Raw genomic sequence first — 576,716 nt, forward strand, 5'->3', positions numbered from 1 at the left:
GAATTGGAAGTGATGCAGACAATTACATTGATGGAAGTTACAATCTATCTGCAATATTAAAGCTGATCTACCCCCTAAAAAAAAAAAAAAAAAAAAGGATTCAGACCCTTTACTCAGTACTTTCTTGAAGCACCTTTGGCAGCGATTACAGCCTTGATTCTTCTTGGGTATGACGCTACAAGCTTGGCACACCTGTATTTGTGGAGTTTCTCCCAGTCTTCTCTGCAGATCCTCTCCAGCTCTGTCAGGTTGGAAGGGGAGCGTCGCTGCACAGCTATTTTCAGGTCTCTCCAGAGATGTTCGATCGGGTTCAAGTCTGGGCTCTGGCTGGGCCACTCAAGGACATTGAGACTTGTGCCGAAGCCACTGCTGCATTGTCTTGGCTATGTGCTTAGGGTTGTTGTCCTGTTGGAAGGTGAACCTTCATCCCAGTCTGAGATCCTGAGCTCTATGGAGCAGGTTTTCATCAAGGATCTCTTGTATTTTGCTCTGTTCATCTTTCCCTCGATCCTGGCTAGCCTCCCAGTCCCTGCCGCTGAAAAAGATCTCCACAGCATGATGCTGCCACCACCATGCTTCACCGGTTTCCTCCAGACCTGACGCTTGGCATTCAGGCCAAAGAGTTCAATCTTGTTTCTCATGGTCTGAGATTCCATTAGGTGCCTTTTGGCAACTCCAAGCGGGCTATCATGTGTTTTACTGTGGAGTGGCTTCTGTCTGGCAACTCTACCACAAAGGCCTGATTGGTGGAGTGCTGCAGAGATGGTTGTCCTTCTGGATGGTTCTCCCATCTCAACAGAGGAACTCTGGAGCTCTGTCAGAGTGACCATCGGGTTCTAGGTCACCTCCCTGACCAAGGCCCTTCTCCCCCGATTCCTCAGTTTGGCTGGGCAGCCAGCTCCAGGAAGAGTTTTGGTGGTTCCAAACTTCTTCCATTTAAGAATGATGGAGGCAACTGTGTTTTTGGGGACCTTCAATGCTGCATACATATTTTTGTACTCTTCCCCAGATCTGAGCCTTGACACAATTCTGTTGAAGAAACATCTCAAGGATGATAAATGGAAACAAGATGCACCTGAGCTCAATTTCGAGTCTCATAGCAAAGGGTCTGAATACTTATGTGAATAAGACTTTATGTTTTTTCTTTTTAATACATTTGCAAACATTCCTAAAAACCTGTTTTCGCTTTGTCGTTATGGGGTATTGTGTGTAGATTGATGAGTGGAAAAAACAATGTAATCCATTATAGAATAAGGCTGTAACGTAACAAAATGAGGAAAGAGTCAAGGGGTCTGAATACTTTCTGAATGCGCTGTAAACCTCTTGTCTAGTCTGCTCTGGATCCGCCCCATGGACTGGCATCCTCTCCTGTTCACAGGACCATGGCAATGGAAGATTGATACTTGTAACCACCAATACTAAAATTGACCTCATCGATTTGTTACAAAGTAACAAAATCATGAGAAAACAGGTTACATTTGTCGAGGAAATAAGAAAAGGAGATCGCCTGATAAAATGCGGTGGTAGTCGCGTTTTAGCAACAAGGTAGGCTTGCAATATTAACTAACTGTATGCTTCTGTAATGAATGTTAATGAAATGAGTGCATTATATTTATAGACACATCTGTTTTTAATGACGACTTGTTTTTCGAGCTTTTCTATTATTGCCGTCAATGCAAACATCTCAGATCAAGTTTCTATTATTTCATGTTTGTAGATCTGCGGAGTCAAATAACATGTACCATCATAGATATATAGGTATGTACTGTTTGTATAGCCTACTGGTTGTTTAACTTATGCATTGTATGTTTGCATGTTTACATTGTTAGTTTGAAACTATAGGCTATTTTGTGAGTCGGTAATACAAGGTGAAGCGCTCCTCTGTTGATAGAGAACTGAAATGCAATAGCCTTTGTGTGGCATGTAATAGACACCACAGAAGCCAGTCGGGTCCATATATTTCCAAGTGGTATTTTGGGGGGTATCCAAATGTTAGTGTAATGTTAATTTGGTGAATCAATTTATTTAACACTACTGATGATTGAACATTAACATTTTACTCAATCAAAAATGAAGGGAGGAAATAAAAAGTAAACATTGTGTGATTAATACAGATAGAGGCTATATGACAGACTCTGAGCATGTGTATAAGGAACAAAACACCAGGGTGGAGATGCACAGGACAGCACATTTCAAGGTTCCTGACCACCAGCAGGTGAAAACCATACACGTCCCCAAGTCCATGATGACTGCACCATTTCTACAGGTAACATGTCAGCAACTTATTTGTAATATACCAGAATTAATATATTGCTGAATGTAAATGTAGTGTTGTACAAAATATTGTTATCATGTTCCAGCATCCAACCCTAACAACTGGACAGAAACGATATCTCTACAGCATTGCAAATGTCTACAGCACTGAGCACATGAGACGACTGATGAAGCAACACTATCTCAATGTGCTGCACCGGTGTATTAAATCAGGTGTGTGGTAATTGTATTTACTTTAGAATGGAATAAAGACCAACTATTGCCCATCTTTGATTAAATGTTTTCCCTCAAGGTCATAGCTCTTTGGATGGAACCAAGAATACTACTGGAGATAGGATCACGTTCAAGATGGACAATGAGAGAGATTCTGGATCTAGGATCAAGCCATATGGACAGAGGAAGGGCACCACTGTGCACTCTAAAGTTATCCTCCCAAAGATTGCCAACAGTCACAGTGCAGAGTGAGAAGATTGCATTTGAAATAATTAATTATGAAGTGAGTCATACATATTATTCTGATAATGTATTGAAGTATAGTATAATTTTGATCATTTCAAAACACTAATTTGAGTCTGCCTATACATTGCTTATAAGAGTTTTTACATAGTTTATAAACCATTATTACATACTGTACATTTTTATGTCTGTAGATTATTTGTACACTACCGGTCAAACGTTTTAGAACACCTACTCATTCAAGGATTTTAACTATTGTCTACGTTATAGAATAATAGTGAAGACATCAAAACTATGAAATAACACATATGGAATCACGTAGTAATCAAAAAAGTGTTAAACAAATCATGTGGTGAAAGCAAAAGTTAAAATGTAATCCCAAAAGAAATCGGGGCAAAACAATATGTAGAAACATCTGAAGAGAAATAAGTGACAGCTGGGAAGGTTTCTGCAATAGGCCTGTGAGATTATTATGTAACAATGTGTTTGCAGTGCATTTACTATAAGGTGTGACTGCTTGACAATAAATTATATTGGCAAAAAATCTCTTGAATGGTCATCTGTTGCGTTATTAGTGCATTTCTTACACACTTCCCAGGTATCTAGTTTTCAGGATTTTTGAATTTTAAGTTAATATACATTACATTACCACGTATAGTCATACTAGTCATAATGGTAATAGATTAGCATATTACACAATATGGTTAATTAGTAAAATCATCTCCATGCTGCTGTTTTGTAGTTGATGCGCGTCAACTGCACGGTGCACGTGTGCTCAACATCAGCACCAATCGACATGACACAGCAGACAGACACACTAATCAGTGAGCACCACAAAATCAAACATTGTGGAACTTGAACTTGACTGCCAAAATGAAGTGTGTCATTGAAGGAAACGGGGTTAAAGGTATGTTAGCTTTTGGAATATAGATAACTATAACGTATTGATACATAAATGTGCAACACATTTTAAAGTACATATCTAGCTAACTTAGCTAGCTAGCTAAATGTGCCAAACAGGGCAGTATAAACGTTAGCTAGCTAGCTAGTTCTCTAAAGTTGGCTAATTCTCTAAAGTTGGCTAGCTTTGACAGCCTACCTCAGTCTGCATATAGTTCTCTGAGGTAATTTAGCTAGATAGCAAAATTTAAAGATTTAGCTAGCTAAATATATTGACACATTATAATTGATTGATGAATTTAATCTACATAAACAGTGTCTCTGACTCTGTTTGTGACAGTGTTTGGGAAGGCTATTCATGCCCTGGCACGCATAGGTGGTGAATTATGGTTGGATCCTATGATGAAAGGGGTAAGCATCAGTCCATTTAAAGTGTGCTATACAAATAAAGTTAGATTTGATGATGGTCTACAAAGCTTTATCAATATAAAGTGTTAGCTACATAACATTGTCCTGTCCTAACTATTATGCATATCATTATCTGCCTGGTCTGGTCTCTTATAGTTGGCAGTGAGGTCAGTGAACTCAGCCCATTCTGCCTACACCTGTTTCCTCTTCTCCCCACTGTTCTTCCAACACTACAGCCCAGACACAGGACCAGCCCAGGACTGTGGAACTGTCAAATGCAAGTTGGTCATGAAGGTAATGGCCAAGCTGTTCTGAATCTGCTGAATATGACCCCAAACATATCTCAAGACAGATAAATGTCTCACACAGGCCCATATGGAACAGTTCAGCATCATTGCTTTTACAATGGGTTAGACTTTATAGTACTGATAGTGTAATAGCTGTGTATTAATATACATCCTTTGGTTTTAGTCAGTGCTGCCACTGTTTCGGTGCCTGGCTACCATTGAGCGTAATGTGGATCGCTGTCAAATATCCATCAACCTCCCAGACAACCAGGTTATATTCCAGTTTCACTGCAGACATGGTAGGAGAACAGTCCGATAGAGTGCTCTCAGAAAATATATTGTTTTGTGTGTGTGTGTGTGTCTGTGTGTGTGTGTGTGGGGGGGGTCGGGGGATTCTTTATAATTCTCAGATTGTAATGCATAGTATCAATACTAGATGGCGCTGTGTCCCAACGCCTCATACTCCTTGTGACAGGTATCACCAAAACACACAACCTGGGTTTCCAGGAGAGTGAAGCTCTGCATGCAGTGTTTCCTTCTCACCTCTGCCCCAATGTGCTGAAGGCCCAGGCCAGGTGAGCTCCCATAAACATATCCCAGTCTATCTCCTCATGTGACATTTATGAAGAGTGATTCAGATACCGACTAAGAATTACTACAGGGTATACAGTATATGATAATTTCATTAATAATTTACATTTGTACTATCTATTATAATTGTATTACATTTGTGTTATTATTTTTGGGCCAGACTTCTAGGTGACATGGTAATGCACTTCCCAGTGTCTCAGGAAGAGATCACTCTGTCCATGTCTCCTCTGAGAGTCAATCTGAAAAGCTACTATGAAGAGGAAAGTGGTGAGATTTTGCACTGTCTACACAGTATGAAAAAACAAACCCACAAAAAATCTGTAATATAATGTGCCTAACTCCTGATTTTTTGGGGTGCAGATTGTATGAAGGCCATGCACACTGAGATGTCTTTAGACCCCAGTGAGTTTGACTACTTCCAGGTTGGAGTTGACTCAGACATAACCTTCTGTCTGAAGGAGCTGAGGGTAAGGGGGTTATTTTGGGGTGGACCTTATTTTTCTGTCACATGAGCTTGTGAATATGGGGGGGTGTCACTGTCTGTGCTTGCATACCCATGGGTTAATTCATTTATTTACGGGACTAGACCCAAGTGTCCAGGAGACTCTGTACCCTATCATTTTCAATGGAACTTTCCCCTCCTGGGTGGGATTTTGTTTTATGACCCTAATGAATCAAGTTATAATATGATATGTTTTTTTCCCGCACGTCTAAATTTTTTTGTGAACAGACAGTAATAAGTAGTAGAACACATGCATTGATTACCTAACTCTCATGCATGTTCCAAATAAACCCAAGTCCTCAGAGGAGAAATATACATCAACATGATTCAATAGCAAAATATATCACATTGGGACCACAAAAATTCAGCCATTTTACATCCTATGTTTTTTTGTGTCATTTATTATAAAGTACAACTAATGTGTCACAATTTGTGCTCAGACACACCCTTTGACCCGATCCTAATGTCCTGGAATGTTGTTGGGGCTACCCTGTTGTGAAGTCCCTCATTACACAGTAAAGCCATGCCTAGCTGTTCATATAGACTGCTGTGTGTCCATGCTAGCCTGTGATTGGGTTGGACAGTGAGCCAGTCTCTACATTGCTACTAGTCTTACCTGTCACAGTGTGTTAGAGGGGCTAGTTGAACACACACAGAGGCTCTGTTGTCTGGGCATCGGACACAGCGATTCAACTGAACCCATGATTACCCCTTTCACTGTGATTGACCCCTACAACTTCAAAGGTCATGGCTAGTGTACACAGCAACATTGGTACATTGCTGTCTAGCAGAGTACCAGAGTATTGTGATCCACCATGACCTGTTTTCTAATTGGTGGTGCATGTGTTTAATGTGTTAACCTCTTCTCTAGGGATTGCTGTCATTTGCTGAATCACATGGTCTACCAGTGTCTGTCCACTTTGGCGCTGCAGGAAAGTAAGTATCCTGGTCCTTGTGGTTATACCCAGTGACTATCACCTCTTTTACTTAGGTCCTAAATAAGGCCCAGAGTTTTTCCCGGTCTGGTCACATGGTTGGAGAAATCTCAGTGCACTGGTTCTAGGTATGCTGATGTTGTGTTTTGCTGTCTGTCAGGCCTGTGTCCTTCAGTGTAGAGGACATGGTGCTGGAGGCCTGTGTGGTGTTGGCTACTCTTGTCAACCCAGAGAGCAGGACCCCCTCCCAGGCTACAGAGGCCCAGGTTCCTGCTGCACTAAGGTAGCCATCACCATTCGTTATACAGTTATTACCCCACCACTGATAGGGGGGTTCTGTATTTGGTCCAACATTGTGTAATACACCACATCACCAGCATCTGCTGCCCTTGTTGTGTAGAAATGCAGGACATTTTGTCCTAGGGAGAAGCAATTTCTCAGTTCAATAGCAAATAAAAAAGTAAACAGCCTTAGATAGCCTTAAAGCGCCTGTCCAATCATGTGACAGTCACAGTAGAGGACATTTTAACTAGCCTATCCTAGAATCCTAGTGCTGGCTGTACCTGTGATGTCCTCCTTACTGGAGGCAGTTTGCCATCATGTGCTTTTTTTGGTGCCTCAGTGGGCGTTGTGTTACAGAACAGTGTAGTAGCACTGTAACAGAGCCTGGCTATCTGGGGCAAGGCCGTGCTGGCTGGGTTAGAGGACTGACAGACTGACAGGCTGTAATCCCTACATCCCCCACAGTCACTAACCTGTTACGTTGCTGTGGCGATGATGTCACTCAGTGTGTGGCCCGCCCGGCCTCTATCTCTCTCTTAGTGTCTTTTCTGAGCCGCCTGAGGTGGGGTTTGCACCAGTCCCAGCCGGATTGTTGCACATCTGAGTCACTTATGACGTCGCTGCATTGTGCTGCTTCTTCCTTTTTCAAGGAAACGTTCATATAGTATGTTTGAATGACCAAAATATAAATGTCATGTTGGTACCTTCATGGAATACTGAGAACACATCAGATTTTTGTATGACATGTTTATGTTGTAGTTGTACTATTTATGTTTATATTCTTTGTTACTGAACCTGCTGTTCCATAACCTCCCAGGCAGACACACACATTTATTCTCATGTTGACCTTGACAAAGATAAGTGATGATATTTTAAAAAACAGCTCCTTCCCATTCTCTCTCCTGCTGGGACGCTTCTTTATAGGCACAGTCTGGTTCTGTCTGTGGTGCAGTCAGTGGTGTTTAGGGAAAGCGTGTTTAAGCTGAGGAACACTGAGAAAACAGCCAGAGACAGTGGCCTGCCATGTGCAGGAGAACAGGCGGAACAGAGTTAGGTTATCATAGCATGCAGCCATGGATCACAGCCAAAATCCAACAACAGTGTCACTCCAACAACAGTTCCCTTTTTCTCTCTCTCTCCATGTTCCTCCCTTTCTTTCCCTGCCGTCTCTTGCTCTCTGTAGCTCTGCCCCTCCCCTCCACTCTCTCTCCCTCACACACTGATGCACGTGCAGCTGCAGTAACTCATGCGGAATATCACATAACACACACGCTCATGAGAGCAAAGACTTCTTTCAAACACACACTAGAGTTATCTAAAAACAATATTTTCCCAATAGAACATAGCATGTGCATCTCATATAACTTCTATTAGATATATATCTAGATGTCTATTAGCAATGCTATTGCTTTAGTTTGTTGACTATCACAAATGTAGTTCATTAGTATTGACTTAAGACTGACAGGCATAATCTGTTTTAAATATTAAGCTATATATGAAAACTCTAGGTGGATAACTGGAGGGAAATGCTAAAGGCAGCCTTGCTGTAATGGTCCTTATATGCTCTCAGGTGTGGAGGGGTTGCGGAGCCTTCTGAGGGCCCGTGCGTGGCAGATGCCGGGACCCCCCAGGCCCAGGGGTTTCCCTCTGTAGGCGAGCTGATAGCATCCAGCCAGGGAAGCCCAGTGTTTAGTGGAGCAGCCCTCATGAGAGAGCTCACCAGAACAGGAGAGGATTCTGACAGACTCAGACCACGTTACACACACAAAGGTCGTGGCATTACAACTCCTGCTTCCTCCAAGGTAACAGAAACTTCCCTTCCAAGGTTAATTAGAACAAAATATGAACTTAGGTTGACTTCGGTTTGTGCCCTCAAGCCACTGTGTTCTGGGATTTTGACAGGCTCTGACTGGTACTATACTTTGGTAAGTGCCAAAGTACAGATAAGGCCTTGCTTTAACCTTCAAACTGTAAATGTGCCTAGATTGCAATAATGTTTAACCATGTGATGTGTGATTGCCCTCAAAGACAGACAGGGTGAAGGTGAATTGTGACGTATGCAAGGTGTGTGGTTGGTTGCACAGCCCTCTTATCCCCAGCCCTTTTGCCTAAGAACCACCAGACCATATTTCGAAAACTGTTTCCCAATTTGCTGTTTTTTCCCACCATACTCATAGTCTGCTCAGCTGTCTATTAACGATGAGTCATGTGTTTTGGTTCCTTAGGTTCGCTCCCTCCTCTTTGGGGCCTTGTCCTGTGAGCAGGGTGATGGTTGTACCTCTATGCTGCCCAGTCTGGTGTGTTCCAGTGATACAGAAGATGAGGGAGAGGAGAGGGCCAGTGGTACACTGTAAGTTACCACAGAATGATGACCAAGCCAAGAACTGTTTTCGTACCCTGCAAGTTTTTTCAGCAAACCATATTGTCTTTTTCCATTGTATATTGTAAATGCATTTAAACGAGAACGGAATATTTTTCAATTCATTTGAGTGCTTTAAATGAAAGTTCATAAAGCATGTCTGTTATTTTAACTAACAAATAAGTTATTCCAATGTGCATTTATTACAAGAAGCATATAGCGTAGATTTGAAAGTCAGACATCAAAAGCATGAAATTAAGTAATTAACATGAATATTTGATCTAGAAGTTCTCTCGTTTGGGGTAAAAGTCTGTCCTCTCTTCTCTGTGACCCAGAAACCGATAATTGGTCAAGGAGTGTCAATTAATTAATAGGTAAACGAAGACTGTCCTCCCCTCCTCGATAGCCTTCTTTTGGCGAGGAAGCACAAGTATATGAGGAGTCTAATTTATACAAGTGCATTTCCGTCCACTTTCCCTCTACTCGCCGCCTGTCCTCGATTACCTTTTACCTTTTTCAAAAGGAGACCAGGGAGGACAGAGGTGAGCAAATTTAAAAATTGGGAAAAGTCCCTAGATTTGCCCATGAAAACATTCCTCAAGCCAAGCGCCTGGGGATGCCACACCTGGGTCTTGAAAGTAATTCTCAACATGCTTCAGACTGGCTAAAGCTTGGGGATTGTGTACCCAAACATATAGATCACATGGAGCATTTTCATGTAGCTTCAGGCAGGCCCCTCAGTTGCATAAGAGCAGACAACTGCGAGGGAAACAGGCTCATACTCGGAGTCTAGTCCACTGTGGCCCCTGCTGAGACAGGAATGGATGAGTCCATCTGCAAAGGGAAAGACTGCATAGAGATTATCTATCAGAAATACATGATCATGTGTAGCAGCATGGCCTACCTAGCTGGTAGGGAGAGAAATTGTAGCCCTGTTCTGATTCTAGATGCTTTTGACCTACATGCTTTCATTACATCAGGAACTGTTCAGTCTACTGTGTAAATAGACATATACATTGCGAGACCACTGAACAAACAATATTGACACAGAAAAACATGTGACAAGGGTCTGGTTAAAGGAAAACACAAGGGTAATAAATACTATACTTTATTTAAATATTTTACAGCTTTGAAAACATGTTTAACAGAAACTGGTCTCTGCATTGTTGAACTGTACATACAAAATATAGATACATGCAGCTCTCATTGTAACAAACTTTTCTTTTTGAACTGGCCAACAGAACAGGGGTACTGGCAGGTCAGGTCACTAGGTCAGTGGGGAGCAGGATATGGACATCATGGAGAAGCTAGCTTTGATATAGTGCCATCTGACAGGGAGAATTGCTTGTATTTTAAGGCTGGTGAGGTTCTTGGCAACCTCTACAGTGCCATAATCTTTGCAAAAACATTTGGCCCATCCAGTGCAGGTGCCTTTCAACTCCCAGCGCAGTAAGAAAATGTATGCAGGGTATTAAGTTCTTAAGGTTTTTTTATGTCATAAAACACCTAATAGCCCTACATCAGTCAGTACCGGCATAGATATTATTTTCCTAGTTAGGGGAGAGCCCTTGAAGCAGGACAGTAGCCTGCAGTGAGGGAGCACCATAACATCAACAAAAAGAAAACCAAGGGGTACTACAGATGATACACAGGACATTGTTAAAGGCCCAGTACAGTCAACATTGTGTTTTTCCTGTGTATTATATAATATCACAGCTGATGAAACTAACACTGTAAAAGTATGACATTTGTTTTTGTCATTTCCTGATAGGTGCTGGTTGAAAATACAATCTGCACAGGACCTTCTAATCAGCAGGTTTGCATGTGCAGGAGTTTGGGCTTTCCATGGTAAAATCACCATGTGGTAAATTGGTTAATAGACCAATAACAAAGAGTTCCAAACCTCTCTGCCAATGACAGCTAGTTTTCTAAAATGCAAATTTTTGCCAATTTTTATGGAACTCTATTACAGTAAGGTACTTAATTGTTACCAAGTAATTTGATATTGATATAAAACAGCTGCATTGGGCCTTTAAGGATTTTAAGATCATTTGTCATGCTTTTTCAACCTTTTAAAAATAAATAGCTTGACCATTCAAATTTGAATGTGTCCCATGGTGAAAGGCATTGAACACATTGAAAGGGAACGAGAGGTCTCCCATCTGATGGCGCAGATTAAGAATTAAGACAGCAGGGCAAGTGTGAATCATATGGCTACTTGTCCGTCTCCATAGCTGACACACAGTGTGGGGTTTAGGGAACAATATGTTTGACAATTTTGCCAGTATCAATAACATCTGATACAAGGCACATCAGCTCCATAAATCAACATGTACATAGTACATGTTAAAGGAAACCTCACCCAAAAACTATATTTTGGTATTTGTTTCATTAGTCAATTGTTTAAATAGTCCAACATTTTCAAAATACAGAAATTGTCCTGGTATGATGCATTTTGCATCATATGAATCTGCGTTTTGCATCATGTGGTGCAAAATGCATCATACGGTGATGATTTCTGTATTTTGAAAGTTACATATCTTGAAAACTTGATTGCTGACAAGCAAAACATTTGGGGACTATTTAAACAATTGACTAATGAAATATTGTTTTTGGGTTGAATCTTCCTTTAAAAATGAAAATGTTACTCTTAAAATGTTGCTGCACGTGAGTTATGTTGTAAATGCAAAGTGCACGTTTGACTGCAGCAAAAAAAAGAAATTAAATAAAGTTAACATCAGCTGTGAAAGAAAATGAAAACCAGTTATATTAAATAACATAAGTGACCTGATTAATAAGACTTAATCAAATGTGCCATTGGAGCTTTACAGCAGGGACAACTGAGAAATTCTGATTGTGAACAATTATTCCTGAAGCTAAACTAAAACTGATCAGTCCAGATTCCCACCCCATCAAACCAAAGTTTAAAAAAAATATATATGCTTGGTCACTTGACCGACATCCACTGTGAGCTTTCAGATATGCTTTCTTTAACCTTGTGCGTAAATGGTTGTTACTATTGCATCCCAGTGGATATTGAATAAAGCGGTGTAGCCTACATAAAACCCATCCATTCCGCATGTATACAATATGAATATCTGTCATGTGACAGACTAGAGGTTACTCTATCACACATAACCTTCCACATCACTTTCAGTCACACTCTTTGCATCGCAGCATGGGTGAGGACAGGTTTGACAGAAACATTATTTTAACATTTCACGTCCTTAGAAATTATTAATTTGGTCTGTGTTTGACCCAAATTGTACTGATATGGAAAAGTATATGGCAACTGCACCTTTAGATCAGTCAAACAACTTAAAATACCACACAGTCCCTTTCCCAAAGATCTACCAAAACATTCTAACATCCTTTAATATCACAATGATGCATGCCCTTATGCCCGCATACATTTTTTTGCCCTTCAACGTCTTTTAATTGTTTGTTTTTGTGTGTAATGTGAGTTCCTGAAAAAGTGACGTTTTCGTGGCCCTATAGTTTTGACTTGATGGTATGATGCTACTTCCCGTCTTGAATCAGCTCAGTTCCTGTGATTAACACTCATTGGCATGATCCACAGATTTTCAATTCTGACTCTCAATCACTTTTGACTGGCTTTTTTTTTTTTTTTTTTTTTTTAAATCTCTCCATCCTGAGTTTGCTCCAAGCCCAAACCTGAAAACAGACTTATCCCTCTCATGTGAGAGCCAGAGTCTCATCTCCAACATGCTGATGTCCTTCATCCCACTGAACAGGGATTAGGTCAATGACAACTGGAACATTTCCCAGCTAGATACTTTGCAGCAGGTAGCCTAACCAGAGACGTGTTAGAATTTAACCCTCTGCTTTATTTATCCATGTCTTCAGACTATTAAAGATTATCACTCAGTTCTGATGGTGGTGACGTCAGTGCATGTATTGTCAGTGTTCCATCTGAGAAATAGGCCTGATTGAGTCCTGGAGGAATGATTATCTCAGGGGGGCCAAAGGTGGGCTCAGTCAGCCACCAACATTAGTCCCTAATTTAATTTTAATCCCCGCCAGCAGGAATCAAAGCAGTCTGACATCGTCAAGAGACAGATGGCAAGAGGAAACTCTCCTAATTCCCCTCCTAGCCTCAATACAGTTTCTAGTCTGTGTACTCTGCCACTATTGACAGCAACACGGTGATGTCATCTGGCTTTCCTCCTGTGGGGAAGAGAAAGAGATGCAGTTAGGAGGATGAATGAATGGACCGATTTTGGGAACCATCTCTCATTTTCATCATCCATAAAGGAAGCAGCCTGAGAGCAATGGAAGGAACACTATAATAAAACAAAGTGATCCGTCACTTCGTATTCCTCACTGGGTGTCATTCTTCCTGATTTATAGAGAAGCCCTCTTAGCCTGGATACCATTCACAAGGGAAGCAGGGCAGGAATGGAGCAAATGGACTATGAAATGAGGTCTACCTTGGCTTCGTCCCCAATTTCCTCTCACATGAAGAAGTGATAAAAGTGATGATCATTACCTCTTACATTCAGTCCATTGTCACAAGCAAACTGCGCAAAAGGCGACATGTAGTTGGGGTCATATGCCAGAACATGGGCCTGCTCTGCAATGCTCCTGGCTGTCTGCTGGATACTCTCATAGTTGGTGTTCTGCAAAAACAAAAAATGGAGGAGTGTCTTAGTATTTTTTGAATGTCTTGCTCCTCCACTTCAATACTCTACTGAATTAAACAGTAAACCTGTTTGTTGCACACAAGTACGGCAAGGGTTTATGCGAGGGTGTACCTTGAGTTTTTTCAGCTCCTGTAGGATCATGTAGTCGGGCATGTTGTCGAAGAGGCCGTCTGTGGCTGTGAGAATGATGTCCCCCAACTGGACATCAAAGGTGGAGCTGTCTGCAGCGTCAGGACTGAGGGGACACAGAGAGCTTAACACAATGTAGGGGAGAAATAATAGTCTTCCGGAGCATTAGTTAAATATCCTGATGATATAGTGCCTATGATAGTCATTATTCTTAATACACAAATTAATCTAAAGGATTTCACCTCAAATATAGTAGAAATGTGTATACGATATTCGAATTATCGTATAGTGTCAACCCACTAACAGAGGGGGTACTAAACATTCAAGGGTAAAGGAGAAGGCGGAAACTGTTTAAAAGAGCCACCTAAAGGTGGGAGGAGCATAGTGCCTTTGTTTGTCAAGAGGTATAAAAACAGTATGTATGTGTTTTTGGCGCCAGAGCTCTCCATGAATAAACATACAAAAAATCCTTCTTCGTGGTTATGGACCTTGAATCATTGATGATTAAAACCAGAGCCTTACAACCTCTGGTAATGATTCAAGCTTAGGTTGAATTAGAGATAGAAATTCACATGACGAGGGAGCGTTAAAAAAGTGCTTAACCAAATTGCAAACGTTAGCCAATTGCCCCCCTTCACATACCCCCCTCCAGGAAGGAAATGTGTCCTGTCTGAGCCCAGTTTAATCTGTGCCTCTAGCCCTTCCTTAGCCTAGATCACTGAAACACTGCTGCTCGGTCTCCTGTCTGACTATGAGACTCAGGCACACACCTCAGGTTAGACATGGCTATAGATCACTGTGTCAAACACTGGAATAAAGTATACAAAAATATAAAAAAAGATTCATGCAATGCAGTTATACATTTGAACTATTATTTCAGCTGTGAAATGCTGCTGCTAACAAATACCAAATTGCATAGGTATGGTGGAAAATAATCTAGGGAATAGTCACAAGGAAAGCACACCTTGGCCGTCATGGGAAGTTCTAAGGAACTTCTGTTATGTTGATGTGCGATCAGAGCCAAGTTCAGTGTTGAGTGTCAAGTTCAGTTCTTGGAAGGCGGCATTAATTCTCCCTCTGCCCCAGACTCCCCGACAGTCATGGCTGTTATATAAACCATCTGTAACCCAGCCGCCATTCCATCTACAGTCCTACATTACATCAAGGCTTAAGTACTACGTTTCAAAATAATCACTATTAAGGAATCACGGATCAGGTCTTTCCACCAACTACAGCGGAATCACAACGCTTATGACCCTGAATATGATACTATCAATGGAAAAACATACTGCAGCCTCTAGCTCATGGAAAGATGAGAATTTCCAGCCTATATGCGACAAGGCCAGGTCAAATAGGTCACAAATATGGACTGACTATGGCCCAGTTTCCCGATAGCGATGGAACTTAGGCTTACGAGTGTGTTAACGATGCATCTTTCCTACAACGGCCGAAGATGTAACATGAGTTTCTCAAAACACCACGCAGAGAGAACGGTCACTAAGTGCGTCGTTGGAGCATGTGTCAATACTGATTGAATCGAGAGAAAGGCAGCGCTGCTCAGGTTAGCTTTCTCCATTAAAATCTTACCTTAACATTAGAATTAATCCACAATACTGACAATGGATCAGCTCATAGTGAGATATTATCACCTATGGCTGCAAATATTGAGACGGCTTATCCTAATGCTTACCCTATAATAATGCACTAAATCAAGATTTGGCACATCATGAAATATAGAGGGGAAAATTACAGACCGTAAGCCAAATATAAAAATAAAACTCAATTTAATGAACATGAAATGTATTTCATATATATAGGCCTATAGCCTATACTGTAAGTAGGCTATTTATCTTTTAATGCAGTCATCTCGGTTTTCAATTTTAAGCATCTTTCTATCTTTCTAGACAGATAAACATCTTGATTCTATGTTTAGCAGAGATCTTCTGTGTTTAAAGTGACGCGGTATGGGAAAAACGCATCTAACGACACACTTAACTTTAAGCATCAGTTGTCAGAGCACCTTACCGATCACTGCACATGTACACAGCCCATCTGAAATTAGCCCACCCAACTATCTCATCCCCATATTGTTATTTATTTTGCTAATTTGCACTCCAGTATCTCTATTTGCACATCATCTCTTGCACATCTATCATTCCAGTGTTCATACTAATTGTAATTATTTTGCACTATGGCCTATTTATTGCCTTACCTCCATAACTTGCTACATTTGAACACACTGTATATATATTTTCTGTTGTATTTTTGACTTTGTTTTGTTTACCCCATATGTAACTCTGTGTTGTTGTTTTTAATCGCACTGCTTTGCTTTATCTTGGCCAGGTCGCAGTTGTAAATGAGAACTTGTTCTCAACTGGCTTACCTGGTTAAATAAAGGTGAAATAATAAATAAAATATATAAAAATAAAATAAAAAAAGCTGTTCTATGAGTGGTCTGAGGCAGTCCGTAAATAGCAAGCGTGTTTTCAAGTGCAACTTTGGTAACGATGGTTTTGGGAAACAGCTCGGAGATTTAACGATGCTCCTACGAAGGTTCTAACGATGAATTTAGCCTTAAGATGCTTTTGGGAAACCGGGCCTATATCTGTTTATTCTGTATAGAGATAAACCATGGAGACTGAGCAAAACCAAGCCGTATTATAATAGGTATGATGAGGTTACAGTTGTGAATAGGCCTATTCTACGAGTACTGTGCTGTGTATCAGCTACATTTACAACATGTTCAGTTCCAGCTCACACCAGTTTAGAGAAACCCACATGAGCAGCTCTAAATAATCTCCCTGTTCTAGATTACAGGGTTGAGAAGGCCTGTGGGTCAGCAGACCACGGATTGGCTGCTGTGAGGAGGGCCCTTAGGCCACCCTTCTGTGTGTGTGATGAGACTTTGACCTGGCTTAGACGGTGGCGGGGACCCAACACCGGCCCCACTGGAGTCTGCAACATGCCTACACAAGGAGAGACAGCAGCACATGGCCCCAACCACCCCTGGCATGCACACTGACTGTGGCAGTACTGACACTCACTAACACTGCAGCAACACTGTACTGAACAGACCAGGGAGCAGCACAAGGGCAGAACCAATGCAGAGACTAGGCTCTGTGCTTCAAAACCAAACAAATAACTACACAGCTTCTTTAAAATACAAAATATGGCTTCAGCAGGACCACGAAACTGACCTGTCACTGAGGACGGCCCCCTCCGCTTCAGGTGGGGCGATGGAGAGCTGGAAGGGGGTGTTGAAGTAGTGCTGCTGTTCGTCAGAGCGGTGCACCACCTCTCCTTCCCGCACCACCAGGAAGCCCGAGTCTCCCAAGTTAGCAGTGTGCAGCCGATGGCTCTGCCGGTCCAGCACCACGATACAGGCCGTGCTGCTGCCTGGAAGGAGACAACACAAGACGATAAATATATGGGTGGCACGCTCTACATTCTGATTATATCAGTAACTAACTAATCAATTGAATAATTTATAAATTGGTTAGGATGATTTATGAGTAGTGTTTTTGTTTGGTTGCATTATATCATGATCATACTGTAGCTAAATTTCAACAAGCATTTTGCTACGGCTGGCCATGCTTTCCACCTGGCTACCACTACCCCGGTCACCAGCTCTGCACCCTCCGCTGCAACTTGCCCATGCCCCCCCCCCCTTCCCTTCTCCTTCACACAAATTCAGACAACTGATGTTCTGAAAGAGCTGCAAAATCTGGACCCCTACAAATCATCTGGGCTAGACAATCAGGACCCTTTCTTTCTAAAATTAGCCTCCGAAATTGTCGCAACCCCTATTACTAGCCTGTTCAACCTCTCTTTCATGACGTCTGAGATCCCCAAAGATTGGAAAGCTGCCGCGGTCATCCCCCTCTTCAAAGGGGGTGACACTCTAGATCCAAACTGTTACAGACCTATATCCATCCTGCCCTGCCTTTCGAAAGTTTTTGAAAGCCAAGTTTACAAACAGATCACCGACCATTTTGAATCCCACCGTACCTTCTCTGCTATGCAATCCGGTTTCCGAGCTGGTCATGAGTGCACCTCAGCCACGCTCAAGGTCCTAAACGATATTATAACCGTGATCGATAAGACTGTACTGTGCAGCCGTCTTCGTCGACCTGGCCAAGGCTTTCGACTCTGTCAACCACCGCATTCTTATTGGCAGACAAAATAGCCTTGGTTTCTCAAATGACTGCCTCGCCTGGTTCACCAACTACTTCTCAGATAGAATTCAATGTGTAAAATCGGAGGGCCTGTTGTCTGGACCTATGGCAGTCTCTGGGGGTGCCACAGGGTTCAATTCTTGGGCCAACTCTTTTCTCTGTGTATATCAATGATGTCGCTCTTGCTGCTGGTGATTCTCAGATCCACTTCTACGCAGACGACACCATTTTGTATTTTTTATTTTATTTAACCTTTATTTAACCAGGAAGGGCTCATTGAGATTAAAATCTCTTTTTCAAGAGCGTCCTGGCCAAGATAGGCAGCACCAAGTCATTACAAAAAATTACAGACAGACAACATGAAAAACTACAAGTAATCTAGTAAAAACCATTCATGAATTCACAAGAGTATAACAATAGCAAAAATAGCAAATTAAAAACATTGACAGGTCAGGGAATCAGCCTCAAAATCCTTCATCAGAGATTTAAAAACACCAATCGGGACAAGTTCTTCCAGTTTAAAATTATTTTGTAAGGTGTTCCAAGACGATGGCGCAGAGTACATAAAAGACCTTTTACCAAATTCAGTTCGGACATTTGGAACAGTTAGCAGGATAAAGTCCAGTGAACGAAGAGAGTACCCACCACATTTCTGAACAATAAAAATGCCCAAATAAAAAGGTAGTAAACCCAAAATGGCTTTGTAAATAAAAGTATACCAGTGACTGAGCCTACGAGTGACTAGAGAAGGCCAGCCAACCCTGGTATACAAAGTACAGTGGTGCGTAAGGGTTTTGCAGTTTAAAATAAATCTCAAAGTACCATGATAAAGAGTGTCAATTGATCTCAAACACTGAGCGGAAGCATTCATATATAAAATATCCCCATAGTCTAGTAAAGGCATAAATGTAGCTGATACTAGCCTCCTTCTGGCTTCAAAAGAAAAACAGGCCTTATTCCTAAAATAAAATCCCAATTTCAGCTTCAATTTTTTTGTAAGTTGTTGAATATGCAATTTAAAAGAGAGGCCGTCATCAATTAGAATTCCAAGATATTTATATGAGGTTACAACCTCAATCTCCTTGCCCTGACAGGTAGTAACAGGTGAAAGGTTCAGAGGTCTATTTCTTGCATTAGAAAACACCATTAGTTTAGTTTTGTCAGTATTGAGGATAAGCTTCAATTGACACAAGGTATGTTGAACAGTATAAAAAGCAGTTTGCAAGTTCTGGAAAGCTTTTGTAAGAGATGAGGCACAACAGTAAATAACAGTATCATCAGCATAAAAATGAAGTTGTGCATTTTGGACATTTTTGTCTAAATCATTAATATAAATAGTGAATAAGAGAGGACCAAGTACAGAGCCCTGGGGCACACCATTCAGGACAGACAATTTAACAGACATAAGCCCATCAAATTGAGTGCACTGAGTTCTATCAGACAGATAGTTAGCAAACCATGCAACTGCATGCTCCGAAAGACCTACACTCAACAATCTCTGCCTTAGTATAGCATGATCAACTGTATCAAAAGCCTTAGAGAGATCAATAAAAAGTGAGACACAGTGCTGTTTTTTGTCAAGGGCTTCAGTGATATCATTTAAAATCCTTCATGGCTGCTGTAATTGTGCTATGCTTCTTCCTGAAGCCCGATTGATACATTGATAAAATAGAGTTAGTAAATAAAAACTCTTTTAGCTGTTCACTTACAAGGGTTTCAAGTATTTTCACCAGGGGTGACAGCTTTGAGATTGGCCTATAATTATTTAAAAGAGTTGGATCTCCCCCTTTTAAAAGTGGTAGGACAAATGCTGACTTCCAGATCTTTGGAATTTCATTACATTCCAGGGTTAGATTGAACAGATATGTAAGTGGTTCAGCTATGAAATCAGCTGCCAGATTTAAAAAGCAGGGATCCAAAGATCAGGACCTGCAGGCTTTCTTTGATCTAAGGATTTCAGGGCTTTATGTACCACCTGCACTGAGAATGGCAGAAAACTAAAAGTTTGACCAGCTCTCACTGGTTCATCCACACAGGGTTGTACAGAGACAGAGGACACTGGTTCATCCACACAGGGTTGTACAGAGACAGAGGACACTGAATCAAACAGCCTACCAGATGATACAAAGTGCTCATTGAAACAATTCAGCATTTCAGTTTTGTCATATATAGCAACAGAGTCCTTCAAAACACATGACGGTAATTCATTAACATTACTGTTACCAGACATAGACTTAATAGCATTCCAAAACTTTCTAGGGTCATTCAGGTTATCAGTGGTAACAGACATAAAATATTCAGACTTGGCCTTCCTGAGAAGAAAAGAACACTTGTTTCTTAACTGCCTAAAAATAAGCCAATCAGCATCAGAACAAGATTTCCTTGCTTTAGCCCAGGCTAGATTACGGTCGTGAATAATACAAGACAGCTTAGAAGAAAACCATGGATTATCCCGCCCTTTAACCCTGAACCTGCGGAATGGTGCATGTTTGTTTACTATTTGGAAAAAACCATCATGAAAGAATATCCAGGCAGTTTCCACATCAGGGATAAGCTCAATCTTGCTCCAGTCAAAATAAAACAAATCATGAAAGAAAGCCTGCTCATTAAAACACTTCAAATTTCTCTTACCGAATAAACGTGGATTTGTCTTTGGAACCTTAGTATTTCTAACAGCAACAACAGCACAATGGTCACTTAAATCATTACAAAAAACACCAACCGCAGAATATTTATGTGGAACATTTGTCAATATCAAATCAATCAGGGTAGATTTATCAGGGCATTTAAGATTTGGGCGAGTGGGTGAATTAATCAACTGGGTAAGATTCATAGAATTACAAAACATTTTTAAATCATCAGACACCGGCTTTAACCAACACCAGTTGAGATCACCAATCAAGATCATTTCACTGTAAAGAAGTTTAGACATAAGGTGCGTCAAAGAAGAAAATGCATCACCAAGAGCAGAGGGGGTCTATAACAGCCAATCACAGTTATAGAGAGGCCCTTTGAAACCTCAATATTCAAAGCAAGAAATTCCAACTGTTTACAAATAGTTTCAGACTTTGCCACACTTACATGGAATTTAGATTTTACATATATAGCCACACCCCCACCTTTCTTAACCCGATCTGCACGATAAACATTGTAACCACTTATACAAATATCCTTATCAAAAATAGACTTGCTGAGCCAGGTTTCCGAAAACACAATTACATCAGCATCAGTTGATTTAGCCCAAATCCTAACACCATCAATTTTTGACAACAGGCTGCGTACATTTAAATGAAAAATACCAAAACCAGATCTTGATTTAAAATCAGAGGGGGTTTGGAGACATTGCATATCAGGGCCAGGGTTAGGTTGCACGTTACCTGATATCAACAACAGAAGAATAACTAGGCACCTCTGTTTAATAACCTTGCACGGCTTCTCTTTTTTAAGAGACCTACTGCAAGCGAATTCTACAAGTGAGTTTCCTGACAATACAAAACAGTCATTTAAAACCATTAGACTTTGGTAGTGACACAAATTCGTACTGTTCACATCATGCCACAAATGCATCGGCACTTGGACGAGTGGACCGAGTGAAAAAGAGCGTGTTCCTGCAGACAAAATGTCTAATGGACGCGAGAGTACATTGTCAGATGTACTCACCCTGCGACAATGTTCGTTTTCTCCAGAGTTCAATAAAGTCAGTGCACAAAGCAATACCACGTAAATTGTCATTTTCTCTGACCAAAAAACAAGAGGCCAACGAAGGTAAGTGGAGAGAGGGACAGCGTGTATGTGAGTCAATGTGAGTGTTTGCGCGTGTGAGTAGATTGGGTGTTGAGGGCGATAGAGAGAACGGGTTGAGCTGCCACTGACAGCCAGGCGAAGAGCAAGGAGCAGCTCGGACAAGACACTCCGCGGACTAACGAGGAACTCAGGCCAGCCAGAGATAGGGTTACTTTGGTAAACTTCAAGTAATGAAGTTCCGAGTTGAGGAGGACCCGTGATCTTTACACCAGCAAAAATAAAATAGTTTGCACTACGCAACAACGAAGTTACGCAACCATAAATAAATAGATTATTAGTAGGTTAAAATGTACTAGTCACAAACAAACGACTTGACAAACGACTTGACATGCTGCCATCTTGGAATGATGTGTACATCTGGCTTTCATTGGACACTGTTAACAAACCTCCAAATGAGCTTCAATGCCATACAACACTCCTTCCGTAGCCTCCAACTGCTCTTAAACACAAGTAAAACTAAATGCATGCTCTTCAATCGAATGCTGCTGGCACCCGCCCACCCGACTAGAATCACTACTCTCGACGGGTCTGACCTAGAGTATGTGGACAACTACAAATACCTAGGTGTCTGGTTAGACTGTAAACTCTCCTTCCAGACTCACATTAAGCATCTCCAATCCAAAGTTAGATCTAGAATTGGCTTCCTATTTCGCAACAAAGCCTCCTTCACTCATGCTGCCAAACATGCCCTCGTAAAACTGACTATCCTACCGATCCTTGACTTTGGCGATGTCATTTACAAAATAGCCTCCAACACTCTACTCAGCAAATTGGATGTAGTCCATCACAGTGCCATCCGTTTTGTCACCAAAGCACCATATACTACCCACCACTGTGACCTGTACGCTCTTGTTGGCTGGTCCTCACTACATATTCGTTGCCAAACCCACTGGCTCTATGCCATCTATAAATCACTGCTAGGCAAATTCCCGGCTTATCTTAGCTCATTGGTCACCATAGCAACACCCACCCGTAGTATGCGCTCCAGCAGGTATATCTCACTGGTCATCCCCAAAGCCAACACCTCCTTTGGCCGCCATTCCTTCCAGTTCTCTGCTGCCAATGACTGGAACGAACTGCAAAAATCTCTGAAGCTGGAGACACTTATCTCCCTCATTAACTTTAAGCATCAGTTGTCAGAGCACCTTACCGATCACTGCACCTGTACACAGCCCATCTGAAATTAGCCCACCCAACTACCTCATCCCCATATTGTTATTTATTTTGCTCTTTTGCACCCCAGTATCTCTATTTGCACATCATCTCTTGCACATCTATCATTCCAGTGTTAATACTAATTGTAATTATTTTGCACTATGGCCTATTTATTGCCTTACCTCCATAACTTGCTACATTTGCACACACTGTATATATATTTTATATTTTCTGTTGTATTTTTGACTTTATGTTTTGTTTACCCCATATGTAACTCTGTGTTGTTTTTATCGCACTGCTGTGCTTTATCTTGGCCAGGTCGCAGTTGTAAATGAGAACTTGTTCTCAACTGGCTTACCTGGTTAAATAAAGGTGAAATTAAAAATTAAAAATAAACCTGTGGTTAGAAGAGGCAGGCATGTCAATGCATTTCAGGAAGAGAAACGTTTTGGAAGGATAAAATTGAAGGAAACATAAAAGTTAAACGAACCGGCGAAAACATGGCTCTGCGTGCAGCCACACCCTGCTGATGAGTCATCTGGACCACCAGAATGTTCTATGGGAGCTCCCTACAACCCCTCACGCTCTCTGACTCACCCTACTCGCACTCCCTTTCTTGTGTTTTTTCAATAGTAATACAATTACTGCTGGCCTCACGTCAGTACTCCTCAGCACTGGAAAAATACAATACTGGCTTGTTTTTCTCTTCTACATGTGAGATGGGATGGAAAAGTACAGACTGACGACATGGACTGCTCTTGACTCCTCACTCTCGGTTTGTTTTGTCCTGCACATTTCTGCATGCTCCATTCTAGCAAAGCAATGGATCAAGACGAGATTCTGGCGGGGATAGGCTTCTCCTAGTCTTTACACTTCCCAGGATAGAGGCATGCAGCAGGTCTCTGACTCATCAAGCAAATATCCTATCTAAATAGCAGCACCCCACATGCAATTTAGCCTAACCACCCAGACTGAAAACAGCCCATTCTAAGATTGCTTTAAGGCCGTATAAATACCTGTCAATTTGTGGAAAAATCACCCTGATTAACTCTTTAGTATTATCCCAGTTTACCTATTTGCTTATGGTCTTGCCTACATCTAGCGAACAGTTTTTTTAATTGCATGAGAAAAATATACTCAATTTTATTTGGAACGGCAAGCCAGATAAAATTAAACGGGCCTATTTATATAATGAATATGAATTTGGAGGACAGAAATGATTAAATATTAAAGCATTAGACCTAATCACTAAACGCTTCAGTCATATAAAAGTTATACTTAAATCCGAACTGGTTCTCTAGCAAATTAGTAAGATTGTCTCACCCAATGTTCAAGAATGGCCTTTTCCCTCACTTTCAGTTATTTGAAAAGGAAATAATCTCCCAAATATCACTATTTCTAAAACAAGTCATAGAAAGTTGGTTGCAATTTCAATGTAATCCTCCAGAAACGACAGAACAAATAATGCAACAAATATTGTGGTTAAACTCAAATATACTAATTGATAAAAAATCTTCGTAAATTATATTATCGGTAGGACTGGTGGAGTTATGCCGCACATGCAGCTAACAAAAACATATGGAAATGTCTGCTCTACCCAAAATTACAACCAAATAATTGCAGCATTACCGCAAAAATGGAAAAGGAAAGTGGAAGGGGGAAAAGGTAAGGAACTTGTCTGTCGGCCTTGCATTAAAGAATATAATTGGTTAAAGAAAATTGTGATAAATAAAAAAGTATACCAGTTTCATTTAAGGACCAAAGGATTGACAGCCGTCCCATATAGATTGCAAAATAGTTTAAGAGATTTTTGACGTACCGATCCCATGGCATAGTGTTTATGAATTGATACGCAAAACGACGCCGAATTCAAAACATAGAATTTTTCAATTTATATTATATAAAATTCTAGCTACCAATAGAATGTTATTTATATGGGGGATACAATCTTCCCAGCTCTGCAGATTTTGCTGCGAAGAGACAGAATCATTAGATCATTTGTTTTGGTACTGTCCATTTGTAGCTTGTTTTTGGACACAGGTCCAGGAATGGCTAAAGGATTGCAATATTTACCTGGCGCTAACACTGCAGATAGCACTACTGGGTGAACTGAAAAGTCATAGTCAATCAATCAATAATATAATAATACTTTTAGCAAAAATGTTTATTTTCAATTTACGATCTGTAGAAACAATGAGAATAGAAAGGTTCAGAACTTTTGTAAGACATCACAGTACAGTTGAAATATATATGGCAAATAGAAATCCAATATGGATGGTGTTAAGAGATACAGTGGGGAAAAAAAGTATTTAGTCAGCCACCAATTGTGCAAGTTCTCCCACTTAAAAAGATGAGAGAGGCCTGTAATTTTCATCATAGGTACACACGTCAACTATGACAGACAAAATGAGGAAAAAAAATCCAGAAAATCACATTGTAGGATTTTTAATGAATTTATTTGCAAATTATGGTGGAAAATAAGTATTTGGTCAATAACAAAAGTTTCTCAATACTGTGTTATATACCCTTTGTTGGCAATGACACAGGTCAAACGTTTTCTGTAAGTCTTCACAAGGTTTTCACACACTGTTGCTGGTATTTTGGCCCATTCCTCCATGCAGATCTCCTCTAGAGCAGTGATGTTTTGGGGCTGTCGCTGGGCAACACGGACTTTCAACTCCCTCCAAAGATTTTCTATGGGGTTGAGATCTGGAGACTGGCTAGGCCACTCCAGGACCTTGAAATGCTTCTTACGAAGCCACTCCTTCGTTGCCCGGGCGGTGTGTTTGGGATCATTGTCATGCTGAAAGACCCAGCCACGTTTCATCTTCAATGCCCTTGTTGATGGAAGGGGGTTTTCACTCAAAATCTCACGATACATGGCCCCATTCATTCTTTCCTTTACACGGATCAGTCGTCCTGGTCCCTTTGCAGAAAAACAGCCCCAAAGCATGATGTTTCCACCCCCATGCTTCACAGTAGGTATGGTGTTCCTTGGATGCAACTCAGCATTCTTTGTCCTCCAAACATGACGAGTTGAGTTTTTACCAAAAAGTTATATTTTGGTTTCATCTGACCATATGCCATTCTCCCAATCCCCTTCTGGATCATCCAAATGCACTCTAGCAAACTTCAGACGGGCCTGGACATGTACTGGCTTAAGCAGGGGGACACGTCTGGCACTGCAGGATTTGAGTCCCTGGCGGCGTAGTGTGTTAATGATGGTAGGCTTTGTTACTTTGGTCCCAGCTCTCTGCAGGTCATTCACTAGGTCCCCCCGTGTGGTTCTGGGACTTTTGCTCACCGTTCTTGTGATCATTTTTACCCCACGGGGTGAGATCTTGCGTGGAGCCCCAGATCGAGGGAGATTATCAGTGGTCTTGTATGTCTTCCATTTCCTAATAATTGCTCCCACAGTTGATTTCTTCAAACCAAGCTGCTTACCTATTGCAGATTCAGTCTTCCCAGCCTGGTGCAGGTCTACAATTTTGTTTCTGGTGTCCTTTGACAGCTCTTTGGTCTTGGCCATAGTGGAGTTTGGAGTGTGACTGTTTGAGGTTGTGGACAGGTGTCTTTTATACTGATAACAAGTTCAAACAGGTGCCATTAATACAGGTAACGAGTGGAGGACAGAGGAGCCTCTTAAAGAAGAAGTTACAGGTCTGTGAGAGCCAGAAATCTTGCTTGTTTGTAGGTGACCAAATACTTATTTTCCACCATAATTTGCAAATAAATTCATAAAAAATCCTACAATGTGATTTTCTGGATTTTTTTTTCTCAATTTGTCTGTCATAGTTGACGTGTACCTATGATGAAAATTACAGGCCTCTCATCTTTTTAAGTGGGAGAACTTGCACAATTGGTGGCTGACTAAATACTTTTTTCCCCCACTGTAGATGGGAGGTGTTGAATGGAGCTGAAGGATGGAACTAATAACAATAACAAGATAACTAATGTAAAGCATACTGTGTCCATAATAAGTATATAGGTTATAGGTTGAGAGCTTTTGTGAAAGAGCACAGTTAGAAAAATATGGCATATAGAAGCAAACCAGATGGACATCATGAAAATGTACACTTCAACTGTGAGACAGAATCTAAAACAAAAATCCAGAAAATCACATTCTATGATTTTTAATGAATTTATTTGCATTTTATTGTATGACATAAGTATTTGATACATCAGAAAAGCAGAACTTAATATTTGGTACAGAAACCTTTGTTTGCAATTACAGAGATCATACGTTTCCTGTAGGACCTGACCAGGTTTGCACACACTGCAGCAGGGATTTTGGCCCACTCCTCCATACAGACCTTCTCCAGATCCTTCAGGTTTCGGGGATGTCGCTGGGAAATACGGACTTTCAGCTCCCTCCAAAGGAGCCACTCCTTAGTTGCCCTGGCTGTGTGTTTCGGGTCGTTGTCATGCTGGAAGACCCAGCCATGACCTATCTTCAATGCTCTTACTGAGGGAAGGAGGTTGTTGGCCAAGATCTCGCAATACATGGCTCCATCCATCCTCCCCTCAATACGGTGCAGTCGTCCTGTCCCCTTTGCAGAAAAGCATCCCCAAAGAATGATGTTTCCACCTCCATGCTTTATGGTTGGGATGGTGTTCTTGGGGTTGTACTCATCCTTCTTCTTCCTCCAAACACGGCGAGTGGAGTTTAGACCAAAAAGCTCTATTTTTAGACCACATTACCTTCTCCCATTCCTCCTCTGGATCATCCAGATGGTCATTGGCAAACTTCAGACGGGCCTGGACATGCGCTGGCTTGAGCAGGGGGACCTTGCGTGCGCTGCAGGATTTTAATCCATGACGGCGTAGTGTGTTACTAATGGTTTTCTTTGAGACTGTGGTCCCAGCTCTCTTCAGGTCATTGACCAGTGATGCAGACAATTACATTGATGAAGTTACAATCTATCTGAAATATTAAAGCTGATCTACCCCCTAAAAAAAAGAAAAATGAAAGAAAAAAAAGAAAAAAAGATACAAATACTGTATTCTCTATTGTAAATGCCTATTCTAGTCAGTATGAGGCAGACCCTTGTGATTTATTTTTGCGCCAGCCTCCAGGTTCACAGAAGTGCTCCTCAAGGGCTGCCTTTACTCACCTAGCAGAGGCACTTTGTTCTGTAGGAGCTCGTAGTAGCTGGTAGTGAGGATGCCCACAGGGTTGCTTGGAACGAAGCGTCCCTCCTTTACCAGCCGCTCACACGTCTTCATCAGGGTCCCTGAAAACTGTGATGGGTCCACCCCGTAGTCTCTCCAACCACCCACTCCATCTGCCACACCTGAAGAAACCACAGTCAGGTATTGGTTCAATAGAGGATAACAGGATAGGAAGGATAGGCAAGAATCAAGATTGCATTATGGTTATTCTTAACACTCTATCAAGAACACAGTTGGAAGAGGTCATATTGGTCGGAAACAAGTACTAGATGTCTTCCCGCAGTTGTGACAGGAGAAACAATAGACACTTTCACTAAAACACCAAGTGTAGCGCAAGACAGTGCTTAGAATGAAACACAAGGGACACTTCAGCGAATAAGCATTTCTTTGACATGCTTCGACAAATTGTCAACTTGACAAATTTACTGAAATAATCTCCATTGATTATTTTTTTAATTTTTTATTTAACCTTTATTTAACCAGGTAAGCCAGTTGAGAACAAGTTCTCATTTACAACTGCGACCTGGCCAAGATAAAGCAAAGCAGTGTGTTGTTTTAAAGGTGAAATAAAAAAGTAAAAAATTATGGGGTAAACAAAACATAAAGTGAAAAATACAACAGAAAATATATATACAGTGTGTGCAAATGTAGCAAGTTATGGAGGTAAGGCAATAAATAGGCCATAGTGCAAAATAATTATAATTAGTATTAACACTGAAATGATAGATGTGCAAGAGATGACGTGCAAATAGAGATACTGGGGTGCAAATGAGCAAAATAAATAATATGGGGATGAGGTAGTTGGGTGGGCTAATTTCAGATGGGCTGTGTACAGGTGCAGTGATCGGTAAGGTGCTCTGACAACTGATGCTTATAGTTAGTGAGGGAGATAAGTGTCTCCAGCTTCACAGATTTTTGCAGTTCATTCCAGTCATTGGCAGCAGAGAACTGGAAGGAATGGCGGCCAAAGAAGGCGTTGGCTTTGGGGATGACCAGTGAGATATGCCTGCTGGAGCACATACTACGGGTGGGTGTTGCTATGGTGACCAATGAGCTAAGATAAGGCGGGGATTTGCCTAGCAGTGATTTATAGATGACCTGGAGCCAGTGGGTTTGGCGACGAATATGTAGTGAGGACCAGCCAACAAGAGCGTACAGGTCACAATGGTGGGTAGTATAATGGGGCTTTGGTGACAAAACGGATGGCACTGTGATAGACTACATCCAATTTTGCTGAGTAGAGTTGGAGGCTATTTTGTAAATGACATCACTGAAGTCAAGGATCAGTAGGATAGTCAGTTTTACGAGGGCATGTTAGGCAGCATGAGTGAAGGAGGCTTTGTTGCAAAATAGGAAGCAGATTCTAGATTTAACTTTGGATTGGAGATGCTTAATGTGAGTCTGGAAGGAGAGTTTACAGTCTAACCAGACACCTAGGTATTTGTAGTTGTCCACATACTCTAGGTCAGACCCGCCGAGAGTAGTGATTCTAGTCGGGTGGGCGGGTGCCAGCAGCGTTCGATTGAAGAGCATGCATTTAGTTTTACTAGCGTTTAAGAGCAGTTGGAGGCTACGGAAGGTGCATAAACAACTTTTACTGATAGCCATCTGAAACTGAACGTTTTATGAAGTTGTCTTTAGTTGTCAAGTCACATTACATTATCAACAAGCCCATACACTAGCCTGCAGTCACATAATCACACTGCATAGAACCCTGAAACATTTGGTTTCTATGGTTATTGAAATGTACCTCTGCCTATTATGGGAGCAGTTGGTCTTGCAGTCCAAGTTTTTCCTAGGAATGCAATTATTTCCAGCTGCTTCCCAGACACAAGAATCAGCTCTTGCTGTGACCATACAAGGACGGTCCTCTCTCACTCTCTCCCTGCCAACCTTTGGCTCACTGATGTGACAACAATCAGACATGGCCTGCCTCATGTAGCCTCAAGTAGACAGTACTTAACGTTAGCTATCTTAACTAGCTTCTCACCGGTTTGATCCAGTCAAGACCGGTACTACGTAATCATATTTGATGATAAATAACTTAGCTATGGCAGCTATTAATCTATCAAGTCAAAGGCGATATTCTGGCTTTGGTTAGGCTACCTCAATTTCTGAATCACCTTTTCTAAGTTGTTTTGATAGCTTTCAAATGCCATTCTTCTCTAAAGCCAGTGTTACCTGAAATCATAGCTTCAATGCAAAAGCATTGAACTTTCTAGCATTACAGTGCAATTATTCAATTAGCCACATGACCAACAACAAAGCAGCATTCAGTTTAGCTTACAGGATACTAACAAAATATACAATGCCCTTTAAACTGTGGGCTACAGAAATGTGACTATTTGCAGCAGAACTATTGGTTCGTCCATCAATGTGATTATGACAAATCTGAGACACCAACCATCAGTCATGGTGAGGATCAGGAGGTCCAAGTATTGTTGTCATACTTGTTGTATGAACTGGGCTATGGGTAGAATGTCTCTAGAATGCTTCTGATAGATGTGCTGTCATTTAGTGCTAAACCGGTTCCTTATTTTACAAGGCAGAGGATCATGTCTGTTCCACACTACATTTATCTCTGAACGTTTTGTAACATGGTGTCCTCCTGAGGTCCAGGACCAGTTAGGTACACCATATACAGTACCAATCAAAAGTTTGGACACACCAACTCATTCAAGGGTTTTTCTTTATTTTTACTATTTTCTACATTGTAGAATAATAGTGAATACATCAAAACTATGAAATAACACATATGGAATCATGTAGTAACCAAAAAAGTGTTAAACAAAAGAGTGTGCAAAGCTGTCATCAAGGCAAAGGGTGGCTACTTTGAAGAATCTAAAATATAAAAACATATTTTGATTTGTTTAACACTTTTTTGGTTACTACATGATTCCATGTGTCATTTCGTGGTTTTGATGTCTTCACTATTATTCTACAATGTAGAAAATAGTAAAAATAAAGAAAAACCCTTGAATGAGTAGGTGTGTCCAACCTTTTGACTGGTACTGTATGTTGTGGCATGGGGGGTAAAGTGTGAATGAAAAATTAAGTCTGTCTGGGACAGACTGGTGGTAGCCTAGTTATAGTGAAAAACAAGCAAGAAGTTCTCAATGTCCATCTTTTAATTGATTTCTTCATGTGTACATAATGGTTACAGTTTGGTTATGGCTGCCCCCCTATCATTACAACTCTCAAACTACTACAGGCAGCTCTGACCTCTAGGACAGGGTTTCCCAAACTCGGTCCTGGGGCCCCCCCTGGGTGCACGTTTTGGTTTTTGACTTAGCACTACACAGCAGATTCAAATAACCAACTCATCATCAAGATCTTTGGGAAACCTAATCTAGACACCTTCATGTCTTTGGGTCACAGCCAAAGGTCAGCAGAATTAGGTTGTACTAGTCGACTCGTTCATATAGGTCAGTAGTACTGGGTTGTCAATGATGGCAAATCAAATGTAGCGTACTTAATGTATTTTCTTGGCTTGAAACTAAGCCAATAGCATAGCTACCTAGTTAGCGTATTGTGCATCTAGTAATTGTACATCATTATCAAACAAAATACAGTCCATGCCGAGTGTCCCTGGTTTGTTATTGTTTGATAATACAACACTAACGTAATTAACGCAAACTAGCTACTGTAACTAGCAAATGTGCAGTCTGGCATGTTAGTTAGCCAGCTAGACAACCAGGCCGGTTATATCATCACATTATAGAATAGTTGCCAATGTCAGGCATTAGTTACTCACCCAAAACATCGGCAGATTTATGTTGGGCAATGAAGCAAGCGTCGTCGCCGTAGCACATCCCTTTCTTCAAGATACCCTTCCGAAAATCCTTCCCAAACCCGCAGCTTGCTGTTACCAGGCTGTAGTCGCGGCTATCTGTTTGAGAGAGTCCGCCAATGACTGCTCTGGCAACCAGTCTACCGTACGAAAGTACGGAGAACATCACCTACACACCAGCTCCCACTACACTATGAGTACCAAGCTAGAAACAACCTAGTTGTTAGCTAGCTAGATTAGCTCAAATGTCACAATCTTGACTCGCTAGCTTGACACTGTGCTGCTTCGTTTGCTAGCTAACATTCGCCACGCAGAAACAAATAAAGCCGCGCGCCAGCTGATGCGATAGCCCAGACGATACTTATTCTTATTTAGTTGAATACAGTAGTTATTGCCAATTCAGTAACAACTGCTCCGTAATTCGAAGGATATCACACGTCCAGATCCCCAGAGATGATCCGAGTTCGTTACAGCCATTGTGCCTGTAGAACAGCTTAACACATTTCTGAAACATGCTGGGGGAGCGAGCCACGGTGATCTGCTCTGTGGTCTTGTGACTGAGCTGACGTCACATCTCATTACGCAACTTGAATTTCCTACATTCTTCTAACCCTGAAAATCATCCATGACTTTTCTGGTTTTTAATAAATTGGATTTTTTTTTTTTTTTAAAGCATCCCCTTCTAATAATTCATTTCAGGTTTATGAAACTTAAATGTGTGGCAGAAAAGCATGATGGCTTCTACGCCTAAACGAGGGTTCTGATGGATTATTGGCACACCTTCTGGCACTAAAGGCAAATGTCTACTCCGAGGCGACCAGCCTTGAGAGCGGGGGACCCTCTGACCTTGTCATACGGTACTTCTTCTAATGCTGCCCTTGACACTGAAATGTGTTTTCTTCCACTCAGTTCAGTCAATTGGTTTTTGCATAGAGTAAAAACAACATGTATGCCAGTTTTGTAATATAATTTGTGACTCTGTGTATTATAGAATATAATTTTTATAGTACTGGACTGCATATCTTTAGTCCCAGTCAAAAGTTTGGACACCCCTACTCATTCAAGGGTTTTTCTTTATTTTTACTATTTTCTACATTGTAGAATAATAGTGAAGACATCAAAACTATGAAATAACACATGGAATTTTACATTTTTACATTTACGTCATTTAGCAGACGCTCTTATCCAGAGCGACTTACAAATTGGTGCATTCACCCTATAACCAATGGAATCATGTAGTAACCAAAAAAGTGTTATATCAAAATATATTTTATATTTGAGATTCTTTAAACCATCTCAATTGGGTTGAGATCGGGTGATTGTGGAGGCCAGGTCATCTGATGCAGCACTCCATTTTGGTCAAATAGCCCTTACACAGCCAGGTGGTGTGTTGGGTCATTGTCCTGTTGAAAAATGATAGTACCACTAACCTCAAACCAGATGGTATGGCGTATCGCTGCAGAATGCTGTGGTAGCCATACTGGTTAAGTGTGCCTTGAATTCTAAATAAATCACAGACAGTGTCACCAGCAAAGCACCCCCACACCTCCTCCTCCATGCTTCACAGTGTGAACCACACATGCGGAGATCATCAGTTCACCTACTCTGTGTCTCACAAAGACACGGCGGTTGGAACCAAACATCTCAAATTTGGACTCATCAGACCAAAGGACAGATTTCCACCTGTCTAATGTCCATCGCTCGCGTTTCTTGGCCCAAGCAAGTCTCTTCTTATTATTGGTGTCCTTTAGTAGTGGTTTCTTTGCAGCAATTCGATCATGAAGGCCTGATTCACGCAGTCTCCTCTTAACAGTTGATGTTGAGATGTGTCTGTTACTTGAACTCTGTGAAGCATTTATTTGGCCTGCAATTTCTGAGGCTGGTAACACTAATGAACGTATCCTCTGCATCAGAGGTAACTCTGGGTCTTCCATTCCTGTGGCAGTCCTCATGAGAGCCAGTTTCATCATAGCGCTTGATGGTTTTTGCAACTGCACTTGAAGGAACTTTCAAAGTTCTTGAAATGTTCCGTATTGACTGACCTTCATGTCTTAAAGTAATGACAGACTGTCGTTTCTCTTTGCTTATTTGAGCATAATATGGACTTGGTATTTTACCAAATAGGTGTATCTTCTGTATACCCCCCCTACCTTGTCACAACACAACTGATTGGCTCAAACACATTAAGTAAAAAAATTCCACAAATTAACTTTTAAGAAGGCACACCTGTTAATTGAAATGCATTCCAGGTGACTAGCTCATGAATCTGGTTGAGAGAATGCCAAGAGTGTGCAAAGCTGTCATCAAGGGAAAGGGTGGCTACTTTGAAGAATCTCAAATATTTTGATTTGTTTAACACTTTTTTGGTTACTACAGGATTCCATGTGTTATTTCATAGTTTTGATGTAGTCACTATTATCCTACAATGTAGAAAATAGTAAAAAATAAAGAAAAACCCTGGAATGAGTAGGTGTGTCAACTTTTCACTGGTACTGTAACTTTACAATGTCTTTCACATCACTTCTAGTAGTACACAATATATGGGAGTAATTAAATCAATGTTGAGCTTATCTCGTAATCCTCAAATAAATACAATTAAAATGCCAATTTCCACCTCAAATGTGCTAAAAGTTTATTAGAAAGATTTAGACATTACAAGAATGTTTTATTTCTTCATTTAAATTCAGCACAATACTTGTTTTAAAAATGGTGAGGATGCAGGTGCAGAGTGATAAAGAAAGTTATACCGAAATAAACATAAGTGTCTTGTGATAGTTCCATAGTTGTTTAAGAACCATTAATTTCATTATTGACATTGACAGTGAGAAACAGGTGATGAAGAAATGGATGAGACATGAAATGAAGAAATTGAAGAATCTGTGCACAGCTTCAAACAAGGCATTTCTGTGCATTATTAGCCATATTGTTACATTGTTCCTGATTGAACAGTCATGTGGCAAAGACTAGTTACAATGGAGTGCAAAACCCCTGAGGTTTTCATGGTGACATATCCATTTACCCTTGTGGACAAAACAACTAAACATTCCGCTTTATCAGGTTGGAGTGGATATCTTTTCAGTATTGGCAGCACAAAGGGCAACCAACCCTTCAGATGCAATAGACAAAAGCAGAACGGGGAGCAGGACATAAGTCCACCTTATTTCTTTCCTTGCTTGGTGACCATGTTCCGTGGGGGTGTGACTGGACGGCTGCCATTTGGCTTCTTCTTCTCTGCTGGCTTCAAAATCTACAAGTGGAATGAATACAAGTAATCCAACTAAGATTATGTTTTGCCCACTGGAATAGTCTTCACATCGGTCATAAGTTTTAAGGGACATTTCTAAATGTTCCTTCATCTCCAGCACCACCGCAACATCAACATATGTGAAAATGGCACGTTTCTGGCATGTAGTAAAAAAGATAGGAAGATAAATGTTTCCAGTGACATCAACCAATTAGTAGGCAATGACTACACATAATTGGTTAAAAATCACATGATGCACACCGATGTCATTGGGAACATCTTCCTCTATCTTTTTTACTACAAAACATATAAACAAGCCATTTTCACATATGTCGATGTTGGGGTGGTGCTGGAGATGAATATGAAAACTTGTGAAATGTCCCTTTAACACCTCCATACACAACAGTACTAATACAATCACCGACACATTTACATGCCTGTGATAAGATGGAGTACATTCATGATTGAAATATCCCTCACCTGAAACGAGCACATGAGAGTCTCATCCACACTCATCATGGCACCAGCATTGTCAAACTCCCCACAGTAGTTGGGTGCTGAGAATAAAGTCACAAGCTGTCGCTTTGCAAAGAACTCATAGCCGTCCTCAACAACCTGCCGGATAAAAGAGCATTGACTACAGTTCGGTTGAAATAAAAACAATACATTCCACTCCAGACTATCAGTACTAGGGCTGACCCCATTTAGTCGACTGGTCAACAGACTGTTGGTCGACCAATATATTTTTAGTCGAGCAGTGGCAGTATATTGTTTTTAATGGCACACCAGACACCTGTCTGATTCACGCCTGTCTCAGTGGACTAATCCATTGTGGAGGCCGCGGGGATGGCACACCAGTATCACCACTAGTACATGTACCATTCTAATCTACAATGTGTTTGGTCACGGTCATTTCTGTTAATGCATTCAATATATTATTATTATTACAGTCTTACCGTTCTCATTGTAGGAGTGGACACGTTTGCAGAGCACACAACCTAGGCTACACAAGTTTGTTTATTTCATTCCATTTATGAGTTGTCAAATTTATTCATTGTCTTTTGTTTGGAGCGCTCCTGTCAATCTTGAGTAAGGACCTGATTATGCACAGAAGTAGGCCTAGGCTACCTGGCCTGCGTGCAAATGTAGGCCTATAAAATGTGCCCATTTGGGGATCTGATACTATTTCTGATTGTCTTAACTCACCATCACTGTGGAGCTTCTCAAAGTAATTTTTTCTTCGACCTCAAACAGCAAGTAAACAAAGTCTGTTTTTACATCCATTGAGAATGACAATAGTTCCTCAACGTAGCCTATTTGAAAAATCTTTCCAGCTCTCTCCCTTTCGATAATCACTTAGCATGAAAGGGGAAAAAATGTCATGCTCTGATCCAGTGGAAACATAATTAAATAGGCCTAACTGATTACTTCTTATCCCTTGCGCAAATAGCCTATTTGTCTGTCAGGAGCTCACTGGCTCGGGAAACTCAGAGGGCCCAGAATATTTTTACAATGTTGCAAGTTTGCTAGCATGAGCTTAGGCTGGACCAAGTTAATAGTTGATACGCCATGCTTAGCAAATGTGATTTATAGGATATTTATTTTTATCAGGATATTTTCTACCTGCAGGCTGCAATGTTTCTATTTGTTGGCCTTATGTAGGCTATTTTTACATACTGGCAATAGAAGTTACTTTTAGATTTGTATCATTTTCAGTTAGATAGAATTTTGATTAACCACATGACATTGATTTTGAGATATGAAAAATCATAACTGGCACGCACGCAGATCAGTAGAAATGATATGATAACTTGGCACTCCAAATGGAAAAGGTTGCCGATCGCTGCTGTAGCCTATTACCAACAACTTCAGGAGCATAAGGGCAGAATCTTCGAAGGCCAGCAGCAGCAGGTTTTTTTCTTCTGGTTAGACTATATTGATCTCTGGCTCCCTCTTTAGTAATTTGTGTGTCTTTATTTTTAAATCGCAGTGCTTAAAGCATCAGACAAGCTCAGTAGCCTACATATAGTTGATTGTATTAAAACATAGGGTGTGTCTATATATGGAAAAATACACGTTATAACATTTCAACCAATTGATTGATCAAAAGAACATATGACCAAGATTAGTTTTAGTCGGAGACAGCCCTAATCAGTACTGATCGGAACACCACTGAATGTACAGGTAACTTCCAAAATAATGATAACACTTGAGTAAATGAGGGATACAAAGTATATTTAAGGCAGGTGTGGTTCCTGAGTTAAAGAGATTCTCCGGTACTTTTGCATACTTTTTAGCCAGTAGTTCTGAAAGTAGTGCTCACGAGCCAAAAGTGGTCCCTGAAAATTGCATACTACGCCACATATGTACAGATTATGTGCACCACATCATTGCGCTCTTGCTCTGCGGTGTGTGCATCTTGCTAGCTGTCACTCAAATGGCGAGGGGCTGAAGCTCATTGGCTGGAACTCGAATTGCTACTGGGCTGGCCCACATGGGGGAAAAATGTAGGGCAAATGGCACCGCACAGCTTCCAGTAAAGAGTCGCTTTTAAACTAGGGATTTCGTGGCTAAATGAGGTAAAACAGTAATTCTGCTCATAGATTATGAATTACACATTAACACATCCAGCCCAAAGCGTGAGGTTTAAAAAAGACTTACTAGTCGCCTAAGTTCCGGAGCATGTCTTTAATTAAGCAATTAACATCCCATTATGCTTAGGGTCATGTATATAAATGCTGGGCAGGCTATTATTTTGGCTACCATGGCTATGCCCCCATAGGATGACAATGCCCCCATCAACAGGGCACAAGTGGTCACGGAATGGTTTGATGAGCATGAAAATGGTGTAAACCATATGCCATCTCAGTCACCAGACCTCAACCAACTGAACATTCTGGAGCGGCGCCGGAGCCTGCGCTTTCCAACACCATCCACAAAACACCAAATGATGGCATTTCTCATGGAAGAATGGTGTCGCATCCAGAATCTATGCCAAGGCACATTGAAGCCATTCTGGCTCGTGGTGGCCCAACACCCTATTAAGACACTTTATGTTGGTGTTTTCTTTATTTTGGCAGTTACCAGTTTGTAGACAACATACCTGATGGGCGCGACAGATCAGATCCAAGTCATGTTTGTGCAGGAACTTTGCCACCACTTCTGATCCAAAGGTGAATGAGACGCCCCTGTCGTTCTCTCCCCAGCCAAGAACATCCTTGTCTGGATCAGACCAGAGCAGGTCACACAGGAGGCCCTGGTCAGGGACGTCAGTGGGCCGCATGACACGCCTGATCTGCTCCATGGACTGGAGGTCTGGTGACAACCCTGAGAGACACGGAAGAAGATGAATACAGATGAACAACCGGAATGAGGTCAATTCCAATCAGAACTTGTGTAAAAATTCCAAAGACAGGAAGAACAATTGGAATAACATTTCTCAATATCATAGCAATGTCTTAGAGCAGTGGTCACCAACCGTCAAGGCATAGTCGATCGCCAAACATTTCTGTAGAAAAGCCAACAATAAAGCCTTGTGCTCCTATTTATTTGTTTGGTCTTGCGTTTTATTTGTCCTAAGAAATGAAAAGAATCAAGTGCACCTACCGACAACAGCGCAACTTACCTCCATGGCAACAGAAGATCTTCTCATCAACAATGGCAGCGATAGGGAGGCAGTTAAAACAATCTGTAAATGTTTTCCAGAGCTTGATGTTGTACCTTCTTTTACCTAGGATAATAATAATAACACGTTAGGATGATAGTAAGCTAGGCAATGCATATAACACAAACTTATAACAAAATGCAATCTATGTACATACAAATGCCGTACTTTGTCAGAGAGCGCAGGGCTATAATTATTACAACAGCCGCACACATCACTCACACTCATCATAGAATCCATATATTCTGTTGATGGAGGCGCACTCATGGTTTCCCCTCAGCAGGAAGAAGTTCTCCGGGTATTTGATTTTGTAGGCTAGAAGCAGACAGATGGTCTCCAGAGACTGCTTCCCTCTGTCCACATAGTCTCCCAGAAATAGGTAGTTGCTCTCAGGAGGGAAGCCCCCATACTCAAAAAGCCTCAATAAGTCGTAATATTGCCCATGGATGTCACCTGCAGAAAACAAACAATTTCAACTTCAAGATGTAGCTATAGTCCACATCCCTCATGGGGTCTAAGGGGGTAGAAGACACTTCATGTAACAGTTATTTTTCACCAAATAGCGATGGTTACTCACCACAGACTTTGAGGGGGGCTTCAAGCTCCAGAAGGATAGGTTGGCTGAGAAAGATCTCCCTGGACTTGAGGCACAATCCTCGGATTTCATTCTCTTGCAGCTGCACATTCTTACCAGGTTTTGCGCCTCTGACTAAAAAAGAAACAATTCAGATTAATCTACAAGCAAATATATCTACCTAGTTTGCCGTCATGCTCATTGCCACCATATCTTGTTAATGTCTTCTGGATAGGGGAGTGAGTGGTGACCATCATATCAGATTACTCATGCTATTTACTTAATCTTTCACTGACTGAGGCAGATAGCTGGGACAGTGCCATGGATCATGTAGCTAAAGCAATGTTAGCTAACTAGCTAATTTGACTGAACTTTTCAAAAATTTGACGACCGGGACAAACTAATTTGTTTAGCTGGCTAACTAGCCGACTAAACTCAGTGGTGTAGTGGAGGGTATATGCAGGTATATGCCGTATACCCACTTTTTTTTGTGGGCATTGAGTATACTCACTTCTTAATCCCCACGATGCGTATCAAAGTAGTGTAGTGGAGGTATAAGGCTGATGGAACAGATCAGAATGTTTAGCTTAAAAATGTTGATAAACTAATTTATTTCTATTGATTTATTAATGCCATTCGACTGACGACCGAAGTCAGCTTGCAGGCACCCAGTCCGCCACAAGGAGTTGCTAGAGTGCGATGAGCCAAGGAAAGCCCCCCAAACCCTCCCATAACCTGGATGGCGCTGCACCACTACAGCTCCCCAGGCTGTAGTGGCACCTCAGCACTGCGACGCAGTGCCTTAGACCGCTGCGCCACTCGGGAGGCGATAAACTATTATTTCTACACATTTTAATCGCAGCAATGTGCACATGGCGGTAGGCCTATGCGCAAATGTTCCAAAATGCAATTTGTGGGAAAACACCATTCTAAAATGCGAACCGCACATGAGAGGTTTCACGGACAGAGATGGAAATATCCGTTAGAAATTTTGAAATAGGGGAGATCTAAAGAAGCAACATCTATCACGTGTTGCTAATATGACTAGGATAATGCCTTTGGCTGCTAGACAATTAAAGAAAGTTAATTTGTAAACCAATAGAACAGGAGAGCGCATATGAGGAAGTCTTTATAAAATAATTGCCTCCACGTTTCTATGGTGGGACTTTGGCTATAGGCTACTTTGAAGCAAGGTAAGAAATGCCTCATAAAATGAAGTAAAATGTCCTGGTTTCAAACAATTAAGGAGCAGGAAAAATATAGGGACGCTTTCTCTTCTCAATTAAATGTTAACTAGCTACAATGTAGCTTAGCCTACCTGGAAGAATTATATCATGATTATTTGCATCAATTCATTTGTTTTGCGAACTCCATCTCATGTGCTCTACAGAAACACTGCGAACCAAACAGTGCTAGGTGCCTGCACAGTTGAATTAAAGAGCAATCTTAGATGTTTCCCAGACCTCAAAAGTAATCTCCTGATGTGGTTTAAGCATTGTTGTTGACTTGCATCCAATTTTGTTGTTTTTCTATTTAAAAAACGTGAGATCGAAAACCAGATTAAAATCAGACTCAGTTGACAGCCTCATTGATCTATTTCAATAGTTGGCCTACTATTTGCATTATTGAATAGTACAGCTTGGGTTGGTCTGACTCATTTTAGGTCATTTAGGGTTTGTCCGAATTTTCCCACACCTTTCCTTCACTGGGCAGGTCATTTGGGACATTTTTGGCAAAATTAGAGTATACCCACTTCTCCAGGCACCACTACACCACTGACTAAACGACGATTTACGATGGACATTGTCCTGTGTAAATGCGAGCTATTCTTCGTTTTTGTAGCCTAGGCAGCCTATATTGGGCGCTAGATCTGCACAATCGTTTAAAATAGATTTGCCCAGCCGGTAATAAATACACTCCTGTCCCCCGTGGACAGGCTCGTAAAAAAGCATCCTCCATTCAGGCTGCAAAGGCATCATTTCCCTCCTGGATGCAGTATGAAAATGTATGCACTCACTAACTGTAATTCGCTCTGGATAAGAGCGTCTACTAAATGACTAACGTAAAATGTAACTAGCCTCCTGGATGCAGTATGAAAATGTATGCACTCACTAACTGTAATTCGCTCTGGATAAGAGCGTCTGCTAAATGACTAACATGTAAAATGTAACTAGCTTTATTGCAGGCCGTCGGAAAAGAAACTGGAAAAATATGTGTATAGTCTTAATAAAACGTATGCCTTTGACTTTGCAGCCTGAATGGAGAAGGCTTTAGTACGAGACGGTCCAGGCCAGGGGGACGATAGTGCAGATCTAGCGCCCACTATCGGCTGCCTAGGTATAGTTATTTTATATATATATATAAAAAAATAAAAATTTATGTGACATCGGAACTCCTGTCAGCCCACACTAGTCGCCTATCAACTCTATCGTAAATAGTTGAGTTTAGGCGGCTAGCTGGCTAACTAGCTTTACGTTAACATTAGCTAACTATGGCAACAACAGCATGCACTAACGTTAACTACTAGCTAACGTTAGCTAAAATATACCCAGTCAACATGCGACATCAACAGCTAACGACGTTCGCTAGCTAAAACTAGCAAACAGTGATCTCACTAACAAAGTGAACCGATAATATTACTGCATAAATAACGTTACATTGGTGTAGTCTTCTTACCTTCTAAAAGACGCTGGATGATACTGTCTATATTGAGTTTATCAACATCGGCCATAGCGACGCAGAAAAAAAGGCCTGAGTGAGCAGTGCAAAGTGCAAATCTAGTGCTGGTTACTAGCTAAGTAGCTACGATTAGTTCGCTTCGTGAAATTACTGGTTCCGAAAACAAAAACGTGTAGAAATGATACCCTGTTACTGGTTATCTTATACCTTATCACCTACTTCAACATCTTTGTGTTTAACAAATCTCCAAAACAACACCTAATATTAGCCTTCTACCGGGACAAAATCAACGTTAGCTGTTAGCAATGCCCTCTGATTCTTATTTTTCTTCTTCTTCGATGAGGTTTAATGGCTGTTGGCATCTAATAAATGTTGCATTACCGCCACCTACTAGACTGGAGTGTGCCTCCCTTATACTTTTATAAAAATAAATAACCTAACGTTACCATCTAACCCTAATCGACTATTTAAATATATCTAGTCCTACCTCAGGCCAACAGCCTGAAAGGACGGGACACCACCACTTAACACACACTGTAACTCTTCTGACATCAAGTCTCGTACACCCAAATACCTCTCTGCAGCTGCCACCACAACCTACATTTTCTGCGACATCCCTGCAGTACAGTTAACAACCATTGCTATAAACGCAAAAAAAAAAAAAAATGTAGGTTGTGGTGTCGCTTCCTCTGATTCTTCTTCTTTACATTTGTAATGGCGGATCACAACCAACTGAAAGGTGCACACATCGCCACCTACTGTACTGGAGTGTAAGGTGGCCTCCCTATTCATGCATTTCTCTTATCTGTTTTTCGCCTACTGTTCTGGAGCGTGAATTCATTACACATTTTTTTTTGTGACACAAAAAGGAAAGGGAAGGGAAGAAAAATTGCCCTACCTCACCACTATTTGGCCCTATCTGATCCTACACCAAGCCGGTTGCCTGGGACACTATCGTTCAACACACCTTGTAACTCTTCAGCAGTAAAATCTCATACACCCAAGTACTTCTCTTCAGCGGCCACTACAACATCTAATTTGTGTGATTTACAATTCCATTTCAGCGGTACAGTTGATAACCATGGCTATGAATGCTAAGAAGCCAATCTTACTGAAGCACATGTTATTCATATCACTCTCTATTGGCCTCGGCCTACTCACATGGAACCTCTTAGGATCCTTGCCCTGGACCCATCTTCCTCTACTACTCTCTTCACTGCCTAAGCATACAACACCTTTTGTACTACTCTGACAAACTCAACCTGCCCTTCTCTCACTGGAACTTCTGCTCTCCAGCAACATGGGTACCCCTATACAGTTAACACACACAGCTTTTTCCACTGATACATTTACATCATTTAGCAGACGCTCTTATCCAGAGCGACTTACAGTTAGTGAGTGCATACATTTTTCATACTGGCCCCCCATGGGAAATGAACCCACAACCCTGGCGTTGCAAGCGCCATGCTCTACCAACTGAGCTACAGGGGAATACACTACACATTCCTTTGACTCATGCCCTCCTGCATACTTCTCACATCTAGGAATCTCCCTCCTACACACTGCTGCAACATGACCATAAGCTTGGCACCTAAAACACTGTAATGAGTTCGGGACAAAAGCTCTCACGGGATGACTGACACATCTTAACTTGACATGGTTGGGTAAAGACTCTGCATCAAAACTCAGCAAGACAGACAGTGTCTTCTCTGTTTCACCATGCTCTCCACCAGGTCTGCGACGCACCACACGGCGGGCGTCACAGACACCGGGAATCTTCTATTTCAGTTGATCCTCCTCAACACTTAACGCCACACCAGTTATCACTCCTTTCAACGGCATACTGCTCCGGAGAGCAAAGCAAGTCACAGTTCTTGTCCCGAGGCATGTGGTGCAGAGCGCCCACTCCCTCTGGACGAAAGACTCACAAAAAAATCATCACAAGTCCACCTCGAGTTACTTTCACCGATTCAACAGTCCCCAAACTCTTCTCCACCCATCCTGACACCACATATGGATCAGCCAGAAGGCAAGGATCCATTCTCTCCAAATATCTCACTTCCACTAGACCAGAATCATCTTTATCATCATTGGGACGAGGCTCGACCTCAGCGGTCTTCAGCGCACCTGACACCACAGGTAATTCATCCTCACTCTCATCAGGTTTAATTTCTGAGCTACCAGAGTAAATGTTTTTATTTTTGTAGGCCTACTTGACGCCAATCTTCCTCACCACACCGCTTCCCGCTCCTTTCCTTCTTCCTCACTGTCCATTTCCACATCTCCACGCTCTTTCCGCTCCTTCATCCGCTGTAGTAGCAAACTGTTCAAATGGTTGTTGTATCTTGAATTTGCCGCCATGTCACTTCGACTCAAAAAACTCAACCAGCCGCCATTACTCCTCGCGGCCCTAACCTACTCCATTTTGCTACTTCAAAGGAGTCTGCCAGCCAACCTTCTGGGTGGATTTGATGGCTGCTGCCATCTGTAGTCCCCTGTAGCTCAGTTGATAGAGCATGGTGCTTGCAGTGCCAGGGTTGTGGGTTCATTTCCCACTGTGGGCCAGTATGAAAAATGTATGCACTCACTAACTGTAAGTTGCTCTGGATAAGAGTGTCTGCTAAATGACTAAAATGTAAATCCTCTGTGCTGGCCTGGAATATATCTAACCTAGCTAGTTGAGCCTCCCTGTGGCATCTGTGCCTCTTCCCAAAATCTTTCAGCCTCCAGTAGAACTTGACACTCAATGAACATTTTATTTCTGGGATTTTCCTCTTCCCCAGAAAAACAGATTGTTTTACCTATTACCCAAGCTTAGTTTTATGATGGGGGAGAAGGCAATTCATGCAACAATACCAATAGGAATTTCTGATACCTCATTAATTGTAATTGACAATTAGTTTTTTTTAATCAGTATTTTTATTGATTGGTTTTGAAGGTTTACAAGTGCACATCCTTGTTCACAGGACAAAACATTAAAGTCGAATTTGTGAACAAGATAATCATAATAATAATCATAATCATAATGTATTACATTTGTAAAGCGCTTTTCATTTTACAAGAATAATCTCAAAGTGCATAAAATAAAAGTTAACATAGAAAAATAGTTTAAATACTAAACAAATATATATAACCACATCATAAAAGCATCAATCAAAGTCTAGGAGGAAGGGTAGGCCAGCCGATAAAGATTAGTCTTACTGTAAGTCCTGTTTTAAAAGCCCCAACAGTCTGAACAGCCCTGAGGTTGTCAGGAAGGGAGTTCCAAAGGCGTGGTGCGTGGGAGGAAAAGGCACGGTCCCCCATTGTTCGGAGCCGGGTCCTGGGTGCAAGAAGCAATTTGCTGTGGATTGACCATAGGGTGCATGGAGGTTCATAGGGGTAGAGTTGATCTGACAGGTAAGCAGGTCCGATGCCATTTAGGGCTTTGTGGACCAGGAGGATCATTTTAAAGTCAATTATTTGAGGGACAGGTAGCCAGTGGACATCAATAGAGAAAAGGTTGCACTAAAGTGGACACTTCTTATTGAACATGTGAGCATAATGTCCTTATTTTGCCCTGAAAACACACTTACCTGCAATGTTTCTGTTTCACCATACTCCAGAACGGAATAACAGAACACTAAAGCTACTGCACCTCAGGCTCTCCCTCAGGAAGAAATGTAACATTCTCAGTGGCATCACATGGATGTTTTTACGTCAATCTCAGTAAGCTTGTTAGTTGCCTTCACCCTTCTCTGTGGTCCAAGTCGTCTCAGCTCTTTGGGTTATTAAGAGTGGATGGAAGGCCCAAATTGTGACTGTTGATTAGCATGCTTTATACTGTAAAGGCGTTGTCATAACAGTGGATTGTGGCAATGGATACAACTGCCTTGGCTTTGAAAACCATTTACCCCTATTGTCCAGTAGGTAGTGCTAGCAGCTCATCGTTCAATATGTCAAACCAAATTGATCTTGGCTCTTTGAAAACGAGCCACTGATACAGTACATTTTTGCTGGTTCGTCTTCTGTTTGGTCATCTCTTCTACTTGACCTACTGCATTTGATACTCATGTAATAGAAGTGGACATCACCTGTATCTATTCCTGTACCTGTCAATATTGGTTGGTCATCATTCAATGCACAGGTACATAGAACAGCTAAAAACATGATAAAATAGCATATGTGAGCTTACTCACTCAGGTGATTGATCGATATGCTTGAGAATTAAATCAGTAAGCGCCGCATTGTTCAGTCAACCTTGGATGACAATATATTTACATAAAACACACAGCCCAGTGGGATTATTGTTGCAACAACCCTGGCATGAAATTGTCTTCCATATCAACTCTGATTTGAATGTTAAGTTTCCAGATAAATCACAGCTAACTAAGATGTTATTATTTTCATATGAGGCTTGCATCTCATTGCCACCCTTAAGCCACCAATAAAACGCAATAATACTGAAACTTTTAATAAGCATCCTTCAGAATTCCCCCTAGGTGTTTTCTGTCTGGCATGAGAATATGAAATTCCTCCCTTATATATGGTTTAGATTGTAATAAACTATAAGTTGCTAAAGTATGACAGTATATGCATATTATTTCCCTTCTTAGTCATTTTATAAGGGATGTATGATGTAAATCAACTGCATTATGATGTATATCACAGTGGCCTGAGTTAATGGCTTCTGCCTATATTTGTGATTTCACATGGCTCCAGATTATCATGTACAGTGCCTTGCAAAAGTATTCATCCCCCTTGGTGTTTTTTCCTATTTTGTTGCATTACAATCTGTTATTTAAATAGATTTTTATTTGGATTTCATGTAATGGACATACACAAAAAAGTGTAACTTGTTTCAAAAAATTCTAAACAATAAATAAGGGAAAAGTGATGCGTGCATATGTATTCACCCCCTTTGCTATTAAGCCCCTAAATAAGATCTGGTGCAACCAATTACCTTCAGAAGTCACATAATTAGTTAAATAAAGTCCACCTGTGTGCAATCTAAGTGTCACATGATCTGTCACATGATCTCTGTATATATACACCTGTTCTGAAAGGCCCCAGAGTCTGCAACACCACTAAGCAAGGGGGACCACCAAGCAAGCGGCACCATGAAGACCAAGGAGCTCTTCAAATAGGTCAGGGACAAAGTTGTGGAGAAGTACAGATCAGGTTTGGGGTATAAAAAAATATCAGAAACTTTGAACATCACACGGAGCACCATTAAATCCATTATTAAAAAATAGAAAGAATATGGCACCACAACAAACCTGCCAAGAGAGGGCCGTTCACCAAAACTCACGGACCAGGCAAGGAGGGCATTAATCAGAGAGGCAACAAAGAGACCAAAGATAACCCTGAAGGAGCTGCAAAGCTCCACAGCGCAGATTGGAGTATCTGTCCATAGGACCACTTTAAGCCGTACACTCCACAGAACTGGGCTTTACGGAAGAGTGGCCAGAAAAAAGCCATTGCTTAAAGAAAAAAATAAGCAAACACGTTTGGTGTTCGCCAAAAGGCATGTGGGAGACTCCCCAAACATATGGAAGAAGGTACTCTGGTCAGATGAGACTAAAATTGAGCTTTTTGGCCATCAAGGAAAACGCTATGTCTGGTGCAAACTCAACACCTCTCATCACCAGAGAACACCATCCCCACAGTGAAGCATGGTGGTGGCAGCATCATGCTGTGTGGATGATTTTCATCGGCAGGGACTGGGAAACTGGTCAGAATTGAAGCAATGATGGATGGCGCTAAATACAGGGAAATTCTTCAGGGAAACCTGTTTCTGTCTTGAGGGAAACCTGTCTTGGAATGGCCTAGTCAAAGCCCAGACCTCAATCCAATTGAGAATCTGTGGTATGACTTAAAGATTGCTGTACACCAGTGGAACCCATCCAACTTGAAGGAGCTGGAGCAGTTTTGCCTTGAAGAATGGGCAAAAATCCCAGTGGCTAGATGTGCCAAGCTTATAGAGACATACCCCAAGAGACTTGCAGCTGTAATTGCTGCAAAAGGTGGCTCTACAAAGAACTGACTTTGGGGAGTGAATAGTTATGCATGCTCAAGGTTTCTGTTTTTTTTGTCTTATTTCTTGTTTGTTTCACAAGAAAAAATATTTTGCATCTTCAAAGTGGTAGGCATGTTGTGTAAATCAAATGATACAAACCCCCAAAAAATCCATTTTAATTCCAGGTTGTAAGGCAACAAAATAGGAAAAATGCCAAGGGGGGGTGAATACTTTCGCAAGCCACTGTATCTACATATTGCCTGGGGGGCAGACAATACCAAAACGGGTCTTGTTCAAGCCCAGTTTTTCTCTGAATATGGTATGCTGTTAATAGTGGAGGGAAATTATTTGTTGGAAGTACAGAGTTGGTATAAGAACCACCACCATCATCACCACTACAAAATATGGAATGCTAGTCTATGGTGTACAGAGAGTCAAGTAAGATGGAAAAAAAATACATTACTGTATGTTATTAAATACGTCTGCAGCCTCACTGGGCTTACAAACCCCTTCATGTAACCAGAGGCAGGTTTTCCAGAGTTGTCACCATAGAATTTATATGTGAAATAAAACTGTGATGAACATGAATGCCTGCATGGTATATCACCTTCCTATTCGTTGTACCTGTGTCTACCTGTGTTCTTCAAAAGTAGGCTACCACTGAAGAACAGTATGTTAATATGATGAGTCCTTATAGTCTCCAGATGTGATGAAACAGAAATACACACTTTTGTAACCCCTCAGATACCATAGGCTATACATACTCTTATAACATCTTAATTTATCATTTAATCAAAAGTCAGACCATAATCCAGTAATTGACTTTATAATCACATTCACCTTTTAAACTCTAAAGGCACTTTTTAGAGCATTTGTGTCAATTTGTCAATAACATCAATCATATGCTTTTTTTTAGGTAGGGTACTCAGTGCTTCCCATACAGTGCATTCGGAAAGTATTCACACCCCTTGACCTTTTCCACATTTTGTTACGTTACAGCCTTTTGTAAAATGTATTATTTTTTTCAAAATCCCTCATCAATCTACAATAGTCCATAATGACAAAGCAAAAACTGTTTTTTAGAATTGTTTGCAAATGTATAAAAAATTAAATACTGAAATATCACATTTACATAAGTATTCAGACCCTTTACTCAGTACTTTGTTGAAGCACCTTTGGCAGTGATTACAGCCTCGAGTCTTCCTGGGTATGACGCTACAAGCTTGGCACACCTGTATTTGGGGAGTTTCTCCCATTCTTCTCTGCAGATCCTCTCAAGCGCTGTCAGGTTGGATGGGGAGCGTCGCGGCACAGCTATTTTCAGGACTCTCCAGAGATGTTTGATCAGCTTCAAGTCCGGGCTCTGGCTGGGCCCCTCAAGAACATTTAGAGACTTGTCCCAAAGCCACTCCTGCGTTGTCTTGGCTGTGTGCTTAGGGTCATTGTCCTGTTGGATGGTGAACCTTCACCCCAGTCTGAGGTCCTGAGCGCTCTGGAGCAGGTTTTCATCAAGGATCTCTCTGTACTTTGCTCCGTTCATCTTTCCCTCGATCCTGACTAGTCTCCCAGTCCCTGCTGCTGAAAAACATTCCCACAGCATGATGCTGCCACCACCATGCTTCACCGTAGGGATGGTGCCAGGTTTCCTCCAGATGTGACGCTTGGCATTCAGGCCAAAGAGTTCAATCTTGGTTTCATCAGACCAGAGAATCTTTTTTCTCATCGTCTGACAGTCCTTTAGGTGCCTTTTGGCAAACTCCAAGCGGGCTGTCCTGTGCCTTTTACTGAGGAGTGGCTTCCGTCTGGCCACTCTACCATAAAGGCCTGATTGGTGGAGTTCTGCAGAGATAGTTGTCCTTCTGGAAAGTTCTCCCATCTCCACAGAGGAACTCTGGAGCTCTGTCAGAGTGACCATCGGGTTCTTGGTCACCTCGCTGACCACAAGGCCCTTCTCCCCCGACTGCTCAGTTTGGCCGGGCGGCCAGCTCTAGCAAAGGGTCTGAATACTTATGTAAATAAGGTATTTATGTTTTGTTTTTTTATACATTTGCAAAAATTCTAAAAACCTGTTTTCATTTTGTCATTATGGGGTATTGTGTGTAGAATGATGAGGGAAAAAAAGAATTTCATCAATTTTAGAATAAGGCTGTAACATAAGAAAATGTGGAAAAAGTCTGAATACTTTCCAAATGCACTGTATACCTTTGTTTTTAAAACAGATATCATATCATCAACTACCAGTCTATATCCCAGATAGATAGGCCTACTTGGATTTTGTCTATGCCTGCATTATAGGCCTACCCACTTTAGACCCAGTTAACCCACAATTCACCAGCCACTGTTCAGATATCAAATATAGATCAAATATAGATCCAGTTGTTAGATTGATCAATTCATTTTCACATAAGAATTAATATTATTTATTTAAAATAATAAAAAACGTATTTTTAATGGAAATGTGAAATATATAGAATCTGTGACTAGTTTGGCTATAGGCCTATATGTAGGAATCATTTAGCAAAGTTTAGACAGTGAAAGGTTAGGTTAGTGAAAGTTATTATGAAGTTATTATTTCAAATTAGGCAAATGTAAGCAATTTTGCAGTATTATTTCACATTTTGACATGGTCATAATTTAACATGGTCACAGAGTAAACCATTTTTTATTAGTTCACCAGAGGAAGTAGATGCATTCGCAATGGTTACGATCTGCGCAGATTGCTTCAGATGAGCAGAAATCCAAATGCACCTCATGGGTTTAGATTTTTCAGTGCATAGCCTGGTCTACCCATTCACTGTTATTTGTAGCCTAAACTAATGGAAGGAGAGGTGTAAACATAAATAGTGGTAGACTACTATTATTTAGGACTCAAGATATGGACTCAACTGTTTTATTCATACCATTGTAGACGGAGTTCCATAAACACAATATGCATAGATCACATTGTTGTTCTCCTTCCCTTTTCCAGAAGGTTGTGGTCAACCCCTTACGTCAGTATTGATAACTTTGCCAAACCAAAATCAAGTGCAATTGTCCAGTTAATATCCAGGTCTGCACCAATGCATGGAAAATCTTTTTTTTGTTGTAGAAGAAAAACGCTTGGGGTCCACCGGGATATCACTGCTTTTTAACAAACATATTTGTGTTAGTTCAGTGGACTTTCATGTGTTCATGTTTTTATTTTTTTGAAGTAGAACGAGTAGCCTAATCGAAAACGTTGTTTAACGAGGGGAATCCAGCCCACATATTTATTGCAGCCGCTGAAAAAAATCTCTTCAATATCCCCAAGATGGCCGCCGATGTGGGATCGATGTTTCAATATTGGAAGAAATTTAATCTACGGCGGCTTCAGGTTAGTGTTATCCTTTACCTTTCTGGTTATATCTGTTCATATAGCATTATGTACTTTAAAATTATGTGAATATGTAAACTGTGGACGAATGGAGAAAGAAATCGGCGGCGTTGCATTGATAGTTATTAGAAATTGATCCTCTTCTGCCTTTGTTCAGTTCAATCATTGATCAGCGATGGAGCACGGACCATTGAGTAGCACAGGCGCTCTGTATAGCCTTCCCTCTGCGTTCACGGCTGGGATCAGCACCGCCGACAAAGCCCTTATATTTTTATACGATTCTCTCTTTATAGTGCTCATCATGGTGTAGATTGGAAATGGAAACTTTTTATGCCCTCATGAATTTGCTCCAAGTACGTAACTTTTTACCAGTTTAATGTTTTATTCAATTTGTGTCATGATGATCGTGCATTCTACTGCATCTCTTTAGCGACATTTGGTTCTACTTTGTATGTACGATAAAAATGTTTTTTCTTATAAATCAACTTTGTTTGCACAATTAGATTGATGAAAGTTTTTTTCTGTTCATCTGCTAAATAATCTTAATCGCTTATTCAAGCCATATAGCCAGGCTACCGTTGGATAGCCTAATTGATTGACTGTTTATTATTTATCTTTTAGACAATAACCCAATCAGAAAAACTAGAAGATAGGCTTAGTCTACCTATGACGTTATCATGTAGCCTATTTAGGCTATTGGTCATTCCGGTGGTGCGCGTTAAAACATGCGTGTAAAATTATTATAGTGTGTAGGCTAAATGCAAAGCGTGTTCAGTGATCAATAGTCAGACATCTGAATGATGTTTTTACAAAATAGACAGCCCATATATTGAATTGGTTATAACAAAGTTGTCTATGATCCAGTCGGTTTTACAAACTTGCCTAGTAAATTCACAAATAGTTTTACAATCTATTGCTGACATGCTAAATATCATATGTTATAGCATTTTTAATGAACCAGTTTCAATAACATTTCTGTAAGACTTGACATCACTAAAAAGCCACGGTGTTGACAATGTAATTCGCTCATCTGTGCGTCTCCGTACGAAATAAGGTTTTCTGTTTTCACCCCCCTTCCCTTATCTCAAGCCGCATTGTGAGCACTAGGCTATTCGGGCAAGGACTGTGTAATTGTATTCCCCGCTAATGTTCGTAAATCAGGCTCGGCCAGAGCAAGGGCACTGTCTGCCGTATGATTGATGTTCTGTAACATGAGAAATGACAGGAGCATGGCAAGTCAGGTCCTGCGGAAAAGCCTACCGAGAAGAAATCAGAGCTGATTGTTATTCAGCCCCCCAATCGCTGGACTACTCATGTAGTCGGGGATCCAAAGGGCGAGTTGAGCTATTGTTGTGTTACGTCGGGGTTCATTCACATCTTGCCTGTTAGCCTACAAAATAGTATGCTTTTACATCATTCGTTTGCCGCAACCCTGCATTAGTGGCCAATGTTTAGAATCAAATATCTCATGTAATGACCGTTTTTCAGGTTTCAGTAGACTAATTCAATTAGCAAATTCCCTTTTCCTACCTGAATGAGGTCTGAAAGCTTTTGTGCTAAGATGAGCTCCAAAAAAGTATTTCCAACCTAAAAGATCCAGATATCTATGACAACGTTGAGGAAGGCCACTGATCTTCTGTGTAACATAGTCATTCTAACTTATGTTATTTTTAGTACTACATTGATATTGATTACTGCATTGTTGGGTTTAAAGCTTGCAAGAAAGGCATTTCACTGTACTTGTGCACATGACATTAAAACTCTAAAACTTAATGTTCATAATGCAAGGTTGAAAAGAATAACATGTCTAACATGTCGTTTCTGAATAATGAGACCTCAATATTACTCAATAGAAACATCTTGAAAACCCCAATATTGATGTCAGTCATATTGGAGTTTATGTAGTGAAGTAAACACTTTAGAATCTATAGAAATTACTATAAAACCTATACCTATACACTGAGTGTACAAAACATTAACAACATCTTCCTAATTTTGAGTTGCAGTCACATTTAACAAGTGACATCAATAAGGGATCATCTTTTTCACCTGGATTCACCTGGTCAGTCTGTCATGGAAAGAGGAGGTGTCCTTAATGTTTTCCACACTCAGTGTATATTGCAGCTCTATACCTACAGTCATTTATGAATGATTCAATTAATCAACTGTTACTGACACAAATTCTTTCAGCATAACATTTAGGCTACAATTTGTATGTCTGTCCAGGGTCAAAATCATCTTCTATTTTGTGCATTGCTAGTTTGATGAGATGGTTTTCCATAATTGTCAAGGTCGTATTTGCATATTGACAATTAGAAATTCAGTTCATAATGTAAAGGATACCAGTGGCAATCTATATCGGGAGATCACCACCAGCAAAGGGTAATTACATTTACATTTTAGTCATTTAGCAGACGCTCTTATCCAGAGCAACTTACAGTTAGTGAGTGCAGACATATTTCATACTGGCCCCCCGTGGGAAACGAACCCACAACCCTAGCGTTGCAAGCGCCTTGCTCTACCAACTGAGCTACAGGTGGCCTGTAATAACATGCTTATAAACTAAGTGAGACATAATTGAAGCTCAGGGGAGATCTTTTAGTTTATTCTTGCTCTTTGGTATATCGATGCCATGGAAAATTAATATGTCACATGACATGTTACATTATCAGAGTACTTTCGTTGTCTCCTCATTTCAATTCACCATCCTGGTGTCTATTTAAAGAACATTGCTATGAATAATCTATTCCAGATCAAAGTGTGACATGCCCCTCTGATCACAGACATACTTTAATCCATCTCCCTTTCAGTGCTATTATCAATATCAACAAACAGGATTGTGAAATATAACATGTCTATGAACTAGATTTCTGTGGTAGAATAGTCTGAGATGAATGATTCATCCACAGCTTAATAAAAACAGAACAGGGAAAGTGAGAGCATGGAAGTGGAGTGACCTTGGTTCCCGCTGGCCGCAGGTCACATGGCCATTGCCGTGGTAATCATTCACACCAGCCAGATGGCATTTCCGTGGGCGACCGTGGAAAAGGACGGGTCAGGAGCTGCCCTCCCAGCTCCTGTCAGGCCCAAGCCAATTCTCAGCCAACAGGGAGAAAGCCCAGGAGATCTTTCAGCCAGTAGGGAGCATTCTCAGACCCAAGGTGAGGTCAGACTACAAGAGGACACAGTTTACGAGAAGTTATTACGTTGTTATTACATTGTAATAACATTGTACATTGTATTCGTATATAAAGTCACACATTAGCTCTCCAAAATAGAATTGAGGAAATATCATGTATTTAGAAGAATATTTCTTTAAAGTAATCAACTATCAATCAGGTACATTTTGATGTGTAATGCAATGTGGTTTTTCAAAGTTTCAGGTAAGCGGATCCAAATGTACTCACTAACTTGAGCTTAATATCATTACTGTGGTCCCAGTTTATATTGAATTCATTAGAGGATCCCTCTGTTGTCTTATAGTGATAGAATGCTGTGTTCATTTTAAATGGTTTATTAGCAATATGCTTTTTTGATGCCATTTTCCAGCCCCATGCATCTCCATACTCTTCTCTCCATCATTCTCTGAGGGATTGAGTCTAGATCATGAACAAAAGGCTGTGATTGTTCTACATTTAGCATGACTCAGGCGCTCTAATGTCAGCTCTAATCCACAGACAGAGACAACAGTATTGCCAAACAGTGAAATTGCTTTGCAGCCTGTGAGCCTGGCTGCTTTCTCTGTGCGCCGTTTGCCAGCAGCTCCCGCCCCCCTAAACCCAACCCTGCAATCTCAAATTGGCTGTGAAAACAGGTCTCTGTTTCCCTTTCATTCATGCTTTAATAGATTTGTTTCTCGCTATTGTTTTTGTAACATTAGGCGCTACCTAATCTAATAATTTACCGGAAATGCCAGGTCTAGGGCACTATAGGGTTGAGAGGAGGGTTAGGGTTTGTGTCCTGAGAAAGCTGTGTCCAATGAGTGATCTATGAAGGAGGGGAGGGGGGAATAGCTCTTGAGGCAGCCATTGATAGCCTCAACAACAAACAGCATGGGCAACCCAGGGAGGCAGCATGGATGGAGACAGAGCCCCAGGGTATGCAATGAGAAAATGCACACAAAGACAGACACACTCTTGCACACACATACACGCACACACAGACCTGTGCGTAGGCATGTGCACACTTACCTCCTCCATAGGGTACATATTAATCAGGTAAGGACAGCCATACTCATACATGCAAGGTAATGCAAACGTGCAGATTTTTATTGACTCACTTCCACATACAAACACATGCAGAGTCAGAGATGGATACTAAGCTTTGAAGCTAAAAAAAATGCTACTAGAGTAAGGGAAAGATATGTCCATCCCTTTAGAGCTGTCACTGCAATCTCTTTGACTGACCTCTCTCAAAAGGCCTCAGTGGATTAAGCATAGTTTTAAAAAGCAGTGGGACATAAGCTGCAGCATCACCACCACAGGTCTGTGTTGCATCCATGTCAAGCTAGATAAACATTCTTCAAACATGCTTTCACACTTCCTCCTCATTGGGAGATATCAGAAGGTTTACGTCTGTCATGGTCTCATTTGCCATAAGCCCCGCTCTTATTCTTTGACAGTGATAACAAAGGAAATAAGAAAAGAGAGAGCTTTTACAGGACTAGCTGGGTTAAATTGAGTTGTGAAATCCAGGAGCCGTAACCTAGGTACATAAAATGCAGGCAACATTAGAAAGAGAAGTGAAACTGACTTCAGCGTTAAGCTATTTAACCTCTGTGTAGCATTAGTGGTAGAGACTTCAAAGCAGATGCTTCAGTGTTTGGAGCGGAATGACAAATGGGTTTAGAGACAGCTACAGTGAACATTCCCACAGAAAGAGTAGACCTGTCATTAATGTCAGCTTAATCACTTTGACCTTCCTTCAAGCAGATTTCCATACCCGCCATCCACAGCCATTTTGCCTCATTCATCTCCCTGTTTGCAGGATAAGTACTCTCGGTTTGATATGGGTGCGTGATGATGTCTTTGTATGATGATAAGTTCATGCTTTCACAAAACTCCTAGTAGGCTTTCTTTTTTGAACAGTGTGAGACTATTTCTAACAAGGATATACATTTAGATATTATTATTAAGAATCATAGATTAGTTTTTGATCATCTGTTCATGACCCTTATGATTCTTCTCGGGTGTCTCACCCTCTGCTTAAGCATTCAGACCTACCTAAAAGCCCTATCCTATCCAAAGCCTGCACCCAATTCTTCAGCAGTAATCCCACTTTGGTAGTTGACAGTGCTTTCTCGCAAAAGGCATGATCTTTTTCATGTTCCTGTTTCTTTTATTCTGCTGCCCCTAGGCTGAAGCAATTGCCTTGCAGGAGTAAATAACCAGCTTTAACAAAACTTCAGGGACACATTAGTCTGCAGGAGGCAGGCTCTTCTTCCTTAGCACTGCGTCAGGCAAGCGGGCGAGGGGAGGCGGAAGATTCAGGGGAGAGGTAATGGCTCATCGGTATGGGTATAAATCTGTGTCCTCTCTCCCTGCTGACAGCCAGCCAGTCCCCTGCCCAGCGAGTCCATATTGAGCTGTGTGTCTCTACAGTGGCCTCTCTTTATTTGTTTTGACTGTGATGGCATTGCAGACGTATTGAACACCCAGCCTTTCTTTTTCATTTTACTGAGCTTACATTGAATCCCCTCAATTCTCCTCCGTTCTCCTCCGTTCTCCTCCGTTCTCCTCCATTCTCCTCCGTTCTCCTCCATTCTCCTCCGTTCTCCTCCATTCTCCTCCATTCTCCTCCATTCTCTCAATCTTTCTCTCTCTCGTCCCTATTCCACCCTTCCTCTGCTGTATTTGGCAGGGCTTCAGTGGCTGTAATTCATTCCCTCTATTGTCCATTTTGTCCTACAGAGAGAAAAAAGGAGACCCTGGTTTTTGTGCGAGCGCTGGCCTTTGTATGGTGTATGATGTGTGGTGGTGATGCTGGCGGGCCTGTTATGTTGTGCAGCAGAGGTGAGCGTAGTGTGAAGGGTGCTCCTGGGCCCCTACGCTCATGAGATCAATGCCTCCCTGCTCTTCTCAAGGGTCTCTATGGGGATCGTAGGGCTCTTATTATGTGTCATTGCTCAAAGTGTTTACTGGAGAGGAGAAATACGGTGGGCTCTGCATTGCACATCTTTCTAGGGCCCATTTGTCCTCATTTAAACAGAAGAGGGAAGATCTGAGAAAAGATGGCCCCTTTCTTTCAGTGGTTCTTTTGAGAATCCAAACTGCATTTGTTATTGCTAAGCAGATGTCCTCCATTTAATCGAAATAATACAAAAGGTGTGTTACTGCAAAAACAGATGGATCAGGCTTGTTATGTTAGCCAGTCCTGTCTTTGTGCAGCTGCTACCCTCGCTCCAGTTAATTACTCTCTTATTCATCTCCAACAATGGGAGCAGGATAGAATAAATCTGAGAAGAGTTCTGCTTTTTTACTACGAAAGGTGCAGACTGGAACTGTAAAGCGAGCGAGTGGCTTTAAGAGGAACAGTTTATCATTTTTAATGGAGAGGAACCGGAATTGGAGACGTGAAGCACTGCTCTATGATTAATACACCGCCTCACTCGAGGAAAAGAGAGACCAAGTCTATCTCTCCATCCAGACTACTGTTTTCCTTCTGTCACTACTGCTCTTGTCATATCTCTTCTTTGGTGATTTCTGCTTTTTTTCAACATCATGAGGAAAATGCATTTGTCTTGTCGCTGTACTTCTATCTAAATAACAGTTAACGTGGGAGGAGATATCTTTCTGCTACTCGCCGTACAAATGTAGATTAAATAATAGTGTCATTCATTCATTCATTCATTCATTCATTCATTCATTCATTCATTCATTGGGTCCTTGATTGATGTCTTGCTCTGTCAATGAACATTGATGGGTCTAAAGATGTATGCGCTTTAGTGGGTAAATGGAGACTTGTGTGGCTTAGACTGATTGCCCCCTCACATTTGGCTCCTTTACCTTTTTCTAATTGATTGATTTTGGCCTAAGTTTTCAAACAACATAGACCGCAAATGTACATTAAAAAAAGTGAACGTGTTTCATAAGGATTTTTCAGTCTTTCGCACAAATACTTTATAGTGTGTTTCCTTAATGATCTGACTGATGAAGTCACTATGTCCTGAGGGATGAAAGAGAGCAATGACCAAGAGATCAGTTCTGCCCCCACATAGCCATGCTCCCCGCTCCCCATTCTACACGCCTCCGTTTCCATGCAACCGCTTCTTTTGGAATTGCAGCTGATGTCATTCTTCTGTTGTCACTTTCTAATTTATTTTGGTGGCGGAGGACGTTGGGGGTATTGATTGTGTGTTGCGACTGTGTTAGCAGCTCTGCGCGTGTCTAAAGTAGGCCCTGAGGCGGTCCTCCCTTTCTGCTAGTTTCAAGGTGGTTCCTGAACTCTCTAATCTGAATTAAATATGCAATCTTTCATGGCAACAGGGTCACTGTTTTTGCATTATAATGTGGTCACAGACTCCCCCTCCTCAGTTAAAACAAAGGGACTGTTCAGGCATTTTGAATCGTAATTAAAAATGAAATAAAGAAGAAGAAGAACAAAGAGCTGAATTGAATCGTTCCTTTTCAATTTCCCTTGTTAGTCTCTTACTGCATTCCCTTTTTTCCAGATTCATTTGATATACTCTCTCTCTCTCTCTCTCTCTCTCTCTCTCTCTCTCTCTCTCTCTCTCTCTCTCTCTCTCTCTCTCTCTCTCCCCCCCCCCTCTCTCTCTCTCCTCTGCGGTTTTCCCCAGACAGGTTCTACAGTGTTTTAGAGGGGATGGATTTAATTGCTCTGTGGGGATTGGTTGGTTGTACCGGGCTCGGCTGTTTAATTAGTGTACCCTGCCGGGATTGGTTTAATGCTTCATGATCTTGAAATTGTCTGATTGTTCAGCCCTCAGGGGACTCTCTCTGCCTACGTAGGCCAGCAGGTTTAGCTAAACGTTGCTCCAGGCTTCTGCAGGATGGGGCTGGAGGAAGAAAACCCTGAAGAGCAGGAATATGGAGGTTTAAACCTAAGGGCCAGTGCCTTTTATTATGATACCAGTGGACCTATTGTTGAACAGGGCAGCATTTAAGGTGCATCCCTTACCCTAGGTGCTCTCTCTCCTCACATCAGGAGTTGTAGCTGTAGGCAGCATGACTGTCTTTGCACAGAGGATGAGTTCATGTTGCTCTCAAATTGCATGTGTGTGCATAATATGAAACCAATTTTTTGAGTGACTGAGGAATTTTGTGGTGGATGAATGTTATATATAGCACATGCTCATTAGCCATAGCCATACTACACACAAAACACCTTGTGATTTACATCACATATTTACAATTTGTTTGCAGTGCTTGTGTATGAAACACATTTGACATTGGTTGTTGTATTTTGTCTACTACTGTTTTCACAGTGTTTTGAATGTTGATAGTGCATCTCCCACACCTTGTTTTCTCTTCGTTGTGACATCGCCATCTGGAGAGCCCACGTGGATCTCTGAGTTATGTGCATAGTCACTTTGAGGGAAAGAGATGTGGAAATTGCATTTGTGTAAATGGGAGAGGTGTGTGTGTCCTGCCTAGCCCCCCCGACCCTCCCCCCATGGGATGCCCTTGGTTTGGTTCAATCATGGCAGGGATGTTGACCTCAACAGTAAATGTTCTTGGCATCAGATGCAGGATAAGCAGAGAGCGTGTGCAGTGGCAGAGAGTGGGAGTAAATAGGCCTATACCTATTGAAGGCTAAACTCATTCCGTTTCATCAAGCACTCTCTCTCTCTCAAAGAACTCAACCTTGAAGTTCATGAATCTCTTTTGGATTATATTATAAATATACCTTTCAACCCCAGCATGGACTTTATTATCTATTTGTCCTCTAAATTGACAATGGCTTGATGCTTGGGTATACTATACTTTTCATCTGGGAGCAGTCAGTTTGTGAATATGAACTTACTCCCCTCTCTGTCGTTGCTACTTTGACTTGATATGTGTTTTGCTGTTGTTGATCGGCTCATCTCGGGAATACGCAGGGGGGTGCCTGTTTTTCCTGTAGTGCTTATCCCTTAGAGAGATTGGGCGGATGCACTGGAACATGATCACCAAGGTGATAGATAGAACTCATGGCAATGGAGCGGTTGCCAACAGTGTGCCCCACCCTTGTGCCTCACCCTCTCAGGGAGAGATGCCCTGATTACTGAATGACTCTCTGCCGTGGTGGGGGTGCCACTCTAGCTGTTTTAATTGTCTGTGTGATGATAAGGGGGTAAGTGTATGGAGTCAATAATCAAGGGGGTTGCCCAGGCGAGCTTTGAATTCCTCCTAGTGAACATAATTTGAAGAGTTATCCTCTCATTTGATTTATTCAGTTATGTTTGATATGAAGTGAACTCCCTCAACAACTGAGGGATTTTTATTTAGATAGCATGTAGCGGTAGACGGCACTATTAAAACATATTGCATATCCCAATAGATATCACCAGCAGCCCAGATGGCCATTGTTTCATTGGGTTTATGTGGTGGCTGAAATATGAAAGGGAGGATGCATCCAGTGTAGCCATATGCGGTTCCATGGCAAAAGTCAATAACACCAGCTTATTACAAATGCCCCCAAAGAGTTAATGTTCAGGCACCGGTTTTCCTTTAGAGATAAAAGTATTAGTGGACCCCGGCCTCACCGCCCATAGCCTTTTGGGCAGGGTGTGAACCCTGCGTCCGTCTAGACGTGCAGCATCATTAACCCGCTGTGACCTCAGCCACTGATGAATTCGCTCTCACATCCCCTGCAGCCCTGTGCTACGGCCCCTCCTCCCCTCCTCCCTCCATGGGTGACTCCGCTGGGACCCAGGGCTCCTCTGGACTGGCCATTAGAGCCACTACCCTCCTCTGCCACGCATAAATAGACGAGGTGGCCGTAGCCTCTGCTAGACTGCTGAATAATTCAGGACTGGGCTGTGTTTGGTCCCGGGGCGCTAAGGGACGTGTGCTGCTGGGGTGCAGGGTGCAGAGGGCTGTGTGGAGGTGCAGGGGGTTAATAACAGGTCTGCCTCTATGTCAGCTGCTGATCCCCCCCTACCACTACCACTACCCCCACTCCACCCTACCCCACATATGAAAGAATCCTGTTCAGTTGATTAGATTTTTTTCTAAATGGATCAATTTTTAATCAGCAGAGCATCTGACTACGGTCAATACCATTGTCGCTGGGAAGACAGTTGCCGGACAGCCGTCTTTATTTACAGGAATGTTTTTTTTTACTGTATGCAGATCCAGAGACAGAAAACGGCTAAGTCAGGCCGTGCACCACTGCAGCAAATCTGCCTCTCTCCAGTTTTCCATATTGAAGGTGTAGTAATAGAGTGTCTATTTCTGTAGGAACACACAGTAGTGGGCAGTCATTGTTATGTTTGTGTGTGTCCAATAGAGAGGTCTTTATCATATCTGCCTTGGCTTCTCTCTCCTCCATTTGCATGCGCATAAACGTTGAGTAGGCGTGAGAAGCCAGCCAACTAGCTGTAATACTGCCATCAAAGTTTCATAGGGCCATGGGGAGACACTAACATGTTAAATACTGAGAGGCCTATAAACCCTACGTTCAATGCCCACTCCACAACTGCTGTCAGAATCTAGTTATGACTCAATATCTACAGAGAAATATGAGTCGTTTTTCATTTCGTTTGCTCTGTTATTATCGCTCTTCTTCTCAATTGCGCTCAAATATCGTCTGTGTCTCAGTTTAAGGATGCTTCAGCATAATGAATTATTGAAGTACACATATTGTTTTTAAAGATGGCATTGTGCAAAGATAAACAATAGTTGGTATCACTTTAAAGATTCCTTTCTTACTGACTTGGGAAGATGTTTTTGAGTCTTTGTGCCATGATGCTGAAACGGTTGTTTTCCTCTATTTGCTCTCTGATTCTACAACTGTGGAAGCCGGGCTAGCTTTTGAATTCCAAGCTGATTGCATGCATGGTTTTCTGGTTTTCTTTTAAAACCTCCTTTTAAACCTTCTAACTTATTACTTTTGTACCACTATTGAGACACCATTGTCTGACATAGAGAGATATGTGCACTTAGTGTTTAAATTGAGAAATGGCAATTGTGAATCTGAAACAGACATATATTTCTTTTGAATCAGACATTACGAATATTGACTCTCAGGAAAGGTGTGACATACAGTGCCTTCAGAAAATATTCACACCCCTTTACTTTTTCAAAATGTTGTTGTGTTACAGCTTGAATTTAAAATGGATTAAATTTAGATTTTGTGCCACTGGCCTACACACAATACCCCATCATGTCAAAGTGGAATTATGATTTTTGAATTTTTTTACAAATTAATTAAAAATGAAAAGCTGAAATGTCTTCAGTCAATAAGTATTTAACCCTTTGTTATGGCAAGCCTAAATAAGTTCAGGAGTAAAAATTTGCTTAACAAGTCACATAGTAAGTTGCATGGACTCATTCTGTGTGCAATAATAGTGTTTAACAAGATTTTTGAATGACTACCTCATCTCTGTACCCCAAACATACAATTATCTGTAAGATACCTCAGTCGAGCAGTGAATTACAAACACAGATTCAACCACAAAGACCAGAGAGGTTTTCCAATGCCTCACAAAGAAGGGCACCTTATGGTAGATGGGTAAAAATAAAAAACAGTTAGAGTTTAATGGCTGTGATAGGAGAAAACATTGTAGTTACTCCACAATACTAACCTAAATTACAGAGTGAAAAGAAGGAAGCCTGTACAGAATAAAAAATATTCCAAAACATGCATCCTGTTTGCAATAAGGCACTAAAGTAAAACTGAAACAAATTTGTCAAAGAAATTGACTTTATATTCTGAATAAAACTAGTTATGTTTGGGGCAAATCCAACACAATACATGACTGAGTACCACTCTTCATATTTTCAAGTATGGTGGTGGCTGCATCATGTTATGGGTATGCTTGTCATCGGCAAGGACGGAATAGAGCTAACCACAGGCAAAATCCTAGAGGAAAACCTGGTTAAGTCTGCTTTGCAACACACACTGGGAGACAAATTCACCTTTCAGCAGGACAATAACCTAAAACACAAGGCCAAATATACACTGGAGTTGCTTACCAAGATGACATTGAATGTCCCTGAGTGGCCTAGTTACCGTTTTGACTTAAACCGACTTGAAAATCTATTGCAAGACTTGAAAATGGCTGCCTAGCAATGATCAACAACCAACTTGACAGAACTTGAAGAATTTTTAAAAGAATGATGTGCAAATATTTTACAATCCAGGTGTGTAAAGCTCTTAGAGACTTTCCCAGAAAGACTCACAGCTGTAATCGCTGCCAAAGGTGATTCTAACATGTATTGACTCAGGGATGTGAATACTTATGTAAATGAGATATTTCTGTATTTCATTTTCAATACATTTTCAAAAATGTTAAAAAACATGTTTTCACTTTGTCATTATGGGGCATTGTGTGTAGATGCGTGAGAAAGAAAATCGATTTTATCCATTTTGAAATCAGGCTGTAGCACAACAAAATGTGGAATAAGTCGAGGGGTATGAATACTTTCTGAAGGCACCATGTTCAAGATACATTCTCAGTATGCGCAGTATTTGAATAGCATCTATCTAACATGCTGCTGACTATCAATTATATTGTCAATTCCCATTTGTACACACTCTAGAGCACACTGTGTCTCTTCCCACCATGTCACTGCTGATATTTGGTTCCTCTCTTGTGCACCAGCAGTGTGTCTCCATTGTCTGTTTGTCTGCTTAATATGCAAAGGCTTTCATTCAGGGAGTCATTTTGGACCAGTGTAAACGAACCGGTCACAATGATTAGCTGGAGCTGGGAAGCAAGTGTCCATCAGTGCATCTAAGTACATTTTGAGCCCATAAAACCTCACTGGGCCGGCCCTGGGACTGGTCTGCCAGGTCCACAGAGCATTCTTCAGACACACACTGTTTTTTCAAATTCCTAAACATTGCCATGAGTTTAAATATGAAAGTGAATCTACTCAAAAGGGATATTTGCATAGTTAATTTCATGCATGCATTAAGAGTCTAATAAATGCCATCAGTAAATTCAATAAATAAATGCTTATCTTTGATTCATACATGTACAGTATGGATATGCCTGCTTTTGATGGCTGGATTGATTAATTGATTACCTAGGCTTTTTACCAGTGAGAAGCATTTCGACAAAGATACAAACACAGTACATTGTCATAACAACAGCATGTGAATGCTGTAGACAGTAGAGGGTCAGGTGGTTTGTGGATATCTTGCCAATGGGGATGTTTAATATTATTGATAAGAGAGGAGCCAGTGCCTGAATTTACAGTAAATTAGTAAATTTGTCTGAATTTACACTGCTGTTTTGTTAGTTTGTCTGTATATGCTTGCAAAGCGTGCTTCAGGGTGGCACCATAAACGTCCACAGGAAAATATCAGGCTTATTTATTGGAACCTTTTAGCTTCAGTTCAATAGCAGTAGTCTGAGGGCTGGGATACTGAGGCAGTATCTGGAGGAGGCGGAGCCTGGCTTGGCGTCAGCTCCACTGACAAGATCTTATTTACCGTCCAGATCTATGACTCATTTTATGTACCTAATCGTAAAGCACTGAGATTTATCGGAGGGAACGGGGCAGTGGGGAATACCCCAGGAGACACACTGATTGAACCCCTTCTCCCCTGGCCTGCTTCTGGCTCCCTGGCTGGGCTGCAGCAGGTATACCTGAGCTGGAACATGTATGAGCCGTTTCTGAGAAGATGGGAAGAGCATTTGATTGCAGATGAGGAAGTCCATATTTCTGCCAGATATAGACAGCTGATTTCTCATCTAATAAAGCAGAGGGTCGTAAAAACCGGATGGGTTAATGGATGGCTTCTGTGATCCCAGCAGTGCTAACAATGCATTGGCTGATTGGGCTGTCTGAGTGTGGGGTGCAGGGATGGGTGGATGACCACTGGACAGAATGCCCTACTTCCGGCCATTGGTAAAGTAATGTGTTTAGGCTACGATCTTCTCTGGTGGGCTTTCATTTATGCAGACTGCAGGCCTCTCATCTGCACTATAAAATTAGGTATTTGGATTATTGACTTTGTTTCATTGTTCTGGTTGATTCATGGATTGAAAAGGTAGATACTGGAAATTAGAATATATTTACTACATGGGAATTTATTGAGAAATTGACTAACTCTGTATTCAGGAAGACATAAAACCAAGGACTAAGACTTAAAGTAGCCTGGTCAATTCAATAAATGCTAGCAAGGGTTAGTAAACCTGCAACCTGTTCCATTCCATTCACTGGTTTGGTGTAATTTAGATCTGTCCACAAATTTAGTTTGAAAACATGGATGAAGTAATGTGTGAAAACGATCCACTAGTGGCTTGACTCTCTCACTATCATTCCATACAACTACAGTATGTCTAGTAGTGATGGGGGAAAAAATCGATACAGTTACATATCGGGATATTATTTTTGACAATGTATCGTATCGTATCGTTTTGACTGTCGCAATATTCTTTTTGTGCTAGTTTGCTGTACCTGCACCAAAACTCTAGTTTTTTCCTTCATAGCAAGTTCTCCATCTTCTTTTTAAATAGTGAGCCAATTTGTTTTCAGCACTTTTATTTACATGACTGATCAAAACTCATTTTCTCATGGCTCTCTCTTGTCCCTCTGCAGCAGACATATGGTGAGTAATATGTTTGGAACATTGAATCGCACTAAAATCACAGTATCGAATCACAATACATATAGAATTGTGAAAATCGCAATACATATCGTATTGGCACCTAAGTATCATGATAATATCGTATGGTGAGGTCCCTGGCAATTCCCAGCCCTAATGTCTAGTAGTAGTGGTAGATAGAACAACAGAGGTTATTGTAATACCACCTTTGTTCTGACACGTGCTCTCTCAGACTCAGAGCCTATTTTCTATGCGGGCCGAAAATTAAAATTAAAATGTAATTGTTGTGCATGCTGTTTAATCCAATAACCATCTGATGTAATAAACTGCTATAATATCTCTCAGCATACTTAATCGGAGCGGACTTAGCCCTGTCACTTTTTATTAACCTATGTTGTAAAGGGAGAAGGGCTTCACTAATCAGCCATTGTTGGGTTTGGCAGTCTGTAGCTAGTGCAAAACAGATTTGGCAGTCAGCACGAAAGTAAAGGCTTTATAATGACGATGGGGCCCTCACTGCTATTTCAGCTTATTAAATCTAATAATGTAATGGCGCTTTGAATAAGGAGGTGAATGGAGGGGGATTGTGGTGGTCTGGCAGGGCTTATTTTGGGGGCTGGCTGAGGGTGTTCCCTTTCCTGTGTTCCTTTCTCTCCATCTACCATTATGCCCACTTCTCCCACTCGAAATTGGCAAACAATTTAATCCCTAATGGCCTTTAAATCCGAATGTTGTGTCTGTTTGCAAAAATGTTTTGTCTGGTAGAGCCAGTATCCCCTGTATATGTTGGAGATAATTGTATTTTGTCTATTTTGGTTGTATTGTATTAGAAATAAAACATCAGCATTATGAGGAGGTGTTTTACTGGGGGAATTCAGTCTCTTGTGACAAGCTGACCTCCTACTGTACACTACATTACAGCAAGGCAGCATCTGCAGTGTCATCACAGCACTTGACTCCTGTGTCCCCTCTGAATGCAATCCTGTAATTTAAACAGAAAGCTGTTGGCCAGCTCCACAGTGGACGAAGTCTCAGCTCGAGATAAAGTAGCAGTTATGTGCTTTGCTGATTTTGTTTGACTGTTCCACTTATTCCGTGTTTTCTGACTTGCTGAGCTTGAAGGGATCTGAGTGCCATTTCACAGCCAGATCTGAGTTGTGTTGATTGAATTAGACAAAGTCAGAAGATAACTAAGAACCGCAAGGCACTGCAAAACTGTCTCCTCCCAAACTGGTGAAAATGAGATGCTGCCACATCAATGAGCGAGCCCGCTCTGCTGGATGTCAGCGCTGGGTTATATCAGTTGATACCCTACCTCCTAGAGCTGGAGCCAATTCTCCTCTCCCTTTCATGCTTATCCAAATAGAATGAATCACAAACCCTAAAACTCCTGCTCCTGACAGTGCAAGACATTTGCAAAGCTTTGTTTCCTTCTTTCACATAAGCATTTTATGACTTTAAGCTTCCAACTGTAGTTTAGCATAAACACCAAAGAGGTGTATGTGCAACAGTGTAATGTGCATGTTAAGTACAGCGCCAGGGCTGTTTCTTTCGCTACAATGCAATATACAGTGGCTTCAGAAAGTATTCACACCCCTTTACTTTTTCCACATTTTGTTATGTTACAGCCTGAATTCAAAATTCATTAAATAGAGATTTTTTGTTTCGGGCCTACACACAAATAAAATTGATTTTTGGGGGGTTTGTATCATTTGATTTACACAACATGCCTACCACTTTGAAGATGCAAAATATATTTTATTGTGAAACAAACAAGAAATAAGACAAAAAAAACAGAAAACTTGAGTGTGCATAACTATTTACCCCCCCGCAAAGTCAATACTTTGTAGAGCCACCTTTTGCAGCAATTACAGCTGCAAGTCTCTTGGGGTATGTCTCTATACGCTTGGCACATCTAGCCACTGGGATTTTTGCCCATTCTTCAAGGCAAAACTGCTCCAGCTCCTTCAAGTTGGATGGGTTCCGCTGGTGTACAGCAATCTTTAAGTCATACCACAGATTCTCAATTGGATTGAGGTCTGGGCTTTGACTAGGCCATTCCAAGATATTAAATGTTTCCCCTTAAACCACTCAAGTGTTGCTTTAGCAGTATGCTTAGGGTCATTGTCCTGCTGGAAGGTGAACCTCTGTCCCAGTCTCAAATCTATGGAAGACTGAAACAGGTTTCCCTCAAGAATTTCCCTGTATTTAGCACCATTCATCATTCCTTCAATTCTGACCAGTTTCCCAGTCCCTGCCGATGGAAAAACATCCCCACAGCATGATGCTGCCACCACCATGCTTCACTGTGGTGTTGGTGTTCTCGGGGTGATGAGAGGTGTTGGGTTTGCGCCAGACATAGCGTTTTCCTTGATGGCCAAAAAGCTCAATTTGAGTCTCATCTGACCAGAGTACCTTCTTCCATATGTTTGGGGAGTCTCCCACAAATGGCTTTTGGCGAACACCAAACGTGTTTGCTTATTTTTTTCTTTAAGCAATGCCTTTTTTTCTGGCCACACTTCCGTAAAGCCCAGCTCTGTGGAGTGTACGGCTTAAAGTGGTCCTATGGACAGATACTCCAATCTCCGCTGTGGAGCTTTGCAGCTCCTTCAGGGTTATCTTTGGTCTCTTTGTTGCCTCTCTGATTAATGCCCTCCTTGCCTGGTCTGTGAGTTTTGGTGGGCGGCTCTCTCTTGGCAGGTTTGTTGTGGTGCCATATTCTTTCAATTTTTTTATAATGGATTTAATGGTGCTCCGTGGGATGTTAATTTTTTTATAACCCAACCCTGATCTGTACTTCTCCACAACTTTGTCCCTGACCTGTTTGGAGAGCTCCTTGGTCTTCATGGTGCCGCTTGCTTGGTGGTGCCCCTTGCTTAGGGGTGTTGCAGACTCTGGGGCCTTTCAGAGCAGGTGTGTATATATACTGAGATCATGTCACAGATAATGTGACACTTAGATTGCACACAGGTGGACTTAATTTAACTAATTATGTGACTTCTGAAGGTAATTGGTTGCACCAGATCTTATTTAGGGGCTTCATAGCAAAGGGGGTGAATACATATGCATGCACCACTTTTCTGTAATTTTTTTATTGTATTTGTTTTTAAACAAGTTATTTTTTTCATTTCACTTCACCAATTTGGACTATTTTGTGTATGTCCATTACATGAAATCCACATAAAAATCAATTTAAATTACAGGTTGTAATGCAACAAAATAGGAAAAACGGCAAGGGGGATTAATACTTTTGCAAGGCACTGTATCTGCAAGGTCCCTCAGTCGAGCAGTGAATTTCAAACACAAAGACCAGGGAGGTTTTCCAATGCCTTGCAAACAAGGGCACCTATTGGTAGATTGGTAAAAAAAAAAAGCAGAAATGGAATATCCCTTTGAGCAAGGTGAAGTTATTAAGGAAAGGGAAGGAAACTGCTCAGGGATTTCACCATTAGGCCAATGGTGACTTTAAAGTAGTTACAGAGTTGAATGGCTGTCATAGGAGAAAACTGAGGATGGATGAACAACATTGTACTATACTGTAGTTACTCCACAATACTAACCTAATTGACAGAGTGAAAAGAAGGAAGCATGTACAGAATAAAAATATTCCAAAACATGCATCCTGTTTGCAACAAGGCACTAAAGTAATATTGCAAATATTAGTAATACTGTCCAGAATATAAAGTGTTATGTTTGGGGCAAATCCAACAACACATTACTGAGTACCACTCTCCATATTTTCAATCATAGTGGTGGCTGCATCATGTTATGGGTGTGCTTGTAATCGTTAAGGACTGGGGAGTTTTTCAGGATAAAAAATAAATGGAATAGAGCTAAGCACACCCAAAATCCTAGAGGAAAACCTGGTTCAGTCTGCTTTCCACCAGACACTGGGAGATTAATTCACCTTTCAGCAGGACAATAACCTAAAACAAAAGGCCAAATCTACACTGGAGTTCTTTACCAAGAAGACAGTGAATGTTCCTGAGTGGCCGAGTTACAGATTTGACTTAAATCTACCTATAAAAATCTATGGAAAGACCTGAAAAATGGTTGTCTTGCAATGATCAACAACCAATTTGACAGAGCTTGAAGAATTTTGAAAATAATAATGGGCAACTGTTGCACAATCCAGGTGTGGAAAGCTCTTAAAGACTTACCCAGAAAGACTCACAGCTGTAATCGCTGCCAAAGCTGCTTCTACAAAGTATTGACTCAGCGGTGTGAATACTTATGTAAATGAGATATTTATGTGTTTCATTTTCTTTAAATTTCCAAACATTTATAAAAATATGTTTTCACTTTGTTATTATGGGTTATTGTGTGTGTAAAAAATCATTTTAATCCATTTTGAATTAAAGCTATAACACAACAAGATATGGAATAAGTCAAGGGGTATGAATTCTTTCTGAAGGCACTGTAACTGAATCTGAAATTATTATGCATAATACCCAAAATTAGGTATAGGTTATTTGTGTGTGTGTTAAGTATTCATGAGTACTGTAGTATCAAATATCTATAATTCATACAGGTTATCGAACACGGACACCTCTTCACATATCTCCTGGTTGTCACATAGGCCCACTCTATGTAGCCTATTTGCTTCAGTGTGCACTGGTAATCTTTTCTGTTGCTGACAGGTGTATAAGATCAAGCATACAGCCATGCAATCTCCATAGACAAGCTTTGGCAGTAGAATGGCCTTACTGAAAAGCTCAGTGACTTTCAACGTGGCATCATCATAGGATGCCACCTTTCCAACAAGTCAGTTCATAAAATGTCTGCCCTGCTAGAGCTGCCCCGGTCAACTGTAAGTTCTGTTATTGTGAAGTGGAAACATCTAGGAGCAACAACGGCTCAGCCGCGAAGTGGTAGGCCACACAAGCTCACAAAACTGGACCGCCGAGTGCTGAAGCACATAGCGCGTAAAAGTTGTTTGTCCTTGGTTGCAACACTCACTACCAAGTTCCAAGCTGCCTCTGGAAGCAACGTCAGCACAAGAACTGTTCGTCGGGAGCATCATGAAATGGGTTTCCATGGCCGAGCAGCCGCACACAAGCCTAAGATCACCATGCGCAATGCCAAGTGACGGCTGGAGAGGTGTAAAGCTCGCCGCCATTTGACTCGGGAGCAGTGGAAATGCGTTCTCTGGAGTGATGAATCACGCTTCACCATCTGCCAGTCCGACGGACAAATCTGGGTTTGGTGGATGCCAGGAGAACGCTACTTGCCCGAATGCATAGTGCCAACTGTAAAGTTTGGTGGAGGAGGAATAATGGTCTGGGGCTGTTTTTAATGGTTCGGGCTAGGCCCCTTAGTTCCAGTGAATGGAAAAATTAACGTTACAGCATACAATAACATTCTAGACAAAAGTGAGGTCCGTACAGAAATGGTTTGTCGAGATCGATTTGGAAGAACTTGACTGGCCTGCACAGAGCCCTGACCTCAACCCCATCGACCACCTTTGGGATGAATTGGAACACCGACTGCGTGTCAGGCCTAATCGCCCAACATCAGTGCCCGACGTCACTAATGCTCTTGTCGCTGCATGGAAGCAGGTCCCCGGAACAATGGTCCAACATCTACTGGAAAGCCTTTCCAGAAGAGTGCAGGCTGTTATAGCAGCAAAGGGGGAACCAACTCCATATTAATGCCCATGATTTTGGAATGAGATGTTCGACGCACAGGTGTCCATATACTTTTGGCTGTGTAGTGTATTATAATCATAGTCCATTCTTCAACACAGAGAAGTCCCATGCAATTCAGTCCCTTCCCAAAACCCCTGAGTTTCCTGTATCAATAAGCCAAAAGGTGAGGCATAATGAACAGCTGCTACTTGACTGAAAAACAAATACTTTCCTGTGTTTAATGTAGAGCACAGGAGCTGCTCAATTAAATGTCAGTCTTGTTTTCTGGGATGAATCGTATTTTTGAGAAGTCATTTATGTACCGGGAAAGGGAATAGGACAGTTGTCTGAGGCTTGGTCTTTATGTCTGATGATAATCTATTGGCACCTCTTCTACACTCTCACTCACTCTCTGTCTATTTCATGCACTTGGTTTATGGATGTTGGCTGGGGCGGTCGCTCCCTCTCTTACGTTGAAGATTATTTTTTTTAAATATTTGGAATGGAACAGGTGATTGTAACTTACAGTATCACAAGTGGTGAAAAGGTGTGTGTGTGTGTGTGTTTTTGTTTGTGAAAAGGAGGTTGCATGTGATACTTAGCCCCCTTCGAGGGCTAAGAGGAGGGTGGGAATGCAGTGGAATACAGCATGTCAAAGGCTAATTTTGAAAGCCACTCACAGGCGCCAATCTCTCACCGTGAAGTGGCAAGTGTGGAGAGTGGCTTGCACGTTGTCATGGATACTAAAGCATGGGACCCCAGAGATGGGGAGCGGGGGGGGGGGATGGCCGCCCTGCGTATAGGATTCCTGTCAGGTCTGCCCTGATAGATGGCGTTGATGGACCATTTGTCATACTGTAATTGTTCCTGCAAACACGGAATACCCACTAGTATAAACAGTGGCGTAGTGCTGGGCTAATAAAGCGGGGATACGTTTATACGCTGTCTGCGGCTCTCACTTAAAGAGACAATGCCTCTGTCCTGTTGTCCAGGCCATCCGGACTGATTAGACCGGAAATAGTGGTGGTGGTGAAAAGAAACCGGGCAGAGGAAAATAAAGAAAGCCAATCATAAAGCAAACGGCAGTCACTTCTCTGTATCGATGTGGCTAGGCGGGGGTGAATCAGGCAGAGAAATGTTGACAGCCTGGGGAGCAACAGTGGTGGGGTTGGAAGTGAATCGTTCTCTCGCCCCTCTTTATGCTACCAGTGAAATGCTGTGGGAGAATGCTTGTCCAAGATAACAAAATAAGAAGGTCAGAAGCGTAGATTCATGGCCGGGACTAGCAGTTCTCTCTTTGAGCCCTGGAGACTGCCAGACTCCTGAGTTGAGTACAAATGACACTGGGTACAAAGGTATTATTTGTTCGGCCCTGTACTGGCATGGCTCCTGTGTTTCTGGTAATGCTGTTGGGATAAATCTGGTAGTATCTCCCTGATGGATGGCTCTCCACCTCGGCTTCTGCGGTAAGAAGGAGGATCTCTGGGTCAGATATGCAGACTGCAGGGCTCTGGGATCACCCAGGCCATATCCCTGGATTCCTAGTTTAAGTTGAATTAGCATGTTGAACCCCCTCCCCATCTTACATTCTTAGGTCCTAATTCTGTGAAACCTGGACAGATCCTCCTGGAGTTAAATATTAAATGTGATGGCGGAGTGCCATGACTCCAGCTGGAGAGAATAGTTTAGGACCTGTCGACAACACATTGCTTTAATTATTCATGTAGCCCTGTCAGGAGCCTAATGATTAGGAATTTGGAACATATTGGTAGTAATTCCAAAATAAAAACCCCAAATCTGGTACTCTTTCCCAATGTTTCCTTTGTAACTTAATCCTTTCCCCTCTTTTCACTTCTTCTTCTTAAAATTCAGGGTGGTTTTCCCTGAGAGTGTGTTCAGTTTTTCCCCAATGATTGTGATTGTTATGCAGTAAGTGCTAACGTCAGGAGGTGATGCGTCTATCAGTGGAGCCTGGATCCCAGAGACCTGTGGTTTGGCATGGTGAGATGAGTGTTCCTGGGGTCTGTAGTGGAGGAGTTCACCCCACTGGCTGGGCTCTGACACAGTGTGACGCGCCCAGCACTTTAGCGTAACCTGGCTGCTCACCTCCAGCCTGATGGACAGATTAAAGGACCATTAAGCATAATTACTGTTTCAGTTGGAGAGGCGAACTCAACTCTGTCAGAAATGGTTACAAATTGTTGCCCCCCTGCCCCCTCTGCCTCTTAAATTCTGAATTTCATTAGATTCATGTACTTTTACTGTGAACAAGTTTGGACTTTTGACAGGGAAAAGAGGTGGTGTGGAAATGGAATCTTCACAGTGCTGTCTACTCAAAGTGTAAGGTGTGCTGAAGATGTATTTTTTACTGTAGCTAAAGGTATTTAGAAAATACATTTTCTCTGTTTTCCCACTGAATCCAGTTGTGACATGTTCAGTCAAATTGTAGTTGATGGCTGCAGAGAAGACAGTGACAGGTAGTTGATGTGATCCAATGTGCTGCTGTGTGTGTCGTGCCGTGCTGTCTGTCCATCTGTCTGTCTGATTATGTAAAATGTGGTGATGATGGTGCAACATTGGCTGGGTGTTACAGTGGTTTGCCAGCTCCTGAGGTTGTGTTGTCAGATCTGTGTGCCTGTATGTGCAGCAGAGGCTGGTAATTTACTCATCTCTGTATCCATAAGAAAACCCACACTACCGCCCAAGGGAAATTGGTCGATGCCATCGTCTCAGTGGGAGGCCCAGACGGCAGACAAAGTTTTCAGTTTTACGTCAACAGTAATGTTTATTGTAAAACCCCCTTTACAGTAACCTTCCACTCTCTCTCCCCTTTCCTCCTCATTTGGGGAGATTATTACACCCATGGTGAGAACAAACAGTTTCTCTACTTAATAATTCACATCACTTTCATCTGATATTCAGTTACCATGGGCAATTTAGTAGTTGAATAATTTTGTGAAAAATGCATTTATTATCGCCGTGCGTTATGAGTCTGGAGAGATGGAGAGTGGATTGGTGGAGGATTTGAAATTGCGTCTGGAGCGAGGGATCCAGGGGAAGGTAATGTGTTCTAATGTTCTCAGCCATATGCATTGTTTTCAGGGCTCATCGGTTTTACATCGATTCCCACTGAAGTGTTTAATTGCATCATGAATATGATCTAATTTTGTTCTTTTCACCGAAACTGGAGCACTCTCTGATGTACGGCCTTGACAGCGCCACAGAACGATGTATTTTATATGGAATGTAAATTATAGTGTTAAATTAGCCCGGAAAGATAACTAGCTGGCACGGGGGAATGGACTCAACAGTTTAATTTAGTGTCAAAAGGCCGTGAAGGGATAAATCACCTCTCTCTCTCCTCTTTACCACGGCATCTCAGGTTTTAATAATTTCCCTTCCATTTTAATACTGTATCTCTTTTGTATTTCACTGTTGATGCTGCAGGAGTTCTTGTGAAGTTCAAAAGTTATGTTTTTTTTTGCAGAATCAACTGACTGCTGCCGTCTGGTCGTAGTCAGAACGTCTGCTAAGTGATCTCAGACCTTATATTCTACAGGTCACTCCCTCTGTTCACTGGTGGTCTGCATTGCCATATACAGTGCCTTGACTTTTTCCACATTTTGTTACGTTACAGCCTTATTCTAAAATGGATTAAAAAATAAATAATCCTCAGCAATCTACACATAATACCCCAGAATGACAAAGCGAAAACAGGTTTTTAGAAATAAAAAACACATACCTTATTTACATAAACCCTTTGCTATGAGACTCGAAATTGAGCTCAGGTGCATCGTGTTTCCATTGATCATCCTTGAGATGTTTCTACAGCTTGATTGGTGTCCACCTGTGGTAAATTCAATTGATTAGACATGATTTGGAAAGGCACACACCTGTCTATATAAGGTCCCACAGTTGACAGTGCATGTCAGAGCAAAAACCAAGCCATGAGGTCGAAGGAATTGTCCGTAGAGCTCCGAGACAGGATTGTGTCGAGGCACAGATCTGGAGAAGGGTACGAAAAAATGTCTACAGCATTGAAGGTCCCCAATAACACAGTGGCCTCCATCATTCTTAAATGAAAGAAGTTTGGAACCACCAAGACACTTCCTAGAGCTGGCCGCCTGGACAAACTGAGCAAATGGGGGAGAAGGGCCTTGGTCAGGGAGGTGACGAAGAACCAGATGGTCACTCTGACAGAGCTCTAGAGTTCCTCTGTGGAGATGGGAGAACCTTCCAGAGAGACCTGAAAATAGCTGTGCGATTGATGAGGGACAACAACAATTGAATCAATTTTAGAATAAGGCTGTAACATAACAAAATGTGGTAAAAGTCAAGGGGTCTGAATACTTTCCGAATGCACATGTTATGCAATTTTACATCAGTGATCCAAGTGTTTGCAAGGTCTAGACGATAATGGCCCAAACTCAGATATTACATTTACATTTACGTCATTTAGCAGACGCTCTTATCCAGAGCGACTTACAAATTGGTGCATTCACCATATAGCCAGTGGGATAACCACTTTACAATATGTTTTTTTTTTTTTGTGGGGTGGGGTAAGGGGGGGTAGAAGGATTACTTTATCCTATCCCAGGTATTCCTTAAAGAGGTGGGGTTTCAAGTGTCTCCGGAAGGTGGTGAGTGACTCCGCTGTCCTGGCGTCTTGAGGGAGCTTGTTCCACCATTGGGGTGCCAGAGCAGCGAACAGTTTTGACTGGGCTGAGCGGGAACTGTGCTTCCACAGAGGTAGGGGGCCAGCAGGCCAGAGATGGATGAACGCAATGCCCTCGTTTGGGTGTAGGGACTGATCAGAGCCTGAAGGTACGGAGGTGCCGTTCCCCTCACAGCTCCGTAGGCAAGCACCATGGTCTTGTAGCAGATGCGAGCTTCAACTGGAAGCCAGTGAAGTGTGCGGAGGAGCTGGGTGACGTGAGAGAACTTGGGAAGGTTGAACACCAGACGGGCTGCGGCATTCTGGATGAGTTGTAGGGGTTTAATGGCACAGGCAGGGAGCCCAGCCAACAGCGAGTTGCAGTAATCCAGACGGGAGATGACAAGTGCCTGGATTAGGACCTGTGCCGCTTCCTGTGTGAGGCAGGGTCGTACTCTCCGAATGTTGTAGAGCATGAACCTACAGGGTCGGGTCACCGCCTTGATGTTAGCGGAGAACATTTACATTACATTTACATTTTAGTCATTTAGCAGACGCTCTTATCCAGAGCGACTTACAGTTAGTGCATACATTATTATTTTATTGTTATATTTTTCATACTGGCCCCCCGTGGGAATCGAACCCACAACCCTGACATTGCAAACGCCATGCTCTACCAACTGAGCTACATCCCTGCCGGCCATTCCCTCCCCTACCCTGGACAACGCTGAGCCAATTGTGCGCCGCCCCATGGGTCTCCTGGTCGCGGCCGGCTACGACAGGGTGTTGTCCAGGGTCACGCCAAGGCTCTTCGCACTCTGGGAGGAGGACACAACGGAGTTGTCAACCGTGATGGCGAGATCATGGAACGGGCAATCCTTCCCCGGGAGGAAGAGCAGCTCCGTCTTGCCGAGGTTCAGCTTGAGGTGGTGATCCGTCATCCACACTGATACGTCTGCCAGACATGCAGAGATGCGATTCGCCACCTGGTTATCAGAAGGGGGAAAGGAGAAGATTAGTTGTGTGTCGTCTGTGTAGCAATGATAGGAGAGGCCATGTGAGGATATGACAGAGCCAAGTGACTTGGTGTATAGTGAGAATAGGAGAGGGCCTAGAACTGAGCCCTGGGGGACACCAGTGGTGAGAGCACGTGGTGCGGAGACAGATTCTCGTCACGCCACTTGGTAGGAGCGACCGGTCAGGGAGGACGCAATCCAAGAGTGAGCCGCGCCGGAGATGCCCAACTCGGAGAGGGTGGAGAGGAGGATCTGATGGTTCACAGTATCAAAGGCAGCAGACAGGTCTAGAAAGACAAGAGCAGAGGAGAGAGAGTTAGCTTTAGCAGTGCGGAGAGCCTCCGTGACACAGAGAAGAGCAGTCTCAGTTGAATGACCAGTCTTGAAACCTGACTGGTTTGGATCAAGAAGGTAATTCTGAGAGAGATAGCAAGAGAGTTGGCTAAAGACGGCACGCTCAAGAGTTTTGGAGAGAAAAGAAAGAAAGGATACTGGTCTGTAGTTGTTGAGATCAGAGGGATCGAGTGTTGGTTTTTTGAGAAGGGGTGCAACTCTCGCTCTCTTGAAGACGGAAGTGACATAGCCAGCGGTCAAGGATGAGTTGATGAGCGAGGTGAGGTAAGGGAGAAGGTCACCGGAGATGGTCTGGAGAAGAGAGGAGGGAATAGGGTCAAGCGGGCAGGTTGTTGGGCGGCCGGCCGTCACAAGTCACAAGATTTCATCTGGAGAGAGAGGGGAGAAAGAAGTCAAAGCATAGGGTAGGGCAGTGTGAGCAGGACCAGCAGTGTCATTTGACTTAACAAACGAGGATCGGATGGGGTCAACCTTCTTTTCAAAATGGTTGACGAAGTCATCCACAGAGAGAGAGGAGGGGGGGAGGGGGAGGAGGATTCAGCAGGGAGGAGAAGGTGGCAAAGAGCTTCCTAGGCAGATGCTTGGAATTTAGAGTGGTAGAAAGTGGCTTTAGCAGCAGAAACAGATGAAGAAAATGTAGAGAGGAGGGAGTGAAAAGATGCCAGGTCCGCAGGGAGTCTAGTTTTCCTCCATTTCCGCTCAGCTGCCCGGAGCCCTGTTCTGTGAGCTCGCAATGAGTCGTCAAGCCACGGAGCAGGAGGGGAGGACCGAGCCGGCCGGGAGGATAGGGGAAATAGAGAGTCAAAGGATGCAGAAAGGGAGGACAGGACGGTTGAGGAGGCAGAATCAGGAGATTGGAGGGAGAAGGATTGAGCAGAGGGAAGAGATGATCGGATGGAAGAGGAGAGAGTAGCCGGAGAGAGAGAGCGAAGATTGCGACGGCGCATTACCATCTGATTAGGGGCAGAGTGAGTAGTGTTGGAGGAGAACGAGGGAGAAAAGGATACAAAGTAGTGGTCGGAGACATGGAGGGGTTGCAGTGAGATTAGTAGAAGAACAGCATCTAGTAAAGATGAGGTCAAGCGTATTGCCTGCCTTGTGAGTAGGGGGGGACGGTGAGAGGGTGAGGTCAAAAGAGGAGAGGAGTGGAAAGAAGGAGGCAGAGAGAAATGAGTCAAAGGTAGACGTAGGGAGGTTGAAGTCACCCAGAACTGTGAGGGGTGAGCCATCCTCAGGAAAGGAACTTATCATATTGTCCTACATATATACTGAATAAAAATATAAATGCAACATGCAATAATTTCAAAGATTGTACGGAGTTACAGTTCATATAAGGAAATCATTCAATTGAAATTAATTCATTAGGCCTTAATCTATGGATTTCACATAACTGGGAATACAGATATGCATCTGTTGGTCACAGATACCTTTGAAAAAAGGTAGGGGCGTGGATCAGAAAACTAGTCAGTATCTGGTGTGACCACCATTTGCCTCATGCATCGGAACACTTCTCCTTCGCATAAAGTTGATCAGGCTGTTTATTATGGCCTGTGGAATGTTGTCCCACTCCTCTTCAATGGCTGTGCGAAGTTGCTAGATTATGGCAGGAACTGAAACACGATGTCGTACACATCGATCCAGAGCATCCCAAACATGCTCAATGGGTGACATGTCTGGTGAGTATGCAGGCCATGGAAGAACATTTTCAGCTTTCAGCATTTGTGTACAGATCCTTGCGACATGGGGCCGTGCATTATCATGCTAAACCATGAGGTGATGGCAGCGGATGAATGTCACGACAATGGGCTTCAGGATCTCGTCACTGTATCTCTGTGCATTCAAATGGCCATCGATAAAATGCAATTGTTTGTTGTCCTTAGCTTATGCCTGCCCATACCGTAACCCCACCGCTACCATCGGGCACTCTATTCACAACGTTGACATCAGCAAACCGCTCGCCCACACGATGTCTTACATGTGGTCTGCGGTTCTGAGGCCGGTTGTACGTACTGCCAAATTATCTAAAACTACGTTGGAGGCGGCTTATGGTAGAGAAATTAACATTCAATTCTCTGGCAACAGCTCTGGTAGACGTTCCTGCAGTCAGTATGCCAATTGCACGCTCCCTCAAAACTTGAGACATCTGTGGCATTGTGTTGTGTGACACAACTGCACATTTTAGAGTGGTCTTTTATTGTCCCAGCACAAGGTGCACCTGTGTAAGGATCATGCTGTTTAATCAGCTTCTTGATATGCTACACCTGTCAGGTGGCTGGATTATCTTGGCAAAGGAGAAATGCTCACTAACAGGAATGTAAACAAATTTGTGCACAACATTTTAGACAAATAAGCTTTTTGTGCGTATGGAACATTTCTGGGATCTTTTATTTCAGCTCATGAAACATGGGACCAACACTTTACATGTTGCATTTTTATATTTTTGTTCAGTGTACAATCAGTCCTAGCCACTTGCATTTCCCCTTTTCATTTTTACCCTTTCTATTCCTTCTCTACTCCTTCCCTCAATGTCCTATTCTGAGTAAGCAGAAGAGCAGATGAATGAGTGCAGGGCTTTGAAACATATTCTTTTAGGTGGGTATTCATGGAGCATTGTGGGTATTCAAGGGCGTGTGAAGGAGCTCTCACAGTTTCCCGTCATCAGTACTCAAGTGTTTGTCTGAGTGCCCTGCCATTACACTGACTTACCCTGAATTACCCAAATGGACCAGTGTTCCTACGATCGCCCCCCTCCAGTCATCACTATCTTGCTTGTCCCTTTTCATTGATAAAAACAAACAGAAACATTCAGCCCAATAGACAGGTTTGATGTGAGAACTTGCTGTGCCTGGTGTTCCCAGAGAGGAGGGGAGCAGTCTCAGGGAACCTGGTCTTGATATTCTCATGGGACAAAGGTCAACCTGTCTCCATCCCCCTGGACTGGATGAGTGTTGGGAACAAGACAGAGACAGAGGAATTCCCAGCAACAGAAGTCTTTCCATGGAACAAGATTATCTCATTATTAAACTTCATGTGACCCAACCTCCTTCCAAGGGCTTCTCAGATAGTATTAGTGTGACATGTCATCAAAGTGGTCCTCTCTCACCTCAGGATGATGCTTCAGTATGGTGGTTGACATGTAAACACACTCCTTATATTGAGTTGCACCCCCTTTTGCCCTCAGAACAGCCTCAATTCGTTGGGGCATGGACTTTAAAAGGTGTCAAAGCGTTCCACAGGGATGCTGGCCTATGTTGACTCCAATGCTTCCGACAGTTGTGTCAAGTATGAAAAAAAAAATGTATGCACTCACTAACTGTAAGTCGCTCTGGATAAGAGCGTCTGCTAAATGACTAAAATGTCAAATGTAAGTTGGCTGGATGTCCTTTGGGTGGTGGGCCATTCTTGATACACACGGGAAACTGTTGAGCGTGAAAAACCCATCAGCGTTGCAGTTCTTGACACACTCAAACTGGTGCGCCTGGCACCTACTACCATACCCTGTTCAAAGGCACTTAAATCTTTTGTCTTGCCCATTCACTTTTGTCTTGCCCATTCGCCCTCTGAATGGCACACATACACAATCCATGTCTCAATTGTCTCAAGGCTTGAAAATCCTTCTTTAACCTATCTTCTCCCCTTCATCTACACTGATTGAAGTGGATTAAACAAGTGACATCAGTAAGGGATCATAGATTTCACCTGGATTCACCTGGTCAGTCTATGTCATGGAAAGAGCAGGTGTTCCTAATGTTTTGTACACTCAGTGTATGTGTAGCCCGGTCAACTGTCTAGCCCTAAACCATATACTATTGGGTGAAGGTATGTCTTTCCTTCAACACCTACTATTGGGGGTAGGTACAGTATGTCCACAGGCATTCCTCACCCAGTATTGCTGATTCTGACAGTTCACCAGAGAAAATAGCCCTTAAATGATCAAGAGGGGCTGTTGTTGTTTTCCTTTTTGTTTCCCTCCAGAGGTGGGGAGGGGAGGGGGGTTTATTTGAGGGATTGGTATGTTAAATGAGCTGTGGGAGGTCTGCTGAGGTGTTTTTTTGGAGTTCAGTCATACGAGAATTGCTATGTTGGCCGTTTGAGGCAGCTGTGTGAAGTCATTTTCCGGGAGTGCAAGCGGGAGAGAGGTGCGGATTAGGCAGCGCCTCTGAGCCGGAACAAGTCTGTCTGGGAAGGGATGAAGGCTACAAACCATAGATCTAATTCCCCACTCACAGTGCTAGACAGCAGAGGCACTCACACACACAGTGTGAATTAGGCCATTTGTTCCCCTCCCAGGCTGAGCCGATCGTGCTGTAGCACTGGAGCCGCGTGACACAGAGAATCTGACAGGTTCTTCACATCCTGGTCTTTCTCCTGATTTTCCACTGTTTCTGTTTCCAACCGAGCTCCAAAAACTGTCTACACTTCACGCGCTTCAGGTCTTCATTATTGCTGACTTTAACATGAACACACTGTGGAAAACAGGCTGCAACGTTGTGTTGTAGGGGGAGAAAGAGCATTCTACTGGCGGTGCAGAACATGTGTGCACCTGTGGCCCCATTGATTACGTGTTTGAAACTCCAATGCTGAGAAGTTCATGCCTTTTTAATGTCAGTAATGCTTTGGCTCAGGTCATGCGATAGCCTCGAGGTTAGAGAGGGTTCACGAGACTGTTTGCAGTTCACAATAGCCCTCCTCCCCCAATCCTACGTTCCAAACACTCTCTCTAACAAACACACACACACACAGCCCTGACCCCCAGAGCCATGTTGTAGTGTCGAGATCAATGTCTCCGACCCAAATAGATTTGATCCCCCTTCCCTCTGATTGGGGACAGTCTGCTAATGGGCCAATCTCTGTTTGGGTGTTGGGTCGAGAACTGTTAACAGAGCAGCTAAATTACATGACCTGTACATGTAACATGCATGTGTGTGTTTTGTTTGGGGCCTACTACTGTGAATGTTTCCTCAGGTAGCCCTCAAACTGTTTCCATTTTAGGATTGTATCTTGATTTTCAATATCACATTTAGTATTGAAACAGGAGCTAAATCGCAGCCTGAATGTTTAGAGAAGTGTAACTGTTGTGTGGCGACCGTTGTGTGCCCCCTGTGTGCCCAGTAATGAGCTGTATTACATGCTCTGTGGTGGGCATGTCTTGTGTTCCGAAGCTGCATTCAATCTCTTCCGAGCAATCCGGGAACATTCCCAGAACATTAGCTAAGATTCCCAATAAGTTATAGTTTTATCTAACATTATGTCACGCCCTGACCTTGAGAGCCCTGTTTTTCTCTAGTTGGTTTGGTCAGGGTGTGAATTCTAGATTTTGTATTTCTATGTTGGCCGGGTGTGGTTCCCAATCAGAGGCAGCTGTCGATCGTTGTCTCTGATTGGGAATCATACTTAGGCAGCCATTTTGCCTACCTTAGTTGTGGGATCTTGTTTCTGTTTTGGTTTGTGGAGCCTGTTGAACTTCAAGTTTGTTTTGTATTTTGTTGGTTTGATCTGTATTCAGTTAAATAAAGGCATATGTACGCATACCACGCTGCACCTTGGTCCGATCCGTCTATCAACAAGCGTGACAGAATATCCCACCACAAACGGACCAAGCAACGTGGCCAGGAGGAGCAGACATCGTGGACATGGGAGGAGATCTTGGACGGAAAGGGATCCTGGGCGTGGGAAGAGATCCGGGCAGGTATGGATCGCCTTCCATGGGAGCAGACGGAGGCAGCGAGGGAGGATCAACGGCGACATCGTAGTTCAAGACCACGAAGGAATCCCAAGAGGCAGCCCCAATAATGTTTTTTGGGGGGGCACACGGGGTGGTTGGCGAAGCAGCAGGAGGCCCTGAAAGACCTGCAGCTCAGCACTCTGAGAGAGGAGACCACCACCTTACGGGGGCTGATAGCTAAGAGAGAGCAGGAGATCTCCCTTCAGAGGGAGGTGCTGCAGGAGGCCCACAGGGAGAAGGAGTCAGTGGATGCACTGAGAGAGGAGCTGGCCAGGCAACAGGAGGAGCTGAGAGAGGAGTTAACCCTCCAGCAGCAGAGAGCTCAGACCTTAGAGCAGAGGCTGGCGGAGTCAGGTTTCATAGTAGAGCCAACTCCCCACACTCGTTTTAAGGAGCGCGGGACCATTCAGGCACCCTGTTATGCTGTGATATGCACAGTGTCTCCAGTGCGCATTCACAGCCCGGTGCGCTTGGTGCCCGCACCCCGCACTTGCCGGGCTAAAGTGAGCATCCAGCCAGGATGGGTTGTGCCAGCTCCTCGCACCAAACCAGTGCTGCGTGTCTCCAGCCAGGTACGGCCCGTGCCTGCTCCTCGCACCAGACCAGTGGTGTGTGTCTCCAGTCCGGTACGGCCCGTGCCTGCTCCTCGCACCAGACCAGTGGTGCGTGTCCCCAGCCAGGTACGGCCCATGCCTGCTCCTCGCACCAGACCAGTGGTGCGTGTCTCCAACCAGGGTCCAGACAGGGCTTGGTGCATCGCGGGAGGACTGAGAGGGGAAGCATTGCGCTGGGGTCCAGACTGGACCGGGTGTGCAACGGGGAGGCAGGAAGGGAGAAGAGATTAATACCGACGTTACGCCCGAAGCCGGAGCCGCCACGCCCTGACCTTGAGAGCCCTGTTTTTCTCTAGTTGGTTTGGTCAGGGTGTGAATTCTAGATTTTGTATTTCTATGTTGGCCGGGTGTGGTTCCCAATCAGAGGCAGCTGTCGATCGTTGTCTCTGATTGGGGATTATACTTAGGCAGCCATTTTGCCTACCTTAGTTGTGGGATCTTGTTTCTGTTTTGGCTTGTGGTTGTGCAGCCTGTTGAACTTCACGTTCGTTTGTATTTTGTTGGTTTGATCTGTATTCAGTTAAATAAAGGAATACGTATGCATACCATGCTGCACCTTGGTCCGATCCGTCTATCAACGAGCGTGACACATTAGGATGATAACATACCAAAAACATTCAAATATATATTTTTTTACATGAAATATCCTTGGAATGTTCTCCTAACATTCATTAAAATGTTGTGCACAGCATCTGTAACAACCACCACAGAACATTCCCTAAAAGTTCTCATTAGGTTTCCAGGTAATGTAATAACACAATGTACCACTAATGTTTTCCCATCAAAATTAAACTGGTTCTGTGAAAGTTCTAAGAACATTCATTAGGTCCCAGCAAATGTTCTCTGAAAGGTGAATTTGTCTCCCAGTGTCTGTTGGAAAGCAGACTGAACCAGGTTTTCCTCTAGGAGTTTGCCTGTGCTTAGCTCTATTCCAGGTTTTTTTATCCTAAAAAACTCCATAGTCCTTGCCGATGACAAGCATACCCATAACATGAATCAGCCACCACCATGCTTGAAAGTATGAAGAGTGGTACTCAGTGATTTGTTGTGTTGGATTTGCCCCAAACATAACACTTTGTACTCAGTTAATTTATTTACCAAATGTTTTGCAGTTTTACTTTAGTGCCTTATTGCAAACAGGATGCATATTCTGGAATATTTTTTATTTTGTACAGGCTTCCTTCGTTTCACTCTGTCATTTAGGTTAGTATTGTGGAGTAACTACAATGTTGTTGATCAATCCTCAGTTTTCTCCTATCACAAATATTAAACTCTGTACCTATTTTAATGTCACCATTTGCCTCATGGTGAAATCCCTGAGTGGTTTCCTTCCTCTCCGGCAAATTTGTTAGGAAGGACACGTGTATCTTTGTTGTGACTGGGTGTATTGATACACCATCCAAAATATAATTAATAACTTGACCATGCTCAAAGAGATATTAAATGTCTGATAAAAAAAAATATATATATATATATATATATATACAGTGGGGAAAAAAAGTATTTAGTCAGCCACCAATTGTGCAAGTTCTCCCACTTAAAAAGATGAGAGAGGCCTGTAATTTTCATCATAGGTACACGTCAACTATGACAGACAAAATGAGAAAAAAATATCCTGAAAATCACATTGTAGGATTTTTTATGAATTTATTAGCAAATTATGGGGGAAAATAAGTATTTGGTCAATAACAAAAGTTTCTCAATACTTTGTTATATACCCTTTGTTGGCAATGACACAGGTCAAACGTTTTCTGTAAGTCTTCACAAGGTTTTCACACACTGTTGCTGGCCCAATTTTGGCCCATTCCTCCATGCAGATCTCCTCTAGAGCAGTGATGTTTTGGGGCTGTCGCTGGGCAACACGGACTTTCAACTCCCTCCAAAGATTTTCTATGGGGTTGAGATCTGGAGACTGGCTAGGCCACTCCAGGACCTTGAAATGCTTCTTACGAAGCCACTCCTTCGTTGCCCGGGCGGTGTGTTTGGGATCATTGTCATGCTGAAAGACCCAGCCACGTTTCATCTTCAATGCCCTTGCTGATGGAAGGAGGTTTTCACTTAAAAATTCACGATACATGGCCCCATTCATTCTTTCCTTTACACGGATCAGTCGTCCTGGTCCCTTTGCAGAAAAACAGCCCCAAAGCATGATGTTTCCACCCCCATGCTTCACAGTAGGTATGGTGTTCTTTGGATGCAACTCAGCATTCTTTGTCCTCCAAACACGACGAGTTGAGTTTTTACCAAAAAAATTCTATTTTGGTTTCATCTGACCATATGACATTCTCCCCAATCCTCTTCTGGATCATCCAAATGCACTCTAGCACACTTCAGACGGGCCTGGACATGTACTGGCTTAAGCAGGGGGACACGTCTGGCGCAGCAGGATTTGAGTCCCTGGCGGCGTAGTGTGTTACTGATGGTAGGCTTTGTTACTTTGGTCCCAGCTCTCTGCAGGTCATTCACTAGGTCCCCCTGTGTGGTTCTGGGATTTTTGCTCACCGTTCTTGTGATCATTTTGACCCCACGGGGTGAGATCTTGCGTGGAGCCTCAGATCGAGGGGAGATTATCAGTGGTCTTGTATGTCTTCCATTTCCTAATAATTGCTCCCACAGTTGATTTCTTCAAACCAAGCTGCTTACCTATTGCAGATTCAGTCTTCCCAGCCTGTTGCAGGTCTACAATTTTGTTTCTGGTGTCCTTTGACAGCTCTTTGGTCTTGGCCATAGTGGAGTTTGGAGTGTGACTGTTTGAGGTTGTGGACAGGTGTCTTTTATACTGATAACAAGTTCAAACAGGTGCCATTAATACAGGTAACGAGTGGAGGACAGAGGAGCCTCTTAAAGAAGAAGTTACAGGTCTGTGAGAGCCAGAAATCTTGCTTGTTTGTAGGTGACCAAATACTTATTTTCCACCATAATTTGCAAATAAATTCATAAAAAATCCTACAATGTGATTTTCTGAATTTTGTTTTCTAAATTTGTCTGTCATAGTTGACGTGTACCTATGATGAAAATTACAGGCCTCTCTCATCTTTTTAAGTGGGAGAACTTGCACAATTGGTGGCTGACTAAATACTTTTTCCCCCACTGTATATATATATATATATATATATATATATATATATATATATATATATCTATTTTACCTACGTCAAAAAGTTTTAGAACACCTACTCATTCAAGGATTTTTCTTTATTTTTTACTATTTTCTACATTGTAGAATAATAGTGAAGACATCAAAACTATGAAATAACACATATGGAAAGTGTTAAACATATCCAAATATATTTTATATTAAGTAGCCACCCTTTGCCTTGATGACCGCTTTGCACACTCTTGGCATTCTCTCAACCAGCTTCACCTGGAATGCATTTCAATTAACAGGTGTGCCTTCTCAAAAAAATTTATTTGTGGAATTTATTTCCTTCTTGATGCGTTTGAGCCAATCAGTTGTGTTGTGACAAGGTAGGGGGGGTATACAGAAGATAGCCCTATTTGGTAAAAGACCAAGTCCATATTATGGCAAGAACAGCTCAAATAAGCAAAGAGAAATGACAGCCCATCATTACTTTAACACATGAAGGTCAGTCAATACGGAACATTTCAAGAACTTTGAAAGTTTCTTCAAGTCGCAAAAAACATCAAGCGCTATGATGAAACTGGCTCTCATGAGGACCACCACAGGAATGGAAGACCCAGAGTTACCTCGGCTGCAGAGGATAAGTTCATAAGAGTTTCCAGCCTCAGAAATTGCAGGCCAAATAAATACTTCACAGAGTTCAAGTAACAGACACATCTCAACATCAACTGTTCAGAGGAGACCGTGTGAATCATTCCTTCATGGTTGAAATGCTGAAAAGAAACCACTACTAAAGGACACCAATAAGAAGAAGAGACTTGCTTGGGCCAAGAAACACAAGCAATGGACATTAGAAAGGTGAAAATGTGTCCTTTGGTCTCGAGTCAAAATTGGAGATTTTTGGTTCCAACCGCCGTGTCTTTGTGAGACGCGGTGTGGGTGAATGGATTATCTCCGCATGTGTTTTTCCCACCGTAAAGCATGGAGGAGGAGGTGTTATGGTGTGGGGGTGCTTTGCTCGTGACACTGTCTGTGATTTATTTAGAATTCAAGGAATTCACACTTAACCAGCATGGCTACCACAGCATTATGCAGCGATATGACCATCCCATCTGGTTTGGGCTTAGTGGGACTATCATTTGTTTTTCAACAGGACATTGACCCAACACACCTCCAGGCTGTGTAATGACTATTTTACCAAGAATGAGAGTGATGGAGTGTTGCATCAGATGACCTGGCCTCCACAATCCCCCGACCTCAACCAACTTGAGATGGTTTGGGATGAGTCGGACGGCAGAGTGAAGGAAAAGCAGCCAACAAGTGCTCAGCATATGTGAGAACTCCTTCAAGACTGTTGGAAAAGCATTCCAGGTGAAGCTGGTTGAGAGAATGCCAAGAGTGTGCAAAGCTGCCATCAAGGCAAAACACTTTTTTTGGTTACTACATGATTCCATATGTGTTATTTCATAGTTTTGATGTCTTCACTATTATTCTATGATGTAGAAAATAGTAAAAATAAATAAAACCCCTTGAATGAGTAAGTGTTCTAAAACTTTTGACCGGTAGTGTATATCTACCAGTAGGTGCCCTTCTTTGTGAGGCATTGGAAAACCTCCCTGTTCTTTGTGGTTGAATCTGTGTTTGAAATTCATTGCTCGACTCAGGGACCTTACAGATAATTGTATGTGTGGGGTACAGCGATGAGGTAGTCATTCACAAATCATGTTAAACACTATTATTGCACACAGAGTGAGTCTATGCAACTTATGTGACTTCTTAAGCACATTTTTACTCCTGGTCTTATTTAGGCTTGCCATAACAAAGCGGTTGAACACTTATTGACTCAAGACATTTCAGCTTTTCATTTTTTATTAATTTGTTAACATTTAAAAAACATAATTCCACTTTGACATTATGTGTCTTTCGTGTAGGTAAGTGACACAATCCCAATTTATTCCATTTTCAATTCAGGCTGTAACACAACAAAATGTGGAAAACGTCAAGGGGTGTGAATACTTTCTGAAGGCACTTTGTGTTTTGATTGAAATTGAGAAAAGGTAAAACAATTGTTTAGTTTGAAGGTTCTGAACCTGTATTTAAGAAGAATATGAATAGACAATAATACAAGTTATTTAAAGGAATCTCTATCCAACTAAAATTAAATTTCATAAGACTTTCAACACGTGATTTAGAAAGAGAATCTTAAAATACAGTTCCACATCCTATCTTTTGAAAAAACAAAAACGGTGAAATTGAGGCTCAGATATAATCTACTAAAAGAGGATGTCTTTATTTCATCCAGATTTATAAATCCAGTCAGAAATGCAGAATTTAGACTAACTGTAAACATTGTGTCAAAATTGACTGTTCAACTTTCAAAACGCACCCGATATAATAAAAAAAATTATACTTTGAGACACTTGATATGGTCCCCCCGTCTTATTTTTTATAATCTGAAAAGCAAAAGTGATCCTAGATCAGCACTCATAGTCTTGGATATCTTGTAAATATGGGTCCAGAAGTATGCAGCATATAAACAGGATGGGTGAAGTGATGGTGATTAACCTAGTTACCAGGAAGCATGGAATTCCTGATTGACCATACTGCCATGGTTATATACTGAAAAAAGAAGATGTAAGAGTGCTTCCCTGGTGGTCCATAGGATAAAAGACCTGGCTTTGGAACCAAATATTGCAGGTTCAAACCCCACATGCAGATTGTCAACATATGAAGTGTACAAATGTAGGTGTGTTTGTATGATTAAATGCATGTTAAAATGTCCTATGAATGAAATTAAAATGCAATGTGTCTCTTTATCACCTACAATACAGTCCTCAAATGCAAATTACCATTAAATCTGATGAGAAACATAATGGGGATGTATTCCAATCTCCTTTTAAGGAGCTAGAAATTTGCATGATGAGAATGTTGTGGTAATATTAGATTAAATTTAAATATAACATTTTCTAAATGTTCTTGAAATGTTCTGAGGACCTGTAAGACAAGGTAAAATGTATATTGCTTTAACATCAATGGAATATTATGTTAAACCTAAAACACATATGCTATGAACGTCATAAAAACAGACTTATTTGGAAATTGTGTAACATTGTGCAACATTGTGGGAATGTTATGTGCAACCAGTGGTGGAAAAAGTACCCAATTGTCATACTTGAGTAAAAGTAAAGATACGTTAATAGAAAATGACTCAAGTTAAAGTGAAAGTCACCCAGTAAAATACTACACTGCTCAAAAAAAGAAAGGGAACACTTAAACAACACATCCTAGATCTGAATGAATTAAATAATCTTATTAAATACTTTTTTCTTTACATAGTTGAATGTGCTGACAACAAAATCACACAAAAACTATCAATGGAAATTAAATGTATCAACCCATGGAGGTCTGGATTTGGAGTCACCCTCAATTAAAGTGGAAAACCACACTACAGGCTGATCCAACTTTGATGTAATGTCCTTAAAACAAGTTAAAATGAGGCTCAGTAGTGTGTGTGGCCTCCACATGCCTGTATGACCTCCCTACAACGCCTGGGCATGCTCCTGATGAGAAGCCAACTCCTGGACAGTCTGTGGTGCAACGTGGCGTTGGTGGATGGAGCGAGACATGATGTCCCAGATGTGCTCAATTGGATTCAGGTCTGGGGAACGGGCGGGCCAGTCCATAGCATCAATGCCTTCCTCTTGCACGAACTGCTGACACACTCCAGCCACATGAGGTCTAGCATTGTCTGGCATTAGGAGGAACCCAGGGCCAACCGCACCAGCATATGGTCTCACAAGGGGTCTGAGGATCTCATCTCGGTACCTAATGGCAGTCAGGCTACCTCTGGCGAGCACATGGAGGGCTGTGCGGCCCCCCAAAGAAATGCCACCCCACACCATGACTGACCCACCGCCAAACCGGTCATGCTGGAGGATGTTGCAGGCAGCAGAACGTGCTCCACGGTGTCTCCAGACTCTGTCACGTCTGTCACATGTGCTCAGTGTGAACCTGCTTTCATCTGTGAAGAACACAGGGCGCACGGTGTTGGGCTGTAAGCACAACCCCCACCTGTGGACGTCGGGCCCTCATACCACCCTCATGGAGTCTGTTTCTGACCGTTTGAGCAGACACATGCACATTTGTGTCCTGCTGGAGGTCATTTTGCAGGGCTCTGGCAGTGCTCCTCCTGCTCCTCCTTGCACAAAGGCGGAGGTAGCGGTCCTGCTGCTGGGTTGTTGCCCTCCTACGGCCTCCTCCACGTCTCCTGATGTACTGGCCTGTCTCCTGGTAGCGCCTCCATGCTCTGGACACTACGCTGACAGACACAGCAACCCTTCTTGCCACAGCTCGCATTGATGTGCCATCCTGGATGAGCTGCACTACCTGAGCCACTTGTGTGGGTTGTAGACTCCGTCTCATGCTACCACTAGAGTGAAAGCACCGCCAGCATTCAAAAGTGACCAAAACATCAGCCAGGAAGCATAGGAACTGAGAAGTGGTCTGTGGTCACCACCTGCAGAATCACTTCTTTATTGGGGGTGTCTTGCTAATTGCCTATCATTTCCACCTGTTGTCTATTCCATTTGCACAACAGCATGTGAAATGTATTGTCAATCAGTGTTGCTTCCTAAGTGGACAGTTTGATTTCACAGAAGTGTGATTGACTTGGAGTTACATTGTGTTGTTTAAGTGTTCCCTTAATTTTTTTGAGCAGTGTACTTGAGTAAAAGTCTAAAGGTATTTGGTTTTAAATATACTTAAGTATAAAAAATTAATGTAATTGATCAAATGTACTTCATTTCAAATTCCTTATATTAAGCAAACCAGACGGCACGATCTTCTTGTTTTTAAAATTTACGGATAGCCAGGGGCACACTCCAACACTCAGGCATAATTTACAAAGTAAGCATTTGTGTTCTGGGAGTCCGCCAGATCAGAGGTAATAGGGATGACCAGGGATGTTCTCTTGATAAGTGCGTGAATTTGACAATTTTCCTGTCCTGCTAAGCATTCAAAATGTAACAAGTACTTTTGGGTGTCAGGGAAAATGTATGGAGTAAAAAGTACATTATTTTTTTTAGGAATGTAGTGAAGTAAAAGTTGTCAGAAATTATAATAGTAAAGTACAGATACCAAAAAAAACGACTTAAGTAGTATTTTAAAGTATTTTAACTTAAGTACTTTACACCACTGTGTGCAACCTATGTGAATATCACAAGAATATTCTTGCAACATCCCAGACACCTCCCATAATTTAATTAAATGTTCTAGGAACCTTTAAAGAACGAATACCTGGTGTTCTGTCAACATTCTTACAACATTATAGGAATGTCCTGTGCAACCTAATTTAAACATTGTATGAATGTAATCACAACTGAGCATATTTTGTGTGTTGGGAACCTATCTCTTGTAATGTATCCATACTGTTCCCATAACCTAATTTAAATTGAACCTTTAAAGAACAGATGAAATGTGTTCTAGGAACGTTCTTGCAACAGCAGGTGAATGTTTTTGCACCCTAAAAAACATTGTAGAATCATCCACACAACTGCACAGTTTTTGTGTTATGAGAACATTTGCCACGACATAACAAATGTTCTGAGAACTTTCACAGAACCAATTTTGGTTTGGTGGTAATGCTCTGAATGGAGGGAAAGGCTCTTTGTGTGTATTTGAGAAGCAGTGAATTGAAACAGTGTGCACTGAGTGAAGCTGATGAAGAGAGCCAGTCCTGAGAGGTACATGTGGATGCCTGGCAGGCAAGGTTGTGTATGTACAAGTGCGTGCGTGAGTGCACTTCTGCTCATATGTGTGAATGCATGTATGTGTGTGTCAAGGAATGTGCTGCCTAGTTGGGTGTGTATTGAATTATTCTTTTTATTCAGTTTACTTACCCTGCATTTCCAAATGGTCTGCCAAAAATACTGTATGAATGAAAACCCACTCTAGCCTACTCGTTCATCATTTGAGAGACTTTTATTGTGCTCTCATTGTGACCCATTACAGGGACTGGTGAAGGACCTAGTAATAGGCTAAGTGATTTTATGAGCCAATGTCATAGGCTCAAGTCTTATATTTTTTTTCCAGGAATGCATTTTCCCTTTAAATGGCAATGAACTACATTTGCACTTAAAACCATATTCTTTAATCTTCTGTTATTTTACATACAAATTGCATCCTGGGCGATGCATTCATCATTGCTCATATCCACCCTGCTCCTAAATGAAAAATGTATCTGAAATGAATAATGGATCTCTTGCTAGTATAATTTTCTGTTACTTGAATATAGTCAGGTTTCTTCCCCTGCATTATTTTCCAAATATTCTTCCTAGTTGCCTGGAAGAGGTGCTATGAAGGAAATACCATTGAAGTGTAGTTATTTTGTGAATTGTAGAGATGAGGATTTTAGAAAGAGAAAGCTTCTCTCTTAAATAAGTCTACAGGGAAGTTTGCCATCATCTCTGTCTGCCATCATGACCCTGGTTGTGGTCCTCCATTCTACAGTATTTTGTAATGGTGTTTTGGGATGTTTCTGTTGTGTATGGTAAGCTTATGGATGGGTACTTAGTCATACCTAATAGGGTTGTGGGTGGGTATTCACAGGTGGCTTATAGATGGTAGAGCTGGGATGGGCGGTTGTCCTTTGGGAGGCTATGGGTGGGCAGTGTAGTGTAAAGCTGGCAGAGTTGGGGTTGAGTACCCTGGCCCTGTGTAATCTCTAATTACATGGTGGAGCTTGGGAGATTGGGCAGAACTCTAAAGCCCTGTAGATATATCTGCAGGGACACAGTGCTCTGGTGCTCCAGCCCCCACAGTGCTCCAGGCAGCAGGCAGACAGACAGACAGCAAGGTCTGGGAGTATGAAGCAGAACCAGATCTCGTCATGCTATAATCCCACCACAGACGTTCTCCCCAGGGACCAGGGTTGGTGTTCCTTCCTCTCCACTACGGTTCTGCGGCCTGGCTGCCTGGCGTACTCCGCGAGAAGCCTGCTGAGCCGCTGGGAGAGGCAGCCCGCTCTGTCGTGCTCTAGTTGTTATTGTCGGTTTGTCGTCCCTGAAGTTTCCAGCGTATCCTAGGAGACGTCCTGACACTCAGTTGCAGATGGGAGCCGGTGGACCAATGCGGTTTGTGTCACATTATGTATTGGAATTCACAGTTAGAATGAAATATGAAACAAATATGTCATTATACTTATGTTCTTCCAACTTCTCTCGTCTATCCATTTACCTTCAACACCTCAAGTGTTGGTCAATTTATTTTACTCAGGCGGGGTACAGCTAATGGTAATATCTACAGTGATGCTGCTGGTTAATTTACTTGTTGACTATTAACTGACTGGTCCGCTTTACAGAAATAACAATAATTGCTTCTTGAAAAAGAGGGCATTTTTGTCCTCTGCTGTGATGATGTTTGGCTTCACCATAAAGAAGAACAGAGAACATACCTCAGCACAAATGAAGATGGCAAGTTTAATCTGCAAAAATCTATAAGAGGATGCATGTTGGGCATCTGAGTCAACAGCCCCAGTGTTTGATGGGTAAACGGACAGTCAAATGGATGATATGGAGAGACATTCATCTTTCTTTAGGCAAATTGGTCTGCTAGAGCTGGACTAATTGATTGATTGTGTGACTTGCTGATACAATCAAAGCTCCGGCCTGATTTTATGGCGATAAATCGATTGATTAATATGGTTTCCTGTGATGGAGGGGGGACCCTGTGATGGCGGTGAAGAATGGGGGAAAGACACCTCCAAGTCATACATCCATCGTGGAGTAGACAGGCATGTGGGTTTAGTGTGGTAATGAGAGCAGCCTAGATCTCACTACTGGCATTTACAAAGAGCTGGCTGCCTCTGACCCACTCCCTAAATGAACCTGCACTTGCTCACATAAACACAGATGATATTAAAAAGATAGGGAGGGACAGTCGGGGTGAAGTGTGAAAAAATTTCTGACTTTTTTGGTTCACCGTTTGCATACATCGTTAGGGGAAGAAAAAAAGTATATTGCATATTCCAGAGTAAATAAAAACAAATATCTTCAGCGGGGTAAAAAAAGTGTTGTTGACTGTCTGCACATTACATTTAGCTGGGTGTATAAATGCTGATTTACAGCAAGATGGAGCCCATTCCCTCCACTTGCCTGTCTGCCTGTTTGAATAAGAAATGGAAGTTAAACACTGTGAATCTCCAGTGTGGGGAGGAGGGTTCTGGACGTGTGGGCAGTGTACCATCTAATAGATTGTGTTTTCTCCCGTGTAAACGCCTAATGTGTGCCGAGTGCTATGACACAGATGAATTTAAAGAATTTTCTGTAAAGACTTTACGGCCCTTTTGAGAGACATGGCTGGGAACTGGCTGTGTGGAACCCACTCCACACACCCCTGCACATACATACAGTTCGCACACACACACACACACACACACACACACACACACACACACACACACACACACACACACACACACACACACACACACACACACACACACACACACACACACACACACACACACACACACTGAGTGGACAACACATTAGGAACACCTTCCTGATATTGATTTGCACCTCCTTTTGCCCTCAGAACAGCCTCAATTGGTCGGGGCATGGACTCTACAAGGTGTCTAAAGTGTTCCACAGGGATGCTGGCCCATGCTGACTCCAATGCTTCCTACAGTTGGGTCAAGTTGGCTGGATGTCCTTTGGGTGGTAAACCATTCTTTATACACACGGGAAACTGTTGAGTGTGAAAAAGCCAGCAACGTTGCAGTTCTTGACACATTCAAACCGGTGCGCCTGGCACCTACTACCATACCCTGTTCAAAGGCACTTAAATATTTTGTCTTGCCCGTTCAGCCTCTGAATGACACACATACTGTACATAATCCATGTCTCAAGGCTTAAAAATCCTTCTTTAACCTGTCTCCTCTCCTTCATCTACACTGATTTGAAGTGGATTTAACAAGTGACATCAATAAGGGATCATAGCTTTCACCTGGATTCACCTGGTCAGTCTATGTCATGGAAAGAGCAGGTGTTCCTAATGTGTTGTACACTCAATGTATATATATACACACACACACACACACACACACACACACACAGACATACACACGTACACCATACACCCCTTGTAGAAGAGCAGCTACAAGCAAACTGTTAAGACTAGTCTGGACGTCAGGGGTGTTTTGTATTTGTTGTGAGTCAGAAATGGCTACTCTTGTGATGTGATGTGCAGCATCGTACAAAAAAACACTCTCTGCCCTCCCTGAGATCAGTACAATACTGTATAGTATGTACTGAAGATTAAGCTGCATTGGGTGGCTCTTTTTCCAGTATTTTCTTTGATACAGGAAGTTATTTTCATTTAGGCCTACATTATGAAAGTTACTGTGTTCACCAAAGCAATCTACTTTGCTATCGCAAATCTATAAATAGTTTTCCTATTGCAAATCTCACAAAACAAAAATCCCATTCATGTGTAAATTGTCATTACAAGTGGCTGTTCGCATTTCACAGTATGATAACTTGTCTGCTGGGTCTCGCAGCCTTTGTGTCACGGTTTACTAAGCCAGAACCCAGAAGCAGACCAGGACAAGGTAAGTGGTGTCAAAGGTGAGTGTTTATTTAATAGATCCACGAGTGCTGCTGAATAATCCAGGGAACAGAGCGGGCGGCGTGGATGAGTTGTTGAGGGTGCAGTAGTTGGTCCAATGATGGCTCGGCAGCCGCCGACCATCAGGCAGAGGTTGGGTGAAGGTTCCGGACGAGTGATGTTCATGGCTAACGATCCGGCAGGGAATGGATGTTAGGACAGAGCCTAAGAAGGGTGATGATCAGGACCAGGTGTGCAGATTGCTGATGGGATGCAGGTGCGGAAATCAAGAGAGCTCCCGCCTAGCAACGTTGCCCGGCAACCAGGCAGGGAGCGTTCCAGAACCCTCGGCTGGAGATCCTGAGCAGAAAAACTAATACCCAGACAGAAACCGACTCAGACTGCAGGGATCGTTACAGTACCCCCCCTCCGATCTAACGCCACCGGGCGGACTCCCCGGAGCGCCAGGATGGAGGCGGTAGAAGTCACGAATGAGGTCAGCATCTAGGATCTGTCGCCGCGGAATCCAACTCCTCTCTTCAGGACCATACCCCTCCCAGTCCACGAGATACTGGAAACCCCGGCCCCGCCGTCTGGAATCCATGATGCGTCGCACCGTGTAGGCAGGACCACCTCCGATCATCCGAGGAGGAGGAGGAGGAGGCGGAGGAGGCAACAGAGGACTGAGGAGAACAGGCTTGAGGCAGGAGACATGAAAGGTGGGATGGACTCTGAGCGTCCTCGGTAGTTTGAGTCGAACTGCCACCGGATTGATCACCTTCTCCACCACAAACGGACCAATGAACTTCGGTAACAACTTCCTAGCCTCAGTCCGTAAAGGAAGATCCCTGTGGCCAACCAGACCCTATCTCCGATGGTATAGGTGGGAGCGGGGATCCGGCGACGATTCGCCTGGAGCTGATACCGGTCCGAAACTCTAAGGAGTGCCTTTCTGGCCCGATGCCAGGTCCGATGGCAACGTTAATATGGGCCTGAACAGAGGGCACTGAGAGCTCCTTCTCCTGAGAAGGGAACAAGGGAGGTTGGTAGCCATACAGGCACTGGAAGGGAGACATCCCAGTGGCAGATGTAGGGGAGAGTATTGTGGGCATACTCAACCCAAGGCAACTGAGAGACCCAGGAGGTGGGGTTGGAGGAGACAAGGCAGCGTAGCGTGGATTCCATCTTCTGGTTGGCTCTCTCCGCCTGACCATTAGATTGGGGGTGAAAACCAGATGTGAGGCTGACTGTAGCTCCAATGGCCAAACAGAAGGACTTCCAGACAGCAGAGGTAAACTGAGGGCCACGGTCGGAAACGATATCACTGGGCAAACCGTGGACCCTGAAAACCTCCCTAACCAGGATCTCGGACGTCTCCGAGGCAGAGGGAAGCTTGGCAATAGGCACAAAGTGGGCGAACTTGCTGAATCTGTCCACGATAGTCAGAACGACCGTGTTTCCCTCAGAAGCGGGCAACCCAGTGACAAAGTCCAGGGCCAGATGCGACCATGGTCGCCGGGGAATAGGAAGGGGGTGAAGTAGTCCAGAGCTGGGCCGATTGGTACTCTTATTCTGCGCACACACTGGACAGGCAGCAACATAACCCCGAGTATCCTCGGCCATGGCAGGCCACCAAAAACGTCTGCGAAGAAACGCCATCGTCCGAGCCACGCCAGGGTGACAAGCCATCTTGCTGGCGTGGGACCATTTGAGGACAGCAGGACGAACCGACTCAGGCACAAACAACCGACCGGGTGGACCGTTACGGGACCGGGCTGCGTCCGAAGGGCCGCCATCACCTCCTCCTCAATCTTCCACCTAACAGCTCCCACGACGCAGTTCCGGGGGAGAATTGTCTCGGTCTTGGACCCACTCTCCTCCGTCTTGGAGAACATCCGGGACAAGGCCCGCCTTGCCGTTCTTAGATCCAGGTCGGAACGTCAGGGAAAAATTGAATCGTCCGAAAAACAACGCCCACCTGGCCTGACGGGAGTTGAGACGTCTAGCCGATTGCACGTAAGCAAGATTCTTGTGGTCAGTCCAGACAATAAACGGTTGCTCCGCCCCCTCCAACCAGTGGCGCCACTCCTCCAAGGCAAGTTTCACCGCGAGAAGCTCCCCGGTTACCCACATCGTAATTCCTCTCCGCAGGCGAAAGGCGACGAGTAGTAGGCGCAGGGATGGAGTTTACTGTCCGTGGAGCATCGCTGCGACAGGATGGCGCCAACTCCCACATCAGACTGCGTCCACTTCAACGACGAACTGACGGGCCGTGTCCGGCTGAGAGAGAATCGGTGCGTTGGTGAATCGCCTCTTCAAATCCAGAAACGCTCGATCCGCCTCCGGATTCCACTTGAAGGTCCTGATACTGGAAGTCAAGGCAGTTAACGGAGCGGCCACACGGCTGTAATCCCGGATGAATCTGCGGTAGAAATTCGCAAACCCCAAAAATCTCTGGAGCTGCAATCTCGTACCGGGCTGGGCCCATTCCAGAACCGCTCTAACCTTCTCCTGGTCCATCCTAATCTCTCCCCTGGAGATGATGTACCCGAGAAAGGATGTCGTGTGGGCGTGAAACTCGCACTTCTCGGCCTTCACGAACAGGCGATTCTCCAACAATCGCTGCAGAACCTGCCGGACATGCTGGACGTGGTCGGAAGGTTCCTTCGAGAAGATCAGAATGTCATCCAGGTAAACAAACACAAAGAGACCGATCATATCTCTCAGGACGTCGTTCACCATACTCTGGAATACCGCTGGAGCATTGGTCAGTCCAAACGGCATCACCTGATACTCGAAGTGACCCATCGGTGTATTGAAACCCGTCAACCACTCGTCCCCCTCTCTGATCCGGACCATGTGATACGACATTGCGTAGGTCTAGCTTGGTGAACACCGTAGCACCCTGTAAGGAGTCGAAGGCAGAACTCATCAAGGGCAGGGGATACTTGTTCTTGACCGTGATGTCATTCAACCCCCGATAATCAATACACGGTCGAAGAGAGCCATCCTTCTTACCCACAAAGAAGAATCCTGCCCCCAGGGGTGATGACGAGGGACGAACGAGACCAGCAGCTAGGGACTCCTTGATGTAGGTCTCCAAAGCCTCACGTTCAGGTCGGGAGATACTGTATAACCTTCCCTTGGGGTAGACAGCTCCAGGGAACAGGTTGATGGCACAATCATATGGTCGGTGGGGAGGGAGTGACAGAGCCTTCTGCTTACTGAACACTTCCCCCAAATCGTGATATGTCTCGGGAACCAGGGACAAATCTGGGGGTTTAGCCTCAATCACCTGACTGGGAACCGAATGGGGACAGGCAGTCTTGAGACAGTTAGCATGACAATCAAGGCTCCAACTTCGTTACCTTGCCCGTCACCCAATCGAACGTGGGATTGTGTTCCTTCAGCCAGGGGTATCCAAGGACCAGAGGAACATGGGAAGACGGCAGAATGAAGAATGAAATCATCTCCGAATGATTCCCCGACAACAGCATCTTAACCGGTTCAGTCCTCATCGTGATACGTGCCAGACTACTGCCGTTCAGAGTGGTCGCTTCAATGGCTTCCGGCAATTGCTCCTTGGAAAGCCCCAGCTGTTCCACCAACTCGGCATCAAGAAAGCTTCCATCGGCACCTGAATCGATAAAAGCGTTAATCGCTAAGCTCTGATTCCTGTTCATAAGGGTAGCCGGAAACGGGGGTCTGACAGAGGTATTGAGAGGTCGAAACTGGCTCACTAAAAGTCCTCCCAACTTTAGCGAGCCGCGCAGTTTGACGACCGCCGGGAACAGGTGGCGAGGTAATGTCCCGAACCACCACAGTAGAGGCAACAGTTAGTCCTACGTCTGAGTTGGCGTTCCTCCTTGGTTAACCCGTGCCGCCCTACTTGCATTGGTTCAGAATCGGGAGACAGGACCTCTCCACTAATCCTGTGTGGTGGACGATGATCGACGTATTCTGGTCCAATCCCCGACCCGACTGGAACCTGAGAAGCTGATCGATTGGACGGAACCCATTGCTTCTCCCTCCTTCGCTCTCGGACTCGATTATCCACCCGAATAGACAAGGCTACCAAGCTGTCCAGGTCACTAGGCTCCGGATAGAGATCAACTCATCCTTGAGCTGCTCCGACAGACCCTGGTAAAAGGCCGCTTGCAGAGACTCCTCATTCCACCCACTCTCCACAGCCAACGTCTTGAACTCGATCACGAAGTCGGCCACGCTGCGAGTTCCTTGGTGAAGCGAAAACAGGCGCCTAGCTGCGTCCCTCCCTCGGACGGAATGGTCGAAGAGCTTCCTCATCTCGGCCGTGAACCCCTGGTATGAAGCCATGCAGGGGTCTTGTCGTTCCCTAAACGGCTGAAGCCCACTCCAGCGCTCGACCACGCAGCAACTCAATCACAAAGGCTATCCTAGCCTTGTCTGTGGCATAAGAGTAGGGCTGTAGATCGAACACTAACCCACACTGCATAAGGAAAGAACGGCATCTTCCCAGCTCCCCCTCATATTTATCCGAGCGTCGGAACCTTGGGCTCACGGAAGGACACAGCTCCAGAAGCGGCAGGCGAGATGGGTGAAACCGGTAGTGGATCCTCCACCGGAAACTTGCGCTGGTTCTGGACCTCCGTCAGACCGGTAGAAAGGTTCCGAACTGCCAACGCGATCTCCTGTAGCTCCGTGCTATGATGGCCCAACATCTTCTCCTGATGGGTAATGGCATGGCGAACAGAGTCCAGGTCCGCTGGGTTCATTACTGGCCGGATCGTTCTGTCACGGTTTACTAAGCCAGAACCCAGAAGCAGACCAGGACAAGGTAAGTGGTGTCAAAGGTGAGTGTTTATTTAATAGATCCACGAGTGCTGCTGAATAATCCAGGGAACAGAGCGGGCGGCGTGGATGAGTTGTTGAGGGTGCAGTAGTTGGTCCAATGATGGCTCGGCAGCCGCCGACCATCAGGCAGAGGTTGGGTGAAGGTTCCGGACGAGTGATGTTCATGGCTAACGATCCGGCAGGGAATGGATGTTAGGACAGAGCCTAAGAAGGGTGATGATCAGGACCAGGTGTGCAGATTGCTGATGGGATGCAGGTGCGGAAATCAAGAGAGCTCCCGCCTAGCAACGTTGCCCGGCAACCAGGCAGGGAGCGTTCCAGAACCCTCGGGAAACTGGAGATCCCGAGCAGAAAAACTAATACCCAGACAGAAACCGACTCAGACTGCAGGGATCGTTACACTTTGTGACAGCAGCACTCTTAAGTTTTCCACCGCTTGTTGTCAGCCCAGGTTGTATTCCCACTCTCACTGTTCTATTTAAATACATTTATTTTTGGGAGAGAGGGAGATGGGGTGAGAGAGGGAAAATGAGAGAGGTGAGAGAGAATAAAGGAGCCTTTCTCTCAAACAGGTGGCCTGGTTCATGTCGCCGGACCCCAGGGGCCCCTGCAACAGAGTGTGTGAGAGAGAGAGGAGGGACTAGTCTCTCGGCGCTAGCACTACACAGGTGGTGTGAAACGCAGCCATCTCTCCTCACCTGAAATATTCAGATTCTTCCGGCGGCGGCACTTTGATCTTCCTGCAATCGACAAGGGGAAATGTAGGGAATAGGAGGAAGAAAACAAAAACAAGAGGAAGATCAGCACACCTGAGAACCAACAGATTGTTTATTCTCTCTTAAGAAAATGTCAATTGCGGGTTATCTATGTGGCACTGCTCCACTATAGTCGTTTGTACAGCACCACCAAAGTGGGCCAACTGATGGTGATCACTCGATCTGTAGAGATTTACCAAGTGTTCTCTTCTCCTCACGTTGAAATGAGTGGTTGGTTTCTGACAAAGAAACAGTCCATCGCAGTCCATTCCTACTTGTGAAAGGCAAAGGAAAACAATCATTGTAGAGCATCACTAATTTAAAAAAAAGTATTATTATATATATATATACACAGTACCAGTCAAAAGTTTGGACACACCTACTCATTCAAGGGTTTTTCTTTATTTTTACTATTTCCTACATTGTAGAATAATAGTGAAGACATCAAAACTATGAAATAACACATATGGAATCATGTAGTAACAAAAAAAGTGTTAAACAAATCAAAATATATTTGATATTTGATATTCTTCAAATAGCCAACCTTTGCCTTTATGACAGCGTTGCACCCTCTTGACATTCTCTCAACCAGCTTCATGAGGTAGTCACCTGGAATGCATTTCAATGAACACTTGTGCCTTCTTAAAAGTTAATTTGTGGAATTTCTTTCCTTCTTAATGCGTTTGAGCCAATCAGTTGTGTTGTGACAAGGTAGGGGGGGTATACAGAAGATAGCCCTATTTGGTAAAAGACCAAGTCCATATTATGGCAAGAACTGCTCCAATAAGCAAAGAGAAACGACAGTCCATCATTACTTTAAGACATGAAGGTCAGTTAATACGGAACATTTCAAGAACTTTTAAAGTTTCTTCAAGTCGCAAAAACCATCAAGCGCTATTATGAAGCTGGCTCTCATGAGGACCGCCACAGGAATGGAAGACCCAGAGTTACCTCTGCTGCAGAGGATAAGTTCATTAGAGTTTCCAGCCTCAGAAATTGCAGCCCAAATAAATGCTTCACAGAGTTCAAGTCACAGACACAAATGTTTTTATCCATGGACATTGTGAGTCAAATCTTTATCATTCACATCCAGTCTCTATTTTACCTGCTGGCCTGTTGAGGTTATAATGTTTTCACTCAGGTTTCAACCTCCCAGCTTGCTAATGAATCCAGGGAATGTCTAATCAGTCAGTGGCCGTGTATTACAGTATGACAAGACATTCTGATTGTAACCACAGACTTGGAGATGAGGAGAACAATGGCCTGACTTAATGATGATAAATAAGCTCTTCTAATTGGACGTTCATTTAGAATGTTCATCCATAGATAGCTGTTTGAAGGTTCTAATTGGAGGACATTTAAATACATCCCTACAATTTAATTTTAGATTCAGTGGAGGGGCTATGTTAGGGCTGTAGTTTTTATTTGTTTGAATTTTTAAGGTGCTGAACCTAGCTAGGCTGTCTAAATTAAAAAGACTGTAGACCATATTGGTAATGTGTTTTCCTGTTTTATCAGTGGTTGTGTGTGCATGTGCATGCTTGCGCATACGCATGTGTTTAAAAAGAGAGAGAACTGTTGGCTGGCCGATGTGCTTTGGTGCATCAGGCGCTAAAACTCCCTAAATGAAGCTGGGGATGACTAATAATGTCTGACAACACCAGTCACACCTTTTGCTGATGGTTGTAACGCTCACGCGCCTCTCATCTCCTTTGTGAGATTTAGCATGCTGTTTGAAGACAGCCTGACTGACTGGGGATTAATTATTTTGGATGATTTATCAGGTTTACTAGTCCAAGGTTTAGAAAGGTGTCAAAATAAAATTTGCTTTTCAGAGTTGAGCCTACACAAACTGTACAGCACCACCAATTTCTAATTCGTATGTACTGTACTACTAATGGCACATTGGACACTCAGGTACCAATCACTACCTTATGGTCTGAACACAGTGGACACTCTGGTACCAATCACTACCTTATGGTCTGAACACAGTGGACACTCTGGTACCAATCACTACCTTATGGTCTGAACACAGTGGAGTAGTGAAAAGGAGAGCAGCTCCAGCCAAGTTGAATGAACAGAGAGGTACTATAGTAGACAGGGGTCTAGAGATGTAGAGAGAGACAGATGCAGGGAGGAAGCAGCCAGGTGATAGCTGCCCCCCCCCAGGCCCCCCAGGCCAACCCTGTCAGAGTGTGTTTGGGGGAGGTTAAAGTTCCCAGGGCCAGGTCACAGAGGTCAGTCAACAGCCCCTCCCTCCCGGCTCCCTCTGTGTCTGCAGTCTGGACCAACCATCCACAACAAGCTGCTTGCTTGTCAGTCAGTCGGTCGGTCAGTCAGCCTAGAGAGGGAAGCCAGATAAGGGATCATCTTGCATCTTTCATATAGACAGAAGCCAGCCAGCCAAGGCTCTGCCTGCCCTGAACCCCCTCTCCCTCCCCAGCCTTGTTTTAATTTTTTCTCCACCCCTCAGCGGCTGGGGGGTGCCAGTAATAATGTTGAGGCCAGACTAGACTGTAGCGATCGGGGCCATTGATTGTGGTGATTTGATTTATTGATCGATCCCCCTCTCAAATGTGGCATCTGAGATGCAGGGCTAATCTGAGACAGCTATGGACTCTGGTGTTTTACAGAGAATAGGAGGTGATAAGGAATGTATGAAAGGAAAATACACTCATCTTAATCACACACTAGCCCCTGTGCTGCCTTGCTACAACCACTGTGTGCATGTCCGCATGTGTCTGTGTTTGTGTGTGCGCTCTTTTGTGTGTGAGCTTGCATGCAGTGTGTGTATGTGTGTGTGGGATTCTCTCTCGGTGTGCGTATGCAGTGGGGGTTGTGAGGTAGTAAAGTCACCAGGCAGAACAGAGTGGATCTATAAATTGATGGAATTCAAAGCCTCCAGCATCGATTACCATTATAACAAACAGCAGCACACAGAATGTCTGATTTATTTTTAGACAAAGATTCTGTGCTCTCAGCAGCAATTCTGCTGATAGTGTCACACTTTCAGACATCTGCCTATGATTGCAATTAGATGGGATACAAAAAGAAAAATAATACCTCCATTTGCATTTTCCCCTCTTTCCTCCCTGCCCAATTTCTTTCCTATTTAATTTTTGCTGTCCAAGCACACTAAATCAAATCAAATTTGTCACATGCGCCGAATACAAAAGGTGTAGGTAGACCTTACAGTGAAATGCTTACTTACAAGCCCTTAATCAACAATGCAGTTTTAAGAAAGAATACCAAAAAAATAAATAAAATAAAAATACAATATAAAATAATACAAAATAAAAGTAACAAATAATTAAAGAGCAGCAGTAAAAATAACAATAGCGAGGCTATATACAGGGGGTACTGGTACAGAGTCAATGTGCGGGGGCACCAGTTAGTCGAGGTAATTGGGGTAATATGTACATGTAGGTAGAGTTATTAAAGTGACTATGCATAGATAATAAACAGAGAGTAGCAGCAGCGTAAAAGAGGGGTGGGGCGGCAATGCAAATAGACTGGGTAGCCATTTGATTAGATGTTCAGGAGTCTTATGGCTTGGGGGAAGAAGATGTTTAGAAGCCTATTGGACCTAGACTTGGCCCTCCGGTACCGCTTGCCGTGAGGTAGCAGAGAGAACAGTCTATGACTAGGGTGGCTGGAGTCTTTGACAATTTGTAGGGCCTTCCTCTGACACCGCCTGGTATAGAGGTCCTGGATGGCAGGAAGCTTGGCCCAGTGATGTAGTGGGCCGTATGCACTACCCTCTGTAGTGCCTTGCGGTCGGAGGCCGAGAAGTTGCCATACCAGGCAGTGATGCAACCAGTCAGGATGCTCTCGATGGTGCAGCTGTAGAACCTTTTGAGGATCTGAGGACCCATGCCAAATCTTTTCACTCTCCTTAGGGGGAATAGATTTTGTTGTGCCCTCTTCACAATAGTGATTGTGCCTGAGTCTACCTTATATTGCAATATCTTGGTCATTTTTTTTCTCCAGTTGTCAACATCTTCCACCATGTTTTGTCTTTGTGGAAGGCCAAAAAAACAGCTTACAACCACAGATGTAATTGAGAGTAGGTTTAATGAATCAATGTCAAATGTAGGCTACTGTTCTACAATAGAGTAGCTTCACATTTTTACAGAAAACATTTTCTACGCTTCTCACACACTACTGTTGTTGGATGTATTTTATGTATTGAACGTTTTTATAGACTAACGTCAGTGGATGCGAATTATTTGTAGTGGGATTGATGGACTAACAAGCTTTAATACAGTGGGGGGAAAAAAGTATTTAGTCAGCCACCAATTGTGCAAGTTCTCCCACTTAAAAAGATGAGAGAGGCCTGTAATTTTCATCATAGGTACACGTCAACTATGACAGACAAAATGAGAAAAAAAAATCCAGAAAATCACATTGTAGGATTTTTTATGAATTTATTTGCAAATTATGGTGGAAAATAAGTATTTGGTCAATAACAAAAGTTTCTCAATACTTTGTTATATACCCTTTGTTGGCAATGACACAGGTCAAACGTTTTCTATAAGTCTTCACAAGGTTTTCACACACTGTTGCTGGTATTTTGGCCCATTCCTCCATGCAGATCTCCTCTAGAGCAGTGATGTTTTGGGGCTGTCACTGGGCAACACGGACTTTCAACTCCCTCCAAAGATTTTCTATGGGGTTGAGATCTGGAGACTGGCTAGGCCACTCCAGGACCTTGAAATGCTTCTTACGAAGCCACTCCTTCGTTGTCCGGGCAGTGTGTTTGGGATCATTGTCATGCTGAAAGACCCAGCCACGTTTCATCTTCAATGCCCTTGCTGATGGAAGGAGGTTTTCACTCAAAATCCCACGATACATGGCCCCATTCATTCTTTCCTTTACACGTATCAGTCGTCCTGGTCCCTTTGCAGAAAAACAGCCCCAAAGCATGATGTTTCCACCCCCATGCTTCACAGTAGGTATGGTGTTCTTTGGATGCATCTCAGCATTCTTTGTCCTCCAAACACGACGAGTTGAGTTTTTACCAAAAAGTTCTATTTTGGTTTCATCTGACCATATGACATTCTCCCAATCCTCTTCTGGATCATCCAAATGCACTCTAGCAAACTTCAGACGGGCCTGGACATGTACTGGCTTAAGCAGGGGGACACGTCTGGCACTGCAGGATTTGAGTCCCTGGCGGCGTAGTGTGTTACTGATGGTAGGCTTTGTTACTTTGGTCCCAGCTCTCTGCAGGTCATTCACTAGGTCCCCCCGTGTGGTTCTGGGATTTTGCTCACCGTTCTTGTGATCATTTTGACCCCACGGGGTGAGATCTTGCGTGGAGCCCCAGATCGAGGGAGATTATCAGTGGTCTTGTATGTCTTCCATTTCCTAATAATTGCTCCCACAGTTGATTTCTTCAAACCAAGCTGCTTACCTATTGCAGATTCAGTCTTCCCAGCCTGGTGCAGGTCTACAATTTTGTTTCTGATGTCCTTTGACAGCTCTTTGGTCTTGGCCATAGTGGAGTTTGGAGTGTGACTGTTTGAGGTTGTGGACAGGTGTATTTTATACTGATAACAAGTTCAAACAGGTGCCATTAATACAGGTAACGAGTGGAGGACAGAGGAGCCTCTTAAAGAAGAAGTTACAGGTCTGTGAGAGCCAGAAATCTTGCTTGTTTGTAGGTGACCAAATACTTATTTTCCACCATAATTTGCAAATAAATTCATAAAAAATCGTACAATGTGATTTTCTGGATTTTTTTTCCTCAATTTGTCTGTCATAGTTGACGTGTACCTATGATAAAAATTACAGGCCTCTCTCATCTTTTTAAGTGGGAGAACTTGCACAATTGGTGGCTGACTAAATAATTTTTTTCCCCACTGTAAGCATTCATACTATTTCTAATGGCTAACATCAATGCTGGCAATGGTCCAATGGGGATTTGTTTCATAGCGTTGTCGATGTATTCTAGTACTAAACGCATTATATTCCTGAGATCATCGCTCCACTGCTTTGTTATCACCATTACCCTCCATTTTGCTTGACTTGTTTTTCCTCTCCCTCCGTTGGGTCCAAAGAGACCACTCCCTGCAGTCTTTTCTGCAACACAACACACATATGCATAAATACCTGACCCGCTCAGTGCTTTGTGACTGGCTGTCTGTCAAGACATGTGACGGCTCCTCCGCAGACGCTGTTCTCAGCAGGGCCCGGCCTGGGCCTCCCCCTCCCTCCCTCCCTCCCTCCCTCTGGACCGGCCTGCTCAGCATCCCCCCTTACCCCCCCCTCCTCCAAATACCCCCCTCCTACACCTCCCAACCCCCGCCCCAGCGACAGCTCCACCCTCCCCTGAGGAAACTCATCAATTACGGCTGGATGTTTGACTGGCAGAGGCTTAATGACAGGAGCTTGGTATTGACCCGACTGCCACACACTGAAAATTCGGTCCCGATCGCCTTTTTAAAAACCTGTCAAACGATTACCGGGAAATTCTTCTTTGCCTAGGGAATGGAACTTGCTTACTCCCCCTATTTTCAATGTAAACAGTAAGAAGTATAGGACCTCTAGATTTGTGAGTGTGTTGTTGTTTTGGATTCTCCATGCAGATATAAGCTTAGCATCATGGAGATGGATAAGTGAATCTTATCAGAGATCTCAAAGTTAACCATAGCTCAAGTTGAAATGGATCAGATTTGATTAGTGAGGTGAAAATCTTTTCTGAAATCTTTTAGTTCAAGAGACTTGAAGTACACTATGTTGTATAGTTGCTCTATCATCTGTCTCTTCAAGAAAACCAAACAGGCAAAAATTTTCTGCTTCAGTTCCCTTCAAGAAAGTGGTCAGACACCAGGTTTTATTTGATGTGCTGTTGCCCAGCCTTTTCAGAAAGGCCAGGGAACTATCTATTGTTGTTTTACTCCCATGGGAGTATTCACTGTTCTCATTGGTTGAGCTACTTACAACTGAATGGAAACTGAAGTATGTTCCCCCACTGGTATATGTAAGATGCAATCAAAAGAAATGCTATGCTATGATGCCATTTGAAAAGTTTAGAAGTTTTACATTCCTTATCCAACACTGTAGACTGATGCTTCCACTTTAGCAATTAATAAACATGGAGTGAACTTTGAGCATACTGCAAACACTGTAATATACCCTCTAACTACACCATACTCACATAACTACCATGTAAATACTGTACATATGTTTTTGGAGTGTTCATGTGAAGTGGGACCAGAAATTGTTTTCAACTTGACTGAATGAGGCATCAATGTGATTTGTTTACAGCCTCTTCGTCAATTAAGCAAGCACTGGGCAATTCAGAATCAGCACTATAATCCACACAAAGCCACTTCTACCAGGATTCTCTCTCAGCCAAATTAGATGGTGGTCTAGGGCTGCTTGAATCTGTTGGAGGTTAGCCCACTCCTCACAGCCAAGTCCCAAATCCCTGGAAAATCTAATTCAAGATGTGGTAGAATGGCTGACTGACGCACAGTGACTAGCTTGTAGGAGTGCAGGCAGTCTGAAACCAAATGTTTTTCTTACAAAAATCCAATGCTTGGTTTTGCCTTAAACATCAGAATTTCCAATCTCCAATCTGCCTTCAGAAAGTATTCACACCCCTTGACTTTTTGCACATTTTGTTGTGTTACAGCCTGAATTTAAAATGGATTAAATTGAGATTTTGTGTCACTGGCCTACACACAATACCCCATGTCAAAGTGGAATTATGTTTTTAGAATTGTTTAAAAATTAATAAAAAATGAAAATCTGAAATGCCTTGAGTCAATAAGGATTCAACCCCTTTGTTATGGCAAGCCTATATAAGTTCAGGAGTAAACATTTGCTTAACAAGTCACATAATACGTTGCATGGACTCTCTTTGTGCAATAATAGTGTTTAACATGATTTTTGAATGTCTACCTCATCTCAGTACCCCACACATCTGTAAGGTCCCTCAGTTGAGCAGTGAATTTCAAACACAGATTCAACCACAAAGATCATGGAGGTTTTCCAATGCTTCGCGAAGAAGGGCACGTATTGGTAGATGGGTAAAAAGAAAAAAACAGACATTGAATATCCCTTTGAGCATGGTGAAGTTATTAATAACACTTTGGATGGAGTATCAATTCACCCAGTCACTACAAAGATACAGGCATCCTTCCTAACTCAGTTGCCAGAGAGGAAGGAAACCGCTCAGGGATTTCACCATGAGTCCAATGGTGACTTTAAAACAGTTACAGAGTTTAATGGCTGTGATAGGAGAAAACTGAGAATGGATCAACAACATTGTAGTTACTCCACAATACTAACCTAAATAGCAGAGTGAAAAGAAGGAAGCCTGTACAGAATAAAAATATTCCAAAACAAGCGTCCTGTTTGCAATAAGGCACTAAAGTAAAACTGCAAAACATGTGGCAAAGAAATTAACTTTATGTCCTAAATACAAAGCGTAATGTTTGGGGCAAATCCAACCCAACACATCACTGAGTACCACTCGTCATATTTTCAAGCATGGTGGTGGCTGCATCATGTTATGGGTATGCTTGTCATCGGCAAGGACTAGGGAGGTTTTTTTAGGATAAAAATTAACAGAATAGAGCTAAGCACAGGCAAAATCCTAGTGGAAAACCTGGTTCAGTCTGCTTTCCAACAGAAACTGGGGGACAAATTCCCCTTTCAGCAGGACAATAACCAAAAACACAAGGCCAAATATACATGTTGCTTGTCTAGCAATGATCAACAACCAACTTGACAAAGCTTGAAGATTTTTTTAAAGAATAATGTGCAAATATTGTAAAATCCAGGTGTGCAAAGCTCTTAGAGAGACAGAGCTGTAATCGCTGCTAAAGGTGATTCTAACATGTATTGACTCAGGGGGTTGAATACTTACTGTATGTACTGTAAATGAAAGGTTTTTGTATTTCATTTTCAATAAATTTACAAACATTTCTAAAAACATGTTTTCACTTTGTCATTATGGGGTATTGTGTGTAGATGGATGAGATAAAATATATTTAATCAATTTTGAATTCAGGTTGTAACACAACAAAATGTGGAATAAGTCAAGGGGGATGAATACTTTCTGAAGGCACTGTATATGCATTAGAAACGGATGGGCCAAGGGAAGTGTAATCCATTCGGACTCTTGGATAAAGTCCTGAGGCAAAGGACTGTTTTGAACAAAGGCACAACTGTCACCAAGGGAGATCAAATAAGACTTGTCAATGGGAGCATTCTGTCGCTCATTTTGGAGAGAGAAAGATGGCCTCTTTTCAAGGACCAATACAGGAATCTAATTACATCAAGATGTGATCAAATTGAAGGGTTAAAATGCCTTCACTGGGAATAAGTGGAATAAGTTAAATGTTTCAAATATGGAACTGGAGTTTTATCCCTAGGTTTTCTCTCTCTTTTTTGGCTCGTGATAATTTATTAAATTGTCTTTAAGTAAGACTGGAGATTAATTAAAACACAGTCAATTAAATTTTCCAGCATATATAAATTCACTGTGGTAATTGAATCCCCCACTCCAGTTTTATATTGTATGCCAGCAGTTACAAGGGAATACCTTCATCAGATAAAACCAATCCAAGAGGAGAGGAAAATAGATGCGATTGAAGAGGGACATGATTTGTTACACTAGGGAAAGGGGATACCTGGTCAGTTGCACAACTGAATGCATTCAACCGAAATGTGTCTTCTGCATTTAACCCTACCCCTCTGAATCAGAGGTGCGGGGGGCTGCCTTAATTGTTGTTGGGGGTTAACTGCCTTGCTCAAGGGTAGAACAGCAGATTTTTCCACCTTGCCGACTCTGGGATTTGAATCAGCGACCTTTTGGTTACTGGCCTAATGCTCTTAACAGCTAGGCTACCTGCTAATGGGGAACATTTTGGTTAACGATATTTGCACCGACAGTTATGGTTGAAGACCGTCATGAAAATAAAATAACCACTCATAACCGGGCGTTAGTGCGGTTAATTCAATTTCTAACACGTGATGAAACTTTGTTGCTCCTTGCTGAAACAAGCAACGTGTTGTAGTAAACACGTTTCTGGTGGCTTGGCAACACCCCCCTCCGTGCAGCAGCACACATAGAAATAGAATGAATACAACAGGCTTGGAACCTCTAACCCTGGCAATTTGACTGGTAAACTCATGGGTACACTCACAATGGCTGCCTGCTATTGCGATGCAATCATTTCCGTGGTAATGGAGAATGTTCATTCAAATTATGTGAACAAATGTTTTGTAATGTCAGTTGAGTTGAATCAACATATCCCAACACATATTGATGGGTAATTCCTTGCTCCTATGGGTACATTCACAATGGCCGCCATTGTTGTCTTGGTTGTATTTATATGGCAGCACATACAGTCTGGAGCAGAGGAGAGGAGAAAATGTGTCTTAAAAAAACACTAATAATAATAATAATATACAGTGAGCTCCAAAAGTATTGGGACAGTGACACTTTTGTTGTTGTTTTGGCTCTGTACTCCAAGCACTTTGAATTTGAAATGAAAAAATGACTATGAGGTTTGAGGGTATTTCCATATCGGGTGAACCGTTTAGAAATTACAGCACTTTTTGTACATAGTCCCCCCATTTTAGGGAAACACTTATATGTGTATTAAAGTAGTCAAAAGTTTAGTATTTGGTCCCATATTCCTAGCACGCAATGATTACATTGCTTGTGACTATACAAACTTTTTGGATTAATTTGCTGTATGTTTTGGTTGTGTTTTTGTGGCCAGTAGAAATTAATGGTAAATCATGTATTGCCATTTTGGAGTCACTTATTGTAAATAAGAATAGAATGTGTTTCTAAACACTTCTACGTTAATGTGGATGCTAAAATAATTACGGATAATCCTGAATGAACTGTGAATAATGATGAGTGAGAAAGTTAGAGGCATACATATTGTGGTCCTCTGTAGCTCAGCTGGTAGAGCACGGCGCTTGTAACGCCAGGGTAGTGGGTTCGATCCCTGGGACCACCCATACGCAAAAGAAATGTATGCACGCATGACTGTAAGTTGCTTTGGATAAAAGCATCTGCTAAATGGCTTATTATTATTATTATTATTATATCATACCCCCAAAATATGCTAACCTCCCCTGTTATTGTAATGGTGAGAGATTAACATGTCTTCGGGGTATGATATTTGTGTCATTGTTGACAATTCATTTAAGACTATCCATAATCATGGTGGGCATCCACATTAATGTAGAAGTGTTTAGAAACATATTATATTCTTATTTACAATAAAATGTACTGACACTACATTATTTACCATTAATTTCTGTTGGGCACAAAATTATCTGAAACACAACCAAAACAAACAGCAAATGCATCACACAAGTTTGTAGAGTCACAAACTTGATGTAATCATTGCATGCTAGGAATATGGGACCAAATACTAAACTATTGACTACTTTAATACACATACTGTATACACTACATGGCCAAAAGTCAAACATCTCATTCCAAAATTATGGGCATTTATAATAAGTTGGTCCCCCCTTTGTTGCTATAACAGCTTCCACTCTCCTGGGAAGGCTTTCCACTACATAAAAAAAAACATTTTAGTCATTTAGCGACTTACAGTTAGTGAGTGCATAATTACTTTTTTTCTTCAGACTGGCCCCCCGTGGGAATCGAACCCACAACCCTGGCGTTGCAAGCGCCATGCTCTACCAACTGAACTACACGGGGCAACACTAGATGTTGGAACATTGCTGTGGGGACTTGCTTCCATTCAGCCTCAAGCATTAGTGAGGTCGGGCACTGATGTTGGGCAATTAGCCATGGCTCGATGTCGGCGTTCCAATTCATCCCAAAGGTGTTTGAGGTCAGGTCTCTGTGCAGGCCAGTCAAGTTCTTCCACACCGATCCCGACAAACCATTTCTGTATGGGCATCGCTTTGTGCACCGGGGCATTGTCATGCTGAAACAGGAAAGGGCCTTCCCCAAACTGTTGCCACAAAGTTGGAAGCACAGAATCATCTAGAATGTCATGCTGTAGTGTTAAGATTTCCCTTCACTGGAACTAAGGGGCCTACCCTGAACCATGAAAAACAGCCCCAGGCCATTATTCCTTCTCCACCAAACTTTACAGTTGGCACTATGTGTTGGGGCAGGTAGCGTTTGCCTGGCATCCGCCAAACCCAGATACGTCCGTCGGACTGCCAGATGGTGAAGCGTGATTAATCAATCCAGAGAACGCATTTCCACTGCTCCCGAGTCCAATGGCGGTGAGCTTTACACCACTCCAGCCGAAACTTGGCATTGCGCATGGTGATGTTAGGCTTGTGTGCTGCTGCTCGGCCATGGAAACCCATTACATGAAGCTCCCGACGAACAGTTATTGTGCTGGCGTTGCTTCCAGAGGCAGTTTGGAACTCGGTAGTGAGTGTTGCAACTGAAGACAGACGATTTTTACGTGCTTTAGCACTCAGCGGACCCGTTCTGTGAGCTTGTGTGGCCTACCACTTTGCGGCTGAGCCATTGTTGCTCCTAGATGTTTCCACTTCACAATACCAGCACTTACAGTTGACCAGGGAAACTCTAGCAGGGCAGAAATCTGACGAACTGACTTGTTGGAAAGGTGGCATCTTTTGACGGTGCCACATTGAAAGTCACTAAGCTCTTCAGTACAGGCCATTCTACTGCCAATTTTTGTCTATGGAGATTGCATGGCTGTGTGCTTGATTTTATACACCTGTCAGCAACGGGTGTGGCTGAAATAGCCGAATCCACTAATAATTTTGGCAATGTAGTGTAAGTGAATTTGTCACAATACTTTTGGTCCTCTAAAATGGGGGGACTATGTACAAAAAGTGCTGTAATTTCTGAACAGTTCACCCGATATGGATGAAAATACCCTCAATGTTAAAGCTGACAGTCTGCACTTTAACCTCATAGTCATAATATCATTTCAAATCCAAAGTGCTATTCAAATGGTTATTATGGCTGGCCAATAACCGTCATCCAAAATTCCATGACCGTCACAGCCCTATCTGACATCAATGTTAGATGTAGGAAAGCAGTGGAAGAGAGATTTGAATGAGGGAGAGGCTTCAGTGTTATCTGTGTTTATCGTGGCAGAAAGAACAAACAATGCTTTGTGTTTGAATCGTGTCTTGTCTGGGCTTGAAATCAGCTCCTCGTTTCTCCAGGAAGCTCTGTATTTGTTTATAAGGGTATTTGTCAGGTTATTGGGTCCTTTCCACGTGACTCAGCCTTGTTTTTCCTTTTTCTCTCCACTCTCTCTCACTGGAGTTCCATGGTCGTTGCAAGCGTATTGATTATTTCAAATACTGATTATCTAAAAGGCTTTCTGCTACTGTAGGCATTGGATTTATTTTGGCTTAATTATTTATGGGCCAGGGCTTGCAGTAAGTATTACCGCTATAAGATCATGAAGGATTACATTGTTAATATTCAGCAGTGTATTTTTATTTATGTAAACTTTAAGCTGCACTGTATGACTGTTAGCAGCCTCTCTAAGTGCTGTCTCTCTCTGCCTCTCTTTTTCTAACTCTCTCTTTTTGTCTGTGTTTATAGAGGGAGCTAAACTCAGTAGCGTCTGAGCTGGCGGGGCGACAGGAAGAGAGCGAGCACTCCCACAAGCACCTGGTGGAGCTGAGCCGGGAGTTCAAGAGAAATGTCCCAGAGGTGAGTGCCTCCTCCACCCCCCTGCCCCTTTCACCCTCCAACCCCCCTGCCTCCTCCCAACCCTGCCATGAGTTCTGCATGTCTATCTGCTTGTCTCTGCTCCACTAGGCAGACTGACTTGCTCAGTCTCTGGCAGTGTTTGAGCCCCGCTTACCTACAGTATGTGCCTGTAATTCTTGATTTAATTTTCTAATCTACTTTAGTGCATATCATTGGCGCCCAATGCTTGGGACAAGTCAGTCATTACCCCAGCCCCCTCCTCCAGGTCTGTTCAGGTTTCAATTAAACCCTGTGGCCTACAGCTAGGTGTTGTTTAAGGTCAGGGTTCCTGGTATCTCCCAGTCAGACTACAGAGCCCCTGTCCCTGTGTGAGAGTGTGCTGTAATCTTGTCAGTATAATACAGGTGCAGAAGGCAGGATCAGGCTGTCACCACAGGCAGCCCAATCCCCTTACCGGGGGCTGACGGAGAGCCAGGAGGAAGGGAGAGGCTGGAGCTTTTACAAGCTGGAAATCCCCACTTACAGACTCTCACTCAAACTCCTCAGCTTTTCCAAAATTATAAGACCCCCCTCCTCATCTGCCTCCCTCCCTCGCACTTCACTCCAAACCAGAGATGTTGCTTCTTCTGCTGGAATTTGGGCTAAAGAAAAATACATCTGGGATCAAACAGCATTTGACATTTGACAGTTGTCCATTAGACATTTGGCAGTTGTTCGTAAAAATGGTCCATAACAAGTATAAGTACAGTGGGGAGAACAAGTATTTGATACACTGCCGATTTTTCAGGTTTTCCTACTTACAAAGCATGTAGAGGTCTGTAATTTTTATCATAGGTACACTTCAACTGTGAGAGACAGAATCTAAAACAAAAATCCAGAAAATCACATTGTATGATTTTTAAGTAATTAATTTGCATTTTATTGCATGACATAAGTATTTGATACATCAGAAAAGCAGAACTTAATATTTGGTACAGAAACCTTTGTTTGCAATTACAGAGATCATACGTTTCCTGTAGGTCTTGACTAGGTTTGCACAAACTGCAGCAGGGATTTTGGCCCACTCCTCCATACAGACCTTCTCCAGATCCTTCAGGTTTCGGAGCTGTCGCTGGGCAATACGGACTTTCAGCTCCCTCCAAAGATTTTCTATTGGGTTCAGGTCTGGAGACTGGCTAGGCCACTCCAGGACCTTGAGATGCTTCTTACGGAGCCACTCCTTAGTTGCCCTGGCTGTGTGTTTTGGGTCGTTGTCATGCTGGAAGACCCAGCCACGACCCATCTTCAATGCTCTTACTGAGGGAAGGAGGTTGTTGGCCAAGATCTCGCGATACATGGCCCCATCCATCCTCCCCTCATTACGGTGCAGTCGTCCTGTCCCCTTTGCAGAAAAGCATCCCCAAAGAATGATGTTTCCACCTCCATGCTTCACGGTTGGGATGGTGTTCTTGGGGTTGTACTCATCCTTCTTCTTCCTCCAAACACGGCGAGTGGTTTGGACCAAAAAGCTCTATTTTTGTCTCATCAGACCACATGACCTTCTCCCATTCCTCCTCTGGATCATCCAGATGGTCATTGGCAAACTTCAGACGGGCCTGGACATGCGCTGGCTTGAGCAGGGGGACCTTGCGTGCGCTGCAGGATTTTAATCCATGACGGCGTAGTGTGTTACTAATGGTTTTCTTTGAGACTGTGGTCCCAGCTCTCTTCAGGTCATTGACCAGGTCCTGCCATGTAGTTCTGGGCTGATCCCTCACCTTCCTCATGATCATTGATGCCCCACGAGGTGAGATCTTGCATGGAGCCCCAGACCGAGGGTGATAGACCGTCATCTTGAACTTCTTCCATTTTCTAATAATTGCGGCAACAGTTGTTGCCTTCTCACCAAGCTGCTTGCCTATTGTCCTGTAGCCCATCCCAGCCTTGTGCAGGTCTACAATTTTATCCCTGATGTCCATACACAGCTATCTGGTCTTGGCCATTGTGGAGAGGTTGGAGTCTGTTTGATTGAGTGTGTGGACAGGTGTCTTTTATACAGGTAACGAGTTCAAACAGGTGCAGCTAATACAGGTAATGAGTGGAGAACAGGAGGGCTTCTTAAAGAAAAACTAACAGGTCTGTGAGAACCGGAATTCTTACTGGTTGGTAGGTGATCAAATACTTATGTCATGCAATAAAATGCAAATTAATTACTTAAAAATCATACAATGTGATTTTCTGGATTTTTGTTTTAGATTCCGTCTCTCACAGTTGAAGTGTACCTATGATAAAAATGACAGACCTCTACATACTTTGTAAGTAGGAAAACCTGCAAAATCGGCAGTGTATCAAATACTTGTTCTCTCCACTGTATATTTAATGCTATTGAGACAAATTACAGTACAAAGTACAGTAGAAGTCTTGCCCTGTCCTCATCAGGACAATTGGCTTCTAGTGTTTCAAAAATGGTAAGCGTTTGTTCTGTTTGTCTGTATTCAGGAAGTCCGGGAGATGGTGGCTCCTGTCCTCAAGAGTTTCCAAGCCCAGGTGAGTCTACTTCTCCTTGCCCATGTTTTGCCAGTGGGGATTTGACGTGATTTAGAGACACTTACCCACTACATCCTGACACAAAAAACTCAGCACAGTAAAACTGTGGCCTTGGATGGATGATAGGGTGGGTCCGGGATAGACATTCATGGCCAAGTGTAAGGACCCAGTTTTCATCTGATCCTTATTGACTGGTATCTTTTCTGTCAAAGTGGAGTAGCTCTCTATCTGCCATTAGATTATCAGATATCTGGCTACTCATATTCTCTTGGCTGAGACAAGCCCTCATATCCTGTTTGGATGGTGCATTCTCAGTGCCCTCTCTGACACGGCCATATTGAAAAAGTAATCTGATACCTACCAAGGCTCTGCTCTAGCCATTAAACCAAGGTCATAAATCGCATTTGTGAGCTACGTTATGGTCCACTAAGCAGAGGCATATTGAAATGATACCGCAAATAATGTTTCCAGTCTCCCTCTCTCTCCTCAACTAACCTGAAAGCTGAATCACTAAATATGATAACACTCTGCATGGATTTTCTGGTTCTCATGTGTGATCATAGTCAACTTGTTTTTGAAGTGGTTTGTAATTATCTATGCCAAAATAACAATCTGTTTTGGCTGGAGTCATTGCTGATATTTGAGGTTGGTGTCAATGCCAATTGAATTACTGTGACTGCAAAGACAGAGACATCAAAATACTGTATCTAAAGTTCCCAGATGTTTCTTTATTGTGCAAACATGAACCTAGGGGATTAATTTGAGCACTATTTATGTTTTGACAACTGGGAGTATAGATGTTTAGTAAGTAAATAAAGTAGATAGCTGATAATGAATGATGATGTTAAATCTTTTGCCAGAGGCCTCTGTCTTGAAGGAGGAAAGGTCTCAATGCTTCCACTGGAAATGTTTGTAGCAGTGGGGGGAGGGGGGATTTTTTTTGGTAGAACGACTATGAAACGGTCAGCTCTGGTGATTTATTAAAAAGGACATTATTCCCATTTTATAATACATTTTATCGGTTGTGGGTCCACTAAAGACCACAACCACCCCCCCTCCAAGTAGCACATAAGCCATGGCAAAATGCAAAATATTTAGAATGACAGTAAATTAGCTTTAAAACTGCACAAAAGTTCTCAGGGCCTCATGGCAAAATGTGTAGAATAGCATGAGATTAGCTATAAAACTGCACATTTTCCTCTCGGACTAGCGCACTGTCTTGGACGGTGCACTGAGTTTTGTGCGTAGGCAGGTTTGGCTGCCTCAGTGGCACAAAGAGCTAAATAACCTTTAGAACGGTGTTGTACTCAGATAGAGCTTGTCAAGAGTGCTGTAGGTGGGTGTAGTGGTGGAATCAAGCGCAGGACACCGAAGTATAGTCCAAAAGACTTTAGTTAACTTTCCAACAAGGAAAATACGAACACACTTGCCCGAAGGCGAAACTACGCACGAAGGCGACAAAAATAAAGGCGCACTAAACATGCACGTAATTGCTCCAACGCAGTGGAGTGAAGCTCAACCGAGCGAAATAGCAGTACACAAGCACTACACACGACAGACATAAATCAATCACACACAACACTAGACAAACACAACGAGAAACTTATAGGACACTAATTACGCTAAACGAGAACAGGTGTCACAACAAACAGACAAAAGCAAACGAACATGAAACATACAACGGTGGCAGCTAGTATTCCGGAGACAACGAACGCCGAAGCCTGCCCGAACAAGGAAGAGAGGCAGCCTCGGCCGAAACCGTGACAGTACCCCCCCTTGACGCGCGGCTCCAGACGTGCGCTGACTCCGCCTCGGGACGACCCGGAGGACGCTGGAGCAGGGTGCGTCGGGTGCCCACGATGGAATTCCGTCAGGAGAGACGGGTCCAAAATGTCTCTCCTCGGCACCCAGCACCGTTCCTCCGGACCGTACCCTCCCACTCCACTAGATATTGGAGACCCCCCATCCGACGTCTCGAATCCAAGATGGACCTCACGGAGTACGCCGGTGCCCCTCGATGTCCAATGGGGGCGGAGGAGTCTCCCTGATCTCACTTTCTTGGAGTGGGCCAGCTACCACCGGCCTGAGAAGGGACACATGGAACGAGGGGTTAATACTTTTATATTCAACAGGTAGTTGTACTTTGTAACACACCTCGTTCAACCTTCTCAGGACCTTAAATGGCCCTACAAACCGCCGACCCAGTTTCCGACAGGGCAGGCGGAGGGGCAGGTTTCTGGTAGAGAGCCAGACTCGATCACCAGGTGCGTACACCGGTCCCTCACTGCGGTGGAGATCGGCGCGCCTTATGACGTCGGAGGGCCCGCTGCAGGTGGACGTGTGCAGCGTTCCACGTCTCCTCCGAGCGCCGCGCCCACTCATCCACCGCAGGAGCCTCGATCTGGCTCTGCTGCCAAGGTGCCAGAACCGGCTGGTAACCCAACACACATTGGAAAGGGGTTAGGTTAGTGGAGGAATGGCGTAGGGAATTCTGGGCCATCTCGGCCCAGGGAACGTACCTTGCCCACTCCTCCGGCCGGTCCTGGCAGTATGTTCTAAGAAACCTACCCACATCCTGGTTCACGCGTTCCACCTGCCCATTACTCTCCGGGTGGTAACCCGAGGTGAGGCCCACCGAGACCCCCAACCGCTCCATAAAGGCTCTCCAGACCCTGGAGGTATATTGGGGACCTCGATCAGACACAATATCCTCGGGCACCCCGTAGTGCCGGAACACATGGGTGAATAGTGCTTCGGCAGTTTGCAGGGCTGTAGGAAGGCCCGGCATGGGGAGCAAACGACAGGCCTTAGAAAACCGGTCCACAACGACCAGTATAGTGGTATTCCCCTGTGAAGGAGGAAGGTCAGTAAGGAAATCCACCGAGAGGTGAGACCATGGTCGTTGTGGAACGGGCAGGGGTAGTAACTTACCCCTAGGCAGATGTCTAGGCGCCTTACACTGGGCGCACACCGAGCAGGAGGAAACATAAACCCTCACATCCCTGGCCAACGTGGGCCACCAGTACTTGGCACTAAGACAGTGCACTGTCCGGCCGATACCAGGGTGTCCAGAGGAGGGTGACGTGTGAGCCCAATAGATCAATCGATCCCGAACCTCGAGCGGAACGTACTTCCGACCCTCCGGGCATTGCGGTGGACTAGGGTCGGTGCGTAACGCCCGCCGAGCTCAGCATCGACCTCCCACACTACCGGTGCCACCAGACACGACTCCGGCAGTATGGGAGTGGGCTCCACGGACCTCTCCTCCGTGTCATACCGCCGAGACAGCGCATCTGCCTTACCGTTCTGTGACCCAGGGATGTACGTGATCTTAAATGTAAACCGGGTCAAAAACATATTCCATCTTGCCTGACGAGGGTTCAGCCTCCTCGCTGCCCGGATGTAATCCAGGTTACGGTGGTCCGTCAAAATGAGGAAAGGGTGTTGAGCCCCCTCAAGCCAGTGCCTCCACACCTTTAGGGCCTGTACCACGGCTAACAGCTCCCTGTCCCCTACGTCATAGTTTCGCTCCGCTCGGACTGAGCTTCTTAGAATAAAAAGCACAGGGGCGGAGTTTAGGTGGCGCGCCTGACCGTTGTGAAAGCACGGCTCCTATACCGGCCTCAGACGCGTCCACCTCTACCTGAAATGGCAAAGAGGGATCCGGATGCGCCAGCACCGGGGCCGAGGTAAACAGGTCCTTCAGTTTCCCAAACGCCCTGTCCGCCTCGGCCGACCACTGCAGACGCACCGGACCCCCCTTCAAAAGAGACGTGATGGGAGCTGCCACCTGTCCAAAACCCAGGATAAACCTCCGGTAGTACCGTATTGGTCCGAATATAAGACGGCCTTTTTTCCCCTCGAAATAGGTCCAAAAAAGTCGGGTCGTCTTATATTCGGGGTCTAGTATTCAGAGCGCAGTTTCTCTTCTTGGCGCCCCTTTAAATGTCAATACACATTCGCGGGCACAGATGGCGCCAAAAATTCGTTCCGGACGGAGAGGGAAGAGGCGTCCTTAACAACCAGCCCGTTACCGGTGTTTAAAGATGGAAAGACAGGCTGACCATTTAGAGACAAGTGGCTCAAAAGTGGGCCAGGTCAATAAACAACAGCGGAGGAGCTATGATGCCAATTTCAAAATAATGGTTGTCAATAAGGCAGAGTCATCTAACAACTGCCAAGCTGCCAAGACATTCGGGGTCACTGAGTGTAATGTAAGAAGATGGCGAGCAGAAAAACAACGCCTAAAAGATGCTAACAGTCAGCGAAAATCCTTCCGTGGTCCTCAAAGTGGTCGTTTCATTGAGGTTGACCGGAGGGTTTTTGAATATGTCAGGGAAAAAAAGAAGTGAGGGAATGCCCATTACCAGAGCTGTCATCCAGGTTAAGGCCCTGGAAATCGCCAGAGAGCTCAACATCACTGGATTTAAAGCCAGCCTCGGCTGGTGTCGAGGATGATGCGGCGCAATGGACTGTCACTTAGACGGAGAACGAAGTTTGGCCCAACGCTTGCCGTCAGACTTCGGAGAGAAGTCTACTGTGTGAATGGATCCTGCATGCATGGGATGCTATTCCCTCACAGAGCATCATCGATGGCTTTAAAAAATGTTGCATCTCAAATGCATTGGACGGCAGCGAGGACGACGTGCTTTGGGAGGAGCCGGTGAAGCGGAGCAGCTGGGGGAGCGATGACACGAGAGCGAACACAGCGGGCAGAGGACGTGTGTGAGGGATAGAGAGACATCGGAGGAGAAGTTTGGCTTAATTTTTGTTAAGTTTAGTTAAATGTGTGGCCTGTATTTTCTCGTTATTTAAAAATGTTGCTTTATTATTGCTTGATATTAATTTTGAATCATACTGTACATAGTTTGCCTTTGTGTTTAATTCACTGTGTTTTTAATATTGTTATTTTAAAATAAAATGAAGTTCTTTGTTCGGCAAATCTAGTCTGCAAATCTGTTTTTCTAAATGTTTGTGTTGAAAAACGGGGGGTCGTCTTATAATCAGGGTCGTCTTATATTCGGACCAATACGGTAATTCGCAAACCCCAAAAACTGCTGCACCTCCTTCACAGTGGTTGGGGTTTGCCAATTACGCACGGCTGACACCCGGTCTACCTCCATCTTCACCCCTGACGCAGACAACTGATACCCCAAAAAGGAGACCGACTCCTGGAAAAACAGACACTTCTCTGCCTTAACATACAGGTCGTGCTCCACCAGCCTCAGCAAAACTCTGCGCACTAGGGCCACATGCTCGACACGGGTAGGCGAGTACACGAGAATGTCATCTATGTACACAACCCCCCCCCTGCCCTGCATGTCCCTGAAGATCTCATCCACGAATGATTGGAAAACTGAAGGAGCGTTCATCAACCCGTATGGCATGACAAGATACTCGTAATGGCCCGAGGTGGTACTAAAGGCTGTCTTCCATTCATCGCCCTCCCTGATGCGCACCAAGTTGTACGCGCTCCTGAGATCTAATTTAGTGAAGAAACGCGCCCCATGCAATGACTCAGTCATGGTCGCAATCAGCGGGAGTGGATAACTGTACTTCACCGTGATCTGATTGAGACCACGGTAATCGATGCACGGGCGTAAACCACCATCCTTTTTCTTCACAAAAAAGAAACTCGAGGACGCGGGGGAAGTGGAAGGCCGTATGTATCCTTGTCTCAGAGATTCGTCTATGTAAGTCTCCATAGCTTTCTTCTCCTCATGAGACAGAGGATACACATGGCTCCGTGGGAGCGCAGCTCCTGCCTGGAGGTCTATCGCACAATCTCCCTGCCTATGGGGCGGCAACTGCGTCGCCCTCGACTTACTAAACGCAATAGCCAAATCCCCATACTCAGGGGGAACGTGCAATGCGGGCACCTGGTTTGGACTCTCCACCGAGGTAGCCCCTACGGAAACGCCCAAACATCGACCCACACACTGGGCAGACCACTCCATCAGAGCCCTCTCCTGCCACGAAATAGATGGGTTATGGGTACTCAACCAGGGCATGCCCAGCACCACCGGATACGCAGGCGAGTCAATCAGAAATAGCTGAATCATCTCCTGATGACCCCCCTGCGCACGCATCCTAAGTGGCGCAGTGACCTCCCTGATTAAGCCCGCACCCAAAGGACGGCTATCTAGGGCATGAACGGGGAAAGGGACATCAACAGGAAGAAGGGGAATCCCTAAAGCTAAACAAAACTTCTTATCAACAAAATTCCCAGCCGCGCCTGAATCTACCAGCGCCTTATGCTGGGAATGAGGTGCTACCTGTGGAAAACGCACAGGTATACAGAAATGTGCAACAGAGAGCTCTGGGTGAGTGGGGCGCCTACTCACCTGGAAGGAATCCCCAGTGCGGGACCTGTCGTCCTCTCCCCTAGGAGGCCATCCCCAGCACCTAGCCGCGGTGTGTCCTCCCCGACCACAGTTGGTGCAGGAGATGGACCCCCTCGTGAGCCGACCCCTCCTCTCTCTAGCGCCAGCGCCCCGAGCTCCATGGGGCACGGCTCGGAGGCGCTGGAGGGTGGAATGGACGGACCCTCGGAACGTCCGCGGGTAGCTAGCAGGTTATCCAGCCTGATGGACATGTCGACCAACTGGTCGAACGAGAGGCTGGTGTCCCTACAGGCCAGCTCCCGACGGACGTCCTCGCGAAGACCACATCTGTAGTGATCGATGTGAGCCCGCTCATTCCACCCTGCATCTGCCGCTAGAGTACGGAATTCGAGGGCGAACTCCTGGGCACTCCTCCTCCCCTGCCGGAGGAAGACCAGACGCTCCCCCGCCGCTTTCCCCTCCGGGGGATGGTCAAACACCGCCCTGAAGCGGCGGGAGAACTCGTCGTAGGTGATGGTATCCGCGTCGATCCTCCTCCACTCCGCGTTGGCCCATTCCAACGCCTTCCCGGAAAGGCAGGAGATCAGGGCGGACACGCTCTCATGTCCTGAGGGCGCCGGGTGCACGGTGGCCAGGTACAGCTCCACCTGGAGAAGGAATCCCTGACACCCGGCCGCGGTCCCATCGTAGGCCCTCGGGAGCGAGAGTCGAACTCCTCGGGGTTCCGGAGCAGGAATGGGCTGACTGGCCGATGGTGCTGGCGGGGAGGATGGCGGTGGAGGAGTCCCCCAGCCTCGGATGGTGGTGATCACCTCCTGCAGTGCGGTCCCCATCTGCAGGATCTGGTCACTTTGTTCCCGGACCTTGTCCTCCAGCGTCGCCTGGGCTGCTGCGGCTCCTGCTGATTCCATTCTTGAAGGTGTGTGATTCTGTCAAGAGTGCTGTAGGTGGGTGTAGTGGTGGAATCAAGCGCAGGACACCGAAGTATAGTCCAAAAGACTTTAGTTAACTTTCCAACAAGGAAAATACGAACACACTAGCCCGAAGGCGAAACTACGCACGAAGGCGACAAAAATAAAGGCGCACTAAACATGTGCGTAAATGCTCCAACGCAGTGGAGTGAAGCTCAACCGAGCGAAATAGCAGTACACAAGCACTACACACGACAGACATAAATCAATCACACACAACACTAGACAAACACAACGAGAAACTTATAGGACACTAATTACACTAAACGAGAACAGGTGTCACAACAAACAGACAAAAGCAAACGAACATGAAACATACAACGGTGGCAGCTAGTATTCCGGAGACAACGAACGCCGAAGCCTGCCCGAACAAGGAAGAGAGGCAGCCTCGGCCGAAACCGTGACAGAGCTAAATAACCTTTATAAATTACATGGACAGATTATTGAAAGTATGTTTGGTAGAAATACTATGTTCAAAAATAATAATAGTAATAATTTGAGTGGGGGCAATGATTTTGAATGCAGAAACACTGAAAGGTCTGAACTTTTACTTTGGATCTCTCTCATCAAACTTCCATATGTGCAGATTTTAAAGTAAAATGTACTAGCTACCTCACAACTTTCAGAATGGACATTTTTGCAAGAAAAAGTATGCATCATCATAAATAAAACCCCTGGTGTTTTCTGATACACTTTGACCTTCCTGCTTAATGTCAAACAGCTTGTCGAGGCTTGTGAACTTTACCCACCAGTAATCTGCCAGGCCTTAGAGTAAAGCTGTGGGAGTTATACCTGCTGCTTCATGGGAGAAGTACAGTAAAGAGGACGTGTAATTGCAGGAGCTTGTTTGGCTGTGTGTTTTGGGATAAAGGAAAGCTCCCCTACAGCTGCACCGAACAGGTGGTGTATGAGTCACAAGCGTGTGTGTGTGTGTGTGTGTGTGTGTCTATATATGAGAGAGATCTGCTCCCCCCTCCTCGCCCAGGGCTGTGACCCAGAGGAGTCCCTTTTGGTATTTGGACCCTCATCATGGCACTTTTAAAAGAGAAGTCTCTCCCTTTGAAGTGTTTGCGACATGACAGGTTCTATTTCTTTTCTGTTTCATTTCAATGTACCCCTCCTACTTTCTCTCTCATCCCTCGTCCGATCTCGTCTTCTAATTATCGCTAACCAGGCGACTGATTAGAAACACGACGACGGCGACCTAGTTTTCACAGTGCTGAAGCACCAGAAAGGGTTAATCCCAGAGCTGGTGGCTGTCATTGGTCGCTTCCCTCCTTCTTCTTCTCCTTCTTTTTCGTTCCTCTTTTCTTTCTTTCCCTGGAAGTTTGCTAATGAGGTCCCGTCAGAGCTTAGGAGAGGTGTTAATTTGGCCTTGTGAAGTGGGAAGGAGATTAAGGACAGTGAGGAGCTGAGTTTACGGCTTAAAATACACCGCTGTCCTTATTAATCCACTGGGCCCTGGGAGACCAGCGTTTTTGGTTTTATAATGAACACTGTCTTATAATGAAGGTAATTTTAATAAAATTTACTGCAGAGACAGATGAGATGGTGCATGTCTCCATGGTCTCCGGCACACCTTTGGGGCTGGGGGATATGACAGTTATTTCTCAAATAACCGAACGCAGGAGAGAGAGGCCTGTTGGACTGGGCCTGGGCCTCGTTCAGCTCCATGTGCCGTTCATACAACTTTCACACAACATTCCCTTGCCATCTGACTATACGGTATTGCAGTCTCCACCAAGCCTAAATGGGATCCAAGATGCAATTTACACCTCTCTCTCATTTTAGAGTGTAAATCCCCCTTAAGACTCACCTTCTCAACAAAAAACTGTGATGGAATTCTGGAATCTGCTGCCTGTGGATTCCTGTTAGGCTAGGTTCTTCTTCATACAGGCTGATACTGTAGATACTAGATACTGTAGATACTGGCTTTGTATTGTTGGGGATGTCAGGCCCAAATTAACCAGTCATCACATTTTTCCTGTCTTCTCTTGATGTCGTTTGGTAGCCTACTCAGAGTAAGAAAACAGCAGCCCAGGACTCTAATTAAGGAAACTTATTTACAATAATCCATGGAGTAATTTAGCGTGCACAATGAGAGTTGTGGTGCGTGCGTTGCGCAGATGGAGAATCTGATAAATAGTTTGTAACGTGTAATTAGCTTCTCTGCCGGTTACATACCATTAACCCCTCGAGCTCAGGAATTATTATTGGCCCTCATTATCAGCCAGCAAGGTAGAATCGAGCTGACTAGACGTCAAAACATCAAACAGCTATTAACGCACTGCCGACTGAGGGTTGGATGGTGGACACCTGTTTTCTAACTGTGCCATCTCTTACCCTGAGGTTGTGGTGCTGATATGTGGAGGAAATGTTGCTCATTCTCTAAGAGTAGGCTATGCAATAGAGTGCTCTTACAGAGAGGAGATAATCTTAAATCTCTTCAAGTCAAAAGCAGATATATTGGTAGAATTCTGTACAGGTGGAATTCTGTATTGGCAACTTGATCACCTGGGTAAGTGCTATACCTTCATCAAGGGATTTACTGGTAAGAGGTGAGGAAATTAAAGCCGTTCATAAATCCAATCTAGGAATTCATATCTGCTTATCATGTTACACGTGGTTTTCATCCAAGCTCCATTTATGAGCATGTTATGTATGTGAATTTCAATGCCTTTCCAATCCAGGTATATTAGATACTTCAGAGGTCTATCAGGTGATATGAGACCAATGTCCTACACAGACACCAGTCTATCAGTCTCCTGTTGCAGACCTGCTCATAAACCCTGAGCCCAGAGCCTGAACCCAGAACCTAAACCCATAAGGAGCAGAGTGGGCAGCACTGCCGCTAGCTAGGTAGAGACTCAGACACACAGTCTTTGATCATCCATCGAGAGGAGACCAGTCCTTCCTCTTTTTGATTAATTCCTGAAGGAAATGATAATTTGTCTTGAATGTATAAATATGTTATGAATAGTGGAATGAATCAAAGAGTAAAGGATGATAATTAATTATGGCGCTGTGATAAAAAGCTGTGTGTGTTATGACGCAAGCTTCCTCCATGTCATTACGAGAGGTTCTATAATTACCTTTCTGCACGAGCCAGCGCTCCTGGCTGTGCTGCCGGTGGCGAGAGCGCCGCGGCTGTGCAGCTAACGGTCATAAAGCTTTTCCCTGCCTAATTGTCTGAGGGGCTCTATGGCACTTTCATAGATGAGGGACAGCGCCGTTTGTGAAATGCAGCGGTGATGCCCCCGCTTTAACAGCTCAATGAAGACAGATCTTCATCATGGACTAAATTGGCCAGTTATTAGGTGCAGATAGGCTGATTGGATGGGTAGCATGGATCGGTGGGGTTGGGTTGGTTAGTAGAGCCCTCATCTCATTGCAGGTGTCTGTAACGGCGAGGTTGGCACAGTGTTGAAAGTGTGACTTTGTCCAGTAAAGCACAATGTGGTACCTATAAACCCCCCTCACAAAATTCCACAAAATGATTTTATCTCCAGAACAATGCAATGAGGTACAGTAGCTGAGATATCTCTGGATGTGACCCATTCCAACTCCCCTGTCTGGCTGGATCTGTCCCACACTACCATGTCCATTTTCACCAAGAGCTTGTGCCGGGCTGCTGAGGTGGTTCTAATGCTGTCTCCGCCTACCTCTGCTGTCTGTCTGGATGTCTGTCTGTCTCAGGCTCATTGAGCAGCCAGCCAGCCACCCTAGGTCCATAAAGGAACTCCAGGCCATTAGGTATGAACAGCACACACCGCACCGCCAGCCTATTGTTGGGAATATAATGGGCTGCATGGGCCATGTAAACCAGAGACACCCTTCGCCCACCCTCTCTAGTGGAGAGCGTGTGTGGCTCTAAGCACCAATAGGAGCTCATGTGTAACATTACCTCTCCAGTGGTGCTCCACACACAGCCCTCCACTCACCTGATGCAGCAGTAGTGCTCCCATTAAGAACATACTGTACTATACTTGTCATGCTTCTGCCTTGTTGTTGAGTTATTTTCTCTGCATTTGTATTACTGTCATTAGTATAGTTACAGTAGCCAGTAGAGTAAGCGAACACATATTATTTAAGAGGTTCAGTCGAATCTCATTTATTTTTCCAAGCATTAATTATTGGGTTAGACATCATAACATAATGTCCCTCGGCCCAGTTCCCCCATCCAGTCTGTCCTGTGGAAGCAGCCATCTCTCTCTACTGCTGCCTTTGACACTGGTCATAATTAGTGCTGCAGCTCTGCTAATTCAAAAGTTCATACACAGAGACCAGGGAGTCGTGTGGAAAATGCCACAGAAGAAGAGACCCAAAGCGAATACACAGAGTTTTAGATATATGACTCTCTCTGACTTATCTTCTTCTTTCTTGACTGATGTTTTGATTTAGCTGTGTTTGAATCCCTCCCAGTGTTATTCTCATTACACCTCTCAGGGTTGTGCTTGAGGACGCGGTGGTGATATGATGGTGTGTTTGTTTTCCTGTACTGACGGATGCCCTGTCTGCACATCCCAGTTGGAGATATTCATCATTATGGCAGCGTGTTTAGATATAAGAATGCACACCATGTATAGAGAGAGAAGGGGGTGATGTTATAAATAGGCACTTGCCTCTCTAGCCATGTGGAATTGATGAGTTTCAGCACATTCTGCTCTGCAGTGCTGGGTTTAATTTCTACAGTCCTGACAGCACAAACCTCTGAGCTCGGAGACGTCACGCCTGAGTAACGATACTGTGCAAATGTTAGCCATGTTTGAGGATGGACGCACACAGAGGTGTCTGTGCTGTGCTGCTCTTATTGGGCGTCAGACTGCCCATACAGCCGCTCGCTGTAAACCTCCTGCCACCCTAACAGACAACCACTCACATTCCCTCATACTCCCTTACTCACCCCTTGACAAACAGGCGATCTCTGAAACACCCACAGTAACTCACTCTTCTCATCGAACAGGCCGTCTCTGAGACACCTAACTCCTAACTAGCAAGCTAGCAGATACCCATAGACTTCCAGTCATTGCCAACGCTAGTTCGCATTGGCTCGCAAAAATACCTCTGACTTCCTGGTATACACAAGTTCATCTGACCCTGGGGAAGTAGATAATTGCCAAAATCCCGAAGTATTCGAAGTCAACTGACTTGTTATGAGACAGGTATTAGGCTCCCCCAAGCACCCCAGTCTGAGAGCAGAGCAGAGCAGAGTAAAGCAGCCATGTTCTTGGGATGCTCTGACTCCTGGCTGGCTCCCTTTCAGCTGCTGGCAAGAGCACAGTCAAATTAGCCAATAAAAATGTGTGAAATCGGTGGCTCTGCGCCGGCGAGGACATGCCAGGAGAAATAAACATCAGCGCTCGTACAACCAGGAAAAACCCATGTGAGGAGGAAAAGGCAGAACGGGGGAGCTGCTCCGCCAATTCCACATCGTGATGCTGGGATTTCAGAACCAAAGTCAGCGCCACACAACCACTGAGCCACAGACCCAGTCAGTCACAGAAACAGAACCAGTCAGGGACTAAGAGCAAGTCTTCTTACGTCTACCACAGAGACACCACTAGAGATCCAACCAGCTGCAGTGCAGTCACGTTTAGAACATGGGCTCCTGTCAGAAGACAGAGTCCTCCTGTGTGGTGTTGAAGAGATTTTAATTCCCTCTGTCTGGATGCTGCAGTTTTCATTTCACATTGTGTTGGGCTGTGAAGTTTATTTTCAGTAGAATCGAAACACACTAATTAAGGATATTCACTTTCAGAAGAAGACTCTCCTAAAGGTACCTGAAATTTTTATTTAGACTTCAAAAGAAGCCAAGACTTTAAAGTAAATCTATTGTTTTTCATTTAGACTTGCAATTTTCTCCTCTCTTGTGAAAGCACCGCTGTATGTAGTTATGATTGATCTGGTAATTAAAATATGCAGAGGCAAAATATGAACTGGTTCTTTTTTCGCTCTCTCTTTTCTTGTTGAAAACAGCCACTTTTTTTTCTCTTTCCAGCACAGATTATTAAATTTCATACATTGATGTTCTTTACACAGCATTCATCGGCCTCATTATTTTTCAATTTTCATCTTTCTGGTGGGAGATCGATAGATTGATAACATGATGGAGCCTATCTTAAATAATGCAAAGGAGAGAAAAGTTACACTCACTTTGCTGCTGGCTAAGTATTTGAACTTTTATTCTCCTTTCAAATTAGGTTTAATATCCCATGAAGATACTGTAGTCCTCAATGCTACAGTCTAGTCCTTAATTAACCAATATAATTCAAGGGGTTAAATAATATATTAACATTTTTGCTGTCCCTGTACAGAAAAATGTGGAGTTCTGCACATACAGTGTATGATGACGCTTGTCAGGGCCAATCCCAAACTATAAAAAACTAGCAATTCAAAGAAAGACCGTGTAATGTAGGCCAATTAGTACCTAGGGAACATTTAGCTAGGAGAGTTAGCAGCTCAAAATGTCACACGCACTACCGTTGGACCGATTGTTTATAATGTGACCTGACAGTTTGGGTCTCTTCTATATCGGATTAACTACAATACTAATTAACATGTGGTTATATTAAAGCAAGGAACTCTCCTGCAGAGGAAGAGAAATGTGCATTAAGAGGAAAGAGAAGCCACCCATAGTTTTAGCTCATGTATAGTTTTAGCAGGAAGGTTTTCCCCTCTACATACAGTACAGTCTAAATAGATTATTTCTAGTTACTTTCTACAATTAAAATACATTGTCCTAAATTATATCTCCCCTTGTGCATCCAAACCCGGGCACCACATTGCTCTTTGCCTTTCCCACAAACAGCTCTCCCCTGTGTGTCTCTTCCCTTCTTTCCTCTCATCAGAGAGTAAAGTGGCGATGGTGGCCTGAGAGAGAGAGATCTTCAATTAAAGTAGCAACTCTGCATCTCCCTGTGATTCCGTCCGAGTTCTGTCCCTGTGATTCCGAGTTCCGTCCCTTTTAATTGGGTCTCCGTGGAGTAGTGTGAGAGTTCCCACTCCTTCAGCCTGATGGGCCCAGCCTGGAGAGGGGCTGCTGGGACAGCCAAGGGGAACAGCTGCTGATGTTGGGGCCCTGCCACTGACACTGGGAGAGAGATGGAGGACTAGGAGAGTCAGCTGGATCTGGATGGAGAGGGACACACTGGTATGAACAGGGGGCTTTACAGATGGGCCAGGTTATTCACTCGGTCAGAGACACAGAGCTGCATTACAACACATCTGTCTGGTTTATAACTGATTCAGTGTGTGGCTTGATCTGGTATGGTGTATGTGTACCACTCTAGTGTTGTCAATGTGTCTGTTTAACTGGAATGGTGTGTTGAGTATGTGGTTGTGTCATTTGTCTGGGTGCATGCATGAGTATGGGTTTGCGTGCTTGCCTGTGGTTGTGTGTGCCTGTGTGTTGTCTAGCGAGACACATGAAGGACAGCTGGAGGTGCTGGAGGATTATGTGACGTATCTGTTTTATTAATTATTAATTATTTAACTAAATTTAACCAGTATCCACGAGCAGGCTTCTACAGACTCCCTTTAACACATGTATGCACACCCACTCGCAAACACCCACGCTTATGGGCACATACACATTGCGCATTCTCAATCTGTCCTCTCTTTCTCTCTATTTTCCCTGTTGTCTGTTGTGAAGTCCCCTGTAGCTCAGTTGGTAGAGCATGGCACTTGCAACGCCAGGGTTGTGGGTTCGTTTCCCACGGGGGGGCAGTATGAAAATGTATGCACTCACTAACTGTAAGTCGCTCTGGATAAGAGTGTCTGCTAAATGACTAAAATGTGAAGCTTGGGGAGGGTTGAGGTTAATTGCAGGCATTGTGAGCAGGTCGTCTGCTGGTGCCCCTGTTGGACGGGGCTGGAGACCCGGGGGGGGTGTGACACTCATCTCCACGGACACTTCCTAGCACGCCTGGCCTTGGATACCATACTTATGCCTATTTCTGTATGTGTGTGTGTGTGCCTGTGTCTCTGTGTGTGTGTGTGTGTGTGTAGTGTTTGCATCCTGAAGCCATCTCTAGCAGTGCCGCTAGTACTGTTACAGCAAGCCCATGAGGCTGTGGGCAGGGGAAGAATGTACTCTTCTATTCCTCCAGTCTTCCCTAATGAAACGTCTTTTGTAAAGTCTGTTTTTTCACTCATAGAAGATGCTTCCTCTCTCTCTAATGAGGCAGAGCCTGAAATAGCAGTGGGGCTAGCTAGCGTTGCAGAGCTATGATATCCTGTATGAAAAACTGCCCAAATCACAGTGTCTGCAGCCGTGCGCCAGGTTGCTTTATTTAAGTCCCGGATGGAGTTGTCCTACACTAAGCATAACAGTAGGAGCTCAGTCATGAAACTCTGATGATCTAAAGCATTCTGAAAGGTTGCTTTATTAGATTCCATTCAAGATGGATCTCCTGTAGGCTAAACAGTGTATATTTTTCATTACGCTCACATGTATATTTGAAACTCATTTTGAACAATATGATAAAACTTCTAGCTTCTGTAGCTTGGTATTTTCTCAGTGAGACCTGATCTCTCCTTATTTTCAGTGTGACACTCATCCCATCAGGTGGGTTCTACTAGAACCCCACCATGAACCCCAAATCTAAACCACCCTGGACCTGTAACATGAGGGATCAGACAGGAAAGATGCTCATTACAATCATGATGAAGTCAAACTCCTGGCAGGAGAGGTTAACCAAACAGCCCATTTGTTTTACAGCTTTTAGAACAGCCTTGGCACCAGGGCGCATGGGCTTTAGGCTGGCATCCAGCGGGCATGGACGAGGTCCCAATCAGGAGGGAGTGCAGTGCGGGCCCTGGCCAGCTCTCTCACAGAGACGAGGGGGAGGAGGAGGAGGGAGGGAGGGAGGGAGGGAGGGAGGGAGGGAGGGAGGGAGGGAGGGAGATAGAGAGACCTTGCTCACCAGATTGCTGATTTACACTGCCACAAACTGGGCTCTCAAGTCTAAATGGTCACCAGGTCACTTCCTAAAAGGCTTTATGTACTGATATGACAGTTACTCCACCTTTTTCTGCAAGCTGTTTTTTGGGAGAATGTTGGGTCACCTCTGAAAGCACTGCACTATATAACTGTTTTCTATTAAAGTGTCACTCTAATGCAGTAATATCTAGTCATCAAATTTTCTTCAATATATAGTATTGATAAACACTCTTAGGGTGCACGCACACACACACACACGCACCTTGTGAATATTACTCTTTGTCCTTACCTCATTCTAATTATAGTGTATGACGCCACACCTTCACAGATCTAACAGTGATCTGTCATTGACAGGCCCACAGAGCCCCATGCTCACTGTGAAAATGAGTGATATCTCTCTGTAAAATATGTATGACATCAAAAAGCCTTAAAGGTTATTTCAAAGGAATAATGAGTAATGGGGTGAGAGCAGTAAAAAAATAGCCCTCCTAAGGTGTTGTGTATAAATGTGTAATTTAACATGCTCCAATATAGAGCTGGACTGGCTCCCAGCAGTGGGATCGTGCCTGTTGGCCTGGCTTGCCCACACTGTCTGTCTGTCTGTCTGTCTGTCTGTCTGTCTGTCTGTCTGTCTGTCTGTCTGTCTGTCCTGCCTGTCTGCCTGTCTGCAACATGAAGCATGCCTTATTATGAGCTCCAACCAATGATTTACAGTATATATATACACTAATAGGGGGCGCTGTGTTTAAGTCAACGTGCCTCCATTTTGGCACTCCCCCACCATTGTGAAAAATATTTTGGAAGCTATAGAAATCAATTTATTCATGTCTACATTCGATTTTGCTGCATACTTTTAAATTATATTTATTGAGCTAAACATAAAAATAAAAAATGTATAAAAAATATATAAAACATTTTCCTTAAAGTATCATTTTTTTAGATTACTTATGTTACTGTCCCCACTACAAGAAAAAAAACATTTAATTGAAATACTGTAGAATTCCATTCATTCTTATGGAGGACTGCTCCTACTGCGGAGTGCCAATATGGCCGACCGGTGGCTTCAAAGCCTCTCAATAGCCAATACATAGTATCAGCAATCCAGCGTTCATATAATAGACATGATGATAGTGGTTGAAGCTCAGTGTTCAATTAAAATCTTCCTACCATCCTTTCTAAGCCAATATGACACCAATATTGATGTAAATTGGCAAATCAACTTGATTGGAGGTACACAACACACTCCCCGCCTGTCTCGTCATGAGCCGTCCGTCCGTCCGTTACCGAGAACCACATACCGGAATTTTATCAGGGTCGTTAGCATTAGCGTCGTCAGACAATTTGTTGCCCAGAACTAGCTCAATATCTAGGCGTCGGATAAGAACAAGACTATAAAGTGTCCATTAGATTTGCCACCTTTCGAACTGAATACGTTTGTAGGGGCAACAGTTTTGATTACATTTATAATTTATCGCTCTCACATGCTCATTTTTGTCCTTCAAGAACCAACAATGTGCCACCTTTTTGTTGCATTCTGACAATGCTAACACCTTTTCAGCCGAATCTCAGAGTTCTAACAGTGGGTCGGTTGCTCGGCAACAACACAGCTGCTTGCACCATGCTGCCAGTCATAAGAAGTGTATGCGAACAAACCTAGGCTACTGTATATAGCTAGCTATATAGTGGCATTCAAGCTGAGATTAATCAATAAATGCAAGGAGATATTTTACCTAGCTAATGTTAGCTTGCTTGTACAAAGTCTAGCAGCTAGCCTCTGTACCTAGCTAACACCAGTCAGCTGAAAGTTAGCTAGCTAACGAACAGGCAAAATAAGGTAGCTAGCCAATAAATGTGCTTTTGTTTTGATTAGCTAGGTAGCTAGCTAACTAGTTAGCTAACGTAACGTAACGTAATGCCAGTCAGGTGAGAGCTAATGTTGGCTAGGTATCTAACCAACAAACAAGGAAAGCTAGCTAGTAAGGTTTTTCATATAAGGCTGAAGTTATCATGTGTCAACTGCTAATCTAGACACTTGCGTGTAATCGGAGCACAAACATGCACAAATAAGATAGCAAATGTCCTTGACTGCTATGATTGCCAGGTAACTTTAACTAGCTAGGTAACGTTAGCCAACGTAAGACTGTAATGGTAGCTAACATGTATGGCCAGTTCATGCACAACAATATATAGCTAGTTAACATTAGTTACTTTAAGTTTAAAACCACCAAACTTTGGGAAACTGCCACGCTGCTCACGTTAATTTCCATTGCACAGACTACGGTAAGATGAGGTAGCCAGATTTCAGACAGAAAAAACACTGCAGTTGTCTACGCTACCTTTCCTCAACTAAGAACAACCAAGACCACAGCACAAACCATAGCCGAGAAAACAAATTGCTTTCTTAAGAAACAGTAAGCTAGTTATGAACCGCATATAGCTATAGTCAATGGTTGAACCCCAAACGCACGTGTAAACAGAGCCTCAGTTCAGTTGTGCACAGCAAGTGTGCAATGCATGATAGCATCAAACGTACCACACTCGATGGACAGCATCGCTGTTTCAAACATGTAGAATACGTTTCAGCTCCGACCGGCATACGCTGCCTCTCCTGCCTTGTCATTATTATAATCCACGTTTGTGCTGATTTATTAACATATTGTGAAGTTACTTTTCAGTGTGTTCCCAGAAAATCTGAAGTTGCCATCAACAAGTAAAAAGTAGTCAGGGGTTGCGGGTGCTGCACACGGTACACCCAGGTAAAACAACATCAGAATCATTGAGGGGGTTCGATTAATCTCGCCTGGGGGCCCATGTAGGCGTGTTTTGCACTGGCTGAAAGTTGATCGCATTCGATTTGGAACCGGGCTGTCTCCCGGATGTGAGCCAGGTGCCCACTCTGTACGACGCCGAAGTCGGCTCAAAACAAAAGTGACGTAATTAAGCACATGTAGTAATGAGTAAGATTCTGTGTTTTCACATGCAAAAGTGATTGCTTTTGACAAAAATGCTTTATCTGCCTTCCCTCCCCACTTTCGCCCAGTGTACCCCGGGACAGATTAATCGAACCCCCTCTCTGCTTGCTTAAATTGTGCGCCAAGCTGTGCGCAGTCAAAAGAAAATGACATGCTTGCTAACTACGTGATTAAATGAGTCTGTTTTCAACAAATCAACTCTTTTAGACTATTGTATTTTAACCAAGTAAGAGAAATAAACGAACAAAATCATTTAACAAATGCTTCAAGACTGTCCATTTAAATGGTCTGTCAAAATCAGTGTTTTAAGAATAGGGTTTGTAGTGTAATGCTAGAGGTACTGCCTTTGCATCTGAAGATTGTGGGTTCGTCTCCCGGAGGATACATTTTGATTATTTAGTTTATAGTTTTGACAGCCCCCTACCGACACACACACACACACACTTATTTACATTTATTAGGTGGCTCTTAAATGAGCCTTTGGGTTTGTGGAGTGGCAGGCAAGTGGCAGTGAGTGTGGTGGTGTGTACTTCTGCGTGCGGCTTGCTTGAACGGAGGAGAGACCAGCTCACAGACTCAAGGAAGAGGTCGTTGCCCTCATCCGTGAGATGCACGCCATCCCTACGGGACTGCCTAGGGACACAGTGCTTTATAGCAGAGTGGCGGATTGTGGGAATGCGCCTGTCATGGAGAAATGCAAGCTGGCCAATGTGGAACTGACAAACGACTTATGCCAATTCAAAAGTACGCAGTAAACATGGTACTTCGCACACTATCAATACTTAAAATGTATGTTCTGTTCCAAATCTGTGAGTTCTCCCACCTGCTTTCATATTTATACTGCTATTTATAAATGAGGACATGTGTGCTCTTTTACTGGTGTTGGAAAGCTGTGTACTTAGGACATTTGTAGCTGAAGTTTTGTATTCAAGGGTTTAGAGCACCGGTCCAATTTCAGATTTGTAAATATGTCTATCATTTCTCTTAAGAGTTTTGTACTTGTCTAATGACTTTGTATTTTGCAGGTCCTTCTCAGCAGTTTGTCATTTGTTACAGTGTTTGTATCAGGGGTTATCAAAATTGCTCTTGACGACCCACAGGGTTATGCAGGCTTTTTTGTTCAAGCCCAGTGCTACCTTACCTGATTCTACTACTCAGCTGTTCATCAAGACCTCATCGAGACCATGAATAGTAGAATCAGGTATGGTAGAACTGGGCTTGAACAAAAAAGCTTGCATTATCATGTAGCTTGTCAAGAGCAATTGTGGCCATCCCTGAATTATATTTACAAAGTTGACTATATCTGATGACGAGCAGGTGTTCACATACTTTTGGTCATGCAGTGTATACAGTTGAAGTCGGAAGTTTACATACACCTTAGCCAAATACATTTAAACTCAGTTTTTCACAATTCCTGACATTTAATCCTAGTACAAATTCCCTGTCTTAGGTCAGTTAGGATCACCACTTTATTTTAAGAATGTGAAATGTCAGAATAATAGTAGAGAGAATTATTTTTTTCAGCTTTTATTTCTTTCATCACATTCCCAGTGGGTCAGAAGTTTACATACACTCAATTAGTATTTGGTAGCATTGCCTTTAAATTGTTTAACTTGGGTCAAACGTTTCGGGTAGCCTTCCACAAGCTTCCCACAATAAGTTGGGTGAATTTTGGCCCATTCCTCCTGACAGAGCTGGTGTAACTGAGTCAGGTTTGCCCACACATTTTCTGTAGGATTGAGGTCAGGGCTTTGGGATGGCCACTCCAATACCTTGACTTTGTTGTCCTTAAGCCATTTTGCCACAACTTTGGAAGTATGCTTGGGGTCATTGTCCATTTGGAAGACCCATTTGCGACCAAGCTTTAACTTCCTGACTGATGTCTTGAGATGTTGCTTCAATATATCCACATAATTTTCCTTCCTCATGATGCCATCTATTTTGTGAAGTGCACCAGTCCCTCCTGCAGCAAAGCACCCCCACAGCATGATGCTGCTACCCCCATGCTTCACGGTTGGGATGGTGTTCTTCGGCTTGCAAACGTCCCCCTTTTTCCTCCAAACATAACGATGGTCATTATGGCCAAACAGTTCTATTTTTGTTTCATCAGACCAGAGGACATTTCTCCAAAAAGTACGATCTTTGTCCCCATGTGCAGTTGCAAACCGTAGTCTGGCTTTTTTATGGCGGTTTTGGAGCAGTGGCTTCTTCCTTGCTGAGCAGCCTTTCAGGTTATGTCAATATAGGACTCGTTTTACTGTGGATATACAGTGGGGAAAAAAAGTATTTAGTCAGCCACCAATTGTGCAAGTTCTCCCACTTAAAACGATGAGAGAGGCCTGTAATTTTCATCATAGGTACACGTCAACTATGACAGACAAATTGAAAAATGTTTTTTCCAGAAAATCACATTGTAGGATTTTTTATGAATTTATTTGCAAATTATGGTGGAACATAAGTATTTGGTCACCTACAAACAAGCAAGATTTCTGGCTCTCACAGACCTGTAAATTCTTCTTTAAGAGGCTCCTCTGTCCTCCACTCGTTACCTGTATTAATGGCACCTGTTTGAACTTGTTATCAGTATAAAAGACACCTGTCCACAACCTCAAACAGTCACACTCCAAACTCTACTAAGGCCAAGACCAAAGAGCTGTCAAAGGACACCAGAAACAAAATTGTAGACCTGCACCAGGCTGGGAAGACTGAATCTGCAATAGGTAAGCAGCTTGGTTTGAAGAAATCAACTGTGGGAGCAATTATTAGGAAATGGAAGACATACAAGACCACTGATAATCTCCCTCGATCTGGGGCTCCACGCAAGATCTCACCCGTGGGGTCAAAATGATCACAAGAACGGTGAGCAAAAATCCCAGAACCACACGGGGGGACCTAGTGAATGACCTGCAGAGAGCTGTGACCAAAGTAACAAAGCCTACCATCAGTAACACACTACGCCGCCAGGGACTCAAATCCTGCAGTGCCAGACGTGTCCCCCTGCTTAAGCCAGTACATGTCCAGGCCCGTCTGAAGTTTGCTAGAGTGCATTTGGATGATCCAGAAGAGGATTGGGAGAATGTCATATGGTCAGATGAAACCAAAATATAACTTTTTGGTAAAAACTCAACTCGTCGTGTTTGGAGGACAAAGAATGCTGAGTTGCATCCAAAGAACACCATACCTACTGTGAAGCATGGGGGTGGAAACATCATGCTTTGGGGCTGTTTTTTCTGCAAAGGGACCAGGACGACTGATCCGTGTAAAGGAAAGAATGAATGGGGCCATGTATCGTGAGATTTTGAGTGAAAACCTCCTTCCATCAGCAAGGGCATTGAAGATGAAATGTGGCTGGGTCTTTCAGCATGACAATGATCCCAAACACAACGCCCGGGCAACGAAGGAGTGGCTTCGTAAGAAGCATTTCAAGGTCCTGGAGTGGCCTATCCAGTCTCCAGATCTCAACCCCATAGAAAATCTTTGGAGGGAGTTGAAAGTCTGTGTTGCCCAGCGACAGCCCCAAAACATAACTGCTCTAGAGGAGATCTGCATGGAGGAATGGGCCAAAATACCAGCAACAGTGTGTGAAAACCTTGTGAAGACTTACAGAAAACGTTTGACCTGTGTAATTGCCAACAAAGGGTATATAACAAAGTATTGAGAAACTTTTGTTATTGACCAAATACTTATTTTCCACCATAATTGGCAAATACATTTATTAAAAATCCTACAATGTGATTTTTATTTTTTTTATTTTTCATTTTGTCTGTCATAGTTGACGTGTACCTATGATGAAAATTACAGGCCTCTCTCATCTTTTTAAGTGGGAGAACTTGCACAATTGGTTGCTGACTAAATACTTTTTTTCCCCACTGTAGATACTTTTGTACCTGTTTCCTCCAGCATCTTCACAAGGTCCTTTGCTGTTGTTCTGGGATTGATTTGCACTTTTCGCACCAAAGTACGTTCATCTCTAGGAGACAGAACGCGTCTCCTTCCTGAGCGGTATGACGACTGCGTGGTCCCATGGTGTTTATACTTGCGTACTATTGTTTGTACAGATGAACGTGGTACCTGCAGGCGTTTGGAAATTGCTCCCAAGGATGAACCAGACTTGTGGAGGTCTACAAAAAAAATTCTCAGGTCTTGGCTGATTTCGTTTGATTTTCCCATGATGTCAAGCAAAGAGGCACTGAGTTTGAAGGTAGGCCTTGAAATACATCCACAGGTACACCTCCAATTGACTCAAATGATGTCAATTAGCCTATCAGAAGCTTCTAAAGCCATAACATCGTTTTCTGGAATTTTCCAAGCTGTTTAAAGGCACAGTCAACTTAGTGTATGTAAACTTCTGACCCACTGGAATTGTGAATTATAAGTCGGTAAACAATTGTTGGAAAAATTACTTGTGTCATGCACAAAGTAGATGTCCTAACCGACTTGCCAAACTATAGTTTGTTAACAAGAAATGTGTGGAGTGGTTGAAAAACGAGTTTTAATGACTCCAACCTAAGTGTATGTAAACATCCGACTTCAACTGTATATGCATCCTCTCCTCCCTTTTTCTCTCGATCCATCGTCCTTCTGTTCCCTCACGGGCTCTCATGCTGTTCCTCCTGCAGTCGTGTTTATTGTGCCCTTCCAGAGAGGTAACGCATTACTCCCTCAGTTGAAAACTCTACATGGCCAAAGGTATGTGGACACCTGCATCGAACTTCTCATTCCAAAATCATTGGCATTAATATGGAGTTGGTCCCCCCTTTGCTGCTATAACAGCCTGCACTCTTCTGGAAAGGCTTTCCGCTAGATCTTGGAACATTGCTGCGAGGACTTGCTTCCATTCAGCCACAAGAGCATTAGTGAGGTTGGGCACTGATGTTGGGCAATTAGGCCTGGCTCGCGGTCGGCATTCCAATTCATCCCAAAGGTGTTCGATGGGGTTGAGGTCAGGGCTCTGTGCAGGCCAGTCAAGTTCTTCCACACCGATCACGACAAACCATTTCTGTATGGACCTTTGTACATGGGGGCATTGTCATGCTGAAACAGGAAAGGGCCTTCCCCAAACTGTTGCCACAAAGTTGGAAGCACTTAATCATCTAGAATGTCATTGTATGCTGTACCGTTAAGATTTCCCTTCACTGGACCTAAGGAGCCTAGCCCGAACCATTAAAAACAGCCCCAGACCATTATTCCTCCTCCACCAAACTTTACAGTTGGCACTATGCATTCGGGCAAGTAGCGTTCTCCTGGCATCTGCCAAAACCAGATTCGTCCGTCGGACTGGCAGATGGTGAAGTGTGATTCATCACTCCAGAGAACGCGTTTCCACTGCTCCAGAGTCCAATGGCAGCAAGTTTTACATCACTCCAGCTGACGCTTGGCATTGCGCATGGTGATCTTAGGCTTGTGTGCGGCTGCTCGGCCATGGAAACCCATTTCATGAAGCTCCCAACTAACAGTTCTTGTGCTGACGTTGCTTCCAAAGGCAGTTTGGAATTCTGTAATGAGTGTTGCAACCGAGGACAGACAATTTCTATGTGCTTCAGCACTCGGCGGTCCCGTTCTGTGAGCTTGTGTGGCCTAACACTTCGCGGTTGAGCCGTTGTTGCTCCTAGACATTTCCACTTCACAATAACAGGACTTACAGTTGACCGGGCAGAAATTTGATGAACTGACTTGTTGGAAAGGTGGCATCCTATGACAGTGCCAATATGACAGTCACTGAGCTCTTCAGTACGGGCCATTCTACTGCCAATGTTTGTCTATGGAGATTGCATGGCTGCCCATTTGGTGTAGATACAGCTCAGGAAAAAATTAAGGACCACTGCAAAAATATAAGTTTCTCTGGTTTTACTATTTATAGGTATGTGTTTGGGTGAAATTAACGTTTTTGTTTTATTCTATGAACTACTGACTACTGATTTCTCCCAAATTCCCAAAAAATATATAGTCATTTAGAGCATTCTTTTGCAGAAAATGACAACTGGTCAAAATAACAAAAAACATGCAGTGTTGTCAGACCTCGAATAATGCAAAGAAAATAAGTTCATGTTCATTTTTAAACAACACAATACTAATGTTTTAACTAAGGAAGAGTTCAGAAATCAATATTTGGTGGAATAACCCTGACTTTCAATCACAGCTTTCATGCGTCTTGGCATCCTCTCCACCAGTCTTTCACATTGATGTTGGGTGACTTTATACCACTCCTGACACACAAATTCAAGCAGCTCGGCTTTGTTTGATGGCTTGTGACCATCCATCTTCCTCTTGATCACATTCCAGAAGTTTTCAATGGGGTTCAGATCTGGAGATTGGGCTGGCCATGACAGGGTCTTGATCTGGTGGTCCTCCATCCACACCTTGATTGACCTGGCTGTGTGGCATGGCCCATTGTCCTGCTGGAAAAACCAATCCTCAGAGTTGGGGAACAATGTCAGAGCAAAAGGAAGCAAGTTTTCTTCCAGGACAACCTTGTACGTGGCTTGATTCATGTGTCCTTCACAAAGACAAATCTGCCCGATTCCAGCATTGCTGAAGCACCCCCAGATCATCACCGATCCTCCACCAAATTTCACAGTGGGTGCGAGACACTGTGGCTTGTAGGCCTCTCCATGTCTCCGTCTAACCATTAGACGACCAGGTGTTGGCCAAAGCTGAAAATTGGACTCATCAGAGAAGATGACCTTACTCCAGTCCTCTACGGCCCAATCCTAATGGTCTTTTGCAAACCTCAGCCTGGCTCTTCTTTGCTTCTCATTGATGAAGGGCTTTTTTCTAGCTTTGCATGACTTCAGCCCTGCCCCTAGTAGCCTGTTTCGAAACGTCCTCGCCGTGCACTTCACCCCAGCTGCCGTTTGCCATTATTTTTGTAGGTCACTTGATGTCATCCTACGGTTGTTGAGTGACATTCGAATGAGTTGGTGGTCATCCCGGTCAGTAGAGAGTCATTTTCGCCCTCTGCCGGTCTGTAGCTTTGTTGTCCCCAATGTCTGCCGTCTTTGAAATTTTAAGGATGGAAGCAACCTGACGCTCACTGTATCCCTCTGCCAGTAAAGCCAGAATTGAACCCTTCTTTTCCTCACTCCAAACGTTCCTTTTCAACTCTTTTGGCATGGTCAATAGTTATTTTTTAATTTATATTACTTTTGAGGTACTATTAGCACTGTTTTTGCCATCCAGCAGGTCCTATTGCAAGAGGATAGTGATGACCACAGCAGTGGATTTTATACATTTCCTCGTTAAATAAGATTTGGTTAATGTGATCACCTAATCAGTACCTAATTCAGTAGAATGAGGTGTGCCTGTGTTGGAATTCAACAGACACTGGAATGGAATGGCTGTCATACATGTAGAGATGCTGATTTAAGAAAAATTTGCAGTGGTCTCTTAATTTTTTCCAGAGCTGTATATCTATCTCATTTAGCTGTATTAGGGGTGTGCCGACATGGCCATAATCGTATCCGTAAACCTGAAGTGTTTTAATATGCCTAAATAGATGTTGGCAAAATACCTCCCTGCACGTTCTCACAGCAAAAAAGCTGCAGATTAGGAGCAGTGCGTGGAGGGGTTGGTGTGTGTGTCTCTGCCTCAATTTGCAGCGGGCAGCCAAGTTTGCTGTCACTCAGTCAGAATGCGCATCAGCGTTTCATATTTTTTCCCTACCCTTGCCCCACTTGTTAGATATTATGCACATTGATAGCTTGATAGCAAACGTCCTCGTCATGTGATTTATCATAGTAGCAGGCAGTAGCAATCTAAATGATCATACCGAAAACATAAGCGGAATAAAGATCGGGTGAAATTATGAAGCAAGTGGACCAAAAAAAACTGCTTCACCCTATCCAATCAGAGCAGCAGGATCAACGTACAGCCCGCCCTTCTCTTTACAGAAAGGCAAACTAGCCAATTTAGTTATCAAGACCACGCACATGACTGACTCAAAGGCAGAACAGTATGGTTTGAAACTCTGTGACTGACTGACATGAGAAAGGTGCTTGCTGGCACCCGAAAAATAAATACAATCAGATCACGGATAATACTCTGATCATAATCGTATCCAGAAAATTGTCCATATCCGTTACGATACTCATTTTGTCCGACTACTCGGCACACCCTTAGGCGTATGTATTTTTAGATCTAGGCCTATTGTAAACGTGTATTATTGTTGCGTCACCATCTTTAGTACAAACCACATATTCTTTTGACAGAGGTAATGAACTGTCCATTCAGCACAGAAATGGATAAAACAGGACCATGTTTGAAACACAAGAGGTTCTGAGCTTATGCCAATATTACACAGTTAAGCTAACAGTTACAGAAATCAGGAATGTAGACAGGCTCTATCTATCTGAGCTACTGTGTCCAACACACCACCACCTGTTGTTATGTTGGGCACCTACTGGCCAAAAAATATGTTATTATGATTCTTTCTTTTTTAATTAAATGTATTGCTAAAATAAAGGTTTAAGGAAATACATGCATGCACCACATTATTACAAGACAGAACAGCTCAAACAAGCCTGATGGTCTTGTAAGTATAAAAGCAAAGATTGCTTTCATTTAATTAAAAAAATCATGGAAAGTTAGCGTAATGGGATAATATCTTGTGAAGAATCCAATACTTTATCTTGTATGCGGTACAAATCACATTATTGTGGAAGCACCTCTTCTAAGAGTATGAATTAGGCTGTTTGAGAAGGTTTGAATCCTAAGCAACCTGCCTACACATAGTTTGAAGTACAATACCAATATAGCTACTGTAGTAGGTCAAAGCTGTGCGCTGGAAAACCTTGGTAGAGCATGGGTGGAATAGGCATTGTGGTGCTCATGTGAATTTCAGACCAATGCCTATTCTCACTTAAAACTTAGTTTTTTTGTTTTTAATACATTATTGACTCCCAACACACACATGCTCAAATGGGTATCTTCAGTAGACTGTATGAATGATCAATAACATTTGATTTGATTTGAATGATCATACATTTGGTTTCCTCATTGTTTCATTGAATAGCTGCTGTGCCCTTCATCTAGCTCTATACTTCTTACAGCATATTTGATACACACAAGCACAGGCTTCAGTAGCATCAATCTCAAATCCTCTGTAGGTTACAAGACAGAGGAAATCTCTCTCTCCCAGTATTTCTCTGAATTAACTTGAATCATGGCCCTGAACACCTCACGTTAATGTCTGAAGACACTGTACAAAATTGCCTTGTTTATGCCTGTAATGTAAGCTGTCTGTTCCAGTGTCGCTTATTCTCAGTGGAACTGCCGATGGTGGCAGCCGAGTCTGGAGTGAATTTGCCGGGCGATTACCTGGGAAACATCAACAGTCATTAATTATGTAAAACTCTCCTCACAGTAGGAGCAGAGAGCAGCATACAACTGCAGCGCCGGCTCCTATTAGAGTCAATGTACTCTACAATAAGCCCCTGCTGCCTGGGGCGGTGTGGAGGGATTATCAACCTCCAACAACCACCACCCCCTTGAAACACACACACACAGGTTTTATTAAGTTTTGTTCAAATGTTCTGGGATGTTTAGCTGGGGATAAGAATAAGATGAGTCTCTGTGCTGTCTCCCTCTCCTAGCAGCCTCATCATTCACTGCTCTCCTTTACAGTTCCCGTTATTTGTTATTTTTGTTCTGCAATTGCCTGTTTTCCAGCAGCCTCAATAAGAGCAGTGAAAGAGGAAAATCTGACAGGACAAATAATATCTCAGACTGGTGAGGAAGGGTAGGGAAGTGACTGCTTCACTGCTGATAGTCCTGTTCACAGGAAGTAGTCTTGTTGTTTTGTTAACGTGATGAATTAAAATCTATGATCACCTTAAGCAGTCTTACTTACCTGAGACCTGTGTCCCCCAGTGGAGATTACTATTGACAGCTGATAGTGGAAGTCCTTTTTTCTTTTGAAGTTGGTCATTATTACAAACAGTTTTGGAACACACAGCAAATCAAATCAAATCAAATTTGATTTGCCACATGCGCCGAATACAACAGGTGTAGACATTACAGTGAAATGCTTACTTACAAGCCCTTAACCAACAATGCATTTAAAAAAAATAAAAATAAAAGTAGAAAATAGAAAAAGTGTTAAGTAAAAAAATAAAAGCAAATAACTAAAGAGCAGCAGTAAAATAAAATAACAGTAGGGAGGCTATATACAGGGGGGGGTACCGGTGCAGAGTCAATGTGCGGGGGCACCGGCTAGTCGAGGTAGTTGAGGTAATATGTACATGTGGGTAGAGTTAAAGTGACTATGCATAAATAATAAACAGAGTAGCAGCAGCGTAAAAGGGGGGGTTGGGGTTGGGGTGGGGTGGGGGGGCAGTGCAAATAGTCCGGGTAGCCATGATTAGCTGTTCAGGAGTCTTATGGCTTGGGGGTAGAAGCTGTTGAGAAGCCTTTTGGACCTAGACTTGGCGCTCCGGTACCGCTTGCCGTGCGGTAGCAGAGAGAACAGTCTATGATTAGGGTGGCTGGAGTCTTTGACAATTTTGAGGGCCTTCCTCTGACACCGCCTGGTATAGAGGTCCTGGATGGCAGGAAGCTTGGCCCCAGTGATGTACTGGGCCGTACGCACTACCCTCTGCAGTGCCTTGCGATCGTAGGCCAAGCAGATGCCATACCAGGCGGTAATGCAACCAGTCAGGATGCTTTTTGAGGATCTGAGGACCCATGCCAAATCTTTTCAGTCTCCTGAGGGGGAATAGGCATGGTCGTGCCCTCTTCACGACTGTCTTAGTGTGTTTGGACCATGATAGTTCGTTGGTGATGTGGACACCAAGGAACTTGAAGCTCTCAACCTGTTCCACTACAGCCCCGTCGATGAGAATGGGGGCATGCTCAGTCCTCTTTTTTTTCCTGTAGTCCACAATCATCTCCTTTGTCTTGATCATGTTGAGGGAGAGGTTGTTATCCTGCCACCACACGGCCAGGTCTCTGACCTCCTCCCTATAGGCTGTCTCATTGTTGTCGGTGATCAGGCCTACCACTGTTGTGTCGTTGGCAAACTTAATGATGGTGTTGGAGTCGTGCCTGGCCATGCAGTCATGGGTGAACAGGGAGTACAGGAGGGGACTGAGCACGCACCCCTGAGGGGCCCCCGTGTTGAGGATCAGCGTGGCAGATGTGTTGTTACCTACCCTAGGCCTGAATTCAATGTCACCAATTTGTCAAGAGACGCTTGGCATCAGATGTTGGCTGTTCAGAGTCATGCTTTCCCTTGTCCTTACTGTTCATTGCAAACAGCGAGCATTTGGTTTCCTCTCTGTCAGCTGTGCCTCTGAACCCCCATTCAGCGCTCGTTCATCAGACCATTGAGTGTCTGAGGGAGAGATGCTGCTGTGCCTCCCCCTGCCAAGCATGTGCCACTGGTGGGTGTCAGGCTCCACTACTGGCCTCAAGCTGGCATACCCATGCCTCCTTCTCTGCTGTGGCATTGTTCACTGGGGCCGTCCAGGAATGGAAGCAGTCCCTTTGTCTTGAAAATCAAGCCTTGCTATCTTCTCCACTCTCTCCTCACACCCTCCACTCTTTTCTTCCCCACTACAGTATTTTCCTTCAACACTGCGATGTCCCTCTCTTAACTACATTTCATATGATATGCTCCTCCTTTCACCCCACTGTCTCTCCCTATCTCTCCATTCTCGGTACATCCCCCTCTCTCTCCTGTCATGTCACTACGACTCCTCTTCATCAGACACGTTTTCCAACCATTAGGTCAGTCAACACTTCAAACATTTTGAATCTCTTGACTCTAAAAATAAATAAAGGCTCCTGTCTTTTGAACTACAAAGACATTCACAGAAGATTTGTTTTCCTTTCTTTGTCTGACTCCCTCAATGTCTGTCTTGACTTTGCGGTGACTTTGCTGTGACTTTGAGGTGTTAAGCAGAGGTTCGTGTTGGGTTTTGTTGTGTGGGTGGGTGGAGCTCTGCTGGCTGGCTCTGTTTTTCTGTTCCACTGTGATGGTGATGGCGGTGGTGGTGGTGGTGGAACCGAGCCTACTAGACACCTGCAGGATGGCAGAGCCGAGGGGGGCTTTGATCTGAGTTTAATGCCTCACAGTGTTCTGTCTCACATGGAGCTCACTGTGCCATGTCCATCAGGATTACTCCTACTCTACCTTGATATGCTGGAGATCTGCTCACGGCTCTGCCAGTGTCATTACCCACACTATCTCTCTCTGTCTCTCTGTCTCTCTGTCTCTCTGTCTGTCTCTCTCTCTCTCTCTCTCTCTCTCTCTCTCTCTCTCTCTCTCTCTCTCTCTCTCTCTCTCTCTCTCTCTCTCTCTCTGTCTCTCTGTCTCTCTCTCTTTCTGTACTGTAGCTACTTCTAGAGGGCTCTCTTTAGATTCAGTTTGTTTTCACAGATATGGTGTACTACCCCTGTTATTGATTGGTTTGTTATTGATTGATTAGATGTAATTGATTGATTGGTGTATTATTGATTGGTTAGATTGATTGACATTATTGATATGCTTATAATTGATTGTTTGGAGTTATTGATTGGTTTAGTATTGTTTGTTGAGAGTTATTGATTGGTTTAGTATTGATTGGTTAGATTGTGATTATTGATTGTTTTGTTATTGATTGATTAGATTGATGATATAGACCATGACCTTAGCTGTTAGGATGAGGGTGTGGTTACTCACGTTGGAAGTTGTGAGGTAGAGGAGGATGGGTCTGGTCAGCCTTGGTTCCTTGGTGCCTTGCTCCCATGGGGATGGGAGCGTAACGTGATGAGCAGGAGCTGCTGACTGGAATTGACATGGGGACGGGATGTACAGTACCAGTCAAAAGTTTGGACACACCTACTCATTCAAGAGTTTTTCTTTATTTTTACTATTTTCTACATTTTCTACATCCGCATGTGTGGTTCCCACAATGAAGCATGGAGGAGGAGGTTTGATGGTGTGGGGGTGCTTTGCTTGTGACACTGTCAGTGATTTATTTAGAATTCAAGGCACACTTAACCAGCATGGCTACCACAGCATTCTGCAGCGATACGCCATCCATCTGGTTTGCGCTGAGTGGGACTATTATTTGTTTTTCAACAGGACAATGACCCAACACACCTCCAGGTTGTGTAAGGGCTATTTGACCAAGAAGGAGAGTGATGGAGTGCTGCATCAGATGACCTGGCCTCCACAATCACCCGACCTCAACCCAATTGAGATGGTTGGGATGAGTTGGACCGCAGAGTGAAGGAAAAGCAGCCAACAAGTGCTCAGCAAATGTGGGAACTCCTTCAAGACTGTTGGAAAAGCATTCCTCATGAAGCTGGTTGAGAGAATGACAAGAATGTGCAAAGCTGTCATCAAGACAAATGGTGGCTACTTTGAAGAATCTCAAATATAACATATATTTTGATTTGTTTAACACTTTTTTGGTTACTACATGATTCCATATGTGTTATTTCATAGTTTTGATGTCTTCACTATTATTCTACAATGTAGAAAATAGTAAAAATAAAGAAAAACCCTTGAATGAGTAGTACCTTGACTGGTACTGTATGTCAGGCAAAGGAGGTTGGCGGCACCTTAATTGGAGAGGACAGGCTCATGGTAATGGCTAGAACGGAATAAATTAAAAGGTATCAAACTCATCAAACACATGGTTTCCATGTGTTTGATACCATTCCATTGTCCATTCCAGCCATTATTATGAGCCGTCCTCCCCTCAGCAGCCTCCTGTGATGTCAGGGCTCTGTCTGCTCTCACTGGGTACCCGGAGACGGCCACAGCCTCAGTCTCAGCCTCAGCCTCAGCACCACCACTCAGAGATGTGTGGGATTGTGTCCTCTTCCTCCTTTAAGCGCTTGAAGAAGAGAGAGTGTGTGTGTATGAGTGTGTATGAGTGTGTTTGCTTGTGTCCCTGTCCTCCACCCACCCACTCATCACTCACTCCACACCGTTTCACCACTCTTCTCTCTCTCCTCCTCTACACACTCAAGGAAAAACAAGCACTGATGACAGTGGTTGTAGCTTCGCCATTGTAGCAGTAGCCATAGTTCCCTATAGCTCCCACTCTGCGCTGACCTTTGCATCATGTGCAGATGACAAGTAATTTAGAGGCCTCTGGGAATGTGGAACCATACATTCCCCATCCCTTACACACCACCTCTCTCATCCACCAGCAGCAATAATCTTACTAACTCACGCGCCCATGCACACACACACACACCTAACACCCCCGCCACGTCACACACTCTAATCACCTGCATCATCACACACCCTGTCCTCAAACACCCAAATCACAGGAGGTGGCAAGCTGGTAAAAAAACAAGGATTTAGAGTGATAATTGCATAATCACCAGTTGTGATAATTGTAATTGATGTCTGCATAATTGCTAATTGCAGTCTTTATGGGAACCTCTTTCTCACACTCTCTTTCTTTGTCTGTAGCTCAGTGCCTGTCTCTGTCTTTCTCTTCCCTCCACTTCTTTATCTTAAACTCATCTTGTTGCCATCATTTATTCTTCTCTTCTCACATGCTGACACACCACACACGTGCACGCACGCACGCACACACACACACACACATGCACACAGACCCACACATCGACCATGTGTTTCACTATAAGTATCCTCCTAGGCCTCTGTAAGCATTTCCCAGCAGTGCAATCCCAGAGGCAGCAGCAGTAGCCTGCCCACACCGACTAATCCTCTGTGAAGAGTTATGGTCCACTTCTAACAGGTTTTCTCTCTCTCTCTCGCTCTCTCGCTCTCTCGCTCTCTCGCTCTCTCTCTCTCTCTACAATAAATCGCTGAGGGTTTACTCCTGTTGCTTGTAAAATGAATGTTCACCACATCCCTCCCAGAGAAGCCATATTCTATCCTTTTACGGCCAAACTGGCTAACATGGAATATGTTTAGATACATTGCACTACTACCACCATACCTCTGCTGAAACATACATTATTTATACCATAGCTCTCAATAGTGTGATCTGTGTGGTACCAGGGGACGGCAGCTAATCCCATGTGTTTGGCTGAAGGTAGATTAGCATCAGGTCCAGAGTCCCTCAGATCAGACCACATTATGCGTGACACCTCCGAGGTGCTTTAATGATGGCGGTGGCAGCATCCATGAGGGAGAGGGTTACGCATACCGACTGTGCTAATGTGAAGAGGCATCAGGCATGTGATTGATGTCTCTTCTAGCGGCTGCAGACAGGTTAATGGTGTGATTGTGGAGGTAATCTCAGTGTTCTCTCGTTAAAGGGTGATGGAGGGCCAGGAGACCCTGTGTCTGTTGAAAATGGAGCCTGTTGCATTCACAGGTGCTGTGTGTTTTACATATGCAGTTCAGGGCCTTATTTGGTGTATGCTTCAGGGAGGAAGACAGGACAGGGACGGTGGTGTCAGTCTGAAACAGATCCTGGTGAGTTCACACAACCTGCTATATATATACTGAACAAAAATATAAATGCAACATGTAAAGTGTTGGTCCTATGTTTCATGAGCTGAATTAAAAGATCCCATACATTTTCCATACGTACATAAAGCGTATTTCTCTCAAATTTTGTGCACAAATGTGTTTACATCCCTGTTAGTGAGCATTACTCCTTTGCCAAGATAATCCATCCACCTGACAGGTGTGGCATGTCAAGAAGCTGATTAAACATCATGATCATTACACAGGTGCACCTTGTGCTGTATAGAGAGCACATATTATATGCATGTGAAGGCTATTTTCTTTTTGAGAGAGAGAGAGAGAGAGAGAGAGAGAGAGGCAGACTATTGCATCTATATTGATTGGACTCCAGCCTTTCCATTTTCCATGAACTCCTGCTCGCAGCTCCGAGTGGGAGGGATTTGCTTGATCTTTATGATATTTCTTTAAACATGATGCTGTCGTTATGCCTCTTCGGGGAGGACACAAGACAATTCCAGTAAATCAAGGGCTCTCCATCTCTCTGTTTTCCACAGTTGTTACTTATAACCATCTCTAAACTGTTTCTCCACCATTCTCATAAGTGTTTTCAGTCCTCGTTCCAAATAACATTGTTGAACTGAAGTAAGACCAATAAAGAACGTCTCAGACGTAAACATGCACTTGGGCCCTTCAATAGAAGTCATTATGTCTGATCAGATAAAAATTGTAATCAACACTGACAGGAATTCTATAGAGAATAGATGACAATAATTAGAATTTTGTTTGCTCTTGGACTGGAGGGACATTTGGAGTGGACATGGCCTATCTGACACAGGAGGTTGGTGGCACCTTAATTGGGAAGTAATGTCTGGAGCGGTTTCCATGTGTTTGATGCCATTCCACCTACTCCGTTCCAAACATTATTATGAGCCGTCCTCCCCTCAGCAGTCTCCTGCGCTATCTGATGTAGTATTTCAGAGAGTTGCTAAGCTAAGACTTTCAGCCATTGACTTCTTCTGACTTACAGTAGATAACAGGGCTGCTGGTGTATTGTAGCTGTGAGGACTGTAACCCACATACCCACCAGGGCAGATGCCCTCTCCATGGGGCCAGGTGGTGGCTAATTCCCTTCTTTGTCCGTCCTAATTAATTGTTAATTGGTTTGCATCACCCGTGGAGTGGAGAATAGCAGGAGTGGCTGGGCGCCGGTGTGATGGAGGCCACAGACACTGACCTGCCTCATAGAGCATACCACAACTGCATTTAACAGGCCAAATGTCACCTCACTACACACCGCAACGTTGTTGTTTAAGAGGCCAAATATCAGCTTGTAGTATTACCTCAGCACCTTGTTCACATAATTCAGCACACAAACCCCATCAGAGCGACATGTTGGTGATGTACTGTCATTCTGATTAGCTTCTGGAGATGGCTCAGATTTGTTTCTGTCTGTCTCGTTAGCACAATTACTGTATATGCTGGTTGTTTTCTTCATATGTCATAACAGTGTAGAATGCATGTAAATGTAGATTGTCTGTGTGTATGGGTCGCTAAATGTTCATTCAGTAAAGGTTTAGTATGAATGTTGATGCCTGAGTGTCACCCTGATGGCTGTGTCCTGTCCTGTCCTCTCCAGGTGGTCGCTCTGAACAAGCGCAGTAAGGAGGCAGAGTCTGCATTCCTGGGAATCTACAAGCAGCTTATCGAAGCCCCTGGTGAGTCTCCCACCTGTAACAAAGCCACACACATCACATCACAACAGCACAGTCACAAACAACACACAACATTACTCATGTAACAAACCTTCCATAGGAGATCACTCTCCCCAGCCAGATCAACTACACTCAAAGCCAAAGTCAACATCATTAGGCCAACGTTCTACATAAGACATGCTAAAATACAAAATGACTGTTTTCTTGCCATAGATATCCTAGATATATAAATATCCATAAGACACCTGAAGCTCTTATCTATGTTTTAGAGTTTGTGCTCTCAGTGTGGTTTCCAAGACTCTGTGTGGGGCCACTTCAAAACCGAGCGCTGGTCCTTGAGCGTTGCATTGCTGAGGAGAGACGATCCTTGTGGGGATGGGCTGTTGATTGCAGAGGGCCAATTAAAAGCCAACTGTAGCTTGTCTTAGTCTGGAGTGCAGGCCTGATGAGGCCGGCAGGGAAAGAGAGGGGGAGGGGGAGAGACTGTTTATTCTGTTGTTGTTTGGTGCCAGCACACACTATACAACATTGCTCTTTGTTGCAGGAGACAAGAGCAAAACGCACTCCAATCTCCGGCTACATCAGAGGAACAATCATGGCAAGAGTAGAGAATGCGGTTTACAGATTCAATGAATACAAGATAAAAGTGGGTGTCAGAGAAAATAGCGATGCAGCGACTGACTTTTAAAGGTCTCCATTTTACCTTGAAGTTTCCTGCTTGATATTGCACCACACACTTTGAATGGAGTTATTTTCTTGATAAGAAATGGATGTCTTTGAAGATGTGTTCAGTTTGATTTCTTGACCTATACCTGCATGTATCAAGGGCTTAATAGAGGACCCAGGAGGGTTTTAGGGGCTATATTTTGTCATAAACACATTTTCAATCAAGAGCAGACTGAACCAACAGTGGTAATGTAAGGAATGAGGACTTCATCTCTTTAATTACACAGGGCATTGACAAGAAAGAGTACTCATAAACCATATAATAATAATAATATAATATGCCATTTAGCAGACGCTTTTATCCAAAGCGACTTACAGTCATGCGTGCATACATTTTTGTGTATGGGTGGTCCCGGGGATCGAACCCACTACCTTGGCGTTACAAGCGCCGTGCTCTACCAGCTAAGCTACAGAGGACCGTTAAACTGTATCGGAACCCTTGTAGCTAGGATTGGGTTTGAAGAGTTAAAAAATAGGAATTGAACGTTTACTTTTGCTCTTACACATAAGCACATACACACACGCACACACCAGAGGAGGCTGGTGAGAGGAGCTATAGGAGGACGGGCTCATTATAATGGCTGGATTGGAATCAATGGAATGGATTCGAACTGGGTTTTCATATGTTTGATGTGTTTGATATCGTTCCATTCATTCTATTCCAGACATTACAATAAGCCCATCCTCCTATAGCGCCTCCCACCAGCCTCCTCTGGCGTACACACGTGCATGCACACTTTCAACTCCTATTTTCTGTTCATTTGACCAATGTGATGTAAACATATATCAGTTCTCAATGATTGCCCGGGGTGGGGGTAGAGCCTTGTCGTCATGTCACAAAGCTAAAGGAGTGGGCCTCTCTGGTTACATCAGAGGGCCTTGGATTAGCATATCCAGAACACTCATCTTCCTCTGACCTTACCTGGACCTGGACCTGCGCTAGCATTAGCATCAGAGTGACTCTCACTCACCATAGTCTCTAGTCTTAGCTCTCATACTGTGTGTCACTGCAGGTCTATGTATAGATGACTTTTCCTGGGCTTACTACACAGAAGGAGTTATTGGAGTTATTTGCCATCTAATTCCTTAATGGCATACCAATAATTGCAGTTAACTGCTAATTGCTAAAAGTCTCCAAATCTATTAATTATTATCTTTCAGATATTATTTACCTCCTATCTGTTGCCAAACAGGAGTCACAAAAAGCAGAGTAGGTTATTTTGTGTATCGGCCCCCTCACAGAATCTGCCATCTGTGACGGTGGGCCTGCGCTATCCAACGCCTGTTTATTATTGTGCATCTCACTGGCCTGTCCAAGGTCACCCCCCTGTTCCCAGAATGGATCGCTCCAGGTACACCAGAGGACAGTCAGTTGGCTGTGGTCCCTCACTTTATTAGTCTCCTCCCATATAAACACAACACTGTGCTGCTTTCCTACCAGTCTCCAAACAAACAATCCAGCTCATGTATTTGTAATGTTTTGACACACGCAATTATTCTTTACACGCCGTACTCGTTAATCTTAATGTCGTTATTACTATTCATAGCCAGACATTTGTTTCTCCCTCTTATTTCATTTGAAAGTATCCCTCCATCCTGGTTGGTCTGCTGACACTCACAGGCCGTTGGTCCAATCAGAGCGGCCGACAGCAGAGGTAATGAATGCAAGAGGAGAGCCAGGGAGGGGGAGGGGACAAGGGCAGCATCTCAATATGTGACCTGTTGTATCCAGTTAACAGTGACGTTTGGTGTATCAGTTATCCACAATAACAAATCTGTTATTGGAATAGGTGCCAATGATGATGTCAGTTGCATAATGTTGGACACGCATGACACACGTTATGATGCTGCTTTCATATTCTCAGTTCATGTGAATGTTATAGACAGAGGTTATGTATCCCTGAAACAACACAGGGCTACCCTGAACAGGCTCTCAATAGAGCAGGTTTTAATCACGTCCCAATTTGGTAAAGCAAATGTGTATCTCACATCAGTGTGTTTACAAGGAGGAGAATGTTAGTGTAAGGGAAGAGAGGAGAGGAGAATACATGGCTTGAAATGCTGTGTGTGTGCGTGTGTGTGTGTGTGTGTGTGTGTGTGTGTGTGATTTGGGTTTTGTTTTTACTGTAAAGTCAGCAAGTGTATCAAGCTCCAGCTGCTGAAGAAGATGGCTATTATTATAGTTGAAGTGTGGTGCTGTTTCCTGTGACAGAAGAATACATGTAGCATGACAATGTGACTATGCAACCTTTACCGGTATCATGAACAGTCAGTCGTACAGGGCATGCTCTTTGAGGCAACTCCAATACATCCTCTGCATTTTATGGCGAACAGTTGAAATAAGTGCTCTGAGCAATAAGAACACCTTGAAAATGTAATACTTCTAAAAATGTAATTATTGGGTCCCCAAGCCAAAAAGTCACACACCAGAATCATAATGTGCATTTCCATGCATTTAAGACATACAGTGGCTTGCGAAAGTATTCACCTCCCTTGGCATTTTTCCTATTTTGTTGCCTTACAACCTGGAAATAAAATTGCTTTTTTGGGGGTTTGTATCATTTCATTTACACAACATGCCTACCATTTTGAAGATGCAAAATAATTTTTTTTGTGAAACAAACAAGAAATAAGACAAAAAAAACAGAAACCTTGAGCGTGCATAACTATTCACTCCCCCCAAAGTCAATACTTTGTAGAGACACCTTTTGCAGCAATTACAGCTGCAAGTCTCTTGGGGTATCTCCATTACATGAAATCCAAATAAAAATCAATTTAAATTACAGGTTGTAATGCAACAAAATAAGAAATACTGAATACTTTAGCAAGGCACTGTATATCCCTCTGCTCCATGGAAATTGTCTACACAATATTAGGCCTGAAATAAATACTTGTAAACAATGCTTCCTTGTTTAGATTTTCACCTCTATACTTTTTTGATCAGTGTAAATAAACTAGTTCCCCATCACAGGATGTGAATAACAGTGACAGTTTCCATGACTGCATTGGCTCTCCTGAGTGGCACCTCTCTCCTCATCTCTCATCATCTCTCATCATCATCTCTCTCCCTCCTGTATGAGCATCTCTGACTCTGTGGTTGCGTTTGAACCTTGGTGTTTGTAGCTGTCGCTGTGAGAGGAGGAGCTTGGCCCTGTCGCCAGGAGCGTAGCCCTGAGACTCGCGCTCCAGGTGTTTGCTCTGCCCCCTCCCCTCTCTTTACTCACACTCCTCCCTCAGGATCACCCCGTCCCTCTCTCTCGCTCTCTCTCCGTCTCTCCTGAAGAACACAGTACCTTTCATCTGAGCAGGGAGCTCACTTACTGTGTGTGTGTGTGTTTGTGTTTGTGTTGTGTATGTTTGTTGGGCCCTTTGAAGGGCTGAGGTCTGCATCAGTTGAAACATTGGGGCAACAGTGCTTGCTAGTGGTGACCAAATACTACTGCATGGTACGGGTTCCAGGTCCAGGTACAACTACACACAATTCCATCATGGCTTTGTGACTTCATTGCACAATGAATATTCATGTATTGAAGTCTCCCTGGCCTGCGAGATTGTAAGTGCAGTGCATATTGAAGTCACTTAGTAATTTCCTTTGGATCCAAGGTTGTAAGAATAGAGCATTATTGACCTTTGTGATTTGACCTTAATCTATTCAAAGAATATTATTATTGTCCCCTTGTAGCTCCCTATATACACTGAGTGTACAAAACATTAGGGACACCTTCCTAATATTGAGTTGCACCCCCTTTTGCCCTCAGAACAACCTAAATTCGTCAGGGCATGAACTCTACAAGGTGTCGGAAGCGTTCCACAGGGATGCTGGCCAATGTCGACTCCAATGCTTCCCACAGTTGTGTCAAGTTGGTTGGATGTCCTTTGGGTGGTGGACCATTCTTGATACACATGGGAAACTGTTGAGTGTGAAAAACCCAGCAGCGGTGCAGTTCTTGACACAAACCAGTACGCCTGGCACCTACTACCATATCCCGTTCAAAGGTACTTCAATATTTTGTCTTGCCCATTCACCCTCTGAATGTCTCAATTGTATCAAGGCTTAAGAATCTTTATTTAACCTGTCTCCTCCCCTTCATCTACACTGATTTGAAGTGAATTAACAAGTGACATCAATAAGGGATCATAGCTTTCACCTGGATTCACCTGGTCAGTCTGTCATGGAAAGACAGACTGTGGTCCTCTGTAGCTCAATTGGTAGAGCATGGCGCTTGTACCACCCATACGTAAAAATGTATGCACACATGACTGTAAGTCGCTTTGGATGTAAGCGTCTGCTAAATGGCATATTTGTTAAATATTTAAAAGAGCAGGTGTTCATAATGTTTTGTCCACTCAGTGTACATTGGCAGATGCTTGAGAGAGAGACTTATTGAGGCCTGTAAGGCATTGAGTTTTTTAAATAATAAGTGTGGTGCTGAGTACATTCCATCAGAAGATGAGAGGGAACTTGGGAGAGCTGTGTGTGCGCCATGTTTGTGGCAGTATAAAAAATTAAAGCATATAGAAGTTGATGGAAAATGAAAGCTCTTTTGGGCAGGACGAGATTCTGCACAAGTGATTAATAAGAGCAGTAATAAACAAAAGCCCAGGAGATGTTTGAGGTGCTTAATAATGCATTATGTTCATAAAAGAGCTGGGCCTCCAATGGATCCCCGTGGAGCAGGAGACCCAAGAGGGACCGGCAGAGTGTGTGCTCAGAACAGAGAGGAAGTGTGTGTGTGCGTGGGCATTTGAGTGTGTGTGTGGAGAGATACTGTGTGTGTGTGTGTATATATATATGTGTGTGTATATATATATATATATATATATATATATATATATATATATATATATATATATATATATATATATATATATATATATAGTAATACGACTAAAACTCAAGCTCTGAAGTGTACAGGCGATGAATAGTTTCAGTTGTGTTTTTTCATATTTTTTGTGATTGTTCACTGAACAGTTATTTTGTTATTGTAACAAAAAAGGAAGAAGAAAACAAGGACGCCAACCCTATCAATTAGAGTTAAAGAGTGGCTGAATGGTACTGTACCCTGATATTCTTGTTTATGTATATATCTAAGAGGTTCTTTTGACATTGTTGTAGAGATGTCCTTCAGTCTGCCAGACAAAGGCATGTGTGGAACACCGACAAAAGACCAGGTTAAAGTGTGTCTTTCAGATTGTCTGTCAGCACACAGTGAAAGACACACTTCTTTCACCATTTATCTCTCTCTCTCTCTCTCTCTCTCTCTCTCTCTCTCTCTCTCTCTCTTTCTCTCTCTCTCTCTCTCTGTTTCTTTATCTTTATCTCTTTCACTCTCTTCTCCAAGTCAAAGGGAGAGATTTTTATTCTGTGCTCTGAATATCGTATTAGTGAAAAGACGGCACAGAAATTGACTATTTTTACTGTAGTATTTTCATATTTTTTCATAGGTTTTCAAAGTTCATATTTTGTTGAAAATTATGTTCTTGTAGCCACAAAAATCTATATAATCTAGGTTAAAACAAGGATAGACATTAAATAATTGTACCTTGTGACTGTGTAGTTTTTAAAATAATAGATGACTTTGTTGAAAGTGTTCCTACATGGCTGCATTGGATGGAGACTCCCGTACTCTATAGGTAGAGTATTGGTTGTTTACTTTTGGTTGAATTAACTTTTTTCAAAGGTAGCCATTTTGATGGTGCACTTTGTCTTTGAAGGTTGGACTAAGGACTAACTGTTCAGTCACGGTCCATGACAATACACTACATTTGACATTTTAGCAGACGCTCTTATCCAGAGCGACTTACAGTTAGTGAGTGCATACATTTTCATACTGGCCCCCCGTGGGAAACGAACCCACAACCCTGGCGTTGCAAGCGCCATGCTCTACCAACTGAGCTACAGGGGACTCATGTACTCATGTACAGTGTTACTGTTTGTTGCAACAGCAGGAAATAGTGTTTTTGGAACTTGAAGACCACACAGAGAGAAAAACAAAACAAAAAACAAGACTGTTTTGAATTAAAATAAAAAAACCTTGAAGCACAGCCCTGTAAATGAATTTGTTCATGTTGTATGATGGGAACACAGCTGGCCTCATTAACATGCGCACAACAAATAATTATAGTGTTTTTTTCTTCTCTCCAGCCAGCCAGTGCTTGGCTAATGGGCTTGCTGGGTTAATTATGTCAGAGCGTAATTACACAGGGCCCAGGGAGACGTAATGGTGCACCCCGCTGAGCCCACACGCCTAATGACAGTGTATCGCTGACAGGGCAAAGACGGACCGCCCCAACACACCTGCTTGTGTTAGCTCACGCCACCCTTGTCCAACCCCACCCACCACTACTGCCCACCCAGACACACCCTGGACCTGTCTGTTTGTCCCACTGTCCCGGCCACAGTCCAGACAGTCTTTATGTGGACAGTTCACACAGTGGGCCCTGGCCTAGCCTGGTCTATATCCAACTCCATAGGAACAACAATAGGAGCTGGCTATCAAGAATAAACATATCTGTTGTGACCATGCTAGCCATGGCCTGTTTACCCTGGGCTGTCACCCAGCACCTAGAGAGCCGCCCCCTGCTGTGGGATGAGCAATAGCAGAGTAATACCAGACCAGCGACCGATAGGAACCAGCCATGGAAGCTCATTATCTCATCTGTAACACTGATGCAAACTCAGCTCACAGTGTAAACAATGTAGATGATGAGACCACACACACATAGATTCTATGATAGCCCTACCCTGGCTTACTGTTGTAGTGACTTTACCACACAATATCACCAAACCAGGTGGAACTGTGTTGAAGTACAAGTGATGCCAGGATCCTGAATGCCAGCTTATCTTTGCTGGTATACTGAGAGGACAGACTTGTGTGTCCGGAATGGCCTCTGAATCTCCTCCTCCTCATAACATTCTGTTCATCCCCACCTTTGCCCAGTCACTGTGATTCACTTGTGAACGGACCATATTTTACTGGAGAATATGATGCATTAATGTGCTGTGATTTATTACCCTCAATGATGTGCTGTTGTGCTATCTGTTATCATGACTTCAGGGCAGATGTCCAATCAGCCATAATTAAGATACGGGCTGAATTAAGAAATGTACTGTTTATTTGACCAACTCACAGTAGATAATGGTGGGTGATGCAGATGGTGGTGTGGGGGGGAATTCTAGGTATATTGTAAAATGTAATTCAAGTATTCAATATTCCTTTTATAGTAAGGATTTACTGTTAAAGAATTGCTCTTAAAGGAATATCCAGCACAGCTTATTAGCAACATCAATTAGTAGTCCTGTTCTCTTTCTGTCACGATTCAGACAGACGACCAGAGGACCACAATTGCGTCACACCAGAAAGTTTATTAAACTTAAGGGAAAAGGGAAGTAGGGAGTGAATGAAGGCTCCAGGGGTAACAGGGATCCCGTCCAATGCGCTGGGTCTGTGCCCCCCCCAGTGGCAGCGATGCGTCCTATGAAGCCGGTGGTGGGTGGTCCAGAAGTCCTGGGGGGGGGGAGACACAGACACAACAGGGCGGAATGAAACCAGGCAGCAGTACAGTTCAAGGGAAATCCAAAATACGTAGTAGCAAGGCAGAAGGCTGGTCAGAGTTACCGGGATTGAAGAGTAGTCAGGAGTCGTAATGGCAGAAGCAGGTCTGGATCTCCTGAGGCAGAAGAGTATCCAAAAAACAGGCAGGTCCGGGGTCACAAAACCAGGGTGAGCCAGAAGCGCGAGCAAACAGGTTCCGGGTGTGAGCTTTGCAGACGATCTGACACCGGAGAGCTGAAAGACAGGGCCTTAAATACTGGGAGAGGTTAGTGGGTAATGCAGCGCAGCTGGCAGAGTAATTAGAGCCGAGCAGAGCAGGGACAGGTGGAGCTAGTTAGGCTGAGTAGAGAGAGGGAGGTGAGCAGAGTGGAAGATAGTGGAAACAAATTAAGGTGGTAACCCGGTGGAGTGAGAGGGCTCATGACAGAACCCCCCCAAGGGACGGCCCCAGAAGTCCCAAGAGCAACACCACGCCGGGCGGGAGGAGGGGAGCCGGAGGAGGGGCTAGAACTCCTCCGAACGGTCCCGAGTGAACGTCCTCATCCTCGGAGGAAGCCGAGGGCCGTGGGTCGGGAGATGGGACAGGTCCCGAGACAGGATCAGGCACAGGACAGGAAGCCGAGCGGGCCGGACGGTTAGGGACCCCTCTGGGGCGGCCCCTACGGATTGCAGGTTGATCCGGATGCCGTTGGTGGAAAGCGGTGATGAGAGTCCTATCCACAATCCGACTAGCTGGCACCCAGGTCCTTTCCTCAGGTCCATAGCCCTCCCAGTCAATGAGGTACTGGAGACCCCTACCCCTCCGTCTGGACCGAAGCAGGCGGCGGACGGTGTAAACCAGACCACCATCGACGAGCCGTGGAGGAGGAGGACCAGGCGCAGCAGGGACCAGCGGACTCTCATGGATGGGCTTAATCTTAGACACATGGAAAGTGGGGTGCACCCTCAGGGAATTAGGCAGTTGGAGCCGGACAGCAGTTGGGCTAATCACTCTTATGATAGGGAATGGGCCAATGAACCGAGGTGCCAGCTTCTGCGACTCCACCCTGAGTGGCAGGTTCTTCGATGACAACCACACCCTTTGACCAACATGGTAGGTGGGAGCAGGAATTCTCCGACGGTTGGCCCCGGTAGTGTAGCTGGCAACGGACCTGAGGAGTGTGGCTCGGGCTTGTGACCAGGTGCGGCGACATCGACGGGCAAAAGCAAGTGCAGATGGGCAAGTAACCTCCTCCTCCTGGCTGGCAAATAGAGGAGGCTGGTATCCATAAACACATTGGAAAGGGGACATACCGATGGCAGAGCAGGTCAGAGAATTGTGTGCGTACTCCACCCATGTCAATTGCTGCGACCAGGAGTGGGGGGTTGCGTGAAGTCATGCATCGCAGTGCCTTCTCGAGCTCCTGATTAGCCCGCTCTGACTGCCCATTGGATTGGGGATGGAATCCGGAAGTCAGACTGACTGTGGCTCCCAGCAGGTGACAGAACTCCTTCCAAAAAGCGGAGGAGAATTGTGGACCACGGTCAGAAACAACATCCCTTGGCAGTCCGTGGATCCGGAAGACGTGTTCCAGGACCACCTGGGCGGTCTCCTTGGCGGTTGGGAGCTTGGGGAGGGGAATGAAGTGTGCCATCTTGCTGAAACGGTCAACGATGGTGAGAATGACGGTCATGCCACTTGAAGGGGGCAGCCCCGTGACAAAGTCAAGGGCGATGTGAGACCAGGGACGTCTGGGCACAGGCAGGGGCTGCAGCAATCCGGCTGGGGGCTGGCAGGACGACTTGTGTTGGTTGCAGATGGGGCAGGCTTGGACGAATTCCCGTACATCCTTCCTCAGAGAGGGCCACCAGAACCTCTGGGCGAGCAGGTTGTAAGTGCGGGTGGAGCCAGGGTGACAAGCTAGGCGGGAGTCATGTCCCCACTGAATGACCTGGGACCTCAGGTCTTCGGGGACAAAAAGGCGGTCAGCTGGGCAAGTGCTGGGACCTGGCTGGTTACGGAGAGCCTCCAGCACCTGTTCCTCAACAGCCCAGGTCAGAGCTGCAACGATGCAGGGACTTGGCAGAATCGACACAGGGTCCTTGGAGGGGGTGTCATCCTTCTGGAATTGACGGGAGAGGGCGTCTGGCTTGGTGTTGCGTGATCCAGGCCGGTATGACAGAGTGAAATTAAACCTGGTGAAGAACAGGGCCCAGCGGGACTGCCTGGAGTTCAACCGCTTTGGCCGTGCGGATGTACTCCAAGTTCTTATGATCGGTCCAAACGAGAAATGGAATGGTGGACCCCTCCAGCCAGTGACGCCACTCCTCCAAGGCAAGCTTCACAGCCAGCAGCTCACGGTTCCCTATGTCGTAATTGCACTCAGAGGGGGACAACCGACGTGAGAAAAAGGCACAGGGATGGAGCTTCCTATCCTCCGCAGCCCACTGAGAAATCACAGCACCAACTCCCACATCCGAGGCGTCCACCTCCACAATGAATTGCCGGTCCACATCAGGCATCTGGAGGATGGGAGCGGAGGTGAACCTCACCTTGAGGGTACTGAAGGCTTTGTCGGCTGCTGGGGTCCAGGTGAAGGGTTGCTTGGTGCTGGTTAGAGCAGTGAGAGGGGCAGCAACGGTACTGTAGTTCCGGATAAACTTCCTATAGAAGTTAGCAAACCCCAGAAACTGTTGCAGCTTCTTTCTGTTCTCCGGAACTGGCCATGAAGTGACTGCTGATACTTTGGCAGGATCCATTTGGATACTTCCTTCTGCCACTATGTACCCCAGGAAGGCCACTGTCTTGACGTGAAACTCACATTTCTCTGCCTTGGCGTAGAGGGAATTCTCCAGAAGACGATGAAGGACTTGCTGGACATGGCGGGTGTGTTCAGACAGGTTTCTGGAGTAAATTAAGATGTCATCCAGGTAAACGAAGACAAACTTGTTTAACATGTCCCGCAGTACATCATTCACTAGAGCCTGGAACACAGCAGGAGCATTGGTGAGGCCAAAAGGCATAACCAGATACTCGTAGTGGCCTGTTGGTGTATTGAATGCGGTTTTCCATTCATCTCCCTCCCGGATCCGCACTAGGTGGTAAGCGTTTCTGAGATCCAACTTGGTAAAAACAGTGGCTCCCTGGAGCAACTCAAAAGCAGAGGTGAGCAGAGGCAGAGGGTAACGGTTCTTCACTGTGATGTCGTTGAGTCCCCTGTAGTCGATGCAGGGGCGAAGAGATCCGTCCTTCTTCCCCACAAAGAAGAAGCCAGCACCAGCAGGAGATGAAGATGAACGGATTAATCCTGCGGACAGAGAGCCATTGATGTAGTCCTCCATGGACTTTCTTTCAGGAGCAGACAACGAATAAAGACGACCCCCTTGGAGGAGCTGTTCCAGGGAGGAGGTCGATGGCACAGTCGTACGGTCGGTGAGGGGGCAGAGATGTGGCTCTTGCTTTGTTAAACACCTCTCTGAGACCATGGTAGCATTCTGGGACATTGGAGAGGTCAGGAGCGGAGTTAGTAGGTACTGGCCGAGGGGGTAGTGCGGCAGCAAGCAGGCAGGTTCGGTGGCAGTCCTCTCCCCACTCCCTGATCACCCCGGTCACCCAGTCGAGCTGAGGGTTGTGCCGGGCGGAGCCATGGGTAACCCAGGATGAGGGGTTGGCCTGGAGAGGGGGAGCAGGTGAAACTGGATAGTTTCTTGATGGTTTCCGGACAGACCCATCGAGACCGGGGCCGTGACATGAGTGACCGATCCGAGTAAGTGTCCGTCCAGTGCCCGGGCAGGAATAGGAGGTGTCAAACGGAGGTTCTCCAGTCCCAGTTGGCGTGCCAGCTTGATGTCCATTATGTTGGCTTCGGGCGCCAGAATCCACCAGAGCAGCCAGGGTGTGAGTTGAGTCAGAGAGGCGGAGGTGAACTTGCAGCAGGGGTTTGCGGTCGGAGGACTGGATGGTCATTGAACTCAACCGGACTCCCCTACGCCCGGTGAGCTTCGGCCCTTTAAAGGGCAGGTTACCACACGATGTCCATCACCTCCACAATAGAGGCAGAGGTTTGAGGTGAGCGGCGCTGGCGCTCTGCAGGAGTGAGGGAGGCTCGCCCAATCTCCATAGGCTCAGACTGATCAAGCTGACCTGGGTGAGTGGCAGTAGATGACAGGAGCCCAGTCGGATCTCTCCGAATGCCGGTAGTAGGTGGACCTTGGCGCCCCCTCTCACGACTTACGGGTCTGTATCCTTCTGTCGATCCTGACAGTCAGTGCGATGGCTTCATCAAGAGTGGAAGGCAGTTCATGGGAGACCAACTGCGCCCTTGATATAGTCAGCCAAACTATGGAAGAACGCGTCCACCAACGATGGTGTGTTCCAAGAACTTCGTCTAGCCAGGGTTCGGAAGTCGATGGAATGGTCTGCGACTGTACGTCTGCCTTGTCGAATACTGAACAGTTCACGAGACGCCTCTGCGGTGGGTGAATCCAGGTCAGACACCTTCAGCATCTCCTCAGCAAACAGGTCGAAGGTTGCACATGCGGGGGTTTGACGTTCGAACTCTGCTGTTCCCCAGAGTCGAGCTCGGCCCGTCAGGTGAGTGATGGCATACCCAACTTTAGCCCCCTCCGTGGCGAAGGTCCTTGGCTGCAAGGAGAACTGAAGTCGGCAGCTAGTCAGGAATGGCCGGACCTGGGTTGAATCGCCGTTGAACCGCTCGGGGTTTCCAATCTTGGGTTCGGAGCAGCGGCTGCAATGACCGGGGCAGGTAACTCGGGGGCTGGGCTGGTGGGCAGACTGGCTGGGGTAAGGTTGGTGAGGAGTTGAATGATCATGGCGAGTTGTTGTTGCTGCTGCTGGAACTGCTGCTCATGCTCATCGGTTTCCATGTCGGGGAAAGTGTGCGCTGAGTCCATAATGGTCAGATCGTACTGTCACGATTCAGACAGACGACCAGAGGACCACAATTGCGTCACACCAGAAAGTTTATTAAACTTAAGGGAAAAGGGAAGTAGGGAGTGAATGAAGGCTCCAGGGGTAACAGGGATCCCGTCCAATGCGCTGGGTCTGTGCCCCCCAGTGGCAGCGATGCGTCCTATGAAGCCGGTGGTGGGTGGTCCAGAAGTCCTGGGGGGAGACACAGACACAACAGGGCGGAATGAAACCAGGCAGCAGTACAGTTCAAGGGAAATCCAAAATACGTAGTAGCAAGGCAGAAGGCTGGTCAGAGTTACCGGGATTGAAGAGTAGTCAGGAGTCGTAATGGCAGAAGCAGGTCTGGATCTCCTGAGGCAGAAGAGTATCCAAAAAACAGGCAGGTCCGGGGTCACAAAACCAGGGTGAGCCAGAAGCGCGAGCAAACAGGTTCCGGGTGTGAGCTTTGCAGACGATCTGACACCGGAGAGCTGAAAGACAGGGCCTTAAATACTGGGAGAGGTTAGTGGGTAATGCAGCGCAGCTGGCAGAGTAATTAGAGCCGAGCAGAGCAGGGACAGGTGGAGCTAGTTAGGCTGAGTAGAGAGAGGGAGGTGAGCAGAGTGGAAGATAGTGGAAACAAATTAAGGTGGTAACCCGGTGGAGTGAGAGGGCTCATGACACTTTCGTTACCAGCAGTCTTCTTTGACTCTCCCCCCAATTATAGCCCAACTTGCAGAGCTACACCCTGGCCCCTCTGAGAGTACCCCTGCTGCTCTCCTCTTTGACTGGGTTAATTTTGTATACAGAGCTACCATATATCCCTTCACTTTTTTTGCCTAGCCACTGATTGATAATCCCTGCTTGTCCAAGTGTGAGAGATCCCTTGCTGTAATCTCTGCACTTTGATCATGGAAAGTTTAAAGGATATATGGAAAAGAGGCTGATAAAGTGATTTCTGTGACAGTGGGTCGATGTGAACAGCAGTGTTTTAAGTTATCCTGTTTGTCTAAGAAGAGCTCTTCTCTTAAGTGTGATGTCCCATGTGACTGATGCAATATCTCCAGTGTTGGTGTAACAGTGAACACAGACACACAGGAGGCTCAGTTGACTGTAAACGGTCCTGGGGAAAAAATGGTTCAATCAATTATCTTTGTCTGAGTGTTTCTGATGAAACTTCAGATATGTCAAATGGCTATGGAAGTCTTTTAACAAATTGCAAATTTAGACTTGATGTGTTTGTTTTTGACTGCTGTGTTTCTGTAGCCTGTTTCGACCTGGCTGTCTAGTCTCAGTGGTGTCTGTTGAAGTGTAAACGTCTGTGGTTAGGCTCTCTGAAAAGTCAATTCAGTCTGTGCCCATGTTGAAGAAAGGATATGATCGCGATCCACACAGCAGCAGAAAGACGAGCGGATGAAAGCTGTGGGAGAAAAGTTTGTGCAGCAAAGCAGCGATTTTCCCTCCTTGGAGTTTTGAAAGGCTGGTGTGTGTGCGCAAGAGTGTGTGTGTGTGCCTCTACATCCTCCCTCCCTCCTTGTCAGGCGGCTCCCCTGAGCCCCTCTCTCTGTGCTTTGGCACTAGAAGTCACCTCCTTTGGTGTGCGGTAGGCAGGTACACAACAGGAGCAGGTCTCCCTCTCAGAGCTGTTGAACTTTTCGGGAGGGGAAGAAAGGGAAGGAGAAGATTTAAAAACAGCCCTGTGATGTGGAGTGCCGAGCCGCCTCCTGAGAATTCCTGGCATAATAATTTAAATGATCAAATGACACAGACGAGACTTGTTAGCAGAGAAACAGCCTCCTAGTTGGCCCCATGGGCCCAGTGCTGCCGCACATGCATTGCAAAACAGCTCCTCTGTTGTGCTAAAGAATCCAGCTTATTATCTCTTATTTTCAGGAGTAGACTTTTTCCACACTTTGTTGGATTTGTTTAGGTGTATATTTGGGACTGAAGTGCACGTCATATTCTACTGCAATCTATATGGCTTATTTTTTTACATTAATTTATAGGTGATGAGTTCCATTGAATTTGATCTCAGTAGTTATAGTCTATTCATGTCATTAGGGCCAGCCTGTGAGATTTTCTAAGGCATCTCATTGGAGTGAATTCTAGAGTCCCTCTTTGGAACAATTTCTCAGTGGCATTCTCAGTTTCCTACTGTTGATACTGTTGTGCAGCAGGAGAGCATATGATAACTGTACTGTCCCATTCAGCATATAGTATAGTAGATTTTTCTTTTAATATGCTATTTACAAAGTTCCTTTTAAACATCCTGACATCAGTTGTATAACAGGAGACATATTTTGACAGCAGCAACAGGATAATTGTGATATCTCATTATATTTTATCAAATAGATAGGCAATGAAATTCACTTGACTGAAATGTTGAACTTTTGACTTTACTAATCCACTTCAGCATTTGAAGCCATTTTTACATAATGTTCAGACTGTACAAGCTCTTGAATTTCCACTCAATATTATGGCTATGTGGCTGTTTTTCATGGAGGGGTAAATAGAAAATGTGTACATTTCTCTCCATCTCATTTGTTTTCTTGCTCTCAGACCCAGTTCCCGTGCTGGAGGCCACACACACCCTGGAGGAGAGGCTGCAGCAGCTGCAGAGTTCTGCCCCAGACAGCGAGGCCCTGGTCAGGGAGATCAGCGGGCACTGGAGGAGACACCTGGAGTGCCTTGACAAGCCAGGTCAGAGCAGAGCCACAGCCACCAGCCTGGTCTCATAGACTAAACGTAACATCGTAAATGTCAATCCGGGACCCTCAAATTAGGATGATATGTTATGTTTGGTATGGTTACATAAGACAGATGGTTACTTAAGGCAAAAACTAAAGTAGGGTGGTTAGTTGGGGGTGGATGGGTGGGCGTATAACGTGAACGTCTACCAACCCAATGGTTGCGAGTTCGAATCTCCTCATGGACAACTTTAGCATTTGAGCTAATTAGCAACTTTTCAACTATACTGAACAAAAATATAAACGCAACAATTTCAACGATTTGACTGAGTAACAGTTCATATAATAAAATCAGTCAATTTAAATCAATTCATTAGGTCCTAATCAATGGACAGGGGCACAGCCATGGGTGGGCCTGGGAGGGCATAGGCCCACCCACTTGGGAGCCAGGCCCACCCACTGGGGAGCCAGGCCCAGCCAATCAGAATGTGTTTTTCCCCACTAAAGGGCATTATTACAGACAGAAATGCTCCTCAGTTTCATCAGCTGTCTGGGTGGCTGGTGTCAGATGATCCCGCAGGTGAAGAAGCCGGATGTGGAAGTCCTGGGCTGGCGTGGTTGTGAGGCCGATTGGACGTACTGCCAAATTCTCTAAAACAACGTTGGAGGCAGCTTATGGTAGAGAAATTAACATTAAATTCTCTGGCAACAGTTCTGGTGGACATTCTTACAGTCAGCATGTCAATTGCATGGTCCATTAAAACTTGAGACATCTGTGGCATTGTGTTGTGTGACAAAACTACACATTTTAAAGTGGCCTTTTATTGTCCCCAGCACAAGGTGCACCTGTGTAATGATCATGCTGTTTAATCAGCTTCTTGATACGCCACACCTGTCAGGTGCAGAAATGCTCGCTAACAGGGATGTGAACAAAGTTGTGTACAACATTTGAGAGAAATAAGCTTTTTGTGCGTTTGGAAAATGTCTGGGATCTTTTATTTCAGCTCATGAAACATGGGACCAACACTTTACGTTTATATTTTTGTTCAGTATACTTACTACTTTTTAGCTACTTTGCAACTATTTAGCATGTTAGCTAACCCTTCCCTTAACCCTAACCTTAACACTTTTAGCTAACCCTTCCTCTAACCCTAACCTTAACCCTTTTAGCTAACACTTCCACTAACCCTTTAACCTAACTTCTAAACTTAACCCTAACCTTAACCCTAACCCCTAACCCCTAGCCTAGCTAACGTTAGCCAGCTAGCTAGAATTCTTAACATATTGTACGTTTTGCAAATTCGTAACGTATAATACAAATTGTAATTCATAACATATCATATGTAATGGGTGATGGATATCCACAAATTAATTCATACCATATGAAATGTAACATATCATACTAAATGGAGTGTCTCAGATTTAGGTACAAAATAATAAGAAATGCTCTGAGACCAGGTTGCAGCCACAGCCCTGGCCACAGAATGGGCCCAGGCCTTGCTCACTGCTGCTTGATTGTTCAAAGTTGTTCGAAATGTCAATTTCAGAGAAAGTAATTGAAGAAAGTCTCTTTGTTCTACAAACAATCCACTTTTAGCCACACACGGATGTCTCTGTTCCATGCACTCTCTGTGGCATCTCACCTCAGATGATCACAGCACTCATCTGTACTCCTCTCCGCTCCCTATCCACAGGTGACACAGAGGAGGACCCAGCAGCAGCAGAGTCAAGAGCTGGGGAGGCATCGAGCTGGACAGCCTGTGTGATGACTCCAAACAGCAAACAGGCCCTCAGAGCCACAGGCTCACCTCAGCAGAACCACCAGGGCCAGAACCAGATAGAAAGGTTAGAAACACAGGCCTGGTCCTTGCCTCCCTCACAGCCCTGTGAACATGATATGATGTGTACATGATAACAAAAAAGAGAACAGCCCTCAGCCCGTCAGTCACACTGCACAATGACAATAGACCTGGATGTAATAACATTTAAACCTTCAACTAATACGTGGAAACAGAATGTAATACAGTATGTGTGCTGTATTCCTGAGAGTATGTAAGTATGGTCATCTTTGACATTGCGTCTCTCTTCTCATAGGGAAGCTGAAGACACAGATGCCACTCTGGCCGACAGACTGGGTGAGGCCGAGGAGAGGATCAAAGTGCTTCATTCATGTGAGTGTTTTGTCCGATGGTCCTTTCTGGACACAGTAAGGTGAAAGGTCATCATGACTAATGCTGTTCCTTTATCTCTCTAGCTCTGAGCACAGCCCAGACAGATCTGCTGGACCTGCGGTGTAAATACGACCAGGAGAAGGCCAACAAGTAAGAGCCTGCTTGTATCTCCACTGTCTCTCAACTTCACAGTTCACGTAACCCACTCAGCCTATGTCCATACTGTCCTTTCTGCTTGTCCTCTAACATGTTCCCTAACCCTCATTCACTCTACTCATGGTCTCTCCATCTATACAACTGCGGGTCCCTACTCAGCCCACCTATGCATACACCACTATGCTCACCCTTCTCTCTTTAGCCATGCTTGCTCTACCCTACTCCACACATGGTCACCTCCCACTGTAGTATACCCAAGTCCAGTCTGAACCCTCAGAATGCCATTGTAAAAACAGACCTGGGCTGCAACTGAAATGGCACCCTATTCCCTATATAGTTCACTACTTTTGACCAGAGCCCTATGCACGTAGTGCACTATATAGGGAATAAGGTGCCATTTCGGACATTACAGTGGTGTGACACACCGACTAATGCAGGTGGATGGATGGGAGAGCTCTGTGTTGGCCTCCTCTGTCTGATAGCTAGAGCCCTGCCTTGCCAGGCCTCAAGAAGAATGACTCCATTTAAAGATTGCTTCAGAAAACACTCTACCTTGTCCTGGATCTGCGAGCGAAATATATTCAGCTCAATGGTTGAAATGAATGTGAAGTTGTATGAAGGATGTCGATATACATTCAAAGTAAACACTCCTTTGTTTGGGTTGTGCTGCAGACGGAGCACAGTGAGACAGCGCTAATGGATTTTCTCCCAGGCTTAATCCATGGTGCAATTGAACTGGAGTTTACAGACCCACCGCCATCCATTCTGCTGGATTTGAAGCATTTTCCATTCGACTCCTCTTTCATGTTCAGCAGCTGTTCACAGTGACGGCTCTTTAGCTCTCTGTGAGGGGAGAGAGGAAGAATGGTTGTGTGTTGGTGTTCGGGCCACAGGGCCAGTGCTTTGTTTGTGAATGGCTTGTAGTTAGTGAATAGGTGATGAGGAATACATCCTCTAGGGGTTGTCTTATGAGTGGGTGTTGTCCTCAGCTGGCTGTAATAGGCTTATAGAAACACTAAACACACAACCCCCTGGCCCATAATCACAACTACCTCTCTCAGGACTCATCCCCATGGCTCTGTGACGCCAACTTTACCTCCTATTACTCTGACTGACTTTTTCCTTGATGTTAATAATAAAGGTGATTTGGCTGCTTTGAGTATCTGAACAGGTAATCAATACAAAGCATTTTTCCATATTGCTCAAGTTAATTACATCTGGATATGACACCTGTTACCTTTTTCTGTCAGTGTGGTTCCATCCATCCTGGGCTTATTGATGTGGCCTGAACTCTGCCCAGAGCCCTGCTGGACTGTCCTGTACTGCACACCACACCAATACTAATTAATATAGAGAACTATTGATTGATTTGAACTTTAAATGGGTCTGGTTTTACTGTTGTTTCACCCCCCAAAACGTTAGGAAGCAATGCTCTGTGACTATTCAGAATGGCTTATGAGTCATGCAGTTAAGTTGTTTGTGTCATTAATCTTCCTAAAACAAGCCCATAATAACCAGCAGTAAGATGAAGGGGCTGTGGGGGCAGACGGAGATGACGAAGAACATGGTTTGTTTGATTGAACAATATCGCTGATTTGCTCTCAAAACACATTTAGTGAAACGGAAAGGAGTTTCTTTGTCCTGAAAACTTCAGAAATCTTTGTGCATATTTTAATCAATCTCACAGTCCTCGTTAATTCATCTTTCTCCACATTTTGAAAATCAACTCCCATGTGTCTAAAAAGGATCTGTTGAACTTCAAACAAACCTCATGTATAATCGGTCTATTTATATTGGACTTCTCTTATTGTTAGATGTATGGAGGCATGAAGGAATGCAAGTATTGTATTGATCAGACAGGCAGTCCGTTTCTGTCTGGTTTTGGTTGTACTGTAGGGAGCTATGTGAGGACTGATGCTTTGTTTATGTTGTGTGTGATTTAGTGTGAATCATTTAAGAAAAGTGTGTAAGGGGTTTGATAACGAGTTGATGATTAAGTGATTATGCCTGAGAAGCCGGTGTTTGGAGGATATATTGACACGGGTGTTGTTAGGCCCTAGACAGTGGATTGCGCAGTGAGATGGAACAGTAAATAGGCATTTCAACGTCATAGGCTTAGCCAGTGGTAATTTGTGGACTAGAATGCAGTTTTAACCAATCAGCATCCAGGATTAGACCAACCCGTTGTATAATGTGTTATAGACTCATGTTATATGTAGGTGTGAGTATTGTTCTGTATGGTGTTGCTCTACATTAAGGTCAGAGGTCAAGGAGGGTGTATAAATCATGCTAGACTATTCGATTGCCCCCTCAGTAACCCACAGGCTGGTTCTGTGTATGTTCCAGGGCGGAGGAGGTCGGCGTGATCATGATGAACCTTGAGAAGGCAAACCAGGTGAGTGAGAAATGCCGTGCTGTAGGCAGCCCTCTGAATAAGATGCATCTTCGTTAAGATAATCACTCATGTAATCAAGCCTCCTGTTTAATTAGACACCCTGCGTCCTGCAGCCCCAGACCCCCTGCCTCCCCCTACCCTGCCTCCCCCTCCCTGAGCCCCTGTGATTAGAGTCGGTAAACCCTGGCCCCCGTCTGTGGGTGCTCTACGGTAACACTCAGTAGAGGACAGGAGAGACTGCCAAGCGCGATTGATACCGGAGTGCCGTGCGCTGGGGCTCGTACCTACCTCATTGCCTTGATTGCTTCCTTTCCTTCCTAGTGATTTCTCTTCTCTCTCTCTTTCCTCTTTCCTTCTCTCTCTCTGTCAGTCTCTCTCATACCTTCTCACTCTCCTTTTCTCTATCGTTCTCTCCTATCTCTCCACCAGCAGCTCTTAGTTAAATGTTCTCAAAATGAATAATTAATTAGGAGCCCGAGTGTGACGGTGCAGGTAAACAGTTTGGGAAGAAAGTACAGTCCTCTCAGGAAAATCGAGTGGCAGTTGCACTCTTCTGCTGGTCGAACTCCTCTATTTCTCTTTTTCTGAGGGTCTGTCCTCAGATGTATCTGTCTGTTCTCTTCAAGACTAGTTAATTTGTATATCTGCTGAGTGACTGACAGGTTGGTTGTGTCAGTGTTCTGTTGTGTGAGTTGTAATGCTGTCATGTTTGGTTGTAGAAAGCAGAGATGGCCCAGAGGGAGGTGGAGAGGCTAAAGGAACAGCTGGCCAGTGCCCGGAGCGCCACCCCAGGGAGCTGCTATCCACCAGAGGGCACTAGTGGGGTGAGACTAGACCACATCCTCTTCTGTTCAGATCAATGTGTTCCTCGATTTTTTCCCCCCTTCAAATTCATTGAAGCTTCACATCATGGATCTTTTAAGTGTGAGAATTCTGGACGGTAGAATTTTTGCCTTTTTGAAAAGGAATTCTCACCTTCCAATGATTTACCCTTCAGAGTCTTTGACTCTTTTTGACTCTGTTTCCTCTTTCTTTCTTCCACTTAGGAAAGGGATGAGAATGGTGATGTGTTGCCATCCAAGCTGGAGCCTAAGCTGATGGCTAAAGACCGAGAGATCCTCAGGCTACTGGAGAACGTACAGAGACTGCAGTTCGCACTACAGGAAGTCCAAAACATCTCAGCCAATCAGATCATAGAGCTGGAACGCCAGCTGGCCTATAAGACAGAAGCTATTGAGGTAAGTCCTACTGCATACACTCAACTGGCAAGAGGTATGGACCCACCTTCTTGTCGGTGGAGTTTGCTGATATATGCTTCCTCTCTTTGACTGTTTCAGAGATTAGAAGCTAAACTGCAATCCCAGTTGGACTATGAAGAGATTAAAACAGAACTCCGGTGAGACAAACACTCACAGTGCTTGAGAAGAGACTACTAATCGTATTACAATATCTTATATTCAGGAACACAATATAACATTCTTACTGTTGTTTTTTCCTAATGTAGTATCCTGAAGGTAATGAAGCTGGCCTCAACGAATGGTAGCTCGTCCGAGGTGAGATATATATTGAAGGTCGACTTTGTATTGCGTTGTTGTTCATAGCCCAGCATTAAACAAAGTAGTTTGCGTCTTAACAAAACAGACCTTTGTTTTCCTCCTAATGTTCCACTGCTGTCAGGGAAGAAAAAGTACAGCAGTGCCATTGAATGCCTAAGTGAGCGTCATCCATTGTAAGGATATCTACAGCCACTATAATTGATTAATCGGAATTTAACAGCCTGTGTGTGTGTGTGTGTGTGTGTGTGTTTGTGTGTTTGTGTGTGTGTGTGTCACCAGGACTCTGCCAAGGCTGCAGAGGCTTTTTTGCGGGACAAAGAGGCCTTTCTTCCCTCTCACAAGTACCTGATGGATAAGGCCAGAATCTTACGCAACAATGGTGAGGCAACAGTATCTACAGTGCCTTGCAAAAGTATTTATCCCCATTGCCGTTTTTCCTATTTTGTTGCATTACAACCTGTAATTTAAATGGATTTTTCTTTGGATTTCATGTAATGGACATAGTCCAAATTGGTGAAGTGAAATGAAAAAAATTACTTCTTTCAACAAATTCTAAAAGATAAATAACAGAAAAGTGGTGCGTGCATATGTATTCACCCCCTTTGCTATGAAGCCCCTAAATAAGATCTGGTGCAACCAATTACCTTCAGAAGTCACATAATTAGTTAAATAAAGTCCACCTGTGTGCAATCTAAGTGTCACATGATCTGTGACGATCTCAGTATATATACACCTGTTCTGAAAGGCCCCAGAGTCTGCAACACCACCAAGCAAGCGGCACCATGAAGACCAAGGAGCTCTCCAAATAGGTCAGGGACAAAGTTGTGGGGAAGTACAGATCAGGGTTGGGTTATAAAAAAGAATCGGAAACTTTGAACATCCCACGGAGCACCATTAAATCCATTATTAAAAAATGGAAAGAATATGGCACCACAACAAACCTGCCAAGAGAGGGCCGCCCACCAAAACTCACGGATCAGGCAAGGAGGGCATTAATCAGAGAGGCAACAGAGACCAAAGATAACCCTGAAAGAGCTGCAAAGCTCCACAGCGGAGATTGGAGTATCTGTCCATAGGACCACTTTAAGCCATACACTCCACAGAGCTGGGCTTTACGGAAGAGTGGCCAGAAAAAAGCCATTGCTTAAAGAAAAAAATAAGCAAACATGTTTGGTGTTCGCCAAAAGGCATGTGGGAGACTCCCCAAACATATGGAAGAAGGTACTCTGGTCAGATGAGACTAAAATTGAGCTTTTTGGCCATCAAGGAAAACGCTATGTCTAACGCAAACCCAACACCTCTCATCACCCCGAGAACACCATCCCCACAGTGAAGCATGGTGGTGGCAGCATCATGCTGTGGGGATGTTTTTCATCGGCAGGAACTGGGAAACTGGTCAGAATTGAAGGAATGATGGATGGCGCTAAATACAGGGAAATTCTTGAGGGAAACCTGTTTCAGTCTTCCAGAGATTTCAGACTGGGACGGAGGTTCACCTTCCAGCAGGACAATGACCCTAAGCATACTGCTAAAGCAACACTTGAGTGGTTTAAGGGGAAACATTTAAATGTCTTGGAATGGCCTAGTCAAAGCCCAGACCTCAATTCAATTGAGAATCTGTGGTATGACTTAAAGATTGCTGTACACCAGCGGAACCCATCCAACTTGAAGGAGCTGGAGCAGTTTTGCCTTGTAGAATGGGCAAAGGGCGGGGTGAATAGTTATGCACGCTCAAGTTTTTTTTTTTTTGTTGTCTTATGTCTTGTTTGTTTCACAAGAAAAAATATTTAGCATCTTCAAAGTGGTAGGCATGTTGTGTAAATCAAATGATACAACCCCCCCCAAAATAAATTGTAATTCCAGGTTGTAAGGCAACAAAATAGGAAACATGTAGCAAGCCACTGTATGCCTATGACATCTAGTTGTAGTTCTTGAAAGCTGTTTGTAGTTTATAGTCCCGAGTCTGCACGGTCTACATAAGCTTAATGTAGTGTGTTGGCTCTATGCAGCTGTAAACCCCAGGGGCTGTGAAAGTGCTGCTAAACTGAGTGTGACTCTGTGTCTGCAGATGAGGACCAATCGGAGGAGTCAGGCAGGGAGTCAGGCAGGGAGTGGGGCAGGCCCTCAGGGTCCTTCTCCTCAGTCTCCCAGGTGGATGGACGTACCTCTGCCAGCCCTGGTCCCCCCACCATGGACGTCTCCTCCTCTAGCCACGACCTCCCCCTCCCCCGCCCCTTCTCTGTGTCCCCCTGCTCAAGGGACAGGCTGTCTGCGGACCACGTCCTCCACAAGCAGGTCCTCTCCTCCCCACTCTTCAAGAAGGAATCCGGCAGCCCCCTCATGGCCTTCCCCACCGCCCTGTATGCAGCCAAAGCCACCCTAATGTCAGCCAATCAGGGACCTGCAGGGGCTGGCGGCATTGAGGCCGGCCTGCCCAGTGACCAATCGGAGAGTGGGAGCTCCACTGCGGGTGATGACGACCAGTTGGAGACAGCAGAGATTGCCTTCCAGGTCAAAGAGCAGCTGTTGAAGCACAACATTGGCCAGCGTGTGTTTGGTCACTACGTGCTGGGCCTATCACAGGGCTCAGTCAGTGAGATCCTGGCCCGACCCAAGCCCTGGAGGAAGCTGACAGTGAAAGGCAAGGAGCCCTTCATCAAGATGAAACAGTTCCTGTCTGACGATCAGAACATCCTGGCCCTCAGGACCATCCAGGTCCGACAGAGAGGTAAGTGGACCGGACAGTGGTTACTCTAGCAGCATACCACCCTGCATCCCACTGCTGGCATGCCTCTGAAGCTAAGCAGGGTCGGTCCTGGTCGGTCTCTGGATGGGAGACCAGATGCTGCTGGAAGTGGTGTTGGAGGACCAGTAGGCGGCACTCTTTCCTCTGGTCTAAGGAGATCCCAGGGCAGTGAAGGGGATATTGCCCTGCGTAGGTTGCTGTCTTTTGGATGGGACGTTAAACGAGTGTCCTGACTCTCTGTGGTCATAAAAAATCCCATGCCACTCATCTTAAGAGTAGGGGTGTTAACCCCGGTGTCATGGCTAAATTCCCAACATGGCCACCTAATCATCCCCCTTATTACTAATTGGCATATATCACCTCCCTACCTGATAGCATTATGGCACAAAAATGGTCGCCATGCATCACCCAAGTGGATGCTACACATTGGTGGTGGATGAGGTGAGTTTCCCCCTACTATGTAAAGTGCTTTGAGTACCTCAGTTGGTATAAAAACGGTATATAAATCCAGTTAATTATTATTACTCTAAACCACAGATATGACAGCAGATATCGAAGTGTCAGGAAATACCAGCCATGAAAACTAACCTTTTAAAATGAAATAATATCAGGCATTAATTTACTGTACATGCATTTAATATGCTAAAGCAGAAGGTTGTGTATTGCGGTAGCAATATTTTTATTTGAGGATTTTATTAGTGCTGTGGGATAGAGCAGAGTTGGCCACTCTGTCTTTCGGATGAGTTTTGAAAGGCTGGTGGTTTAGTTTCTGGACCTCTCTGCATTTAAACCTTTTCATCTCCTTGGCCTGCACTTTTAACTTCTTCATTTATATTTGACATTTTAGTCATTTAGCAGAGACTCTTATCCAGAGCGACTTTAGTGCATTCATCTTAAGGTAGCTAGGTGGGACAACCACATGTCATAGTAAATACATTTTTCCACTAAAGTAGCTATCACCAAAGTCCGAGCTAGTAGGGCGGAAAAAAAGTAAAGTGTGAGTGTTAGTTAGGGGGGGGTAGGGTTTCAGATGTTTTCGGAAGATGGGCAGGGACTCTGCTGTCCTAGCTTCAGGGGGATACTGGTTCCACCATTGGGGTACCAAGACAGAGAAGAGCTTGGACTGGGCTAAGCGGGAGCTTCCCTCCCGTAGGGGTGGGAGGGCCAAGAGAACAGAGGTGGCTTCCTCTCCCATGTTTCAGAGCTTTTGAAAGTTGAGCTTACCGAATACCGCAACCTCAGACGCCAACATCTCAAAGGCAGCCGTTGATCTTCCAGTCAAAAGCAAAGCCTTGGAACTGCTCTCTGATCAGCCATCCCACTCACTCTCTCTCTCCCCCCCTCCCCTTCTCTCACTCTCTGTTACCCTCTCTGTGGCAGGGAGCATCACTCCTCGCATCCGAACTCCTGAAACTGGGTCAGACGACGCCATCAAGAATATCTTGGAGCAGGCCAAGAAGGAGATCCAGTCCCAGAGAGGTGGGTCTGGAACAGGTTATGCATCTACTCTTTATTCATCTGTGCTAGGTCAGGTGACATTTAGATTATAATTATTTTGGTGTGTACATTTTGAGAGCAATTTTCATTGATGGCAGTTGACATTTTTGAAGTTGGTGTGGAGTGTGTATTCGTAGAGTTCTGTGTAACGGTGTGTGTGCGTTTGTGTGTATGTCTGTGTGTGCACGATCTGCAGGTGACATTAAATCGTCCCTGGGCAGCCCCTCCGGCTTGAGCAGTAACGGGGCGGGCGGCAGCTCAGACGACACCATCAAGAACATCCTGGAGCAGGCCAGGAGGGAGATGCAGGCGCAGCAGCAGGCCCTGATGGAGATGGATGTCTGTGGCAGGGCCTCGGCCACCAGCGCTGGGTCCCAGGTGGAGCGCCTGGGGCTCCCTGAGTCTTCCAAGGTCATGCCCTTACCCACCTTAATCAAACAGGAGGAGGGGGGCACGGTGACCGTGTGCATGGCCAACCCCGTTAGCAGCCCCCAGACCCCCCTCAGTGTCCTCTCCCCCGCCGCCTTCGTCCAGAACATCATCCGTAAAGTCAAGTCAGAGATTGGTGAGGCGGGGACTTACTTCGACCAGCACTGGTCTGTGGAGCGGGGGCCCATAGGCATGGTGGGCGGCGTAGGGGGCGGCAGCTCTCGGCCCTTCACCTCAGTGTCTCCCTCCCTGTCCTCCTCCTCGTCCTCGGGCCCATCGGCCCTGCCCCGGCCCTGGCCCCGGCTGGAGAACGGAGAGTGTCTGCCCAACAGTGAGGAGGCGTCTGCAGCCGAGGAGGACACTGGCTCGGGGATGGTGCGGTCTGTGGAGGTAAAAGTGGAGTCAGACGTGTCAGTGAGTGGGGAGTCACCCGGCCCTGGCCGTGGCCTGTCCTATTACCCATCATACCTCCCCCGCACCCTGAAGCCCACCGTGCCGCCGCTGACGCCGGAGCAGTATGAGATGTACATGTACCGTGAGGTGGACACCATCGAACTCACCCGGCAGGTCAAAGAGAAGCTGGCCAAGAACGGCATCTGTCAGAGGATCTTTGGTGAAAAGGTGTGTGTTCACTTACATTTACGTCATTTAGCAGACGCTCTTATCCAGAGCGACTTACAGTTAGTGAGTTCATACATTTTCATACTGGCCCCCCGTTGCAAGCGCCATGCTCTACCAACTGAGCTACACGGGGCCTATATTCACTCCATGCTTCCTCTAAAAAGGTTTACACATTTTTAATAACTTAATGTGTCTCAATAAGTAATTTGTGAGGCCTCTTTTTAAGCCAAAGATTATTAAATATGTATCATGTGAATATCAAACAGATTTTGATCATGTGGAAGCAAAGCTTGTTCTTCAATTCTTATAGATTGTGTGCTTCTGCCCTCTAGTGGTTGTAGATATGCACTTAAAATGGGCCCTTAGTGAAGCTGATGTGCCAGTCAGCATTTTGTCATATCTCGAACAGATACCAAAGAGGTACTAAAATTGTTCATTCCTAAATTGTTGCAGTTGCTCAGTAGGAATAACTAGATGTTTATCCTGTGTATCCTCTCCCCAGGTGCTGGGTCTATCTCAGGGCAGTGTGAGTGACATGCTGTCTCGGCCCAAACCCTGGAGCAAGCTGACTCAGAAAGGCAGGGAGCCCTTCATCCGCATGCAGCTGTGGCTGCTGGACCAGCTGGGCCAAGCACTCACCCAGCTTCCCAGCCAAAGCCTCTCTCAAGGTGCGCCACTACACATTACACACTGCAACTTGGGCCTATTTATTTTATAGAAGTAATACTTTGTAAGTTATAGTCAATAAGAATACTAGTGTCTTTCCGAGCTAATCAGCTGAATAGAGAAGGTCTCTTTGCTTCTTTATCTGTTGCTCTGACTGATGATTTCACCCTCTGATGTTTTGTGACTACCGCCCATAGATAAAAGCCCAGTGACGGCCCAGTCGTCGCCCTCCCCGCCCCCCAGCCCAGAGGAGAGCCACCCCAGCCCATTGGTGGAGCCCGTCAGCCTGACCCTGGAGAGCAGCAAGGAGAACCAGCAGCCTGAGGGCCTGGGCCTGATGCCCCCCCACCCAGAGGGAGGGAAGTCCACCCCCAGCCTGCTGTCCCTCCACCAGCCCCACACCCCGCTTGGCATCCAGGAGCTGGTGTCAATGTCCCCAGAGCTGGACACATACGCAATCACCAAGAAGGTCAAGGAGGTGCTAACAGACAACAACCTAGGTGAGTTTAAGTTGTTGTCTCTGGATATGGGTTTTAGGAATGAGTGTGGGATCTATGTTGTGGTGAGTTAATGTTATGTGTTGTGGTTTTCTCTGACCATCTGATTAGGAAAAACCCTGTGTCCTAGTTATGTCATGTGTCCACTAGGTCAGCGGACCTACTTTATTTGTACTCTGTTTGGAATACAGTATGTCTGTCAATGTGTGTGTTGTTTAAACCTTTGTTTGTGTGCTCTAGGCCAGCGGCTGTTTGGGGAGAGTATACTGGGCCTCACCCAGGGCTCAGTGTCAGACCTGCTCTCCAGGCCCAAGCCCTGGCACAAACTCAGCCTCAAAGGCAGGGAGCCGTTTGTCCGCATGCAGCTGTGGCTCAACGACCCGCACAATGTGGACAAGCTGAGGGACATGAAGAAGATGGAGAAGAAAGGTTGGTGTATTTACAGCATGTTATCTGCAAATTATGTTCTGTTATCAGGGTTTGCATGTTAGCAGTATGTGTATTTGCATTTACCTACTCATACAGTAGAGCACTGTGTGGATGTACTAATGGATATACAGTGCTGCTTGAAAGTATGTGAACCCCTTGTGCAATTACAGATTATTTCAGTTTTTACCATGAAATCTTCATTTAATCAGAACTAGTCTTTTTGATCTGACATAACAGGTTTATATTTACTAATACCATATGTTGGTGAAGAGGAAATCATGCATGTAGTAGAAAAACAAAATTAAAAAGGAATTAGTGCAGGTGCAAGAATAAGTGAACCCCAAGTTGCATTGGTTAAATCAAGTAGGTAAGTAGAATCAGGTGGGTAATTAATTAGCTACCAAATTAACCAATCAAAGGAGAGATCGTTAGGAAAGAGATTGGGCGGGACTCTGATAAATAGAGATAAGAAACCTGGTCAGTTTGGTGTTACCCATCCATGTGAATGTAAAGCACACCATGCCAAGAGGAAATGAGATCTCAAAGGACATCAGGACGAGGGTAGTGAGAGCACATCAGTCTGGGGAAAGCTATAAAATCATCTCAAAAAGATTTGCGCTCCATCAGTCCACTGTGAGGCAAATCGTTTACAAATGGAGAGCATTTAACATGACAGCAACTCGGCCTAGAAGTGGACGCACTTCCAAAATATCCCCAAGAGCCACGAGAACAATAATAAATCAGGTAAAAGCCAACCCAAACATAACATATAGAGATTTGCAGACCTCCCTTGCTGCATCTCAGGTAACTGTGCATGCTTCAACAATAAGAAGAACACTGAATCGAAATGCCATTCATGGGAGGGTTGCTAGGAAGAAGCCTCTGCTGTCAAAAAAGAACCAAACTGCCTATCTTAACTATGCCAGAGACCACCTGGACAAACCTGAAGGTTTCTGGAAGTCCATTCTCTGGACCGATGAGTCCAAAATTGACCTTTTTGGTCACAATCAACACGCTATGTTTGGCGAAAACCCAACACTGCCTACCACCAAAATAACCTTATCCCAACAGTCAAGCATGGTGGTGGGAATGTCAAGATCTGGGGCTGCTTTTCCTACTCTGGACCTGGATGACTCCACATCATTAAGGGAACCATGAATTCTGAGGTATACCAGGAGATTCTTGAACAGAACGTCAGGCCATCAGTCAAGGAGCTAAAGCTGGGCCGAAAATGGGTCTTCCAACAAGACAACGACCCAAAGCATTCAAGCAAATCTACCAAAGAATTGCTCAGGAGAAAGAAGATTTGTGTTTTGGATTGGCCAAGTCAAAGTCCTGACCTAAAACCAATCGAGATGCTGTGGCAGGACCTGAAGTGGGCAGTTCATGCCAGACACCCCTCAAACCTCACTCAATTGGCTAAATTCTGTAAGGAGGAGTGGGCAAAAATCCCTCAAAACAGATGTCAGAGACTGATTACTGGCTATAGGAGACGTTAAGTCCAAGTGGAGGTGCCACAAGCTATTGACTGATGGGGTTCACATCTTTTTCCACACATAAAATCTGAGTTTCTGTTAAATAAACCACTTTTGTTAAATAAACAATGAAAATATATATTTTTTTGTTTCTGTCATTTACTTGGAATGTCTATTACTAATTGGGGTTGAGATAAGGATTTTATGTTTATTTTAAAATTTTATAGCAAAATAATGACCAGCCCTGTAGGGTTCACATACTGTCAAGCTGCACTGTATGGACAGCAGCTATACTGAGTGATGGATTGATTAGTGTTATTCCATGTTTTTACATTGATTTCTATATATCTCTCTCGCTCTTTCTCTCTGTGTTGTCCTCTCAGCCTACCTGAAGCGGCGGTATGGGCTGCTGAGTACCGGCTCAGACAGTGACTCTCCCAGTGCCCGCTCTGAGTGTGTGAGCCCAGCTCTGGCCTCAATAGACCTGTGTCCCTACAGTCAGGTGAAGAAGCCCAGGGTGGTGCTGAGAGCTGAGGAGAAGGAGGCTCTGAGGAAGGCCTACCTCCTGGAGCCATACCCCTCCCAGCACACCATTGAGATGCTGGCTTCCCAGCTCAACCTGAAAACCAATACAGTCATTAACTGGTTCCACAACTACAGGTCAGACATGGCATCAGATCCCCACCCCCAGAGGGACTAGAATAATTACATTGAATAAATACAGTACATGGAATTACTAACAGAATACTTGGATGCTTGTTTTGAATTAATGAAGTACACGACTCCTTCAAACTGTTAGTTTGTTGTGTTTTTCTAAGCAGGTCCAGGATGCGACGGGAGGTCCACATGGAGGGTCTCCAGGACAACGACACAGACACAGAACACCACAGCTACTCTCTCTCGGCCACACAGAGCCCCATCTCAGACGGGGATGAGAAGAGGCTGCTGCACCCCGCTGGACACCCCCCCCACCCCATCCGCACCCTCAGCGCCAACACACCACTGCCTCATGTCAAACAGGAGGCCGGTGAGCGGGAGGACGAGGGAGAGGAGGAGAGGGACGGCTACATCAGACAGTCTAAGGTCCAGTGTTTCTCTATGGGCGTCCAGTTCCCTCAGTTGAAAACGGAGCATGAGGACCTGATAGGTGGCAGCCGAGAGCTCCACCTGGCTCCACACTATCCTCAGAGCCTGAGGCAGGAAGAGGGGATGAGTAGCCAGGCTCAGGGGCTCTTCCAGGGGGCGCTCTCCCTAGATGGCCCCCAGAGAGCCAGCCAGTCCAGGAACGAGGGTGACGACTCCAGCAAGTCTCCTGTGGACCCGGTCAGCTTCAAGGCCTCGTCTGAGCCCTGCCGCAGCAGCCTGGAGGTCTCCCTCAACTCCCCCTCCGCTGCCTCCTCACCTGGCCTCATGATGTCCGTCTCCCCTGTCTCATCATCCTCTGCACCCATCTCCCCATCCCTGCCCAACCCACCAACCACAAGCACCAACCACAGCCTGGACCCTAACGCCCTGCCTCCCATCCAGAGCCCCAAGCCCAACAGGAGCGTTCAGAGACGCACCGAGAAAATGGCCAACCTCAACAACATCATCCACAGGCTGGAGAGAGCGGCTAACCGGGAGGAGACCCTGGAGTGGGAGTTTTAGGCCCCTCCCTCCCTCCATATTTCCTCAGTCCTGCTGACTCACACAGCACATGGGAGACTCTCAAAGATAAGCTTCAGGAACACATGGAGTTGAGCCTGGCTCCTGAAGTCCTCCCTGTCTGATCATACTGAATAAATACCCTGTAGGATACCAGGGGAAACCAGAGCTAAACTCTTACAGACAAATTCCCTTAGAGGACTTTTAGAAAATAAAATAATATTTATAAATGTGTTTTAGTTTTTTTGATAATGGATACTACTTTGAAATATATGTAACAGCACTAGCTGTTGTTTTACTTAATGGACTCTGACGTGAAGACTTTTGCAGCTATGGTGTCATGAAATGTACACTGAAGTTCTGTAGATTGCCACTGGGTGAGATTAAAAAAGACCCCTGTCTTAAGCCATCAAAAGCACTATAATTATATAAAAAGAGACACTGACCAAATTTGCTAATTTTTGAATAGCAATTTTTCCAATTTTGTCTGTAAAACGGGACAGTTTAAGTCAAGTAACATGTGAAATTGTACTACTGACTAAGGGATAGTCCTTTAAGACTCTAAATATTCAACATCTCCTATGTACTTAGTTTCTTGGTGATATGTTTTGAAACATTTGTAACACAAACGTATAAAGTGTGGTTGTACATGTTGTAGAATTGTCTGCAATAGCCTTCTCTGAACCAGATGTAGCATGGTATTCAACTGACCCTGTTATCCTCTATAGTTAGTCACCTGTGATATACTTGAGCAAAAATTTGTGAAACAAAATCAGCAAAAAAATAAGAAAAAAAGGAAATGTAAAATCTAATGAGTAGAATCTTATTTTTATTTTATTTATTTATTATATAGTCCTGGAGGTTTACAGTTTTTGACCCTTGTGCACTTGTCAGTAAGTGAAACTTAGTACCCATGAGCACAGTTTACATGATTTATTTCAGACTTACACTACCGGACAAAAGTTTTAGAACACCTACTCATTCAAGGGTTTTTCTTTATTTTTACTATTTTCTACATTGTAGAATAATAGTGAAGACATCAAAGCTATGAAATAACACATAAGGAATCATGTAGTAACCAAAAAAGTGTTAAACAAATCAAAATATATTTTATATTTGAGATGCTTCAAATAGCCACCCTTTGCCTTGATGACAGCTTTGCACACTCTTGGCATTATCTGAACCAGCTTCACCTGGAATGCTTTTCCAACAGTCTTGAAGGAGTTCCCACATATGCTGAGCACTTGTTGGCTGCTTTTCCTTCACTCTGCCGTCCGACTCAACCCAAACCATCTCAATTTGGTTGAGGTCGAGGGATTGTGGAGGCCAGGTCATCTGATGCAGCACTCCATCACTCTCCTTCTTGGGTAAAATAGCCCTTACACAGCCTGGAGGTGTGTTGGGTCATTGCCCTGTTGAAAAACATACGATAATCCCACTAAGCCCAAACTAGATGGGAAGGCGTATCGCTGCAGAATGCTGTGGTAGCCATGCTGGTTAAGTGTGCCTTGAATTTGAAATAAATCACAGACAGTGTCACCAGCAAAGCACCCCCACACCATAACACCTCCTCCTCCATGCTTTACGGTGGGAACCCCACATGCAGAGATCATCCGTTCACCCACACCGTGTATCACAAAGACACGGCGGTTGGAACCAAAGATCTCCAATTCGGACTCCAGACCAAAGGACAAATTTCCACCGGTCTAATGTCCATTGCTCGTGTTTCTTGGCCCAAGCAAGTCTCTTCTTCTTATTGGTGTCCTTTAGTAGTGGTTTCTTTGCAGCAATTCGACCATGAAGGCCTGATTCACACAGTCTCCTCTGAACAGTTGATGTTGAGATGTGTCTGTTACTTGAACTCTGAAGCATTTATTTGGGCTGCAATTTCTGAGGCTGGAAACTCTAATGAACTTATCCTCTGTAGCAGAGGTAACTCTGGGTCTTCCATTCCTGTGGTGGTCCTCATGAGAGCCAGTTTCATCATAGCGCTTGATGGTTTTTGCGACTGCACTTGAAGAAACGTTCAAAGTTCTTGAAATGTTCCGTATTGACTGACCTTCATGTCTTAAAGTAATGATGGACTGTCGTTTCTCTTTGCTTATTTGAGCTGTTCTTGCATGATATGGACTTGGTCTTTTACCAAATAGGGCTATCTTCTGTATACCCCCCTACCTTGTCACAATACAACTGATTGGCTCAAACGCATTAAGAAGGAAAGAAATTCCACAAATTAACTTTTAAGAAGGCACACCTGTTAATTAAAATACATTCCAGGTGACTACCCCATGAAGCTGGTTGAGAGAATGCCAAGAGTGTGCAAAGCTGTCAAGGCAAAGGATGGCTATTTGAAGAATCTCAAATATAAAATATATTTTGATTTGGTTACTACATGATTCCATGTGTGTTATTTCATAGTTGTGATGTCTTCACTATTATTCTACAATGTAGAAAATGGTAAAAATATAGAAAAACCCTTGAATGAGTAGGTGTTCTAAAACTTTTGACCGGTAGTGTACCTCTATGATCCTCTAACCCACTGGGCACAGAGGTCAATTCCGCATCTATTCCACGTTGGTTCAACGTAATTTCATTGAAATGACATGGAAACAACACTGATTCAACCAGTGTGCCCAGTGGGAAATCACTTCTCAGACTGTAACGGGCCAAGGCACACCTGGTTACCTCAGATTATGTTGATGCACATCATGACATAATTCCCTGATTGCATTGTCATTCACACTCATGCCCTCCCACCCTTTGAATAAATGGATTAAGATATGTTTGAATTATGTCTCCGACAGCAATGGAACCTGAGAATTTACTAGTGAGGAGTCACAGGTAAATATTAGCCGTATTTAAGACCACATTGAGAACCCCTGCTCTTGGATAACAAAAGACTTCATCCTCTCCTCCCTTTCTCTCTCGATCCATCGTCCTTCTGTTCCCTCACGGGCTCTCATGCTGTTCCTCCTGCAGTCGTGTTTATTGTGCCCTTCCAGAGAGGTAACGCATTACTCCCTCAGTTGAAATACACTACATTACCAAAAGTATGTGGACACCTGCTCGTCGAACATCTCATTCCAAAATTATGGGCATTAATATGGAGTTGGTCCCACCTTTGCTGCTATAACAGCCTCCACTCTTCTGGGAAGATGTTGGAACACTAGATGTTGGAACATTGCTGCAGGGACTTGCTTCCATTCAGCCACAAGAGCATTAGTGAGGTCAGGCACTGATGTTGGGCGATTAGGCCTGGCTCGCAGTCAGCGTCCCAATTCATCCCAAAGGTGTTCGATGAGGTTGAGGTCAGGGCTCTGTGCAGGCCAGTCAAGTTCTTCCACACCGATCTCGACAAACCATTTCTGTTTGGACCAAGCTTTATGCATGGGGGCATTGTCATGCTGAAACAGGAAAGGGCCTTCCCCAAACTGTTGCCACAAAGTTGGAATCACATTCGGGCAGGTAGCGTTCTCCTGGCATCCGCCAAACCCAGATTCGTCCATCGGACTGCCAGATGGTGATGCGTGATTCATCACTCAAGAGAACGCGTTTCCACTGCTCTAGAGTCCAATGGCCGCGAGCTTTACACCACTCCAGCCGACGCTTGGCATTGCGCATGGTGATCTTAGGCTTGTGTGTGGCTGCTCGACCATGGAAACCTATTTCATGAAGCTCCCGACAAACAGTTCTTGTGCTTCCAGAGGCAGTTTGGAACTCGGTAGTGAGGGCTGCAACCGAAGACAGACGATTTTTACATGCTTCAGCACTCGGCTGTCCCGTTCTGTGAGCTTGTGTGGCATACCACTTCGCGGCTGATCGGTTGTTGCTCCTAGACGTTTCCACTTCACAATAACAGCACTTACAGTTGACCGAGGCAGCTCTAGCAGGGCAGAAATTTGACGAACTGACTTGTTGGAAAGGTAGCATGACGGTGCCACATTGAAAGTCACTGAGCTTTTCAGTAAGGCCATTCTACTGCCAATGTTTGTCTATGGAGATTGCATGGCTGTGTGCTCGATTTTTTACACCGGTCAGCAATGGGTGTGGCTGAATTAGCCGAATCCACAAATTTGAAGGGGTGTCCACATAGTTTTGTATATAATGTATCTGTGCACTTGTGAATGCAAGGGGAAATTACTGTTAGATAAATTAGTGTCCGAGAAGGTAATGTTTACTTTAGCTCCGGTTTAGGCCTACTGTGTGCAACACCTAGCTTTTAGTTCAGTGGGCTAACACAATCTTGAGTCATTCAAACACCTCTGGTTTGATTCCTTGATGATAACATACTATAGAAAGAAACAATGCGCTATAGAGCACCCACAAGTTTCTCTCTTGTTCGCCTCTATCTGACTGGAAGAAGAATCTGAAATCATGGAAACGAGTCCTGTTGGAGAAAGTACATGATACAATATGACCTCATCAAAATTCGACTACATTGAATTCGGTTTGAAAGTACATTCTATGACACAAAATGGAATCAATTATTTCGTATTATGCTTGCCGCTGGCCACTACTGTATTGTGTCTGTAATATGAGTTTTGTCATGCTTGCAGTTTGTTAAAATCTTCTATATTTTGCTTCTGTTTGGTACTCTGAGCGATTTTTATAGATATTCAATACCTTGTGTATGAACTACTTACAGCACTTAGATATTAATAATTGTGAGGATTCATGAAAAGTTCAAATATCGAAATTATCCTAACTTTTAGTGTCCACAAGTCTTTGCCTTTACTGTATCGTTGAAATTGGTAGTAAACACTTGCACATGTCTTACTAGTTCAGAGGATTTGGATTGTTTGTATAGATATATAAATATTACACATTTACTGAAAATGATATCTTACGTTCTTGAACAAAATGTGCTGACTATATTGAAATGGAGTGTACAGATCTATTAACCAATCCCATATGAGCCAGTTCTGGTCTGGCAAGCTTGCCCATGATTTAGACCTTCTCTCAGGGTAGTCTTGCTTCTTAAAGCTTTACTGAACCAGTCACTCTCATCACTGGTCAACACAATATTTAATTAATATAATATCAGAAGTAAACAGAAGACAGAATGGTTCTTCTGCCATATGTTATATGGGATTATGGAAGTTTGAACTCTATGGGAATGCACATGGAAAACTAGTGGTTGGTTTTTGAGAACAATGGCAGAATATTTTGTAATCCGTTGGTACAATGACAATGTTCAGAAGTAGGTCATTTAATATAATGGTTTTTGTGAAGCAAATGGGGAGAGGCAAAATGATAAAATTGCTGACATCCTGACAGAATTGACTCTTCCATACTTGCTGAGCAGATACAGTATATGTGGTTGACACTGTATACCTCTAAGGATGAAATAGGGGAATGTGGAAATCCAATATTAAACTATGACAAACTTTCTTTTGTTTTAACACCTAATTTTCTATCTCAGTGAAACTGTATATGGGAGTACTTAGAAGTAACATTTCTTGTATGAGATCTCATTGTCTTACAGAGAAAAATGTACTACACTGAACAAAAATATAACCGCAACATGTAAAGTGTTGGTCCCATGTTTCATGAGCTGAAATAAAACATCCCAGAAATTCCATACGCACAAAAAGCTTATTTCTGTCAAATGTTGTGCACACATTTTTTTACATCCATGTTAGTGAGCATTTCGCCTTTGCCAAGATAATCCATCCACCTGACAGGTGTGGCATATCAAGAAGCTGATTAAACAGCATGTTCATTACACAGGTGCACCTTCTGCTGGGGACAATACAAAGCCACGCTAAAATGTGCAGTTTTGTCACAGAACACAATGCCACAGATGTCTCAAGTTTTGAGGGAGCTTTCAATTGGCATGCTGACTGCAGGAATGTCCACCAGAGCTGTTGCCAGAGAATTTGGCAGTACGTCCAAACGGCCTCACAACCACAAACCACGTGTATGGCATCATGTGGACTAGCGCTTTGCTGATCTCAACGTTGTGAACAGAGTGCCCCATGGTGGCGGTGGGGTTATGGTATGGGCAGGCATAAGCTACAGACAACGAACACAATTACATTTTATCGATGGCAATTTTAATGCACAGGAATACCGTGATGAGATCCTGAGGCCCATTTCTTTTAAGGTGTCTGTGACCAGCAGATGCATATCTGTTATTCCCAGTCTTGTGAAATCCATAGGTTAGGGCCTAATTTATTTATTTAAATTGACTGATTTCCTCATATGAACTGTAACTCAGTAAAATATTTGAAATTATTGCATGTTGCGTTTATATTTGTGTTCAGTATAATAAATGGCTGAAAATTGAATAGATTAACACTGACCCTTATGGATACTTACCTCTTCACGTAAACCTAATTTCATTGTTTGAATTTTGCATGCAATTTTATACTGGTCACTTGGAAAGGGAATATACTTAGTTTTGTATTATTGTTCTGGCACATTGACCTTGACTCAGTACTTATCCCTTTTTACATTGGTGAATTCCATGCATGTTGCAATTGGCAATTTTGGTGACAGACAATGTGGAGGTGTTAACCCTTACCCATTACCCACTGGTTAAATGTTGTAGAGAGTGGTGTGAAATTATATTCAACTGACTGAGTTGACTCTTTGTAGTATTCATGAGACAGGTTTAATATGTGAATAAGTTAGGGCATTCTACCCCAAATCCCTAAGTAAAAAGCAGACATTTTGTATTTTTGTCCCATATCAAGCCTCTTGATTATTCTGCCCTTTTTCATAGATTGGGATTTGATTCAACTGGTATGGGACAAAAGCAAAGCTTTGCATCTTTTTTAAATTGACCTCCGTCACTAAAAGGTGTAAAGTGCTAGAATACTTGGGTCAGCAAGAATATGATTGTATTAGTGATTAACCTTCTATGAGATTTGGTTTTGATGCATAAAGGGATTCCAAATGTTATTTAACAATATGTGCTCTGATGTTCCAAAAGTGAGCTAACAAGAGTAGCCCTCTTGAATATCTTCGGCTCTGGCCCCACCTCTCCAGTCAAATTAAATGTCATAACCTGTTAAAACAGATAATCTCATGTTTCAAGGCATTGGAAGCTGTTAAAGAATGGATACAAATATGCCAAGTGTCTTTCATTCACATATGTATCAAGCCATCATCCAATACATTATTGTATAAGATCCTATGTGTGTTGTGTTTTTTGTTACCACTATCAGGCTTCACAGATTGGTCGCCGTTTTTTAAACACACACACACACACACCTAAGTAGCCCCTTTTTGGGAAAAAATATCATTATTTTATTGATAAGCTAGCTAACATTGCTAATAATAAAGTAACTAGACTGTTTAACATTGACAATATGGTCAAACTAGCTACATTATCTATATTGATAAGTTTGTAATAGTCAAAAACTGATTTGTTGTCATCTTTTGGTTGAAAAGAAAAAGGTCAGTTGTGAAACGTCAACTCCGCAACTCTAGTAAGAATAATTTCTCAGAATTTCCCACTTGTAAATCCGATTTGCAGGGTCTTCAAGTGAAATGTCCCACTGGGAATGTAGGAGCAATAAGCCTATGAGAATGGGTTATGGCTGGTTTTCTACTATGGCACATTCTCTCTGGTAGTATAAGCCTAGGCCTACTATCAATGTATGTAAAGTTTAGACATATGTAAATGAAGATCGTAGAATTAGGTTTAAAAACGGTGTACATTTCTATTTATTTGTTTACATGCTCGCGTGGTTCTTTTGCGTGTCCCTCCCCCATATCAAATAAACGTGATTACGTTGCGTCTACGTCGCGCAGAATGTTGGGTTGAAGCAAAGACACTCTGTGGTTGAAGAATCGCGGCTATGGCGACTTGGCTCTTCTACGGGACGGATTGAAACTGGCCTCGGATATGACTCATATTTATTTCTTAAAGTGTAATTTATTGCAAACCCGGTGCACGGATCTTCAATTGAATATTTGGCATTTCCATTCTCATTGCTTTCTCCTTGGTGAGTCCGCCGGTTGTCTCCCTGCTTCGGTGTGTTTTGACAGAGGCCTCGGTTTTGGGGTCCGCCCTCCATCTCATAACAACAACAAAAACTGTTCCAGATAGAGAGCTAGATAGCAATTGCCAGTACTGAGTAGCTACCATGAATAACTATCTGTAGGGGAAGAAGAAGCAAAGCTACTTTGTATCCAAATAGCAAAACATTTATTTTGACCTGCCATCAAAGTCATAACGAGACATAGCATTCTCAAAGCGTAACGTTAGTTAGCTGCTAGCTAGGTATTGTTTCGATAGACTGGGTTTAACTAGCGCTAGTTAGGTAGCTAACGCGCGTTAGCTAAGATAGAAAGCTTGCGTAAACCGTTTGATACATTATCTACGATTGATCAGAGAAAAATATGGCTACTTGTTAACGTTAACTAGCTAGCTAGTACTACAGACTGCAATCGGGTAAAATGGTCCGTAGCAAATGTTTACATGGGGCGGTGATGTGCGTCGATAGTGACTGACAGAGAATAGAGTTAAAAACCAGCCTGCTAGCTAACGTTAGTTTGCTAATCATACGTTTATGATAATTCTCGCGAACTAATGTTAACGTTGTGTTGGCTAGTTAGTTATCTAATTATGGTGGTTGAAATGGCTGTTTTTCTACAGCTCTTTCGCGTTATAGTTGAGGCCGTTAGCTACCTGGTTTGCATTAGCTAGCTAACATTATGCCAGATGATAGCCGCTGCCTAGATATTCTAATTGCATGCCTTGTTAGCTAAAGGCAAACTGCTACCGTTCATCAGCAACGTTAGTTATCTGAAAGTTTATGATTTGATTAATTATTAATAATGCATAACCTTTAGTCAAATTATTGGGAATATAGATCACTCGTGATTCACGCAGCTAAAGCCAGACAGAGGACAGGCTCTTAACTCAGTAATACATATATTTCATTCTCGGCTGGATATTTTGGCAGAATTGTTTTGATAATGTCAGGCCTATGTGTCAGAGCATTACAGCTAGACTAACTTATGCATCTACTCAACCTTCACTTTCCCCAATAACCTCACACAGATCCTGTCTCTATTTCCTCATGATTTTAGTCATTTAGCAGACGCTCTTATCCAGAGCGATTTACAGTAGTGAGGGCATCCATTTTCATATTTGTTAGTAATGGTTCCCTGTGTGAATCGAACCCACAACCTTGGCGTTACAAGTACCATGCTCTAACAACTGAGCCACACTGGACCTCATATCCTCTTCATGTCACGGAGATTGGAAGTATTCACTTTGAGAGATGATGGTTTAAGCCTTTGGTTGAGTGCTACAGGTTCAGATTAGATGCATGGAAGTCACATGACAGGACCAAGGTGCTAAGGGGCTTAGCCTGCCCTGTGTGACTCTGAACACAGAGCCAGACTGAGCAGAGGCCATGGGTCACGAGCCCGCCCGCTGAGGTAAACATGCTCTGTTGGTGTGTGTCCGCAGGCCATAGATAGGTTTTATCAGTCAGTGCCAGCAGGGAGGTGCATGGTGCCTCTGGAGCATGCACTGCTACATAGCTCTCAGATCAGTGACAGAATTATGTCCCTTTAGGCTGTGCCTAGGTCTTCTCAATCTACACTGAACAAAAATGTAAACGCAACATGTAAAGTGTTGGTTTCATGAGCTGAAATAAAAGATCCCCGAAATTTCTCCAAAATGTGTGCACAAATTTGTTTATATCCCTGTTAGTGAGCGTTTTATCCTTTGTCAAGATAGTCCATCCACCTGACAGTATTTCTGTCTGTAATAAAGCCCTTTTGTGGGGAAAAACTCATTCTGATTGGCTGGGCATGGCTCCCCAGTGGGTGGCCTATGCCCACCCATGGCTGTGCCCCTGCCCAGTCACGTGAAATCCATAGATTAGGACCTAATTTATTTATTTCAATTGACTGATTTCCTTATATGAACTGTAACTCTGCGAAATTGTTGCAATATATTTTTGTTCAGTATAATAGGTTAATGTTCTACGCTTCAGAATGGAAGCCTTGGTGAGCAATGGGTGCAGTGGGAATTTTGTCTAGTCACTGCTAGGTAGGCCAAACCCAATGGCATGCTCCAGAGAGGGTGTGTGTGATCCTGAACCTGTCAATCAACTGGCTTCCCTTGATCAGGTTTCAGAGATTTCAGTCTTCAGGGTCTGACATTTTAAAAGCATTTAAATGTCAGATCCTGAAGAAATCAGGTTGCATATATTGAACAGAGATGAGACAATGAAGGTGCAATGTAAAGGTAAAATAATGCTAAATTGCTCTATTGTACAAAGAGTAGAGATGGATTTCTGTTTCATAGCTGGTTCTGTCACCATGCTCTTATGGTTGGTGTGTTGGTTCTGTATTGGTTGGGACCTTGTGGTATTTGACCTGGTCTTGAGCCAAGACCTACAGTACCATCTGGGAGAGTTTTTCAATTTTCTATTTGAAGTTAAAGATTACATGAACAGGTTTCTTGCAAAATATATATTTTTTAAATTCACATTGCCAAAATGCTTTATGACTAGACCTAAATATGAGATGTTTGGCAGTCTTATTTTTCTCATGCTCTGTGCATGAAATATAGCATAGTGTGTGTTTATTTTAATTTTAAAACGTGCCACTGTAAGATTGATGGTCGTGTTGATTGATGAGCATAGTAAACTGTGGCTAAAGTGTACAATACCCATATTACGTAAATTTCATCTTTCCATTCCGCAAATGTGTTTAAGTGGTGTCTCTCACATACTTGCAGCCTACTGTAACCACCAGCACAGCTATATTTACCAGGGAATGAAAGGGTCTATTGTAGATTGAATGTTCCAGTGAAAAGTAAGCTGTTTGCAATGTTTAGAAGAGTTTGCAAATTAACCATTTATTCATTCCTTATAACTAATTTAATGTTCTCTCTTTTCCTACAGAATTTAATGTCTTCACTCTAACTAAAATTTTCACAACGGGATCATCAGGATAGCACATCATCTGTTGCTAGTTCTCTTTGGTAAGTTGTAAAACCGGTGCACATCACAGTACTCACTACTCAAATTTGTTGAGCTTCCTATCGTTTTTAAGTAATATTGAAAAGAACATTCTGGTCTGTATGACATTTTCCACACGTGACACAGAATGACTGTTTGTGTGCCCTGCCCTCCAAATCCAGCTACTGCAGGGCATTACTCTCATCCATGTGGTCACTGTTAATGAGGGATTGTTTACAAGTGAACCTCTGGAATAAGATAAATGTTAAATTAAAAGACTGTGTTCCAGTTTTATGGAGAAATCAAATGAGATTGTTCTGTTCTGTAAGATGATGATGTAGTAAAGCATTCACAGCACCTCTCTCTCTCTCTCCCTGTCTTCCACTCTTTACAGACTGAGATTTGGGGTCCAGTGAGGAAGGCATGTGTTCCTTGTCCAGTGACTCCCACTCCTTCACAGGGGCCATGGTAAAGTGCATCCTCATCATGGGCTTTTTCTCTCTACCAGTACAGAATAGCTGCTATCTGTATGTGTCTGCATAATCGGGAACTCTCCATTGATTTTCAGCCTTTTTAATCAGCTGTGTTTACTGGTAGCCAGACAATTGCATCAGACACAGTGGCAAAGTTTCACCCTGTCTGCTGCCTCAGCAGTGACTCTTTGACTTTGACTGGAAGCCTTTGAGTGATATGGAGCAGTATTACATCCTGGTCATTCATAAAAGAGCATGTCTGACGGTATGTGTGTGTTACCATATGTGTGTCTCTGACCTGGTGTACCGTATGTGACTGTGTGTGTGCAAGGATTGACATTAAGGGTAGCCCTATAACACGGGGCAAGTGATTTGCCCGAAGGTCAAGTGCCTTTCAGACCTTAATGTAAATCGCTGATGTGTATGTGTGTCTCTGCCCGTGTCTGACGAGGTGTGTGTGTTATCCATTCCTGTGCCTGCCCCCTGGCTGGCTCCTGCAAAGTGTTACCCCAGCCATGCGTACAGGACACGCTGTGTCAGCTTGGCTCCTAGACAGGGGTCAGTTGGTTGGATGGTGGCGCTGAGGCAGCAGCCTGCAGGATATGCTGCCCCAGCCCTGGCCTTTATCTGTCATGTCTATGGACCGGGCCACTCTAATCTCTCTTTGTCCCTGCCAGTAGTGCCATCATGCTCTCACTAGACTGGACTCATAGACGGTCCTAACCTAACCGCCCATGGGCCCCAGGGTGCGGCTGACACCGACCAGGGCGAAGCACAGACCACAGTCTTCTACTATAGCCCTCTGTGTGTCAGAAGGCAAAATGCATTTTTTTTTTTGCCAATTTGGTCCCTGAATAAAAATAATTTAACTGATTCCGTGTTCATGCCTCACGTTCCCATCAAATAAATGTCCTCTGTGGGTTTCTAAAATATGCTAATCTTCTATTGGGCAGTAGATATGCAACATCTAAGAGCTCCTCACGTGTAGCATGGAAGGAGGCAGACAGTTGGCAAACGGATACCAGTAGAATGGATCTAGCTACCCAAATTCAATTTGGACCTGGAATGTTTTTAAAGACGCTTGGTTGTAAATAGATTACTTATGATATTTTCTACTTGGCGAGGTGTGCTCTGTAGCTGGTGTCTGTTTCTGGCTCAGAACTGGGTTGCCAGACATGCTTTAGTGTCATGTCAGGCTGCCAGCCAGAGGTGAGGCACTCTTAGCAGTGGACTTGTGTGTGTGGAGAATTGAGAGATTGCACAGGGAGAATTCAAGACAACACACCTATTGAGAGTTTGTTTTAGCATCAACACTCTCTTTACATTTGGCTTCATCATTGGCTATTTGAAAGCCTATTCAGTGAAGTTACTGTTAGAGGTATGAAAACTGATGAGGTTAAAAGTGGGAGTGGTTGGAGAATGGCTACAGTTGAAGGTGGTTGTAACCAGTGAATGGGGATAGTAGTGGACTATTGAGTTATTTTACAAGACACAGGTCATATTTTACAAGACACAGGTCATGACATTCCACATCATCAACTACATATTTTCGGATTGGCAGGAGGAGGAGGGGCAGGAGAGCATGGAATGTATCCAGGCCAATCAGATCTTCCCCAAGAAGCCCCCAGTCCTGGAAGAGGAGAGCCTGCAGGTGAGAACACTAGTTGTCTGGGCTGGTTAGCACAATGCCACATCATGCCTGTACAGTTAACGCAAAGTCATTGTTATACATGTGTCAAGTATGTGTAATGGTCATGTATGTACATAGGTGTGTATTTATAGGGCACCTCCTTTTCAAGTCATACGGTTCTGTGCCCTTTGATATCTTCCCTCCCATGGTGCCAGGTGCCCTTTCCTGAGCTGCATGGCGAGTCAACAGAGTATGTGGGTAGAGCGGAGGATGCCATCATCGCCATGTCCAGATACCGCCTCCACATCAAGTTCAAAGAGTCCATCGTCAACGTAAGTACTGCTGACTAACTAAGTAAAGGCTAGGGAGTTGATAGCACACAGTTTATCACCCAGCAGTAACACACACTTTAATTTCACAGACAGTGTCTGAAGCAACTCTGCAGCTGGCCAGTACAGTGAAGCCCTATTGTCTCCAGTCTGTGTGTGTATCATTACTTTTTATGAATGGAGACGTGCTGGGGCCAGTGACAGTATGCCACTACTGTTGTGGTGGCCAGGCAGACTGTCTGGAGAGGGCATTCAGATGGACTTTGTGATAGTCATTGGCAGCAGTGCCGCGTGACTGTTCTCAGCAGGTCTGCTTTTGCACTCAGTCCTTTGCTTTTCTCTTTCCACTTGCCGTTACCATGGTTGCAACGATCCCGTCAGTGATGCACAACACATTTGCCCTCTCCCCCTTTTGCCATGTTAGCTATATAGACACCATCTTTGTTACCAATGTGTGGTGAATCAAAATGGACATGTCATCATTACACTGGTTTTAGTATGGACAATTTCCCCCATTTACTAACAAATAATACTGCTTTGCTTCCTCTCACCATCCTGACATGGTATAGTTATAGTACCATCGCATAGTACCATAGTAATAGTATGATAGTAATAGTACCATAGTATAGTACCATAGCAATAAACAGCATTGCTGTACAGTTGTGCAGGTTCTGCTCCTTTTGGATCAGCATGATACAATGTATGGTATGCAAAACATGTAGACCTATGTCGCACATAATCTGCTTTGTTTTTAGATATAGGGCAGTTTTTGTTCCAGTCACATCCACACTAACGGTGTACTGATGTACACTAGAATGTTCCAGTTCTTACCACGTAGCTGACCTATTTGGTTTTAATCCATTGTCAGTCAATCGTGTTATATTGTACCTAAATGTCACTGTGTTCTCTTCACACATATTTGGATGGGATGGTAGAGCTCTGGCATCACATGGCTGTGGTTCATCGCTCATAAATCTGCCAGTGGGGCGGGAGGAGCAAAGAATGGAGCGAGATCTCAGTGAGGCAGGCTGTTAATTTCATTGTGTGGACAGATTAGAGCTGTAGATTACAGAGCAGGAATTTAAACAGAGATGCGGGATGTGAGAATGTAAGGAATGTGGCCAGACAACAGCCTCAACACAGACGCAGCGTTAACTGTTTCCCTTTTCTTCTTTATTATTCCTCCTGTTTTGTTTTGAACAACAGAGTGAGAGTTGTTGTGAGGTGTCAGTAAGTACCTACCCAGCAGCCCGTGCATGCACGGCGTGGTGCCCTGCCCACAGACTGGGCTGGGGTGGATGACATCATGGCGACGTGTGTGTGTGTGTGTGTGTGTTAACCCGTTGCATGGCATTGGACTGTTGGAATTGTGTGACAGCATTAGCTGCACTCCCCCTCTCAGAGCCACTACAGAACAGAACATGTACTTTGGGTGAAACTTTTAGTAAAAGGATACATTTTCTTTATAGTATCTCCATATTCAAAATCTGCTCATAAACTGCTTGTTCATAACACTAAGTAAAGTCATGTAGTTTAGATGATGAGGGTGTTTAATAGACAGTGTGGGGCAATTTACTGCACTATGATCCAGCAGTTTTACATAGTGAATCAGTACACGATGGAAGAACATCAAATCGGAAGGCAGTGCTCGAGGAGATGTAAAAATGACAACCCTTGCCTGGAAAATACAGTTTGACAACTAATGCAGCTGGTTTACGTTTGCAGCTGTAGGTGTAAAGGTGCAGCATGCGCTCAGATGGATTTCATGGTGACAGCAGTATAGCCTATAGCACTCCTGGCATGATCGGCATTATCACACTTGACATGAAACACTAACTAGCCTAGTAATTGGCTTTGAATTAAGACATTTCGTTGGTGGTGATATTGCACAAGCATTTACTGCATGTGCTTGTGAATTCTGCTGTCTTATTTTATGATAGCCCCTTGTTTGAATGTTGAGCACATGTAGGCCTAGAGCCTGAAGCTAGCTTATTTGTGTGAGGAAAAAAAGTCAGCCTGCTGGTTTGGAGATTGTGGTACACCAGAGTGTGACTGTGTTGTTCCTGTGTCTGTGTACTTCTTCTCTCACCAGGTCCCTCTGCAGCTCATAGAGACTGTGGAGTGTCGTGACATGTTCCAGCTCCATGTCACCTGCAAGGACTGTAAGGTCGTCAGGTAGGAGGACCAACTGAAACAATGCATACATGCATATTGCAAACGCAATTTTTTTCTCTCAAAAATGAGCTTGGTTTAGGTTTCTGATTGTGTTGCTTGTCTCCCAGGTGTCAGTTCTCCACATTGGAGCAGTGTCAGGTGTGGCTGAAGCGGCTGAGCGCTGCGGTCCGCCCTCCGTCCCGCCTGGATGACCTCTTCTCCTTCGCCTTCCATGCCTGGTGTGTGGACGTGTACGCCGGGGAGAAGGAGCAGCTTGGGGAGCTGTGCAGGCCAGGTACGCTGGTGGTGACATTGATGTCCTCAGACCTCTACCCAGTGGTGACAGACCTAAGTCCTCATCTCGCGTCTCCTCTGTGTCCCTGTGTGCCCCGTTAGGAGAGCATGTGACCTCCTGGTTCAAGAACGAGGTGGAGAGGATGGGCTTTGACACTCAAAACGCCTGGAGGATATCCGACATCAACAGCAAGTTCAGGTATGTGCAGCCAACCGCCCCCAAACAGCCTACATCCTACAGGGCTGATCTGATTACCAGGCCTCCTAGGGTAGTGGCATGATAACCGTCTGTTTTCACCCTGCTGCACACACTGCTCTGTGTGTCTGATACAGAGGTTGGTTGTGCTGTTGTCCTCCACTGGTGATGAGCCTCCTGTAGATAAGGGCCTAGCCCAGGATTAGGTGTCTGGTGATAGGGGTTTATTAGAGGCATCACTCAGCCTTTGCTCCTCCTCCTGCTCTAACCCCTGCCCCTGTCTCCTCTGGTGTTGCCAGGCTGTGCTCCAGCTATCCGCAGCAGCTCCTGGTGCCAGCCTGGATCACAGACAAGGAGCTAGAGAACGTGGCAGCCTTCCGCTCCTGGAAGAGGTTCCCGACTGTGGTGTTCAGGTGGGTCTGTCTGTCTGTCTTTGTGTAGTGTTGTTAGTCAGTGAGGGAGAACAGGGTTAGGTTGTCTGCGAATACAAGCAAAGAAGGACAACTCCTTTCACCTTGAGGTATGAGTAATGGGGGATTCTATCTTTGCAAAAGTCATGTTTTTTGGACCCAATCCTCTCACGAGACAGTGTTATTGACTCCGGAGGCCACATGGATCAGCATTGCGCCATGTTGTTTTTCCACACAGTGCATTTTTTTCAGTTATTTGTCTCCTGACTGTCCCATGCCTCTCCTCTCCTCCAGGCACCAGAGCACGGGGGCTGTGATCGCCCGCTGCGGCCAGCCGGAGGTCAGCTGGTGGGGCTGGAGGAATGCGGACGACGAGCACCTGGTCCAGTCCATCGCCAAGGCCTGTGCTGTAGATGGCAGCTCCCGCAAACACCTGGCCAACGGATCCTACACAAACGGAACCAACGGAACCAATGGAATCATCAGCACCAATGACCTCGTCGACACCGACTTCGGTCAGTCCTCAACATGCACACATTCTCACAAACATACCACACACACAGTGCTGAAGCAGCACCTTCCAATCTGTTTGTGTGGCTTTGCTGCGGACACTTGGTTGAGCAATGTGGCCTGTCGGAGCTTGTCTGGTAAAGTGAGGGGCCATTGACTCAGAAAGAGCAGACCACATAACTCAGCCCAGGTTCACTGTCATGTGGAGTGTTTGATTTATGTTCAATCAGATTTATATCAAATATTTTACCTGTTTTATTTGAAAATACTGACGGTCATAAGCTATGCAGAGATATAATTGATGTTGTGTCTCTGTGCGTCAGAATCGTCCCTGACGAACAGCTCGGAGGTAGAGACGCTGGCCATCCAGCCACAGAAACTGCTGATCCTGGATGCCAGGTCCTATGCAGCCGCTGTGGCCAACAGAGCCAAGGGAGGGGGATGTGAATGCCCAGGTAAGACAGCTCCTCTCTGGGCCAGTGGATCCAGGGGACTGAGGTCATGGGTTTGCACGGAAGCAGGTTATTGTCAACTTAATGCCAACAGAACAACTGTCCTAACTCACTATCCACACTGTTATGTTCTGCACTAAAGTAGTTGTTTTGGTAGTAATGATATGTTATTTTGCCACAAACTGACTTTCACCATCTCCTCCTCCATACAGAGTACTACCCCAACTGTGAGGTGGTGTTCATGGGCATGGCCAACATCCACTCCATCCGCAAGAGTTTCCAGTCCCTGCGCTTCCTCTGCACGCAGATGCCCGACCCGGCCAAGTGAGTTCTGCTTCTAGCACTGCAGTGGAGCTCCATTCAGACTGGGCTCACAATCCAAGATGTATTACACAAGCAGAAACTCTCTACCCCACTCCAGTTTGTTGTCATGGTGGCGTAGTAACTGTAGTAACTCCAGCTGTGTTTTGGCCTAGGCCACACATCTGGCTTTGGTTTAGGAAGCTGGTCCAGCCCCAAACTAAAGGATCTCTTTCCATCTGAACTCACAGAATGTTTCCCTTGAACCAAGAGCACATTGTTGAAAGTACTCAGACACAATAACGGCCAGTTTTTCATAACTATAAACATAATTCAATGAAACGGGCATATTAAAGATGCATATTTTTCATTTGGGACAGCTTGAAAACACCCTGTTTTATGTTTTGTTTGTATTAGAGCCTCTTTGCTCATTACATTTGGTGAAGGTCCTTAGTTTGTCATTAAGATGTGCAGTTGTGTTTATAAGTCAGTGCTTGGTGTGACTGAGTGTATGTGAGTGGTTTGTGTACACTACAGTGAGGCTGTGTATTCAGGAGATGATATTATTGTCTCTCTCCCTCTGTAGCTGGCTGTCTGCTCTGGAGAGCACCAAGTGGCTGCAGCACCTGTCTCTGCTGCTGAAGGCGGCCCTGCTGGTGGTGAACGCTGTGGACCGCGACCACAGACCCGTTTTGGTGCACTGCTCTGACGGATGGGACCGCACGCCCCAGATCGCAGCCCTGTCCAAGCTGCTGCTGGACCCATACTACCGCACCATCGAGGTAGGCTGGCTGGGGCGATCGTTGGGCCCTGTTGATCGATTGAATAGGATCATTTTACGTTGAGTAATAATTAGACCAGGGGTTCCCAAACCTTTTTGGCCCACGACCCCATTTTGATATCAGAAAATTCTCACGCCCCCTAATATGTGAAAAACATTCTAACAGTATTTTTTATTGTCTTCTCAACTCACCAGCACATACTTTTAATGTGGGGCTATGACAGTCAATTGCAAATTAGTCTGACGTAATGTATCTTATCTCACCACCACTAATGAGGGGTGTGCTTGATGCATGTTGCGTTGGAGCTTCTCAAAGTCAGTGAACGCACTGAAGTCGGAGTTGGATATTTCTGAGTTCCCAGTTGTTTTGAACGTGGAATTAATGCTTAGAGGGAGACGGCAGGGTGTTGTTCCCTTTGAGTCAGGAACCAAAACTCCTCCGTAGTGACCCGTGAATGCATTCACATGACAGCTCGATCAGCTGTTCGAGTTCACTTACCGGCATGTCAACTGAGCCAGGATCACAGTCAAACGGAGTGGGAAATAGGTCCCCAAAGTGCTCTTCCAAGCCTTGGAGGTGAGCAGTCATCACTCGTGTGGGACACTTATTGGTGCTGTTTTCTGTTAGAAACATGCACAGCCGAGGGAAGGGGGCATGGTTGACTTTTGAAAGACTCTCCAATAAGAATTCTTTCCTCTGAATCCACTGATTCAGTCACTCATCTGTAGAATGTTTTTGTATTTCCCCTGCATGCTTGCGTTCAGTTTCCCAAATATGTCTGTAACATAGGCAAGGAGACATTTTATTTTCATTACAGAGAAAGTCAACTAAGTCTGTTTTTTGCATCCATTGTGAATGACAACAGTTCCTCTCTCAATGCGAAAAATCTTTCCAACACTCCCCCTCGATAACCACCAAGCCTCGGTGTGAAATAGAACATTGACATGCTCTGATCTCCACATAGTTTTGCAAACAGGCGTGCGCGCAGTGGATGTGGTTTGATGTAGTTTACAATCGAAGTTACTTGTTGCAGTATATCTGAGTTCTGTGCTCAGCTCTTTTGACGCAAATTGCTCTCGGTGTATCATACAATACGTCCATATGGCAGAGGGAGACGTTCATAACTAGAGTGCAGAGTCCTGCCTGCCTTACCGCCATAGATGGAGCCCCATCTGTGCAAAAGGCCACCATTCGATCCCATGGAAACTGTTTTTCGTCAATATACCCGCCCAGTACGCTGAACATCCCCTGTGCCGTTTCATGCTAGGGAATTTCGAGACAGAACAATATCGTTGTGAATAGCATCCCCCGACATTTATAGCTAACAAAAGTCAATGCATGGGCATCTCGGCCCTCACAGCTAACGTCCATATCAATTGTGGCCGGTAATATCAATAGTGTGTGGTTTCATTGCGTAGTGGGCCTAGCCATTCACTGTGGGAGGGATTCAAGTGCAACGGTCAAGTGCAGCCTTTTCCTATGATCTAAGGGCGCTCTCTGGTTTAATTGTATCTTTTAGATTTGAATAATTTTCATTTAGATTTTTAAAGTTAACCACATTACAATGATTTTGAGATACAAAGACGATGTTATAATATATTTTTTTGTATATTACATATTTCTCCAAGATTTTGGAAGTTCTCCCGCGACCCCATTTTCATATCAGGCGATCCCACATGAAGTCGCGACTCCTAGTTTGGGAACCGCTGAATTAGACATAAACAGAGGCACATTTACATGGCTGGCAGAAATTCAGATTTGCCTGTATTGTCCTATTTTAATTAAAATGCACCTCTAACTGTTGATATAATCTCTCTACAGGGTTTCCAGGTGCTGGTGGAGACTGAGTGGCTGGACTTTGGCCATAAGTTTGCTGACCGCTGTGGCCACGGGGAGAATTCGGAGGACCTGAACGAGCGCTGCCCGGTCTTCCTGCAGTGGCTGGACTGTGTGCACCAGCTGCAGAGGCAGTTCCCATGCTCTTTTGAGTTTAACGAGGCGTTCCTGGTGAGGAGGAGGACCATAGACCTGAATGGAATGGAATCAAACTCACTTAGTCATTTAGAATCTGAGAATTTAGAGTTGGATGCAACTCAAATGTTTATATTTGGATTATTGTGAATTACAGTCATTTATTGGAGTGAGTTACTGTTTATATCCGGCTGTGAGACTGGGATCTGTAATTACTATGGAGAGTGTTGTAATGTTTTAGGCTCAGAGATGCATAGCATTTTTACTTTCACTATCATGATCATACCTGAGATTTGAGCATGCTCCTACATGTTTGTGTGTTTCTGTTCCTGTGTGTGTCTGTGCAGGTGAAGATGGTGCAGCACTCCTACTCCTGTTTGTTTGGCACCTTCCTGTGCAACAGTGGGAAGGAGAGGGAGGAAAGGCACGTTCGGGAGAGGACTTGCTCCGTGTGGTCACTGCTGCGACCAGCCAACCGCGCTTTGAGGAACATGCTCTACTCCTCCCACTCCGAGACTGTATGTCTGCTCTCTGTTTGCTCACCCCTTTATATTGGAACATTCCTACACTCCATGCCTCAGATACAATGGGGGACTTTTAGGGGACACCCCAGAGTGCTATAACTTATTATATTTGTCTACTTAAAATGTTCACAGTCCTGGACCTAAGCTGAATTTATGACACAAACAATTTGTTGACATTGTATTTTTTCTGTCTCATATATTTATTTACAAGCCCCTTCTATATCTAAAGTTGTGGCTGTCGTTGTAGGTGCTCCACCCTGTGTGTCACGTGCGTAACCTGTTGCTGTGGACAGCAGTCTACCTGCCCAGCTCCTCCCCCTCCACCCCCTCTGATGAGTCGTGTGCACCCTATCCTGTGCCAGGTGCCAACCCAGAGGACACGCCCCTGGGCAGGTGAGCCTGCCATTCTGCCCTTTCCTCCCTGATGTAAGATAGACCCGGGTTGAGGGCCCCACAGCATTACCTGCTCTATAACCTGCTCAGCTGGCCTAACTGCTTTTGACTTGCTCAATGATTGGTCTGGGAGAGGCACCGAGTTTTATCCTCTGCTTATTTTATCTCTCTTGATTTTGTCAGTGTCAGTTAACTATCTAGAGTCTAAGCCCTGTCTAAGCCAGGGTTATTATTTTAAGATGGTCATACCAAGGGTCATTTAGCTATTTGATGTAGAATTTTAAGACCTCTTAGGTATCAACAAAAATATATTTAAAAAATATTTGATGAAACATTGAATTTGGCATTACTGCTATTAGCCAATAGAAACACATTGAATAATAATAGTCATAATAGTTTGTAGGTCAAACCGTTTGGACGCTACATACGTTTTCGTGAGAAGACCGATTTTCGGGATTTCTCATGGTCTGACAAACACCGCTCTAGCTCTGCCACCTTTCACCGCAGATGCGGAAGGGTGGTATCGGAGGATGTGGTGGATTGAGACGCATTCCATGCATAAAAACATATCTCTAGCTTGTATTATGTTAATTAGATTTCTGCGGGCCGCAGAAATTGTAGGCTAAGGGTTAAGGCTGTTTACAACAACATACCACAGTTTTTTTGTGGCCATTGTTATCGACGATAACTGTGGTGAGGACGTGTTTAAAAAACAATGCTGAATACTTTCCATATTTTTTTTTCTGTGCAAGCTTAACTGTCTAGTTTTTCCTTGATTAATAGCTTATGGGAATATCGTTTAATCACTTGAGCTACGCTTCGCTCCGTATTTTCCATTTGTGGACATACTTGTCTTAATCCTGAACACTCTGTAATGATTAGTTGATTATATACACAGCCTCAGCTTCAATCATGAGGCCTCAATGACACTGAGCCATTGTTTTGGGATGAAAGGCTGTTTTTTCCACGTACTAATCAACTCAATTCCTCTTTCTTCCCTCGAAAGACATCCGAAGACCCGTTCCTTCGATAACTTGCCCAGCGCGTGTGAGCTGGGGAGCTCGCTGGCCCCCAACCGGCGCTCCAGTGACCCGAGCCTGAATGAGAAGTGGCAGGACCACCGGCGCTCTCTGGAGCTCAACATCGCTGTGGGGCCCGACGGGGGGGGAGCTCAGGAGCAAGATGGGTGGGCTAACGGCCAGTCTGGAGCAGCAGGGCCTCAGGCAGGCATGGCCGACTCTGAGCTGGAGGACAGCCCTGAAGGCCAGCAGACTGAGCTGAGAGACGGAGCCGCCAAGGGGTCATTAGCAGTAGGAGAAGAGATAGAGCTCTCCATTGAGCTGTCTGTGGCTGTGGCAGAGGGACAGATGGAGAACATTCTCCAGGAGGCAACGAAGGAGGAGGCTGGTGCCGAGACTCAGAGAGAGGCTAACGCTACTGCTGCTGCTGCCGTGGCTCAAACTCTGATCGACGCTAACGCTAATGGAACAGAGACAGAGAAAGAGGCCATGGCAAGTAATGCTGAGACTGATAAAGAAGCTAACACCAATGGGGCTGAGACTACTATCACTAATGGTCATCACCCAGGGAATGGCACAGATGAGCCTGAGGAGGAGTCTGGTGTCTCTCCAGCCAGTCCCCCCCTTCCCACTGATGTGTCCACAGACGTTCCAGAGGAGCAGGAGGCCCTAGAGAGGCGGGAGTCAGAGGAGCTGGTAGAGCAGGTTCTGGAGAACTGTACTGCCCAAGAGGAGCCAGAACACAACCCTACCCCCAGCCCAGCCCAGCCATCCCCTAGAACTTTGACCAATGGCTTTGGAGAGAGGACACCAGAAGAGCCAGAGACGGCTGTGAATCACCTCCCACCAGAGCCAGAGTCCAGCAGACACCTCTCAGAGGCCCTGGTGCAGGCTGACAAGAGGGCTTCCCTCATGGAGAGTTCCACAGAGACTCTGACTGAAGAGGCCTGCAGCAGGCCAGAGGCCCCAGTGCAGGCACCTGTCTGCCCAGGCCCCCAGCCCTGCACTGAAGGCAGGAGCCAACCCTCCTGCCACAGGAGAGTGAACGGGGAGGCAGAGCCAGAGCAGGGGGCATCCAGGACTTTAAATGGAGGACACAAGCGGCCCTCCGTCAGTGCCTTCCAGTCTTTGAGTGCTGAGCCCAGCAGGGAGGGTCTATGTAATGGTGAGAGCTCAGAGGGGGAGCCCTGCGGTGGCCCTCACTGGGCCAAGGTGAATGGGGAGCGGGCCCCACTGAGCCGCCAGGTCTCCCTGGCCTCCTGCAGCTCCCTGACCCTCCATCGCCGGGGCAGCTGCTCCCAGCACCGCTGCCTCCATGCCCTACTGGGGCGCCGCGCCGCCACACCCAGCCCCGAGCAGCCGGCCCGCAGCCATCTGGACGACGACGGGCTGACGCTCCACATGGACACTATCCAGCAGCGGCTGAGGCAGATCGAGGCAGGCCACCAGATGGAGGTGGAGATGCTGAAGAAGCAGGTGCAGGAGCTGTGGAGCCGCCTGGAGAGCCATCACCACGCAGCGTCCCTCAGGATCAACGGAGACATGGGAGACGAAGTGGTAAGACCCAGCCTCGCCCTGCAGAGAGATGACTTGGCAGTTAATTGCCGTGACAGAGTTGATTTGAGTGTGGATTTTCACAAACTACTTGATCAGACTGACAGTGCCGAGGATTTTTTGGGGGGGTATTTGTGAGAAGTAGATGAACCACTTGAGGAGAACCACTTAATTATTACTATTTAGTCAGATGTGAAATTACAAAGATGCTGAGTTTCTCTTGTCTCATTCCCTCTCACTCAGACCTCAATGACAGACTCGGAGTATAACCTGGACGCTAACTGCCTCTCACGCTGCAGCACAGAGCTCTTCTCCGAGGCTAGCTGGGAGCAGGTGGACAAGAATGACACAGAGGTAAGCTGCCTGGTCGAATGGGATGATACGACACGGGACATATAGAAGGAGTGGAAGCTGAATAATGGAGTATAGTGGCTGTAGAGATGCTAGCTGAGAACTGCCATTTGGCTGCCTGTTGCAGGTGACCCGCTGGTACCCGGACCACTTGGCAGCCCTGTGCTACGGGTGTGAGAGTAGGTTCTGGCTCGCCACCAGGAAGCATCACTGCAGGTAACCAACCACTGGCTCTTATCCATGCTATGGTTTTAACTAGGCCCTGGATGCCCTCAGACACATTACTATCACTTCTGAGCTGATGAGACTTAGCTAAGGAGACACTCCCTCAGTTCAAGCTTGTTGATTTCAGTTTGTTTTCTACTCGTGTTGTTTCTTTCCCCCTGAGTTTCCTGCATTTTGGTTTGCAAATGTGATTTGCAATATTATGCCTGCAGGCGTCACTGATAAATGACAATGAAAGTTGTCATTCTATCATTACCATTCTGTTATAGAAGGCAAACATTTCGTTTTTTCATCATAGGTCAGATGAATGCATTGCCTCTTTTGGTTTTCTCATTTCCTCATTGTTATCCTCTCTACTTCCTGTTTTCTGGGGGAATGTGGGGCAGCTTCATTTCCATGCTGCTCCAAAAGCTGCATATCAATATGCGTTATCAGTGCTTTTGGCCTACTTGTTTAAAATCATCATTTGTTAAGCCATAGTCAGCAAACTAGTTTACCCGCACCATTTTTGGTCCCGGTCCAACAAAATGCTCACAAGGCCACATTGTAGCCTGAATACAGTGCAGATTTGGTTTTTTTCCCTGTTAGGCAAACTGGAGCTGTGACGAGGTATTTTGGCTTTGAACCCAGCTGTAAATGTCTAAACTAACAATTAGCTTGGTGACAATATTTTAGCGTATGGGTTATTTGTAACACTGTGTAGGGATGATTGCAGACTTATATGGTGTAATTTAGTGATTGTTTGAATGTGTAGCCTAAATCAAGGCCATTCAAGACAGACCTTTTCATTCTCGGTGCTACTGGTGTCGTCTAGTCAAGACCATGGTGAAGGAAAATTGTGGAATGTTTTTTTGAATCCGTGCCAAAATGGGAATAGCCTATAACAAGGTGTACAGTTTGTTAGATATGGAGAGTAGGGGTTTTACAGTATCTAAGTGAGTGTGGTAGGGAGAATTGTAGCCTGTTGTCTGTCCTTGCAGTGTAGACTAGATGAGATGGCAGTGCTTGTGAGTCTGGTCTGGGCCAATCTCTGATGGTTGCGATTGTTCCATTCTCTACCCCCCTCTCCTCCACAGTGACAGAGAGCCTGTCCAAGAGGCCTGGTGAGATACGGCTCCACTGTCCCATCTCTCCCCGCTCATCTACCCTCCCTCTAACCATGCATCGCTCCACCTTTTTGGTTGACTTCATCCTAACCTAACCCACCCCATACTGAATGGCTTTACCCCACTCAGTCTCTTTGTGTTGGCAGTATTCTCTTCAAGAAGCTCTGAGATGGCTGTCACATGACCCTGATGGCCAGCTCCTGTCTGGTCATGTGGGACGTATGAGCATGAAGCTGAGAGTGGCTGGCAGATGTCTGAAAAAAAGATGTATTAACAACACACCTGTTTTTCATGGCGGTGCAAGGGGTGCATTTAGTGAGAGTGCGCTATATGGGGAGGTTGAGGTTTTCAGTCCTTTCACCAATACTTCCACCTGGAAATGTCTAATCGGTGGCCTAAGTGTTGAGCCGCTAGTCTGAAAAGATACTGATCCGCAGGAGCATGGTCCCCACCCCGCCATAGCACCTCATTAGACTGTACCTAGACCTGTTCACATCCTGTCAGAATGCTGCCCCCTGCATCTCACCCTTCACCAGTACAGCATGCTACAGGAGTCCACTCAGAGTGCTTTAAGACGTGTATGTGACCAGGCTGGATGTAAATGTTGCAGGGGGGAATTTGTCTGTTTATATTTACTCTCAGGACCACTTGAAAAGTAGAATTTCCACTATGAAATGCTGCCATTGTGGTGTGTGTGTGTGAGGCAAGCATGGTCTTAATTTAGAAATATACGCATGGTATGAGCTCTGCATTAGTTACCTTATGAATAGTTACTTGAAGTCAATAAAGAATAAATATATATTTATTTAATTATTATGAAGTTGAGCTGTGTGATTTGCTTACCTGCCCAACAATATTGATCCCTGATGCGATTGTTCTGTACTCATAGCAGTGAGGATACTGTTTCTTATCAGGGTCTCAGTATTACAAGTTATGATGATTATAAAGATTGTACACTACATCTTTATCAAAGGGTCTTACTCTTAAATGATGCTTGGGTTTTTGTCTCATACCCACTCACTGACTAAACAGCCCCTCTGTGAGCGAGCCTGAACCTGTGCTGCCTCTCTGTCTCCCCCTGTAGGAACTGTGGGAATGTATTCTGTGCCAGCTGCTGCGACCAGAAGATCCCTGTGCCAAGCCAGCAGCTGTTTGAGCCCACCCGTGTGTGTAAGACCTGCTATGGCAGCCTCCAGATCAATACAGCTCCCAATCCCATGGAGCTGGAGGAACCCATCAGAGCCAGCTCAAACTAAGGCCATGGGAGGGGCTTGGCCGGGCCTCCCAGCCAGCTAGCCAGCCAGCCACTGACACAGCCAGGCACACTGCTGAGAAGCCCAAGGAGCTGCAGAATGTCCCATGTACGTGTGTGTGCTGCAAAATATGGATTTTCATGTATATAGGCCTGCAATGCCGGATGTAGTGGAGGAGGTGAATTAGGTGTTTTTGCGAGATGCTAAGCACTTTGAATGGTGGTTATGCACAGGAATGAATAAATGGCCAGGCAGACAGATGGAGGGAGGGGTGTGACAACACACAGGACTGCTGGTAGTGTTTGTGGAGGTGGTGTTGGACTGGGACTGCGATGGAGCGAGGATGGCGTGCCTGGTCCCGCTGGCCAGGGGGGCACAAGAGGGTCATCTCTGAATGATGCTGCAAAGTCTTTTTGAGGGCTTGTATTCATCTGAAACATTTAAAAATGTTTTTTTACAACACTCATATTTCTCTCTGACAAGAGTAGTACCATCATCCATCCCCTAGTGACAGCTCCAGTGCTTCAGGAACCTCTTCCAGTGTCCAGAATAGGGCTGGACGGTGATGGCAAGACCTTCCATTGACTTCTGGGGAACACCTGGATGAACTTGGGCAGAATTCTAACTTGAGTTATGTGTCTGAAGTTAGGACTCTGCCCTAAGCAGGGAGAGGATTGGTGAGTCACTAAGATCTAGCAAGTGTTAGTTTGAATGGCATCAAGGTATGAATCCTCACCTAACTGGCTCCATTTTGCCCTCTCTTGGCGTGAATAGGTGCCATAAACCGATAGCAGACAGAGTGTAGATCAGGGGTAGGCAACCCTGTTCCTGGAGTGCCGCAAATACTGCAGGATTTTGTTCCAACTAGGCACCACGCCTGACCAACTGAGCTAACTGATCAGTTTAATGGTTGCCTAAATTCAACACACCTGGTCTTCCACAGCATCTGATCTGAGTGAAAGCATGGTGGCATTGTCACTTGAGATCAACTACATAATAAGCTCATGGGTTTTGTCTGCCAGGGAGAGGCTGTGGAAATGAGCTCGTTAACTCTGCCTTCATGTCCTTCACTTAAAATTAGGATGACCCCCCCTCCCAATTTACCCAGCAGGCACTGGGATCATGGTGGTGCTGAAGAGGACATGACATCATGTTGTTCCATCCATCACAATCATGGTCAAATAGGAAGTGATGTAATGGTTGTTACAAAGAGATGTGCGTCTGTCATGTTTCTGTATCAGTTTCCTCCTGTAATGACAGGAACACATTTAACAATATGTCCTCGTCAGCAGGAGGGGTGAACTAATTACCCAACACTGACTGGTTACTTAGTTACTCTTTTGCTAGTTGTTGAACATTACTTTTATTTTAGGGCTTTCATTAGAGCCATAAATGCATCACAATGTTTCCCTTTGAACATCCTCATAGCCACCATTGCATCATGTCCTTTAAACCAAGAAAGTGCTGTACAAGGTGATGAAATGTATAGTACAGTGTCTGTGTGGACCTTCCAGTGACACTAGAGGGTGCGCTTCTCCTGGCTGGTTAGTGCAGTCTTCACCAGCTGAAATGAGAAGAGTAGCTTATTTTATCTCCTCAGAGACACCCTGCCCAAGGGCCATTCAATGACCTCCTCGCAGATACATTTTTGTAAAATAAATGAATAAATAATAAATGAAATAATATATTCACATAGGTATATAGAATTTAAGAAACTGTATAGAATCCTTGAATAGTGGTTCACTAAATTAGTCAGCAAAAGTTTTTTTATTTTTTATTTTTTAGAGTTTTTCTTTTAGTTGTTGATTGCAGAAAAAACGAAGATGGATTTTTTTTCCAAAGAGGACGTGTTTCTGTTTTGATGCTGCCGTGGTTTTACCTTTTAATGCTATCAGTACCTTTTCATTATTTATTGATGTTTTATTTTTGAATTGTTCTCTCAAATGTAGACAATTCGATTGCCACAGGATAATCAGTGTTTATCAGTAGTGGATCTGAAGATTACCCAAATTAATAAGAGATGCCTATGCACTGACACACTGGTGGTCCAAAACAAGCAACCCTTACTATACCCCCACCCCCCTACTCACATACGGTCACGCATACCCCACTCATACATGCACACACACTACCTCTACCAAACACGGATACAGACAGGAGGTCCACTCATACATGGACACGGAGATCGTCTCCCTGCGCTTACAGTAGTTGATATTTGCTTTTTAGATGTTCATCGTCAAGAATGGCCTTTGTTATTAATGATTTTGTGTTTTACAAGCTATCAGTTGGAGCATTAAATGTACAAAACAACCCTAGACTATCTCCTGCTCAAGACTGCCAATCATTAATACTGACACTTGTTGTACTAGCAGGACACTTAATTGAGTCACAGGATTTCAGCAAATTTGGTTATAATTCACTCATCTCTATCTGATCAGCCAGCCTATGTGCAAAAGGGCCACTGTATAGTTTGGACAGCCATTTTGTGAACTATTTGAGGGACAAAACTCTAGACTGTTGATCTCTTTCAATGCCTCTTTGAATCACTTTTAGCATATACGTTTCAATGGCTGGGCTGAGTTGAGTAGTCCATAGCTTCAGATCTCAAAGCCATGCAGCTTTTTTTGGTCATCATTTCCCAAACTGAGGTTTGAAATTGAGGGCTAAATAAGGTAATGTTCCTTTTGCCACTCATTTACTTCTGGCTTCCAGCAGTGTCCTTGCCTCCCTCTGCCATGTCGAGGGCAAGGCTAGTGGGTATAGGGCCGATTCACCATCACAGGCATGATGGGCACCAAACTTGTCTGTCCAACAATCCATGAATGTGAATGGTATAAAGATTCAAGTGACAATGTTTTTGCACAACATTTAAGTTTATCAGAGTATACACTGCCACAGAAATAAATCTAACAATAAAGCTGAAAATGAAAGTCTGATGTTCTAGTCAGTATTATGTCACCCACAGAGGGACTCCTGAGGAATGAGCCGGCTTTTGTTTTGGTGCTGTTGTGGTGCATAGCTGGATGTGATGGCAATATGTGGTAGGGGTTGGAGTTACGCATTGTCTGTCTGGAGGATCCCTCGCTTTGACCAGTTGGGTTTTTAGTGATCTTGGTCTTCTGCTTATTACTGTTCACTCGTGCACATCACGTAGCTTCCTGTAGGACGCATTGCTGCAATGGCACAGTAATCAGGTGTAAATGCAAGTGTTTTTGCACATGTGTACAAGATGTGTGTGTATGCATGTCTCTGTATGTCGGAGGGAGACTGGTGCCAAGCAGTTTTAATACAGGTCTAACAAAGGGATCACTTATGGGCTTTTCTTTTCCACCTTTTCCAAGCACTTTCAACCTTCTCATGTCTCTCTGTCCAATAAGAATTTGTAGCTGTTTCCTGTAACAAGTGCTCCTTGTTTAGTATCTATTTTGTTTTGTTGAATTGACTTTAAAGAGCATTACATTGATGTAGAATGAAAGGAAAATAAAATGGGTCATTTGCTAGCCGGAATAAATTCTCATGCAAAAGTTATTGATATGTATGCTGTATGTTGCAAAAAAGGACACATCTTGAAACATTGCCAGGGTAGCTCAATCATGTTTAATGTGTGTACATTTTCAAAAATCAAGAAAACCTTTAGTTATTGTGTTGTATCGATCTATACTCATTGAATGCAAAATCATGTGAATACATGACAGAACAACACAAACCCAAAAATCAAGGTAAACAACTACTTCTGCTCTAAAATACTCATGCTCTTGGATGTGACAAATGAAGCTTTTTTGATTGTTTGAAAAAGAAGCGATAAACCCTGACAATTACTGGACTTCATAGATAATTCACTGCACAGAAGTAAGAACAGGACATCTGTACCATAAGCAGCTGCAGGCAGCAGACTCCAGAAAAAGCTGAGTGCATGGTTAGCCAGCTCCACTGCCTGCTGTTTCAAATCAGACAAAGATTATAGGCTTATTATTCATTTTAGGTACACTACTGTTCAAAAGTTTGGGGTCACTTAGAAATGTCCTTGTTTTCAAAAGAAAAGCAAATTTTTTTGCCCATTAAAATAACATCAAATTGATCAGAACTACAGTGTAGACATTGTTAATGTTGTAAATGGCTATTGTAGCTGGAAACGGCTGATTTTTAATGGCATATCTACATAATGGGCCTCTGTACACCTATCAGCAACCATCAGTCCTGTGTTCCAATGGCACGTTGTGTTTGCTAATCCAAGTTTATCATTTTAAAAGGCTAATTGATCATTAGAAAACCCTTTTGCAATTATGTTAGCACAGCTGGAAACTGTTGTGCTGATTAAAGAAGCAATAAAACTGGCCTTCTTGAGACTAGTTGAGTATCTGGAGCATCAGCAATTGTGGGTTCGATTACAGGCTCAAAATGGCCAGAAACAAATAACTTTCTTCTGAAACTCGTCAGTCTATTCTTGTTCTGAGAAATGGCTATTCCATGCGAGAAATTGCCAAGAAACTGAAGATCTCGTACAACGCTGTGTACTACTCCCTTCACAGAACAGCGCAAACTGGCTCTAACCAGAATAGAAAGAGGAGTGGGAGGCCCCGGTGCACAACTGAGCAAGAGGACAAATACATTAGTGTCTAGTTTGAGAAACAGACCCCTCACAGGTCCTCAACTGGCAGCTTCATTAAATAGTACCCGCAAAACACCAGTCTCAACGTCAACAGTGAAGAGGCGACTCCGGGATGCTGACCTTCTAGGCAGAGTTGCAAAGAAAAAGCAATATCTCAGACTGGCCAATAAAAATAAAAGATTAAGATGGGCAGTCTGAGATATGGCTTTTTCTTTGCAACTCTGCCTAGAAGGTCAGCAGCCTGGAGTCGCCTCTTCACTGTTTTATTGCTTCTTTAATCAGCACAACAGTTTTCAGCTGTGCTAACATAATTTCAAAAGGGTTTTCTAATGATCAATTAGCCTTTTAAAATGATAAACTTGGATTAGCAAACACAACGTGCCATTGGAACACAGGACTGATGGTTGCTGATAATGGGCCTCTGTGTAGATATTCCATAAAAAAATCAGCCGTTTACAACATTAACAATGTCTACACTGTATTTCTGATCAATTTGATGTTATTGTAATGAACAAAAGGACATTTCTAAGTGACCACAAACTTTTGAACGGTAGTGTATACTTAAACAACACAAGGAACACTTGTAGCAAAAGTATGGTAAGATACAAATTGTTATTAAGCAATAATATGCAATTAGATATCAAAGTCCATCTAGTCAAGAGGACCATACAAAGTTGATCCAAAAAGAAGACTGGTTATGTAGAAACAATGAATTTGGAATCCTGTTCAAAGTAAATCAGGTGAAAAGCTCATGTGCATTGCCCTCTTGGAACCCATTTTATTTGAACAGTACATGGGTGATTGAATGTTCGCATGATTGACCGTCCATAGAAAAGCAAAAACTACAGTATTGCATCTGGGATGAAAATGAGATTTTGAGATTGGATTTCGAGTCTCCCTGCAACATAATTTCTCTCCCTGCAACATCATTAGAAACGCTTCCTTAAAAAATATAGACTTGGCTTTACCAGCCTATTATTCCCTTTTATCTATAAAAACGGGAACAACAATATTTACAACTTTGATTTTAGTACTTATAAAGAGTATATCCTCGACCCATAGATCCATAGGGTTTCCCTGCAAACGCTGCTCTGTTGAACAACCATAGCCATGAATACACATATCAGAAAGGAGGATTGTCAAAGAAAATGTCCCCAGTGCAACAGTGTATGTGTTGGTAAATGGATCACGATTGCACTATATACAGGCGATGGGGGATGACTTGGTTTTCTGGTTGGTCTCCCCTTGATGGCGTAGCCATGTGCAGAGTGAACAGAGGCTCACACAGCGCCTCTCCTTGTGTCACTCACACAGAAGACTGGTCCCATACCTAAAATACAGAGATAGCCATACAGACACGGCCACAGAAGATCAACTCTACTTATGTGGGTCATTCCACCAATTAGATTCCTTTTGGGTATTGTAACTTGGTGAAGAAAACAAATCTCCTAATTTTAACATTCTGTCATAAAGAGCACATGTTCAACTTAATAAAAAACAAATTTTTCTCATCAAGGTAAAAAAAAAGAATTACTATATTAAGTGCCTATTAAGTAAGTGCCAAATAAAGTAGCAGGGTTTACGACTTCATCTTAAATCTGCCATGAATCCCCTTGTGAAAGGGGGAATGGGAGCTTGTTGTGTGCAACAGGGAGGGGCAATTTAATGCAAAAAAATGAATAAAGAAAAATAATTGATACAACATTTCTAGCCTATCTATGGGTAACAGGGTTGACGTGTTATGCTCGACCCACTCAGTTTTTCACCACAAAACCCCAGAACATGGCCAAAAAGAGTAGAACCAGCTCGCCTGCTTTTACCCTATGATTTGACTATTAGATGTTCAATGTCTCTTAATTTTTAAAAATAATAATAATGAATAGTTTCACGATATTAAAACAAGCATTCAGTTCACGTAACAGGGTTGACCTTAAAATGAATCACTAATAACATTATATAAATAATCTTCAGAATTGACTTCGTCAAAGCAATAAAATAACTAGGGCTTTACAATGATGGTGAAAACTTGGAGAAATGTTGGTGTTAAGTGGTTTAAAATCTTCCTTGAAGTCACAGAGGATGCACAGAGGGACATGTCAAAATGCAGAATTTTGGCACTTTAGCAAGTCTTTTCATATAAAAAAAATCTGATTTATTGAATTTTCCATGTAGCCTATATTAAAGGGCACTTCATTTAATAAAACAGGCTTTTAAAATTATATATTTGTTCACAATTTCTACTTAAAATCTCAATGGGACGCAAAAGGCACTCATTTCGTGGAACGACCCATGTAGTATTGCACTGTATTGAGTGTGCCAGCTTCACAATCAATCATAACATTTTTGGCCAATTTATGTAATCAATGTAATTCCTAGTGTGGGTGTGTATAACTGTACCTTATTGACAGGGGTGAGCTGTGTGCGGCGGTCAGAGCCGGTGTGGAGACGTTGGTGGTCGTCAAACCTTCCAGGGGATCTTTCTCTGCGGCTGTCCAGTCTGGGGCCTGGGGACTTCTCTCTGTCCAGGGGGCGCGCTGGGGACTTGTCCCGCCGGAACTCGGTGCGGCCCTCCCGGTAGCGGTGTGGTGTGCTGGGCTCACGGTGAAGCCCCTCATGGCTGCCAGGGCCTGAGGCCAGACGCTTGGAGATGTGCTCTGTGTATGTGGGTGGACCTCTCTTACTGGGGCTTCTGCAGAGACCAGAGCAGAAGACAAATAAATGTATGGAGACAAATAAGCTGTTGTTGTTTCAGCTCAAATGAGAGAAAAGTCAGAGAGATAAAACCATGACCATACAGATTTGGGCTTTAATCAAGAAAATAACAATGGCTGCAATACTCTGAGTGTACAAAAAAAAAGAACACCTTGCTAATTTTGAGTTGCACCCTTTTGCCCTCAGAACCGCCTCAATTCGTCAGGGCATGGACTCTACAAGGTGTCGAAAGCTTTCCACAGGGATGCAGGCTGATGTTGACTCCAATGCTTCCCACAGTTGTGTCAAATTGGCTGAATGTCCATTGGGTGGTGGACCATTCTTGATACACACAGGAAGCTGCTGGGCGTAAAAAACCCAGCAGCGTTGCAGTTCTTGACACAAACTGGTGCGCCTGGCATCTACTACCATACCCCGTTCAAAGGCACTTAAGATATTTTGTCTTGCCCATTCACCCTCTGAATGGCACACATACACAATCCGAGTCTCAATTGTCTCAAGGCTTAAAAATCCTTCTTTAACCTGTCTCCTCCCCTTCATCTACACTGATTGAAGTGGATTTAACAAGTAACATCAATAAGGGATCATAGCTTCCACCTGGTCAGTCTATGTCATGGAAAGGGCATGTGTGCTTAATGTTTTGTACACTCAGTGTATATTTGGCTTCCAAGCTTTGCTAACAGCAATGAAAACTCAAAACAGTAGGTGGCACTGAAGCCCCTTTCAACATTTAGCACAAGTCTTGTGACGCAGTGTATCTAGTATTCTAGAGTTTCCTTTCTTTACTTATATGTGCAACTACTACCCTTCACCATATATTTAGTTGATGGTACAGTAGTTCCTGTCCATTAGCTAAAGGTTTGGGGTCTAGAACATGACAGGGAGAGCTCACCCGCGGCTGGAGCCGGTCCTCTGCAGCTCCCCAGACTCCCTGACCAGGTTGCCCTTGCAGCAGATAACCCGCAGCTTGTTCTGGTAGGACGAGGCCAGGTAGATGGCCCCGGAGGATATGGCTGGACCCAGGTAACGGGGGTTAGGGATGTCCAGATGGGCTAGAACTGAAGGGCTACACACAGGTACACAGACAAAAGCCTAGTTTATACCTGGTTCTGACATGCTTCCTTTGTCCTGGTCTTATCCACATTGTGATTGCGCACACGTTGTAGCCGTTGCATCTACACATGGTAGTAAAATGTGTCTCTTATCCGTCCTCTGTGTCCAGATATGCTGGTCCCTCCCTGTATGCAAATCATTGGACAGATATTCTTTCAAAATAATATTTATTTATTTTAAGACGCATATTGATGCCATAAGTCAATGGTGTCACTTGTCAATGATTTTAGAGGGCGGGATAATGATGGTTTAAATGGTTTAACTGTCCAGATCTGTCTACCACAGGAGGTTGGTGGCACCTTAATTAGGGAGGTCGGGCTCGTGGTAATGGCTGGAGCGGATTCAATGGAATGGTATAAAATACATCAAACATAGTTTCCATGTGTTTGATGCCATTCCATTTGCTCCGTTCCGGACATTATTATGAGCCGTCCTCCCCTCAGCAGCCTCCACTGCTGTCTACACTTGTAAGCTATCCAGACACAATGCTTTTCTGACTACCTCCGGATGTGGTGAGAAAGATCACATCCGATCATAATGTGTCTTGTAATCGTCTACATCTGTCTGAAAATGTTGGTACAATCAGAATGTGGACAAGATCAGGACAAAGGACGCATGTTAGAACCAGGTATAAACAGGGCTATAAAAGGCAGAGTTAGGATCAAGGCCTAGATTCAATGAGCTTGAGCATTAACCAGCGTTAAACAGCATTGGCCGGCATCTGCATAGAATATGTTTTGGCGGTGTTAGACGTGTAACTGCAGTATGAGCTGACAAATACTTTAGGTGAGCGGCTGCTTTTGTGTGTCACAAACCACTCCTTTCCTTATTATTATTATTATTATTATTATATCCCTACCGCGTTGTGTCTCGGCTACGCGAAGCGAACGTCTGTGCTCACACAGTATTATACTGTACTGCCTAAAAAACTGCAATATTACTGTTGTTTGTCCCTCTTGAGCCTTAGTAGCAACAACATAGCAAGAAACACTTCTAAATAGTCTGAATTAATCTAAGATAAAAAAAATACATCTAACTAAGATGTTTGGTGCAGTATTCTTAAGTAAAAAAATGTGCATGAAAACTAGTCCTCTCTCGTTGGATGACAACAAACACTTCATGTTCAGGAGTAGTACTGTTATGACAACAAACACTCCAACTCGGAGTAGTACTGTTGACCAATCACCGACGAAGGGGTGTAGATTTCGGCTACGGAATTTAGGCTTGCCTCAAGATTTTTTTGTTTGCACAAACAGCCCAAAAGAAATCTACCGAAGACCAAAACAAACAAAAACGTCACAAAATGTCGTCATAATGCGCAAACTGTTGAGCTTCAGAAGTTAAAAACAACACTAGGAAGTGTAGGCTCTATCGATGTTAGAAATAATGTCAAACCATTGTTGTTAGGCTAATGCATGTTTTCATGTTAATTTGGATGGGGGGATTTATAGACATTTATGTCCGTCTTATTCGAGTGTTGAACTTTTTAAGCTTACCTTATGCTTTCCAGTAGAAACAGTTTGTGCATATATTATGACAACATTTTTGTTCGCTTTTGATCTTTGGCAGGGTTTTTTCCTGGTGTTCATTCACATTGTTTTATCTTGAGTCAAAGTTCGGTAGCCGAAGTCTACGCCCCTTCGTCAGTGATTGGTCAACATCATTGAAGTTTGTTGTCATTCAACGAGAGACGACTAGTTTTCATGGACACGAGAAATACTGCACGAAACAGTTTAGCTAAATGTAAAATTGCGCGATTAAGACCTGGCAAAAACTTCAAAATGAATGACAGATTTCTTTATTTATCTTAGATTAATTCTGACTTTTGGGGAAGTGTTCAAATCAAAACACATTTTATTTGTCACATGCTTCATAAACAACTGGTGTAGACTAACAGTGAAATGCTAACTTAGTACTTATGGGTCATTTTCCAACAATGCAGAGTTCAAAATAAAGATATATATATATATTTAAATAGAAACAGTGACACAAGGAATAAATACACTGTGAAAAACGAGTAAAAAAACATGGCTGTATACAGGGAGTACCAGTACAGAGTCAATGTGCAGGAGTATGAGGTAATTGGGGTAGCTACTACATATAGGTAGTGGTAAAGTGACTAGGCAACAGGATAGAAAATAGACACTAGCAGCAGTGTGTGTGTGGCGTCAGTATGCATGTGTGTGTGTGTGTAGTGTGTGTGTGTGTATGTAGTGTGGGCGTATGTAGTGTGTGTGTGTGTGTATTGAGGTGTCAGTGTAAGTACAGTATGTGTGAGTGTGTGGTTAGAGTCCAGTGTGTGTGCATAGAGTCAGTGCAAAAAACGGTCAATGCAGGTAGTCCGAGTAGCCATTTGATTAGCTATTAGCAGTCTTGTTTAGAAGTCTTATGGCTTGGGGGTAGAAGGTGTTCAGGGTCCTGTGGGCCGTTCTCACCACCCTCTGTAGCACCTTGCGGTTGGGTGCCTTGCAGTTACTGTACCAAGCGGTGATGCAGCCAGTCAAGATGCTCTCAATGGTGCAGCTGTATAACTTTTTGAGGATCTGAGGGCCCATGTCAAATATTTTCAGCCTCCTGAGGGGGAAGTGGTGCTGCCGTGCCCTCTTCACAACTATGTGGTTGTGTGTGGACCATGTTAATTCCTTAGTGATGTGGACACCGAGGAACTTGAAGCTCTCGACCCGCTCCACTACAGCCCCATCGATGTGAATGGGGGTGTACTCGCCCCTCCGTTTACTGTAGTCCACGATCAGCTCCTTTGTCTTGCTGACATTGAGGGAGAGGTTGTTGTCCTGGCTGCCAGGTCTCTGACCACCTCCCTATAGGCTGCCTCATTGTTGTCAGTGTTCTGGCTATGAGGTTGCTATGGGGGCTCAAGAGGGACAAACAACAGTATTGCAGATTTCTTCTCATTTTTCAAGCGAAGGTATTTAGGGAGTATGAGAGCAAGTTCATGCAGCTTCTAACTCAGCTGCATGGGGATTTGTCGGATTATAGTCGGGTGTGGTTTTGTTGAATCCAATGGCTGTGTCCACGATAAGGTAAAGGCGCTTACACACGGGACGTGGTAAGAGGCAATTGAACCACGAGAAAATCCGCCGCTTGTTGTCAGCTTGAATGTTGTCATTAAAACATTGTTTGTTTGCTTGACAAGATGAACTCTGCTCATCGGTCAACCATGCGCGGCTGACCCTCAAATTTAATATTTTGTTGCCTCGAGCTGCGAGCCAACTGCTTGTGTTTTCCAGCCCGCTGCCCTACTCCATTGAAGCAGTGTTGCCAACTCCTCAGTAAGGAAAGTAGCTATTGGCTGTCCTAAAAGTCGCTAGAAGTCGCCATCACCTAATTTGCATAATTGGCCATGTGCATGTAAAAAACAATTTAATCAATTTTAGAATAAGGCTGTAACGTAACAAAATGTGGGAAAAGTCAAGGGGTCTGAATACTTTCCGAATGCACTGTATGTGTATTAAAGTAGTAAAAAGTTAAGTATTTGGTCCCATAGTCATAGAACGCAATGACTACATCAAGCTTGTGACTCATTTGTTGGATGCATTCGCTGTTTGCTTTGGTTGTGTTTCAGATCATTTTGTGCCCAATAGTCATTCATGTTAAATAATGTATTATGTCATTTTGGAGTAACTTTTATTGTAAATAAGAATAGAAAACTTCTACATTAATGTGAATACTACCATGATTACGGATAATCCTGAATGAATCGTGAATAATGATGAGTGAGAAAGTTACAGACGCACAAATATCATACACCCCCAAAAATGCTAACCTCCCCTGTTATTGTACCGGTGAAAGGTTAGCATGTCTTGGGGGTATGAAATTTGTGCGTCTGTAACTTTCTCAGTCATCATTATTCACAATTCATTCAGGATTATCTGTAATCATGGGAGCATCCACATTAATGTAGAAGTGTTTAGAAACATATTCAATTCTTATTTACAATACAAATGGGACACATTCACTTATATGTGTAGTAAGAAGTTAGGTATCTGGTCCCATAAGTCAAATGACACTGCTGGTCCTGCTCACACTGCCCTACCCTATGCTTTGACTTCTTTCTCCCCTCTCTCTCCAGATGAAATCTTGCGACTTGTGATGGCCGGCCGCTCGCCCAACAACCTGCCCGCTTGACCCTATCTCCTCCTCTCTTCTACAGACCATTTCCGGAGACCTTCTCCCTTACCTCACCTCGCTCATCAACTCATCCTTGACCGCTGGCCATGTCCCTTCCGTCTTCAAGAGAGCGAGAGTTGCACCCCTCCTCAAAAAACCTACTCTCGATCCCTCCGATGTCAACAACTACAGACCAGTATCCCTTCTTTCTTTTCTCTCCAAAACTCTTGAGCGTGCCGTCTCTAGCCAACTCTCCTGCTCTATCTCTCTCAGAATGACCTTCTTGATCCAAACCAGTCAGGTTTCAAGACTGGTTATTCAACTGAGACTGCTCTTCTCTGTGTCACGGAGGCTCTCCACACTGCTAAAGCTAACTCTCTCTCCTCAGGTCCTTCTAGACCTATCCGCTGCCTTTGATACTGTGAACCATCAGATCCTCCTCTCCACCCTCTCAGAGTTGGGCATCTCCGGCGCTGCTCACTCTTGGATTGTGTCCTACCTGACGTGCTCTCACCACTGGTGTCCTCAGTTCTAGGCCCTCTCCTATTCTCTCTATACACCAAGTCACTTGGCTCTGTCATATCCTTACATGGTCTCTCCTATCATTGCTACGCAGACGACACACAATTAATTTTCTCCTTTCCCCCTTCTGATAACCAGGTGGCGAATCGCATCTCTGTATGTCTGGCAGACATATCAGTGTGGATGTCGGATCACCACCTCAAGCTGAACCTCGCCGAGACAGAGTTGCTCTTCCTCCCGGGGAAGGACTGCCCGCTCCATGATCTCACCATCACGGTTGACAACTCCATTGTGTCCTCCTCCCAGAGTGCAAAGAACCTTGGCGTGACCCTGGACAACACCCTGTCGTTCTCCGCTAACATCAAAGCGGTGACCCGATCCTGCAGGTTCATGCTCTACAACATTTGCAGAGTACGACCCTACCTTACACAGAAAGCGGCACAGGTCCTAATCCAGGCACTTGTCATCTCCCGTCTGGATTACTGCAACTCGCTGTTGGCTGGGCTCCCTGCCTGTGCCATTAAAACCCTACAACTTATCCAGAACGCTGCAGCCCGTCTGGTGTTCAACCTTCCCAAGTTCTCTCATGTCACCCCGCTCCTCCGCACACTCCACTGGCTTCCAGTTGAGGCTCGCATCTACTACAAAACCATGGTGCTTGCCTACGACGCTGTGAGGGGAACAGCACCTCCTTACCTTCAGGCTCTGATCAGACCCTGCACCAAATGAGGGCACTACGTTCATCCACCTCTGGCCTGCTAGCTCCCCTACCTCTACGGAAGCACAGTTCCCGCTAAGCCCAGTCAAAGCTATTCGCTGCTCTGGCACCCCAATGGTGGAACAAGCTCCCCCACGACGCCAGGACAGCGGAGTCACTGACCACCTTCTGGAGACACTTGAAACCCTACCTCTTTAAGGAATACCTGGAATAGTATAAAGTAATCCTTCTTCCCCCACCCCCATAAAAAAAAAAGTGGTTGTCCCACTGGCTATCATAAATTGAATGCACCAATTTGTAAGTCGCTCTGGATAAGAGCGTCTGCTAAATTATGTAAATGTTAAAAATGACTCCAAATGACACAACACATTATTAACCATTCATTTCTATTGGGCACAAAATTATCTGAAACACAGCCAAAACAAACAGCAAATGCATCCAACATATTTGTAGAGTCACAAGCTTGATGTAGTCATTGCGTACTATGAATATGGGACCAAATACTTAACTTCTTCCTACTTTAATACACATATAAGTGAATTGTGTCCTAAAATGTGGGGACTATGTACAAAACGTGCTGTAGTTTCTAAACGGTTAACCCGATTTGGATAAGAATACCCTCAAATTAAGGCTGACAGTCTGAACTTTAATCATATAGATATTGTTTGATTTCAAATCCAAACTTTTGGAGTATAGAGCCAAAAGAAGGAAAAATGCTTCACTGTCCCAATAATTACAGAGGGCACTGTATTTCAGTCTTCTGTGATGTATATAAAGTGTAATATTGGGATGCAAACTGAAAATTTAATATATTTCAACTCTGACATGATATACAGTGAGGGAAAAAAGTATTTGATCCCCTGCTGATTTTGTATGTTTGCCCACTGACAAAGACATGATCAGTCTATAATTTTAATGGTAGGTTTATTTGAACAGTGAGAGACAGAATAACAACAACAAAATCCAGAAAAATGCATGTCAACATTTTTATAAATTGATTTGCATTTTAATGAGGGAAATAAGTATTTGACCCCTCTGCAAAACATGACTTAGTGGTCCTCTGTAGCTCAGCTGGTAGAGCACGGCGCTTGTAACGCCAAGGTAGTGGGTTCGATCCCCGGGACCACCCATACACAAAAATGTATGCACGCATGACTGTAAGTCGCTTTGGATAAAAGCGTCTGCTAAATGGCATATTATTATTATTATAGTACTTGGTGGCAAAACCCTTGTTGGCAATCACAGAGGTCAGATGTTTCTTGTAGTTGGCCACCAGGTTTGCACACATCTCAGGAGGGATTTTGTCCCACTCCTCTTTGCAGATCTTCTGACGTTTGGCAACTCGAACCTTCAGCTCCCTCCACAGATTTTCTATGGGATTAAGGTCTGGAGACTGGCTAGGCCACTCCAGGACCTTAATGTGCTTCTTCTTGAGTCACTCCTTTGTTGCCTTGGCCGTGTGTTTTGGGTCATTGTCATGCTGGAATACCCATCCACGACCCATTTTCAATGCCCTGGCTGAAGGAAGGAGGTTCTCACCCAAGATTTGACAGTACATGGCCCCGTCCATCGTCCCTTTGATGCAGTGAAGTTGTCCTGTCCCCTTAGCAGAAAAACACCCCAAAAGCATAATGTTTCCACCTCCATGTTTGACGGTGGGGATGGTGTTCTTGGGATCATAGGCAGCATTCTTCCTCCTCCAAACATGGCGAGTTGAGTTGATGCCAAAGAGCTCGATTTTGGTCTCATCTGACCACAACACTTTCACCCAGTTCTCCTCTGAATCATTCAGATGTTAATTGGCAAACTTCAGACGGGCCTGTATATGTGCTTTCTTGAGCAGGGGGACCTTGCGGGCGCTGCAGGATTTCAGTCCTTCACGGCGTAGTGTGTTACCAATTGTTTTCTTGGTGACTATGGTCCCAGCTGCCTTGAGATCATTGACAAGATCCTCCCGTGTAGTTCTGGGCTGATTCCACGCCGTTCTCATGATCATTGCAACTCCACGAGGTGAGATCTTGCATGGAGCCCCAGGCTTTTACGAATAATCGCACCAACTGTTGTCACCTTCTCACCAAGCTGCTTGGTGATGGTCTTGTAGCCCATTCCAGCCTTGTGTAGGTCTACAATCTTGTCCCTGACATCCTTGGAGAGCTCTTTGGTCTTGAACATGGTGGAGAGTTTGGAATCTGATTGATTGATTGCTTCTGTGGACAGGTGTCTTTTATACAGGTAACAAACTGAGATTAGGAGCACTCCCTTTAAGAGTGTGCTCCTAATCTCAGCTCGTTACCTGTATAAAAGACACCTGGGAGCCAGAAATCTTTCTGATTGAGAGGGGGTCAAATACTTATTTCCCTCATTAAAATGCAAATCAATTTATAACATTTTTTACATGCGTTCTTCTGTATTTTGCTGTTGTTATTCTGTCTCTCACTGTTTAAATAAACCTACCATTAAAATTATAGACTGATCATTTCTTTGTCAGTGGGCAAATGTACAAAATCAGCAGGGGATCAAATACTTTTTTCCCTCACTGTAGGTGTCTTCTTTTTTTAAGCCCATATCCATGTGTGTAAGGTGTATACTTTTGTTTCAAAGTAGATTTGTTTAAGACTACCAAAGAAAAACTCTGTCTGACCCTGATTTAGCCCACTGCAGTAAAAGGTTGACACAGCGAGCCGCTTGTGGATTTGACAGCTCCAGTTCCACCTCCGACACCGCCAAAACAACCGATGCGGATGTCAATCTGATTTAATTTAGCCCCAAGTCTGGAAATACAATACCCATCATTCAATTCAGAGAGTTGAGAGGAATGAATAACATCATGCTAAAATCAATAACGTCTGCCATTTAGCACAATGAAATAAGACATGGGGAACATTATTGGAGATCACTTCTCTATAATTGTGTGTATTCTTCTCAATTTGTGGTATTGATTGTGGTTGCATAGGCCTACTAAGATAAATACTGATGCATTTGTCATGTGCAAGTTCTTATTGTGTGAGTTTGTGTTTCAGTCGTTTTCCTTTACCCAAGTGCAGCATGTCCCTGAACCTCGATCACATCCAATGAGTTAAAGTATGTCACAAACAGGTAGGGCTCTCTGTAAGCTGTTCAAGACAGACAGGGAAAGGGTTACATTACAAAAGTCATGACATAGGCTACTAGTACTCACATTCACATTTGTAGCAATATTCTTGTTATGACAATATTACATAAAATCCACCACAACACATACAACATTATTAGAAATGTACTATATGAAGATAAAGCTACTGTACACACCAAAGGCCAGGGGCAGACGACTCCATTTGATTTCTTCAGTGCGGCTCCTTCGTCCATATGCGTCCACAAACACTCCAAACTCTGTGACAGAACAATAGTCCTTAACTACTGTGTTGATGAATGTACCTTGGAATGTTTTACAATCATTCTGTGGTTGTGTGTGGACAATATAACACAATTTTATCCGATATGTACAGTAAAAAAGGTCATACAATATCACTATGGTAAGATGAATTTATTGCAGTTGCAAATGTCAAGGCAGATCTCACCATGGAAGCAGAGCAGGTACTCCTCTTTCTGCAGAGTGCTGGTGACCTGCATTATGGAGATGGGGAAGCTGTGGGAGCAGGAAGCAAACACCGCCGAGGCCAGCGACATGTCGTTCTTATCCAGGAACTCTACAGGGGCGACACAGAGTACATCTGTGACAGATAGGGCGGCAGGTAGCCTAGCGGTTTAGAGCGTTGGGCATGTAACTGAAAGGTCGCTGGTTTGAATCCCCGAGCCGAATAGGTGAAAAGTCTGTTGATGTGCCCTTGAGCAAGGCACTTAACCCTAAATGCTCATGTAAGTTGCTCTGGATAAGCGCATCTGCTAAATGACTAAAATGTAAATATAGAATCAGCATTAGATTAACCATGGAAATAATTTAGTGGCATCAACCTTTAAAATGTGAATAGTAGAGTGGCTCATTTACATGTAGCAGTTTTGGATTGCTCACATTTCATTGTCTGGTACACATGAGTTCCAGTGGGTTTACTGAGAGAAACTACAACAACAAAAAACACTAACCCTCCAGCACATACTGCTTCATCTCAATCTCATAGAACTTGTTGGTCCCGATGATGATGCTGTAGTTTGTCAGGTGGATGCAGCTGCAGGGCTCCAGAGTCTCTATCTCCTGATAGATTGGTGGAGGAAGGAAGTTGTTAGGGAACTAGCGAGGGAAGACAACTGATGAACTGATAGGAGGAACAGATTTTTCTTCAGTTACAGTTCAATATAAATAAGGTGCATGTCTAGTCACTGTGAGCTGTCATGAGAGTCAATTCCATTTCCTCTGTAACCAGAAAATGACATTTTTATCGTTCCATCTGATAACTTGTTTCCACATTGAGGTGATACTCACCTTGCGAATGCAGAACTTGTTGAGATTGTCATTGTAACGCAGAATTGTAATCTTGTTAGGCATTGCAGCACAGATACAGGGCCCATTATCTATCTGTAGACATACAAATCCACAAAGTCAGTGACAGTTATGATAAAGGATTAGCATTTCTACGGCCAAAGAATGACCAATTGAATCAATGCCCCCAAACCACTGAAAAAACACTAGACTTACTCTGCCTGCAGAGAAGAGGTGGCAGCCCTTGACCGTCTCAAAGATAAAAGGTGCCAGTTCAGACTGGGCAGGCAGGTGGGACTGGGCCAGAGACTGCTTCACCTTTTTAATCTCCACCAGACACAGCGCCCTCTCATCTCCTACAGGCCAAACACAGACATTACCCCTCCCTTCAATTCAGTCTGACTGACAAATACAGTGGGGAAAAAAAGTATTTAGTCAGCCACCAATTGTGCAAGTTCTCCCACTTAAAAAGATGAGAGAGGCCTGTAATTTTCATCATATGTACACGTCAACTATGACAGACAAAATGAGAAAAAAAAATCCAGAAAATCACATTGTAGGATTTTTTATGAATTTATTTGCAAATTATGGTGGAAAATAAGTATTTGGTCAATAACAAAAGTTTCTCAATACTTTGTTATATACCCTTTGTTGGCAATGACACAGGTCAAACGTTTTCTGTAAGTCTTCACAAGGTTTTCACACACTGTTGCTGGTATTTTGGCCCATTCCTCCATGCAGATCTCCTCTAGAGCAGTGATGTTTTGGGGCTGTTGCTGGGCAACACGGACTTTCAACTCCCTCCAAAGATTTTCTGTGGTCCTCTGTAGCTCAGCTGGTAGAGCACGGCGCTTGTAACACCAAGGTAGTGGGTTCGATCCCGGGACCACCCATACACAAAAATTTATGCACGCACGACTGTAAATCGCTTTGGATTAAAGCGTCTGCTAAATGGCATATTATTATTATTTATTCTATGGGGTTGAGATCTGGAGACTGGCTAGGCCACTCCAGGACCTTGAAATGCTTCTTACGAAGCCACTCCTTCGTTGCCCGGGTGGTGTGTTTGGGATCATTGTCATGCTGAAAGACCCAGCCATGTTTCATCTTCAATGCCCTTGCTGATGGAAGGAGGTTTTCACTCAAAATCTCACGATACATGGTCCCATTCATTCTTTCCTTTACACAGATCAGTCGTCCTGGTCCCTTTGCAGAAAAACAGCCCCAAAGCATGATGTTTCCACCCCCATGCTTCACAGTAGGTATGGTGTTCTTTGGATGCAACTCAGCATTCTTTGTCCTCCAAACACGACGAGTTGAGTTTTTACCAAAAAGTTATATTTTGGTTTCATCTGACCATATGACATTCTCCCAATCCTCTTCTGGATCATCCAAATGCACTCTAGCAAACTTCAGACGGCGGGCCTGGACAAGTACTGGCTTAAGCAGGGGGACACGTCTGGCACTGCAGGATTTGAGTCCCTGGCGGCGTAGTGTGTTACTGATGGTAGGCTTTGTTACTTTGGTCCCAGCTCTCTGCAGGTCATTCACTAGGTCCCCCCCGTGTGGTTCTGGGATTTTTGCTCACCGTTCTTGTGATCATTTTGACCCCACGGGGTGAGATCTTGCGTGGAGCCCCAGATCGAGGGAGATTATCAGTGGTCTTGTATGTCTTCCATTTCCTAATAATTGCTCCCACAGTTGATTTCTTCAAACCAAGCTGCTTACCTATTGCAGATTCAGTCTTCCCAGCCTGGTGCAGGTCTACAATTTTGTTTCTGGTGTCCTTTGACAGCTCTTTGGTCTTGGCCATAGTGGAGTTTGGAGTGTGACTGTTTGAGGTTGTGGACAGGTGTCTTTTATACTGATAACAAGTTCAAACAGGTGCCATTAATACAGGTAACGAGTGGAGGACAGAGGAGCCTCTTAAAGAAGAAGTTACAGGTCTGTGAGAGCCAGAAATCTAGCTTGTTTGTAGGTGACCAAATACTTATTTTCCACCATAATTTGCAAATAAATTCATTAAAAATCGTACAATGTGATTTTCTGGATTTTTTTTTCTCAATTTGTCTGTCATAGTTGACGTGTACCTATGATGAAAATTACAGGCCTCTCTCATCTTTTTAAGTGGGAGAACTTGCACAATTGGTGGCTGACTAAATACTTTTTTCCCCCACTGTAAATTAGACAGTTGACAATGTACTGTATATATGTGCTGTTATCACTGATTGAGTCAAGTCGGCTATCATACCAACAATCATCAGCAGCTTCTCATGCTCCTTCATGATGTGGATCTGGAAGACGGAGCCCAGGCCAGGGATGTGGGTCAGGGAGTTCTTGATCACATTCAGGGCGTACAGACCCTCCTCAGAGCCCACTAACACTATCTATGGGAGGGGAAAGACCACACCCACATCACTGGTAGTGTACTGTACACTGTGGGACTACATGAAGTGCATATGTTATCAACACAGATGTAACAGTGGCATGGGGAATAGAAAAACTATCAACCCTTACTACTCAAAGTCTGGTTTGCTCTCCATTATATTACCTGGTCTGTGAGGGGGAGTGTACAGTTGATGTCAAGCCTGTCATCTCCCTCCAGCTTCAGCAGAGAGTTCCCAAGCAGTTTCTGGTGAACGGGAGACAGAAACAGAGGGTCAGGAGGCTCACAGCTTCAATATGGTGGGAGAGGCACAGTCGGGAAGCTGTCAGGGTTTGTATAGGAACAGAAAGAGGGTCTATATTAAGGTAGAACGGGTGGGTGCAGAAAGGGTATTTTGGCAGAGTGAACAGGGGGTAGAGATACTACAAAAGGGGTGTCAAACTCATTCCACAGAGGGCTGAGTTTCTGTGGGTTTTTGGTTTTTCCAATCAGTTAAAGACCTAGACAACCAGGTGAGGGGAGTTCCTTACAAATTAGTGACCTTAATTCATCAATCAAGGACAAGGATGGATTGAAAACCCGCAGACACTCGGTCCTCCGTGGAATGCGTTTGACACGTGTTCTACAGGGTAAGAAGTGGAAGCTGACGGTACTACCAGACACCTGTCCTGGCTACAGGAAGGCCTATCGCATGCATAGGGCTGGTTATATCACTGTAATAGGCTTTGTGAGGAGTCTATGTTCACTCGTCATGAAAGTTGAACACCTCGCAAAACATGATAAATCTAACATTTGAGTAAAGAAATAAATAGCAAAAAAGATTATCAAATGATCTGATCATAATACATCTAATCAAAGATATTGAACAAAAGATAGTTGCCAGGTGCTATAACAGTCAGACAATCAACTTTGATAAGACAATAGAGGAAAGAACAGTGAGGACATCCAGCATGTGGTCACAGCATGAGGTGAACAGCAGGAAAGATGACCACACATTCAAGACAAACATGCACAGAATTATTTTCAGTTTTGTCATTGTAAATGTTGTACTGTAATCGTAAATGTATTGTAATTGTAATTGTGTGTATTAAGTGCCTGTGTGTCTGGTATCAACAGGACAGCAGACAAAAGTAACCTCGTTAGACTCTTTACCTGGACCAGAGGAGACAGAACCATCTGTCTTTTGGACACAGCAGCCTATGTGCAGTGAAACCCCATGGAGCAGGCAGAATAGAGCAAATCAATAAACCATGCCCACATACAGGGACATACAATATGACAGGATGAAAAAGCAACAAACAGGAATGAGAAAGAGAGAGGGAGAGCAAGAGAGAGAGAGAGAGAGAGAAGAAGAGGGACAATTAACGCCATGTATAAGAGACATCAGGGATTGTTTATAAAACTTTACTACTGCAGTAAATGTACCACCTGATTAAAAAACTAAACAATTTAAAATTATTTATAAAATATTTAATGGATGCATCCATTATACTTAGGGTCATATCAAGCATACAAGTATGCTGTATCAAAGAAAAAATCAGATGGTAAATATAAATGTAAAGTATAACCCCCATACAGTAAAAAATTATGTTTTAACCCTTGATGAGTCAGACCTCAGGCATCTAAACAGAGCAACTACCTTAAAAGACAATAGCCAGGGAAACAGGTCTACATATCCACCTGGCATTAATGACAGATATATAATGTAGGTGAAAGCTGAATGAGGACTGACACTTTCCAACATATACCAAACTCTTATGGTAAACGATGAGTTCTCTCTTATTGCTGAGTGAGCCCTGTGATTGACTGTTGAGTGTTGAGCACAACCAGGATGTGGACATGAAGCTAGGGTTAGGGTTGTGGTTGAGGGTTAGGGTTGTGGTTGAGGGTTAGTGTTGAACCGGGATGTGGACATGAAGTTAGGGTTAGGGTTGTGGTTGAGGATTAGGGTTGTGGTTGAGGGTTAGTGTTGAACCGGGATGTGGACATGAAGTTAGGGTTAGGGTTGTGATTGAGGGTTAGGGTTGAATCGGGATGTGGACATGAAGCTAGGGTTAGGGTTGTGGTTGAGGGTTAGGGTTGAATCGGGATGTGGACATGAAGTTAGGGTTAGGGTTGTGATTGAGGGTTAGGGTTGAATCGGGATGTGGACATGAAGCTAGGGTTAGGGTTGTGGTTGAGGGTTAGGGTTGAATCGGGATGTGGACATGAAGCTAGGGTTAGGGTTGTGGTTGAGGGTTAGGGTTGAATCGGGATGTGGACATGAAGCTAGGGTTAGGGTTGTGGTTGAGGGTTAGGGTTGTGGTTGAGGCTAGGGTTAGGGTTGAAATGGGATGTGGACATGAAGCTAGGGTTATTGTTAGGGTTAGGGTTAAGGCTAGGCAGTGGTGTAAAGTACTTAAGTAAAAATTCTTTAAAGTACTACTTAATTGTACTGAACAAAAATATAAACGCAACATGTAAAGTGTTGGTCCCATGTTTCATGAGCTGAATTAAAAGATCCCAGAAATGTTCCATATGCACAATAAGCGTATTTCTCTCATATTTTTGCACAAATTTGTTTACATCCCTGTTAGTGAGCATTTATCCTTGCCAAGATAATCCATCCACCTGACAGGTGTGGCATATCAAGAAGCTGATTAAACAGCATGATCATTACACAGGTGCACCTTGTGCTGTGGACAATAAAAGGTCACGCTAAAATGTGCAGTTTTGTCACACAACACAATGCCACAGATGTCTCAAGTTTTGAGGGAGAATGCCATTGGCATGCTGACTGCAGCAATGTCCACCAGAGCTGTTGCCAGAGAATTGAATGTTAATTTCTCTACCATAAGCCACCTCCAACGTTGTTTTAGAGAATTTGGCAGTATGTCCAACCGGCCTCACAACCGCAGACCACGTGTATGGCGTATTTTGGGCTAGCGGTTTGCTGATGTCAGCGTTGTGAACAGAGTGCCTTACATGGTGGCGGTGGGGTTATGGTATGGGCAGGAATAAGCTACGGACAATGAACACAATTGCATTTTATCTATGGCAATTTGAATGCACAGAGATACCATGACGAGATCCTGAGACCCACTGTCGTGTCATTCATCCGCCACCACCACCTCACGTTTCAGCATGATAATGCACGTCCCCATGTCGCAAGGATCTGTACACAATTCCTGGAAGCTGAAAATGTCAGTTCTTCCATGGCCTGTATACTCACCAGACATATCATCCATTGAGCATGTTTGGGATGCTCTGGATCGACGTGTACGACAGCGTGTTCCAGTTCCTGCCAATATCCAGCAACTTCGTACAGCCATTGAAGAGGAGTGGGACAACATTCCACAGGCCACAATCAACAGCCTGATCAACTCTATGCGAAGGAGATGTGTCACGCTGCATGAGGCAAATGGTGTTCACAACAGATACTGACTGGTTTCCTGATCCACGCCCCTACCTTTTTTTTTAAAGGTATCTGTGACCATCAGGTGCATATCTGTATTCCCAGTCATGTGAAATCCATAGACTAGGGCCTAATGAATGTATTTCAATTGGCTGATTTCCTTATACTGTATGAACTGCAACTCAGTAAAATCTTTGAAATTGTTGCATGTTGCATTTATATTTTTGTTCAGTATAGTTTATTTGGGGTATCTATACTTTACTATTTATAGTTTTGACAACTTTTACTTTTACTTCACTACATTCCTAAAGAAAATAATGTACTTTTTACTCCATACAGTTTCTCTGACACCCAAAAGTACTCGTTACATTTTGAATTCTTAGCAGGAGAGGAACATATTCCAATTCACGCACTTATCAAGAGAACATCCCTGGTCATCCCTACTGCCTCTGATCTGGTGGACTCACTAAACACACATGCTTCGTTTGTAAATTATGTCTGAGTGTTGGAGTGTGCCCCTGGCTATCTGTACATTTAAAAAAAACAAGAAAATTGTGCCTTCTGGTTTGCTTAAACCAGTTAAATGTAACTAAATGTAATCGAAAATGTAATCTACATAATCCCAGAAAGAAATATGAAATATTTTATATGATTTATTTCCTATTCAACAAAAATGTATGAATAGGGCTTGAAATGACTTATATGCTTTCTAAATATAGTAAATCAAATTATAAAATGACTAACTATAAGATTTCACTTTCCTTATAACTGTAAAATACATATTTGTATGTTTAGTTTTAGAGAAAATGTGCAAATTTTCTAAAGGTCTCTCTTATTTAAAACGTCTGCCCACATCGTTGTGAACGTCTCACAGAGCTTGTCTTCCTGAACTCGGTAGGAACCTGCCTTTCATCTCATATTAATCTTGTGACAACCAGAAAGTGTTTTTTGTTCAAAATCTAATAATTATTTTAGATTAATGGCTATAAATCGATCTCTGACTGAAAGTGCTACCGTGATGACGCCACTCTCTCCTGCTGCACTAGGATGTAACGATTGCAGGCATGTGATATAGGGTTCAGCCAGGAGTTGATGGACAGTCGGAAGAGCGAATTAAATGGTAGGAGGCACATCTATCCCAGTTTCAAGTGGTTTCATGATTTCACATCCTACGTCACACAGGCTCAGAAAATATACTCTGTGTCCGTGGGACCAGGGCTATCGCTCAATGAAAAACTAATTCGATCTACGGTGTCCACAGATCGATTTATAAGCGAAAATGTCGGTCGGAACCGGTACCAGAACCACGCAGATCCCCTAAACTGGGGACTTTACATCTAAGAGGATTTCAAAGGAATTGTAAATTATTTTACTTTTACTTTTACTTTTGATACTTAAGTATATTTTAGCAATTACATTTACTTTTAATACTTAAGTATATTTAAAACCAAATACTTTTAGACTTTTCCTCAAGTAGTATTTTACTGGGTGACATTCACTTTTACTTGAGTCATTTTCTATCAAGGTATCTTTACTTTTACTTAAGTATGACAATTGGGTACTTTTTCCACCACTGGGGCTAGGGTAAGGTTTAGGGTTTGTGCATATGTGTGTCAGTAAGTAATTATACTAATTTAACTCCATAGTGGTGAGTACTGTGGTACTCACTGCATCTGCCTCAGCCTTCTCCCGAGATGCTCGCCCCCCTGCCACCACAGACTCCAGCACGGCCACCCAACGCTGCTTGTCTGGGAAACTGGGAGCCATGAAGTACAGAGTCTGTCCAGGCCAACACGAGGTGTGGGGGTGGGACTCCAGCTTCAGCACATACGGCACATCTACACACACCACAGCACAGTGAGGGAACGAGGGGACAGTTCATTCCTAAGCACAGATCATGATACTACTAATAAGTTAATAATAAGTTTGGTGTACCTGACTTGGCCGTGTTGGGCAGCTCAGACGCCCCTACAGCCCCGTGCACCATCACCTCTCCATCAGACAGACACAGCTCAAACTCCTCCAGTGGCTTCACTGAGTCTGAACAACACAAACAGAGGGAAATCAAAATGCACTAAGAAATACACAGACTAAAAGGCACCAACTGGCATCAATCAAGAACACTGTAAGCTAAATAGAATAAGAATGAATTGTAAAAAAAAGAGTTCAACCTATTTCATAATCATATGTACTGTAGGGACAGGAAAGGGAGTGAGACCTTCTCTGGACTCTGTCTCGTAGATGGTCACCTTGGTCCCATCCAGCACCACATACTTCCTCTCCCAGCCCTGGCCACGCTTCCCATTCCTACAGAACATACATGTCTGTCACAGGGCCCGCAGCATAGACTATCACAGAGATAGTCAATGCCTAGAACAGATGAGGATAATACTGTAGCCTACAACTATACTTTAGCACTAAAGAGCCATCTCAGATCAAATACAGTAGGAGGGATTAGCAATCAGTCTAAATTGAATCAACTTGAAGGGCAAGCAGACAGGCAATGTTGATCTATAGTATAGTCCTATTAGTCAAATTTGTTTCACAGTAGTAGTGGGTATGAAGTCCACACACCAGAGTTACCAGACCCACCTTGGCTGCTTCATCCAGCCCTCCAGGCGAACATGTCCGCTGGCCTCTTTGAGCTGCAGGCCAGGAGAACTGCCTTTGTCCCGGCACAGTGCCTCAGCCATGTGCAGGGCACAGTCCCCAGGCAGCCCGCACATGGCAGGAAGGCAGGGGGAGCATTTTGGATGGCACAAGGCATGACATTCTGAAGGAGAGAATAAAATACTGTTAAAAACTAGGAATGCCAGAAACACAATACTGTACTGGCCACCCTTCTGAAAAAGCCTTGCTCAACAGAAATGTGCCATGCCTGATCATTGTGATGGGGAGTGGATGGTTGGAACGTAACATACCAACACAGGTGGCTGCCTGGCGACCAAAGTGCACGGTATCCAGGCACACAGTACACTTGGCAGCCCTCATGTTGAGTCCCACGGTGAAGCGGTGAGGGGTGTTGTGGTGAATGCTCTCCCTCTGCCTCCCCCTCTCCCTCTCCCTGTCTCTCTGACTGTCCTTCATGCGATGGCCATACTCTGAACACAGCCAGGGAAGACAGTGAGGAGGGAAAGTATCCATAGCAACCACAATTATCATTTTTCAACAACAACAAAAAATCAGTGCACCATGCCATGTCAGTTGTGCAAGTGAGGCAACGATAAAGATAAGAAGATCTGAAATAAAAAGGTAAATCATATTGATCCCATCATCCACCAGTGATCAGTTCATGACTGGAACTTAACACATGCATCCAGGAATCTTCTCATTGAGGGAACTGGAGGAATATGTTTCAACCAGTGGAGGATGCTGAGGGGAGGACGGCTCATAATAATGGCTGGAACGGAGTGAATTGAATGGCATCAAACACAAAGAAACCATGTGTTTGATGTATTTGATACCATTCCACCTATTCCGCTCCAGCCATTGCCACAAGCCCGTCCTCCCCAAGTAAGGTGCCACCAACCTCCTGTGGTTCCAACATTGCGGTATAAGGTGAAAAGAAAACTGGCCTGTGTAAGGTGTGCAGGTCTGGGTTGGGTTGCAGTGGTTTAAGGTGCAGGGCAGATAGCTGTGTGAGAGTCAATGGATTGGAGTGTAGGCAAACAGAAGTAAAGGCAATTGCTTCAGATTTCCAAAGCTGTGCACTTAGAGGGAGGAAAGTTTAGCTCAACAACAGAGAACTACATAAATGTTTTCAGTCTCATCTATCCAAGTAGAATACAGACACATACACTGTGTGTCACAAACAAATAATGGCTTTTTTAACATGATATGTTGATTTTATGTTAGCTGGTAATGTCCAATCATCCAATCTGCTGGTTTGAATTACATTTCTACAATTATTTATTTACCTGACTGCGGCCAGGAATGAACATTTATACAATATTCCAACATGGTGGTAGACCCTTTTACCATAAGCTACCAAGAAAAATGTATTTATGATTTATGTATGTTACGACATGTAAAGTTACATTAGATGAAAATACTTCAATTATTCATTGGTGAATACTAACTTCAGAGCTTGAATAGTTCAGTAGAGAGGCATTACTGGAAAGTGGAAACTCCAATACAAGCGTTAGAAACCAGAACTTAGCATACCATACTCTAAAGAAACATCTGCCACTTGATCCTAGTGCAGAGCTTTTAAAATCTGGCCCATTCGGAGTGTGGTAGAGAGGCAAAAGGGGAGGGGATAGCAAATCGAGTGCTCCATGAGTTAGGAGAACTTACTTTCAAAAGTGACCCTCCTTCTCTCTGTTGAGTGTGAGAGGAAAATGACAAAGGTCTAAGGCATTAGAAGGAAGAGGAAGTTTTGTAGGACAGTAGTGGCCATCAGGAAAGTATCTTCATTATGTCAGGGGTGGTCTATCACTTTAATTATACTGCATTATATGGAAATATGGACACACTGCTGAAGGCCACACAGAGGTCTCATCTGGTGCAGTGTGTGTTAGCTGGGCATAAACACTCCCCCTTTTCTTCTCCAGAAGGACTCACCCTCGGGGGTGGCAACCTCCTTCCTGCGGCCAGAGTTAGAGGTAGCCAGCAGGCTGCTCGGGCCCTGCTGGTGCTCAGGAGACTTCACCATAGCAGACATCATCATCTGCTGCCGCGTTGTGCCAGGGGTAGCAGGGGTACCACCATGGTCCACAGGCTTGTATTGGACTGCTGAATGTGTGTATATGTGTGAGAGTGAGAGACACACAGAGAGAGAGGAGCGAGAGAGGAGAGAGGAGAGAGGAGAGAGAGAGGAGCGAGAGAGAAGAGAGGAGAGAGAGAGGAGAGAGAGAAGAGAGAAGAGAGAGAGAGTGAGAGAAAGGAGAGAGAGAGAGAGGTGAGAGAGAAAGGAGAGAGAGGGAGGGAGGGAGGGAGGGAGGGAGGGAGGGAGGGAGGGAGCGAGAGAGAGAGAGAGAGAGAGAGAGAGGAGCGAGAGCGAGAGAGAGAGAGAGAAAGGAGAGAGAGGGAGAAAGGAGAGAGAGAGAGAAAGGAGAGAGAGAGGAGAGAGAGAGAAAGGAGAGAGAGAGGGAGAGAGAGAGCGAGAGAGAGAGAGAGAGAGGAATCAAAGGAAAGTCACAAGGGAGTGGTGTTTGGCCCTGGTGTGAGTTTGATGTGCTGCTTGTAGTGAGATAGCATGCGCTGGACTACAGCAGTGGTCTTTAGTGGGATTATTTCCTGTTTGAGATGACAGTGTCCTTACCTTCCTCTCGTAGGGAGCGCAGCTCCAGTCTCATATTCTGCAGTGTATCCTCCAGCTCAGAGCAGCGGGAGCGCTCCTTGTCCAGGGCCATCTTCATGTCGCTGTACTGCAGGGGCACCGGCTGCACAGAGGGTACAGGGGACACCTGCTGGGGCACCTGGGACTGGCCCTGGGCCGCCATGGCAGCCAGCAGGTCTTCTCTGCGCCGACCAAATAGACCCTGGGACAAACACATACACACACACACATAATAACTGTCACTGGCAAACATTCTGAGTAAAATGAAAAGGTCCATAGCAAACGCTAGTTAAATGTGCTCTAGAAATGATAATGTATGTATTCATGTACTCTGTGTCACTGTACCTGTGTTGTGAGCTGTCCTGTCTCACCTTTTTCTTCTTGGAGCCCCCCTGGTCCACCCTGGCCTGGAGGAAGTCTATGAGTTTGGATTGCTGGGTGATGGTCCCCTCCAACTTCACTTTCTCATGGGAGAACACAGCCTGCAGGTGGAGCTAAGTGAACATTACTAATGCAATGAATTTCTACTGATGTACCTCTCTGAGTGTATGTGTGTGTGTGTGTTTGTGTGTGTGTGTGTGTGTGTGTGTGTGAGTGTGTGTGTGTGTGTGTGTGTGTGTGTGCGCAAGACTGTGTGTGTGTGTGTGCGCGTGCATGCATTTGTGTGTGTATGCGCGTGAGTGTGTGTGCGTTTATGTTTGTGCGTGTTTGCGCATGCATGCGTGTGTTTGCGTGTGTGTGTTTGTGCGTGTGTGTGAGTGTGTGTGTGTAGCTGTACCTGGATGTTCTCCAGCTGGTACTCTAGGTCAGTCCTCTCAGTCTTCAGCAGGTCAGTTTGGTCCAGAGCGTCCTGCAGGCCCTGGGTCAGCCGGAAGATGTGGCTCTTCTGAACATCCATCTGCTGCTGCAGGTTTCCTTGCTGTGGAGGGACACAAACAGTATAAACATGATGTGATATTTCACTTCTCACAAGACACACAAACATACTGGATTATACCAGAGGCATTTTTAACATGACATGATATTAATAACTCAAATACAACACACACAGAATGAGAGGAAAACATAACCCACGTCATCCAGCAGCCTCTGTTTCAGCTCCCTCTCACTCTCCAGCTTCTGCTGCAGACTCCTGGCATTCATCTCCAGCATGGCATGCTTCTTCTCCAGTTCATTCAGCTAGAGGGCCAGAGGCAAGAAAAGATGTACAGGTCTGCTTTAGACAGACAGGCAGACAGACAGAGAGAGAGAGATGAACAGGTATACACGTAAGGCTCACTGTGTCAGAGAGGCTCTCTGCTTTGAGTTTCTGGTCCTTGAGGGCCTGTTGCAGGGCCAGGATCTCAGCCTTGTGCTCCTTCACTGCTTGTTCAATAGACTGACGAGCCTCCGAGTTGCGCTGGTCCGCACGCAGCCTGAACAGGAATCAGAGAGGGGACCATATGAGTGTGTGTGTGTTTGTATGTTGGTGTGTGTGTGTGTTTGTGTTACCTGTTCTGCTTCTCGTTGTCCAGCAGTCTCTGGATCTCCCTTGTCCTCCTCTCAGCCTGGTTCTTCTCGTCCTCCAGGGTTCCCCTCCAGGCGTCCCACTGCCTCTCCTTCTCCAGCAGCTCATCATTCAGGGTCTCCAGCTCCAGGACCTGCTCCTCCAGCATGGTGCACGTGGTCTTCAGTGTCTCAATGTTCTGACACAGGACATGGAACACATAGGAGGGGTTACATGAGAATAGGAGAATAGAAGGCATGCTATTCAACTGTTTAACTTTCAACTGGTCTGTTCTGTTCTTACAGACAACATGAACAACACAGAGAGATTGCAGGAAAAAAAATGTACACTAAGACAACTATTTAAGGAACTTTCTTTTGCCGTTTTGTGGTCTTAATGAAGACAGCCCTCTGCGTAATGGACATACTATCCCAAACCAACATCAGTATTGTCATATTCTGATAATCAATAGGTTGTGCGCCACAGTTAAACGTTTTTTGAGAGTTTTATAGATTCATGAATGCAATACATTTCGACAATGTGCATAGGGCTCATACTGAGCTAGGTTTTTATGCTTCCTATTCCTCTGCTTGAGACAAACACTGGGATACAAATATAACTGCAGCAGCACCATGGCCCTCTGAAGTCCACGCATCCAGGGCTGACACTACCTGGGAACGATGTGGATGACACATCCCTCCCACTCACGGTCGGATCCCTCATCTATGACTTCCATCCCTGGTTACACAACCACCAGCTAGGACAGAGAGATTGAGAGATCTGGCTACTGAACGCCTACACACACCACCTCTCACAGAGGCAGAGCACAGCCTCACAACAGCCTCCTCTCCTCTCTCTGCTCACTGAGCTAGAGCTACATAACAAAAGAACAGTCCAGTATCTTCTGCCTGATGTAAACTCCACTTAATCACATTAGCTGGTGAAGTGTGTGTGTCTGTTTGTGTGTGTGTGTGTCACCTGTAATTGATTGTTGAGTAGTGAGGAGAGATGTGTGTGAGTTTGTGTGTTTAGGGGTATGTGAAATGAAATGTGTGTGTGAAAGGAAGAGAGAGAGAGAGAGAGAGGGAGAGGGAGAGGGAGGGAGGGAGGGAGGGAGAATTATACTAGGTTCCAGTGGAGGCTGGTGGGAGGAGCTATAGGAGAATGGGCTCATTGTAATGTCTGGAATGGAATTGATGGAATGGAGTCAAACATGTGGTTTCCATGTGTTTGATGTGTTTGATACCTTTCCATTTATTCCATTCCAGCCATTACAGTAAGCCTGTCCTCCTATAGCTCCTCACACCAGCCCCCACTGCTAGGTTCATTACCAGCCTCTCAACACATCAGTATATAATTTCAATGTATACTACTGTAAGATGTAGTGGTGGACCTGTTCACGATGTAGTGAAATAGAAGGATAAATTAATGGGAAGGGGGGAGGGGTATATATACATTTGATGACATTTGAAATGTCTTTAATCTTTTGGAACTTTTGTGTAATGTTTACTGTAAATTTTGTATTGTTTATTTCACTTTTGTTTATTATCTATTTCACTTGCTTTGGCAACGTAAACATATGTTTCCCATGCCAATAAAGCCTATTTAACTGAATTGAATTGAATTGAATTGAGGGGAAAAGAGAACATGAGAAAACTAGAGAGAGTGAGCTCTCTTAACAGATTCCGGTAACATGTTAGAGTGATCCGCAAGGTAGATGGATTATTTTAAATATGTTATTGGACCATAAACAGATATGGCTCATTAACCTTTACGGACCAAATAATGATGATCCACACTTCTTTGACAATGTATATAATAAATTATCAACCCTGCAAGCAATACAAGACTCTATTATTATGGTGGGAGATTATAATACCGTTTTAAATAGCTCAATGGACCGTAAAGGAAATCACACTACAAACTATCACCCTCATGCTCTTAAGGAAATCGTGAATGTCATGGATACAGTAGAACTAGTAGATTTTTTTACATTTACATTTTAGTCATTTAGCAGACGCTTAAATATCCTGATCTAGTGAGATATACATGGCGGAGACTCAATCAAGCTAGTCGTCTTGACTTCTTTCTTATGTCATTCTCGTTGGCACCAAACGTTTAAAAAGTGTTGATAGGGGACAGAATGCGGTCGGACCATCATATAATTGGCATATACATTACTCTTACTGAATTTCCACGTGGGCAAGGAGATTGGAAATTTTATCAAAGCCTATTGGATGATAACTTATTTTTAACTAGGACAGAGAAATGTATAACTGATTTCTTCCGACATAACATAGGTACAGCAAATCCCCTTATTGTATGGGACACTTTTAAATGTGCCTTTAGAGGCCATGCAATTCAGTACTCATCTCGAAAACAAAAGCAATTTAGGTCAAAAGAGTCCATACTAACAAAGGAAATAGAAGGTCTAACAGAACAGATAAATAGCAATAAAAACTGTAACATAGAGGCTCAGAATAAATTAGAGGAAAAACAAAAAGAAAAAGCAAACTGGATGGAATATGGGTAAAAATACACCAACTTCTTTTTTAATCTTCAACATAGAAATGCTACCAAAAATAATTTACTGAAACTGGTTACAAATGACAGTCACCCATGATTCACCAAATTATATTTTGAAGGAGGAAGCAAAGTACTTTAAGCATATGTTTTCGTTTCAGTCGCCTCCATCTCCATCTCCTCTAACTGAAGCTAATTGTAGAGATTTTTTTCTATTGATAATGTAAAATGAACAGCCATACAGAAAGACTCATGTGAAAGTGAAATTACAGAGGAGGAACTTCTGAATGCAATTAAAGACTTTAAGTCCGGGAAAACTCCAGGGTTGGATGGCATACCAGTCGAGGTATACCAAACCTTTTTTTTATATACTCAGAGGACCGTTATTAGCATGTTTTAACCACTCCTGTGTAAATGGTAGATTATCAGACACTCAAGAAGAAAATCTGATTTCTTTATTACTGAAACAGGATACAAGTGGAAAATATAAAGATCCAGTCCATTTAAAAAATTGGAGGCCCCTTACACTTCAGTGTTGTGATGCAAAAATTCTAGCAAAATGAATAGCGCGTAGAATTAAAAAGGTATTGTCGGACATTATTCATTCTAATCAGACAGGTTTTTTTACATGGACGATACATTGGATAAGAGTGAAAAGTCCTCACCAGAACATATGGATTTAATTGAAACCCACTCAGCGCATCGCTGGATTACCATACACTTGAGACAATCAACGTGAGTTTCCTTCAGTGAATGCTACATTGGAGATAATATAAGGCAAGTACTGGAAACAATAGAACACTATGAAAAATCTGGGAAACCAGGCCTGCTATTCATAGCAGACTTTGATAAGGCATTTGATAAAGTACAATTGGGGTTTATATATAAATGCCTGGAGCATTTCAATTTTGGAGAATCTCTTATAAAATGGGTTAAAATCATGTATAGTAACCCTAGGTGTAAAATAGTAAATAATGGCTATTTCTCCTAAAGTTTTAAACTGTCAAGAGGAGTGAAACAAGGTTGTCCACTATCAGCATATCTATTTATTATGGCCATCGAAATGTTAGCTATTAAAATCAGATCCAACAATAATATCAAGGGATTAGAAATCCAGGGATTAAAAACAAAGGTGTCATTGTACGCTGATGATTCATGTTTTCTTTTAAATCCACAACTTGAATCCCTCCACAGCCTCATAGAGTATCTAGATACATTTTCTAACCTCTCTGGATTACAACCAAATTATGACAAATGTACTATATTACGTATTGGATCACTAAAAAATAAAGATTTTACATTACCATGTAGTTTACCAATTAAATGGTCTGATGGTGATGTGGATATACTCGGAATACATATCCCAAATAAAATAAATGATCTCACTCCAATACATGTTAATAGAAGGTTTGCAAAAATAGATAAGATCTTGCTACCATGGAAAGGTAAATACCTGTCAATTTGTGGAAAAATCACCCTGATTAACTCTTTAGTATTATCCCAGTTTACCTATTTGCTTATGGTCTTGCCTACGCCTAGCGAACCGTTTTTTAAATTATATGAGAAAAGAATATTCCATTTTATTTGGAACGGCAAGCCAGACGAAATTAAACAAGCCTATTTATATAATGAATATGAATTCGGAGGACAGAAATTATTAAATATTAAAGCATTAGACCTATCACTAAAAGCTTCAGTCATACAAAAGTTATACTTAAATCCAAACTGGTTCTCTAGGAAATTAGTAAGATTGTCTCACCCAATGTTCAAGAATGGCCTTTTTCCCTTTATTCAGATGACAACCTCTCACTTTCAGTTATTTTAAAAGGAAATCATCTCCCAAATATCACTATTTCTAAAACAAGCCATAGAAAGTTGGTTGCAATTTCAATTTAATCCTCCAGAAACGACAGAACAAATAATGCAACAAATGTTGTGGTTAAACTCAAATATACTAATTGATAAAAAACCATAATGTTTTGATTTAAAAAAATAGGCATAATCTTTGTAAATGATATCATAGGTAGGACTGGTGGAGTTATGTCGCACATGCAGCTAACAAAAACATATGGAAATGTCTGCTCTACCCAAAATTACAACCAAATAATTGCAGCATTACCGCAAAAATGGAAGAGGAAAGTGGAAGGGGGAAAAAGTAAGGAACTTGTCTGTCGGCCCTTCGTTAAAGAACATAATTGGTTAAAGAAAACTGTGATAAATAAAAAAAGTATACCAGTTTCATTTAAGGACCAAAGGATTGACAGCCATCCCATATAGATTGCAAAATAGTTGGGAAGAGATTTTTGACATACCGATTCCATGGCATAGTGTTTATGAACTGATACGCAAAACGACGCCGCATTCAAAACTTAGAATTTTCCAATTTAAGTTATTATACAAAATCCTTGCTACCAATATAATGTTTATTTTCAATTTACAATCTGTAGAAACAATGAGAATAGAAGGGTTCAGAACTTTTGTAAAACATCACAGTACAGTTGAAAAATATATGGCAAATAGAAATCCAATATGGATGGTGTTAAGAGATAGATTGAAGGTGTTGAATGGAGTTGAAGGATGGGACTAATAACAACTAACAACAACTAATAACAACAAGATAACTAATGTAAAGCATACTGTGTCCATAATAAGTAAATAGGTTATAGGTTGAGAGCTTTTATGAAAGAGCACATTTAGAAAGATATGGCATTTAGAAGCAAACCGGATGGACATCATGAAAATGATCGGAGAGGTTGAGGGTAGAGGAAGTTCAATTATTGTAAAATTGACTGTGTCCATAAAATGTATATAGTATGTATAAGCTGGAAGTAGAGGCCTAAGCATTGTTGTTCACTAGTTTACTCCAAATAGGGAAAGGGTGGTGGGGTTGGAAAGTAATAAAGGGAAATATATTTTTTTAAAGAATATGTATATGTATTTATATGTATGTGTATATGTATGTGTATGTATGTATATGTATATATATATATATTTGCGAGAAGAAAAAAAAACATATGGGGGATTGGAAGTGATGCAGACAATTACATTGATGGAAGTTACAATCTATCTGCAATATTAAAGCTGATCTACCCCCTAATATTTTTTATATATATATAAATAAACATGTTAGAGTGTGTGTAAACTGTACAGGATGTGAGTGTGAGTGTATGTGTCACACCTGTTTCTGGTTGTTGAGGTGCATCTCGCGGTCAGCCACCTCGCGGCGGAGGCGGTCCACATCCTGGCCCAGCTGCAGGCGCTCCTCTGTCTCATCTGTGGCCTCGTCCAGCTGCTTGGACAGGTAGAAATTCTGTCTGTTCAGCTCAGCGTTCTCCTGGGTTAGCTGGGTCAGCTGCTCCTCCAGGTCTGTGATCACCTGAGGGAGGGAGGGAGGAGAATTATACTAGGTTTATTACCAGCCTCTCAACACAACAGTATATCATTTCAATGTATACTACTGTAAGATGTAGTGGTGGACCTGTTCACCATGTAGTGAAATAGAATGATCAATTAATGGGAAGGGGGGGAGGGGCATAAGATTAATAATTTAAATGACCGTTGACAGATAAGAGTGAAAAGTCCTCACCAGAACATATGGATTTAATTGAAACCCACTCAGCGCATCGCTGGATTACCATACACTTGAGACAATCAACGTGAGTTTCCTTCAGTGAATGCTACATACATTACAGCACACTAAGGCACCCATTTTGCAATTAGAGATATATATCCATGGAAACGTTCTTCTCTTAGACAGCCTTCATGTCTCTCTCCAGGCTGAGCAGGAAGCTGCATAATCAATTCATCATCACCATTCTGTCCTCTTAATTAGCCAGGATAATAGTGCATACTCTATGCAAATGTCGGTTAGAGGTGGCTGAACCTGAGTTAGATGTTATTCCTCTTTCTGGGGAGCCTGGCTGCTCTGTACCATGTAGGACTACCGGGCAGTGAAGTGAACAAACCTTTTATGTACATAAATCATCTCTCTATAGCAGGCCCCAGGGGCTGAGGACTGACAGAAATGACAAAATACTAAGAGATGGGAGGTCAACAATGGGATTGATAAGCCGTGATCTGTCCATCAGCAATGTACTCTCTCCATCCTACTGTGTGCACATGATAACACAAACACACCACCACACCCCAGAACAAGACATGTTTGAAGCTCTGTAGTTTCCTTAAAGGATACACAGAAACACAGTACAGTCTAGTAGCAGTAACCAGGGTAGATAAAAACTGGTGCTAACATCCGAATGTTTGTGATTAATTACAGTGGGTTTGGTTTGAATTCACTACCCTCTAAAAATGTGTAAACAAAACCTAGCTAATTCCCAACAACAGACAAAGGACCCAGACCTTTACCTCCAGGCTTGTTACGGAACACTTGTCATCAGTACATAACAGTATCTGTTATTGATATACTACTACTTCATGTCAATGCAACCTTGCCCATGTTTCATTTCTGTTGTTTTTGAATGGTGCAGGGCTGCCAGAAGTACTGTGTCATCAAGGATCTGAACAGAACAAATGGTGCCATACACAAAAATAGACATGGGGAGCCAGGCATAACAACCTCAATTTGTTTCCGAACTTGGGAATGATTGCCTGAATACCGGCCAGCTGAATCTAGGAAGAATACTCTTTCTCAACAGCTTGTGAGTGGGAGGATCACAAAAGTAGGGCAAGGGGATAAAGAGAGACCATGATGAGACCCAGTGGTGATTCAAACTATGTGACTTTGAAGGTTTTTAAATCCCCCACCACAACATAATAACCTCATCTTCTCAGGGTTAGTTTTCACGCGCTCGCTGACAAAGACATATGAAAATCAAAGATATGGGTATATATTATTAATCACATCAACCTAAATACAAGACTTAGTTCTATTCTTGGCAAAAAGATATGGAGGAACCGCATAAAACAAATTGATATTTTTCAAAATAATAGAAATAGCAGTGAGGATTGAAAACAGATAGATAACATAATTGATGGTCTCCTTTTATCCTGGAAAAACAAAGGCCTTATTGAGTGTGATGGCTGGAAACACGGCCAATGGAAATCTATAATAGCTGATCTTATCTGATTCAACTCAGTTAATGCCTTCTAATTCTGAAAGGAGTGAGAGAGAATAGAAAGAGAGAGAAAGAGACAGGGTAAAGAGAGGTAGCAGAGAGAAAGATAAAGACAGCACTAGAGAGAGAGAGAGAAAACAAGGGATACAAAGGGATGGCATACCGCACAGCTGTCTCTGAGGGCATCATACTTGCGCTGGATCTCATCTCGGTGGGCCTACCAGACAGATAGAGAGACAGGTTTGGTGTCAGTACTGCTGTACTTCATAATAGCATAGTAATAACAGGAGTAATAACAGTAGACTGGTATGTATGGCCCTCCTGCACTCACTCTGAGAACACAGATCTCCTCCTCAGCCTCAGCGGTGGTGTCCTCCAGCTCTGACTTGGCCTGCTGCAGCTGGCTCTCCAGGGAGTGGCGTGCCGCCTGCAGCCCGCTGATCTGAGACACCCTCTCCTGCAGCGACAGTGTCAGCTCTGTCACCTGACGTTTGATCTCCAGCTTCTGCTCCTCGTGCTCCAGGCCCATCTAACGACATGAGGGACACACCGAGGGAAGGGAGCGACAGAAAGGAGTCAGGAAGAGGAAGGAGAGAGTCCATTGGATCAGTGAGTCAGAGAGATGCTGATCTGGCAAATCAACAACCCACAGTGGAGCGTGACATTTCACCTTACATGACCCCTCTATCTGGCATCCCTCTTTGCTCTCCTGGCTCCTTGCCCTCTTTTCCTCCTCCTCTTCTCACCTTCACTCTCCGCCTTCCTGTGACCCCAACCTTTCTGCCCTCTCCTCCCCTGTCTGCCCTCGTCCTCTCCCCCTCTCCTCTTTGCTCTCTCCTCACCTCTCTCAGCCTGGTCTCCAGCTCCAGCACTCGGCTCTTGTTGCTCTGCTCCTGCTGGCTCATCTTCTCCAGGTGCTCCTCCAGCTTGGCATTCTGGGCCTCCAGCTTCCCAGCCTGGGACTCCAGGTAGAACTTCTGCTGCCTCAGCTCCGAGATCATCTCCTCCTGGGCTTTCCTGTCAGGCCCAGACAGATAAATAGACACGCAGCACAGTAGACAATCTTCCTAACTAACTAACTAACTAACTATGTAACTACCTGAGATAGTCCACAACACTCACATGTTCTTCTGGGTGTAGATACTGCTGTTGGCTGCCAGTTTGTTGGCCTCAGACAGCTCGGCAATCCTCTGCTCCAGGCTGGCCATCTTAGAGTCCATGGCATTGATGGTCTAGGATGGACAGAAGAGACAGGTTTCAACACACATTTACATGCAGCCTCAACATGTCTGACAATTTGCACAACTATTGTCAAAACAATACATCACATGTACAATATATCACAGTTGCCTAGCAAAAGGTTATTGCAAGTTTATAATAAACCAAGTCAGTGTGATTAATGTGAAAAATAAACCAAGTCCATGTGATTATTGTAAAAATTGTCCTGGCCACATCCTTACTAGGCTGGCCAGCTCTTACCGCCTTCTGCTCACTGATGATGCAGCACTTCTCCTGGACCTCCTCCTCATACTTGCTCTGACTGGATTCCAGCATCTCCTTATCTGCCATGTCTGCCTTCATCTGGTTCTCCAGAACCTGGTCAATATAAGAGAGATAAAACACAATATCAACCATGCTAGAGCTCAGGATCAAGGCCCAGAACTGGGATCCAAGGGACCTGCCCAGGAAATCTGTGCTCTTGTTATAGCCGACAACCTCCCATAACAAAGTTAATACACCAGTAGCCCATAACATTATACTGTACTGAATGTTTGTGATGAATAGTAAAGGTCCCTTGAGGCTCTGAAGCTCTACCTTGATCTTCTCATCATAGAGCTTCTCCTTCTGCTCCAGGTGTGTCTCCACGCGTTGGGCTGTGGACTGGCTCTCACGAAGTCTCTCCTCCAGGTCCTATGCAAACAAACACACAAACATGTGACAGTACATTGTTAATTCACCCTTTTCAATTCAGGACCCAACATCATGATATTATTCAGTACAGCAAGGATAAAATGCTACAAATAATTTTTCTCAGACAAAATAAAAATGATCTGTGTTCACAATCTGTCACTTTCGGGTCTGAGACAGAGAGATAGCACGATATAAATAATCTCCAGAGCGTGAAGGCCGAATCCTAATGTGAGATTCACGCTCATAACGTGGAGATGTGCAAAAACTACACATACGCTTGCAGATCTCAAGTTAGGATTTGGCACAGACTGAATAATACGTGTGTGAGTATGTGTGCATAACTAATAGAGAGAATGTGTGTGTGTGTGTATGAGCAGTGAGCACACATACTCCTGGAGGGCTTGTGTGATGCTCACTCGGATGGAGAGCAATCCTCCAACGAAGGGGCAAAGTTGTGAGGGCCGGAAGGGGACTGAGGGGCCCTCTTTCCCCTCCCCTTACCATGATTTTATCAGCCATCTGCTGGATCTGCTGGGCCTTGCTCTGCATGTCCTCCTTCAGCTTACTCTCCCTGCGCTCCACTATCTCCAGCCTCTTCACCTGGTTCTCCAGGGTCTTCCTGCCATCCTACACACACACACACACACACAGACAGACACACACACATACACACACCGCTCAGGCTAGAGAACATCTGCTACCAGCAGTAACAGTGAGTTTATCCAGGTCTCTTTCAATTAGTCCTTTCTTTGCAGTTATTGTCTAATGTGTGTCAGTACTGTATACCTCTGTCTCCCTCAGGCGTCTGCGGAGGCTGTCACTGGAGTCCTCCTTGGTCTGCAGCCTCTCCAGCTCACGCTCCATGCGCTCCTTAGCCACCCGAATACTATGGAGGAGATCTGTGGTCTCACTACTTGCCTTCACTGCCTGTGTTATGGGCCGGGGTACAACAAACACTGTCTGTCATCTATCTTACATTTAAATAACTTTAAACTGTTGTAGTTAACGCTCTAAAGAGTTGATTGATAATTTAAGCCATTAACTGGGTGAAAATGTGATTGATTGTGCCTCTAAAATGTGGGACCATACAGCTTAGAGAATTCCATTTGGATAAAAAAAGTAGAACTTTTTCGAAAAGGGTATTACATGAATATTAATCTATATAAAACATAGTAAATGGAGAAACCAGCCATTGTATGACAGGGGCAGAATAGTTGGATAGCTGGCAATTAAACTGAAACTGACTAATTATGGTTTTAGCGGAGACAGTTGAATTACTCTCAGGCCACAACTCAACATTTGCTTCACAGGACAATGGGGAGTTGACACGCATCATTAGCAGGAGAGAAAAATGACTTTTCACGTCTGTGTGTGGTGAGCATCCCCTCTCCCCTCACGGCACATGCTGAATATTAATTAATTATCCATGAAGTTTTCAAACAAAATATTCTACCTTGGTAAGCTTATCTTGGAGATCCTGAATTTTCACTTGCTGTTCAGTATTGGTCTGAAACAGAAAGAGAAAGATAGAGAAAATCAACCTTTTAAGCTGCACATTCCTTGGTCCCTATGAGTTTTAGTCCCAAACCATCTTCATTGTTTCATTCATGTCATGATAACATAACTTTTGTTTTATAATTTGGCATTTGTCTCCTAACCACTGACTGAACAGCATTCCTTGAAGGATCATATGGAATCATATAGGTCAACAAGTGAGCCAATGGAACTGAAGCTGTACCTTCTCCAGCTTTGACAGAAGCTCCTCCGTGTCAGTTTTGCCTTGCTCCTTGGCCTGTAAGAAAAAAAGCAGAAAATCAGTTAAACCAACACATGCCTTTCAACTTCTCAGAATGTGGGTCTGAGTCAAGAGATCAATATCAGAGTGAATAGCTCCAGAACCTTCTGCATCCTCTGTTGATAGTCTGCTGCCTTCCTCTTCAGCTCTTCGCTGGTCTGACGGGACTCCTTCAGCTCTGACTCGTACAGGTCACTACGACGACGGGCTGCAGACAGGTCCTCCTCCAACTGCCTGATGGCCACGCGCATCTCCTCCAGCTGGGCATGGTACTCCTGCAGAGGGATGCGAGAGGAACGAGGGATGAGAGAGAGAGATAGCGGAGGAGTGCAGAGGTGAAAGACATGAGGGGAAGGATAAGTGCCAAAAAGGAACAAGTGAATAGAAAGGACGGAAAGCATCACAGAAAGAGATTAGATTGGCAGACATGAGAGAGGGAGGGATGGGGCGGAGAGGTACAACGAATAGACAGAAAATGACATACTGTATAATGGAATCTATTGAACAAAGCGTTATGGAACAAGAAAAGGTGGGGCAGAGAAAAAGTGCATCAGCTAAAATCAATTAGTGTCCTTGTCTTCTAGTGAATGATTAGCTATGGCTAACAGCCTTCATTTCCATCTCATGGTCTGGTCACGGGGCATGCAGCAGTCCTGTCTATCAGGCTGGTTAGGACTAACAAAGGTTAATGAAAAGTAGCATGGCCTCTGTGCCTGGGGAGGGTGAGGACACCCTGACAATGGAACCCGACAGGCGCAGCAGATAGCATCAGCAGCACCAGCCAGTGCCTCGTCAGTCCCTTTTCAATTAAAAGTTATCCTCCTGTTTCCATTAAGTTTCAAACCTTGCTAAGTGTTCCTCCATCAACCCCTAAAGCGTGTCTCCGAGGACGTCCGCCTGTCGTCTACAGTAAGTGACAGGAATACACTTTATGAGTCATTAACTATTATAGAAACAAAATAAAATGTATTTTGCATCCTCTAATTTAATGTGTAATAAGTGACTCATGACATGTTTTACAATTAAAATGAAAGACAACGGAATTTCATAATCAGCATAATTTCCTCCCAAATTATGTTTGGATCTCCTATATAACGTTAATTAAGATACAAAAAGCATTTGCTATTTGAGTAAATGATGATTGGCATTGTCAAATAGGATTAATGACATGATTCTATGAATTGAGGAAGAAAAAAGCAAACAGTAAATTAAATTGATCATTGGAATGATAATTAAAGGTTTTCACTTGAGCTATATTTGCATCAACTGAATAAACCTAAAACCACAGGGACCTTTCATTTAATCTCTTCGTAGAGTCAAATTCAAATCCATTTCAAGTGGGAAAAGATCTTCACACAAAATTACAGTGTGTTTCGCCAGCGGGCCGACTCAGCATATCAGTTCCTCAGTGTCCCTAGTCCCCTAGGTCCCTGACTGGATCACAGCAAATCTCTGGCAGCCCTAAACATCAGTTAGCAGGAGAACTGAACTAGGCCTGGGCTTAAGCACAAAGCTGAGTGATACCCATGGAGGAGGAGGGAGGAAGGAAGGGATGAGATTAAAGAGAGAGAGACAGAGAGAGAGAAAGGGGGAATACAGGGTGAATAGAATGGAACAGTGCACACCAGAAGAGCTGATTAAGAGTATGCATATACTTAACTCACAAACACACACACACACACACACACACACACACACACACACACACACGCACGCACACACACACAATCACACTCACACAGAAAGTGTCTCCCTATCGTCCTGACATGGGAGCTTCAAATGCAGCAAGTGTAGCCCTGACAGGGAGAGTGACAGTTGCACTGCAGCCTCTCAGGATGGGGGAGACTAATGGTCCTTGGTCCTGGGAAAAAACACTGCTTTGCCTCTACCTTGTCACTCTGCCTTACAAAACAGAATAATCCTTCCTTTTAATCAACTTTAGACATGTTTGTATGTGCCAAAGATAAGTTTGCTGACAAAGTGGTCAAATGAAGCTTACTTTAGGTAGGCATTAGAACTGGATTAAACCTACCTATCCACAAATACAATACTAAGAGGTAGAAAACTTGTCTTATCCCAGTTATAGTCTGTCAGCCTGCGTGCTAGGGATCTCTTCCAATTAGCCTAGTGTTTTGTTCTCACTGCTTCACAAAATTACAGAATTTGCATGTACTGATTTTCTTGCAATGGATTTCTCTTTCTCTCACTGAAAAGCTTTTATCTCTCATATCCCCAATCTTCCATGTTTGTTGTGCCAACACTGAATACATTCTGCATGAATATGAATATGACTTCCAGACTCTTAAAACAGCGCTGGGAGAGAGACACTGTTCAAGACCTTATGCAGCATTCAGTTGGGTCAGAATCAAGCAGGAAAGTACTTCTGAAAATATCAAATAGCATAACTCATTCTCATGTATGACAATTACAAACCACTTTATGAACTTTAACTATAAGTGGGTCAATAATTTCCATTGCTAATTTCCAGGTTTGCATTAGCAGACCGATGCGCTGTATCAGTAAGCGGTAACTTTACCAACCATGGATGACCATGGATTGGTGTGAAGGCTACAGTGCAGTGTAAATGGTAGTGACAGGGTTAATACCAACACTCTGGTTCCCATAATGTAAGATCGAAAACCCCATCGCCTCATCACGACAGCCTGCCTACTGCATCAGCGGCACTGCATACTCTCCACTTCTAGGTATGGATGGTTCACATTGCCATGGCAACCATTGCACTATAGAGCCTGTGCCTGGTAACCAATGCCAGGGATTCTGCTCTGTGCGGTGGAGGAGAGGGGGGCGGATTTTTCATCTCACTGTCCTCTGCTGTCAACCCTTCAATATCTTAATTCTCAAACTTGGCAACCCTTCACCAAATCAGATCATTGTTGTATGCGCATTGCGCGCACACACACACACAAACACACACACTCACACACCCAAACACACACCCACACACACACAGAGACACACACACACACTATTTGGATAATGGTGGGCTGAACGTGAATCTGTCCTTCCTCTACACTCCTCAATCAGCAGAGACTCAGGAGACACTACATCACCCCTGAGAGTAGTGAGTGATGAACACACAGGAGACACCTTGAAGTACTGGGGCGCTGAGCTATGCAAAGGCATGCCACTACTAGAGAGATGTCCACTGAGACTTTCTTCATGGGCAGGATAAGTCCTGAGTGCATGACAGAGTGCATTTGAGTTCACGCCCACTGTTGGACAGCATACTGCTAACACCTAGTAAATTCTCAATGTTGACCCTCACAGAAGGCTACCGCTACTATAACATCTATTGCTATCAGACTATTATTATGTGGCACTCAAGGCTTTTTCTCATTTGCTGCCTAACTCTAATCACCCTTATTCGATAAAGGCAATGAAACCACAGTAATAACACTCATTGACATGAATATGGTTCCATGTAGTCAGGAATCCAGACCAAGGGTGTTTAATAGTCTACTGACTCCACCTAAACAGGGAGCAGTGGAGAAGCCTCAACACCCTCCTCCTCTGTAATTAACACGGCGTTGACAGGGGTAGCACTCTCCTCACACCCCACACGACTCACACACCATAGGGATGGGCAAGGTCAACCCTTTACAGTACATCCCTCCACAGCACTCTGGGTAGAAGTTGCCCGTAGGCACTGAGTTAGGATCAGCTTACCCTCCCCAAATCTTAACCCTGAACATTACAGTTAAACAGCGTTTAGGGGCAACTTTGTGTTACTCCCTCCACAACCCACAACCCCTACCAGGCCTCTGTTGCCCCACAGAAGGCGCTCTCCTCTACCTGTTCTTTGATCTCCTGCAGCTTGTTGCTCTGCTCCCGGATGCCATGGAGGAGCTGCAGAGCCTTGTCGTCTTCCTGGGAAACCTCCATACGTGCCTGCTCCAGACTGAGCTTCAGACTCTGAAACACACACATACAGTTGAAGTCGGAAGTTTACATACACTTAGGTTGGAGTCATTAAAACTCGTTTTTCAACCACTCCACAAATTTATTTTTAACAAACTATAGTTTTGGCAAGTCGGTTAGGACATCTACTTTGTGCATGATTTTTCCAACAATTGTTTACAGACAGATTATTTCACTTATAATTCACTGTATCAAAATTCCAGTGGGTCAGAAGTTTACATACACTAAGTTGACTGTGCCTTTAAACAGCTTGGAACATTCCAGAAAATGATGTCATGGCTTTAGAAGCTTCTGATAGGCTAATTGACATCATTTGAGTCAATTGGAGGTGTACCTGTGGATGTATTTCAAGGCCTACCTTCAAACTCAGTGCCTCTTTGCTTGACATCATGGGAAAATCAAAAGAAATCAGCAAATACCAAAAAAAATTGTAGACCTCCACAAGTCTGGTTCATCCTTGGGAGCAATTTCCAAACACCTGAAGGTACCACGTTCATCTGTACAAACAAGCAAGTATAAACACCATGGGACCACGCAGCTGTCATACCGCTCAGGAAGGAGACGCGTTCTGTCTCCTGGAGATGAACGTACTTTGGTGCGCAAAGTGCAAATCAATCCCAGAACAAAAGCAAAGGACCTTGTGAAGATGCTGGAGGAAACAGGTACAAAAGTATCTATATCCACAGTAAAACGAGTCCTATATCGACATAACCTGAAAGGCCGCTCAGCAAGGAAGAAGCCACTGCTCCAAAACTGCTATAAAAAAGCCAGACTACGGTTTGCAACTGCACATGGGGACAAAGATCGTACTTTTTGGAGAAATGTCCTCTGGTCTGATGAAACAAAAATAGAACTGTTTGGCCATAATGACCATCGTTATGTTTGGAGGAAAAAGGGCAAGCCGAAGAACACCATCCCAACCGTGAAGCACGGGGGTGGCAGCATCATGCTGTGTGGGTGCTTTGCTGCAGGAGGGATTAGTGCACTTCACAAAATAGATAGCATCATGAGGAAGGAAAATTATGTGGATATATTGAAGCACCATTTCAAGACATCAGTCAGGAAGTTAAAGCTTGGTCGCAAATGGGTCTTCCAAATGGACAATGACCCCAAGCATACTTCCAAAGTTGTGGCAAAATGGCTTAAGGACAACAAAGTCAAGGTATTGGAGTGGCCATCACAAAGCCCTGACCTCAATCCTATAGAAAATTGTGGGCAGAACTGAAAAAGCGTGTGCGAGCAAGGAGGTCTACAAACCTGACTCAGTTACACCGGATCTGTCAGGAGGAATGGGCCATAATTCACCCAACTTATTGTGGGAAGCTTGTGGAAGGCTACCCGAAATGTTTTAACCCAAGTTAAATAATTTAAAGGCAATGCTACCAAATACTAATTGAGTGTATGTAAACTTCTGACCCACTGGGAATGTGATGAAAGAAATAAAAGCTTAAATAAATCATTCTCTCTACTATTATTCTGACATTTTACATTCTTAAAATAAAGTGGTGATCCTAACTGACCTAAAACAGGGACTATTTACTAGGATTAAATGTCAGGAATTGTGAAAAACTGAGTTTAAATGTATTTGGCTAAGGTGTATGTAAACTTCCGACTTCAACTGTATATAAAGCCCCTTGGCAACACTGCATGTAGTACACAAGAGCACCCACCCCTATCTGCTTTACGGAATCACACACACACACAGAGTCAGGATCATGGGCCACTCACGGTGCACTCTGTGATGTAGGTAGCCAGGTCTTGCTCCAGGATGGTCCTCTGTGTCTCTGAGGCTTTCAGCTCCACATCCTTCTGCTGCAGCACTGACTCCAGATCAGACATCTTACTCTGGACTAGAGAGATCTCCTGTTCCATCTGAATACAGCAACATGGAGGATGTTATCATGACAGCTTTATTTGTCCATTTCAGCATTAGTTCATCTTCCCAATGTCAACTGAACTCTTGCAGGTGACCAAAACCTTATATTACCGTTAAAAAAAAATTCAGCTGTTTCTTACAGTAAACATGGCCATTTATAATGAACCAATGGATTGAAGTTGATTGTGCTAAGCATTTCCTTGATCACAGCTATTGGGGTTGAAGAAGACTTTGTAGTGCGAGTGGTGAAAACATAGATGAATCATTGCAGCAGTGCTTCACAGGAAAACACATGAAAGACAACATAACATTTAAGTCCATTATGTAAAAATAAATGACCATTGCCAAATCTCCTTTGAACCCAGCCCACTATGAAGAAATGGTGAGGTAAAAGCTTAAAGGAAAAACTGCAATCAAGTTTTCAAGATATATAACTTTCAAAATACAGCATCATATGATGCAAAATTCATCACACCGGCTGTATTTCTGTATTTTGAACATTATATATCTTGAAATCTTGATTGCTGACATGCAAAACATTTTGGGACTATATCAACAATGGACTAATGAAACAAATATCAAAACAGTTTTGTGGGTGGTTTTCCTTTAAGCTATAGGAAGTTATTTCTGTCCCTCCTAAGCCAAGCTACACATCTCAGTATGTATGTGTGGTTTAAGAGATGAGCCAGTGGGGTGACGGATGCAATTAAAGAAGCCATTAGAGCCCCTGAGGAGCACTGAATGTCACGGGTGCAGATACACAATCACAGTACATCCTGGAGAGCTACCACTAACACAATCACAACATAACACACAAAAAAGGGTTATGGTATAGAGTCACAGCACATGGTGGCAACACAGGGAACCACATCAATGTGGAGTGACAACACAGAGTACAGTACACCACATAACAACAGCACAGTCTCAGAGCAGAGAATCATCAGTCAGTCATAGGACATGAACAAATAAGCATAGACACACACTCCTGAGTGGCGCAGTGGTCTAAGGCACTGCATCTCAGTGCTTGAGGCGTCACTACAGACCCCCTGGTTCGATTCCAGGCTGTATCACAACCGGCCGTGATTGGGAGTCCCATAGGGCGGCGCACAAATGGCCCAGTGTCGTCTGGGTTTGGCCGGTGTAGGCCGTCATTGTAAATAAGAATTTGTTCTTAACTGACTTGCCTAGTTAAATAAAGGAAAAATATTTAAAAAATAGACACACACAGAGTATATCAAACATAATAGTACCTGTGACATGTGTCTTGTGTTTCTCAATGCTGTCTGTATTTGGTGTCTTTAGCAGGTCTTATCTAGAGAGCTGAGGGATGTAGCCACTAATCTGCAGGAGAATGAAAAGCGTGGGAGAGAGACAAATTGCAGTAAACACTTTATATACACAACCTCTCCTGAAAGCTGTGGGGCTGACTCAACCCTTTTATCTCTGGCACTTACCTTTTCATGTCATTCTGTTATACCACACCGCCTTTTACAGTTATCAAATGGGAAATTATTAGCACCATTGAATTGATGTTTAATGTCGTAACAACATTACATAAATGGACTATAACATTCCTTTTCCTAAATGTATTCTTCTAGTAACATGTTTAGCTTGTATAGGAAACATGGTTAAGAAACCCTATACAAAAGCTGCTTTTAGTGCTATTCATAATCATAATTAAATATTATCTTCTAATCAAACAATTAAGGTAATTAAACTAATCAAGTGAAACACAAGTCAAAGAATTCAAAATAACTAAATGAGCCCTTTCATGCCCATGTTCAAAATTCATAATCTAAAACTCTGTAATCAGACCAAGCCCAACACAAAACTCCACAGCAGCTCAATCTGCGATGCTTTAGATTTGAAGGCATACTCCTTACATTACATAATCACACACATAATTAGCATCTATTCTGAGAACTACTTTCAATCACAGAGTGAAAAAACATAGAACCATACCGTGTGGACCATGAGTATACTCTGGAATAAGACAAACCTATAAATAGAGTGTGATTCTGAGTGTGTGTGCACATGGCTGCCTCTTTAAGCACCCTTCTCTATATTTGGCTGCCTTTGAGATGGAGAGGCAGGAGAATGAGCGACAGAAGAAAAGAAGAGTGTCACTGTTTATTAAGCATGGGCTTCTCTCCCACTCCTGCTCACAGCAGCAGCTCAGTGGAGGAGCTTCGACAGCCACAGGCCCAGGAGCTTCACATCACATTCTACATCCCACAGAACAATCACCAAACCCATAAGATAACGCTTCACACATCACTTCCAAACAAATGGAGTAGCATACAGTGCCCTCCACTAATATTGGCACCCCTGGTAAATATGAGCAAAACGGGCTGTGAAAAAAATGTATTTATTGTTTATCCTCTTGGTCTTTCATTCAAAATATTCACAAAAATCTAACCTTTAATTTAAGTAATATAATTGAAAGATCAAATAGATTATTATCATAAAACAAATATTTTTCTCAAATATATGTGTGCCACAATTATTGGCACCCCTTCACTAAATACTTTGTGCAACCTCCCTTTGCCAAGATAACAGCTCTGAGTCTTCTCCTATAATGCGTAATGAGGTTGGAGAACACATGACAAGGGATCTGAGACCATTCCTCCATACAGAATCTCTCCAGATCCACGCTTGTGGACTCTCCTTTTCAGCTCATCCCACAGGTTTTCTATGGGGTTTAGGTCAGGGGACTGGGATGACCATGGCAAAACCTTGATTCTGTGGTCAGTGAACCATTTATGTCTTGATTTTGAGGTGTGCTTTGGATCATTGTCCTGCTGGAAGATCCAACCACGATGACAGCAAAGGCTTTTTTATGGCAACCCTCCCAAACAACTTGTGGTTGTGTAGGTGGCATCTGATCGTCGTTTTGGAGACTTTCTGACCCCAAGACCCAACTATCAATCAATCAATTTTATTTTATATAGCCCTTCTTACATCAGCTAATATCTCGAAGTGCTGTACAGAAACCCAGCCTAAAACCCCAAACAGCTAGTAATGCAGGTGTAGAAGCACGGTGGCTAGGAAAAACTCCCTAGAAAGGCGAAAACCTAGGAAGAAACCTAGAGAGGAACCAGGCTATGAGGGGTGGCCAGTCCTCTTCTGGCTGTGCCGGGTGAAGATTATAACAGAACCATGCCAAGATGTTCAAAAATGTTCATAAGTGACAAGCATGGTCAAATAATAATCAGGAATAAATCTCAGTTGGCTTTTCATAGCCGATCATTAAGAGTTGAAAACAGCAGGTCTGGGACAGGTAGGGGTTCCATAACCGCAGGCAGAACAGTTGAAACTGGAATAGCAGCAAGGCCAGGCGGACTGGGGACAGCAAGGAGTCACCACGGCCGGTAGTCCCGACGTATGGTCCTAGGGCTCAGGTCTCTCAGTTGGCTTTTCATAGCCGATCATTAAGAGTTGAAAACAGCAGGTCTGGGACAGGTAGGGGTTTCGTAACCGCAGGCAGAACAGTTGAAACTGGAATAGCAGCAAGGCCAGGCGGACTGGGGACAGCAAGGTGTCATCATGCCCGGTAGTCCTGACGTATGGTCCTAGGGCTCAGGTTCTCAGAGAGAAAGAGAGAACGAGAGAATTAGAGAGAGCATACTTAAATTCACACAGGACACTGGATAAGACAGGAGAAGTACTCCAGGTATAACCAACTAACCCCAGCCCCCCGACACATAAACTACTGCAGCATAAATACTGGAGGCTGAGACAGGAGCGGTCCGGAGACACTGTGGCCCCATCCGAAGAAACCCCGGACAGGGCCAAACAGGAAGGATATAACCCCACCCACTCTGCCAAAGCACAGCCCCCGCACCACTAGAGGATATCCTCAACCACCAACTTACAATCCTGAGACAAGGCCGAGTATAGCCCACAGAGGTCTCCACCACAGCACAAACCAAGGGGGGGCGCCAACCCAGACAGGAAGATCACGTCAGTAACTCAACCCACTCAAGTGACGCACCCCTCCCAGGGACGGCATGAAAGAGCACCAGCAAGCCAGTGACTCAGCCCCTGCAACAGGGTTAGAGGCAGAGAATCCCAGTGGAGAGGGGAACCGGCCTGGCAGAGACAGCAAAGGGCTGTTCGTTGCTCCAGAGCCTTTCCGTTCACCTTCACACTCCTGGGCCAGACTACACTCAATCATATGACCTACTGAAGAGATAAGTCTTCAGTAAAGACTTAAAGGTTGAGACCGAGTCTGCGTCTCTCACATGGGTAGGCAGACTGTTCCATAAAAATGGAGATCTATAGGAGAAAGCCCTGCCTCCCGCTGTTTGCTTAGAAATTCTAGGGACAATTAGGAGGCCTGCGTCTTGTGACCGTAGCGTACGTATTGGTATGTACGGCAGGACCAACTCGGAAAGATAGGTAGGAGCAAGCCCATGTAACGCTTTATAGGTTAACAGTAAAACCTTGAAATCAGCCCTTGCCTTAACAGGAAGCCAGTGTAGGGAAGCTAGCACTGGAGTAATATGATCAAATTTCTTGGTTCTAGTCAGGATTCTAGCAGCCGTATTTAGCACTAACTGAAGTTTATTTAGTGCTTTATCCGGGTAGCGGAAAATAGAGCATTGCAGTAGTCTAACCTAGAAGTAACAAATGCATGGATTAATTTTTCTGCATCATTTTTTGGACAGAAAATTTCTGATTTTTGCAATGTTACGTAGATGGAAAAAAGCTGTCCTTGAAACAGTCTTGATATGTTCGCAAAAGAGAGATCAGGGTCAAGAGTAACGCCGAGGTCCTTCACAGTTTTATTTGAGACGACTTTACAACCATCAAGATGAATTGTCAGATTTAACAGAAGATCTCTTTGTTTCTTGGGACCTAGAACAAGCATCTCTGTTTTGTCCGAGTTTAAAAGTAAAAAGTTTTCAGCCATCCACTTCCTTATGTCTGAAACACAGGCTTCTAGCGAGGGCAATTTTGGGGCTTCACCATGTTTCATTGAAATGTACAGCTGTGTGTCATCCGCATAGCAGTGAAAGTTAACATTATGTTTTCGAATAACATCCCCAAGAGGTAAAATATATAGTGAAAACAATAGTGGTCCTAAAACGGAACCTTGAGGAACACCGAAATGTACAGTTGATTTGTCGGAGGACAGACCATTCACAGAGACAAACTGATATCTTTCCGACAGGTAAGATCTAAACCAGGCCAGAACTTGTCCGTGTAGACCAATTTGGGTTTCCAGTCTCTCCAAAAGAATGTGGTGATCGATGGTGTCAAAGGCAGCACTAAGGTCTAGTAGCACGAGGACAGATGCAGAGCCTCGGTCTGACGCCATTAAAAGGTCATTTACCACCTTCACAAGTGCAGTCTCAGTGCTATGATGGGGTCTAAAACCAGACTGAAGCATTTCGTATACATTGTTTGTCTTCAGAAAGGCAGTGAGTTGCTGCGCAACAGCTTTTTCTAAAATTTTTGAGAGGAATGGAAGATTCGATATAGGCCGATAGTTTTTTATATTTTCCGGGTCAAGGTTTGGCTTTTTCAAGAGAGGCTTTATCACTGCCACTTTTAGTGAGTTTGGTACACATCCGGTGGATAGAGAGCTGTTTATTATGTTCAACATAGGAGGGCCAAGCACAGGAAGCAGCTCCTTCAGCAGTTTAGTAGGAATATGATCCAGTATGCAGCTTGAAGGTTTAGAGGCCATGATTATTTTCATCATTGTGTCAAGAGATATAGTACTAAAACACTTAAGTGTCTCTCCCGATCCCAGGCCCTCGCAGAGCTGTGCAGATCCAGGACAGCTAAGCCCTGGAGGAATACGCAGATTCAAAGAGGAGTCCGTAATTTGCTTTCTAATGGTCATGATCTTTTCCTCAAAGAAGTTCATGAATTTATTACTGCTGAAGTGAAAGCCATCCTCTCTTGGGGAATGCTGCTTTTTAGTTAGCTTTGCAACAGTATCAAAAAGAAATTTTGGATTATTCTTATTTTCCTCGATTAAGTTGGAAAAGTAGGATGATCGAGCAGCAGTGAGGGCTCTTCGGTACTGCACGGTACTGTCTTTCCAAGCTAGTCGGAAGACTTCCAGTTTGGTGTGGCGCCATTTCCGTTCCAATTTCCTGGAAGCTTGCTTCAAAGCTCGGGTATTTTCTGTATACCAGGGAGCTAGTTTCTTATGACAAATGATCCTTGGAGATTTTTTGGCCACTCGAACCATCCTCCTCACTGTGCGTGGGGTCAATATAGACACACGTCCTCTTCCAGGCCGATTGTTACCATCTCCCGTTGCTTTAAACTTCTTAATTATTGCCCTGATAGTGGAAATTGCCATTTTCAACCGTTGAGCTATTTTCTTATAGCCATTTCCTCATTTGTGCAGCTCAACAACCTTTTGTCGCACATCATTAGTGTATTCTCGGATCTCTCCCATAGTGATGGATGACTATGGGAACTTGGCCTGTATGTCACCTCAGAATGCCGCAGCCCGTCTGGTGTTCAACCTTCCCAACTTCTCTCACGTCACCCCGCTCCTCCGCACACTCCACTGGCTTCCAGTTGAAGCTTGCATCTGCTACAAGACCATGGTGCTTGCCTACGGAGCTGTGACGGGAACGGCACCTCCATACCTTCAGGCTCTGATCAGTCCCTACACCCAAACGAGGGCATTGCGTTCATCCACATCTGGCTTGCTGGCCCCCCTACCTCTGCGGAAGCACAGTTCCCGCTCAGTCCAGTCAAAACTGTTCGCTGTTCTGGCACCCCAATGGTGGAACAAGCTCCCTCACGACGCCAGGACAGCGGAGTCACTCACCACCTTCTGGAGACACTTGAAACCCCACCTCTTTAAGGAATACCTGGGATAGGATACAATAATCCTTCTACCCCCCTTTACCCCACCAAAAAAATAATTTACAAAAATAACATATTGTAAAGTGGTTATCCCACTGGCTATAAGGTGAATGCACCAATTTGTAAGTCGCTCTGGATAAGAGCGTCTGCTAAATGACGTAAATGTAAATGTAAAATATTTATACCCCAGTGAAACAGGAAGTCATGGCTTACCAATTAAGTGTTCCCAATCACTTAGGTGAACTTAAAAATGTAAAATATGAATGGGAATTTACTTCAGTTAGATTTTACTCATAAGAATTTCTAGGGCTGCCAATAATAGTGGCACACATGTTTCGGGAGAAAAATATTTATTTAATTTATTTCACATTCATTTTTTAAATTATCTAGAATTTTTGTGAATATCTTGAATGAAAGACCAAGAGGATAAACAGCAAATACATTTTTTTTTACAGCCCGTTTTGCTCATATTTACCAAAGGTGCCAATATTAGTGGAGGGCACTGTATATCCATCATGTGCAATTAACAATGAGCACTGTCTCCATGAGGTATAGCACTGCAGCATTAGGCAATGTATATTTGCATGGTACATAACATTATTTATGTAATGCAAGACATGGTTGATGTAATTACATGCTCTGAGAGATCCCACACCCATTCCTCAACACATGCAGAAACCACCCAGAAACTTGTGAAATAGATCAACAGATTTTTTATCTCCTGTTGAGGGGTGTTTATATATAGTATCTCAGAATCAGGAACATATCCCACGTGATATGTCAAAACTGTTTGATGAATTTCTTATCACGGTGGAGTGGATTACTGTTTGATTTTCTAATGACGTCAACAATGCCTCTAGCATAGAATCAGGAATTAGAATACTAATTTATTAGGATCTCTATGGGGTCTAGACATATTTGATGTCATGCATACAGTGGGGAAAAAAAGTATTTAGTCAGCCACCAATTGTGCAAGTTCTCCCACTTAAAAAGATGAGAGAGGCCTGTAATTTTCATCATAGGTACACGTCAACTATGACAGACAAATTGAGGAAAAAAAATCCAGAAAATCACATTGTACGATTTTTAATGAATTTATTTGCAAATTATGGTGGAAAATAAGTATTTGGTCACCTACAAACAAGCAAGATTTCTGGCTCTCACAGACCTGTAACTTCTTCTTTAAGAGGCTCCTCTGTCCTCCACTTGTTACCTGTATTAATGGCACCTGTTTGAACTTGTTATCAGTATAAAAGACACCTGTCCACAACCTCAAACAGTCACACTCCAAACTCCACTATGGCCAAGACCAAAGAGCTGTCAAAGGACACCAGAAACAAAATTGTAGACCTGCACCAGGCTGGGAAGACTGAATCTGCAATAGGTAAGCAGCTTGGTTTGAAGAAATCAACTGTGGGAGAAATTATTAGGAAATGGAAGACATACAAGACCACTGATAATCTCCCTCGATCTGGGGCTCCACGCAAGATCTCACCCCGTGGGGTCAAAATGATCACAAGAACGGTGAGCAAAAATCCCAGAACCACACGGGGGGACCTAGTGAATGACCTGCAGAGAGCTGGGACCAAAGTAACAAAGCCTACCATCAGTAACACACTACGCCACCAGGGACTCAAATCCTGCAGTGCCAGACGTGTCCCCCTGCTTAAGCCAGTACATGTCCAGGCCCGTCTGAAGTTTGCTAGAGTGCATTTGGATGATCCAGAAGAGGATTGGGAGAATGTCATATGGTCAGATGAAACCAAAATATAACTTTTTGGTAAAAACTCAACTCGTCGTGTTTGGAGGACAAAGAATGCTGAGTTGCATCCAAAGAACACCATACCTACTGTGAAGCATGGGGGTGGAAACATCATGCTTTGGGGCTGTTTTTCTGCAAAGGGACCAGGACGACTGATCTGTGTAAAGGAAAGAATGAATGGGACCATGTATCGTGAGATTTTGAGTGAAAACCTCCTTCCATCAGCAAGGGCATTGAAGATGAAACATGGCTGGGTCTTTCAGCATGAAAACACACCACCCAGGCAACGAAGGAGTGGCTTCGTAAGAAGCATTTCAAGGTCCTGGAGTGGCCTACCCAGTCTCCAGATCTCAACCCCATAGAAAATCTTTGGAGGGAGTTGAAAGTCCGTGTTGCCCAGCGACAGCCCCAAAACATCACTGCTCTAGAGGAGATCTGCATGGAGGAATGGGCCAAAATACCAGCAACAGTGTGTGAAAACCTTGTGAAGACTTACAGAAAACGTTTGACCTGTGTCATTGCCAACAAAGGGTATATAACAAAGTATTGAGAAACTTTTGTTATTGACCAAATACTTATTTTCCACCATAATTTGCAAATAAATTCATTAAAAATCCTACAATGTGATTTTCTGGAGAAAAAAAATCTCATTTTGTCTGTCATAGTTGACGTGTACCTATGATGAAAATTACAGGCCTCTCTCATCTTTTTAAGTGGGAGAACTTGCACAATTGGTGGCTGACTAAATACTTTTTTTCCCCACTGTATGATATCTTTATGCCATGAGTAATGTCCATATTCCAGTGGTGGAAAAGGTACCCAATTGTCATACTTGAGTAAAAGTAAAGATACCTTAATAGAAAATGACTCAAGTAAAAGTGAAAGTCACCCAGTAAAATATTTGGTTTAAAATATACTTAAGTATCAAAAGTAAAAGTAAAAGTATAAACAATTTCTAATTCCTTATATTAAGCAAACCAGATGGCATAATTTTCTGTGTGTGAATTAGACCAATTTCTTGTCCGGCTAAGCATTCAAAATATAACAAGTACTTTTGGGTGTCAGGGAGAATGTATGGAGTAAAAAGTACATACTTTTCTTTAGGAACGTTGTGAAGTAAAAGTAAAAGTTGTCAAAAAGATGAATAGTAAAGTAAAGTACAGATACAAAAAAAAAAAACGACTTAAGTAGTACTTTTAAGTATTTTTACTTAAGTACTTTACACCACTGCCATATTCACTTCAGTTCATTGTGTCTGAGGAGGGTTCACAGATGGGTTTTCAACCAAGCTACATTATCAGAGGCGCTCCTGTATCAGAATCGCAGAGCGGGCCTCTTAACGGGTTACACATAATGGCTGACGACAGCCAGGTAAGGTTAATTTAAGCCTACATTTTAAAGTTTAAAAGAGAAGTCAATAAGTACCTTTAGAATTGTCCTAATTCCATGTTGTTTAAAGGGCAGTGCTTCCTTAAGGGCAGAAACAAATGTGATTGATATTACGGCCGAAGTATGATTTGAGGTTAAGGCAAGTAATTCCAATTGGGTAATTGTTGTGCGATGTTAGCATGCCATAAACCTACAGCACGTGTAGAATCAGTGCCGTGAAGGATGGTGCAGGCCGTAGTATGGAGTAGCAGATGGGGATCAGATCTGGCTGACTTGTTCACAGCCTAAAGTGCTCACTGGCGGTCCATAATGAGCCCAGCGAGCAGGCTGGGCAGCTGGGTTCAGCCTCTGCAATAATTAGCTCCCAGAGAGCAATTACAAATAACTATTATTGTTTTAAAAGCACCATTATAACTAGCGACATGACAGTCAGTCACCTCTGTCTGAGCAGGACTCAGTAGAACAGTGTTGGATTTGTCCCTGTGTTGCTATTTTAATCTACCATAACTGGGGAGAATTTATACTGCATTTTTAAAGCTGGAATCCTTAATGGTGAAACAACCACGTCCGATATTACAACAGCAAAGAAGTTACTGCAAACACTGTTTTTTTTCTCCCTCGGGCATCATTGCACGCAAGATAGAACATAAGTATTTCCCACTGGGCACAGACGTCAATTCAACGTCTATTCCACGTTGGTTCAAGGTGATTTCATTTAAATGACATGGAAACAACGTTGATTCAACCAGTGTGACCAGTGGGATGTAAGCCTACTTAAATATTTTTTACCCCGATTTGCGACCCCCCTCTGCTTAGTCAACAAAAACAATAACAACGGCGGTGGGGTGTGATCCCCTACTGCGGATTCCATCTTTATGGGGTCTCTGATGGTTTCATGATGGTAAAGCGGTGATTCGGCCTCTGCATGAAGAACCATGCATCTCGGCTTGGCTTCATTGCATGATTATTTAGAAAACTTTGACAAGCCCTTTGTGTTGATGGATGGATGAATATAATGTAATTATAGTATCGTTATTATATAGAGTAGCAGGAAAGCCCCATGAGATAACCATAGAACTGAGCAATGTTCCATTTCAACATCATGCCACTGTCTCAGGTGCTGCCCAGATTCAAAACATTTCAGGTTCCTTGGCGCTGTCCACTAACACCTACAAACTCAGAAATTGACAGCTCCACGGTGCTGAAAGTTAGAGCCCCAGAGAACATAAATGATTTTAAACTATTTTAAGTGCAAGTGATTATAATTTATTGCACATGCTAGTTTTGCTGCTTTGCAGCCTCAGAATTCTAGCTAATGGGTTGCAGCGAGTTACGTTGTTGTGCATGGTGATGATGATGCCTAAGAAGAGGATGGGGATGCTTGATGAACCATAAGTCACACACTATGATCTGTTTTCTGATGTTGTCGACATTAGACCATACAAATATAGCTAATCCATTGGATTTATGCAATAGATTTAGGCCTAATTGTTACATCATGTGTATGATGTATTTTAAGAATCCCCATGCTTAAGCCTATCAGAAACGAGTATTCAACAATGCCTTGGTATAATTCAAGGATAACGTCCATATTACTTCAGTTGCGTCCATATTACTTCAGTTGCGTCTGCTGATGGTTCACCCATGTGCTTTTAAAGGGACTATCAGTATTACCTCTAAATAGCCTGCTACAATAGGCTACACATCATGTCTGAGGACACCAAGGTATGGTTAATTAAGCATACTTTGAGTTTCGAGGAGAAATCACTAACAATATTTTAGGTCACTCACTACCAAAGCAATACTGTATGTCTCACTGGTTTGACCCATGGACTGAAAGCTGACTACCATTGCCATTTTGTGTAAAATAGGAGCAAATAAGTTGTTTCATAAAGTCACAAAAGAAGACTGATATTGCCCTCTCATTTATCCACCAGAGCATGAAATGGGAGGATACCCCTGATGATCAAAAGGAAGTTGGGGAGGATATGAAGGATGAAACAGAGACTCATGAGACCAAAAAGAACAGTACAGGAAGCAAGGTAAGATGGAAAATATGCAGTCCTTTACACATCCTCTGCCAACTTAGGCACAGATATAGGATTAGTTTGCAATCACTAAATCCTAACCTTAAAACATTTGGGGGGGAAACGCTAAATTGACCTTAGATCTGCTATGAGACCTATAATCTGTTGTCCTGTAGGCTAAACATAAGTCCAGTGGCTGTGCCAAGAATAATTCAGTGGAGGAGGACAGCAGCATTGGTGCAGGTCAGAGATTGTTTTATGTTGGGTGCAGGTTGTGTTCAAATTAATCAGCACTGATCTGAGAAGGTAGCATCTATACCTATAGGTTAAAGCAATATGTGACCCGTTTCAAGAAATTAGGTGTATGTCGCACGTCACTACTTCACAGGAGAGACATTTGAACATTTAAAAAAATATATACACTACCAGTCAAAAGTTTGGACACACCTACTCATTCAGGAGTTTTTCTTTATTTATACTATTTTCTACATTGTAGAATAATAGTGAAGACATCAAAACTATGAAATAACACATATGGAATCATGTAGAAACCAAAAAAGTGTTAAACAAATAAAATACAATTTTATATTTGAGATTCTTCAAATAGCCACCCTTTGCCTTGATGACAGCTTTGCACCTGGAATGCATTTCAATTAACAGGTGTGCCTTCTTAAAAGTTAATTTGTGGAATTTCATTCCTTCTTAATGCTTTTGAGCCAATCAGTTGTGTTGTGACAAGGTAGGGGGGGTATACAGAGGATAGCCCTATTTGCTAAAAGACCAAGTCCATATTATGGAAAGAACAGCTCAAATAAGCAAAGAGAAATGACAGTACTGTACATCATTACTTTAAGACATGATGGTCTGTCAATACAGAACATTTCAAGAACTTTGAAAGTTTCTTCAAGTGCAATCGCAAAAACCATCAAGCGCTATGATGAAACTGGCTCTCATGAATGGAAGACCCAGAGTTACCTCTGCTGCAGAGGATAAGTTCATTAGAGTTACCAGCCTCAGAAATTGTTGCCCAAATAAATGCTTCACAGAGTTCAAGTCACACACATCTCAACATCCACTGTTAAGAGGGGACTGTGTGAATCAGGCCTTCATGGTCGAATTGCTGCAAAGAAACCACTGCTAAAGGACACCAATAAGAAGAAGAGACCTGCTTGGGCCAAGAAACACGAGCAATGGACATTAGACCAGTGGAAATGTGTCCTTTGGTCTGGAGTCCAAATTGGAGATTTTTGGTTCCAACCGAAAACGCGGTGTGGTTGAACGGATGATCTCCGCATGTGTAGTTCCCACCGTAAAGCATGGAGGAGGAGGTGTTATGGTGTGGGGGTGCTTTGCCGATGACACTGTCTGCGATTTATTTAGAATTCAAGGCACACTTATCCAGCATGGCTACCACAGCATTCTGCAGCGATACACCATCCCATCTGGTTTGGGCTTAGTGGGACTATCATTTGTTTTTCAACAGGACAATGACCCAACACACCTCCAGGATGTGTAATAGCTATTTTACCAAGAAGGAGAGTGATGGAGCGCTGCATCAGATGACCTGACCTCCACAATCCCCCGACCTCAACCTAATTGAGATGGTTTGGGATAAGTCGGACCGCAGAGTGAAGGAAAAGCAGCCAACAAGTGCTCAGCATATGTGGGAACTCCTTAAAGACTGTTGGAAAAGCGTTCCAGGTGAAGCTGGTTGAGAGAATGCGAAGAGTGTGCAAAGCTGTCAAGGCAAAGGGTGGCTATTTGAAGAATCTCAAATATAAAATCTATTTTGATTTGTTTAACACTTTTTTGGTTACTACAAGATTCCATATGTGTTATTTCATAGTTTTGATGTCTTCACTAATATTCTACAATGTAGAAAATAGTAAAAATAAAGAAAAACCCTGGAATGAGAAGTTGTATCCAAACTTTTGACTGGTACTGTATATTAAAATGTGTTTTTTGGCAGAAATGCCTTCTGGAACGTGAACTTTCATGTGCCTTAATAACAAACATGTATGCCATCTGTAAATACGAATACAATTGTTAAATGATGAGCCTAGTTGGTTTAGCCACGGAAAAAGACAGGAACCTTCCTGCTAGCCATGATTGGCTGAGATAATGGATGGGCTGGACATGCTGAGAGATGAGTTCGGATTGGTCTGCCTACATGGCATGCTTCTGTCTATAATGTGTCTATAATGTGAGCTGCTCAGTATGTGAAGATAATCCTAGCTATCTGAGCTTTTTTGAAAGATATAACGTTGGACTGCTCTCAACAACATTGCTGCCCTGAATTTTAGCAGGTGCTATAGACAAAGATCAGTGGGAAAAAGTTGTGATGGACTACTACTACGGTCAGTGTGAACTGGAGTGACTTGACACAACGTGGGCCAAACAAGCTATACCTATAAACAAAACAGAGTTAAAGGGGTAGCAGACTGCCCGTGATGCGTTCACCCATGTATACGGGTAAGAGTCTAGCTACATTTAAGCAATAAGGCCAGAGGAGGTGTGTTATATGGCCAATATACCATGGCTAAGGGCTGCTCGTACGCACGATGCAACGCAAAATGCCTGGACACAGTCCTTACCATTGTGACGAGGTGTGAAAGAAGGAGTCAGGCGCAGGAGGTAAAATAAAAAAAAAGTCCAGAGTTTAATCCGTTTGCATAAATCAAACGCCCCAAGCTTCAAACAAAACTGTACAAGGGAAAACATCCACCTTGGCAAATATCACAGTGAAATGTAGCTCAACCAAGCTACACACTTTCACAACAAAACAATCACTCACAAAGACAAGGGGAACAGAGGGAACACTTATACACATACTAATTAGGGGAATGAGCACCAGTGTGTCATTGACAAGACATGACAAGTGGAGTGATGAGAATGGGATCGGCAGTAGCTAGTACTCCGGTGACGATGAACGCCGAAGCCTGCCCGAACCAGGAGGGGGGGCAGCCTCGGCGGAAGTCGTGACAGTACCCCCCCATGATGCGCGGCTCCAGCAGTGCGTCGACCCCGGCCTCGGGGACGGCCAGGAGGACGCGGAGCAGGGCGAGTCAGATGGCGACGGTGGAAATCCCTCAACAGGGCGGGATCGAGGATGTCCCGCCTTGGGACCCAGCACCGTTCCTCCGGACCGCACCCCTCCCACTCAACGAGATACTACAGGAGTCTGAGGTACGGGAGGGGGACCCGACGCCTCGAATCCTGGATGGAACGGACCGAGTACGCCGGGGCCCCCTCCCGTACCTCAGACTCCTGGAGCGGACCAGCTACCACCGGCCTGAGAAGAGACACATGAAACGAGGGGTTAATACGGTAATCAGGGGGGAGTAACAACCTGTATGTCACCTCGTTTATTCTCCTCAGGACTTTAAATGGCCCCACAAACCGCGGGCTCAGCTTCCGGCAGGGCAGGCGGAGGGGGAGATTCCGGGTCAAGAGCCAGACCCGATCCCCCGGTACGAACACCGGGGCCTCCCTGCGGTGGCGGTCAGCATTGGCCTTCTGACGACGCACGGCGCGCTGGAGGCGAACGTGGGCAGTGTCCCAAGTCTCCTCCGCACGCCGAAACCAGTCATCCACCGCGGGAGCCTCGGTCTGGCGCCACGGTTCCAGGACCGGTTGGTACCCCAAAACACATTGGAAGGGTGTTAGGTTAGTGGAGGAGTGGCGGAGAGAGTTCTGAGCATATTCTGCCCATGGCAGGAACACCGACCACTCCCCCGGCCGGTCCTGACAGTAGGTCCGCAGGAACCTACCCACATCTTGATTCACCCTTTCCACCTGCCCATTGCTCTCGGGGTGAAAACCAGAGGTCAGGCTGACCGAGACCCCCAGACGTTCCATGAACGCCTTCCAGACTCTAGACGTGAACTGGGGACCTCGGTCGGACACCATATCCTCTGGTACCCCGTAGTGCCGGAAGACGTGAGTAAACAGAGCCTCCGCAGTTTGTAGGGCCGTGGGGAGACCGGCAGAGGAAGGAGGCGGCAGGAATTTGAAAATCGGTCCACAACGACCAGGATCGTGGTGTTACCTTGGGAGGAGGGAAGATCAGTGAGAAAATCAATACTCAGGTGAGACCATGGTCGTTGTGGAACTGGTAAAGGTTGTAGCTTACCCGCTGGGAGGTGCCTAGGTGCCTTACTCTGGGCGCACACTGAGCATGAGGAAACATACACCCTCATGTCCTTAGCCAAGGTAGGCCACCAGTACTTCTCGGTCAGGCAGCACATTGTACGACCGATACCTGGATGACCAGAGGAGGGTGACGTGTGTGCCCAGTAGATCAGACGATCACGGATAAGCGCAGGCACGTACTGCAGCCCAGCTGGACACTGCGGTGGAGATGGATCTGTGCGTAATGCCTGCGCTATATCTGCGTCCATCGCCCATACTACCGGTGCCACAATGCATGAGGCCGGGAGTATGGGGGTGTTGTCTACTTACTTACTTACTTACTTACTTTATTGTCCCCATGGGGAAATTTTGTTGCAGTGTCATGTACACATTTAAAGTGGCGTTAAATACAAAACAAGATTGACAATACAACTTTCAATAACAGTCACGCACCAATAAAAGTAAGAAATAAGAAATAAAACATTTAAAACATTTAAAACAAAGACTAGCCTGCTGGCCTTACGGGGTCAATGGGAACATTTGCCCGAGCTATTTAAGAGGGATATCACACCTGGCACAAATGATTGTCTCGTTCTATTTTTCCTGCTGAGGGGTGCCCTATACCTACGCCCAGAGGGGAGTAATTCAAAGTCCAGGTACAGGGGGTGACTTGGGTCTAAAATGATTTTGTGAGCCTTACGGAGGGCCCTGACCTTAAAGATCTCATCCAGGCCTGTCTGTTTGACTCCAAGTACCTTACTTGCTGTGGTAATAATCCTTCTCAGCATGTTTCTCTGACTGACAGTGGCATTGCCAAACCAACAAACAATACAAAAAGTTAAAATACTCTCAATAAAGGATTTGTAAAACAGAGTCAATATAGTACAGTCTATATTAAAAAGAACCCAACTTTTTTAGAAAGTACAGTCTCTGTTGGCTCTTTTTGTAGATCTGGTCTGTACATTTACTCCACTGAAGCTTACTGTCCAAAAAGACACCCAGATATTTATATTCCTCTACAATTTCTATATTCTGGCCTCTGATAGATGTTGCAGAGGTAGGTGTTGTCACGCTTCCTGAAGTCTATGCACATCTCTTTGGTCTTGTTAGTATTGAGGACCAAGTGTGATTCCTCACACCACTCTACAAAGTCATCTAGGACCGGGCCATGATGTTCCTCGTCATCATGCAACAGGCTGATCAAGGCAGTGTCATCAGCGAACTTAACGAGGTGTCTGTCAGTATGGGAACTAGTACAACTATTAGTGTACAAGATGTACAGAAGTGGGGACAAAACACATCCCTGAGGAGAGCCTGTGTTGGTATTGCGTATATCCGACACATGGGGACCTATTTTGACTCGCTGTGAGCGTTGGCTCAGGAAGTCCAACAGCCACTGAATAAACAGTCTCTGGGCCGCTCCTCTATGTCATACAGCCGAGACAGTGCGTCTGCCTTCATGTTCTTCGTACCTGGAATGTATGAGAGTGTGAAATCAAACCGGCTGAAGAAGAGGGCCCACCTGACCTGACGAGGATTCAGCCTCCTCGCTGCCCGAATGTACTCCAGGTTATGGTGGTCTGTCCAGACGAGGAAAGGGTGTTTCACCCCTTTGAGCCAATGTCTCCACACCGTCAAAGCTCGGACAACAGCCAATAGCTCCCGATCACCAACGCTGTAGTTCTGCTCCGCCGAGCTGAGCTTCTTAGAAAAGAAGGCACAGGGGCGGAGCTTGGGTGGCGTGCCCGAGCATTGGGATAAGACAGCTCCTATCCCTACCTCGGACGCATCCACCTCCACTACGAACGGTAGTGATGGATCGGGGTGAGCCAGTACTGGGGCTGAGGTGAACAGACCCCGCAATCTACTGAACGCCAACTCAGCCTCAGCAGACCAGCGGAGCCGGGACGGCCCACCCTTCAACAAGGAGGTAATGGGAGCTGCGACCTTGCCAAAACCCTGAATAAACCTTCGATAGTAGTTGGCAAAGCCAAGGAAGCGCTGCACCTCCTTTACCGTGGTTGGAGTCGGCCAATTACGCACGGCTGCAATGCGGTCTCCCTCCATCTCCACACCTGTGGTGGTAATGCGATATCCGAGGAAGGAGATTGACTGCTGGAAAACTCATACTTCTCTGCCTTGGCATTAAGATAATTTTCCAGCAGTCGGACCAGTACTTTGTGAACCAGGGACACATGCTCGGCGCACATAGCGGTATACACCAGGATGTCATCGATGTAGACCACCACACCATGACCAAGCATGTCCCGAAACACCTCGTTCACAAAGGACTGGAAAACGGATGGAGCATTCATCAAACCGTAGGGCATCACCAGGTATTCATAATGCCCCGAGGTTGTGCTGAATGCTGTTTTCCACTCATCCCCTTCCCGAATACGCACCAAAAAACGGGCCCCATGCATTGACTCAATCACTGAAGGAATGAGGGGAAGAGGATAACTAAATCGTACCGTCACATTATTCAGTGGTCGATAATCAATGCACGGGCGTAAACCGCCATCTTTCTTCTTCTCAAAGAAGAAACTTGAGGAGGCAGGTGAAATGGAGGGACGTATATGCCCCTGGCGCAGGAACTCGGTGACGTATATTTCCATAGCCTCCGTTTCAGCCTGCGACAGGGGATACACATGACTCCTGGGAGGTACAGCGTCTACCCGAAGGTTTATCGCGCAATCCCCCTCCCGATGAGGTGGTAATTTAGTTGCTTGCGTCTTGGAAAACGCGAGCGCCAGATCATGGTATTCGGGGGTAATGCGCACAGTGGGGGTACCGTCTGGACTTTCAACCGTGGTCGCACCAATGGAAACACCTAGACACCTACCCGGACACTCACACGACCACCCCGTAAGAACCCTCTGCGGCCATGTGAAATTGGGGTTGTGAAGGGCTAACCACGGGATACCCAAGACTACAGGGTAAGCAGGAGACTCAATAATCATAAAGGTGATCTGCTCAACATGTGTCTCCTGCGTAATCATGGTGACTGGTACAGTAACTTCCTTAACCAACCCGGACCCTAATGGTCGACTATCTAGTGCTCTGATGGGGAGTGGAATGGTTAGGGGAACCAATTAAATGCCTTGACGGTGTGCAAATGCCCTGTCCATAAAATTCCCAGCTGCGCCTGAATCGACTAGCGCCTTACACTGGGAACCTACCAAGTGATCTGGAAGATCACCAGAGCGGCACTTTCGCTGTCCTCCTGCACTCTCTCGACTGGCGGCTCCCCCCAGCTCCATCTGCTTGGGGTCAGAGTCGTCCGGAGTGGGAACAGGCAGACCCCTACCAGGACGTCCTCTGGCTGCTAGCAGATTGTCCAGCCGGATGGCCATGTCCACCAGTTGGGAGAACGATAGCATGGCATCCCGGCAGGCTAGCTCCCGTCGAACGTCCTCCCTTAGGTGGCACCGGAAATGGTCTATCAGGGCCCGATCGTTCCACCCGGACCCCGCTGCCAGCGTCCGGAACTCCAGTGCGTAGTCCTGAGCGGTCCTTGTTCCCTGCCTTAGATTAACCAGTCGTTCGCCCGCCTCTCGACCCTCAGGCGGGTGATCAAAAACGGTCCGAAAGAGGCGAGCAAACTCCCCGTTGTTCTCCAACGTGGTACCTCCCTCGTTCCATACCGCGTTGGCCCACTCCAGGGCTCCACCACAAAGGCAGGAAACGAGGATGGATACCTTCTCCCACTCCCGGGGCTCCGGCCTGATGCTGGAGAAATACAACTCCAGTTGGAGTAGGAATCCCTTACATCGCGCTGCAGTCCCGTCAAACGCCGGTGGCCGGGATATCTGGATCCCTCCCAGGGCTGGGGTGTAGGTGGCTGGATCCGGTTGACCAGCTGGTCTCGATAGATCAGATTGTCGACTCTCCAGGCATTCTACCACCTGAAGAACCCGATCCATCGCTTCCCCCAAGCTGGCCAACATCGAGGAATGCTCCTGGACGCTTGCCACAACTCCAGGCATGCGGTCTTCTCCTGCTGACTCATATCAGATCAGGTGAGTGATTCTGTGACGAGGTGTGAAAGAAGGAGTCAGGCGCAGGAGGTAAAATACCGAAGTCCAGAGTTTAATCCATTTGCGTAAATCAAACACCCCAAGCGTCAAACAAAACTGTACAGGGGAAAACATCCACCTTGGCAAATAACACAGTGAAATTTAGCTCAACTGAGCTCAAATCACTCACAAAGACAAGGGGAACAGAGGGAACACTTATACACATACTAATGAGGGGAATGAGCACCAGGTGTGTGTGATTGACAAGACATGACAAGTGGAGTGATGAGAATGGGATCGGCAGTAGCTAGTACTCCGGTGACGACGAACACCGAAGCCTGCCCGAACCAGGTGGGGGGGCAGCCTCGGCGGAAGTCGTGACAACCATGGTATATTGGCCATATACCACAAACACCCGAGGTGCCTTATTGCTAATATAACCTGGTTACCAATGTAATTAGAGCAGTAAAAATAAATGTTTTGTCATACCCATGGTATACGGTCTGATATACCACAGCTGTCAGCCAATCAGCATTCAGGGCTCGAACCACCCAGTTTATAATTTCAGATATTATAAGTTTCTAATTTTGTCAGAAAGTCATTTTCATTGCAAGTTAAAGTGTACTGTTAGGTAACTAGAGATTGTTAGCTTTCTGGCTCGCTAACTAACGTTACGTGCATGATCTATGTAGTAATATTATTACTCTGGTGGCACGAAGGGACAATCCACCTCACATCGCAGTCAACGTTCTTTTGGGTCTGGAGGCGGTAGGCAGGGTACTCACGCATCACTCCAGGTAACGAACACCCAAACGTGTTCAGAACCCTATTATTATAATAATTATTTTGTATATCAGAAAGCCATTTGCATTGCTAGTTATAGCCCAATGTTAGCTTTAGCAACCTGCAGATTCATGCATGGTGGCTAGCTATGACAATCAGTTTGTATTACTAGTACTGTATGGGTTGGGAATGATGGTACATTTTTTAGCTAGCTAGCTAGCTACATGTCTAAACAAAAGACTCCACTTTGCCAGATGATTACATGACCCATCAAGTTAGCCAGGTGTGTCTGGGGGTGATTACGGCCATCTACTGTATTTCATTAACATGTGTACATGTCTAGACAATAGTGACCCATCCACTTAGCTAGATGTGGCTGGGGGGTGGTTATAGCATTTTCTTTCACATGACCATCAATTTAGACAAGTGTGTCTGGGTAAGAATAATCTAATAATTATAAAATATTTTTACAAATATGCAAGTGTAACCATTTCACTGTACCGTTTACACCGTCTGCATCCTGTGCATGTGATTTTATTTGATATAGTAGTGTACCAGTTGGTAGAGCATGGCGTTTGCAACGCCAGGGTTGTGGGTTCGATTCCCACAGTTGGCCAGTATGAAAAAATTTATGCACTCACTAACTGTAAGTCGCTCTGATAAGAGCGTCTGCTAAATTACTAAAATGTAAACGTAAATACCAGAGATGGTAATGTGAAGAACAACATGACCTGCACCAAAGTCAGATTAGGATATAGGCCAAGGTCTAGATAAAGTGTATTTTTACCACTACTTTTTGCTTCTACTTTTACCACTTTTAGTCTTTAAATCTTTGGTTGTTTACTACACTACTCACTCTGTTTAGCACATGGCCTCACATGTGAATCCTTAAAGAGATGGGTGGGGCTAAGGCTTAAGAGGGTGTGAACAATGCTGAATGGGTGTAGACAAAGAAGAGCTCTCCAGTAGGTGTACCAAAACATTCAACAACAAAAATAAATAAATAAAATAAAATTGTATTGGTCACATACACATATTTAGCAGAAGTTATTGCGGGTGTAGCGAAATGCTTGTGTTCCTAGCTCCAACAGTGCAGTAGTATCTAACAATTCACAACAATACACACAAATCTAAAAGTAAAAGAATTATGAAATATATAAATATTAGGCATTGACAAAAATACAGTAGACCAGAGTATATACATATGAAATGAGTAAAGCAGTATGTAAACATTATTAAAGTGACTAGTGTTCCATTATTAAAGTGACCAGTGATTCCATGTCTATGTACATAGGGCAGCAGCCTCTAAGGTGCAGGGTTGAGTAACCAGGTGGTAGCCGGTTAGTGATGGCTATTTAACAGTCTGATGGCCTTGAGATAGAAGCTGTTTTTCAGTCTCTCGGTCCCAGCTTTGATGCAGCTGTACTGACCTGGCCTTCAGGATGATAGCGGGGTGGCTCGGGTGGTTGATGTCCTTGATGATCTTTTTGGCCTTCCTGTGATATCGGGTGCTGTAAGTGTCCTGGAGGGCAGGGAGTGTGCCCCTGGTGATGCGTTGGGCAGACCGCACCACCCTCTGGAGAGCATTGCGGTTGCGAGCAGTGCAGTTGCCGTACCATGCGGTGATACAGCCCAACGGGATGCTTTCAATTATGCATCTGTAAAAGTTGTGAGGGTCTTAGGGGCCAAGCCAAATGGAGGTGTTGTTTCCTACCTTCACCACCTGGGGGCAGCCCGTAAGGAAGTCCAGGACCCAGTTGCACAGCTTGATAATGAGCTTGGAGGGTACTATGGTGTTGAAGGCTGAGCTATAGTCAATGAACAGCATTCTTACATATGTATTCCTCTTGTCCAGATGGGATAGGGCAGTGTGCAGTGCGATGGCGATTGCATCGTCTTTGGATCTATTGGGGCCGTATGCAAATTGTAGTGGGTCTAGGGTGTCAGGTAAGGTGGAGGTGATATGATCCTTAACTAGCCTCTCAAAGCACTTCATGATGACAGAAGTGAGTGCTACGGGGCGATAGTCATTTAGTTCAGCTCCTTTGCTTTCTTGGGTACAGGAACAATGGTGGACATATTGAAGCAAGTGGGGACAGCAGACTGGGACAGTGAGAGATTTAATATGTCTGTAAACACTCCAGCCAGCTGGTCTGCGCATGCTCTGAGGACGCGGCTAGGGATGCCGTCTGGGCCGGCTGCCTTGCGAATGCTAACACGCTTAAATGTCTTACTCATGTCGGCCACGGAGAACGAGAGCCCACAGTCCTTGGGAGTGGGCCGTGTCAGTGGCACTGTATTATCCTCAAAGAGGGCGAAGAAGGTGTTTAGCTTGTCCGGGAGCAAGACATCGGTGTCCGCGACGTGGCTGGTTTTCCCTTTGTAATCCGTGATTGTCTGTAGACCCTGCCACATAAGTCTTGTGTCTGAGCCGTTGAATTGCGACTCCACTTTGTCTCTGTACTGACATTTTGCCTGTTTGATTGCCTTACGAAGGGAATAACTAGACTGTTTGTATTCAACCATATTCCCAGTCACCTTGACGTGGTTAAATGCGGTGGTTTACGCTTTTAGTTTTGCGCGAATGCTGCCATCTATCCACGGTTTTTGGTTTGGGTAGGTTTTAATAGTCACTGTGGGAACAACATCCCCTATACACTTCCTGATGAACTCAGTCACCGTGTCCGTGTATACGTCAATGTTATTCTCAGAGGCAACCCGGAACATATCCCGGTCCGCGTGATCAAAACAATCTTGAAGCATGGATTTCAATTGGTCAGACCAGCGTTGAATAGACCTTAGCACGGGTACTTTCTGTTTGAGTTTCTGCCTATAGGAAGGGAGGATTAGGATGGAGTCGTGATCTGATTTGCCGAAGGGAGGGTGGGGGAGGGCCTTGTAGCCATCCCGGAAGGGGGAGTAACAATGGTTGGGAAGTTTCAAGGGCCATTTTCAAGGGCCATTTTCTCAAAAGTGGGGTTACAAGTTTATCAACTTTCAAAGCACAATTCCTTTCCCATTGTTCCTCAACTGCAGTGTATGATACACTATTTTCTAGCGCTGAGTCTCTACTTTTATCCAATGTAAAAAAAATAAAAAATATTTAAATGTTACTACATAAGACCGAATCGATGTGGTGAGTCACGTATTGTAGAGGGCCACAGAGAGATATGCTTTCACCTGTCCAGTGCAATCAAATCAGTACAGGTGAAGGAAATTAGAAATAAAGTTACGATTAAACTTCAGATTTCTCTTTGTGGTTTCCCAGGGTCTTCTCATGCACCCAGGTGTGGTTTCCGGGACAGGGGATTTATCATTGAGCAGCTGGAGAAGGAGGCTCAGAGGACTCTAATGCCTTCTCTCAAGATTGGGACAAGCTGTGCCCCAGTCCTTCTCTCCTTCCTGAGGAGTCTAACTGATGAGTAAGTCCCATGTCTTTCTCCAACCTCACATACAACAACTCTGAATTTACAATCATAATGCGCCTTCTAACCACAAATGTGATTTCAACCACTACACCTACCCCTAACCATCACCTTAACCATACCCCTACCTCTACCCCTAAATGAATAACAAAATGTCTCATGTACTTAATGGCTTACTCAAATACACTTGACTCCCTAACTCAACATTAAAATATGCAACTAAAATATGTTTCCTTTCTTTTATTTTCTCTAGCCAGTGATTCAGCATGGCAGGAAGAATAACATGTCTCTGCAGTTTCCACATACGTTTCTGGTCAAAGTAACGCACTATATAGGAGCAGGTGTCATGGAATAGCTTGATTGAATATTACTCTGTTTGTTGGCCATAGCTGACGTTTGAGCAGCTCTCCATGCTGTGTCTTGAAGATTGTTAAGGTCGTGAACCAGACGACCCTGCGCATTCTGCTACCAGTGCTGGCTCGTATCATGGGGGTGAACCTGAGGAGTGGGGCGACCTCCCCAGAATCCCAGCACTCTCTGACAGGGTCTGAGGACTCCTTAGACTGTCTGGATGAGCGGGAGAAAAGGCTGATGATTAGTGAGATGAACTACTGGACCAAGGAAAGGAGGAGGAATAGCAGGGCAGGGTGCTGCCAAAACTCTGCTCGCCGAACCAAACAACCATGCTACTCTCCTAAGAGGTATGTTCACAGCAATATTTCAACTTATTGATTCCGAGGCTTTTATCCCTGACCCATTCTTATCATCAATTGGAATTAACACCTTGTATTTTTATGTTCTGATCAGAAATGTTGCACCAGAGGGGTGGGTCTTGGGTAAGCCATTATAAAGTAAACTATGAATAAAGAGATCAGGTACAGTACATGTTTTTCAGAAATAATCAAATTCTGATATCGTACAAACATCAAAATCATGTTAAAAATCGTGTTATTTGATTTTGGGCTTCTATGCATGGCATAAGTGATGTTTGTGTGTGTATCTTCAAGGTGCCAGACCTGGTTGCAGAGCTCGCCTGAAACTGGAGAGGCTACCCTCATGGAGGAGCCTCTGAAGGCTCTCTTTGGAGTAACAGATGAAAGCCTCCTGATGTCCTTGGCTAAGGGCCACTCCAACCTCGCCTCCTCCAGCTCCTTCCAGTTGAGCTGTGCTATTGCGGGGGAGGTAGTACACCAGCTTAACTCTGGCCGCTCAGTGGCCATTCAGGCCAGCCTATGGAGTTGCCCCCCTTTGGACAGTCAGGATATGGCAGCAGGCAGGGAGGTCATTTGTGTAGCCTCGGTGCAGATCCTGGCCGAGCTACAGAGCCAAAGATCTGAGCCAGAGTGGATAGGGTTTATCGAGCCCCTCATGGACCCTGTGACCGACGATGTGCTGGATGCCATTGTTGGCCCTATGGAAAAAATGGCACAGGACTTCAACATCCTATTGGATCTGGCCAAGAAGATGAAAATCTTAGGGTCTCAATTTCTGACCAAACTTCAATGTGACCTTGATGTTGAATGTCAATCTGGGAAAGAAGAGACCACTCACTTTCTCAAGGAGACTGGATCCTCTACTAGTGTGGTGGCCAGAAAGCTTCAGACCCTCTCTAGCCCAGACTTCCAGTCTAAAGCACTCAAGGTTGTGAGCAACATCCTTACAAGGAAAGTCAGCAGCTCTTCTGGCGTGGCATTTGCCTCTAGGCTTTCTAGTGCTGTTTCCAGTCTGACTGAGGCTCCCCTGAATACCAGCTGCACAGCCTTGACATCTGTAACTTCCACTGCCACAGTGATTAATAAGACATTTGTGGGAAGCATGGAGACGATAGCATCATTTGAAGGCACATGTGAAGCAGGTGATTGGCCAGTTCCTCTAAATGAGCACAAGACAGGGTCTTCACAGAAGATAGCCTTTTCTGCAGCCCACACACTCTATGGTCGTATATAAGCAAAGCTGAGGGACCTTTTAACTCTATCCACTCGAGATGATGGTGTGGCTAAGGATGCTTCTCTTCAGGAGTTTTCAGACAATGTGGAAAAGGCTGTTTCAACTGGTGAGGTCCAGTTACCCAGCACCAAACTTGATAGAGTACCCAGTGAGAGCCAACCAATACCAGCTCTCTGTCTCTCTGATCTGGATACCAATAATCAAGAAGTTCTCAGCAGTCTTGTTTCCATCTACAAGTCACAGTTATCAAAAGTGGACAGTAAATCGTTGGTCATTGTGAGTTCATCTGATGAGTCCCTGGAAGCTTGTAGGTTTGTTGATGGTGTCCTATCCAAGCTTGATGCCTATACCATATACCAGTCACCCTCACCCGATGAAGACTTGAGTGTGAGTCTTCAATATTCTCAACTGAGCTCAGAACAGAGTGTCAGAATCACACAGTCATCTACTAGTCTGATTCAGAGCATTAAGAACATCTCTAGCAAGGACTTTAAGACTCAGGCAAAAGAGGCAGTGAGTAAAGTGCTGACAAGATCCAGTCATTCCTTTATTACACAGATCAGCAATACTAGTCTTCAGGAAAGTCCTTAGGGTAGCTTATTATCTGGCTTGCCATCAGAGATGGCCTTCATGTCCTCTCAGAATACAGCTTCTGTATTAGTGGAAACCTTTGTCAAAGGCATGGCGACTATTATCCATAACAATGAGTCCACTGACACTATTTGGCCAACAGAATCTGTGCTACTGGAAAGAAGTGGGAGAGTTTTGCAGTCCTCCCTCGTTGGCTCCCAACTGGATGATACTGAATTTAGTATTAAAATATCAGAGGAGAAGCTTTGGTCAATGGCTAAGACCATCTGCGTCGGTATGAAGAAGACGCTTAAGAATTTCTTCACAGGGTTGAAGCCATCCAGATCCGAAAGAACAGAAAATGCTTCTTCCAAAGAGACCCTTGGGGAAATCCTGGTTGCTATCCAGAGTGAAATATCAAACTTAGGGCGAAATAAGTTTTCCAGGGAGCTCCTTCAGATCAATGACATGGTAGGAACTATGCTGAAGGAGGTTAAGAAAAGCAAGGATGACAGTGAACAAGTCTGCCAAGACATCCCTAGAACATGTTCATCTTTGTCCATTTCTTCAAAGGGTCATTGTTCCTTATCCAGGTCTTCAAAGGGTCCAAGATCAAAGTGTGAGCTAGAGATCAACCTCCCTGGCACTCCCATCCCTGACGAGGTTCCTGATGATTTGACCTTCCCCATCGTAAGGAGCTCCTGCATCGACACCAGGGACTCTATAATGCCAGGGTTTTCTACGAGTGACCTAAGGACAAAGATGATGACACACACAGATGAAGCCCTGCATCGTAACAGTCCAAGGACTGACAGTAGCCGACCATCGAGTGCCAAAGCCTCTCTTCGATTCTTCACTCCCTCTTGCACCAGCAAGGGAACCTCTTTGGTACCAAAGGGGGTTGGGATTGACATGGAAGAGAAAGAAGTCCCCAGCAGCTCTGGCCATCTGAGGGAGCTCTTAATCACCTCAGACATCAGCAGTGCCACTGCATTCCCTCTGCAGTCCTTGATGGACTCCGGCAAAGATGATTTCATCTGTTTGGTCACCATACTGGTAATAAGGTTGCTATCGAAGATCGGGCCCTCAGCCCTAGATGGACCCAACAGGCAGCAGACATGACAGCAATATTTCAACAGCTCATCAGACAAGTTCTGTCTGAGTTCTGTGCTGCATCCGGATTCTCCAGGACACAGGCATACCCTCAGGACCTGCACATCCACACAGTGTCCAGGGGTATACATAAAAACCTACTGGAGGTGTCTGGCTCTTATAACACCCTCCAAGCAGCTATGGCCTCCCAGGATTCTGAATTTGACAGTTCCTGGTAAAATCATTGACCCAGCAGCTGGTGCAGGGATGCAAGGAGGCGTCAAGACCAGCTTCTGCTGCAACAAACCCAGCAGACCAGGCTGAGACAGAGATGAGGGCTGAGTAGAAAGCAAAAAGGTGCTTCCTTCTCATTTTAGCGTTCCAAAAGAGGAAACAAAAATGACTGCCATTCAGTCCAGGACCAGACTGAGATTCCCTCTACTGATGGACATTGCATAGGTAAGGATGTTTTAGAGCTCTGCTATAGCTTGAAGTTTTGTTTAGGTGTGTTAGAAACATAGAGTAGGTCTAGTACACTTATAGCACTGTTATTTTTCAAAGTTATTATATTTCTTTCTCTCTCACCCCTAACCCCACCCCTTTATCTTGTGTTTCTAGGCCCCCACATTGGAGCTCATGATGCTGAATCTCCAGTTGGAGATGTTTCTCTTTCCATCTCTCATCCTATCAAAAAACGCTCCTCATCAGGGTCTTCTCAGCAATGATAAAACCCTTCAAGGGCTCCTCCAGGAAGACCCTGTAACCTGTTACACTGTATGAAGAAATACTTTCGTAACAGCAAGACTTTTGACAAGAGGAATCTCTCCATGTCTACCCTTTAAAGTCTATTTGATCAAATGCATGCAAACTATTTTACAAGAGTTTGACATGTTTTGGATGATTGGTAGCACTGAAGCAGCTTTTCTCACATACTCTCTGGTCAGAAAGTGGAAGAGAAATCCACTTGTTCCCCCATGGTTTCAAACACATTTGTTGGCCAGTTGTTGAGCTGGCAGGGCTTCAACCTCAGCTTGACTCTATTACAATAAAGTTGGTGCGTAGCCAGTCAGATAACCAGATGCTCTCTATTCATTTAGTTAGAGTGATAAGAGCTTATTAACAGCAAAGGGAAAACACATTGAGGAGAATTTGAGATCTGCAGCTAGATCAACTCTCTGTGATGTTTTCTGTGGGTTGAATAATGTGGGGTATGAGTCAGTCCTGTTGCAGAGGAGGAGAGATAAGTTGCATCCCAGTCATGGTGTTGCTCTACATTCAGACTGCAGGGTGACCAGGGGCTACTGGGACTACTATAATATATGGGCTGTAGGTGGCAGTGAATCACTAACCTGTTGCAAATGTACAGGTAACTGCCTAAATAAATGAGGGATACAAAGTATATTAGAAACAGGTGCTTCCACACAGGTGTGGTTCCTGAGTTAATTAAGCAATTAACATCCCATCATGCTTAGGGTTATGTATAAATATGTCCAGTTGCTTATTCTTTTGGCTGCCATGGCTAGAAGAAAAGATCTCAGTGACTTTGAAAGAGAGGTCTCAAAGGAGCATAGGGGGTTTAAAGGGTGTGTGTGTGTGTGTGTGTGTGTGTGTGTGTGTGTATGTGTATGTGTGTGTGTGTGTGTGTGTGTGTATGTGTGTCTCAGTCACCAGATCTCAACCCAATTGAACACTTGTGGGAGATTCTGGAGCGATGCCTGAGACAGTGTTTTCCACCACCATCAACAAAACACCAAATGATGGAATTTCTCATGGAAAAATTGTGTCGCATCCCTCCAATAGACTTCCAGTCACTTGTAGAATCTATGCCAAGGCGCACTGAAGCTGTTCTGGTGGCTCGTGGTGGCACAACACCCTATTAAGACACTTTATGTTGGTGTTCCTTTATTTTGTCAGTTACCTGTATCTCTGTACTATGGGTGGGAATACTTTGGAACAGATTCTCAAAATTAAAATAACTTAGAGCTGATTTGCAGGTGTTTTTACAGTCTTTTACAGATTCTGTCAAGCTCCCAGTTCTAGTTCCCCTATCTAGACCTATCAGATCCAATCCCTAAACTCTAAAATGGACAAGGATTGTTTTCTATAGCTAAATCCCTGGTCACGACAACAGCAACTCAGTGAACCTGATACCATATGGGTACAATCATTCGTACCTCAGACTCTTTACAAAGGAACTATTAGATGTAGAGACATCACACAAAGAGGATCACAGAACAGATAAGGGGTCTTTTGGAAATGACACTTGAGGATATGGGAGAGCTAGAGCAGCAGAGCTCTCCTCTCATCACGACTCACATTAACATGCATGGATTTGCGCTAGAGAGCAAATACACTACCTGACTGTATCTGCTCACTGCCTTCAGCCCTTTCTCTTTCTCCAAGTCACATTTCACACTGTTCGGTGCCGTCTCCTGTCTACAGGTAAACACAAGTGCAAATAAACAAATTCCTCTCTTGCCAATTCCTCTTGCCTTACACTTATGTCATTATATGGATACTCCGTAAATCTAGTACATTTATTCCATGGCCAAAAGTATGTGGATTCGGCTATTTCAGCCACACCCGTTGCTGACAGGTGTGTAAAATTGAGCACACAGCCATGCAATTTCCATAGACAAACATTGGCAGTAGAATGGCCCGTACTGAAGAGCTCAGTGACTTTCAACGTGGCACCATCATAGGATGCCACCTTTCCAACAAGTCAGCTCACCACATTTCTGCCCTGCTAGAGCTGCCCTGGTCAACTGTAAGTGCTGTTATTGTAAAGTGGAAACGTCTAGGAGCAACAATGGCTCAGCCGTGAAGCGGTAGGCCACACAAGCTCACAAGCTCACAAGCTCACAGCGTCTGTTCTTGGTTGCAACACTCACTACCGAGTTCCAAACTCTGGAGCAGTGGAAATGCGTTCTCTGCAGTAATGAATCACGCTTCACCATCTGGCAGTCCGACGGACAAATCTGGGTTTGGCGGATGCCAGAAGAACGCTACCTGCCCGAATGCATAGTGCCAACTGTAAAGTTTGGTGGAGGAGGAATAATGGTCTGGAGCTGTTTTTCATGGTTCGGGCTAGGCCCCTTAGTTCCAGTGAAGGGACATTTTAACTCTACAGTGTACAATGACATTCTAGACGATTCTGTGCTTCCAAATTTGTGGCAAACCCAGGCCCTTTCCTGTTTCAGCATGACAATGCCCCCGTGCACAAAGCGAGGTCCATACAGAAAAGGTTTGTCGAGATCGGTGTTGAAGAACTTGACTGGCCTGCACAGAGCCCTGACCTCAACCCCATCGAACACTGTTGGGATGAATTGGAACGCCGACTGCGAGCCAGGCCTAATCGGCCAACATCAGTGCCCAACCTCACTAATGCTCTTGTGGCTGAATGGAAGCAAGTCCTCGCAGCAATGTTCCAACATATAGTGGAAAGCCTTCCCAGAAGAGTGGTTGCTGTTATAGAAGCAAAGGGGGGACCAACTCTATATTAATGCCCATGATTTTGGAATGAGATGTTCGATGAGGAGGTGTCCACATACTGTTGGCCATGTAGTGTACTTTATCCTTAATATGTACACTCTTAGAAAAAAGGGTTACAAAAGAGTTCTTCGGCTTTCCCCATAGGAGAACCCTTTTTGGGTTCCATGTAGAAATGTTTGTAGAATCCTTTTTTTGTAGAACCCTTTTTGTAGAACCCTTTTTTCCAAGAGTGTAGATAAGCCCCTTGCTCAGTCCACTCCATTTAGCCCTCTATGCCCCATTGGGAACACGAATAAACCCAACCATATCTGTCCCTAGTTAGACCCCTCCCTATACAAACCACGTTTCTGTCTTTGATAGGAACTTAGTCCATTGAAAATCTTTACACGTCCAGTGTATCTGAGTAAGATATACAGTACTATACCTTCATAAGCCACCTCAGTGTAAGACAGAGTGGAAAGGCAGATATTTCATAGTAATCATCATATATTTTTTTATGATGATTACTTTAAAGCAAGGCATGGTGAGGGGTATTGTAACAAGACTACAGACTTGAATATCAACATTTATTCTGAACCACTATCATTAATATGTATGCATTGTAATCAAATTGAATGTTGGCCAGATAAAGAAACAGGAGCTACCTCCTCTTTTCACCTGCTCTGAGAGGTACCTGAGGGAGGGGAGAGATAGAGACAGGGGTGAAACATTGTTTCCCTAGAAATACATTTTCTCTCAACATAGACTTGATTGATCATTTCCAACATTTCAGCACTTCTTTTTTTGTTACAGAATCTATTTTTTGCCACACAGGCCTATCTATGCACACATTTCCCTAACAATAACTCACCAAGTGCCTTAACAATGGCAACTATCTCAGGACACAAATCAACGTTTTGTGGCACACAATTTGTAGCGAACAATTCATGTGATTCACAATCAAACTCTCAAGAGAGATGATTCTTTGTTCTACCACGCTTCGATATAACAAGGACAATAAATACACAGTGCCTAGATTCTGTTTTCCAACATGAACTTCCTACATCAAATTCTAGGCAAAAGAAAGCCATCAGGAAAAAAGTGAGCTTAAACACTGATATTTTCAAAATCCTTTGAAGGAAACAGTACATGGATGTGAGAGCTGTGATTCCCCTAAGATGTTGATGGAGATCTACTGAGAGTGGACAGAGGAGATGCTATGAGAGGGGAGATGCTACTGCACACCGTTGCCTGAAGAAGATGGGTAAACAAAGAAAACCATGTAATGTTAACACAGCATCTCAGAGTCGTGACAATAGAAGACTCTGCTCTCCCACTGATGGAGCAGGCACCTGTGCTATACCGCTATCACATCTGACTGAAACTCCACTGACAATAGCATAACCACAAATCAATCAACGTGAACAACATGCTGAGATGGGCAAACAAAAGCAGAGCACTTGCAGTTTAGAGGTTCTGCACACACAGTCTTGTTGTTACACACAGTCTTGTTGTTACACACAGTCTTTGTTGTCACTGTCAGTGCTATCAATCCCACCCTGTTATTAGTGAAAGATTCCTTCAGAGCAGTACTTACTCAGACCTGGCCAGTGCTGTCAGTGCCTTGCTGAAGAACCACCTTAGAGGGGGCACCTCCTCACCCAGAAAGCCCAATCATGTGGGGTCTTGCTGGGCAGCCACCGGCCAGTACGGGGGACTCGCTGGTTCATCAAAACTGGGGATGTCATCTTCACTGTAGAGAGTAGAGCCAAATGAAAAGGAGGGAAGAGCTTTGGCAGGAGAGAGAGATGTGAGCAGTGAGAGCGAGGGAAGATTAGCACACAGAGAGATAAAGTGGAGAGAGGGAGGGAATGGAGGAGAGAGGGAAACTGCATTGAAGAGTAATGCAGTAGACCAGCGAAAACCCAATCACGCAGGGAAAATCTCGCTTCCCCACTCTCTATTTTTTTCTCTCTCTCTTGCTCACCATCTCTCTCTCTCTCTCTCTTGCTCACCATCTCTCTCTCTCTCTCTCTCTCTCTCTCTCTCTCTCTCTCTCTCTCTCTCTCTCTCTCTCTCTCTCTCTCTCTCTCTCTCTCTCTCTCTCTCTCTCTCTCTCTCTCTCTCTCTCTCTCTCTCTCTCTCTCTCTCTCTCTCTCTCTCTCTCTCCTTCTCCCCACACTGCAATAGATTACGCTAATCACAGTAATAGATGCAGCCTGAGTCACTGCCTAAACTGTGTGTTCTCTTCTGCATAACACATGCATTTCAGTAACAACCACTCTACAGAGACCCCAGCTCTTTTCAGACTTCAAACACAGTGATCTGTTACCTAACACAGTCTCTCCTATCACACTGCACTGCCATCAAATGTCCAATTTAGTGGAAGGCAAAGTGGTCCTGTAACTGATGACTGTTTCTTTGCAATAGCTAAATCTAAAGCTACAAGTTCTCCACACACCTGTCCACACCTGCTCCAAATCAACTCCAAATGATAAATACATGAATGCACTTCAATGCCAAGCTGTTTAGACATGCATTTGAGCTGTGTTAGTAATTCTACAGAAGTCAGTGAGGAAGCAAATTCATCACATATAGATGATCCCTATGTCACAGTCAGGCTGGTTGGCCTTTCTAACACTGTATCAATGCTGAGATGAGCCAAACAGACACATACACGCACATGTGAGCAGAAGCACACACACACAAGCACATACACTCACACACACAACAGACATCGCACTGGGGCCTCTGAGATCCCAGCTTGGGAACAGATGGCAGGACCTGTCCTGGTAAGCAACACTCCATCACAGCAGTAGAGATATGAAACAGCTTGGCAAGTCCAGGTAACCAATCAATGGTTATGACCCTGTCAACCACCAGAACACAACTCCGCATTCATATTGCAGGCTACTATTGTTGTTATGAGTCTATGCAATCATTCATTGATTTTAGTTCTTAAAGTGAAGAATTGTTTGAAATGAACTTTCAAATCAAATTGGATGTGGAGCGAAGTAGGAAATAAGTAGGCTATAAACTTGCATCATGCATGAGTGGGGAAAATGGACCAGCAAACAAATCACAAACAATGACTTTGACTTTGTTTCTGTTGAGTGTTTACTCAGCTAAGATGAAAGCAAAACATTGGAGGCATGCTTTGTCTTATGAGCCGAGAATATAATTGCATCAGACTCCCAATGGTTCAGTCAAGCAGCCGTCTCAATCTGAACAGAAATCTGGGTCTGCAAGAAAGCAAATCCAGTAAGAACCCTCAATTACTGATTTCTCGGAGCGGACTTCTGCTATTACAGCATGAGGTCATGCTCTAAGTCTACGAAAACAGTACATTTGTCTTTGGACTAGGCTGAGAACCAAAATACTGAACAGTGCTGTCCCCTAAGGAATACCATGCTATGCCATTTGATGTTTGTGCATGTATTGTATATATAGACCTGCAGAACCAATCAGTGTTCTCTAAACATCTCTTGAGATCCTTTTAAGTGCAACTAATTGTTAGGATTTAGATATAGAACCCACTTTTGGCTCAAAAGCATTGCGTAATGCAGTGTGTTGCCAGAGGGACATGATCAACAGCCTTACTGCTGTATCTCCACTTCCATCTGATCTAACTGCAGCTAAAACCTGCCAATCTGCCTCCTGATGACGTCTCTCTAAAAGGCCATTCAACCTAAGGAAACACAAAAAACTGTTACAATTCATTACGCAGTCAAACACATCACATAATTTTCACATAAGTATGACATTTTGTGCCATTTCTATAGTAGTTCATAGAGATAAATGCATGCAATGGTTTAAATGTACAGTATAGTAAAGTTAGCTAATTAGGTTAGGACAATTCTAAACATTTGTCAGCAGATCTTGGATTACACTCCTCTCCAAAACACATCAATGTGAAATTGGTTATGGTTTCGTAGAGAGAATATGAGGATGGGTAGAGGCTTTTGCAGAGGCTTTTTGCTGATGTTACCTAGCAACAAGGTATTGTACGTACCTAAGGCCATTCACAGCTTAATATCGAAGGAGGAGAATAATGAGAGTTTCATCACAATTCACTGAGCTTGTATAAATGATCCTTCAGACTGGATTTCTCTGTTGCTAGAGTACAGATGGGGATTCTTAATCCAGGGGAAATGACACTCCACAAAGCACAATCAATTAAATCTATATTCCACTCATCTTTATAACAATGTGTCACATACTTTTTTCAAGACATTGTGACTTCTCATGCACAATGAATGCTGAATTTCAGGGACATTAGGAGGACAGAAGTTGAATGAAAGCTCTAAGCAAAGCTCAATAAGGCTGTAAGACTGTAAGAAGGCTGTAAGACTGTAAGATGATTAATCGGGGAGAGTGGTAACCAATGGGGGCAGAACACGCTGAGGCTCTCCTAGAGAAAATACCAGTGATTAAATATTGCCCTCCATTGGTACAAAAATGAAATGACATTACAGGCTATAACACATGATGGTTTATGTAAGGGAAGAGTTCTTAAAGAGGAACACTGCTGCAGTCTGGAGGTGAGTGCCTCTTCATCAAAAGTGACTCTTACATAACTGGAGTCTGGAAGATCACCCTTGCATTGGCTGAAATGTAGAGAACAGGCAGCACACTGACAGGCAGACACAGTGTCAGACCAGAGCAGGCCTGCAGTATGACTAAGGCAGATGTTACATAAGTGTTCTCTTCTCACCTAGTAGAAAATATTTACTGTTAACCAGTGGCCGAAAAAGTACCCAAATGTCATTCTTGAGTAAAAGTAAAAGTGAAAGTCACCCAGTAAAATACGACTTGAGTAAAAGTCTAAAAGTATTTGGTTTTAAATATACTTAAGTTTCAAAAGTACACTACCAGTCAAAAGTTTGGACACACCCAAGGTTTTTCTTTATTTTTACTACTTTTTACATTGTATAATAATAGTGAAGATATCAAAACTATGAAATAACACATATGGAATGATGTAGTAACCAAAAAAGTGTTAAAGAAATAAAAATATATTTTAAATTTGAGATTTTTCAAATAGCCACCCTTTGCCTTGATGACAGCTTTGCACACTCTTGGCATTCTCTCAACCAGCTTCATGAGGTAGTCGCCTGGAATGCATTTCAATTAACAGGTGTGCCTTCTTAAAAGTTAATTTGTGGAATTTCTTTCCTTCTTAATGCGTTTGAGCCAATCAGTTGTGTTGTGACAAGGTAGGGGGGTATACAGAAGATAACCCTATTTGGTAAAAGATCAAGTCCATATTATGGCAAGAACAGCTTAAATAAGCAAAGAGAAATGACAGTCCATCATTACTTTAAGACATGAAGGTCAGTCAATACGGAACATTTCAAGAACTTTGAAAGTTTCTTCAAGTGCAGTCGCAAAAACCATCAAGCGCTATGATGAAACTGGCTCTCATGAGGACCACCACAGAAATGGAAGACCCAGAGTTACCTCTGCTGCAGATGATAAGTTCATTAGAGTTACCAGCCTCAGAAATTGCAGCCCAAATAAATGCTTCACAGTTCAAGTCACAGACACATCTCAACTTCAACTGTTCAGAGGGGACTGTGTGAATCAGGCCTTCACGGTCGAATTGCTGCAAAGAAACCACTACTAAAGGACACCAATAAGAAGAAGAGACCTGCTTGGGCCAAGAAACACGAGCAATGGACATTAGACCGGTGGAACTTTGTGCTCTGGTCTGGAGTCCAAATTTGAGATTTTTGGTTCCAACCGCTGTGTCTTTGTGATACGCGGTGTGGGTGAACGGGTGCTTTTCTGGTGACACTGTCTGTGATTTATTTAGAATTCAAGGCACACTGCATCAGATGACCTGGCCTTCACAATCCCAATTGAGATGGTTTGGGATGAGTCGGACGGCAGAGTGAAGGAAAAGCAGCCAACAAGTGCTAAGCATATGTGGGAACTCCTTCAAGACTGTTGGAAAAGCATTCCAGGTGAAGCTGGTTGAGAGAATGCCAAGAGTGTGCAAAGCTGTCATCAAGGCAAAGGGTGGCTATTTGAAAAATCTCAAATGTAAAATATATTTTTATTTGTTTAACACTTTTTTGGTTACTACATCATTCCATATGTGTTATTTCATAGTTTTGATATCTTCACTATTATTATACAATGTAAAAAGTAATAAATACAGTAGGTAGGGAAAGAAGGCAAGCTACTTACTGTACTAACCAGTGAGCTGAGTCTGTGATGGAGATACCATATCTTCTCCACAGAGAGCGCCATTGCTCTGCCATATACGCAGGTTTTCATTTATTGGGATGAATCTTGTCCTGGAGGCAGCTCTGCAGAGTGGTCATTAGCTGGCCTAGCCACAAAGTAATACAATCTGAATTTAAACATAACCCTAACCACAGTACTAACCTTGTGCCTAACCCTAACCTTAAGTTAAGACCAAAAAGTTGTTTTCATACAATCTTTACAATATGGCCAATTATGACTTTGCGGCTGGCCCATCTAGCGGAAACCGCTCTGTCTTCAGGACAAGATTAATAACAATAAACGTCAACCTGCGCCATATACACTGAGTGTAAAAAACATTAGGAACACCTTCCTAATATTGAGTTGCAGCCCCTTTTGCCCTCAGAATTCGTCGGGGCATGTACTCTACAAGGTGTCGAAAGCGTTCCACAGGGATGCTGGCCCATATTGACTCCAATGCTTCCCACTCTTTTGTCAAGTTGGCTGGATGTCATTTGGGTGGTGAACCATTCTTAACACACACGGGAAACTGTTGAGCATGAAAAAGCGTTACAGTTCTTGACACACTCAAACCAGTGTGCCTGGCACCTACTACCATATCCCGTTCAAAGGCACCCTCTGAATGGCACACATACACAATCCATGTCTCAATTGTCTCAAGGCTTAAAAATACTTCTTCACCCATCTTCTCCCCTTCATCTACACTGATTGAAGTGGATTTAACAAGTGACATCAATAAGGGATCATAGCTTTCACCTGGATTCACCTTGTCAGTCTATGTCATGGAAAGAGCAGGTGTTCCTAATGTTTTGTACACTCTTTTGTACACTCAGTGTACAAAGCAATCCTGGAGAGGAATATATTCTCATGCAGTTTTATGTTTACAGCTCCAAGTAGAACACTGAACCATCACCCTGTTCCTGGACCCCTGTGTGTTCTTATAACATCTATCAACTCATATTCATGTTGTCGACCCTATATCAAAAATATTGTCAAATTCATACTCAAATCATAGTCAAAGAACAGACTAACACACTAATATCATCACTGTGGTGGTGATGATGATGGTGATGATGGTATAGATGATGATGATAATGATGATGTGAAGCTACTGTACTGAAACATCTTGAAGCAACGGTTGTTTTTATACATTTATCTCGTATAAAGAGAAAGAGCATTACATTAATATGGATGATTGAAGGCAGCTGCTTAATCCATGCCTGGCGGCCTATCAAACGTGCCCCATTCCTATACTGTATATAAAATAACAAAATATGGCGTTATCATCCTCAGCCAATGGGTGGATATTTGTAACAGCTTGCTGTTGACGTCAGCAATTTGGGGCGCGCATTCCATGGAGGGAAGGAGGTGGCGCAATCGGGTTCGCGCTCTTCTCGAGTGGGTATTTTGGATATCAGGCCCAGGCCTAATAGCTTCTGCAAAATGCCTCCGGTGTAAAGGGGCCAACCATTATGGGGAACTGGGACCCCGCCGCAACGGGGTGGACAGACCGACCTCTGTTGAGAGTTCGTCAGGGCGGTTAACGTGGGGACAAAGCACGCTGGACCGATAATCTTTACATACAAGATAGCCAGCAACAGACAGCAAGAGGCTTGTCGTCAACTCAGCTGCAGAGGAGGCGGCACTGTTTGCAGGATTAAAGGAAGAGCTTGGTGTATAAGGTCTTCGGAGTGTGAGGGACATTTTAGTCAGACAAGTTAGCTATTGCCGTGATTTTGAATACCAAGGAACCGTATCTATGGAGATGTTATCTACACGGAGAGGTTACTGTCATCCTGACACAGTGACAGAGCGGGTTCAGACGGAATAAATCAATTGGCTAATCTCTTGTCTTTTTGTCCGCCGGGCGGCGATGTCAGCTTTCTGCCTCGACCTGCACACATCTACCGCCGCGATTTCAGCACCACCCGAACTGGACAGCGACTGCATGGCGCACCCACTGGATCAGGACAACAAAACCCCACAAGAAACGGGAGGATTTCAGGGCCACTCGCTGCTACACACCTACTCTGGAGGCCTCGGGATGGCGTTGGAAGAGGAATTAGCCATGCTTACCGGGGAGCAGGACGAGGAGGAGGAGGAAGAGTTATCCGAATTGGAGACGCCTGTTATTGGACATAATACAGACTTTTTGTCGCTCTTCCGTCAAAAGGAGAAGGACTTGGTTTTAGCTGCTAAACTCGGCAAGGCACTGCTAGAGCGAAACCAAGACCTGACTAAGCAATATGAGAAAATGAACACAGATCTTAACGATAAACTCGAGGTAAGAAGCTAGTAGTACAAACACACACTGACAAATACTGTAGGCTACCATCATGCCAGATTCGATTTTCAGTTCATAGTTGTTTTGGCCATCATTATTGAACTAATGTGGTTAAGCAGTGTATGTAAACACATTGAACTGATTAAGACTGTCCCTCATTATTGGTAATGCTGTTGAGCAGACTTCACTCTTTAAACAACTGGCTTGACAGTGTTTTCAGACTGTCTACAACTTACAGCTACAGTAGTTCTCCTTACAGTGTCATAACAGTCTAATGCCTCTCTCATAAAATCAGATTCTGGGCGCAAAACAGTACTCTTAAAGCAGACTGCTTTATTTGTATGATTTTACTGTCTCACACAGACAGCACTGAAACAGTTGGAGAGGATGAGTTCACAACATCTTGCAGTGTCACTAAAGCCCTCAAACCCCATAGATGTCCGTTGCATTTGTCATGCTGACAGCAGAGCTTTTGTCCTTCTCATCCGAAACCACCCACACCACTGCACTTGGCCTGGAGTGGAACAAAGGCTAATCCCCTGTAAATGTTCCATGGGGATGGTCTACTGTATCTACTGTAGGCTACATCTGCTCACAAAACTGATCTCTAACAACATAGTACTATGCTATGACCCAGTGCACGGTATTCATCAAGCTATTTCAAAGCTTTTTAGGGGCAGTTAACATTGTTCCTTTTCCTTTTACCAACTTCGTTTTGCCAACTGTGTTTTACTCCCGATGAGGCCTCTTTGTTCAGGACTGATCAACCAGCATGCCCTGTAACCAACCATGCCACCCATCCCAACCCCCCATACCCTGACCCCCTTGTGCTCTCATTAAAAGCCCACCCTCATCCCCTCATCCCCTGCCTCAGCCTTATAAAGCTATGGATAGAAAAAAGCAGAAGCTTTGTGCTATCCTTTCAAAAATCCAAGGACTAGTACTACTACTAGTCTCAGGCCTAACCTGGTCCCTCCAGTCCAGTATAATCTCTAACCCTGTCCCTTGTCTCCCCTCACCCACAGCACCTGGAGCAGGAGAAGCACGAGCTGCGGCGGCGGCTGGAGAACAAGGAGGGGGAGTGGGGGGACCGTGTGGCGGAGCTGGAGACAGACGTCCAGCAGCTGCAGGGAGAGCTGGAGCGCCATCAGGTCCAGCTGAGAGAGGCAGACCGCGACAAGTCCACGGCCATCAGGGAGCTGTCAGAACAAAACCACCGCCTGCTGGAGCAACTTAACCGGGTGAGTGGAGATAACTGTCCGTCTGTGGAAACGTCTGTCGGTCTGTCTGTCTTTCTGTGGACCACTGGGACTCAACACTGGATGTCTCAGTCTTCTGTGTTCATTGCTGGAGAGGGTACAACTAGGTTCTCATATAGTACACATACATACACTCTGCTTCAATCTTTCCCCCATGTTAACATCTCATGTCTTCATCTCTCTCGCTCACACATCACTATATGCTAAATCATCGAAATTAAAGTGGAACGTTCACCTCTTAAACACTGAATTTAGAATGATTGGGCTGGGGCAGCATACTCCTTATGCAACCCTCCTGTCAATATTGATAAGTAACTACAGGCTGTTGAAACAGATTTGATATCTTAGGCAACACACAATCAGTTTTAATAGCATACGTGGTTAAGAACAGAGAAAGAGAGAAATAATTACAGGATGACAGGGAGACTGGAGGAGGTAAAGGTTAATTCAGGGCCACATCCACTTTGTAGAGAGTGATGGAAGTGTGAGGAGAAGCTGTCATTAGCCCTGTTTATACCTGGTTCTATCATGCGTCCTCATCCTGATATTGTCCTGATCTTGTCGGCAGGTAGCTTAGTGGTTAAGAGTGTAGTGCCAGTAACCGAAAGGTCGTTGGTTCTAATCCCCGAGCCGAATAGGTGAAAAATCTGTCGATGTGCCCTTGAGCAAGGCACTTAACCCTAATTGCTCCTGTAAGTCGCTCTGGATAAGAGCGTCTGCTAAATGACCCCCAAAAAAATATATCAGATCACAATGCGTCTTTTAATCGTCTACACCTGTCTAAAAATATGGGCACAATCAGAATGTGGACAAGATCCGGACAAAGGACACATAATTAGCACCAGGTATAAACAGGGCTATTGATTCGACTCTATCCATGGCCTGTTTGGATTGATGGAGCTGAGCAACAGTAGGTAATACTGTTGATTAGACTCCCCTAAGAAGATGGATTTACTACAGCCCTCGGTCAAATCACTCAATCCTAACTAATGAGGGAGGTATTGCCCTGACAGCCTGACTAGCAGAGTGGTCAATTCCTTTTAGGCCTAAATCCCAATGGAAACGAATAGAAACTTAGGTCAGGAGGGGAGTACACAGCGCTTATACCAACTTGAGTCGAGGTGCAGCAAAAAAATCACATGACTATCTGAAAAAGATCTGGTAAAAACTATTTTTCAGATAAACATAATGTAGTGGGTTCGCACTCAAAAAGAAAACGCATAAAGCGTTTCGGCGTGTACGCTATCCCTGATGCAGTGAAAATAATTTTAAAAAATCGAATAATGAAGTAAACTTTATGCCACATCTTTTTGAGTGCGAACCCACTACACCTTCTTGTTTATCTGAATTTGCGGGTTTTACGCACCAGCCAAGCTTCTGGGAGAGCGGGATGGTTCTCTTTTGATTAAAAACACTTTTTCCCAATGGACATTCAATTCAGGACAAAAACACTCAATATTTCATTAATGTATTATCCTCTACATCAACAGACTGTTTGAAATTATTTTACTGGTGCTGCCACCCCCGTGCTTCACGGTTGGGATGGTGTTCCCCCTTTATCCTCCAAACATAACGATGGTCATTATGGCCAAACAGTTCTATTTTTGTTTCATCAGACCAGAGGACATTTCTCCAAAAAGTACGATCTTTGTCCCCATGTGCAGTTGCAAACCGTAGTCTGGCATTTTTATGGCGGTTTTGGAGAAGTGGCTTCTTCGTTGCTGAGCGGCCTTTCAGGTTATGTCGATATAGGACTATTTTTACTGTGGATATAGATACTTTTGTACCTGTTTCCTCCAGCATCTTCACAAGGTCCTTTGCTGTTGTTCTGGGATTGATTTGCACTTTTCGCAACAAGGTACGTTCATCTCTAGGAGACAGAACGCATCTCCTTCCTGAGCGGTATGACAGCTGTGTGGTCCCATGGTGTTTATACTTGCGTACTATTGTTTGTACAGATGAGCGTGGTACCTTCAGGCGTTTGGAAATTGCTCCCAAGGATGAACCAGACATGTGGAGGTCTATCATTTTTTTTCTGAGGCTTATTTCTTTTGATTTTCCCATGATGTCAAGCAAAGAGGCACTGAGTTTGAAGGTAGGCCTTGAAATACATCCACAGGTACACCTCCAACTGACTCAAATGATGTCAATTAGCCTATCAGAAGCTTCTAAAGCCATGACATCATTTTCTGGAATGTTCCAAGCTGTTTAAAGGCACAGTCAACTTAGTGTATGTAAACTTCTGACCCAATGGAATTGTGATACAGTGAATTATAAGTGAAATAATCTGTCTGTAAACAATTGTTGGAAAAATTACTTGTGTCATGCACAAAGTAGATGTCCTAACCGACTTGCCAAAACTATAGTTTGTTAACAAGAAATGTGTGGAGTGGTTGAAAAATGAGTTTTAATGACTCCAACCTAAGTGTATGTAAACTTCCGACTTCAACTGTAGCTGTTACTAAAAGTGACTAGCTTTCCACTGACGTGAGGGACACGTGTGTCATGCTTCTGTGCGTGCTGCAGGGATATAGCGATGCCTAAAAGCTAGAACACCTAAACCTTTGAGAGTTGGTTAAGGTTGTTAAATGGAGAAAGCTTTGTGTTGATTGCAGTCAGATAGAGGACCAGTCTCCATTTTAAAGGCCCCAGGAGCTTCAGATGTGGAGATAGATGGGTGTTGCTTGCTGAGGTGACACCAGTGACAGTGTTGTGGGTGTGGGTAACACTGCCTGTGGTGTGGTGCTGTCTGTCCTGGGAATAGATGTGAGCTGCAGTCAGGCAGATGCTGCTTCCTTCCACAGCCCAGCAGGGAGCGAGCTAGCTAGCTGTCAATGGCTGCTCCTGGCTGTATGCTGTTACAGATACAGATAGAGTAGCAGCACCACTGTGTCATACAGACCTGTTCTCCCTCCCATTTCCATCTCTGATCAGATTAAAGTGAATTGCCTGTCATCCACCATCAGTCTCTGACCATGGATGGGTCGCTGAACTGGTCTGTTGCTATGGATCCTGCTAGGTACTTAACATAATTAAGTTGCAGTTGATTTAAAAGCAGCCCTGGTTGAAATGAAATCGGGGTAGATATTTTTGGGTAGAGACTTGTGTAGGGCTTGGGGAGGGGGGGACATGTTTCTTGACCTTAATGAGCTAATGGTATTCATGAGTCCTAATTGAGAGTATTGATCAGGCCTGCGTGAATCAATGCTTTCGGATTCCAGAGAGACCTCCTGTGTAATAAAATTAATGAAGTGAGCCATGGAAGTGACAGAAATAAGAGATAATATGTTGCAGGCTGCATTAGAGAGCCTGGAAAAGGGTTAGAATCCTATCATGTGGTTGACAGCTCTTCAAAGGGCCATTCTCAAAACAAAGCTTCAAAGATTACACTCACAACAACAATGCACTCATAAAAACAGATTCGAGAGAGGAACTAATGGTCTACCGTAATCAAGTCTCAGATTGGATGCACCAGGAATTAGCTTGGTGTGGCAGGGCTGGCCACAGTAAGTGATGTAAAACGCAGTGTGTAAAATGCAGCATTGAAGGGATTAGGTCATAATCCTGTGTAATAGCCTTTCCTTATGAATCAAATCAAATACAATTTGATTTGCCACATGCGCCGAATACAACAGGTGTAGACCTTACAGTGAAATGCTTACTTACAAGCCCTTAACCAACAATGCAGTTTTTAAGAAAAGAAAAAAAAAGTTCAGTAAAAAAACAGATAAGTAAAAAAATAGCAAATAGCAAATAATTAAAGAGCAGTAGTAAAATTAAATAACAGTAGGGAGGCTATATGCAGGGGGTACCGGTACAGAGTTAGTGTGCGGGGGCACTGGTTAGTCGAGGTAATTGAGGTAATATGTACATGTGGGTAGAGTTAAAGTGACTATGCATAAATAATAAACAGAGTAGCAGCAGCGTAAAAGAGGGGGTTGGGGTGGGGTGGGGGTGCAATGCAGCCAGAACAACAACACTGCTCCATACTGCGCTCACAGCTAATTAAAAACTGTCACTCAACTATTTTGTTTGGGTGGAGAAGAAACTAACAATTTGGGATGAGAGTCTGTGTGTGAGCCATTGCCCCTCATGTCAACGACAGTGCAAACCTGGCACTAATACACTAGGACATGGAAGCCATTCTCTATGAGCTAGACTTAAATCTATGAGAGCACACATGTCACTAGCAAATTCAACACCCACAGAACACAGCCACATAGAGACACACACACAGACACGCACACAGACACACTTATTACTCATAGAGACGTTTCTTTTGAAACTACAGCAAACCCAGTGGTGTCTGCTGCTGTGGTAGGCTGGGCTGGGGTGGGAGCTTGGCCAATCCCCTAGGGCAGGGTTCCTCAACTGGCGGCTCGTGGGCCAAATGTATTTTATTTTATTGTTGGACATAAAAGACTGTAAAAATACCTGCAAATCAGCTCTAAGTTATTTTAATTTCGAGAATCTGTTCCAAAGTATTCCCACCCATAGTAGAGAGATACAGGTAACTGCCAAAATAAAGGAAACACCAACATAAAGTTTCTTAATAGGGCGTTGGGCCACCACGATCCAGAACAGCTTCAATGCACTTTGGCATAGATTCTACAAGTGTCTGGAACTCTATTGGAGAGATGCGACACCATTCTTCCACAGGAAATTTCCTCATTTGGTGTTTTGTTGATGGTGGTAGAAAACGCTGTCTCAGGTGCCGCTCCAGAATGTCCCATAAGTGTTCAACTGGGTTGAGATCTGGTGACTGAGATGGTTTACATCGTTTTCATGCTCATCAAATCATTCAGTGACCTGTGCCCTGTGGATGGGGGAATTGTCATCCTATGGGGGCATAGCCCAGCATAATGCACCTGCTTTCAATATGCTTTACATCCCTCATCTACTCAAGTGTTTCCATTATTTTGGCAGTTACCTGTATATGTGATCATATATAAATGTAAGCAAGGTTTGAAATTATTATGTTTTAGTCAAATATTAGATATGTTTGGGCTTCTTGCAGTCTACATCCGCTCAAGAAAGAATTGTCCCGCTGCTGAATCTAGTTGATGATCCCAGACGTAGGGCCTAATCTGATCAGAGTGAACCAGCAGGGAGGGAACATTTCTCTAATTACATTACAGCACACACTCAGAAAGGGGGAGACCTGACTCCAGCACAAATGCCTGCATGTTTTATAATCCTGATAGAATAAAAACCCAAAGTCTCTGTCAACGGCAAGATAATCAGACACCCATAGCACATCCAGTGACCTTATTGGAGCTGCTTGATTTAAGGCCAATGTGTAGATGGGGGGTAATACTGTGCTCTGTGGGAAAACACTGAGGCTCTGCACTACACTGTGATAAAGTCATGGACCTCAACTAACCGTAATGAGCTTTTTAGGCCACCCATGGGAGTAAATGTCATTCCTGTTGATCTGTTCTGTTGTATTGTTATCACATGTTAAGGTTGAACACTGACACTTTTGTAGCTTTAATGTGGCTTTCAGAGGTGTATGAGTTCCTCAAGAGCCTATGCACATACCAAAGTTGGAATAGTTACCACTTTATTACTATATGTAATCATCAATGTTAATATATTAATATTACATTAGAATATGTAATATGCATACATATTCAAGGGAAATTTAAATTTGCAGTGTATAAACTTAACATGATGAACAGGAATGACATTTACTCTAATGGGTGGAAGCCACTCCTCCAATAAGCCACACCTCCACTCTTCTGATAGGCTGCCTCCTCTACAATATATTATTAAAAAGGTTCAAAATTGAAGACCCTTTTCAGAGGGGTTCCTCAAGGAACCTTTTGGAACTAGAAAAGTTCCAACTGTTTGACAATTTTTAGAACCTCAAAAGATTATTCCAGGCTCCTTTACTTCTAAGAGTGTAGGTCCATACACTAGTATACACTGTGCTATAACTAAGGGAAATAACAGAAACATGGCTACCAAGTCACACAGCTCCACCAGTCATGTCGCTCTCTCTCTCTGGTTGCTATGACAACCTGGGTGTCACATGTGAGATTCCATGTGTTGCCATGGGAATGTGCTCTCTGCGTCACTGTGTGCTGTACAGCCAACCCAATGTCAGGTTGCAACACAGACCCCCTGACATGTACACACATGGACTTGTGTGTCACGCCCTGACTCAAGGGACGTTTATTTGTTGAGTCAGGAGGTGTATATTCCGTGTTGTGTTTGTTTTTTGTTATAGTATCTATGATGTGTAGATCTATGTTGGCCGGGGTGGTTCCCAATCAGAGGCAGCTGTAGCTCGTTGTCTCTGATTGGGGACCATACTTAGGCAGCCTTTTGGCACCAGTCAGTTGTGGGATCTTGTTCCGTAAAGGTATGTTGTTTGTTATGCTACCTTGGACTTCACGTTTCGTTTGTTGTTTTGTTGTGTGTTTAGTCGTTAATAAATATGAATGCATATCACGCTGCGCCTTGGTCCTTCTCGTTCATGAACGATCGTGACATTGTGACGTGTATACTGTAGCTTGTACTGTACAGTATTGTTCTGCTTCCTGAGGAGAGGGCAGAGAGAGAACGAGGGAACAGATAAACCATTGGAAATCACTGACTTAATTAACTATGTTAAAAAATAAGGGGATACAAGTGGTACATGCCTAAAGGATCCCCCTACCCCCTCTCAATTGCACACCCATAGGTGTAAGCAAGAACATTAGACCGGAAACCTCAGAAAATCTGCTATGTTCTTGTATTATACATACGCTATGGATTAGGCCTGTATGTAGTGAAGATATGTTTCCTCTCCTATCAAAGATTAGTGTAAATGAAAGGGTTTTGAGAATCTTGTGATTCTCCCTTTGAAAGAGAATGACTTGGCACAAGGTACCGTGTAGCTAAGTTGGTAGAGCGTGGTGCTTGCAACGCCAGGGTTTTGGGTTCGTTTCCCACGGGGGGCCAGCATGTATGAAAATGTATGCACTCACTAACTGTAAGTCGCTCTGGATAAGAGCGTCTGTTAAATGACTAAAATGTACCTTTGTGTCCGGACTCTGGAGGAAGAATGAGCATTACGCTCGTCTCTCAGTTTATTGAGCCCTAGTTTGTTGGCCTGGATTCTGTCGCAGTAGTCCGTTTTCCCCCATGTACTGATCATGCTTGATCTGGGATCTGAGGATTTGACGCTCAGATTAAGGGGAATATCAGTAAATCTGCCAATCCACAGTGAAATATCCTGTTTCTCCTGTGATCTCAATCTGTCAGGCGCAGTGTGACACTAGGTCAAATGTCACATTCCCACTGTGACTGGGCATTGTATAAACATCCACTGAGGAGAGATACATCAGTCAAGTCAGCGAGGAAGAGCTGTATGCATCATCCTGGCCTGGTTAGGAGAATGTGAAGCACATTCAGAATGGCAGAGTAGAGCTGGTATGTGGTACACTATGTCTGAATGTCTATAAATACATCAAAGTGAATATGATTCTGCATTTAGTATATGCTATATATCATTCATCCCATGCATCACTGGGGACAACAAGATGAAAAATGGGTACATGGACTTGGATGTGGAAGTGATTCAATACCTGTGGAAGAGCCACAAAAAAAGTTTCCTTCTTGTTGTAAGCATAGTGCACTGACCAAACTCTTCCTGTGTTGGAGCAGTGTTATGGTACAACTGAAAGTGTCTAGTTTACAGATTGTTCTTCCCTTGGTTACCCAGACAGAATACATCAATATTACAACATCTCTCTGAGTTACTTAAGGACACTTGTGCATCAAGTGTGAATGGAAGTCGCCCATTTTTAACAGCAAACATTACAAAGTGGACATCTCTCCTCACCTTTAAAAGCGTTCCAAAAAGCACTATGCCATGCTGGTTCCAAAAACACGAACAGCTGTCCAATGGGGAAACCATTACCATCTCACCTAAATCTCACTGTTTAGGACTCATTCTAAAACAGGGACATGGCATTAGATAGCGGCGGTTGCCTTCTTCTGACCTGTCCCATGCAGTCACTACTCACTACGGCCTCACCAGTCACCAGTGTGGCCAACACTGCAACTGACTGAAATAACCTATAAACATCACACTGCTACCTAGAGGCAAACATATCAAACATCCTGACACAGATAATATCTTAGTAGCAAACAGATGTAGAGATTTGATTCAACCTGGTTCTTATTTGTCAGAGCTGCTATACACCTGACCTTTGATTGTTGACAGGAATCAACCTGTTGGATGAATGTTCTCTAGAAGCTCTAATGAGGACACATATCTATTAGATTCTAGATACTGAAGTGCCATGATGGAGTGAAAACTGTAGTCAGAGAATTGTGTAAATGAATCGTACAGTGTGTACAGACAGTTTATCATATCTCTATATTCTCAGTAAGACCTGTTAAGTTGAATTTGTCTCCAGTGAATAAATCAATGATGCTTTGTTATATGGCATTTATATTTCTCAGTGCAGAGGCTGGAGAGGAGTGAGTGAGTGGTATCCAGGATTCCACCGTCCATTACCATGTCAGTGATGATGACAATCAGAGTCTGGGCTTCCTTAGTGCAGCCTCACTTATGCTAATGAAGTTCTGTCGGTCTGACTTTGTGATCTGCACACGGCCGGTAGGCAGTGGGGTGATCAGAACAGTCCAATGAGCTCAGCCAGGGAAGGGGCTTCTCCTGCACTCTGCTGCACTCAGAAGGAGGGACCAAGCTCCAAATGGAACATTCCAGTTTCTAAAGGCCAAGAGTTACTCAAACCTGTGCTTTCACAGGAACAGCTCTACTGTGCAGCTGAATGTACCAGTTACATGAACACTGTGGTGACTCAGAGGTAACAGTGTGTCAAATCAAATAGCCCTCAAAGCATTTACAATGTTGGGTACTCACTCAGAACGTGTCTCACCATTGCGCAATGTGAAGTATGTAAGGGGCATTAGTGTGTGTGGACAATATGTTGTGAACATTTAATTGTGTGTGTGTGTGTGTGTGTGTGTGTGTGTGTCAGTATTGTTTTGCATAAGAAGCGATGTCACGCTTCTCTGAATCAAGCACTGGAGGGATGAGTCATGTTCTCAGAGCTGTAGTGAACACTAGGCTCCTTGGTGAGAGACGCACTCAAAGCAACAACAAACAACAGGAGTTGCTCTACACTGAACAACAAACTCTGTGCTCTGCAGCCCTGCATTATACTGAACTGTTCTGAAGTATGACTTTACAACACTACCGTTATGCACTTTGTATTATATGCAGAAGATTTGTCGTCTGGTAATGCCTTTCTTAATTGCCCCTGAGGTAGTGAATAAAGTTGAATTGAATTGTATTAATAACAATGTATTCAATTATTTCTTAATGTCTTCTGTGCTAATACTGTGTCTGGGGTGTGTTTTGTCTCCAGGCTACAGAGGTGGAGAGGCAGCTGTCCTCTCAGGTCCACTCGTTACGGGATGACTTCAGAGAGAAGAGCGTCTCCACCAACCAGCACATGACACGACTAGAGAGCCTACAGGCTGAGGTGAGGCATGCGAGGAGTCATTTTTAACCATCTCAAAAATCAACATCTTCTTTTAAATTGATTTCAACTTAACAGATATTACCTATGAAATATATCGCCAGTCATTATCCAAAGTGTTGTTTATTTAAAATGTTATTTTAATGCGCTGCGTGGGTTTGAAAAAGTAATATCCTGAGATATTAGAATATACACACCTCAAGTTGTGCTTGCTATCAAACTAATTCAAACAGTTGAGTTAAGTTAACAAAATTCCCCTATCTGTTTTTCCTCCTTTTCTATCAATCATTCACTTTCTCCCTGTTCCCCTCCTCTAATACCGTGATTGAATCCTTCCACTTCACTGGAGCAGCAAGGGCTAGAAGTGAGTGGTTATATTGGCTTGTCTGCATGCTGCATGTCGCATGTGTGTACATGTACCACTGTACTGCTTTGGAGCATGAGATACTGTAGCCTACCAGGGGAATAAACAGTAATATCAGTAATGTGTAATGTCAGCCATCTAGCTCAGGGTCATAGAATGATACCATGACGTACAGTACAGTATATAATAACTCTCACCCTCCTCTTTAAAAGTGCCTCTTATTGGAGAGGAATAACCCTCTGCAGAGACCGCGCTGTAATTGGGTGAAAACGCTGCCGTTCTATATTTAGCTCAGATATACTGCAATGTCTGGGTGTTTCCCAGGTTTGCAACGGGTTTTCTTAATGTGACAAGGATGGATATGTCACAGTTCTGCTAGACAAAGAAAATCACAGCAATGTCCACCAAAATATCTGAAGGACACAGTGAGAACATAAAGCTACTAAGACGTCCACATGATGGCAAAGGCAGTGAGCTGAGCTGGACACACAATGTCAGCCTCCTGCGCTGTCAAGTAGATCAACAGATGTAGGTCAAAGCATGGATGGGGGGTAATGAGAAAGAAAGAACAAGAACTGATGTTTGTTTAATGAAGTAAGCTGCTCGGGCGGCTAGCGAACATATTACACACAAACTCCCCTTGTATCTCTAGAAATGTGCGATGTTCTTGCAATGTTAGCCTTCAGTCCAAGGCCACTGTATAGACTGATGAAGGAATAGACTGTTATCAGGTATACTTGGAATATCAGCTTATCACGGAGACATTCCTGTATGTGAGGGTAGCAGAAACCGTCTACGCCTAATCGCCAATGCTAGGCAACAAACATTCTTTGGACCAGGAGGAGTACTTTAATCTTCTGGAACATTTGAACTCTCCTCAGAGTCAGGAGAGAAACAGGTTAACACTAGAGGGCTAACACTGAGTGCAGATAGCTACCAAAACAGTTTCTCCTCTCTGCCCTTGGTTCCCATAGCACAATGTGTAACTTGGCTATTGGGGTTATGTATTTTGTCAGATTAAGATGCTGTCGGAGCGTAAGAGAGAGATGGAGCGTCAGGTTAACGCTGTACTAGAGGAAAACGAGCTACTGCAGAACACTGTTGACGACCTGAGGGAAGGGACGCTAGTGCTGGAGAAACAGTACCACGAGAAGGAATTACAGGTACGATCTCTGACGTTCTATAGGGGTTTTGATAGAACTGTTGTACAGTGTCATAATATTCCTGTATATAGGGCGGCAGGTAGCTTAGTGGTTAAGAGCGTTGTGCCAGTAACCGAAAGGTCGCTGGTTCTAATCCCCGAGCCGACTAGGTCAAAAATCTGTCGATGTGCCCTTGAGCAAGGCACTTAACCCTAATTGCTCCTGTAAGTCGCTCTGGATAAGAGCGTCTGCTAAATGACCTATTATTATTATAATTATTATTATGTGTGTATGTTGGTGTATAGATATCTGTGCAGTAGGAGTATTTCTGAGTGTGTTGTGTTCATCTGTATGGTATCAGTGCTCTGTGTTGACCATTGTGTTGACTACTGTGTTGACCAATGTGTTGACTACAGTTTGTTGACTGCTGTATTGCTGTACATGTCCAGTTACGGCAGAGCCAGCTGGAGCTCCAGGAGGTCCGGGTGTCCCACAGACATCTGAGTGCCCGCTTTGAGGAGCTCACAGAAGAGAGAAGTCTACAAGGCCTCAGCCCACACCCTGCCAGTCTACTCTGTGAGATAGAACAGAGCATGGAGCAAGAGGAGCAGGAACAGGAGAGGGAGCAGGTACACACATGCACACACACACAGGTACGCATGCACACATACACACAGGTACGCATGCACACACACACAGGTACGCATGCACACACACACAGGTACGCATGCACGCACAAACACCGTTGATGAGATAGAGTGGCATACAGAGAATCCTTGTTATTATATAAGTGATTTACAGTGTATCACGCGATGGTGATATAGTGGTGAGCATAGCTGCCTTCCAAACAGTTGACCTGGGTTCAATTCCCGGCCATCGCAGCCAAACACTTTTTGTGGGCGGCAGGTAGCCTAGCGGTTAGCGCGTTGGGCCATTAACCGATAGGTTGCTAGTTCAAATGTAAAATAAAAATGTAACCATAATTGCTCTAGGGATGCTGGACAATGGTGACCCTGGCCAATTGACACGTGTTTTAATACACACTTGTACATGTGTGAAATAGGACAAATGTAAGTACCCACCAACTTATTATTGTTATCAGCGGTCTTCGCTAAGCAGCTTTCCCTCTGTCTCCAGCTGCGTCTCCAGCTGTGGGAGGCCTACTGCCAGGTGCGCTCTCTCGTCTCCCACCTGCGAGGCAACGACATCACAGACTCGGCCCTGTCCACAGACTCCTCCATGGACGAGTCCTCTGAGACATCCTCAGCCAAGGACGTTCCCATGGGGAGCCTGCATGCCAGTCTACTGGAGCTACGCAGACTCACACAGAACCTGCTAGACGGCAATGAGTCTACGGTACGGACCTTTCACACAGATATACTATACAGATATACACTGAGTGTACAAAACATTAGGAACACCTTCCTAATATTGAGTTGCACCCCCTTTTGCTCTCAGAACAGTCTCAATTCATCAGGCATGGACTACAACATGACTCCAATGCTTCCCACAGTTGTGTCAAGTTGGCTGGATGTCATTTGGGTGGTGGACCATTCTTGATACACACAGGAAACTGTTGAGCGTGAAAAATCCAGCAGCATTGCAGAACTTGACACACTCAAACTGGTGCGCCTGGCACCTACTACCATAACCCGTTCAAAGGCACCCTCTGAATGGCACACATACACAATCCATGTCTCAATTGTCTCAAGGCTTAAAAATCCTTATTTAACCTGTCTCCTCCCCTTCATCTACACTGATTGAAGTGGATTTAACAGGTGGCATCAATAAGGGATTATAGCTTTCACCAGGATTCACCTGGTCAGTCTATGTCATGGAAAGAGCAGGTGTTCCTAATGTTTTGTACACTCAGTGTATAGTTCCTCCATGCATCTAATAAAGAGTGTGAAATATTTGATACACACTCAAAACAACTCAAAATGGCAATTGAATTGAGTTGAAATCACAATTTAATGAACCTATGGGTGTGTTGTTGTGGTTGTGTGTGAACAGGGTTCTCGGCGGAGTGACGAGGAGGCTCTAGAGGACCACGTTCGAAAGCTTGGGGAAGAGCTGAGAGGAGTGAGAGAGCTGTACGAAGCAGAGCAGGATAGAACACGGAACAGCCAAGAAGAGGTTCTACAACTCCATAATCAGGTACTACTGCACACAGAGCTTTATCATCAGTGTTGTTCTCAAACAAGAACACTTTAACACAGCGTTGTTATTCAAGCAAGACACATTAGATGTGATTTCTTATTAATGAGGCTGACAATGTGTCTGATAAGGGTCGCCTATGTCATTCCTCCCCTGTCCTGCAGATGGCGATGCTTTCTATGGAGATGTGCTCTTTACAGGAGGAGAGTGAGCGTATGAGGGCCATGTCTGAAGCACGAGACCCCAGTGAACAGCTCCAAAGTGCTATACGAGAACGAGACGACGCTATTTCCAAGTAAGACCACACAACATAACTTATCATCTGGGCACAACCAAATTGTGTGTGCTCCCTGGATAAAATCACTAAATAAAATCACTACCTATGTAATAGACTAGCATATAACAACAATGAGTATTTTTACATTGATCTCCAAATAAGCAAACCAGTCATAAACTCTCATTCAGCAGAATGAGAGCAAAGAGCGATGTTGCATGTCTCTAAGCTGTGTGTCTGTATGTCTGTCTGCCTTACAGGAAGAAAGCGGTGGAGATGGAGCTGGCCAAGTGTAAGATAGATATCATGTCCCTGAACAGCCAGCTCCTGGACGCCATCCAGCAGAAGCTGAACCTATCACAGCAGCTGGAGGCCTGGCAGGTGGGTCAGAGGTCAGAGGTCATGAGGGGGCACACTAGGCCATTCATAGTATGAGCTATTATTTTATTCGATTTAAAACACAATTCAGCCACACGTGTGTACACTGTATTTAAAATCATCGAGGATAACACAATAATGTTTAACAACTTATTTCCATTGTTACTGAATGGACTGCCAAACTGAATGGGCTGTCAAACAGAGATATATATTAACAGATATTAATGTGTATCTGAATGACAACATGTATAAATTATAACATTCACACAGGAATTATCATTCTTAATGTGTACTGTATTTTATTCATTAAATAAGAGTATACTAGTGGACTGAAAATATGTGTATGGTGATCTTTTCCCCACCACATCCTGTCCTCTCCTCTAACTTACCACTGTCCAATGTGTTAACATGTACAATACTGTATGTACTCTGAGTCGCCAATTTACACTAGTGTCTGAAGAACTAATACACTCCTCAATGAAACCTAACTGAGTTTCAACCTTGGCTTTGCATTGAGCATACTGCAAACAATTAAGCAAGTAGGACGAGTAGCTATCTAACTAAATTGAGGACTCAGTGTATGACTTTTCCTTCCCTTCCTCACCCGTAACTAGCAGCTCTTTCCTCTCTCTTTCCCTGGCTGCAGTTTGCCTCCTCAGGGCTCTTTACTGTGTGGCTCTTGTGGTTTCTGATCTAGTGGCCTTTCTCAGCTTCCGTACCACCCTTTCTCCCCTGTGGTACCCCCCTCCTGCCTTAGAGGTGAGCCTAGGTGTGCCATCTCGGCCTGATCCTGTCCTGTGCCACTCTTCCATGCCATGCTGAGCCATTCCATGCCATGGCCTGCTGACTCAACAGAAATGCGCTCACCCATTCTAAGCCATTCGATCACCCAAAACCACCCACTTCCATGCCAATCTGTCACCCCTTCCTCCTGCCTCCTGTTTCTCTTCTCTAAAAACCCCTGTCCTCTTTAACATCCCCTCCCATTCCCTTTATTTCTCTATCACTCTACTGTGCTCACACTCTCTCTCTGTCACTCATTCATTCTGTCTTTCTCTGTCTTAGGATGATATGCACAGTATGATTGATCAGCAGCTCATGGAAAAGCACCAGGAGGAGTGGAGGGTGACCCCCTACTCCCTCGCTGGGTCCTCCGGGGGCCCCTCCGGCCAGTCCTCCAGACGAGCCCATCGCCTCTCTGATGGAGACAAGAGGCTCTTTTCCTTCTTCAAAAAGAAATGAGCGCCTCTGGACTGGCCCGAATAAGAGAGAGAGAGAAAGAAGAATAAAAAGAGAGTGCAGAGGGAGAGAAAATAATGGTAAAGACAAAGACTGAGGGGCAGTGATACACACTATCAGACAGGGGGGGCTAAAGAGGTTCAGGGGTCATTTTGCACTTTATCTGTCCCATCATGCCCTTCCTTAAAGATGTTGAAACATAGAGTAAAGCCACTTAAAGAAGGAGTGAGCAGCACTGTTAGGGCTCACAGACACCAGTAGGGCTTGCTGGCCGAGAGCACTTAGCACCTCTGAACGTAATGGAGAACCGAGTGCACCGATTTTACATGTAGAATCAGCGTGAAAAATGTCAGCAGTCAGCGGGTAGTCTCTAAAACACTGAACGATTGACAGACGAACGCAAAATCCACATTTGGTGTGATGTGTACGGCGTTTACACATCCAGAGGCCTTGGCTACCATCCCATAAACACCAATTGGGCTTACATGAACAGGGTTACATATATTTCAAAGAGGACGGTTCCCCAGTAGTGCCTCCCAGCGTCTCTACCCCACTGCCAAAACTCCAGACTGGGAGTGTATCCAGTAGGGATGGCTCCTGTGTCCTGCCCTGTCACATGCCAAGGAGTCTGGGGAGAGGGTGTTCAATACGGGACTCACCAAGGCCTTGGGGTGGAGGGATTGGGACAGTGGGACAGGGATCTGGGTAAGGGAACATTAATTGAGGGACAAGAACCAACCTCTGGGTGGGAAGCAGCATTGTTACAGCTAACTCCGACATGTTCTCAGGTTTATTCATATATTCAGGGATTTACAAAGAGGCCTTATTCCCAATTAATCCGATGGATGGATTTCATTCAGTTGGTTTGCACTTCGCAATTATGGTCGTGCCATAGCATTGCTTAATAGAGTTAACACAACACACCAAATGTCCATGCTTGAATATCACTTAAGTATAAATGTATAGATCAAGCCACAGTAAATCCATAAACATAGCACTTTATGTACAGTGAGGGAAAAAAGTATTTGATCCCCTGCTGATTTTGTATGTTTGCCCACTGACAAAGACATGATCAGTCTATAATTGTAATGGTAGGTTTATTTGAACAGTGAGAGACAGAATAACAACAAAAAAATCCAGAAAAAAGAATTTGCGAATAATCGCACCAACTGTTGTCACCTTCTCACCAAGCTGCTTGGCGAATGTCTTGTAGCCCATTCCAGCCTTGTGTAGGTCTACAATCTTGTCCCTGACATCCTTGGAGAGCTCTTTGGTCTTGGCCATGGTGGAGAGTTTGGAATCTGATTGATTGATTGCTTCTGTGGACAGGTGTCTTTTATACAGGTAACAAGCTGAGATTAGGAGTACTCCCTTTAAGAGTGTGCTCCTAATCTCAGCTCGTTACCTGTATAAAAGACACCTGGGAGCCAGAAATCCCTCATTAAAATGCAAATCAATTTATAACATTTTTGACATGCGTTTTTCTGGATTTTTTTGTTGTTATTCTGTCTCTCACTGTTCAAATAAACCTACCATTAAAATTATAGACTGATCATTTCTTTGTCAGTGGGCAAATGTACAAAATCAGCAGGGAATCAAATACTTTTTTTCCCTCACTGTATATCAATCATAAGTTTACCTCAGATACTCAATACTGACTGAGCGACCAGTGCATGACCAAGGGACAGTTACATTTACCAAGCACTGAATGTATAAAAACCAGCCTATCTAAAGTGATTATGGGACTATTACAGGTCCATGGATATTTTTACACAGGCCTCTTGTTAGTCTCTGACATCTGAATAAATCTCTGGGCCGCTGGCGTTAGCTGCAGCCTCTATCCAAGTGGACTTTTTCTAGAGTTAGAATGTCACGTCAAGTATTTTCAAACATTGTCTGTACAATGGCCATCATCATGTATCTTCCTCCTAGCTGACCAAATCCTCAGAACTGTTTACATTAGCTTGAGAAAGGAGAAGTCAAAGGCATCCATATTTTGCTATAGTTAACTGTCAAATTACCATTAATTGGAACACAAATGTAGATTATATTGATTTAGTAACCTACTCAGTCAGGTACCACCAATCCAGTTTCACAGGAAAACCTATTGACAGGGCCTACAGAGTGTGCTTCAGCTATAGTATAACCGTAATATAGAAGGTCTACTGCCTTTCCAATTGCTTCAAAGCTTATGATAGTGAATACTTAATTTTCAAGTTTTTGGGCTTCCATTCAGGCCAGACATACAGTCACCTCCAAAATGATTGGCACCCTTGATAAAGACGAGCAAAAAATACTGTATAAAATAAATACTAAAAATACTGAGCTATATTGTATGCTCAACAAATTTGAAAATTATATCATTTTACAGTATTACAATTGCTTAGAGAAAATATTTTGTTTAACAAGTAATTACCCCAAAATATTGAAAAGATAGGTGTCAAAATTATTGGCACCCCTGTTTTCAATACTTTGTGCACCCTCCTCTTGTGAGGATAACGGCACTTAGCCTTTTTCTATAATATTTTACGAGATTGAAGAACACATTGGGAGAGATCTTAGACCATTCCTCCATACAGGATCTTTCCTTGAAAGATCCACCACAATTTACAGTTCGTATGAGGTTCTTTTCTGCATATGCATCCTTCATTCGAGGCCAAACCCACCACTGTGCGTGGCCAAATAGCTCTGTTATAGTCTCATTTGACCATAGCACCCAGTTCCTATCCAAGTGCCAATGCCGTTTAACAAACTCCAGGCATTTACATTTTTGTTGGTTGCTCTCAATAAAGGAGGTGGCGTTTAATTGTAGATTTGGAGACTTGGTGACCCCAAGATGCGACCAAGTTCTGTAATTCTCCAACTGTGGCCCTTGGACTTTTTGTTGCCTCCCGAACCATCTTCCTCAATGTGCGTGGGGGCAAGATACACTTGGGTCTTACCAGGCAAGTTTACCACTGTTCCAGTGGTTTTAAACATATTAATTGTTGCCCTAATAGTGGTAAGTGGTATATTGGAATTTTCAGTCGTTTTTTTGTACCCATTGCCTGATTTATGAAAGTCAACAACCATTTCTTTTTTCATTTGGGAGTTATTTGCCTTTCCCCATGGTGATGGATGACAAAGGGATTTTACATGTTTGTTACCTCATTTTTATACCCCAGTGAAACAGGAAGCCATGGAAGGCCACAATACAGTTCCTTTAGCTGAGATTAACGTAAACAAGTAGAATGATAATGCAGATAATAATTTTGACACCAATTTATTTTTTATTTTTTACTTGTTAAACAAAATATCTTTCTCTGAGCAATATTGTACTTGTATGAAATTATACAATGTTCCTTTTTTTTGCATACAATATAGCTTTGAATTTGTATAATTTATACATTTTTTTTGCTCATCTTTATCAAGGGTGCCAATCATTTTGGAGGTGACTGTATCTGTGACTCCATATTTGTAGAGTGTGTGTAGATAACTGTGATGCATCTGAACCGTCATGGCATGTTTAAGAAGGAGACTGGCACAGTCCTCTGACCTCTGTCTATGTATGGAAAGTCATATCTAGAGCACCTGAGCAAACCTATGCAGATGTCTTCTCGCCATCTCAATTGGTAAGATTGTTGGTTAGGATCAACCCAAATAATTATTATTTTTAAAGAGTTGTGAGTAGGTTTGGATGAAATCAATATATTTATAAATGCATACCCTTTTCAATGGAAATGTACTCTTTTTTTGTTGTTGAAAAAAACGTTAATTGTTCATGTAGTTTTATTTTATGTTTTGAGTGTTTACATACAAATTGGGATCTCTGCGGAAAGGGAGAGGAGGGATGATGTGGGGAAGATTATAAGTTCTACATGTGACTGCTCAGTTCCATCCAAGTAATAACTTTCACGCAATTCACCGAATGTTGTTGAGGTTTGAGTTACACTCAAGTCTACCGATGTTTGATTCAGAGGTGTTCACCGGGGTTGGCCTCAATTCAAATTGAGGGCAGTCAGTTCAGGAAGTAAACAAAAATTACAATTCAATAATCGAAAAAAGGGCAGTTATTTTCAATGACTTCTCAATAAACAGAAAGAAAATGCACATTTCAGAATGTTTTATTTAAATCACTTCCTGAATTGACTACCTTCAATTTGAATTGAGCCCAACCCTGATGTTCACCAGCCAAGCTGCAAAAACATTACCCAGTTAATGGAGCAAGGTCTGCCTTTCTGTCTGTAGTCTAAGCAAGTGTGGGTCAGGGCAGGGGTCCAGGTGGCTCATTGGATTAAAAAAATTAGTGCATTGCAAAATTATTATATATATATTTTTATATATATATACATTTTTGGGAATGTAAAAATGCTTTCAGTGTGTAAACTTTAACGACTAAAACCAAATAGAAAGTATGTAGAAAAGATAATGGAGCTATATATTTTTAAATAATACTCTATAATCTTTGAGAACTTGGAATCAACAAAATAAAAGCCACCATTGATTTTGTTATAATGTTTGAGCATATGAACACAGCATTAGCCATGTCAAAATGTGTAGAATTGCAGAAAGATTGGCTTTAAAACAGCAATTTTCGATTTCAGCTCCATGTACAGTGGGGAGAACAAGTATTTGATACACTGCCGATTTTGCAGGTTTTCCTACTTACAAAGCATGTAGAGGTCTGTAATTTTTATCATAGGTACACTTCAACTGTGAGAGATGGAATCTAAAACAAAAATCCAGAAAATCACATTGTATGATTTTAAAGTAATTAATTTGCATTTTATTGCATGACATAAGTATTTGATCACCTACCAACCAGTAAGAATTCCGGCTCTCACAGACCTGTTAGTTTTTCTTTAAGAAGCCCTCCTGTTCTCCACTCATTACCTGTATTAACTGCACCTGTTTGAACTTGTTACCTGTATAAAAGACACCTGTCCACACACTCAATCAAACAGACTCCAACCTCTCCACAATGGCCAAGACCAGAGAGCTGTGTAAGGACATCAGGGATAAAATTGTAGACCTGCACAAGGCTGGGATGGGCTACAGGACAATAGGCAAGCAGCTTGGTGAGAAGGCAACAACTGTTGGCTCAATTATTAGAAAATGGAAGAAGTTCAAGATGACGGTCAATCACCCTTGGTCTGGGGCTCCATGCAAGATCTCACCTCGTGGGGCATCAATGATCATGAGGAAGGTGAGGGATCAGCCTAGAACTACACGGCAGGACCTGGTCAATGACCTGAAGAGAGCTGGAACCACAGTCTCAAAGAAAACCATTAGTAACACACTACGCCGTCATGGATTAAAATCCTGCAGCGCACGCAAGGTCCCCCTGCTCAAGCCAGTGCATGTCCAGGCCCGTCTGAAGTTTGCCAATGACCATCTGGATGATCCAGAGGAGGAATGGGAGAAGGTCATGTGGTCTGATGAGACAAAAATAGAGCTTTTTGGTCTAAACTCCACTCGCCGTGTTTGGAGGAAGAAGAAGGATGAGTACAACCCCAAGAACACCATCCCAACCGTGAAGCATGGAGGTGGAAACATCATTCTTTGGGGATGCTTTTCTGCAAAGGGGACAGGATGACTGCACCGTATTGAGGGGAGGATGGATGGGGCCATGTATCGCGAGATCTTGGCCAACAGTCTCCTTCCCTCAGTAAGAGCATTGAAGATGGGTCGTGGCTGGGTCTTCCAGCATGACAACGACCCGAAACACACAGCCAGGGCAACTAAGGAGTGGCTCCGTAAGAAGCATCTCAAGGTCCTGGAGTGGCCTAGCCAGTCTCCAGACCTGAACCCAATAGAACATCTTTGGAGGGAGCTGAAAGTCCGTATTGCCCAGCGACAGCCCCAAAACCTGAAGGATCTGGAGAAGGTCTGTATGGAGGAGTGTGCCAAAATCCCTGCTGCAGTGTGTGCAAACCTGGTCAAGACCTACAGGAAACGTATGATCTCTGTAATTGCAAACAAAGGTTTCTGTACCAAATATTAAGTTCTGCTTTTCTGATGTATCAAATACTTATGTCATGCAATAAAATGCAAATTAATTACTTAAAAATCATACAATGTGATTTTCTAGATTTTTGTTTTAGATTCCGTCTCTCACAGTTGAAGTGTACCTATGATAAAAATTACAGACCTCTACATGCTTTGTAAGTAGGAAAACCTAAAAAATCTGCAGTGTATCTAATACTTGTTCTCCCCACTGTAGAATTGCAGGAAATGAGCTTTAAAATGTCATTTTATTTCAGCTCCATGGCACAATGTGTATAATTGCAGGAAATTTGGTCTGTGTATGTTTTTTCACCGCTCAACCCTTATGGTGGGTTGCGACTCAAAAGACACCTCAACTGGTGGGTCACGAAGCAAAAAGGTTTGGGAACCCCTGTCTAAGCAGCTGTAGTGTTGTATTGATCTGAGGGGATGGTTAATTGGGTGTAACACCAGGAGCCGGTCAGCTCTGAAAGGCACTGACTGGCTGCATGATTATAGTGGGCATGAAGCCAACCACACACAGTTAGACTGCAGCCTCAGAACTGAGTGATGAGAAGTTATTCTGCATGCTAACCTAGGGTTGGTTGAACATGGATCAAACATTCACTTTTATAATGAACGAGATCAAACAACACTTACCATGACCAGAATGTAAGATTTCTCATATCCTTGTCTTCTTCTTCAGAATTCTGTAGTAATTTGTGATGTAACAGGCCAAAGGTCTTGAACTCAGCCTCGTGGCCTGTTGGCACCAGAGGGGTATACTACAAACCAAGATCAATGGCTTGGCCAGCTAACTTGGCAAAATATTCTGAAATAACTAAAAATAAAAATAGAAATATGAGCATAAAATGGGCACAGTCTAATTAACTTAACCAAAAACACATATCTAAGCTTTGCTTTCTTAATGGAGCAGAAAATCAATAGTTATTTCTGGTTGTTTATAAAAGTGAGTTGGTCAATTCATTAATCCTTCTTTGTAGTATAGTCCTCTGGTGTTCCTGGGTGTGGCCTCTGGTATAAAAGTTTGGCCGTTCTGTTCATTCAGAGGGGATACGTTCAAGAGCTCTGGCCTGTTAGTTACTTACATCCATGTTATAGTTTTTTCAGTTTAATGTTATGTACTCTTCATGTATATGTTATGTCCACAATTACTGTCAATTGTGTTGTTTTCATTTTCTATTTGAATACTCTCTTTAAAGTCTGTCTCCTGTCCTCAATCTTACTAACCGTTAATCAGCCTGAATGCTGAGGGAAGAGTTGTTCTCCTGCATTGAGTGTGTGTGTGTGTGTGTGTGTATGTGCACGTTGTGTAAAAAGCAGACATTCCATGGAGTGTCACCTGCTTGTCCTTACGGGTCATGTTCTTTGGAATTTCACTTAGTGTTTGTCCTTTTTCATTCACCAATGACAAACATTATTGTTTAGGTTACCAAAATGTTTGGAACCTTCGAAATAGGTAATTGACCATGGTCATTTGGGGAGTAAATTGGGGAATCTGTGGAAGGTCTTGGTATGGATTAATTTTGTATCAGTACACCCATTTCCCCCCTAACTCACCACCATAGGGTAAGAAACATAGCTTTCTGTCAACATTAGTGGACAAGCTTCAATAATGACACTTTTGCTATTTAGCCTTTATAAATGAATGTGGTACTGAACTTAAACAACTCCCCCTTTATCTCCTGACACATTCAAGCTTTTCTGTAATGGCAAGGGACTATATACCCTGCCCAAGTCAATTGAATATGGATAATACACACTGTTGTAAGAGTAATATTTATACGGTCATTAAATGAGATGAGACGACTTTAATGTAGTCATGACACTGAAAAGCAAGATCTCAGATCACAAGTGAACTTAGTATCAAAGACATTCAGTTTGAAATGTTAAGTGAGAATGAACGACAGAGAAATTACATAGAGCTATATGATTTGACACAGGTTACATATGCGTAAGTGTGTATGTATGTGTATTTACGCATTCATATGCATACTCGTTCAAATATTGTACATATGACATGACAAACTAGTTTTTCTATATCGATGATGCTTTCATAAAGAGGTACATAATATTTATGTATTATGATGGGGCTGGAAATGTATAAGAGTATGGTTTTATATTCATAGCAAATTACTATTTTTAGTATTGGGGAAAAAATATCCAAACACTAAATCAGAAGAGATTTTTATAGCAATTTTTCAGGGGAAAACATGCATCCAATGAATGTTTCTATATGTGGAGGCCACTGTGAAAAAATAAAATGGGGACAGAAAAAAGAAAGTGTCTTGGTTGTGTTCTTACTTTGGCTCTTCTCCATATATTGAGAAAAAAGCCCTTGCTGTCTATGGACAAAACGCCATTTACCATGCCACTCATATTCTAAGTAAATGAATGATCTACACTGTGAGTTCATATAGCTTCATTGTGGTCAACAACAAAGAATAAAACAACAGCTTTATAGGACACATTCAAGTGGCACAATTCCTCCATAGTTTTAGTCACAAAAAGCAAGAAGACAGAAGTTCAAAACAAATCAAGGCCAAGCTTCAAATCATTGACAAATGAGAGCAGTCATTGTGTCAAATATTTATTTTAAAACGTTTATTGATTAAATTCATGTAGGGAAAACAAATAGTAGATCTCTTTTCTCCAGTGTACAGCAAACCACAGCTGGTAAGTGTGTTTCAACCATAGCACACGAGGCATGTCAATACATGCACAGTTACGTGTGCGAATGTGTATGTTCTATATATTGAATATAAACACAAATATATTTACATACACAATGAATAGAAATCATAGTCAAATTTGATACCATTTCTTCACTGCCTGGCATGCATCACCTAGCGCTCAGGTTGTGGCATTGTCATGTGCCCCACCCCAATGGTTGTCTGGTTAGGGTCACAGACATTTCCCAACTCCACATCATGACCACCTCAGCCTACACCAGCTATACTCAAGCAGAGGAATAGGTATTCAGGGCCAAGATGTGTGTAGGAGAGTGCTGAGGCTAGGGTTTCCATTTCTCCATCACTAATGCTCCCCCATAGGAGGAACCTGTCATACTGCCTGCCTGCCACACTCACAGTCAAGCAGAACACTTCAGTTGAACGGGTAACCAGATTATGACAAGTCCTAGATAAAAACATGACACCACCAGGCATAAACATGTGTTAACAGTTCAGAACATCTTGCAAGCTGAAAATCCTGGACAATTTATGAATACTAAATGCATGTCAGATACCATATAAATACCCCTTCAAACAAAGTGTTTCGTGCTGAACACACACACACACACGACTAACCAGTTTGCTACAGTACAGGGTTAGTGCACTGACTCCCATTTCTTGTCAACACAGTCCTGGCACAAACCAAATGCACCCTGCACTGATGATAAAGATGTTAAATATCATTAAAATGCCCCACAGGTGACCAAAGCTAAGGGGGTTAAATCCATAGCTGTGAAGAGGTGCTGATATGAGGGTGTTTGGTGCATGGGAGTCCTGCCGCTGGAGTGTGATTAGAGAGAGCGGCACTGGGCTCCCCCCGAGGGCTACCCAGGCATTAACCCAAAACTACTACGCCCAGAGGGCCTCTATCGCAACAGTCCAACAGGGAAAGCCAAATAACTAACTTTTCATTCAAATCACATATTGGCAGTATCATTGTTTTTAAAAAAATGTGGAAGACTTTTTTTTCTTCTTTTAAAAGTAAACTTAGAGCACGATAAGACTGCAGTGGTGATGGCAGAGCATTGTGTCCCAGGGCCATGGGAGTGGTTCACTGCTCTGACCAGCTCTCTAAAAACAGGTCGTTGGCTGATCGATCAACATTACTGGAGGTTAAAGGGGAGAGGAGAAAAAGCTTGGCAACTATTTTACAAAGAGAAACAAAGAAGATAGAAGTCACCAATTCTGTCCATTGGATTAGTTGCTAAAGGGTGCCCATCAATCATCTTCCTCAAGTCAAAAACAAACTAGTTCATGATCAGTTGGTGTGAACCATGGTAAATAAAGGTGTCTGAAAAGTCTAAATAAAAATGTACAAAGGTTATGAATCCCTTCCCCCATACCCCATCCAGTTATTCCATTTAGACCCCCGCCCCCAAAAACAAAAAAAATCATCCAAAAAGGTGAGTCCTCCTCTTCATGTGCAGAGTTTCACTTAACTCGTAATGTCCCGTGTGAAGTGGAATGACAAGGAGAAAATAGATACAGATGTAAGAATATTTGTATATGCATATAGAAATCAGAGCATTATGGCTGTCAGTTTTCAGCTTGCAGATCCCTCAAGAAAGGAGGATCTTTTAAATATTGCCCATCTGCTGAATTCCAAATAAAACTTGATCTGACTAATAAAATCTGTACATTTTTTGTTTTTAAGTCTTCTTGATTTGTTTGTTCAAAGGGGACCGTTTATTTCATTGTATATTTATTAAATCTATCTTAATTTAGATGCTTGGAGTCCCATCCCGTGTGACTTCTCTGAAGCAGACGCTGGTGGTCTTTGTGATTGGAGTTCGAGTTCGCTAGCAGCACTTTTTCTTTCGTTTACTGTTCTTGGAGAGTTTGACCACGTCGTTCTGTTGCTGCTGCTGCTGCTTGGCCAGCACCTCCTTCTTGGCTCTTAGCACTAACTCTGTGATGCAGTTAAACATCTGTGGGGAAAACACAAAACATGGTGAACACAATCAACTATAACATTTTAGGATGAGAGCTTGTTTTCTTCCCCATGTCCCATGCACAACTCTACCCCCTCAACTTTCCCCTACTATTATCGGAGGGCCTCTGACCAATGACTTACCTCTTCAACATTGATGTTCTCTTTCGCACTCGTCTCAAAGAGGTTGATGCTCATCTGCTCTGCAAACTTCTGTGCGTCAGTCGTCTCCACCACCTTTGAGTTGGGGTCATCGTTCTTGTTTCCCACTGAGGGACAATACGAATAGGAAGACCATTTGAGCTTTCTCAACACCAAGTAGGGACTATAAAGTATTTTATTTTTTCCCAAATTCCATTTAGCATTTTCCCAAATTCCTCTTTTCACATTTTTTTCTGTTTTTCAACTCTCGAAAGTAACTTTTTATTTGTTTTAGAAACAAATAAATTGGATGTTCTGAGTCCATGTCAATGCAAAAAATAAGAAACGTGTGAACCCCACACACGCAGACAGGGTGAAACGTGCAAATTAATACATTTTTCTAATTACTTCAAAAAACCTAATTAATGTTCTACTAACTTAATCACATCTTTGAATATTCCGTTTTAATGTCTGGATTCCACGATTCCATCCGCAACACGGATTTCATAAGGCCCTTTACAAGGGTCCCTGATGCAACAACACTGCACTGGGTAAAGGTCTTTGAAACAGGTGGACTGGACTCACCTAATATTCGACAGACATCATCACAGTTCTGGTTGATTTCATGTAGCCATCGTTTCACATTGACAAAAGACTCGGCACTCGTGACATCATATACCACTATGACCCCATGTGTTCCCCGGTAGTATCTGGAGACAGAGAGAAAGAGAGCGAGAGAGCTGTCAGCATTTTGATTTACATTTCATGTCCACTAGGGGGAGCCCAACTCAGAGAGAACAGAGTCAAACTACAGGTAACTGCCAAAATAAAGGAAACACTTCAATAAATGAGGGACACAGAGTATTTTGAAAACAGGTTCTTCCAAAAAGCTGTGGTTCCTGAGTTAATGAAGCAATTAACATCACATCATGTTTAGGGTAATATATAAAAGATGCCCAGTTGCCCATCATTTTGCCTACCATGGCTAGAAGAGATCTCAGTGACTTTGAAAGGGGGGTCACAAAGAAGCATAGGGGGTTTAAAGGGTATGTGTGTCACCAGATCAACCCAATTGAACACTTATGGGAGATTCTGGAGCGGCGCCTGAGACAGCATTTTCCACCATCACCACCAAAACACCAAATGATGGAATTTCTCTTGGAAGACTGGTGTTCCATCCCTCCAATAGTGCTCCAGACCCCTGTAGAATCTATACCAAGGCACACTGAAGCTGTTCTAGTGGCCCAACACCCTATTAAGACACTTTGTTGGTGTTCCTCAATTTTGGCAATTACCTGTATTACACAAACACACATGAGATGTTCAATCAATCCCAACAAACTGATGTTAACAAAGCAAAAAGTATGATTGAAGACAAATGAGCCCAGGACTGCCCATGCTCACATGAAGTAGAAATGCTTCCTTATGATCCCAGACCAGGGTTCCCCCAATAGATGGCCCGCGGGCCATATTCTGCGATTTTATTTACCCTAAGTTGAATGTTTTTTATTTATTTATTATATATACACACACACAATTTGTTCTTGGACATAAGACTAAAAATCACCAGTAAATGAGCTCAAAGTGATTTTAATTTAGAAAATCTGTTCAAGTATTCCCACGCATAAATAGAGAGGCATATGTGATCGTATCCCAATGTAATTAAGGTTTGAAATTATTCTGTTTTTTTGTCAAATACTATATCTGTTCTTCAAATCAAATCAAATCTTGCGGTCAATTTGCAGTGTACAATTGATTTAGAACTATGTTCCGGCCCATGACCATCCGCTCAAGGAACGACTCGTCCTACGGCTGAATGAAATTGGGGATAGGGACCACCTGCCACTGACGCAAACCGATTCCAATAAAGGGCACAATATAACAATACTGTATTTCCTTTCGTCACCCTCTAACAGCCAAAATGAACTGAAAGCGTATTACATATACACCGACTCCACATGCCGCTCGGAGTTCAATAATCCCTATTACTGTTCCTGAAAATATGAGAGCAGGAAGTGGTGTGTCTCTGAGGCAGGGCAGGGCAGCAGTCGGCAGGAAACGGGAGCGGATGCTTATCACAGGAATATGACAGATGTACATGGAGGGGAAAGGCAGAGATGCAAGTAGAGGACAGTCACAGTATTCATGAAAACCTGCAGCCCCCCCCCCCCCAAAGAGAGGGCGCATCCCCTATCTGACTGCAATGCACCACACACAATACGCCTTTCAAAGGGCTGTGTGTGTGTGTGTGTGAGATTGCATTGGCCTGACAGAAGCGTTGTCTATCACAGCCCAGCAGTAACGGACCAGTCAGCGGGGGCGTTCTGCACATATGAATGGAGAACCACAAACACGCAGCAGGCACAGGGGCAAGACTCCCAGTCCCTCCCTCCACCACACACACACAGGCTGCTGTCCACTACAAAGACACATATTCAGACAGACATATGGCAGCTATGGACTGTGACTGACTGAAAGACAGACATATGGTTAAACACAGCCTGGCTGGGCTGACCACCGACTAACGGAGGTGGGGTTTCCCCACTCCAGCACGGAGGGCTCTGTGAGCCATCCCGATCCTGAAATTCACTTAGGCCTAATGAGGCACCATGCCACTACTTCTCCACAATTAATCAGCAAAAACAACCAGGCAGCACTCGCCACCTCCCTCCTCACACAGCCAGCCAGGTTTCCTCAGCTCTGCAGCAGACACACCGACTCCATTTTGTAGACTTGTAGGAGGTATTCCACAGGAAAACCAGCAGATCTGTTTGAGGGGAAAATCACCATATTTTCCAGAGGGGACTTGTGGAAAAATCCACAGGTTCGAATGCCTCCCTTTCTGAACACCTTTTTTAAATTTATTTTTATTGAGTGAATGGCCAAAGCGGCAAGGTTTCTAATTTCTCCACACTTTCATAGTCCCAGGCAATCAAAGCCAAACAGTATCAACGTTCTGTACAGTCCTTGTCAAAGTCCAAAGGGGTAATGGTTTTTATACGCTGTGCTGTCCATGTCAGATGGTTGTTAGGTGCTGTAATGCGGACTAGCTCACAGACCTTTAGTCCACCCTCCTGAGTGACGGCATTCTTGTTCAGGAACATGGACTACTCATCACTACACATATTTCTCATGACAGAGAGGAGAATGGCTGGACACTCTCTCTCATCCACTTCAGCTTAGGAAGTACTCGTTTGAGAGAAGATACCAACCATAGTTCAAAAACGAATATGAATTCAGAGAGGAATGTCTTCCAATTCTGTTTTTACTTGTAATTTGTGCCACAATTGAAAAAAGGCAATGACGTGACCATATTCCACTTGGCACATTACGAGAAACATTTATGATCCCTCTGACAGCCGGCTCAATACCGGTGTCCCAAGAAACCTAGGCTCCACACTGCACAGGAGGAATTATCTGTCAAACATGCAGCCATGGTACGCAACGGACAGAAAATGTGAACATTTGGAGAGTGAGGGCAAGGACAAGAAAAGGAAAAAAAGAATTTCCATTGGAACAAATGATGTACATAAAACAAGGTGAAGCAAATCCAAGGGGATGACACCCAAGTGAGAGAGGCATTGAGCTCCAATCTTTACTGTCCTATAATTCTGTGTGACTAAAACCCACCTGTTACTAAAATCTGTAATTAGGCTCTGTGGGGAATTCCATCAGTTTCCAAAAAGAGCATGGAAGTTATTCTAGAGGTCTTTGAAGTACTTGCTCAAACTATCTTGAAAGGCTAGCCTCGTAAAATATCCCCTAAATATCAGCTGACATGTGTTTGAATGTTGTGTGGTTAATGGGACACATGAGTCTTGCTAACAGCCCAGTGTGAAAGTGAAAGTCAGTCTTGCTAACAGCCCAGTGTGAAAGTCAGTCTTGCTAACAGCCCAGTGTGAAAGTGAAAGTCAGTCTTGCTAACAGCCCAGTGTGAAAGTCAGTCTTGCTAACAGCCCAGTGTGAAAGTGAAAGTCAGTCTTGCTAACAGCCCAGTGTGAAAGTGAAAGTCAGTCTTGCTAACAGCCCAGTGTGAAAGTCAGTCTTGCTAACAGCCCAGTGTGAAAGTGAAAGTCAGTCTTGCTAACAGCCCAGTGTGAAAGTCAGTCTTGCTAACAGCCCAGTGTGAAAGTGAAAGTCAGTCTTGCTAACAGCCCAGTGTGAAAGTCAGTCTTGCTAACAGCCCAGTGTGAAAGTGAGTGTTGCTAACAGCCCAGTGTGAAAGTGAAAGTCAGTCTTGCTAACAGCCCAGTGTGAAAGTGAAAGTCAGTCTTGCTAACAGCCCAGTGTGAAAGTGAGTGTTGCTAACAGCCCAGTGTGAAAGTGAGTGTTGCCTCTGCCTGTACTTACGTGGAGGTGATGGTGCGGAAGCGCTCCTGTCCTGCCGTATCCCAGATCTGCAGCTTCACCTTCTCCCCATTGATCACCACTGTCCGGATCTTGAAGTCCACTCCAATTGTGGTGATGTAGCTACCTGCCAACAGGTTATAAGACACAGTGTTTGATTTGCAAGGCAAATACTCGCAATAGTGCGAGTTGGACAGTTGTTAAAATGCAACAGACCAAATGACCCATAACCTGCTAGGGGGGTTAGGAGTAACATTTACTCTTACCTGAAAAAGTGTTGTCTGCAAACCGCAGGAGGAGACTGCTCTTCCCCACTCCTGAAATGGAGAGAAAAGGACAGGTTGAGTCAGGTTAAAAAGGCTCACAACAAGCTAGGCAGGAGATTCGATTTCTTACCACCCTTTAATTATGACATTTAAGCTACACAGAGGTTTGTATAAGTAAGCTAACTTGAAGGAAGATTGATTTATCTGACTTCGGGTTGTTTTGTAAACATATGCTTGCCACTGTGCCACCAAGGAGTTAACAGATCTCCACAGGTTTTTCTCTCTAATCATGAAAGAGCCAGGAAGAATAAGAGGACCATAACCACCTAAAACTAGGCTGGTGTGTCTCCTGACCTCTTTAGTATAGGTAAATTAGCTCAGTCAGCCAGCCCTTGAATGCATGCACTCAGACAAATACATGTTATCTAGCGTAGCCTTTGTATAAGGACAGTGATAACTGAACTCTGCATAACCTTTAGTAGGTTAAAGATCACAATAATACTGAGGAGAAGGTTTGATACAAATGATGCAGGTCAGGTACAGATCATAACATCCTGGGACTGTTTCGCAAATAACTTTGTACTGTGCACCAATAAGCAATGAAGTAACACATTCAGCGAATTCCCCAAGAGGCACAGACAGGTGGCTAGCTAACCGTCAGGTGAGTTGGCCAAAAAGTCAGCGCTGAACTGTGAGTCCAGGAGGAGGGACTAACAGCTCAGATCAGTTGCTAGCTGAAGGTAATGTGATCGTGGCTGGCTGCAGTTGATTGGTCCCGAGTTAAAAGCCAATCAGAAAACAAATCCCTCTGATCACTCACTGATCTCTGGAGTCTTGTTCTTTCACCAGACTCAACATTACTTACAGCTACAAGAAACAGAGATAGTGTTCTTTACGTGGGTGGAACATCCTTTTAACAATACTGTCACCTATCAGGCCACTAACAACCACATAAGCCTAACATTCACACAGACAGAGCATCTGGGGAATCCCAGTGCTCTACTGCATCACACATTCCTCCCTGTTGATGTCCAATCAGGAGGATAATAAGAGTTCTGTCATGCTCTAACAGCTACCCAGACAAAGCAGAACCAGATCACTATATAGGCTATATCATTATCATCTTTTAAATCAGGCCCTGTCATATGCCAGGAAAACCAATCTTTGTTTTGAATGATGGACTGGACAGTCTAGTCAGTCAGCAGGGCCGGAACGTTACCAGTATCGCGATGCTCGTTAATATTATGGCAAGGAAACAAAACACAAAGCGGATTTAACTTCTTTAAGAAAACAGCCCTAATGTTGGAAACAAACATTATGTTGTCATCCAGAGTCACATTTATTTATTTTCCAAGCTATAGCACACACATTTTACATACAGCAGTTTTTAAAGGACCAAAGATTGTCTGCTTCATGTTGGCAAAAAAATATTGCAATACTGGTATCATCCCAGCCCCATCAGTCAGTCTTGATAAGAGTGAATGATAATCAATGACTGGGTAAGTCGAGGGGAAACCCGTTGAAGCTCTGGTACCAGGCATGTCCATATCTGGTCTGACTGGTAAAACAGCCCTCAGTGATACTTGGGAAGACGTATCAGTGCAGCCCTGTCTGTGAAGGAGTACTTAGCTGTCATATAGGAACCTGTGGTGAAGATATAGGCCATTGCCTGCTCACAACTGTGTCCAGGGCAATGATAAGCAAAAGCCACAAAATACAGTACATCATTCAAATCCTCAGTACTATCTTTTGGCCAGGTAACAAAGGTGAGGCACAGTCGCCTGGGTGGGTGCCAGTCGATTTCTGCTTTGTTATCATGGAAAAACACCAGCTACAGTTGAGGTGGACCTCTGTCAGTCCAAATACTGGTTTTCCTTGACCAATTACCTGCAGAGGGACCAAGAGGAGCAGAAAGGTACCCTTGATCAGAGCTCCTAAACCCTGTATGTCAGATCAATCTGTGCAGCAATTGAATGTTTAGGCTGTGTGAGACAAGGGGGGGAGGAGGACTAGCATTTGAGCATTGGTTTAAGTCTTCCCTGAATCTCATAAAAGTGGTACCAATACTGGTTCCAGACTGCAGCCGAGGGGACACAGGGCCCTCTGTGTCTGTGGTAGTAAAAGGGCTGCTGTCTTGCCCACTATTGTGATCAGCCAGCTGATGGGGTAGTGCCAGGACTGGCAGTGTCAATGGCTGCAAGGATCTTTACCGACAAAGGGATTGTGGAGTTGGAAATGCAATGTTAGTGTAGATTTCTTTTCACATGAATGCAACAGTCTTTAGAATTAAAATGAACATGGTGGGAAAAAACTGCAAATGAAGTGGTAGTATGGTTCTTAATATACCTTATATTCTGGAATTCAGGCATTAGTTGGATCTTGATAGGAAACAATTTCAATTCCTTCCTCATTGGTCTACAAACGTTAGGCCCCAAGCTAGGGTATCATCTAGAAATCATTCAAGGCTCACTGTAAACAACGCTGCACTTGATGCAATCAGTATCACATAAATATTGCTAGTTAGCTATAGTTAACATTCCTTCACACAGGGAACATGCTGCAGAAACGAATTTTTTTTCTAACTACATTGACAAACCACCTAATGTTACCTAGTTAACTAGCCAGCACCCCGGAGTAGCTGGTTGTCAACTCAAGGGAGGCTAGTTTTCTAGCTCCTGGGCTAACAAAACAAATACGATCCAATAGTTAACGTTGACTGGCTAGTTAGCTAGCATGCTAACAACACTTGGCTAGTTGTAAGAAATAAGTCAAATGTTGAACTACAATGTTCATACTTGCAACACCATAATAGCTAGTTAGGTAAATATCCCGACAAATAACAAAAACAAATATTTCAATGGATGGAATTCGTCCCAGTGCAGTGTGGCAGTACTAGACGCTATCGTGCAGCGAGCAATATCTGGCCTGATCGGCTGACATGCCCTGCGATGCGCTAGTGTCATTGCTCAAAAATATTGATGTGCATTTTAAAAACTACACATAGTAACGTAGACGTTCACTTAAAAATTAGTCCAAATTCACGCTAGGAACCTCGACCTACTTTTCTGCGACTCATTGTGTAAAAACCTGGAGGCCCATTTCCCGTCACGCATCCCCGGTATTCGCTTACCACTATCACCGATGATGAGCAGCTTGAATAGGTAATCATAGTCCCTGGCCATGCCGGTAGTTGGTGGGTTACCCCCGCCTTTTGCCGTTTACTCTGCTCTACCTATCGACTTGCTGTCCGAACCCTTGGCTTGTCGTACACCAGCACTACCCTCGATGCCCAATTGCTAGCCCCCAAGCCGGCGGCTTTTTTCTCGGGGATTCGAGGTGTCAGCAATACTCTCCCTCCGCTACAAATAGCCGGAACTCCGTTTCCTTCTCTGGTAGTGGCTGCACCCAACCCCTACGCGACCCAAGCTCACTGCGCAGACGCACGACAAAGTCGTGGGCCCATTGATGGAGGGTGCTATTGACTTCAGGTTGGCACCTTTTTTTCCATTGGTTCCCGACTAACTCTACACCCTTGACCAGGGCCTTGTTTAGCAGATGCAGGGTGCTGTTGACTTCAGATTGGCACATTTCCATTTGTTCGTGAATAACTACACCACGTGTCAAACTCATTCCATGGTGGGCCGTGTCTGCAGGTGTTCGCGCCTCCGTTATGCTTGGTTGATAAATTAAGGTCCCTAATTAGGAAGGAACTCCCCTCACCTGGTTGTCTAGGTCTTAATTTAAAGGGAAAAAACTAAAACCCGCAGACACTAGGACCTCCATGGAATGAGTTTGACACCCCAGCTCTACACCCTTGACCAGGGCCCGGTTTCCCAACAGCATTTACGGCTAAGTTTATCGTTAGAACCATATTCTAATGATTACCTTAGCCTTAAGATGCTTTTAGGAAACCGGGCCCAAGACTGACTGCAATCAGAGCAACACGAGTCATGGCTCAACCGCACCACATCCAGTCTGTGTATCCAAGTCACAGGCACCAGTTTTTCATGCATTTAAACTAATTGTAATACATACTTCTCTGCATCTAGAGGTCAAATTACATATCAGCAACATTTCAATTTTGTTTAACTTGTGAATCAAGGCAAAAGGCCAAATTCATTTACAGGGTGCCTAAAAGTACCGAGTTAATTCAGACAGTCAACCATTATCAAGTCAAGTTTTATTTGATTTGTTTTTTACAACCATATAATTGATAAGAATATCAACTTTATCATGATAACTGGTTGCTTTCCCCACACAACTCTATCACACACACAAAAAAAAGAGGGATAAAACTGTGGAAAAGCAGCCGTATAAATGTAATTGCTGCTTTGTTACACTGGTGTCAGTGATGCTCGAAATAAATTCAGTAAAATAAGAGGGACATTGAATACATTTAAATGTCAAAAGGGAATTGGGACAAAATACTATATGCAGTGAGCTAACAGGAGTTTTACCTGCACTTTGTGAGAGAGAACCAATGTTATAAATGTATGTTTATAGAGCCACTAAAACAAGACAATTGTCCAAAGAGGTGGGAATATAAAGGAAAGTGAGTGTTCATACTCATCCTTGGTCCATGGATAACATGGAGTTAATGGGGATGTATGTGTGTGTGAGGGTTCTCTCCATAGATGTATGTATTTATGAGACATAACAGCTTAGTTTCTCTTGATTGCTGTGGAGGTCTTTTCTGAGTACATGGGCAACAGTATGGATTTTTTAAGCTCGGTTAAATCCTGTCTATCACGTGAGGATGGTGTCGTCAATCTCTTCATTAGAGTCCGGAAGGCTGGAGATCTTCTTCAGGGAGCGGCGGTGGCACTCGGACAGCAGCTCATTACTAGCGGAGTCAAGGATGGCACTAACGCTCTGAAAGACAAACATAACATCACAGATTGTATTGTGAATGCACGCACAACTCAAATCCATCAGGCCAAGTATTATCTTCTTTATAATGAGTATTGATACTGTGTGAACGTTTATTTGTGCAAGTGTGTTTGTCACTGACTTGCATGGTCTGCTCTCCCTGGCGCAGTCGGAGCAGACTGACGATGGTGTGTTCGCTTTGGCCTCGGACACTGGTGTTCTTGTCCTTGGTGTTGTCCAGCAGGCTCTTCAGCAGAGGCTTGATGAGGGCTGGCTCCAGGGAGGGCGTGGCCTCGTCCTTAAACACCCACCACAGCACCCGCTCCGACACCAGCCTGATGTCACTGGACTGGTTCTGGAGACACTGCAGGGGAAATGACAGGGGAGAGGTTACTGACAAATCCTCAGAGGAGCACTGTCATAGTGTTCTTATTTCTTACAGATATGTCCATACTCATGCAGCCACAGTGTTTAACAATATACCCACTTTCAGTGCTTGATTTGAGAAACATTCATTTTGTAAATGGGGAAAAAAGTGACGTAACAGACGGCTCCTGAGAAAATACCCCCCTGCCTCACCTTGACAAACTGTGTGATGATGCGCTGTGATGAGCCACTTCCTTCCTCGGTTCTGAGATGATGTCTCATCAGGTAGCCCATGGCTCTGATCCCACTTGTAGCTATGGGGATCTGGAGACGACGACAGTACAGTGTTTAGTCAGAGAAGAGAACGAGGTATGGAAGGTGATGGTTTGACAAGCCAATCCTTCCACGGTCTGGGTGAACAGAATGAGTAAGCTAAAGGGAGCGGTATCCACTTAGATCTGACCAAATGTATGACGTTCCTACCCTGTCTGCGGTGGCATTGGCTAGGATGGCCTCAGTCACGGTTGAACTGTACTCCTCCACACACAGCTGCTCAGGGGCAGACTTGACTGCGATGGCCAGAGCCATACTGCGACCATGACGCACCATCCAGTCCACGCCTGATATGTCAGCTAGTAGAAGAGCAGGAACATTTTTAATAGATTAAACAGAAGTCTTTCCTCACTACATTATAGTGTTGATAGAGTGAGAGTTAAGTGTTAGAAATGATAGTGTTAATGAATGTGTGAATACCTTTTATCATGTGTTAATGTTTGTGCTATATAAAGGGTAGTGCGTAGGGGAGAGTATGGTGTGACAGTGTAAATTCTTACCTAGGACGTGCTGAAGCAACACACTCCTCAGATCCTCTTCAGACAGGAAGGCACACAGCTCTCCTACACAACCTGCTGAGGACATGCGTGTAGCATCCTACACACACACAAAGTTAGAACGACATGATTCTACATAAGGCTTTCATACACACTGGCTGACAAGGAGGCCTAAAACCGCTTTCATAAAGCCACATCCTGCCTAGACTGACGGAAGTCTAGTCTGATCAGAGGTAAAATGAAACATTGCACTGTGAAAGATCCTGTCATTAAAACATGGATCTGAATGTGTCCTTATGCCAGGTTCAGTATTGCAGGTTTATGATATAATTAGCAAGCAAGATAAAACTGAAATTGTTTTATACTCAATTCTATCAATTACCATTGAGAGACAGGGGGAGATCAGTAGTCTACCTTAAAAACATCTCTGTTGCATTAATAAATGCTCTAGTCAGTGTATCTGCTCATAGACATACCTCATCATGTCCAAGCATACTCAGCAATGTGGTGGTGATGTTCTTCCTAATGGCTGGGTCGACCTTTGACCCTGCTCCCTGGATGACGAATCGTAAGGCTTGTAGCATGGTCTCCCTGAAAAAAGGGAGCAAAACACTAGGCTGATTGATTGAATCTAATCAATCCCCCACAAAATCCTAAATGAGAGGAATCCTATATGGAACTGATCACTACTCTTCACATTGTGTTTCTCAGTTTCCCAGAATTCCCTGGTTTTGCATACCGGACTCCTGAGTCCTCAGCATTGTGGATGGCAGAGAGCTGCTCTGTAAACAGGGGGTCCACCTTGCTGTGAATGGAGACCAGCTGGCCCAGGGCCTCAGCAGCCTTCAGCCTGACCGCCCGGCTGGAGTCCTGCAGAGCCTTCAGGAAGGTGGTCTGGAGCTGGGGCAGGAAGGGCTTTAGGGCTATGCCCACCTGGAGACAGGGGCAGAGCAACAGGGTCAGGACCAGAGCAAGACACCAACCATTCTTCCAGCAGGGAGGAAACAACAGGATTGTGTTTAGTAGGCACAAAAGGGGAAAACGTTAAGCAAACATTTTTCTTTTTGGACTATTTCATGTATTAACCACATTTCAAAATGTTTTTCCCCTCTCCCATTTTGTGCTTACCGAACACAACCTTTAACATCAGATAGAATCATCAGCAGACACTGACCTTGGCCAGCAGCAGGGTGAGTGTCTCTAGTAGAGCGGTCTTCACGTTCCAGGCAAAGCGGTCTCCCAGGATACGGATGAGTGGTCCAGTGATGTTGACCACAGACGGTCGGAGAGCCTCAGGGGAGGTCAGCTTGATGACTCCTCCCAGCGCTTTGGCAGCCTCCTCTTTCTGCTCAGGACTGCCTGTCAACACTCCTTCCCTCAACACTGGTAGGATGCAGGTCACACCCTGGAGAAGAGGGAAAGAGGAGAAGAAGAGGGAAAGGGAGAAAGAGGAGGAGGGAGGGAGAGAGAAGAGGGAAAGAGGAGGAGAGAGGGAGAGAAGAGGGAAAGAGGAGGAGAGAGGGAGAGCAGAAGGATACATAAAAATTAGTCAGCTTGAGGTGGAGTAACTTGATGTGACTGTACGTGTCAAGAGGAGAGAGAGAGGCCTACCTTTTTGGGAAGACAGAACCCAGGCAGGTGCTGACCCTTGACATCTGCTGCCACTGACCGGATGTCTCTGTGCAGGTCGTCAATCAGAGCCAGCTGGCTGCCAGCGTCCAGTTTCTACAAAAACAAACAAGAGTTTAACATTACCTCACATATTGATACATACTATGTCAGTTAACCAGAGTACCTAGTGGCCTTTGGTTATCTATGAAATCAATGCTGCATAATGCTCCACAACACATTCATAAATACTGTATGACTTCAGTAAACCCGGACAAACTCATTCCCAGTTCCTGTAATGCTCTTGGTGCCAACTTCTAACCTTGGTGATGGAGTTGATGGCGTCCCAGCTCTGCACCAGGACCTCAGGGTTGGAGTCGTTGAGCAGGCGGATGAGGCCTGACAGCAGGTTGCGTGTGTGGGCGCTGTAATCCAGGCGGGTACGGGAGAAGTATCCGTTGAGGATGGTGGCGGCGGCCTGTCTGAGACCGGCATCAGGTGACCTGGTGGCCTCCAGCAAGTCATCGATGATGATACGCTGACCCACCTCATCTTCCACAGACAGGATCACTGCTTGGCAGCTAGCCAGCTCCTAGAGGAGGGGAGGGGCAGGGGTAATATAAACCTGGGGACATACCTATCATCTTGTGCCCACAACCACCCACTAAGAACCACTATAATATTATCCCATGACGATGACTGTTAAGACCACCACCATTGTGCCCCTGCACTTGGAACTGCTTTACAACCATAATCTTGTAATCATGAATGCTGTTGTTACCTGCTGTCCCTCCTCTGTTCCCAGTTTGTCTTTGAGAGAGGAGTAGAGGGCGGGCAGGATCACCCCCAGGTGGCGTGTCAGAGCATCTCCAGCCACAGCAGATAGGAAGGCCAGCACGCGAGTGTTCACTGGAGGAGCAGTCAGCTGACAGGGGAGAGGAGAGGATAGCATTCATACACAGAACTACACTCATACTATAAAATACTTAAAATAAATTTAAGCATCAGGAAAAGTGTTATATAAATACAATACAATTATTGATATTAACCATTGTTAGTAGTGTATAATGTTTGGACTTCTCACCTTGGGCACCAGGTAGGGCAGCACAGAGCGACTCTTCACTGCCATCACCTGTTTCAGACCGTCCAGAGCAAACTCTGCAGTCTCCTCATCATCCTACACACAGAGAAACATTAACCTCACTCTATATTCTGTTCCATGGTGGGTCCGCTCTGTCCTCTCCAGAGGGACAGGGAATTGAGTATTACTGAACACGATGTGTGGATACAGAGGGATGTTAGAGGTAAAGTGGGTTAATGTGTGTGTGTCTCACCAGCTGTTTGAGCAGGGCAGGCAGGATGTCGTCCAGGGCCTGGTGACCGATGGTGGCGTGGAGCTGCTCAAAGGTTTTGGCTGCAGCCTCTCGTACCTCCTCCAGGGGGTCACACAGAGCCTTCCTCACCGTGGGGACCAGAGACTCAGAGAATATCAGCACCTGGAAACATACACACGTTGTTACCTTGCTTCTCTACCATGGGATTACGTCACAACACAACCCTGCTATGTATAAGACATTTAAAGGTTTCCTCGAAAACGGTATACTCATCTCAAGGGACTTCTAGGTTAAATAATGGATGAATAAAAATAAAAAGTGACCAGGTATGTGCTAAGGTACTGACCGCGTCCCTACTGGTGGACTTCATGATCTCACTCAGGCCGATGCACACGCCCTGCCTCTCATCACTCTTATCTGAGCGCAGACCCTCCTCCAGGATAGGTATGATCTCTGGGAGGATCTTCTCTCCTAGCTTACGCACCAGGTCTCCAAGTGTCCTTGCAGCAATCTAGAACCACACAGAGAAGCCACATTCAGTAACCCAGGGATCAGAAGCAGGAGAGAACACAGAATCCAAACACTCAAATTCAGACAAAAGTGTATAATACTAATAACAGAATACTGAATTGTCTTACAGTGTGTGACTAATGTACAGGACAAAAGAGAGTTATCAAAATCAAATCAAATTGTATTTGTCACATGCTTCATAAACAACAGTGAAATGCTAACTTACGGGCCCTTCCCAACCATGCAGAGAGAAAGAAAATAAAGAAATAATAGAAAGGTGAATAAATACACAATGAGTAATGGTAACTTGTCTATATACACGGGGTACCAGTACCAAGTCAATGTGCAGCGGTACAAGGTACAGTGGCTTGCGAAAGTATTCACCCCCCTTGGCATTTTTGCTATTTTGTTGCCTTAGAACCTGGAATTAAAATGGAGTTTTGGGGGGGTTGTATCATTTGATTTAAACATGCCTACCATGCCTACCCCAAAGTCAATACTTTGTAGAGCCACCTTTTGCAGCAATTACAGCTACAAGTCTCTTGGGGTATGTCTCTATAAGCTTGGCACATCTAGCCACTGGGATTTTTGCCCATTCTTCAAGGCAAAACTGCTCCAGCTCCTTCAAGTTGGATGGGTTCCGCTGGTGTACAGCAATCTTTAAGTCATACCACAGATTTTCAAATGGATTGAGGTCTGGGCTTTGAAGATTCCAAGACATTTCAATGTTTCCCCTTAAACCACTCATGTGTTGCTTTAGCAGTATGCTTAGGGTCATTGTCCAGGTGGAAGGTGAACCTCCGTCCCAGTCTCAAATCTCTGGAAGACTGAAACAGGTTTCCCTCAAGAATTTCCCTGTATTTAGCGCCATCCATCATTCCTTCATTTCTGACCAGTTGCCCAGTCCCTGACGATGAAAAACATCCCCACAGCATGATGCTGCCACCACCATGCTTCACTGTGGGGATGGTGTTCTCAGGGTGATGAGAGGTGTTGGGTTTGCGCCAGACATTGCATTTCCCTTGATGGCCAAAAAGCTCAATTTTAGTCTCATCTGACCAGAGTACCTTCTTCCATGTGTTTGGGGAGTCTCCCACATGGCTTTTGGCGAACACCAAACGTGTTTGCTTATTTTTTCTTTAAGCAATGGCTTTTTTCTGGTCACTCTTCCGTAAAGTGGTCCTATGGACAGATACTCCAATCTCTGCTGTGGAGCTTTGCAGCTCCTTCAGGGTTATCTTTGGTCTCTTTGTTGCCTCTCTGATTAATGCCCTCCTTGCCTGGTCCGTGAATTTTGGTGGGCAGCCCTCTCTTGGCAGGTTTGTTGTGGTGCCATATTCTTTCCATTTTTTTAATAATGGATTTAATGGTGCTTTTTTATGACCCAACCCTGATCTGTAATTCTCCACAACTTTGTCCCTGACCTGTTTGGAGAGCTCGTTGGTCTTCATGGTGCCGCTTGCTTGGTGGTGCCCCTTGCTTAGTGGTGTTGCAGACACTGGGGCCTTTCAGAACAGGTGTATATATACTGAGATCATGTGACAGATCATGTGACACTTAAATAAAGTCCACCTGTGTGCAATCTAACTAATTATGTGACTTCTGAAGGTAATTGGTTGCACCAGATCTTATTTAGGGGCTTCATAGCAAAGGGGGTGAATACATATGCACGCACCACTTTTCCGTTACTTATCTTTTAGAATTTGTTGAAGCAAGTTATTTTTTTCATTTCACTTCTCCAATTTGGCCTATTTTGTGTATGTCCATTACATGAAATCCAAATATAAATCCATTTAAATTACAGGTTGTAATGCAACAAAATAGGAAAAACACCAAGGGGGATGAATACTTTTGCAAGGCACTGTAATTGAGGTAGATATCTACATATAACTAGGAATAAAGTGACAGATAATAACCAGTAGCAGCAATGTATGTTATGAGTCCACAAAGTTAGTGCAAAAAGGGTCAATGGGTTAAATATTTAGCAATCTTATGGCTTGGGGGTAGAAGCTGTTCAGGGTCCTGTTGGACTTGGTGCATCAGTACCACTTGCCGTGCGGTAGCAGGGAGCACAGTCTATGACTTGGGTGGCTGGAGTCTTTGACAAGTTTTAGGGCCTTCCTCTGACAACGCCTGGTATAGAGGTCCTGGATAACAGGGAGCTCCGCCCCAGTGATGCACTGGGCCGAACGCACTACCCTCTGTAGCGCCTTGCGGTCGGATGCCAAGCAGTTGCCATACCAAGCGGTGATGCAGCCAGTCAATCTGCTCTCAATGGTGCAGCTGTATAATTTTTTGAAGATTTGAGGGCCCATGCCAAATCTTTTCACCATCCTGAGGGGGAAGAGGCATTGTCGTGCCCTTTTCACAACTGTGTTATTGTATGCGAACTATGATAGATCCTTAGTGATGTGGACATAGAGGAATTTGAAGCTCTCGAACCGCTCCACTACAGCCCTGTCGATCTGAATGGTGGCATGCTCGGCCCTTCCGTTTCCTGTAGTCCATGATCAGCTCCTTTGTCTTGCTGACGTTGAGGGAGAGGTTGTTGTCCTTGTACCACACTGCCAGGTCTCTGTTTCATCGTCATTGGTGATCAGGCCTACCGCCGTTGTGTCGTCGGCAAACTTAATGATTGTGTTGGAGTCGTGCGCGGCCACACAGCCGTGGGTGAACAGGGAGTACAGGAGGGGACTAAGCACGCACCCCTGAGGGGCCCCTGTATTTAGGGTCAGTGTGGCAGATGTGTTGTTGCCTACCCTCACCACCTGGGGGCGGCCCGTCAGGAAGTCCAGGATCCAGTTGCAGAGGGAGGTCCTTAGCTTAGTGATGAGCTTGGAGGGCACTATGGTGTTGAATGCTGAGCTGTAGTCCAAATTGGAGATTTTTGGTTCCAACCGCTGTGTCTTTGTGAGACGCAGTGTAGGTGAACGGATGATCTCTGCATGTGTAGTTCCCACCGTGAAGCATGGAGGTGGTGGTGTGATGGTGTGCTTTGCTGGTGACAGTGTCTGATTTATTTAGAATTCAAGGCACACTTAACCAGCATGGCTACCACAGCATTCTGCAGCGATACGCCATCCCATCTGGTTTGGGCTTAGTGGGACTATCATTTGTTTTTCAACAGGACAATGACCCAACACACCTCCAGGCTGTGTAAGGGCTATTTTACCAAGGAGGAGAGTGATGGAGTGCTGCATCAGATGACCTGGCCTCCACAATCCCCCGACCTCAACCCAATTGAGATAGTTTGGGATGAGTTGGACCGCAGAGTGAAGGAAAAGCAGCCAACAAGTGCTCAGCATATGTGGGAACTCCTTTAAGACTGTTGGAAAATCATTCCAGGTGAAGCTGGTTGAGAGAATGCCAAGAGTGTAAAGCTGTCATCAAGGCAAAGGGTGGCTACTTTGAAGAATCTCAAATATAAAATATATTTTGATTTGTTTAACACTTTTTTGGTTACTACATGATTTCATGTGTTATTTCAAAGTTTGATGTCTTCACTATTATTCTACAATGTAGAAAATAGTTAAAATAAAGAAAAACCCTTGAATGAGTAGGTGTGTCCAAATTTGACAGGTACTGTAGATCTTTATTTTTTAATGGCACACGAGACACCTGTCTTATTCATACTTATCTCAGTGAACTAAACCATTGCGGCTGTGGGGATGGCACAGTCCAAGAAGAAGGGAGAGTGGCTGCACAATGCACGTCTCTCCAGAATGCGCTCTCTCCTGCCAATTTGTGCACATTCATTGTTTCTTAATTTAATTGTGTGAATTGTTTGCGTTTGATTGTTAGTGTCTATTAATTCCCCATTACATATAATCACCAGTAGTACATTTACCCTTAATTGCTGTAATTTCTAATCTACAATGTTTGTTTGGGATACGGTAATATCTGTTAATGCATTAAATATATTATTATTCCAGTCTTTTACCGTTCTCATTGTCGGAGTGGACACGTTGCTTGCAGAGTGCATAACCTATACTACACTTGTGAGAAACATGTTTTGGTTTATTTCATTCCATTTACGAGTTTTGTCAATTTAGTCATTGTCTTTTGTTTGGAGCGCTCCTGTCAATGTTGATTAAGGACGCGCACCTGATTACACATTGAAGTAGGCCTATACGTTTCCTGGCCTGCGCACAAATGTAGGCAAATACATTTGGGGATCTGATAGTATTACTGATTGGCTTAACGCACCACCACTAATGAGCTGTGGAGCATCTCAAAGTAATGTTTTCTTCATCTCAAACAGCAAGCAAACAAAGTCTGTTTTTACATCCATTGAGAATGACAATAGTTCCTCAAAGTATTTGGAATAATCTTTCCAGCTCTATACCTTTCGATAACCACTCAGCGTGAAAGGGAAAAATGTCATGCTCTGATCAAGTGAAAACGTCATGAAATAGGCCTACCTGATTACTTCTTATCCCTTGCGCAATAGCCTACAGCTGTGTCTGTCCCGAGCTCACTGGCACAATGTTTGCCAGTGCGAGTGAGCTTCAGGCCAGACCCAAGTTAATACAATGTTTCAAGTTCGTTGCAGACAGGCCATGCGCAGCCAATGTGATTTATAGGATATTTGTTTTTATCAGGAGAATTTTCTACCTGCAGGCTGCAATGTTTTTATTTGTTGGCTTTATAGGCTATATTTCCATAGTTGGCAATGGTAATAGAAGTTTAGGTTTGTTTCATTTTCATTTAGATTTGGATAGAATTTTGATTAACCACATGACAATGATTTTCAGATACGAAGACGAAATTAAACTGTTCCACGAAAATGTGCATAAGAAAACCATAACTGGCACGTAGATCGGTAGAAATTGTAAGATAAATTGGCATTCCACATGAGAAAGTTTGCCGACTCCTCATGTAGCCTATTACCAGCAACTTCAACAGAGTAACAGCAGACTCTGCGAAAGCCAGTAGGAGCGGGAGGAGGATGGTCAGGACAGGTTACGTTTTTAAAATTCTGGTTATCTTGATCTCTGGCTCCCCCTTGAGTCATTTGTGTCTTATTTCAAACAGTGTGGATGTTGTTGCCTGTAATTCATGGCTTCTGTTTGGGATATGTACGTACGGTCTCTGTAGGGATGACGTCGTCAATGCACTTATTAATGAAGCCGACAACTGATGTGGTAAACACCTTCAATACCATTGGATGAATCCCAGAACATATTCCAGTCTGTGCTAGCAAAACAGTACTGTAGCTTAGTATCCACTTCATCGGACCACTTACATATTGAGCGGGTCACTGGTACTTCCAGCGCAAAAAACATACAAAATAGCTGAATTGGTCAGAAGCCCGTAAAACTGCTGCTATCCATTGCAGTGTCATTCTCTCTCATTCAATAGTTGTGAGCAATACGGAAACAGCTCCATACAGTGCATTCGGAAAGTATTCAGACTCCTTGACTTTTTCCATGTTTTGTTACGTTACAGCATCATTCTAAAATGGATCAAGTTGTTTTTTCCCCCCTCAATCGACACACAACACCCCATAATGACAAAGCAAAAACAGGTTTAGACATTTTTGCAAATGTACAATTTTTTTGGGGGAAATATCAAATTTACATAAGTATTCAGACCCTTCACTCAGTACTTTGTTGAAGCACCTTTGGCAGCGATTACAGCCTCGAGTCTTCTTGGGTATGACGCTACAAGCTTGGCACACCTGTATTTGGGGAGTTTCTTCCATTATTCTCTGCAGATCCTCTCAAGCTCTGTCAAGTTGGATGGGGAGCGTCGCTGCACAGCCATTTTCAGGTCTCTCCAGAGATGTTAGATCAGGTTCAAGTCCGGGCTCTGGCTGGGCCACTAAAGGACATTCAGAGACTTGTACTGAAGCCACTGCTGCATTGTCTTGGCTGTGTGCTTAGGGTTGTTGTCCTGATGGAAGGTGAACCTTAACCCCAATCTGAGGTCCTGAGCGCTCTGGAGCAGGTTTTCATCAAGGATCTCTGTACTTTGCTCTGTTAATCTTTCCCTCGATCCTGACTAGTCCCCCAGTCCCTGCCGCTGAAAAACATTCCCACAGCATGATGCTGCCACCACCATGCTTCACCGTAGGGATGGTGCCAGGTTTCCTCCAGACGTGACGCTTGGCATTCAGGCCAAAGAGTTCAATCTTGGTTTCATCAGACCAGAGAATCTTGTTTCTCATGGTCTGAGAGTCTTTAGGTGCCTTTTGGCAAACTCCAAGCGGGCTGTCATGTGCCTTTTAATGAGGAGTGGCTTCAGTCTCGCCACTATACCATAAAGGCCTGATTGGTGGAGTGCTGCAGAGATAGTTGTCCTTCTGGAAGTTTCTTCCATCTCCACAGAGGAACTCTTTCAGAGTGACCATCGGGTTCTTGGTCACCTCCCTGACCAAGGCCCTTCTCCCCCGATTGCTCAGTTTGGCCAGGCGGCCAGCTCTAGGAACGGTATTGGTGGTTCTAAACTTCTTCCATTTAAGAATGATGGAGGCCACAGTGTTCTTGGGGACCTTCAATGCTGCATAAATGTTTTGGTACACTTCCCCAGATCTGTGCCTCGACACAACCCTGTTTCAGAGCTCTACGGACAATTCCTTTGACCGCATGTCTTGGTTTTTGCTCTGACATGCACTGTCAACTGTGGGACCTTATATAGACATGTGTGTGCCTTTCCAATTCATGTCCAATCAATTGAATTTACCACAGGCGCACTCCAATCAAGTTGTAGAAAAAACTCAAGAATGATCAATGGAAACAGGATGCACCTGAGCTCAATTTCGAGTCTCATAGCAAAGGGTCTGAATACTTATGTAAATAAAGTTTCTGTTTTTAATTTTTAATACATTTGCAAACATTTCTAAAAACCTGTTTTCACTTTGTCATTATGGGGTAGTGTGTAGATTGATGAGGATTTGTATTTAATATAATTCATTTTAGAATAAGGCTGTAACATAACAAATGTGGAAAAAGGGAAGGGGTCTGAATACTTTCCGAATGCACTGTACATACTAGACTTAGGGAGCAGTAGAGTTACCGTTCTCTTGTCGGAGCAGTCGGAGGCCAGGAAGCCCAGCAGCAGAGAGAAGAGGGTGGGCAGGATCTCTCGGAGGGTGCGGGGCGTGTTGGACACCACAATCTTCCACACGTGTAGGGAAGCCTGTCGCACCACCAGCTGGGTGTCTGAACGACCCATGTAGAGGCCAGACAGGACCCGGTTACGCCGCTCTCCACCCAGTGCTCCGATGATAGCCTGGGGGAGGAGGAAGAGGGCTCAGTACCGACACTACATTCAATATTATTTACTTCTCATATCAACCATTATATAACCAACAATCTATACAGGAAAATCATGTCAGTATACCTTGTTGGACTGCGCTGTGCCAAAGTTGTCGTCCTCTGAAGCGGTCTCGGTGGTCATCTTGCCTGTGACTCCAGAAATGTGGAACAGTAGGTCTCCGAGCAGCTGCACAGAGCTGAACCTGTGGTCCAGAGACAACATGGAGGCTCAGTTAAGACTACCATTTCCAAGAAAAGCATTTGGTATACTATATAATGTTGCATATAATATCTAGAGTGGGTCAAATATGTTAATTCTGTAGATAATCCTCAAAGAAAACCAATGGTCCAAACCTTACGTCTCGATCATAATCCATTCAAAACGTATTTCAGTTTACCCTTGTAGGATGGTCAAAATTAGGGAGACTAAATCAATGGAAGCCAGAGATGTTTTGTGGTCCACAATCGGAAAAATAGCATTGCGTCAGCTAGGCTGGATGCTGTGCAAGAATTAAGGCCACCTGACAGGCTTACCATTGAACTCGCCATCTTTCTTTACAAATACGGAGGACATAAAACAACAGATGTAAGATATATATCGATTTGAGTGGTAGTATTTTCATATTTAAGTATACGCTGTTCATATTAATGCAAAGTTCCTGTTCTTTTTCAAGACTTCTCACAAAAACAAGCGCATCTCTGAAAATGTCAATGGAGCACTGAGCATACCGCAAGATTTTTACATTTAATTCAGCTGGTGTCATGCTAATTTTGCCATTTGTTTATCTGTGAATTAACCAATGTTATCAGGCCACACCCGGCCACGATTACAAACACCTGTGTGTGTCCTTTGACACTATATAAACTAGTGACCCTGCAGTGTTTGTTATTATAACCTGATGAGGACAGCTTGTCTGTGGAAACGTTGGTTAATAGGTTATTAAATGATTGCATCTGAGCTCCCAGAGTGTGCAGCTCTCCTTTTCTTTATCAAATTTTGCCATTTGCACCTGCAGAAACAACTTGGAAGAAGACGACGACCACAAAATGTAAAATCCTAAAACGTTTAGTCGAGAAAGCGCCACCACTGTCAACAGAGCTCAGTGCTTATTATCAGATGTATTAGGTTACGAAATCCGACTTTTTGGATATAATGTTAATGATATGTTAGAGAAAGACTCCATGGGAATGATTCAGAACATGAAGAATCAGATTTGTCTTGGTAAAATGCATTTTATAAACACAAAGAAGTGAAATGTCATCACCAAAGCGCGTTCTGAGCAGAGTGGGTGGACACCCTATAATATCACATAAATTATGTTTGAGTAGATGTCTGACCTAATCCTCCAGAGGTCGTCAAACAGGCCCTGTTCCAGTTCAGGCAGCAGCAGGGCGATGGCAGTCTCAGCGTACATGCTGATGATGCGCTGGCCAGCACGCAGGGCAGTGTCTCTCACATATTCATTCTCATCAGCAAGAGCCTGAAAACAGAGGAGAGGGAGACTGGTGAAAGGTATTCACAACCAGAGAGAGAGAGGGATTGGAGGGACGGTGGTGAATGGAGAATGCTCCATACCTTGAGGATGCAGGGGATGATGGGGCCAATGTAGGGGGTGAACCTGTCCCCGAAGGTGAGGGGCAAGTAGATGAACATCATTATGTAACCGTCGCGGACATGGGAAGCAATGTCCACCTTGCTGGCTGTCTGCACCACGTCTGGCATCAGCTTGTCCAGCTTCTCCACTCCCAGCCCAGCCATCACCTCAGCCAAACCTTGGGCAGCTCCAGAGCGGTCCACAGAGCTCTGCTCAGACGCTAGGGTCTCCATGAGCCAGGGCATCAGGTCATCAAAGCACGACTCACCCATGCCCTTCACCATGGCACCCAGGGCCTTGGCTGACACGGTACGCACCTGGTAGAGGAGAGGAGAAGGAGCGAGAGTTATTATCAGGTAACCAAATCACGTGTTTGTTGTTGAGTTGTTTGGTACAAGCACATACCTCAGGCACAGGGTCTAGCAGAGAGGCTTTGAGTCCAGGAATGACACTGGGCAGGTATGGGGACAGGTCCTGCAACACAAAGACACAAACACATCGTGTCAACCATTAGAAACACATACATTATAAACAGTAGAGCATTTTGAGAAGATCAATTGTAGTACAACGCAACTCAATATCCCAGTGCTGCTATGTACCTTTTGGTCAGTGAGGGAATACATGTTGCCGATGATCTGAGCAGCCATCTTGCGAGTGTCGGTGGAGCGGTCCTGGAAGGCCCTCTGGACGATTGGCATGATAAGGGCCAGGGAGGGGGCATCGATGAAGTGGACAAACTTGGTGTCCAGCAGAGTCTGCAGGCAGTTATGCGTCTTACGGGACGGGTCAGTGAGGGCGTCCAGTAGGATGGGGGTTATGGCTGAGAGGTATAGAAAAACTGTTAGTAACTACCCTAAAGTACAAATCTGAAATAAAATCATTTTCATACCGCTTTGAACGGAAGTTTCTCATTTATCTAACTAAATATCAGAGTTTAACACAGCCCTCTTACCCAGGATCTCAGGATTGCGGATGACAGAACCGATCTGTCGTAGGGCCTGCTGGCCAGCATTTTGCACTTTGACATGGGAGTCAGTCAGCACCTCGGTCAGCTTGGGCACAATGCTGGGCAGGCAGGAGGACAGCTGCTTAGGGGCACAGTACGCCATGGCACCCAGGAGCTCCACGGAACCTGGAGGGAGGGGAGGAGGGATAAAGAGGGAGCAGCAGAGGCAGTAGTGGGGGAAGAGGAAGGAAGAACAAGATAAGAGTTAAGGTGGGTTAGTATCATGAGTAACCAGCTGAAATAAGTCTAACAGGTGATTGATTTTGAATGGTTATGTCCTCAGAGCTCTCTAAAAAGGGCCATGATGCTGTGGGTTCACCCTCACCTGCTTTGGTCCTCCAGGATTCCTCCTCCAGAGCCACCAGCAGGGAGGGCAGCACTAGCTTCACCCCATGGGCACTCAGGTTCCTCATCACCGCCTTGGCACAGTCATCTGCCGCCTGGGAAAGGGCAGGGAGGTTAGGCAGTGTAATGCACAACAAAATGTGAGTGAATGTGAGAATTATTAGGTGCAAAATGAGTGCTGTGTGAGAAAGGAGGAAAGAGAGAGGGAGGTGGGATTGAAATGAGAAGCTGGTAATGTAACTCTACCTCTCTGACGTACTGGTTCCCATCCCCGAAGCAGAGCAGGAGGTGAGGAAGCACGTGGACCACATAGGGCTCAAACAGCTTCCCCAGCATGTTGCACAGCATCTCGAAGGCAAACAGGGCACCTGGAAAAGAGAGAGAGAGAGAGATAACTGTTAAAAAATCACAGCCACAGATAGCAGGAGAACAAACTAAACCATGGAGCCCAGCAAGGTTAAGCAACTGGCGAGGAGTCACTGACCCTCTCTGCGTCGGAAGTTCTTCTTGTCCTGGATGGCGTCGCTCAGGGTGCTCATGATGTCCTGCTGTTTGAGGGCCAGGATGCCCAGGCCTTTGACCAGGCCTGCCAGGCCGTAGGCCGCGCCCTTCCTCTCAGCGTACTTGTCACTCTCCAGCAGCAGCTGCAGCAGCTTACGCACCATCCCCCCTGCATCCTCCCTGATGGCAGGGACCAGGGGGGGCAGGCAGCTAGCTACAGACTCCTGGACCTGAGAGAGGTTGGGTGGAAAGAGACGGACAAGGCAACAGTTACTACAAGCAGGCTTAGTGATGCTCAGCTGAGGCCAATGTGACAATGTAAAGGCATTTCATTGTAAAGGTCAATGCATATAGGTTATAGAAATCAAGATGAAACATATAAAGAATAATGGGAGGGATTGTTCCAGAGAAAAGTGTGTGGTCATACGCACATCCTTAAAAAACTGGACTAATAAAGGATACCTGAAAAGAACAGATAGGCCCTCATATTGAATATGCTCCCAATTACCACCTTTATTGACAAGGTTTCGATCCAGCAAGGACCTTCGTCAGACAAATAATTGGGAGCATATTCAGTGTGCAGGCCTTTCTGTCCTTTTCAAGGGATTGTTCCAGTACCTGCTGTGACGGTGTGGAGAGTGCAGTGATAAGCTTGGCCACAATGGGTTTGACCTTGGGGTCACTCTTGTCCAGATGTTTGGCCAGAGAGCCCATTAGGATGACCACACTCTGGCGGACTGAGTCGTAGCTGGCGTCCTGGGGGGCGTTCTTCAGAAACTCCTCGAACACCGGGAGCAGGGAACTCACATTGTCCTGGAACACAACAAGCAACACACTGCTCAGAAAGAAGCCACAAAAATGGACATACTGTATTGCGTTAGTAGGATTCCGTTGAGAGAAGAGCAATTGCATTGGGTGCCAGGAGATGGGTGTGGTTGTATAAAATAAATAAAATAAACTGTGTTGGTACCTTTCCGTGTGTGTTGAGGGCGGAGAGGGCAGCATCCAGCATGCAGCGCCGCACCTCAGGGTGACGGTCATTCAGGGCGTCAGGAACAAAGAACAGGAAGAGAGGGGTGACCTGGGGCTCATCCAGGTACTGACACAGCTTGTTCAGAGCCAGGGCGATTCCACACCTGCAGACACCAACACACCCTTAGACACCATGCACAAGGTGGTCCCACTTAGTAAAAGCAAATGAGGATCTAGAGCAGGGCTGTCCAACCCTCTTCCTGGAGATCTACCGTCCTGTGGGTTTTCAGTCCAACCCTAATTTAACACACCTGATTCTACTTATTAGCTGCTCAACAAGACCTTAACTAGCTGAATCAGATATGCTAAATTAGGGTTGGACTGAAAACCTACAGGACAGTAGATCTCCAGGAAGAGGGTTGGGCAGCCCTGATCTAGAGAGTGGAATAAGAGTTGTATTGACACTGTTGAATGGCAGAGCGTTTTCTAACCTGGCTTCCCACTGGTCAGGTGGTTGTTCAGAGATCACTCGTCCTAAAGCATCCAGGACAGGAGGGGGTCTCTGTAAAAACACAACAGTTTCACATTGACCATGGTTCTAGCCTACAATTCTACACCACTCCTGATACCCAGTGACTAGGGCCTATTCCGGAGCTGTGATAGGAGGGACACGGGGGAGGGAGACTCACGTAGAGTTTCTGGTGGTAGAGCTCATTGAGCTGGCCCAGGACTATGGGGGACTGGTCGCGGTACTCGCTGATAGCTCTGGACAGAGCCTCGGCCCCGGCAGTACGCACAGCCTCCTCATGGTGGGTCACATCCCCGATGAGCAGAGAGCACAGCTCAGGGACCAGCTCCAGACACAGAGCCTGCCACAGCCTGGGGGAGAGAAGGGGAGCAGGGGGGTATGGTCAGTCACAGCAGCTACATGAGATAGGAGACGCGCTACTTCACAAAAGCAAAGTCATTCTGAAGAGGGGAGCTACATCCTATATTCAAAGTATTACATAGAGGGGACAACATTAGCTACTTACTTCTCAGCCAGAGTCCTTCCCTCCTCCTCCACATCAAACCTGGACACCCACAGCCTGCGGAGAACACTCAGACCACTGGCATCTGTACTTTCTGTAGGCAGAGCCATCTCCATCTCCAACAGGCCCTGGACAGAGAGAGAGAGGTGGGACATTAGCACACATCCAAAGACACACACACAGTAATTACACACAGTACACACACACTAATCAAATCAAATTGCATTTGTCACGTGCCGAATACAGCAAGTGTAGACTTCATCGTGAAATGCTTACTTACGAGCCCTTTCCCAACAATGCAGTTAAAAAGAAAGTAAACAAATACATAAAAAATAAAATAGTAAAACAATAAAATAACAATAATGAGGCTATATACAAAGAGTACCGGTACAGAGTAAGTGTACGAGGTAGTTGGGGTGATTGAGGTAATATGTACATCTAGGTTTGGTTAGGTGATTGATTGAAGTACTATGTACATGTAGGTAGGGGGTGAAAAGCAGAAAGTCTGGGTAGCCGTTTAACTGTTCAGCAGTTATGGCTTTGGGGTAGAAGCAGTTTCCTATTTCCTCACCCTGAGGGCAGCGTCTCTGACAGAGAAGCAGGGGGAGAGTAGAGCCTCCAGTAGGACATCTATCTCATTCTGCTCAGCCAGAGCACAGCCCTTCTCTCCTCCTCCACTGGCACACACCGCCGTCAGACACTGGGACGCCAGCACCTGAAACATACACAAACACACTGTATAAACATATGTGATAGCTCTACTGGTTAGCATTTGTCTGTAAATGTGGTAGAAGCATTGCCTGGCTACACAGACTCCTTGCGGACGTTAATTCTTCTCCGCAATGAGTCTGGATCCGTGTACCTCCCCGACCCTTCACCGAATGCGAACACATTCGGGGCCGTCTGATTGGTCCAGAAACGGATGGGTTGAGCCAGAGCCAAAACACACATGGGTGAAGCGGCGGTTTGAAAATTCGTCATTGGCTTTGATTCTCTGATTGGTTAGAGACAATCCAATCACTGATTACTTTTTGTACAACGCCCCTCGTGCCTCTCTTCACCACAAACGACTTCTATGACGGCAGTCTCAGACTTAAGTATGTAGCGACGAATGACAGAGCAGCGGAATAATTTTGTGTGAGTCGTCAGGCTAGTAGAAGCATGGTGTTTGAGTGTGTACCTGCAGCCTGGGTGCTGCAGTGGAGATGACTCTGGTCAGCAGCAGCAGCATACCGAAACGAGGTAGCAGCTCAGGTCCATTCTGAGAGGCAAAACAGAGAGACAAGTCATACAAACATAAGCCCTTTGTCTATGATAGAGTGGAGTTTAGGAAGAGAGGACAAGTATATACATTGATATGAGACCACCTCAGACAAAGTGAGGTGACAACGCACTGCTAGGCGATAAACTTGATCAACTCTTACCTCGTCGATGAGTATGTCTGTGGTGTCAACCTCGGCGCGGAGTTGAGCGTGCACATTGATGATCTGCAGGGCGCGGACCTGCATGCTCTCCGTCTCCTCGGTGCTGCTCGAGGAGTCCCTGAGCACGGTGTTGAGCAGGGGGAAACAGAAGGAGAAGGCTGGGGCAGACAGCGGAGCCATGTCTGAAACAGGATGAGAGCATTAGGCCACCTGCAGGTAATATACTCGCACTGTTGATGTCATTGATGTGTGTTGTTTGTCAGTATTGTCTCCCCCATCTTGCCCTCTCTCTGTGTGTCCTCACCACCAGCCTTGCCCTCTCTGTGTGGGACAGTGTGCATGTGCAGCAGCCCGACAGAGCGCTGGGTGGCTGTGTCTAGATCCTCCTCTCCCCAGGCCTCGTCCAGATCACACTCAGGTTTCATCAGGCGCAGTGTCACCTGGCCCACCAGCACAGCTGTAGGAGAAGACCATGAGTAGAACATGCAGGAGGTTAGAGAACATTTCATCACAGAAAGTATTTCCCTCCACTTTATCTTTGTTCACTCCCATTTACAGATCAGACAACTAGACAGGTATAAGCAATAACTCCAGTTTTCATGTAGGCTAGTTGGAGTTTCCATCATATTGTTTTCTCCTATCCAGTCCTGTCAGATCTTTGAAGGTGTGTGAACAAGGACAGAGGAGGGAAGTGAGAGAAAGCTCTCCCTTGTGTAGTAGTCCATGTACCCAGGTAGTGCAGCTCCTTGGGAATGAGGCAGGCTCCTATGTCGAGGAAGACCTGCTGCAGGCGTGGGGCAGCCAAGGGGGAGTGGAGGAGAGGCAGTAGGACCTGGAGGACCCCTGGGAGCTGCCAGGAGATCTGGGGAGCCTTCTGGATCAACATTGCCTCCAGCAGACCCACCGCACACTGTAGCTCCATGTCCAACTGACAACGACAATCAAACAACAGGAATATTATTATGTCAATGTCTAGAATCTAAAGTTTGAGAAACGGGATACGTGTTAAAATGTCTGGCCGTACCCCCTGTAGTCTCTTGCGAATGGAGGACTCTTTCTCCAGCTGGGCTTGCATCATCTCCTTCTGTTTGCTGGTCAGCTGTAACCCATCTTTGATTCCTTTCTTCTTCTTGATCTCCTAAAACACATCCAAATCCCAGTTCAATTCATAACTAATTTCTTCAATTAATAATGGTTCCATCGTAATTCAACACCTACATTTTCTGCTAACTTAACAGAGGAGGATCAAACAGTTCCAATATGCTCCTGTATCTATTAACCAATAAGATGAGGTAAGAGTGCAACAGTTAACAGGCCTCGCTACATCTAGTCCCCGGCAATCACAGTCCCCCAGTTTCACCTCCTGCAGCTCCAGTTCTATGATCTGTTCCTTATACGAGTAGGCCTTGTTCTCCCTCTTCATGTTGCCCTTCTTAGTGCTCTCCTGCTGGGCACTGCACAGGACAGGGGAGGTGGGAGGAAGAGAATGACATGTTGAAACAAGCCTTACAAGCAACAACAAAGAAAATCAACATAGCCAAGGTGTTTGGATCAATGACAAGTGTTCTTGCTGTCTAGAATGGTAAACCCACAGTAGTAATACAGTGTGTTAGTGTCCTACCTCTGGATGATGCTCTTGTCATACAGCTCTCCCTCAGGGGTGAGCATGATAGCGTACTCCTCTCTGGTGACCTGCCGCAGCGCAGGATTGGACAGCCACTGTGTCACATGCTCCATCACCCGCGGCAACACCTTGATGGGAGAGAGACCGGACAGGGCACCAACCGCATTCCTTACAGCCTGGTGAAACGAGGACCAACCATCAGTCAGCCAATCAGAGAACAGGACAAGTTGGACCATAGGCTTGTCTCAAGCAATCACGAGAGCAAAAGTGGGCCTTAGCCAACCCTTGGGTGTGAGTACGTATGTGTATTGTAATGTGTAGATCTAATATAAGGATGTCAATATGAGAAATATGTTCTGACCTGATTGTCAGTGTTGGTCTCCAGCAGCAGTGGCAGAATGTCATCCAGGTTCTTGTCTATGAACTCATCGGCCTTAATGTTCATGCTGGACAGCAGGTAAGGCCACAGCCCAGGTCGAGCTGCAACTGCATCGTCGGAGAGGAGAAAATAAGTCAGTACTAGTAGTGGGTTTATACAAACTGCAGTGTGAAAGATGCTATAGTGCGCAGCAACAAGTAATCCAACAGACCTATAGAGGGATGGTGGGTGACGATGAGGATCTCCATGGCCATCTTGTCTGCCTCGGCCGGGTCGTTCCACTGGCCAGCTACAGAGCACACCACACACAGTGCTTCCAGCAGGACGCGAGGGGGACTGTAGGCCTTACCGACTTCCGACAACTCCCCTGACTCCGTCTGCAGTACCTCCTGAGGCAACACCTGGGGAAAGATAAAGATGCAGTATTTCGTCAATAGCTAGGTTTCCATCCAATTGGCAACAGATTTTCATGTGAATATTCTAAAATCTGTATAAAAACAGTATGTGCATTTTCCCACCAGATATGTGTTCCCATCAAATTGACTTGTTGTGCACATTAAAAAAACTTACACGGTTAAATTCCCATGTACCCAATAAAAAAATACAAGTAAATGGGTTCCATCGAATTTTCAACTCTACTGATCGTTTTGTCACAAAACATGTTGTGTTATATAGTGAATGTGCCCACTCTGGTCTTGGCACGTGCGCAGACACAGTGTGGGTGTGGCTACCTACATGATGAGATTCCTTTTTTTTTTTGTCAAACGGCAGCCAAGCACCGATAATCATGTCACCAGAATAAGACCTTCGATATTTATTGGAAAGCAGCATCAAGTTGTGAAATTCATCATAACTAATTTAATCTGTAGCTTAATAAACTGCATGCTTTCCCGAGTCGTAGTGGGAGGACCACATCATCGCGTGACTCCAAGTTGACTTCGATATGATGGTTAATCTTTCAATATTTGCACAATAAGGCGTTTCCACCTCCATTTCTCGCATAATTAATTTTACAGACACAAAAACATCCCACCCTGTTTCCACCAGGGCTGTCGTGACATTTTTTATCCAACATGTACTTTACTCGCATAAGTTGAATGGAAACCTGGTTTATGACAAAAACATAATGTAGAGAATACAAAGAAAGATCCATGTCTAACATCCCAATGTAATTATTCAGTCATTACAAGTTTATAGTCCCACTGAAGTGAGACCTGACACTACAAATCCATTAAAATTCTTAGTGCATCCCATAGCCAACTATTCTTACCTTGTGTTTGTTGATGACCACTCTGAGTTCTCCCAGAAGGCCGTAGGCTAGGCCGGAGCCACCCAGGGAGAGCAGCTTCTTCACGATCTGCTGTGCCCGCTTCCGCACACGCCAACTACGAGACAGCAGCACCGCTGCAGTGGCACGGTGGTACATTCTAAGGAAAGGGGCGCAATGGAGTTACAGTTCAGAGGGGAATGGGAACAATGTTTGGAAAACAGCTATGCATGACCAGTGTCAAATCACTCACTGTGATTTGCCATTGGTGAGTCTGTGGGAGTGGTCCAGGAAAAGTCTCTCACACAGCTGTATCACTGTGCACAGGGCTGGGGTGAAAGAAGACAGGTTTACTACTCAATGTCATTCCATATCTTGACACTTGTGTGATGACTGATCTTGTGCATATTTGTGTATTGTGTAGTGTTTGTTTATGCCTCACCTTCCTCACTGGCCTGGGAGAGGAACTTCTCTGTGGTGAATAAGGGTTTCTTCTCATCCAGGATCAGGTTCCAGAAGCCAGCCAACTTCGCCTCTGCAGCAAAGACAAACACAACATTTTATGCCAGTCTCCAAACTGATGAACAAGGACGCTGTCCCCTACAGGCAACCTCATTCAACAGAGTCAAAGATCTAGGCCTTCATTAATCTCATGGGGTGTCATCATCCTAGATTCGCTCACCTGTCTGAGTCTCCAGCAGAGACAGTCGACTCAGGAGAACGGCAGCAGCCACACCTTCTGAGAGCAGGGCATACTGGGAGTTCTGGGCCGCAGCCTTCTCCACTGTCTGGAGGAGGAGGGGCATTAGGTCAGATGCCTGTCCCAGAGTGTCACCTGTGGATGAGAGGGGGGTCAGGACTGTGACACAGTGCCTCCTGCATTCTGTAGAACTGGATCAATGCCCACACAAATAACATAGTTGCCCAGTGCCTGTGACTAACTGACCTTTGAAAGCCCCTAGCATGGCCTGCAGGTATGCGTGGCGGACAGGAGAGGTGGAGGTCTTGAGAGTGAAGGCCTTCTTTAACCAGTCCAGCAGAGCCTTGGGAACCTCCACCGTGAGCCGCCCACTCCACTGAGACAGCACAGCAACCGCGTGCACCAGGGTCCCCTCATGGACTGACGGAGAGAAACAACATGAGCACCTCTCTCTTTATGGATGAAGGGAATGAGAAGGAGGAAGGAATGAGACATAGTTCTTACCTTCTTGTTGCAGATAAGGGATAAACAGCACAGCGACTGCAGAGCTGAGCGTTTGGCTGGAGGTGCCCGACACAGCATGATGGCTGCAGCTGCCGATACCTGGACAGAACAAGTCAAAACCAATCAAAACAGGGGTTAAAAGACAACAGCTATCTGTCTGCAAGACTACATACTATGTGTGGGTTATGAAAGACAGGACACTTGGGACCACGTTACCTGACAGCACACTCATCTTCTGGCCGAACGCTGTGAGCTTCCCCTCTGACCCTGAAAACACACAGTTCTGTTAGTGCAAAAATATACTTTACACTAGGTGCTGTGCCATATGTGCTCAAATGTTTCTTAGGTGACAATAAAGTGAGCTGTCCTTGCCTCCCAGGACGCTGAAGAGGTGTGTGACGACGTCCTGTACAGCGCTGGGGTCACTACACTGCTTGGCCAGGTTCTGCATGGCCTGCACTGCCTGATCCATCAGCTGGGGGTTATTGGCCTTCAGCTGGCCTGAAACACACAGCCTGGTTACACACACATCCTCAAAAAGCTAATTTCTACATATAAAGGCCTGACTTACTTGCGATGCCTTTTCCAATATCCATGGCATACTGACTGAGGTCAAGCGTCACTGAAGCCAGTAGACAGGAGACGGCTGAAGGAGAGGAAAATATATCTTGAAAGGACAAAACTACAAAACATAGTACGGAATATACACAAAAGTGTGTTGTGGTATTGGTTATGATATTGGCTACTGTACTCACTCTGCATGGCATTCTCTGGGCTGCGGAGCATAGCCTTCTGCAGGGCAGGCAGCAGCAGTTCCTTGAACTCAGAGTGGGAAACATGCCGCAGCAACGAACCACTCTTGTCCTGCAGAGGAACACAAAACACATTACAGAGAATAATTTTCAGCACCAACACCCACAATATTTCACAATACACATAAATTGTGGCAATGGGTGGTCTTTAGGTTGTGAACTCCAATCTTTTGATCTCCCTGAGAAATGCAGTTTAAGGGGCAGTCCAGCTCCACTCACCAGTATGTGTTGGTGTGGTCTAGTCTTGCTCATGAGGACTGCCTTCATATACAGGTCCAATATGGCACTCTGAAAACAGAATTGGTTAGAGATCTTAAATGTGACCATATGTGCTGACGAAATCAGTGAGATTTATTTTCTTTTTATATAGAAATATATTGAATTCAACTAATATCACACTCACCTTGTGTTTCTCTACAGTGGCCATGTCTTTGTGAGTTGTGCAGAAGTCCAGACACACCCCGAGCAGAGCCAGTGAGCTGGGGTTCTGTTCCAGACTCAAAATGGTGCTTATATACTGATCAGCCAGGCCAGGGTTCTGATGAAAACAGCAGAGACAAGCATTCTAAATCACAGCAGATCCAATATAGTGATTATACACTGGACCATGATGACAGTGCCCAAATATTCCTTGTAACTGTCTGGTCATTCCTTGAATGCCAACCCACACCTTCCTTACCTTTTTCCACATGTGGCTCAGGTTCTTCAGGGTTGACTTCAGTGCTGTTGCTTGAGCCCCACCCACCACCTCAGCCAGCAGCAAACTCTGGACCTCCACCTGTCAGAGGAAAGATAGTGAATCATGGACGGTGAATAAATGCACAAAAGTCCAAACCCATGATAAAGAAATTAAAATATATACAGGTTAAAAGTAATGACTAAATGTTCCACCCTTAAATATAGTTGTGAAATGTTCTTGTTTTAAGTATGATTAGTACTTTCTTAGTAGTGACTAATTATTATACTCCGAAACAGTGTGAGATGTGTTAGAATCTACTACCTGGTAATGTGTGAGTGTAGGACCAGTAAAGATTATGACATTGTGTTACTATTTAGCAATGTGAGTAAGAATTAGGCCAGACAACAAAGGACAAGGAGAACTGTCTACAGGCAACTGAGAAACCAAGATAACTGAGGAATTTAGGGAGGAGAGAAACTGTTAGGCTTGGAAGAGAGTGTGTGTGTGTGTGAACTGATGGTCAGGAGAGCAGTTTTAAAGTGGAAAACTACAGCCCGCCTAAAGAGGGGAGGGATTTTTGTATGACGTGTGAGTATAAAAGATGGACTCTGAAATTGTGATGGCAGAATTCTCAATGAATAAACATCTCTGACTATGCAGACCGGGACTCTGTCCGTTTCTTGATCCTTTTGGGAGACGCACAGAGACACTGAAATAGTTTGTTAAATAATTCACATAACAACCCAACATTTCCCACAAATGGTGTGGAACTAGAAAGCATACTGATAACTGACATGCTGAAATTGTTTCACAGTATAGAGAAAGGCAAGGCTTCTATAATCAGTGTCCTCGTTCATTTACCAGTTTCTTCCAGATGGGGCCCTCTCTTTTCTCTGGAGCCGAGAACACAGAGCGAACCAGCAGGCAGGTCCAGGCCAGCCCGGTGAAGGCTGCCGAGCCTGTGCTCTTACTGACAACACCACAACATACAACAGATGGACAGGGAACAAAAACAAGGTATTCAATATGTGGTCGAATTAGTACAACATTGCACTGTAAATGTGTATACAAATTTATACAAAGCATTTAGCCTTAACCCTCTACCTTTCCCCATGTCCTACCTGGGCGTGCCATTCTTGCTGATGACACCACTGTTGAGGAGGCAGTGGAGGAGGCTGGTTGCTAGGATTTCAGGTTGAGACTCGGCCAATAGGTCAATGACAGAGAGGAGAGCTCGTCGAGATGCAGCATCCCTACAGAGTAGCCAACATGTATTCATTTTAACACAACACACACTACCAACAAATCACTAACAGGGGAATCCTGAAGAGCAGTAGGCTAATTGAGGGCACCTACCTGTATCTGTGTGGCGTGAGACAGAAGAGCTTGCATAGCCCTTTAATGGCTGTTTCTGGTAGCTCTGTATGGAGACACATACACATTGTCAATCACCCGACACCAGTTTACTTTAATCTTGACCATCCAAGCCAAATAATACACAAAGAGTGAGAGCAGAAATTAAAACAATTATGCTGACTTGGGCATCTGTCTACTCACCTTTGCCACTAATGCACTGCTTCAACTCGCCAAGGACCTCCTTGCGCTCTCTTACACTGGCTGTGGTCACTTTCACAGCAAATTTCTTCAGTGTGTCTGAAACCTGGTGCAATAGACAGACATCCAAAATCAAAAAAGAAAGCTTTGGCTGGCAATGTGTCTCTGTAGCGCAACGTCAATCATTTGAACCACTTGCACTGCATTTATAAAAATGACAACGTTTAAAGTTATAACGTTGCCAGAAATCGTCAATTGATCAAGATGAAAAATAAATCTTCTGAGATTTTTATGGATTGACATCGGGCAGGAAATTATCAGACCACTCATAACAATCAAAACATTTTAATTTGCAACATTCTGGATACTGAGGCGTGGTCACCAAACGCATTATATGACATTCAGAAGACAGTCGTGTTTATAACTGGATAGCATTAAATAGCAATCAAGTTCCAACAAAAATAGGCTGTTACCAACAAAGAACAATTTCATGAAATGCGGCATGCTACCTAACAGGTAAATTAGTTAGGCTTGCTAAAATTTGCTCATCTAGCTACAACAGTTGGCATTTCGATGTATCTCAATCAACGGAGTTGGTCACCAATACGCACGACAAAACTCGCTTAGTAGTTAGCTAACAACAGCTAACTAGACACGTTGAGCCGCGACTAGTGTGGGCGGACTGGAGCTCCAACGTCACATAAATTGACGTTATCAAAAACATGACGTTGTCGTGTCTAAATGGAGGCTATTCTTTGTTGCTGTGTTCAAATGCTAGTAGGAACTAGGAAACTCTGAAATGTCAGAATTTCGAAGTTCCGACGTGCACTTGAACGCGGCGTGTGCTGAAACGCAGTTTTTGATAAACGTCAGAACTCCAGTCCGCCCACACTAGTCGCCGCTCAACTCCATCGCGAATCGTGGAGTTGAGTCGGCAATGCTAGTAACGTTAGTAGCTAAACTAGCCAGAACTATGTGGGGTGTAATCATTAGTCCAAACAGTTTCAAAACGGAACGTTTTCCAACGACAACGAGAGTTCCTATGACAGATCCAGGTAGATTCCTCCCGGTTTCGTTCTGTTTGGTTCCTAGTGAATACACCCCTGGGTTATTAATCATTACTCAAAATAGAAAATTTTGCAACGAAAACTAGTGTTTCTATTGGACAGTTGCATGTAGGGCCCTCCCGGTTTGCTGAACCTGTCCAATAGAAACGTTTGGAGTCATTATTAAACCCCTGCACTCTCCGCATGTAACGTTGCTAGCTAGCTTAGTCAGCTGGATAGACTGTTTACATCTATTTTTTTTAAACAGGAAAACATACAGCCAGCCACAAAGTAATTATCCCTCATATCACATCTTCATTGTCAAAAGTATTTGGTAGACAAATTCTCGAGGAGGAATCAGCACAATTTTAAACATCTGCCACACAAACCTGCGTGTCCGCTGCCATCTTGCCAGTGAACTAGGAAGAACTTGTCACTTCCGGTTCATGACAACGCCTGATCACCACGTGATCCTACAGGTGGTAGACATTTGGAATATCTTTGCAATTGATACACAACCTAAAAAGTGAACTGTGCACATACTAATTTAGAAGGCAATCTCAAATCTTTGTATTATTTTATTTTTTACTGTCATCCTTCCTTGTCTAAACCTTCCACACTGCAACCAAGGGCCAAAAGAGTTGGCTGCTAGGGGGTATGTCAAGGCCAGATTTAGTCAGGGCTTCATGCTTTCCTTGTACAGAAAAACATTTACCCCACTATTCTTACAAATATTTTTGGTGAATTGTATTTTCTATGCAAAAATAATGACATCTAGATTTCGCCACTGAGGCAGATAGATATTTTGGTCCAATATCTAGTGTGCTGAATCCATTCTTAATTATTCCTAGATATTATAAAAATTGGGTCTGTAGCAACTGATAATGTTATAAAATGCTAATAATGTAATAGCTGCTAATAAAGTAATAACTTTTGGATTTATAATGTTATAAATGCTGATAATGTAATACATTGCCAATAATGTAATACATTTGCTGAACAGATAACAACGCTTTTGCACATAATGTAATAATGATTACATTGTGTTGATTATTACATTATGAAATGGGTAACTATTTCATTTGAATAGTGTAACTTTAACAAATAATGTAATATTCACTATTTCTTTAATGCATATCAAGTGTCATGCTTCAGTAATAGCTGACATGTAGTTCCATTGTTAGAGTGGTCACTCGACCATCTTGTCAATATAATGGATAATCTTTAACCATACCCCTTGGAGTGGACACGTCAGGTGGTGTGGGCGGGGCTACACATGAGTCTGGTTCCATCTCCTCTGTAAAGTCAAGCCTGGGATGAGGAGTGAAACTCCTGTTGAATATTTGTGTGATCATTAGAATTTGGCTAATCACATGACTGCAAGGTGGGTCTTCAAATATAGTTTTTTATTTTATTTTCTCTGACGACACTGGATGTTTGCAATAGTATCCCCCCGCCAAGTCTGTTGTGGCAATGGATGCAAATGCAAATAGTTCAAGTGTGACATTTAAAAGCGTCCGCATGCTTCCCGTCCGAAACAGTTCGTGATATTATAACTAACTACATTGTGGCGTTGTTCGTTTTGGTCTTCAGCATTGTTTTTGGGGGGCTGATTTGTCATTCAACGAGAGACTAATCGTTTTCATACAAGTTTTTTCACTTGAGAAATACCGCACCAAACATCTTAATGTAAAATGCGCAACTATGGTCTCCTTGGCAAAAACGTCTAAATGAATGACAGATTTCTTGAGTTAGATTAATTCTGACTATTGAAGCGTTGACTACGGGCTACAGCATCTCAAGGTGGACAAATGGTACGATTGCCGTTTTTTCTAGTTTTTCAAACGGTGTTAAGAGAGTATGCGGCCGATCCGAAGCATGCCATTAAAGAAAGAGTGGTTTTAGGTTATTACATTATTGGGTTAATTTATTATTACACCATTTAAAAAACCGCATAATGTCATTTATTACATTTTGTGCAAAAACATTTACGTTATGTATTCAGCATTTTTACGACATCAGCATTGATTACATAAATGCAAAAATTTTATTACATTATTGGCAGTTATTACTATAGCTGTTGCTACAGAGTGTTGAAAGGTAAACATGATCACAAATAAGACACTTTGGTACCAAAATCAGATTTTATTTGAGTATAGCCTATATGAAATGAGTTGGATCAGTATTCAGTACTGTGACATTTCAAATGAAAGGAGAAAAAAAAGTGACATGGGACACAAAAACAGTCGCTTTGGTTAAATAATAGCCTTATACAATAATTCGGAATAATTCTGAAAATAAAAAAGAAAGCTCTGGATGCAAATCCCTGAACAAGATACAGGCCCAATACAATTACGTAATGCAACCATTACATGATAGATAAGATTACAAGCCCACAAACCCAGCTGTTGTACAGTAGATGCAACTCAGATGCTTAGTTAAATAAGCCATTTCCTCCTTAGCTTTAGAGTTACACTCGCAGAGACCACTATCAGACCAACATCAACACATTATCCAGTGGACTCACTGACAGAGATCTGAAAAGATAGTCCAGGAATCACAGTCTATAAACAGTAGGCTACCTTGCTGGTCTCCCCAGTGTAAAATACATTGCATTGATATATTGGCACAAAAATAGATAGGCCTATTCCTTGAAAGCGTAACTTGGATAGAATCAAGCGGTTGTTGAGTTCTCCATACAATGTTTACAGTTGCACACAGTATTGTTTGCATTGAAGCTGTGTGTACTTACATCAGGGCTTAGCCTTGTGCAGTATTTATTTTACAAAAAAAGTGGAATACAATGCACAGTAACTTCACGGATATTGAGAAATAGAAAACTATCTCTGCTATGAAATGTCAGAGGATTTCTCTTAATGAGTGGTTATTCAAAATATTAACTGACCAGCGCTTTGTATACAATGTACACAAAAATATTCACAATATTCTCACAGTAAAATGTAACTGTCTCCTGTATGCAGAATACATTCTAATGTTTATCATGGCATGCTCTTTTATACTGCATGAGCCCTTTCTGAACAGAAAGCAACTCCAAAACCAGTCCAGCTTAGGTTTAAGCTCTAAAAGGACTGGGTAGGCAGTGACAGTTACAACATTACCCATCTGTTGTATTATGAGACTATTTTTACAAACATTAAAGGGAGTCAAATATTATTTGTTGTAAAGTAATCTGTCACATACACTACCGGTCAAAAGTTTTAGAACACCTACTCATTCAAGGGTTTTTCTTTATTTTTACTATTTTCTACATTGTAGAATAGTAGTGAAGACATCAAAACCATGAAATAACACACATGGAATCATGTAGTAACCAAAAAAGTGTTAAACAAATCAAAATATATTTTATATTTGAGATTCTTCAAATAGCCACCCTTTGCCTTGATGACAGCTTTGCACACTCTTGGCATTCGCTCAACCAGCTTCACCTGGAATGCTTTTCCAACAGTCTTGAACAGCACTTGTTGGCTGCTTTTCCTTCACTCTGCGGTCCGACTCATCCCAAACCATCTCAATTTGGCTGAGGTCGGGGGATTGTGGAGACAAGGTCATCTGATGCAGCACTCCATCACTCTCCTTCTTGGTAAAATAGCCCTTACACAGCCTGGAGGTGTGTTGGGTCATTGTCTTGTTGAAGAACAAATGATAGTCCCACTAAGCCCAAACCAGATGGGATGGCGTATCGCTGCAGAATCCTGTGGTAGTCATGCTGGTTAAGTGTGCCTTGAATTCTAAATAAATCACAGACAGCGTCACCAGCAAAAAGAAACACACCATAACACCTCCTCCTCCATGCTTTACGGTGGGAAATACACATGCGGAGATCATCCGTTCACCCACACCACATCTCACAAAGACAAGGCGGTTGGAACCAAAAATCTCAAATTTGGACTCCTCCAGACCAAAGGACAAATTTCCACCGGTCTAATGTCCATTGCTCGTGTTTCTTGGCCCAAGCAGGCCTCTTCTTCTTATTATTGGTGTCCTTTAGTAGTGGTTTATTTGCAGCAATTCGACCATGAAGGCCTGATTCACACAGTCTCCTCTGAACAGTTGATGTTGAGATGTGTCTGTGACTTGAACTCTGAAGCATTTATTTGGGCTGCAATTTCTGAGACTGGTAACTAATGAACTTATCCTCTGCATCAGAGGTAACTCTGGGTCTTCCATTCCTATGGTGGTCCTCATGAGAGCCAGTTTCATCATAGCGCTTGATGGTTTTTACATTTACATTACATTTTAGTCATTTAGCAGACGCTCTTATCCAGAGCGACTTACAGTTAGTGAGTGCATCCATTATTTTTTTATTTTTCATACCCCCCGTGGGAATCGAACCCACAACCCTGGCGTTGCAAACGCCATGCTCTACATCCCTGCCGACCATTCCCTCCCCTACCCTGGACGACGCTGGGCCAACTGTGCGCCGCCCCATGGGTCTCCCGGTCGCGGCCGGCTACGACAGAGCCTGGATTCGAACCAGGATCTCTAGTGGCACAGCTAGCACTGCGATGCAGTGCCTTAGACCACTGCGGCGGCACTTGTAGAAACTATCAAAGTTCTTGAAATGTTCCTTATTGACTGACCTTCATGTGTTAAAAGTAATGATGGACTGTCATTTCTCTTTGCTTATTTGAGGTGTTCTTGCCATAATATGGACTTGTTTTTTTACCAAATAGGGCTATCTTCTGTATACCCCCCCTACCTTGTCGCAACATAACTGATTGGCTCAAACGCATTAAGAAGGAAAGAAATTCCACAAATTAACCTTTAAGAAGGCACACCTGTTAATTGAAATGCATTCCAGATGACTACCTAATGAAGCTGGTTGAGAGAATGCCAAGGGTGTGCAAAGCTGTCATCAAGGCAAAGGGTGGCTATTTGAAGAATCTCAAAATATATTTTGATTTGTTTAACACTTTTTTTGGTTACTACATGATTCCATATGTGTTATTTCATAGTTTTGATATCTTCACTATTATTCTACAATGTAGAAAATAGTAAAAATAAAGAAAACCCCTTGAATGAGTAGTTGTTCTAAAACGTTTGACCGGTAGTGTACATAAAATCAAAAGTGTAACATGTCAGCATTAGTATGTTTGTCAAAAACACCAAATGCTTGTGTGGAGGTGTTAATGATTGTGTGTCACAAGGCTGTGAAGGGGTCTGATGACACGACCGTGTCCTTCACAAGTACTAAAATAATGACTGACCCACAGCAGTTCTCCAGTCAACACTACAATTACATAATTTATCCATCTGTTCTCAGTTACTCGGACAGCAAAAGAAAAATGACCCAGGCCTTTTTTTTTTTTAAAAAGGCCTCCGCTGCAAAAAAACAAATAATAAACATTTTAAAAACACGACAGGTCAACTGCTCCCTGCTCTAATAACATGACACATTTCAAATGGTTTCAGAAGACACACTCAACCAGTGAGCAACAACCTCAAACACTATTCCATGTACGTATATTCCATGTGTTCAGCAAGCATTTACCCGGATTACAAAAGCAAAGCAAAACTACTTGGGTTTGAAATCATACGCTATTCTGAGCATCACAGAGAGAGCAGACCGGCCTAGACCTGATATGGATGTCCATTACACTTCAGGGGCTAATAGGAGAATGCTGGAACTACACACGTACACACCATCACACTTTCTAAAATGCACTCAATCTGATTCGCACACACTACCTGAGCTACACAGACACTTCCCCCATACACACACTTGTGAGCCACACACACACAAATCTCCAGGCATAGACAATCTACTCCTTAACTGAAGAGTTTCACAAAGCAGCCCTGGCAGTAGGGCTTGTCGTTCTGCTCCTTGAAGGTGCCCTTGTTGAGTTGCTTGAGGCAGAAGGCACAGACAAAGTGCTCCGGGTGGAACTTCTTGGCCATGGCCGTGATGCAGCGGCCCGTGATGGGCTTCTGGCAGCCAGAGCAGAGGGAACCACGGCGCTCGTGGTAGTGCACCTCACAGTAGGGCTGCCCATCATGCTCAAAGAAACTCCCATTCACAAATGGGGTGAAGCACTCCTGCATACACAAACAGAGGGGGTAATGAGTAAGTACACGAGTCAGGAATAATAACATCAACATGAATGCCCTTATATGAAGGGAAAAGGGCAGAATACAGACCCTGCAGACAAAGCACTCTGGATGCCAAAGGGAGTTCAGTGCAGAGATGTAGTTCTCCAGGATGGCTCGGGCACAGCCGCCACATTTAGGCGCAAACATGTCAAAGTAGTCCTTCCTACAGTACGCCTTCCCATCCTTCTCATGGAAGCCTTCATGAGACACATACAGATCATGAGTTCTGCATCTCACTCTAGAACTGGTCATTACAAGTGAGCTCCAAGAATTGGTCAAACTCACCCTCTGGGCCAAAGAATGATCCACACTGAGCACAGAAGAAGTGTTCAGGATGCCATGTCCTGTCCAACGCAGTCACAACTTTCTGTAGACATAATCATTGGAACAGTTACTCTCTGCTAGCTGCTATTGCGAGACTGTATCTGTGCACTGCCTTAGTTGTAATAAGTTATTTTTGTAGTATATGGTGTTTGCTTACATCCAGAATAGGTCCGTTGCAGTAGTGGCAGCGTGGGGAGAACAGGTTGTGGTAGTCCTTCTCGCAGTAGGGCGCTCCGTCACGCTCAAAGAAGTTCCTGGAGCCTATCTCCTCCTGACAGTGTGTGCACACAAAGTGCTCTGGGTGCCACGTGCGCCCCATGGCAGTTACCACCTGGACACACAGATCGACAGTATATGTAAATTAACCACGCTAACAAAGCTCAGCAATTAAATGTAACGTAATGAGAGACAATGGTCTTAGAAAGGTCACCAAAGCCTAATCTCAGGCCCACCCAATCCCCTCACCTGTCCCACGATGGGTTTACAGCAGGCCCCACACACTCCCTTGGCCACAGTCTGCACACCCAGTTTATGGAGGTCAGACTGCAGGCTGCCGAGCATGTTGTCCAGCTTGTTGACCTGCGTTGGGAGGCCTCCAGGGACACCTTTCCCCTGGGCCATGATCTGTCAAAAGATGGAGGGTGAGAGGAGAGTACGGACACCAGAGCATAGTGCATTCTCTCATACAAACAAATCTGCACAAATAACTAACTAAACAGTGGGTTTAATGAAGGAAACTGAAGCCAGTGAGAAAGAGATAAGGGGTTCTGTCACTTCAGAAATAGAAAGGTAGAGACGGAGAGCCATGCCTGCATCGGAGGTAATATTGGGTCGTATTCGGTTTGACAGCCAACGGACACCAGGGCTTTGGGGGGAGGTGGTGGTGGCGCAGGCTGCACCGGTGGAGGCGGCGCTGGGGCAGCGGGCTCTGGCTTGGGGGCAGGGGGCTGCTGTACTGGGACAGGTGGGGGTGGAGGTTGTACAAGCGGAGGTGGGGGAGGGATGGGTTCCTGGGGTGGAGGAGGTTGAGGAGGGGGGCAGGGGGGAGGGGTAGGAGGTAGGGGAGCAGAGGTCTGCTTCATAGGTGGGGGTGACTGGGGTGGGGAAATGACCCTCTGAGTTATAGGTGACTCTGGGGGAATAATGATCTGAGGAGAAGAAGAAGAAGACAGACAGGGACAACCAGAGAAAAGGAAAAGGTAAAGAACGGAAAGTGAAGTGAAATTTCAGAGTAAAAATTCATGAGAAATGTGCAATAGTATCTGGGATGGTGGGATCCTGTTATGATCGTATCCAGGCCAACCTTGTCCACCTCGTTCGCAGCCCCGTCACCACGGAAACGCTGTGGCTTGGACATGACGATGACACCCTCAGTGAGCCAATCGTCAGGCTGCTTACGCCGGCGGTCAGCCAATCGACCAATCCCCAGCTTCCCCTGCAGCTCCTCTATGAGGCGGTCCTGGGAGCTGCTCTTGTTGACAATGATGGGGCCCACCCGCCCCCTCCGGGGGTGAATCTCTCGGTACATGGGGTGCACGTTGGGGGTCTCCCTTGGTGCGCCTAATCACTGATTTAAGCTAGAAGGAGAACGAGCATCAGGAATCCACTGTGATCCAGTTACAATACCGCAGGCCAGGTGAGTGGTTCAGTTCAGAGGAAGCAGTCCATTCAGATGAAGCACCATTCCAGTTCACTCAAAGCCAAAGGCAGCCATCTCCTCAAGGGTGTGTAGCAGCAGTGGGTAAAGTCATGTCCAAAGGAACGTGTCAGTCACACTCATGCGGCCTTACGTGCTCAGACCCCATCCAACCTCCCACCCATGACACAGTCCCCATATGCTCCCTGACCATTTAGCAGAACATGGTTGTGCAAGATGGGGGCGTCATGCCACATTGGTACAACAAGTAAGGTAGTCATAGGATGTGGTCACAAATCTAATTGTTTGGTTTTAACAAAACATGCCAACAAAGGACACAGCCAGGCAGTGAACAATTAGCCACTCTGCAGAGGCAGCAAACATCCTGGTGTGCAGATTGTAATGACATTATCTCAACAACAACAAAGAATAACAGATGTTTTGGTATCAAAACGACCATCTTTCTGAGATTACAGAAATGTGTTATGCTATTGTATGAATAACATTTAACTCTGACCAGGGTTGGGGAGTAGCGAATTACATGGAATCGGATTAACTAGTCAGTTACATTATCAGCTAAAATATTGTAATCAGATTACAGATACTTTTAAAAAAACAATGTAACTTAAAAATTTTGAAAATACATTTGCAAAAACAATACATTGACACCTTTCTGTTTTCTCAATGACATTCAAGTCGGCATTGAAAAAAGGTGCTAGTTTAAGTTTCTTCCACCTGAGCAAGTCTGGAGACGACTATGATGACACACCAAATGTGTTTGATGGATCCTTTTAGTCTTCTAATGCCTCTTAAGGGCAAAGTAATCAAAAAGTATCAGATGACGTTACTGATTACAATTTTGGATAGGTAATTAGTAACTAATGGATTACATTTAGAAAGTAACCTACCCAACCCTGTTGTTTCTATGTGTGTTTGTACAGAGCAGAAAAGTGTGATGGCGAGGGCAGTCCCGTACATGTCCAGATGCCGAGACCCTGTCCACGGTGACATGCTGCAGCAGAGGCAGGTCCAGGGAAGCATCAGGAGTCCCAGGACAGGAGGAGCCATCCAGGGACTCATCCATCCAGCTGGCCTCAGTCATCGGGGTCATGCTCCCATCTGTATAAGGTCTCTCTGTATTAGGAGTCATACTACCATCCAGTCCATCTTGGAGACACATGTTCAGCTCCACATCAGCCCAGTCCATGAGCTCCCTGTGCCCATCTATGTGTCCACTCATTACTGACCCATCGCGGGTAATTGTCCCTTCATGGGTACTTGCCCCGTCCCGGGTACTCCCGGTGGTGTCCGGCTGCACCTCCCTTCTGGCTAAGGGCATGATGCACTCTTCATGCACCACCTCCCTCTTCAGCCAAGGTGCCTCCATAGGGACTCTATCATTCTCCATCTTGGTGAAACTCATGGCCAGCAGCTTATCCAGGACTTCATCCAGAGAGGGCTCAGCTACAGGGACTGGCTCCAGCACTCTCCTGGAGATCTTGGGGCTAGTGAGAGCTGGGGGAGAGGGAGCCTTGGGATACGTGACCAGAGATGGTGAGGGGGCTTTAGAAGAAGTGAGAGGAGTAGGGGACTTGGTGACAGAAGCTGAGAGAGGTAAAGGGGACTTGGAGTTAGAGAAAGGAACAGGACTAAGGCTCTTAGTAGTAGTTTGAGTAGATAAACTTAGATCCATGTCAGTTAGGGGACTGGGGCTTTTGGTAACAGAGAGAGTTATGCCACATTCTATAGAGGGACTAGGGAATTTTAAGGGGTTCTGGTCCAGGGTGGTGCTGGCTGAGGTGAGTGATGGTTTAGCAGCATTGGGAGGACTGGGGTATGTGCTAGGTGAAGGTTTGGAGTGGTTGAGGACTACCAAGGACTTCTGATGAGAGGACAGCATGGTGGGAGAGATGTCGATGAAGACTTCTGGTTCTGGGTCACTCTTTGCAAAGGACAGAGGGCTCTGGGAGGTTACAGTTGCTGGGGGAGGGTTTGATAATGAGGGATGTGGAGGGGACACTGCCCCCCTACCTTCCTCCTCTATGTGCAGCTCCCAGGCAGGCAGAGAGAAGAGAGGGGAGTCACAGGCAGGTTGGGAGGGGAGAAGGGGGGAGGGGGCAGCTGCAGCTGCAGCAGGGGAGGGGGTACGTGGATGGACCTTCAGAGTGCTGCTGGGGGAGGTTTCTGCCTGATCCAGCTGGGGATCAAAGTTCATAGACCCGAAGGAGCCAAGAACAGGCTAGAGGACAGGACAGGACAGGACAGGAGAGAGGAAAAGGACACCACAAGAGGAGGAAGATATTAAAGGGAAATAATCAGATCAGAAAATATAGGATTTTTTCATAAAAAGGACAAGCGTAAGTCCTGTCCACACACACTGCTGTGCACCTTGAAGTCGGACAGGGAGGCCATGAGCTCGTCAAGCTCGCGTGTAGCACAGGATGCTGAGATTCTGGCCTGCTGCTGAGAGGAGGAGTCCAACTCACTGTGAAGGACAGAGGGGCTGGGGATGCAGAATACACAAACAAAGCACATGATCACACACACAATCCAACCTGGACCCCCTGAAACAAGTCATTATTCATTCAATCATAGCACATGATCAGATAGAGCACCACAATCAAGGTTCAAATCAAAGCTACAGTAGATTATTAACATGATCTCATTGCTAGCTAGCATTATCCTATAATTCAAAGTGATGACAAACTCATCCTTGTCCATCTGTGACTCTTGAATAGGAGTAACTGCCAATATTCTTACCTGGGATTGGGTACAGAACCCTCCAGCTCATCCAGCAGACTCTCCACTGTGGGCCGGCCATCCTCCACCACCCTGGTCCCATTCTGTTTGGGCTTCTCCTGAACGGGAGGGCTCACCATGATGTCAGCGTGCCCCCCGTTCTGCTGCACATAGTTGGTAATGCTGCAGGATGGCAGGGGTGGGGCGGTTTCCTCTGTGGGTAGAGAGGACAGTGGGACATCGTTCATCATCACAGTAACATGCAGTAAACACATACTGCAAAGACAAGACCACCTATTGCACAGTTAAATGACAGAGAAGTGCCACTTTGGTAATATAAACACCAAAACCTAGTGAATATTTATGTAGGATGTGTTTCACTGTCTGTCTACCTGTGGTGGGGAAAGAGGGAGAGTTCTGCTGGACAGCATTGAGCTCCAGGAGCAGCCTGTCTAGCTCTGACAGGTTACTGCCTAGCATTGAGCTCATGGCAGCCGCAGATGGGTCAGCAGACTTCTGTTTGTTGGGGAAACTGAGAGACAATGGGTGTCAATTGTGGTCGAGTGTAAAAAACAGACAGAGTGAGACTGTCTAGTAGTCTCCCAGTGGGGGTCCCTTCAGAGGGATCTGTTCCTATGGCCCTTCTGCCTACCTGTAGACGTGGTCCTCTTCAATGTGGGACAGGGGCGGGCTGCTACTGCCCCTGGACCATGATCTCTTTGGAGCTGAACCCAAGGACTGCAGAGAAGAGAACATTCACTCAGTTTAGTAATGAAAATCCATTTAATGAATGATATGCGCAAGTGTGAGTAGTGGGTCTGATGTGTGACTGACCTGTTTGGAGGAGTGGAGGGAGTCAGGGGAGTCGATCACAGAACCATTCAGAGCCTCAGCAGAGGGAGGGGGCGGCACCGGGGGAGGGACTGACACATCCTGGTAAGAGTTTCCCCCAGTGGGGAAAGAGTAGGGCGTCTCCTCAGATAGGAACACAGGATGCTTGGAGATGTGGGATGTCGTGGATTCCAGGTCCGCCAACAAAGCGTCTGAGGAGGAAAGAGATGCTTCCATGGTTAGACACAGTTTAGAGCTCTTACACTCATTCATAAATATTAGACAGAAATACAAACCCCAATACTGCCATCGTGACATCAAAACAAAAATGTGTTTTGGAAGCACAAGGGAGGGCAGACTTTCGTTCAGCACTATTCTCTTTCCCCCTCTTTCTGGAGCAATCATTCACAGAAGATTAAGATGCAACAAGACTTTTCCTATGCTCAGTATGAATGAGAACAGTTTGCAGACGTAGTTATGTTGCCTCCATTATAATGTGAAAAATATTAAAAGCACGTAACGTGTAGGGCAGGGAATTGCCAGGGACCTCACGATACGATATTGTCACGATACGATATATATTGCGATTCGATACTGTGATTTTATTGTAATTTGATGTTCCAAACATATTGCATACGATACTTAGTGTACAAAACAGGACACCAGCTCTTTCCATGACATACACTGACCAGGTGAAAGCTATGATCCCTAATTGATGTCACTTGTTAAATCTACTTCAAATCAGTGTAGATGAAGGGGAGGAGACAAGTTAAAGAACGATTTTTAAGCCTAGAGACAATTGAGACATGGATTGTGTATGGGTACCATTCAGAGGGTGAATGGGCAAGATAAAAGATTGAAGTGCCTTTGAACGGGGTATGATTGTAGGTGCCAGGCGCACTGGTTTGTGTCAAGAACTGCAATGCTGCTGGGTTTTTCACACTCAACAGATTCCCATGTGTATCAAGAATGGTCCACCACCCAAAGGACATCCAGCCAACTTGACACAACTGTGGGACGCATTGGAGTCAACATGGGCCAGCATCCCTGTGGAACTCTTTCGACATCTTGTAGAGTCCATGCCCTGGCGAATTGTGCTATTCTGAGGGTAAAAAGGGGTGCAAATCAATATTAGGAAGGGGTTTCTACTGTATAGGTCCGCTGCAGAGGGACAAGACATTTACATTTTTGTCATTTAGCAGACGATCTTATCCAGAGCGACTTACAGTTAGTGCATTCATCTTAAGATAGCTACGTTATTGAGGAACATTTTTCTTTCTATGCCTGTGATATGTGGTTGTCCCACCTAGCTATCAGTAGAGCTAGAAGTCAAGGTGAGGAGGAGGATTATTTAAGATACTGTTTGAAGGTAGGGTTTCAGATGTTTTCAGAAGATTGGCAGGGACTCTGCTGTCCTAGTTTCAGGGGGAAGCTGGTTCCACCATTGGGGTACCAGGAAGAGAAGAGCTTGGACTGGGTTGAGCGGGAGCTGCCCTCCCGTAGGGGTGGGAGGGCCAAGAGACCTGAGGTGGCAGAACGGAGTGCTCAGGTTGGGGTGTAGGGTTTGAGCATAGCCTGAAGGTAGGGAGGGTCAGTTCCTCTTGCTACTCCGTAGGCAAGTACCATGGTGTTGTAGTGGATGCGAGCTTCGACTGGAAGCCAGTGGAGTGTGCGGAGGAGCGGGGTGACATGAACTTGGGAAGGTTGAAAACCAGGCGGGCTGCAGCGTTCTGGATAAATTGCAGGGGTTTTGACAAGAGTGCCATGAGAAAATGAGTTTATCAGTCAAAAGTACTGAAAACAAATTCACTTCCTATTTAAAAATAAGATGGAGAACAAGCTATGCACCAAAAATACTGGAGTTTTGGTGCAGGTACAGTGCAAAAATAATATTGCGATAGGCAAAACGATACATTGGTAAAATAATATCCCGATATGCACACTCTTGGCATTCTCTCAACCAGCTTCACCTGGAATGCTTTTCCAACAGTCTTTAAGGAGTTCCCACATATGCTGAGCACTTGTTGGCTGCTTTTCCTTCACTCTGCGGTCCGACTCATCCCAAACCATCACAATTGGGTTGAGTTCAGGGCATTGTGGAGGCCAGGTCATCTGATGCAGCACTCCATCACTCTCCTTCTTGGTAAAATAGCCCTTACACAGCCTGGAGGTGTGTTGGGTCATTGTCCTGTTGAAAAACAAATGATAGTCCCACTAAGCCCAAACCAGATGGGATGGCGTATCGCTGTAGAATGCTGTGGTAGCCATGCTGGTTAAGTGTGCCTTGAATTCTAAATAAATCACAGACAGTGTCACCAGCAAAGCACCCCCACACCATAACACCTCCTCCTCCATGCTTTACGGTGGGAAATACACATGCGGAGATCATCCGTTCACCCACACCACGTCTCACAAAGACATGGCGGTTTGGAACCAAAAATCTCAAATTTGGACTCCAGACCAAAGGACAAATTTCCACCGGTCGAATGTCCATTGCTCGTGTTTCTTGGCCCAAGCAGGTCTCTTCTTCTTATTGGTGTCCTTTAGTAGTGGTTTATTTGCAGCAATTTGACCATGAAGGCCTGATTCACACAGTCCCCTCTGAACAGTTGATGTTGAGATGTGTCTGTTCCTTGAACTCTGTGAAGCATTTATTTGGGCTGCAATTTGAGGCTGGTAACTCTAATGAACTCTGGGTCTTCCATTCCTGTGGTGGTCCTCATGAGAGCCAGTTTCATCATAGCGCTTGATGGTTTTTGCGACCACACTTGAAGAAACTTACAAAGTTCTTAATTTTACAGATTGACTGACCTTCATGTCTTAAAGTAATGATGGACTGTCGTTTCTCTTTGCTTATTTGAGCTGTTCTTGCCATAATATGGACTTGGTCTTTTACCAAATAGGGCTATCCTCTGTATACATTACATTTACATTTTAGTCATTTAGCAGACGCTCTTATCCAGAGCGACTTACAGTTAATGAGTGCATACATTTTCATACTGCCCCCCCCGTCACAACACAACTGATTGGCTCAAACGCATTAAGGAAATAAATTCCACAAATTAACAAGGCACACCTGTTAATTGAAATGCATTCCAGGTGACTACCTCATGAAGCTGGTTGAGAGAATGCCAAGAGTGTGCAAAGCTGTCATCAAGGCAAAGTGTGGCTATTTGAAGAATCTCAAATATAAAATATATTTTGATTTGTTTAACACTTTTTGGGTTACAACATGATTCCATGTGTTATTTCGTAGTTTTGATTTCTTCACTATTATTCTACAATGTAGAAAATAGTAAAAATAAAGAAAAACCCTGGAATGAGTATGTGTGTCCAAACTTTTGACTGGTACTGTATGTGTATGAGTCAGTGTCTCATTCCAACCGATCACTCAGCCTCCTCACTCCAAAAAAGGCCTGCTCCCCAGGGCCCCTCCACAGTAGTCCTGTCCTGCCCCAGCACCAGGAGCTAAGGTTAGGTCATCAGCATAGATCCACACAGACATACAAATCCCCAGTGTCATTTCTAAACCCACTACGCCTGGTTAACATTCCCACCTGAAACCCCTAACGTCTCTGTCCATCAATCTTTCTATTAGGCCCTAAAAATATATAGCTCCTGTCAGTAAGTACCTGGCTATCTGTCTTGGCTTGTCCATTGTTCCATCCGTCCATTTGTCAAGAAGATTTGTGTGAGCATGAGACAGACAGCATATCTCCTCCAGGGCTATCAAGTGTACAGTACAGCATTAGTGTTCCCTGGAACACCAGAACAAAAATAGACCCTGACATCACCCATTCCATCCATCCTCAGTCAGTCAAAAATGTTGCACATACTGGATGATGGCACAGGGAATCCTCAGTCTATTTGACGTAAATAAGCGTAAAACCTAGAGAACATTAATTGGTTTAAATAAGTTATCTGATAAATGGAAAGTCTAAGATCCCAACCTTACAACAACGTCATGAGGTGAACAACAATAGTCAAATTCATTTTTTGGTTCAAGTGGGCATCATACATACTCCCCCTAAGACTAGTCAAAAAGTCCATCTTAGGTCACACACAAAAAAATCTTCTTTGTAAGTCAAACAAAGCAAAATCACACATGCAAGAAACTAAGATGACATGAGGTTAACAGAGAATATTCAAATCTTTGCTGGGCAAAATGCCCCCTTACTATACTCACGACATGCCACCTGACGACCCAGTACCCTAGAGTATGTGAGTGCGTAACTGTGTATGCAAAACAGAGGGACTGAGACAGACAGAGGACTAGCTAATGTCCCATCTGCTGAGGGTGTGGTTTGGTGGCGGAGGAGGGGGGGGGGGAATCAGAAACAGACACAGGATATTATTACAATTCCTTACTCTAAGCATCTCCCTCCAACTCACCCCGGGGCTTCCTTTTTCTCTCATAAAAAAGGAAATAGTTGTCTACTTCTGTAAACTGACTGAAGTTTTTAGCTCTAGTTTTTAAAATTGCCAACAACATAAAAAAGGAACTAGTTGTCTACTTCTGTAAACTGACTGAAGTTTTTAGCTCTAGTTTTTAAAATTGCCATCAACTGGACATGTTGTCAATGACATCTCTATAGAGCCTTCACTTTATTTTAACCTACTCTCTACCACAACTTCCTTCCACAGTACTTCCCCCACTGTTCATTCAGACCGCAGAGACCCCAACCAGTAGGTTGAGTAGGTAGAGCATGGCGCTTGCAACACCAGGGTTGTGGGTTCGATTCCCACGGGGGGCCAGTATGAAAAATGTATACACTCACTAACTGTAAGTCGCTCTGGATAAGAGCGTCTGCTAAATGACTAACATTTTTTTTTTTTTTATAATGTTAAACCACATGGGAGAAAAACCTATTTAAAGCTGTGCTCTCAGCAAGTAAGTCTGCGCAAACGTACTGAACTATAACTACCAGCTCGAAATAAGCTGCACCTGGTGCTGACATGCTGACAAAGGTCTTAAAGTATACTTCGTCACTCTTACAATAAAGCCTAATGAAAATCACTATCCTCTCCCCAAATGGTCATTCATTTCTGAATATCTTACACGGTGTGGTTTCCCTTTAATAATAAATAATCATAAAAGTTATTACTGAAAGATTAAAATCACACATAGCTAGCTAGGTATGATATACAGTACACAGAATAACTTTGACCTTACGCATGGCAGTGCAGGCAAGCCTTACTTTGAGAGGAATGGACACACCGCCAAGTTCCTCAGTGTGTTGTCAGACTGGGATCTCTAGTCTATTCTCTGCTTAGTATGACTAGACTACCCCCCGCTGCTACTACATCTGTGACACTGGCCAACCCCTGTGGTACTGATCAGTTGGAGATTCAAGTTCAAATCTGATTAAGTGTTTTAATCAAGCCTTTAATGGATATTTGGGTAATTTATGGACTACTCTCAAGGGTGTAGCTAGCAAAAGCTGGTTCCCACTACCCACCTTCATTGTAAAGGGATAGTTCATTAAACTAAGAGCAATGAGTGGAGGACATTTAGTCATAGCTAGAGGTCTGCTGCAATACACATCTGTAGTGCTTCAGGCCAGGGCTACATTGAAATTCATGTTTATTGGAGTGTGCTGGTAGAAATGCCACTGGAATAAATTCATTAAATTTGTGTTGATTGTCCCTCCTGTGGAGGGCAGCATTGAGTCTGAAACGTTGATGACTGCAAAAGGGGTTGTGGCCTGAGTTGGTTTGGGGGGTGTTGTTTGCATTCTTAATGCAGCTAAGTACTGTAAGCCAAGTAACACATTAATCTTTGAGATGGGTAAAGTCCAATCCTTTCAGAGGAAATCCTGACTACTTCTGAGAAAAATGCAATTATGAGACCTTCATTCTGCCATTTGGGGATTCTAAGCAGGCCATTAGCAATAGAGATCAGGTCACCTGACTTTGTTTATTGCAGCTTCAATGACCTAAATAGATTAGCAATACATTCCTGTCGTGATTTCTGAAGATTCTTTCAATGAAAGGGTCTCACATAAAGTCATGATGTTCAAACATAAGCCAACAGCATGGTGTTGTGTGCATAGTGCATACTGTATGGGCATTCTTTGGGTGGTGGGTACGTGTACATTCTTGCCGCAGTCTGTAGCCCCCCTCCTCCTGCCCGTACCAAAGCCCTGTAGTCTTTATCTGATGGGCGGGAAGGTGCATTCCACACATTCCACTGTACGCCTCCGAGAGAGAAAGCAGTCAGGGAAACAGAGGAGGGTGGCAGAGGAGCTGGGGAGGCATGAGATGGAGGGCGAGAACGAAAGAGAGGGATGATTTGGTTTACACAAGTACTATAAAAACGTAATATGTAACCTACATGAAAGTAACAAATATGAAAAGAAAACGCAAAATACACTTAACAAAAATATAAATGCAACATGTAAAGTGTTGGTCCCATGTTTCATGAGCTGAAAAAAAAAAAAAGATCCCAGAAATATTCCATATGCACAAAAACCTTATTTCTCTCAAATGTTCTGCATACATTTGTTTACATCCCTGTTAGTGAGCATTTCTCCTTTGCCAAGATAATCCATCCACCTGACAGGTTTGGTATATCAACACACTGATTACACAGCATGATCATTACACAGGTGCATCTTGTGCTGGGGACAATAAAAGGCCACTCTAAAATGTGCAGTTGTGTCACACAACGCCACATGTTTTGAGAGCGTGCAATTGTAATGCCGACTGCAGGAAGGTCCACCAGAGCTGTTGCCAGATAATTGAATCTTAATTTCTCTACTATAAGCTGCCTCCAATGTAGTTTTAGAGAATTTGGCAGTACGTCCAACCATCCTAACAACTGCAGACCACATGTAACCACGCCAGCCCAGGACTTCCACATCCGGCTGTTGAAACTGTGGGTTTGCACAACCGAAGAATTTCTGCACAAACTGTCAGAAACCGAGCAGGTTGAGAGCTTCAAGTTCCTTGGTGTCCACATCACCAACAAACTATCATGGTCCAAACACACCAAGACAGTCGTGAAGAAGGTTACGACAAAGCCTATTCCCCCTCAGGAGACTGAAAAGATTTGGCATGGACCCTCAGATCCTCAAGATGTTCTACAGCTGCAGCATCGAGAGCATCCTGACTGGTCGCATCACCGCCTGGTATGGCAACTGCTCGGCCTCTGACCGCAAGGCACTACAGAGGGTAGTGCGTACGGCCCAGTACATCACTGGGGCCAAGCTTCCTGCTATCCAGGACCTCTATACCAGGCGGTGTCAGAGGAAGGCCCTAACAATTGCCAAAGACTCCAGCCACCCTAGTCATAGACTGTTCTCTCTGCTACCGCACGGCAAGCGGTACCGGAGCGCCAAGTCTAGGTCCAAAAGGCTTCTTAACAGCTTCTACCCCCAAGCCATAAGACTCCTGAACAGCTAATCAAATGGCTACCCGGACTATTTGCATTGCCGCCCCACCCCCTCTTTTTACGCTGCTGCTACGCTCTGTTTATTATCTATGCATAGTCACTTTAACTCTACCCACATGTACATATTACCTCAATTACCTCGACTAACCGGTGCCCCCGCACATTGACTCTGTACCGGTACCCCCTGTATATAGCCTCGCTACTGTTATTTTACTGCTGCTCTTTAATGATTTGTTATTTTCAGTCTTTTTTTTATCTATTTGTTTTACACTTATTTTTCTTAAAACTGCATTGTTGGTTAAGGGCTTGTGAATAAGCATTTCACTGCAAGGTCTACACCTGTTGATTTGATTTGAACACAATTGCATTTTATCAATGGCAATGTGAATGCACAGAGATACCGTGACGAGATCCTGAGGCCTATTGTCGTGCCATTCATCCGCCGCCATCACCTCATGTTTCAGCATGATAATGCACAGCCCCATGTCGCAAGGATCTGTACACAATTCCTGGAAGCTTAAAATGTCTCAGTTCTTCCATGGCCTGCATACTCACCAGACATGTCACCCGTTGAGCATGTTTGGGATGCTCTGGATCGACGTGTACGACAGCGTGTTCCAGTTCCTGCCAATATCTAGCAACTTCGCACAGCCATTGAAGAGGTGTGGGACATCATTCCACAGGCCACAATCAACAGCCTGATCAACTCTATGCGAAGGAGATGTGTCACGCTGCATGAGGCAAATGGTGGTCACACCAGATACTGACTGGTTTTCTGATCCAAGCCCCTACCTTTTTTAAAAAGCTATCTGTGACCTACAGAAGCATATCTGTATTCCCAGTCATGTGAAATCCATAGATTAGGGCCTAATTTATTTAAATTGACCGATTTCCTTATACGTAAAATATTAGAAATTGTTGCATTTATATTTTTGTTCAGTGTATAATGTTTTGTAATGCAGGATATGATTGGCCAGACAGAAACCATCATTTAATCAGTTGTACTACCACAAGGTCATTCCCAAAGCCAACACCTCCTTTGGCCGCCATTCCTTCCAGTTCTCTGCTGCCAATGACTGGAACGAATTGCAAAAATCTCTGAAGCTGGAGACTCTTATCGCCCTCACTAACTTTAAGCATCAGTTGTCAGAGCACCTTACCGATCACTGCACCTGTACACAGCCCATCTGAAATTAGCCCATCCAACTACCTCATCCCTATATTGTTATTTATTTTGCTATTTTGCACCCCAGTATCTCTATTTGCACATCATCTCTTGCACATCTAGCATTCCAGTGTTAATACTATTGTAATTATTTTGCACTATAGCCTATTTATTGCCTTACCGCCATAACTTGCTACATTTGCACACACTGTATATATATTTTCTGTTGTATTTTTGACTTTGTTTTGTTTTACCCCATATGTAACTCTGTGTTGTTTTTATCGCACTGCTTTGCTTTATCTTGGCCAGGTCGTAGTTGTAAATGAGAACTTGTTCTCAACTGGCTTACCTGGTTAAATAAAGGTGAAATAAAAAAATTTAAACAAATAAGAGAGGAAAGAAGAAAGTAAACAAAATCTGTCAGTTTAGTTTCAAACAATTTAAGTACTATGCTATAATTAGATAACAGGGCCAGATCAACAAAGTACAATATACTTGATTCCAGGATAAGAAAGATGTCAATGTTTTTATTACCCATGGCAGGCCCAGAGAGCCATGCTTCCCAGGCGGGCAGGCAGCAGGCAGCAGGCAGCCCGGGCTGGCCAGCTAATCTTTCCTACTAACACATTGGATACAGTGATGGGCCACCAGGGTCCACAGCTCACCTGTTTATAGCTGGGGCCAGAGAGCAGAGCTGGCCAGAGCCCCATGTAGAAAGAAACACTATCCCATCGGGCCTACCCAACATTATATTTATACCAATCAGGAGAGACCGGGGCCAGAGAGGGGTGGAGGGAGAGATACCAGAGAAGAATAGCAGGGAGGGAGGGTAGGGAGAAAGAGGGAGAGTACAGCACAGAGAGAGTAGAGTGAACAGTGAGCGTAAAGACATACTGAAGGGAGCAGGGACAGAGTGACAGAGTGGTGTGGTGTTTCAGAGAAAGACAGAAGGATCTTGAAGCATGGATCTTGAAGGATGGGGTCAATGGCTTCAAAATAAACATCACTAAAAATACCCGCCCAAGCAGCCCCATATCCGAAAGATGACACTCCCTGAAGAGAGTGCTGGACTAAAATAAAAGCGCTTCCCGACAAGTCAGTAAATCAAATGACAGGGGGAAGTCTAAAGACCATTCTGACACACAGACAGTCACACTTCGACTGTGAGGACAAACTCACACCAATAGATATGTGTGAGAGCGAGCGGCTACTGTGAATTTAGAGTGTGTTGGGGGAGGGGGTGTGAAAACCTCAAGTCTGGTTTCTCTTCTCCATGTTCAGCACTGAATCACACCAACCAACCTCCAAAAACAGCCAGCCATCTTCCATGCTCTGTGGCCCTGTGGAGACCTCCACAGAGCAGAGTGCCACAGCCACATTGCGCTCTTTGAACAACATGCCCTGGGGTGTCCCAGCCTGAGTAATGTGGGAAGAATCCAGCATGAACTCAGATTCCTGCTCCATTATTTCGACCCGTCAGGAAAATAATCAGCACTGTTCTCAGAGCCAAGAAACAAGGCCAGAGTGAGAGGGGAGAAGGGGGGTGACAGAGAGGGTGAGAGAGAGAGAGAAACAGTTTAGGAAATAAAGGCGAGAGAGGGGGGAGGACGACGACGACTGATTTTTATTGGTCAAAAACACCCCCATAACAGCGGTGGCAGAGCCTGTATCTCCTGCTGCGTTTCCTGAACCCTGAAAGCTGATTCTACTCATTGTTTTCTCCTCGGGATGTGAGGCAAGGTTCGTTGCCTAAGCGATGAGGTCAGCCATGCAGCTCCCCTCCCCAGACTCAGAACAGGATGGGTGTGGACGGAGCACAGAGAGCACAAGGACTGGACTAATTCACAGAGAGGACCATCCCTTCAGTTAAGAAGGCAGGCCCACTCAAACATACTGTAGTGGTATGCATACAGTCAGTAACACTACAGGTCCCTAGGGGTGATGACTAGCCTGGTAACACTTTCTCACTGCTGACATACTGAAATACATTAACTCATTAAGGATCAACTGCCAAAGTTGTAAGGACAGCTATGTGTCTAACTTAAAGTGTGGCTGGCAAACATCGTAAGCATTTAGGATCACCCCATTTAACATGCACCAAGTCCTCTCTTGAACCAGGGAATATGGTAATTTTTCTCCAAGGTAATCAACTAATGCAATCCACATCTCCTCAAAGAGGATCACTGTTCAACAGATTGCAATATTGCCTCTCCTATAATGTTGTCCTCTCAACCAGCTGCCTACCTATACACCACCCACACACTGCACTCTATCCTGATGACCGGTCATGACATAAACAAAGCCTGCTTCAGCCCACTGGGTCAGTCAGCCCATCTGTGTTTCCCCAGCTCGGAGAGTCTGAATTTCACAGGCTCCTGAGGAATTCACAGAGAGGAGACTTCACACTCCACACATCAAACACACTAGTAAGATAGTGCCAATCAGTGTCAGATGGCCTGTGTGGGTAAAGAGTCATCAGGGAGAAGGCTCAGTTGCACTGCAGCCACATCAGTAATGGTTCTGGGCCTGAGGCTGGGCACCACCTGATCCGAGCAGCGTAAGATGGGTCGGAGTCTCTGGAACATTCACAGGTCTCATCTAACCTAGGGTTACTCACATGGTACTACAGAATCCCCCTTGCGTTTTGGGAGTGTAGGAAATGGGGACATATCTAGTACACTGGGCCAAGTAGAAAGGAGAGGATGGGATGATTGGGTTACGCAGCACTAGGTCATCAGTCATCCCTGCAGAGACCAGGGAATTACTAGAAGGACGTACAGTGAGGGAAAAAAGTATTTGATCCCCTGCTGATTTTGTACGTTTGCCCACTAACAAAGAAATGATCAGTCTATAATTTTAATGGTAGGTTTATTTGAACAGTGAGAGACAGAATAACAACAACAAAAAAATCCAGAAAAACGCATATCAAAAATGTTATAAATTGATTTGCATTTTAATGAGGGAAATAAGTATTTGACCCCCTCTCAATCAGAAAGATTTTCTGGCTCCCAGGTGTCTTTTATACAGGTAACGAGCTGAGATTAGGAGCACACTCTTAAAGGGAGTGCTCCTAATCTCAGCTTGTTACCTGTATAGAAGACACCTGTCCACAAAAGTAATCAATCAATCAGATTCCAAACTCTCCACCATGGCCAAGACCAAAGAGCTCTCCAAGGATGTCAGGGACAAGATTGTAGACCTACACAAGGCTGGAATGGGCTACAAGACATTCGACAAGCAGCTTGGTGAGAAGGTGACAACAGTTGGTGAGATTATTCGCAAATGGAAGAAACACAAAAGAACTGTCAATCTCCCTCGGCCTGGGGCTCCATGCAAGATCTCACCTCGTGGAGTTACAATGATCACGAGAACGGTGAGGAATCTGCCCAGAACTACACGGGAGGATCTTGTCAATGATCTCAAGGCAGCTGGGACCATAGTCACCAAGAAAACAATTGGTAACACACTACGCCGTGAAGGACTGAAATCCTGCAGCGCCCACAAGGTCCCCCTGCTCAAGAAAGCACATATACAGGGCCGTCTGAAGTTTGCCAATGTACATCTGAATGATTCAGAGGAGAACTAGGTGAAAGTGTTGGTCAGATGAGACCAAAATCGAGCTCTTTGGCATCAACTCAACTCGCCATGTTTGGAGGAGGAGGAATGCTGCCTATGACCCCAAGAACACCATCCCCACCGTCAAACGGAGGTGGAAACATTATGCTTTGGGGGTGTTTTTCTGCTAAGGGGACAGGACAACTTCAGCGCATCAAAGGGACAATGGATGGGGCCATGTACCATCAAATCTTGGGTGAGAACCTCCTTCCCTCAGCCAGGGCATTGAAAATGGGTCGTGGATGGGTATTCCAGCATGACAATGACCCAAAACACACGGCCAAGGCAACAAAGGAGTGGCTCAAGAAGAAGCACATTAAGGTCCTGGAGTGGCCTAGCCAGTCTCCAGACCTTAATCCCATAGAAAATCTGTGGAGGGAACTGAAGGTTCGAGTTGCCAAACGTCAGGCTCGAAACCTTAATGACTTTGAGAAGATCTGCAAAGAGGAGTGGGACAAAATCCCTCCTGAGATGTGTGCAAACCTGGTGGCCAACTACAAGAAACGTCTGACCTCTGTGATTGCCAACAAGGGTTTTGCCACCAAGTACTAAGTCATGTTTTGCAGAGGGGTCAAATACTTATTTCCCTCATTAAAATGCAAATCAATTTATAACATTTTTGACATGCGTTTTTCTGGATTTTGTTGTTGTTATTCTGTCTCTCACTGTTCAAATAAACCTACCATTAAAATTATAGACTGATCATGTCTTTGTCAGTGGGCAAATGTACAAAATCAGCAGGGGATCAAATACTTTTTTCCCTCACTGTAGTAGGACTGACTGAGGGTACCTGTTTGTGAAGAGCCCTCTCTTGGAACTGAGTGGTGGGAGGAGGTGAGCCGTGACCCAGTGAGTATTTGGCCTTCGACCCTGACAAACAATGATGTTAGACATTCCACAGCAGCCTCTCCCCCTCCCTCAGGCCTGGCTTCCCGACTTAAGTGAGACGGCAGGCTCCCTCTCAGTTAACAATCAGTCCTTTCACTGGCCCAGAGCAGCTTTATCATCTAATGAGCCCTGGAGGTATTCTCAGATCAGGCCAAGCTCAAAATACGGCTCCTCATCCCTCCACTTAAACAATCCAAAAACACATCTTGCTGAAGCTCAACATAGGCAAATTCAAATAGCTACTGGGCTATTTAAAAAGAAGAAGAAGAAGAAGATTACATTATTGTCAATTTCCTTGGAGAGAATGAAAATACGTATCACTTGATGAGCTCAATCAACTGAGACGCTGACGCACACCCTGAGGAATTTAAAGCACAGGAGAGAGTCATGCTTTGGTTGCTGGCCTGCCTCTTGGCTACATGCCACCGCCCTTCTGTGTATGAAGATGAAAGCAATTGCATTTATTCAATAACACCCTTTCTAATCTGGGAAGGTTTAGTGAACTGATGAAATCTGTTTAAAAAAAATATATATATATATATACTTTTTTTGGAGTTCGAAGTGTAGTGCCAGAGGTCAAGGGCCGGTGAACTATAACAGTTGACTGGTCAGCTATCTTGTCACAGAAAATAGACTTTAGGATAAATGGTGGCATGGGGAGGTGGCCTATCAGCCAGCATTATCAACCAGAGGCTTGGTGCCTAAAATGCACTGATGCATGTAACCTTGGAATATGATCTGTGTGCAAGTATGAACGGTGCAGGTTGGTGTATAGCAGGTTCTGCCATTTGAGGTATGCCAGTTCCAGGTGTTTCTTTGTGTAAATATCTCTGGTGCATGCATATCTGTGTGAAAAAGTGCTCTATTCTTTTGAAGACCCATATTGCTCCAGGTCTGTAGGCGGCTACTCTAATGTCTGAGTATGTACTCTAAACATGATTAGGCCTTGGACAGGGGTCAAAAGGGTCATGAGACCCATAAATAAAAGAGATGTTAGGCCTACTACTACTTCCACCACAGAAGGACTACCACTACAAATAAGAGGTCAGAGACAACCAAATCTAAGTAGGAAGTAGGGTTCGTGCTAGCCGGGATCCTTGGGACATCATTCCCAAAACCAAGGTCCCCAGATAGCATGGACCATCTAAGTAGACACCCCCAACTATTATATAATAACTATTTAGTTTCATCTCTGGTATGCCATGAAAAGGTAGCAAGTCTGCTAATTTGAGCATTTAGGAGAGCTTCCATCCTGCCTGTCAAGAAGGCACAACCAATGCTTACACCTCTCAGCCTTTTTCTTCCCATATTTGACACACAAGAAATGACAATGGGCGTGATGATTAAAATTCAAAGGGATAGACATACACTATTTATCATGCCATTCCACATGCGTTTCTTCTATGGAGATGGTGTCGCCATTTAGAACGTTTGGATAAGTGTCATGACTAACACTGAACCTAAAGGCTATAGTGTGCACAGTGCAACTTTTGACAACTTCAAAAGCACCTGTATGAACTGTAATGAGACGAGATGTAGTAAAAAAACAAAACGCTGATATCTTTGAGGCCTATGAGCGTAAAGCCAATTAATATGGGTGGTGCGGGAACCTCACGTTTTTATGCTAACAAACAAACCGACAGACTTCTGCCAAAGTGTTTTCTAAAATAAAGCAAATCATTTACGCAGGAGTTGACCATTGTCATTGTCCCGTTCAAAGAAGGGAAACCTGACATAAAAAGTGGATAAACAAGGTTAAATTCGAAGCTATTGCATGTAGTTTAGTCTACACTTTTCTCCCTGTTGGGTCCAGATATTAAAACAAATCTCTGGCCGTCGATTAAACCAAGATCTTGAAGAAATCCCCGCAGCCTCGAAATACATGACTTTCTCTCCACCCATACTTTACGCTATGCTGAATAGAAAACGGCTGAGATTAGAAAAGGACACAGTATGACATTTACCTAAATCGTCCATAGTTCCAGCGTTGGCTTCACCAGTGAAAAGTTGTTCCTGTAAAGTTTTAACAATTTTTCGGTGTCCGTGGTTTCCTTTCAAAATCTCAACAGTTTACTGTGGTGAAGTTGCTTGTGAAGTGAAGTACGGTACAGTACCGCGCTGCGATGTGTACTTCACTGCGACGCGCATTTATATAGCCGCCCTAAGCAATAGCCGACATGAAAGTAGCCTAATTTAGCAGGCGTAAAAGAACCTGGGCAGTGTAAAGAACTTTGATAAAGGGCGGCCTCTAGCGAGTGATAACAAAATGTATACAAAATAGCCTACTGTATCAGACAGGCTGCCACAAAGAAACATTGTTATATGAAAACATTGTAACTGCGACTGATGAAGAAACACTGTTACACAAGTCAATACATAATTTACAGCAGCTACTCCTACCTATATTGTTATTATATGCATAGTAGCCTATTAATTGGACCTTACAAGGCAGCCAGAGGTAAATTCCACCTCAATAAAGCAAATTATTTTTATATTATTTTCTTCAGGTAGGCTTTTTTTCCCTCCAATTTGTGAAAAATATAATCCTAACACAAGTATGTGTAAGAAGTCTCTTGAGGAATGTTTCAGAGAGACTAAATCAGAAGAAGCCATGCAAAAGTTGAATAGCTTTAATGACACACAAGAGTCACCATATAAAATACACTTGTATTTCAATCATCAGCTGACAGAGGTTTCATAATGCACTGACTCACTGACCACATAGCCAAATGTAAATTGCATTTGGATTCCAGCAATTGCAAGAAATACATTTTTAATCATTCTCACTTCCCCATTGCAACTGCTGGGCCCTCTAGAGTGTGGTGCAGTCAGCCCAGCGAATCACCGGTGGCACACTGCCTGCCCTCCAGGACATCTACAGCACCCAGTGTCACAGGAAGGCGAAAACGATCATCAAGGACCTCAGCCACCTGAGCCACGGCCTGTTCTCCCATTACCCTCTAGAACAGAGATGTCAAACTCATTCCACGGAGGGCAGAGTGTCTGCAGGTTTCTGGTTTTTCCTTTCAATTAAGACCTAGACAACCAGGTGAAGGGAGTTCTTTACTAATTAGTGACCTTAATTCATCAATAAAGTACAAGGGTGGAGCGAAAACCCATAGACACTCGGCCCTCCGTAGAATGAGTTTGACTCGTGCTCTAGAAGGCGGAGACAGTACAGGTGCATCAAAGCTGGGACCGAGAGACTAAAAAACAGCTTCTATCTCCAGGCCATCAGACTGTTAAATAGCCATCACTAGCCGGCTATCACCCTGTACTCTACCCTGCACGTTAGAGACTGCTGCTCTATGTACATAGTCACTGAACACTGGTCACTTTAATGTTTACATACTGTTTTACCCACTTTATATGTATATTCTGTATTCTAGTCATGGCTCATCCTATATAACTACTGCTGTACACACCTTTCTATTCATATACTGTCTATACAAACCATTTACAGTTACAGCCAAATTTACAATGGCATCCTTACATTTTTCTTAAATAATTCTCTATTTCAGATCTGAACTATTCACTGGCCACTCCAGAACAGTCCAGCACCTCTTCTTGAACCATTTCTGGGTGCTTTTCGATGCGTTTTTGGGGTCGTTGTCCTGCTGGAAGACCCAGAACCTTCAATGCAGAGACAGCTTTTGGATGCTGGGTTTAACATTGGACTCTAAAACTAGTGGTCCTCTGTAGCTCAGCTGGTAGAGCACGGCGCTTGTAACGCCAAGGTAGTGGGTTCGATCCCCGGGACCACCCATACACAAAAATGTATGCACGCATGACTGTAAGTCGCTTTGGATAAAAGCGTCTGCTAAATGGCATATTATCTTATATTATAAAACACCTGATAATATGTTGATTTCATGATGCCTGCACGTTCAAGGCCTCCAGTACCCGAGGCAGCAAAGCAACCCCACAGCATTATCAAACCTCCATCATCTTTGTTTGTAGACAGTTATTTTCATTGAATGCTTCATTTGGTCATCAGTAAAAACACCACAGAACATTTCCCCCAGGATTTTGGCTTGTTTAGTTGGGTTTTGGAGAAGTTCCACCAGGCTTTCTTGTCTCTTTCAGCAGTCAGGTCTTCCTATATTTACCAACGACCAAATTAAGCATTCAAAGAAAATAACACCCTCCCTACAATCAAAATTGGGGGAGGTTCGATAATGCTGTGGGGTTGCTTTGCTGCCTCGGGTACTGGGGGCCTTGAATGTGTGCAAGACATCATGAAATCAACAGATTATCACGGTGTTTTGGAGTCCAATAATCAACCCAGTGTCCAAAAAATCTGTCTCTGTTAAAGGTTGTGGGTCTTCTAGAAGGACAACGACACCAAACACACATCAAAAGTACCCAGGAATGGTTCAAGAGATGCTGGACTGTTCAGGGACCAGTTTCCCAAAAGCATCTTATGGCTAAGTTCATCGCTAGAACCTTCGTAGGAGCATCGTTAAATCGCTGAGCTGTTTCCCAAAACCATCGTTATTAACGTTGCATTTAAACGCTCATAATCTAACGCCTGCCTCAGACCACTCGTAGAACCGCTAAGTGCGTTGTTAGATGCTTTCTTTGCCCTCCCGTTTTACACAGAGGATCTCTGCTAAACATTGAATCACATGGTTTATCCGCCTCTCTGTAACCACTGATAACTTCAAAACAAAGTTGACTACAAATACAAAGTTGCCAATGTCTTTGCAATTGATAAACAATCAACGTATAAAAAGACACTTCAAATTACAACCAAGATGACTAAGTTCCATCGCTATCGGGAAACCGGGCCCTGGATTGGCCTGCGAAAAGAAAAGATCTGAATCACATCCATAACCTATAGCGAGAGCTGAAAACAACAGTTGGTGGAGGGCACCCCTCAAACATTTAAGAATTAGAGCAGTTTGCTGCTGAACAGTGGGCCAAATTGCCAGTGGGAAGGTGCAGCAATCTCATTGATAGCTACAATAAGCATAGTTGGCAGTTATCTGGGCCGAGGGCAGTGAAACCATGTACTAGCTCCGGGGTGTCAATAATTTTGTCCATGCCATGTCTTTATTTTCTAAATTAAAATTGTAAACTTAAGTTTACAAAAATAAAATTGGTTCTGCAATGTTGAAAATCAAATAACAAGGTGTGGATATCTGTGTACACGACCAATAACATTGATTTGAGTGGCTGACAAGGGACACCTCTGGCTACTCTTTCATTAGAGGCAACGTAACATCTCTACTTCAATTCCAAGCTGAACCTTAAAAACAACTCCACATCTGGTTGTGTCATCTTGGGTCACTAATTTCAAAGTGTCACTTAACAGAAACAGTGGTGGTGATCCTGTTCTGCCTATTTGCCTCTCAGAAGTCCACAGCCTTGAGCTTCCTCTCCTCTACCTGGGTCAGAGGCTGCTGTGATAGGATCTTCTTGTGGAGGCGGTGGTGCTTTCCGATTCCTAGTCTGGGCAGGCCGCGGTTCAGACCCTCCAGCAGCACACAGGACTTACACAACGCCTGGCTGGAGATGTAGCCACAGCGGCTGCAGGTCCCCTGAACGGGCATCTTCACGCCCTCCCTCACTGACAGGTTCTCCCCAGAGTGGATGACGTCCATGATGGCGCTGGGCCGCACAGCCTCCAGGTCTTTCAGGAAGGTGCGGGCGTGGCCTCGGTAGGCGTTGGGGGAGTAGATGCACTCTGTGGAGAAGTAGTCCAGCTTCTTGAAATAGGCGTAGAGGACAATCTCCTTCTCGTAAGCATATTTGAGGGGCTTGCAGCGTGGCACCACCCCCTCGCCCTCGCTGGCTGTGCTGATGGCAGTGCAGCGACGCAGACGGGCGATGTCTCCTCGGAGGACGTTCATCAGAACTGTCTCTGCCACATCGTCAGCATTGTGACCTGAGAACAGAATCACACACAGGAACCGTGTTTAAAAATCAGTCCCTCCAGGAATTCGCCATTTTTTTGTGATAGTTGCAGGCCAAAATTCTTGATTTTGCTGAGGTATTGATTACATTTGCATGGCAATTTGAGCAAATTTTGTCTAATTTGTCACGAAAATGCGCTGACGAAGCGAAAAAAGTTTGTTGACATGTTGCTTGATCAAACCATTTTATGCTGTAAAAGTATAAAATGGTTGATTGGTTAAAATTGATTTTTGTAGTGCGGTGATCGAAGAATTGCAAAATCCTGGAGGGACTATTTAAAGTACACCTAATCTGAAATAAGAGATCAAATAAGCCTGATCAATAAGAATATGTTTCTTATATATTACCTGTACATATCTTATCAACCTTCAGCATCATGGCTCCCCTGTCCAGTGCCTGCCTTCGGAACACACCACAGAAAGTGCAATTGTTTTTCCGTCCGACCTGCTTCACAATGGCATCCATGGTCCAGCCATACAACTCCTCATAGGATACAATCTTCAGAGGCAGCTCATACTGCTGCTGGTTCCTCTTCACAGTCTCCAAGGAGTCGTCACGGTAACCTGTGATGCCCTCGTCCACTGACAGTAGCAGTAGTTTCAGGCCATAGTTATAGCGCTCATTTAGGACCTTCATGATGTGTGCCAGCACAGTGGAGTCCTTCCCACCCGAGGCACCAATGCCCACAGTTTCTCCATGTTTGAAGAGCTGCGCTGACACTATTGTCTGATGCACCTCCTCCTCAAAGGCCCAGAAGAAGCATTCTTTGCACAGGGAATGGGCCGTCTTTGGACGTTTCAGCACTGCACGCTTCTCAGCACAGCTGCTACAGAGGACTGGCATCTTGACTGTGGATGACAGGAGTTTGCTATATGAAGGCAATAGCATAAATGACCCCTTACAAGGTTGAAGTATTCATCTGTGTTATAAGAGTTATAGGATGTCAACAGACTAACGTTACTAGACAGCTAAGGGTTCTGCAGATAGACTGAAGTTTCTTCAGAATACTGGACAACCTGTGCAAATAACAGTTATCTCCTAGCTAGCAAGTTAGCTAAATATGCTAGCTAGCTAGCACTTACTTAAACTGTATTTAAACGCGTTACCAAACTCCAATTGAAAGTATGTAAAGTCTCGCCTACGACTATGTAGCAGTGGTCGTAGCTCTGTGTATCATGTCTAAACTTGCTGCTAATAGTATCTTACCGATGCTACTTCATGTTCTTCTTTCTTTTCCGGTGTTGTTATTCATGACAGGAAATTACGTCAATGTCAATGCTTGACGGGTAACCAATCACAGCATATTATAATAATAATGCACTATTTCCTCTAGTTACTGGATTCCTCTGTAGCATTCTGTTTCATATAATGATGAGGTTCTGATAGTATCTGCAGACTTTTAAAGGCCCCCTATGAAATTGGACCAAGTCACATATTCAGTTTTAAATTTGATACCATTACAATTATTCATCATCCAATCACTCTTCCACCTACATATTTTTGTCTGGAAAGCAATATATGCTGTTGTGGCTCAGTAATTGAAAGGTAAATTTTTTGTTCAGATAAACAATACAGGAGAACAAAGTTCAGTCACACAACCACTTGAAATGTAAGCAACAAGGATTTATTAGTTTGCTTTAAAGGATGGTGCTACGGAAACAATGGCAATAGGCATCAAAATGCAATTTTGAGTAGGTGAGGGGGGAGGGGTGTGTGAAGGCGCAGGGTTGCAGGGGTCAGGGCTTGGTGCAGGAAAGAGTCATATAAGCTTAGTTGGTGCCGGCGGCAGGGTGAAAAACTCCCCTCTGGTGCCACTGCATGTCTCGGATGCGCCTGACGGACTGGATCTGAGGGAACTGGGCACCAAACTCAGCACTGTCCTTGTATTCACCCTTCTCAAACAGGTACTGATAGCCTCTGTAGCCAGGATACTGGTACCCCACCCAACTGGTACACAACCAGCAGAGGTGTGAGATTCATGGAATGGGAGAGATTTTTTTTTAGAAAAGTATTTAAAGAAGAAAGCCATGGAGATAAGATCAATACATGTAATTAGGAGAAAATAGCAATATGATATGGTAATGTTGGGGCAGATATAACTCTGCTGTTGGCGGACAGACTCACGTGCCACTCTGAACTCTGACAGAGGAGACCTTCTCTTGGTATCCGTGTGCGTGGAAGCTGGGAACATCATCATCTATGATCTCGATCTTCTTCCCCGCAAAACTGGGGTTTTCATAAAGGACAATCTTGTGCTCCTGGCTGTCCTGTGAGGAGAATAGAAAACACACCATAAGAAACAGTCACAGAGAATCTACAAAATGGCTGAAGAAAATGGCTGATGTGTGTTGTAGTAACAAAGGGGGTGCTGTGTTACCACTTTAATGGGGCGGAATGCAAAGATGTTGTCGCTACGTCTGCTGTTGGTCCAGGAATCCCAGCGAGGATACTCCCCCTTCTCAAACACATACTGCTCCCCCTTACAGTTAGCCTGCTCGTATCCCACCCATCTGAGAAAGCACAGATGAGTCAAGATGAGGAGGGCACAAGGTGGTGGAGGGGGGGAAGGGGGGGAAGTGAAGGATGACAAAAACAAGATTAAAGGTGAATATACATACTGTGCCGTGTGCACAATGCAGTGACTATATTTGTGTTATGGAATGTTCTGGAAGTGTTTGTTTTCCTGTACAGAACCATTTTAATTTATCCAATCAGCAATCCCTTTTTTTCTATTGTTTGATAATCACACCATATCTACCCCTCCCTCCGACACACACACACACATACAAACAATCACACACCTCTATCTAACCCTCTTTGTTTTTGTCTCTTTCTATCTTTCTGGGTTTTTTTAACTCTTACTCATACTCCCTCTCTCTCTTTCCCTCTCTCTATCATACTATCTCTGAGCCACACTCACGGTCCACACAGCACCAGTATGGAGCCCACTTTCTCCACGTCTGCTTCCTGGAGGTCGTTACAGGGACCAGTCAGCTCATGGCAACGCCCCTGGAAGTTCTCCTGTTCATAGATGATCAACTGTGGAAGACAGGGAGAAACAAAATGTATGTTTAGGTCTCCTTGCTGTGCTCGGCCTGTCGGCATCTCAAGTTGTACAGGGAAATGATGTTGAATACTGCGTAACTTCTGCTTTGAAAAACCTTGCAGTGTGTCATTGTCCCTGATCCACCATGCCTTGCCCCACCATTACCCATCCCTCTTTCCTGCCCTCCTCTGCCTCTCCCTCCCCAATCTCCGCCTCACCTTGAAAGCACTGGTGCCTGGCTGCTGCTGCTTGGATGCAGGGTTCTGGTGGTCTGTGGCCATAGTGAACCGGATGGGTTATGATGAAACTGTACAGAGAACAACATAGTTTTACGGTCCAGTAGACTCATTACAAATGTTTATATTCCAATGGGTAGTTTGCAGTTTGATAGGATAGTGGCAAAAACATGAAATAATAGTGCCAGAAAATCTGCAGTTAAATTCTGCATGAAGCTGGTTCATGTATGTAAACAAAAGTCCCCTACTAAAAAAGATTCCAGCAAAAGCAGTTAAATTGAAACAGTCCTCATGTTAATCTATTTGTTTGTAAGTTAAATAGTTTAATGTATAATGTCAAAGAATTATGTTATCCCAACATTTAAATAAACTAATCTCAAAATTATGTTTGTTTTAAAAATCTAGACAAAGTTGGATCAAAATTATAACAAAATAAATTAATGTGGAGAGCGACGGACGTGAATCTCTTACCAGTACCTGTCTGTGCCAGTGTGTTTGTGATGGCATGCCGAGCTCAATATATACGGCGCGCTCAGGGGTGGAAACTCTGCCAACACTCCTCTGCATCCAAGCCACCCTCCAGATCAGCCTGCAATAGGCCGAGCAGACGGGACTGTAGGGTCACCGCTCTGCCTGGCCCCCCTTCTCACTCCCCCTCAAAGTTATTTCATTAGTTGTCAATTTCATCCAGCCGGTCATTGTTCGATATCCACATGATTCAGCACAATCAGTGCCAAGAGTCCCACACTTACAATGAGAGCTGCCTGTATGCCTGGACCACCAGAGAGGGAGAGAGTAAGAGGATGAGATAGAGAAGGGAGAGTGCCAAATTGATCGAAAGGGACTGATTTAACTTACAATATCTAGTATTTCAGTTTACTCTTCCATAGGAATAATGGTTAACATAATAACCAGTAATTGGGTCGTTATTGGCAATGATTTCTATTGGAGATAATTTACATTTTACATTTACATTTTAGTCATTTACAATTAGTGCATTCATCTTAAGATCGCTAGGTGAGACAACCACATATCACAGTCATAGCAAGTACACTGAACAAAAATATAAACGCAACATGCAACAATTTTAAAGATTATACTCAGTTAAAGTTCATATAAGGAAATCAGTCAATTGAAATGAATTAATTAGGCTCTAATCTATGGATTTCAAATGACTGGGAATACAGATATGCATCTGTTGGTCACAGATACCTTAAAAAAAAAAAAAGTAGGAGCGTGGATCAGAAAACCAGTCAGTATCTGGTGTGACCACCATTTGCCTCATGCAGCCCGACACATCTCCTTCGCATAGAGTTGATCAGGCTGTTGATTGTGGCCTGTGGAATGTTGTCCCACACCTCTTCAATGGCTGTGCGAAGTTGCTAGATATTGGCGGGAACTGGAACACGCTGTCGTACACGTCGATCCAGAGCATCCCAAACATGCTCAATGGGTGACATGTCTGGTGAGTATGCAGGCCATGGAAGAACTGGGACATTTTCAGCTTCCAGGAATTGTGTACAGAACCTTGCGACATAGGGCTGTGCATTATCATGCTGAAACGAGGTGATGGTGGCGGATGAATGGCACGACAATGGGCCTCAGGATCTCGTCACGATATCTCTGTGCATTCAAATTGCCGTTGATAAAATGCAATTGTGTGTTCGTTGTCCGTAGCTTATGCCTGCCCATACCATAACCCCACCGTCACCATGGGGCACTCTGTTCACAACGTTGACATCAGCAAACCGCTTACCCACACAACGCCATACTGCCATCTGCCCGGTACAGTTCAAACCAGGATTCATCCATGAAGAGCACATTTGCCCACTAAAGTCGGTTACGATGCCGAACTGCAGTCAGGTCAAGAACCTGGTGAGGACGACGAGCTAGCAGATGAGCTTCCCTGAGATGGTTTCTGACTGTGCAGAAATTATTCGGTTGTGCAAACCCACAGTTTCATCAGCTGTCCGGGAGGCTTGTCTCAGACCATCCCGCAGGTGAAGAAGCTGGATGTGGAGCTATTGGGCTGGCGTGGTTAAACGTGGTCTGCGGTTGTGAGGCCTGTTGGACATATTGCCAAATTCTCTAAAACGACATTGGAGGCAGCTTATGGTAGAGAAATTAACATTAAATTATCTGGCAACAGCTCTGATGGACATTCCTGCAATCAACATTCCAATTACACGCTCCCTGAAAACTTGAGACATCTGTGGTATTGTGTTGTGTGACAAAACTGCACATTTTAAAGTGGCCTTTTATTCTCCCCAGCATAAGGTGCACCTGTGTAATGATCATGCTGTTTAAACAGCTTGTTGATCTGCCACACCTGTCAGGTGGATTATCTTGGCAAAGGAGAAATGCTCACTAACATGGATGTAAACAAATTTGTGCACAAAATTTGAGAGAACTAAGCTTTTTGTGCGTATGGAAAATTTTTGGGATATTTTATTTCAGCTCATGAAACATGGTACCAACACTTTACATGTTGTGTTTATATTTTTGTTCAGTGTACATTTTCCCTCAAAAGTAGTTATCAGCAAAGTCAGTGCTAGTAGGAAAAGACCAGAGCGGACAGGATGGAGTGCTCAGGATTGGCAGTAGGGTTTGAGCATAGCCTGAAGGTAGGGAGGAGCAGTGCCCCTTGCTGCCTTGTAGTTAAGCACCATGGTCTTGTAGTGCATGTGAGCTTAGACTGGAAGCCAGCTGGGTGTGGGGAGAAGCTGAGTGACATGGGAAAACTTGGGAAGGTTGAACACCAGGTGGGCTGTGGCGTTCTAGATAAATTGCAGGGGTTTGATGGCACAAGCAGGGAGCCCAGCCAACAGAGAGTTGTAGTAGTCTTAATGGGAGATGACAAGTGCCTGGATTAGGACCTACACTGCTTCCTGTGTGAGGAAGGGTCGTACTCTACGGATGTAGTAAGAGCATGAACCTGCAGGAGCTAGTCACAGCATTGATGTTTGCGCGATAGAAAGCAGCTTTAGCAGCGGATACAGAGGAAGAGAAGGTATAGAGGAGGGAGTGGAAGGATTATAGGTCCTCCGGAAGTTTAGTTTTCCTCCATTTTCGCTCAGCTGCCAGCAGCCCTGTTCTGTGAGCTCACAGTGAGTCACTCACCACGGAGCGGGAGGGGAGGGTCGAGCAGGCCGGGAGGAACCCGGATAGTGAGAGTTGCAGGTTGAAATTGGGGTTAATCTTGTCCTGTAGGCAGAGCTGAGTGATTTCCACTAGATGGGCCAGCTGCAAACTCAAAATTATATATCGTAAAAATAGCATTTTGGTCTTCATGTAAGGTTAGCAGTGTGGCTAAGGTTAGGGGTTGGTTTAAAATCATGTTTTATGACTTTGTGGCTGTGCCAGCTAGTGACTACCCTGCAGAGCTGCCTCCAGTACATCAGTCATCCCAATAAATGCCAACCTACCGTGTATTTTACCAATACAATGGTCAGTGAAGTGGACATACTCCGTATTCATATCCCGAAAGAAATAAAGGAATTTACTCCAACAAATGTTAACAGAAAGTTTGCAAAAATAGATAAGATCTTGCTACCATGGAAAGGTAAATACCTGTATATTTGTGAAAAAATGACCCTGATTAATTCTTTAGTCATATCCATCCCAGTTGAGCTATTTACTTATTGCCCTGCCTACGCCGAATGATGTGTCTTTTACATTATTTGAGCAAAGTATATTTCACTTTATTTGGAACGGCAAGCCAGACAAAATAAAACGTGCTTATTTATATAATTAATATGAGTTCGGGGGGCTAAAATTCATAAATATTAAAGCGTTAAACCTATCACTAAAAGCATCAGTCATACAAAAGTTATACTTAAACCCAAACTGGTTCTCCAGTAGATAAGTAAAAATGGTTCATCCCTTGTTCAACAATTGCCTTTTTCCCTTTATCCAGATTACAACCTCTCACCCCTTTTTCAAAATATTGCCCTTTCTAAAACAAGCCATCCAAACCTGGTTGCAATTTCAGTTTCGTCCTCCAGAAAAGACAGAACAAATATTACAACAAATAATATGGTTAAATTCAAATATACTAATTGATAAAAAAATATATTTATGGGAAAAATGTTAAAATTAATTATCTTTGTTAATGATATTATGAATAGGAAAGGTGGAGTTATGTCACATGTGCAGTTAACAGACATCGGTTATATGGAAATGTTTGCTCTATCCGAAATTACAACCAACTGATTACAAGAATACCGCAAAAATGGAGGAGGCACGTGGAAGGGGGAGAAGGTAGGAATCTTGTTTGTTTGCCCTTTATTAAAGACCAAAATTGGCTAAATAAATACAAATATCAGTTTTACTTGAGGACCAAAATGTTGAACGCGGCGCCATACAGGTTGCAAAATAGTTGGGAAGATATGTTTGATGTGCCGACTCCGTGGTATATGGTTTACAATGCTTGCTTCAAAACTTTGTTTTCAATTTAAATGATTATACAAAATTCTTGCCACAAACATAATGTTATGTTTATGAGGCATACAAACATCTCAACTCTGCAGATTTTGCTATGAAGAGAAAGCGTCATTAGATCACTTATTTTGGTATTGCTTCTACATAGCTTGTTTCTGGCCACAGGTTCAGGAATGGCTGAAAAATCAACAACATTTATCTAAAATTAACCCTACAAATAGCACTGTTGGGAGATTTGGAAAACCATAGTCAATCAATCAACAATATAATAATAATTTTAGTAAAAATATTCATATTTAACTTACAATCTGTAGATACTATGCGATTAGACAGCTTCAGAATTTATGTGAAACAGCACAGTTGAAAAATATATGACACATGGAAATCATAAGAGGGCAGTTTACGGAGATAGGTGGGATGGACTGAGAGTAGCTGAGGGGTGGGTTTAAAAGCTCATGTTCTTTAATAGTTATGATGACTGAACACGATGTATAATGTATAAGTACTATCTATCTAGATGTAATGTATATAAAAATATCAAATTACTTTATTCTTGCTATTTAACTACTGTAAAAAAAAAAAGGGCCATGTATGTAAAATGTGTGTAGAATGTACATTTAACAACTAAAGAAAAAGCTGCAAAAACAACCTGCATTAGTCAAAGGATGCGGAAAAGGAGGAGAGTAGGTTCGAAGCGTCAGTAGACAGAAAGGAGAAGGATTTAGCGGAAGGGAGAGATAATATGATAGAAGAGGAGAGAGTAGTGGGAGAGAGAGAGCGAAGATTACGACGGATTGCGACGACGCATGACCATCATTTAATGTAAGTGCAAGCAAGGCATACTATAACAGTTAGCCTATTATTGCCAAAGATGGAAGCTTTCAGTTCCAGAGGTCATCTGTACCAAGCTGACAAGCCAGCTTTCTCCAGTTGGCAGGAGAAGAGCAGAGTTGCACACCAATGTGAGCTGTCAACAAGAGGGTTTAGTGTTTCACTGGTTGGATGCAGTCACTGGAGGAAATTGCACTTGTTGAATGTAGATATTACTGTAAATTGGTAGAAATAAATATAGTTGGTAGAGTATTTATAGTTGGTTGGAGGTAATGAATGTGGCACAGTGGGAAACTGGAGCAGGGTTGGAGAAATCAGAGGGAGACCTAGTACTGCAACCTGGTCTCAGTGCATTTCATATTATTCTGTACGTAAATCCGAGATATTCCATTTAGTATGATATGTTAGGTTTCGAATGGTATGTATTCATTTGTGGATGTCCATGAACCATTTTGTATGATATGTTATGAATTACAATTCGTATTATACAGGTAAAAGTCAGTAAATTAGAATATTTTGAAAAACTTGATTTATTTCAGTAATTGCATTCAAAAGGTGTAACTTGTACATTATATTTATTCATTGCACACAGACTGATGCATTCAAATGTTTATTTCATTTAATTTTGATGATTTGAAGTGGCAACAAATGAAAATCCAAAATTCCGTGTGTCACAAAATTAGAATATTGTGTAAGGGTTACATTTTGAAGACACCTGGTGCCACAAACTAATCAGCTGATTAACTCAAAACACCTGCAAAGGGCTTTAAATGGTCTCTCAGTCCAGTTCTGAAGCCTACACAAACATGGGGAAGACTTCAGATTTGACAGCTGTCCAAAAGGCGACCATCGACACATTGCACAAGGAGGGAAAGACACAAAGGTTATTGCAGAAGAGGCTGGCTGTTCTCAGAGCTCTGTGTCCAAACACATTAATAGAGAGGCAAAGGGAAGGAAAAACTGTGGTCAGAAAAAGTGTACAAGCGATAGGGATCACCGCGCCCTAGTCAAGATTGTGAAAAAAACCCATTCAAAAATGTGGGGGAGATTCACAAGGAGTGGACAGCTGCTGGAGTCAGGGCTTCAAGATCCACCACCAAGAGACGCTTGAAAGACATGGGTTTCAACTGCCGCATACCTCGTGTCAAGCCACTGTTGACCAAGAAACAGCGCGAAAAGCGTCTCACCTGGGAAAAAAAAAAAAAAAGAGCTGGACTGCTGCTGAGTGGTCTAAAGTCATGTTTTCTGACGAAAGCAAATTTTGCATTTCCTTTGGAAATCGAGGTCCCAGAGTCTGGAGGAAGACAGGAGAGGCACAGGATCCACGTTGCCTGAAGTCTAGTGTAAAGTTTCCACCATCAGTGATGGTTTGGGGTGCCATGTCATCTGCTGGTGTCGGTCCACTCTGTTTCCTGAGATCCAGGGTCAACGCAGCCGTCTACCAGCAAGTTTTAGAGCACTTCATGCTTCCTGCTGCTGACCTGCTCTATGGAGATGGAGATTTCAGGTTCCAACAGGACTTGGCGCCTGCACACAGCGCAAAATCTACCCGTGCCTGGTTTACAGACCATGGTATTTCTGTTCTAAATTGGCCAGCCAACTCCCCTGACCTTAGCCCCATAGAAAATCTGTGGGGTATTGTGAAAAGGAAGATGCAGAATGCCAGACCCAACAACGCAGAAGAGTTGAAGGCCACTATCAGAGCAACCTGGGCTCTCATAACACCTGAGCAGTGCCAGAAACTCATCGACTCCATGCCACGCCGCATTAATGCAGTAATTGAGGCAAAAGGAGCTCCAACCAAGTATTGAGTATTGTACATGCTCATATTTTTCATTTTCATACTTTTCAGTTGGCCAACATTTCTAAAAAATCCATTTTTTGTATTAGCCTTAAGTAATATTCTAATTTTGTGACACACGGAATTTTGGATTTTCATTTGTTGCCACTTCAAATCATCAAAATTAAATGAAATAAACATTTGAATGCATCAGTCTGTGTGCAATGAATAAATATAATGTACAAGTTACACCTTTTGAATGCAATTACTGAAATAAATCAAGTTTTTCAAAATATTCTAATTTACTGACTTTTACCTGTATATTATGAATGTGTAAAACGTACAATATGTTAAACAAATGTAAAGCGTACAATTCTAGCAAGGTATGTAGGTGGCTAACGTTAGCTAGCTGGTTAATGTTAGCTAGGCTAGGGGTTAGGGTTAGGGGTTAGGGTTAAGTTTATGAGTTAGGTTAAAGGGTTACTCTTATGTAACTATACCAAATGTAACATATCATACCTCTGTAGCTCAGCTGGTAGAGCACGGCGCTTGTAACGCCAGGGTAGTGGGTTCAATCCCCGGGACCACCCATACACAAAAATGTATGCACGCATGACTGTAAGTTGCTTTGGATAAAAGCGTCTGCTAAATGGCATATGATTATTATTATTTAATTTTAGCATCGCAGATTTATATTTACTATGTTACATCTAGTATATGAGACCAGGCTGAGTGCACAGGTGGAACTTGTGCAGTGCTGTGAATAGAATCAAATGCATTGCAGTGCACTGGATAAACTTGGCTTAGGGTAAGGATTTGTGTGGTTGTGTCAACATGCACATGTTGGAATGGGGAAATTAATAGAGCAGAATGAGATGTAGTTTATTGAATAGTAAAAATATTGGCACTCAAAGGTATTTACACAACCCTAGGCCTGTATGGGCTGAATCCAAGATGGAGATCCTTGACATTGACCACCTACCTAAACCATTGCCCCGTCTCTATCTTCACCTGGAATACACTTTCTGATCATTATTATCTTGAGTTAGCCTTGAAATACATCCACAGGTACACCTCCAATTCACTCAAATTATGTCAATTAGCCTATCAGAAGCTTCTAAAGCAATGACATCATTTTCTCGAATTTTCCACGCTGTTTAAAGGCACAGTCAACTTAGTGTATGTACACTTCTGACCCACTGGAATTGTGATACAGTGAATTATAAGTGAAATAATCTGTCTGTAAACAATTGTTTGAAAAATTACTTGTCATGCACAAAGTAGATGTCCTAACTGACTTGGCAAAACTATGGTTTGTTAACAAGAAATGTGTGGAGTGGTTGAAAAAACAAGTTTTAATGACTCCAACCTAAGTGTATGTAAACTTCCGACTTCAACTGTATATGACAAATATTTACAGTATTTACATATTCTTGCATAATTATACTGTATAGTAGCACAGGCCCACAATGTTGTTATTGTAGTGTGTCATCACAAAACTATTATGGGATTTCTTTGAAACCTGAACATTTCACCATGATGACCATCAATACTCTCACAATAAATGTTTATTTTTATACTGTATCAGTCAAGTTCTGCTTCCATCTCAGAGAGCAGAAGAGCACATTGATGCAGACCTCACCTGAGCCAGGTACAGAGAATGAGAAGAATGACCTACCTATGGCACTGAGGGGCTGGTCTACCCTCTATGAGTAGAGGCCTCTATTCATACCCAGTGCGCATACATCTGTCCCTGTCAAGTGTTTGACCATGATAGGACAATACCCATGTTTGATTGATAGTGGATATGTTGTTCATAACCATTTGAATATGATAAGTAGTCCAAGAGCTTCCAAGCTGATCTAGGGTGTAATTATTAGTCCAACAGTTGCTTCCATTTAAGAAACGCTTTTCAACAGAATCGGCGGAATGAATACACCCCTGATCACACGCAAACACGGTTCACTTTCATAGTAGCCACATACAAACAGCATGATCATTTTGCTCATTGTATAATTCCTTCTCGCATCTACGTGCTCTCCTCCTTTCACCTTTTCCCTTAGCTTGTGGACTTCAGTGCACAACACACCAGCTGTCTGTGACCAGACTAAAAAACCTTTACAAACCAAACCTTCATATCATAACCGCTAACCGCCACACACAGCCTACATCGTTTTCACCATATCAGCTAACGTCATAGTCAACATAGCTACTAGAACCTACGCGTTAGTAAACCCACTACAATCATGCAGTACAGTGTACAGTCAGCAAGCGGTTTAACAGTTACACCGGCTGGCCCCGGTGGCAATAAATTAATAAAACCAAAAGCTTACCTTGACTTGGAAGAGTTCCAGTGTTGGATAGCCATAGCCAGCTAGCTAAAATATCATCCTTCTCTGTTTGAGCCAGGTGTTTGAGTAGGCTAAACTAGCTAGCTGCATTCGCTAGCTAAGTGAAAGTGAAAAAATACAACAAAATATAGCTAGCTCTCTCTCTCTCTCTCTCTCTTGCTTCTCCTTCATTTTTAAATAAATACATTTTAACTCTTCGACTATTGTCTTTCTCTTTGAGTGAAATACTCACCATATTTCATGCACTGCAGTGCTAGCTAGCTGTAGCTTATGCTTTCAGTACTAGATTCATTCTCTGATCCTTTGATTGGATGGACAACATGTAAGTTCATGCTGCAAGAACTCTGATGGGTTGGAGGATGTCCTCCGGCATAACTGTGTAAGTCTATCGAAGGGGGTGAAAACCATGAGCCTCCTAGGTTTTGTATTGAAGTCAATGTACCCAGAGGAGGACGGAAACTAGCTGTCCTCCGGCTACACCATGGTGCTACCTTACAGAGTGCTGTTGAGGCTACTGTAGAACTTCATTGCAAAAAAGTGTGTTTTAATCAATTATTTGGTGACGTGAATATATTTAGTATACTTTTATCTAAAAACTAACTTTTTTAATGTTTCACTATTTTTACTTTTATGAAATTCACTAAGGAAGATGGTCCTCCCCTTCCTCTGAGGAGCCTCAACTGGCCAGATTGTAGTAACTTACATTGTGGTGCTGAAACTTGAAGTAGCAGCCGCAGCACAATCAATCGGAAATGGACACTACATGGTGCTGAAAGTAGACAAATTCGAGTAGGCATAATTCATTTAAACCATCTTCATTTTAATGAGACTTTACTAACAACAAGAGGGCTTTGTGTTGGAGCCTATTTCTTACTATTTAAGAAATAAGAGGTAGACCTAACTGTTTGACAGATGAAATTAGGCTATAGGCTGCTATATCCATAGATTTATCGGTCAATTCCTCCACCCACCATGCACTCTTTAAATAGCCTACTTCCTTCCATGTCAGTGAAGGGCAGTTAAGTGAAAACCAAGACTCGAATTGAGGGGGAATGAGAAGGTATGCCATAGGCCTACCTTTTATTATAGAAAATGGCAAAAAGCACAAGCCTACCCTTTGTTAGTTTTTAAGATTTTGAAGAAAATAAAACAGATCTAATTATATAAAATGATCTACACTGAGTATACAAAACATTAAGGACCTTCTCTTTATATGGCAGACTGACCAGGTGAACCCAGGTGAAAGCTATGATCCCTTATTGATGTCACTTGTTAAATCCACTTCAATCAGTGTAGATGAAGGGGAGGAGACATGTTAAATAAGGATTTTTAAGCCTTGAGACAATTTAGAAATTGATTGTGTATGTGTGCCATTCAGAGGGTGAATGGGCAAGACAAAAGATTGATGTGCCTTTGAATGGGGTATGGTAGTAGGTGCCAGGCTCACCGGTTTGTGTCATAAACTGCAACGCTGCTGGGTTTTTCACGCTCAACAGTTTCCCGTGTGTATCAAGAATGGTCCACCACCCAAAGGACATCCAGCCAACTTGACACAACTGTGGGAAGCAATGGAGTCAAACATGGGCCAGCATCCCTGTAGAACGCATTCGACACCTTGTAGAGTCCATGCCCCGACGAATTGAGGCTGGTCTGAGGGCAAATGGGGGTAGATGAAACTCAATATTAGGAAGGTGTTCCGAATGTTTGGAATACTCAGTGTATAAGAGCGCTTTGGTTTGGGACGCTTTTTACTAGAAACAAGCTGTAAAATACCCAGGAAAGACGTGACTCCGATGCATATGGGGATATCATTGTTTCATTTCTTTGACATTCAAAGGCTGAGCTACAACCTTCTATAGCTGAGGAGACAAAGAATATGACTTTGCTTGGGAAGTCATCTAATTCTGCCACAATCAATTGATTAAGCTATTCACTTTCTGTTCAATAGAATATGTTGAAACCCAGACAGCTTTTAGGGAAACACTTGTGACCTTCTCTCGTTGGGTTTAGCCAGCAGTTAAAGCTTACGGTAGGCCAACTCTGTCTGGGGTGGAAAGGTAGGCCTAACTTTTGAAACTACCATGCTCAGATTCCTAATGATGTCTCAGATTTAATTATTTGCAAACAGGGACAGTTTGTTGCAAACAAGACACACTGATTTGGCATTAGAGAAATATGATAAGATGAATAAGTAGGCCTATCTCTCTGTCCATTTAAGTCTGTACCAACAATAGAAACAGCACCAACAAACACAATCTGGTCAAACAAACTTTATTCGCCACTGAAACATACATAGCACTTCTCACTAAGCAGGAGCAGCATTTGCCATGGTTAGGGTGAGGCAGAGGGCAGGCACTGGTTGTAAGAAGAGGCTCATGGAAGAGGCTCTGGGGGGGAGGTGGATCAGAGTCCTCTTCAGCTGGCCCCAGCAGCGGCAGGGGGGGCAGGGGGTTCGGGTGCTGGGGTAGGGGCAGGAGCTGGGTCAGGGGCAGGAGCAGGGATGGTGAAACACCCCCTCTTGTGCCACTGCATGTCCCTCACACGCCGGACAGACTGGATCTGAGGTGCAGGGGAATCCCAGTCGTTCCAGTGCTTGAAGTCTCCACGCTCAAACACATACTGGCGTCCCCTGTAGCCTGGGTACATGTAGCCGACCCATCTGGAACAAAGGAACAGAGAAGGAGTCCATGAGACAGGACTAAAATATATGACAGAATAATTTACCATCTTTTTAAGGTTTTCAGAAGAAAGACGAAGTGAGACATGAGAAAAACAGCAAAAGACAGAGAGAGAGAGAGATAGAGAGCAGGTGAAACAGGAAGAACTTGAGAGAGGGTGAAAGGGAGCTCTTACGTTCCGTTGAGAGCCTTGACACTTCCTACGCGATCTTGGAAACCATGTCCCCACAAACTGGGAACGTCATCATCAACAATCTCCATCTTTTTACCAGTGAAGCCTGGACTCTCAAACAGATGAATCTTGTGTTCTGCACTATCCTAAAGAGGAGAAATTGAGATATGCACACACACAGACAGACCGACACACTCAGTGTTAAGATGGTAACTGAAAGCTGACTCTTGAGATTGAGGCTTGAGGTAATCAGTGAGTATTCAGATAGTCAATGAGAGCCGTCTGCTGAGATAAGTGACTGTTGAGATGTACATGGCGTTCTACAATGGTTAAAGAGTGTTGAGATAATCTGTGAGTGTTGAGATAAACAGGGGAGTGCTGGAATGCTAAATATGTGCTGAAATGGTAAGAGAATGTTGATTTGAGATTGGTAGGGAATGCAGAGCGGTGAGATGGTAAACATGGTCAGTGAGTATGTTGAGCATGTTGAGACATTGTGTGAGTGCTACCCACCACTTTGAGTGGCCGCATGGACCAGAAGGAATAGCTGTACTGGCTGTTGGTCCAGGTGTCCCAGCGTGGATACTCGCCTTTCTCCAAAACAAACTGTTCACCTGCAAACCCCTGGCGGTCATACCCCACCCATCTGACAAGAGAGAGGAGAAGGATGAGGCTGTTAGAATATGTCTCCTCAGCATGTAAGATGCTGTGTACAGAGATAGTATTCCTTTTTTTTGTTAACACAACATTTAACCTGAGCCTGAAAACACATTATGTATGTGTAAGAAAGTGTGTCTGTGAATGACACCAATGCACCAGTACTCACGGGCCAGACTCAACCAGCACAGAGCCCACCTTCTCCAAGCCCTTCTCTGAAACATCTTTACACTCGGCAGAAAACTCAGCCTTGCGACCCTGGAAATTCTCAAACTCAAACAGCACCACCTAGATCAGAGAAAGCGAGGAAAGAGAGAAATATTGACAAAGTAAAGCTGCCAATATAAAGATAGGAAAGGTATGGGGGGAGTAAGGAATACAAAGAGGGCAGATAGACAAGTGGGGAAAATAGAGTAGTGGACAAAGGACGGAAAAAGAAATGAAGAGCGAGATCACAAGAGTATAGGGAGAAATACACAGACGACAGAGGAGGATACAGTACCTTGTAAGTGGCTCCTGCTCCACCCTGGCTCTTCCCTGCAGCCAGTTGTTCAGGGGCGTTCTGCTGCTCCGACATCCTCCTGGTCCACTGGTTACTCCTCTTTCAAGAGCACAATCAGGAGAGACAGAGACAGGAGAAACACAGACGCCATCATGGCATTCATTTCACGGTGATGACCATCAGTCCTCTCAGAATCAGTCAACATTTGCGTCCACTTCAGAGAGCAGAAGAGGACATTGGTGCAGACTGAGCTGAGAATAAGGACCTGAGGGCTGCGTTCTACCCTTTCTATCTCCAGGAGGCCACTATTTATCTACCCTAACTTTGTCCTGGGGCCAGGAGTTTTTCCTGACCGTAGGCTATAACTAGGGCCCAGAGTCATCCCCCATGAAGATACATGTTATTCTCATACCCTAATGCGCAACATTTCAGCTCCAGTGATTCCATCTTTCCCTGTCTATATTGTCAAAATCTGCAAGCCTCAGACTGTATCGTAACCAGTTCTGCAACCCCCGACTCAATCAAACCCATCACTACAAACAATACACATTCCATAATACTCTATTCTGCAAACTCCTCATTTGCTCAATCATACCTTAGAATTTGGTATTCTTATTTTTTTTATTATATCTTAACCAACTCTACAAACCTATCAATCTCTATCATATGCAGTTTTACCAACAACTCAACTCACTCCATTATACTAAACTCTTGTTCCTACCCCTCCCATTAAACCTCTCCTTCTCCATCCCTGTCAACAACCATGGCTGTGGAGTCTCCTTTTCTTTTTATGTAAAGTTCAAAGGTCAATGAAAACCCTGGTTATCCTGCTGTGCAGAACCAAGCTGGTTTTACCTGGATATGCCTGCTGTGTATTGGTAGCCTCTCTCTCTGTGTGCCACTTGGTGTTTGGGGTTGAGCCGTTGGTGGGCAGGGGGGGTATTTATGGTTTATTTCTGGCCACAACAGCAGAAAAGGGGGAGCTGTTGATACAGCAAGTCTGTCGCTCACATTGTGTCCATAACACTGCCTCTCAATAGGCAGATGTGTTGGCACATGCTACCCTGCCCGTCTGCCTGGCTGCCAGTGCATGGTGTGTGGGCACACGGAGAGGGAGCCAAGAGGATTCAGCAAACAGCCCCACTCAGCACAAATGGGTACACGCTCACACCTCTCCCACGCATACACTCTAACCACACCCAGCAGTCTAGACATCAGCTAACCTCCTCACACCATTCTCACCAATATCACCAAACTCACAATGGGGAACCAAACAATTCACCAAAAACTAACCTAACATTGATCTCCTTTCACTATATCCTGTTGAAATCATACACTGAGTATACCTTCCTAATACTGAGTTGCACCCCTCCCCTTTTGCCCTCAGAACAGCCTTAATTCGTCAGCGCACAGACTAGAATGCTGGCCCATGTTGAATCCAATGTTTCCTACAGTTGTTGGCTGGATGTCCTTTGGGTGGTGGACCATTCTTGATACACATGGGAAACTGTTGAGCGTGAAAAAGCCAGCAGCGTTGCAGTTCTTGACCCAAACCGGTGCGCCTGGCACCTACTACTATACCCCGTTCAAAGGTACTTAAATCTTTTGTCTTGCCCATTCACCCTCTGAATGGCACACATGCACAATCCATGTCTCAAGGCTTAAAAATCCTTATTTAACATGTCTCCTCCCCTTCATCTACACTGATTTGAAGTGGATTTAACAAGCGACATCAATAAGGGATCATAGCTTTCACCTGGATTCACCTGGTCAGTCTGTCATGGAAAGAGCAGGTGTTCTCAATGTTTTGTATACCTTCATTTACCAAACCCTGACCCTCCATCTCTCCTATACCGCCCCACACAATACCTCTCCTATACCTCCCTACACCAAACACTATCGACCTCTGTTATACCCCACACCAAAAATAGACAACAATCGAGCTTCATAATACTGCAGACTGGAGAGGGTGGGTCTGAGCTGAAATTGGTGTAATGCAGAAGTAACATTTATCCCAATAATTACATCAAAGTCAGAAACTCAACTCAGTACATTTTATTAAGAAGTTACAATTTTGGACACTGGCATTATAACAGTGTAATATACATATTTTACTTTCAAAAATAAAATAAGAGAGATAATAAAAAATTTAATCAAACTGACAAAAGTCATGACAAAGTCAAACGCCATGGACACCATAGGGGCAACGACTCCAAAGATTCAATCAACACATTCACTTCCATTGCATTAGCGTTCCAACATCGGCCTATGAAAATGTGGATGGTGGGACACAACAGAATAGCCAGTGCTGTAGTGAAATTAAGTGACAAAGTACTTAATGGAAGTAGTGGGCCAGTGGAGCATGGCTAACATGGTCAGGGGCATGGCTAACATGGTCAGGGGCATGGCTAACATGGTCAGGGGCATGGCTAACATGGTCAGGGGCATGGCTAACATGGTCAGGGGCATGGCTAACATGGTCAGGGGCATGGCTAACATGGTCAGGGGCATGGCTAACATGGTCAGGGGCATGGCTAACATGGTCAGGGGCATGGCCCAAGTCAGCTCTGAGCTCTAAAACAACTGGTGCAAATAGACAGTCGTGCCGTAAAATAGGGTAAAATAACCACCCACCCTCATCTCAAAACAATATACTTGACTCACATTCCCCACTGGATTAGTGTAAGCCATACTCCTACCATTCCACTATACATCCACACTGCTGCACTGACCATGTGCACAATGGGACCATAACAGTTCTGTGGATGAATCCATGATCAATGATATCCAGACTATATGATTGTACCACTGCACACTTGGTGTGTAAATTCAGTGTCTGAGCATGACGGAAAAGGAGCCGAGATTGTGCATGCACAAATGTTGTCAACAGTGATGTAGTGATAAAAGAATAGGTGGGTAAAATCTCTCTCTCTAAATGGGAGATGTGTTGCAGACATCCGGATAAAACAGAACCTAGGGAGTGCACATTGAATGTATGGCTCATTGGTAACACATACAGTTAGACCATTTTTCTTGCAATCCTTACGCACTCATCCATCAGTATTACACACAATCATTTGATCTTACACTGAAGAGGTAAGTGAAGGTAAAGGGAGGAAGAACAGGCTGATTAGTGTTTTTCGTGTGTGTGTGTGTAGGAGTGTAATTGAGAGAGCTCCAATGTGATTAACCCTTCCCCTTTTCCACCACACACACCCTCTACACACACCTACACAAGGATTTTGTATTGTAGATATGTGGTAGTAGAGTAGAGGCCTGAGGGAACACAATGTGTTGTGAAATGTAATGTCATGTAATATTTGTAATTGTATATAACTGCCTTAATGTTGCTGGACCCCAGGAAGAGTAGCTGCTGCCTCAGTTAAAAGGGGCTGCATTAGGTCAACACAACAGATTCTCAGTTAGTTCATGACATCAGTCACTGAGTGTATCAGAGGAATGGGCTTGGGAGCCTCTGCTGTAGTGATACTTGAAATGCTCTCCATACAAAACTAGCACTCTGACATGTTATGATTCATCTTTCAAATTAGCAACAATACAAATATAACATTTCATGATTAGATACCATATTTATTACTAACACATAATATACAGCCTGGCTGACCATTAGTTCAGCAGTGTTTTTGTTCTTTATGATCAATGACAAAAAATAAAATAAAATGTTATCCTATGGCAATGCTTGTTGACTATTACCAACACCCCTTGACTGATAGCTACACATAGGAACTCATAGACTAACCTGAAAAATACATTTAAAAAAGAAATACAATTATATCTTGTGGAGGTACTACCCTGTCCTCCAGCTTATTGAACCACTTCCAGGTTAAGAGGCGTGTGGTCCCACAAGTTTAACCAGTCCTGAAATGCAACCTGACAGGAGAGAATGGGTTTCCCCCCTTCCGTAGTCTCCCCTGTCAGGTGAGAGGGTAAAGTGGCTCTATGCAAAGGAAATGAACAAGCTGGAGGCGAGCAGCCAGATGTTTACCCTGGCTCGTTTCATCCATAAGACCAAGGTTGTCTGCAAAAGGCACCATGCACATGTATGTGACCCAGGCAGGAAGAGAACAGATAAAATGAACAAACAGATGACAAATTACAGCAGCAGTTTCCATCTTCTCAGGGTCAAAGGTTAAGGCTTCTGTCTCCAATTCTCCAACAGATTATTCAGTTTTAAGGCAACCTACACAGAGGATGCAAACAGATACAAACCATCAGTATTTTAGGGTTATTTACTTGCAAAACAGACACACTTTAATATTATTGTCTAATTCTGAAAATGTGGTAAAATGTCACGTTTATTGCCAAGGGCACAAGTACCCTATGGAAGTAGATTTAAACATTTGGGAGAAGAAGAGCGCTTACCTGCTCATTCACACTTAGCTGTCATTTTCATACTGACTCAAGCGCTTCTTAGACTTCAGCTCTCTCAGCCACTGTGGTGAGGCCTCCTCCCTAAGAAGACACACAGACAGACAAAGGGAGGCACAATCATTACACATGGTACATACTTCTGGTCTGACTATCTCAACAATCCCTGGTTTGGGTTATTAGATCCAGGCTGAACAGAGGGAAGAGACAGGGTCACCATCTTACCCATTTTCTTTCCCTCCGGAGGGGGGCAGCACAAGGGATGCCCGGGGCAGGAAGGGGGATTTAGGAGAACGGGACAGCTGGGAGGGAGATGGGGCGGCTCCGTCTGTCTGATTGTCAGAGTCGCCTCTCTTCTTGAGCTGGGCCTGCCAAACAGAGGGGGGAAACCACCAAGAGAACATATCAAAGGCTCATTTTTCACATCAGTATGAGTGACAACATTACATTACACTCCTGGTCAACTCTCTGCCTTCCAGACAACATCTGTTTCTCTTGAGGAGGCTCACCTTGAGAGTGGAGGGGTCCATCCCAGGAAAGAGGGCGACTCTCTGGGGCTGGGAGGAGGCAGCAGCAGAGCGGGGGTCTGCTCCTCTCTCCTGCTCCTCAGAGTCCGAGTCTTGCTGCTTGGAAGACTCAATGTCCTCTGTAGAGGACAACACACTGAGTACATCATTTCACAATCATAACAAATAGGAGGTTATTCAGAAGTCTAACAGATCTTTGACCATCTAAGAACATCTCCAGTCGAACTGGTCGACTCAATCCATACTATAGGTGTGTGGGAGAACCAAGGTACTGGATAGAGATATGCAAACCTTAAATTAACTTTTTGGTACACCAGCAAGATAAAAATCTACCACCCACTCAGATTCCTTACCAGCCACAAGGCTTGAAATAAACTTTCTTTGCCACTTGTCCTTCAGGCAAGTAGGACAGATGTTTTACTTGTCCAAAAGCTCAAGTCACTTGTCCCCACCCAAAAAAAGGTACAGTGGGGGAAAAAATGATTTAGTCAGCCACCAATTGTGCAAGTTCTCCCACTTAAAAAGATGAGAGAGGCCTGTAATTTTCATCATAGGTACACGTCAACTATGACAGACAAATTGAGAAAAAAATATCCAATCACATTGTAGGATTTTTAATTAATTTATTTGCAAATTATGGTGGAAAATAAGTATTTGGTCACCTACAAACAAGCAAGATTTCTGGCTCTCACAGACCTGTAACTTCTTCTTTAAGAGGCTCCTCTGTCCTCCACTCGTTACCTGTATTAATGGCACCTGTTTGAACTTGTTATCAGTATAAAAGACACCTGTCCACAACCTCAAACAGTCACACTCCAAACTCCACTATGGCCAAGACCAAAGAGCTGTCAAAGGACACCAGAAACAAAATTGTAGACCTGCACCAGGCTGGGAAGACTGAATCTGCAATAGGTAAGCAGCTTGGTTTGAAGAAATCAACTGTGGGAGCAACCTAGGGCGGCAGGTAGCTTAGTGGGTAAGAGCGTTGTGCCAGTAACCGAAAGGTCGCTGGTTCTAATCCCCGAGCCGACTAGGTGAAAAATCTGTCGATGTGCCCTTAAGCAAGGCACTTAACCCTAATTGCTCCTGTAAGTCGCTCTGGATAAGAGCGTCTGCTAAATGACAAAACAAAACATACATAAAACAATTATTAGGAAATGGAAGACATCCAAGACCACTGATAATCTCCCTCGATCTGGGGCTCCACGCAAGATCTCACCCCGTGGGGTCAAAATGATCACAAGAACAGTGAGCAAAAATCCCAGAACCACACGGGGGGACCTAGTGAATGACCTGCAGAGAGCTGGGACCAAAGTAACAAAGCCTACCATCAGTAACACACTACGCCGCCAGGGACTCAAATCCTGCAGTGCCAGACGTGTCCCCCTGCTTAAGCCAGTACATTTCCAGGCCCGTCTGAAGTTTGCTAGAGTCCATTTGGATGATCCAGAAGAGGATTGGGAGAATGTCATATGGTCAGATGAAACCAAAATGGAACTTTTTGGTAAAAACTCAACTCGTCGTGTTTGGAGGACAAAGAATGCTGAGTTGCATCCAAAGAACACCATACCTACTGTGAAGCATGGGGGTGGAAACATCATGCTTTGGGGCTGTTTTTCTGCAAAGGGACCAGGACGACTGATCCGTGTAAAGGAAAGAATGAATGGGGCCATGTATCGTGAGATTTTGAGTGAAAACCTCCTTCCATCAGCAAGGGCATTGAAGATGAAACGTGGCTGGGTCTTTCAGCATGACAATGATCCCAAACACACCGCCCGGGCAACGAAGGAGTGGCTTCGTAAGAAGCATTAAGGTCCTGGAGTGGCCTAGCCAGTCTCCAGATCTCAACCCCATAGAAAATCTTTGGAGGGAGTTGAAAGTCCGTGTTGCCCAGCGACAGCCCCAAAACATCACTGCTCTAGAGGAGATCTGCATGGAGGAATGGGCCAAAATACCAGCAACAGTGTGTGAAAACCTTGTGAAGACTTACAGAAAATGTTTGACCTGTGTCATTGCCAACAAAGGGTATATAACAAAGTATTGAGAAACTTTTGTTATTGACCAAATACTTATTTTCCACCATAATTTGCAAATAAATTCATTAAAAATCCTATAATGTGATTTTCTGGATTTCTTTCTCCTCATTTTGTCTGTCATAGTTGACGTGTACCTATGATGAAAATTACAGGCCTCTCTCATCTTTTTAAGTGGGAGAACTTGCACAATTGGTGGCTGACTAAATACTTTTTTTCCCCACTGTATGTAACACAATTTTTACATAACTGTATGATGCAAGGAACCACCTTACAAAATAAAATACATTATCTTTTTTACCATAGAGAATCAGACAAAAATGTTGGCTACACTCCGCCTATTGGCTTTTTTGCATATTCAAGCCTGTCTCAAATTACAACACTGCCCCTTTAAGGCTCTCCTGGGAGATGGTTAGTCACCCTTCATAGCCTATAAAATATTGCAACTTTACAATTACAACCAAACACTTTTTATGTCTCTTAAAATAATTCCATTCAGGGCTCAAAATTAAGGGCGCCCCGTCGTCCCTGGGACGATAAAAAAACATGTCTACGGTAGAGGTCTTCACGGATCCACCTGTACCCGAGACCCAATCCAGGTCTGGATCCAGAATTATAAATAATATCACGGGTCTGGGTCGGATCTGATATGATTGTCACGGGTATGTATAATTTTAAATGACTTGTCCAGAAGGGCCGTACAGATCCGAAAAAGACTGCTGCAGTAGAGAGAGAGAAGAATTGTATAATTTATACTGCTGCTCTTGCTTTTCACAAGAGTGTAGCTTGTTTACATTTTAGTCATTTAGCAGACGCTCTTATCCAGAGCGACTTACAGTTAGTGAGTGCGTAAATTTTTTTTCATACTGGTCCCCCGTGGGAAACGAACCCACAACCCTGGCGTAGCAAACGCCATGCTCTACCAACTGAGCTACACGGGACTATAGCACACACGTAGGAACTAAAATCTGCACACACAGGGGACCGCTATTGGCCGACAAACAGCCCAGTCCCCACTCCATGGGCTACAACAGAGTTCCCCAACTGGCGGCCTGAGGGCCAAGTTTTCGGAGCAAAATAAAACAATTATATATCATTTTTTACATTTTCATTGTTGGACATAAGACTGTAAAAACACCAGGAAATTAGCTCCAAGTGATTTTGATTTAAGAAATCTGTTCCCAAGTATTCCCACGCATAATAGAGAGACACATGATCGTATACAAATGTAAGCAAGGTTTGAAATTATTATGTTTTAGTCAAACAGTCAATTTGCAGACTACAAATGATTTGTAATTATAAACTGGGTGGTTCAAGCCCTGAATGCTGATTGGCTGACAGCCGTGGTATATCAGACTGTATACCACGGGTATGACAAAACATTTATTGTTACTGCTCTAATTAAGTTGGTAACTAGTTTAGAATAGCAATAAGGCACCTCGGGGGTTTGTGGTATATGGACAATATACCACGGCTAAGGGCTGTATCCAGGCACTCTGCGTTGCGCATAAGAACAGCCCTTATCTATGGTATATTGGCCACATACCACACCCCCTCCGGCCTTACTGCTTAATTTTGTTCTGGACCCCGACTATCCGCTCAAGAAAAAAATTAATCGGCCCACGGCTGAATCTAGTGGATGATCCCTGGGCTACAACCACTAACCCTAACCTTGGGAGGATTGGCCACATTTGGAGAGTGGTGGTATGAAGACACTGTTGGCCAATCATAAGTCATCAAAGCGGAAATAGGATACAGTCATAGAGCCTTGCTCCGTGTGTGGCAAAAGTTAAGAGATATCTAAATCAATGGAAAATGGAATTAAAATGACAGAATTAAAAGTTAAAGGAGAAGGATAGGCTACAAAGACCAAGAGCCAACAGGTAGGTTGCTACTTAATATTCTGAATGGAGTTGTTGTTATTTGTAACTGTAGGATGAGAAAGCGCATGCACTGCAGCCTCAGTTAGCCTAGCTAGCTAAGGTTAGCTAGCTTAACTAGCTTCTCGTTCCGGTTTGATGCAGTCCAAGACAGGTACTACGTAATCATATTTGATAAATAACCTAGCTATGGCAGCTATTAGTCTACTATAGCGCGAGTCTGCTTGGTTGGTTGCCGTCTCTCGTCTCGCCCTCCCTGCTTGCTCCTCATGTCACTCGCTCACAGTATGGCCTCTCCCCTGCCTGCTAGAGCGGCACCGCTCACGCTCCGGTTAATAAAGTAGCTTTAAAAAATGACTTTTCTACTGCTTCCCTCACTCTGATCTGACCGGGTCTGGATCCTACCAGGTCTATACAGAAAGGGTCTAGTTGTCCTCGGGTCCGTTCGGAACGGTTCTCTATATTAATTTGATTTATTTTTGCATATCGGGTCCGGGTGGGAAAGCCCCAGGTCCATTTCGGAACGGGTCCAACTTTTTGGCCCCGTGAAGACCTCTAGTCTACGGTTCAAAACAGACTCTGGGAGAGTTCTGGGACGACAGATCCAAAATTCATACAACCACCGGCCATTTAAAAAAATTCTAAAGCAATAAGGCTGATGCAACAGATCAGACCGTTTTAGCTTATAAATGTTGAAAAAGTTGTATTTCTTCATATTATAAACTCAACAATGTGCACATGGCTGTAGGCTATGCGCAAATGTTCCAAAATGCAATTAACGGGAAAACACCATTCTCAAAAGTGCAGCACACGCGCTAGCGGTTTCATGTGACAGAGAATAAAATATCTGTTAGAAATTTAAGAAAGAGGAGAGATCTAAAGATGCATCATCTAGCATGGGTTACTAATATGACTAGGATTATGGCTTTGGCTGCTGGACAATAAAATAAAGTTGATTTGAAAACCAATAGAACATGTAAAAAAATAAAACTGCTTTCAATGGCATTAAGAGTTTATAAAATAATTCCCTCAACATTTCTATGGTCATATTTTAGCTAGGCTACTTTGAAACAAGGCAAGACATGCTTAATTAAATTACATAAAACATTCAGGGTTTTAAACAATTGCATTTATGGTTAAATCGTTTCAAAATGCTGACCGCCTCCACTCAGATTCAAGGTGGGTGATGTGTGGTGTGCAACAGGCACTGTCTTTCACTCTCCTGTCTTGTGATCATTTGATCTAAATAAACCGTGCCTCGGGTATGTCGACAGCCATTAGATGTTTATGTTAATTATCCTTCATTATATTTGTCAAACATGACTGGCGTTTAGCCTATATTTATGTAATTAAAAGTCTTATTAAAAGTTTGGCTACATTTTCTGGCGCCTCCCTCATGTCAGCATCAGTTTGGACATGAGGCTGTAGCACAGTTTTTTTTATTTATGTACATGAAAAATAGATTTGAATATTATTCCAATGTTGGCCTCTGATCCAATTCTGATCGGATGTTTGATATTTTTTTACTTTTCCATTTGGACAACTCAAATCTATATTCTTCTTGTCAGACTATTTTTTTTTTACTTGTCCCGGACAAGAGGACAAGTGTTAATGTCGAGCCATGAGACAAGATATTTTCTGCCCATAATTACATCAAAAAAAGATGACCATGCTTTGTAATGTTTCTAAAATAAGGAATGTATTAGTAAGAAGTAATGTGTTTTATTGCTCAATTTCATTTAATCTTTTGTGAGCTGAGTCTTTTAACCAAAATTTCACCAGATGAGACAAATGTGCAGCCGCCCCTTTAAGGGCGGAGGTTACCGTGGTGTCATGTATGTCTGAGATTTTGAATCTGACTAGCTAGCAGTTGAAGCAAACTCAAACTAACATTGAAAAACAACCAAGCTTGTGAACAAAACTGTAAATAGCCAAAAAACATGAGGACAGAGCAGGCAGTGTTGCTGCGCGAGGTGGGATATAGGACTCGTATTTCTTTGTGCGATTAGCAGCTATGAAACAAAACGGCAGAATGCTTTGAAAACAGCTACTGCAGCATTTTTTGCTATAACTCGCACATGTGCTCATACTTGACTTTTGACCCTTTTTATTTGCAAATGAGAATGTAATGTTTGCACTGTAGAGCCCTGCAAATTGACCACCCACCAACGTGGCTGGTGAAATAGACATTCCTACCCACCAATACCAAAATCTAACTGCATTTGGTGGGTGTTTATTTTATGCCCTGGAGATATGACAGAGTGTCTATATGAGAACAGAGTCCTAGGCTGACCTGTGGAGTCTCGGGAGCGCCAGTCCTCAGTGGGTGTGGCTTGTCCCTCCGGGTGTACAGACAGAGCAGCAGTCTGACGAGCCACCCTGGAGGGGCGCGAACGTGGCCCCCGCATCTTACTCAACTGCACCCTGGACCGCAGAGCACTGGAGTCCAGCAGGATGGTGGAGGCCTGGAGAGAGGGAGAAACAGAAACACATACAGATACACAAGAAGCAAATCTATGGGGAAAAAAGCAATTCTAACTGTTACACTGATACGTCCTTTAAAAAGGTGGTGTCAGTCTTACCTCAGGGAAGGGGAGTAGTTGCATCTCGGGCTTGACCGAGGGGGAGAAGCCATCTGGAGTGTCCAGGTCACTTGGTGGAGCATGTTCCCCTGGTGTGTGGGTCGGAATGGGTTTCCTAGGCGACGGGCTGAGGTTGCCGTCTGAGGTGGGCGTGGCAGGAGTCAGGCTACAGGAAGGACAGACATGAATAGTACTTTAGGCTACCTTCCTAAAAGTCTTTGTTATATGCAGGCATTGGCACTGAGAGAACAATGTGACAGGTACAGGGTCTACTAGCTCTGTGTGGCTGAGTCATATTCTCCTGTCTGGTCCTGTCTGGGTTTACTGTAGGCAGGGGCATCAGATTTCATAGAGGATATGCTGGATGACACAATGGATGACCGGGCAGACTCATGCTCCACTTGCACACAAGCTCCTCATTTCAGAATGAGGGTAGCAAACACTGGTGAGTCACTGCACATGACCATACTATTTGGTGATTATTCCATCCAGAGAGATGGATTCATTTGACAATGACCCACTGTCTATTAATAGTCACGTATATCGTATCTTATCTGGAACTCTTACAGCATAGTCATTTCTACAAAACATGATCCAGATTTTCAACCTGTGTGGAGTTTGTTGCTGTGATACCTTCTCCTGGCCACAGGAGGTCAGTGATAGACCGGCCTGCTGAGAGAGACTCAAGGCCATTTTGAGAGCTCAAATCAAATCAAATTTTATTGGCCACATGCGCCGAATACAACAGGTGCAGACATTACAGTTAAATGCTTACTTACAGCCCTTAACCAACAGTGCATTTATTTTTAACAAAAAAGTAAAAATAAAACAACAATTAAAAAAGTGTTGAGAAAAAAAGAGCAGAAGTAAAATAAAATAACAGTAGGGAGGCTATATATACAGGGGGGTACCGGTGCAGAGTCAATGTGCGGGGGCACCGGCTAGTTGAGGTAGTTGAAGTAATATGTACATGTGGGTAGAGTTAAAGTGACTATGCATAAATAATTAACAGAGTAGCAGCAGCGTAAAAGGATGGGGTGGGGGGGCAGTGCAAATAGTCCGGGTAGCCATGATTAGCTGTTCAGGAGTCTTATGGCTTGGGGGTAGAAGCTGTTGAGAAGTCTTTTGGACCTAGACTTGGCACTCCGGTACCGCTTGCCGTGGCGGTAGCAGAGAGAACAGTCTATGACTAGGGTGGCTGGAGTCTTTGACAATTTTGAGGGCCTTCCTCTGACACCGCCTGGTATAGAGGTCCTGGATGGCAGGAAGCTTGGCCCCAGTGATGTACTGGGCCGTACGCACTACCCTCTGTAGTGCCTTGCGGTCGGAGGCCAAGCAGTTGCCATACCAGGCGGTGATGCAACCTGTCAGGATGCTCTCGATGGTGCAGCTGTAGAATTTTTTGAGGATCTGAGGACCCATGCCAAGTCTCCTGAGGGGGAATAGGCTTTGTCGTGCCCTCTTCACGACTGTCTTGGTGTGTTTGGACCATGATAGTTCGTTGGTGATGTGGACACCAAGGAACTTGAAGCTCTCAACCTGTTCCACTACAGCCCCATCGATGAGAATGGGGGCGTGCTCAGTCCTCTTTTTTTCCCCTGTAGTCCACAATCATCTCCTTTGTCTTGGTCACGTTGAGGGAGAGGTTGTTATCCTGGCACCACACGGCCAGGTCTCTGACCTCCTCCCTATAGGCTGTCTCATCGTTGTCGGTGATCAGGCCTACCACTGTTGTGTCGTCGGCAAACGTAATGATGGTGTTGGAGTCATGCCTGGCCATGCAGTCATGGGTGAACAGGGAGTACAGGAGGGGACTGAGCACGCACCCCTGAGGGGCCCCCGTGTTGAGGATCAGTGTGGCAGATGTGTTGTTACCTACCCTTACCACCTGGGGGCGGCCCGTCAGGAAGTCCAGGATCCAGTTGCAGAGGGAGGTGTTTAGTCCCAGGATCCTTAGCTTAGTGATGAGCTTAGAGGGCACTATGGTGTTGAATGCTGAGCTGTAGTCAATGAATAGCATTCTCACGTAGGTGTTCCTCTTGTCCAGGTGGGAAAGGGCAGTGTGGAGTGCAATAGAGATTGCATCATCTGTGGATCTGTTGGGGCGGTATGCAAATTGAAGTGGGTCTAGGGTTTCTGGGATAATGCTGTTGATGTGAGCCATGACCAGCCTTTCAAAGCACTTCATGGCTACAGACGTCAGTGCTACGGGTCGGTAGTCATTTAGGCAGGTTATCTTAGAGTCCTTGGGCACGGGGACTATGGTGGTCTGCTTGAAACATGTTGGTATTACAGACTCAGTCAGGGACATGTTGAAAATGTCAGTGAAGACACTTGCCAGTTGGTCAGCACATGCTCGGAGTACACGTCCTGGTAATCCGTCTGGCCCTGCGGCCTTGTGAATGTTGACCTGCTTAAAAGTCTTACTCACATCGGCTACGGAGAGCGTGATCACATAGTCATCCGGAACAGCTGGTGCTCTCATGCATGCTTCAGTGTTGCTTGCCTCGAAGCGAGCATAGAAGTGGTTTAGCTCGTCTGGAAGTCTTGTGTCACTGGGCAGCTCGCGGCTGTGCTTCCCTTTGTAGTCTGTAATAGTTTTCAAGCCCTGCCACATCCGACGAGCGTCAGAGCCAGTGTAGTACGATTCAATCTTAGTCCTGTATTGACTCTTTGCCTGTTTGATGGTTCGTCTGAGGGCATAGCGGGATTTCTTATAAGCGTCCGGGTTAGAGTCCCGCTCCTTGAAAGCGGCAGCTCTACCCTTTAGCTCAGTGCGGATGTTTCCTGTAATCCATGGCTTCTGGTTGGGGTATGTACGTACGGTCACTGTGGGGACGACATCATCAGTGCACTTATTGATGAAGCCATGTGGTGTACTCCTCAATGCTATCGGAAGAATCCCGGAACATGTTCCAGTCTGTGCTAGCAAAACAGTCCTGTAGCTTAGCATCTGCGTCATCTGACCACTTTTTTATTAACCGAGTCACTGGTGCTTCCTGCTTTAGTTTTTGCTTATAAGCAGGAATCAGGAGGATAGAGTTATGGTCAGATTTGCCAAATGGAGGGCGAGGGAGAGCATTGTATGCGTCTCTGTGTGTGGAGTAAAGGTGGTCTAGAGTTTTTTTTCCTCTGGTTGCACATTTAACATGCTGGTAGAAATTAGGTAGAAGGGATTTAAGTTTCCCTGCATTAAAGTCCCCGGCCACTAGGAGCGCTGCATCTGGATGAGCGTTTTCCTGTTGATTTATGGCCTTATACAGCTCATTCAGTGCAATCTTAATGCCAGCATTGGTTTGTGGTGGTAAATAGACAGCTATGAAAAATATAGATGAAAACTCTCTTGGTAAATAGTGTGGTCTACAGCTTATCATAAGATACTCTACCTCAGGCGAGCAAAACCTCGAGACTTCCTTAGTATTTGATTTTGTGCACCAGCTGTTGTTTACAAATATACACAGACCGCCACCCCTTGTCTTACCGGAGTCAGCCGTTCTATCCTGCCGATGTAGCGTATAGCCCGCTAGCTGTATGTTATCCATGTCGATCGTTCAGCCACGACTCGGTGAAACATAAGATATTACAGTTTTTAATGTCCCGTTGGTAGGATAACCGTAATCTTAGGTCATCCAATTTGTTCTCCAATGATTAAAGATTGGCTAATAGGATTGATGGGAGCGGCAGTTTACTCGCTCGCCGTCGGATCCTTACAAGGCACCCCGACCTACGTCCACGATATCTCTGTCTCTTCCTCATGCGAATGACGGGGATTTGGGCCTTGTCGGGTGTCTGTAGGATATCCTTTGCGGCCGCCTTGTTGAAGAACAAATCTTCGTCCAATACGAGGTGAGTAATCGCTGTCCTGATATCCAGAAGCTCTTTTTGGTTATAAGAGACGATGGCAGAAACATTATGTACAAAATAAATTACAAATAACGCGGAAAAACACACATAATAGTACAATTGCTTAGAGGGCTGTAAAACGGCAGCCATCTTCTCCGGCGCCGTTCTGAGCTGGTGTAAATCTGGTGTAAAGTAAAGCAGGTTTCAATGAGCTGCTGCTCCTTGACCACACAGTGTCAGGACTGCTGAGATGCTATTGTATCTGTATAGTCAGTACCTATAGATACCATAGTATCTGTTTGTTTATTTCAATATCAGTAACTGTGCCTGTGACTTGAAAGAGAAAATTGTGGGTGTTATATGCAACAGCTGGTGCGCGATCTCTAATGTTAAGGAAGTCTTGAGGTTTTGCTCATCTGAGTAAGAATACCTCATGATAAGCTGCAGACCATACTATTTACCAAGAGTTTATCTATATTTTTTTTAGCTGTCTATTTACCACCACAAACTGATGATGGCACTAAGACCGCACTCAACGAGCTGTACAGAGCCATTAGCAAACAAGAAAATGCACATCCAGAGGCGGCGTTCCTAGTGGCCGGTGACTTTAATGCAGGGAAACTGAAATCCGCCTAGAGGCGAAAGAAACTCTAGATCACCTTTACTCCACACACATAAATGCATACAAAGATTTGCCTCGCCCTCCATTTGGCAAATCTTACCATAACTCTATCCTCCTGATTCCAAGCAAAAACTCAAAACAGGAAGTACCAGTGACGCGCTCAATGCGGAAGTGGTCCGATGAAGCGGATGCTAAACTACAGGACTGTTTCACTAGCAAAGACTGGAATGTGTTCCGGGATTCATTCAATAACATTGAGGAGTTTACCACATCAGTCACCGGCTTCATTAATAAGTGCATCGACGATGTTGTCCCCACAGTGACCGTATGTACTGTACATGTCCCAACCAGAAGCCATGGATTACAGACAACATCTGCACTGGGCTAAAGGCTAGAGCTGCCGCGGGACACTAATCCGGACGCTTATAAGAAATCCCAATACGACCTCCGACGAGCCATCAAACAGTCAAAACATCAATAAAGGACTAAGATAGAATCATACTATGCCGGCTCTGACACTTGTCGGATGTGGCAGGGCTTGCAAACTATCACGGATTACAAAGGGAAACCCAGCCGCGAGCTGCCCAGTGACGCGAGCATACCAGACAAGCTAAATTCCTTTTATGCTCGCTTCGAGGAAAGCAAGACTGAACCATGCATGAGAACACTAGCTGTTCCGGACGACTTTGTGATCTTGCTCTCCATAGCCGATGTGAGTAAGACCTTTAAACAGGTTTACATTCACAAGGCCGCGGGCCAGATGGATTACCAGGACGAGTACTCAGAGCATGCGCTGACCAGCTGGCAAGATTTCAACCTCTTCCTGACCCAGTATGTAATACCTACATGTTTCAAGCAGACCACCATAGTCCCTGTGCCCAAGAACACCAAGGTAACCTGTCTAAATGACTATTGCCCCGTAGCACTCACATCTGTTGCCATGAAATGCTGTTCATGGATCACATCCACACCATCATCCCAGACACCCTGGACCCACTCCAATTCACCCCAACAGATCTACAGATGACGCAATCTCTATTGCACTCCACACTGCCCTTTTCCACTTGGACAAAAGGAAGACCTATGTGAGAATACTATTGACTATTTTCAGGCAGGCGGGTTTGATTAGCTGCTCTCCAATATTGTGCAGCTTTTTAGCCTTGGAAATTAATAGCGAACACTCAAATGATGCCTCCATGGCTCTGTGTAAATCACTGCCTGCTCTTTCAAATGGTTTTCTGATGTCTGTGGATCTTTTTGATACTGCCAACTGCTTCTTCCTCTCAAAAACATCCTGACCTTCACCAATAGTCTCCTGGTGTTTTTGTTTCCTGGTGTCGTTGCATTTTGCTTGGCTTCATGCTGTCATTAGCTAGCTTCTCGCCACAAATGACACATTCTGGCCGAGTCCTGTCCTGTCCTTCAATAAAACCGAAGTTAAGATAACTCTCGAGATATAGCCTTACTTTATTTTTTGATGATGTCATCAGCACTTTTACATTTCTTAGACATGTTGTTTTATTCATAAAATAGTGATGCTCTGACTGCAGGAAAAACGTGCTGCTAGCTGAAACTGATTGAGCGCAGGTCATTGACGTGCACTGCGTGGCCGCGCACGACTCAAACACTATCAATTTGTTTGCTGACGACAACTGTGGTTGGCCTGATCACTGACGATGAGACCGCCTATAGGGAGGAGGTCAGTGACCTGGCAATGTGGTACCAGGACAACAACAACCTCTCCCTCAACGTCAGTAAGACAAAGGAGCTGATTGTGGACTACAGGAAACGGAGGGCCGAGCACGCATCGACGGGACTGTAGAGGAGCGGGTCAAGAGCTTCAAGTTCCTCTGTGTCCACTAAGGATCTATCATGAGCCACACATACTAAAACAGTCGTGAAGAGGGCACGACAACGCCTCTTCCCCCTAAGGAGGCTGAAAAGATTTGGCATGGGTCCTACAAACCTCAAACAGTTCTACAGCTGCAGCATTGAGAGCATCTTGACTGGCTGCATCACTGCTTAGTATGTCAACTGCTTGGACTACCCTCTGTAGCACCTTCGGATGCCACAGAGGGTAGTCCGTACTGCCCAGTACATTACTGGGGCCGAGCTCCCTGCCATCCAGGACCTCTATACCAACAAGTGTCAGAGGAAGGCCCTAAAAATGGTCAATGACTCCAGCCACCCAAGTCATTGACTGTTCTCTCTGCTACCGCACGGCAAGCAGTACCGATGCAGCAGGTCTGGAACCAACAGGACCCTGAACAGCTTCTACCCCCAAGCCATAAGACTGTTAAATAGTTAGTCCGGTTAGCTATTGGTTAACTATTGGCATTGAGCCTTTTTGCACTAACTCTTAACTCATCACATACGCTGCTGCTACTGTTTATTATCCATCCTGTTGCCTAGTCACTTTATCCCTACCTACAGTGAGGGAAAAAAGTATTTGATCCCCTGCTGATTTTGTACGTTTGCTCACTGACAAAGACATGATCAGTCTATAATTTTAATGGTAGGTTTATTTGAACAGTGAGAGACAGAATAACAACAAAAAAATCCAGAAAAACGCATGTCAAAAATGTTATAAATTGATTTGCATTTTAATGAGGGAAATAAGTATTTGACCCCTCTGCAAAACATGACTTAGTACTTGGTGGCAAAACCCTTGTTGGCAATCACAGAGGTCAGACGTTTCTTGTAGTTGGCCACCAGGTTTGCACACATCTCAGGAGGGATTTTGTTCCACTCCTCTTTGCAGATCTTCTCCAAGTCATTAAGGTTTCGAGGCTGACGTTTGGCAACTCGAACCTTCAGCTCCCTCCACAGATTTTCTATGGGATTAAGGTCTGGAGACTGGCTAGGCCACTCCAGGACCTTAATATGCTTCTTCTTGAGCCACTCCTTTGTTGCCTTGGCCGTGTGTTTTGGGTCATTGTCATGCTGGAATACCCATCTACGACCCATTTTCAATGCCCTGGCTGAGGGAAGGAGGTTCTCACCCAAGATTTGACGGTACATGGCCCCGTCCAGCGTCCCTTTGATGCTGTGAAGTTGTCCTGTCCCCTTAGCAGAAAAACACCCCCAAAGCATAATGTTTCCACCTCCATGTTTGACGGTGGGGATGGTGTTCTTGGGGTCATAGGCAGCATTCCTCCTCCTCCAAACACGGCGAGTTGTGTTGATGCCAAAGAGCTCGATTTTGGTCTCATCTGACCACAACACTTTCACCCAGTTCTCCTCTGAATCATTCAGATGTTCATTGGCAAACTTCAGACGGCCCTGTATATGTGCTTTCTTGAGCAGGGGGACCTTGAGGGCGCTGCAGGATTTCAGTCCTTCACGGCGTAGTGTGTTACCTATTGTTTTCTTGGTGACTATGGTCCCAGCTGCCTTGAGATCATTGACAAGATCCTCCCGTGTAGTTCTGGGCTGATTCCTCACCGTTCTCATGATCATTGCAACTCCACGAGGTGAGATCTTGTATGGAGCGCCCCAGGCCGAGGGAGATTGACAGTTATTTTGTTTTTCTTCCATTTGCAAATAATCGCACCAACTGTTGTCACCTTCTCACCAAGCTGCTTGGCGATGGTCTTGTAGCCCATTCTAGCCTTGTGTAGGTCTACAATCTTGTCCCTGACATCCTTGGAGAGCTCTTTGGTCTTGGCCATGGTGGAGAGTTTGGAATCTGATTGATTGCTTCTGTGGACAGGTGTCTTTTATACAGGTAACAAGCTGAGATTAGGAGCACTCCCTTTAAGAGTGTACTCCTAATCTCAGCTCGTTACCTGTATAAAAGACACGTGGGAGCCAGAAATCTTTCTGATTGAGAGGGGGTCAAATACTTATTTCCCTCATTCAAATGCAAATCAATGTATAACATTTTTGACATGCGTTTTTCTGGATTTTTTTGTTGTTATTCTGTCTCCCACTGTTCAAATTAACCTACCATCTTTGTCAGTGGGCAAACTACAAAATCAGCAGGGGATCAAATACTTTTTCCCCCCTCACTGTATATGTACATATCTACCTCAATTACCTCGTACCCCTGCACATGGACTCTGTACTAACTCCATGTATATAGCCATGTTATCTTTACTCATTGTGGATTTATTCCTTGTTATTGTTTTCCTATTATTTCTATTTTTTTCTCTCTGCATGGTTGGGAAGGCCACATAAGTATGCCTTTCACTGTTAGTCTACACCTGTTGTTTACGAAGCATGTGACAAATACAATTTTATTTGATTTATGTTGAGATTACTATCATTAGCCATAATGGTAGGACAGCAGAGAATCAGTGCCTGGGGCTAACTATCCACTTTGCCCCATCTAGAAGGCTGGAAATAACATGGCTCAGTGACTTTGTCAAAAAGGTCAATGCTGTGCCAGTAGAACACATGATAGAGTACATCTCTCCCTTTTGCTGCATCCATTCGATACTACTTATCGATCCGGGCGGTGTTACATTTCTAGCTCAAACAAGTATTGTATATTTAGAGTGAGAAATGAATCGGCAGGATTTGAGAGGCATTCAGTAACAGGGATGTCTTTATCAGGGTACAGCCTCAGGGAAGATTAGTAATCGTATTGAGAAATGAGGATCCGCATGTTAGTAACCAAAAACAGGAGCCCATGTTTCACAGGTGTTGGCCCAGGCCACAGCAGCCACATCTGTGTGTGTGTATACACCTATCGTCAGTGCGCAGTCCTGTCTCCCAGGTCCCGTACTGGCTGTCTGTCTCGTGGACCAGTGTGTCTATGTCCCTCCCCTCTTCCTCACCATCCACACTCTGCTTCAACTGCTCCTGAGAGAGAGAGATGGGCAGGGAGAAAATGACAAGTCAGTATAAAAGGAGTAGAAGTGTATGTACCATTAGAGTATCACTAGAAGGTCAGAGAAAACAGATTCCAATATGACAGAACTGGAATCTGCTGGACTGAATCAAACTATCAAGGCTTCTTATTGGCTCTCGGTTCAATCCATCACCACGCCTGTGGAGTGAAGCCCCGCCCCGCCCAGCCTACAGTAACAGACAATTGGCCAGCTGAGTGTGTGTGAATGAGTGAGTGATTGAGAGGTGATGGTCCTGATAGCCATGTATTGTGTGGCTAAGGCCAACAGTGGGTGAGCAGGATAATGAGAGGTAATGGGATGAGCTCATAGGGACAGGGACAGAGACTGGTGAGCCACTGTGTGTTTGCTGTCTACTGAACCGAGTCTCTTTTAATGAGGCTGCTACAGAGGGCACACTATCCTAATACCACACTCACTCCTCCTGTGCATGCATTCAAGACTGTAAGCGCACGTGCACACACTCACACAAGAAGAGAAATCTCGCTGAACTTACATGATCTCTATTGACCTCCTTGACATAGTGCTATACAAATGCACTGTTGCATCACAACACAATAGGCTGTCTAAAGAGAATGATTGAAGGAAGTGTAATAGGTGTTTGGTTTGTGTGTGTGTGCACGGGAGAGAGAGGGAGAGCGAGAGAAACAGAACAGGATGTCATTCATCATCAATGCCTTTCCTTTCAGGAAGAAAGAAGGTCAGGGAGAACAGTGAGAAACTCCCTCCATCTGAGAAAGCACAGTAGCCCCTCCTCTCCAGGTTTAACAGCCCTAAATATGATGCATCTTTACATCACAGCATAGGCTTGTTTTCAAATCCACACCGTGATCTTTCTCCATGCCAAATCTGGCTTTAGCTGTCAAACAAGTATTAGAGTTACAGTTACAACCATTGGTTTGAACATGCTGGTCACATGACAAGATACCTCAGGAAAATGGGTGGGCTGGGCTTGGGGTCAATTAAACAGGCAGGCTAATCCAGCTACATGCTTAGGCCTTTCAAACAGACTAGGTTGGGTCAGTGTTCGAGTACAGCTACGTTTATCGACGCGAGGCCTTTATTGAGAAAAAGAGGAGTAACAATAGCAACAAAGTAAAGAGACGTCAAGTCATGTCTTGTCTGAGGCAGGAATGATTTATAATATGTCAAAAAACAGTCACACTTCATAACCCCTTTATAATATCATGAATTTCAGCCCTACAGGTCTGTACACATATCTAATTCACAGGACTAAGCATGTACCATTCATTAAGAAAATCTCTTGTAATCTAAATTCCTTGAACACCTACCATATCCACAGTGTACGTGGTTGAACTTTAGCACACCCAAACACACCCTCACTTAGTGTTTGCCACTCCTGAGGCTACCCTGTTACCTGTCAACCAAACAAAAGCAGCAAGACAGAGAGGGTTAAGAAATAACATGGACTGGCTGACTATTAGTGCTGCTGAAAGCCCTTCAGTATTGACAGTGTGAGGGTGTAGGCTCTGCTATCAACAACCCACTTGATACAAGGACAGAGCAGGCCTGCCAGGCACCTTATCTGGTAAATAGGTTTCTTTCTGGCTGTGATTTTGACTCAGTCGTAGTGAAGCTGACTTTTCCTTAATAACGTTAGCCTTTGCCAGCCCCCTCCGACACCCCGCTTGTGGACAGGAAGGGTGCGTCAAGGGAAACGACAGAACAATGAGCGGATGAATGGAAGGAGAGAGGAGAGAAAGGGCTGATTACCAAGGGAGATTGACTGACAATCTGACATGTGGCTGAGGAAGTTGAGGCGGCCTTGGAAAGTTAGACCTACCAGACATCACGGCTCTGAATAATAACAGCCTGCCATGATTACACCATCACAGTCATCGACATGACCTGAGAGACCTTTCAATCAATCATGAAAATGTAGGCTAGTTAATTATAACATCCACTCTCTTATTTTAATCCAAAATTAAAATAAGGGTCGATGTGCTGAAAATATGATATAGCCTACATTGTCCAGGAGACAAATGACAATTATCGCCTACGCTCACATGACTGTGTCTTGCTGACTGTACCTTAGAACGAGCTACAATAAGACATGAAATTACAGGAGCTGATCTCTTTGAATTACTTTAAAGCTAGGGTAGAAACTATGGTGGACAATGAAGTGGGGTGCTTTCAATGTTTTGACCCCTAAATGCACCACACCTCTACAAAGCATCTTGCCTGCTCAATGTGTAAATTCATGTTGCTAAACTGTAGTGTTTTATGTTGTAAATGTGCCTTTGCATGAAACTTTATGTGCTGGTAATTTGGCCAGGTCTCTCTTAAAAAACGGGAATTTTTAATCTCAATGAGACTAACCCGGTAAAATAAAACTGAAGGCCTAGTGAGTTGGATATGTTATGAATCTATTTCCTTAGTGCAAACTGGAAAACAACAGCTAATCTCTGTCATACATAATGGCCATTCACACATCTCTATGAATGAGGAAGTGCTGTGCAGCTCTGACACATTTAACATATGGTCCTGCTGCCTGGAAGAAGACAACAGAGCAGGCCGGTTAGTTAGTGCAGGTACAATGAACCCAACACGAACATAACAGAACAATCATCACACCTGCCCCAGCCCCACTCTCCTGCTCCAACTCCTCTAGGTCGGAATGTGGAACAGTAAACACTCATCATGGACAGGACAGGTCAATGACAACCCTCTGCAGCTATCCTAACATGACTACAGATCTCAAGAGCACTTATCCCCTGTCAACAACAGAGCAGCACCCCAGACACATTTTACATAGCTACCAAAACACTGACCTCTGATGGAGAACTGAAAAGGACATGGTTAGGGTATTTTGTTCAGTCATTATTACATAAGTGTAATGTACAGACAAAGGCTCAGCAATGTACAAGTGTTTGCTAAGAATGCAGAGCACAACAGAATTTCAGTAAAACCTGACTGACTTGGCTTAATAACTTAAAGGGATACTTCGTGATTTTGGCAATGAGGCCCTTTATCTACTTTCCCAATGTCAGATGAACTCGTGGATACCATTTTTATGTCTCCGCATGCAGTTGAAAGAAGTTGCTAACTATCGCTAGTGTAATTGCTAACTAGCGTTAGCATAATGACTGGAAGTCTATGGTATCTGCTAGCATTGGATCTAGTTAGCATTGGATCGCAAACTACCTCTAACTTCCTTCATACTTGACAAAGAGAAACAAAAATGGTACCCACAAGTTCATCTGACTCTTTCATTGCCAAAATCCTGATGTATCCCTTTAAGACCAGTGGGCCTGGCTGATCCAGGCTGCAGGTTAGAGGACTGGGTCCAGAGGGAGAGGTGGTGGGTTCAGGTCAGCTGGGTCAGCCTGAGGGAGAACAGGGCCTATTAGAGGGATCTGGATGATCCACCAGCTGACTCTCAGGTACTGTACGGACAACTAACACAGGCTCCAGCTAAAAAGGACACACGTACACACAAAAACCAGACAGAGAGAATTAATCGGTAAAGGGCTGCCGTGTCTGTGGGGTTTTGTTTATGCGTTGCATTCAGCAACTGATTTAGACGTGAGAGTCCAGGTGTGTGGACTTTCTGGGCATTAGATGATGTGGAGGGGCGGGAAGAAACAGCATTTAAAAAAAGCATTTTAGTCGTTTACCAGGTGCTCTTATCCAGAGCGACTTACAGTAGTGAGTGCATACATTTTCATACTTTTTGTACTGGTCCCCCGTGAGAATCGAACCCACAACCCTGGTGTTGCAAGCGCCATGCTCTACCAACTGAGCCAAACAGGACCCTTCAGGACTGGAGTTGTACATGTGCACCATCCATCCAAGCAGCCCCACCTCCACCCACCGGTCCTTTCAGTAGGTAGACCACCCCAACCCCTCTCCCACCATCCTCGCTACCGCTCCATTAGCTGGTTGGCCCCTGTCCACCTCTTTCTCCCCACATCTCACTGGCCTCAGTGCTCTGACCATTCATCACATCCTCTCTCCTTACAGGCAGTACACACTGGTTCTCCTGTTCAATGACACACAAACAAGCTAGACCTAATCTGTAAATCTAGCATAAAATGCAATCAAACTGTATCATGACTAACAGCTCAAAATAACATCCTCCTCATCATCATCTCACACCCAGACCTCATTGTCCAAGGAAAGACACCACCCCCCCCAACTGACCTACAATGTCATTACACACCTACTGCAACTGCATGGCATCCATATACAGTGAGGGAAAAAAGTATTTGATCCCCTGCTGATTTTGTATGTTTGCCCACTGACAAAGAAATGATCAGTCTATAATTTTTATGGTAGGTTTATTTGAACAGTGAGAGACAGAATAACAACAAAAAAATCCAGAAAAACGCATGTCAAAAATGTTATAAATTGATTTGCATTTTAATGAGGGAAATAAGTATTTGACCCCCTCTCAATCAGAAAGATTTCTGGCTCCCACGTGTCTTTTATACAGGTAACGAGCTGAGATTAGGAGCACACTCTTAAAGGGAGTGCTCCTAATCTCAGTTTGTTACCTGTATAAAAGACTCCTGTCTACAGAAGCAATCAATCAGATTCCAAACTCTCCATCATGGCCAAGACCAAAGAGCTCTCCAAGGATGTCAGGGACAAGATTGTAGACCTACACAAGGCTGGAATGGGCTACAAGACCATCGCCCAGCAGCTTGGTGAGAAGGTGACAACAGTTGGTGCGATTATTCGCAAATGGAAGAAACACAAAAGACTTGTCAATCTCCCTCGGCCTGGGGCTCCATGCAAGATCTCACCTCGTGGAGTTGCAATGATCATGAGAACATTGAGGAATCAGCCCAGAACTACACGGGAGGATCTTGTCAATGATCTCAAGGCAGCTGGGACCATAGTCACCAAGAAAACAATTGGTAACACACTACGCCGTGAAGGACTGAAATCTTGCAGCGCCCGCAAGGTCCCCCTGCTCAAGAAAGCACATATACAGGGCCGTCTGAAGTTTGCCAATGAACATCTGAATGATTCAGAGGAGAACTGGGTGAAAGTGTTGTGGTCAGATGAGACCAAAATCAAGCTCTTTGGCATCAACTCAACTCGCCGTGTTTGGAGGAGGAGGAATGCTGCCTATGACCCCAAGAACACCATCCCCACCGTCAAACATGGAGGTGGAAACATTATGCTTTGGGGGTGTTTTTCTGCTAAGGGGACAGGACAACTTCACCGCATCAAAGGGACGATGGACGGGGCCATGTACCGTCAAATCTTGGGTGAGAACCTCCTTCCCTCAGCCAGGGCATTGAAAATGGGTTGTGGATGGGTATTCCAGCATGACAATGACCCAAAACACACGGCCAAGGCAACAAAGGAGTGGCTCAAGAAGAAGCACATTAAGGTCCTGGAGTGGCCTAGCCAGTCTCCAGACCTTAATCCCATAGAAAATATGTGGAGGGAGCTGAAGGTTCGAGTTGCCAAACGTCAGCCTCGAAACCTTAATGACTTGGAGAAGATCTGCAAAGAGCAGTGGTACAAAATCCCTCCTGAGATGTGTGCAAACCTGGTGGCCAACTACAAGAAACGTTTCCCTCATTAAAATGCAAATCAATTTCAAAAAATTTTGACATGCGATTTGACAAGCGACATCGATTTTTTTGTTGTTATTCTGTCTCTCACTGTTCAAATAAACCTACCATTAAAATTAGACTGATCATGTCTTTGTCAGTGAGCAAACGTACAAAATCAGCAGGGGATCAAATACTTTTTTCTCTCACTGTATAGTCTTTATCCAAACATGGATTCCAGTACTGTTGTTGACTGCTATATACACAAACTACAGTAGCCCTTGACACTCGTACTTGTATACGGGTTGAAAATGGCCTAAATTGGAATGCAGTGGCTGTACAGTAACATGCTATAAAATGACATCAAAGCTCAGGCTCTCCGCTTCAGAGCGCTGTATGGGTTTTGACTGACAGACGTTCTGAACTTGAGCACAGCGCGACAAGAAGTTGCCCCCATCCCTTCCACTAATTGGGCACATTTTGCAACATTTTTGTTGTCGAGTGAGGGAAATGCTGTAAATTAAGAGGACTCAGTGTATTTTGAAAGATGAGACATTGAGGATTATAATAAATACTGCTTTGTCATACAAGCAAGCCAAACACCTGTGAGTCCAAATGCCCACTTCACATTTCCATATCATAAAACTCATGTAATATACCGTGTCAACGTTTATGATCACTATGTTTGATGTACAGTTATAAGATGACATGGCGTCATTCCCTGGGTTGTCCTAAACAGAATGAGCCTGTTTGTCTATTGGGAAGAAAATTTGCCGCGGAACACGCACCTGAATGCGCTCATGACTCCTTTCTGTGCGCACCAAAATTACAATCTGTTTCTCTGAATTGCCTTGTGAAAGCTTAACACTAAGATCATATTTTATAACTTAGCTAGTCATGTTGGCAATAGAATAAACTTTCAAATGATGCCCACCTGACCCAGATTGCGATTTATAATGGTCCGTTTTTGGATTGCGTAAACAACAGTAATTGTGTAAAGGTGGGGATGCAGGGTTGTGTTCCAAACAAAACAACTACAAGTGTGCTTGCTCTAGTTCCTCAACAGCACAGCTAGGAGAGCTCTAAAATGCACCTTATAGATGAAGACTCTTCTTTGAGCCATAAAAGTGCATTGAAGTTACTTAGGAACTGTGCACACTTCGGAGAGGTGTGTGGCCACTTGGAGACCCCAGTTAGTCCTCTCACTCAAACCCTTGTCATTTTTTTGTCTTATGTTGCACCTACCCCACATTTTCCAGGAAAAATCTTATGTTACTGAATGCATCCAGAGTATTTTAAGATTCCGTTATCAACAAATACTGCGAAAAGTACATTAAATGTAAAATGCACATAAAATCAACAGTGTAATGTTTGGATTCAGTCTCGTATCAGGTGAACTGTTGTGTCCTCAACATTGGTCTAATAATTGTCCCATAATCTTCAAACTGTTCCCTTTCAATTGATAACATGCTTATGCATATGATTTTCATATTTCTTCAGTAAGAAACATTTCAATTTAGCCCTATCGATATAGGCCAATTCCCAAGAGTGTAAAGGGTTAAAAGGGGGGTGGGGGGGAGAAACCCAACTCCAGCCCACAGTAAGCTATGACCTAAGGAGCCAGTGACACTGCTGCTGGAGTGGGCGCTATGGTGCACACATACAGACAAAGGTTAGTGTTATGTCAAAGATGGTATCAGAGGAGGAGATAGAGAGAGACACTAGCAGATGAGGCGCATATGGGGGTGAGCAGTGAACAAAAGCAGAACATTCAGGAACTATCAGGATCAGAGAGAGAAATCCCATGGCAACATAAATAGACAAAGACATGAAACACACAAATAGAGAAGGCGTGTTTGAGGTGCTTGGAAGTTTGAGGTGCTTGGAATGTGTAATGACTGACGGAAGGACAGTTGGTGGTAAGAGGGATTGATGAGGGGGAGTGAGTGTAAACAAAGTGTGTGTGTCTTACTGCGGTGGGGGTGTTGGGGGTGCTGCTCCCAGGGCGCCTGCGTAGGGAGAGGCGCTGCTGGCTGCGTAGCGAGAACCTGCGGAAAGAGTCCCGGCTGCGAGAGGCCAGAGAACGTAACGAGTTGGCCCTCTTGAAGCCACCAGGGCTGTCCTCAGCCCCCCTGCCCCCACGTTCCACCGCACTGGACACAACGCTGAGCGCCCCCTGCAGGGAGCGGCGTACGTTCCCCATCCAACCAGACACCTGGGACTGGGCCACTGACAGCTTGTCCCCCAGGTACTCCATCTCAGTTTAGATCAGATCACTGAAGGACCAACGTCGCAGAATGAAGTCTGGACAGAGCGCTCAGTCAGACGGAGGTCCAGTAGCAGTCCAGTGTGTTAATGTGGTCGAGGGAGAATCCTTGAGCCAGGTAGAGCTCCAGGTCCAGAGCTGGTGTCCTGGATACTGCTGAGGTGCGTAGCTAGGTCAATGCTGCAGTAGCTGGGCTGTTTGTAAGGGATAGCACAGCCAGTCAGACGCCCTAGTGTCTCCAAAAACATGCAGCACTTGGCTCCGGCTACAGGCTCCAGTCCAGCTACACTGTCCCACGGTGCCTCTCAGTGAGCCTCTGTGTTGTTGAGTCCCACTGGAGCTGTCATGGCTCCATTTCAGTCCATCATCGGCAGCAATGGCCCTAGAATCTGGGGCTAAGGTGAACTCTATTTAAGCTTTCTGTTGTTCTGCAAGATGCCTATTTCCATACAGTTATACAGAAGGGCAAGACCATGTAGCGGGGAACCCAAAAGGGTATATAAGGCCGTTCTACAGATAACCCCAGCTGGTAGAGACTCCGGTGTGACGATGTGATCACAGCAGATCTACTACTGCACCGTCTGCAAACAGGTTATTCACAGCCACATACTGATGGTCACACCAAGTAGCAGCAACAACAAAAAATCTCACACACATACCCCTCACACATCAAACCTAACAGCGGGATCCCGAAGCCGTCGCTGCTGCCGTCGCTCTGACGTCCGGAATCACAGAGGAACACAATCCATAAATCTACCTCTCCATAGTGTCCACGCTGCTGTCGTCATCCTGGTGGAAAACTTTACAGGAAAACAACAGTCCAGGAGAGAACAGCTGGTGTCAGGCAGACTGAGGGAGAGCTGTACTCATTCCTATTCCCGCTGAGTACCCAGCACACCAACAGCAGAGCAGCGCCGTGGATATAGAAGCACAAACAGGAGAGGAGATTGTGATGCTAAAGTTGAACCCAGAAGAGACAAAACGAGACCAGCGCCCTCTCCTTGCCTTCCTCTTCCCCTGCAAGTATGGGCAGGTAGAGGACTAATGCGTCAGTCTCTTGCTCCTAGTCCCCAGCACTACAGGACTCACGCTCAAGGAGAAACCTTGGGAACAAAGTGAGGGAGGGGAGAGAGGAGGCAGGGATAGAGAGAGGGGAGAAGAGAGGGAGGAGGAGGAGAGAGGAGCAAGAGAAGGGAGGAGGGGAGAGAGGAGCAGGGATAGAGGAGGAGATAGAGGGAGGGAGGAGGGGATAGAGAGAGGGAGGGAGGAGGGGATAGAGAGAGGAGGGAGGAGGGGATAGAGGGAGGGAGGAGGGGATAGAGAGAGGGAGGGAGGAGGGGATAGAGAGAGGGAGGGAGGAGGGGATAGAGGGAGGGAGGGAGGGAGGGAGGAGGAGCGGATAGAGGGAGGGAGGAGGGGATAGAGGGAGGGAGGAGGGGATAGAGGGAGGGCCCGGATTTGCAGTGCAGGAGGGTGATATATGTTCTGCAGTGCTCCGTCTCTCTTGCCTGTTTCTGCTTGCAGTGCAAGAGAGAATTCTCACAGGCATAGTCAGCACTTGGCACAGGGCGGAGGGGGTGGGAAGAAAAGACAGGAGGGATGGGGAATGTGTGTGATAGTGATAGGAACTAAGAGATGTTTATGTTGTTGAGCCTATACCTTCAAATAGATAGAGAACGCATGCCTGAGAGAAAGAGAGAAGGGATGAGACAGGTGTGGCTGTGTGTGAGAGTTGGGATTGTGGTTGTCTGTCAGCAGCACACAGTGAGCTCATGGCTAAAGAGAGGAATCACGACAGTGTGTCAGAGAATTTGCCTAACAAATGGCTCTCTGACTCATGCAAACTGCATGTCAGGTCAGAGAACTCTCTCCTTTCCCCTTTCAGAACTCCACCGTACCTACCAGAGTCATCTCTCTGAGTTAAGCCTTAGTGAGTAAGTAAGATACTCTATAACTTACTGAGGTTATGTTGGATACTGTGGTGTTTGTGGTCCTCTGTAGCTCAATTGGCATGGCGCTTGTAACGCCAGGGTAGTGGGTTTGATCCCCGGGACCACCCATACGTAAAAATGTATGCACACATTACTGTAAGTCGCTTTGGATAAAAGCATCTGCTAAATGGCATATTATTATTATTATTATTATTATTATTATTATTATAAGACAACCGTGGCACCTCAAACTGTGCCCCCTAGTGGGCGTCTGGAGAATAGTTCTGAGGAACATTGATCTAAAACCCTCCTGGAATCATTCTATAGCTAGAAATCACAGTTCTTGCCACAAACATACAGACTCAAGTTTCATCAACACCAACTGACTATGGAGAAAATGGTTTTACTAAAGGAAAATAACTAATAAGAAATGTCCAGCAAAACATATGACTCAAATACGCATCACCCAGTGTTTTAATGATGAAGTCACACTTGAAGCACAACCAGCCACGGTGACAAAGCATATATGGGGCTATTATAACTTGCTTCGTTCAAACATATAATAGCCAGTAGCCACACATTCCTAGCTATACGAAGGCCCTCAAGTCACCTCTAATGAGAGTCCACAAAGGGAAGCAGACCTAATGTCTTCAGTTCTGTCTGTTCTAGTCTGTCCTCTCCCTTGCTCCCAATACACTTACATATTGCAATATTATTTTGGATGATATATCGATACCTTGACTCCAAGTATCGTTTTTTTGTTTGCTAGCTAGGGTTAGCTAGTGCTAGTCGACTCTACCTGTGCCAAAACGCTGGTATTTTTCATCCTATAGCTTGTTCCCCCCATCTTCTTTTTAAATAGTGAGCCAACATGTTTTCAGCACTTTTATTTCCATGACTGATCAAAACTCATTTTCTCATTCTGTCTCTTGTCTCTCTGCAGCAGACATATAGTGAGCAATATGTTTGGAACATCAAATCGCAATAAAATCGCAGTATCGAATCGCAATAGATATATCGGCACCTAAGTATCATGATAATATCATATTGTGAGGTCCTTGTCAATTCATAGCCCTACTTGCTTCCTTGCTCTGATTTAACGATCTCCCATCACTTACCCACAGCCAGTGTAGAGGCCTCAGACAGCACAACAGCCTCATGTAGTACACCATGTCTCTGAACCTGGCGACCATCTCCGTCTTTACCTCTCCCCTCTCTTCTCTTCCTCTGCCCTCTCTAACCATGCCATTAGTAATGATGTAATCATACCACTGTGATCTCATGAGAGATATACATACATTTCCCATAGTTCCATAGTGCACTCTCACACTAGGCTTAACCTCCATACTGATACAGAAAAACACTATCACAACAGAAAGCGACATCGAGTCATTAACACGTGCTGATAGAAAAGGAATTCCCCATCTATAATGCATCTCCTTGTTCCCCCAAACAGAAATTATATAACTTGTGGGAAAAGGTGTAGGTGTTATGTCAATAATTCATTCTAGACCAGGTATTTCACACTTGTGTCTCCAGTTGCTCTACACAATTAAAGACTAGAATCCCTGCAGGGTTTCCACTGGGAAAATGTGCTGCCGGACATTTGACTGGCAGCATTTTAATTTACAGGACATTTGAGAAATGTATCGGACCCATATGCATTGGGTGCATAACCTGATTAGGGTGTCCACCCACGGTGGTCAGAATGACAGAAATCACATGTAGATTATGATAACTCATATTAACAGAACATGCAACGATGTGAGGTCCTTCTTACCTAATTCTGATGCGCACTTTGAAGATGTTAGAATAACTGTCCACATTTACTTTCCCTCAGCCAACAAGACGAGTAACGAACAGCAAAATCATTAACCTATGTCAATCTACTATCCCCCACAGTAGAAAAGTTTACCTTTTCTCTTGCTCAGCTTGTGGAGAAAGAAATAGCCTATTCCAAACTGACTCTGGGACAGTTATGGGATGATAGATCCCAAATTCATCCAACCAGTAGGCTACATTTAAACAAAATAACGTTAAAAAACAATGAACCTGATACAACAGATCCGAACATTTAGCTTAAAATGTTGATAAACTATTATTTCTTAACATTATTAGCACAGCAATGTGCACAAGGCAGTAGTCTAGGCTACTCCTGAAGGTTTGTTCCATAACGCTATTAGTTGGAAAACACTTGTCAAAAGCACACCGCATGCGAGCGGTTTCATGTGAGAGATGAAAATATCCATTAGAAAGAGGGGAGATCTAATATGCAACAACTAGCATGGGGCTGCTTGCTAATATGACTAGGATTGTGCCTTTGGCTACTGAGCAATGAAAGAAAGCGTATATAAAATAATTGCCTCCACGGATATGGTCTGATTTTGGCTAGGCTACTTTGAAGCAAGGTAAGACATGACTCATAATATGTAGTAAAACGTTCAGGTTTTAAACAATTAAGTATGTTTTCAAAATGCATACTGCCTCCAGCTCATTGCAAAGTGCTGCGTGATGCGCTGATGAAGCCTGCCTTCCGTTGCCTATGAATTTGCTGTTTGGGATGATGTAGCAGCAGTTCTCGCACTGTCTGACAGATTATCCGCTCAAAGGCTCTGTATGCGTGTGATAAATAAGATACATAACAAATATACTGTACACACGCCCCAATTTAATTCCACTAAATAATGCAAATGAACCTATAGACCAATAAGCATGACCAGTCAAATGTATTTCCATCGGCTGGTATTTCCATCAATGAATAGGCTAAAAAGCATTATTTCGCAACTGGGATTTTTTCTTCTTCTGCTCCCGGTGGCATTTCTTTTAATAATAATAAAATAACAATTTGCCAAACGCCGGCTATTACCGGTTAAAGGAAAGCCTGAATCCGTGGTAATTGCAGCACCACTCAGGCTCTCAACATATTGTATTACACACCAACCACAGACCAGCAGGTGGTGACAGAAACACACAGAAACTCATCATGGAGTAACACAGTGACGGCTCATTGGAGGAGGGCAGCCCACTGCTGCAGCACAGCCTTGCTTTATCAAATCAAAGCTGCATTTTTTTCCGTTCAATTTCTTCTGATCTAATGAATGTATTGGTATGGTATGCTTATAAACATTTCACTTTCGGCCATTTACACTTGGGCCGATGTAAACGTGTAGCTGGCATTTGCTTAGTCTCTGGATGGAATCCTTTGTAGCACAGGCTGATATGTAGACAGGTGCTTAAAGATGCACTATGCAGAAATCGCTCCGCCATTTCCTGGTTGCTAAAATTCTAATAGTTCGCCTAATGTCAGTTTACAAAACAAGCAAGTATAGTGTAGAGAATCATTGTACCATCCATCTACACCGCTGTGAAATATATTTTCTATAACCAAAGATATTGTATTTTCAGCTATTTGAAGATGGTGTACAAAACCGAAAGTAAAAGGAAAAACTAAACTTAAATGGGAAGCATAGAAATAGCGCACATAGAACAGATCTACCGCTTCTTAGACTTGCTTTCAATAATAATGACAGATCTATAACTCACATTTCTATGTGAATTTTGTGGTGTCACCCAAAAAGTTACATATTGTAGCTTTAAAATAAAAGGAATATCAATATCACTATGGCCAATTTCACAGCAGAGCCTTTCTTCAGCTATGCAAACAGGGTGGTGTCAAAGTGAGCAGCATATGTACTTATTAACTCTTTGACTAATCACAATCCTGAATTACAGGCCTGAGAACATATTTGGCCTCAATTTCTCTGCTTTGTTTGGTAAAAGAGGGTGGAGATGAGTGAGAGAGAAAGACCATGCCTTTCACATTACTCATCAACTCATTACTCCCAGTGCTCCGCATAGCACTCAACTCTCCCAGTGAACTAACTGCATTCCTACTCCACCCTACTGTAACACAACATTACATTATATTTTTTCCAAATAATGATTAAACATAGAACCGATGGGGCTCCAATTGTTACCATGTTGAAGCAGTGTAATTTCACTGTAGCAAAAGCTCATTTCTGAAACACGTCTAGCTTTGAGTCAGAAATTAGGTGATTTGTGTGTGTTTATACCCTTGTGCATGGAAATCGAGCATCATGACTCACCCAGCTCTGTTGGCCCCTCTCTCTATGTGCACTCCTGCTCCTCATCCTGGACAGGGTCCCCTCCACAGCACTCTCAGACGGGGCCGATCGACGGGACACACTGCGGGACCTCATCCGGTTCAGCTCCTAAAACACAGGGATAGTAGAATTAAATCGAATGTTTACACGAAAGCACTTGTACTAGTTGAATTCCCATAGGTAAAAAGAGAGATGTCGCATAGAGCTTACTTCATATTTTATTATTTTAGTGCATTAGGAGAATAACACACACACACCGATGTTTTGGCTTTTGCCTTCAGTGCGCAGGTTCAAATCTTACAATCAGGAACAACTTTTCTAGGGAACACAGGTGAGCACCGTTCAGGTGCTTCTAATCAGTGTAGTTGGTCATCTGCCAATCAGGGATGGCTTCTCTGGTCTACCTGTATACATGTTACAATCACACAAAACATACAGAATTATAGGATATGTGGCCAAAGGTATGTGGACACCTGCTCGTCGAACATCTCATTCCAAAATCATGTGCATTAATATGGAGTTTGTCCCCCTTTACTGCTATAACAGCCTCCACTCTTCTGGGAAGGCTTTCCACTAGATGTTGTAACATTGCTGCGGGGACTTCCTTCCATTCAGCCACAAGGTCAGGCATTGTTGTTGGGTGATTAGGTCTGGCTTGCAGTCGGCGTTGCAATTAATCCCAAAGGTGTTCGATGGGGTTGAGGTCAGGGCTCTGTGCAGGCCAGTCAAGTTCTTCCACATGCTGTTGCCACAAAGTTAGAAGCACAGAATAGTCTAGAATGTCATTGTATGCTATAGCATTAAGATTTCCCTTCAGCCCCAGACCATTATTCCTCCTCCACCAAACTTTACAGTTGGCACTATGCATTTGGGCAGGTAGCGTTTTCCTGGCATCCGCTAAACCCAGATTCGTCCATCGGACTGCCAGCGACTGAAGCGTGATTCATCACTCCAAAGAACGGGTTTCCACTGCTCCAGAGTCCAATGGAGGCGAGCTTTACACCACTCCAGCCGACCTTGGCATTGCGCATGGCGATCTTAAGCTTGTGTGCGGCTGCTCGGCCATGAAAACCCATTTCATGAAGCTCCCGAAGAACAGTTCTTGAGCTGACATTGCTTCCAGAGGCAGTTTGGAAGTCAGTAGTGTTGCAACCGAGGACAGACGATTTTTAAACGTTACGCGCTTCAGCACTCGGTGGTCCCGTTCTGTGAGCTTGTTTGGCCTACTACTTCGCGGCTGAGTCGTTGTTGCTCCTAGACGTTTCCACTTCACAATAACAGCACTTACAGTTGACCGGGGCAGCTCTATCAGGGCAGAAATTTGACAAACTGACTTGTTGGAAAGGTGGCATCCTATGACGGTGCCACGTTGAAAGTCACTGAGCTCTTCAGTAAGGACATTCTACTGCCAATGTTTGTCAATGGAGATTGCATGGTTGTGTGCTCGATTTTATACACCTGTCAGCAATAGGTGTAGCTGAAATAGCCAAATCCACTAATTCGAAGGGGTGTCCACATACAGGCGTGAACCGTTCAATAATCAATTTAATTGCCTTAGGTGTCTGCTTACTTGGGTATACCTTATTTCAATTTATGAGATAGCTTGCCACAAAGGACACCAGGCTGTTCATAAATATGTGGGGCTAACTCATAAAGTACACCTAAGGCAATTGATTATTGAACGGTTCACCCCTGATACTCCCAATTGCCTTCTGTGCCCGCTCCCATATCTTACAATTCTGTACTTTCTTTGTGATTGTAACATGTATACAGGTCAGGGCTCTCCAACCCTGTTCCTGGAGAGCTACCGTCCTGTAGGTTGTCACTCCAACCCTAATCTAGCGCAACTGATTCTAATAATTAGCTGGTTGATAAGCTGAATCAGGTTATTTACAACTGGGGTTGGAGTGACAACCTACAGTAGGGTAGCTTTCCAGGAACAGGGTTGGAGAGCCCTGATATAGGTAGATGAGAGAAGCCATCCCTGATTGGCAGATGACTAACCTGATTAGAAGCAAAAGTTGTTCCTGATTGTAAGATTTTAACCTATACCCTGAAGAAGGCGAAAGCTGAAATGTCTGAGTATGTTATTCTCCTAATGCAGTAAAACAATATAAATCAAAAAATGAGTAAGTAAGCTCTATGCTATGTATTTTTTGAGTGCGGACCCATCACTCTTTTTTACCTATCTGGATCAGCGGGTTTTACGCACCAAACTAATTTTTGGGAGAGCGCGATGGTCCTTTTTTGATTAGTCATTATTAGCGGTTGAATTCACTGAATTTTGTGCTCTGTAGATGCCATTCACTCATATAGCCTAGGTCTCTCTATAAGATACTTTTCTTACCTGGGAGCCCTGAGATCTCCTCTGTCCTCTGGCCTCTACCATGTGCCCCTGGGGCTCAGAGTCCTGGGGGAACCAGGCCTGCTCCATGGGGGACCCAAGGCTGTGGGGCTCTCTCCTGGGGAAAGATGGTTCACTGGGCATACCAGACCAGCGTCTCTCTGGGACCAGGATGGGGGCCGTGACCCTGTCCAACTGCCTGTGGAGGAGCTGCTCCAGGCTGGGTTTATTGGCAGGCTTCCTGGGTGGCTCTGGTCCAGCCATGGGCCTATCCACTGATTCCTCATCGATGCCTAGCCTTTGCTCCCACAGCTCCTGCTGAGAGGGGGCCCACACTGGGCTGGGTCGCCCAACTGCACCCACCCTACGGCTACCTTCCCTCTCTGGAGTGTGGGATCTCACCCCACTACCTGGGTCTGAGCCCTTGATGCCAGCGATAGGGAACACCTCTCTAGTGGGCGAGGGCTGCATCTGGGTCTGGGACCTGAATGAGTCTATGTCCAGGATGCCAGGCCTGTAGTGGTCTTCTGCTCGGGGAGAGGGCTGCTTCCATCGGACACCAGGGGAGTGGGAACTGCCTCTGGAGTGCTGGTCACCCAGAGACACAGAGTCTAGATCCAGCACTTTAGGTCTGAGAGGTAAGGAGTCCAGCACCCCCCTCTCCTGGTTCTCTCTCCTCTGTCTCTCCTCCTGTTGTCTAGCTACCGGTCTCATCTTCTCCTGCTCCTCTTTCTCCATCTTCTCCCTCAGTCTCTGCTTTTCAAGCTCATGAAGATGTTGTCTCTCTCGCTCATTCTGTTTCTGTTTCTCAATCAGTTGTCTTCTCTCCAGGTCTGTTATTCTCTCCAATGCCTCTACCCTCTGTCTCTCCCTCTGGTTTTCCAACTCCTGTCTCTTAAAGTCAAACTGTTTCTGTCTCTGCCTCTCCAACTCTCTCTGTCTTTGTATTTCCAGATCACGCTGCCCTTTTCTCCCCAACTCTTTTTGTCTCTCCCTCTCCAACTCCCTCTGTCTGTCTACCTCCTGTTGTATTGCTTGTTGTCTCATCTTCTCCTGCTCCTCTTTCTCCATCTTCTCTCTCAGTCTCTGCTTTTCAAGCTCCAGAAGCTGTTGTCTCTCTCTCTCAGCCTGCTTCTGTTTTTCAAACCTAAACAGTTGCCTTCTCTCCATTTCTTTTATTCTCTCCAACTCTTCAACCCTCTGTCTCTCTAAGTCTAACTGTTTCTGCCTCTCCTTTTCAAACTCTTTCTGTCTCTCCAGCTCTCTCTGTCTCTCCCTCTCCAGCTCTCGCTGTCTCTCCCTCTCCAGCTCTCTCTGTCTCTCCCTCTCCAGCTCTCGCTGTCTCTCCCTCTCCAGCTCTCTCTGTCTCTCCCTCTCCAGCTCTCTGTCTCTCCCTCTCCAGCTCTCTCTGTCTCTCCCTCTCCAGCTCTCTCTGTCTCTCCCTCTCCAGCTCTCGCTGTCTCTCCCTCTCCAGCTCTCTCTGTCTCTCCCTCTCCAGCTCTCGCTGTCTCTCCCTCTCCAGCTCTCGCTGTCTCTCCCTCTCCAGCTCTCGCTGTCTCTCCCTCTCCAGCTCTCTCTGTCTCTCCAGCTCTCTCCCTCTCCAGCTCTCTCTGTCTCTCCCTCTCCAGCTCTCGCTGTCTCTCCCTCTCCAGCTCTCTCTGTCTCTCCCTCTCCAGCTCTCTCTGTCTCTCCCTCTCCAGCTCTCGCTGTCTCTCCCTCTCCAGGTCTCTCCGTCTCTCCTTTTCCAACTCATTTTGTCTCTCCCTTTCTAATTCTCTCTGCTTCTCCATCTTTCTCTTTCTTGCATATTCTAACTGTTTCTGTCTCTCCATTTCCAGCTGTCTCTGTTTCTCCCTCTCAACCTCCTTTCTCTCCCTCTGCTGTTCTTTCTCCCTCTCCAATTCTCTTACTTTCTCAAGGTCTACTTGTTTCTGTTTTTCTATTTCCATCTCCTCCATCCCGGTCTGTCTGTCCCATGCCATTCCTCTCTCCCTTTCCTGGGTTTGCTTCCTTTCCATCAGTTCCTCTTCTTGTTCTTGACCTTGGGGGATTTTCCCAAAAGCTTTGCCTAGAGAGGGGTTCCTTTGTACCTTCCCTTGAGAACCCCATTGTCCAGACATCACAGAGAAATCGTCAAAGGGCACTTCCATGTCCCCTCTCCCTGTTCCCTCATCCCCATGGGATATGACTTCCTGGATCTGACCAGTCAGAGCAAAGTAGGTGGCCCTGGGTTTGGGTGGCTGCTCATCTGCCTCCAGCATTTTCAACCGCTTCGGTGCTGCCACTTCCTCTCTCTCCCTGTCCTGCTCTCTCGGCTTCTCCCTCTCTACATCTATTTGCATCCTCCTCTCTGCTTCCCTCTGCCTCTCCTCCTCCTCCCTTCTCTCCCTCTCCATTTGTCTCTCCTTTTCCATTTCCCTTCCTTTCTCTACCTCTGCCCCCCTATCCACCTCAGCGGTATTCCACTTCTGCAGAGCTCCAACCCTCAGGTAGCATGGTCCCTGTTCATGTTGGGAGGCTGGTGCTCCCCTCTGAGCCGAACTGAGGTCTCCTTGGACCTGAGCAGATATCTCCTCCACTGGCTCAGCCCTAGCTGGCCTGTTCCCCTCAGAACGCCTGGAACGGAGGGTCATGGCCTTGTCTTCCAGCTGAGCCGAGGGGAGACTCTCACTAACGGCTCTCCTCTCTCCCACCGCCTGCACCGTGTCGAACAAGTGCTCCACACGGAGCGGGCTGGAGGGGGACACAGGCTCGCGGTAGGGGGAGGTGACCAGGCTGCCGCCGTTCTCCCCATCCCCCAGTTTGAGAGAGACACTTCTCTTTGGACAGTTCTTTGTGATGCTCTGCGCCCTGTCCTCCTCCATCACGCTGTGTCTCTCCACCACGTTCTCAAACAGGGCTGCTCGCACAGTCTGCACCCCACTGCTCGGGTGGCTCTCCTGGGCCTCAATCTCCATCCCCCGCCATGCCGCAGTCCTTCCAGCTGAGGGGTCGGAAGAGGCCTGGGTGGGCTGCTCTTTGGACCCTCTGGTGTCTTCATCCACCTTTCTTTGGTCACTGAAGATGAAGACTGAGTCCTGCCCCTAGAATTAAGTAATTCAAAGAGTTTGGCTAAGTTTATTCAGATTCTGCATGATCATCATGAACTTAGTATTATTTGCAGAGAGTATTATATAATGACAGAGAAAAAGAGAGGGTGATACAAAGACAAGTGATTGAGTGAGGCAACTGTGTCTGGGCAGAAAGGGGATCCCACTCCTCTTTGTTGGGCCCATAAAAGTGGGTGTGGTGCTGAGGTGGTAATCAAAGCCTCACTGTGTTGACCTTTTCCCAGTGATTCACTCTCAGCATGTTTCATGACACACAGAGAACCACCAGAGATGACTAATGCGCTGGCTTTGATTTCAAAGCTCTTTGTACCTTTGTGGCACTGACGTTCTCTTCACTTCTATGCTCCAAGACAAAGACTGATTCAGAGAAAAATATTGTGCAAATCAGAATTTTCCCAGGAATATAGTCCTTATAATGGATATTTTGCTTAGGCCTTTTAGGCTTATAGGGGCAAACACAGAAACTACTATATATTAATTACATTAAATGTCAGAAACCTAAACTAGTTCTTTTTCAATTAAAATAAATAAATAAATATACTGTATTCGAAAAGCCTTAACTAAGTTAATGCCATCTTTAAATGTTGCTCATCAAACAAAGTGACTGTAAAACAAGACAAAATGTATGCACTCACTAACTGTAAGTGGCTCTGGATAAGAGCGTCTGCTAAATGACTAGAGTGTAAATGTAAGATGGGGCACATACAGTACAAGCACTCACAAGTCCCCCAGTGGTGTTACAGAGGCACTTCACTTCTTAACTCAATCAAGATCATTTAACTGGTTGGTTGATTCAATTTATACATCAACGCATCTCTGATCATTTGCTTTCAGGGCAGTAAACTCTACTTGGATTAGGCAATAGTAAGTCTGGAATCGCTCTCATTCTATATCTACAGCAAAATAGACAACATTACTTTGTTCACTGAGGACCAAGGATTTAACTGTAACCTCATTGTTTGCCTATTAAAGACAGCAGTGTTTCCACTGGGTTTGCCTGGTAGGCACAGGAGTTAGAGAAATTCTCACAAGGCTCACTGCAATCCTTCACCAAATCACCTATGTTAATCTAAGCAAATTCCACAACCTCTCTTACCCTCCTTTGAGGATCAGTGTCACTCCCATGGCGGTCTGTCGCCTCACTGGGGGAGGGACTGCCGAGGTCTGTGGACTTCTCAGAGCCAAACCTGATGAAGAGAAACACACATATCCCACAAGACCGGTAATGACAATGGGAGAGTCATAAAAGGACTGAGACAAAAACAGGCAGACTGAAGGTGGTGAGGAGCTCCTACCTTTTGGTCAGGTCAGGGGGCAGAGGGCGGGGCTTGAACGGTGGTTTAACAGCTGGGGTCTGAGCAGGTGGCGTAACAGTATCTATTGTTAGCTTCTTGATTCGCTGTTTAACACCACCCAGTGGTACATCTACCTCTGGGACTGGCTGCACTGGAGAGTGAGGCTCCAGTCCTTGAGCAGCAACACAGAGAGGAACTACAGGAGAGGAAGAAGAGGAGGAATCAAGCAAGAGACTGATCCGTCTCTTAATGCTTCCTCCACCCTTTCCCTCATCCTTCACTTCCTCTTTTTTCTTCTCGCTCCCTCGTGCTAGGGCTGAAGGCTTACTGTCTGGGGCCGGTGGTGTAACAGTGGTCCCCTCTGCTTCCTTCTCCCTCCTCCGTAGCAGTGCCCCCTCCTCTGGAGTGTTTTCCTTGCTGCCGGTCTTGGCAGGATGGCCGCGGTGCAGCGACAGGCCAATGGACTCAAACTTGGAGGTGAGGTCGGCTGAAAGGGGCCGTCTCCCTACCCAGCGATCAGCTGGGGTGGACGACTCCAGCTGAGTGGGAGAGGGCAGGAAGATGGCCGACACAGGTCTGGGTCTGGAGCCTGTAGACTGGGGTCGGAGTTGGACTGTGACCTCTGGCCCTTCATCCCCCTTCCTCTCCTCCCCCTCTAGCCCTATCTGACGGAGGAAGCCCATTGACTTGGCTCTGGTCAGAGAGGCTCCTCCAGCTCTGATACTGGATGCTGTTTTGCCACATTCCTTCTCCTGTTTGGTGGATCCGGACCATTCTGCTGAAGGGGGTTTCTTAGGGCCTTGTGAGTGGGACAAGCCTGCCGCAGCTGGCTTCTGACGCCCCACCGGTTGGGAAGGAGTTTGTTTGCTGGGGTCCCCAAGGGTTAGAGGGGTGGGTTTGAAGGGCTGGGCTACAGACCTGGTGGTTTGTCCCATGCTCAACTTGGGAGAGGGTTTGTAGGAGGTAGGAACAGGACGGCTGTGGTTGGTCGACACTGGCCTGTGTTTGCTGGTGACATTCGGCTGCTGAGGTTTTGGACCACTGGGAGGGTCAGGTTTGTAAGAAGTAAGGCGAGTGGGCTCTGGTCGGGGCTTGGTATTAGGCTTAGGAGCAAGTATGGGCCGGATGGTGGGGGTTTTCTCCACAGCGAAAGGTTTGGGAGTGAGCCGTGGTTTGGGTGCAGGGACAGGCTTACTGGGCTCTGGAGTGATGATGAGGGAGCCCTGGGTGTTGGAGGGGCCCTCTGTTAGGCTCTTGTTGCTGGAGTCAGCCAGAGGGCTGAGGTGCAGTCGCCCCCCTACACCCGTCCTTCCCACCTCCCCAGTCTGTACCTCCACTTGTGCAGCCATCCTTGTGATAAACGCCTAAAGAGGAATGTACAAATATCTATCAGCAACCTTGGCCATTAACTGTACTTCTAGCAGTAAAACCATAAACCAAGTTCAATAAATAATCTATACTACTCAGTGAGTCCTACTGCCACTTCTCTCTCTGATGAAATGCAATGACTGTACTAGGACTGGTGCCTTTAAAATCAGGAACATGGGAGAACCAAGGCAGACTTTACTTCCACTATCTGGGCATTACTCTGGACTTTACCTTGGGAGGCGTCATGCACACAGATGTGGCTGGCTGCTCTAGAAGCAGATGTGCTGTTAAAACAGAGGCCATTCATCAGTATGGCAGGCCTCAGCCAGGGGGAGAGAGAGAGATCCATCTCCTCTGGAGGGTTCAGTTCATTGGCAGCATAGCTAGCGAACCTCTGACTACTTCTACAGGTGAGACAGCAGAAATCCTGACAACTCAATGACTGTCTGGTGGTTGTTTTGAGGATCAACAGTAATCTGAAGATTACAGAGCTGCATCAGACAGCAGTAACAGAGAGGCAGAGGCAGGAAGGCTCACTCTCCTAGGAGTCGCATTGTTGTCTTGTCCATTGAGTCAGTGTTGTAATGCAGGACAGGTCTGGCCTATGGCAGTAAAAGGAGAATTCCATTGAAAAACAATGAGTAATTAGATATTCTGCTCCTCCCCCACTAAAAGTATCTCTAAACTTGATAGACTCCTATTGTGAATGGTTATCAGAGAATTGTGATCACTTGAGAGATGTCTTGTGGTTGTACATAAGGGATAAGTATGTAATAACTATAAACACAGTCAAATCAGATGTTCCCTCATGAAGAGGGAGAGCAACAACTTCAACAAGCAGATATCTTTGGTGGGCTCCTGCAGATCTGATAATGTATTCCACATGTTCTTCTCTTGAGTTAGGCTACTCTATAACATATTGACTGCTCGCCTAGGGTGAGAGGGGAACGCACAGTAGTAGTGCGCGGGTCAGCTTTTTGTTCACCCACACCCGCCCGCATGTTTTGGGGAAATTTTGTATTTTGTTTTAATTTAGTGGGTAGATCAGCTTTAATATTGCAGATAGATTGTAACTTCCATCAATGTAATTGTCTGCATCACTTCCAATCCCCAATATGTTTTCCCCCGCAAATAAATAAATAAATATACACACACACACACACACACACACACACACAGTGGGGAGAACAAGTATTTGATACACTGCCGATTTTGCAGGTTTTCCTACTTACAAAGCATGTAGAGGTCTGTAATTTTTATCATAGGTACACTTCAACTGTGAGAGACGGAATCTAAAACAAAAATCCAGAAAATTACATTGTATGATTTTTAAGTAATTAATTTGCATTTTATTGCATGACATAAGTATTTGATACATCAGAAAAGCAGAACTTAATATTTGGTACAGAAACCTTTGTTTGCAATTACAGAGATCATATGTTTCCTGTAGGTCTTGACCAGGTTTGCGCACACTGCAGCAGGGATTTTGGCCCACTCCTCCATACAGACCTTCTCCAGATCCTTCAGGTTTCGGGGCTGTCGCTGGGCAATACGGACTTTCAGCTCCCTCCAAAGATTTTCTATTGGGTTCAGGTCTGGAGACTGGCTAGGCCACTCCAGGACCTTGAGATGCTTCTTCACGGAGCCACTCCTTAGTTGCCCTGGCTGTGTGTTTCGGGTCGTTGTCATGCTGGAAGACCCAGCCACGACCCATCTTCAATGCTCTTACTGAGGGAAGGAGGTTGTTGGCCAAGATCTCGCGATACATGGCCCCATCCATCCTCCCCTCAATACGGTGCAGTCGTCCTGTCCCCTTTGCAGAAAAGCATCCCCAAAGAATGATGTTTCCACCTCCATGCTTCACGGTTGGGATGGTGTTCTTGGGGTTGTACTCATCCTTCTTCTTCCTCCAAACACGGCGAGTGGAGTTTAGACCAAAAAGCTATATTGGACCAGGCAAGGAAGGCATTAATCAGAGAGGCAACAAAGAGACCAAAGATAACCCTGAAGGAGCTGCAAAGCGCCACAGCGGAGATTGGAGTATCTGTCCATAGGATCACTTTAAGCCGTACACTCCACAGACCTGGGCTTTAAGGAAGAGTGGCCAGAAAAAGTTGCTTAAAGAAAGAAATAAGCAAACACGTTTGGTGTTCGCCAAAAGGCATGTGGGAGACTCCCCAAACATATGGAAGAAGGTACTCTGGTCAGATGAGACTAAAATTGAGCTTTTTGGCCATCAAGGAAAACGCTATGTCTGGCGCAAACCCAACACCTCTCATCACCCCGAGAACACCATGTTTTTCATCGGCAGGGACTGGGAAACTGGTCATGGATGGCGCTAAATACAGGGAAATTCTTGAGGGAAACCTGTTTCAGTCTTCCAGAGATTTGAGACTGGGACGGAGGTTCACCTTCCAGCAGGACAATGACCCTAAGCATACTGCTAAAGCAACACTTGAGTGGTTTAAGGGGAAACATTTAAATGTCTTGGAACGGCCTAGTCAAAGCCCAGACCTCAATCCAATTGGGAATATGTGGTATGACAAAGATTGCTGTACAACAGCGGAACCAATCCAACTTGAAGGAGCTGGAGCAGTTTTGCCTTGAAGAATGGGCAAAAATCCCAGTGGCTAGATGTGCCAAGCTTATAGAGACATACCCCAAGAGACTTGCAGCTGTAATTGCTGCAAAAGGTGGCTCTACAAAGTATTGACTTTGGGGGGTGAATAGTTATGTACGCTCAAGTTCTGTTTTGTCTTATTTCTTGTTTGTTTCACAACAAAAAATATTTTGCATCTTTAAAGTGGTATGCATGTTGTGTAAATCAAATGATACAAACCCCCCAAAATCCATTTTAATTCCAGGTTGTAAGGCAACAAAATAGGAAAAATGCCAAGGGGAGTGAATACTTTCGCAAGCCACTGTATAAGACATGTCTTTGTCCTGGAAAGTTTGCTGTTACTTACAACAGTCATACTAATCACATTAGCGCACGTTAGCTCAACCGTCCCGTATACGGGACACCGATCCCATAGAGGTTGAAGGATTTTTGTACCAATCTAAATTTGACCCAGTTGATTACAAAGCCTTCTCGTCCAAACTTAAAGGACCCTACGAAATCGACGTTGATTGACCTCATATTTACAAATACTCCAGAGAACTATGCTGGGAGTGGGATATTTGCTGAGGATATTAGTGACCACTGTCCCATTGTATGTGTAAGGGATATATGGATGCCTAGATCCAAACCTTGTTTTCTCAACGAGGGGAATTTGAATGAACAGGCCTTTTTTTGTGAGCTTTATTTTGGTGACTTTGATTGTATTACATCTATACCTGACCCAGAGTTGGCTCTGAACCACTTCTCAAATGTTTTCAATTGTATTGTAGATAAACATGCTCCCTTTAAACTGAGAATTAAAAATAGGTCTTGCCCTTGGTTCAGTCCAGAGCTATCTGAAGTCATACACAACAGAGATGCTGCCTGGGCCAAAGCTAGATTCACAGACTCGGGCCCAGACTGGCAGTCTTTCAGGCGATTGAGAAATCTGTGTGTAAAACTAGTTTAAAAAGCAAAATCAGATTATTATGTTAATACACTATTTGAATGTACAGGGAACACAGCTACATTTTGGAAAGCTGTTACGTCACTGAAGGGTTGTGTCTCCTCTTCTCTCACCCAATAAATTAATTTCGATTCTGGCACTATTACTGACAAAATGTATATCATTAATGCATTTAATCACTACTTTATCTCTGCGGGCTATACAGTGGGGAAAAAAAGTATTTAGTCAGCCACCAATTGTGCAAGTTCTCCCACTTAAAAAGATGAGAGAGGCCTGTAATTTTCATCATAGGTACACGTCAACTATGACAGACAAATTGAGAAAAAAAATCCAGAAAATCACATTGTAGGATTTTTAATGAATTTATTTGCAAATTATGGTGGAAAATAAGTATTTGGTCACCTACAAACAAGCAAGATTTCTGGCTCTCACAGACCTGTAACTTCTTCTTTAAGAGGCTCCTCTGTCCTCCACTCGTTACCTGTATTAATGGCACCTGTTTGAACTTGTTAACAGTATAAAAGACACCTGTCCACAACCTCAAACAGTCACACTCCAAACTCCACTATGGCCAAGACCAAAGAGCTGTCAAAGGACACCAGAAACAAAATGGTAGACCTGCACCAGGCTGGGAAGACTGAATCTGCAATAGGTAAGCAGCTTGGTTTGAAGAAATCAACTGTGGGAGCAATTATTAGGAAATGGAAGACATACAAGACCACTGATAATCTCCCTCGATCTGGGGCTCCACGCAAGATCTCACCCCGTGGGGTCAAAATGATCACAAGAACAGTGAGCAAAAATCCCAGAACCACACGGGGGGACCTAGTGAATGACCTGCAGAGAGCTGGGACCAAAGTAACAAAGCCTACCATCAGTAACACACTACGCCGCCAGGGACTCAAATCCTGCAGTGCCAGACGTGTCCCCCTGCTTAAGCCAGTACATGTCCAGGCCCGTCTGAAGTTTGCTAGAGTGCATTTGGATGATCCAGAAGAGGATTGGGAGAATGTCATATGGTCAGATGAAACCAAAATATAACTTTTTGGTAAAAACTCAACTCGTCGTGTTTGGAGGACAAAGAATGCTGAGTTGCATCCAAAGAACACCATACCTACTGTGAAGCATGGGGGTGGAAACATCATGCTTTGGGGCTGTTTTTCTGCAAAGGGACCAGGACGACTGATCCGTGTAAAGGAAAGAATGAATGGGGCCATGTATCGTGAGATTTTGAGTGAAAACCTCCTTCCATCAGCAAGGGCATTGAAGATGAAACGTGGCTGGGTCTTTCAGCATGACAATGATCCCAAACACACCGCCCTGGCAACGAAGGAGTGGCTTCGTAAGAAGCATTAAGGTCCTGGAGTGGCCTAGCCAGTCTCCAGATCTCAACCCCATAGAAAATCTTTGGAGGGAGTTGAAAGTCCGTGTTGCCCAGCGACAGCCCCAAAACATCACTGCTCTAGAGGAGATCTGCATGGAGGAATGGGCCAAAATACCAGCAACAGTGTGTGAAAACCTTGTGAAGACTTACAGAAAACGTTTGACCTGTGTCATTGCCAACAAAGGGTATATAACAAAGTATTGAGAAACTTTTGTTATTGACCAAATACTTATTTTCCACCATAATTTGCAAATAAATTCATAAAAAATCCTACAATGTGATTTTCTGGGAAAAAAAATCTCATTTTGTCTGTCATAGTTGACGTGTACCTATGATGAAAATTACAGGCCTCTCATCTTTTTAAGTGGGAGAACTTGCACAATTGGTGGCTGACTAAATACTTTTTTTCCCCACTGTATATTTGAATGTATTTCAAAGCCAGCTCTTGAAAATAGTAGTTTGGATGTTGATGGTGAAAATCTATTGAATGATACTGAAAATGCTGGTCAGGAGTTTTATTTTCAGAAATTCACTAATAAAGAAGTCCTGGATGCTTTGCTAACATTAGACCAAAAACAAATCCACAGGGGCTGATCATTTGGAGCCTGGTCTGCTTAAGTGTGCAGCTCCCTTTATTGCTGGCTCGGTAGCCCACATCTTTAATTTAACATTGTTATCAGGAAGTATTCCAAAAGCATGGAAATCTGCATATGTGCTGCCACTCCATAAGGGTGGGGATACAAATGATCTTGACAACTATCGCCCCATTTCAAGACCACCTTGTTTAGCTAAGATTCTTGAATCCTTGGTTAATGTACAACTTGGTTAATTGTATTTTTAATATAAACCAATCAGGGTTTAAGCCTGGGCATAGTACTACCACAGCAACCACGCTAGTTGTTAATGATCTTGTCAATGCCTTGGATGCTAAAAAGAGCTGTGCTGCCTTGTTTATTGACCTGTCAAAGGCATTCGACACTGCTGATCATTCTGTTTTACTGGAAGAAGTTATCAAGAACAGGCCTGGAATATACAGCCTGTTTATGGTTTTAGAATGATCTTAGCAACAGAACTCTGAATTTCTTGAGACTCAAAAAGGTGTTCCTCAGGGTTCGATTTTGGGTCCATTATTGTTCACCTTGTATATTAATGACATAAGAAACATTGTTAATACTTGTAACATTCATCTCTATGCAGATGACACAGTTTTGTATTCCTGTGCCAACTCAGTGCAGCAGGCCATTCGTGAACTTCAGCATGACTTTGATTAGTATAACCAAGCTCATGCTGTTCTCTAGGTCACAAAATCTTGACCCTGAGGACCTACATATTTGCGCTACAAATGGAGCCCAAATTGAACTTGTTTCTCAATACAAGTACCTGGGTGTCTGGATTGATGACAAGTTGTAAGTTCGTAAACGCATATAGAAAATCTAACTAAGAAGCTAAGATCCAAGATAGTTTTTTTTATATCTAAATAAATCATGCCTCAGTATTGAAAATAGGAGAAAGATTGTTCAAACAATGCTTCTCCCTGTATTGGATTTTGGTGATATTGTTTACATGCATGCAGCAACCTCTGTTTTGAAACCCTTGGACACAGTCTACCATTCCGCAATACGTATACAGGGCTCTCTTGAAAAATAGATTTTTAATCTCAATGTGACTGTTTAAATAAAGGTTACATTTTAAAAAATGATATGTTGCCCTAGAATACTAAATCAATCAATCAATCAATTTTATTTTATATAGCCCTTCTTACATCAGCTAATATCTCGAAGTGCTGTACAGAAACCCAGCCTAAAACCCCAAACAGCTAGTAATGCAGGTGTAGAAGCACGGTGGCTAGGAAAAACTCCCTAGAAAGGCGAAAGCCTAGGAAGAAACCTAGAGAGGAACCAGGCTATGAGGGGTGGCCAGTCCTCTTCTGGCTGTGCCGGGTGGAGATTATAACAGAACCATGCCAAGATGTTCAAAAATGTTCATAAGTGACAAGCATGGTCAAATAATAATCAGGAATAAATCTCAGTTGGCTTTTCATAGCCGATCATTAAGAGTTGAAAACAGCAGGTCTGGGACAGGTAGGGGTTCCATAACCGCAGGCAGAACAGTTGAAACTGGAATAGCAGCAAGGCCAGGCGGACTGGGGACAGCAAGGAGTCACCACGGCCGGTAGTCCCGACGTATGGTCCTAGGGCTCAGGTCTCTCAGTTGGCTTTTCATAGCCGATCATTAAAGAGTTGAAAACAGCAGGTCTGGGACAGGTAGGGGTTTCGTAGCCGCAGGCAGAACAGTTGAAACTGGAATAGCAGCAAGGCCAGGCGGACTGGGGACAGCAAGGTGTCATCATGCCCGGTAGTCCTGACGTATGGTCCTAGGGCTCAGGTTCTCAGAGAGAAAGAGAGAACGAGAGAATTAGAGAGAGCATACTTAAATTCACACAGGACACTGGATAAGACAGGAGAAGTACTCCAGGTATAACCAACTAACCCCAGCCCCCCGACACATAAACTACTGCAGCATAAATACTGGAGGCTAAATAAACTCTTGCTCACCAGAATAACATCATAAATCGATAGAATGAATGCTAGTTGACATCTGTAAAGTTCTGTCATCTCTGCTTCTTTTGTGGAGCAAAGACGTTTAGGGACCAGGGAGAAAATGCAATAAAAAAAGTAATTTCTGTGCAATATTTCCAAATGACATCAGTTTGACCGGTTGTAAGGAAATAAAACGCTGTGAAAACGACATAAATAAAATAAAATGTTATTGGTCACATACGTGTTTAGCAGATGTTATTGCGGGTGTAGCAAAATGCTTGAGTTTCTAGCTCCGACAGTGCAGTAATATCTAACAATTTCACAACATATACCCAATACACACAAAATTAAGTAAAGCAATGGAATTAAGAATATATAAATAAATATATGGACGAGCAATGTCCCAGCTTTGATGCACCTGTACTGACCTCGCTTTCTGGATGATAGCGGGGTGAACAGGCAGTGGCTCGGGTGGTTGTTGTCCTTTATGATCTTTTTGGCCTTCCTGTGACATCGGGTGCTGTAGGTGTCCTGGAGGGCTGGTAGTTTGCCCCCGGTGATGCGTTGGGTAGACCGCACCACCCTCTGGAGAGCCCTGCGGTTGCGGGCGGTGCAGTTATCTGTAAAAGTTTGAGGGTTTTAGGTGCCAAGCCAAATTTATTCAGCCTCCTGAGGCTGAAGAGGCACTGTTGTGCCTTCTTCACCACACTGTCTGTGTGGGTGGACCATTTCAGTTTGTCAGTGATGTGTACGCCGAGGAACTTGAACCTTCTCCACGGTGGTCCCGTCAATGTGGATAGGGGGGTGTTCCCTCTGCTGTCCACGATCATCTCCTTTGTTTTGTTGATGTTGAGTGAGAGGTTATTTTCCTGGCACCACACTCCCAGAGCCCTCACCACCTCCCTGTAGGCTGTCTCGTCATTGTTGGTAATCAAGCTACTACTGTTGTGTCGTCTGCAAACTTGATGATTGAGTTGGTGGCGTGCTTGGCCACGCAGTCATGGGTGAACCGGGAGTACAGGAGGGGGCTGAGCACGCACTCTTGTGGGGCCCCTGTGTTGAGGATCAGCTAAGTGGAGGTGTTGTTTCCTACCTTCACCACCTGGGGGCGGCCCGTCAGGAAGTCCAGGACCCAGTTGCACAGGGCGGGGTTCAGACCCAGGGCCTCGAGCTTAATGATGAGCTTGGAGGGTACTATGGTGTTGAATGCTGAGCTATAGTCAATGAACAGCATTCTTACATAGGTATTCCTCTTGTCCAGATGGGATAGGGTAGTGTGCAGTGTGATGGCGATTACATCGTCTGTGGATCTATTGGGGCGGTAAGCAAATACCGATATGATCCTTGACTAGTCTCTCAAAGCACTTCATGATGACAGAAGTGAGTGCTACGGGGCGATAGTCATTTAGTTCAGTTACCTTTGCTTTCTTGGGTAACATGTTTCTGATAAGATTTCAGTTTGGCTTGAAATCATTTGTGTGGTTGAAATACTATCAGCTTTTATGATGATAATAAAGATAGTACCTCTAAAGCAGGTATCTAACTGCGGATTCGCCTTCTCTCAAGACGCTGAAAGAAAGGAATAATAATTATCCACTCCTGTTCCAGAGTCAAAATGTTGCCTACATTTGGTGTATCATTTTACTGCAAGAAATGCTTAATTCTGCAGGAGTTCATATTAAGGCTAAGTGAGAGGTTATAGACCTACATTCAGTGTTCTGACTTCAGTTTCCATTTAACCCATCTGAACAGTAGCCTACAGTTCCCTTGACGTTCCATAGGCCTATTTGAAGTCCCCGTCTTGTGACTGTCGAATTTGTATAGCATCTCACAATCATCACACATAACATAGGATGATAGCAGCCGGCACTGCTATCATGCTCTTTTACCACTTCACCAAATCTTTCCCAAACATTACTTTTATGGCCCTCCCTTCTCTTTATTTTCAACTCTCCATTTTGCAGCTTTTCTCTTATTGAATTAAACTCCGACATTGTCCTTTTTGCCTCTGTGGATTGATGTTAACTTTTTCTGCCAGTTCCCAAAAGCATTTGGCGATTGCTGTGTAGGCAATTTGGCGTGCGTACAGTTAGGCCCTAACGTTTAGGATTACGCACTAACACCAGAACTTTATTCAACCCACCCACCACCCACCCGCAATTATCTAATTATGCTTTGGCAACAGTTTCCTCCTAGTAGTTGTTATGGGCAATCCCATCCTCACTCACCTGACTGGCTGTCAACCATCTGCAGTGAGCCCTGGTTTCTGTGGTAACCATGCAGTGATGTCATATCACATGATTAAGGAGTAGGAAGAGCCTGAGAAGAGAGCACAATTTGGTGTAATTTCGAAGGAAGGAACTGTTTCCTGTAGACCCTGAGGCTGCATACATCAAAGTATAGCATAGACCTCTACACTCTCATACCTCCCACCGGAAAACCATTTAGCATGTTTACATTAATGCAAACACACAGAATTAGACAAAGAGAAACACCATAACATACATTTTAAAGGACGAAAAACAGACTAACACAAAAATAGTAGATTTAACAACTTGCATAATAGATAGAACATGGAGAAGAAAAGAGAAGGAATAAGAGTTAAGGGAAAGAGTGTTCTACTGCTAGCAGGGGTCTGATAAATTGAGGCAGTGGTTGTTGACAGGAAACAGCTTTGCAAAGCTGTAATGCTAAACATGCACTGTATATGGAGGGTCCAGCAACATCAGGGACTGGAGCAGAAACCACTGGCTGTAAGAATTGCATTGCACAACCGCCATTGCCCTTGCAAACAACTCATTTGCTTTTTAAAGTACAAACAACAAATTCTAATTCTCAATTAAATTGAGTAGGGACTAACTTTCAGCTAGAGACAAATTAGGAAAAAAAAGCTGAATGAGCTCTGCTATGAGACATTGATTCAAAATAAGCTAATCATAACTGGGGAAGAGAATACAGTAGATAAGCGTTTGACCTATAATTTAGAATGACAGTGAACCATAGCTTCTGTGCGCTCTGACTGAGAATCTGTCTTCAAGTAGAGTACAGTACACCTGCAGAGCTAAGGTTGAGATAAGGCCTAGAAGGCAATGATGCCGGTCCATAGATTAGAGCAATCCTGCAGGCTTTAAGAATGCATCTAGCCTTTCGAAATTAGATTAGCAAAAATCTGACTATAGAACATAACCTAACTAACCATGTGTGGCACACACGCACTTTACCAAAGAACTAGAGAGCAAAAGTCATTTGGGAGATGATGAAGGAAGAGATAAGATGATAAAAGAAAGCAGAGAGGAAAATATCATTAGAGATGACTATTAGGCATACCACTTTTCTCAACTAAAATCTTAATTAGGCTAAATGTATTTTTTGCAACCTGCTGCTGTCAGTGTGTGGTGCATGCACACCACTATGTCCTCTATCATATTGATACTGTACTATGTCCTCTATCATATTGATACTGTACTACATTTAAACTCAGTTTTTCACAATTCCTGACATTTAATCCTAGTAAAGATGCCCTGTCTTAGGTCAGTTAGGATCACCACTTTATTTTGAGAATGTGAAATGTCAGAATAATAGTAGAGAGAATGATTTATTTCAGTTTTTATTTCTTTCATCACATTCCCAGTTGGTCAGAAGTTTACATACACTCAATTAGTATTTGGTAGCATTGCCTTAAATTGTTTAACTTGGGTCAAACGTTTCGGGTAGCCTTCCACAAGCTTCCAACAATAAGTTGGGTGAATTTTGGCCAATTCCTCCTGACAGAGCTGGTGTAACTGAGTCAGGTTTGTAGGCCTCCTTGCTTGCACATGCTTTTTCAGTTCTGCCCACAAATGTTCTATAGGATTGAGGTCAGGGCTTTGTGATGGCCACTCCAATACCTTGACTTTGTTGTCCTTAAGCCATTTTGCCACAACTTTGGAAGTATGCTTGGGGTCATTGTCCATTTGGAAGACCCATTTGCGACCAAGCTTTATCATCCTGACTGATGTCTTGAGATGTTGCTTCAATATATCCACATAATTTTCCTTCCTCATGATGCCATCTATTTTGTGAAGTGCACCAGTCCCTCCTGCAGCAAAGCACCCACACAGCATGATGCTGCCACCCCTGTGCTTCACGGTTGGGATGGTGTTCATCGGCTTGCAAGCATCCCCCTTTTTCCTCCAAACATAACGATGGTCATTATGGGCAAACGGTTCTATTTTTGTTTTATCAGAACAGAGGCCATTTCTCCAAAAAGTACGATCTTTGTCCCAATGTGCAGTTGCAAACCGCAGTCTGGCTTTTTTTATGGCGGTTTTCGAGTAGTGGCTTCTTCCTTGCTGAGCGGCCTTTCAGGTTATGTCGATATAGGACTCGTTTTACTGAGGATATAGATTATTTTGTACCGGTTTCCTCCAGCATCTTCACAAGGTCCTTTGCTGTTGTTCTGGGATTGATTTGCACTTTTCGCACCAAAGTAAGTTCATCTCTAGGAGACAGAATGCGTCTCCTTCCTGAGCGGTATGACGACTGCATGGTCCCATGGTGTTTATACTTGCGTACTATTGTTTGTACAGATGAACGTGGTACCTTCAGGCGTTTAGAAATTGCTCCCAAGATTAACCAGATTTGTGGAAGTCTACAAAAAAAATTCTGAGGTCTTGGCTGATTTATTTTGATTTTCCCATGATGTCAAGAAAAGAGGCACTGAGTTTGAAGGTAGGCCTTGAAATACATCCACAGGTACACCTCCAATTGACTCAAATTATGTCAATTAGCCGATCAGAAGCTTCTAAAGCCATGACATCATTTTCTGGAATTTTCCAAGCTGTTTAAAGGCACAGTCAACTTAGTGTATGTAAACTTCTGACCCACTGGAATTGTGATACAGTGAATTAGAAGTGAAATAATCTGTCTGTAAACAATTGTTGGAAAAAGTACTTGTGTCATGCACAAAGTAGATGTCCTAACCGACTTTTCAAAACTATAGTTTGTTAACAAGACATTTGTGGAGTGGTTGAAAAACGAGTTTTAATGACTCCAACCTAAGTGTATGTAAACTTCCGACTTCAACTGTATGCCCTCTATCATATTGATACTGTAAATATCAGTGTTTCCCCTATATGCATTTAAAAGTGGTGCACCGCCGCTGCGAAATAGTGGCCGCCACCGAAAAAAACAACAAAAAACATTTTAAAATACTTTTCGGTTGGGTAAAACGTTTTCAGTGTAAACTTAAACGACTAAAACCAAATATAAAGTAGGTAGAAAATATAATGAAGCAATATATTTTCTTTGAGAACTAACAAATCACCAAAATAAAAACTAAACAGTCAGGGAGAATCAAACATTCCCAAAATGTCATGCATGGGCCAGGGTTTCGTTAGCCGGTAATTGCCGGCTTTTGTCTGTAAACATTTTTTGAAAACCCGATAAATAGAATTGTCTGAGAGAAGAAGAAAAAAAATCACATTGCGAAATAATGCTTTTTAGCCTATTCATTGGAAATACCAGTTGATCATGCTTATCGGTCAATGGGTTAATTTGCGTAATTTCATGGAATTAAATTGTCTCGTGTGTATATTCTTTATTTATCTCTCACACACACACACACACACACACACACACACACACACACACACACACACACACACACACACACACAGATACAGAGCCTTTTAGCGGAAAATCTGTCAGACAGCAGTTTTATAAGCCCAATCATTGCGCAACAATTCTAAATGCAATCGTGTGTTAAATTATTTTTTGGGCCCACCATTAAAAATAGCTAATATTTTTAATTCTCAACTGGTAACTGAAGCACGCTACCCATTCACCATTCAAATGCATAGGTAACGGAAGGCAGGCTTCATCAGCGTGTCACACCCCTTTGCAATGAGCTTGAGGCGATATGCATTTTGAAAACTACTTCATTGTTTAAAACCTGAATGTTTTACTACATATTATGAGGCATGTTTTACCTTGCTTCAAAGAAAACTAAGCAAAATCCTACCATATCCGTGAAGGCAATTATTTTATACAGACTTCTATATGCCATTGAAACCAGTAGCCTATTTCTCTCATGTTCTATTGGTTTTCAACTTTCTTTCATTGTCCGGTAGCCAAATGAACATTCACGCATAGCCTACTGCCTTGTGCGCATTGCTGTGCTAATAATGTTAAGAAATAGTTTATCAACATTTTAAGATAAACATTCTGATCTGTTGTATCAGACTCATTGCTTTTTAACGTTCTTTTTTATTTCGCCTAGGCCTATTGGTTGTAGGAATTTGGGATCTAACGTCCCATAACTGTCCCAGAGTCAGTTTGGAATAGGCTATTTCTTTCTCGACAAGCTGACCAATAGAATAGATACACTTTTCTACTATGGGGGATAGTAGATCGACATAGGTGGCGAGTCTATAAGGCTCGGGGGGGGAGCTTTCCCAAAGTAAATTGAATTAAAATTGCCAAAATGATATAGCCCAATTATCCAACTCCTGTCTATACAGAAATAAATAAAATAATTCAAAATAGGCTGCTAAAGCATGATTTGGCCACAGAGGATCATTAGCTTCCCCTAGCCTTAAAAACAATTTGTTCTGGATTGTTTGAATCATATTGCCTACAGTTGGAAGGTATGGTAACGTGCGCAATTTGGTCAGTGCATGCTGGAAATACCAAATAGATGATTGCTGAGTTGCGACTGTCAGTCAAAAGTAGAGAAGCTCAGCCAGGCATATCGCAATATTTCCAAATTCAACCACGGGAAAACAGTTTGGAAAGCAGATGGCTATTGCTGTAAAGAGAAGACAAAAGAAAAGACTAAATCGGTCTTTTAGGTATCAAAATTCTCAACTTCATTGAGCGAACAACAGTAGGCCTATAGCCTATCTTATTGGCACCAGTGGAGAGCATCGACCATATACCCGGTGAGTGCACACTGCGCATATTCACCCTTTATCATTGTTGGGTTAGTGCCACTTAAAAGTTTGATTTTGGACAATAATTTCCTCCTCCAGATTAGATGGACATCATATTCTATTTGTCTCCCCTTCTCGTATGCTTATTAAAAATGGACAACGTCGTTTTTATTGATTGTCAGTGTCAGCAGAGTAGGCTACCCTGTAATTTGCCGTATTAAAAAAAATACTGCTAATGTCTCCAGTCATATAAAGTGTAGTAGAATTGTATGAAATGTGTTTTTACCATGCAAAGAAAGAAGGTATCTGATATAGCCTATAGCCCCCTACACTATATGCACTCAGCCATGCATTGAACTGTCTTTTTTTGCTTACAGTGATTGAGTTATATTATTAACCTAAATTATAACTATCCAATCTACTCATCATATTACGAATAGTAGGCTCTTACATAAGTCTGCAAATGCGATGATGCATGGAATGCTTTATTATAAACGGTGCATTTGTATTTGCTTCCCCAAACGTGAAACTCACGCTCCGCCTATGCTAGGCTAGTGATTATGCTGTTCGTTACTCATCTTGTTGGCTGAGGAAAAGTAAATGTGGACAGTTATCCTAACATCTTCAAAGTGTGCGGTAAGGATCCAGGTCACTGCATCCTCGACTTGCATGTTCTGTTAAGATTAATTACCATAATCTAAATGTGATTTCTGTCATTCTGACCACCGTGGGTGGACACCCTAATCAGGTTATGCACCCAATGCATATGGGTCCGGTACATTTCTCAAATGTTCAGTAAATTAAAATGCTGCTGGTCAAATGTCCGGCTCCACACTTTCCTAACGGAAACCCTGGCATGGGGCCCCGATTGATATTGTTATAATATTTGAGTCACTCAGATAGCGTAAGAACAAGGCATAAGCATTGGCAAAATGTGTATAATTGCAGGAAATTAGCTTTAAAACTACAACAAAAGATCTCTGCACCCCCCTAACTTTCCCACTGCTGCTGAAAATGGCGTTGTGTGGGCGAGCGGTTTGCTGATGTCAACGTTGTGAACAGAGTGTCCCATGATGGCGGTGGGGTTATGGTATGGGCAGGCATAAGCTACGGACAACGAACACAATTGCATTTTATCGATAGAAATTTCAATGCACAGAGACACCGTGACGAGATCCTGAGGCCCATTGTCGTGCCATTCATCCGCCGCCATCACCTCATGTTTCAGCATGATAATGCACTGCCCCATATCGCAAGGATCTGTACACAATTCCTAGAAGGTGAAAATGTCTCTAATTCTTCCATGGCCTGCATACACACCAGACATGTCACCCATTGAGCATGTTTGGGATTTTCTGGATCAACGTGTACGACCGCGTGTTCCAGTTCCCGCCAATATCCAGCAACTTCGCACAGCCATTGAAGAGGAGTGGGACAACATTCCACAGGCCACAATCAACAGCCTGATTGAGAAGGAGCTGTGGAGCAAAGTACACAAAGATCCTTGATGAAAACCTGCTCCAGAGAGCTCAGGACCTCAGACTGGGGTGAAGGTTCACCTTCCAATAGGACAACTACCTTAAGCACACAGCCAAGACAACGCAGGAGTGGCTTCGGGACAAGTCTCTGAATGTCCTTGAGTGGCCCAGCCAGAGCCCAGACTTTAACCTGATCGAACATATCTGGAGAAACCAGAAAATATCTGTGCAGCGACGCACCCCATCCAACCTGACAGAGCTTGAGAGGATCTGCAGAGAAGAATGGGAGAAAATCCCCAAATACAGGTGTGCCAAGCTTGTAGCGTCATACCCAAGAAGACGCGAGGCTGTAATTGCTGCCAAAGGTGCTTCAACAAAGTACTGAGTACAGGGTCTGAATACTTATGTAAATGTGATATTTCCTTCATTACTTTTTTATATACATTTGTAAAAATGTCTAAAACCTGTTTTTGCTTTGTCATTATGGGGTACTGTGTGTAGATTGATGCGGGGGGGAAAACAACTGAATCCATTATAGAATAAGGCTGTTACGTAAAAAAATGTGGAAAAAGTAAAGGGGTCTGAATACTTTCCGAATGCCCTGTATCTATCCCCAGTAGGGCTGTTGTGGTGACCTTATTACCGCCACACCGCAGTCATGACATCAGTAAAATTCCACGGTCACGGTAATCTCCTTTTATGCACTCTGGACATGCTTTGGTAGTACCCAACTTGCTAAATACCATCAGGTTCTAATGGCCTGGTACTCAGGGCTCTATTGTCCCGCTAACCACTGACATCGATGCAAATGCAACCGAAAATCCAGTAGGTCTATCATACTTTTAAAACTCACCTCACTGTGATGATCAATTTGAAGAAAGTTCAACAGCAGGTTGAAACTATGTAAAACATGGTTGTTGATGTTGTTTCAAAACCTAACACAACAAAATGGACAGCGTTTTCTAAGGTGATGATTAATTCAAAGCATTTAAGACATTACATGTAGAACACCTAGATTTATATTAGAGCGTATGCTTATGAGCCCAATCCCGAAAAATATATATATTGTGCCGTTATACAACACATAGCCTACCGCATATTATGCATGGCAGAAAAACATCAAACTAAACTGATTTGGTCCATAATTGGGCTAGCCTACACTCCAAAATTAAACAAATTCGAGTGATTGCCTTTTGAGTGTGGACTGTATTATTATGCATACTGGATGGACTGGTTACCTTATGTTAGGCTCCAAAATGTATAGCCATGAGTCTGGGAGAGAACGTATAGCCCTAGGCAATGCTGTTGGTTCATTGATTATGCAGGGTGGCTAACAGTTAGCCTACAATTAGTGAATCTGTATTTGATTTTGGAATAGCCTAGTAATAAGGACTTGTTTGTTTTCATAATTAATTGAGTGACACTACCTTCAGCTATACAGAATATCTCACCATCATGCATTCCCATCTCCTCCTCTCTCTCCTTTATTCCTTTCTTAAGCACACCGACGGGCTGTCAACAGTTTAGTGAAATATGTTTCGTTGCAAAAACATGTTACTATTGATATTCCCGAACATACACTACGTAACTCAGTAAAATCTTAGAAATTGTTGTGTTTATATTTTGGTTCAGTATAGCTTTGAAACTGCAATTTCTCTAAGCCCCATGGCAAAATGTGTAGAATTACAGGAAATTAATATTAAAACTGCAATTTCTCTCTAAGCCCAGATCTGCCAACTTTGAATAATTTTTATGAGTACCACATCATCGCGGTGGCGTCATCCCATGGCCCCGGACTGCTATTCTTTTTTTGTTTTACCTGTATCTGCCATTTCCTGAAACCTAGAGTTCTTAAATTATATTAAACAATGTTAGCCAACACAGTGGTCAAGTGTTTGATCCTTAATGAAATTGAGGTGGTCTAAATTACACTTTCACATTTTTCTAGGTTACATTTGAAATGTAATGATTATTCTAATGAATTGGAGTCTATGTGGATAGTCTAGTGAAAATGTCAACTAGCTGCTTGTTAATAACTAATTTACTAGTTGCAATGTAGTAGTTTAGCCTACTGTATTTGGAATATGAAACAACTGAACTAGGCCTATATGAGCTTGTTTCAGATCTCCATCTCTGACCTCATCCATCAAGTTAGGTCTGATTACTAGGCTACCATTCATTCAATATGCCTTGTCATTGGTGAACTGACTAGGCTATTATCGCATCATTAGCAGCCTACTGTTGACATATGCCGATATCAAGAGGACAGATAAAGAACTGATGAATTAAACATAGGCCTATTAGTTAATAGTCCAATATACATTTTTGTTTAGGACGGTATTAAAGAACAGCTCTCTCTGTCATGTCTGTTTCCATCCACGCAGTGACGCACACTGAACTACCGCAACACCGCACAACTTGGATGGAAAATTACTGAGGATAATAGCGGACGATATTGCCACTCCTATTTGCCATATTTTTAATTTAAGCCTACTAGAATGTGTGCCTCCAGGCTTGGAGGGAAGCAAAACTCATTCCAATACATAAGAATAGTAAAGCCCCCTTTACTGGCACAAATAGCCGACCAATCAGCCTGTTACCAACCCTTAGTAAACTATTGGGGAAAATGGTGTTTTACCAGATACAATGCTATTTTACAGTAAACAAATTGACAACAAACTTTCAGCATGCTTATAGAGAAGGACATTCAACAAGCACAACAATTACACAAATGACTGATGATTGGCTGAGAGAAATTGATGAAAAAAAGATTGTGGGGGCTGTTTTGTTAGACTTCAGTGCAGCTTTTGACATTATCGATCATAGTCTGCTGCTGGAAAAACATGTGTTATGGCTTTACTCCACCTGCTATATCGTGGATACAGAGTTACCTGTCTAACAGAACACAGAGGGTGTTCTTTAATGGAAGCCTCTCCAACATAATCCAGATAGAATCAGGAATTTCCCAGGGCCGCTGTCTAGGCCCATTACTTTTTTCAATCTTTACTAATGACATGCCACTGGCTTTGAGTAATGCTAGAGTGTCTATGTGTGCGGATGACTCAACACCATACATGTCAGCTACTACAGCGACTGAAATGACTGCAACACTTAACAAAGAGTTGCAGGTAGTTTCAGAGTGGGTGGCAAGGAATAAGTGTTAGTCCTAAATATTTTTAAAACTAAAAGCATTGAATTTGGAACAAATCATTCACTAAACGCCAAACCTCAATTAAATCTTGTAATAAATAATGTGGAGATTAGTCACCTTAACTTGCTCAAACTGCTTGGAGTAACCCTGGATTGTAAACTGTCATGGTCAAAACATATTGATACAACAGTAGCTAAGATGGGGAGAAGTCTGTCCATAATAAAGCGCTGCTCTACCTTATTAACAGCACAATCAACAAGGCAGGTCCTACAGGCTCTAGTTTTATCGCACCTGGACTACTGTTCAGTCGTGTGGTCAGGTGTCACAAAGAAGGACTTTGGCTCAAAACAGGGCAGCACGGCTGGCCCTTGGATGTACACAGAGAGCAAACATTAATAATATAGCATGTCAATCTCTGCTGGCTCAAAGTGGAGGAGAGATTGACTTCATCACCTCTTGTGTTTGTGAGAGGTGTTGACATGTTGAAAGCACCGAGCTGTCTGTTTGAACGACTGGCACACAGCTCAGACACCCATGCATACCCCACAAGACATGCCACCAGAGGTCTCTTCAGATTCCCCAAGTCCAGAACAGACTATGGGAGGCGCACAGCTCTACATAGAGCCATGACTACATGGAACTCTATTCCACATCAGGTAACTGATGCAAGCAGTAGAGTCAGATTTTAAAAAACAGATAAAAATACACCTTATGGAACAGCAGGGACTGTGAAGCAACACAAACATAGGCACAGACACATGCATACACACACGATAACATACGCTCTATTCACACACGTAGATATGTGGTAGTGGAGTAGGGGCCTGAGGGCACACACTTAGTGTTCTGTGAAATCTGTTATGAATGTATTGTAATGTTTTTTTAAATGTATAACTGCCTTAATTTTGCTGGACCCCAGGAAGAGTAGCTGCTGCCTTGGCAGCAGCTAATGGGGATCCATAATAAATACAAATACATGTTTCCTTGCATGTCAATTCGCTCGCGCCTACTACTGTTGCAGAGATCAAAGCATGTGTTCTTGCTTAGTTGACTAAACGCTTTAGCTAACTACCTTTGTCATAATGACGGCTTAGCTAAGGAACTAACTACGAAATAATATACAGTACCAGTCAAAAGTTTGGACACACCTACTAATTACAGGGGTTTTCTTTATTTTTACTATTTTCTACATTGTAGAATAATAGTGAAGATATCAAAACTATGAAATAACAGATATGGAATCATGTAGTAACCAAAAAAGTGTTAAACAAATCAAAATAGATTTTATATTTGAGATTCTTCAAAGTAGCCACCCTTTGCCTTGATGACAGCTTTGCACACTCTTGGCATTCTCTCAACCAGCTATATGAGCTAGTCACCTGGAATGCATTTAAATTAACAGGTGTGCCTTGTTAAAAGTTAATTTGTGGAATTGATTTCCTTCTTAATGCATTTGATCCAAATCAGTTGTGTTGTGACATGGTAGGGGTGGTATACAGAAGATAGCCCTATTTGGTAAAAGACCAAGTCCATATTACGGCAAGAAATGCTACAATAAGCAAAGACAAACAACAGTCATTACTTTAAAGACATGAAGGTCAGTCAATCTGGAAAATGTAAAGAATGTTGAAAGTTTCTTCAAGTGCAGTCACAAAAACCATTAAGCGCTATGATGAAACTGACTCTCATGAGGACCGCCACAGGAAAGGAAGACCCAGAGTTACCTCTGCTGCAGAGGATAAGTTCATTAGAGTTACCAGCCTCAGAAATTGAAGCACAAATAAATGCTTCACAGAGTTCACGTAACAGACACATCTCAACATCAACTGTTCAGAGGAGACTGCGTGAATCAGGCCTTCATGGTTGAATTGCTGCAAAGAAACCACTACTAAAGGACACCAATAAGAAGAAGAGACTTGATTGGGCCAAGAAACACAAGCAATGGACATTAGACCGGTGGAAATTTGTCCTTTGGTCTGATGAGTCCAAATTTGAGATTTTTGGTTCCAACCGCCGTGTCTTTGTGAGACGCAGAGTAGGTGAACGGATGATCTCTGCATGTGTAGTTCCCACCGTGAGGCATGGAGGAGGAGGTGTGATGGTGTGGGGGTGCTTTGCTGGTGACACTGTTGGTGAATTATTTAGAATTCAAGGCACACTTTACCAGCATGGCTACCACAGCATTCTGCAGCGATACGCCATCCCATCTGGTTTGGGCTTAGTGGGACTATCATTTGTTTTTCAACAGAACAATGACCGAACACACCTCCAGACTGTGTAAGGGCTATTTGACCAAGAAGGACAGTGATGGGGTGCTGCATCAGATGACCTGGCTTCCACAATCACCCAACCTCAACCCACTTGAGATGGTTTGGGATGAGTTGGACCGCAGAGTGAAGGAAAAGCAGCCAACAAGTGCTCAGCATATGTGGGAACTCCTTCAAGACTGTTGGAAAAGCATTCCAGGTGAAGCTGCTTGAGAGAATGCCAAGAGTGTGCAAAGCTTTCATCAAGGCAAAGGGTGGCTACTTTGAAGAATCTCAAATATAAAATATATATTTTGGTTTGTTTAACACTTTTTGGGTTACTACATGATTCCATATGTGTTATTTCATAGTTTTGATGTCTTCACTACTATTCTACAATGTAGAAAATAGTAAAAATAAAGAAATACCCTGGAATGAGTACGCGTGTCCAAACTTTTGACTGGTACTGTATGTGCTTGACTAACACATACAATTCTGGAAAATGTATTTGGCAAACAGTTAGTTCTCCAATTTTCCCTACCCTTTTTTCTCACATATCAGTGGTATCAATGGACGAAGTGGAGAGCTATCATCCAGCTCACTGTAGGAAAATAGTACTAAAGAAAACTCTGTGATTGTACTATGATTATGGGGGCGGGCCACAATGTGCCAACTAGAAGACTCTTTTTGCTTATTTTAGGGTAGTTTTTCATACCAGCATACTTTGACCTCAAATTGCGTGCATGGTACGCAAAATGCGTGCAGGTTGGCACGTCTGTTAGCCCCATGACAAAATGTGTAGACTTGCAGGAAACTAGCTTTAAAACTGTAAAATGTTCTCTCTGCACCACCCCTAACTTTGCTGCCACTGCTGAAAAAAATTCCTAGGGGGTAACACAGAGTATAGACAAACCTTTAGACTTTTTAGTCAGTGCTCTCAGGAGGAAATTAGGATATATTTGGCAGTGTGGTCCACATACACATAGGCTAGCTAGTAGCTACTATACTCACTAGCAATTACTCAATATGTGCCAACACACTGAGTAACACTAGGAGTCCATGTAGTAAAAAAAGTCATCTCGAATGTGTAAAATAAAACCTAATTTCCTGTGTTGTGCCTTGGCAACTTTTATGTAAATGCCAGTCTGTTTTAGCCCGTTTTGCAGTGGAAAAATAATTCCAAAACTGTCTTATAGGAACAGACTAACTTGAACCTCTGAATACAAGTTTCTGTGTAAGACAGTGTTGGGGGATGAAGAAAAGTTTTTTTTGTAGCCTATTTATTCATGAATGTCCTGTCAGATAATTGGAGCACTCATTGCCCAGGAAAGTGATAAAAACATAATCCATCATTAATTCGGCAGCCAGTCTTGCCCCGAAACACCACCGTTAGTCTAACTAGCTAGTTAGCTAGGTAATGTTACATATTCACCAAGGCAAGAGTACAAAGAAAATTGAGCCAGGCGTACCAACTTTTAGACTAGAGTTTTTTAACTGCCTTTGATGTAACACTTGCAACATAACTACGATCCTGAATCAATTCTTTAAAATACAGTAACAAGTCATTTGACTGCAACGTGGTCTCAGGCCAGGACAATTCGTATTATTATTCTGTAATTGGCTTACTACAGTTTTGAAACTGCCTTTGATGTAACACCTGCAACATAACTACGATCCTGAATCAATTCTTTAAAATACATTAACGAGTCATTTGGCTGCAACGTGGTCTCAGGCCAGGGCAATTCGTATTATTATTCTGTAATTAGCTTACTAGTTAACGTTAACTAGTTATTCTCATGGCTAGCTAACTGTCTAACGTTAGTCTACGGGACCTACAGTAGTCTCAGACTGAAGTCAAGACGCTGAGTTAGTAAAACAGACAACCAGCAACATACACATTGCAATATTGTAGAATATGTGAAACCACAAGAGGATCAGAGAACGACAAAAATATCAACTAGTTAGCTACAGTAACTAGCTGACAATTAGCTAAATGTAGCTAGCTAACGTTGGCTGCTGGTTACACTGTGGTAACGTTACACACCAAGCCGTATCCCTGCGTTTTTATCTGAATCGGTGAGTTTAACGTTAAACAAGCACCAGATAAACTGAGACAGCCAGCTGAGTATCTAGCAAGGTAGCTAACCTTAGCTACAATAAATACAAAAGCTGTCTGACTTGAATGTTTATCCTGTCTTAAGCTTTTAGTCGTTAGCTAATACAGGAAGCTACTAACGAACTTACTTAATATAGAAATCCATCCACCTGTCGTGTTTATTCTTAAATTTCCCCCCAGGAACATAGCTAGCTAGATAATTATTTTATTCAACCAAAACCCAGTCAATCGCACTGCGGTGGGAAAGGGTTGTAATTAGTCAGAGGCAAACCTGTTACTAACACGCCACTAGCTAGTAGCTAATATCAGTCCTAACCAGGTTGTTCGGACTACTTCGGAGACATGAGCTTTCAATACGTAAGCTAGCTAGCTGCTGCTACTACTACTACTACTACTACTACTACTAGCTAAACAAGTTGATTTCATTGCTATCTGTAACGTTAGCTAGTAGTTTACTTACTTTCCTCTTCTCTCACATCCTTGCCATCTCACAAGTATTCTGCCAGCAGCACAAATTATGACGTCACGTTCGTATGGTAATGAAGAAACCCAAATAAAAGCCCGAATTTCAAAACTGCATCGAAAGATATATATTTTTTAATCAATGGCCACTTTTATTGTGGCAACCAGAAAAGGCAATAAGTAATTTATGATTAAAAAATATACAGTACCAGTCAAAAGTTTGGACACACCTACTCATTCAAGGGTTTTTCTTTATTTTTTACTATTTTCTACATTGTAGAATAATAGTGAAGACATCAAAACTATGAAATAACACATATGGAATCATGTAGTAACCAAAACAGTGTAAAACAAATCAAAATATATTTTATATTTGAGATTCTTCAAATAGCCACCCTTTGCCTTGATGACAGCTTTGCACACTCTTGGCATTCTCTCAACCAGCTTCACCTGGAATGCTTTTCCAACAGTCTTGAAGGAGTTCCCACATATGCTTAGCACTTGTTGGCTGCTTTTCCTTCACTCTGCCGTCCGACTCATCCCAAACCATCTCAATTGGGTTGAGGTCGGGGGATTGTGGAGGCCAGGTCATCTGATGCAGCACTCCATCACTCTCCTTCTTGGTAAAATAGCCCTTGCACAGCCTGGAGGTGTGTTGGGTCATTGTCCTGTTGAAAAACAAATGATAGTCCCACTAAGCCCAAACCAGATGGGATTGCGTATTGTTGCAGAATGCTGTGGTAGCCATGCTGGTTAAGTATGCCTTGAATTCTAAATAAATCACAGACAGTGTCACCAGCAAGGCACCCCCATACCATACACCTCCTCCTCCATGCTTTACGGTGGGAAATACACATGCGGAGATCATCCGTTCACCCACACCACGTCTCACAAAGACATGGCGGTTGGAACCAAAAATCTCCAATTTGGACTCCAGACCAAAGGACAAATTTCCACTGGTCTAATGTCCATTGCTCGTGTTTCTTGGCCCAAGCAGGTCTCTTCTTCTTATTGGTGTCCTTTAGTAGTGGTTTCTTTGCAGCAATTCAACCATGAAGGCCTGATTCACACAGTTCCCTCTGAACAGTTGATGTTGAGATGTGTCTGTGACTTGAACTCTGTGAAGCACTTATTTGGGCTGCAATTTCTAAGGCTGGTAACTCTAATGAACTTATCCTCTGCAGCAGAGGTAACTCTGGGTCTTCCATTCCTTTGGTGGTCCTCATGAGAGCCAGTTTCATCATAGCGCTTGATGGTTTTTGCAACTGCACTTGAAGAAACTTTAAAAGTTTCAAATGTTCTGTATTGACTGACCTTCATGTCTTGAAGTAATGATGGACTGTCGTTTCTCTTTGTTTATTTTAGCTATTCTTGACATAATATGGACTTGGTATTTTACCAAATAGGGCTATCATCTGTATACCCACCCTACCTTGTCACAACACAACCGATTGGCTCAAACTCATTAAGAAGGAAAGAAAACCACAAATTAACTTTAAAACAAGGCACACCTGTTAATTGAAATGCATTCCAGGTGACTTCCTTATGAAGCTGGTTGAGAGAATGCCAAGAGTGTGCAAAGCTGTCATCAAGGCAAAGGGTGGCTATTTGAAGAATCTCAAATATAAAATATATTTTGATTTGTTTAACACTTTTTTGGTTACTACATGATTACATATGTGTTATTTCATAGTTTTGATGTCTTCACAATTATTCTACAATGTGAAAAATAGTAAAAAAATAATAAAGAAAAACCCTTGAATGAGTAGGTGTGTCCAAACATTTGACTGGTAGTGTATATGGTTTAAAAATATATAATTCTAAGACCAATAATTAAAAAATACAGTGTTGACTCTGGTATATTGAGAATATTGGGCTTTAAAGAGACACGTTTCTACCTGTCTCAGCTAAAGTGGGGTGGAAAAACTCAGTAGGGTCTCTACTAACCAAATATGTTTAGTTTTGAGGGAGACTGTGTTGCACTGCCCACTGCTGGCTTTTCACTTCACCCCATATATAACCCCCCAATGCAATGCACTGTAATAGACTGAACAATGGATACATATTGGCTTGTAGAGAGAAAACATTTCTACCTGTCTCAGCTAAAGTGGGGGTAGGAAATACTCAGTAGGGTATGGTCTCTACTAACCAAATATGGTTAGTTTTGGAGGGGGACGGTGTCGGACATATCCAGCAGCACTACATTCTCCACCCCCTCCATAGCCGCCAATGCAATTCACTGTAATAAACTGTACATGTGATACATATTGGCTTGTAGAGAGAACCATTTTCTACCTGTCTCAGCTAAAGTGGGGTGGAAAATACTCAGTAGGGTCTCTAATAACCGAATATGTGTGTTATAGACACGCATTTAGTACTGCATGTTACATTAATTCCAAAACAATAAATGAATGTACTGTTGTTGTGTTGAATATCCGTTGGAAAGACAAAACACTTTAACACTTTTTGTTTGATTGTTTTTTTTCCCCAGTGTGAAATAAAATGACATTCCATACTAGAATTTCATGCACTCTTGCTTTGCCCTAATGTAGGTGCCAAATACCGATTATTAGCAGTTGATTAGTCGAGAAGCCAACCGCTTCAGACACAATGTAAACAATGATGGACTGCCATACCTGTTAGCGACCTAGATTAACCTAATGGTGATGGTAATGAGTCCACCTTTACACATTTCAATCAACCGAAAGGTTGCAAGTTTGAATCTCATCACACACAACTTTAGCATTTTAGCTAATTAGCAACTTTTCAACTACTTACTACTTTTGAGCTACTTTGCAACTACTTAGCATGTTAGCTAACCCTTCTCATAACCCTAACCCTTTTAGCAAACCCTTCCCGGTAAGATATCATAAGTTTTGCAAATTCGTAACATATTGTACGTTTTTCTAATTCATAACATATAATACGAATTGTAATTAGTAACATATCCTACGAAATGAGTGATGGACATCCACAAATTAATACATATCATATGGAAGGTGACATATCATACTAAATGGAGTGACTCGGATTTACAGACAGAAAATACGAAATGCTCTGAGACCAGGTTGAATGTTCTCCTTTGTTATTCTGAACGCTTGTTTATGCTGTGTACTGATAGCCTTGTCTTTTGTAATACAGTTTACACTCTACAAAAAGTGCCTTTCCTGACCTTAATAGATAATAATGACAATATAGTGTGTAAATAATATTGTCTCTGTTATTATTTTTCACAACTAACATTAGGTAATAGGCCTATGCCTTTACTGTATACTGCAAACCTTGATAGATAAGCAGCAGATAGACCTATAGGCAGTGGCGGCTCCTGAAAAAATTCTCAGGGGGGGGCAATTTTTCTGATGATTTAGGTGACCTACACACATTTAAAAAAAGATATGTCCAGCAACAACATGAAGACAGGGGCAGCATATAAGTCAATACCAGAAGCATTTATTGACTGATCTCAAAAGTGTTGGCTTACAAAAGCAAAATAAGTTATCACAGTAAAAATAATCAAGGGTGTTCTTTCACATTCCTCAACACTGCATAAACAATATGCATTTCCATAAAACACCTCATCTAATTGTGCCACAAAGTTGACAAGTCCAAGAAAAATACCAGGGTTGGTGGAGCCCTCAGTTTCATCTTTGCCTCGCAAAGCTAACTCAAACACTCCGCAAAACTTCACACACTGGATTAGCCGGCTGAGGATGTGGCGGTTCTTGCTAACCTCATCGTTGTGGCGGCGGACAGCTAGCCTGTATCCTTCATCCAGTTGAGTGGCAATGTTCACTCTCCCCAAAGCAGACAATCTCAAACAGCTATCCATGTGGGTCTTTGACAGCTCATGTTTCTTAATCTTTTCTGAAAGATGGTGCATGTCCGTTACACCAGTCGCTGTCCAAGCGGTGCTGTCTGCCGTGCCGCCTTCAGGGTGAAAGAGTAAGCAGGGGTAGCAGAAGACTGCATTAGCTACATCGCAGCCTGCTAGCCAGGTTTTTCGTTCAGTACCAATTTTTGGAAAATCCTCGGTGTAGGACTTTCCCCCTTTAGTAGAAACCTGTTGAATTATTAAATTTGGTCTGGGAGGTCCTAATTGTTTCGTTGCCAATTTATCTTGATTTGTTCGCCGACAAAAGGAACTTCTTTCAAAGAGACAATCGAGTTGCACTGAACGCTAGCCATCTTGACAGTAGTACGTGAATTGATTGATGCTGCTACCCGCTCTTTTCTTGAGTTACGTTCATGGTTATGTTACGTATGACGAAAGCGCGTAAGTGCAAGCCCTCCCCGGAACCCATAGAGATTGTATTGAAAGCTCTGATATTTGAAAAAAAAGATTTTACATGAGAGTCTATGAGAGACTTCTGGGGCGATTTTCAACCTGACTGAAATCGCCCCAAAAGGGGCGGGGCCATTTGAAGCACGACTTTAGCCTGATTGGACATTTAGTGGCAGATCAGATGTCTAGATTAGAACACTGATAACTACTGTTGCCGTGATATAATTGATTAGAAAAAAAATCCCTTCCTTTTCCCGTTTGGCAGTGCGTCGCCCATATCGCCCTAATGAACACACCGCCCCTGTCTATAGGTCTACAACTTGTAAATATTTGTATCCATTGCTGTTCAGAAAGCGTGATTATACTGTGTCCTTAATAGCCTGGTTAATATTCATTACAGTTAACTTGTAAAATAAAATAGATTTTCGTTTTGATAAAAAAGTTTAGCTTTTTTTTTTTCATTTTTGTTGTTGAGTTGAGTGTGTATTGATTTCAGGACCGTGGATAGTGGAAGTAGAGACCCTACTGAGTATTTCCCATCCCATTTTAGCTGAGACAGGTAGAAACGTTTTCTCTCTACAAGTCTATATGTATCCCATGTACAGTCTATTACAGTGTATTGCATTGGGGGCTATGGAGGGGGCGGAGCGAAAAGCCAGCAGCAGGCCGTGCCACACAGTCCCTCTAAAAAACGGACCATATTTGGTAAACAGAGACACGACTGAGTATTTCCCCACCCCAGTTTATATGATACATACAGGTAGTAAAGTTGTTTTTCTCTACAACCCAATAAGTATCCCATACACAGTGTAGTAGTGTATTGCAGTGAATGGAGTGGGTGGAGTATTAAACCCGTTACCCAGCACAAGAGACCAATTTAAGTTTTGCAGACTCTTAAGTAGTTCCAATAATATATATTTGTATTTTATTAAAATTGTATTTATTTAAATATAGCCTACACAATAGCTTTTAACATACCAGTATTTGTGTAAACTTAAAATACGTCAAATTATCAATGTATTTTTTCAAAGGTTGCAATGCTTTGAAAAACACTTGTACTGCACTAGTGCAAATCGATATTCCGAGTTTAGCATGTCTTTTCAGCATAGTAGCCTTCGGCTAGGAGAACGGTAATGTAGTTGGTGCACTTGGCTGGCTGCTAGCTACAAGTTGGTAGGTATGGTGTGCCACCCTGTGGACAGTTTTCATTACTACACTGACACGGTCAGTGACAGGTTAGAATCGTACGCTACTAGTGTCCTCCTGGCCTGCGATCAATACGAAAAAACCCGTTCTGCTTCGTTCAATTAAACGGAAACGGTGCTGTTCTGAACGACCAGTTGAAAAACGGGGAGGGATTAGGTTGTGGGTTCAAAATACACCACTGCCGACTGCATCCCTTTAAATAACGTCACTCATTGCCTCAAGCCATACGCACCAAACGGAGGAAACGTACCTCAAAGTCTGTTCAAGAACGTTTTGGGGAAACGTGTCGTTCAGTACAAACCGTTACGCAACGTAGCAAAAGTTAAATCGGGGACTGATATAGATAAATGACAATATCCTTTGCGTATACGGGCCATCGAGCGGTCGTATTTTCCTAATTTTGTTCTTAAATTGATTTCGAAATTGTTCTTGCTAGATTGGTAGGTTCTGATTGATTTTCAACATTTTCAACATAGATATTTTTCATAAATCAATCCATTCATCCCAGTACACTCAACTACCTTTCTCCTTCTGACTACCAGGTGTCAACACTCATCTCTGCGTGCCTGGCAGACATCTCGGCTTGGATTGTCTACACACCACCTCAACAAGAGGAAGAGCAGGCTGCGGCTAATGGGGATCCTAATAAATTAAATCAAAATACATTTACATTTAAGTCATTTAGCAGACGCTCTTATCCAGAGCGACTTATAGTTAGTGAATACATATTTTTATTTATTTAATTTTTTATACTGGTCCCCCGTGGGAATCGAACCCACAACCCTGGCATTGCAAACGCCATGCTCTATCAACTGAGCTACATCCCTGCCGGCCATTCCCTCCCCTACACTGGACGACGCTGGGCCAATTGTGCGCCGCCCATGAGTCTCCCGGTCGCGGCCGGCTGCGACAGAGCCTGGATTCGAACCAGGATCTAGTGGCACAGTTAGCACTGCGATGCAGTGCCTTAGACCACTGCGCCACTCAGGAAATTAGAGACCTTAGAGAGCTATTTATAACTTGTCATAAATGTCCAGATCAACTAGCCCATGCCAGCTAACGTTTTTTTATTTAGGTTTTTTAGCCCATAGATATTGTTGTAATTTTAGTCACTCAAATATCACATGAATACACTTGGCAAAATGTATAGAATTGCAAGAAAACTAGCTTTAACAGTCAATAACACTATAGAAAATATATATACAGTGTGTGCAAATGTAGTAAGTTATGGAGGTAAGGCAATAAATAGGCCATAGTGCAAAATAATTACAATTTAGTATTAACAGTGGAGTGATAGATGTGCAGAAGATGATGTGCAAATAGAGATACTGGGGTGCAAATGAGCAAAATAAATGTAAATGTACAATTGTGCATCAATATCCTCTCATGTTGCTGCAATACAAAAATAACCAAACAATTTTTTTGTTCATAATCCTTTATTCCAATGTCAGGACAGTTTACATTTTTAATGTAGGCCTATTTCATGTTCACTATAAACTTCCAAAGTAATCCAAGAATAAAAGAACCCTCAAACAAAACATTCTATATAGTATCTTTACATCCCACCTTTTCACTCCTTATATAGCAATCAAAAGTCTGCAGATCTCCAGCTTCACACATAAATTATATTTGCAACACTGAATTGAAACCACGGGGTAAAGTGCCAATGTTACAAATTACTATGGTAGAAGGGGAAACATTTATAGAGCAAAGAGAATAAACTGCATATCCATGGTCTAATAATTCAAACAAGGTCTACAGTGTATTTGAGTTCTCTGCCGTCAACACACACAAAAGGTTTCCAATCCTTTCTTTAATACTAGCTACACTGTATTCCTTGCATTTCAGACCGGTATGAGAATCAGACTCATGCATAGAGGTTCTGCTATGTTCAGGCCAAATCAGAGTGAAGCTCAAACAGAACATACAACTTGCATAGGATGAGTTTTTAGTTTTTGTTAGTTAAGCAGACATTTTTTTGAAGACCAAATTCAGGGCTGACAGTCTTTGGGACTTGGGATTGAAACTCTGGGAAGGGTTCAGAGGGTATGACGTACCTGCAGCTGGCTGACTGCTACCCCAAATAAAATGCACCCCTTAAAAATATTCCATTCCACCAAAGTAGATCCTAATATGGTCTCTATAACAAATGTTACTCATTCTACCCTCCATCCATACAGCATTTCTTTGTTGAAGATTTTCAATGTGGCAGGAAGGTGGAACAAATCTTTGTGCACCAGAAGTATTATAGAATACATAATAAACCAATTGCACAATGTTTGAGTGAAGAAATTGTGAGTGGGACTGTGGTGGAGGCATTACTTACCATGGCTACATACAACAAAACATCTCCATTGTATATCATTCTAAAATAGAGCCGCATGGAAAAATGACAGCGTGATAGCAGGAGATGGATCAAATTAAAATCTGAGAGGGTAAAGGGATAAGTTTCAACTTGTGTGGTCTACTTTGTGTGAACCATGGAGGTGCTGAACAGAAGCTTCTGTTTCTGCTTCTTCTTCTTCTTTCCCCCCTTTTCCTCTGAAAGAGAGAGAATGGGATAAGTATTCAAATCTTCTAACTCCACAAATAAGGCATCACTTACACAAGCAAAGACACAGACAAACAAAGTGAAAGACTGACCAGGGATGACCACCGGTTGTGGTGGAGCAGTTGGACTGTGGTCCAGCTGCAGGAGGGCCTCCTCAAAGGCCTGGCTGAAAGAGTTCTGGAAACTGGGCACTGGGGCTCGGTCAGACACATCACTCTCTCCATCGCTGTCTGCCACTGGAGGAGCCAGAAGCATGTCTGAGGGAGCGGCACAGAAAAACAGGAGGCAAACATGGTCCAACACTGTCCAATACTGACACTGTATGGTCCAAACAAATATAGGGTTCAGCTGACAATGCTCGTCTGGCCAACTGATTTGAGCAAACACTAACAGACACTGAGGAGAAATGAAGGATTTAGACGTGGAGTTGTCACCTTTCTTTGGAGTGGTCCATGGCCCAGCATCAGCCCTGGCTTTCCCATCTCTCAGCATCTATACAGGGGAGAATGAGGGGTGATGAGAAAGTCATACAAATTGTCTATTACTGGTATAAATTGTTGACATCCAAAAGTTGTGACATCCTGACATCCAAGGTAATCAGTCCGTAATGAAAATAGTAGGTACAGCCATATCGAAGTGAGTGAATGAATGAGTTAGGCCTACAGACCTGAGCGAAGGACATGCAGTGAGAGTCATCCTCCACACAGCCCACGCTGGGCGCAGGGCTGTGTCCAGTCAGACTGGGGAACATCATCCCATCTACAACAAGAGGGAAATGGCGGTTTCAGTTTACAAGGCTCACACTTACAAGGCACTGTTTGTAATGTGCTATATTTTGTCAAAAATACAAATTTCATGGCTCAAAATGCAAACATTCCTATCAGGAGTCCATAAAACAGGGACACTTTACTTTTCCAAGCCGATCAAAATAAAGGACAGTTGAAAGAGCTGGTCTCACCAGAGACGGCGCTGCTGCTGAGGGCTGAGGGAGGGGCCAACAGAAATTCAGGATACACTGGTGGACTGCCGTTGTGAGGTGGTGACCCAAATGCCGGGAACTGCTGAAGATTCTCCAGCCCAATATGCACCTCTGGATCTGAGAGAGAACATTCATATGAAGATACTTTATCTGATGACAATTTTTCAGTTACACATTCTACATTGAGAAACAACCAAAAGTAAAATAGACTCACATTTCCCCTGCTTCTTGTTCTCCTCCATCTCAATACGCCTCTCCCTGCGCTTCTCATCCCTTGCTTTCTTTTGTCTGAGACGCTTTCTTTTCTCCAAGTCATCTGAGAGTCAGAAAAATAAGAGTGATGGAGAAAGAAGATCAGTATTAGATTAGTATTTACTCTAAGAAGCCATGTACATGAATTGAATAGAATAGAAAACATATTTTTAGGTTATTTTACCTGCAAAGCTGTCCAGGGTCTCTTTGGACAGGGTAGGGGGCTGCAGGGCCAGCTCACAGATGCTGAACTCACAGGTGAGCGGCAGGTGAGCCAGGTAGCGGTGTCGACGGCGAATCTCCTGTAGCCAAGAGAATCAAAACAATGAAACCCTGAGATATTGCACATATTCCAGGGATGAACCAGAAGAAACAAAGTCTTGGTACATTTTCAAGAATAAACATGTGTGAGAATTATGTTTAAGATCTAATCACTTACCTCAGTGATAGTTTGCCCCTCAATCTCCACCACAGTGGCAGTGATGGTGTGGGGGCTGGCCTCCAGGCTGCCATACTCACGTTGCAGACAGCGCACGTTCACTGGATGCAGGAACATCTGCTGGCAGTCCTCCGCTGGAAGGAGAAAGAAAGGATTGAGTACAGAGACTGGACTTTTGAATGCAATAAAGAGGACAAGGTAGCCATTGAGTGGAGAGACACCGATAAACAGTAGTTCTGCTAAAGGGTATCCTACCTTGGTAGAAGTAGTAGGAGGGGCCATACTCTGAGGTTTGGGGGCGCACTGTTTCAGCCTGGTTGAGAGGGTTCTCGTCAGCAGGCTGGAGCGCTGGAGCTGCATCCTCTGAGACCTCAGGGTTCTCCTCCAGCACACTCTCCAGGAGCCCTTCAGGGAGCTGTGGTTCCTCACCTGTGGCCTCCTCATGGTCCTCCTCTGGAACCTCTGCCACCTCATCATCAAATGCAGAGGAGTACTGCAGAACTGGCTGGAAAGAGTAAAACATGGAGAATCTCTCAGAGCCAATAACAGGGGCGAGTTTGGAGAGTACATTAACAGGTTATACATGCAAACACTTACCTTGGTACTGCTGAAGGTGGTCACCACTTCCTCCTCAGGGCAGGGGGGGTCTGCCAGGGTGAGATTTGACAGTTCCAGGTTGTCCTCAGCACATGCCTTCTTGTGCTTCAGCAGAGCCTCCTCTCGCTCCTGGATCACAGCAGAGGAAAGAGAGGGGGTCAGTTCATGCTATATAGGCATATAATATATGACTTGACCTAAGTTTGGGTAACAAGTCAAACTTCACACACATAACACTTCTTGCTTCATGCAGTAGAAGTGGTCTGTATTTTAAATGACAAGCTGTTAGTTTGTCAGTGTTACCTGCAGATTGCACAGGGCACTCTGGATGAAACAGGCTGTGGCATCCTCTCCCTGGGTGAGCTGATCCTGCAGAGCGGCCTTCTCCTCAGCCACCAGGCCCAGCACCTGCTCCCGAGAGGCCAGCAGCAACTTGGAGTACGGGCTCAGATGCACATCTACAGCACAGGGGTACAGCCATGTCACAACGACTCACATATACCATACCACAGACACAGGTATGTGGTAAACAGTGTTGCACGGTACACTAAAACGTTGGTACTTTTTCAATACTACAAACTAGGACTGTGGCGGACATTACATTTTGTTAGCCGGTTATTGTCATGCAAATGACTGCTGGTCACACAGTAATTTACTGTTAATTAACAAACATGTTTGTCATCTCCTGGCATACAAGCCACTGATGCGCGCCTTTGGAACATTTACATTTAAAAAGTCTAATAAATTCATTTAATATACACCATCACAATAGAGTGGCTTGCGAAAGTATTCACCCCCCTTGGCATTTTTCCTATTCTGTTGCCTTACAACTTGGAATTAAAATTGATTTTTTGGGGGTTTGTATCATTTGATTTACACAACATGCCTACCACTTTGAAGATGCAAAATAGTTTTTATTGTGAAACAAACAAGAAATAACAAAAAAACTGAACTTGAGCATGCATAACTATTCACCCCCACAAAGTCAATACTTTGTAGAGCAACTTTTTGCAGCAATTACAGCTGCAAGTCTCTTGGGGTATGTCTCTATAAGCTTGGCACATCTAGCCACTGGGAATTTGGCCCATTCTTCAAGGCAAAACTGCTCCAGCTCCTTCAAGTTGGATGGGTTCCGCTGGTGTACTGCAATCTTTAAGTCATACCACAGATTCTCAATTGGATTGAGGTCTGGGCTTTGACTAGGCCATTCCAAGACATTTAAATGTTTCCCTTAAACCACTCAAGTGTTGCTTTAGCAGTATGCTTAGGGTCATTGTCCTGCTGGAAGGTGAACCTCCATCCCAGTCTCAAATCTCTGGAACACTGAAACAGGTTTCCCTCAAGAATTTCCCTGTATTTAGCGCAATCCATCATTCCTTCAATTCTAACCAGTTTCCCAGTCCCTGCCGATGAAAAACAACCCCACAGCATGATGCTGCCGCCACCATGCTTCACTGTGGGGATGGTGTTCTGGGGGTGATGAGAGGTGTTGGGTTTGCGCCAGACATAGCGTTTTCCTGGATGGCCAAAAAGCTCAGAGTACCTTCTTCCATATGTTTGGGAAGTCTCCCATATGGCTTTTGGCGAACACCAAACGTGTTTGCTTATTTTTTTTCCTTTAAGAAATGGCTTGCTCTGTGGAGTGTACGGCCTAAAGTGGTCCTATAGACAGATACTCCAATCTCCGCTGTGGAGTTTTACAGCTCCTTCAGGGTTATCTTTGGTCTCTTTGTTGCCTCTCTGATTAATGTCCTCCTTGCCTGGTCCTTTAATTTTGGTGGGCGGCCCCCTCTTGGCAGGTTTGTTGTGGTGCCATATTCTTTCAATTTTTTAATAATGGATTTAAATGGTGCTCCGTGGGATGTTCAAAGTTTCTGATATTGTTTTATAACCCAACCCTGATCTGTACTTCTCCACAACTTTGTCCCTGACCTGTTTGGAGAGCTCCTTGGTCTTCATGGTGCCGCTTGTTGATGGTGCAGACTCTGGGGCCTTTCAGAACAGGTTTATATATATACTGAGATCATGTGACACTTAGTTAAATAAATAAAGTCCACCTGTATACAATCTAATTATGTGACTTCTGAAGGTAATTGGTTGCACCAGATCTTATTTAGGGGCTTATAATAATATGCCATTTAGCAGACACTTTTATCCAAAGCGACTTGTAGTCATGCGTGCATACATTTTTTTTGTGTATGGGTGGTCCCGGGGATCGAACCCACTACCTTTGGCATTACAAGCGCCGTGCTCTACCAGCTGAGCTACAGAGGACCACGGGGCTTCATAGCAAAGGGGGTGAATACATACAGTTGAAGTCGGAAGTTTACATACACCTTAGCCAAATACATTTAAGCTGTTTTTCACAATTCCTGACATTTAATCCTAGTAAAAATTCCTTGTCTTAGGTCAGTTAGGATCACCACTTTATTTTAAGAATGTGAAATGTCAGAATAATAGTAGAGAGTGATTTATTTCAGCTTTTATTTCTTTCATCACATTCCAAGTGGGTCAGAAGTTTACATACACCCAATTAGTATTTGGTAGCATTGCCTTTAAATTGTTTAACTTGGGTCAAACGTTTCGGGTAGCCTTCCACAAGCTTCCCACAATAAGTTGGGTGAATTGGCCCATTCCGCCTGACAGAGCTGGTGTAACTGAGTCAGGTTTGAAGGCCTCTTTGCTCGCACACACTTTTTCAGTTCTGCCCACAAATGTTCTATAGGATTGAGGTCAGGGCTTTGTGATGGCCACTCCAATACCTTGACTTTGTTGTCCTTAAGCCATTTTGCCACAACTTTGGAAGTATCCTTTTGGAAGACCCATTTGCGACCAAGCTTTAAACTTCCTGACTGATGTCTTGAGATATTGCTTCAATATATCCACATAGTTTTCCTTCCTCATGATGCCACCTATTTTGTGAAGTGCAACAGTCCCTCCTGCAGCAAAGCACCGCCACAGCATGACGCTGCCACCCCCGTGCTTCACGGTTGGGATGATGTTTTTCGGCTTGCAAGCAACCCTTTTTCCTCAAAACATAACGATGGTCATTATGGCCAAACAGTTCTATTTTTGTTTAATCAGACCAGAGGACATTTCTCCAAAAAGTATGATCTTTGTCCCCATGTGCAGTTGCAAACCGTAGTCTGGCTTTTTTATGGTGGTTTTGGAGCAGTGGCTTCTTCCTTGCTGAGCGGCCTTTCAGGTTATGTCGATATAGGACTCATTTTACTGTGGATATAGATACTTTTGTACCTGTTTCCTCCAGCATCTTCACAAGGTCCTTTGCTGTTGTTCTGGGATTGATTTGCACTTCTCGCACCAAAGTACGTTCATCTCTAGGAGACAGAACGTGTCTCCTTCCTGAGCGGTATGACGGCTGCGTGGTCCCATGGTGTTTATACTTGCATACTATTGTTTGTACAGATGAACGTGGTACCTTCAGGTGTTTGGAAATTGAAAAGATTTGGCATGGGTCCTCAGATCCTCAAAAAGTTATACAGCTGCACCATCGAGAGCATCCTGACTGGTTGCATCACCGCCTGGTATGGCAACTGCTCGGCCTCCGACCGCAAGGCACTACAGAGGGTAGTGCGTACGGCCCAGTACATCACTGGGGCCAAGCTTCCTGCCATCCAGGACCTCTATACCAGGCGGTGTCAGAGGAAGGCCCTCAAAATTGTCAAAGACTCCAGACACCCTAGCCACCCATAGACTGTTCTCTCTGCTACCGCACGGCAAGCGGTACCGGAGCGCCAAGTCTAGGTCCAAAAGGCTTCTCAACAGCTTCTACCCCCAAGCCATAAGACTGCTGAACAGCTAATCATGGCTACCCGGACTATTTGCACTGCCCCCCCACCCCCTCATTTACACTGCTGCTACTCTGTCTATTATTTATGCATAGTCACTTTAACTCTACCCACATGTACAGTGGGGGAAAAAAGTATTTAGTCAGCCACCAATTGTGCAAGTTCTTCCACTTAAAAAGATGAGAGAGGCGTGTAATTTTCATCATAGGTACACGTCAACTATGACAAACAAAATGAGAATTTTTTTTTCCAGAATATCACATTGTAGGATTTTTTATGAATTTATTTGCAAATTATGGTGGAAAATAAATATTTGGTCAATAACAAAAGTTTCTCAATACTTTGTTATATACCCTTTGTTGGCAATGACACAGGTCAAACGTTTTCTGTAAGTCTTCACAAGGTTTTCACACACTGTTGCTGGTATTTTGGCCCATTCCTCCATGCAGATCTCCTCTAGAGCAGTGATGTTTTGGGGCTGTCGCTGGGCAACACAGACTTTCATCTCCCTCCAAAGATTTTCTATGGGGTTGAGATCTGGTGACTGGCTAGGCCACTCCAGGACCTTGAAATGCTTCTTACGAAGCCACTCCTTCGTTGCCCGGGCGGTGTGTTTGGGATCAGTGTACTCCTGAGTGGTGCAGTGGTCTAAGGCACTGCATCGCAGTGCTAACTGTGCCACTAGAGATCCTGGTTCGAATCCAGTCTCTGTCACAGCCGGCCGCGACCGGGTGACTCATGGGCGGCGCACAATTGGCCCAGCGTCGTCCAGGTTAGGGGAGGGAATGGCCGGCAGGGATGTAGCTCAGTTGATAGAGCATGGTGTTTGCAACGCCAGGGTTGTGGGTTCGATTCCCACGGGGGGCCAGTATAAAAAAATATGTATTCACTAACTGTAAGTCGCTCTGGATAAGAGCGTCTGCTAAATGACTAAAATGTAAATGTAAATTGTCATGCTGAAAGACCCAGCCACATTTCATCTTCAATGCCCTTGCTGATGGAAGGAGGTTTTCACTCAAAATCTCACGATACATGGCCCCATTCATTCTTTCCTTTACACGGATCAGTCGTCCTGGTCCCTTTGCAGAAAAACAGCCCCAAAGCATGATGTTTCCACCCCCATGCTTCACAGTAGGTATGGTGTTCTTTGGATGCAACTCAGCATTCTTTGTCCTCCAAACACGACGAGTTGAGTTTTTACCAAAAAGTTATATTTTGGTTTCATCTGACATTCTCCCAATCCTCTTCTGGATCATCCAAATGCACTCTAGCAAACTTCAGACAGGCCTGGACATGTACTGGCTTAAGCAGGGGGACACGTCTGGCACTGCAGGATTTGAGTCCCTGGCGGCATGTTGTGTTACTGATGGTAGGCTTTGTTACTTTGGTCCCAGCTCTCTGCAGGTCATTCACTAGGTCCCCCCGTGTGGTTCTGGGATTTTTGCTCACCGTTCTTGTGATCATTTTGACCCACGGGGTGAGATCTTGCGTGGAGCCCCAGATCGAGGGAGATTATCAGTGGTCTTGTATGTCTTCCATTTCCTAATAATTGCTCCCACAGTTGATTTCTTCAAACCAAGCTGCTTACCTATTGCAGATTCAGTCTTCCCAGCCTGGTGCAGGTCTACAATTTTGTTTCTGGTGTCCTTTGACAGCTCTTTGGTCTTGGCCATAGTGGAGTTTGGAGTGTGACTGTTTGAGGTTGTGGACAGGTGTCTTTTATACTGATAACAAGTTCAAACAGGTGCCATTAATACAGGTAATGAGTGGAGGACAGAGGAGCCTCTTAAAGAAGAAGTTACAGGTCTGTGAGAGCCAGAAATCTTGCTTGTTGTAGGTGACCAAATACTTATTTTCCACCATAATTTGCAAATAAATTCATAAAAAATCCTACAATGTGATTTTCTGGATTTTCTCTCTCATCTTTTTAAGTGGGAGAACTTGCACAATTGGTGGCTGACTAAATACTTTTTTCCCCCACTGTACATATTACCTCAATTACCTCGACTAGCCGGTGCCCCCGCACATTGACTCTGCACCGGTACCCCCCTGTATATAGCCTCCCTACTGTTATTTGATTTTACTGCTGCTCTTTAGTTATTTGCTTTTTTTTTTTAAATTAACACTTTTTTTAAACGTTGTTTAAAAAATGCATTGTTGGTTAAGGGCTTGTATGTAAGCATTTCACTAATGTCTACACCTGTTGTATTCAGCGCATGTGGCAAATAACATTTGATTTGATTTGAATAGCGAATCGAAGCCGCTTTCCCGCAGTGTAAATCATGCAGGGTAGGCTACTTCGGTTTTATAGTAGCAGCTGGGATCCTCCTCTTTTTAGTGGCAATCATCAAAACTCTGCTTTCACATGGGATTGCATATAGAAATGTCTGTTTATGAGAACACTTATTTCACTTCACGCATGTTTGTCATGGGCTCTCCAACCATGTTCCTGCAGCTACCCAGTGCTTCATTTGTGAAACGTCGGGAACATCGATAGTAACAAGTTGTCACAACAAAACATTTCATTAAACTGTTGACAGCCCCCATCCCTGCGCGCTCGAGAAATTAATGAAGGAGAGAGGAGGAGATGGAAACACAAAGTGGTGAGATATTCTATAGCTAAAGGTAATGCGTCAGCCTATTAATTATGAAAATAAGTGCCCTATTACTAGGTTATTCAAAATCAAATTCACTATAAAACGTAGGCTAACTCCATAAGCTGCCCTGCACAATCAATGAACCAACAGCATCGCCTAGGCCTCTACGTTCCCTCCCAGACCCATGGATAGAAAGTTTGGAGCGTAGCGTAAGGTAACCCAGTCCATCCAGTATGCATAATACAGTCCACACATTTTGGTGGGGCTTGGGCTCATATATAGGCCTATGTGTTTGCATAAGCTCTAATATGCGTATGGATGTTCTACATGCAATGTCTTAAATGCTTTGAATTAAATCACGTTAGAAAGCGCTGTCCATTCCGTTGTGTTTGGCTTTGAAACAACATCCACAACGACCATGTTTTCCACTCAGTTTCAACCTGTTGTTGAACTTCTTTCTTCAAACTGACCATCACAGGGAGGTCAAAAAATGTAGCCTAACGGTGAGTTTTAAAAGCATGATACTGTTTTAATGATAAGTGTTTGATGTGCTTTTCGATTGCATTTGCATTGATGTCAGATTGGTTAGAGGTACAATAGAGCACTGAGTACAAGGCCATTATCGACCTGACGGTCGTTATTGAGTTGGTTACTACAAACGCATGTCCAGAGTGCATAAAGGGAGATTACCGTGACTGTTGAATTTGACTGTGGTCATGACTGCCTGTGTGGCGGTAATACGGTCACCGCAACAGCCATAACTACAACATGAAAAACGGTTTGGTACTAGAATTTTGTTACTTTCGGTTCATCTATCAAATGTCTCTCAAATTTGGAAACCAACTAAATGTATTTTACTTATTAGAACATTTATTAACTAGCCCAAGCTTATCATAACACATCACTGACTCATATCACAACAACTTGAAACTATCTGAAGACGCTACGGCACAGGAATGCCCTTCTGTAAGTAACCTATGCCTAACTGGAAGAATCATGATTATTTGCATCAATCCAGTGGACATTTGTTTTGCAAACTCCATGTGTGCTACAGAAACCGGTAACCAAACAATGCTAAGCAAGGTTGCCAGGTCTAGCTACAATTACCAGCCCAATGACCACTCACACCCAATCCACCCACAAGGCCTGAAAACTAGCCCAGACATTTTTCCCGCAGCAAGAGAGGAGTTGCCACATTTATCCAATAGGTGTTTCCATAATGACAATCAAAATACAACTGGTAAAAACTTGTTATGACGTGCGTGCATCCTTGCTACTCTCTTCTCACTCACTGTGCTGCAGCAGGCAGCTGAGTCAACTCTCAACACACACCCCTCTGGCCCTCCTCACTCACCAACAGCCTGCCTCACTGCCTGATAGTCAGCAGCAGCAGGTCACAGTGAAATTAATAGATTTTTTATATTTTTTTATAAAAGAGAAATGCCATGGCGGCCACGGTGCAATTTAGAAGTAGCCCAAAAACCAGCAACCAATACATTTTCACCAGGACCTCATTTTCAATGTAGCCCAAGCTACAGGAAAAACCGCAGACATGGCAACCCTGATGCTAAGTACATGTGCACATGAAATAAAGGGTAACTACACAAATGAAAATGTACTAGATTTTTCCCAAGACCTCAAAAGTGGTCCCCTGGTGTGATTTAATCACTGTTGTGGACTTAAAAACATTACATTTTATTGTTTTTATATTAAAAATGTGATTTTCAGAGCAAACCTGGAAAATCAGTCCATCTCCTTGCCTTTTTTGTGTGTTGTGGAATCGATTTGGTATCAAGTATCGTGATACTAAACCTGGTATGGAAGTCAAAATTCTGGTATCGTGACAACACAAACATATGGTAATCATCCTCCTCATCTCTCACCTCCAAGGAGTATAGGCTCCTCCACCTTCACCCACTGAGAGCTGGGCATGGCCACCAGAGCCCCCTTCTCCCTCCGCATTAAGCACATGGTGATGAGGTCACCGACTGCATACTGCCTGGTTTCCATCGCAACCACACTGCAGTGAGAGATGAAGGGATAGAGCGTGTTATTCACCATTTTATTTTATTTCCCAAAGGTAGCGATACAGAATGTTCTAATATGGCTGTTTAACATCTCTCTAACCTTTTGAGGTCATCAGAGTGCACAGACTCATAGCAGATGGGGCACTTGGACCAGCTCTTGTCACTGAGAGACAGGTAGTGCAGCATGCATGGCCAGCAGAAGATGTGACCACAGCGGGTGATATGGGCCGCTACCGGGGGGTAGAGGCAGATGGGGCAGGAGGGAACCTCATGACTGTAGATGCGCTGGAGGGGGGAAATAATATATGCATTAAAAGTCCAATTAGAGGTGGAGATTTCAAGCGAAAGAGAGGGCTGATGTACGGAACTTACCACTTGCTGCACCCAGTCCCAGTTCACTAAAGTGTCTGGGTCAGTGAAGTGAGCCTTGTAGTCCTGGTCATCAGTCACCACAAACTGGCAGCTAAGGTAAAAGGAGAACAAACAGTTAATAAACACCAATCTAACAATTCAAGAAGGCTTCTGTCATACTGTACAAGGAAGATTTGAATTGTGAGGGAGCTCACTTGGCCTGCAGGAAAAGCTCCTTGTTGAAGGGCTTATGCTTGTGGCCCCACTTGTTGCGGCGGCCCCAGCAGGAGTGTCCTTCTCCTCCAAGACCACCATGGCCCACACGAGGCTCAAACGTGAAGTTGAGCAAGTGGTTTAGACTGATCTTTTTAGGTCCAGCAAACTGAGCCGGGCTGAACTCGGCCTGGCGGCACTCTGCTACCTGAGGAAAAGGAGAAAATAATTAGAACCCGACTTTCCTGATTCACAGGTAGGAATAATAATATTCCTATGGGTTGATGCTGCCTTGTTTCTACCGATCAGTGACTCAAACCATTCTAGCATATAAATAATTTGTAAATATAATAAGTGTTATTTAAGAGCTAATACGATCACAAAGTGGGAATATACAAGTATAGGGCCTAACAAAGCTCTCTTAATTTAACATTATTCCATAGCCAACAAATATAAATATTATTGTCATCTTGTGAATGCTCACCTCTTCATGTCTTCCTCCACCTGTAACGCCATACTGCCGGGCTCCACCTCTCTGGGGGGGTCTCTTGTCAAAATTCTTGCTTTTCTGTGAATTGGTGCGTCGAGGGCCAGGGAAACTGTCACTCTTGGGAACAGAGGGCTCTCGCTTGCGGCTGTAGCGCTTAGAACCTCCATTACTCTTACAATCTGGGGAGAATAACAGGGGAAAATACAGGGAGATCACCAGCAATTCTATTTGCATTGCTTTATCATTGCCTTTCTCATGTCCACTGTTGCCGTGAGGCAATCTGATGTAAAGTAGAAATTAACTTGTAGCCTAAATCAACCTAAGGAAGGGGTGAAGATTATGAAGATCTTGCTGATATTATTACTGTTGTACCAAATACCTATGTGAAAGACACCAATGCAGAAAGGCATATTGGTGAAAGGTAAACAAATATCCTGCCGGTCCTGTCATTAAAAAAAAAGTTCAAGCTGATCTTTAGAAATCACATGACTAGCACAGGGTGGGCCGTGTCGTGTGCTCTTATCAGCACAAGCCAGAGCAAGTCAACTCATACTTGCACACAAGTTTAAAGTGATAGATCACTCTAAAATGACCTGTTATGTGTGTAGATCCTGTATATGCCTCAATCCCAAATGAATGGCAAAGATAGACAGTCTACAACAGTTATCACCAACCGGTCGACCCTTACCTAACGCTAACCCTTACCTTAACCATGTTACATGTCAACTTCAAAACGGGGTAGAGACGTCCCAAGGATCACGGATAGCACGGACCCTGCTCTTCCTTCGCTGAGTGTAACAATCAGATTCAGGCACCATCAGTCCAGTAAAATAAAACTAATTATTAGCAAATATTTCAATTTATATTCAGCTGTGCCTCGCAAGTGATACAACTGATCTATTTTGTTATCAAAGCTCATGTTTTGAAATACACTACATGACCAAAAGTATGTGGACACCTGCTCGTCGAATATCTCACCTTTGCTGCTATAACAGCCTCCACTCTTCTGGGAAGGCTTTCCACTAGATGATTGAACATTGCTGCGGGGACTTACTTCCATTCAGCCACAAGAGCATTAGTGAGGTCGGGCACTGATGTTGGGCAATTAGGCCTGGCTCGCAGTCGGTATTCCAATTCATCCCAAAGGTGTTCCATGGGGTGAGGTCAGGGGTCTGTGCAGGCTAGTCAAGTTCTTCCACACAGATCTCAACAAACTATTTCTGTAAGGACCTCGCTTTGTGCACAGGGGCATAGTCATGCTGAAACAGGAAAGGGCCTTCCCCAAACTGTTGCCACTAAGTTGGAAGCACAGAATCGTCTAGAATTTCATTGTATGCTGTAGCTTTAAGATTTCCCTTCACTGGAACTAAGGGGCCCAACCAAAACCATGAAAAAACAGCCCCAGACCATTATTCCTCCTCCTCCAAACTTTACAGTTGGCACTATGCATTGGGGCAGGTAGCGTTCTCTTGGCATCCGCCAAACCCAGATTAATCCGTCGGACTGTCAGATGGTGAAGCGTGATTCATCACTCCAGAGAACGCATTTCCACTGCTCCAGAGTCCAATGGCGGCGAGCTTTACACAACTCCAGCTGACGCTTGGCATTGCGTGTGGTGATCTTAGGCTTGTGTGCGGCTGCTCGGCCATGGAAACCCATTTCATGAAGCTCCAGACGAACAGTTATTTTGCTGACATTGCTTCCAGAGGCAGTTCTGTGAGCTTGTGTGGCTTACCACTTCGCGGCTGAGCCGTTGTTGCTCCTAGACATTTCCACTTCACAATAACAGCACTTACAGTTGACCGGGGAAGCTCTAGCAGGGCAGAAATTTGACAAACTAACTTGTTGGAAAGGTGGCATCCTATGACGGTGCCACGCTGAAAGTCACTAAGCTCTTCAGTAAGGCTATTCTACTGCCAATGTTTGTCTATGGAGATTGCATGGCGGTGTGCTCGATTTTATACACCTGTCAGCAACAGGTGTAGCCGAAATAGCCAAATCCACTAATTTGAAGGGGTGTCCACATACTTTTGTACATATCGTGTATAATATGGTCTGATAAGAACAATATTGGCAGGTCAAGCATAGCCAATATGCTGTGACAATGTATTAGGCCTACTGCACAAACCTCACTCATACAGAACAGTTTTTATTACGTTAATGTTGCATAGGCATACGTTTTTTTAAGTCATGTTTGAAGAAAATAATATCAAAGCAGTAAATCTCGGCTTGCTTTTTGACTGTGAAAGTTATCTTGACTCAGAAAAGGCTGGTGACCATGGATCTACAACGATGAAATTAGATTACGTCATCCACTGTCAAAGGACTATATCTAGCTAACTTAACTCCATCAGCCTCTATGGACGACTGCACAAAAATACAAAATCAGTATTCTGTATATGCATGAAACAGACACTTGGAATAATTTGATTCTCAATGGAGGGTCACAGATTGCAGTTATGAAACAACCACCTTAGCCTGTTTGGACAATAGTTTACCTGTGGTTAGATATCAGTAACATATTGAAAAAGGCCTATATACATGAAATGCGCAAATATCCTTATGCACCTGACTTTTGATGAATGTGTCAATGCTCTGTCAAAAGGCACGACTTACATCACCTCCAATATCAAGTAAACAAACCATGCCCTACCACTAGGCCCTGCAATGTAGCGTGGATCAGAGTATGTGAGCGGAGCGGAGGGAGGAGCGGAGCGTGCCCAATTTGACTAGAGCGTGGAGTGAGAGTCCCAAAGGCTGGAGCATCGGCCTTCTCACCCGCTTTAATTTCGTCCAGTAGCGCTCACTTCACGAGCTTAGGGCATACCTGCCCCAGCATGCATTTGTAGTCTACTTGTGTGCTGCTAATAGCCCCTTGCTTTTGCTACTGTCATGGAGTTCGCTAAATATTTTCATAAAGAAACTGATAAAACAGACAGCTGCTAAATCAAGGTGACTTACAAAGATGAGGACCAAGAGCAATAGAGGGAGTGTGGTGATGTAGTGTTCACAACTAAAGAATCATTGTGGAATCTGAAAACACACTTATCTGAAGTATGATGGTGTACTTACTACGTGCACATGCTAAAAGAAAGGAACGAGGTGGGTAGATAACTAAGTGTAGCAAAGTATTTATAAACTACAAATCAGATCTCTTAAACGTTTCGTTCATTTTCGTTCTATTATCTATACAATAGGCCATAATTGATTTTGGCCCAATAGGCCTGGCATTTTTGATTGGGTTATTTAGCCTAAAAACATTTAGGCCTACCTATAGAAAAATAAAACAACTCTGGCAAGAGTGGCCAAAAGGGTGTTTAGCATTCCCAGTGGCTCTGCAAGTGTGGAGGATATTCTCTGCTTCTGGCCTGCTCTCCAGGCACCATCGCATGAGCCTGAAGCCACAGACTGGCCAAACTCATGTTTCTAAAAATGAAATAAAAAAGGCACTAATAAGTAATTTTTCTTTGAATTTGTATTTAATTCTAAGTAAGTCACAGCCTATATACGCAATTTATAGAATGTAAGGATTTAATACAACGAAATGTTGTGCTTTGTCCCTACCAGCCTATTGTGTCGCACGCCTACTCATTCAGGAATTTCTCTATATTTTTGTTACTATTTTCTACATTGTAGAATCACAGTGAAGACATCAAAACTATGAAAGAACACATATGGAATCATGTAGTAACCAAAAAAAGTGTTTAAAAAATCAAAATATATTTTAGAGTCCCCCACTGAACTGATGCAAACGTATAAAAAGTGGAATCATGCAACAATTGTACTAGACAATGCTAAACAAGGTTGAAATGTTGATATATAAATTCAACAAAAGACAACTTATTTGACACAAAAACATCATTTGAAATCGCACTGTGGATGTATTAGACTTCAGAATTGCATTGGGGACATACTTATATTGCAATGTACAGCCTTACGTTGGGATCTTGAGTCCATGGTCATTGAAATGGCGCCGGAGAAGATGGCTGCCGTTTTACAGCCCTCTAACCAATTGTACTATTGTGTGTGTTTTTTCGCGTTATTTGTAATTTATTCAGTACATAATGTTTCTGCCACCGTCTCTTATGACCAAAAAGAGCTTCTGGATATCAGGACAGTGATTACTCACCTCGTATTGGACGAAGATTTTTTATTAAAACGGGTCGGATGCGAAGGATATCCTACAGACACCAGACAAGGCCCAAATCCCCATCATTCCATGAGAAAGAGACGGAGATATCGTGGACGTAGGTCGGGGTGCCCTGTAAGGATCCAACGGCGAGCAAGTAAACTGCCTCTTCCATCAATCCTATTAGCCAATGTTCAATCATTTGAAAACAAATTGGACAACCTAAGATTAAGGTTATCCTACCAACGGGACATTAAAAACTGTAATATCTTATGTTTCACCGAGTCGTGGCGGAACGACGACATGGACAACATACAGCTGGCGGGATATACGCTACATCGGCAGGATAGAACGGCTGACTCCGGTAAGACAAGGGGTGGCGGTCTGTGTATATTTGTAAACAACAGCTGGTGCACAAAATCAAATACTAAGGAAGTCTCTAGGTTTTGCTCGCCGGAGGTAGAGTATCTCATGATAAGCTGTAGACCACACTATTTACCAAGAGAGTTTATTAATATTTTTCGTAGCTGTCTATCTACCACCACAAACCGATGCTGGCATTAAGATTGCACTCAATGAGCTGTATAAGGCCATAAGTAAACAGGAAAACTCTCATCCAGAGGCAGCGCTCCTAGTGGCCGGGGACTTTAATGCAGGGAAACTTAAAACCGTTCTACCAGCATGTTAAATGTGCAACCAGAGGGAAAAAAACTCTAGACCACCTTTACTCCACACACAGAAGGATAAGAAGCTCTCCCTCGCCCTCCATTTGGCAAATCTGACCATAATTCTATCCTCCTGATTCCTGCTTATAAGCAAAAACTAAAGCAGGAAGCACCAGTGACTCGGTTAATAAAAAAGTGGTCAGATGACGCAGATGCTAAGCTACAGGACTGTTTTTTCTAGCACAGACTGGAATATGTTCCGGGATTCTTCCGATAGCATTGAGGAGCACACCACATGGCTTCATCAATAAGTGCACTGATGACGTCGTCCAAACAGTGACCGTACGTACATACCCCAACCAGAAGCCATGGATTACAGGCAACATCCACACTGAGCTAAAGGGTAGAGCTGCTGCTGCTGTCAAGGAGCAGGACTCTAACCCGGACGCTTATAAGATATCCCGCTATGCCCTCCGACGAACCATCAAACAGGCAAAGAGTCAATACAGGACTAAGATTGAATCGTACTACACCGGCTCTGACGCTCGTCGGATGTGGCAGGGCTTGAAAACTATTACAGACTACAAAAGGGAAGCACAGCCGCGAGCTGCACAGTGACACAAGTCTACCAGACGAGCTAAATCACTTCTATGCTCGCTTCGAGGCAAGCAACACTGAAGCATGCATGAGAGCATCAACTGTTCCGGATGACTACGTGATCACGCTCTCCGTAGCAGAGGTGAGTAAGACTTTTAAGCAGGTCAACATTCACAAGGCCGCAGGGCCAGACGGATTACCAGGATGTGTACTCCGAGCATGCGCTGACCAACTGGCAAGTGTCTTCACTAACATTTTCAAAATGTCCCTGACTGAGTCTGTAATACCAACATGGTTCAAGCAGACCACCATAGTCCCTGTGCCCAAGGACACTAAGATAACCTGCCTAAATTACTACCGACCCGTAGGACTCACGTCTGTAGCCATGAAGTGCTTTGAAAGGTGGTCATGGCTCACATCACCATTATCCCAGAAACCCTAGACCCACTCCAATTTGCATACCGCCCCAACAGATCAACAGATGATGCAATCTCTATTGCGCTCCACACTGCCCTTTCCCACCTGGAGAAGAGGAACACCTACGTGAGTGCTATTCATTGACTACAGCTCAGCGTTCAACACCATAGTGCCCTCAAAGCTCATCACTAAGCTAAGGACCCTGGGACTAAACACCTCCCTCTGCAACTGGATCCTGGACTTCCTGAAGGGCCGCCCCCAGGTGGTAAGGGTAGGTAACAACACATCTGCCACGCTGATCCTCAACACGGGGGCCCCTCATGGGTGCGTGCTCAGTCCCCTCCTGTACTCCCTGTTCACCCATGAGTGCATGGCCAGGCATGACTCCAACATCATCATTAAGTTTGCTGACGACAACAGTGGTAGGCCTGATCACCGACAACGATGAGACAGCCAATAGGGAGGAGGTCAGAGACCTGGCAGTGTGGTGCCAGGACAACAACCTCTCCCTCAACGTGATCAAGACAAAGGAGATGATTGTGGACTACAGGGGGGAAAAAGGACTGAGCACGCCCCCATTCTCATCAACGGGGCTGTAGTGGAACAGGTTGAGAGCTTCAAGTTCCTTGGTGTCCACATCACCAACAAACTATCATGGTCCAAACACACCAAGACAGTCGTGAAGAGGGCACGACAAAGCCTATTCCCCCTCAGGAGACTGAAAAGATTTGGCATGGGTCCTCAGATCCTCAAAAAGATATACAGCTGCACCATCGAGAGCATCCTGACTGGTTGCATCAACGCCTGGTATGGCAACTGCTCGGCCTCCGACCTCAAGGCACTTGAGGGTAGTGCGTATGGCCCAGTACATCACAGGGGCCAAGCTTCCTGCCACCCAGGACCTTTATACCAGGCGGTGTCAGAGAAAGGTCCTAAAAATTGTCAAAGACACCAGCCACCCTAGTCAGACTGTTCTCTCTCATGGCAAGCGGTACCGGAGCGCCAAGTTTAGGTCCAAGAGGCTTCTAAACAGCTTGTACCCCCAAGCCATAAGACTCCTGAACATCTAATCAGCGCATGTGACAAATAAATTTTGATTTGTGCCACAAATGCATCACCAAATTCACCGAGACTACATTACACAGGATGAAGAAACAATACTCCAAGTCGCAGCTCCATACTACATCAGACAGAGAACTGATACTGTATACTTGTTGTTGGGTTGGGATTGGCATGGGGTGGTCCGTGGGTGCCTTTTGACCATTTCTTTGGATTCTTCGTCTTACTCATTGTTAGAAAAAAAGTTTGTCAGGTACTAGGCATATATTTACTGAATCCTATAAACTAAAATGGCCAATCTGGATGCAATCAATTAGCTTAATTTCTCATAGATCAAATTATATTATTTCAACAAAATAATGTTGCAGGAATGCTATGCTTATCTGTTTCTATCTACAGAAATGAATTCAGAACAATCTGAGATGGTGTTATGGCTTGTTTATATGACATGGAACGACTCCACAGTTAAAGTTAGACAATAATATCTAAGAAGCTAATATTTGTGTAAACTCTTTAGAATTGTAATCTGTGGGTGTCACTTAGTGGGCTGATTAGCCGATACCCATGGACCTTGGGTCCATGAAATGGGACATCACTCTATTCCATGACACCCACAGATTACAATTCTAAACCTCTCAGAGGGAGGTTAGTTAGGAATTGGTTCGAATGACAAAAGCCATTGATTAATGTTCACCTGTTTTCGGCTTAGATTCGCCCGGTGTTGGGCCTGTAGAACTCGAACGGGGCGGAACCTTGTTGCTGTTGGCATTGTTGTTTGGATTCTTCTCCATGGTTGTCTCCTTTCTGCGAGAGGTATTTAGGCCGAACTCCGGGCAGAGAGCGTCCGTGCTCCCTAGCATTAAATGGGACAAAGGGAGAGGATAACTGATTGTTGGGAGTGCGGGTCAGGCAGCGAAGGCCCCGTTTAATTTCCGTCAAACCGGGAGACTCCATTACGGCGACATCTTGACAACAAAACAAACCGAGAAAAATAGAGACACAATTTAGGCGTCTCAGTTATGGAGGCGGTGTAGAAAGAGAGAACGAAGCGAAGGCTCACACCGCGGGGCCAAGACCCAGGAAAGTTAAGAGTTTTCGCGTTCTGGGAAACACTTGGCCCAAAAAGGCGTTGACCGTTCTCCAAAGAATGGAAAACGGACAATTGTGCAGTTTTCCCTAAAAAAAAAATATGATCGTACGGACGAGCTATTACTAATGGCGACGGGTCGCCAAACAGGAACCACAGAGAACCCGGATGAGACATCTGCGCGTTGTTGTTTTGTACAGGGTGGGATTGTGGGAAATGTAGTAATAACCCAACATCCGTATTGTTTTTATTTTCCATTTGAAAGTAAAAATGAGAATACAAGTAACATAAATGTGAATACTAGTTCAGAGTGAATTGTCGTCCCCCTCATTGTGGTCCTTCTCCTCTGTTTTTTGAGGAAAAAGTGGCAGTATGGTTGGCTAGCTCTGGAGAACCCAAGGGGGGGGGGGGGTATATACCCAGCCCTTGAGTTCTCAATTGAATGTACCGTATGGACCACAGCTGGATCAATGAACGACAATTCCGACGCTGTTTTAACGTTTAGAAACGTTAATAATTCTGGCTTGTGATATGGTTGATGGAATCCTTTGGCAGGGCCGGCTCCAGGCATAAGCGACAAAAACACAGCCCCCTGCTGAGGTACAGAATTTCCTCCCCAGTTATGCTCCACTGGAGACGTTTGAAGCAGAAATTGGAGGGGAGTTAGTGTCGGTGTTCTTGGAAATACAGCTGGGTGCAACTTTCCTAAAACGTTAAGTATATATTTTGTAATTCAACAATTATTTATTGCTTACATACTGAACAAAAATATAAACGCAATATGTAAACTGTTGGTCCCATTTTTCATGAGCTGAAATAAAAGATCACAGAAATGTTCCATATACATTTACATTTTAGTCATTTAGCAGACGCTCTTATCCAGAGCGACTTTAGAGCGACTTACAGTTAGCACATACATTATTTTATCGAACCCACAACCCTGCCGTTGCAAACGCCATGCTCTACCAACTGAGCTACATCCATATGCACAGAAATGTATTTCTCTCACATTTGTTTACATCCCTGTTAGTGTGCATTTCTCCTGTGCCAAAATAATCCATCCACCTGACAGGTGTGGCATATCAAGAAGCTGATTAAACAGCAGGATCATTACACAGGTGCACCTCATGCTGGGGACAATAAAAGGCCACTTAAAAATGTGCAGTTTTGTTACAATGCCACAGATGTCTAAAGTTGAGGGAGCGTGCAATTGGTATACTGACTGCAGGAATGTCCACTAGAGCTGCAGCCAGATAATTTAAATGTTCAATTCTCTACCATAAGCCGCCTCCAACGTTGTTTTAGAGAATTTGGCAGTACGTCCTACCGGCCTCACAACCGCAGACCATGTGTAACCACGCCAGCCCAGGACCTCCACATCAGGCTTCTTCACCTGCGGGATCGTCTGAGACCAGCCACCCGGAGAGCTGATGAAACTGAGGAGTATTTCTGTCTGTAATAAAGCCCTTTTGTGGGGAAAAACTCATTCTGATTAGCTGGGCCTGGCTCCCAAGTGGGTGGGCCTGGGAGGGCATAGGCTGCACCCCTGCCCAGTCATATGAAATCCATAGATTAGGGCCTAATGAATTTATTTCACTTTACTGATTTCCTTATATGAACTGTAACTCAGTAAAATTGTTGAAATTGTTGCGTTTATATTTTTGTTCAGTATATTAAAGTTACGCTCCAAATGTTTCGGAAACTATCGCGTGTATTTGCGTTTAGACAGAGCATTTGGCCAGCATCAGAGCGTCACTGCATTTTCCACAAGGCTAAAGGGGACGTCCAATGGCTCAATGTAATGCAATGGAATTGGAGTCATTAATAAGGGCTAATGGTTTGCTTGCTAGAAGAGATTTAATTATTTTGCTTTCAAAAAATGTATATACAACAGAGCATTAAGTAACGTGTATTAATTACACACATAGCAGAAATAAAAACTATTTATGTACACACCATCTGTCCCATGTTTTATTTGCTTTGTTTTAATTAGCTCACAGCTGATCTGCATTCACACGCCAACAGCTGCATTGAAGCACCAGGCTCTATTCCAGGGGTATTAAACTCTTACCCTGCGAGGTCCGGAGCCTGCTGGTTTTCTGTTCTACCTGATCATTAATTGCACTCACCTAAATCCGTCCCTAATTAGAGGGGAACAATGAAAAACGTGGAACTGGCTTCGAGGTCCAGAGTTGAGTTTGAGGGCTCTATTCTATCATAAAATCCATCAGCCCAGTAACAGAACTAGAAGTATTGGGATTAACAGTGGCTTCCCAGAGATTAGATTCACTGCAAGTAGCAAGAGCGTCAGAATGAGGTTGGGGTCACTCATCATCCTCCTCATCGTCATCACCATCATCTGCCTCTTTCTTCAGGGTGCAGCTCAGTACTGACTTGCGGATCTCTGATCTCTCTGCTGCACAAGGAAAGACAAACAAACAGCCACAGTACAGTTAGTTCAATTCTCAGTTCAATGGTTTGAAACTTGAATACAAACTAGATGTTAATTGTACATGAAGTACAATTGGTGTGACTTGCTTTACCTCTTTAAAAGTATTTTTGTGGTAGAAGTTTAAAAAGTGTTTACTATTTAAAGCAAAAGTAGTTTTAAAGTATGTATGGTTTTGAAAAATGTTATAGTAGTGGTAGTGTCTGCAGTAGTAATGATGGTGACTGGTTATAGTTGAAAAAGTAGGTAGATGAAACGTTAGGATAGCCTGAACATATGAAAGCTGGTTTGCTGTATTTAGCTTGAACGGTTCAAGAGTTACTGTTGGTGAGTTATATTATGCTAATGTGTGCTAATTTATACAGTGATCAATAAACTTTTAAATAATTTCAAATTAGGATTGCCTGAGCATGTGAAAGTTGGTTTGGTGTCAAGCTTGAACGGTTCAGGAGTTACTATTGGTTAGTTACTTTATGCAAATGTTTGTAGTTATAGTTGATACAAGTTTGAGAATTTGAAGTTAGAATAGCCTGAACATTTGAAAGGTGGTTTGGTGTCCCTAGCTTGAACGGTTCAATAATTACTGTTGGGGAGTTATTTTATTCCCATGTATGCAGATGTATTTAGTTCTAGTTTATAAAAGTGTTAAAGAAGTTGATAGCCTGAATGTTTTAAACTTGGTCTAATTGGCCAAGGAGCAGGACCATTTTGAATGTCTACCTCTGTATTTCTTTGGTTCTCATTCAAACCTATGTTAAATGTATGCCCATTTTAAAATGGTTAGTTAAATTATATATAGTATCAAAAATCTTTCGACAAGCAATCCAAGTAGGGTCAGTCTAAACATCTCAAGAGTGGGTTTGGAGTTAATAGCTTAAGCGGTGAAAGAGGAGATGGCCCTTTTTTGCCATTGAAATGCATTGGTATCCATAACAACAGCACCGTTTGGGCTGCTCAATGACTCAATATGGAAGAGCTGTTAGCTCACATTAGCTAGCTGCTTTTCATCACTAAACTGACAAACAGCTGTAACCTTTTACTCTTAAATTTGTGTGAGTATCCACAGCAACAGCTCAATGATGAGACATAAGAGAGATGTTAGCTAGCTTGTTTTTTCATCAATCTAAACTCCTACAAACACCTGCAACTTTTTATTGGTTTAATATATATTTTATTCAAACGCCAGATTTGAATAGTAGAGAAGTAGAGGAAGATTTCATGTGCTCTAACTTTTTGTCAAATTTTGATCGCAAAGTGGTCAAAGTAGCTGATGTTAGGCTGGACAATAGACAAGTTTTTGAGCCGTTTCCGCTCTACTTCCTGAACTCCTCCCGTCGATGCAATCCACTTCCGTTCTGCCGGGCTGGGTTTTGTTTTGCTAGCTAGCTCCGTTGTGCCGACAAAGCACTGATATCGCAGTGACAAAGAGGATATAAAAATTACAATTACAACATGAAGAAAAGTGGTTCGGGAACGACGTGTGCGGTAGTTGGTTGCAAAAACTTGAGAAAGCACCTGAACGAGTCGTTAGATAGAGAGTGCTACGACCACAAACCAGCTACGAAGAGGCAATGTCCATGCGCTCCATTGTTTACATTTTTTCGCAAGCCTGATACCGACTCGGAATCAAGGACCTGGCTGAAGGCATTGAATCTAAAGAAACCACCCCTCAACGTTTGTTTGTTCCTATCACTTTGTTGACCAAAAACCTACCAAGGATAATCCTTTCCCAGAGTTGTGGTTGGGATACAATCACCCTCCCCAGCCAAAGAGGCGTCAACTCACCCAGCGGACCACTGCCTCCCCCAGATAAAGAAACAGACTTGAATCCGAGGGTAAGTTCAGCAACTTTAGCTATGAAGCTGACAATACTGTTAATTATGAAGAAGTTGTCATACATTAACATTGCTACGGTATTTTGCTAAGGCAGTTGATTGTTTTGGAGATGGGACAAACAATGCCCACGATAGCTACATCATTAATTGTGTGTGTGTGTGTGTGTGTGTGTGTGTGTGTGTGTGTGTGTGCCTGCCTGCGTGTGCCTTAGTCTACATCATAAATACAATGCAAGGTGGCAGGCTGTTGTGATGATTGTGTGCGTGTGAGTGCAATGTTGTAGTACACATTTTTCCATTGTGATGTTTGTAGTGAGAGGACTCTATGCCTGCATTAATTTTGCTCCATCCATGTTTTCTCTTCCCCTTTTTAGATGCTCCAGAAACCTGTCAGCCTGTCTGTGAGGCCAAGCCTGCAACACCAAAATTTTGAGATGCCCAGACCCAATGGGAGGATCCGTCACATATTGATCACATTTACTGTTCAACAACACAGTCTGTTAAAGTAGACAAGGCCACACAGTGCAAGGCAGAAATGGGTCCTACTGTGACCAGCACCACGTCATTGATGATGCTAGGTCCCGGCTGTATACAGGAGTGCTTATGGTTCAATTCTTCACCCTGGTGACAGTGTTGTTGCCTTTCAGTAAGCCATCAATTACCCTTCCTGTTGTTGACCAAATACTTATGACGTTGATGAAACTAAAACTAAACCTAATATTAGGAGATATTGCTCACTGCTTCAATGTGTCTACATCCATGGCAAGCATTGTGATTAGTCACTGGATTGACGTGATGGGTGAACAGTTCAAAGTCCTGATCCCCTGGCTTCCAAGAGAGACCATTCGTGCCACCATGCCCTTGTCGTTTCAGAGGAACTACCTCGAACCACCTGCATCATTGACTGTGCCGAAAGTGCCATGCAGAGAGCCACAAACCACGACTCAAGGAGTGACACTTTCAGCCAGTATAAATCACGCAACACTGTGAAATATCTCGTCGCTGTGGCCCCTAATGGGCTAATCATGTTTATATCTGATGCCTATGCTGGCAGAAGCAGCGATAAGTTTATCACCATGGACAGTGGGTTCCTAGACTATCTGAGGGCTGGTGATGAGGTCATGGCGGACCGTGGGTTCACCATTCAAGACTTGCTTGATGAGAGAAGGGTCAGTTTGAACATCCCTGCTTTCACCTACAGGCGCAATCAGTTGACCAATGAGGAGACGACACGCACCAGGCGAGTAGCCAATGTCCGCATACATGTGGAAAGAGCAAATCCAGAGACTGAAGGTGTTTAAGATTTTATCCCAGAATGTTCCCATCAGCATGGCACCGAAACTGGACAACATCTTAACCATCTGTGCTGGCCTAGTTAACCTGAAGAGTCCACTGATCAGTGAGGTTTAGAATCTTGCCCTGTGTCCCTGTCTACCAACACCCAGCCACGTTGTTCATTAAATACAGATAAACACAACAAATACTGCGTGCATTGTATTTTTTAATATTATATATGAATATTTTCATAGTGATGTAATTGTCTGGGCTGCTTTTGTATTTTACTTTTTAATACCTGTTAAGATTAAACACGCAATCTTTCTTGTTGAAGCCATTTGTTTAGTTTCCTCAAAACAATTAATTAATCCAGTGTTATTTACAGTGGGGAAAAAAAGTATTTAGTCAGCCACCAATTGTGCAAGTTCTCCCACTTAAAAAGATGAGAGAGGCCTGTAATTTTCATCATAGGTACACGTCAACTATGACAGACAAAATGAGAAAAAATATCCAGAAAATCACATTGTAGGATTTTTAATAAATGTATTTGCAAATTATGGTGGAAAATAAGTATTTGGTCACCTACAAACAAGCAAGATTTCTGGCTCTCACAGACCTGTAACTGCATCTTTAAGAGGCTGCTCTGTCCTCCACTCGTTACCTGTATTAATGGCACCTGTTTGAACTTGTTATCAGTATAAAAGACACCTGTCCACAACCTCAAACAGTCACACTCCAAACTCCACTATGGCCAAGACCAAAGAGCTGTCAAAGGACACCAGAAACAAAATTGTAGACCTGCACCAGACTGGGAAGACTGAATCTGCAATAGGTAAGCAGCTTGGTTTGAAGAAATCAACTGTGGGAGCAATTATTAGGAAATGGAAGACATACAAGACCACTGATAATCTCCCTCGATCTGGGGCTCCCACGCAAAATCTCACCCCGTGGGGTCAAAATGATCACAAGAACGGTGAGCAAAATCCCAGAACCACACGGGGGACCTAGTGAATGACCTGCAGAGAGCTGGGACCAAAGTAACAAAGCCTACCATCAGTAACACACTACGCCGCCAGGGACTCAAATCCTGCAGTGCGAGACGTGTCCCCCTGCTTAAGCCAGTACATGTCCAGGCCCGTCTGAAGTTTGCTAGAGTGCATTTGGATGATCCAGAAGAGGGTTGGGGAGAATGTCATATGGTCAGATGAAACCAAAATAGAACTTTTTGGTAAAAACTAAACTCGTCGTGTTTGGAGGACAAAGAATGCTGAGTTGCATCCAAAGAACACCATAGCTACTGTGAAGCATGGGGGTGGAAACATCATGCTTTGGGGCTGTTTTCTGCAAAGGGACCAGGACGACTGATCCGTGTAAAGGAAAGAATGAATGGGGCCATGTATCGTGAGATTTTGAGTGAAAACCTCCTTCCATCAGCAAGGGCATTGAAGATGAAACGTGGCTGGGTCTTTCAGCATGACAATGATCCCAAACACACCGCCCGGGCAACGAAGGAGTGGCTTCGTAAGAAGCATTTCAAGGTCCTGGAGTGGCTCTAGCCAGTCTCCAGATCTCAACCCCATAGAAAATCTTTGGAGGGAGTTGAAAGTCCGTGTTGCCCAGCGACAGCCCCAAAACATCAGTGCTCTAGAGGAGATCTGCATGGAGGAATGGGCCAAAATACCAGCAACAGTGTGTGAAAACCTTGTGAAGACTTACAGAAAACGTTTGACCTGTGTCATTGCCAACAAAGGGTATATAACAAAGTATTGAGAAACTTTTGTTATTGACCAAATACTTATTTTCCACCATAATTTGCAAATAAATTCATTAAAAATCCTACAATGTGATTTTCTGGATTTTTTTTCCTCATTTTGTCTGTCATAGTTGACGTGTACCTATGATGAAAATGACAGGCCTCTCTCATCTTTTTAAGTGGGAGAACTTGCACAATTGGTGGCTGACTAAATACTTTTTTTCCCCACTGTATGTACAGTATGAGCTTACTATGAATTATGAACTGTGTTAAAATAAATTGTAGCACTCTAAGGATTGAAATTACATCAAACTTTATTTTCACTCAAACAGTAGGCACACTGATATATTGCACAGCATAAAGAGATCATGTAAACAATGGACATCTGTTGGCTCCTGTGGGCATTACCTAAATAAGGCAGTTTATTTTGGTTTTAAAATGCTGAGATATTTACTGCAGAACTGTAACCTTCCCTCAACAAAATCATCAACAATTTTCGGGAGCATGTGGGCAAAGTAGAATGTGCGCAGCCTTATGATATGCCCCTGGACAAAGCCTTGGTCGTAGGGTACTTCAATTTCTAGGTGCTCAGTTTTGTTCCAGATCACCAACTTGGAGTGCTGAAGCCCTGTGCAGTGCATCCCAATTTGTACCTGCATGTAGTAGCCTTTTGGACCATTGCAGGCAATATGGTAATCTACCCTATCTCCGTTTGCCACAGTTGTGATTTCGCAGTTCTTTGTTGCCAAAAATTCTGCAAGTGACTTGTTTCCCATCACAGGTGATTTGATCTCCAACAGAATGTCGTTGTTTATCACTCCATCGGGAGATGCTGCAAGCCACGGTTCCTTTTCGCACACCACTAAGCCTTTGGTTTCCAATGCTGTTGCCCAGAGTTTCCAAATAGTCCCTTGCAAGTTCCTCCCCCTCCGCTCCTTGACGGGTTGCGGCATAGTAGTAGAACCGTGTTCCCAAGCTAGCGTCGACATCGCTGTGTTTACACCGGCAGACGTTGTGCCAACAACTTCCGGCGGAAATGAAATGCATTTGTGTAGAGTTATGGCGCCACCCGGGATACAGCGCGTAAACTTGTCTATAGAACGAGTCAAAATTCACCCAAAGGCTGAAAAACGGCCAAAGAACGTTGGTTGAGCTGGAACACTAGCGCGAGGCCATAGCAAATGAATTGAAACTAACCTTCGGTGAGCCTGTTTTGACTGGAATGATCCTTATAATTAAATTTTCCATAAATGGCAGCAAAAAATGTATACCTTTTCATTTTACCACTACAATCTGTTTTTAGGACGAAACTGAAAAATAACAACTCGTGTAGAAAGTAAACATCAGCACCTCGATGGTGCCAATCGTGCTTATGTCTGCATAACGAGGAAGTAGGAAATAAATGGCAACTTCAATTTCTGGTCTAGCGATCGATGACAACGGAGTACGCTGCCCAGCCTTACATAATTAGAAAGAGGAGATTATCCTGATTAAAATGGTGTCTGGCACCCCAATGGTGGAACAAGCTCCCTCACGACGCCAGGACAGCGGAGTCACTCACCACCTTCCGGAGACATTTGAAACCCCACCTCTTTAAGGATTACCTGGGATAGGATAAAGTAATCCTTCTACCCCCCCCCAAAAAAAACTGTAAAGTGGTTTTCCCACTGGCTATAGGGTGAATGCACCAATTTGTGAGTCGTTCTGGACAAGAGCGTCTGCTAAATGACGTAAATGTGCCCTTGAGCAAGGCACTTAACCCTAATTGTTCCTGTAAGTTGCTCTGGATAAGAGCGTCTGCTAAATGACTAAAATGTAAATGTAATGTGTCTGACTTGAAAAAAATAAAAATATACACATTGCGAGATATTTTGTGAAATAAACAGACATACCTATATTTCCCCTAAAGGAAACAATGGGACGGCCTCAGAGTTCCATGAGTAATTTTTGTTGTTGTTGACATTTTAACTACCAGCAATTGGTAACAGCATTGTATGCTGCCCAAATTTACGTCATTAGAAATAATAGGTTATCCTGATTTAAAATGGTGTAGAACTTCAAAACATTAAAATACATACATTTTGTGATGTGTCAAAAGTTACATTGTTTACAGTGAATGTTGGAAGTGATGATGTCACAATGAGGAGCTTCAGAATGTTGAAAAAAGTACCATTCAAGTGAATGAAGATGGACAAAAAGAAAAACAAAATTAAGTTTAAAAAGTATAAAATGATTTTTTTTAAATTATGCAAGCACACTATTCAAGACCTGTCTGCACATTTTAAAGTTTGAATGGCGTTTCTAACTTAGTGTAAGAGCAGTAGCGTGCAGAATAATAATAATAAGACAAAGATTTAAAGTCGGGACTTTTGCTTCGCAAGTCCCACCTAATTATAGCTTCTCTGTAACCTGGTTGTAGCCTATTCAATTACTAGGCATATTGTCTGCAATGAGAAAACCGTGCATGGGTAAGGAACTGTGATGTACAAAAATAAAGCAGACCATCGCATACCTTCACTCTGACAGAGGGGGAGCATCCGGTGCAGCTGCTGAGTATTATATCGGACCAGAAACTTCTGACATGTCCGGATCGTTCCTGCATAAAATAAAAATAAGTAGACATTGTATTTGCAGTTAGTTAGCCTCTGTGCTCAGGGCCAAATATATGTTTTTGTTATGTTGATGACGGCACTAGAGCTGGAATATACTGTTTTGCACATATATACAGTTGAAGTCGGAAGTTTACATACACTTAGGCTGGAGTCATATAAACTCGTTTTTCAACCACTCCACAAATGTCTTGTTAACAAACTATAGTTTTGGCAAGTCGGTTAGGACATCTACTTTGTGCATGACACAAGTAATTTTTCCAACAATTGTTTACAGACTATTTCACTTATAATTCACTGTATCACAATTCCAGTGGGTCAGAAGTTTACATACACTAAGTTGACGGTGCCATTAAACAGCTTGGAAAGTTCCAGAAAATTATGTCATGGCTTTAGAAGCTTCTGATAGGCTAATTGACATCATTTGAGTCAATTGGAGGTGTACCTGTGGATGTATTTCAAGGCCTACCTTCAAACTCAGTGCCTCTTTGCTTGACATCATGGGAAAATCAAAAGAAATCAGCCAAGACCTCAGGAAAAGAAATGGTAGACCCCAACAAGTCTAGTTCATCCTTGGAAACAATTTCCAAACGCCTGATGGTACATTTACATTTACATTTTAGTCATTTAGCAGACGCTCTTATCCAGAGCGACTTACAGTTAATGGGAATCAAACCCACAACCCTGGCATTGCAAACGCCATGCACTACCAACTGAGCTACATCCCTGGTACCATGTTCATCAGTACAAACAATAGTACGCAAGTATAAACACCATGGGACCACGCAGCCGTCATACCGCTCAGGAAGGAGACGCGTTCTGTCTCCTAGAGATGAACGTACTTTGGTGCGAAAAGTGCAAATCAATCCCAGAACAACAGCAAAGGACCTTGTGAAGATGCTGGAGGAAACAGGTACAAAAGTATCTATATCCACAGTAAAACAAGTCCTATATCGACATAACCTGAAAGGCCGCTCAGCAAGGAAGAAGCCACTGCTCCAAAACCGCCATAAAAAAACAGACTACGGTTTACAACTGCACATGGGGAAAAATATCGTACTTTTTGGAAAAATGTCCTCTGGTCTGATGAAACAAAAATAGAACTGTTTGGCCATAAAGACCATCGTTATGTTTGGAGGGAAAAGGGGGTTGCTTGCAACCCGAAGAACATCATCCCAACCGTGAAGCACGAGGGTGGCAGCATCATGCTGTGGGGGTGCTTTGCTGCAGGAGGGCCTGGTGCACTTCACAAAATATAAGGCATCATGAGGAAGGAAAATTATGTGGATATATTGAAGCAACATCAAGACATCAGTCAGGAAGTTAAAGCTTGGTCGCAAATGGGTCTTCAAAATGGACAATGACCCCATGCATACTTCCAAAGTTGTGGCAAAATGGCTTAAGGACAACAACGTCAAGGTATTGGAGTGGCCATCACAAAGCCCTGACCTCAATCCTATAGAACATTTGTGGGCAGAACTGAAAAAGTGTGTGCGAGCAAAGAGGCCTTCAAACCTGACTCAGTTACACCAGCTCTGTCAGGGGGAATGGGCCAATTCACCCAACTTATTGTGGGAAGCTTGTGGAAGGCTACCCGAAATGTTTGACCCAAGTTAAACAATATAAAGGCAATGCTACCAAATACTAATTGAGTATGTAAACTTCTGACCCACTGGGAATGTGATGAAAGAAATAAAAGCTGAAATAAAATCATTCTCTCTATTATTCTGACATTTCACATTCTTAAAATAAAGTGGTGATCCTAAGTGACCTAAGACAGGGAATTTTTACTAGGATTAAATGTCAGGAGTTTAAATGTATTTGGCTAAGGTGTATGTAAACTTCCAACTTCAACTGTAGTTGTGTTATACATTTTTGTGTGGTCATTTTCATATAAGCCCTCCTAGGTTTCCAAGTTGTTTTTATTTGCACTGTTTTGTCTTTTTTTGTGTGCAAATAAATACAACTCATGCAAAGGGGAGTTGGTCTTTCTTACCTCCCACATGCAAACAGTTCAGAAAACATGGCACTCTTTGCCCTCGGTTCTCTAGACTGGTGACGAATGGCAATGCAGACCAGATGAGTCTGTAGTGGCTCTTCCGACAGCGCAGGAACACAATTCCAGTGTGGGCATTTAGATATTTCACTGAAAAATATAGTTTTTTTAATTACTTTTATGAATAGAATTATCCTCTGCCTTTTTTACCCCCAGACAATTTAAGAGACATAGGCCCACCCTGGATGGAAAGCAATTTTGGGTTAAATCAAATTAAATTGTATTCGTCACGTGGTTCGTAAACAACAGGTGTAGACCAACAGTGAAATTCTTACTTACAGGTCCTTTCGCAACAATGCAGTTAAAGATGAAATAAAATATTGAAATAGTGACACGAGGAATAAATGTGAATAACAATAACATGGCTAGCCTATACAATGGGGAGAACAAGTATTTGATACACTGCCGATTTTGCAGGTTTTCCTACTTACAAAGCATGTAGAGGTCTGTAATTTTTATCATAGGTACACTTCAACTGTGAGAGACGGAATCAAAAACAACAAAAATCCAGAAAATCACATTGTATGATTTTTAAGTAATTAATTTGCATTTTATTGCATGACATAAGTATTTGATACATCAGAAAAGCAGAACTTAATATTTGGTATAGAAACCTTTGTTTGCAATTACAGAGATCATACGTTTCCTGTAGGTCTTGACCAGGTTTGCACACACTGCAGCAGGGATTTTGGCCCACTCCTCCATACAGACCTTCTCCAGATCCTTCAGGTTTTGGGGCTGTCGCTGGGCAATACGGACTTTCAACTCCCTCCAAAGATTTTCTATTGGGTTCAGGTCTGAAGACTGGCTAGGCCACTCCAGGACCTTGAGATGCTTCTTACGGAGCCACTCCTTAGTTGCCCTGGCTGTGTGTTTCGGGTCGTTGTCATGCTGGAAGACCCAACCACGACCCATCTTCAATGCTCTTACTGAGGGAAGGAGGTTGTTGGCCAAGATCTCGCGATACATGGCCCCATCCTTCCTCCCCTCAATACGGTGCAGTCGTCCTGTCCCCTTTGCAGAAAAGCATCCCCAAAGAATGATGTTTCCACCTCCATGCTTCACGGTTGGGATGGTGTTCTTGGGGTTGTACTCATCCTTCTTCTTCCTCCAAACACGGCGAGTGGAGTTTAGACCAAAAAGCTCTTTCTGTCTCATCAGACCACATGACCTTCTCCCATTCCTCCTCTGGATCACCCAGATGGTCATTGGTAAACTTCAGACGGGCCTGGACATGCGCTGGCTTGAGCAGGGGGACCTTGCGTGCGCTGTAGGATTTTAATCCATGACGGCGTAGTGTGTTACTAATGGTTTTCTTTGAGACTGTGGTCCCAGCTCTCTTCAGGTCATTGACCAGGTCCTGCCGTGTAGTTCTGGGCTGATCCCTCACCTTCCTCATGATCATTGATGCCCCACGAGGTGAGATCTTGCATGGAGCCCAAGACCGAGGGTGATTGACCGTCATCTTGAACTTCTTCCATTTTCTAATAATTGCGCCAACAGTTGTTGCCTTCTCACCAAGCTGCTTGCCTATTGTCCTGTAGCCCATCCCAGCCTTGTGCAGGTCTACAATTTTATCCCTGATGTCCTTACACAGCTCTCTGGTCTTGGCCATTGTGGAGAGGTTGGAGTCTGTTTGATTGAGTGTGTGGACAGGTGTCTTTTATACAGGTAACGAGTTCAAACAGGTGCAGTTAATACAGGTAATGAGTGGAGAACAGGAGGGCTTCTTAAAGAAAAACTAACAGGTCTGTGAGAGCCGGAATTCTTACTGGTTGGTAGGTGATCAAATACTTATGTCATGCAAATTAATTACTTAAAAATTATACAACGTGATTTTCTGGATTTTTGTTTTAGATTCCGTCTCTCACAGTTGAAGTGTATCTATGATTAAAAAAAATACAGACCTCTACATGCTTTGTAAGTAGGAAAACCTGCAAAATCGGCAGTGTATCAAATACTTGTTCTCCCCACTGTATACAGGGAATATCAGTACGATAATAAGTAAGATAATCGGGGTAGCTATAAATGCAACATGCAACAATTTAATTGATTTTACTGAGTTACAATTCATATGAGGAAATCAGTCAATTGAAATAAATTCATTAGGCCCTAATCTATGGATTTCACATGACAGAGTACAGATATGCATCTGTTGGTGACAGATACCTTTAAAAAATGGGCCTCACGATCTCGTCACAGTATTTTTGTGCATTCAAATTACCATTGATTTAAAAAAATATATATATATATATATCTTTTTTTTAATGGGGCCCTCTGTTCACAACGTTGACATCAGTAAACTGCTCGCCCACATGACACCATACATGTGGTCTGCGGTTGTGAGGCCGGTTGGACGTACTGCCAAATTCTCTAAAATGACATTGGAGGCGGCTTATGGTAGAGAAATGAACATTAAATTCTCTGGCAACAGCTTTGGTGGACATTCCTGCAATCAGCATGCCAATTGCACGCTCCCTAAAAACTTGAGACATCTGTGGCATTGTGTTATGTGACAAAACTGCACATTTTAGAGAGTGGCCTTTTAAGCTCCCCAGCACAAGATGCACCTGTGTAATGATCATGCTGTTTAATCAGCTTCTTGATATGCCACACCTGTCAGGTGGATGGATTATCTTGGTAAAATATAAATGCTCACTAACAGATGTAAACAAATTTGTGCAAACAATTTGAGAGAAATACACTTTTTGTGCGTATGGAACATTTCTGGGATCTTTTATTTCAGCTCATGAAACATGGGACCAACACTTTACATGTTGCGGTTCCATTTTTGTTCAGTATACATATACAGTGTATTCAAAAAGGTATTCAGACCCCTTCCCTTTCTCCACATTTGTTATGTTACAGCCTTATTCTAAAATTGATTAAATAAAATGTCTATCTACACACAATACCCCATAATGACAAAGCAAATACAGGTTTAGACATTTTTGCTAACTTATTAAAAATTAAAAACAGAAATACCTTATTTACATAAGTATTCAGACCCTTTGCTATGAGACTCGAAATTGAGCTCAGGTGCATCCCGTTTCCATTGATCATCCTTGAGATGTTTCTACAACTTGATTAGAGTCCACCTGTGGTAAATTCAATTGATTGGACATGATTTGGGAAGGCTCACACCTGTCTATATAAGGTCCCACAGTTGAGGAATTGTCCGTAGAGCGCAGAGACAGGATTGTGTCGAGGCACACATCTGGGGAAGGGTACCAAAAATTGTCTGCAGCATTGAAGGTCCCCAAGAACACAGTGGCCTCCATCATTCTTAAATGGAAAAGTTTGGAACCACCAAGACTCTTCATAGCGCTGGCTGCCCAGCCAAACTGAGCAATAGGGGGAGAACGGCCTTAGTCAGGGAGGTGACCAAGAACCTGATGGTCACTGACAGAGCTCCAGAGTTCCTCTGTGGAGATGGGAGAACCTTCCAGAAGGTCAACCATCTCTGCAGCACTCCACCAATCAGGCCTTTATGGTAGAGTGGCCAGACGGAAGCCACTCCTCAGTAAAAGGCACGACAGCCCGCTTGGAGTTTGCCAAAAGGCACCTAAAGGACTCTCAGACCATCAGAAACAAGATTCTCTGGTCTGATGAAACCAAAATTGAACTCTTTGGCCTGAATGCCAAGTGTCACGTCTGGAGGAAACCTGGCACCATCCCTACAGTGAAGCATGGTGGTGGCAGCATCATGCTGTGGGGATGTTTTCCAGCGGCAGGGACTGGGAGACTAGTCAAGATCGAGGGAAAGATGAACGGAGCAAAGTACAGAGATCCTTGATGAAAACCTGCTCCAGAGAGCTCAGGACCTCAGACTGGGGTGAAGGTTCACCATCCAACAGGACAACAACCCTAAGCACACAGCCAAGACAACGCAGGAGTGGATTCAGGACAAGTCTCTGAATGTCCTTAAGTGGCCCAGCCAGAGCCCGAACTTGAACCCGATCTAACATCTCTGGCAAGACCTGAAAATAGCTGTGCAGCGACGCTCCCCATCCAACCTGACAGAGCTTGAGAGGATCTGCAGAGAAGAATGGGAGAAACTCCCCAAATACAGGTGTGCCAAGTTTGTAGCGTCATACCCAAGAAGATGCGAGGCTGTAACCGCTGTCAAAGGTGCTTCAACAAAGTACTGAGTAAAGGGTCTGAATACTTATGTGAAAGTTTTTTACTTTGTATAGATTTGCAAACATTTCTAAACCAGTTTTTTGCTTTGTCATTATGGGGTATTGTGTAGATCGAGGGGGAAAAACTATTTAATCCATTTTAGAATAAGGCTGTAACATAACAAGAAGTGAAAGGGTCTGTATACTTTTAGAATGCACTGTAGGTGGGGGTAACAGGCAACAGGATTGATCGACAGTAGCAGCAACGCATGTGGTGAGTGTGGCATCAGTATGCATGTGTATTGTGTGGGCATCTGTAGTATGTGTGTGTGCTTGGGTATCAGCGTAAGAGTATGTGGGTAGGGTCCAGTGTGTGCATAGTCGGTGCAAAAAAGGGTCAATGCAGGCATCCCGGGTAGCGATTTTATTAGCCATTTAGCAGTTATGGCTTGGGTGTCAAGGCTGTTCAGGTTCCAGACTTGGTGCTCTGGGATAAGTGCTTTCTTCAAGGGCACAACGGCAGTGGTTCGTACCACCACCAGCCCGTACCACCAGCAGCTCCCACAATATCACTAATGTAATGTCAGCTAACTAATCTGAAATGTGATCGTAAACCTAGTCTATCATTGTTGGCTACAAGCCCTTTTCAAGTGTATGCTATTGCATCATGAATGTTAACTTAAGTGATCAATCACATTGCCTAACTACACAAGCTGGACTAATTCCCTTTATCAATACCTGAGAATCCGAGGCTGGACAGTGCAGCACCATAGTCACCGTGCGCTCTAGACACTGCTGCTTTGGCTGCAGTGTAGATGGCTCGGTCATCTAGCATTAACAGATTGCTTCGATCTGATACGCAAACTTCACACAGCAAATATCTGCGAATAAAAGCGTTTGATCAGTAGGCGAGACTGAGAAAACTTCAGAATTGTACACATTATCAACATGTAAATACGATATATTTTACCTGGATTTCAGTCGCACCATTTCGCTCAACACATGTCGATGTCTCAATGCAAATTTATTTATACTTCCGTGTTGTGTAATTAAACGAATGACAACTCGCGGGTGGTGGGGCTCAAGATTGATTGACATCATGATAAACCAATCGCGATCGTTTACCAAAATAACGTTACTGCGCAGATGTACGCTCAGAGGAGCTCGAGTCCGGATGGTCTTGGCTAGAAAGGATACAGTTTATGTCCATATATATATATATATAATGATAATAATAATAATATGCCATTTAGCAGACGCTTTTATCCAAAGCGACTTACAGTCATGTGTGCATACATTTTTACATATATATACACTGCTCAAAAAAATAAAGGGAACACTTAAACAACACAATGTAACTCCAAGTCAATCACACTTCTGTGAAATCAAACTGTCCACTTAGGAAGCAACACTGATTGACAATAAATGTCACATGCTGTTGTGCAAATGGAATAGACAACAGGTGGAAATTATAGGCAATTAGCAAGACACCCCCAATAAAGAAGTGGTTCTGCAGGTGGTGACCACAGACCACTTCTCAGTTCCTATGCTTCCTGGCTGATGTTTTGGTCACTTTTGAATGCTGGCGGTGCTTTCACTCTAGTGGTAGCATGAGACGGAGTCTACAACCCACACAAGTGGCTCAGGTAGTGCAGCTCATCCAGGATGGCACATCAATGCGAGCTGTGGCAAGAAGGTTTGCTGTGTCTGTCAGCGTAGTGTCCAGAGCATGGAGGCGCTACCAGGAGCCAGGCCAGTACATCAGGAGACGTGGAGGAGGCTGTAGGACCGCTACCTCCGCCTTTGTGTAAGGAAGAGCAGGAGGAGCACTGCCAGAGCCCTGCAAAATTACCTCCAGCAGGCCACAAATGAGCATGTGTCTGCTCAAACGGTCAGAAACAGACTCCATGAGGGTGGTATGAGGGCCCGACGTCCACAGGTGGGGGTTGTGCTTACAGCCTAACAACGTGCAGGACGTTTGGCATTTGCCAGAGAACACCAAGATTGGCAAATTTGCCACTGGCGCCCTGTGCTCTTCACAGATGAAAGCAGGTTCACACTGAGCACATGTGACAGACGTGACAGAGTCTGGAGACGCCGTGGAGAACGTTCTGCTGTCTGCAACATCCTCCAGCATGACCGGTTTGGCGGTGGGTCAGTCATGGTGTGGGGTGGCATTCCTCCATGTGCTCGCCAGAGGTAGCCTGACTGCCATTAGGTACCGAGATGAGATCCTCAGACCCCTTGTGAGACCATATGCTGGTGCGGTTGGCCCTGGGTTCCTCCTAATGCAAGACAATGTTAGACCTCATGTGGCTGGAGTGTGTCAGCAGTTCCTGCAAGACGAAGGCATTGATGCTATGGACTGGCCCGCCCGTTCCAGACCTGAATCCAATTGAGCACATCTGGGACATCATGTCTCGCTCCATCCACCAAAGCCACATTGCACCACAGACTGTCCAGGAGCATGCCCAGGCGTTGTAGGGAGGTTATACAGGCACGTGGAGGCCACACACACTACTGAGCCTCATTTTGACTTCTTTTAAGGACATTACATCAAAGTTGGATCAGCCTGTAGTGTGGTTTTCCACTTTAATTTTGAGGGTGACTCCAAATCCAGACCTCCATGGGTTGATTACATTTGATTTCCATTGATAATTTTTGTGTGATTTTGTTGTCATCACATTCAACTATGTAAAGAAAAAAGTATTTAATAAGATTATTTCATTCATTCAGATCTAGGATGTGTTGTTTAAGTGTTCCCTTTATTTTATTGAGCAGTGTATATATTTTTACATTTTAGCTAACCCTAACTCTTGTCCTACCCTTAACCTAATTATCCTAAACTGCTGTGTAAGTTTCCCTAACCTGCTACGAAAAGGCAAATCTGACAAAAACTGTACCCTATGCGGACGACTCAACACCATACATGTCAGCTACTTACAGCGAGTGAAATCACTGCAGCACTTAACAAAGAGCTGCAGTTAGTTTCAGAATGGGTGGCAAGGAACAAGTTAGTCCTAAATATTTTAAAAAGTAAAAGCATTGTATTTGGGACAAATCATTCACTAAACCCTAAACCTCAACTAAATCTTGTAATAAATAATGTGGAAATTGAGCAAGTTAAGGTGACTAAACTGCTTGGAGTAACCCTGGATTGTAAACGGTCATGGTAAAAACATGTTGATACAACAGTAGCTAAAATGGGGAGAAGTCTGTCCACAATAAAGCGCTGCTCTGCCTTTTTAACGAACAATATCAACAGGGCGGGTCCTACAGGACCTAGTTTTGTCGCACCTGGACTACTGTTCAGTCGTGTGGTCAGGTGCCACAAAGAGGGACCTCGGAAAATTACAATTGGCTCAGAACAGGGCAGCACGGCTGGCCCTTAAATGTACACGGAGAGCTAACATTAATAATATGCATGTCAATCGTTCATGGCTCAAAGTGGAGGAGAGATTGACTTCATCACTACTTGTTTTTGTAAGAAGTGTTGACATGCTGGCCGCCTTGGCAGCAGCTAATGGGGATCCTTAATAAATACAAATATCCTTTCTAATCAAAACCAGTCCAGACCCCTTTTGCTTGGCTTCTGCCAACATAATATATTACTACTGTAATACTATTGACATTTTTACCTCTATATGCAACGTTTCCCCGTTTGACTGTATTATGAAATTGAGTTTAAGTTGTTGACGTGTTTTTTCTTATTTTTCCTTTTCCCTCATTTATAACTCATAGCAATTTCTTATTAGCCACCCCATGGCCAATTAAGTGTCAACAACTCAGCATATATGTTTTTGCTAGCTGTTGGTTTCTCATGATTTAGTAGTCCAGGTGGAGTTCTTTTTCCACTGCTTTTTTCACACCAACTGTCAAAACTTGTGCCTAGCAAGAGAAGGTCATTATTTTTTTCTCTGGTAAATAGTACACTGTCAGCTGAGAGAGAACACCCCCACCTGTTGCTTGAAAACTGCAGGTGAAAAAACTGGGAAAACAACAAGAGAAGCACACATACATAAAATACAAGATAATGAGATTGTTGTCACAATGTAGCACTGTACCCTATTATGAACAACTTTTGTTTAATGCAAAAAGAGAGACAGACACATCAGCCATAGTTTCGCAAATTTAATAAGATTGAGTTTCAATAAAAGAAAAACAAACACATTTCCAATAAACATATGTGATTATATACAATATTTGCATCTTTACAGATAAGTTAATATATACAAGCATTTGCTGAAGTGCACAGAACCCCATACATGTTGGGGTATAACATAAAAAATATATATAAAAAATTTGATTATTGAGCCAAAAATTGGTAGAAAACACATCACGTCCACTGCCTTCACATAACAATAATCAAAGTTGTTGCCCTCAGAAAAATAAATTCAACTTCATAGACTTAAGGACAGTAGAGACAACATGGAGATGGGGTTATGGAGCAACACAAGGTAAAATGTGATAGTGTGTACAATCCTGGTTTGTGTCATCTTTATCTGTAGGAGAGAGCAATGAATGGAGAGTGTAATAGGTGGACTCCATTTTGCTCACAAGATACCTCCACTCCCCCCATGTCACAGTTCAGGGCAAGGCCCAACTCTGCATTGGTCAGCAGGGGGCCCAGCCCCTCCCCCCACAGATCAGCATTGGTATCCTGCAGAGACCATGGAGCTCCTGGCCTTTCTCGTGAACCCCCACTTGAAAGCTCCCCCACTTTCCGCATGTCAACTAGGCTTGGCCCCCCTATGGCACCACCAGCTGCCTCCTGAAGACCTTGGAATAGGAACAGCAGATCCACTTGAAGCTCCAGAACGTTATCTTTTGACCACAAACTGTATCTGTGGAATAAAAAGTTTAACAGTGGAGTCAGGACCATAGTACTTTAGCCTCATAATCACATCTTTCAGTTTCCATAGATATGGAATATAGTTATATAAAAAGTTGAGGTAATACAGCTAAGTAAGTGTGCAATCATGTCAACCAGGACTCTTACCGTGTGGGAAGCTTGCGTTTTGCCATGTAGGAAAGAACAGGCTCAATGTTCAGCTGTTGAGGATTCAACACATGGAGATGAATCTCAGCTCTCATAACTGTCACTGACAGAACATCCTGACTGAGAAGGAACTCCATGTCTGTATCTAGTGGGAAAAATAAAATCATTATGTAAGGCCTAAATGAAAGAAGTACCACTCAGAATGTGACAGTGGCCCCATTCCTCACTAGAATGAATGTTATTTTCTATAAAACCCAAGTCTAAAAAGCACTTTGAATTGAGATTCTTTATTGTATGTCTGTCTACATAGGCCTACTTACTTAGTCCAAGAGTTGGCACAATAAATGGCTGAGAATCTACTTCAAATGACTGGATTTAGATTCCTACCTCCACTGATACGACCCTGAATCCCCTTGACGCCTCTGCAATGGAAACGTAACTGACAGCAATGATAGACCCGTCTGACAAAACGGAATAGCGGTTGCTCTGGAAAGACTGCACGCCGTAAACCTCCTTGGGGCATTGAAAGCACCCGGAGACGATGTAGCTGTGCCAAATCCATCGGGAGCGCGTTGGTTTCCATCCAAGGCACTGCCAACAGTGCGCAATGTTGCCGCTGTGTCGCCTCGCTCTCCCGTCGCCACCGTCTCAAGATATCTGTGTGTAAAGTCTTGTGTCCATCCTGAAAAGCGGATGACGTTGACAGTAACTCCTTAACCGCGCGACACTGTACTCCAATTAAATGAGTAGTCATAGATAGACAAATTAAGGCAATCCAAGAGAAGGCGGTAAAAGCCATGGTGGTGGGTCCGTAGTTGGAGTGCTCCACTAGAGTTGTACCAGCTCCGTCCAGTGGTGCAGTGTTTCTGAAAAGGACCGCTTATCTCCGTGGTTTAAAGGGTATGCCCTTACGCTGAAAATGGCCGGACATTCTGCCACTTAGAATTTTAATTATGTTTCTCCACCCCCTGTTTTGTTCGTACCCCTAACCAACCATTAGCACCCCACTGGCCCATAAAATTCGCTTGCATAATAAGGCACCCCGAGAACACCTACTCCAGTCATTCAAATTCAGCTACGTGTCTAATGACCCTAATTACACTATATTTAGACCATCATTTACAAGACACACAAAAGGCACAGAAACCGAGGTTATTTTCTATATGGATAGATTTCGCACGTAGACAGTCCTGTATGTTATCCAGTCCCAAATTATCTTACATTCCATGTCAACTTACATTGAGTCATTGTTCCTCCACTTTACCCAAAGCAATATAATTACCATGATAACAAGTTGGGTTGGTGTTCGTACTTTAGTGTTGGTAAAGTGCTGCGGGCGCCGTATCATATGGCACTATAGGGACCACGGTGGCCCCTATAATTTAGAGTACAATGTGCAGCTTATTTAGACAAGACAATTAACATATAGTTAATTTACTAATTCATCCATACATCGGTGGATTTATTGTAAATAACCACATTAGAATACATGCATTTGAAATAGTTTACTTGGAAGAAAAAGTGCTTGCCATAAGACCAAGATGTATTGACAAAAATATTTTTTTCAAGAATCAGCCATTCATTTTTAGCAAACTGCAGTCTTTGTAAATATGATATTATTGGAAAAGCATTGATGTGCTTATTATTCAGAGTATCACATTGAGTTTATGCAATGGCTTTTGAGTAGATGATCAAAATCAACCCCATAAGGAAATCCAAGAGTACACAATAATTACATGATATCTGTAATTAAATAGTTTTTTTTCTTCTACATACAGTATGTAATCTATGGGTATGACATGATTAAAACCCATTTGTGGGTGGTGGTAAAGGATTCAATGGTAGCCGATTTTCTTCATCCAAACGAAGAGGATTACAGTGATTAGGAAACCCAGCAGCCATGTCATGAAGTTGGTACATTAAGTATTTGTTACACAACACCACTTGTTCTGTATAAGCTCATGTGGTGTGTTGGTTTGGAATTTCATTATATATTGTGCAAAATGTCTGCAGTTTGACAAAGACCATGGCCCTGTGCACATTAACACAACACAGTGTAGGACTTGACCACAATTCTGGTAAATAGCTTATTTTATTTAACCAGGTTGGTTATTGAGAACACATTCTGTTGTACAATAATGACCTGACCAAGATAGCGAAAGAACCATGCAGCAAAGCAGACAAGTGACGACATTACAGATAAAGCAGACATTTCTTAAACTCCACGCAATAACAGAAAAGGCTAAATACATCCAACTTCCTATAATTCTTTAGAGTGCTTATATTACCTTGGCAGAAAGGATCAGTGTAAGTACAGTGTTTGAACTGAATTTAAATAGGATCATATTCAGAGCAGTGACTGAGTAGAGAAAGGTGCTGGTGGAACTCTCCTTGCCACGGTCAGTCAGAGCAGGTTTACCCCATGTTTCATTAATCTGTGTCGGGCCTTGCTGGGCAGAGAGAAAGCGCTGTCCTGGTGGTTAGGAATACCAGAGTTTCTCAACGCTCCACCTTGCTGCAGGAAGTACGTCTCCTGGGCCACACTGCGGGTCCCGTACACAGCTGTACCCGCGCTCCTGTGGTATAAACATTGTGTATAAACATTATACATACAACTCAATGCCAAAACACTCAAGGACTTATCTTTTCAGATAATACAAACGACATAATGATGGCCTCTGTTCCCCTTCCCCCATTATCTGGCTTGAGGAGTAACGAATGGTGAGAGCCCCCTCCATCACTGCTTGTCATACTGACCTGACAATAGCCTCCTGCAGAGCTTCAGTGTGAGAGAAATGCGAGTGGAGCAGTGATGTGGCTCTCACAAAGGAACACTCCTGGGCTCCCCCTGGCCTGCCAGACAGGTTGGCTGCAGGGACACACAGCAGTCACTCGTTACAAATACCACACAAACATGGAGGACAATCAACCATGCAAGAAAAAAGCCTGAGATCGTGTACAGGGCCCTAGTTGCTCAAATGACCGGTAAGTACCCCAAAATATCCAAATCAGCTAACACAAAATGCCACAAAACATCCCAATCAGCTACTGCAAAGCACGGAGCTTACTACTCACTCTAACAGTAAGGTCAACACTGGGAAACTGAAAGACATGGTTCCATAAATATCAGACAAAAACAGACAAAGAGAGAGAGGGAAAAGGTAAGGGTCAGACAAAGGTGGAAAAAATAAGTATAGAATATTCTGAGAATATTAGAGCCTCACTTGTGAGCGTGTTCTGTATACAGTCAAAGTGTGCAAAGGTGTATGGTCCATGTGGGCCGGGGGCCCCTGGAGCAGTGGTCCTCAGATGTGCCTCCAGTCCGTTCAAAGATGCCAGGCTGCTGTGATACTGAGCATAAACCACGATGAGACAGTAGACCAAATATCAAACTGCTGTACTAACATGTAGGGCAATAGTAGACATTTAATTTCATAACGGTTGAACACAGGTGGTGGTCCAAAAGGAGGAAACTCTTGTGGAACACTCATGCATGAACAAACATTCATATCCCTCCCATATTCCCCAAAGGTTCCTCACCACTTCCTCCGTGGCTGCAGTGTCGCTGTGGAAGTTTGGCTCCACCAGTAGGGCCAGTACCAGCCCTCTCACCCTGTGCTGGTACAACGACATGGGGAGCAGAGGGGCCTCTATAGAGTTCTCACAGGGTGAAGAAGAGTAGGGGGGCACATCACAAGTGTCAGCCTGCAGTAAACCTTTACTCCCCTGTCCCTCCTTCTCCTTAAACACCTCCTTCTCTGCCACATTCCCCATCCTCTGACTGCCAGGCTCTGGGGACTCCTGACCTCTGAACCTGAGGGCTCCAGCTTTCTCTCCACCCAGTACAATACTACCTCCATTCTGTCCACTGACGTGACACAGGTCCTTGTTTTGCATTGACCTGCCTCCTCCTGCAAGACCTGACTCATCTCTCCCACCATCTATGCTGTTAAAACTGTGGTCGTACAAACTTCCTGTGACACCTTCCTCCACCTTATGGGACAGCTTTCCATTGGACAAGGTATGACCAGAGGTCTTTGGAGCGACCTTGATAGGTGAAGGACTGAGAGGGCCAGGAGTGTGAAATGAAGGACTTGGGCTAAATAGCAACTCATCAGATATAGTTGACTGGGGGGTGGAGGGATAATGGAGGGATAGTGGAGCGTAGTGGGTGGGGTCTGGGTCAAGCAGATCAGTGGTTGGTGTGTCAGATAGGGTTCTTGACAGGAGGCGGGACTTCCTAGGTCGGTTTACTTCCTTTGGAGTAGATTGGGTAGATTGGGATCTGCAGGACAGACAGAGGCTCAACGATTTACCCTCATATCAGGGTGGCAACCATTCCAACCTTGTCTAACGCTCACTTTCACTTGGCTTTGAGCTTACTGTATCAGGACGGAACATCTTGTAACTCACACTAGTTATTGTTTACCAGAAAAGGATATACTTTATACAGTGGAGGGGGGTTTCTTTCAGAGGGGGGTGAAGTACCTGGATTCTCTGTCCACGGGAGAGGAGCGGAGATACTGTAGTTCAGTGGCGGTCAGGAACACAGTGGTGGAGGTCACTGGGCTAGATAGAGGAGTGCTGCCAGAAGAGCTGGAGGAACTCAGTCCATTGGGTCTCTGGTCCTAGAGCAATATATAAGCATATGCAAAAATGTATGGCGAGGCCTGTGACTAAACAAACTGCTGACTTTGTAAAACAATCTTAAGTATAGCTTTTGTATTAAGATATTGATGCATAATACAACAACCCAACGAATCTCAACTAATTAAGATGATCACAAGATAAAATTAAAATCTCAAATGAGAGAAGCACCTAAATTATCAGCCATTGTTATCTACCTGTTTGTATGTTTCCGTTTCATGAACCATGACTTTCACTGTGAGATCAGGGGGCATCTGTGTGCTGACAACCCTATGGAGCAAAGACACGTTTATATATACAGTTCGTGTCTGGTTCTAATCGTTGGTTAACTATTCCAGCACTTTGCTGCTGCAAAGGTCAGACCGCTTACCTCCCACAGTAAAGTACACAACCAGCTAACACAAGGGGGCAGCGTTGACAGGCCTGCAGAATGAGGGCAGCCTTGAGTAGGAGAAGTGGGTCAATCTGAGAATCAAAATGACATGCATGAAACAAGGAAATAATTGCCAGGCTAGGCCAGAAGTAAATCAACTAAAAAGATAAATGAAATAGATAGAATACATAGTAATTGTATGAGTGAATTTAATAAAATAAGCAACCGTATGATATTATCTGAGGTAGCAAACCTTACCGATATCATGCCCAACAGACTTCTTATTACTTACATGTGTAGAGTCAATGGTGCTCAAGACACTGAAGATGTGGTGCAGTTCAGTGGCACCTCCTTGTAAGTGGGAGAGGTACCGGGTCCATCGAACAGCTAAATCTTCCTGACTGTACATCTTAAAGCAATGCAAATCAGAGGGAGGCATATTTAGCATTAGCAAAAAACTATTCCTTGATTAACACACATCTATGTGAAAATAGGACATGATATGGATATGACAGATTGCTGTACAGTCGTGGTCAAAAGTTTTGAGAATGACACAAATATTAATTTTCAAAGTCTGCTGCCTCAGTTTTTATGGTGGCAATTTGCATATACTCCAGAATGTTATGAAGAGTGATCAGATGAATTGCAATTAATTGCAAAGTCCCTCTTTGCCATGAAAATTAACTTAATCCCCAAAAAACATTTCCACTGCATTTCAGCCCTGCCACAAAAGGACCAGCTGACATCATGTCAGTGATTCTCTCGTTAACACAGGTGAGAGTATTGACAAGGACAAGGCTGGAGATCACTCTGTCATGCTGATTGAGTTAGAATAACAGACTGGAAGCTTTAAAAAGGAGGGTGGTGCTTGAAATCATTGTTCTTCCTCTGTTAACCATGGTTACCTGCAAGGAAACACGTGCCGTCATCATTGCTTTGCACAAAAAGGGCTTCACAGGCAAGGATATTGCCGCTAGTAAAATTGCACCTAAATCAACCATTTATCGGATCATCAAGAACTTCAAGGAGAGAGGTTCAATTGTTGTGAAGAAGGCTTCAGTGCGCCCAAGAAAGTCCAGCAAGCGCCAGGACCGTCTCCTAAAGTTGATTCAGCTGCCGAATCGGGGCACCACCAGTGCAGAGCTTGCTCAGGAATGGCAGCAGGCAGATGTGAGTGCATCTGCACGCACAGTGAGGCGAAGACTTTTGGAAGATGGCCTGGTGTCAAGAAGGGCAGCGAGGAAGCCACTTCACTCCAGGAAAAACATCAGGGACAGACTGATATTCTGCAAAAGGTACAGGGATTGGACTGCTGAGGACTGGGGTAAAGTAATTTCCCTTTCCGATTGTTTGGGGCATCCGGAAAAAAGCTTGTCCGGAGAAGACAAGGTGAGCGCTACCATCAGTCCTGTGTCATGCCAACAGTAAAGCATCCTGAGACCATTCATGTGTGGGGTTGCTTCTCAGCCAAGGGAGTGGGCTCACTCACAATTTTGCCTAAGAACACAGCCATGAATAAAGAATGGTACCAACACATTTTCCGAGAGCAACTTCTCCCAACCATCCAAGAACAGTTTGGTGACGAACAATGCCTCTTCCAGCATGATGGAGCACCTTGCCATAAGGCAAAAGTGATAACTAAGTGGCTCGGGGAACAAAACATCGACATTTTGGGTCCATGGCCAGGAAACTCCCCAGACCTTAATCCCATTGAGAACTTGTGGTCAATCCTCAAGAGGCGGGTGGACAAACAAAACCCCACAAATTCTGACAAACTCCAAGCATAGAATGGGCTGCCATCAGTCAGGATGTGGCCCAGAAGTTAATTGACAGCATGCCAGGGCGGATTGCAGAGGTCTTGAAAAAGAAGGGTCAACACTGCAAATATTGACTCTTTGCATAAACTTAATGTAGTTGTCAATAAAAGCCTTTGACACTTATGGAATGCTTGTAATTATACTTCAGTATACCATAGTAACATCTGACAAAAATATCTAAAAACACTGAAGCAGCAAACTTTGTGAAGGCCAATACTTGTGTCATTCTCAAAACTTTTGACCACGACTGTACACAGCTAAGATAAGTGTTAGTGATGTGCAGTTCGCAACGATTCATTTATTTTTGAACGCCTCTTTTTACTGACTCGATTTTTCTGAGTGACTCGTTCATTTTAGTATTTCGTTTGATCAGCTGGCCGCAATGAGTCCTACAACAAGATTGATACATGCTCCTCTGGCTCAGCAGCTCCAGAGACGCGATCCGACTACCAACTGTCTGTCATATATAGGCCTACGCGAAGGAAAACAGACCATGCTGTAGGCAGCATAAAGAGCAAAATGACATGTTTATTAGAACTGATAATTGATTGCATGGTTCAATAATTAATTCAATGAATTGCTTATTGAATGTTATGATGGACACAGCTTTACAGAACCAAAACATACACAGCCTCTGCTCAACACACTCGAAAACGAATAGTTTGGAGGGCTGCAGTTCTGACAATATTATGCTTATCACCCTCACGGCAGTCAAGCAATGCTTTCCGCCAAGAGTAGCTCAGAATCTAGTCCGGTTGCGCCCACAAGTAGACCTCGTTTCAAACGTATGAAGAAATAATCTTATTTGTATTCCTAGTAATCAACAAATGTACATTGTTTAAAGCACACTTTTACATGTCTGTCACAAATGACAGCTCCAATAAGCATCCTATGGTGAACCACATGCAGGGCCGGCCCTAGCCTTTTAGGGGCCCTAAGCGAGACTGGGTTGGGGGACTCCCCACCTTACGGCAGAAATTTTAGTGGCCCCCTTCTTGACGGTGGAGATCATTTTATTTTAAAATGAATTTCATGCAATTCTACACATTTTGTAATGACTTATGCCATGTTAATATGATATCTGAGTGAGAATGGCTAACAAAATCAATGGGGGGGGGGGCGCTGGAGGTCACATCTCGTTCACCATAGGGGGCACGCAGGACCTCCTACCGGCGAACGATGAACTGAAAACTCAACAGTCATGATTCTACAAGCCTCTCGTTCACGTCGTCAGGGCCGGTTCCAGGCATAAGCGACATAAGCAGTCGCTTAGGGCCACCGGGGGAACCGGCCCTGACGACATTTCAGTTCATCGTTCGCCGGTAGGAGGTCCTGCGTGTTCTGGGCATTACTGATTAAAATGAACGAAAGGAGTCGAAAGATTTCTTATTTTGACTGAATGAGTCGAAAAGACCAGTCAGTAAAAATACGCAAACTTCCCATCACTATTAAGTGTTAGAGATGAATGTACCTGGTAGCTCTGGCGGATAGGGCCGTTACAGAAACTAAAGAGATTTATCAGCTGATCCAAGAAGTCACATATACTGACGTCTGGTATTTCCAATGAACAGCTTAAGGCCTGAGGGAGGGCAACATGGAGAGTAATTATGACATATACACAGGGGATGGATAGACAAAAACATCACTAAAGAAAGACCGGTTTAGGGGATGAGCATTCTCATTACAATAGTCTATCCATCCGAGATATCGGTGAATGTATCAATAAGACCATAGCACCTTATCTGTAACCTTTTGCTCAAACATCTGAAGATATGTTATAGACTTTGACATATATGACAACTATGCACTATGATGTGGTGTGGTGTGGTTCCAGGCTACGGTGCAACTAACCTCGGGCGGAAGTGTCTGGTAACAAGATTATGGCGCAACTCACCCACAAAAAGTTGTCTTTCATGCGGATGGCGAACTTGCTACGCCGCAGCCTGAGCAGACGTACAGGGGAGGAGGAGAGCTCAGAGACACAGCGGCTCACGCCTGCCAGCTGTCCACACAGCAGCTCCTGCTTATCCAGAGGCGTCTGGAAGAAATCAAAGGCAAAGAACCATCCTTCACTCTACTCATCCAATTGGTAGGGGATCATTAATACAATCAAGTCATCATTCTTAATACACAGTATCAATAATCTCATCTAGGGAACACATACACACTTCTGACGTCCCTACCTCTTCAGGATAGAAGTAGCAGATGCCAGCTCTTGTAGGGTCACCCTCACCCTTGACCTTTGACCCATCATATAGGAAGAAGTTGATGCATCTGCAAATCACCAAGAAACTGACTGAGTGGAAAATACCCATACTAACATTAGAAAACCAAGTAGGGACTATTGTATGGCAGAAAAAAAAGGATAGGAATTCAATGAAGGGCATGAATTATAATAGAACCTCAGATCAGAGGTGACAGTCCCACCTTCTTGAGTCAGGCACAATGATCTCAGCCATAGCTGCCATTGGTTGTTCTTCTTCTCTCAGTCTGTCCTCCACACACTCCCTACCTTTATAAAGCCGGTGATTAATAAATCAAGTGCATTCATTACTTGTGAATGTTATATCGTAGCAAGGTACAATGCAGATAGCTAGGCCTACTGTTTTTCATAATTTGATATGCCATGCCTTCGCTATTGTACCAACCGGTGGCAATTAGCGACTGCTTGATTAAAAAACGTAAGACCACACACTGAACAGAATAGCCCAAAGTATTTCTACTAGCATGTAACGTTAGCTAGAAGCGTAATTTCACAAATCAGAATTTTCATGTCTAGCAAGCTACCAGCTGGCTGACATTTACCTTACCCAACCTATCAAGCTGCTTCCAAATGATGTTGACGCAGTCTTTCTCCAGGTCTTCAAAGTAATACATTTAAAGTTGCCATCTCAGCCGGACAACAATACTTTCAAATTTCGTAACTTTACAAAACTTGACTCCTTTGTTACAGACAATTTGATAGACAATTGAAAACAGAGAAACTAACGATAGCTACTCGCTTGCTAGAAGAATGCGAGTCACAAGAAGTTAGTCATGTGAAAGAAGGGGAAGCAAATAGGGTCAAACAGTGCGTCGTTCTGAAACACGAATTTCTGAAACTCCTTTTGTCACTCCAAACATAGCAGACTTAATCGATAGAGAAACAGACATTAGAAACCACCTGATAGTGTAAATTTTTTGAGTTAATGACAAAACACACATTTCGGTAATATTTATTTTAGTTAAGTTTAAGCACACATTGTGTTAAATGGTCCAGAAAAATGTAACTAACATTGAGTCCCTTGTGACAAGTGCACATAGGTAAACATTATGGAATAGAGGAGAGTAAACTGTTTGGAGAGTGTGGTCTAGTAACAGTAAAGAATTGAGGGAAGACTCTGGTCCCAGTGTATGAGGTGGTCTGGAGGGAGAGATCTCACTCGTCACGTCCTTCATAGCCATCAGGGAGGGCATTCAATTCAGGGTTGTGGAACAGGCTCTTGTTGCCATCACCCCATGGGAAACGCTGGTGAGAGACAAGAGTCAAGTTAACATAATGACAAATTCAACTAACAGGGGGCACATTAAAATGTGTAAATACTCCAGGCAAAATTACAGAGACTATAATCCCAAAAAGTATATGATCATAGAGAGATGTGTTTTGCAACAATAACTGGCTGCATTTAGTATTTTGCCATACATAAAAATTTTTTTTTTTGAATCAGACCTTGCTGCGAATGCGAAGGTGGCTGTATGGGACGAACTCGGGCTCCACATGGTGTGCAGCATGGTGCTGCATCTTCAGGTACATGTTCAACATGCACACTGCAACCCCCGGAAGGGCAACTACAAAGGAGAGGATCTTCCATGTTCTGGCTGGAGAAGAAACAAAGAACAAAATGAATTTCATGTTTGAGTAACACTGAAGCAAAGGCTTTTACACTTAAACAATACATTTGATCTTTATTTTCAGTTTTTCACATTGTGATGTAACCGATACATGATGAAAACATGCTTTTTTGATCACACTGGAATCCTAAATCTAACCACTTTCCTTTTAAAATGTGTGCACAGGGGTACAAACCATTGAGATCAAGTATCTCAATCTCTGCGTGTGTCAATGTCAAAGGCAACCAAACCACCAAAGTGCAGGTTATGTACTGTTGAGATGCCATTTCCAAAGAACCTCCTCTGACTTGGTTCCTGCCTAATTTTAAAGGTCAGACACACAAATCTGACTGCCGATAGGTAGGTACTTAGCAACTCTGCCCAGGGTGTCAGCAGTTAACTTTTTGTTCACAGAACAGTTTTACTTCAGATTTGCTTTGTTTAAACATGCCAGGTTGCACTAGCTCGTTTGGCTTGTGCTTGCTGTAGCTAATGTAAGCCAACTAGCAAGCTGCGCGAATGCTGTTGCTAGCTAGCATTTGCAGTAAGCCCATGTTGATACTAACCAGATGGCCAAAACTAGATAACTAGCAACATTATAATTAAATCACAATGGATTTGTTTTTGAATGAAGCTGCTGCGAGTCAGTGGAGAAGTTAGCTAGCTATATTGTGCTAAATGGCGATGCGAACTGTTTAGCTAGAACGCGAACTAGCAGTATGGGATAATGGTGTGAATTAAAAAATGTATTTGTCATCTTGCTAGGTAAAGCATTTAGTGTCGTGTGCATTGTGCTGCACTTACCACCCCAATCGTTTCATATGAAGTGTGTGACTGCCTGGCTCAGTTAGCAAGCTAATGTTAGCTAGCTAACGAGCATGTGCACATTATCAAACTGAACCCAACAAAAAAATGCACAAAACTCCTTAGCTATATGTAAAATATGTACAGTGGGGAAAAAAAGTATTTAGTCAGCCACCAATTGTGCAAGTTCTCCCACTTAAAAAGATGAGAGAGGCCTGTAATTTTCATCATAGGTACACATCAACTATGACAGACAAATTGAGGAAAAAAAATCCAGAAAATCACATTGTAGGATTTTTAATGAATTTATTTGCAAATTATGGTGGAAAATAAGTATTTGGTCACCTACAAACAAGCAAGATTTCTGGCTCTCACAGACCTGTAACTTCTTTAAGAGGCTCCTCTGTCCTCCACTCGTTACCTGTATTAATGGCACCTGTTTGAACTTGTTATCAGTATAAAAGACACCTGTCCACAACCTCAAACAGTCACACTCCAAACTCCACTATGGCCAAGACCAAAGAGCTGTCAAAGGACACCAGAAACAAAATTGTAGACCTGCACCAGGCTGGGAAGACTGAATCTTCAATAGGTAAGCAGCTTGGTTTGAAGAAATCAACTGTGGGAGCAATTATTAGGAAATGGAAGACATACAAGACCACTGATAATCTCCCTTGATCTGGGGCTCCACGCAAGATCTCACCCCGTGAGGTCAAAATGATCACAAGAACGGTGAGCAAAAATCCCAGAACCACACGGGGGGACCTAGTGAATGACCTGCAGAGAGCTGGGACCAAAGTAACAAAGCCTACCATCAGTAACACACTACGCCGCCAGGGATTCAAATCCTGCAGTGCCAGACGTGTCCCCCCTGCTTAAGCCAGTACATGTCCAGGCCCGTCTGAAGTTTGCTAGAGTGCATTTGGATGATCCAGAAGAGGATTGGGAGAATATCATATGGTCAGATGAAACCAAAATAGAACTTTTTGGTAAAAACTCAACTCGTCGTGTTTGGAGGACAAAGAATGCTGAGTTGCATCCAAAGAACACCATACCTACTGTGAAGCATGGGGGTGGAAACATCATGCTTTGGGGCTGTTTTTCTGCAAAGGGACCAGGACGACTGATCTGTGTAAAGGAAAGAATGAATGGGGCCATGTATCGTGAGAGTTTGAGTGAAAACCTCCTTCCATCAGCAAGGGCATTGAAGATGAAACGTGGCTGGGTCTTCCAGCATGACAATGATCCCAAACACACCGCCCGGGCAACGAAGGAGTGGCTTCGTAAGAAGCACTTCAAGGTCCTGGAGTGGCCTAGCCAGTCTCCAGATCTCAACCCCATAGAAAATCTTTGGAGGGAGTTGAAAGTCCGTGTTGCCCAGCGACAGCCCCAAAACATCACTGCTCTAGAGGAGATCTGCATGGAGGAATGGGCCAAAATACCAGCAACAGTGTGTGAAAACCTTGTGAAGACTTACAGAAAACGTTTGACCTGTGTCATTGCCAACAAAGGGTATATAACAAAGTATTGAGAAACTTTTGTTATTGACCAAATACTTATTTTCCACCATGATTTGCAAATAAATTCATAAAAAATCCTACAATGTGATTTTCTGGAAAAAAAAATCTCATTTTGTCTGTCATAGTTGACGTGTACCTATGATGAAAATTACAGGCCTCTCTCATCTTTTTAAGTGGGAGAACTTGCACAATTGGTGGCTGACTAAATACTTTTTTCCCCCACTGTATAGACTTGATCTAGAAAAAATATATGCAGCTTTGTTTTAGTTAGAATAACTCTGATGAAATGGGGGTGGATTACACCGGGAAAAGTGCCCTCTTTATTTTTCTTGTCACTTCTGTCGGCTCCCCGACGTGGAGGTTTGTGCTCTCCGATTGGCTCAAAGTCAAGTTCTCGGCCACTGACAAGCATTGCGATTCTACAAGTAGAAAATGACAGGTTCGTCGGTACCAGGTCGATACACAGCAGGGACGTCTTGTTCTAGAAAGAGAAGGAAGGGCCTCCTACTGTGCTAAGTACCTATCGGCAATATTCCCTCTAAGCTGCGGGCACGCAGCTCCCCCGGGACTGCTGCGCAGAAGAAATATCAGCCCGTGCTGAGAAGCACGAGATTGAACATCAGTCAACTTTCTAGTTTTCCCCTTTAGTTAACACTATCAACGTTTCCCTCTACTGTGCAAATTGTGATCAAATTAATGCAATATTAGCCACTTTCAGTGCAACATACTGAAACAAAACTATGAAAGAGATTTTATTTTAGGCAGAGTGCATTGGAGTAGGATTCTATTGCATTGACAGGTACGACTCAGGCCCATACTCTACACAGACCGGTGCGCCATAACCAATCAGAGCTGCAGTAGCCATGCTTCACCGTAGGGATGGTGCCGGGTTTCCTCCAGACGTGACGCTTGGCATTCAGGCCAAAGAGTTCAATCTTGGTTTCATCAGACCAGAGCATCTTGTTTCTCATGGTCTGAGTCCTTTAGGTGCCTTTGGCAAACTCCAAGCGGGCATGTGCCTTTTACTGCAGAGTGGCTTCCACCTGGCCACTCTACCATAAAGGCCTGATTGGTGGAGCGCTGCAGAGATGGTTGTCCTTCTGGAAAGTTCTCCCATCTCCACAGAGGAACTCTGGAGCTCTGTCAGAGTGACCATCGGGTTCTTGGTCACCTCCCTGACCAAGGCCCTTCTCCCCCGATTGCTCAGTTTGGTCGGGCGGCCAGCTCTAGGAAGTCTTGGTGGTTCCAAACTTCTTCCATTTAAGAATGATGGAGGCCACTGTGTTCTTGGGGACCTTCAATGCTGCAGACAGTTTTTGTTATCCTTCCCCAGATCTGTGCCTCAACACAATCCTGTCTCGGAGCTCTACGGACAATTCCTTCCACCTCATGGCTTGGTTTTTGCTCTGACATGCACTGTCAACTGTGGGACTTCATATAGACAGGTGTGTGCCTTTCCAAATAATTTCCAATCAATTGAATTTACCACAGGTGGACTCCAATCAAGTTGTAGAAACATCTCAAGGATGATCAATGGAAACAGGATGAACCTGAGCTCAATTTCAAGTCTCATAGCAAAGTGTCTGAATACTTACGTAAATAAAGGTCTGTTTATTTTTAATACAATTGCGAAAATGACTAAAAACCTGTTTTCGCTTTGTCATTATGGGGTATTGTGTGTAGATTGATGAGGAAAAAAATGTATTTTATCCATTTTAGAATAAAGCTGTAACGTAACATTTTGAAAAAGGGCAGGGGTCTGAAAACTTCCCGAATGCGCTCTATCCAAAAAGTCAGATTTCATAACCCAATACATCTGATCATAAGCACAGAGCTCTGACATAGCGGTGCATGTTTCTCGTAACAACTTTTGAGGATTTTACATTTTATGGTCGTCGTCTTCAAAGTTGTTTCTGCCGGTCGCAAAAAGCTAAATTAGCATGACATGAGCTGAATTAAATGTAAAAGGCTTTGAAAATAAAAAGCTTGGTATACACTCAGTGCTCAGTTGACATTTCACAGACAAACGCACATTTTTGTGAGAAACCTTTGAAATATAACAGGAATTTCAAATTAATATGAAAAGCGTATACTAAAATATGAAAATACTAAATGTCATGTCTTAAATCGATATCCATTTTACCTCTATATTGTTTTATGTCCTGCGGATTCGAGAAGAAAGATGAGTTCAACGGGAAATTAAGGCTGCTGGCTACCCGTTAGGCTCAATTCTTGCATCCTACTTGGTTCTATTTGAGACGCGCCACGCACTGCAAGTCCCCTCCTTATTGGATATCAGGAAGATGCAAACCAACGTGGATGCTTGAAAGACAAACCAGGAGAGATTAATTAAAGAATAAAAAATTAACTAGGTTTCCCTTTTTATCGGTCTGAACATTAACATTGCTTGCGGTATGGTTTTGGAAGCATAAGGACCTTATCTTTCATATCAGCGAGAAATAATAATAAAAAAATTTGTTAGTGTTCCCACATGGCCATATCTCCATGTTACAACGCTTGTTTATGGAAAACAGAGGCAACCACCTGTGCTAATTAGCGATCTGTGCAAAACTGCTACAGTAAGTGCATCTTTTTTATTTGAAGGATTCTTTCTCGCTGATGAAAGGGCCATATGATTCGAAAGCCGTATTGCAAGCGATGATTGACATTTCTAAACGTTAAAACACAGTGTCGGGATTGTAGTTCACATGAGCCAGTCGTGGGTGAAGCTAACAGCTGAAAACTGTAGGGAGAACGCAGCCTAGAGTTTGAGAGCTAGGATGGGATATGCCACTGTACTCCAAATGTCTGTTACCTTTAACCACACTGCTTCATCGATTACATTGAAATACTGCTAGTGTTCCTGGAAAACTGCCCTTGTCATCCTCATGCTAGCTAGCAGTAGCCACAGCAGACATTATGGAATGGCACTCACATTGAACAACAAAAAGAGCAGATTGGCTGACACTGCCATTCCAAAATGGCTGCGGTGGCTACTGCTAGCTAGCATTAGGACGAAAATTGCAGTTTCCTGGGAACATTAGAAGTATTTCTATCTTCTCGATGGAGCAGTGTGGATAAAGGTAACATTTGGAGTGCGGCGGCGTAGCCCATCCCTGCATTGAGGTACGTTTTCCGACCCATATCTCACGCCGGCTCCACGGTGTCTTAATGCAACCATGATTGCGTTCTGACCAATGTTCCTTCTAAGCTGCGGGCGAGCAGTAGCCCCGAGACTGCCGCGCAGTAGCCCCGAGACTGCTGCTCAGAAGAAATATCAACCCATGAGAGAAGCACGAGATTGAACTTCACTCAACTTTCTAGAGAAGTGGTCACCAACCGGTCGATCGCTATCGACTTGTCGATCTCCAAGCCATTCCTAGTCGATCGATCAAACATTTCTGTAAACAAACAATAAAGCCTTGTGTTCCTATTATTTATTTTTAGGGTCGTCTTGGGCTGTTGGCGGTAGGTGCACCAGATTCAGCTGCCCCGCACGCCGGGTAGGCGAACGGTTGCCATTTTGAACCATTTCATGTGTCTGAAGGTACAAACTGTGCCTTCCCGGCAGGCCCGGAGAGCAAATCAAGTGCACTATAAGCCTACCGCTGGCCAATCGGATGGCTCAGATTACCGTGTCTGCAGGCAAAAATAAATCTACAGCAAAGTTGATACTGTGAGATTTCAAAACCATCACTAGAGACTGTCAACGAATACAGCAAAGAGCTGCTGTTTTTATGAGTTCATGTTTAAGTTCTTACTCAGCACTGTCAACACTATGTATTTAACACTTTTATAAGCCATTAAATGTGCGTTCTTCCCATTTCCACTCAGCGATACAACAAATACTGTAGTAGTAATGAATGAGTGGGAAAGTGTATCTATAGGCTTGCGTTGCGACTCGAGTTTCGCTATCAGCTGGAAGACTGTGTCCCTTTTTGGTCAGTAGAGGAAAGAGAGTGCGTACGGATGTTGAGAGGCGGACCCTCAGTCTGCTACTCTCTCCCTCCGCTGAGACTGACCATCAGATGCAGGCACCATTAGCCCAATAAAATAAAACTATTTAAATGTATGCTCACTCAGCTGTGCCTCACAAGTAATATAACAACGGACCTATTACCGGTGTGATCATATTGACTACCTCAAATGTTTAAAAAAATTAATATATATATTTATTTTGAAATGGCCCGAATAATACATTTGGCAGGGCAATTCAAGCAAAGCCAATATCCAGTGATAATGTATTGGGCCTATAGCTTACTGCACAAATCTCATACAGTGAGGGGAAAAAAGTATTTGATCCACTGCTGATTTTGTACGTCTGCCCACTGACAAAGACATGATCAGTCGTGGTCCTCTGTAGCTCAGCTGGTAGTGCACGGCGCATGTAACGGCAGGTTAGTGGGTTCGATCCCCGGGACCACCCATACAGAAAAATGTATGCACACATGACTGTAAGTCGCTTTGGATAAAAGCGTCTGCTAAATGGCATATTATTATTATAACTTTAATGGTAGGTTTATTTGAACAGTGAGAGACAGAATAACAACAACAAAAAATCCAGATAAACGCATGTCAAAAATGGTATACATTGATTTGCATTTTAAATGAGGGAAATAAGTATTTGACCCCTCTGCAAATCATGACTTAGTACTTGGTGGCAAAACCCTTGTTGGCAATCACAGAGGTCAGACGTTTCTTGTAGTTGGCCACCAGGTTTGCACACATCTCAGGAGGGATTTTGTCCCACTCCTCTTTGCAGATCTTCTCCAAGTCATTAAGGTTTCGAGGCTGACGTTTGGCAACTCGAACCTTCAGCTCCCTCCACAGATTTTCTATGGGATTAAGGTCTGGAGACTGGCTAGGCCACTCCAGGACCTTAATGTGCTTCTTCTTGAGCCACTCCTTTGTTGCCTTGGCCGTGTGTTTTGGGTCATTGTCATGCTGGAATACCCATCCACGACCCATTTTCAATGCCCTGGCTGAGGGAAGGAGGTTCTCACCCAAGATTTGACGGTACATGGCCCCGTCCTTCATCCCTTTGATGTTGTCCTGTCCCCTTAGCAGAAAAACACCCCCAAAGCATAATGTTTCCACCTCCATGTTTGATGGTGGGGATGGTGTTCTTGGGGTCATAGGCAGCATTCCTCCTCCTCCAAACACAGCGAGTTGAGTTGATGCCAAAGAGCTCCATTTTGGTCTCATCTGACCACAACACTTTCACCCAGTTCTCCTCTGAATCATTCAGATGTTCATTAGCAAACTTCAGACGGCCCTGTATATGTGCTTTCTTGAGCAGGCGGACCTTGTGGGCGCTGCAGGATTTCAGTCCTTCACGGCGTAGTGTGTTACCAATTGTTTTCTTTGTGACTATGGTCCCAGCTGCCTTGAGATCATTGACAAGATCCTCCCGTGTAGTTCTGGGGTGATTCCTCACCGTTTCTATTGATCATTGCAACTCCACGAGGTGAGCTCTTGCATGGAGCCCCAGGCCGAGGGAGATTGACAGTTCTTTTGTGTTTCTTCCATTTGCGAATAATCGCACCAACTGTTGTCACCTTCTCACCAAGCTGCTTGGCGATGGTCTTGTAGCCCATTCCAGCCTTGTGTAGGTCTACAATCTTGTCCCTGACATCCTTGGAGAGCTCTTTGGTCTTGGCCATGGTGGAGAGTTTGGAATCTGATTGATTGATTGCTTCTGTGGACAGGTGTCTTTTATACAGGTAAAAAACAGATTAGGAGCGCTCCCTTTTAAGAGTGTGCTCCTAATCTCAGATCGTTACCTGTATAAAAGACACCTGGGAGCCAGAAATCTTTCTGATTGAGGGGGTCAAATACTTATTTCCCTCATTAAAATGCAAATTAATTTATAACATTTTAGACATGCGTTTTTCTGGATTTTTTGTTTGTTATTCTGTCTCTCACTGTTCAAATAAACCTACCTTTAAAATTAGACTGATCATTTCTTTGTCAGTGGGCAAACGTACAAAATCAGCAGGGGATCAAATACTTTTTTCCCTCACTGTAGCTACAGTACTGTTTTTAATTGGTTAATGTTGCATAGGCTTACGTTTTTTAAGTCATGTAAAAAAGAAAATGTGAGCTGTAGATAGCTTGCATTTTGATTCAGAAAGTGATCTTGACACAGAAAAGGTTGGTGACCACTGTTCTAGAGTTTTTCCTGTTAGCACTATCAACGTTTCCCTTTACTGTTGCAATTGTGATTGAATCAATGCAATATTAGCCACTTTCAATGCAACATACCGAAACAAACTATGCAAGAGATTTTGTTGTATGCAGAACACGTCGAGAGTAGGATACTATTGCATTGAACAGCACGATTCAGCCCATACTCTACACAGACCAGTGCAGCATAAACAATCAGAGCTGCAGTAGGCCTATATGCAATTATAAACTGGGTGGTTCGAGCCCTGAATGCTGATTGGCTGACAGCCGTGGTATATCAGACCGTATACCATGGGTATGACAAAACATGTCTTTTTAATGCTCTAATTATTTTGTTAACCAGTTTCTAATAGCAATATGGCACATGGCCATAATACCACGGCTAAGGGCTGTATCCAGGCGCTCCGCGTTGCGTCGTGCATAAGAACAGTCCTTAGCGGTGGTATATTGGCCATATACCACACCCCCTCGGACCGTATTGCTTAAATAGAACACAGCCATATATGGATCTATGCCATTTACTTTGAACTGGACTGTGTTTACAGCATGAGCGGTCGCGAGAGCTGCATGTAGCCACGTGTGCACATTTTTATAATATCCTTTGCTAGTTAGTAGCCCAGTTTTAGATCATTTTTAGTCAGCAATAGGAGCGCTTGCTTCCTACAAGAGCACAAAACGTCTACATTTCTAGACAAGTGAGTCAGATAAAGAGCTTATTTTTGTCTTAAAGGGGCAGTGTTGTATTTTGAGACAGGCTTGAATAAGCTAAATTGCCAATAGGCAGAGGGTAGCATAATGTCTGATTCTCTGTAATAATGGTATGGGAATAATAATGCATTTTATTTTGTAAAGTGGTTTCTTGCATCAAACAACATTTTCAGTCACCTTGTCTGAAGGACAGGTTAATGTCAAGCCCCGCATGTTATTTTCTTCAAAAGTCTAATGGAATGTAGGCCTACATTGAACTCCACACATTGGCTGCTACTGTAGGCTTAATGATAGAATAGCTATTTCCATGTTAAAATGTTATGAGATGCATTTTCCCCATTGTTTTTGATGGTAGCCCTACATAATGATCAAATAGCCACAGTAGCCTACTTTGCCACTGTTAAAACTAACTTAAAGTGGGTACAGCCTCAGTGTTCACAGTAAACCCGCGCTGGAAGTTGCACTGAAATTTCACAACGTTCAAGTTTGCACTCAGCAGACCTTACATTTGCTCAGTGCTGAAAAAAATTAGAGGGAACATTGGTTCTGACCCCAGTTCAGCTCAGTGGATCTTCTGGCAAGGCTACTAGTTATATAACTGATCTCCGTGACATTGTTAATCACAATTGTGAAACACATTTGAAACATTGGGTTTCTTAATTGCCTGAAAATAATGAGCTAACGTTAGCTAGCTAGCTAGGTCTGAGATGAAACATTCAACACACTATGGCTAGCTAGCTAGCTAGCTAATTTAACAATGTTAAACTAGCTACTTAGCGAGCTATGTTAACGTACACCAACACACTATCTACCAAGAGTGTTTTCATCTATATTCTTCGTAGCTGTCTATTTAACACCACAAACTGATGCTGGCACTAAGACCGCACTCAATGAACTGTATATGGCCATAAGCAAACAGGAAAACGCTAATCCAGAGGAGGCGCTCCTAGTTACATCGGTTTTACCTCATTTCTACCAGCTTGTTAAAATGTGCAACAACATCCAAAAGGCTAAGGCTTCTTAACAGCTTCTACCCCCAAGCCATAAGACTCTTGAATAGCTAATCAAATGGCTACCTGGACTATTTACATTCCACCCCCCTTTACACTGCTGCTACTCTGTTTATTATTTTACTGCATAGTCACTTTAACTCTACCTACATGTACACTACCGTTCAAAATGTTGGGGTCACTTAGAAATGTCCTTGTTTTCGAAAGAAAGGCAATTTTTTTGTCCATTAAAATAACATAAAATTAATCAGAAATACCTCGACTACCTCAATTACCTCAACTAACCTGTGCCCCCGCACATTGACTCTGTACCGGTACACCCTGTATATAGCCTCGCTACTGTTATTTTACTGCTGCTCTTTAATTATTAATTAATTATCTATTTTTTACTTAACACTTATTTTTCTTAAAACGGCATTGTTGGTTAAGGGCTTGTAAGTAAGCATTTCACTGTAAGGTCTACACCCGTTTTCGGCGCATGTGACAAATAAAATCCCCGCAGCAATGTTCCAACAAAGGCTTCCCAGAAGAGTGGGAGGCGGTTATAGCAGCAAAGGGGGACCAACTCCATATTAACGCCCATGTTCTCCCGAGTGGCGCAGTGGTGTAAGGAAGCTGTGCCACTAGAGATCCTGGTTCGAATCCAGGCTCTGTCGTAGCCGGCCGCGACCGGGAGACCCATGGGGGGGACGCACAATTGGCCCAGCGTCGTCCAGGGTAGGGGAGGGAATGGCCGGCAGGGATGTAGCTCATTTGGTAGAGCATGGCCCTTGCAAGGCGAGGGTTGTGGGTTCGATTCCCACGGGGGCCAGTATGAAAAAAAAAAAAAAATGTATGCACTCACTAACTATAAGTCGCTCTGGATAAGAGCGTCTGCTAAATGACTAAAATGTAATGATTTTGGAATGAGATGTTCGACGAGCAGGTTTCCACATACTTTTGGTCATGTAGTGTAGTTAGAAGCCATCTGGCTAGTATAGGATGGGTATAGGTGGGACTTGAACTGCCAACGAGTCCTGTGTATGTGGTTGATTTAACTTAGCTAGTTACATTACTAACGTTGGCGGTTATTACGCTGCCTCACGCTAACGTTTCGTTCGCTAACTAGCAAGGTCACTACGGAATCATGTCCTTCAAACAAATGTTTATGCTTTGTCATTACTAAATCGTTTCCTTTGAGCAATGTTTGTGTGGGCTTACCTGTTTGCTCTCCATGACCATGGGCCGCTGAGGCAGAGAGTTGACGGGTCTGGATAATTGAGGACCGTAGGAGGGCTTGCGAAATTCTTCCAAACAACATCATTTTCGCTGTCTTTCTGACAGATCAGATGAACGGAAGTGATGTAGGGTAAACGTGCTCTGCTTATAGACCTCCACAGTAAATGGTCAAATCAGAGCGTACCCAGGGACAAGGTAGCTGTCTCTTTAAGCTACCCTTGGTCGTTGTACATTCAAGCCAATCACTGCGCAGCATTATTTTCTGCGTCAAACCAATCAGAGCGCAGAATGTTATGCCGCACAAGCACAAAATGAACATGTAGCCTTCTGCTGGTAGCTAAGTAGTTAGCTAATTCATTTCCTACATTTATTAGCTAGCTAGCTAATTTTGCATTTGCATACATTTAGCTATATCAATTTCCTACATTTATTAGCGATTTTAAGTACACTAATAAATATGAACGTAAAAATGTCATTGTAAAAATGAATGGTAAGCTAATGGATGTTAAACTAAGGCTAAAACTACTCAGTAGATTAAATCAAATCAAATGTTATTTGTCACATACACATGTTTAGCAGATGTTATTGCAGGTGTAGCGAAATGCTTGTGCTTCTAGCTCCGACAGTGCAGTAATATCTAACAAGTAATATCTAACAATTTCACAACATATACCCAATACACACAAATCTAAGTAAGGAATGGAATTTAAGAATATATACATATACGGACAAGCAATGATAGAGCAGCATGGACTAAGATACAGTAGAATATTATAGAATACAGTATATACATATGAGATGAGTAATGCAAGATATGTAAACATTATTAAAGTGTTCCTTTTCTTAAAGTGGCCAGTGATTTCAATAGGCAACAGCAGCCTCTAATGTGCTAGTGATGGCTATTTAACAGTCTGATGGCCTTGAGATAGAAGCTATTTTTCATTCTCTCGGTCCCAGCTTTGATGCACCTGTACTGACCTCGCCTTCTGGATGATAGCGGGGTGAACAGGCAGTGGCTCGGGTGGTTGATGTCCTTGATGATCTTTTTGGCCTTCCTTTGACATTGGGTGCTGTAGGTGTCCTGGACGGCGTGTAGTTTGCCCCCGGTAATGCGTTCGGCAGACCGCACCACGCTCTGGAGAGCCCTGCGGTTGCGGGCGGTGCAGTTGCCGTACCAGGCGGTGATACAGCCCGACAGGATGCTCTCAATTGTGCATCTGTAAAAGTTTGAGGGTTTTAGGTGCCAAGCCAAATTTCTTCAGCCTCCTGAGGTTGAAGAGGCTCTGTTGCGCCTTCTTCACCACACTGTCTGCGTGGGTGGACCATTTCAGTTTGTCAGTGATGTGTACGCCAAGAAACTTGAAGCTTTCCATCTTCACTGCGGTCTCGTCGATGTGGATAGGGGGGGTGCACCCTCTGCTGTTTCCTGAAGTCCACAATCATCTCCTTTGTTTTGTTGACGTTGAGTGAGAGGTTATTTTCCTGGTACCACACACCCAGAGACCTCACCCCCCTCCCTGTAGGCTGTCTCGTCATTGTTGGTAACTATAACTAGCTACATTAGCTGCAAGGTAACTAGCGAATTTAGGTGACTGTTTTGCGTTTTGAATTCTTGCTGAGCTATACGGTAGCTCTTGCCCATTCATCATGAATGTTTTAACTATCTAGCTAATTAGAACATACAGCTAACTAACTAGGTAGCTAGGTATGATATGCCAGGACTGTCACAGAGAGAGTTGTGTGGGAGAGAGTTCGTAATGTGTGTGTGTGCATTTTAATTCTAGCTAATCACTGCCACTAATACGCATGACAAGCTTAGTATCAACCAATTATCAAGCCTTTGATTGGCTTATCAATGTGTTACTGCTGGGCTAGAACAACATGTTCAAACATCTCCAAGACCAGGAATAATAAGAAACCTTGATGACTGGTGACCAAGGACGTGTTTTAATTGCAGAGAACATAAGCCCCGAAGAGCAGGAGATGATTCAGCTGGCAGAGAGGAGTGCAGGTATGTAGATGGCTCTACCCAATAAATTATCTGGATAAAAAGGCAGCCTATATCCTGTTTCTGCAGCTTGATGTACAAGTACACCCCCTGGACAGGATGTTAGTCTGTTGCAGGTCCTTGAATACCTAAAACATGTGGCGTGTCGGCCCTACTATGTTGTCCATTATTTCCAGATAATGTAGATGGTCTGCATTTATCCCTTACGAATAGTATAGGTTAATACTGCAGGCTACATGTCAGAAAAGCAGCACAGTTACTGTGGATTTAAACGCTTTTACTTCTCTTTTGAAAGCATTCAAGTGATAGGGATTCTGGAGATTACGGGTTAAAAAAAAAAGGACATAGAGCATCAGTTCGGAGGAGATTAAGAAGCCTACTGATTGGCCAGAGAAAATGTCAGCCACAGCCCTCTGCAACTACCTGAGGGTATGTTATTATTGGTACTTTTATCACCACATGGTGCTCATATCAATGGCTATTTTCACTGACAGATAAACAAAACATTTTTATTTATGTTTATTTTTTTATGTATGCCACCTTTTTTTCCAACTGGTGTTTCAAAGTATCTTTGTGATATAAAAAAAAGGTCAGGGGCAGGACAGGAGAAAGAGGCGAAGGCGAAGAGGCAGAAGACAAACTCCACAATGTTTAGTACATTGTGTGAAGATGAGTGTCGGGACAAGGAGTTAATTGGTGTGATGGGCAAGTCTGCATCAGTAGACACAATAATTGGTGACATAGACCCATAGGAGAAAGTGGCAGTCAGATATAACTGTATATATCATTAGTTTTTAAAAATGGTTTGTCCCTCTGTGTGGATAGGATAGCAGCTGCATCAGAGTTATTATGAATGTAACATGGTTCTTGGTCTGTTATGCCTTTGTAATTTTTTTCAGTTTAATCTTGCTGCCTACCCACTGTGCATAGATGTCAGTTCAACATCTAGTTTTGATTGACATTTGGTTGAGTTGTCAATGTGAATTCAATGTGAACCCTGACAAAACATTTCACCATGTCATTGGATTTAGGTTAAAAGTTTAGTGGAAAAAAAGACTAAATGCCCTGACGTTGGTGGCTTTTTGCAAATCCAATTAGTTTTCCAAGTTGATTCAATGTCATCACAGATTTTTGCTGTTTAAATTATGTGGAAACAACGTTGATTCAACCAGTTTATACCCAGTGATACTTTGTCCCTCGTGCCTGCTTTTACAATGTTTTTCATTGTTGCCAACAGGTTTCCTATTATGTGGCGTTGTGATATCCCTCGTGCTTTGGCTCAGCCTATTTTGTCCCTTGGCTGTCGTCTGCCCTTACCAATGTTTGTGCCATTTTCTGTTGTTGCCATAGGTCTCTCTTTATGTACTGCCTATGCGCACAGGGTACGGCAAGTGGCAAGCCCTTTAGCACTGTATTTTGTAATATCTAAATTTAATTTCATTGTCTACACAGAAATTGACTACTTAAAATGGTCCACAACATTGGGTCCAAGGAGGAAGAGATGCAGGAGTGGTCAATGATGACACACTGTCGGACCAGAGCTTTTACAAAGGCTGTTCACTTATATGTCAGCATTCCTTGGTAGGTACAGTGGGGGGAAAAGTATTTAGTCAGCCACCAATTGTGCAAGTTCTCCCACTTAAAAAGATGAGAGAGGCCTGTAATTTTCATCATAGGTACACGTCAACTATGACAGACAAATTGAGAAAAAGAATTCCAGAAAATCACATTGTACGATTTTTAATGAATTTATTTGCAAATTATGGTGGAAAATAAGTATTTGGTCACCTACAAACAAGCAAGATTTCTGGCTCTCACAGACCTGTAACTTCTTCTTTAAGAGGCTCCTCTGTCCTCCACTCGTTACCTGTATTAATGGCACCTGTTTGAACTTGTTATCAGTATAAAAGACACCTGTCCACAACCTCAAACAGTCACACTCCAAACTCCACTATGGCCAAGACCAAAGAGCTGTCAAAGGACACCAGAAACAAAATTGTAGACCTGCACCAGGCTGGGAAGACTGAATCTGCAATAGGTAAGCAGCTTGGTTTGAAGAAATCAACTGTGGGAGCAATTATTAGGAAATGGAAGACATACAAGACCACTGATAATCTCCCTCGATCTGGGGCTCCACGCAAGATCTCACCCCGTGGGGTCAAAATGATCACAAGAACGGTGAGCAAAAATCCCAGAACCACACGGGGGACCTAGTGAATGACCTGCAGAGAGCTGGGACCAAAGTAACAAAGCCTACCATCAGTAACACACTACGCCGCCAGGGACTCAAATCCTGCAGTGCCAGATGTGTCCCCCTGCTTAAGCCAGTACATGTCCAGGCCCGTCTGAAGATTGCTAGAGTGCATTTGGATGATCCAGAAGAGGATTGGGAGAATGTCATATGGTCAGATGAAACCAAAATAGAACTTTTTGGTAAAAACTCAACTTGTCGTGTTTGGAGGACAAAGAATGCTGAGTTGCATCCAAAGAACACCATACCTACTGTGAAGCATGGGGGTGGAAACATCATGCTTTGGGGCTGTTTTTCTGCAAAGGGACCAGGACGACTGATCCGTGTAAAGGAAAGAATGAATGGGGCCATGTATCGTGAGATTTTGAGTGAAGGGCATTGCAGATGAAACGTGGCTGGGTCTTTCAGCATGACAATGATCCCAAACACACCGCCCGGGCAACGAAGGAGTGGCTTCGTAAGAAGCATTTCAAGGTCCTGGAGTGGCCTAGCCAGTCTCCAGATCTCAACCCCATAGAAAATCTTTGGAGGGAGTTGAAAGTCTGTGTTGCCCAGCGACAGCCCCAAAACATCACTGCTCTAGAGGAGATCTGCATGGAGGAATGGGCCAAAATACCAGCAACAGTGTGTGAAAACCTTGTGAAGACTTACAGAAAACGTTTGACCTGTGTCATTGCCAACAAAGGGTATATAACAAAGTATTGAGTAACTTTTGTTATTGACCAAATACTTATTTTCCACCATAATTTGCAAATAAATTCATTAAAAATCCTACAATGTGATTTTCTGGAATTTCTTTTCTCATTTTGTCTGTCATAGTTGACGTGTACCTATGATGAAAATTACAGGCCTCTCTCATCTTTTTAAGTGGGAGAACTTGCACAATTGGTGGCTGACTTAATACTTTTTCCCCCCACTGTACTTACCTGAACAATACATTATAACACTGTCATAAAGATTTTCTTATACCACAGTGTTATTGAATGCCAGTTGTTACAGTGCATTCGAAAAGTATTTAGACCCCTTGAATTTTTCCACATTTTGTTACCTTACAGCCGTATTCTAAAATGCATGAAATCATTTCCCCCCCTCAATCTACACACAATACCCCATAATGACAAAGCAAAAACGGGTTTTTAGAAATGTTTGCAAATGTATTAAAAATAAAAAACTGAAATATCACATTTACATAAGTATTCAAACCCTTTACTCAGTACTTTGTTGAATTTCTCTCATTCTTCTCTGCAGATCCTCTCAAGCTCTGTCAGGTTGGATGGGGAGCATTCCTGCACAGCTATTTTCAGGTTTCTCCAGAAATGTTTGATCGGGTTCAAGTCCGGGCTCTGGCTGGGCCACTCAAGGACATTCAGAGACTTGTCCTGAAGCTACTCCTGCGCTGTCTTGGCTGTGTGCTTAGAGTCGTTGTCCTGTTGGAAGGTGAACCTTCGCCCCAGTCTGAGGTCTTGAGCGATCTACAGCAGGTTTTCATCAAGGATCTCTCTGTACTTTGCTCCGTTCATCTTTGCCTCAATCCTGACTAGTCTCCCAGTCCCTGCCACTGAAAAACATCCCCACAGCATGATGCTGCCACAACCATGCTTCACCGTAGGAATGGTGCCAGTTTTCCTTCAGACGTGACGCTTGGCATTCAGGCCAAAGAGTTCAATCTTGGTTTCATCAGACAAGAGAATCTTGTTTCTCATGGTCTGAGAGTCTTTAGGTGCCTTTTGGTAAACTCCAAGCAGGCTGCCATGTGGCTTCCGTCTGGCCACTCTACCATAAAGGCCTGATTGGTGGAGTGCTGCAGAGATGGTTGTCCTTCTGGAAGGTTCTCCCATCTCTACAGAGGAACTCTGGAGCTCTGTCAGAGTGACCATCGGGTTCTTGGTCACCTCCCTGACCAAGGCCCTTCTCCCCCGATTGCTCAGTTTGGCTGGGCGGCCAGCTCTAGGAAGAGTCTTGGTGGTTCCAAACTTCTTCCATTTAAGAATGATGGAGGCCACTGTGTTCTTGGTGACCTTCAATGCTGCAGAAATGTTTTTGTACCCTTCCCCAGATCTGTGCCTCGACACAATCCTGTCTCGGAGCTCTACGGACAATTCCTTCGACCTCATGGCTTGGTTTCTGCTCTGACATGCACTGTCAACTGTGGGACCTTATATAGACAGGTGTGTGCCTTTCCAAATCATGTCCAATCAATTGAATTTACCACAGGTGGACTCCAATCAAGTTGTAGAAACATCTCAAGGATGATCAATGGAAACAGGATGCACCTGAGCTCAATTTCGAGTCTCAAACAAAGGGTCTGAATACTTATGTAAATAAGGTATTTATTTTATTTTTAATAGATTTGCCAACATTTCTAAACCTGTTTTCGCTTTGACATTATGTGTAGATTGCTGAGGAAAAAAATTAATGTAATCCATTTTAGAATAAGGCTGTAACGTAACAAAATGTGGGAAAAGTCAAGGGGTCTATTTGCCTGGTTGCTAGACAAAAGCTAATGTTATTGCCTGTGAGATAATGGAAGACAAAATTAATGGAATGTGTGTGTGTATATACATTTTTTCACTTATTAATGCACTGGGCAAAGTGATTCTAGGAGTGGTTGCTCGTATAGAACTTAATTATATGTAATATTATACATATAATATAGCTGACTCCATTTTAAAGTATACTTGAACAAGGCAACAGTAAACGTCGTCCCCCACAAATGATTTTGTGTGACTTACAGATCCACAGTCCCCTCCCCTTTCATTGTGGGGGACAACAATGTGCAATTATGAGTTTATGAGCCCTTGTGCCTTGGCCCAATTCTGTGCAAGTACCAGAATCATTGACGGTGTTACCCAAATATGCAGCCAGTTCCATATTTCCTCCCTCAAGGTTGGGTGGATCTGGCCCCAGTGTTGGTCTTGGGGATGTGAGGGATCATGGCTGTTGTGGCTGTCATACAGCCTTTCTATAACAACCTTGAAGTCTGGCCTGGACTGCAGAGTGAAGGAGATATAGGCATTGCATCCCACTCTGAAACTTTTGGCAGTTTCAGTATGCCCTCTTGTATACTTGAAAAGGAAATAGTTACCAGCCCTGGAAAGAAAGAAATGGCAACCAATATAGCTCAATTGTACACTTCACAGGAAACAACCTGCTCTCAGTTATGCATTTTATATAATAATGAATACATGGACAGGGAGCCATGATCCTAGATCACACCTACTCTGCAATGCTTTATGAATGCAGGCCCAGATTACCACCTAATTGCTTTTACATAATTGATACCAACGATTACCAAACCCTACATGTCCTGTCCAATTCTTTCAGATAAACATGAAGTGACTAGGGGTTGTTTCTGGACTGGGATATGGGGGGGAGGGGTCATTTAGTCTTATCTGGTGTACTGTGTGGTCATAGGTACGCTCCCACTAAACCCATCCTTTCTCTTTCTGTGTCTCCTCAGCCAGAGGCCTTAGGACCACGGCTGAAGGCTGTTACTGCCTCCTTTTGAATCGGCCTTCCTCTTTCCCCGCCACCATCAGGATGCTAAACTACAATACCACCACATATGGGCGGCCCTTATTCTGCCGGCAAACCCCATTCTCACATACTTTGATTTCTTTACTTTATGAAAGGCCATCGGACCATAATTGTTTTGGAAGTTTTGTTAACGGTTTTGAGTGCATGGGATTTCCCCACAATTTGCAACAAACCTGTATTTGATCACCTTTTCGTTTATTTTGTGTGTGGCGTGTTTCAGAAACTACCAGAAAGCCTTTGGTTTTATGGCCTCCAGGTGTTTTTTTTAGGAATTAAGTTTCTTTTTTATCACATGGACCTCAACCTTTGTATCCCCTTTTACTGGGGTTTCATCTAACACCATCTGCTTGATGAATTCTGCCATACAAAGCCTGCAAAACAAAATAACATTACAGTGTGATGTTCCACTGCAGGAACCCCATACAGAAACCAGATACCTGCATTACCCCCGGACCGAAATTAACCCTGACAACTTGCACATCCCTTCGAGGTGTGTGCCTTGTCTGAGAGAGCGAATTGGAACAGAAAGGGTTGGAACTGGCCCAGAGGGTCAATTAATGTATATTTCTGTCATTGATATGAACAATCTGGGGAATACATAACCTGTTTAACAACTCATCTATGGAATGGTACCTGAACTTCACAAGTACAGACAGCTGAAAAACTTGACTTGAGCTCTGTTGTCATTGATGTGGATACTAACCCATACACCCTTTTATCATTCCATTACTTCAGAATAGATTTGTTAACAGTTTAAGGGTATAAGGAGAAACTTGAGTTAACCATAGGAATGTTTTGTCTAGTCCTTAGATACTCTCTGTAGGTTTCTCTTTGACCCCTTGCCACAGAGACTGGATCACTGAGTCACATAGTTGATCACTGAGAGGTGGAGCCTTTGCCTACTTTACCACAGGGCCTGCGGTGAAGTAAGCAAAGGCCCCACCCCTCAAATCAGAAGATTGGTTCTGCCACAGGGGCCCATGAAGAGGAACCCCAAGAAGATTGGTTCTGCCACAGGGGCCCATGAAGAGGAACCCCAAGAAGATTGGTTCTGCCACAGGGGCCCATGAAGAGGAACCCCAAGAAGATTGGTTCTGCCACAGGGGCCCATGAAGAGGAACCCCAAGAAGATTGGTTCTGCCACAGGGGCCCATGAAGAGGAACCCCAAGAAGATTGGTTCTGCCACAGGGGCCCATGAAGAGGAACCCCAAGAAGATTGGTTCTGCCACAGGGGCCCATGAAGAGGAACCCCAAGAAGATTGGTTCTGCCACAGGGGCCCATGAAGAGGAACCCCAAGAAGATTGGTTCTGCCACAGGGGCCCATGAAGAGGAACCCCAAGAAGATTGGTTCTGCCACAGGGGGCCCATGAAGAGGAACCCCAAGAAGATTGGTTCTGCCACAGGGGCCCATGAAGAGGAACCCCAAGAAGATTGGTTCTGCCACAGGGGCCCATGAAGAGGAACCCCAAGAAGATTGGTTCTGCCACAGGGGCCCATGAAGAGGAACCCCAAGAAGATTGGTTCTGCCACAGGGGCCCATGAAGAGGAACCCCAAGCTGCTAAATGAGAATAAACTGGGAAGTTATGAAGCTCTACTGATTTCTAGCTAATGAATTGAACTATTAAATGAATACACAAACACTGACAAACATTTGTATTGGTTTCCATTTATTAAAACAGTGGACAAGACAATCTGTAAGCTATTCATGTTAAATTGGCAACAGCATGGATCTGAGGCTTGTGTAAAAAGTGGATTATACACAAAACACATTCTGTCTCAGTAGCAAATTGACAGAAGTTTTCTACGACGGGTTCGTGTCACATCACACCACACAGGTAGCTAAATTGTATTTTTTTATTTGGTTACGAGACAGTGAACGAGAAGGAAATGTGCCTGTCCACAGCGCGCCACAGATAGAACAATGAGACATATTTCACCGGGTGTGGCGTTTCCACTCATTACCAAAAATGGCCGGCAGTGGGAGAAGGTGGATTTTGGCCGATATTCTGCTAATTTTCTCATCGATGAAACATTTGATCTCAATACAGTTTTCTGTTTCTAAAACTCGAATCTGTTACGAACTGAGTGGACTAAATTTTTTAGGTTTGACCCTTTGCCAACGTATTCTTTTTTTTTGTTGCGTTGTTTAGTTGTGCAAAGGCGAATTTAGTTATTGCACTTCACAGAGTAGGCGTTCCCTAATGGAAATATGCAAATACATGCTAGAACGCGCCAATAGGCTCTCGCTAGCTCGTGCTTGTCTCTGCCCACCTTCTTGCTTGTTCTACCCACTATGATTAATTTGCTCAGACATTCATGTAAGAAATGGTCTGATATCAAACACTTGGTTCAGACCTCTAGGAGACATGGTACACAAACAGTGAATCCAATAGATTAATCAGCAAGTGAAGTCAAGAGCTGATAACATTGTAGATGCTTGTTCATAATCCCTCTCCTTCCTTCATTCACTCTCCTCCGGTCCCTTTCAGACCCAGCTACATTTTACATTACATTTTAGTCATTTAGCAGACGCTCTTATCCAGAGCGACTTACAGTTAGTGAGTGCATACATTTTTCATACTGGCCCCCCGTGGAAATCGAACCCACAACTCTGGCGTTGCAAGCGCCATGCTCTACCAACTGAGCTACATGAGGGCGAATAAGTTGTATTTTTTTTTGTGATCCAATTGACATTTTAGTCATTTAGCAGACGCTCTTATCCAGAGCAACTTACAATAAGTGAGTGCATACATTTTTCATACTGGCCCCCCGTGGGAAGCTACTATCAACCATGTCAATTATGATGAATTTGAGATTCGAGTGAGAGGTAATTCACTTATTGGTAGCTAATGGACCATCCCCAGCCATTGTGCGTTTTACCCAACATGACCCCCTGACCTCTGTCCTCAGGGACTTGTAGTGAAGACTGGTGGTCCTTCCAGGGTAGTTGCTACCTGGCATCAAAAAGGAAACTCAGCTGGAACAGTGCTGAGGAACAATTTATCGAGCTGGGAGCACACCTGCTTGTTCTTAACAGTGAGGATGAGCTGGTAAGGCAGTATTGGTCTCATATCAGGGTCTGTTGGCTGTGTAAATGTGCGTTAAAGGTCCACACGAATGACACAAGCTTTGGAATGATGCGGACTGCACCCTAAAGTACATTTACATCTGTGAGGCAAACGGGAAATGAGAAACAGTAGATCCATGTTTGCCATTGACATGAGCTGTAAGCTATGCCAGTGCTGCCTCACTGATATAACATCATGACATTCTCTGGGTACAGGAGAAAGGATGGATTTCTTTCAGTGACTGTATATAAACATCACATTTTGGTATTGTTTGTACCAGACTGTTGAGCAGAAGAAGCACACAGTGCATAATATTATTCACAGAATAATGTTTGCTTAAAGCTTGGCATGTCAGAATTTAACAGCTTCCTTAGTTATTTTCATCAGATATTTTTCTGATATTTGTGGGTGAATATGAATAGCAAGGGAGATTGAAACCGACCAATAACCAACACAGAGGCACATATTGGATCGTGACAGTTGTTACTGATTTCAAGAGAAGCACATGCTAGTACAGTACTAACAGAAAGCAGGGAGGTGGGCCACTGCAGGTTATACACTGGTTTCCCGTGCATTTCCTTCCTAGCAGTGCTCACCGGGAAGGTGCTCATGCTCTGGGTTTACTCTGCCTTGGCAAAGCACATGGCTGCCTTTGTCGCACTCACAGAATATCACATGGATCGTTGTTTTCTGTATGACAGAGAGAGACAGAACAAAGAGAAGGATGGGTAAATGGCATGGCAAGTTTAAGGGGGAAGTAAAATAGAGCTTCTCCAATCTAAAAGATCCAGAGGACTAGAACATCCTAAAGAGGGTACTGTTGCAGAATAAAAGTTGACAAAGGGACCGTTTTTTAATCATAGAATTATGCTGAACACTCATCTTCGCAGGTGACAGTCTTAGAAGCTCTATCGCACTTGTAGCTGTATATTTCAGTGTAAGGGTTGTCAAAGATGGTCCAGCAATCCTCATGCTGGATGGCATCAGAGTAGCACTGATCATGAATCTGACAGCAATTGGAACACAGGTGGCATCTGTTTCAATACAAGTATGTCTGACTTAGCATAGCTAATTGACTTCACGATAAAGCTACTATATATAGCCCCCCCCTCCCCCTACACTGTATAACTCGCCCATCCACCTACACAGTGTTCCCAGACTCACACTTATCCTCCTCTCAGATTCTTGCCTGGTGTTTCGTTACCCATGCCCCCCAGCCTCCACTCCATGACTGCGTACCTGTCCAGTGCATCCACAGGTGTGCCGAGCTGCCCTTCCCACAGTAGCAGCCATAGTCAGCATAGTCCAGCACAGGCCAGCTGTCAGGGTTGGCACAGACAATCATCATCACCCTGAACCAGGATAGTCTCATTGAGATAAAAATCTATTTTTCAAGAGACAGTATAACATGCATAGACTCAGTAAGTCATTGTACAAGGCTTGACTGGAGTCATGAAATGGAAATGTGTGGGAATTTAAGCATGTGTTTTGTCATTTACACAGCTGTCTGCTGGAATACAATGTTCTTTGGAAGAGAGTTAGGGGAAAGGCAAAATTTACCTTTTAGAGTATTAGCAATTGATAGGATACAGGAAAATGCTGATATTTTAACCCTAACAATGACTGCTTTAAGAAAGCAATATTACACTAGAGCAGGGCTCTCCAACTCTGCTCCTGGAGAGCTACTGTCCTGTAGGTTCACTCCAACCCTAACCTAGCACACCTGACTCTAATAATTAGCTGGTTGATAAGCTGAACCAGGTTAGTTACAACTGGTGTTGGAGTGAAAACCTACAGGAGGGTAGCGCTCCAGGAACAGGGTTGGAGACCCCTGCACTAGAGTATATTACACTATGCATCCTTATCCACATTGTGATTGTGCCTACACACGGTGGCCGTTGCATCTACACATGGTAGTAAAATGTGTCTCTTATCCGTCCACATTGTGACTAGATATCCTGGTCCCTCCCTGTATGCAAATTATTTGAAATGTTTTCCCTAAAAATGTATTATTTTACTGACACATATTGATGCCATAAGTCATTAGCATCACCTGCCAATGATTTTAGAGGGCGGGTGGTGATGATTTAAATGGTTTCAAACTTTCACTGTCCAGATCTGTCTACACTTGTAAGGTTGCGTCTATGCCAGTGTTGCCCAACTCCAGTCCTCGATTAACACAATAGCACACATTTTTGTTGTAGCCCCAGACAAACTCACATGTTTCAACTCATTTTTTTGTATTTATTAGGGATCCCCATCCCCACTACTCTTCCTGGGGTCCAAATTAAGGCACTTATATTACACATAAAACTAAAGATAAAACAGTACATCTGTACTGTAGTCTATCACAGTGCCATCCGTTTTGTCACCAAAGCCCCATATACTACCCACCATTGCGACCTGTATGCTCTCGTTGGCTGGCCCTCACTACATATTCGTCGCCAAACCCACTTCTAGGCAAATTCCCGCCTTATCTTAGATCATTGGTCACCATAGCAACACCCACCCGTAGTATGCGTTCGAGCAGGTATATCTCACTGGTCATCCCCAAAGCCAACACCTCCTTTGGCCGCCATTCCTCCCAGTTCTCTGCTGCAAATGACTGGAACGAACTGCAAAAATCTCTGAAGCTGGAGACTTATCTCCCTCACTAACTTTAAGCATCAGTTGTCAGAGCAGCTTACCGATCACTGCACCTGTACACAGCCCATCTGTAATTAGCCCACCCAACTACCTCATCCCCATATTGTTATTTACATTGTTATTTATTTTGCTCATTTGCACCCCAGTATCTCTATTTGCACATCATCTTCTGCACATATATCACTCCAGTGTTAATACTAAATTGTAATTATTACATTTTACATTTTAGTCATTTAGCAGACGCTCTTATCCAGAGCGACTTACAGTTAGTGAGTGCATACATTTTTCATACTGCCCCCCCGTGGAAATCGAACCCACAACTCTGGCGTTGCAAGTGCCATGCTCTACCAACTGAGCTACAGGAGGGCAAATAAGTTGTATTTTTTTAGTGATCCAATTGACATTTTAGTCATTTAGCAGACGCTCTTATCCAGAGCAACTTACAATAAGTGAGTGCATACATTTTTCATACTGGCCCCCCGTGGGAATTATTTTGCACTATGGCCTATTTATTGCCTTACCTCCATAACTTACTACATTTGCACACACTGTATATACATTTTCTATTGTGTTATTGACTGTACGTTTTGTTTATTCCATATGTAACTCTGTGTTGTTGTTGTTTTTACTGCACTGCTTTGCTTTATCTTGGCCAGGTCGCAGTTGTAAATGAGAACTTGTTCTCAACTGGCTTACCTGGTTAAATAAAGGTGAAATAAAATAAACATCATATAACATTGTTACACCACTGCATATCTACAAAACAAAATGTATGTAGTAATTTCTTTTAGTAATGTGCCTCCCACAATCAATCTGCTCTGGATTTGGGGAGTGTGAAGAGACCTCTGGTGGCATGTCTTGTTGGGTTGATGATCAGATGACAAGTTAAATCAGGTGTGCTTGTCCGGGGCTACATCTAAAATGTGTACTGTTGGGGATACTCGTGGACTGGAGTTAGGAAATACTGGTCTACACAGGCACTAATTGGTTTTTTGACCAATCAGATCAGCTCAGAAAAAGATCTGATGTGAAAAGATCTGATGTGATTGGTCAAAAGACCAATTAGTGGGAAAAAATATAAGAATTGGGCTGCGTGTGTAAACGCAGCCTAAGATATCCAGACACAATGTGTGTCTGACTACCTCCGCAGGTGGTCAGGAAGATCTAATCACAATCAGATCACGATGTGTCTTCTAATCATCTAAACCTGTCTAAAAATATAGGCACAATCGGAATGTGGACAAAATCAGGACAAAGTACGGATGTTAGAACCAGGTATAAACGGGGCTATGGATAGCAGCAATCCTGGGTAAACCAGTTTTTTTTCAGTATTTGAGCCCTGAGATGTCATTCAGATTCCTGGCTGAATGACACAACCCCTGCCAGTTTACCGCTCATCTTGTCACTTGTTCTCTTTAGCCTCCCTTCATCCAATATAAGAGGTCAAGTTGGTGTATCCCCCCGTTGTTTCCCCTGTCATGCATCCCACCGCCCTCCTGTTGCTGCTGACCGGTAAGACTGTCACATTCTAATTTTGATTAGAAGATTGTTGTCCCCTTGAACCAACGTGGAATAGACGTTGAATTGACGTCTGTGCCCAGTAGGCTGTAACTCTGTTATATGGAACGTCAATGTCAGGAATATGTGCAGTACATTTTTTACATTTTAGTCATTTAGCAGACGCTCTTATCCAGAGCGACTTACAGTTAGTGAGTGCATACATTTTTCATACTGCCCCCCCGTGGAAATCGAACCCACAACTCTGGCGTTGCAAGTGCCATGCTCTACCAACTGAGCTACAGGAGGGCAAATAAGTTGTATTTTTTTAGTGATCCAATTGACATTTTAGTCATTTAGCAGACGCTCTTATCCAGAGCAACTTACAATAAGTGAGTGCATACATTTTTCATACTGGCCCCCCGTGGGAATCGAACCCACAACCCTTGCGTTGCAAGCGCCATGCTCTACCAACTGAGCTACAGGAGGGCCAATAAGTTGTATTTTTTAGTGATCCAATTGACATTTTAGTCATTTAGCAGACGCTCTTATCCAGAGCGACTTACAATTAGTGAGTGCATACATTTTTCATACTGTAGTGTGACTGATAGCTTCATCTCTTTCTTCTGCCAGCCTGCGCAGCCCATGGTTCACTGTTGCAATTTGTTAGAATGATCAAGTGCACCCAGCCTGATGTCAACCCCTTCATGTATAATAACTATGGCTGTTGGTGTGGCTTGGGGGGGACTGGGAATCCCAGGGATGAGTTGGATCGGTAACTGAATTTCATTAAACTTATGTTGGACATCATGCCCAGGTTTTTGTGTGTATATCTCAAACTCTTTACTTTCTCCTCTTTAACTCTCAGGTGTTGTGAGGTCCACGACCACTGCTATGAAGCGAGCAGGCATCTTCCAGAGTGTCGTCCCGTCATTGACTCCCCTTACATCAATCGGTACAGATTCTCTTGCACGAATGGGCAGGTCTCCTGTTCAGGTAACAACTGAACTGTAGAAACAAAATAATATGTGGACATACATTTGCAATAAACAATACAATCTGTCCAAGCTCTATGAAACTGTCAGATGCACTGACGTTTTGTTTTAAAGATGAGGTTTCAGCTTTGTCTGATTATAACTGCTAATAATGTTTATCATGAGCCTAAACCTGTGTCCTTACTCCTCAGCCTCCAACCATGTGTGCCAGGCCTCAGTGTGTGAGTGTGACCGTGTCGCCACCAACTGCTTCGCCCAGTCGACCTACAACCCTGAGAACAAGAACCTGGACCCCAAAGTTCACTGTCTCTCCTGAGCCAAGTCAAATCTGGAAGCAGCACAAACATCTGAAACTAAATAGGTATACACAACTGTAGATTCACAGAATGTTTATGAATGAATTTTTTCTAACAAAACTGACAACCTGATTAAATTATTGAATGGCCCTCTTGAGTATTTGTGTTTGTTAGTTCTACATTTTTATTTAAGGCATAGGTGCCAGACTTGCAACCGTTTCAATTGAAACAGTTTCTCCAGCTCAAAATGCGTATCAGCCAATTCAAATCGTTGATTTATTTGCACGTGACAGAATGCTAAATTGTAGCTGGTCCCATCAGATAAAATGGCAAACGTTAGGCCTATGCTAACTTCACCAGGTGGCAGTGATTATATCCTGGAACAAGTTCTGCATCAGCCAATTAAAATCGTCGACGTAGTTGGACGTGTTCTTAACATAGCTCAGTCCAACAGCACATTCTGCTCATTAAAGCAACTATCACGTGTATTTGACTGACTGGCCAAATTGCTCAATGTCAAGTGCCTAGTCGCAGTGATGTGTATTCATGGGTGCCAAGGGAAGCCAGGCTTCCCCCCAAAAAAGTACCAATAAAAAAAAACATACTTTCTTTCGTCTCTCTATGTGTTTCATAATTTATTTAATACATTATAGTATAAAATAATACCCAATCAGCGTTGAGCTAAACTGAGTGAGCTCAACTGTGAATGGTCCTGACACACCAAAAAAGTGTCAAGGGAAGCCAGTTTGGATTTGGCTTCACATCAAAAGCAAAACTAAATTGACAGAAACAACTTGGAACTGTTGCAACCTCATTGTGGTGTTGTCCTCTGGTGGCTGGCTAGCTAAAATTGGCCCTTTCTTAAATTAGCCATGGATGGAGATGGGGATTTGGACTTCTGGTTTTACTTGATTCTCCGTACTGGTTGATTATAACGGTGATTCTGATCCAACCATAAATTCATATATTGTGCCCCTGGCCTGAGAGGATGGAAGTTCAATATGTAGCAGGCTAATTTTAACTAGCTGGCTCATCGTTGCCCATGAAAATAAGTTAGGTTAGCGAGCAAGCATTTTAGCCATGTAGCCTAGGACAACAAAAACTAAAAGCGTGTACGGTATGACCGTAATAGACCGTTTCGTCAACATTAAAGGGAGGAGGATGGCATTGGAGTTTCTCTACAAGAAGGGTGAGTAAACATGTTTTTTCTACTTGCACAAACGAACACACAAAGAAATCAGAACCATGGACAGCCACATCATATTTAGCTTATCTTGGTATCTTTTAGTGGTCACTGAATTAGACTAATTATAGGTGATTTGATGATGTTGAAAATGTTGATGTTGGAATAGTGGAGGCAGCTCCTGTTTTCTTTGCGACTTGCGGTAACTCTCCGTGGTTCTAAATCAATAGTTGTTTAGTAATCCGAAAATGTCGGAAACATTAACTTGCTTGACCATGCTGTAGGTCATGTAACTGTTGGTTACATGCAATATGCTTTGTGGATTTCACTGGACAGAGGATGCTCTCCGGTTTTGTGATGAAACAAAGGTGTGTTTGAATTTATTCTGCCACTGTTTCTTCTCGTCTCGCCATTAGGTCTATATATCACGGTGGCAAGGCATATGAACTAACAAGTTATAGAGCGAACAACGCAATTATCATCTGTATCTCCACGGCGTACATCGGGAGAGTCCATGACACTGGCTATCTTCTTCAGGGTGACATGCTGTGGCTGTCCAAACTTCTCATTCAGGGCTGCCATGGTGTCTGAGTAAGGCGTGGGGGAGTTGAGGTATGAATCTGCCACTAGGCAGGCTTCTTCTAGCTTTAAGTAAACCAGCTGGCAGGAGGTTCCCTAGTGCGATCTTCAGGCGAGCGAACTCACTTGGATCTCGGCTGTTGAAGTTAGGGATGGTTGGTCTAGGCCCTCTATACGTCTGCAATGCTGCTGTGGCGGTGGAGCCTCTAGGGGGCTGCGGATGGTGTTGAGGGTCTGGACTAGATATCCATGGAACTTGACCTGGTCGGTGACCGGGTGGGTGCTCTGGTTGCCTTTGGCTGGCGGCTCTTTGTGGCTCATAGGCTGCTGCATCAAGGTGAGCCCTAGGAGGAAAAGACTGCCGGGTCACTGCACCAACGTAGCGCTGTGAAGGTGCGGCACTGGCCTGGTGAGGTGGTTGGCGATAGTCGAACAAGAAAAGGAAAGCCTCACACTCTAGGAGCTCAGATGCAATAATTTAATATCCTAATAACCAACGTTTCGACAGACAAGCTGTCAATAATGACAAACACTGCGGGTCACTAGTTTACAGTGCCTTGCAAAAGTATTCATCCCCCTTCGCGTTTTTCCTATTTTGTTGCATTACAACCTGTAATTTAAATGGATTTTTATTTGGATTTCATGTAATGGACATACACAAAATAGTCCAAATTGGTGAAGTGAAATGAAAAAAATAACTTGTTTAAAAAATTTATAAAAAATAAATAACAGAAAAGTGGTGCGTGCATATGTATTCACCCCCTTTGCTATGAAGCCCCTAAATAAGATCTGGTGCAACCGATTACCTTCAGAAGTCACATAATTAGTTAGATTGCACACAGGTGGAGTTTATTTAAGTGTCACATGATCTCAGTGTATATATACACCTGTTCTGAAAGGCCCCAGAGTCTGCAACACCACTAAGCAAGGGGCACCACCAAGCAAGCAGCACCATGAAGACCAAGGAGCTCTCCAATCAGGTTGGGGATAAGTACAGATCAGGGTTGGGTTATAAAAAAATATCAGAAACTTTGAACATCCCACGGAGCACCATTAAATCCATTATTAAAATATTGAAAGAATATGGCACCACAACAAACCTGCCAAGAGAGGGCCGCCCACCAAAACTCACAGACCAGGCAAGGAGGGCATTAATCAAAGAGGCAACAAAGAGACCAAAGATAACCCTGAAGGAGCTGCAAAGCTCCACAGCGGAGATTGGAGTATCTGTCCATAGGACCACTTTAAGCCGTACACTCCACAGAGCTGGGCTTTACGGAAGAGTGGCCAGAAAAAAGCCATTGCTTAAAGAATAAAATAAGCAAACACGTTTGGTGTTTGCCAAAAGGCATGTGGGAAACATATGGAAGAAGGTACTCTGGTCAGATGAGACTAAAATTTAGCTTTTTGGGCATCAAGGAAAACGCTATGTCTGGCGCAAACCCAACACCTCTCATCACCCCGAGAACACCATCCCCACAGTGAAGCATGGTGGTGGCAGCATCATGCTGTGGGGATGTTTTTCATCGGCAGGGACTGGGAAACTGATCAGAATTGAAGGAATGATGGATAGCGCTTTTGTACCCCCTCTCCTTGAATTTTCTTTGCGTCTCAGCCATATTTCGGTCGAAATCTGATTGTTTTTTTACAAATCCTTTTGATTCGACAGAATTGGCTGTAGGGCAAACTTTTTTTCAAGGGAAGCGGGTGACAACTATCAGCCCTCAACAAACTGTTACGATTAGTAGGTTTCCTGTAAAGATCAGTGTATAGAACATTATCCTCACAAAAATCAGAAGATCAAGGAAACTGATTTGACGTGTGTCAGATTGGATCGTAAATCTCAGGTGCTCAGAACAAGAGTTAAGAAAAGCAAAGAATGCCTGGAGCTGTTTTAAGTCACCCCTCCATAGAACAAAAATATCATCAATGTACCGTTTCCAAATAATAATGTTAGGCAAGAAAACATTTGAGAGGGTTGAAAATTGACCGTTTCTCAATGTAACCCACATAGAAATTAGCATAGTTAGGAGCCATAGGGGATCCCATAGCGATAGTCCCCATCAGGGTGGTAACTTAGCTCTCTGGGACACGGCGAAGGTGTAGCCTCTCTTGAAGGGTGGCCTGGAGTCTTGACTACTGAAGCTGGTCTGCTCTGCTTAGCAGCAGTGGAAGTAGCCTGAACCCTCATGACTTTGAGCTCATTCATCATCTTATCCAGGAGGTCTACTACTTGTTCTTTCTCTGGCTGCTCTGATTCTTCCTCTGAAAGTCATGGTGGTGGATCAGGCCACCCACTATCATCGCATTCCTCTTCATCGTTATAATATGCCATTTAGCAGACGCTTTTATCCAAAGCGACTTAGTCATGTGTGCATACATTTTTACGTATGGGTGGTCCCGGGGATTGAACCCACTACCCTGGCGTTACAAGCGCCATGCTCTACCAATTGAGCTACAGAGGACCACAGGAGTTATCGTACTCAGGTGGGGGAATGAGGTGGACTGGGAGAACCGACTCAATTTGTACAGCGGGGCCAGCCTGTTGTTGAGTAGACTTTTTGAGGGTATAGCTGGCCGCAGTCGGGTTAAGGGGTGGCTGGATACTGCAGACCTTATCCACAAGCTTCCTCATTTCCTGTTTAACTCCGTCAAACTTGGCAAATTCTCTCTGTACGGCTAGTTGAGATACACGCAGCTTCTCATTCTATTTCTGGATCTTCTCTAGCTCTGCTTGGTAAGCTGTTGGCAGCTTCCTGTGTTCCCGGTAAGCATAGGGTATGGAGGCTTCTCTGCTTACCTCCATGTGCTCTCTTTTTTTTTCTCTGCAGGTTGTGGGCTAGCTGGGGTTCTGAACCATACCCTCTGTGGTGATGGCTCTGATGGGCCCTCTCTGGGGCAGCATCCCATTGAACCTGGCAAGTGGATGAGGTTGCACGTGACGAGGTGAAGGGGGTTATCTTGGCTGCTCCTTCATGATGAGAATAACACTCCTCTTCTTGCCCATGTACATCATACCGTGCTGTGCTATGGTGTGGTGAAGCGTGCCGTTTATGGCTCACATAGCCTACCTCGTAATCTTGTAGATGCTGTGGTGGCCGTGTCTGATGCTTCAGACGAACTGCTGGCTGTGTGAAAGCTTCACTCACGTAGTAGTCTTGCATCTTGCTCTGGGAAAAAGCACTGAAGGTACGGCTTGAAGGACCACAATGTAGTGGAGGACCTGTTGGACAGTATATTCTTAGCGTTTTCTTAGCACTATGCGTTCTCTCCCAGGTGCTTGTAAGGGCACAGATGACAGACAGACAGGATTCCAGTTGAGGTAGTTTAATGACGCTGATTCACATGAAGCAGGAATGGCACAGCACAGTGTATGGCTTGACAATTGTGTTAACCAAGAGTGTGTGTGGTTCTGAAAAGGGGGAAATTATATACAATAGTAAATTGCAGGTATAAGCTTAATACAACCTCCAATTACATATGCTAAATGTATATGCCTACAATAGGTTATGTGCTGCACAGGACAATACAACCTAACAACATGGCTGTGACTTCACTAATGAATAATCAGAGGAGTGCAACTACACTGCACTACCGAGGAGCACCATCATCCTCACACAACTGCATGAACTTGAACATATATAACTACATCCACAAGGCTCATTGCTAACAAAATACCCACATAATCTATACAGTATACATCCATACAACCACAGGGCATATACGACTAGACACTGATGGACATTATACTGTACAATTAAATGCTAAATGTCTGAAATGAGATGACAGAAACAACAGGGTTAGCAAGCTTACAGTTGCTAGCTCGCGGTAAAAACGCTAATTAGCATAACAGAGAGGAGCGCGTCCACAACACATGAATAGTAAGGAATATGAACTCACATTTCTGAAGGACGCACACTGGCCTTGGCTAAAACAAAGAATGCTAACTAAAGGTAATCACAGGAGATAGCTGGAATTTATCACTTGGCTTGTATACTTTTTCTAGTTACTTCCTTCTCCTCAGTTAGAGATCGCCCAGCATGCTCTGCTCCACATCACCGGTTGGCGGAGCTACAGCTCTCCTATGATGAACTAATATTTACTCTCAATAGTCTTTCGTACAGTGGGTCTCCCATAAACACCAATGCAATAGCAGCTGGGTCAGGTCTACTTAGTTCATGGATGGGCAACATTGATGGTGGTGGGGGCCTAAAAAAATCTGAACTCCTGAGGGGCCGCAGTTGCTCGCGGTTCTGCCTACCCACATGCCCCCCCACCACATTGAGAGCAAAACATTTTAGTAGACCCCCTCTTGACAGAGGAGATACATATTTTTTTGAATGTAATATAAACTATTCTAGGAGCCTATGTTTGTGTATGATCTTTATTCATTGTTCACTTGTTTTTCAATGTCAGGTACAGGCAGGGATGCCTGGGGCCTTCAGCAAGTTAGACACGGGGTAAGAAATAATTTTAACATCACAGATATACAGTGCATTCGGAAAGTATTCAGACCTCTTGACTTTTTCCACATTTTTAAAATGTTTTTTCCCTCATCAATCTACACACAATCATTTACATTTACATTTACATTTTAGTCATTTAGCAGACGCTCTTATCCAGAGCGACTTACAATACCCCATAATGACAAAACAAAAACATTTTATTGTATTTTTTCACATTTATTATAAATAATAAACGGAAATATTACATTTACATAAGTATTTACTCAGTACTTTTGTTGAAGCACCTTTGGCAGAGATTACAGCCTCGAGTCTTCTTGAGTATGACGTTACAAGCTTGGCACACCTGTATTTGGGAAGTTTCTCCCATTCTTCTCTGCAGATCCTCTCAAGTTCTGTCAGGTTGGATGGGGAGCGTCGCTGCACAGCTATTTTCAGGTCCCTCCAGAGATGTTCGATCGGGTTCAAGTCCGGGCTCTGGCTGGGCCACTCAAGGACATTCAGAGACTTGTCCCGAAGCCACTCCTGCATTGTCTTGGCTGTGTGCTTAGGGTCGTTGTCCTGTTGGAAGGTGAACCTTCGCCCCAGTCTGAGGTCCTGAGCACTCTGGAGCAGGTGTTCTTCAAGGATCTCTCTGTACTTTGCTCCGTTCATCTTTCCCTCAATCCTGACTAGTCTCCCATTCCCTGCCGCTGAAAAACATCCCCACAGCATGATGCTGCCACCACCATGCTTCACCGTAGGGATGGTGCCAGGTTTCCTCCAGACATGACGCTTGGCATTCAGGCCAAAGAGTTCAATTTTGGTTTCATCATACCAGAGAGTCTTGTTTCTCATGGTCTGAGAGTACTTTAGGTGCCTTTTGGCAAACTCCAAGTGGGCTGTCATGTGCCTTTTACTGAGGAGTGGCTTCCATCTGGTAACTCTACCATAAAGGCCTGATTGGTGGAGTGCTGCAGAGATGGTTGTCCTTCTGGAAGGTTCTCCCACCTCCACAGAGGAACTCTGGAGCTCTGTCAGAGTGACCATCGGATTCGTGGTCACCTCCCTGACCAAGGCCCTTCTACACTGATTGCTCAGTTTGCCTGGGCGGCCAGCTCTAGGAAGTCTTGGTGGTTCCAAACTTCTTCCATTTAAGAATGATGGAGGCCACTTTGTTCTTGGGGACCTTCAATGCTGCAGACATTTTTTTGGTATCCTTTCCCAGATCTGTGCCTCGACACAATCCTGTCTCACAGTTCTACAGATAATTCCTTCAAACTCATAGCTTGGTTTTTGCTCTGACATGCACTGTCAACTGTGGGACCTTATATAGACAGGTGTGTGCCTTTTCCAAATCATGTCCAATCAATTGAATTGACCACAGGTGGACTCCAATCAAGTTGTAGAAACATCTCAAGGATGATCAATGGAAACAGGATGCACCTGAGCTCAATTTCGAGTCTCATAGCAAAGGGTCTGAATACTTGTGTAAATAATTATGTAAATAAGGTATTTCTGTTTTCGCTTTGTCATTATGGGTTATTGTGTGTAGATTGATGTGCCCCAAAAATAATGTAATCCATTTTAGAATAAGGCGTTACAAAATGTGGAAAAAGTCAAGGGGTCTGAATACTTTCCGATTGCACTGCAGCATAGGCCTAGTGATACTGAATAGATTACATTGGACTCTTAGGGGAGAGTGGGGTAAGTTGAGTCACAGAGTTAGTTGAGCCACCCAGGGCCGGCTTACTGAACGGGCACGCAGGGCTAAATTCTCTATCAGCCTCATGGAACAATAGCAGGAAATTAGCCTGAAAACCATGAGTTGGAACCAAAATGATTTTCCAATCGTTTCGCTCTGTAACGTCAGTAGGCTACAGCTATGCTTCGGAGGGGGCCCAACCCATCGGCTTCTGGACCAATCAGACGGCCCCGAATGTGTTTGCATTCAGTGAAGGGTCGGGGAGGTACTAGGGGAGGTACTCATTGAGGAGAAGAAACTAACGACCATGGATGTGGCGTAGCATTTGGCCGGAGAAAGGAGTCTGGGTAGCCAGACAACATTTCATGGAGTCTGTGAAGGAAGAAACCACATGGAAAAAATGGTAAGCAAGTTAGGTCCAAAAAACAGATTTTCACAAATGCAAATTAATTTGTGTTATAGGTTTCATGATGCTTGTATCTAAACCAAAGTAGATCATTTTAAGATTGATATTGAGCAGAGAGATCTATATCTGAATGTAGGCACATTTAATATATACAATATACCACACCCCCATTCCATGAATTAAACTTTGACCTACCAGCACCATCACCCACTTACCCCAAGGCGGCTCAACTTACCCTGTCCCTATGCTCAACATACCCCATAACCGGGGTAAGTTGTGCCAAGAGAGCACTTTTTTGGGGAAAAGCTTTGTTTTCAAAACTGTTATGTTTACATTAATTCATATTATTTCCAGGGATACACAACATCCTGAAATATTAAAATACTAAATTTCCCTTGACGTAGTGAAGTTTTTGATAACCTACAATAATCACGTTTTTGATAGCCTAAATAAATAAATATGGAAATGATGTGCAAGTGCGGTTTACACTGATAAAACATTCTTCGTACTTATCAATCAAGTTTTAAAAGACTAATATCATGTGTCTGTCTACACATATGACTCCTGAAGAAGATAACCTACGGTTTCTCAGCTCAACCATTGCAGTTTGACTTATTCCTCTGATGCTTTCACACGGCTATCCAGTTTCACCGTCTCACAACTGGGCCAAGCCACAGTATACTCTAGGAAACCAGTCATAGCTATCCGCAGAGGCTCCTCATGGTGTGTGTGTGTGTCTGTCTGTCTGTCTTTCTTTCTTTCTTTTAGGTCAAGCAGGTAAAATGTCAAAGTCAAACAATAACCAAGCTATTATACAGGAGAAAAGCACATTTAAAGTCCATTAGGTTTATGCAAGCTCTCAGTGCATCAACTATGCTTTACATCAACTATATAATTGTGAATCAACTAGTTGTCCTATAAACAACCCATTGCAACCTGGTAACTGCCAAAATAATGGACATTGAGTAAATGAGGGATATACACTGAGTGTACAAAACATTAAGAACACCTGCTCTTTCCTTATTGATGTCACCTGTTAAATCCACTTCAATCAGTGTAGATGAAGGGGTGGAGACAGGCTAAAGAATGATTTTTAAGCATTGAGACATGGATTGTGTATGTGTACCATTCAGAAATGCCTTTTAACGGGGTATGGTAGTAGATGCCAGGCACACTGGTTTGAGTGTGTCAAGAACTGCAACGCTGCTGGGTTTTTCACGCTTTACAGTTTCCTGTGTGTATCAAGAATGGTCCACCACCCAAAGGACGTCCAGCCAACGGCAGGCCAGTGGTCGAAAATGTGTCATTGATGAAAGAGGATAAAGGAGGCTGACACGAATTGTGCAGAGCAACAGACAGGCTACAGTTGGTCAAATGACAGTCCAGTACAACATTGGTGCCCAAAGCCATGAAAATAATGCACACCTCATTGTACCGTGACACGTATGGGGTATGGCAGCCGACGACCTTACAGAGTTCCACTTCTTTCAACAAAAAACTGCGGTTGCAGTGGACTAAGGACAAAAAACACTGGAAAATTGGAAAAACATTGCCTGGT

General features: G+C 43.8%; 23 protein-coding genes and 1 non-coding gene across 43 annotated transcripts; 8 read left to right on the forward strand and 16 right to left on the reverse strand.

Annotated features, from left to right (window-relative positions):
• Nucleotides 1-1,338: 1,338 nt before the first annotated feature.
• LOC121551400 (protein FAM216A) lies at nt 1,339-2,969 on the forward strand. Of its 2 annotated transcripts, XM_041864031.1 has the most exons (5): nt 1,339-1,545; nt 1,718-1,758; nt 2,115-2,266; nt 2,361-2,487; nt 2,567-2,969. In XM_041864031.1, exons 1-5 carry the CDS (start codon nt 1,460-1,462, stop codon nt 2,737-2,739), a joined length of 579 nt encoding a protein of 192 aa, XP_041719965.1. In that variant the 5' UTR covers nt 1,339-1,459; the 3' UTR covers nt 2,740-2,969. The 2 variants fall into 2 exon arrangements, with proteins under 2 accessions (XP_041719965.1, XP_041719966.1); XM_041864032.1 differs by lacking the exon at nt 1,718-1,758.
• A 569-nt stretch (nt 2,970-3,538) lies between these two features.
• Nucleotides 3,539-10,017, forward strand: rad9b (RAD9 checkpoint clamp component B). 2 transcript variants are annotated; one of them, XM_041863037.2, is made up of 11 exons: nt 3,539-3,637; nt 3,947-4,041; nt 4,195-4,332; nt 4,510-4,624; nt 4,801-4,900; nt 5,077-5,183; nt 5,277-5,383; nt 6,290-6,354; nt 6,514-6,636; nt 8,206-8,437; nt 8,861-10,017. In XM_041863037.2, exons 1-11 carry the CDS (start codon nt 3,604-3,606, stop codon nt 8,987-8,989), a joined length of 1,245 nt encoding a protein of 414 aa, XP_041718971.1. In that variant the 5' UTR covers nt 3,539-3,603; the 3' UTR covers nt 8,990-10,017. The 2 variants fall into 2 exon arrangements, with proteins under 2 accessions (XP_041718971.1, XP_041718972.1); XM_041863038.2 differs by having other exon boundaries at nt 3,971-4,041.
• A 69-nt stretch (nt 10,018-10,086) lies between these two features.
• pptc7a (protein phosphatase targeting COQ7 a) lies at nt 10,087-32,424 on the reverse strand. Its single transcript, XM_041863039.2, has 6 exons — nt 31,848-32,424; nt 28,036-28,215; nt 16,985-17,183; nt 13,770-13,893; nt 13,505-13,634; nt 10,087-13,182 (listed from the first exon to the last, which is right to left on the reverse strand). Exons 1-6 carry the CDS (start codon nt 32,047-32,049, stop codon nt 13,124-13,126), a joined length of 894 nt encoding a protein of 297 aa, XP_041718973.1. The 5' UTR covers nt 32,050-32,424; the 3' UTR covers nt 10,087-13,123.
• A 2,066-nt stretch (nt 32,425-34,490) lies between these two features.
• On the reverse strand, nt 34,491-42,664 carry LOC121550680 (serine/threonine-protein phosphatase PP1-gamma catalytic subunit A). The gene is made up of 7 exons (XM_041863036.2): nt 42,042-42,664; nt 39,369-39,500; nt 39,014-39,244; nt 38,753-38,857; nt 38,231-38,454; nt 35,608-35,742; nt 34,491-35,130 (listed from the first exon to the last, which is right to left on the reverse strand). Exons 1-7 carry the CDS (start codon nt 42,094-42,096, stop codon nt 35,041-35,043), a joined length of 972 nt encoding a protein of 323 aa, XP_041718970.1. The 5' UTR covers nt 42,097-42,664; the 3' UTR covers nt 34,491-35,040.
• An 8,416-nt stretch (nt 42,665-51,080) lies between these two features.
• On the forward strand, nt 51,081-188,049 carry LOC121550478 (homeobox protein cut-like 2). The gene is made up of 22 exons (XM_041862746.1): nt 51,081-51,394; nt 115,937-116,047; nt 118,526-118,573; nt 154,820-154,898; nt 170,628-170,768; nt 172,450-172,600; nt 172,850-172,926; nt 173,010-173,076; nt 175,429-175,477; nt 176,197-176,301; nt 176,524-176,715; nt 176,815-176,873; nt 176,982-177,030; nt 177,313-177,412; nt 179,102-179,761; nt 181,160-181,258; nt 181,473-182,326; nt 182,829-182,994; nt 183,190-183,492; nt 183,730-183,918; nt 185,777-186,053; nt 186,212-188,049. Exons 1-22 carry the CDS (start codon nt 51,332-51,334, stop codon nt 187,038-187,040), a joined length of 4,668 nt encoding a protein of 1,555 aa, XP_041718680.1. The 5' UTR covers nt 51,081-51,331; the 3' UTR covers nt 187,041-188,049.
• A 6,764-nt stretch (nt 188,050-194,813) lies between these two features.
• On the forward strand, nt 194,814-217,425 carry LOC121551917 (myotubularin-related protein 3). Of its 5 annotated transcripts, XM_041864594.2 has the most exons (22): nt 194,814-194,992; nt 197,915-197,994; nt 198,366-198,439; nt 200,006-200,095; nt 200,290-200,406; nt 201,610-201,633; nt 202,496-202,578; nt 202,686-202,852; nt 202,954-203,050; nt 203,347-203,460; nt 203,752-203,972; nt 204,291-204,422; nt 204,632-204,743; nt 205,306-205,501; nt 207,323-207,508; nt 207,820-207,990; nt 208,244-208,389; nt 209,396-210,965; nt 211,206-211,316; nt 211,441-211,529; nt 212,615-212,641; nt 213,729-217,425. In XM_041864594.2, the coding sequence occupies exons 3-22, from the start codon at nt 198,395-198,397 to the stop codon at nt 213,898-213,900; spliced, it is 3,870 nt and encodes a 1,289-aa protein (XP_041720528.1). In that variant the 5' UTR covers nt 194,814-194,992; nt 197,915-197,994; nt 198,366-198,394; the 3' UTR covers nt 213,901-217,425. The 5 variants fall into 5 exon arrangements, with proteins under 5 accessions (XP_041720528.1, XP_041720530.1, XP_041720529.1 ...); XM_041864596.2 differs by lacking the exon at nt 212,615-212,641; XM_041864595.2 differs by lacking the exon at nt 201,610-201,633.
• A 1,590-nt stretch (nt 217,426-219,015) lies between these two features.
• Nucleotides 219,016-295,196, reverse strand: LOC121550488 (citron rho-interacting kinase). Of its 4 annotated transcripts, XM_041862756.2 has the most exons (41): nt 294,830-295,196; nt 263,030-263,120; nt 261,632-261,775; nt 259,778-259,897; nt 256,069-256,239; nt 255,908-255,961; nt 255,623-255,676; nt 254,956-255,096; nt 254,671-254,796; nt 254,074-254,169; nt 253,738-253,854; nt 253,381-253,490; nt 253,101-253,275; nt 252,590-252,787; nt 252,422-252,475; nt 250,362-250,559; nt 244,666-244,859; nt 244,454-244,589; nt 244,249-244,353; nt 243,953-244,093; nt 243,546-243,656; nt 243,157-243,376; nt 242,457-242,627; nt 242,190-242,213; nt 240,815-240,994; nt 240,486-240,666; nt 240,112-240,200; nt 239,829-239,933; nt 239,562-239,731; nt 235,652-235,696; nt 234,665-234,745; nt 234,365-234,500; nt 232,330-232,469; nt 232,117-232,209; nt 231,780-231,888; nt 231,257-231,385; nt 230,988-231,068; nt 230,734-230,812; nt 222,111-222,284; nt 220,904-221,195; nt 219,016-219,836 (listed from the first exon to the last, which is right to left on the reverse strand). In XM_041862756.2, the coding sequence occupies exons 2-41, from the start codon at nt 263,036-263,038 to the stop codon at nt 219,813-219,815; spliced, it is 4,977 nt and encodes a 1,658-aa protein (XP_041718690.1). In that variant the 5' UTR covers nt 263,039-263,120; nt 294,830-295,196; the 3' UTR covers nt 219,016-219,812. The 4 variants fall into 4 exon arrangements, with proteins under 4 accessions (XP_041718690.1, XP_041718691.1, XP_041718693.1 ...); XM_041862757.2 differs by lacking the exon at nt 235,652-235,696 and having other exon boundaries at nt 243,546-243,668; XM_041862759.2 differs by lacking the exons at nt 235,652-235,696; nt 242,190-242,213.
• On the forward strand, nt 287,169-290,796 carry LOC121550490. Of its 2 annotated transcripts, none has more exons than XM_041862760.2 (2): nt 287,169-290,220; nt 290,380-290,796. In XM_041862760.2, the coding sequence occupies exon 1, from the start codon at nt 288,721-288,723 to the stop codon at nt 289,789-289,791; it is 1,071 nt and encodes a 356-aa protein (XP_041718694.1). In that variant the 5' UTR covers nt 287,169-288,720; the 3' UTR covers nt 289,792-290,220; nt 290,380-290,796. Both variants share the same exon structure in this region, with proteins under 2 accessions (XP_041718694.1, XP_041718695.1).
• Nucleotides 295,197-300,855: 5,659 nt separating the features above from the next.
• On the forward strand, nt 300,856-319,112 carry LOC121550768 (BICD family-like cargo adapter 1). Of its 2 annotated transcripts, XM_041863125.2 has the most exons (11): nt 300,856-301,747; nt 302,773-302,988; nt 312,396-312,512; nt 312,862-312,873; nt 313,890-314,036; nt 314,465-314,644; nt 315,153-315,371; nt 316,029-316,172; nt 316,337-316,467; nt 316,707-316,827; nt 317,890-319,112. In XM_041863125.2, the coding sequence occupies exons 1-11, from the start codon at nt 301,337-301,339 to the stop codon at nt 318,064-318,066; spliced, it is 1,875 nt and encodes a 624-aa protein (XP_041719059.1). In that variant the 5' UTR covers nt 300,856-301,336; the 3' UTR covers nt 318,067-319,112. The 2 variants fall into 2 exon arrangements, with proteins under 2 accessions (XP_041719059.1, XP_041719060.1); XM_041863126.2 differs by lacking the exon at nt 312,862-312,873.
• trnag-ucc lies at nt 314,825-314,896 on the forward strand. The gene has a single exon. It is a non-coding gene; the product is annotated as a tRNA-Gly (tRNA).
• Nucleotides 319,113-328,283: 9,171 nt separating the features above from the next.
• Nucleotides 328,284-336,997, reverse strand: rab35b (RAB35, member RAS oncogene family b). The gene is made up of 6 exons (XM_041862400.2): nt 336,595-336,997; nt 333,465-333,515; nt 333,202-333,325; nt 329,437-329,561; nt 328,855-328,979; nt 328,284-328,708 (listed from the first exon to the last, which is right to left on the reverse strand). The coding sequence occupies exons 1-6, from the start codon at nt 336,644-336,646 to the stop codon at nt 328,580-328,582; spliced, it is 606 nt and encodes a 201-aa protein (XP_041718334.1). The 5' UTR covers nt 336,647-336,997; the 3' UTR covers nt 328,284-328,579.
• A 630-nt stretch (nt 336,998-337,627) lies between these two features.
• On the reverse strand, nt 337,628-366,133 carry LOC121551197 (eIF-2-alpha kinase activator GCN1). The gene is made up of 57 exons (XM_041863743.2): nt 366,069-366,133; nt 364,637-364,739; nt 364,436-364,499; nt 364,201-364,332; nt 363,941-364,049; nt 363,080-363,178; nt 362,804-362,938; nt 362,620-362,688; nt 362,344-362,452; nt 362,160-362,234; nt 361,961-362,089; nt 361,805-361,855; nt 361,589-361,687; nt 361,331-361,504; nt 361,067-361,219; nt 360,827-360,919; nt 360,638-360,713; nt 360,388-360,544; nt 359,329-359,518; nt 359,100-359,224; nt 358,736-358,914; nt 358,475-358,568; nt 358,139-358,252; nt 357,844-358,042; nt 357,419-357,571; nt 357,115-357,296; nt 356,871-356,951; nt 356,262-356,405; nt 355,694-355,818; nt 355,349-355,538; nt 355,151-355,221; nt 354,658-354,823; nt 354,306-354,500; nt 353,671-353,917; nt 353,433-353,554; nt 353,167-353,281; nt 352,788-352,967; nt 352,435-352,655; nt 352,241-352,309; nt 351,817-352,152; nt 351,579-351,721; nt 350,326-350,443; nt 349,999-350,214; nt 342,818-342,982; nt 342,472-342,633; nt 342,222-342,314; nt 341,919-342,062; nt 341,460-341,729; nt 341,141-341,254; nt 340,704-340,934; nt 340,269-340,462; nt 340,006-340,120; nt 339,533-339,629; nt 339,183-339,331; nt 338,913-339,023; nt 338,476-338,697; nt 337,628-338,336 (listed from the first exon to the last, which is right to left on the reverse strand). Exons 1-57 carry the CDS (start codon nt 366,084-366,086, stop codon nt 338,211-338,213), a joined length of 8,013 nt encoding a protein of 2,670 aa, XP_041719677.2. The 5' UTR covers nt 366,087-366,133; the 3' UTR covers nt 337,628-338,210.
• Nucleotides 366,134-370,931: 4,798 nt separating this feature from the next.
• LOC121550967 (paxillin) lies at nt 370,932-392,554 on the reverse strand. 3 transcript variants are annotated; one of them, XM_041863438.2, is made up of 11 exons: nt 392,346-392,541; nt 377,324-377,532; nt 377,142-377,227; nt 376,882-377,021; nt 376,511-376,703; nt 376,139-376,253; nt 372,580-372,738; nt 372,272-372,445; nt 372,076-372,157; nt 371,839-371,987; nt 370,932-371,736 (listed from the first exon to the last, which is right to left on the reverse strand). In XM_041863438.2, the coding sequence occupies exons 1-11, from the start codon at nt 392,356-392,358 to the stop codon at nt 371,470-371,472; spliced, it is 1,587 nt and encodes a 528-aa protein (XP_041719372.1). In that variant the 5' UTR covers nt 392,359-392,541; the 3' UTR covers nt 370,932-371,469. The 3 variants fall into 3 exon arrangements, 2 of the variants coding, with proteins under 2 accessions (XP_041719372.1, XP_045082902.1); XR_006661978.1 differs by lacking the exons at nt 370,932-371,736; nt 371,839-371,987; nt 372,076-372,157; nt 372,272-372,445; nt 372,580-372,738 and adding exons at nt 373,175-373,262; nt 373,418-373,691; nt 374,727-375,989 and having other exon boundaries at nt 392,346-392,554; XM_045226967.1 differs by lacking the exons at nt 370,932-371,736; nt 371,839-371,987; nt 372,076-372,157; nt 372,272-372,445; nt 372,580-372,738 and adding exons at nt 373,210-373,691; nt 374,727-375,989 and having other exon boundaries at nt 392,346-392,554.
• A 2,304-nt stretch (nt 392,555-394,858) lies between these two features.
• Nucleotides 394,859-397,628, reverse strand: LOC121550550 (cytoplasmic tRNA 2-thiolation protein 1-like). Of its 3 annotated transcripts, none has more exons than XM_041862858.2 (3): nt 397,507-397,628; nt 396,648-397,148; nt 394,859-396,271 (listed from the first exon to the last, which is right to left on the reverse strand). In XM_041862858.2, the coding sequence occupies exons 2-3, from the start codon at nt 397,141-397,143 to the stop codon at nt 395,736-395,738; spliced, it is 1,032 nt and encodes a 343-aa protein (XP_041718792.1). In that variant the 5' UTR covers nt 397,144-397,148; nt 397,507-397,628; the 3' UTR covers nt 394,859-395,735. The 3 variants fall into 3 exon arrangements, with proteins under 3 accessions (XP_041718792.1, XP_041718794.1, XP_041718791.2); XM_041862860.2 differs by lacking the exon at nt 397,507-397,628 and adding an exon at nt 397,407-397,462; XM_041862857.2 differs by lacking the exon at nt 397,507-397,628 and having other exon boundaries at nt 396,648-397,370.
• Nucleotides 397,629-397,902: 274 nt separating this feature from the next.
• LOC121551299 (beta-crystallin B2-like) lies at nt 397,903-399,654 on the reverse strand. The gene is made up of 5 exons (XM_041863873.1): nt 399,565-399,654; nt 399,221-399,339; nt 398,678-398,810; nt 398,425-398,567; nt 397,903-398,247 (listed from the first exon to the last, which is right to left on the reverse strand). Exons 1-5 carry the CDS (start codon nt 399,625-399,627, stop codon nt 398,070-398,072), a joined length of 636 nt encoding a protein of 211 aa, XP_041719807.1. The 5' UTR covers nt 399,628-399,654; the 3' UTR covers nt 397,903-398,069.
• An 11,617-nt stretch (nt 399,655-411,271) lies between these two features.
• Nucleotides 411,272-413,075, reverse strand: LOC121551292 (beta-crystallin B3-like). The gene is made up of 5 exons (XM_041863863.1): nt 412,994-413,075; nt 412,661-412,779; nt 412,348-412,480; nt 411,838-411,980; nt 411,272-411,643 (listed from the first exon to the last, which is right to left on the reverse strand). Exons 1-5 carry the CDS (start codon nt 413,066-413,068, stop codon nt 411,400-411,402), a joined length of 714 nt encoding a protein of 237 aa, XP_041719797.1. The 5' UTR covers nt 413,069-413,075; the 3' UTR covers nt 411,272-411,399.
• A 3,221-nt stretch (nt 413,076-416,296) lies between these two features.
• si:ch73-138n13.1 lies at nt 416,297-455,672 on the reverse strand. Its single transcript, XM_041862404.2, has 13 exons — nt 454,652-455,672; nt 454,324-454,519; nt 454,125-454,215; nt 452,351-453,001; nt 449,922-451,193; nt 447,557-447,682; nt 433,560-433,675; nt 424,405-424,570; nt 424,116-424,287; nt 417,892-418,028; nt 417,608-417,750; nt 417,377-417,466; nt 416,297-417,194 (listed from the first exon to the last, which is right to left on the reverse strand). Exons 1-12 carry the CDS (start codon nt 455,670-455,672, stop codon nt 417,391-417,393), a joined length of 4,167 nt encoding a protein of 1,388 aa, XP_041718338.2. The 3' UTR covers nt 416,297-417,194; nt 417,377-417,390.
• A 30,778-nt stretch (nt 455,673-486,450) lies between these two features.
• On the reverse strand, nt 486,451-507,464 carry LOC121551953 (RING finger protein 10). Of its 2 annotated transcripts, none has more exons than XM_041864635.2 (17): nt 506,900-507,464; nt 499,333-499,517; nt 498,851-499,056; nt 498,657-498,747; nt 498,385-498,569; nt 498,141-498,277; nt 490,155-490,309; nt 489,852-489,980; nt 489,510-489,759; nt 489,255-489,388; nt 489,000-489,117; nt 488,778-488,879; nt 488,543-488,680; nt 488,252-488,343; nt 488,019-488,076; nt 487,677-487,820; nt 486,451-487,574 (listed from the first exon to the last, which is right to left on the reverse strand). In XM_041864635.2, the coding sequence occupies exons 1-17, from the start codon at nt 507,063-507,065 to the stop codon at nt 487,498-487,500; spliced, it is 2,367 nt and encodes a 788-aa protein (XP_041720569.2). In that variant the 5' UTR covers nt 507,066-507,464; the 3' UTR covers nt 486,451-487,497. The 2 variants fall into 2 exon arrangements, with proteins under 2 accessions (XP_041720569.2, XP_041720568.2); XM_041864634.2 differs by having other exon boundaries at nt 487,677-487,841; nt 506,900-507,463.
• A 1,785-nt stretch (nt 507,465-509,249) lies between these two features.
• On the reverse strand, nt 509,250-524,439 carry pop5 (POP5 homolog, ribonuclease P/MRP subunit). The gene is made up of 5 exons (XM_041863705.2): nt 524,361-524,439; nt 524,129-524,271; nt 519,210-519,359; nt 517,117-517,200; nt 509,250-509,708 (listed from the first exon to the last, which is right to left on the reverse strand). Exons 1-5 carry the CDS (start codon nt 524,378-524,380, stop codon nt 509,617-509,619), a joined length of 489 nt encoding a protein of 162 aa, XP_041719639.1. The 5' UTR covers nt 524,381-524,439; the 3' UTR covers nt 509,250-509,616.
• Nucleotides 524,440-527,546: 3,107 nt separating this feature from the next.
• On the reverse strand, nt 527,547-529,419 carry si:ch211-170d8.2 (uncharacterized protein LOC571755 homolog). Its single transcript, XM_041863544.2, has 3 exons — nt 528,777-529,419; nt 528,390-528,534; nt 527,547-528,234 (listed from the first exon to the last, which is right to left on the reverse strand). The coding sequence occupies exons 1-3, from the start codon at nt 529,186-529,188 to the stop codon at nt 527,889-527,891; spliced, it is 903 nt and encodes a 300-aa protein (XP_041719478.1). The 5' UTR covers nt 529,189-529,419; the 3' UTR covers nt 527,547-527,888.
• A 1,043-nt stretch (nt 529,420-530,462) lies between these two features.
• hps4 (HPS4 biogenesis of lysosomal organelles complex 3 subunit 2) lies at nt 530,463-538,341 on the reverse strand. Of its 4 annotated transcripts, none has more exons than XM_041862355.2 (13): nt 538,037-538,341; nt 537,654-537,734; nt 537,410-537,500; nt 537,121-537,264; nt 536,698-536,805; nt 533,702-533,818; nt 533,407-533,501; nt 533,234-533,306; nt 532,878-533,017; nt 531,930-532,674; nt 531,614-531,740; nt 531,147-531,258; nt 530,463-530,965 (listed from the first exon to the last, which is right to left on the reverse strand). In XM_041862355.2, the coding sequence occupies exons 2-13, from the start codon at nt 537,692-537,694 to the stop codon at nt 530,794-530,796; spliced, it is 1,965 nt and encodes a 654-aa protein (XP_041718289.2). In that variant the 5' UTR covers nt 537,695-537,734; nt 538,037-538,341; the 3' UTR covers nt 530,463-530,793. The 4 variants fall into 4 exon arrangements, with proteins under 4 accessions (XP_041718289.2, XP_041718285.2, XP_041718288.2 ...); XM_041862351.2 differs by having other exon boundaries at nt 537,654-537,738; XM_041862354.2 differs by having other exon boundaries at nt 537,654-537,738; nt 538,032-538,341.
• An 84-nt stretch (nt 538,342-538,425) lies between these two features.
• On the reverse strand, nt 538,426-550,714 carry LOC121550209 (cytochrome c oxidase subunit 6A, mitochondrial). The gene is made up of 3 exons (XM_041862356.1): nt 550,525-550,714; nt 538,936-539,084; nt 538,426-538,734 (listed from the first exon to the last, which is right to left on the reverse strand). Exons 1-3 carry the CDS (start codon nt 550,625-550,627, stop codon nt 538,645-538,647), a joined length of 342 nt encoding a protein of 113 aa, XP_041718290.1. The 5' UTR covers nt 550,628-550,714; the 3' UTR covers nt 538,426-538,644.
• An 11,560-nt stretch (nt 550,715-562,274) lies between these two features.
• LOC121550671 (phospholipase A2 pkP2-like) lies at nt 562,275-562,781 on the reverse strand. Its single transcript, XM_041863018.2, has 2 exons — nt 562,642-562,781; nt 562,275-562,443 (listed from the first exon to the last, which is right to left on the reverse strand). Exons 1-2 carry the CDS (start codon nt 562,779-562,781, stop codon nt 562,275-562,277), a joined length of 309 nt encoding a protein of 102 aa, XP_041718952.2.
• A 2,467-nt stretch (nt 562,782-565,248) lies between these two features.
• On the forward strand, nt 565,249-566,992 carry LOC121551925 (phospholipase A2, minor isoenzyme-like). Its single transcript, XM_041864606.1, has 4 exons — nt 565,249-565,330; nt 565,475-565,567; nt 566,421-566,548; nt 566,739-566,992. The coding sequence occupies exons 1-4, from the start codon at nt 565,290-565,292 to the stop codon at nt 566,861-566,863; spliced, it is 387 nt and encodes a 128-aa protein (XP_041720540.1). The 5' UTR covers nt 565,249-565,289; the 3' UTR covers nt 566,864-566,992.
• Nucleotides 566,993-576,716: the final 9,724 nt, after the last annotated feature.

Source organism: Coregonus clupeaformis, chromosome 18 (genome assembly GCF_020615455.1).
Source record: "Coregonus clupeaformis isolate EN_2021a chromosome 18, ASM2061545v1, whole genome shotgun sequence".
Lineage (NCBI taxonomy): Eukaryota > Metazoa > Chordata > Actinopteri > Salmoniformes > Salmonidae > Coregonus > Coregonus clupeaformis.

What these genes read in the sequence shown, in the direction of transcription:
- LOC121551400 (XM_041864031.1), top strand. Translation starts at nt 1,460, where the DNA reads ATGAGAAAACAGGTTACATTTGTCGAGGAAATAAGAAAAGGAGATCGC. An exon ending in AGTCGCGTTTTAGCAACAAG is followed by an intron (nt 1,546 to 1,717) that starts GTAGGCTTGCAA and finishes TCATGTTTGTAG; the next exon opens with ATCTGCGGAGTCAAATAACA. An exon ending in TGACTGCACCATTTCTACAG is followed by an intron (nt 2,267 to 2,360) that starts GTAACATGTCAG and finishes ATCATGTTCCAG; the next exon opens with CATCCAACCCTAACAACTGG.
- rad9b (XM_041863037.2), top strand. Translation starts at nt 3,604, where the DNA reads ATGAAGTGTGTCATTGAAGGAAACGGGGTTAAAG. An exon ending in TGAAGGAAACGGGGTTAAAG is followed by an intron (nt 3,638 to 3,946) that starts GTATGTTAGCTT and finishes CTACATAAACAG; the next exon opens with TGTCTCTGACTCTGTTTGTG. An exon ending in AATGCAAGTTGGTCATGAAG is followed by an intron (nt 4,333 to 4,509) that starts GTAATGGCCAAG and finishes CTTTGGTTTTAG; the next exon opens with TCAGTGCTGCCACTGTTTCG.
- pptc7a (XM_041863039.2), bottom strand. Translation starts at nt 32,049, where the DNA reads ATGTTCTCCGTACTTTCGTACGGTAGACTGGTTGCCAGAGCAGTCATT. An exon ending in GAACAAAGTGCCTCTGCTAG is followed by an intron (nt 17,184 to 28,035) that starts GTGAGTAAAGGC and finishes GTCTCCTTCCAG; the next exon opens with GCAGCAGCACGGCCTGTATC. An exon ending in AGGAGCTGAAAAAACTCAAG is followed by an intron (nt 13,635 to 13,769) that starts GTACACCCTCGC and finishes TTGTTTTTGCAG; the next exon opens with AACACCAACTATGAGAGTAT.
- LOC121550680 (XM_041863036.2), bottom strand. Translation starts at nt 42,096, where the DNA reads ATGGCCGATGTTGATAAACTCAATATAGACAGTATCATCCAGCGTCTT. An exon ending in TGATCTGTCGCGCCCATCAG is followed by an intron (nt 35,743 to 38,230) that starts GTATGTTGTCTA and finishes TTTATCCGGCAG; the next exon opens with GTTGTTGAGGACGGCTATGA. An exon ending in CTCTCATGTGCTCGTTTCAG is followed by an intron (nt 35,131 to 35,607) that starts GTGAGGGATATT and finishes TTCCACTTGTAG; the next exon opens with ATTTTGAAGCCAGCAGAGAA.
- LOC121550478 (XM_041862746.1), top strand. Translation starts at nt 51,332, where the DNA reads ATGGCCGCCGATGTGGGATCGATGTTTCAATATTGGAAGAAATTTAAT. An exon ending in GGAGTGCCTTGACAAGCCAG is followed by an intron (nt 170,769 to 172,449) that starts GTCAGAGCAGAG and finishes CCCTATCCACAG; the next exon opens with GTGACACAGAGGAGGACCCA. An exon ending in ACCTTGAGAAGGCAAACCAG is followed by an intron (nt 175,478 to 176,196) that starts GTGAGTGAGAAA and finishes GTTTGGTTGTAG; the next exon opens with AAAGCAGAGATGGCCCAGAG.
- LOC121551917 (XM_041864594.2), top strand. Translation starts at nt 198,395, where the DNA reads ATGTGTTCCTTGTCCAGTGACTCCCACTCCTTCACAGGGGCCATG. An exon ending in ACTCCTTCACAGGGGCCATG is followed by an intron (nt 198,440 to 200,005) that starts GTAAAGTGCATC and finishes TCGGATTGGCAG; the next exon opens with GAGGAGGAGGGGCAGGAGAG. An exon ending in TGGAAGAGGAGAGCCTGCAG is followed by an intron (nt 200,096 to 200,289) that starts GTGAGAACACTA and finishes CCATGGTGCCAG; the next exon opens with GTGCCCTTTCCTGAGCTGCA.
- LOC121550488 (XM_041862756.2), bottom strand. An exon ending in AGAAGGCTGAGGCAGATGCA is followed by an intron (nt 235,697 to 239,561) that starts GTGAGTACCACA and finishes CACTGCACATAG; the next exon opens with GCTGCTGTGTCCAAAAGACA. An exon ending in CAGGGACATGCTGCACTTGG is followed by an intron (nt 222,285 to 230,733) that starts GTAAAGGAAAAC and finishes ACCTGTGTGTAG; the next exon opens with CCCTTCAGTTCTAGCCCATC.
- LOC121550490 (XM_041862760.2), top strand. Translation starts at nt 288,721, where the DNA reads ATGGCCTTCATGTCCTCTCAGAATACAGCTTCTGTATTAGTGGAAACC.
- LOC121550768 (XM_041863125.2), top strand. Translation starts at nt 301,337, where the DNA reads ATGTCAGCTTTCTGCCTCGACCTGCACACATCTACCGCCGCGATTTCA. An exon ending in TAGACGGCAATGAGTCTACG is followed by an intron (nt 315,372 to 316,028) that starts GTACGGACCTTT and finishes GTGTGTGAACAG; the next exon opens with GGTTCTCGGCGGAGTGACGA. An exon ending in AGCAGCTGGAGGCCTGGCAG is followed by an intron (nt 316,828 to 317,889) that starts GTGGGTCAGAGG and finishes TCTCTGTCTTAG; the next exon opens with GATGATATGCACAGTATGAT.
- rab35b (XM_041862400.2), bottom strand. Translation starts at nt 336,646, where the DNA reads ATGGCCAGGGACTATGATTACCTATTCAAGCTGCTCATCATCGGTGAT. An exon ending in GCTCATCATCGGTGATAGTG is followed by an intron (nt 333,516 to 336,594) that starts GTAAGCGAATAC and finishes TCTCCATTTCAG; the next exon opens with GAGTGGGGAAGAGCAGTCTC. An exon ending in TGATGTCTGTCGAATATTAG is followed by an intron (nt 328,980 to 329,436) that starts GTGAGTCCAGTC and finishes ATTGTCCCTCAG; the next exon opens with TGGGAAACAAGAACGATGAC.
- LOC121551197 (XM_041863743.2), bottom strand. An exon ending in ACTGCTCCGACAAGAGAACG is followed by an intron (nt 342,983 to 349,998) that starts GTAACTCTACTG and finishes GTGTGGTTCTAG; the next exon opens with ATTGCTGCAAGGACACTTGG. An exon ending in TCACCCTGCTGCTGGCCAAG is followed by an intron (nt 340,463 to 340,703) that starts GTCAGTGTCTGC and finishes CCCTGTCTCCAG; the next exon opens with GTGGGCATAGCCCTAAAGCC.
- LOC121550967 (XM_045226967.1), bottom strand. An exon ending in CCCTCCACTCCTCCAAACAG is followed by an intron (nt 377,228 to 377,323) that starts GTCAGTCACACA and finishes TCTTCTCTGCAG; the next exon opens with TCCTTGGGTTCAGCTCCAAA. An exon ending in GGTTCTGTACCCAATCCCAG is followed by an intron (nt 376,254 to 376,510) that starts GTAAGAATATTG and finishes CTGCATCCCCAG; the next exon opens with CCCCTCTGTCCTTCACAGTG.
- LOC121550550 (XM_041862857.2), bottom strand. Translation starts at nt 397,188, where the DNA reads ATGCTATTGCCTTCATATAGCAAACTCCTGTCATCCACAGTCAAGATG. An exon ending in GGTTGATAAGATATGTACAG is followed by an intron (nt 396,272 to 396,647) that starts GTAATATATAAG and finishes TTCTGTTCTCAG; the next exon opens with GTCACAATGCTGACGATGTG.
- LOC121551299 (XM_041863873.1), bottom strand. Translation starts at nt 399,627, where the DNA reads ATGGCCACAGACCACCAGAACCCTGCATCCAAGCAGCAGCAGCCAGGC. An exon ending in CATTCCGCCCCATTAAAGTG is followed by an intron (nt 398,568 to 398,677) that starts GTAACACAGCAC and finishes TTCTCCTCACAG; the next exon opens with GACAGCCAGGAGCACAAGAT. An exon ending in GTCAGAGTTCAGAGTGGCAC is followed by an intron (nt 398,248 to 398,424) that starts GTGAGTCTGTCC and finishes GTTGTGTACCAG; the next exon opens with TTGGGTGGGGTACCAGTATC.
- LOC121551292 (XM_041863863.1), bottom strand. Translation starts at nt 413,068, where the DNA reads ATGTCGGAGCAGCAGAACGCCCCTGAACAACTGGCTGCAGGGAAGAGC. An exon ending in GAGCAGGAGCCACTTACAAG is followed by an intron (nt 412,780 to 412,993) that starts GTACTGTATCCT and finishes TCTCTGATCTAG; the next exon opens with GTGGTGCTGTTTGAGTTTGA. An exon ending in GTCAAGGCTCTCAACGGAAC is followed by an intron (nt 411,644 to 411,837) that starts GTAAGAGCTCCC and finishes CCTTTGTTCCAG; the next exon opens with ATGGGTCGGCTACATGTACC.
- si:ch73-138n13.1 (XM_041862404.2), bottom strand. Translation starts at nt 455,672, where the DNA reads ATGGCTGCACAAGTGGAGGTACAGACTGGGGAGGTGGGAAGGACGGGT. An exon ending in TACACCACCGGCCCCAGACA is followed by an intron (nt 454,520 to 454,651) that starts GTAAGCCTTCAG and finishes CCTCTCCTGTAG; the next exon opens with TTCCTCTCTGTGTTGCTGCT. An exon ending in TGGACCCCTCCACTCTCAAG is followed by an intron (nt 417,751 to 417,891) that starts GTGAGCCTCCTC and finishes TCTGTTTGGCAG; the next exon opens with GCCCAGCTCAAGAAGAGAGG.
- LOC121551953 (XM_041864634.2), bottom strand. Translation starts at nt 507,065, where the DNA reads ATGCTAGGGAGCACGGACGCTCTCTGCCCGGAGTTCGGCCTAAATACC. An exon ending in GGAGCCTATACTCCTTGGAG is followed by an intron (nt 490,310 to 498,140) that starts GTGAGAGATGAG and finishes CCTGTGCTGTAG; the next exon opens with ATGTGCATCTGAGCCCGTAC. An exon ending in GACCCTGGACAGCTTTGCAG is followed by an intron (nt 488,880 to 488,999) that starts GTAAAATAACCT and finishes TCTGACTCTCAG; the next exon opens with ATGACTTGGAGAAAAGAAAG.
- pop5 (XM_041863705.2), bottom strand. Translation starts at nt 524,380, where the DNA reads ATGGTGCGACTGAAATCCAG. An exon ending in GAACTGTTTGCATGTGGGAG is followed by an intron (nt 517,201 to 519,209) that starts GTAAGAAAGACC and finishes TATTTTATGCAG; the next exon opens with GAACGATCCGGACATGTCAG. An exon ending in CCCCCTCTGTCAGAGTGAAG is followed by an intron (nt 509,709 to 517,116) that starts GTATGCGATGGT and finishes TTCCTTGTGCAG; the next exon opens with CAGAGAGATCAGAGATCCGC.
- si:ch211-170d8.2 (XM_041863544.2), bottom strand. Translation starts at nt 529,188, where the DNA reads ATGGCTTTTACCGCCTTCTCTTGGATTGCCTTAATTTGTCTATCTATG. An exon ending in TCAGGGTCGTATCAGTGGAG is followed by an intron (nt 528,535 to 528,776) that starts GTAGGAATCTAA and finishes TTTTCCCACTAG; the next exon opens with ATACAGACATGGAGTTCCTT. An exon ending in AAACGCAAGCTTCCCACACG is followed by an intron (nt 528,235 to 528,389) that starts GTAAGAGTCCTG and finishes TTTATTCCACAG; the next exon opens with ATACAGTTTGTGGTCAAAAG.
- hps4 (XM_041862351.2), bottom strand. Translation starts at nt 538,103, where the DNA reads ATGTATTACTTTGAAGACCTGGAGAAAGACTGCGTCAACATCATTTGG. An exon ending in CCCGTGGACAGAGAATCCAG is followed by an intron (nt 532,675 to 532,877) that starts GTACTTCACCCC and finishes TCTGTCCTGCAG; the next exon opens with ATCCCAATCTACCCAATCTA. An exon ending in CTGCAGGAGGCTATTGTCAG is followed by an intron (nt 530,966 to 531,146) that starts GTCAGTATGACA and finishes TTTATACCACAG; the next exon opens with GAGCGCGGGTACAGCTGTGT.
- LOC121550209 (XM_041862356.1), bottom strand. Translation starts at nt 550,627, where the DNA reads ATGATGTTGTTTGGAAGAATTTCGCAAGCCCTCCTACGGTCCTCAATT. An exon ending in TGGTCATGGAGAGCAAACAG is followed by an intron (nt 539,085 to 550,524) that starts GTAAGCCCACAC and finishes TTTCTTCTCCAG; the next exon opens with CCAGAACATGGAAGATCCTC. An exon ending in ACCTTCGCATTCGCAGCAAG is followed by an intron (nt 538,735 to 538,935) that starts GTCTGATTCAAA and finishes GTCTCTCACCAG; the next exon opens with CGTTTCCCATGGGGTGATGG.
- LOC121550671 (XM_041863018.2), bottom strand. Translation starts at nt 562,781, where the DNA reads ATGAGACTATCCTGGTTCAGGGTGATGATGATTGTCTGTGCCAACCCT. An exon ending in ATGCACTGGACAGGTACGCA is followed by an intron (nt 562,444 to 562,641) that starts GTCATGGAGTGG and finishes GTATTGAAACAG; the next exon opens with ATGCCACCTGTGTTCCAATT.
- LOC121551925 (XM_041864606.1), top strand. Translation starts at nt 565,290, where the DNA reads ATGTGGACAAAATCAGGACAAAGTACGGATGTTAGAACCAG. An exon ending in CCTCCTGTTGCTGCTGACCG is followed by an intron (nt 565,568 to 566,420) that starts GTAAGACTGTCA and finishes TTTAACTCTCAG; the next exon opens with GTGTTGTGAGGTCCACGACC. An exon ending in TGGGCAGGTCTCCTGTTCAG is followed by an intron (nt 566,549 to 566,738) that starts GTAACAACTGAA and finishes CTTACTCCTCAG; the next exon opens with CCTCCAACCATGTGTGCCAG.